The sequence below is a fragment of the Malaclemys terrapin genome, chromosome 25, assembly GCF_027887155.1.
Source record: "Malaclemys terrapin pileata isolate rMalTer1 chromosome 25, rMalTer1.hap1, whole genome shotgun sequence".
NCBI lineage: Eukaryota > Metazoa > Chordata > Testudines > Emydidae > Malaclemys > Malaclemys terrapin.
Genome location: NC_071529.1, coordinates 14,811,358 through 15,368,306, shown reverse-complemented (window position 1 = coordinate 15,368,306; position 556,949 = coordinate 14,811,358). Strand labels below are relative to the sequence as shown.

The window sequence follows — 556,949 nt, the reverse complement described above, 5'->3', positions numbered from 1 at the left end:
AAGGAAGGGGTAGGGACGGTTTTGTGGCCTGCAGCATGCAGGGGGTCAGACCAGATGATCATAATGGTCCCTTCTGACCTTAAAGTCTGAGTCTGAGAGAAACAGACTTCAGAAATAAGCTCCTACTCCACCAAGTGTAACTGAGGACTCCAGTCTAATTGTATGGGGGCACGAGTCCATCAGCTCTCAAGAATGCCTGCTTGACTGGCTGGGGACTTGAACTTCTGTGGTGTGGTGTGAACATACCCTTAAAGCTGAGCTGAGAATTGGCAGCCTGTCTGTCCTGCTGCCCCATGTCCCAGCACACCTACTTCGTTTAAAGTTCTCAGTCTTTCAGCTGAGAAGTATTGACCCAAAGCACCGTTGTCCATTCACTTGCAGATGTTCATGCAAAAGGGTTGTAAAATAAAAACGCTTTTGTGACTGGCAGGAGCTGATCTGCAGCAAGGCATAGTGTGGATGGGAGCGGCGGAGCTTCCATACACTTACAGAGGTTAGAAAACCATGCGTCTCAGCACATCTTGTGAGCAGAACTGCACCCATATTTGGCATATGCACAAACTGAACCCTGCTATTTGTAATGTGGCTAATCATATAAACTGTCTTCTGTCTGAAATCAGTTAGCTGTTTGTTCGGCTTTAGGCCTTTGCCAACTTTGAGTTGAATTCAGAATGTTTTTATACCTAGTTGTAGGCCGGAAGACATCAAATAGACTTAAAGCCAAGCAAGAAACAGCAAATACTTACTGTACCTTCCCTGCTGCATGACTTAGCTCTCAATGATTGCATGGATATAAGAGACAGTGCTTTCCCAATTGTAAGACCACACTGTAGCTGGCAGTGAAGGCTGGACAAAAGTCCAAGTTGCAGTTGCAAGAAATTGCTTCCAGCTGGCATCAGGAAGTCAGGGAATTTGTCTCTCCAAGTGAAGTGTTGGGCATGATCCCTTCTGTACTGGTTTGGTGTGTGCTAGCTATGGGACTGAAACCCAGCAGTGCACTGCTGAATTATGTCAAGGACCTAAAGAAAGCTTGTGTGGCGTGCCTAGCAAAGTCTGGCCCTGGTGCCTGATTTGAGCTACTGTGCTTCAAATATTCTTCTGAAGCAGAGACTAGAATGCGTACGTTCATCCTTTAACCAGCTCCAGCACTGGTAAAAGGTGCTGCATTTACAATCCTGAGCGCAAGTTCTCGTTCCCCGTGGAACACCTACAGAAGCAGGGCCAGGTTCCTCCTGGCCCTTACCTCCCCCAAACACGTGGAGGGGCCACCGTTATGGAGGCACGAGGTATTGCTGCTTTGGCCAGGAGTCTAGTCCCAGGAGTAAGATGCTTCAAACCCCTGGACCATGCAGTCTCCTTATAAACTTTTCTTTGGGAGTGGGTGACTTGGTGCCTGCTGAGAACAGTCGTACAAGCTGTACTTCCTCCGGTGATTCTGCTCTGGCTTATGTGATATGACCTGATTGCAGGATCCTGGGTCTTCGCTTTACTTGGGAGGTGGTGAACTAGGAATATGGGTCCCTTTGAGACTTGATGTTGCCAGCAAACTTGTTTCCTTCTGTTGCCTGCTCTGGGAATCTCCCAATCTCATTTCAGAGGTCATTGGTTGAGGAATAATTTGCATGGTATTCAATGTGCAGAATGTGACCGATCTGAAATAGCAGGTTAGTGTTTGCGTGTTGCTGATAGAAGCTGCCCTCTTTAAACCAAGTCAAGGTTAAACAAGCAAAAGCTATTCTGCCACAAGGAGGGCTACATGATTAGAGGAGAAATTCTGAGGGGTGGAGGAGGCCAAGTGCCTCCGCCTGGTACGGAGGCAGAGCCTTTCACATGCACATCTCTGATCTGGATGGGAACCAAGTTGGCTGTGGCTAGAAGTAATGAACATCGATCTCGTCAGAGTCTTGCAAGACTTTCTGGTGAAGTGACGTCTATGTCTCCAGAACCGTGCCAGCTGGCATCCTTGCTGGCATTCTCAGAGGACATGGGGGGCTAACGCATAACATCTTACAACTAGAAGTGCCTTTCCAGAAAGGGATTGGGGAATGCTAACAGCATTTTGGGCTGTATAAGTTGGGGCATTGCCAGCAGATTGAGGGACGTGATTATTTATCTCTATTCAACATTGGTGAGGCCTCACTTGGAGTACTGTGTCCAGTTTTGGGCCCCACACTAAAAGAAGGATGTGGAAAAACTGGAAAGAGTCCAGCAGAGGGCAACAAAAATGATTAGGAGGCTGGAGCACATGACTTACGAAGAGAGGCTGAGGGAACTGGGATTGTTTAGTCTGCAGAAGAGAAGAATGAGGTGGGATTTGATAGCTGCTTGGAACCCCCTTTCAGGTAGTTGAAAAGAGGATGGATCTAGACTGTTCTCAGTGGTAGTGGATGACCGAACAAGGAGTAATGGTCTCAAGTTGCAGTGGGGGAGGTTTAGGTTGGATATTAGGAAAAACACTTTCACTAGGAGGGTGGTGAAGCATTGGAATGGGTTATCTAGGTAACCCTTCCTTAAAGGTTTTTAAGGTCAGGCTTGACAAAGCCCTGACTGGGATGATTTAGTTGGAAATTGGCCCTGCTTTGAGCAGGGGGTTGGACTCTATGACCTCCTGAGGTCCCTTCCAGCCCTGATATTCTATGATTCTATTTTTCTAATGCTGGGAAGCTCTGTTCTCATCCCAATGGATGTTGAAAAGACAAACCAAGGGCTTACAGGTGCAGCTCACGCATGGTACCCAGACACAGCTTTTCTGGTAGGACTGTCTCTAGCTAGTGTGACCAAGGGTTAGTGCTTCGGGACCTTGAATTCACTGCATTATCTAGCTGTGAATGTTGGTGACATGAGTAGTTCTCAAATTCTAGGGGTGTTCTCTCCTTGTTCTGCATCAGGAACAGCACACGCTTCCTTTGTTCCTAATGAATGAATTCCCATATGCTTAATGTCATCGGGTATGATCCTTTTATAGCAGAGCATTATGGCATTTAACAGAAAACCAGGCTAATCAAAAGCAAATCAATCGCTCTTCTCCCAGCAGTGTCTTGTACAGATGAGCTTCTGGTGGAAGCTGGTCCTTCCAAGGGAAATCATGTGAAACGTTTGTCATGGCTTTCTGCCTTAGTCTGCAGGTAGAGAGAACCGTGGCAGGAATGCCTGGCTTTCTAGTCACTTATTACATGCACATTCAAATGAGCCTCATCCCTGGGCGGAGTGAAACCGGCATCCAATCCTGTTTGCCTGTAATAACTTGGTTGTCGGTAGTGTCCTGAGAAAGTTTAGCATTGTTGTAGGATTCATTCTAGACAAACTGTTGCTGGAAGCATGGTTTTGCTGGTAATCTGGAATTTGTTGATAAGATGGACTGTGGGGAGCTGATGCTGCTTCCTTTACCTATGACCATGCCACTCTAGAGCATGCTGAACTCCGAACCCCGGCCTTTGCTAAGGAATTGCACTAGTGCAAGTGTGACAAGGTGCTGAGCCGGAAGAGCGCGGAATCCGCCCCCTGCCATGCCAGCCCCATCTAAGTGAATAAAGTGGAGCTGGCTAGGACCTGCCCTAAGTGGGGGAATGAGAGCCAGCCGCCAGCCCGGGGCTATACAAGAGGCTGGGAAGAAGCAAGCGAAGGTGGGACAAGAGGAGAGTGAGGGGGTGCAGGCAGAGAGAAAGCTCTTCCCTCCTGGGTTCAGACATGAGGAACCCAGAGCTGTGCACGCTGTATGGTGAGAAGGTGGTGGGAGCACAAACGTGTAAATAAAAGCACCAGTGGTTTCAGAATCAGAGGGTCTCTGAGTGACTTTATCTCGGCCCGGCAGGAGCCAAGGGGGCCCTGCTGTGAACAGTTACTGTACGAAATGACAGGTATCTTCTTTCTTCATGTTCTATGATCAGGGTCTGAAATCTTCTTCAATGTCGCTGTTTCTATACGTGCACATTCCCAAATCCTGTCCGGAGTTGGTGTGAGAGTGGTTTTCCATAGCTGCCTTCACAAACCAGTAATTACTGACCGGGGTTCTTCACATGTCTTGGCAACGTGACATTTGATGGATGATTGCTCAAGTAGTGCTTGTATTGTGGTACTACTCAGCTATTCTCTCTCCCCCGCTGCTCCCCAAATCAGGGCTCTGTTCTGTTTGGGGGGACAGCCTCTCGGAAGCTGCTCCGGCTCCAAAGAGATTACAATCTAAAGTGGTTTGTCCTGCAGGAAATCTCCTAGGTAGCTCAACCTGAAAGCAAGATTAGTCCTACGTGAAGTTCTGAAGTCGCTTCCAAACCCCCTTGCTACCCACAGAGTTTCTTTAGGGTCAGAAAGCTCAAGGTTCTGTTCTAACTCCTCAGTGTCCCTACAGCGCAGTTAGGTACAATCCTGAACAGAGTTCTCCCAAAGCAAGCCATTTTCCTGTAGGCCATCTCTGGCAGCCCAAGCTGGACTGCTCCTCACAGCTTGTCAAGTGCCACCTGGACATGTGTGCACTGCCAGTCTGGAGCAGCTGGGAATCCTAATGACCAAGTCCAATCTGTGGCTGGGTGAAATGTTGGCTGAGAAACGATTCTATCTAAGTGGGTCTTTGCAAATGAAGATATTGACATCTGAGCTCTGACCTGGGGTCCTGGAAGTGTACTGCTTGAGAAGGCTTGGGCAAGAGTTTCTTTTCAGGAAACTACCAAAAGGGAGTCCTGCCGGTCATGCTTGGGATGCCAACCCAGGAAGACAACACTGGCTTTTCGAAGCTTCCCCTAGACTGCCCTTCGTCAAACCGGAAGCGCGTTCACTTATGAAGCTGAAGTGCTGATAAGGAAATAACTGTTTTCATATCTGATTGGGCTAAATTCTTCACTGTGGCTAAAATGATAAAATCTATATTAAACAGAGAGAGAGGAAAAGGGAGCCTTTAACAGCTGCAAGCCAAGGTAATTATCCTTCCCCTACAGTGAATAGCGCTATGTGGCTGGAGGAGGCACAGTTGTGGGGCTTTCATGTGTGTGGAGCTTTGTCTATTTTGTGTGATACAGCAATTTGCCTGTCGCTTTTACTCATGCCTTTGGGATAATCCGTATACATTTGCAATATTGGGTTAGTATTGCATCTCTACTGTAAGAGGAACAGAACTGTGACAAACCAGTATAAATAGACCAGTGCACTGGGGTCAAACACTCTGGATGATAACATACGGTGGTGTGTCTCATACTGAGACTAATGCCTTTAAATAAAAAAAAAATACATTGCATGTATTGGGATGGTGAAGAGCAGGAGTAGCAGCTTAGCATGGGCTGGACTGAAGTGACAGACTGGACAGGGATTGAAAGCATACAGTGTAACCTCAGTTACAACCCCAGAGTTACAAACGGACTTGTCAACCACACACCTCCTTTGGAACTGGAATTACGCAATCCGGTAGCAGCAGAGACCGTTACAATACTGTTAAACGTAAACTACTAAAACATAAAGATTTGACAAGGTAAGCAAGCTGTTTCTGGGCTTGTTTCATTTAAATTAAGATGGTTTAAAAGCATTTTCTTCTGCATAGTAAAGTTTCAAAGCTGTATTGTCAACGATCAGTTGAAAACTTTTGAAAGAATCATGTTTTGTTCAAAGTTATGAACCCCAGGAATGGAGAATTTTCCTAACACTTGGAGGTTCTACTAGCTAAAGTTAATATAACCCTTGCTGCCCACTGCATATGCCAAAATTGATGATTGGTTGATTTGGTCATTGCTCCCACTTCTCCATACTAGCAGTGTTAGTAGCAATCACTAGAGCGCCTGTTAATTTCTATGTATGAGACTGGTCACTTCATAGCCTCTGGAGCATTGTCTACTACAGTGAGGTGGCAAATCTGTAGATCGTTTAAATCCAAAGCAGGCCGCAAAGAGTTCAAAGGGATCTCTCAAAACTGGGTGACTGGGCAACAGAACGGCAGATGAAATTCACTATTGATAAATGCAAAGTAATGCACATTGGGAAATATAATCCTAATTCTACATACAAAATCATGGGGTCTACGTTAGTCAGTCAGATTTTGGAGTCATCGTGAATGGTTCTGTGACAACATCTGCTCAATGTGGAGCAGCAGTAATCAAAAAGCTAATTAGGAACCATGAGGAAAGGGGTAGATAATAAGACAGAATTATCCTAATGCCATATGTAAATCCATGGTATGCCCACACCTTGAATGCTGCTTGCAATTCTGGTTAATCCATCTCAAAGACGCATTAGAGTCGGAAAAGGTACCGAGAAGGGCAACAAAAATGATTGAGGGTATGGAACAGCTTCTGTATGCAGAGAAATTAAAAAGATGGGGGCTGTCCATCTTGGAAAAGAGATGACTTGGGGATGGGGGGGGGGGTCTATAAAAGTCTGACTGGTGTGGAGAAAGTAAAGAAGTATTTACCTCTTCACATAAAACACAAACCAGGGATCAGCCAATGAAGCAATAGGCAGCAGGTTTAAAACCAACTTCATCCAACGCCAAGTCCATCTGTGGAACTTGTTGAACAGGGGATGTTGTGAAAGCCAAGTGTATAACTGGGTTCACAAAAGAATGAGAAGTTGATGGAGGGTAGGTCCAGCAATGGCTGCTAGCAAAGTTGGTCGGGGCACAATCCCATGCTCTGAGTGTCCCTAAACCTCTGATTGCCAGTAGCTGGGGGTGGATATCAAGCGATCCAGCCCCTGACAAATTGCGTGGTTCTGTTAATTCCCTCTGAAGCATCTGGCATGGGCCAGTCAGAAGACCAGTTATTGGGCAAGATGGACCATTGGTCTGACAGTCTGGCCGTTCTTGTGTTCTTAGTTGGGAGTCACTCTCTTCCCATCCAAACAGAATAAATGTTTGACTTCCTTAGTGGTGTGATTCTCATACAATGATTCTTAATGTGTCATCCTACAGACTACTTTGTAAGATTCTCTGTCCTTAACACCCCAACTCCCCATGACTTCCTGTGTTCCAATCTCTGGACCACCCAGTGCTTCAGGAACCCCTGGTTTAACAGACTGCATTTGGCTAAGTTACCTAAGCTCTTACAGTTGTAAGCATTCCTGAGCTCCGACCACGGCTTCACTTTAGGGGGGTGGCTTGATACTCAGTTTGCTCATAAGGGAGGAAAGGGGCTCTGTCGTACCGTCCATGCCAAGGCACTGAAGATGGGTTAATCCCACTCCCTGTGTAGCTAGCATGACTTGCCAGAGCAAGTCCCCTAGTATGTGTATTGGTTCTAATGACTTCTGCCATCGAACAGTTTCACAAAGGGGCTGGAGGTGGGGGAGGCTCATGCAATTTGGCTGATCTGTGGCCTGTATGAAACTAGTCTGTTCGTGATCTGGTTTTCGGTAGGCAGGTGTCCAAACACTTGGCAGGAATTGCTCTAGGGTTCTCCGCTACCTGTCTTAGCAGCGAGGAGAGCGTGGTGCGTGGCTAGTGTCCCTGGGGACAGGCTCCAGAGTCTGGGACTCACTTCAAACCAAGTACTCGGTGAGATCACTGGCGAGGGCAAGCTGAGGGGGGTTGGTCTCGAGCATTAACAAGTACCTGATCCTTCCTCCAAGGATGGACCGATAATGCACCCTGTTTACTTGGAGATTCTGATTGGGAGGGGATTCCTTCCTGCTTCTGCAGGAGATGAGCTTGCTTCTGCAATACATGATCAGACCAAAATCCTTCTGCAGGGGATGCTACTAATGCGCAATCTCTAATGTCTTCCTCTTCCAGTTGGAAACCCACCTTCCCTGAGTGCATCGGAGTCCACAACCAGCACAAGCCCCTGAAGTCCGGGCTCTTGGCACTGCTGCACTGTAACGGACCATGGCGGGTCGAGGTGGAGCTGCTCGACCGAATGGACCGGCTGCTGGAAACAAAATTTGTCAATTTAAACTTGTCCTCTTGGGGGAGTCGGCAGTGGGGAAATCCAGCCTCGTCCTGCGGTTTGTCAAGGGCCAGTTTCATGAGTACCAGGAAAGCACAATCGGAGGTGAGTGCTCAGGGCCGTGATGGGGAAGCCACAAGAGCCCCGGTCCATGAGCTAGAGGGTTGGTTTCAAAGGAGCAGGGGTTAGGCTGGAACTCAAACTCCCTAGTTGTGCCACTGATGCTCACCTTGGGCGAGTCCCTTCCCATGCCCGAGTTCCTGATTTGTAAAACGAGGGTAATTCTTGCCGGGCTCAGCAGTTCGGGATCTGCTGTAAGTGTTCATTAAAGCACTCTGCAGTTCTTGGGTCAAAGGACCTCTCTGTTTAAAGGCTGGCTTGGATCCCAGTGTTAGGTGTGGGGTCGGTAAACTCGGCCTGTTGCCTTTCCGAAGCCGGTGAAGGGAGTTCTAGAATCCTTACGCTTTCATAGGCTGACGACCTTGCTCCAATGTCCCTTCTCACTGCGATGGGGGAAGTTGTCACAGGCACATTACGTTGTGGCCTGTGTGGAAAAGTTCACTGAGACCCAACATACTTTGTGCTGAGATTGATGTGTTCTCAACGGGTACCCAGGAGAGTCTGCTTAGCACTCTGTCAGCTGGGAACCCCTGGCCTGAGGGAAGGCGATCTTGAAATGACTTTCTTAGAAAGCTGCTGCGGTGCATGGCGAGCATGGGGTTTCCCCAGTGTCCTCGACTCACTTTCCCTTTCCGCACAGCTGGCTGCCACTCTCCACCCCCCAGTCAGCTGCGGCAAAGATGCCGTGCTCAGAGAAGCTGCTGGGCTTGAAAACCTCTGAAATGAACCTGGCAGCCTGAGGTAGTCTGCCGCGCTGCCTGCTGCTGGGAATTCCTAAGACTGGGCTGGTCCAGTATAGCCAATGGGCCATCTACCAATATTAGGGTGCTCCCTTCTAACAGTGGCTGGTGCCAGATGCTTCAGAGGGAGTGAACAAAACAGGGCACAAGCTTCTGGAAGTCAGAGGTTTAGGGACACCGAGCATGGGGTTGTGCCCTGACCATCTTCGCTACTAGCCATTGCTGGACCTACCCACCATGAACTTTTGAACCCAGTTATACACCACATCTCCTGGTAACGAGTCCCACGTTAGACTCTGCGTTGCGTGAAAAAGTTCTTCCTTCTGTTTGTGTTTAAACTTGCTGCCTATTGATTTCACTGGGTGACCCCTGGTTCTCGTGTTATACAAAGAGGTAAAAACTCCTCCCTTTTCACTTTCTCCACACCAGGCATGATATTCTAGACTTCTATCAACCCCCATCCCTCCCTTAGTTCTCTTCCAAACTGAATAGTCCTGGTATCTTTGCTCTCTCCTCATATGGAAGCTGTTCCAGACCGCTAATTATTTTTGTTGCCCTTCTCTGTACCTTTTCCCTGTCAGCAGGGAAGCTGTAGTGACTGATACCCATTTTACTTCACTGCTGTCAATTCTCCACTGCTCCCCAGAGTAACCCAATGTAGACAATAACTTCATAGTTGGCCTCAGTCTGGCATTAAGTCCAGAATATCTGGTCTAGGAATTCTCTAGATACAGAAATGCAATTTTTCACAAATATTCTCTGGTGTCTGTGGGACTGGTGAACCTTGATTGCTTTCAATGCGTTCATCTGAGCTGACGAAAGCATGTTCCATTAGACAAGCAGGACCTTTAGACCTGTCCTACGAATGGCCTCTTCCCTTTTCAGCAGGTGAACCGCTGGCCATGATCTTGCTTCTCCAGCCCAGTGTTCTGCCTTTGCTCGCTTTGAGCACTGCACAGTTTACCTCAGACATTCGATGGCATGTCTGCCCGACTGAGGGTGTCGGGCCTAGGAAACAGAGCTAACTTAACACCCATCCTACTTGATTTGTATTGATGTTAAATAGCCTTGTATTGATCTTAAATAACCAGAAAGCAAACCGGCCGTTGCCATTTGTAAAGGAAAACTGGAGGCTGAATATCGTGAAGGGCTGCCGAACAGCGTTCCCAGGGGAGTCTGGAGGAACGGTAACGAGACAGGAAAGCTTGTTCTGGAACTCTAGAAATGACTCTGCTGTCCGATGCAGTCTGTGGCAGGGTAAATGGGCCACTGGCAAAGAGCATTGTTTTTGCTGCAGTTACCTGGCTGGCCATTGGGAGAGTGCATATTAAAGTGCTCCTGCTGTTGAGACGCTTCCAGGGCCCCCTCGAAAGGGTTAAGACAAAAGGCACTTTTCTGTGCAGAGTAATCTTTATTAAAAAAAAAAGGGGGGAGGGGAGGCACGTGCATACAAACCCCTTTGCAGGCTTCATGTAAAAAGCAGCCTCCCCTTGGCTTTGAGCTTTACTTGTAAGTGTCGGCAAACTGGCTTGTCTTACCCATGCTGCTGGGAAGTAACTTTACATGCATGGTGGAGGTGAAATGGAAGGCTTCAGCCTTCCTCCTGGTAGAGTATAACTAGTGCCACAGCAGCGAAGAGGAAGCTGTCGAATGTCTGCGCCCCACTCAACGCTGCCGGATAGAGAACTCCTGGCGTGTCTGAACCTCAGGAAGGTCTAAACTCAGCCCTTCACCTGCATGCGCTAGTGTGCCTGTGATAGCAGCTCTCCCTTTCCACCTCTGCCCCTGGGAGCTGGTTAGGGCACTGAGCCTGACAGCCCCTGGGTGCAGGGGCCATGGGAACACACACCCCCAATGCAGGAGGTGTGCACGGCAGGTCTGGGCCCTCCATCAAGAACGGCAGAAAGGGAACACACAGAGCATGACCCTCTGGCTGGAAGGGCAGAGTTACCTTTCACTTTCATTTCATGGAGGGGACCTTTCCAAGAGCATAAAAACAGGAAGAGACAACAGCCTGGTGCCTTCATGTATGGCCAGTGACTTGGGTGAGACGTGCAGGACTAGACACTCGCCTGCGCTAGTCACGCCAGCCGAATGACGTGGACATGGTAGTGAATCTACTGCTTCATTGAAGCCACATGGGTGTGTTTGGATCAGCTGTTCTGCCTGGAAAGCCGCTTCCAGACACGCCCATCTCCGTCTCTGACCCACGCGTCTCTGGAGTGGAGCAGGGCCCCAGCGTGTCCTACTGGATCAGCAGTCTGGGCATTGATGTCCTCTTGGCCCAGAACACCCTGCGACTGCCTGCGTAGCACTTAATTCTTCTCCATCGCCCTGCCAGCATGCCTCCACCAGCTCTGGCCTGGCCCGACCCCCACCTGCTGAGGAGAGGGAGGCTCCATTGTCCACCCAGCCGTGATCTCTCCGAGCCTGGCAAGGGGCTAGCTGGGATGCGGAGAACTAGGAAGGAATTTGTCGGTGTGGCTAGACAGCTTTCAGGTGGCAATCACTGCTGTCCAATGACTCGGGCTGGATTTCACCCTGTGACAGACCCCTCTCAGCATATGCACAATGTGCCCGGCCCTTTAACAGCATGGTCAGCCAGGTGAAGAGCTGCTAGCCCGCCGTTGCAGTCAGTCAGCAGGCGCCCCTCGAGGATCTGCAGCTGGCCTCAGCTACGTTGTGCGGGGTTGGAGGGACCCCATTTGAAGAGTGGCCACGCAATTGCCCTGCCCTTGAAACCACTTCAGGGATGACGCCTGGTGGGCCGATGGCTGGGTCGGTGAAGTCATTAACAACGGTCGTCGCTGCCCACTCATTACACCAAGCAGATTCCCTGCCCTGTCCTGTGGGGGCATCCGTGACCATAACGACACACAGGAGAGGCTGAGTCCATTCCAGTCCCCTGAGCCGTCACTCCCTTGGCCTGTGGTAACTTGAACTGAGAAGCGCACTGCAGAGCAGGCAAACCATAATAAAGTGACCCTGCTCCAGGAGCTACCTGGCCTATAGTGACCTGCTTTCCCGACTGCTGTCGGGGCTGAATGACACCGTCCCCTAGAGGGACCCTGGGCAGCTTTACATGTGACTAGTGGCCTCGGCTCTATTTGTAGCCCTTTCCGGTTGTACCGGATATAGCGGCTCCCTCAGTGCAGCACCATGGTCAGAAATGAGATTCACAGGAAGGAGGCATAAGAACAAGTGGCTGGAACCTGTCCACTGACAACAGGGCAGGAGACAAGGAGCCAGGACGGCTGGGCTCCATTCCTGGCTCTGCTGCACGGATCTCCTAGCTCAGGAACCCGCTCCACGCCTCACTGGTAAACGCTCCGAGATCTCCAGAGGTGCTAGGGGCACATCGTCCTCGCGTCCCAGGGCTGTCGACGTGAGCACTGGAAGACACGCTGAGATCCCGCTCTGGGCCTTAGCAACCATGTGAAGAGAGCCTCTAAGCTAGCCTAGCTGTCAACTGTGTGAAGAGCAAGTCCTCTCCCGGTGTGCTGCAGGGGCTAGGCACGCAGTAGTGTGCTGTGCTCGGATGCACCGTGGGGCAGACCAGTTCGGCTGTGTCTCTGGCTGCAGTAACTGGTTTGGTTCCTGTCTCTAGCTCACGACTGTTGTAGTGTTAAGATATCCTAGCTGGAGCCACTGGCGGCATACCTGACTGCTGGGTAACGTAGCCCTCACTGGGCTTCCCCCGATTCCTAGCTGTGACATTCCCCAGGGTGCAACCTGGACTGTTGTGTCCCCGGAGTGCCTTTTACACTGCTGGGCTGTCTGACCAGCCACTCCTGGCCTGCCCTCGGCCTTCAGCCTGCAAAATCCCACCCAGCTGAGTACACACATGCTCTCCAGCCCTCCATGAGGGGATTACCTGCAGGGCAGCACCTGCGTAGCCCCAGCCTTGATGCCCAGAAATGTAGTGTTCTCTTCGGCACCCTCCTGGACAGGATGAGCTCGGAGATGGTCCATCGTTCCCACGCTGGGAGTGATCCTGCACCAGCCTTTATCCCCAGGGGAGGTTCTCAAACACACTGGTTTAGCTAAAACACGTTTATTAACGAGAGAGTTCAAGTGGTAAGGCATAAGTCAGAAGTGGTTACTAAAGAAATAAAAGGAGAAAACCGTAAGCTAATTCCAAAACTTTTTACCAAGACTAATAGGTTTAAAAGCAGAAAAGATTTCTCACCAATAGCTTCTGGCAGTCTGGAGTGGCTGGAAAACCTCCTGGCCAGGATCACGCCCCCAGTTCAATGTTTGTCTTTCAAGTACTGTAGGCAAGAGTGCTGGAAGCTCCCTAGAAGTGGGGAGGGGGAAGAGGCGGGGTACTAGCATCTGAGCCATGGCCCCATACCTGCTCCGCCCCTCTCCTCAGGCCTTGCCCCCTGCTCCTCTCTGCTCCTTCCCCCTGTTGGAGAATACTTCCACACCCCAGTCACGCGCCCTTAAGGCAGGTAAAAAGTGATGGGGCTGTAGCCCTCTGGTCCCCCTGTTCTGGCACCATTGGGAAGAGGTTGTTAGGGACACTTCCTCTCTCTCTTCTCTCCTCCCCACACTTCATCCTTTCTACTGGAAAAACCCTGGCTGGGTCACGAGGGCAGGCAGCTCCCTTGTGTATGGGAGCGCCAAACTGTCCTTCAGATGAACTGTCCATGTCCTGCTCACAGCTCCCCTCTGCTGGCGAATGCCCCGTTCAGCAGGTAAGGGCTCTTGGCTGGCGTGCTAGGGTGTCTGTCTCTGAGCATTGCCCAGAACTACATTTTGCAGTGACCACTGTAGAGCCACATCTCCTCAATTGACATGCAGTGATGTTACACCCATTTCAATGGGATCATATGCAGCAGATTAGGAGTTTTCAAAAGATACCTCCCAAGGCAGCCTTGGTACAAATCGAACCATATAAAGGCAGTGAAGATTGGGTGGGTGTCACACGAGCGCAAAGAGAACCAGGTTCTCGAAGGCCAGCTGGCTTAACCCAGGGCTGTCCAGCTCCTTTAGAACTGACCAGTCACTTCTCCCACAGCTGCCTTCCTAACGCAGACAGTCTGTCTGGATGACACAACGGTGAAGTTTGAGATCTGGGATACAGCGGGACAAGAAAGGTACCACAGCTTGGCCCCGATGTATTACAGGGGTGCCCAGGCAGCCATTGTCGTCTACGACATCACCAACACGGTGAGTATTGAGCTGCTGGCCACAGACTGGCTTGCTGGAGGGGAGAAGGGGCAGTGTCTGGGTACCCTGCTCCTTGGGACGCTGCAGGGATGGTGTCAGCTCAGGACTGGGGGCCAGCAGTTTGGGGGGGGGGTTAACCCCACCTCTGACATGCCCCATGTGTCACTTCCCCTTGGCTCTGTACTGGGCTCTGTAGTGACCTAGCCACTGAGCCTTGGCCCACAGTGCTTGGAGGTAAACCATTCTCCTTGCTGTCTAGAATCCTAGAATATCTGGGTTGGAAGGGACCTCAGGAGGTGTCTAGTCCAACCCCCTGCTCAAAGCAGGACCAATTCCCAACTAAATCATCCCAGCCAGGGCTTTGTCAAGCCTGACCGTAAAACCTCTAAGGATGGAGATTCCACCACCTCCCTAGGGAACCCATTCCAGTGCTTCTCCACCCTCCTAAGGAAAATCTTTTTCACAATATCCAACCTAAACCTCCTCCACTGCAACTTGAGACCATTGCTGCTTGTTCTGTCATCTGCCACCACTGAAAACAGACTAGATCCATCCTCTTTGGAACCCCCTTTCAGGTAGTTGAAAGCAGCTATCAAATCCCCCCTCATTCTTCTCTTCTGCAGACTAAACAATCCCAGTTCCCTCAGCTGCTCCTCATATGTCATGTGCTCCAGCCCCCTAATTGTTTTTGTTGCCCTCCGCTGGACTCTCCAATTTTTCCACATCCTTCTTGTAGTGGGGGGCCCAAAACTGGACACAATACTCCAGATGAGGCCTCACCAATGCCAAATACCGGGGAATGATCATGTCCCTCGATCTGCTGGCAATGCCCCTACTTATACAGCCCAAAATGCCATTAGCCTTCTTGGCAACAAGGGCACACTGTTGACTGATATCCAGCTTCTCCTCTCCTGCCTCTGTTCTGGGCAGGAAGGGGGAGGGGCTGCCCTCCCTCACCCTGCCTCCTGCCTCCTTCTAGGACACGTTTGTACGGGCCAAGAACTGGGTGAAGGAGCTGCAGAGGCAGGCCAGCCCCAACATCGTAATTGCATTAGCAGGCAACAAGGCTGACCTTGCCAGCAAGAGAGCCGTGGATTTCCAGGTAACAGGAATCGGCGCAGACGCTGCCCTCGTTCAGAATTTTTCCTTCCTTGATCTCCAGTGTCAGGCTGGAGCCTATCCAAGGGGCTGCATTGTTCCAGGTGGCTGCAACATGGTAACCCCCCAGCCCTGCTGGAAGGGAAGTGGAGCCCACTTGTGTCCATCCACTCCTTTCAGAGCCCGTGTCTCCTCCGTGGGGCAGCCCCGTCTCTGGGGTGGGGATTGGAACAGGCTGACCCCCTAAAGCGTCTCCGCGGTGTGCTCTGCCCACACTCGCTTTGCTGCCACCCTTCGGCCAGCTGCCTCCTTCCCCAAGGCAGATGAGCAACGTCCCGCCAGCAGCCAGACGTCTGAGGAGCCTTTCAACGGCTTCCCTGCCAGCTCCCACCTCACTGAGGGAGCTTGGTTAATGCTGAGCTCGTGTCCGGAGGCTTTTCCATGTCGCTTGGGCAGCAGCTTCCTATCACGCCGCAGTTCTGTGCGTGGCACTGAGATGCAGGTTGGGTTGCTACTGTAACAGCCTGGCCCGTGTGCCTCCCGGCTAGCGGGTGTCGCACAGAACCCTTGCGAGCAGCGTCCCAGACAGGCCTGCCTAGTGCTCCTGCAGCGGGACAGCTGGCGGGAGATCTCGGTGGTGCTGTCAGATGTGTGGGTGGGGAGGTGGGATGCCAGCCCGAGCCGCACCGTCAAGTGCAGCCGCACGAGTCCTCCAGGGCACGAGGGGACTTGTCGGAAGAAGGCAAAGCAGCAGAACCTAGTGTGATGGGGCTGCAGAGGCACCCAGGCTGCTGGTCTATCCTTTGCCTGCCTTCCAGCCCACCCACCCCCCAGGGAAGGGGGGAGCCCCTTGTGTGAGCGTAAGGCCAGCCTTACTCTCCTGTGATTGCCTCCAGGAAGCCCAGACGTATGCGGACGACAACAGCTTGCTGTTCATGGAGACCTCGGCGAAGACGGCGATGAATGTGAATGAAATCTTTATGGCAATAGGTAAGTGGGGTAGCTGCAGTGCCATTAGCGATGTCTGTATGCACCATCGCAAACCAGCGTTGTGCTGTGTGCCACCTGCCTGCCCAGCAATCCCCTGACTCTACGCCCCAGGGCAGCGAGGGGGAGCAGGACCAAGTCACTGCCCGGGGAGCAGTCCAGTTGCCCGGCTGGACACAGCCACCCCTGCTGGTTAAAGGCCCCCCCACACACACACAGTAGGAGCAGCCAGAGAGAATATCGGAGCCTGCCCACTCCAGTTTAGTGCTGCCAGAGTCCTGGGCAGCCCATGTGCTGGGCACACCTGGAATTGGCACTTCCCTTTCCAGTTCCAAGTCCTGGCTGACGCGGCACGAAGGCCACCTCCCTGGGGAAACACGAGAGCTCCGTGTCGGAGCAGAGCTCAGGGAGCTGTCGTCAGGAGTCACCAGCTCCTCTGCACATGAGCTGCATTGACCCATTCCTCTCCCTCCAGCCAAGAAGCTGCCGAAAAACGAACCCCAAAACGCGGCCGGCGCTCAGGGCAGGAATCGGGGCGTGGACCTGCAAGAGACCAGCCAGCCCAGCAGAAGCCAGTGCTGCAGCAACTGAGCGGCCGTTCCCACCTGACCGAAGCCCTTCCAATGACCTGGCTGGAATCCACTCGACCCAATCGCACTTACGGTAGAGCAGCTGGCAATTGCGGCTGCCATGATTTCTCCATCTCCTTCTGATCCTAGGCTGGAGGGAGCTAGTCCACCTGCACCTTTCTGTACAAATACTAATTCCATTTTAAGTCTTAAGTCACTTTTTTAATATATGAACTGCTCTTCCCTCTTCCTGGCGGTGGATCCGTGGGCTGGGCTCTTCCCGCCTTTGCTAGGCGAGGGCTAGAGCCGAACGCCTCCCACAAGCTTCTCGTTCACTATTGGAAACAAGGGTCCTTCGTCCCTTAGCTGGGCTCTTGTTTCGGAGCGATCCACATGAACAAGCCACGGCTCATTCAGTGCCACATGCCTAGAACAACCACTAAACACAACCACAGCATTAGAATGCCATTCAGCTCCGGCGTCCGAGCTCTGGCTTGACCAAATCACAATGATGAGTATTTTGGGGTGAGGGTGAGGGGGGGCAGAGGGGAGCAAAACTGGTTTCTTCTGTATTTTGTATTGTACGTTTCTTCAACATGTAACAAATCAGTATCTTGTCAATATAGTACATACCAATTAGCCTTCTGTCGTCCTTCTCTTGGTGTTGGACTTTAGCATGCCAACTCTTTTCTAGCTCTTCAGTTCTGGTGTAATGCACTAATAATCCTCTTGCAATTTTTTGCAAAAAAAAATCTTGTATAAAAAAAAAAAAAACAAAAGAAAATTGTCCTTTTTGACAGTGATGTGATGCCACTAATGTTAATAACCTTGCTCTAGTGCAAACCGCTCTGGTTTACTGATGTACAGAGATGGGGGTGGGGGAGACTGGGAGGAATTTGTCTGTGGAAACCATCTGTATTAAACCTGTAATTCCACAAAATAAAACCTGGAGGGAGGTATTAAAATTGCTTCTGTTGCTGGAGTCTAACTCACGTTGGCTGCTGCCTAGTGCCTGATGCAATGTTATACAGATTGGTATTTAAAGAGGAACTGTCAACTTAGTCTTCATCACAAACTTATGTTGTGTGATTAAAAAAAATTTTTATAAATCCAATGTGACCAGAAACGTTTGAGTTTTATTAAAGCCATGTAAATGAAATGTGGGTTTGGGTGTTCCTCACACATCACGCTAGTACCTGAAAGTGAAACTGGCCAGTGTAGTTTCATTATGAATTTGTTCTTGTGCACAACACGAAAGATCTCAAAGCACTCGACCAAAGAGGTCAGTATTGTTACTGCCACTCTCCACGTGGGGAAATGGAGGCACAAGTGCCTTACCCAGATCCTCCAGCAGGCCAGTGGCCGATCAGGACTAGAACCCAGGTCTCCTGAATCCATCACACTTCTTCTCACTCCTCCTTGTCAATTACAGTGGCGGTGTCTGGATTCCCCATTGCGCTAGGTACAGCTGCCTAACGTGCGTGGAAATGCTGATGGTAAAGGGCAGGCATGGTGGAGAAAACTGAATGGATTCCCTTGAGAACACAGGGACTCTACAAGGCACAGAACCAGTGCCAGCTTGAACCAGGCCTAGAGGGTGGCAAAATGCACAGGAAAAACCAGCCTCCCATAAAATGAAAGTGGCCGTATCTGGCTACAGATGGCAGCCTGGAGGAAAAGGTCTAGATCCCAAAGCCCACCATGCCCATCACCTGTCTGAGGGCTTGAAGGATTTAGTAACTGTTCCTGCAACTGCAGCAACGTTGAGCACTAGCAATGCACCGAGGAAGCTGGAGAGCAATCCTGAATTTCAGAAATCCACGGACGAGACAGGTTGTCGTTGTCCATGTGGAAACTGACAGCGCTGTTACCTGAACTTCCTTTTTCCAAATCTGAACAGGGCAAAGGTAGAAGCGACAACCAGCCCAGCTGTCTTAATCAGTGACCACATCTCTGCCCCCATGTTCATACAGACAGAGGAAGTGCTCTACCTAGTAGCAGGTTGCATTAGCTAATGGGTGTTGTGAGGTGTCCCTCAGCATGGGGAGCGCTTTGCTGAAAGGGACCATCACATCTGCCGTCTGTACCTTAACTTCATGCTACAGTAACTGCTAGTTGGCAGGGCAGTGCTGCCGTCAGAGGCACCTCATTCCTGCCACTAGCAGGGTCCCTTATCCCAGGAAAGCGAACATCCGCCTCTTCCCTCGCTGATCCTGCGTGCACAAGGGGAGCATTTCAGGAAGGATGTGGGCAAACAGGAGAGTCCAGAGAAGAGCAACAAAAATGATTAAAGGTCTAGAAAACATGACCTATGAGGGAAGATTGAAAAAAGTGGGTTTGGTTAGTCTGGAGAAGACATGAGAACAGTTTTCAAGTACATAAAAGGTTGTTACAAGGAGGAGGGAGAAAAATTGTTGCTCTTAATCTCTGAGGACAGGACAAGAAGCCCTGGGCTTAAATTGCAGCAATAGGAAAAACTTCCTCACTGTCAGGGTGGTTAAGCACTGGACTAAATTGCCCAGGGAGGGTGTGGGATCTCGGTCATTGGGGATTTTTAAGAGCGGGTTGGACAAACCCGTCAGATAATACTCAGTCCTCCCGTGTGTGCAGGGGACTGGACTAGACAACCTCTCGAGGTCCCGGCCAGTCCTGTGATTAAAAGCGAAGTAAGACCTGCTGCTCCTTGCGCTGCGTATGGTAGAACCAAGCTGTGAGGAGGGAGGATTCCAGCCCTAGATCGTAAAGGTGTTGAACAGGCAGGTACCGTGTGCAGCTCAGCCCACTTGATGATTCGCTGCACGCTCCTTTCCACTGCCATGGGGAAGCCGCTCTCACTAGCCTCAGACCGCTGCCGTTAGCGGAGGGCAGCCACAGCACAGGGGCAGTGTTAAGGGTGTAGGCTCTGTACTGTATTTTCCTCACCCCATGGCTCCTGCTGGCTTGTTCCTTTGTTGGGCACACCTGGCCTCTCCCGTTTTCCAACTGGAATCGTGGTGGTAGCTGCTCTCGAGATCAATGGGAGATGCAGGAAGCAGCCAGCAGTCTCCCCCCCGCCCACCTCCAGCGTCTCGCTAGAAACCGTTCAAAGCGGTGATGGGGAGCTGTTTCTACCGCCACTGCAAGGTGAAGAGCTGACTTGCTCTAGGGCTGGGGGCATCTAACCTTCCCGGTGCTTTGGCCGAGGCCAGCGGGAATGTCTCCCTTTCACTTAACTAAAGGGATAAAACGCTGCCCTTTACTGCCTGTTCTGCTTAGCCAGCACCTCCTGAGTCTGGCGAATTGCAGATGCTCCGGTCTCCTTTCACTTACAGCCTCCTGCCCCGAGTTCCCCAGCTGTGGTCCGAGCTCAGCACCTTCGTAGCAATGAACTAGGTCAGCGAGTTACATGCTGCAGGGCAGGGTGGCTAAGGCCGTGCTCCAGGCGTTCTGCTGCAGCTCGAAGCACCCCCTGTCCCTGGATTGCCTGGGTCAGTCTCATGAGAAGCTTCTACCTGATCACAAAGGGTTTAGGAGCCAGCCTCTCCCCACCCTTGTCCTGATGGAGAGCCCGGAGCCAGGGCGTGACTTGCCCACCACCTGTGTAGGACGGATGCCATGGTATCAAGCTGCTTGTCCCTACAAGGAGCTGTGACTAACAGTAAAGGGGATGGGCCTGGGGCTAGAACCCCTAGAACTCCATTAGATACCCCCCCCTTTCTGGGGCCTTGAGATGAATGTCCTGTAACCTCCCCATCTTTTCTGGCAGCTGGGCGTGGCGCTGGTACCTGCACAGGATGATACAAAGGCCCTGGCAGTGTTAGAAGGGGCCCTGCTCTGGGAGGGAGCCCTGCTTGCCCCTTCCCCCCCCTGCGGGAGGGACCCCCAGGCCTGTTCCCTTGGAGCGGGGTGGGCCGAGACCCCCTCTATCCTGCAGGTTCTGCTGAGTTCAGGGAGCTGCTCGAGGGTGGGCTTGGAAGCTCCACGGCTGCAGGGCCAGGGTTGCATGCGATGTAGACGGACCCGGCGCTGCTTCTCCTGCTGCTCTGTCCCCATGGGGCCTAATCCTTGTACATCAGCAGCCAAGACGGACCCACACCAACCAGCAGGGGCTGACTTCTAGGGAGAGAAATTTATTTGGTACAAAAACTATTTGGAATCACTTTTGCTCTGACCATAGTGACAAAAACTGATGCTAGTTTTGAAGCCGCTAGTTTTAGGCTCCAAAAATCTGTTCCTGGCTGCTCTGCTGGGGCCGCTGCCAGCAGCTCAGGCGGTTACCCCCGGGCTCTGCCGTCGGCCCCGGCCTCTGAGCCCGGCTCAGCCGGTGCTGCCGAGCCGCCCGCAGGGCCGAGCTGGATGGGCACGTCCCTCGCGGGGAGGGCTGGGGGGGCCAGGCACGGGGCTTCGATGCACAGCTGCCCCTCCCTGGAGATGGAGCAGGTCAGGCGGTCGGTGTCCACGGCCTCGGGCACGTCCCACTCCCTCCTGAACACCTCGTACTTGTAGGAGAAGGAGCCTTTGCCGTCCTCGCTCTGCGTCTCCTTCCTGCCCGTCAGCAGCACCTTCCTGCCCACCAGCGTCACCGCCAGCTGCTCGGGCGCAAAGCCCCGGACGTCCTGCCGCACGGCGAAGGGCTCGGCCGGCCCCTGGGCCAGGGCCACGCTGGAGCTCTGGCCTGGCTCCCCGCCGGGGCTGCCGCTCCCTCCGCCAGCCAGGAGCCGCCCCATGCTGCTGGCAAAGTCCCTGGCCTGCTCCAGCTCCTGCAGCAGCTCAGCAAAGAGGGCCCCCGGGGCCGGCCACAGAGTGCGCACGGGGCCCAGCCGGGCAGCCGGGGGGTCGTGGGGGGGCCGCAAGAGGTGCAGGTGCCACAACATCGCTGCTGCTTGGGCTGCTGCTGGCTTGGGGCTGAGTCCTCTCCGGCGGGGCTGGGGGCCGGTCTGGTCGGTGCCGGGGGCCGGCAGCTTTTATCCCCTCCCGTGGGGGCCTGGCCCCTTCCAGAGCCCTCTGGCTGAATGGGACAGCCCATTCCCATTACTCAGTGCCCAGAACAGGCAGCTCCCAGCCGCATGCCTGGCTCACGGCTCTGTCCTCCTGCCAGCTTATAATTAGCAACCTCGTCTCAGCCTCTAAATAAAAACTCCTGGCAGCTCTACGACCCCCCTGCCAACGGCCTGTGACCGTCCTTCCTTTGCCAGGCGGAGCGGAGCCCCGGCACGGGCCCAGCCCTGCCCCAGGCCTCCAGGGCTGGTCTCTCCCCTCGGGTGCCAGCTCCGCCCCGCCCCGCCAGGCTGCGCACACCGGGCAGCGGGAATGACTGCCCTTAGCTGAATGCCCAGGGTGCACCTGCCCGGCTCAGAAGACCCTGCCCCACAGAACTTAGGCACGTCCCCAATTCAATGCAGCCAGCAGAGAGGCAGTGGGGTGGAGTGGGTCGGCCCACGGGCTGGGACTTGGGGGACCCGGCATCTATTCCCAGCTCTGCCGGTGACCTTGGGCATGTCACCTCCCCTGTTCTGTGCCTCAGTTTCTCCTCCCTACACCTTGACTAGCTTGTAAATGCTTGCGGCCGGGAATTCCTCACTGTGTGAACCAGGCCCAGCTCACGGGTCCCAGGTGTCCCAGCTCAGGTTGCTACTGCCATACAAGTGATAACTCATCACGCGATGGACTAACGAGGGGACTCAAGCCCCACCCAAGGGCGGTTGTTGATTTCCCAGCCAGGGCACTGAAGGGCCCGTCCCACGGCCTGGCCTGGCAGAGCCGTAGTGCTGGGGGTCCGTTTACGGGGGGCTAGAGGTGACAGACCTGGTCCGTGTGCCCCTCAGCCTGCCTCGCTGGGGAGTGCGCTGAACAGCTGGCTGGCCTCTGGAATCGCCAGGCGCTAAAGAACTGCTCCCTTGCCCCCGAGCGAGACCCTCAGTGCCTGGGAGCAGGGGAAGCGCGCAGGGGCTGAAAGACGCCCCTGGCCTTGTGCTGCTCAGCCGTGAGCCCCTCTCAGCCCCAGGGGTTTCCTGCCCGCTGCTCCCCAGGCCGGATGGGACCCTTGTGATCACACCGGAGCCCCCGCTCCAGGCTAATCCCCACAGCAGGTAAAAGCCGGCGCCAAGGTGTCCCCTGCCCCCGGCTGTGGGGGGGGGAGAAGCACTTGCTGTAACCCGAGCAGTGGCTGCGTGTCCCGCTGCTCTATTTGGAGTGGGGGAAGCCAGGCCAGGGATGCAGTCACTGTTATTTTGCCCCATGAGTAATCCCAAGCCATCAGCCTCGTAAAAATAGGCCCTGGTGCCTGGCGGGGGCGTCAGGGACAGAGGGCTCTGGAAGGGGCCAGGCCCCCACGGGAGGGGATAAAAGCTGCCGGCCCCCGGCACCCACCAGACCGGCCCCCAGCCCTGCCGGAGAGGACTCAGCCCCGAGCCAGCAGCAGCCCAAGCAGCAGCGATGTTGTGGCACCTGCACCTCTTGCGGCCCCCCCACGACCCCCCGGCTGCCCGGCTGGGCCCCGTGCGCACTCTGTGGCCGGCCCCGGGGGCCCTCTTTGCTGAGCTGCTGCAGGAGCTGGAGCAGGCCAGGGACTTTGCCAGCAGCATGGGGCGGCTCCTGGCTGGCGGAGGGAGCGGCAGCCCCGGCGGGGAGCCAGGCCAGAGCTCCAGCGTGGCCCTGGCCCAGGGGCCGGCCGAGCCCTTCGCCGTGCGGCAGGACGTCCGGGGCTTTGCGCCCGAGCAGCTGGCGGTGACGCTGGTGGGCAGGAAGGTGCTGCTGACGGGCAGGAAGGAGACGCAGAGCGAGGACGGCAAAGGCTCCTTCTCCTACAAGTACGAGGTGTTCAGGAGGGAGTGGGACGTGCCCGAGGCCGTGGACACCGACCGCCTGACCTGCTCCATCTCCAGGGAGGGGCAGCTGTGCATCGAAGCCCCGTGCCTGGCCCCCCCAGCCCTCCCCGCGAGGGACGTGCCCATCCAGCTCGGCCCTGCGGGCGGCTCGGCAGCACCGGCTGAGCCGGGCTCAGAGGCCGGGGCCGACGGCAGAGCCCGGGGGTAACCGCCTGAGCTGCTGGCAGCGGCCCCGGGGGAGCTGGGCGGAGAAGGGGGAGCAGAATCCAGGGGCCAGGGCTGAGACTTGACTTTTTTTTCGCTTTGGCGGCGCTCCGGACCTGCCCCCCGGCCCCATGCGTCCCGCTATTTTGTTCATGTAATGTGGTCACCCTAGCTGGGCCCTGGGTACCTGGCTGGCTGCAAGCCAGATTCACGGCGTGTAATGTATTTTATATGAAATAAACGTTCCTGATTTTCCCCTGGGCTGCTGCTGCCTTTGCCAAGACCGGCCGGTGCCAGCACTCGCTGCGGGCGCCTCCTCGGGCCACGTCTACGTTATCATGGCGCAGGCTGGCCCCGCGCAGCTGGCCCCTTCTGGGGAAGTGGGTTCCCCCCTGGGACACGCCCACAGGGGGGGGGAACATCGGGGGCGAGGGGGGGCATGCCAGGCAGGTTCCTGGGCGCCACTGGAGGCTGGGGGTGAGGCACAGGCTGAGCCGGCAGAGCTCAGCTGGCACAAAGCCCAGAGGGGCAGGGCCATGCAAACCCAGAGCCTAGTGCTGGGTGAAAGGGGCTGGCGTGCAGGGCTTGCCTGGGGTACATAAATCAGACCCCCCCCCCGAGGGAAGTGGGAGGGGCATTATTTAAAAGATTATTTCCAGGAACCTGGGAGGGAAACTGAGGAAGGGTGCTTGCTGGGCCATCCCAAGCCACCAGGGGGACAGGGGAGGTGGGGACCCCGGTGCAGAGACCTGCCACATCCACAGAGCACCGGGGAGGATGAGCGCGGCTCCTCCATGCAGCCGCCTCTCACCTGCACGGAGCCCTGGGGCTTTACCGCTGGTGCCAGCCCCTTCGGTCCCTGCTTCCTACCGGCCCAGGGAGCCAGTCCAGCACCAAGCCCAGTCATTCCCGTAGTGCCTGCATGGCCAGAGAACGGGCTCCCCTCGGCTCTGCTCAGCGCACCAGCATGTGCCAAGCCGGGATCCATCCAGCTGCCCCACGGCTCTGGGTGAGTGGCAGTGACCGAGGACGGCGCTAGGCCCCCATCAGCTCCAGCCACATGCAGGCAGTAACTCCGGGGAGCGCCTGGCCCTGCCCATGGACCCAGAGTCTCACGCAGGGGCGGGAAGTTTGCAGTACGGCCAGTCTCGGCTCCAGGGCCCTGCTGTGCCAAGCAGCCTGTGTGCACGGGAGCCCGGGCAGGGGGCGGGCATGTGCCAGCCGGCGGCTGTTTGTCCCAGGGCCTGTGTGCTCCTCACCCGGAACCCCTCTCCATCAGTCCCTCATTAGGGCCCCATCCCCCAAACCCCCGTGCAGAGCAGCAGTCACTCAGCCAATGGGCTCGCTGCTGCCAGTTGGACCCGCAGGACTGGGCCTGACCGCTCTGCCAGGCTCACGCCAATGACATTAGCTATGACGGTGTATAAACCTCTAGCAGGAAGCGGGGCCCCGACGGCTCAGCCAGTGCATGGGGCGGCCACATGTGGGGGACGGGGCTCGGGCTCCAGCCTGCCCCGGTCAGTGGGAAATCGGAGCAAAAACCATTTCTACAAAGTCCACTGACAACGGGAACGTGGGGAAAACAGATTTATATCCAGCGGTGACACAAACTAGAGACACCCGGAGAGAATCGTCACCTGGCAACACAGCCAGGGGGAACAGGGAGATGGTGACACTTGCACATTCGTTACAGGTCCCAGAATCCTGCCGGGAGCCTCCGGCGGATTTAACCCGCCCCAGAGACAGGGCAGTTCCCCAGGCTCTGCTCCAGAAGAGGCGTGGGGGGCACAGTACCCCGCGAGTGCGCAGGGCTGGAGCAGGCAGGGCTGGCAGCCCAGCCATAGCTGTGGGCTCTGGGGCGAGGGGCGCTGGCACCTCTGGTGGGTCAGGACCCCCTCGTTCCCCCGCTCCCTCCCGCAGGTCCCCTGCCTAGCCCCTCCTGCAGGACCCCCTCATTTCCCTGCTCCCTCCCGCAGGTCCCCTGCCCAGCCCCTCCTGCAGGACCCCCTCATTTCCCCGCTCCCTCCCGCAGGACCCCCTCGTTCCCTCGCTCCCTCCCGCAGGTCCCCTGCCCAGCCCCTCGCTGCTGCGCGGCTCCTTCACCTCCCCGGCTTCCTCCACGTGCTGCATGCGGATGGGAAGGGCTCTCCTAGGGTGACCAGATGTCCCGATTTTATAGGGACAGTCCCGATTTTTGGGTCTTTTCCTTATATAGGCTCCTCTTACCCTCCACCCCCTGTCCCGATTTTTCACATTTGCTGTCTGGTCACCCTAGGCTCTCCCCTCCACGGGCGCCGGGGCCAGACGCGGAGCCTGGATGCAGAGCTGTCCATCCCGGGACAGGGAACAGGTTACGGCCTGGAGATCCACGTCCTCTGGCAGCACAGCCTGTGTGTGCAGCTCCCTGTATTCCCGTCTGCGGCCCCCCTCTTCTCACGTGCTTTGCTTTTCACGCTTCCCAGCCACCATCACGCTCCTCCCCTCCAGCCTCACCGTCAGCTCCTCCGGGGAGAAGCCGGCCACGTCCACAGAGAGCTGGAACCTCTCCTCCGTGGCCCCGGGGAGCCCAGCTCCGCCTTGGCATCGCCAGCCTCCCCCAGCTGCCTCTGGCCCGCAGGCTCCCAGCGGAGGGGCGGCTGGGCCTGGCAGACAGCGCGGCGTATCCTGGCCATCTCCTCCAGGTGCCTGCGCACGGTCGCCCGCCACCTGCTCGAAGCAGCTCTGGGGGACCGGCCCCAGGAGGGGGCTCCCCGGCTCGCTGCTGCAGACCCACGTGGGGCCGTAGCCCCGCGACGGCCACCGTCTGAGCGGGAGCAGCCGCACCAGGTACCGGGAGCAGCTCGGCATGGTACTGCTGCCCAGACTCCGGCTGCCTTCGCCTGCCTGGCGCGCTGGGGGCGCTCGCTCTGCCAGCAGCCGCAGGGCCGCCTTATATAGCCACCCGGCCTTCCAGGCCCTTCCTCCTCCGCCCGTGGAAGGGCTGAGCCGGCCTCCTCTGGCCCTGTGAGTTACCTAATGGGGCGGCAGAGCCCATCCAGGAGCAGGGCCTAGCATCTCTCCCTGCCCCAAAGTCTCTGGGAATTTCTAGAGCCCCCCTGAAGTGGGCCCCTGTTGTCTGTATCAGAGGCTGGCGGGAGGGGCCTGGCTACAGACAACAGGGGCCCACTTCAGGGGGGCTCTAGAAATTCCCAGAGACTTTGGGGCAGGGAGTGCGCGATAGCTCCTGGGGCATGTGGGGGTGGGAAAGGGTGAAGTCCCTTATTTGCGTCGGGCCCACGTGTGGGCCGTCTGTGTGTGTGTGTGTGTGTGACTGCATGCCTCGGTGCATGTGTCCGATCTGTGACCAACTCACCCAACAACAACAGCTGCCCCGGGGGAGCAGCGTCCGGCCCTGGGCCTGGCCCCTCCCTGCAGACACAAAGGCCTGGGATCACCCAGCAGTGCCAGGCCCCGCTCCTGGCGGCCAGAAGCTGCGCTCTTGTGGGGTACTGTGCCCCACACGCCTCTTCCAGAGCAGAGCCTGGGGAACCGCCCTGTCTCTGGGGCAGGTTAGATCCGCCGGAGGCTCCAGGCAGGATTCTGGGACCTGTAACGAATGCGCAAATGTCACCAGTTCCCTGTTCCCCCTGGTGTGTTGCCAGGTGACAATTCTCTCCGGGTGTCTCTAGTTTGTGTCACCGCTGGAATAAACCTGTTTTCCCCACGTTCCCGTTGTCAGTGGACTTTGTAGAAATGGTTTTTACTCCGATTTCCAAACAGACTCCAAAGGGAGAGAGGTGATATTGCTCTGTGCTAGGGACCCACAATTGCAGGGGCTAGTTCAGAGGAAACTGGACAAGTGCCGGGATTGTGAGGTCCTGGGTAATAGGGGATTGGGAATGAAATAGAATTCAGGGCCCGGTACAGGTTCAGGCTGGGAAATATTTGCGCATGAGGTAAAAGTGTAACAAATCCAATTTGTAAAGAGGGGACTCAAAAGAGGGGTTAGGAAGATTTTCCTGATATCTAATCTATGACCAGAGGAGGTTGTGGAATCCCTGTCATTGTCTAATCTGTTCTTAAAACCCCTCTCCTCTCAGAGATGTTTATTTGGTCCTGCCTCGGTGTTGGCGGCTTGGCCAGATGACCCTTTCTAGCCTACCAGTTCTGAGTCTGTCTGGGGGATGGGGATGGACACAAGGCTAGAAAACTTCTCTGCAGGTAAATGGATTTTTAACATAACTGGGGGGGCTGGGCAGAGAGAGGTTTCGTACGGGGTGAGCTCCAGCACCCACCCCAACAATGATCCCTTGACAGATAGACAGACAGACCCTTTCCCAGGGCCTCGGGGCTGGCCCAAGCTGTCAGCTCTCGCCGGGTGTTTTCTGAAAGGTCCAGCGCCCGCGTGACCGGAGCCCCTTGGAATCTCAGCGGTTATTCTGCGTTCTCTTTCTAGCCCTTATGGTTAGCAAGAAAAGCTGGACCCTGCACCCTAAAGCTGCCCAGGCCGGAGGCCCGTGAGAAGACCTGCACTCCCTCCCCAGCCCCTTTGGGGTCCTGCCTGCTGGTGTGAGCACCTTTGGGTGGGGGGTGCTGCACCCTGGGATGTGGGGCTGGGGTTCTGGCCACGCTGTGCTGCTCTGGGCCGAGTCCTGCTGTGGGGCAGGGCTGGGAGTTAGGGCTCCCTAGACCTGCTGGGAAGTCTGCACCCCACATGGTGAGAATCCCATTTTCCCACATGCATGGGGGAGGGGGGGCAAGCCCACTGTGGGGGGTTAGGTGAAAATGAGGGGGGTATTTACCCCCCACACACACACACGGGGGTGCTGTAGGGAGGTATTCCCCCCCTCCCGAGGGCTGACCCGCATTAAGGGGGCTCTGGCTGGCTCCGCCCCGGGCAGGCCAAGCCCCTCCCCCCGGCTCGGGGACTACATCTCCCAGCAGCCCCTGGGCCCGCGCAGGCGCAGTGCCGGCCTGGCGCGCACGCCGCGGTCCCGGCATGGCGGAGCCGGAGGCCTCGCAGCCCGGCCGGACTCCGCCGCCCCCGCCGGCCGCTCCCGGGTCTGGGCCGGGCCCCGCGGGGGGCGCCGCCGGCTCCAGCGACCCGGCCCGGCCCGGGCTGAGCCAGCAGCAGCGCGCGAGTCAGCGCAAGGCCCAGGTGCGGGGCTTCCCGCGGGCCAAGAAGCTGGAGAAGCTGGGGGTGTTCTCGGCCTGCAAGGTGCGGGGGGGGGTCTCGGCCTGCAAGGTGCGGGGGGGCCCGGGGGGGGGGTGTTCTCGGCCTGCAAGGTGCGGGGGGGGGGTCTCGGCCTGCAAGGTGCGGGGGGGCCCGGGGGGGGTCTCGGCCTGCAGGGTGCGGGGGGGGCCCGGGGGGGGTCTCGGCCTGCAGGGTGCGGGGGGGCCCGGGGGGGGGTCTCGGCCTGCAAGGTGCGGGGGGGCCCGGGGGGGGGTCTCGGCCTGCAAGGTGCGGGGGGGCCCGGGGGGGGGTCTCGGCCTGCAGGGTGCGGGGGGGCCCGGGGGGGGTCTCGGCCTGCAAGGTGCGGGGGGGGGGGGGGTCTCGGCCTGCAAGGTGCGGGGGGGTCCGGGGGGGGGGTCTCGGCCTGCAAGGTGCGGGGGGGCCCGGGGGGGGTCTCGGCCTGCAGGGTGCGGGGGGGCCCGGGGGGGGTCTCGGCCTGCAGGGTGCGGGGGGGCCCGGGGGGGGTCTCGGCCTGCAAGGTGCGGGGGGGCCCGGGGGGGGTCTCGGCCTGCAAGGTGCGGGGGGGGGGGGGGGTCTCGGCCTGCAAGGTGCGGGGGGGGGGTCTCGGCCTGCAAGGTGCGGGGGGGGGGTCTCGGCCTGCAAGGTGCGGGGGGGGGGTCTCGGCCTGCAAGGTGCGGGGGGGCCCGGGGGGGGGGTGGTCTCGGCCTGCAAGGTGCGGGGGGGCCCGGGGGGGGGGTGGTCTCGGCCTGCAAGGTGCGGGGGGGCCCGGGGGGGGTCTCGGCCTGCAAGGTGCGGGGGGGGGGTCTCGGCCTGCAAGGTGCGGGGGGGCCCGGGGGGGGTCTCGGCCTGCAAGGTGCGGGGGGTCTCGGCCTGCAAGGTGCGGGGGGGGGGTCTCGGCCTGCAAGGTGCGGGGGGGCCCGGGGGGGGGGTGTTCTCGGCCTGCAAGGTGCGGGGGGGCCCGGGGGGGGGGTGTTCTCGGCCTGCAAGGTGCGGGGGGGGGTCTCGGCCTGCAAGGTGCGGGGGGGGGTCTCGGCCTGCAAGGTGCGGGGGGGGATCCGGGGGGGGGTCTCGGCCTGCAAGGTGCGGGGGGGGGGGTCTCGGCCTGCAAGGTGCGGGGGGGGGGGGTCTCGGCCTGCAAGGTGCGGGGGGGCCCGGGGGGGGGTCTCGGCCTGCAAGGTGCGGGGGGGCCCGGGGGGGGGTCTCGGCCTGCAAGGTGCGGGGGGGGTGCATGGTGTGGGGAGGGTCGGCGGGGGGTTCTCAACCTGCAGGATGTGTGTGGGGGGTGTTCTCGGCTTGCAAGGTCCAGGGGCCCGGGTTTTTTTTCTCAGCCTGCAAGGTGCGGTGGGGGATCCGGGGGGTGTTCTTGGCCTGCGAGGGGCGGGGGGGTGTCTGGGGGGGTTTCTCGGCCTGCAAGGTGTGTGGGCGGGGGCGGTTCTTGGCCTGCAAGGGGCGGGGTTCCCTGGCTGTTCCACCCCTCCGGGGTCGCAGGGAATTGGGAAGGGAAGGGCCCTGCTGCCCCAGGACCCTGCACCAATTGCCTGGCCTGTCCCTGGCTTAGGCCAACGATGCCTGCAAGTGCAACGGCTGGAAGAACCCCAACCCGCCCACGGCCCCCCGCATGGACCTGCAGCAGCCCGTGACCAACCTGAGCGAGCTGTGCCGGAGCTGCGGACATGCTCTGGGTAAGGCCTGGCAGCGCCTCCCCCCGGTGCAGGGACCCAGGGTGGGCACGGGCTGGGAGAGCGTCGGGCTCTGCTCTGGTGGGGCTGGCAGAACGGGCCGGGGCTGCATTTAGTGCTGTGTATGCCTCCGTGGCTCCCGGGCAATGCACCCCGCTGGGTGATCCCAGGGTGTCACCACCTAAGCCTGTCCGTCTTCTTCGCTGCTCCCCCGTCCAGCTGACCACGTGTCCCACCTGGAGAACGTCTCGGAAGAGGAGATCAACCGGCTGCTGGGAATGGTGGTGGACGTGGAAAATCTCTTTATGTCGGTCCACAAAGAGGAGGACACGGACACCAAGCAAGTGTACTTCTACCTGTTCAAGGTATGGTGGGGGAGCAGCGGCTTTGCTCTGCCTTCGAGCCGCAAGGCTCCTCCGTGTAGCCGTTAGGGCGTTACGATACGCAGCGAAGGCGTCCAGTTCCCAGCCTAAAATCTGGCACATCTCTGCCTGCCTCTGGTCCAGTTGCTGGTCCGGGCAGTTACTTTCCAGGGCACATTTGGTTGAAGTCAGCTCTGGGGCAGGGAATCCTCTTTGTTCCATGGGCATCCCTCTTTGTTTCTGTCCCAGAAGTGTTCACAGTCCTTCTCCGTGATATGTCACCAGGCTGTCCGCAAGGCAGGCGTCCCCTTGGCCTCAGGGCTGCGCCTTTCTGGAGGGAGAGCTCGTTATTCCACCTTCGATAAATGGAGAGTTTGTTCCCTTCCTGGAAACAGTCTGCACATGTACAACAGCACGTGTTATCCACTGAGAATGCATCTGATTTGTGTAGGACCTAGAGTAACTATCCCGTTGCTTTGTATCCTGCCTGGCAAGGGATGGAACTCTGAATTCCTGACATCTTCATGGCAATGTGTTCTGGTGGGCTCAGAAGCCCCCAGTATCCCTCTTCTTGAGCGAGGAATGCTAGTTCCTCGTCATACGAGATTGCAAGAGCCACTCCTCTCCTAACCTGCGTCTTGCCTAAAATTCCTGGAGTCACAGCTGATCTCTGCTCCTTTATTGGTGCTGTGAACTATTCACCAGGCCCAAGGTGCGGCTGGCGGGACGTGGGAAGGACAGCGGATGGATTACATGAGACGCGGGGGAGAGTCTGTGTGTGGTCTCCGTTAGGCCTGGGAATAACGTGCTCACATAGGGCTCTAAGCCCAGTGAGCTGCTGACTTATTACAGTGGTTCTCAGCCAGGGGTACGTACCCCAGGGGTACGCAGAGATCTTCCTGGGGGGTCCATCAATTTACCTAGATATTTGCCATGTTTTACAAAAAAACACTAGCGAAAACACTACGCAAAAAAACACTAGTGAAATTGGTACAAAGTAACACGTCATACAGTGACTCTTTATACGGCTCTAGATATTATATACTAAAACGTAAGCACAATATTTATATTTCAATTGCTTTATTTTATAATTGTATGGTAAAATGAGAACATCAGCCATTGGGCTGTAGTAGTGTACTGTGACGCTTTTGTGTTTTTATGTCTGATTTTTGTAAGCGAGTAGTTTTTAAGTGAGGTCTCAAGTTGCAGTGGGGGAGGTTTAGGTTGGATATTAGGAAACACTATTTCACTAGGAGGGTGGTGAAGCACTGGACTGGGCTCCCTAGGGAGGTGGTGGAATCTCCATCCTTAGAGGTTTTTAAGGTCAGGCTTGACAAAGCCCTGGCTGGGATGATTTAGTTGGGAATTGGTCCTGCTTTGAGCAGGGGGTTGGATTAGATACCTCCTGAGGTCCCTTCCAACCCTGAGATTCTATGATTCAGTGAGCTGTAACTTGGGGCACACACCCCTCCTGAAAGGGGTTCCATTGTCTGGAAAGGCTGAGCGCTGGTGATTTATTGTATGTCTGGCAACCCACCTCAGGCAGCCCAACTGCAAGACTGGCTTAAAAGCAGAAGCTTTGCTGGAAACCAGATGTTGTCCCTGCCACCCCCGTCCCGAGCTGAATCCCCTGGGAGATACACTTCCAGGGAAGGAGTGAGCGGATTCCCAGGTGGTGCAAATCAACACAGCCCATTAAAGGCACCAGCGTGGCATCGTTTAAGCCAGCCGTGGATCTGGCCGGCTGCTCCTGGCCCAGCTTGTAATGGTCACAGCTTTCGGTGGTTGCTGTAAGCCTCGCCTCACCCCAGTCTCTGGTGTGACACATCCCCTTGTCTCCCCAGCTGCTGAGGAAATGCATCCTGCAGATGAACCGTCCTGTTGTAGAGGGGTCCCTTGGCAGCCCCCCCTTCGAGAAGCCGAACATCGAGCAGGTAACGCCAGCGCTCTGTAGCAGCCGTCCATTGTCACGGTGACCCAAAGACTGGTACGCCCTCTGCTGTAACACGCAGCTGGCCCCGAGCTAACGTGTCTGCCTGGACGCCCCCAGCGGGGGGGAGAGGTGCTGGTGTCTTCCAATGACCCTCTTTCAAGCCTGACCGTGTGGCTTTTAGCTTCCTGGTGTCTCTTCCCCCTGCCCGAATAATCCTTGTGTAACTCGGAGACGTTCCCTGCAACTGGCTGACTTGTTATCCACCCAGGGTCTGACACGGACGCGTCACTGTACATCTGGGTGCCTCGGTAGCAAACCAAGCCGCGTGTTAGCGCTGGTCCGAGGAAATCCATCCCCGGGGGCCAGTGCTGGGCGCGTTTGTTTCTCGTGGAGGTGACTGGTCTCCTGCCCTCACCCTGAAGTGGGAGATCTTCGTAAGTCGGAGGGCAGGGGCGGGGAGGGCTCTGGTAAAGTTTGAGGGACAGGTCAGGAATTGCCAGGCGGGGTCAGACCAGGCTCTGTCTTGTCCAGTGTCGCGTCTCCAGGCTTGGGCCAGTGCATCTCCGAGCTGCAGCCCTTGGAGAGCCTCCTGCGCTCCCAGTATTCCGGTCTGGGCTCTGCCACCGCCCCTTGGTCCCAGCCCTGGGTCTCGCCGGTTGACCAAACCGGTCAGTGATGATCTCGTAGTGTTGATAAATCACCTGGGAATACTCGTCCCGCTACACCCGATCCATAACTGAACGCGGGTCTCGGCTGCTCCATCCCATACCTCCTGCAACTCCTCAGCTGCGTTAACCTCGCCTCGTGCAGCTCCCCCCTCGCCCCGTGTTCATGCGCAGAGCCAGCCCTGCGTCGGCTGCTGTGTGACAAAGCCCCTGATGCTCCGCCGGCACCCTGCCCCCACAGGGAGTCTTCAACTTCGTCCAGTACAAGTTCAGCCACCTGCCCCCCAAGGAGCGGCAGACCATGTACGAGCTCTCCAAGATGTTCCTGCTCTGCCTCAACTACTGGAAGCTGGAGACGCCCTCCCAGTTCCGGCAGCGCTCGCAGAACGACGACGTGGCCACCTACAAAGTCAACTACACCCGGTGAGCGCTGGGGAGAGGGGCCGGGGCAGACCCTGTCGACCGTTCGTTGCATGCTTTGCTAACGGGGCTTTAGCTTGTGCCCCGCCCCCAAGTCTGGGGGAGCTCTGACCACGGCTCCCCTCACTTCACATCCCCAGTGGGGGGGATCTGGTCTCTCCCTCCTCTCCTGAGCTGCCACGTGCTGGTCCTGATCTCCCTCACCGCACTCCCTGCTGTATTCCCGGCGACCCTGAGCCGGCCGCTCGTAAGCACAGCACCTGCCGTGTCCCCGGAGTGCTGCCAGCAGCTGGCTCTGCCCCCCGCGGCTCAGTATGGCGCACAGCTTGCACCTGGGCCGGGCCGGCGGGTGGGCTTGTGGGTACTCGTGATGGTTCAGTGCCATGAAGCCAGCGTGCCTTGCCCCGGCCGGCTTGGAGAGACGGCGTCTCTGTGCTCCGCACTCCGCTGGGAAAGGTCCCCTATCTCGACTACCCCAGCCGCTGCCTCTCTGCCCCCATTGCCCCTCCATTCCCGACAAGATGCAGCTGCTGTGCTTTGCACCCCAGCCCGTGGCTGCAACCCCAGTCATAACGCCAGCCCCTTGGGGGCGCTGGTACCGGCGTCCAGGTCCCTGGGAGTGTGCCCGCTTTCTCCCCCAGCTGGCTGTGTTACTGCCACGTGCCCCAGAGCTGCGACAGCCTCCCCCGCTACGAGACCACCCACGTCTTCGGGCGCAGCCTGCTCAAGTCCATTTTCACCGTCACCCGCCGGCAGCTGCTGGAGAAGTTCCGGGTGGAGAAGGACAAGCTGGTGCCGGAGAAGCGGACGCTCATCCTCACCCATTTCCCCAAGTAGGTGGGGCTGGCTCCCGGGGCGTGGGGCTGGCTCCCGGGGCGTGGGGCTGGCTCCCGGGGCGTGGGGCTGGCTCCCGGGGCGTGGGGCTGGCTCCCGGGGCGTGGGGCTGGCTCCCGGGGCGTGGGGCTGGCTCCCGGGGCGTGGGGCTGGCTCCCGGGGCGTGGGGCTGGCTCCCGGGGCGTGGGGCTGGCTCCCGGGGCGTGGGGCTGGCTCCCGGGGCGTGGGGCTGGCTCCCGGGGCGTGGGGCTGGCAGGGGTTAGCTGCATTCTCGCTGGCCCTGGCGAACCCAGAGGTGGCTGTGATGGGTGGGTCATGTCTGGTCTCTGCGTGCCAGGTCCCCGGGCCCTGCTCACTGGGTGAGACTCCTCCCCATGGGGTACCTGCCCGTTAATCTGGGTTGCCACGTGTGGGCCCCCCCCCAATGCTGCTCATGGTTGGCAGCTCTAATGCGGCCGTGACACTAGCCTGCCTGCTGCTGGCTAACCTGCCCTGTCGCCCGTCCTGCCCAGGTTTCTGTCGATGCTGGAAGAGGAGATCTACGGGGAGAACTCGCCCATCTGGGAATCTGATTTCACCATGCCGGCCACGGAAGGCGCCCAGCTGGTCCCACGCCCAGGTACTTGGCTGGGAAAATGCTCGAGCGCCCCGGGAGCAATTGAGCTCCGTTGCAAGCGGGGGCTTGGCTTGGCACGGCCCGGTGGTCTGGGCTGCAGAGGGCCAGTGCAAACGCGTCCTGTCCAGGGCCACGTGGGCACCGACCCCGGGGCGGGAGGCTGTGGGCGAGCGGGTTCGGCTAGTGAAAGGTTCCGTTCTCGTTCCCAGCAGCCGTCAGCACCGTGGCTGTGCCCAGCACCCCGATGTTCAGCAAGAAACTCGGCAGCAGCTCTTTGTCCTCCATGAGCCTGGACGCCAGCACGGCCGAGCCCGTGCCAGGTAATGCCAGCCCCAGCTGTGGGTGCGCAGAGGGGCTGAGACGGCCCTGGGGCCCTGCTGGGCGGCACAAACCTTTATGGCCCCAACGCCTCTGGGACTGGCTGGGGGCTAGTGCCTGAGGGGTCAGCCTCTGGCCAGCACCACCTCCCCTGGAGCCAAAGGGGCAAAGCACTGCCAGCCCAGGGTGATCCGCGGTTAACCCTTGAGAGTCCATGGGGTTGCTCGGGTCTCAAGTGTGGGCTGGGGGAGGGAGCTCGGGGGACGGGTCTGTGGGGGGCGGGAGAGGGGCGCTGCCGTGAGCAGACAGGTTCTGCCCTCGCGATACATGTGGATGCCCGAGTGGATCGTCGTGAGCCAGCTTGGGATCAGCCTGCGCCCGCTGTTCCCTGTAACCCTGGCACCTGTCAGCCACAAGCCGTTCAGCTCAAAGGGGGGAAATGAAAGAACAACCTTTAGATCCTCGTCTGTCACCCGCCCCCCGAGCCTAGACTGCCTGGGACGGGACGGGGATGCCGTGCCCGCTTCCCTGGCCGGCAGTGCCACGCAGGAAGCCATGGAGCACCCGGTCGGCCTGGCCCCTGCGGGGTGACAGCAAGGCCTCCCAGCCGTGCTCATGCCCCAGCAGCACCGGTTCCCGTGGGCCCCAGCCCTGCCGCGCACTGGCTGCTGCTGCAGGGTTCGGGTGCGCCGGCTGCCAACTCCCTTGCCCTGTGGCTCGGCGGGAGGCGGCGTCCTGAGCTCCATGGGGCGGGAGATGCAGGGAAGCGAGTGGCCTGTGGTCCTGCCAGCGTGACCATCCTCTGCTGCCCGAGCAGGCGAGAAGCGGAAGCTGCCCGAGAGCCTGACGCTGGAGGATGCCAAGCGGATCCGGGTCATGGGCGACATCCCCATGGAACTGGTCAACGAGGTGATGCTGACCATCACGGACCCGGCCGCCATGCTGGGCCCGGAGGTAGGGGGCAGGGAGCGGCGGGGATGGGCTGGGCCAGGGTTGCTGGCGACCGTAGGAGCGGCTGTGCCAGACCTCGGCTGGCGCCTGCTCTGACCCCGTGCTGGGGCCTGGCATGACTGTTGTGAGGGAGGGGGCGGGACTGGCAGCCGCCAAGGAGCAATCCAGCGCCATGCTGGGTGGGAGGGTTCAGGCTTGCCCTGGGCAGCTTGGCCTCTAAATATTCCCCTAGGCTGGCTCCTGGCTGGGCGTCAGTGGGCCGGGGGGGGGCGGGGGTAAGTGGGCAGGGCTTTGTCCCTTACACCCCCTGCTCCGCCCCCAGACCAGCCTGCTGTCGGCCAACGCAGCGCGGGACGAGACGGCGCGGCTGGAGGAGAGACGCGGCATCATCGAGTTCCACGTCATCGGCAACGCGCTCTCGCAGAAATCCAACAAGCGGATCCTGATGTGGCTGGTGGGGCTGCAGAACGTCTTCTCCCACCAGCTGCCCCGCATGCCCAAGGAGTACATCACCCGCCTAGTCTTCGACCCGTACGTGGGGCGGGGGCTGCTCTGTGGAGCCAGGCTCAGGCTCTGGCGGGGGGGGCTGCTCTGGGGAGCCGGGCTCGGGCGGGGGGCGGGCTCAGGCTCCGTGGCGGTCCCAGTTCGGTCCCTGCGTCCTGGCTGCTCCAGAGCCCAGGCCCAGCGTGACCCCAGCAGCTGTGGGGGGGGTGGGAATGGTCTGGACCCCTGAGCCAGGCTGACACCGGCCCCCAGATCCCTCCCCAGCCCCATAACATTAACTCAGACGGGTCCGTTCCTGCCTGAGCTGCAAACTCCTCCCCCTCCCCCACCACTGCTGCAGTGACGCACTGGGGGTGGGGGGCAGGCTAGTGCATTGAGTGGGGGCCCCCCCAGCCCCCTGTGTGACTCTGGCTGTGCCTTTCCTGGCAGCAAACACAAGACCCTGGCTCTGATCAAGGACGGCCGGGTGATCGGGGGCATCTGCTTCCGGATGTTCCCCACCCAGGGCTTCACGGAGATCGTCTTCTGCGCCGTCACCTCCAACGAGCAAGTGAAGGTGAAGGCAAAACTGCAGCTCGCCGGGGGGGGGGGGGGGGGGCAGGCAATGAGAGAGAGCAGCGGGGAGCTGCAGGTCGGGATTGGGGAGCCTAGGGATGGGATAGCAGAGGCTGCGAGTCAGGAGTGAGGGGCCCTGGCAGAGCAGGGGGAGGGGGGCAGGGCTGGGACAGCAGGGGGCTGTGGGTCGGGAGTGAGGGGCACCGGCAGAGCAGGGGGAACACAGGGCTGGGATAGCAGAGGCTGCGGGTTGGGATTGTGGGGTGCTGGCAGAGAGGTTTGGGGGGGGAGCCCAGGCCTAGATAGCAGGGGGAGGTTACAGGCCAAGGCTTTGAGGCTGCGCTACCTGTGAGGGAGGCAGGAGTTGATGCTTTACCCCAGGGCCGGGCCGGGGACCGTGTTTAACGCTGGCGGTTCCTGCGGCCGAGCAATCGCTGTGCTGGGGTCTGTTCCCCAAACACGTCCTGGGGCATCTCCCCACAACCCCTCCCTGGGAGACTGAGCCCTGCCTGCCCCGGGGCGTCTGCCTGACGGGCGTCTGTCTGTCTGTCTGCCTCCCAGGGGTACGGGACGCACCTGATGAACCACCTGAAGGAGTATCACATCAAGCACAACATCCTCTACTTCCTGACCTACGCCGACGAGTACGCCATCGGCTACTTCAAGAAGCAGGTCCGTCTCCCGGCGCCGCCTGCCCCCGCCCACCTGGGGGAGAGTCCTAATGCCTGCTTCCTCCTCTCCCCCCCCCCCCCCCCCCCCACGTGGTGTCGCTCGCTCTCACAACCCTCCTTCCTTTCCAGGGCTTCTCCAAGGACATCAAAGTGCCCAAGGGCCGCTACCTGGGCTACATCAAGGACTACGAAGGGGCGACGCTGATGGAGTGTGAGCTCAACCCCCGCATCCCCTACACCGAGCTCTCGCACATCATCAAGAAGCAGAAGGAGGTATCTCCTGGGGGGGGGGGGAGCTCCGCTCAGCCTGGCTCCTTGCGCCAGCCCCGCCCGCGCTGCCGTATCACCTTGACGCTAGTGCAGGGAAAGGGGCAACGCTGCTGTCCCAGGAGGCTGCTGGCGTGGGAGCGCCCCTCTTGGGCCCTGTCTCCATGGCCCACACAGCTCCCAGCACGGCTTTGCCATGTGCGTGCTAGTCCTGGTCCAGTTCCTCCAGGCCAGCGTCCGGCCGCGACACAGCACCCGCCTCCGTTCGGACCCGAACCAGTCACCTGGAGCTGCTGCCTGGCTCCGGCTTGCCTTGGGCAAGCACTGCTTCCCTGCTCCTGGGCACAAGGCAGCCTTCAGGGCCCGCAGGCACGGCCCTGCGCCCGGCTCCCCCGCGAAGGCCTGAGAGTGAGGGGAGCGGGCCTGGGCCAGCCAGACTCTGCCCTCGCCGGGCCTTCCCCCGCTCGCTTCTAGCCTCTGCCGTTCCCACTGCAGATCATCAAGAAGCTGATCGAGAGGAAGCAGGCGCAGATCCGCAAGGTCTACCCGGGCCTGACCTGCTTCAAGGAGGGCGTGCGGCAGATCCCCGTCGAGAGCATCCCTGGGATCAGTAAGTTTGGGCCACAAACCTCTGCCGCCCCGGTAGCAGGGCAGGGCTCTGACAGCTACTCCTGCCCCCCAGAGCCTGTCCCTGCGGCGGTAGCTACGTCCCTAGCGCCTGTGCGCTGCACCACCGCCACACCTGTAGGCAGCCGGTGTCACCTTGCGAATAGTTTCCGCTGCGGGCAGTGCTGCTGCCACCTCGTGGCCAGGCTGTGCCACTGCGCTATCCTCTGCGGCGTGCAGCATCCGAAGGGTCCGGGTCCGGGCTGAGACGTCCAGGGAGCGGTGCCCTTGTACTGGGGGGTGAGGCTGGGCAGCGGCTGGCTCCGCCCTTAATGCAGTAACAAAAGCAGGCGCATCAGGAAAGAGCAGAGGGGTCGAATGGCTCTGCAGTGGTTCTGATCTGTGCATCCCAGCCTCAGCTCTGTGCTGGACTAGTACAGCTCCGGGCACGTCTCCGTGGAGCAGTGCGTTCCGGGGGCAGCGGAGGGGTGGTCGTGGCCCTCACAGCCAGGTTCTGGAGGGCTGGATTGAGCAGCTTGGGGGTCGCGGAAACAGAGTGCTGCCCAGGGACTGCGCTTGGGGAGGGGATTGGGACTCGGTGGATGGCATGTGAGCCAACGCCTCTTCCTGCCTTCCAGGAGACACGGGATGGCGGCCGCTGGGGAAGGAGAAAGGGTAAGTGCTGTTTCCAGCCCTGCGTCTGTCGCCGCTGGCCCGGGGAGCTCACCGGGGTACTGAGTGCGGGGGGAGCAGCGGCACAGGTGTGATATCCCACCCCTGTCAGCAGCCCAGGCCAAAAGGGGCGATTGCTGGCTCCCTGGCCTGGCAGACAGTGCAGGGATGGCACGTGGCTGTAATCCATTCTCAGCATCCCAGCAGGGTCCCCCAGGCTGCCAGATCTCGAGGCAGCAGCATCCTTGGGACGTCTGGGCCATAGCTGTGTGGGAGCAGCCATGACACACGTGGTCTGGGGCTGGTCACGCTGCCCCAGGGATCCCTCGTGTGGCTCTGTCCCTGGCAGGGTGCTGCCCCCAGCACGGAGGCAGCGTGTCCTGAGTGCCCTAGAGTAGGCTGCCCAGGAGGGAGGGCCAGGGGCTCGCCCAGCCACCAGAGCTTGGTGCCCGCTCACCTACAGGTGCTGGGAGGGGACAAACGCGGTGGGTGCTGACCTCATCTGACCCTTTCTCCTGCAGGAAGGAGCTCAAGGACCCAGACCAGCTGTACAACACCTTGAAAAACCTCCTGGCCCAAATCAAGGTGACGGGACATGGGGGCCGGCTCCCTCTGGGCACCGAGAGCCGCTGGAGGCCAAGACCTCGCTGGGTAGCGAGAGCTGCAATGGGTCCATTAGAGCCTCCACCTCTGGGCCCAAGCCGGTCGCCAACTGGGGGCTCTGGGAAGGTTCTCCCAGCTCCATGGGGTATCTGGGGCCAGCAGCTGGTTCTGATCCGTGGCCCCTGAGCCCAGGGCATCTCGCTCTGTCTGAGCTCCCCGTGCTCAGGGTGGGGGCCAGGAGCCATGCACCGCCCGGGCCTGGTTCTGGAAGGGGGACTGGCTGTGCAGCGGGAGGGGAGTCCAAGCTGTCCCCTATGTGTGAGTCTCTGACTGCCCCTTGCCCCCCACAGACGCACCCCAGCGCCTGGCCCTTCATGGAGCCCGTGAAGAAGTCGGAGGCCCCCGATTACTATGAGATCATTCGCTTCCCCATTGGTAGGTGGCCGATCTGCCCGAGGCCCACGCGGCACCAGGAGTGCCGCACGCCCTGGGGAGTGGGGTGAGCATGGGCTGTGTGGCGTATACATTGGCAGTGGGGGACCGGACTCCTGGGTCCTATTTCGCCTCTGGGAAGGAAGTGAAATCTAGTGGCTGGAGGGGGGCTGGGTTCTGCCCTCTCCTTTGTTCAGTTTCCCGGGCAAAGGTGTCACCTGGCTTCTAACCCCTTCCTGGGTTCTCATGTTACATGCTCAGGTATTCTCCTTCGGGCTGTCTCCCGTCCCCCAATGCAGACTATCCTAGCCACACTCCCCGGTCAGCATTCACAGACCACAGTAAGAACAGTCCCAGTTCGTCACACAGGGGTACAGGGGATTCTAGTGGCCAGCGCAGAGGTGGGGAGCCCGGACTCCTGGGTTCTGTTCCTGGCTCCGTCACTGACTTGCTGCACCCCCATTTCCCCGCTGAGGGCGCTGGGACCCGAGGTGTGGGGGGGACCTAGCCAGCCGCGGGCTGATCACTGCCCCCCCTCCCCCCTCCCGCAGACCTGAAGACCATGACCGAGCGTCTGAAGAATCGCTACTACGTCACCAAGAAGCTCTTCATCGCCGACCTGCAGCGCATCATCACCAACTGCCGGGAGTACAACCCACCCGACAGCGACTACTGCAAGTGCGCCAACACCCTCGAGAAGTTCTTCTACTTCAAGCTCAAGGAGGCCGGGCTCATAGACAAGTAGGGGCTCGGGGGGGCCCTGGCGCTCCAGCCTCGTCTCCTGGCCTCACTCTCCCCTTGTATCCGGAGCCCCCGGCCGAGGCATCGCGTCCTGCCTCGCTCTCCCAGGAGGGGCTCTTGGGCTTCTCTGAGCCCGGCTCAGCTGCTGACAGGTGGGGCAGGGCGAGGGGCACGGGTAGCTGCTGAACGGCCAGCGTGTGGGGCCAGCTCCCCTCCCGCTGCTAGGGGAGGCCCCTGGGACATGCTGGCTCGCCCCTGGCCTCTCCCCTTGGTGCCAGGGCTGCGTTAGCCACCGGGGCCCCCTGCCCCAGTCCAGGTGGCACTCAGCCTGGGGTGTCTCCGCCCAAACTCGGAGCCTCGCCCTGGAGGTGGGAGCCCGGGCAGCCATAGGTTGCCCTTGGCTCTGCAGTGCGTTCAGCTGGGGCATGGACCTGCTGGGCTTGAAATTCCAGCTGGGCAACACAGGCTCCACCCCAGGCGAGCTGCACTGTGTCTCTCTGGCCCGGGGCTGTATGCGGGCGTTGGCCAAGGCTGCCCCACGCCCCTGGGCTCCACATACGGCCGTCTCTGCTTTATGGGCCGCGGCCCAGCCCCTCTGCATCTCCCCTACGACCACTGCTCCTGCCGCAGCCCCCCGTGTTCCCTTCACTCCTGTTCCTGCCCACAGGGCGCATCCCTCCCTGCCACTCACCGCGTGAATGTAAAACGGGGGCCGGCGTTCTCCTCTGCCGGCCGGGCACTGCGGGGAAGGGAGCTGCCCCCCTCTGGCCGTGCCTGGGGTCAGGCTCTTGGCTGCAGGCTGTGCTAGGTGGAGATGATCGGAGGGGGCTGGATCAGCTCTCAGCCGTTCCTCTCCCCCCCCCCCCCCCCCTACAGCTCGGCCTGGGGCCCATCCTCTGTCCTCTCCTGCCCCCGGCACTGCATGGTCCCCTCTGGCTGTCAGTCCTGCCCCAGCCCTGCCTCTCTGGGCCAAGCTATTTGGCTAGCATGAGCCCCTCCACTGTCACTCCTGTTGGGGGCCGTCTGTGCTGCACCAGGGTCTGCCCCCTGCTCTGTGTCCCAGGGGTTTTCCTAGCTCCAGCTCATAGCGCTGCCATCCTGAGCTGGGGGGGGACGGGACTGCTGTGCCCCTCTTCCCGCCATGGGGCGGTGCCTACATCTCAGTGGGGCTTGGGCTGCAGGGCCTGGGGCAGGGCAGGGTTCTCCTGGGTGGGGCATTTCAAAAGGGAGTGCAGGGGGAGGGGGTGACAGCTCAGGGGAAATGGGTCCCAGGCTGGAGCCCTGTGTTGTGCCGGGGTGAACAGAGCGGTTAGTGTGGTGAGCGGCTAAACCAGGCCCCCTCCCTACTCCTTCCTCGGGGGCCTGACTGGAGTCACCTGGGCAAGGGGATTAGGGGGCTGCTTCTCCCTGCCGCACAGCTGGGTTACTGACCTGTCCTACAACCCCTCGGGGCACAGCCTTCTGCCTCCCCTCCCTGGCAGAGGGCCCCTGAGTCCTGGCAGAGCGACAGGCCCCCTCTGGCTCATCGGCACCTCCCTGTGGTACAAGCCTCTACAGCTCCTGGCCCGTGGCGTTCTCTGGCTCCTGGCTGATGGCGCTAGACGCAGGCAGCGAAGATTTCTCCCCGCAGTGGAACGGATGGAAGAACAGGCAGGCCGCGGAAGCATTTTGCTGTCCTGTTCCCCCACTCTGCCCCCAGACTGGTCACTGTTGCCTTATTCCCCCCCATGCACTGGCCTGTCCCTCGTGTGCTGCCATGGGCCCTTCCCATCTCCCCATTTCATTTTTATTTTCCTTTATTTTTATTTTTTTTAAATAAATGTACATGGCCCCAGTGAAGCACCTGTCTGTCTCCTGGTGTCCTGGGCCCCACAGCAGCAAGGCATTGTGGGTGGGTAGCCCCCCCTGGTTATGAGCATGGTGCTGCTGTGTGCCAGACTGTCACCCCTTCCTCTAACAGCAGTGCCACCACCTCTGGCCAGCTGCAGCAGGAAGAAGTGAGCGCCAGCCCTGGAGATGGGCAAGCAGCCTCCCAGGTGATCCCTTCTCACACCCGCAGCCAGGGAGCAACTCCCCCTTGGCACTGACTCAGCAGGGAGCCCAGGGCATGGAACAAACCCTCTCCCCACGTGCTCTATGGTGCCTGCTGCCCCTGGGCGGCTCAGAGTTCAGCGTGGCGCTGGTCGGGGTTAGGACGCAGGCCTGGGCGTGGGGGTAATGGTACCACCAGCTGAGGCCAGCCGTGGCTGCGCTCTGGGTGGGGTTAGTGCCTGCCGTGTGGAAGCCCGAGTCCCGGCTGGCTGTTCCCCAAGAGGGATGAGGGTACAGCAATGCCATGCCCTCTTCCCCCTGGCAGCTGGAGCTAGAGCCTAGGGCCCATCTATTGTACCATGCGGCCGGCCCCAGCTGAGCTCAGGGCCCTGGTGTGCCAGGTGCTGCCCCAGAGCTCCCAGTCTCAAGCCGAGTCGGGGGGATGGGACTTGCCAAGGTCACACGTGAGGGCCAAAGCAGAGCTAGGAATTGAACTCCGCCCACTGCATCCCGCAGCCGCTGCGCGTGGTGAGCGGCTAAGTGCAGCAGCCTAAGGACGAAGGTGACGGCCGGTGACTGTGCACAGAGATCTCTGCTGGCGGGTGCCGCTAAACAGCAGCCGGGCTAATATGGCTGGGCCAAGGCATCCTTCATTCAGGCTACATCAGAGGAGCAATTAAATACCCCAACATGTAGTGATAGCTGGAAACAATAGGAGGCCACCACCCATGTCACTGGGCCACAGGCTGGAGCTAAGTGGTGGGGTCTGAGAGGTTCCCCCAGGCCTGTTTGCAGAGGCAGGGGGCCAGGGCTGGTTGGTTGCAGCTGTGTGCGAGAGAGCAGAATGCCGGGAGAACGGTGGGAGAAGCAGTGGAGAGCGTGGCCCTGAGTGGGAGCTAAGACAGGGGCCTGGTGCACGGGGCTGGCTGGGAAATGGTGAGGCAGGAGCCAAACTGCCACTACTTGTTTCCTTGCGATTCAGGGCCAGACTGGGTCAGACAAAGGTCCATCTAGCCCAGCGTCCTGTCTGCCACTTGCCCCAGAGGGGATGAACAGAACAGGGAATCATCAAGTGATCCATCCCCTGTCGCCCATTCCCAGCTTCTAGCAAACAGAGGCTAGGGACACCATCCCTGCCCAGCCTGGCAAATAGCCATTGATGGACCTGTCCTCCAGGAACTTCTCTAGTTCCTTTTTGAACCCTGTTATAGTCTTGGCCTTCACAATATCCTCTGGCAAAGAGTTCTACAGTTGACTCTGTGTTACATGAGGAAATACTTCCTTTTGTTTGTTTTAAACCTGCTGCCTGTTAATTTCATTGGGTGACCCCTAGTTCTTGTCTTATGAGAAGGAGTAAATAACACTTTCTTATTTACCGTCTCCACACCAGTCATGCTTTTATAGACCTCTATCATCTCCCCCCTTAGCCGTCTCTTTTCCAAGCTGAACAGTCCCAGTCTTATTAATCTCCCCTCTGTCGGCAGCCGTTCCAGACCCTTCATTATTTTTGTTGCCCTTCTTCGAACCTTTTCCAATCCCAATAGCTCTGTTTTTGGAGCTGGGGCGACCACGTCTGCAGCACTATTGAAGGGGCGGGGGCGTACCCTGGATTTATACAGAGGCAGTATGATATTTTCTGGCTCATTATCGATCCCTTTCCTAACGAGTCCCACCATTCACTTTGCTTTTTTAATGCCAGCCCCCCAGGAAAGTGCTGGCCCGTCTGCTCCTGGGGCTAGCGGGGGCAGGCCCTGCCTGGGGGCTGAGCTCGGGGTGGGGCTGCCCTGGTGTCTGTGTCTAGCACTGGATTCAGTTTCGATTTCTGTCTATGACAGCTTGGCTGAGGGATCCCCGAGGGGGACTCCAGCCGGCGCAGCAACCGACCGCGGATTCACTGTGGTGTAGCCGAGCCCTGCGCTGGGCTCGTGTCTCGGTCCGCGGATCCAGGTCAGTGTAATCGGAGTTAAACGTGCCCGGCGCAGGGGGGCTGGAATAATGTGTGTGTGTGTGGGGGGGGGTGCTAAGAGCCATTGAACCAAACTAAACCCTGGATATAATGGAAACCACTTCAAGCCGGGGGGGGGGGGGTGTGCTGCAGCCCCTTCCAGCCCCCCCAGTTCCAGCACACCAGCCCGGAGCCGCAGCTGGCAGGAAGCGGGTGGCCAGGATCCGGAGAGCGGAGCTGCTGGGACCCCCCTGGCTGGGCCCCCCCCGAAGGGTTTTGCTCTCAGGCTCTGGGGGTCTCGGGTGGGGTGGGCAGATCCCCTGGCAGAGGCAGCAGCTGCCAGGCCACGGGGGAGCAGGCGACTCGCCCGGGTCCGTTTGCCAGCGGGGTGATTCTGGGCGGAGAGGGGCGCTGCTGGGCGAGAAGTGCCTGCCTGCTCCTTCACCCGCCCCTGCCCTTGCCCTCCGCCTGGGGGTGCCCCGGGGGCCACTGGCTGGCACAGGCATCCTGCCCAGGCTCACGGGCGCTGGGGGTCAGACGAGCTAACCCTGCGGGTCCAGTTCTACGGTGCGGGGCTGGGGGCAGCGCTGGGCGGTGGGTGACTCAGTGGTCCAGGCTCCTGTCTGACCTGACCGGTCTCTAGCTGCGGGGGGGAAGGGGGGAGATTGGATGAGGCCAGGAGAGGGGATGGAAGATGGTGGGGGGGATAATGGATTGGGGGCAGGGCAGGGGGTGGAGAGAGGTGTAGGCTGGAAGCCCAGGAAGGGGTTGGGAAATGGGGAAGGGGGTCAGATTGGGGGCTGGGCAGGGGGTGGAGAGGGGGAGGGGTTGGAGGGCAGGGCAGGGGCTGGAGAGGGGGAGGGGTTGGAGGGCAGGGCAGGGGGTGGAGAGAGGTAGGCTGGAAGCCCAGGAAGGGGTTGGGAAATGGGGAAGGGGGTCAGATTGGGGGCTGGGCAGGGGGTGGAGAGGGGGAGGGGTTGGAGGGCAGGGCACGGGGTGGAGAGAGGTAGGCTGGAAGCCCAGGAAGGGGTTGGGAAATGGGGAAGGGGGTCAGATTGGGGGCTGGGCAGGGGTGGAGAGGGGGAGGGGTTGGAGGGCAGGGCAGAGGGTGGAGAGAGGTAGGCTGGAAGCCCAGGAAGGGGTTGGGAAATGGGGAAGGGGGTCAGAGTGGGGGCTAGGTAAGGGGTGTAGAGGGGGAGGGGTTGGAGGGCAGGGCAGGGCAGGGGGCTAGCCCCTCTTGCTTGGTCCATGCTGATACCAGCTTTGCCCCCTTCACATAGCCCCTGTGCTTCCTGCAGGTGCCCAGTGCCCGCCCGCATGGAGCTGCGTGACTACCAGTGGGAGGTGATCGTGCCCGCCCTGGAGGGCGAGAACATCATCATCTGGCTGCCCACAGGGGCAGGGAAGACCCGGGCAGCAGCCTACGTGTGCAAGAGGCACCTGGAGACCCGGGAGCGGGCCAAGGTGGCCGTGCTAGTGAACAGGGTGAGACCGGAGTTGCACAGGTGGGGGGAAGGGCTCATGCTGGGGTGGGGCTGATTCTCCCAGCCTGACCTGCCTGGCGCTCCCCTTGGCCTGTCCGCGGCCAGACATGATGGGACGCCGGATGTGCTGGGGCTGCAGCCGGAGAGGGACCAGCCAGAGTGAGGAACCGCCCCCACCCCAGGCCTTCAGGTCTTTGCACACAGACGTGCTACGGAGGAACTGTGGCCGAGTCCCCACGTTCGTTGGGTGGTCGCCATGTGCCAGGCGTGGCTGTGGGGGCAGCGGGCAGTCGGGCTAGTCACCCGCATCAGGCTGGCCTCACGGTCTCAAGGGGGCGGACTTGACGCCAGGTGGGGGAGCTGTGTTCACGCAGGGGGTGGGAAAGCAAGTGGGCAAAACATGCCCACCTCGCCCTCTGCCCAGGCAGCCGAGAGCTGTCTCAGTCCCAGCATGGCCAGCGCCAGGCCTCATGGCCGCCCATCCTCCCCCATGGCACCCCAGCACTGTGTGCTGTGCTCTCTGCACAGCTGGTCCATGTGGGAGGATAACAGCCTACTACTGCTGCTAGCTAATGGCATTACCCGTTAGTTGTGCTGAAGGTGCTGGGTTCAAAACCTGCCGATGACCCGTGCTAAGGAGGGAGGGTCCCCAAACGCCTGCTCTACGCTGGAGCCCCCTAGACAGGCAGGGTGCTGCTGGGCAGGGCGCTGCGCAGCTTTGCCTCTGTTGTCCATGGGAGGTTGCTCAGCTCAGCAGCCGGGGCTCTCCCCAGGCCTCACAGGGCGTCTCTTGCGTGTTGGGTGGCCAGGTGCACCTGGTGGACCAGCACTACACGCAGGAATTCCAGGCCCTGCAGGATTGCTTCCGGGTCACGCCCATCAGCAGCGACAGCGACCAGAAATTCTTCTTCTCCAAGGAGGTGAAGCTGAGCGACGTGGTGATCTGCACGGCGAAAATCCTGCAGAACGCCCTGACCAGCCAGGACGAGGACATGCACGTGGAGCTGACCGGTAGGAGCCCAGCCCAGATGGGAGCCGTCCCACATGGGGATTGGATCTCAGGGCCGGATCCCCAGCTCGTCTCAATCGGCTGTGCCCGTGTCAATTCCGATTGACACCAGCTGAGGATCTGGCCTTTGGTTACTGCTGAGCGTGCACAAGCCAGCGAGAAAACCCAGCTTGACTCTCAGCTCCTGGGGGATGGAGATGGTGGGAGTGAGGGAAAAGGCTGGTCCCTGGACAGAGCCCTGGGTGGCCGATTCATTCCCTGTTGATACAGTGGGAACAGGGAGGCTGCCTTGCCTTGGAGATCGAGAGGCAGAAGGGCTAGTGCTGGCGTTTTGTAAACTGCGCACATTTGATCTGGAGTCCGTGGGAGGCAGAAAAGACAGTGTCATTCCCCCTGCCCCCGGCAGTTGCTGGTCACGTCGCAGAGCAGACCCCCGCTCTGTCCACCTGCCCACATGGTCCCCTCGAAATCCTCCCAAGGCACCCCAGGGAGTCTGTGGCAAAGCTGGGAACTGACCCCGGGTCCCCAGCTAGTGCCCTAGTCACTTCCCCCACTTCCGGAGCTTCTCCCCCCCCCCCCCACCCTGTCAGCCTCGCTCCGGGGCCCTCAGCTTGGCTCAGCCCCATCTCCCTGGGCAGATTTCTCCCTGCTGGTGATTGACGAATGCCACCACACCCACAAGGACTGCGTCTACAACCAGATCATGGAGGATTACCTGGAGCGCAAGCTGACAGGCCAGCGGAAGCTGCCGCAGATCCTGGGCCTCACCGCCTCGCCCGGCACCGGGGGGGCCACCAGCATCCAGGGGGCCAAGCAGCACATCCTGCAGGTGAGCGGAGCATTCCTCACGCCCCCCCATCCCAGCGAAGCGGGGGACGTGGCTGGCTGCCACCCCAGTGGCCCAGGAACTGCTGAACCTCCCTGAGATTGCACCAGGCTTGTCTTTTGGCTGCTGGAAAAGGCCCTTGGAGCAGGAATTGGGGCCACGCAAACTGTCTGCCAAGGGAGCCCATCTCCTCGGCTTCTGGTCGCCTGACACACCTGAGATTCTAGCCACGGCAGCCACATGGGTCACGGAGCTGCAGCGTTGTTCCCCCTGGCGTCTGTCGGGACGTCCTAGGGCGTGGGGGGGAGTGGCTGCTGGAGCCAGATGTGCCCATGCTGATGGTACCCCTGCCTGGGTACATCTGGGATACCCCCCCACCCCCTTCCCAGCTCAGTGCGTCCATGACATGTGGCTCTCGGGGTGTGTGTGTGTTTAACCCTTTTAGATCTGCGCCAACCTGGACACCGCCAAAATCATGTCGTCTCAGAAGCACCGTGTCCACCTGCGGGCTCAAGTCCCTCAGCCCAGGAAGCAGTACGACGTGTCCCACGAGAGGCCGCAGGTAAAGGGCTCTCAGAGCCACCACGGGCTGCACATGGGCACAGACCCCAGGGGAGAAGAGAGAGACCCCACTGCAGGGGAGACCAGCAACAGCCCTTGAGGGTTTAAACCCCTCAGTCAGCTCTGCTTAGCTCAGGGCCTGGGAGGTGGCCGAGCCCATCCCATAATCAGCTGGGTCCCCTGTGCTCCCAGCCTGCGACCTGACCCGGCTTGCACCGTGCCCTCGGGGCATGCCACGGGCAGCGGCCTTCCCCTCGAGACTCTGAGCCCTCCCTGCCTCGCTCTGCTCCCCAGGATCCTTTGGGCCGGAAGCTGAAGGAGACCATGGCCCACATCCACCAGTACCTGGATGTTGGCAGCCTGCCGCAGGACTTCGGCACCCAGAGCTACGAGCAGCGCATTGTCGAGCTGGGGAAGGAAGGTGAGGGGCTGTGTGCCAGCGCAGGGGAGGGGTTAACGGGGGTTGGGAGAAATCTAGAGCTAATCAGGGGGAGGAAGGTTGAGCTTGTGGCTCAGGCATTGGATTGGATTCAATTCCCAGCTCTGCCTGGCCTTGGGCAAGTCAGTTCATTGCTCTGTGCCTCAGTTTCCCCACCTGTAAAATGGCGATAACGATCCTCCCTTTGTGTTGCCTCTTTCAACTGAGCACTCTTGGGGGCAGGGCTGGTCTCTTATTACATGTCCACGGGGTGCCCAGCACAATGGGATCCCTCCAGGCGTTACTGTATCTACACACAAATGGCCTAGATAAACCACCTGGGCTCCAGAACGGGCACCCAATGACAGTGCCTGCGAGAGGGCAGAATGCTGCCTGCAGCGTGTCCCTTACCTGTGGGACTTCCTGCCGCAGGGTGGGAGGGAAGCGAATAGCCCTGTAGGGGTTTTGTGCGGAATGCTGCCTGCAGTGACTCAAGCCATGAATCTGATCCCAAGGATTGTGCAGCCTCATGCGCCGAGGCGCAAAGCGATCCGGGGAAGGAATTACCCCGCCCCTCCCGCAGGATAGCCTGGGGCCTCTGATCCCGCGCCTGGCTGCTGTGCGGGACTGAGCCAGGTTATACAGCGCAGTAACAACAGTCACCATTGTGGCATTTTCTGTTATTGCCTTTTCCTCCTCGCTGTGTAATGGGCCTTTGACACATGCTTTGTTCCTGGAGCCGGAAAAGAACCCAGGCGTCCTGGCTCCCAGCCTCCCCTGCTCTAACACTAGATACCCCGCTTCCGGAGCCGGAAATAGAACCCAGGCGTCCTGGCTCCCAGCCTCCCCTGCTCTAACACTAGATAACCCCCTCCCGGAGCTGGAATAGAACCCAGGAGTCCGGAGCCCGGTCCCCACACTGGCCCCGCTCTCAGTGACCGCCCAAGGCGCCGTGCTGGGGGATTGGCTCTCAGCGGTTGCTACAGTGGCTTTGTTCCAGGAGCCCAGTCGTTCTGCCGTAAGAAGCGCACGTGCGCCCTGCACCTGCGGAAGTACAACGACGCGCTGCTGATCAATGACACGGTGCGCATGATCGATGCCTTCAACGCCCTGGACGAGTTCTACCAGCTGGAAAAGGTCACCAAGGTTCTGCAGGACCCCACGGAGCGCTTCCTCGTCAGCACCTTCGAGGGTAAGGGCTGGAAGCAGGATACGGGGGGTGGGGGGGAGCCCATAACAAAGCAAGGGGAGGGGTCAGCAAGGCCCAATGTGCTCATCTAGGCTGGCCTCCTGCATAGGGCAGGCCAGAGAACCCTGCCCAGGCAGGCCAGTGGCAGACCCCATGTGTCCTGACTCCCAGGCCAGTGTCCTAATCACTAGGCCACGCTGCCCCTCGCAGTGCTGGGCTTATGGGACCTCTCTCCGGGAGGACTCGCTGCCAGATGTGCATTACGTGTGACGAGCCCCTTGAGAAACGTTAGGATGAATGTAACCCATGGGGAGGGGGCTGGTCCCCAGGAGCGGATAAGAGCTTACAGCTGCAGCTAATAGAGTCGCTCCTTTCACTTCAGCAGTAGAAGTCTGTGTTCTTAGTGCTGCAGGCCCTGGGTTTGAATCCTGGGCCAGGGTGCGAGTGCTGTAACGTAGCCCTGGGGCTCGCTGGCTCAGAGCTGCCGCTCTCACCTGCCTGCACGCTCCGTTGCAGAGATCAAGGCAGCCCTGCTGGCTCTGACCAGCGACCCGCGCTACGAGAACCCCAAGCTGAGCAAGCTGGAGGAGATCCTCCAGGAGCAGTTCCGGACCCTGGACCGCTCCCGCGGCATCATCTTCACCAAGACGCGCCAGAGCGCCCACGCCCTGCACAAGTGGATCCAGGAGAACGCGAAGCTGGCAAGGCTGGACATTAAGGCAGCTGTCCTGACCGGAGCCGGCTACAGCAACCAGACCAAGCACATGACCCAGGTGGGTGTGCAAGGGAGGAAGGAAGGGAGGGGGCAGACGGTGCTGAAGGCAGCTGTGCCCTGCACGGCTCTTCTCAGCCCAGGAGCTTTGCACACACACCCCCTCTTGAGAGAGGCCAGGGGAAAGAGCGAGAAACTGAGGCCCAAAGAAGGAAGTGCCGTGCTCCCCAGGCTGGTGACAGAGCTGGGAAGAGAACCCAGGCGTCCTGACCCCCAAGCTCTACTCACTAGAACCCAGTCTCCTCTCACAGCTGGGAGAAGAGAACCCTGGAGTCCCCTCCCCTCCAAGAGTGGGGAAAAGAACCCAGGAGTCCTGACTCCCGCCCCCTCCTCTGTTCTAACCACTAGGCCCTCCCCCTGGAGCCTCTCCTGCCCCACCCCACCCCACCGGGTGAGCAGAAGGAAGCGTGGGGGGACCTGTCCCCTCACACTTGGGAGGGAAGGGACCAGTCAGTAGCTTTAATCCATGTGATTCTCGCCCTGTCGTGGCTGGGGGGCCTGGAACTGTGTCCTGGGGAGTCCCCATGCAGAGCTGCAGCTTTGGGCTCTGTGTCCCAGGTTCCCTGTTGTCCTTTCGCCCTGCGGCTGGGTGATTGCAGAGGTGCCTGGGGGCCTGGAATCCCTGCGGCGCCGGGCCAGGCCCACGGTGAGCGGGAACGACAGCTCCGTCCCTTCTCTCTTCCCAGAACGAGCAGCAAGACGTGATCAAGTTGTTCCGCAAGGGAGACCTCAACCTGCTCTTCTCCACCAGCGTGGCCGAGGAGGGCCTGGACATCCCAGAATGCAACATCGTGGTTCGTTATGGGCTGATGACCAATGAGATCGCCATGGTGCAGGTAACCCGCTGCTCCCCGGGCCTGGCCAGGCTCTGCCCTTGTTCCCCGGATCCCTCCCTCCTGGCTCCGAGGGACCGAGCACTAGGCTGGGCTGGATGGGGTGGCGGGGAGCCGCTGCCTTCCTCAGTGCAGGGGGAAGCCGGCTGTCCCAGGCCCACCCAGCTGGGTCTGTCTGACACACACCCAGCCCCCGGCTCCCTGGAGTCCTGCCGAGCGCCCCTCACAGCCAGGTCCCTCTCGATGGAGCTGATACAGAGCTCCGGAGCGGGAGCTGTGCGGCGAGGCCAGGACCACATGGGGCACAGAGACCAGACTCCCCACTCCTCTGTGGGGGCTCCCTGCAGGCCAGGCCCAAGGCACGCTTGGGGTGGCTGCGCCCAGGAGGCCTTCCATCCCGAGTGCCATTTGCCAGCAGCACCAGGGGATGGCGAATCCGCCCGCACCTCGTGGGCTCAGCGTTCACCCAACCCCCTCGCTGGGGGGTGTTGCAGACCTGAGTGGGGTGGTGGGAGGGGCTCTGCCGGCGCTTTCCCTGGGGCTCCTTCCTAAGCCGAACCCAGGCATGACCCAACTGCGCGTCCCCGTTTGCACAGGCCAGGGGCCGTGCCCGCGCCGAGAACAGTCTGTACTCCGTCCTCGCCAAGGCCAACAGCAAGGAGGTGTCGCGGGAGCGGCTGAACGAGACCTTGGAGGAGCTCACGCAAAGAGTCATTGAAGAGGTGCAGACCATGCCGGAGAAGACGTACCGGGACACGGTGAGGGGCCGGCGCTCGGGCACAGCCCCGGGGGCCAGCAGCTCCTGGCCCGTGTCCATGCTCCATGGCACAGAGCGGGGTTCCCGGTGCACTGGGCCGGCTAGGGCCTCAGGCCCTGTTCTCCACCCCAGCCATGCTGCTCAGACAGCCTGTGTTTTGTGCTAAGGCCCCCAGGTGCCTGCCCCACGGGGTGGTGGATGGCAGCCGCTGGGGAGGGGTCTGAGTGGAGCTGAGGGGGCTGGTGGTGCCTCTTGCTGCGTGTCTGTGGGTGTCTCCTTGTGGTTGTGTTCCTGTCGCACCTGCGTTGAGCTGCCCCTCCCCTCCCCCAGATCACAGCCCTGCAGCGAAGCGCCATCATTAGCCGGAAGGTGAAGAAGGCTGAAGGCAACCAGAAGCGGCAGCTGCACGACCCGGACGCCGTCCGCCTCCACTGCATAAACTGCAACATGGCCGTGTGCCACGGCAGTGACCTGCGCACCGTGGAGAAGATGCACCATGTCAACGTCAACCCAGACTTCAAGTGAGGGCGGGACTGGGGGACGGGGACCCGAGTGAGCGGAGCCCTGCCCATGTCCCCCGGGGACCCCCGGCCGTTCGCTCTGTGTCACGTGGGCTGCCGGAGCTGGGAGGGGAGGTGGGCATCAGCACCAGCACCCACTGGGGACAGTCGCTAGCGCAGGCATGTTTAATGCCGTAGTAGATGTTCCCCGGCCCCCTGCCCTCAGACCTCGCTCTCCTGCGCTGGGGCCCCCGGCCTGGCAGCCCTGCTGGCCCCTCGCTCAGCGCTGGGACTCCCTGCGGGACCAGCTTTGCAGCCTCTCCTAGCAAGAGCCTGGAGAGACACGTCTGTCGGCCCCATCAGGCCAGGGTCCTTCCCGTCCGTTCCAGGGACCGATCCAGGGAGCAGCTTGGGGCTGGGATTGTCCCTCTTCCGGGGCGGTGGGCGGGGAGCTCCCCTCCCCAGGTGGCTGCGTGCTGGCTCTGCTTGTGAGCCCGGCATTCTTGGCTCACAAGCCCCCTCTGCTTCGCTCCTTATGGCAACGGCTCTTGGTGCATTTCCCGCAGGATTTACTACAATGCCACATCCAACAACGTGGGGATTCCCCGTAACTTCAAGGACTGGAAGCCAGGGGGCAGCATCAGCTGTGCGAACTGCGGCCAGGTGAGTACGTGGCTGAGACACCCACAGGTGACTCTCCCCTACTGGGTAAGCAGGCGCTGGGGTTGAACTGGAAATACACCCAGTCTGCATGTACAGAGCCCGAGAGACGGAGAATCCACACCTCCCTTGGAGATCCCAGGCTGCCAGCCCCAAACGTTCAAAACCCATGAGGTTTTAAAAAAGGGGGTTTCTGAGCCTTTAGGGGTCACAGCTCCCCTCCCCCAGCTTTTCTGCACAGCTATGAGGGCTGGAAACTTCCTTTTTATTTTAAGGGAAAGCTGAGATTTCCCCCCCCCCCCATATCACATGACTCCAAGAGTTGGGGCTTTAAGGAAAGCATCAAATATTAAATCCCGGGAATTGGCAATAGTGGGGTCTGCTCCGATGGCAAATTATCCACATTTCAGAATGGGCGACATATTTCCAGTGCGAGTTTTTCTGCATTAAACTTCCAGCCATTGGAGCTTGGGTGTATGTGGGAGTGAGTGTTTGTGAGCACGTGTCGGTCTGTGTGTGACTGGGCGTGTGTGGTTAAGGTCTATACACTCCCCTGTATATAAGTAGGAGATGTTTGTACAGTTCAGCTCTGGGATCAGATGCTAAGCCCCGTCACCCAGATGTGCGACTGTTTAGTCCCGGCGATTTGCGGTGGGTCCTGCCTGTCCGTCCGGGTGATGTGTCCCTCGTCCGTCCGTGCAGGCCTGGGGCATGGAGATGATCTACCGCAGCGTGACGCTGCCCATCCTCTCCATCAAAAACTTCGTGGTGGCGACGCCGGACGGGAACAAACATCTCAAGCAATGGAGCCGGGTGACTTTCACCATCGAGGAGTTTGACTACGTGGAGTACTGCAGCAGGAACTTGAGCATGTAACGCCTGGCCGAGCCCCAAGCACCCTCCCGTGGCGATAGGGCGCCTTAGCCCAGCCCTTGGCATGGTAGGCGGGAGCGCCCCTCCCAGAGATCAGCACTGGGCACAGTGGAAGCATTTTAACCCTGCTTTGCCCAGACGTGGCTCTGTCTTTCCTCCATACACTCTGCAGTGCCCGGGCACTGGGCAGAGATAGACCAATGGAGGAGTAAGGACCCCCTGGAGATGGGCCCCCCCTGCACTCCTGCCCCACTTCGCTCTGCTGGGCCCCGCTGGGCCCGCACAGCGTCAGGAGCAGGATTGGGACCTAGGGGGGCTGCCACCCCCAGAGACCAGGCTCTGGGCTGGGAGGTGGTCTGGTGATGGGACTGACGTGTCCCGGCCAAACAGGGCAAAGAACCATAGACCCACAGGGTTAGAAGGGATCGTGGGGGTCATGTTGTCTGACCCCCAGCCAACAGCTGTACTGTTCAGCCCAGGATTTACCATAAAACCCCTCCGGCCCTCCCCAGGTGTCTAACACACTCCCCCATCCTCCCTGCCCTGCCCCTCAACACTCACTGGTAAGGAGCCGAGTGTTGTGACCCAATCACAGACCGGGGTCCTGTTCCCAGCTCTGCCGCTGACTCACTGGCTGATCTCACACAAGTCTCGTCCCGCCTCTGTGCCTCAGTTTCCCTACCCGTCAGACAAGGATAATGCCGCGCCCCTTCTAGGGGGAGTTGCAGGTACATTTCTTTGTGATTCTGGGAAGGACAGGACACACTGGCTGAGCTCACACAAGTCTCATCCCGCCTCTGTGCCTCAGTTTCCCTACCCGTCAGACAAGGATAATGCCGCGCCCCTTCTCGGGGGAGTTGCAGGTACATTTCTTTGTGGTTCTGGGAAGGACAGGACACATCTCTCCCACCTGCCCCTGTCCGGGAGCCCCCCCCGATCTTGGTCACAGCTTGCAATGATTCTGCGCAGTGCGCAGAAGCCACGTGTTTTCCTGCTCGGCTGCACGAAGCCGAGTGCGTGTCGAGTGATCAGTTTGCAGAACTGCCACCAGCCCCTCTGCTGTCCGAACCGCCAGCCCGTGCATCCGCTTGGGCTTAGCCAGAGGGGAGGAGCCAATACAAAAACAGGCAAGTTCTTATGAACATAATAATAATAGAGCCACTAGGGGGCCTCCTTGAGCCTCTCGGGGCCCTGCGCCATGGCTCAGTCTGGTGATGCCTAGCGCTAGCTCTGGCTGGGTAGGAAATACAAGCCCCACGGAGTCCCTAGACCCCACACCATGCGGTCGGGAGTGGCCAGCGAGTTGCTTTGCACGCTGATCTCCAAGCAGCCTGCTGCCACTTGGGGGTTTGAGGCTGTGACGCTGGCAGGCCAGGCGCCAGCTCATGCCAAGGTCCCCAGACCTCCACTGAACACTGATAAATACACAGCGGGCACCAGGCTGGCTCCCCGAGGGTTAGTAGTGTTAAAATAGGTAGTAGAATTGTCCGCATGTGCTTAGTGCTTAGACGTGATGGGATTGCTGTGAGTTGCCACGTGCGTTAATCGCAGTCACACTCTGTGTCCCACACTGTAAGGTAATCACTGAGAATTTGCGCTGTCCGCCTCTGTGACTGTGTAAAGACCGGCCCGGAGAGCGCGATTAGTGCGAAGGGCCGGTCCCCGCCAGCAGGTGTTACCGCCAGCCCACAAGGAAGGCCCATCCACACCAGACAGACTAGAGCGGAACATTCAAGTGGACAAAAGACTTGGTTGTTTACGCTCCCCCACCCTATTAAGATGAGTCTCGCCCGTGAATTCCTCCCATCAGCTGAGTTTCAACTCCAAGCAGAAGAGGGGCAGGGAATAAAAACCCCTAACAAGGAGGAACTGGATTGTTATGCTGCTTTGCATGGGACAAGGATCGCTAGGCATAAGCCAAAGATCCCCAGCTGCTCAGCTTGGCTTAGCCCCGTGGGACATACGAGCTTGCATGGCATAGAAGCTCCTGTTACTTTTTGAAACTGAAGAGTGGAACTTATTTGTGTGCCTATGTCTACCTGCTTTAACTGTATGAATAACTCGGATTTCCTTTTCTATAGAATAAATCTTTCGCTAGGTTAGGATAGGGTTGGTTACGCATGTTATCTTTGGTGTGCGATCTGAGGTGTACTTAACCTGGGGTAAGGGACGGTCCTTCGGGATTGGGAGTAACCTGAATATTGCTGTGATTCTTGGTGTAAGGGACCATCTCTCGCAAAGGCAGGCCCACCCAGGTGGCCAGACAGATCAGAGTGCCGCGGGGACTGTCTGTGAGTCCGTGGCTAGGTTGTTATGGTGCCTGAGGAGTTCATACGCGAGAATTGACGGGTGAGATCTCAGCGTGGCACTCACAGCCAGGTAGGGGTTGGTGCGCTGCTTCCTAACAGGCAGTCACTCACGCCCTCCAGCCACTGCAGGACTGCTTGGCAGAGCCATGTGGTCTCAGACCGTGTCTGTATTTGCCGAGTTTCTCTTAGCGCAGAAGAGCGCAGGCTGGAGGCCCGAGGAAAGGCAGAGTCCATGAGCCATCTCACATATCCCCCCCGCCAGCCCGCTCAATGCGCTCATGTCCCACGAAACAGGGCTCCAGCCTTCACAGCCCCTCAGAACAGCTGATCTCCAGGCCATGTGCGTGGCACATCCAGCACACCACGGGCACGGAGCAGCCCCGGCCCATGAGTCTCTGCCCACGAACCCTGAGCAGAGCAAATAGCCTGATCAGGACCTGGTCTGAAGAACCCACCTGAGCTCAGCTCCTCCACCTGACAGGGAGGAAGCAGTCGGGCCAGGCTCTGAACCTGCCCCGGGGGGTATTTCAGAGCTGATGCTCAGGTCCCTCTGGCAGGAGATTAAAGGATCAACGTGGGAGCTGCAGCAAGGCAGGTCTGAGAACCAGCCGAAGTGGCAGCCTGCAAATATTCAGCAAGGTTATCTGGGGTCGCTAGGGCAAAGGCAGACTTGCTCCTGGCACGTCGGGACAGCCCCTGGCAGCAGTGCTAGGCCTTTTCTGCATTTCCTGTTTTGCTTTTTAGTTAATTCGCCACGTTGCATTTTTAACACTTGAGCAAAGCGGCCAGTGAATCCGATCTGGCTGGAACAGCTGATCCCTGCGCTGCTGGGAGCGTCACTGCACCAAGGGGCTGAGGGCTAGAGGAAGGCGCGTGCCCCCGCTCCGTGGCCCAGCCAGCAGAGACGCTGCAGCAGCCATCAGCACTGGGGAAGGGGTATCTTAGTTAATGGGATTGGTTTGTTTCTTCACTGGGAGCTCAGCTGAGACCCCACCAAACTCATTGCACATGCCCCAGCTATTTATTTTAAACATTACAAGACGACAGCTGTGCAAGCCCTCTCCTCAGTGCATCAGCCTCTCCCGGGCGGGCCAGCCCCACCCTCAGTGTAACCCTGAATGGATTGAACTTGCAAAATCAAACTGATCACAAACAACAGGTTCGGGACTCGAATGGCTACCTGAGACAAACGTATTCAGGCTGAGTTTGAGATGGGTTAGCGACACACGGAGACCCAAAACTTCTAATCAAAAGCCAAAGCAAACGATAAACACTGGCCAATAAATGGACACAAAGTTGACACCCTCACAACTTCATGGAGCAATGAAAACAGAGACAGGCAGTGGAGGGCACTATAAATCGCCTATGTCATTCTGATGCCCCACTGGTAAATATCCCTACATCAGTTTTCGTACCCCCTTGTTTACATATTAACCTCCCTGGCCATATGTAATTAAATCTCCACCTGTTGTCCATATGGAGCCTTCTAGGTAACCATCATTGGTGTTCTGATTAGCGATAGAGCTATTTGTGTCAACGCGTTCGTTAGCATTGTCAATGCACTTAGAGTAAGGTACATTACTTAACCCCCCACCTCCCCAAAATGCTATTCAGATTTCACAATTTGTGGTTACTTGTTCATGCCCCAGCTCTTAGCGCTCCACCTCGTCACCCCAGGTCACTTACTCCTTCTGACTTATGCTGGCAAACTTTTAACTCCCAGGCTTAAACTGATTGCCAAGCCGAGCTTAATGTACATTCTCCTACGTGTGTTTCAGCTAGTGGGGACTGGGCTAGATGACCCCCCAAGGTCCCTTCCGCTCCTGCGACGCTACGTTGGCACCACTCAGCCAACTGCACTGTCTCTCTATAAAGTAAGCATGTTTTGTAACCGCTGCAGGCTCAGGTTAGGGGACACAGACCCACACTCAGCAACAGCAGAGACACGGTGGCCGGCTGGTTCTTTAGAACTTCTCCAGGGCGAGGCAGGCTCAGGTGTGTCCTGGGTGGAGGGATGTCTGACTCCGCCCCTGCTACCTCCAGGTATGCCCTGCCCTAGACTGGCACCCATAGCAGGGGCTGTGTGTGTGGTAGCTTCCGAAATGAGCAGGGCTTGTACTAGATACCGTCGTTAGTGAGCGAGTCTGGCTAGAGAAACGTAGCAGGACTTGTCTACACATGAACCTTAATTCAGAATAAAGTAGAGTGAGGACGTAAAGTGGATTAACTGTTCCTGGTTAATGCCACATGTGGACATTTTTGTTCTGTAATAAGAGTGCTTTATTCCAAATTAACTTAATCCACTATTAATTTAAGCCATTCATTCAGAACAAGGCACTCTTATTCCAGAATAACATAGGGAGTTAATCAGGGTAATTAAGCCTCTTTACATTCACACCCTAGCATATTCCAAATTAATTTCCCTATGCAGACAAACCGTTATTTCAAATTAGCTTAATCCACTTCTGAAGTGGATTCATTTTTGGAATGACACTTTTATTGCAGCGTAAGAGCATTCACACAGGGAGTGACTTAGGAACAGTTAAACTGGAATCAAGTATCGGGGTAGCTGTGTTAGTCTGTATCTACAAAAACAACAAGGAATCTGGTGGCACCTTAAAGACTATGCCCAAATAAATCTGTTCGTCTTTAAGGTGCCACCAGACTCCTTGTTTTTTAAACTGGAATAACTCCCTTTGTAGCCAAGCCCTTAGTTTTCAGGCCAACCTAAAGCCTGTTTTACTCCCCTTAGCGCACCCACAGCAGGGGACTGCAGTGCAAAGATCCCGCCAGAGCCAGCCTGAGGGGCCAGCCCTCCAGCGATCACTGCATCAGGCCAGCACCTTCCCTCGCACAGCGCATGACAGACCTGACAGGAGAGGCAGAGCCTGCGCCGAGATCAGCCCGAAGCAGGCCAGGAGGCCCAGGCACGGCCACTTCCCGCTAAACAACTTGGATTCCGGCAGGTCCCACAAAAAGCCCAGCTGCCCCTGTTCAGCCACTGCCCCTCGCAGCCCGCAGCACATTCGCTGGAAACCCCCCACAGCTGCTGTGCCCTTACAGCCAGTAAATCGTGCCAGTCTGGCCTGTCTACACAGGAGGCTGGCCTGGTGCACAAACCCCTTGGATAGCCAGGCCCTGGCAGCCGGGACCTGCATTTCCTCCCAGCCTCACTAGAGGGAAGCCCAGGCCTGGCCACTGAGCGCAGCCCCTCGCTCGGGGCTCTGAGCCGGCCTGGGGGTGCTGGGCTGCCTGGGGCTGTAGGGGGGCTTTGTCCCTTGGGGGGGCCTGTGAAGGGAAAGGCCGGTTACCGCTGGGCCCTCAGACCGGCTGCGAGCCTGAGATGGGCTCTCAGAGGCAAGCGGCAAATTGAATGATCAGAGGCGGCCGTGTGGGGCTCTGGTCCCAGCTCGGCCAGGGGTGGAGCAGACAAGACCCCACTTAATCCAGTGTCTGCTGTGTAAATGTCCTCCTGGGGCCGCTCCAGCTTCCCTCAGCCCTGGGCCACGCCGCCCAGCCTCCTCGCAGCCCCTGGCGGTGGCGGCCCCGGCTGCCCTCCCGGGCTCCCTCAGATGGGCCCTGGGGCCTGCACCCCGCTCCGGCTGGCAGGAGGGTTTGGTGTTCGTCGTGGACATCCCAGTGCGTGGATCCCGATGGCAACGCAGTGGCCCTCTTGGCCGCTGTGCCGGGAGCCGGGACCAAGTGGGGACCTCCAGGTAAACACCTTGGCCCTGTGGGGCTGTGACTGCCCCGTATCGGCGGGGGGTCGGGAACGCCCGCCGGGTCACACAGCCGTGAGAGCTGCTTTTGGGGCGGGCTTTCGGCTCCCCCCAGGCCTAGCAAGCGCGCCTGGGCCCCTTGCAAACGCTGACTTGTGGGGAGTGTTGGGGGCTCAGCTCCCAGAGTCCCTTGTGATTTCCTCTGTTGCCCGCCAGCCCTGTTACAGCCCCTGGGGCCCGGGGGGTTAGTTGGGGGGTGTGTGCACATTTCTAGCGTCTGCCTTGCTCCCAGGGCTGGTGAGCAGCATGGGGCCCTTTGAGCCCAGCCCCGAGCGCTAGGGGAGCCACAGAGGCTACAGGGAGTCGCTTGGCCGGAGCCTGTTCCCACTGGTGAATCATTTATGCTCTAGTTCCCGCCCCACGCGCTCTAGGGTGGGGTTCCCTCCTCGCCTCGCCCTCTGCACCCCTGGGGTCTCCCCATTCGGAGGCTTCTGCCACCTCCCGAGCGCTGCCGGTGGCGTCTCGAGCTCTGTGGCCGTGGCCCCTGTGCAGCTCAGGAACGTGGCCTCCGTGGCCGTTCTCCTGGCCCTGGTATAGAGCAAGGCCCATTAATGGACGGCGGCAGCGTGGCCTAATGGCTCTTAGGAGCCCTGGGCTCTAATCCCTGGCTCTGCCCCGGCCTGCTGACCTCCAAGCGCTCTGAGTTCTGGGGCGGAGAAGTGCTGGCTGGGGGCTCTTTGTTCCTGGCACCATGGAGCAGAAATTTGTGCTAGTTGTTTTCTAGGCAGCCAAAGCACAACCCGGAGGGTGAGGAGAAGGAGATCTTCCCCCTCCCCAGCTACCATCCTGCTGCATGCCCTCCCCTGCCTTGTGCCATGACAGCCTTGCAGAGCCTGTCGGGCTCCCAGGACCCCAAATACTGGGGCGCGGGGGGCCTCTTGGCTAGCAGTGTCATGAGCTCGTGGCCGCCAACGGCTAGTGACTTGCCAGGAACACACAACGCCAGGGCACAGCTTGGACGCCCTGTTGTAAAACCCACTGGCCTCTGGGGAAAGCGCGGCTTGCTGCTGGTTTACAGCTAGGCTGCAGGGAGGCCTGGTGAATAGGGACTGGGCCTGGGAGTCAGGACCCCTGGGTTCCAGGCCCGGTTCTGCTGCCGACTCCCTGTGTGACTGTAGGGAACGTGGCCTGGGAAGGAATTTGCCCATCTGTAAAATGGGCAGCCCAGCCCTGCCCTGCCCATCTCTCTGTAACGCTTGCAGAGACTGAAAGCTAAGGCAGGAGCGAAGTGTTACGATGGTCACTAAAGCCACTGCCCTGGCTGGCAGTGCAGGGTCCGTATCCAGTGCGGTCCGGGGCCGAGCAGACAAGCGAGCCAGTTACGCCCCAGCTGGAGGGAGAAACCTCCTTATTGCAACAGCTCCTGGCAGATGGAGCGAGAGCGCCTTGGCCACCTCCCCGCTGATACCCTTGTCTTTGTTCCCCTGCAGCATCTGGCTGGTGGCAGGTGCTGTCCGTGCCTCCTGTGCACTCAGCAGGGGCCTGGGACGAGGATGGGACAGATCCTATGGGAGCAGAGCTGACAGTAGGGGCAGGTGAGAACCTCTGGTACAGCGCGCATATGATCGGGTCCGTGGATAGAGAATTGCTCTTGGCCTTGACCCCGAGCGCCCCCCGCCAGGCTGAGTGGCACGGTTGGTGACCGGGTGGTAGAGCGGTAGGAGGATGTGGGTTAAGGAGGAGCCTGGGAATCCAATGAATGCGGCCTCGGTTGGCTGGCCCGGCAGAGAGCCCTGCCCTGCAGTGGCGAGTTCAGTGCCTGAGCTGTGACTTAGCACTGCCGAGCAAACAGCCCAGGCGAGCCGCCGGCTTTGGGGATCTCTGAGACGCTGGTATTTGGGCGCAGAATATGAGATGACTTTTTGCCAGGATCAGGTTGGTTTCCAAGGGCCTTCCCGTGGCACAGGCCCCTCCCGGCGCGGAGCTCTGCAGTCAGGGGCCACGCGGGGCGGGGCGGAAGGATTTCATGATGCACACGCACCAGGTACCCACCCACAGGGTCTTGGTTGGGAGTTGGATGCTGTTGCAGAGTGTGGGGGAGTCAGGGCCCTGCACCCCTCTTCCCGAGATTCACTGCGACTCTCAACCAGCCAGTAAAGCAGAAGGTTTATTTAAGGACAGGAACACAGTCTCAAGCAGAGCGTGTAGGTACGACCAGACCCCCTCAATTAGGTCCCTCTGGGAGGTTCAGGGAGCTTAGACCCCAGCTTGGGGTTCCCTGTGTTGCACCACCCAGCCCAAACTGAAACTAAACTCCCCGCTCCTCCCGCTGCTCCTCTCCTTTGTTCAGTCTCCCGGGCAGAAGGTGTTAATTCTCCCCACCCCCGTTCCTGGCTCAGGTTACAGCTCAGGTAGCTTCCTTCAAGGGAAGTCCCCCCTCCTCACTGCAATCCCCCTGCAACATTCCCAGGTCAAATCTGCCCTGCTCCGTCACAGATGCCAACCTTCAATCTGTGACTGTGCAACCCTTCCCCCCACTGGCCACGGAGCGTGACATCTGGCTCGCTGCTGGGGCCGGCGTGGGTCATGGCACCTAATGCCTGTGTCAGACTCATCCTATGCCTTAGCGCCCTCACCCGGTTTGGTAATGTGCAGCCCAGGTGAGATGCTGGGGAAGGGGGGGTGGGAGGGTCTCCTGCGGCAGCAGGCAGGTGCTGAGCAGTGAGTACAAATATCCCTGGCTCTCGGGTACGTCGTGTCCTCTCCTTCGACCTCACCTCTCGCTGCCAACGCTCCCGAGAGCCTTCTGCTATTTGAAGTGGCTGCTAAGCCAAGTTCAAACCCTTCAACCCATTAGGAGGCAGGCAGGTGACATCTGTCATGTTCCTCAGTGCCGCCTTCCCCGGGCTCATCCTCGGAATCTGAGCCAAGCCCATCAAACGTCTTCCCGAGCTGGCTTGGCCCGGGCCTGGACACGAGGCTCATGCCCCCCCCGGGCCGGGGGGGACCTGGCTAATTAGCCCAGTAGGAAGGGAGCGGGGATTGGAGGGATACAGCTGTGATTGTTGCCGGTTGGGAATAGCTGGCTGGGGCAAGCAGCTTCTGTGCAGCGTCTAAGCACCAGGGCCGTAAAGCAGCCCTCCCGGGCGCTTGCTGCGAGAGACCGCTGGGCCCTATGCAGAGCTTCGTTCTTAGCACAGCACACGGAGCTTTCTCCTGCTCTCTGGGAGGAAGGCGGCTCAGGTGACGGGCAGATGCCCTGCTTGGGAGCGATGTTGTGCCTTTGGAAAGAGCTGGCTTGTGGGCTGGTCAGAGGGTGGCACCTGATCTAGCTCAGATGTCCTGACTGGGGAATCGTGGCAGGTTTTCTGCTTTGTCCATTTCGGGAGGGGAACAGTAAATGTTTGGGACGATGCACGAACTGGCCCGTGCAAATGGAACGAGCTGGGTTAGCCTTGCTGAGCGCTATTGGTTTGCGGAGCATCACGAGCGTACGTGGCGTTTCAAACGCCCAAGGTCCCTGCCCCAAGGAGTCTAACACAGTGGAGACAAGTAAGGTGGGGCGTCCGACACCAGTGGGTGAAGGAGGCGGTGAGGGGAGGGTGCTGGGTGCCGGTGAAGTGGGAATGACGGCCCAAAGGGGCGAGTGAGAGGAGATGGGGGGTGGGGGAGCTGACGCAGACAGAGGTAGGAGTGGGAGCAGGGACGGGGCGATGGACTCACAGCATCACACACAGGTGGGCTGTTCAATGAAAACCAGAGAGGCCAAGGACAGGTGACCGTGGTACAAAGCAGCGATTCCCGTCTCCCGCGGAGCAACCGCTCTCATCATCTATTCAGCTCATTCCTGTATCGATCCCCTCTGTGGCACCGTTGATAAGATGATCTTGAATGGCGGCTCGACCGCAGCCCTTCAAAGAGCTGCGCGACCGAGAAGCAGCGGGGACTGCTGCTCAAGTCTTTAACCCAGCGCTTGTGTGGGGCAGCGAGAGGCACTGACACAAAGGCATTGAACAACCAAGTAACACAGTGTCTGGCTAACGGGGAGCGTGTGTGAAATGCTGGCTAACAGCCTAAAACCTACCGCAGAGTGTTCGCCGTCCCAGCCCGGTGGAGGAATAGTCTGTGTGCCATGCTCAGTGCTGTGGGCACATAGCGCAATGACAATCCCTCCCCACGGACACCTGAGTTGGTTCTGGCCCTGGCCCCTTAGTTCAGAGGGTCCCCGGTCTGTGGCTTTTTCTACCATAAAGACAATGAAAATACACCAGTGCTCTGCTCCTGGTGCTTCCCCATGGAAACTGCCAGGCCAACTCCAGTGCTGCTGACACGTGGCCATGGGCGGGAGGAGACGGTCGGCGCAGTGGGGAATGGGCGGGAGGAGACGGTCGGCGCAGTGGGGAATGGGCGGGAGGAGACGGTCGGCGCACTGGGGAATGGGCGGGAGGAGACGGTCGGCGCACTGGGGAAGGGGCGGGAGGAGACGGTCGGCGCAGTGGGGAAGGGGCGGGAGGAGACGGTCGGCGCAGTGGGGAAGGGGCGGGAGGAGACGGTCGGCGCAGTGGGGAAGGGGCGGGAGGAGACGGTCGGCGCAGTGGGGAAGGGGCGGGAGGAGACGGTCGGCGCAGTGGGGAAGGGGCGGGAGGAGACGGTCGGCGCAGTGGGGAAGGGGCGGGAGGAGACGGTCGGCGCAGTGGGGAAGGGGCGGGAGGAGACGGTCGGCGCAGTGGGGAAGGGGCGGGAGGAGACGGTCGGCGCAGTGGGGAAGGGGCGGGAGGAGACGGTCGGCGCAGTGGGGAATGGGCGGGAGGAGACGGTCGGCGCACTGGGGAATGGGCGGGAGGAGACGGTCGGCGCAGTGGGGAAGGGGCGGGAGGAGACGGTCGGCGCACTGGGGAAGGGGCGGGAGGAGACGGTCTGCGCGGCGGGGAAGGGGCGGGAGGAGACGGTCTGCGCGGCGGGGAATGGCGGGAGGAGACGGTCTGCGCGGCGGGGAAGGGGCGGGAGGAGACGGTCGGCGCACTGGGGAAGGGGCGGGAGGAGACGGTCGGCGCACTGGGGAAGGGGCGGGAGGAGACGGTCTGCGCGGCGGGGAAGGGGCGGGAGGAGACGGTCTGCGCGGCGGGGAATGGCGGGAGGAGACGGTCTGTGCGGCGGGGAATGGCGGGAGGAGACGGTCTGCGCGGCGGGGAATGGCGGGAGGAGACGGTCTGTGCGGCGGGGAATGGCGGGAGGAGACGGTCTGCGCGGCGGGGAATGGCGGGAGGAGAGGGTCTGCGCGGCGGGGAAGGGGCGGGAGGAGATGCGCGGCGGGGAAGGGGCGGGAGGAGACGCTCGGCGCGGCGGGGAATGGCGGGAGGAGACGGTCTGCGCGGCGGGGAATGGCGGGAGGAGACGGTCTGCGCGGCGGGGAATGGCGGGAGGAGAGGGTCTGCGCGGCGGGGAATGGCGGGAGGAGAGGGTCTGCGCGGCGGGGAATGGCGGGAGGAGACGGTCTGCACGGTGGGGAAGGGGCGGGAGGAGACGGTCTGCGCGGTGGGGAAGGGGCGGGAGGAGACGGTCTGCGCGGCGGGGAAGGGGCGGGAGGAGATGCGCGGCGGGGAATGGCGGGAGGAGACGGTCTGCGCGGCGGGGAATGGCGGGAGGAGAGGGTCTGCGCGGCGGGGAATGGCGGGAGGAGAGGGTCTGCGCGGCGGGGAATGGCGGGAGGAGATGCGCGGCGGGGAATGGCGGGAGGAGACGGTCTGCGCGGCGGGGAATGGCGGGAGGAGAGGGTCTGCGCGGCGGGGAATGGCGGGAGGAGACGCTCGGCGCGGCGGGGAATGGGTGGGGGCTGAGAGATTCATAATGACTGCACAGTGCAGACCCTGCTCCCGTCCTTGTGGTTCAGACCGATTGTCTGCAGTTTCTCCAGCAGAAGGGTCTGATGCCAAGTCCCAGGAGGCAGGTGGGGCTCCCCGCTGAGCTCATTGCCCCAGGGCCCCCGCAGAGAAAGGCAGGACAGGCACTAAGGCTGGACGCTGAAGCCAGACAAATTCCCGTTAGAAATGAGGCCGTTTTTTCCCAGCTCCCCAGGGCGGTGGGGGATTCTCCATTCCTTGGTGTCTTCAGAGCCAGGCTGGCTGCCTTTCTGGATGACACGTTAGCCCAACGCGAGTTCCTGAGCTCAGGACAGGGGGAAGCGGGTGAAAATCTCTGGCTGGCTTGTGTCACGCGGGAGGCCAGGCTAGATGAGCTACTGGCACCTTGGGGGCACCTCGTTAGGGCGCTGGCCGCGCTCTGCACGCTCCCTTCCAGGTCGGAAGGGCTAGAATCAAGGGTCTTACTCTGATTGCGTAGAACACTGCGCCCGTGCCCCCAGGCTGAGAGCGGCTGTCCCAGGGGGTGGTGAGAGCTGCTGCTCCGACATGGGAGTACAAGCAGCTCTCGGAGCCAGGGTGCTGGTGAGGTTGGGCGGCGGGTGGGTGGGGGGAAGGGGTGCGGAGCAGAAGTTTGTCAGCTAGAAAAACTGAGCCACTGATGGGACCCGGGGGCCAAGGTGGGACAGCTGGGCCCAGGCGAGGGCAGCCTAGGGGAGGGCAGGAGGCATCAGGGCGCAGGCTGGGGGGGGGAGAGCTGGGGGCACAGAAGGGAGTTCATTCCCAGGCGCTGTGTCTGGGCTCAGAGCTAAAATTTCCCAATTTGAGGGGAGCTTCAGTTCTGGCGCTGACTCGCTACAGAGCAGAACCAGGACTTGATTAGGCCCCCCCCCCCGATCCCCCAAACCATATTCTAGACCCCCCGAGACGGACGAGCTGAGATGTCCCCCTAGCCTGCAGGCCACGCGATGCCTCACACCTTCTGGGCAGTAAGTGCGGACGTGGAGCCAGCCTCCCGGGTAGGGGGGACCCCACTCTCCATTCAAGCCCTTGGTGCTTCCCTGGGCTGAGGGGGAGCCCTGTTCTCCAGACTCTCCTGCCCACGTCTCACTCGGTTAATAGTTCAGCCGTGTGGGGAGAACCCCCTGCTCCATGGCTCTGGGGTGCTGCATCTTTCTCCGCTCATCTGCTGCTATCAGCAGTTTTGATAGTGTGGACGGAGAGAAAATCAATATGCAGCTTAAATCCATCTTCAGCAACTTCGTTTGGGAGCTAAATCCGGCCAGCGGGAGAATGATAACCCTGGCATCATCCGCTTGGGAGCCTCTGTTCCTTCCCCTCCCCTTTCCAAAGCCAAATCCGCCTCCCTCGGTGCTATCCTTTCTCTGCGCCGTCACAATCCACGGTGCAAATGGGTACGTTAACTTTCCCTGCGTTTGCAACCACTGCTAATAATCCCTGAAGGCTGCGGCCTGCCCCTCTCACCGGCCCTTCAGAAAGGTGCATGGTTCACAGCGTCAGTGGAGCTGTTTTCTCTCCAGAATATTAAGTGAATTTAGGTGGAGGTGCCAGCTGGATGGACTGATCTATTGTATCTTTATAATAGCGAACGCTGGGAAGCGAAGCCTTCCGTTACTGATGGGTGACTATTAACGTTTGGCCTTTTCTCTAGTGCCTTCCTGCGGCTGATCTGAAAGCACTTCCGAGCAGGAGTATGTTTGGCCTGTGCCCAATTTAGAGTTGGTCAGGAAAGAATCTTTCCTGTGAAAAATGTCAGCAAAAGTGATTTTTTTCTATTAAATTGTGTTTGTTTTTTTTTTCAATAGAAAAACGGAAGTTTTTTCAACAGGCAAAAACTTGAAAATTTTCAGCCAATTGGGGGAAATTTTTTGGTGGAACCAAGAACTTTTGCCCAACTGACCGAAACGTTTCCATTTCTGTTTCCCAAACGCTGTTAGATTTGGGGGGGGGGGGTTCATTCAGAGGTGTAGATTCATAGAGCAAGGCCAGAAGGAACCATTATGATCAGTCTGACCTCCTACATAATCCAGACCAGAGAACGTCACTCAATGGTTCCTCCAAGCCGTAGCTTCTGTCTGAGCCAGGGCATGCTCCTAGAAAGAGCTGTCCAGTCTTGATGTAAAGAATGCAAGTGCTGGAGAGCCCACCATGTCCCCAGGTTAATTATTCTCACATGTGCCTCTTCCCTTGCCTGAATGTGAGGTGGGGGGGGGCGTCCTGTGCCTTGCGTATAAAAGTGATAGGGCCTCCAAGCCAGCGTCCCATCAGCTCTGAGGACGGTCTTGCCCAGCAGCAGTAGGAGGCGAGGACTTTCCTGGAGCTGGGGGGGATTTTTCAAAGAAACGTTTTGGTTGGAAAATGGTGATTTGTCAGAACAGAATGTGTCAGTTTTGACTGCAGTGTGGGTGGGAAGGGTTCTCAGGCCCCGGATGGAATTTCTGGTCAAAACCAGAGAGTGTGAAATGGGAGACCCGGGTTCAGGGCTTGGCGCTGAATCAAACTGCGTGGATCTTGAACCTGGGTCCCTGGCACCCGGGTGAGTGACCTCTGCCCTGGGCCGCTGGTGTTCCTGGGACCAAGATCGCCTTGTAAGATCTCAGCTCTCGGCTTTGCTCCCATGCGGAATGAAAACAAAGGCCACAACCTTAAGATTTGTCACGAAATGGAATGAAGCCTCATTTTCCGGCCAGCTGCTCCCTGACACTGGGGCTGTTTGGGATCGACGTGAAGGTGTTTCCTGAGGCAGGGTATCGGGCACGTCTTAAACCCTGACTCTGGACGAAATCTGATGGCTACGTTCCCCCAGAGTCTGAGAAGATCCTGTGCAAGCCGGTAGAGAACAGGGCCGCTAGTCCCCTTCTCGCCAGCACGATCTCTCCGCACGGGCAGGACGTGCCTGACTCGCTCTCCTGATCTGCGAGGGCTCTTCTGCCCCAGGCCCGGGCCCCAGCGGGCTATTCTCGCAGGGAATCACAGCTGCGTGTGGAGAAGAATCAGACAACCGGGCGTAGCTGCCATTTCACAAGCTTCTCTCCGTTAGAAGGGCATCGCAGTCTCAGCTGTCACTCCAGCAGCGTAACTCACGTCATGGCGGGCTCAGTTTTCATGGCCTTCGGGCAGCGTGATTCACCGTTATGCTTGCGGGTCCTGGCGTTTATCTCACTCGTTGGAAATGGGTTATCTTGTTTGCGTTACGGCGGCACCTGGAGCCCCCAGCTGAGATCAGGGCCATGGGTCCTGGGAGCTGCACAGCGCAGGGCAAGAGATGGGCCCCACGCCACAGGCTCAGGTGGACAAAAGGGGAGACAGAGGCCCGGAGGGGCAGGGGCCTTGTCCAAGGTCACTCTGCAGGCCCGAGGCAGAGCTGGGAACACCCGGGTCTCCCAGCCCCATGCCGGTGTCCTTCCCACTAGGCCATGCTGCCCCTCCCCGGCGCTTGCTGGAAGGACCTGAAAGTACCTTTTGCCTTTCTCCAGAATGCAAACCTGGCTTTCACACCTGGCTCTGGTCTCTCCCAAGACAGACCCACCTCCAGCTCGGAGTCCTGCACCTCAGTCCTCCCTCCAGCAGGTGAACTAGCCTGGAGCTTTCTCCTGGCCCCATTGGAGTGTCTCTCATGTAGGTAGCAGAGCCAGGTGGGCAGCGAATTGGCTGATGCCAGCTCCTGCGTCTAAGCAGGCTCCGGATCCCTTCACTTCCCCCCTGGCTGGCGGTGACGTCCTACCTCAAGTTACTAGCATGATCTTCCTAAATCCCAAAGCTGCTTAGGTCCTTAATCTGTGCGGAAGCCATTAACCCTTCCCGAGATCTCACTAACCAGTTTTTCCCATGGATGTAGACATGGACACCGTGTGCACAGCCAGCAGTGCGCAGAGTCCTGCATGGGAGCCCAGCGCTGTCTGTGCGCCATAGGGGCACGTGCCTGGCCCCGTCTGCCCTGCAGGAGGCGCCGCGGTCACTCTTTAATGCACTCGCAAAGGACCCAGCCATCTCGTCGGGGAGGTTCGGGGCGTCGTCGCTGGCACGTTCCACGTGTTTAGCTGCCGGGGTGCAAGCCCGTTCCCTGGCGAGCTCCGCTGCAAAGGCAGGAAGTGCTGGAGTAGCTTTCAGGCCTGAAAGCACAACTGGGCAGGTCGTTGTAGGGAAAGAATCGCCCTTGTAACGCACCAGCCTTCCCAAACAAACTGTCTTCCAGCCTCTCTGAGTGATTGAACGCCTGCCACTTCTATTTCCCCTGGCCCAGCTGGGGCAGCCTCCCTTTGTCAAGCGCTCACGGAGCAGATGCGGTGGTGGCTGGGCCTTGTTAGGTGATGAAAGGGAAGCGCCTGTTAGTTTTCGCCAGCAGGGGCTTGGCTGTTTGCAGCAGAGGCAGCAGCGAGTGTAAACTATTTACAGGCGTGGAAAGGAATCTGTATTCCCAGGGGCGCCGAGGTTTCCAAGCCAGAAGGACCCAGGATTTGTGGATTTAGTCTGACCTCCCTCGGGCATCAGTGTCAACGCTCCTGCTTTTATCTCCTGTCTCATGGTAGCTGGTCAAGGCAGGATGAAATCTCGGCTTTCGTTCAAAAAGCGTTTCTAATACTGACGATTACAGAAGCCACGTGAAATGAACACAGCCGGATGGCTCAGAAAGCGAAGACGGGAACTCCAAACTCCTCTTATTGTTAAGCCGATCTCCTGATTTCCGGGGGGCCAGGCTCCTGGTTTCTGAATGCTTGGGGGGTGGGGCCAGGCCAGAGATTTCGGCACTGAGCCCAGGAGCCCCAGCTTGAACGAGAGTAGCTCTTCTAGAGAAGCGGCAGTGGCTGGAATTCGGAAATGCCAGCTCCGAGGGTGCTGGTGCTGAGGGCTCGCTCCCCGCTCCGTGCATTGGGGTAACAACTGTCTTGGCCCTTGGGAATCACACGCTTACATACTCCACTGGTCTTCAAAAGCCACGTCGCTGCTGGTGGCCTGCCCATGGCAATGAAAGAGGCCTAATGTTAGCGGCTGTCGGCTCTGGCCTCACCTACGCTGTCTTGCACCTTTGGGCGGAGAAGCACAGTAGACAGAGCCCGGCAAGAAGGGCCAAGTTCTTCCCTTCCTCCCTCTGGGGGAAGGAAGAAATCTTGGTGGGGTTCCCCGCTAGCCTTCCCCCAGCCTCCCTCGACTCTCAGCCACGAACAGAGTGACTGCCCCTGCTCCGGTGCCTTCCAGGCGGTGGTTTGGGGAGGGGTGACTCTTCACACAACACACTGTCAATCTGTGGAACTCCTTGCCAGAGGATGTTGTGAAGGCCAAGACTATAACAGGGTTCGATAAAGAACTAGAGAAGTTCATGGAGGATAGGTCCATCAATGGCTATTAGCCAGGATGGGCAGGGATGGTGTCCCTCGCCTCTGTTTGCCAGAAGCTGGGAATGGGCGGCAGGGGATGGATCACTTGATGATTCCCTGTTCTGTTCATTCCCTCTGGGGCACCTGGCATTGGCCACGGTCGGATGACAGGACACTGGGCTAGATGGACCTTTGGTCTGATCCAGCTATGTACATGTTCCTACGTGCGGGCCAAACAGCTGCTTTCGTTGCCGGCTGACCTGTCTGACTTCGGTGCCTGACTCTGTGAGAGAGGGGCTGAGGGGGGCTGATCCCGGGTGTGACCAGGGCTGCCTGCAGTTGGAACCAGCCTGCCCAGCATGCAGGTTGGTGTCCGAATGGAGCGGGGGTCTCCTTCCCCAGCAGCTGGAATCTCAATATTTGGGTCTCATTGCAGGCCCTGGCCTAAAACGTTGGGATCTGGCTGCTGAGAGTCACAGAAGTAGCCCAGAGTTGGCCGGGCCCCTGTTGGGCAGTTTTCTGGCAGAGGCTGGTCTGGTGTTGGCTCTCAGCCGGCATGGTGCGTGCTCTGTGCTGGCAGAGAGGTCGGACTAGCAGCGTTCAGAGCTTGCAGGGAGTTCGGGCCTGTCTGCTGAGCTCGACCCCCCCAGCAGCGCTCAACCCTTCGCCATGAGCCGGGCCCTGCCACGCTGGAAAGGCTGAGAGGTCGGGGGCTTGCGTAAGCCGGTACCCCCCCGCTGCAGGAGCCGGGGGTTGAGCCCTCTTCAGATTTTCCTGTGTTTTTTGGGGCAGTCTCTGACCGCTGCCTAAGGGAGCGAGCGGGGCCCGGATCCTGCAGAACCTCCGAGATTAACGAGTCTTAGCACGCCGCTTGGGCCTGTCTGGCCTAGGAACCTTCCCCCTTTCCTCCTTTAGCCAAGTCCTGCAACCTCCACTCCCTTGTGGCAGAATGACAGGGCTGGGTTTAACACAGTCAATGGATTCTAGAGAGACACACACACACACACACCCCTCTCTGATTGCACGGAGCGGGCGGCAGTGGGTTCCTGTCGCTAATCGCCCGCCCAGCTCAGAGGGGAGAAGAAACGCGCCGAGAAGGCTGCTGGTGCGATTGCTGCCCAAGTGTGAGTCTCTGCTCCGTGTCTCGCCGCTGTCAATATTTCGTGACCTACTTAGCTTACTTGAGCTGTGCGCCGTGATGTGCTCCGTGTGGGTTGCTATGGTGCCAAGTGGCTGGGGAGGGGGAGCTCAAGTACCAGCCCCAAAGGTCTGTCTGCACAGCAGAGCTAATTCCAGCTCTCACCCGGGTATTGCCTCCACCTCCCGCCCATCCCCGCACACAAACCCAGGTGTGGTGCTCTCAGCCCGTCCCGCACTGGTGCTCCTCTAACGCCATCACTTCCCCCGCGTGTCCGGGACAGACGTGCTCTCCCGCTATGCCCTGGGCAGCTCAGCTCAGTGCAGCACAAAGAAGCCTGGCCGGCGCTGCCCTGCGGCTCCAGGGGGAAGGGTGAGGGTGGCGCTGCTGGCCGGGCGTACAGACCGGTTAATTTCCATGGCCTTACGCCCAGGCTCTGCCTGGCTGCCCCAGTGCTGGGCTGAAACCAGACACGGGTTACTGTTGCTATTACAGTGCCAGCAGCAACTGGGGCCCCACTGTGCTGGGTGCTGCACAGACACCCCTGGAGACCTGACCATCTAAGTAGACAAGGGGGTGGAGGGGAAATTGAGGCACATACACAGGAACGGACATGCCCAAGGTCACACAGCAGGTCAGCGGCAGAGCCTTCAACAGAACGCCGGTCTCCCGAGTCCCCGCTCAGTGCACTGTCCGCATCTGCTGCACTCGGGCTGGTTTTGAATTCCCCACCCCTCACTCCCCCGGTTAATCCTGGTTCAGCTCCGTCCACACGAGCGATGGCGGGAGCCCTAGCCGAGGCGGACTGCCGCCGCTCTTTGCAGCACCACAGCCGACCGTCTTGTGCCCACTGGCCAGGGTGACGCAAGGCCAAACGCTGGATCCGCGGCTCATTTCCACGGGGCTGCCCGTGCTGTGAGCGTCAGTGGAGATGGAGCAGCATTGGCAAGGGTGGAGATTCGCCTGGTCGGGGCCGGTGCACAGAAATCCACCCTGGTGCTCAGAGCTGAGTGGGAATCACAGCAGCCTAGCTTCCCAGGAGCGAAGCATAAACCAGTATAACCTGCAGAGACATCTCCGCAAGGGAGGGCCCTGTCGCTACTGGGAGGCGCCCTGATGTTACAGAGGCAGTGGGGGTATAAAACCCCCAGACAGACCGACCGACTTCCCTGCAGAGCGGTACGAACTGCCCCTTCCCTTCGTGGGATGTGATGACCACTGGACGCTGTTCGTAGAAAACCTTTGCGAGGCCTCCCAGCGGGGACACTCCTAAGAGAAGCAGTAACACGGCATCTGTCACCTCACTTTTCACACCCCATTAAGTACAAAAAACAAAGAAGAGAAAAATCAACGTTTTTCAGTCTAAATGGAGTTGCCCCAGAATCTCTAGCTTGCCGCCGAATCCAGGGACCTCATGGGAGGCTTTAGGCCTCGCTCACCCCAATCCTTTGCTTTCGACTGGCTAACGTGAGGTATCTTTGTCTCGCCTGTCTCCTGCCCCGGCTGCCAGGGCCGGCTCTACGCTGTTTGCAGAACTGATGTTATTAGAACAGCCAGAAACCAGGGCCCAGGGTGAAGTTTGACTCCAAGAAGGAAAAACGTACATTTGTCTCCCCTGCTCAGATGACGAGTGTGTCTGTGTCTCTTCCTTGGGGAGTTCTGTACAACGGAAAGGCCGTGCTAGCCGTACACAGGAACAGAACAGGCCACATCCTCCGCTCCTGGAAGTGACTGTGAGGGACAATCGCAACAGAGGCTCCCGGGCCCCCACCAAGATCAGGACCCCACTGCACCTAGGAAGAGACCGTCCCTCCCCCCAACAAGCCGACAAGACAAAGAGCGGTAGGGCTATCGTTCACGTCTCCCAGCTGGGGGACTGAGACACAGAGAGGTGAAGTTATACAGGGAGGCTGCGTCTCAGAACTTCCTGGCAGCGTGAAGCTCAGATTTGGACAGCGCACAGGACTGGGACGCAGGAGCCCTGGGTTCTGTGTCGCTGACCTGCTGGATGACTTTGGGCAAATCACTTCCCCTCTTTGTGCCTCAGTTTCCCCATCTGCAAAATGGGGATAACAATACTGACCTCCTTCGTAAAGCATTCGGGGAGCGATAGCTGCTGATTTTCAGCTTTTCACCCCACTCCGTTCTGCGTGCATCCCAGTTTGTTATTGTAGGATTGATCAGCTGGGTTGCCCAGGCCAAATTGTAGGATTATTCTTGCGTGGCAGGGCTGGGGTTATTGTGGCAGTCCTTGAACAGAGCGGGTCACAAACAGCATGCAGAGAAGTGCCTCTCTTCTTTTGAAATCTGAGCCCAGCAGTGTCCAGGTCCAGGGAAGCTGCTCTGCCTTATGGCCTGACTCCAGTTCGAGAGAGCCAGCCCTCCTGCTGCTTGCTACAGCTCCCCGCAGAAGAGATGCATCCTACAAGGAACAAGGATGCACTGTGTTTTCAAAGTCTGTATGGTGCTCGCTGAGAAACCCCCTGGATGTAGGTAACAGGCCATCTGCTGCCTCCTGCCATAGCACCGTGTCCCTGCTGCTCAGGAGAGCAGGGCTGCCGCACACGCGATACCCATCCTCTCTTCAGTAAATATGTATCTCTTGTCCCCCCCCCCCCCCCCAGTCTGTAAGGCCAGCTGCATGGGGAGGGGCTGGGGTGCTTTGATTCCACACCCGACAGTCTCGCTGGGATTAAAAGTAGAACCCCCAGCCCCTCGAGTTCCTCCGCTGTGTGTAGGGAGGGGCAGGGCCGGGGGGCTGGGCAAATGCCAAGAGTCTGTGGGCGGAGGAGAGGGGCTGGGGGGAGTTGGGGGGCAGGGGACACGCTCCTGCTCAGCCATAAACTGTGGGCCTGATTCTCTGCCCTCAGGGTGTGTCTAGACGAGGGAAATGTGCCGTGATTGCACCGACATAGGCCCCAGCGCAGGCAGGCTGCGTCCGTGCAAAATGGGGCTTCCACCAGGGTCACTTAGCGCTCAGAAAAGCCCACAAATCCACTGCCGTATGGACAGGGCCTGGCTTCTGCAGCAACCCCATGGCAATGAATGGAGCTAGGGTGAAATTCACCCCGGCCAGCAGGAGCCCGAGGCACTACGTGATATCACCAAGTGATACTAACGCCTTGAGCTGCCGGCTCTGCAAGAAGGGGTGTCAATCCCTCCCGCCCCCCCGAGGGTAACAGAGAGCAGCCTGGGGCCCTCTGGCTGTTAAATAGATGGGGGGGGGTTACCTTTATTTCTGCCTCCCCCCAAGTAGTGCAACTTTAAAAAAAAAAATCAGAAACAAAATTTCATGCACTAAATATCAGGGCCTGGGATTCTGCAGAGACCTGGCTTTATAATTGGATCTGTCAAAAACCCGTCACACTTAATGTGCAGCTGTCAACAAGACGTGTTGTTACTTGCTGCACTTCAAGGATGCTGTGCTTCACCCCCCCCTCTTCCCGATGACGCACCAGAGCGGAGTCCACCACGGCTTGCCCCTATGCTGGGTGCCCCAGCCAGCCCCTCCCATCCTGGAGAGACACATCCATCAAATTAACTCGCTGCAAACTGGGCTTGAAAACAGTAAGTCCATCCTTCCCCACGGAAACGTCTCTTGGTTTCTCCTTAGGAGCCACCCGCAGTCGACGTGTTTGGATAATGGGCCAGATCCTCTGCTGGTGTCAATGGCGCTCTCGCGGTTTAGACAGCTCAGGATCTGGCCTGTGATTTTAGACTTGCATGCAAGGGGCGTGTTTGGGTAACAAGTCAGCTCCTCTGCTGGTGTAGATGGCCGGAGCTCCGCTGAAGTCCAAGCCCATTGACCCCAGGTGGGGATCTGGCCCAATATTTCCGCTCTCCGGTGTGCTACTAATTTTTTATTTTTCTCCTGCCGCCTAATAACTTAGCCAGGGTTTTGCAAGTACGCTGGGCTGCCCTGAAGGGATGAGTTACCATAATGCTGTCTTATTTATCATTTGTATAAGGGGGGAAATCTAATTTCTGAAACCAGCCACAAGCCTGGATCCTTCCCCACCCAGCCACTGGAGGAAAACCAAGTTCGAGAGCCCAGCTCCTCGGTTGTTGTAAATCGGTGTGACTCTGTTAACATTAGTGTGCGGTGAGCTCCGTTGCCTTTGACGGCGTGACGGTGATCTGCATTTGCTGCACATCTGGCCCCACCCAGCTGTGCAGATGTGACTCGCTGCTCTGCGCAGCTCTGAGCTTCTCCCTCAGGCCTCCATCCTACAAAAATGCATCTTAACTTTAAGCACCTGTGATTTCAGCAGGACGACTGGTGCTCGATGTTAAGCATGTGTAATCGACTGGGGAGTGTGTTACTCATCCCTGCCCAGGCCCAGCTACGGACCGTAGGAGTTGGTACGGCCTCAGCTACAGCGCTTGATTCTTTAGCTTACTCTCTAGTCGCTTGCGCGGAGGTCCCTGGGTCGCTCCCTAAGGTTGGCCAAGAGGGGGACTGGCCCATGTGCATGGCAGTGTTTGCAGGATCGGGCCTAGACCCAGGACCCTGCTGTCCCCTGCCCTGCAAGTTGTGGTGTCGTTTACAGCCGGGAGTGTGAAATGCAGCTGTGTGAGGCGGTGGAGGAGTCCTAGTGCGGGGTGATTCCCTGAGGCCTTCTAGTCTGACTCGTCCTTCCAAACCTCAGCGAAAAACCACGTCCCAATTGCTTTCCAGCTCCGGAACCTCGGCTCCAGTTGCCAAAAGAATTCCAACCCCTGAGCGCGTTGGGAGTGCGAATACCCTCGCCTGGCGTTGTCCCTCGAGCAAGAAGAGACTTCAGCATAGCTGTGTTACCCATTCACATCACCTGGCTACATTATCCCGCCCTCCCTGCTCCCAGGCCTTCTGTGTCTGACGCCGTCTCTCCCGGTTTGTTGTGTTTGACGAATATTTTAAGCACAACAAGGCAGGAACATCGCCTCTTAGTTGTGGGTAGCAGGCCGCGCACACCCATGGCGCTGCATCAGTGGAGCTGGGAGCTGATCAGTGCACACGGATGTGCCCGGGGACTGCACCGTGTGACATGTTTAGAACTCTGAGATGGGCATTATATTGCACAGTGCCAGTGAGCTGAAAACTGATGCTCTGCCTCTCACGGCACAGCTCCTTGCCAGCTGGGCTAAAGGCCGCGGGACCCCAGAGCCGTTAATCTGCTCCTCAGGACGCAGTCGTGTAGCTGGGACCGAATCAGCAACGCAAGCTCAGCAGAGTCGTAGAACATATTAAGTGCGCCCTGTCGCGGCGCTGTTCGGCCCAAGCCGTGATGCTGGGCACCGAGCACACAGCCGGTGAGGGACAGTCCCGGCCTGAACACCTTACAGTCGAACCAGACAAGACAAAGGGTGGGTGGGGAAACTGAGGCAGGGAGAGGGGAAGTGATTTGCCCAAGGTCTCCCAGCAGCTCAGTAGCAGAGCTGGGGACAGAACCCAGATCTCCCCCCTTTGAAGGAGAGGAAATGGGATCAGAGAGAGGCGTGGCCGGAGCCTTCCTGTCAGGGGAGTGTGTCTCCTAGGGTGACCAGACAGCAAGGGTGAAAAATCGGGACGGGGGGGGGGGGGGGGAATAGGCGCCTGTATAAGACAATGCCCCAAATATCGGGACTGTCCCTATAAAATCGGGACGTCTGGTCACCCTCGTTTCTCCGGGCCAGATCCCCTTGGGATATACCTAGGACCAGCCTATCTCCCCCATGCAGCAGCTCCGGCAGGATTCCTGCGTGGGGGATATGAGAGGCGCATACCGTGAAGCGTGCAGCTCATCTGGCCACCGCTTGCTCAGCCCGCTCATCTCGTCTGTTTCTAGCACGTAAAGGGCTGCGTCGCTTCCCTGGTCTCGACCTCGGAAAAAGTGACCGGTTCAAATGTGCATTGACAATGCTTGTGCCGTCCGAAGAGAATGAACCTGGCTTTGTCCAGGTGAGGCTGGGAGCCTTGAAAGCACTGTTGTGTTTTAAACAGGGTGGCTGTGATGTTTGAACCTGGAACTCTCAGCCCGTCGCCCTTCCGCTCACATGGTAGAGAGAGTTCTCTTTAGCTGCTGGTAGTAGCAAGTTGTTATCCTCTCAGTGCGCCCACGTTGGTTCACTGCATGTGTGTCCTTGGGCATGTCATTCAGCCCTCCCCTTGCCTCAGTTTCTCCAGCTGTGTAATGGGGTTAATGAGACCCGCTTACTCTGCAGGGGTGTTGGCTGAACGCTCACACAGCACTGAGGGGTGATTATAGGAAGAGGGAGAATTACATTACAACATGATGGGCCGGTGTCTCAGGCACTGGCCTCTGGCATTGCAGGCTGAAAGTACATGTAGGTCACTGACCTGCCTGATTGCCAGGTTTGTCATTTCAATCGGGCGCAGCCCTGGGCGTGACATAAATCTCGCCTGCCAAATTGCACCCACAATTCTGTTTTGCCTGCCCAAATGGCAGCCTGCTGGAAAGCATGTTCTCCTGCAGCTGCCCTGCTCTCCGGCTGGCTAGCCTGCCGCCCGTGCCTGCTACGGGGGTCTTCTCAGCCCACTTGGTGCTGCACCAGACAGATCCCTGCCCTGGACGGCTTGCAGCTGGGGAGACACCAAGAACGGGAGTCACAAAAATCCAGGAATCTATAACCTTAGTCCTGGTTTTTTGTGTGCTGGGCAGGGAGGGACCCTGCCTCCTGACTGGCCGTGTGCGTAGGGACGCTAGCAGGCTTTGGGGCCTGGGATTGGTGATAATATTCTGCTGCCTTCAGGGAAGCAGAACAGAACGAAGGGGTCGTCTAGACCAGCGTTCCTTTTCCTACTACACTAAGGTGCTCTGGGCCAATATTCCACCTCCTGCTCTCGGTCCCTCTAGGCTGGTACCCGGCTTCCTGTCACCCTGGAGAAGAGTGCTCGCCGTCCTGTCCTCCAAAGCATCGGCGGCAGCACCTTGAGAGGTGGGCAAAGTTCCTCTGCATAAGACCATCGGGCAAGTGCACTTCCATCTGCACCCCCTGCGGACTCACCCCCCAAAGCCTGTGGATTGGACGGATCTCCCCAGCATCACAGCTCACCCCACAGCAGTTACAGTGTGGCACACTAGTCCTGCAGGGAAAGTGTCAGCCGTCCTCAGCCCGGGTGCCCCATGTTATGTGCCACGACGCAGCTGCCCTCTGATGTGACAGGACTACAGCAGGGACACGCTTAAGGCTCTTCTTTGGTGTAGCTTCAAACACATAACAAAATCCAGCAATGCAACAGTTCTTAGCAGAAAAAAGGAACCTGAGAGATTATCTCAGAGCTGATGGACAGCTTGGCCGCCCCACGGAGATGGCAGGTGTAGTGTTTTACTTTGCAGGTGCTATTCTCCGCCTGTGGGTCCAAGCTGATCTAGACTTTTCTGTTCAAAGGACCTTGCTGTCCCTTCATAGCAGCCTGGGTTGACTTCCAGGGTGATTCATTGACAGGTGCTACTAATTAATCAAATACTTCCACCGTGGCGGGAGGCGTGAGGACAGTTCCCCAGCAGGGGGCCTTCTCAGATTCCTCTCTTGCTATTTTTTATTTTAAGGAAACCGTTCTTTCTGCAGATCAGTTTGGCTCCATGTCTTTCCCCTGTGTTTTGCGTGAAGGAAGAGGAAGGCCTGTACATCGCACTTGCACACACACACATGTGTGCCCTCCCAAGAGTGTTCACCAGCACCACTTCTGCCTCCGCCACTAGGGTCTCTGCAGCGTTCCCAGCTGGGGGGGCAAGACATCTGCCTGGGGACTGGAACCCTCCTAATGTTAAAACCAGGGTCATAGGCCCGAGTTCAATGTGAAATTCCACTTGCATATGTTGTAGCTCTTCACGGTTCTGTCTTAAACTCCCATGTCCAGGGAGGAAGGTGTCACGGACTCCCAGATCATGCCCACTCTTGGCCCCATGCGGTCCGTGCAGGGTGCCCCTTTCAGTGAGACAGCCCTTCTCGGGGGTCCACTCTCTCTTGGGAGGCAGGCCTGAGCTTCCAGAGCTCTGGGTTCCATTCCTGACTCTGCCACAGACCCCCGGGGTCACTTGGAGCAAGTCACTTCATTTCCCTGGGCCTCAGTTCTCCCTCTGTAACGAGGAGGGGAGAGTTCTCTCCCCCGTCTCTTTGGACTGGAAGCTGTTTGGTGCAGGGACTTTCCCTCACTATGCATCTGTGCAGCACCTTGCACGTTGGGGCCCATAGTCAGTACTGTAATATAATGACATCTGTTTTCTCACCACTGCGCTGTCCCTGTGGTGTCTTAGCTAAGTGCATGCAATTTCTCCACAGTGCTGCCCCGAGCCATGTCGGGGCTCCGACTGTCTGTACCAACTGGTGATTTTAGCAAATCTTATTAACATTTCTAAAAGCCATTTTCATGCTTTAGACAAGAGGACAAAATTCTGGGCACGTCAGTGGTTTTTGCTAGTAAAGATGGAGCGTGTAACACAGAGGCGTCTGAGTGCCGATTATGCATGTGGACAGATCCAATTTGTACTTTCTAGCTCTGGAGCCTTGAGTGCTTAGCAGACTTTTTTCGGTGTGTGTGTGTGGGGCGGAATGTTTTTAATGTGTTCCTGGAAATTCTTTGAAGTCCTTTACTTTCCACAGCCTCTCTGCAAAGCCTGGCTGTGCCGGGGGACTTGTAGCCATGGTGCTGCTGGGTGGGTTTTGTGGTTTTTTTCCCCATGAGATACGGAATGATGCTGGATATTTGGCTAATCTGAAATTCAGGGATGGGTCTGCCAGGATTCCATCTCCTCCCCTGTGTGCTCCACGTGGGAACTGGCCAGGGAGCAGGGCGTGAGGGCCAGTGAGTTAGAGCTAGGGAGCGGGAGCTATCTTTTCAAAAGTGGCTAGTGGGTTTGGGTGCCATATTGGGCCCTGATTTTCAGAAAGGTCTCAGCACCTGCCTTCTGAGAACTGACCCCTTAAGGTGTCTTTGAACAGAGCAACAACAGTTGAGATGCCCCAAATCGCTAGCCATTTTGAAAAACTTTAATTCCCTAGTTCCCAATTTCCCCTAACTTGTGCCAGGACTCCGGGCTTCTATTCCTAGCTCTGGGGTCTAGAGTAGTGGGCTGGGAATCAGGACTCAGGGTTCTGTGTAAAGAGAGTGGTGTCTATGGGTTAGAGCCGGGAGGGGCCTGGAAGTCTGGACTCCTGGGTTCTGTTCCAGCTCTGGCAAGGGAATGCAGTCCAGAGGAGCCGGAGAGTCACCTCTGCTTCCTTCTGCTCCTAGCTTTGTCACCGATTCACTGTGTGGCTTTGGGCAAGTCGTTGCCCCTCTTTGTGCCTCAGTTTCCCCATCTCCCAGTTGGGAAGTGGAGCCTTCACAAGGGGGATGTATCAGACTACGACTGTATCGCAGATCCATCGCTGAGGGGGGCGGCAGCCACGCTAGGTGCTGCTGCGAAGCATGGATGTGTGGTTCTGTTTGTCACCCCAGCAATCAAACCCTTGTCGCCTGTGTTTGATTAAAGGCCACGACACGTGTTACCTTTTGATTCCTTCTCCTTATTTATTTTTTTCCCTTCATTTGTCCCTGGGAGATGAGCGTTGGTCTGGAACTTATTAGTCACAAAGCCCTAACCTCTCGCGCATTCTCGCTATCTGAGAAATGAATTATTAATGGTGCATTAAACAGAGCCTGGAAAGGGGCCCCGGGACACTGATAATCAGGAGCTAATTGAGGAAGAAATGAGATACCGCTCCCATCGCGGAGTGAGGAGCGTGCCGCACTGTGATACCAAAGGTGACCCTGCTGCAGCGGCGGGGCTGCCAGCAGTGGGTGAGCTGCTCACAAACTATCACTGATGGGCCAAGGGCACAGCGTGGCGTGGGGGGAGACACGCTCTTCCTGGCTCTGGGACTGCATTCAGGCTTCCTCTTCCCTGCTTTAACCATTAGCCCACGCTCCCATCCCAGAGCTGGGCTAGAACTCAGGAAGACCGAGGTGAAACGTAAGCTGGCTCTGGAGGAAACGCTGCCTGCCAGTGAGATTTCATCCCACGGTGAACTCCTTCGCACAAGGAGGGGCGAGGAACCCCATCTCTGGAGACGTTTTCAATCAGCCTCGATGAACGATGGGAGAATGCGCTCTGGGGCACAGGCCTGCCCCGGATGCGGGGAGAGAGACGGGGACTTTCCTGCCTCTCTAACGCTGGTGTCCCAGATCCTCGGCTGGTGAAAACCAGCCGAGCTCCCATGGTGTCGGTGGAATGACACCAGTTCACACCAGCCGAGCCCGGGAGATGGATTCCCAGGCCCGGAACGTGTCGCTCAGCGAAGGCCAGAAAGAAATATACGCAAAGCTGGTGCCTGCCTTCCTACACGAGAAGACCTCGAAACAGTTTGGATGCAGATGAAGAATTGGTTTTAACCCCCCCCCGCCACGCGGGCACACATGCTCCACCCCACCCATGAAACGAAATCCACAAGCACAGCGGGTTTTCGGCCCCTGCCCTCCAGAATCGCCCTTGCCAATGTGCAGTACAGACTGCGGTGAGCAACAGGGAATGTCGGCTGCTAGGTTGAGGGGTGGGGGGGCGAGCAAGGGGGAAGGCATGGAGCCCCCCCCCCCCCCCCCCGCTGTGTTTAAAGCCTCAAGCAGCCACCTTCCTGCTGCAGAGGGCAGGCCAGAGCGGAGACCTTTCCCCAGGAACCGCAGGAAGGTGCTACCCAAAGCTCTCCCCTACCAGCCTGGTAGTGACGGCGCCTTCTGCCACCTCTGTGGTGATGACGATCGTCGTGTGCGAGTGTGGTGGCACAGCGGTGAGCAGCCCCCCCGCACCTGGCACACACGCACGCGCTTGCCAAGGAAGTTCATGAGCGGGATCCTGCAGCGATGGAAACCCGCCTGCCCCCGAGCGGTTCTGGTTTGAATTCCCCCCTCTGGGAGGGTAACCCCCATAGCCGGCCCTCCCGGCCCACCAGCCCCAGCCGACCTCTCCTGGCTGCCGAGGGAGGACGGAGGCAGCTCTTTGGATTCTCCATCCCTGAAGCCATTCTGCCTGTCTCTACTCTGGGCAAGGCCTGGGCGTTGTGTCCCCCAGCTTCCATCTCTGCCTGCCGGTCTCTGAGCCTCTATTTGCTGAGAATCGGCCTCCGTTTACTCCCGGGGGGGGCTGGGGCTGGCAAGGGAGAACGCCAGGGAGAGCGGGGCCTAGGGTGACCAGACAGCAAGTGTGAAAAATTGGGACGGGGGTGGGGGGTAATAGCCTATCTATAAAAAAAAAAAACCCAAAATCAGGACTGTCCCTATAAAACCGGGACATCTGGTCACCCTAGTGGGACCCCGGTGGCGTCCGGAGAACCCGGCCTGTAGGGAGTAGTCAGGAGTCTCGCCGAGCTCTATATGTAGATTAGCCTTTTGCATTATTCATCCGGGGACGCATTCTAATAGGCAGCGGAATGATGAAAGCAGGAGGGTAATTGGGGCCGGAGAACGCTCTGTCCGGCTCTCCAGGAAGGACACAGCTTTACGGTGAGAGTAAGAATGATGCTGCTGGGATCCAACGTGCATGTGAGACAGACAGACAGACCCACCCCTGCTGCAGCCAGCTAACGAGCAGGCAAATTATTTCCAAGGTCCAGTCGATGGCAAACCTTTCGCTGTCATCCCCTGATCACTGGAGACAGAGTGAGCCCCCCCACGCCGGGCCTGCTCGGCCCTGCTCTCAAAGCCCGTTCCTGTGCAGGACGGGGTCGGCGGGTGCAGGGTCCCATCTCGCCCAGACGCAGCTAACCCCTTGCAGGGCACAGGTGGAAATATCCGTGATTAAACCAAACTGCAGCATGAGGTGTCACCACACCGGGGCGCAGTAATCCCTGCCTGGCCGATCTGCCGTGGCAGGATGCCCTGTGGGCTGCATCGTAAGGGGAAGATGCTGAGCTTCCGACCAGATGCCGAGGGGACAGGCACAGAAGAGGGAACCCCAGTGCCTGCGCAGCATGTACCAGTGCTGGGAGCAGACGATGTGTCCGGCCCCATGAGGGAAGGGAGCTGCGGCTGCAAAGGAAGGACTAAAACTGATGCATGTCAAAGACTCTGTTCTTCTGGAGGGGATCACTGGAGCTCATGATCTATTGCAGCTGGCCTCAGGCTGCCCCAGCGGCTCAGGGCAGTGCCCTGCCACGCTGCAACACCTGCATTCTGAAATGCAGCCACCCGGGCAGTAGCGGGAGGATGGAGGTGGGTGCTCAGCACCCAAATCAGGGGCCTGATTGTCATCGGGCCCGAGTGCCCACAGCTCTCTTTGGAGCCGACGGGAGGGCCATGCGCTCGGCACTTCTGCCAATCAGGCTTTTTCCGTAGGTGCCCACTTGTGACTGTTGTATTCATAGGAGGCTATGACGTGGGAGCACCTGCAGGCTGGAGCATTGCATGCTGGGATCGGTAGTCACCTCTGTATCAAAGGGGGGGCTGTCATCTATAATTTAGAACTCCAGGTTCCCCCTTGTCTGTCTGTCTGATTCCTACTTATTCCCTCACTTCCTCCCTCCGTCTCACTTCAGTCACCTCAAAATACCCTGAGGTTCTGCGTCCGTGGAGTCCCGTGCCAATCAGTTCACGGGGCAGCATGCCCCCCGCCCCTTGCTGTGAGCCTAGCGTCTGGGCGATGCCTCCACCAGCATTTGGGGAGTTGTCTCCTCCGGGAAGCTTGGAGAACTAGCTTGAATTTTGCCCATGAAAATAGGTTCTAGCTCATTTATCTTTTGCCCCTCCCCAGCTAGTCTCTCGTGTGTTTGGACCTTTACAGACATATTCTCCTGTCTTTTCAATTCACCTGCATCCCCTTCACATAACCCAGGTGTGGAAGGGGACAGTTCTGGCCAAATCCTGCAGTCCTCACTCAAGCAAAACTCACCAAAGATGCCAAGCTCTGTCTTTGGGTGACCTGTGACTGATTGTTTAAAGAGCTGGGCCCTTCCCCCCGATCGGCCCTGTGGTTAGATGTTCAGCTGCGTGTGTGTGTTCTCCCTGTGTGCTGCCCCAGCTCTGCGCAGACAGCTGGCACAGCAGACCTCGAGCGAACCGCCTAATGACCACAAGATCTGTTAAGGGACGAAGGCACTGGGCCAGGTTTACTGTCAACAAAGCAAGGTAATAGCACCTGGCAGGCTCTACAAGGATACTAAGACCTGTATGCCTGTGACAGTGGACACAGCTCAGTGAATGGCGGGACTTTGCATTCCCCCCTTGGCTGAACAGAGATACTTCTTCTGAGATACATCTTTATACCCTGATACAAACAAGTTAATACTGCCTGTGACAGTTAGTTACTGCCCCCTGACGTGGCTAGTTATTACCCATCACCTTGTACATGTTGGTTCAATCAAAACATCTCTATTATGTGCGGTCGTCCTGACCTTATCTTTTCGGAGGGCTCAGCGTGTTCCTGTTACCCTTGGGGAATGTGTCTGTACCATCCTTGATATCAGGATGTTCTGGTATCACTTGATAGCGGGATGTGTTTGCGTGAGCACTCTGTGACTAGCACTTCTTAGGAATGTGTGTTTCTGCATTATCAGCCCTGTTCTTGCCAGATTCTGTGAGCAGGGCCTGCCTCACACCAGGGCTTATAACTCACACTCTCTTCCTACTACAGGCCCGCAGTAGCAGGTGCTGGTTTCTCTCCAGGTCAGGCCCTTCTAAGGGCCCCGCAGTGGCCGGGGCGGGAGGGGGCTGTGGTGAAGACTGCAGGGTTCACGGGAATACGGGAGCGAAAGGAAGACGTTGCTACCCTGGATCGGAACGTAGGGGTGGCCAGATCCACTCGACTCTGCTCTGCCATCTCCAGCAGGGGCCCATCCCAGCTGCTTCAGACGAGGGTAGAGACCCTGTGGGGACAGGAGAAATGGCCTAGAGGGGAAGCTTCTTCCCACCCCCTTCTGTTAGAGGTTGAAGCCGGAGGGTTCAGAGTCAAAGTTTTTATTATTCGTTTAAGGCAGACGTCACTGGGGACCAGCTCTGTTTGTCCCCCTTGCCTTGGTTTCCTGGCTGATACGAGAGACCGCCTGATCCCAGAGAAGCTGTGAAACCAGCAGGCAAGACTGTGCTTTACTAAAACACGCTGACCCCAAGGGGTGATTTCTGTCGCTCACCCCCGGCTGTGGTGCTCAGGGACGCCAAGGCACTTAGCAGGAAATGGCTGTATTAATCGCACAGATACGGCGAGGCAATTGGAAGCAATCTGTCCAGGCTGAACTCTCTAGCACTCTTAATGAGCTCCAGACGTCTGTGTGGGGAATTCCAGACCAACACGGAGGGGAATTCTCCTCCATCCTGTTTCTCTAATGGCAGCCTAATCTTTGCCTGCAATAGCACATGGGGATCAAAGCCGTGCGGGGTTTGTTTCGGATCGACTCCTGCTGGTTTTCTCCAGGTGGCGTCATGGGAAATAGCAACAGGAGGTTCTGTTTAGTGACAGGAGATCTGAGCTTCTGGGCCAAGCTGCCCACGGCTTTGATTAGGGGATGAAGCCCCTTCGGGAAGGACACTGTTCAGTCCTGTTCAGACGTGACAGTGTCAGCCCCATCGTGCTGCATCCCCTGGGCTGAAGCTGCCAGAGAGGGTTTCATCCCCCTGTCCACAGCCGGGGAAGGCATTTGCCCAAGCTCACATGAGCAGCCCTTGGCCGAGGCGGGAATTGAAACCCGTTTTCCTGCCTCCCCAGCCCAGGGCCTCAGCCACTGGACCACGCTGTCATCTGAGCTGGTGACTTGGGAAGCTACCAGCCGAACACCTGGCTGGGGTGGGTCCTGGCAGTGGTGGGTGTGGCACAGAGCGGGGATAGCCAGTCGAGAGCAGGGAAGATTGACCTGCCAGCCCCGAAGTCCTGAGCTAGCCCCATGGCAGCGAGATTCCTCCTACACCCCACGTTCCCCCGCAGGGCCCCCTCTCAGAGGGAAGAGAGGCAGCGCTCCAGGCACGTCCATCCAGGCCTCGTCCTCCCTGCTGATTACCTGGCACTGTGCTGGCATGTGGACACACCCGGGACTGCCACCCACCCACTGCCCCAAACAGCCTGCTGGCCCATGCTGGGCCCACACCAGCTGCGGAGGGTGTGCCAGCCCATTGCCACTCCCTTGCGGCAAATACAGCCGCAGCTCAGCTGGCCCCTGGCTACTGACGAGTTATTCTGAGTCCCCCATGTGCTGATTAATCAGGTCCGAAACGTCCCCCCACCCTCCCCATGGGCTGGATTCTGCAGCATGGGTCTCCGGTGTATTCCTGGCCAGGATTTAGGGAGACCCCCATGTGGTGGCACTGGACAGTGCAGGCTGGAAGCTGGCGAGCCAGAGGGGACGGCAGGTGCTGTCAGTATCCAGCAGCCTCGGGAAAGATCCCTTGTTGTGTGTCCCTCGCATCAGGATTCTCCCCCTTCCCTGCCATGAGACAGGCAAGAGCGAGCGAGCAGAATTTGTGCCTCTGTGCTACGCTGCCCTAGAGAACTCACCTTTGCAATAGCAGCTGCCTCCCATGCTGCACCACCTCCACGTCGGTTTCATTTAAACCCACCCGGGAGCCTGGAGACACGAGTTATACCAAAGCTTTTCGGTCGGGGTTTTCACAGTGCAAACCCAGGCGCCTTTCGCCTTTTTCAGCCTAAGCGACTGGGCGCAGAGTAACTTCTCTCACGTTTTAATTACTTCTGCTTTATCATCATTCTCCATGGCTAGGAGCCCTGCGGCTGTCAGATTTCTCCTCTGCCACTCAGCCTACATTAAAATATAGACGACTTCTCCTTTTGGACCCGAGTTAAATTGCACAGCTTAGGCGAGCCATGCGACTTTCTGCAGCAGCTCATGCAAAGTGGTGAACAATGCTCTGGCATAAATAATATCCATGTCTTGCTGTCGGAGGGAGTGACTAAGTCTGAAATTGCTTCTTGCTAAGAGGACATGATTTCTCAGAATACATGCTCTTTGCTGTGCTGGAATTGACAGTAACGAGGAAGTGCATGGAGAAAGAAGAGGCCGGATTTTGTCTTGGGGAGGATTGAAAAACCATTTATTTTCACCTTACTGTCTGTCTTGAAGAAGGATGGCTTGTGGCTAATGCGCACAAGACAGCTGGGTTCAATTCATGGCTCTGCCACAGAACTCCCCGGAGTCCTTTGGCATGTCACTTAACTGTGCAGTGCCTCAGTTTCCCTTCAGCAAAATGGAAATACTCTTCCATTCTCCTGCGCTTTGTGTGTCTTGTCTACATGGACTGTAAAGTCTTTGGGACAAGGCCTTCCTGTCACTAGGCGTTGGACACAACCGGCTACTGGGGGCCCCTCATTCCAGGGGCAGATGTGCTCCAGGGGCTGCTGTGATACAAAATCATTTATCTTCATTCAGGAGCATTTACACTTAATTTTATCCAACACATCTTGGCCTGTTCTATATTAGCTCCATGTCTTGCACTTTCTGAGTGCCCAGAATATTCACCGTCTGTCCTAATAGCGACGCTATCCGCTGTTTCTAACGTCAGGGAATTACTCCTTTCACTCAAGGAGAGTGTTCTAGGGAGGGATTTCTGCAGCCCGCTGAATTTTCAGCCATTTCCCTCTTTTCAGGGCAATGCAGTAGAGGTGCCTGATAACAGCAATGACATCTTTAAATGCTATTAAAAGCTCCATTGTGTAGCAGCCAATGTCACCTCTAGCCCCATTTCAGTTGCCCTCAATCGTCCTGTTGCAGAGTCTCCCAGTTGTCTGATCGCTTGACAGTCAATGAATAGGAACATGAAGCTATTAATGAAGTAAATTGTTGAGTAAGCGGTTTCCTCTTGGTCGTAGCATGCTGGGTTTGACAATTGGTGCTCTGACAGGGCTGGAGGAGTTGTTTTAGCAGAAAGACAACGCGGTTTGCACCCCTGCCTGCAGTTTGCAAGTAACAACCTAAAAACCAACATACAGATCAAATGAATGAGCAGTCCTGGGAGTCTCACTGAGTGGGAGTTTTCACTTCCTGTCCTAAACTCTCGCATAGCATAGCTGTGTGTTGTTGAAAAGCTGTTGTGTTGCCCCCACCCCAGAGGCAGCTGCATCTTAGTGACGGATAGCAACACGTGTTGCCCTGTGTTGGTTTGCGGCGCAAGGCAGTAACTCAGACTCAGGGACTTGAAGGCCAGAAGGGACCATCGTGATCTGGCCTCCTGCACAGGGCAGGCCCCAGAACCTCATCCACCCCTCAGATCTGCTGAGTTACTGACGGCCTCAGATCTTGATTTAAACACTTGGAGTTCCAGAGACTCCACCATTTACTCTAGTTCAGACCACCAAGTGACTCGTGCTCCGCGCTGCAGAGGAAGGGGAACCCCCCCCAGGGTCTTTGCCAATCTGACCTAGGGGGAGATTCCCTCCCAACCCCCAGTATGGCGATCGGTTAGACCCTGAGCATGTGGGCAAACCCCCAGCCAGACACCTGGGAAAGAATTCTCTGTAGCAACTGAGAGCCCCGCCCAGGCAATGTCCTGTCTCCAGCCACTGGAGGTATTTGCCAATAGCACTCGCGGATGGGCCACATGCCATGGTAGGAAACCTCATTACAGCCTCCCCTCCAGAAACGTCTCCAGCTCAGTCTTAAAGCAACGTAGTGCTTTTGCCCCCACTGCTCCCCTTGGGAGGCTGCTCCAGAACGTCGCTCCTCTGATGCTTGGAAACCTTCGTCTAATTTCAAGCCTGACCTTATTTGCCGCGAATTGCAGGTGGCAAATTAAATGAAGGGGGTTTGCTAAATGAAATTTTAATGCCCAGTTTGTAAATTGCAGCCATTAGACTCTAACCTCACGGCTTTCATGTAGCGTTTCTGTGTTTGGCTCAGGCCCTGGCCCTGACGGTGGTTTGCAGAAGCCTGGGCTGTAGGTACCTTGGTCCGTGGGCTCTGCTGAAAACTAATCGTCTCATTGGACAATGGGCTGCAGGAAGTTTAGTGCTTGCGAAAGGTGCTGGATTGACAGCTCTGCAGCTGGGGCCTGTGCCCTGACTCCTGACTGGGAGACCTCACCTCTCCGAATGAGAGCAGGTTTCCGCCTCCATTGGCCGCGTGAGTCGCTTAGAGCCACCGGTTCCCTTCAGGCAGCATTACGCCGCGGTGTTGTGTGCACTGCAGGGTGGATGCCGGCACGGGGCTGGGGAGAGTCGGGACGTGCTTGGGCCCGTTTCTAGGTGTCTTTTCCCCTCTGGGAGCCACGTAGCCACAGCCACGTTCTGCTGCCCCTCGGTGTGCTGGGCAGGCTGGTGGAGAACAGGCGTTAATTGCTTGGTAGGAGGCCATGTGGCCTGGGGCATGGAGTCCTGGACAGGGAGTCTGGAGACCTGGGTTTAAGTCCCAGCTCTGCCTTTGCCCCTGGGTGGTGCCGTGCCTCAGTTTCCCTGGCAATCTCTGCATGTGAGATCTGAGCATTATTAGCAACGTCTCGTATTTTAATTCCATTTTATCCCAGGGAGTCGGCTTGGCGGCTCAGCCTCCTCTGTCCCTTTAAAGCCAGCGGCCGAGTTGCCATGTTAGCAGCGCTGAGGGAGGGACCCAAACTCCTTGTGCCTGTAAATTATCATTAAAAAGGGAATCTAGGTTTACTCTGCGGGGAGCTGGCTATTTCTGTAACGGGAATGGAGCTGGCCTCCCTGACATTTTCTTAGCCCTGCAGGCAGGAGTAACCTTCAGGAAATAGCAAGCGCGTTCTGCTCCGCTCGCTGCACCAGCTGCAGGGACGAGGCTCGGGACGGGAGAGAGGCGTGGGGATGGAGAGGCGTTGTCGGCAGGACGTGCAGGCCACAAACCACGTACCGTGCATCTCTCGCTTTCCCCCTTAGAGTCACTCTGCCCCCTCCCCCACAGGACCCCCAGCGGGTTTTGACTGACCCTGGCGCAGCGCCAGCTCGGTGTGCTCTGTCTCCCTCGAGAGGTTTGAGTGCCAGGCCTCGTCGCTCGGGGAGTGTTCCTTGGTCTAGGGGTCGTGGGTTCGATTCATGCTCCTGGCAATGGATTTGCGGGTAGTGCGGTGCACTGGCATGTGGCTCCCGTTGCCGGCTGGCACAGAGGGGCCCACCCCCTAGGCGGGGGTCTAGTGCTGGGAGCCACCCTAGGCCTGGCAGGAGTGCAGGCAGTGCCATTGTAACCAGGCCTGTGCAGCTCTACAGTGCCATGGCCCGGGGCACCCATCCCTGGGCAGCACAGGGGCAAGAACACTGCCCTGGGCATCAGGAGCCCTGAGCTCTCTCCTTGCTCTGCCACTGACCCCTGGGCACCCTTGGGCATGTCACTTCCCCTCCTGCCCATTGTCTGCCTTGCCCAGCTCGGGTGTAAGTGCCAGAGGGCAAGGCCTGTCTCTTCCTCTCGAAAGGAGGGATGGCCCAGTGGATAGGGTGCCAGCCTTGGAGACTCAGCTCCAGATCCCTGCTCTGCCAGCCTCTCCCTGGGCCCATCGCACGGTGCCTGTGCAGCACCTCGCACGAGGCCCTGATCTCAGCTGGGGCATTCAGGTGCTACAATAATCATCCTTCCTGCAACTCAGTTTCCCTGTCTGTAAAATGGGCATCCGTCTTATTGCTCCAGCACTGTCAGGCTGGATTCCTGGGGGCGGGTTAGAGAAGGGTGAGTGACAATGGCTGAGACATTCTGTGCACCTAAAGCATCCATCGCTTCGACCCGTGGGAGTCTGGCTAAGAGGCACTTTGGGCTGGTCGCTGATTTTCCTGGGCAAAGGAGCAGTCAGCCGGAGGGGGGCCATGTACCTCTTCACCTCCAGGGCCTAGGGAGAGCTAATCCCAACCCTGCACACACGTGCCTCCGCCTGGGAGGTGGAGAGGGAGATGGGCTGATTTTAATTTGCAAGTGTAATTAATTATGACTAATATGCCCATATGCAAATAGGAAGTTACCTTGTGCATGCAAATGACAGTGGCTTGAACAACGACCAACGGGCTCTTTCTGGGGAAGCAGCGAGAAGCAAACAGAGTAAATGATGGCGTGACTGCCGGCCCCCGGGCCGAGAACGGACCCGGCCGTACCTTGCCGGGCGGGTTCCCAGCTCCAACGTGAACAATAGCAGCAGCTAACTCGGCTGCGGTCGGTGCTAGGTCGAGCGGCCACAGAGCACGGGAAAGAATGAGTCGCTTTCTTCCAACACTGCCCAAGGGGCTTTCTTGGCATAAGAAGAACGGGATGGTCCGCGAGCTGGCCTGGCCTGTTTCTCTGCCTAGGAGTGCTGTGGGTGCTTCCCAGCCCAGGAACCCGTCCCATCCAGCCAGGCTTCCCTCGTTAGCGATACAGCAAGGCAGGGTGCTCAGGACTTAGGGTGACCAGACAGCAAGTGTGAAAAATTGGGACAGGGGTGGGGGATAATAGGAGCCTATATAAGAAAAAGACCCAAAAACCGGGACTGTCCCTATAAAATCGGGACATCTGGTCACCCTATCAGGACCCGGTGTGAACCTAGAGTAGGCCGGTCCCTACTCCCCACTGCTGTCTTGCTGCAGGCCTCGGCCGTATTGGTCCTGTCATCAGAGCAGACTGCAGCTTTGATCTTGCCAGCTGGCGTACCCAGCGCAGTGAAGCCGCGGCAGCAGGGGCTGGCTGCCCCAGTGTGTGCCCAGGGTCCCAGGCGGGGCTGCTGCTGTGACTGGAGCCAGTTCGGTCTGTCTGTCCCTGCCACAGTCACCCCGGGCTTGCCCTTAAAGAGACAGCGCTCCCCTGAGCTCTGTCAGGACAGCTGGCCATGACAAAAATAATCCCAACGCAGCACTCCCGATCAGGCAGATGAGCCAGGATTAGCCGTGGGAACCGGGATCCGCCGGTTCTTGATGAGCGCGGAAGGGCAGGCTGGAGGTCAGCGCTAACGACGTCGCCGGCATTACTGACTGTAGGAGGGAGACGCGGCCCTGACCTCCCCGGGGCTCGATGCCAGGGGTGGCTCAGCTTGGAATGAAATAAGTAGATGAAGGAAGGTCTCTGGGCCCTTTATGAGCAGCCTGCGAGAGAACCCCGGCGTCCTGGTCACTGTTCCCACGCTCACGCTCTCCCTGGGGCAGTGCAAGGAGCAGCCGCAGGGCGGTGCACGGGCACGCGGTCTGGTGTTCCTTTGCGTGCAGGGCGCTGGGTGAGAAGTTGCTGAATGCCAGGCCTGCCTGGTGCAAAGGGGACAGAGGGCGACTGCACACTGCATGGGGGGCAGAGCCAGCCCCAGGTGCAGGAGCCAGAGGAGGGAGGGGGCAGAGCAGGGGGGAGAGGGGACAATGTCCAGATGATTTTGTACCCCACAGGGGCTCGCGTTAGGGCAGCCATCTGACCCTAAGTCAGCCAGCAGTGACACCTGCTTCCTCCCTTCTCTCCCCAGCATAGGGGTGAATGGGGGTCTCTGTGGCTGGAGGCTGCACTCTGTGTCCCTAACTCAAGGCCTCCAATAACCAAGGCCACTGGCATCACCTGGTGATGTGTGCCCGTGGCTACGCCTCCCAGACGCGAGCCCGTCTCTCCCCAGTGCAGATGGCATCCGTGCCAGTCGTTGACATGGTGCTTGCCTCAGCGCTCATCACCTGGTTCTCCCCCGATGCTCACAAACACCCCAGGCCGTGTGTCCTGCTCCCTGCGATCGGTGCACGGGGAGGAGGTTCCACCGGTGCTGGAGTGTGGGGCGGAGACATCCTGCCCCGATGCTGGGGCAGCTAACGCAGACGCCCCTCGTCGAAGGCGGTTATGGCAGCACCAGCTTGTGAGCTCAGCAAACAACCGAAGCAAGTTTGTTTGATGAGACCTATTTTCCCAGAGCCACGTTGATTGGCGTTAATCCGTGTCATCCTTTAGTTCTTTACTGATCGCCTCCAGCTTCCAGCGGGTCTCTGTGGCCACCAGCATCCCGGTCCCGTCGGGCAGGTCAAACTGTGACAACGCTGCTGTGCCAAAAGCCAGGTTTCTCCCGTCGGCATCGTTAATCCGCTTCCCCGAGAGGCCGTAGCCAGGCTGCTGGGAGAGTCTCCCATCGACAGCCCTATTTGCGCCAGGGATGCAATCGGTGTAACTGCATCGCTTAGGGGTGCGGATTTCACCTGTGTCTCGAGTACAGACCTGGCCTCAGAAAACTTCCGGCGGGTTGTGGCGGAGGTAGGAGGTGCCCTGGCCACCTGCGGGCAGCCGGAGGAGGTAATGAGGTGGTGAGCTCACCGGCTGGAGAACCCAGGAAGAGAAATTGCCTACCTGAAAGCTAACCCCGGGTGCAGGAAAGGGGCGCCTCCCCATCGCTGCTACGTGAGTGGACCTGTGTGCTGCTTAATTCACCCCCAGGGCTCGGTGCCTGCCCACAGCCTTCCCTACCCGCCTTGCTGTAGATTTGCCTGTGATTGTCGTCAGACTAATCAGCCTGTAGTTACCCAGATCATTCCACTTACCCTCGAAATAGTCGCTCCGCCCCAGCTTCCTGGAGCTCCCCCCGTGCTCCAAGATCACCCTCCCCCACGGGACTGACTCCCAGGCCCTTCCTCTGAGCACTCGGTAACCCCAGAGGAGCAAACTGGGGGTGTCTCTCCTGGTGCTGTGCTAGCGTCGTCACATGGAAGCAGTCCCAGTCCATCCAGCCTGCCGGCATCAATATTTATATCCCGATGCGGCGCTCTTCTAAATATAAAGCTTTCGCTGGGATTTCATTTCAACATTAAGTGTAGATAATTTATTTATAATTAATGTAGACATCAAGGTCCAGGTTGAGAGCGCCAGTGAGCTTTCATTTCTAATTGGAGGTAAGTCGGGAGGAGCGGCTAGGCCTCTTATCGGTTTCATTTTAATTTTTCCTCCTGCCGCAGATGATGATGGCGCAATTCAGCACTCGTTGCAGGAAGCACAAAACTCCCCTAAAATAACCATTTCACAGGGAGCGGCTTGTTTCTCTCTCTCTCTCCCTTTGATAGCGTTACCAGGGCTCACAGCTTTCTTCAAAGCGTTGCTCTTCCTTTAAAAATAAAAGTTGATTAAAAATTAAAACCACTTTTCAGTACAATAAAATTTACTCCCTGCAATTATGTGAGGGGGCTGGTTATCTTGCCTTTTGTAGATTTTAATTAAAAGGTACAACAGAAGGAAAGAACGACCTCCAGAAAATAATAGAAGTCTCTCCACTAACAATGATGTACGGGCACTTTTTTCAATCACAGGGTGTTTCATGTGTTGACTTCAGAACTAGGAGCTCTGTGTCTGGCGTTTGCACAGTGGCATGTGGGTGAGAATTGAGTGTGGGCCTGGGAAGAGATCGACTCGGCCTCGTGGCTGGGTGACGCAGGCGTGGCCGGCCTGGGCAATAAGGGGTCGGGGTAGTGCAAAGAAGCGTGGACAGAAATGATTCATTCATGAAAAGGGGACGTCTTCTGCTGTCCATTGACGGTGGAAGGAAGGGCTGGTGACTAAGGCACGTTGCACTGAGAGCGAGGTGAATTCACCTTGGGTGAATCGCAGGGGGTCAGATGGCCAAATGTCCTAAGGGTCCCCGCCACTGGGGCCAGATTGTCAGAGACGTTCAGTCCCCGTTGTCAATGGGGAGCTCGCCATTGTCCCCCAGGCTGGGCGGGGAGTTCGCCATGTCCCCCATGCCAGGCGGGGAGTTCGCCGTTGTCCCCCATGCCGGGCGGGGAGTTCACCATGTCCCCCAGGCTGGGCGGGGAGTTCGCCATGTCCCCCATGCCAGGCGGGGAGTTCGCCGTTGTCCCCCATGCCGGGCGGGGAGTTCGCCATGTCCCCCAGGCTGGGTGGGGAGTTCGCCACGTCCCCCAGGCCGGGCGGGGATGTCTGGGCTTCTGCTCGTCTGGCCCTTATTTAAGTCCCTGAATAGGAGCTGAACTCTGGCGAAACCAGGTGGCTGCTGAAATTGTGTTTCTGAGCACTCTCTCTCTGCGCCTCAGTTTCCCATTTGCACACTGAGGGTCTATTTTTACCCTCCATTAAATCCATAAATACCCAGCTATTGGAGGAAGGGGCTGTCATGAGGTTGGGGGGCGTCATTACGGACACTCAGCTGGACACGTGGCTTTCATGCTCTGGCCCGTGGATTTGATCCTGAACTGGCGAGGGCCTGCCTGCCTTCCCCTTACTGCTCAGACGTTCCGGTTGCAGGGAGTGGAGCTGCTTGCATGAGCCAGGGGATCCGAATCTGATCCTTAATTATCCTAGGCCATCAAACGCCTCGCACTTAGGAGCTGCTAATGAACTGGAGTCCTGGGACTAGAGCGTTATCCTGTTGCCACCCATCAAGATTTCTCATAAAGCCCACAGCAACCCTCAGCCAGAGGGCTGTGCCCGGGGGAATGGAGGGTGGGGTTAGCGTGCAGCCACCCTGCATGGTTTAAACCTGTCAGCACGCGGAACTGTGTGTGCAGACAATCAGAGCCAAGCGGCAGCAACTCCCAGTCCCACCTCGGCAGTGCTCTGCGCCCCTGCAACAATCCGACGTCCGGAAGCGCCTTTGCACAGCACGTTCTCGTGGAGCAATAGACCTGAGATGCTTTCATTTCACTCTCATTTTTTTTACAAAGCTAATCAACGGATCAAAGAATGCAGCACCCAGGCTAAAAATAGCCCGTGCATCTGATAGGGGTGGGCGGACCCGCCAGGGTGACCAGTGCAGGAGGAACTGTAATCATCGCGCACAAGACTCAAGTTAGGACTTGAACATCCCTGTCACTTACATTTTTTAAAAATCAGGTCTTTAAATGTCAGGTCCCTTAGGCTGTTGCATTTTCTGCGCATGCTGCCCCCTTGTGGGAGGAGACTGGCGTGCACCTTCTGAGTTGGGTTTGGTGGTGTTTGGTACCGTGGCAGGGTCTGATCTCCACGGGTGGACCCCTGCGACTGCAGAGAGCCGTGGGGCCAGCCCACATGGAGCTCTCTTGTGGGACAGGAGCAGGAGTGGGCTCCCCCTATGCAGCGGGCTGTCTAGTCCCGTATCCTGCCAGTCCCAGCTCCATCAGAGGAAGGTGAAAGAACCCAGCAGTGATGGGAGACCCTGCCCGCAGGGAAAAGCTTCATCGATTCCCATTGTGATCATCCGGGCTGCTCTCCTGCAGAGCACAGGCAGAGACCTTTCCCATAATCATTCCTGGAGCAGAGCTGTCAGAGGAACATCCCATCTTGATTTTAAAATGGCCAGTGATGGAGAATCCACCATGACGCTTGGTTAGTGGTTCCAAGGGTTAATTACGCTCACTGTGAAAAGTTTACTCCTTATTTCCCGTCTGAATTTGTCTAGCTTCAACTTCCAGCCGTTGGATTGTGTGGGACCTTCCTCTGCCAGACTGAAGGGCCCATTATTAAATATTCGTTCCGCACGTGAGTACTTACAGACTGATCAACTCAACCCTTCACTTTCTTTTTGTTAAGCTGAACAGATTGCGCTCCTGGAGTCTGTCACTGTAGGGCAGGTTTCTAATCCTGTCATCATTCTCGGGGTTCTTCTCTGACCCCCTCCGTGTTATCAACACCCCTTCACAGACTAGTCAGCAATCAGCTGAACCCCTGAACCAATGTTCTGTATTAGGTATATGACAGGAGCACTTAGGAGCCCAGTCAGGGACCAGGACTTTGTTGTGCTAGGCGCTGTACAGACCAGGACAAAACGATGGCCCCTGCCTAAGAGCTAGTGCAGAACTGTCTGGATCAAAGCGGCGCAGTGGCAGGGAAAGACGAACCATTGGACACAAGTGACGCTGCTTTATTTGCAATTCCCCCTTATCGGTTTGTACCTCCCCTCTGGGACAAATTTCTACAGGAGCTGGTACGACTAGTAATGGCCTCATCACTCAGGAATGTTCCAAAATCATTCCTCACCCCCCAAAAACCACATCAAACGGGCTTAAGATCATTCGATTTTTTAAAAAGTAAAAGCCGTTTAGTTCTTTCCCTTGGCGTTCTGGTTCCTGCACTTGCTTCATATTCACGAGCTTTTCTCACCAACCAGGAGGGCAGAACCTCACAAGCTGAGCTGGGCTCTAACGTCGTGAGCGTCGCAATCAAATCGCTGGAGTTGGCGCCGTCGCAGGCAGGTTTGCTGGCTGGTCTGTCCTGGCCTGTGAAGGGAGTGGCCCCACTATACCACTGCTAAACTCACAGCATGCGGGAGCTGGGCCGCTCGGCTCACGCTGGACTGTTGGCAAATAGTATTTGTATCATTACACTGCAGGACCAGCCGAGCTGCTTTCCTGCCCAGCCCAGAGAGGGCTTAGAGACCAGACGAGCCGGTCTTAGTGTCTGGTGGCTGGTAGGGGGGGTTGCACTGTGCAGCAGGATCGCAGCCTTGCTACAATTGAACGGCTTTGCAGAAAATGCCATTTGCAAAAGGGCCTGCTTTCAGTGCAACATGTTTCATTTCAGAATCTCTCTGAAGCCCTGAACCTGCAACTGTGTACTCATGTGAGTAACTCCGTCTCACATAACAAGCCTACTTCCAGGCCGAACAGGTAGCTTGTGCATAAATATTTGCAGGAAGGACTGCGGTCTAAGGGTTAGGGTCTGCCACTCTTGCCCTGAGTTGCTTCAAGTATTCGCATTGATGGGTCCTTCTGTGGCCCTAGCATGATGGTGACTGAGCACCATGGACTCTCCTAGCGCAGGGCTGGTGAAGTCAGAGAGCAAGAGAAAAAAATTACATACTGGAAGGTAAAATAGTTATCATGGAGCTCAGAACAGCCAATCAGGACACAGTGGTTTGCATACTCAATTTGATTGGTTAATGTTATTCCAGGGGTTTACATTGTCCTACAAGTTGAACAATGGCAAATTTGTTAGTCTCGGTGCCACAAGTACTCCTGTTCTTTTAATGACAATTTACTGATTGTTTCAAACCTGTGTCCCAGGATTCCTCATGTGAACAATGGGACCTCATGGAAGGGCTCTGAGATTTAATTAAGAATCGTCTGCAAAGCCCTGGCATGGAAGGGGCTGTCTAACTGGCACCGTTTATTAATACTGGTTTTTATAATACCTCTTACAAAACGCACGGCTTGGGTTTCTTCTGAATCCGGATGGCACCATACGCCCGGACATTTGTCCGTTATCCTCAGAGCGGGCATCTTCCCTTGGCAGAAAATGCATCTTCCCTTGACCTGCTGGGCACATTTCCGTGTCACATCGCTGTGTCTGTCAGGAGCCAGGTCAGTCTCTCGTTCATCGAACGGACACACATACATGCGAGCGCCAAGATTATGCAAATGTTTGGGGTCAGGGTGGAAATGCTCCCGCAGTGTTGTCTTGTCATGTTCCAGAAGCTTTTCTGAATGCTAATGAGGCTGCCCCGATGCCCTCTCCTGCCTGGCAGAAGACAGAGAGGATTTTCTGTCCTTGTCCACATTTCGCACCGGATCATCCATTTCCCAGCGCCAGCCCTACAGCCGCCTTTACCGTTCAGAAAGCCAGAGCTGTGTTTAAGTGCCAGGAGGCTGGGCTGTAATGGAGGCATCGCCTGCCGTGCTGGAGTTCTGTACGGGTCGGTCTGTCAACGGGGGTCGTGGCCATCTCTAGCATTTCAAGACTTGACCTGTGTTTTTCCTCAGCCCCTCCCACTCAGGAAATACAAGCAAAAGAGAAATATAGTCTGGCACAACTGGGCTCCGATCTCGGTCGGGGTCTGGGCAGCGCCCGGCGCGACGAGGCCCTGATCTCGGTCAGGGTCTGGGCAGCGCCCGCCACAATGGGGCCCTGATCTCGATTGGGGTCTGGGCAGCGCCCGGCGCGATGGGGCCCTGATCTCAGATAGCACATCTAGGCAACACTGAAATACTGATAAGTAGATGGCAAGAGGGTGCTGGTTTGTGCTGTTCTGGAAGGTTCAGGCTGATCAATCGAAGCTCTTCTTTTGCTCTGTGAAACCAGCGTGAGCTGCGTTGCCGTGAATCGTGTCTACACTTAGGTTTGCTCTAGCTCAGCTCTGTCAGTGCAGCTAAAATCCAGAGCAGACGAGGGCCTACCATTGATTTAAATCTCTCGGGATACCCACCGCTCCCAGGGCACAGTTCGATTCCCGGCTTTTCTTGGGGGCATCTGGGCTGCACATGGTGGATGCGAGAGAAGCTCCAGACATAGGCCCCGATTCAGCAAAGTACTTGGGCACATGCCGAACTAGAAGCGTGGGAGCAGGGATGTCCGCTCCAATGAGACTTGAGGAGCTTAAGCATCTGCTCCGGGGAAGCCAGGAGCAAGGCCTAAAGAGGGCTGCTTGGCCCGGGCATGGCAAGGCGTGACCAGCGCTCACGAGATGGGCAGCCGGGAAGATGACAGGGAGGATGGATTTCAGAGGCTGTGAAGCCCAAGGGAGCAGGGCGGACTGCGGTGAGGTGCCGGCGGCTGGGAAGGTGCCGGAGCTGTCAGCGGGGACGGGGAAGGATGATAGATCAGCTGCTGATGTTATCACTCCCCCCGCATGGCAGCAGGATTGATGTCGCTCGCCCGGCGCCGGCCCTGATGGATTCCGGCAGTTCTCACCTTGAAAGGGTCGAGTGTCTCCTCCCGTCTCACTGCAAGGGCCTGATCCTGCTGCACAGGATGGTGGCTCCCTTCAGGATCAGGCCCTTGCCCTTTGTGGGCCGGGGCCTTGTTCTCTGCTGCCTGGTGCCTCTGGCCAGCCCTTTGCACCAGTGCCAGGCGGGCGTGAAGGACTGTGCTCTGCCAACCCGGTTCGGTAGCGTCAGGGCATTTGACCTCTAACCTGGGGCTGCTAGCAGGGGGACTGTCTGCATCATGCCATCCGTCCTTCCAGTCTTCATGGCAACCCCTCTCTGTTTCCCCTTGCATCTGCCCCTCCCTCACCGGGCACCCCCTCCCCCAGAACTGTCCCCAGCACTCTGGCACGCTTTGTTCTCCGTCCTCTGAGCTGAGCCCCGTCCCTGACAGCGAGAGTTACGCTGCGGTAACTTAAGGCAGACAACATGGAGTCTAACGAAGACGGGCCTCTACATGGGGGCTATTGATTGGCCGACACTCCCACCCCCACAGTGGGTACAGGCATGTACGGAGCAGCGCTGCCCCGCATGAAGGGCAGGGCTGGCTTGCGATGGCAAAGGGATGGGCTGGCATGGTGGTTTATCTGAGCAATTAAATCCCCCAACGCCCTTCTCCCTCCTCGAAAGACGCGAACCCTCCTGGATCCGGATTGTGAAATCTGGCCGGGCTTTGCCGAGGGTTCACTTCCCTGCCAGCGCAGCTGTCGCACGCGCAATGACTGGCTTAGCCGCCGATGCCGGGGAGAGGCAGCTCTTCGGGACTGCTCGGCTGGGTCGAACGCGGGAGCCAGAGCAGCTGTTGGGTCTGCCTGGCCTGCTGCTGCCCCGGGGGAAGAGTGACTCTGGCCAGCAGGCAGGGTTGTGCAGTGGGTAGGGGACTGGCCCGACAGTCACATGCTCTTCCCAGCTCTGCTACTGACCCGCTGGGCCACCTTGGGCCCCTCGCTTGCCGTTATAGCGTATGGAGCTGGGAAGCTGTTCAGCACTGGGAGCAACTCGTCCTCTGCATCTGGGGCCCGTGACTTAATACCCCGAACAGCCAGGAGGCCGTTGCCTGGATACCACTTCCCTCGGAGAGAGGCCTGGAAAAAGAAGAGCAAAGTTTTTGGTCTATGTTGGCTAATTGAAATATTCGAAACAAGCTGATGGAGGGAGCCCGGCTTAGCTGACAGGACACCTGAGTTCCAGTCCTGTCTCTGCCACCACTCTGCTGGGGGACCTTGGGCAAGTCCCTTCCCTGCCCCGTGCCTCAGTTTCCCCTCCCACCCTGGGTCTGTCTAGTCTATTTCCATGGTAGGCTTGTCAGGGCAGGGACTGCCTCTCACTCTGCGCCTGGGCAGCGCCCGGCCCGAGGGAGCCCTGCTCTCCGTCTGACCAGTGGGTGTTACTGTAACACAAACGTTACTAATAGTTGTAGTCAAGCAGGGGCCTGCGAGGAGGGGTGAAACCCTGACCCTGGGCTACGTTCAGCGTCTGCTCTGCCGCAGGAACCCCCAGTAACCTGGGGCAAAAGTCACTTACTGCCTCGGGGCCTGTCCCATGGGGATAACGGCCCTCGTGGGGGGGCTGAGAGTCTGACCATGTTAATGACTGGGAGCTGCTCAGATAACTGTGGAAATGGGGCTGAGTAGCTAAAATAAACAGATTGTGCTAGGCGCTGGACAAACTCAGAGCATAAGCCAGCCCCTGCCCTGAAGAGCTGGAAATGTAAAAGCTTTTAGCATTCAATCATAATTCACCGGATTAAAATCCTGGGAGACAGCAGTTTCCAAACTGCGTGGTGAGTCATTTCTCTAGCCAGGTATCCTGCCTGGTGCGTGTGGGCCGAGCATCGGGTTCGGCTCTGGCGCAGGTCTTGGCATCAGGGAAATGCTCCCTTTGCGAAGTGAACTCTGGGACTCCCTGGCAGCGTCCCAGTGGGCAGCACCTGAGTTGCAGACCATGTGCGTCCGTTTGTACAGAGCACAGCCGGCTTTGCAGGGCGCTTCTTGGGAAAGGAATTTGTCTCTCATGAATCATTCACACCGTACTGCGCTGGCAGCCCCAGCTGTGACTCTACCAACGCTGTGATTCAGTGTTTGAACACATGTTCCGCTCAGGGTGGATGTGCGCTCGGTGCTCCCGCAGCCTTGTGCTGGAAAGGGAATCGCCCGGCTCTCTCCCCTCCTGGCGGCCCGAGGTTTGCGCTGCTCATCAATGGAACTCGTTGACTCTGCAGAGAAAAGTCGGTTTTAAAAGAATGACTTCAGTGAAAAGCTGTCTCTTTGCCATCTGTCCTAGCTCACTATGGAGGCTCCGTGATTGTGCTCCCTAATTGGGTTTGTCTAGAAGTCTGGACTAAATTTTTAAAGGCAGGTGCGTATGTTTTGCCTGCAAAATCTCACCCATTTCTAGTCTCGTGATGGTTAAAAGTCCAGATCTGGGATCAGGACTCCTGGGTTCTATTCCCAGTCAGGACACTGTCTGGGTGTGTGACCCTGCACTGAACCTTCCCGTTCCTTGGTTTCATGGTGTGTGAAATGCCAATAATGACTCTGACAGGCTCTCATAGCTGCTTCGTTCATTCTTAGTAAAGTACTTTGAGATCCATGGATGGCAGATGCTATGAAAAACAGGAATGATAAGAATTGCTGTATGGCAACAGACCCGTAGTCCATCTACGCCAGTGCCCTGTCTCTGACCACGGCCAGCACCTGCTGCATTAGAGGAAGGGCCAAAAACCCCACAGTTATGGGATAACCTGCCCCTAGGGGGAATTTCCTCCTGAATCTATCAGCTGGATGTCCGTGCATGCCCTGAAGCAGGGGGATTGAGCTGTCGAGCTGGTTGAAAAATGAATGTATTTCCCTGTGAAAAATTTCAGTGAGAACAAAAATGTTTTTTTTTTTCTCAAAAAACGGTCTTGACATTTTTCAGGGTTTTGTTGAAAACCAAAAATGTTCGTTGTCAGCAACCAAAAACTCAAAAACATTGCCAAAAACTGAAAAACGAGAGAGAAGATTTTTTAATGACAATTTTTGATGAAAAGAGAAATATTTCTGCCACAATTTCCGTCTAATCAAAAAGCCATTTTCCAGCCAAAAGAAGTTCCAGTGGAACATTTTCAAGGAGCCCTATTTATAACACTCCGAAAGGTCTTTCTCATCCTTAAAAAAATCCTTATTCTGATAATTCTGGGTGTTCTTGTTATCCATAGAAATGTCCTCTGCTTTCCTGAATCCTGCTAAACTCTTGTGCTCAGTGGTAACTTGTGGCAATGAGTTCCATGGGCAAATTGTGCATTGCGTGAAGTGGAAAAAAAAAAAGGGTTTTCCTTCAACTTTTTGGTGCTGGATTTCTGCTTCTAGTTTGAAAGTTGTTTTTATTTATTGGACCTGGTTTTCGATTATAACTCCCTGCAGGAGAGGGAGGATAAAGTTTCAGCTTTAACACAACTGCTTGTTCCCAAATTTAAAGGATGTTCTGTGCTGAGCCTGCAAAGACAAACCAAAATCAAAAGATTTTTTTTCAAAGAATAAAAATGTATGCCATTTTGGCTCTACACTGCTGCCCAGCAAAGATACCGCCCTCCGCGCGGTTTCAAAGTCGCCAGATACAAGCTTGCAAACGAGTTTCCCTTCCCCTGCCTTTATAGAATCATTTTATTTCCTTTTCATGCCAGAAAAAAGTATAACTAGTGTAAGAGGCTGGAGGGCTTTGTAAGAGCAATATAACAAAGGATTTTGAGCCAAGTGGTTCCTCCATTTGGTAAAACTTCTCCCAACATTTGTGTGCAGCGGCGATTCCAATAAGTAGGAGCAGGGGAACGAGTGTGTTTAGTTTTGGAACTCTCCCCAGGGAACCCAGAGGATTAATGGAGTCAGTTCTCCACCGGCTACGCTGCAGATGATTTTATAGGAACAAGCCGAACTAAAGGCAAAAAGAAGAGGCGACAGCAGCAAGAGTGGAGGACAATGAGGAGCTGGATCCTGTACGTATTGCCGTTGCTGTCGCTACATCCCAGGCCTTTGGTGCAGAGTTTACTGTCCAGCATTGTAAGGGACATTTGAGTTAGCTGAGGCCAAATATGTCAGTTTTCTGTGTTAAGCAGACAGGCAAAAGGATTGCAAAGTCAGCAATATTATCAAAATGTTTTCCTGACAAATCGGTTTGTGTTGAGGCCTCCCTCTGCTGGAGTACGAACACAAACCTACCCGGTGCCGCGCTACCATGTGGAAACCAGCAAAGGCCACTGGCTGGGCTAGTTTCACTAAGGCTTAGATGATAAACTCTGACTTGGACGCTAAGCTGCTGGGGCAGGGGCTGTCTCTGTTCTGCGTGTGTCCAGGACGCTGTAACTGGGGCTCCTGTGATAATACAAATCATCATCGTCCAAAACTCGGGTTCTTCTCCAACTAGCCCAGACATCATTAGAGGCCGGTCTGAAGATAAAGAAATAGGAGTTTGAAAAGGTGGCAGATTATAGGAAATCAGCGCAATGGCTTTTAGCTGTGGAAACTCAGACTTTGCAAGGAGCACAAGCCCAGCTTCTCAGAGACTCAGCACCCACTGAGACAGCGAAATACGCGGCCAGATTTTCCTAAGCTCCCACTGTGACACTTTCGGGGCCAGCCCCACGCGCTCTGCTCTGAGGTCATTTGCAAATCTGGCCTCTGATTCTGAGTCTGAAATGAGAGCTGAGCAGGTCTGAGAATCGGGCGTGGACAGCGGGTGCTTGGGCCTTTCTGAATATCCTGGTCAGAGAAGGGACTTTCTCAGAGCAGTGCCGCTCAGTGGGCAGGTTAGAGCGTCTTGTTCAGTCCAGGTGCGGGCTCCTACCTGGGAGTGCGGTGGCCAGTCAGTTTCTGCTAATCTCCTGGCCAGACAGGAATCCAGTTAATTGGAGCCACATGTCTATTGTGCGTCTCATGCCCTGCATCCCAGGGAGCTCTCCACAACAATAAAATTAACAGCTCAAATGATTATGTGCGAGCCAGGTGAAATTGGCCTGTGTTAAGCTTGGGTGTAAGCCCTGAGCGTGTTGGCCTTGGGAGCTGCCAGAGGCCGGGATTCCAGATCTGAAGACTGGAGCAGCTGTAAAAGTTCTGTACCCGGGATGGGGGCGGGGAGGGGCTGATCCTTGGGAGTCCCCCGGGAGCCGAGTGTCAGTGCAGGATCTCACAGCGTGGACTCGCACAGAGAGCTCAGGCTCACCCTGGTGATCCCACGTCACCCCTGGAAATACCCTCAGAGGGCCCAGGGTTTGCAGCGCAGCCTTTAGCTCGGGGTGGTGAGTGCGTGTGACAGGTGCCCCTCTGTCTGCTACCGAGCGGTAGCAGCAGACGCCCTGGGTCCAGTCCCTGGTATGTCACCTAAGAGGGGGCTCCACGGAGGCCTGGCTGGGGGCGTAAACCTGGTCCTGGGGAAGGTTCCTGCCTGGCTTTTGGAAGGAGAACATGGAGATGAGCTGCTCGGATTCCTAAATCATTCGGTTCTCCTGTCCCCAGGAAGGTCAGTGGTTATTTGCCCTTTGGAGCACAGGGCTCCTTCCTCGTTTCCCCTTAACGCCCTCCCCAGCCAGACACCAGGACGAGCCTTTCTGCTGCACAGGGCAGGCCTGGGAGTCCTGAGGGAGCCTCTCACCTCTCCATGGACCCCGAAACATCCCTTCCCCAACAACACCAGCCTCTGGTCCTGTCTTGGGAGCACCGCGGTTCCCCACCTGCGGAGGAGACTTCATGGCCCTGTCCAAACACACCGGAAGAGACAGTCCCTGCCCTACAGACCAGACACACCGGGGCTGGGAGGTGACTTGCCAAGGTCATGTGCGAGGTCAGCGGCAGTCCTGCCCACTGGAGCATACTGCTTCTCAGTCAGCGAGACACCAGTCTTGGCAATTGAACCGAAGGGTCTCCTGTGACACTGGTGCATCCTGTAAGTGGCTCACGTTGCTGGCTTCCTGGCATCGGCTTTTGGTTTGGGGTACAGAAAACAACCCCCTTTAAAAAAAAACCCAACAGCATGCTTCTCCTTTTCAACAGGCCTGTTTCCCCCCGGCTGGGATGCTCCAGCGTGATCTGCGGGTGTGTCTGGTTCTGCGGCGCATGCTTCCTTGGGCTGGCCTGCTTCCTTCGCAGTTCAGGGGTTGTGTCTGTTCCTCTGACATTCTGTTAGCAGCTATGTCATTTTGTGTATTCCTCGCTGATATCCTGGCTTGTCCTTGACCATGCGTGATGCTGAATTACAGCAGCCCAGTCCAATCGGATTTTGTGAAATGTTAACATGCGGCTGGCACGTTCCTCGCAATTCCATTTATTTACCTCCCTGGCAGACCCAGAAAAGTGAAGCTCTGTGGCAGAGTGAATGCTGATTCCCGTGACAGTGGCTGGTTCCGGTATTGCCTGTGCTGCTCCCGTGCGTTCACATCCAACTCACTGCACAACAACAATCTCACGACATGATACCATGCAAATGGTCCGCCAAACAAAGTGATCCCTGGTCTGGGTCTTAATGGGTTTCCTAAAGTGCTCAGGAGTGGGAGGGTTTGGGTTTGATTCAGAAATCCCTGCACACAGGCTTGGCAAATATATCACGAAACCATCCAGAGATGGGAAAAGTGGCAATGAAATTATTGCATTAGACTATTAATGCTTGGAGAGTGTGGCTTTCAAATGGGATGAGGGACAGTATTGCCCAGTGGTTACAGCAGGGGGCTGTTAGGTAGCTCTCCTGGGGGTTGTATTCCTGCTGCTGATTGGCTGTATGGGCTTGATTAAGTCACATTGCCGCTTCAGGCCTCAGTTTCCCTATCTGCAAGATGTGGGTAATACTTGCTTATCCCCCTCGTTGTGTGTGAGGGTTAATGAATGTTTGAAGAGCCCTTTAAAGGGGAGAAACACTGTGCCAGAACTGCAGGAACGCTCCCTCCTGGCCTCATCTCCTGCTTTTTGGAGAGCGGAGGAAGGCTAAGCCGTAATTGTCAAGTTCCTGACAGCTCAGGTAATGCAAGGTTTGAGATCCATTAGAGAGTCTGTAATTATTTATAGGGAGAGAAAATCCTGCATTGTAAAATCAGATAGCATAGCAAATAAATGCTCTGGTGATGGAGAGAGGGTTCTTAAAAAATAAAGTAATTTATAATCACAGCTACCCAGCAGCGCAGCGGTTCCGCACTTTAATCTTGGCTCTGGCCCTGATCCGGCCATCAGATCCTAGTGCAGGATCAGGGCCTCTCTTCGTTCCCCTTAGGCAGAACAAGGTCCATGTCACAGGGTCACCTGGGCAAATTCTAGTCCCCATTGACTTCAGTAGCGGTTACACCAATGTTCCCGAGAGCAAGATTTGCTCAGTAGATGCTGGAACTAGACTGGGCCATCACTTCCAGCTCCCGACTAACGCAGGACTGTCCCTGCACTGATTCCCCCTAAACTGCCCCTGAGCCGACAGCTCTCCCAGGGAGTGACCCACTTCGACAGCCAGTGGGAGCTGGTCTCTTTGAGCAGCCTGAGCCATCCCTTTTCAACGGGGGATCTGTAGCAACCGTCTAAAAGCTCGTGGGTGAGCTCTATGTACTACGAATCGCACTCCTAGCCGGCGTGCCCTGGGCTAACACCTCACTGCCCAGCTCCTTGGCTTCATTAGTGATTGTCAAGAGCTCTGAGCTCCTCTGAGTGCTGATATGCAGAGCCTAGACGGTATTCTCTTTGGGGCAGGAACCATGTCTCCGGTGCATTTATACCACGTCCAGCACAACCCGGCCCTGCTTAAGGGTGGGAGGAGCTGGTGCTGCACTATCAAACACAGGCTTTTCCACTTTAAAAAGATGTTGAGCTTAGCAAAAGCTCCCTCACGGCAGTGAAGAAATCTCTCCCTCGGGGGTGCCCTGCAGTCCCTTTGCTGCCAACGCCGTTCCCAGCAGCCAAGCTGTTGTTTAAATGCTAGCACCTTCTGGTGGTGGTGTTTTTTAAAAACACGTAACAAAACAACACAGCACAATTGCTTGTGCCCCTCTTCCCACCAGCCAGTGTCTGTCTGGTGCATTCTGCCCCCCCGCCCATGCTCCCAATGGCACCATTTACACAAGGCTAATAATAAACGCAATCTGCAGTCAGATCACAGCTCCGCCAGCCAATGAGGCTTTTTAGAGCCCAGCATGGCTTGCAGGTCTTGCCAATTGTGCCACTTAGGCCTGTCACCGTGGCTAAAGTTTCTGGTTGTGGGTTTTGGGTTTTTTGCTGCTGCCCAGAACTAGGGTACTTGAGAGCATTGTCCCTGTGCCCTGAGGGGAAGAGAAAAACGCTGAGGGTGGGACTTAAAAGGGACCCAAGCAGTGACAGTGGCACGGATGCAACGCACTGTATGTAATGCAAGCCTTCCTCCCCCTCCAAATATACCATCCCAGTCTCCCTCCTCCCCTCTGGGCTCAGTCGGACCCCGCTGCGTTCCCAGCCATCTCTGCTTCACGAGAGAAACACCTGCTTCACTTCCAGTTTTGGTAGAAATTAGAGGAAACTGCGACGTCCTTTGGGGAACTGAGGATCAGACCAGGGCCCATGTAGCCCTGTCTCCTCTCGCCAAGCAGGGCCATTCCCAGTGGCTTCAGAGAAAGTGAAAGAAGCCTGCAGTGATGGAATAACCTGCTCCCCAGGGAAAGTTCTTCCTAACCTCCATCAATCAGGGGTTGACCTGAAATAGGAGCGTTTATATCAACTCAAAACGTGTGTGTGTTTAAATCCTTATAAATTAAAGCTCTGGATGTTCTCATTATCCATATAAATCTCCAGTTCTTTCTGGACTCCTGCTAAGTTCTTGGTCTCCGTGATATCTTGTGGCGGTGAGTTCCAAAGGCTAATCAGGAGTTGTGTAACTCTAATAAAACAGGGAATATGGCAGCATCCTGAAGGTCACAGATTCTGATGTGTTCCCCTCCCGCCCCCCGATAACTCCCTGTTCAGGAGGGACCTCGAGCTGCCTGGCATGAAGCAGGGGTGGCCGCATGGAGGCCTGTAGGCCGTCCCCGGCCATGTAGTTCCACCATGCGGCCCTTGGCTACTTTCGTGTTTAATTCAGAAGGGCACATCCCTCGTGGGGCAGGTGCCCGCAGTGCTCCGCACTGGTCTGAAGGGAGATGGGCAGGATGGCCCCTTGCTGGCGTGTTGCTCACCGGGACCTGTGTTGGTTTCCTGTGGCCCCCACTTTCCCCAGGAGACACCCCCACAGGCAGGGCAGAGGTGCCTGCTGCTGGGGGCGGGTGCAGCAAGCCAGACTGGGGCCCGGGAACCCTCCTTTGTGAGCCCAGGATCAGCCCCTTCCAGGCAGCTCCCCGGGTCTGGACCCAGTGGGTGGGGAGCACCCCAGGGTGCAGGCCGGGGGCGCTGATGTGCAACCAGCGGAGCGAGCCACGTGCAGCGGGGGGGGGGCTCAGGCGGCCGGCGCAGCCCTGGAGAACCAGCTGCTCCCCCCCCCCCCCCCCCCACTCCCCGCCTCCTTCCCCCGGGCGCGCGCGCGCGCTCCCCCGGCTCTGTCCAGAGCGAGCGGCGGCGGCGGGCGCGCGCGGGGAGAATGTTGCCCGGAGCGGTGCAGGTTGCACAGCTGAGCGGCTGGCCAGGTGAGCGGGGGCCGGGGGGGGCCAGGTGAGCGGGGGCCGGGCATGGGGTGCACCCCCCCTCCCGACCGGCGCTGCAGCTGTGCAGAGGGCGATGCACTGGAAAGGGCAGCATTGATTCATTCATTAAACTAATGCGCATTAGGGAGAGTTCTCCGGGAGGGCAGGTGGGTGCATGGACGGGACTTTGGAGGAAGGGGGGGGGGGCAGAATAGTTGTTGCAGCAGCGAAAGTTGCGGGGGGAGGATCTGTACACATGCAGCGCGAGTCCGGATTTCGGCAGGACAGGAGAGAAGTGAACTAGAAGAGCCTGGTCCAAGCGGTACCTGCTCCTGTCCGAGCTTCCAGCATCCGCGGGGTTCCCGTGACGTGCACTTGGAGAGCCGGGGGTGGGGGGACATCCTGAGTGCCCCCTAAACACTTCCACCCGCAGGGCCCAGGCGGCCGGGACAGAGGTGGGTCGGATTCTGTGCTTCCCAACCATTTGCTCTGCCATGATCTCAGACAATAAGGGGCTGGAGCTGGAGAAACAGGCGGGATGCTCCATCTGGAGTCAAAGGTGTCGGAGTGAGGGAGGACGGGAGACCAGAATCAGGTCCGTTGTTTGTAAGTGGCTGTCCGCAAGGCAGCCCTTTGGGTGCACCGGGTTGTTTTCCTGCTTTATTGTTGCTTCCTGTTTTGTTTGCATCTTGCAGCTGGAAATGTCCAAGGTTCCCAGGAAACAGGAGTTTGTAGGTGTCTCGCTACATGGAGACACCTTCACCCTCCCCAGCTCCTTCCACTCCTAACCCTGCAAACTTTCACTCTTCTAAGGAAACACAAACTTTTGCAATCTCAGCATGTTTGATTGAATCCAGTCTCCTTAAAGATCACTGCTGGGTGGCTTGGTCTTTTATTTATAGGTGTGTGTGATGCCCATGAGGGGAGATCAAACTTTATTCCTATTATTTTTTCTTTTAAAAAGAGTGAATTTTGCAAAGAAACCTGCTTTGAAGAACTTAAAATAAAACATATTGGGTTCTTTAAACTCCCTTTCTTGTTGCACTGGATGAGTAATTCGTTTCAAGAACCATTGATCTTCAAAAAAGGGCGGTTAGTTGGTGACGTCTGTGCAGTCTGGATTTGATTGCTGTGATAATAACTCCCATGTCCTGGGTTATATTAGCGAAGTTGTCGGCCTGCTGCAGTAAGTGGGCAAAGTCATGTAATCTACATACCCTGCAGTTGGGTGGCTGGCTGCGAGGGTGCTCCCATCGGTAGATTTCATTCAGTAATGGAATGGTTTATGTAGAAAATCAAGCCTGGGCTTTCTGGCTCTCTCCACAAGGGGTACTCAGCTTTTAAAGAAAAAGCCTTTTGCTGAGTCCTCATGAAAGCGTTTCCTGTGAGTGATTTGGGTAAGGAGTGGGGCATTGCTCCAGCCTGCGTGTGAGTGGATTTCCCATTGTGAACCAAATGTGATTCTAGCATGTTAACTTCAGTGATCAGCAATTACTTAGTCCCCAGAGTGTCACTCCTGTTCAGAAGATTTCTGACCCTCTTGTCCTCCACTATGTTGTTCAGTTCATTTTATTACTCACTCGATAGCTGCGTAGTTACTGCTGTGAATTTTCCTGGGGGTTGTGCGAGTGGTAGGGCTGGAAATCTTTTCCTTTTCCTGAATAGTAAATCCTAAGTATCTTAAAAAGAAGCTCCATGTCTGTGATTTATCTTTGGCAGAACACCCGGGCAGAACTGTCAGCACTTAATGCCAAACGTATTAGAGTCACGCGGGAAAAACGACTCCTTTCACCGAATCTGAACACAGCGCTTGCTGGGGTCGTGCAGCTGAGTTTTCTCTTTTTTTTCCAGAGACAGAAATTCAACCTTTATCTTAAATACATCAGCTTTTAACCAGCAAAATGGGATGAAGTCTCTGGCTCTGGGTTAAAGTGAGGTCTATAGGGCTGTGTTAGGGGGCTTATGGGGAGACATTTACAGCAGGCAGAGGGTTAGCAAAATGCCTGTGCCCCACTCAATGCCTCGGATGACCTGAGCCTGTGCTTAACCTAACGCACCTCGTGTCACCCCTGGGAAGCTGATGGGGCTGGTTGCATTGTGCAAAGTTAGGCATGTGAGTAAGTCTTTACGTAAGTCGCCAGTGCTCCAGTCCTGCAATGTATCAGCCTGGTGCTTGGTGTCTGCACAGGGTTAATTTCACCCTAGGTACTGATCTGAGCATCTAAGTGTGTGGTTTGGATAGTCTGTATAAGCTTCCATGCTTGCAGATGGGGCGCGGTCTCTTAAAATAGCCGGGTGACGCTGGAAGGTGGTGCTAGATGGAAGAGGCATGAAACAGACGAGTCTGTCCTCTGTTTCCAGCTTGATCATGTGTTTCTTCACCAAACAACATCAGTCAATTGCACAATCATTAATTTTTTGATGAGTGGCTGCAGGTGCTTTCAGATGGAGTCGTCCAGGCAAGTGGTGGCTCTTGGAGCATCTAGCCCAGTTCTACGGGATACTGAGAACAGAACATTACGTTTACCGTGAAATGTAACTCTCTGGATGATAAAATTCTAAGGTCCTGCCTGGAATGCCATTGAATTTAGCAATGGGCTCAGGGAATTTTGTTTTCTGTACATATATTTAAAATCAATACTCTTATGCTTTCAAATAGGAGAAAAAATAGAGGTCTTCAGGGTGAAATTTTATAGGATAGTTAAATTACACTGGGCTATAATTAGTAAGTGAGGATGCACTGGCAAAAAATGACGTAGCTGTTCTAATTGCATCCTGACACATTGGCCTGAGCACTGCTCAGCTCCTTCACTAGCTCAAGTGATGGTTTTGCGTTGGCAAGGTTCTTAACTCCAGATGTTCAGAAATCATGGGATTGGCTTAGAAATCGTGAGATCAAAAAATGTTGGGTGGCCGGGTTCTTATTTCCTTCTAATTTCTGAGCCTTTAGCAGGTCGCACTTTTCTCTGTGACCACAAGGGCCAGAAACGTTCTTTTGCAATGAAAACTGAGATTCTCCCTACCACATGATTCCTGGAGCTGGGGCCTTGGCACCAAATAGTTTGAGACCCAATAAAATCATGACCGCTTCTGCTTCTTATGAACTTGTGAGCAAAATTCCCATTCATATTGGTGGGAGCAGCATTGTGCTTTAAAGGTTAAACACTTTGGCTGTGAGGTCCTATATTTATTGCCTTTAGGGGCAAATTCTTTGCTTGGCATACCTCCCTCCCCCCTTGCATTTGGCCCTTTCGTTTCGAAGCAGCGTGTCTTGGGAAGCAGCTGGTTTATGCCATGTCCAGCCTGTCTTGTTTACGTTCCTTTGTTTAAGTCGTCACACAACACACGAGCATTTTAGGGTTGTTTTGTTTTGAACATATGCGATCAGCGCACAATGCAATTAAACTTGGAGGGCTGGTCCTGCTTTTCCCTCTGCATCCAAATGGCCCAGTTCAGTCTGTTGGGAACAGAACAACAGGGGATTTTTCCTGCCCCCCTTGTTTTTGGATGGCTTCCGCCCTGTAAACTGACTCTCAAGGCTCTTGTGCAGAGCTAAATACTAGCCAGCAGCAAAGGAGGACAAAGATGGCCGAGTACGGTCCGAGGAGGCTGGTTCAGAAGACGTTGGAAAGGAGGCTGTGGCGATCAGGGCCGGGAATGTGCTCGTGTTGCGCTCCCAGGCCAAGGAGCGTTTCAAAACGGGAGATTTATTAAGCTTAGGATCAAACAGACAGACTAATAAGCTGGCACAAGGCCTATGCCTCCCCGTCCTTTGGGGGCACACGCAAGTCTGCTGCTACAACCAGAGCTAGCCCCACTGACCCCCTCAACAGACCGTCAGTGCTTAAAGGGGCAGGGCACAGGGCTCTTTAACCGGACATTCCCTGGTGCGTGCTGTCCTCGCACGGATTGCTGGGGACCTGGGTTAGGATTTGCACTCGAGTATCGTGTCCTGCGGTTGAATCTGGGTGAACCAAAAGGGAACCTTTTCACCAAAAGACGGTGATAGAACATCGGTTAAACGGTGGGAGAGCTGCGGCTGGGAGGCCGGATTTATTTCTATTGCTCTGCAGTGCTCTCCTGAGGCTGCCCAGTTCAGATGGCGATAATGGGCCAAGGTGTGGGGGTCCTGCTGGGATTCTTTCTGCCCCCTGTAAGCTTGGGATGTCTTCGTCTGCTTTCCTGACCTCCTTCCTTCCTGGGAGATCTTTCTATAACCTTCGCCAGCAAAGCTCTACCCACCAGGCCCAATTCTGCTCCCATAGAAACGTTTGCCATGTATTTCTGTGGGGTTAGGATCGGGCCCTCCGTCGGCAGAACCTTAGCGCATGTGCTGCATGTCAGTAATTCCCATCTGTATTCATCAGAGCACCTCAGAATGGGCTGAAAGTCCCACTCAGGCCAGAGCGTTTAAGCATGTGCCTAAAGTTAAGCATGGGCTTATGTGCTTTGCTCAATCGGAGCCTCCGTTACTAATCCCTTCCCTGCCCCCCCCTGCCCCCAACGCCCCCTCTTGGAGAGCCCCTCTCCTTTATTTTTGTAGAGGGAAGATACGCGACACCAGATTCAGACACTGAGTGTATTTGTGCTGGCAGGAAGTCGTGTAAATACTGCAGTTTAATTGAACAATAATAAGCCGCCTGAATAGCCACGTCCCATTCAAATCTCTGCTGGGCTTTTCTCCCCTGCCCTTTGATCCCTGGAGTGGGTCGTGGTTTGCGGTGTTCTCTTGCTGCCTTCCAGTCCTGCAGCAGCCCATAAAAATCTCCTCTAGGAATTTTTCAGACGTGACCTCAGGGCAAAAGGTGTTTCTGTTGCCACGTGCAAGGAGCGTGTTATCACGGCAGGTCGGTTTCCTGACGGCCAAGGGGGCTGGCTTGGCAATCTTTGGAGACCCAAGGCCTCTGTGTAGCTACAGCACGGGCAGATGCAGAGCAGACTTCTCCTTCCCCAGCATGAGCGCCTCTGGGCTGACGCGCAGTTCTGTCTCTGTTGTCCAATCCGGCCTTGGCCTGTCTGCTGAGGCCACCATCAAGGTCGCCACTTAGCATGCAGTGTCCCTCATCCATGTGTGCAGCGGGTAGTACAGAAATGGTGCATTATGGGATCGATCGGCTAGAATTCTGGGCGTGACCCACAAGTCCTGCAGTTCCCTGCGGTGCCAGCGGCTCTCCCACAATACACTGCAAATGTTTCCCACCCAACGATGAGCCTACAGGTGGTGCAGAGGCCCCTGGGATACCAAGCCGCAGTGCACCGTGTTTTTTGGGATACAGCTGCTGCTGTGTGGACACAGGCGATGTAACTGGAGCTGATCCAGGTGGCGCAGTGTGAATGCGCTCTACCGAAATGGTAGCTTTGATTTTGTGACACTGGTGTGTCTTTGTGCGTAGATCCGCACTGACGTGCAGCCAGATTCTGATCTCCAGCATGTAGATGCCATTCTGGAGTAACCGCACTGAAGGTGGTAGTTTCCTTCTCCCTGTTTATTCCCACACACCTGAGATTGGATTTGAACTGACAACTCAGGTGTCGTGAGGCTTAAGGGCGAAACCTTGGCACCCTTGAAGTCAGCGGCAAAACTCCCACTGACTTCAGTAGGGCCTGCATTGCTCCCTAAAGGGTTACATTAATGTTTTGCTAAGGGGCTCTCATAAAGGCACTAATGAAAGACAGCAAGTAGCAACCACACAAAATGAACACGCTTGCTGCTAATTTATTGCCTGCAAAGGGACACTAGATGCTGTGGCTATAATTTGAAATATAGCTACCCCATGAGAAAGATCTTAATTTCTTGGATTCTGTCCTTCTTTTGCTTTTAATTTATTCTTGCAGCCCTGGGGAGATATCTATATCTATATTTTTAAAAGCGTCCAATGTGCTGTAAGCCTGCCTCAGTAAACAAAGGCATATGTTCAACCCTTTTCTACACTGGACTGAAAACCTCGACGGTGTTGCTTTGCATTGCCGTTTGCTTTGATTTGCCTTTAGTTCTGAAAATTCCCCTGTGTCTCAACATAGGATTTGTTATTTTTTTGTAGCTAACGAAGAATCCCAGAGAGCTGGTTCTCTGGCTCTGCCACCCTTTGGCGTTTGCATACCTTGAGCCCACTGTTCCACAGGCTCTTAATCATTCCGTGGCAAAGTAAAAAATGCAAAACGTGCTGCCTGGAGCGGAGGAACAAAGCCCAGGAGGTTCTTTGTCAGTTTAGAAATAACACTGGGATATACAACGGCTGTTTCTTTGTCTGATGTTCTTAGATTGCGTCCAAAATCGTGTTATAATTTATATGTCAAGTAGCCCCTCTCAAGAATTACAGCCCTGCTCTCAAGGAAATTTGGTCCACGGCTGCATGGTAACAAGTGCTCATTTTTTTTACAGGCACCACAACAATTTACTTGTGAGTCGTTAAAAAACATCTGTATCTTGAAGGAGCCTCCTGGATTCTTGGGAGGCTGCAAAGGCCAGCTGTAGAGACAGGCCGAAATTATTGTCGTGCACTGGGAAATTCCTCCTTCCTGTGTACCTGCGAGAAAAGCTTGCCTCGAGTTCTCGCGGCCGGATGCCTCAGAGGCAGTACTTGCCTCTCTGAATTTGCTTGGTCCATATTCAGGTGTTGCAATTTTTTCTAAATCCCAATGATCTCCTTGTGTTTGTCCCTCGTACCTTTAGTGTCCAGACCTGAACTTTCTGACCTTAGCAGGCCCTGGTGTAATGGCACTGTCCAGATGGTCCAATATCCCACTTCATGCCACATGAGGACAGACAAGTGGTGCTTCCAGGCTGGTATTCTGCTTTCTGGCACATCAGCACAGGCCAGTAGTCGCTGCCAGACACAATGCTTGTGCTGCATGACGCAGAAGAGACCCAAACTCTTTCAACGCTCCTCCGTGTGCAATTAAGCAATTAAGGAGGAATTAATTTTCCAGAATCCCACGGGCCTCACAGGCTCAGTGTGTGGGAGGAAGGGTCTGTACTTGCTCTATGAGGCCTCTCACGCTAAAAGAGAGGAAGGAAGGCGTGGTCATTAGAGCCCTGTCCTGGGGTTTAGGGGGCTTGAGTTCAGTTCCCTGCTCCTTCAGACTCCCGGTGACCTTGGGCCAGTCTCTCTGTGCCTCGGTTCCCCGTCTGCGTAATGGCCCTGCCCTGCCTGACGGAGGAGCTACAGTACCGGGGGCAGATGTTGTGTAGCACAGTGGGGCTGGGGGTTGCCTGGTGCTACCACAATACAAACGGCACATAATAGAGAAATGATTGAAGGCGAAGTCCCACTCTTGCATACGTCTCTGCGAGCATCCTCCACTCTCCTCGCTTCATCGGCAAGTCCCGTCAAGGCAAAAGGCTGGAAGGTGGGTAAGGGGGAGGAAGGAGTGGAACTGTAGCAATAATCGTCACTTAGATCCTGTAGGGTAGGTTGCTGCTGTTAACTTCCTGGAAAGCACCCCAGCTCTTTGCACAACAGAGGGGGGGAGCGGGTCACAAAACCTCTTCTAAACACAAAGTTCAAACTCTGGGGCAGCTGCGAAGTCCAAGCGGAGGCAGGGCATCTCTGGGAAAGACAGAAAGGAAGGGGCAGTTTGCTAAACCGGAGATCAGCCTGCAACTTTCAACTGCACTGGAACAAATTTGCTCTTGTTTGAAAAGGGGAATGTTCCCAAGTCTCGATTTCCCTGCCCTAATTATGGGAACTCTCTTAAAATGAGTTGATAATGGGAAATTGCAAGGGAATTTTTTCTAGGTTAAGTTTTAATGTTAATCTAGTCCCCCCGCCCCTCCCAGTCTGTCTCAGTGCTGAGAGCTGCTGCTGCTTCGGTATGAATGTATAAAAAGGCTAATGTAATCCTGTTGATGCAGTGGTGGTATGTGAAAGCAAAGTGTATATGCTATTTCCTGTAGAAAAACAGCTGGGTTCCTTTTACCAACGGATCTTGGAGGAATTAAACCAAACTAGTTTTTGCTCAGTTTGGCTCCACGGTCAGTCTTTAATTTTGTACTTCCCAGGGTATGGAATTTGGAGCAGCAGAGGGGCCGAGGGCAGAGAGGAGGGAAAGCCAGTTAGGGAGGGCGAAAAGATATGGGTCCTTTTTTGTTTTGCAAGTCTTAATTTGCTGAGCAAGCTGCCTGCTGCGTTTTCCTGCCCTGGCTGGCAATTTACGAAGGACAGTCTGGCCACGCTGTTCCCAACAATTTGGGACACTTCATTTTTTAGGTCCCCAACTTGGGATGTCTTCAAGGGGCCTGGATTTCAAGGGGTGGGTGCTCAGCATCTACTGGAAAAGCCACGTGATCCCCAAAATCGCAACTCACTTTTGGAACCCTCAACCTCGGTTCCTCCTTTATCGGAGGTTGGGGGCGGAGAACGGGAGCTCCCTGGCAGGGCGCAGCGGACGGTGCTGCTCGTGAGCGCCCACCTCTCTTTCCGATAGTGGTGGAGCCCCCTGAGGCGGCAGGTCAGTGTCTCTGGCTGAATTCTGCTCCCCAGACAGCTTCTGCGGTGTCAGCTCTTAGAGCGGAGCAGGGGTGAAGCTGGCCGGTGTCGTGATGGGAGATGTATAAGGAAAATCTCTTGTTACTGCAGGGAGAGATGTTGGGGTTTGAATAGGGGACGTCTTTCCCGCTGTGTCGGTGCTGAATGGAAAATTTCAGGCCAGTTTTAGGGGATGCCCTATTGCTGTCTGACACCTGGGAACACAGGTTCCCTGTGTGCTTTTCCTAAGAGCAGCGTGTTAACTCTGAGTGCACCCCCCTCCCACCACACTAGCAGGGAGCTTTGGACATTCAGAGACCTGGCGGGGGCTTTGTCCGGACTGTGCTAATTGGCTGCTTGCTCTGACCATCACCCCGTCTTCAGTCCACTCCTGCCCCTCTTCCTTTCTTCTCCCCTGCCTGCCCCCCTCATCCCTTGTGTCTTCGTGTGTCTCTCTCTCTGTCAATCATCATTTAACAGAATTCCTGCAGACAGCGGGGTCTGTCCCGGCATCAGCAACCCCTCTGGGTGGCACTTCCCACGTGAGTGTCCCTCCTCGCTCCCCGCTTGGAAGGAGAGACGCTCCCTGGAATGAGTGTAGGGTGAAGAGGTCAGTTCACAGGCTAGATGTTGAGGGGACTCAGAGCATTTAACGAGGGTGAGAAAAATCAACCCTGCAGAGCGCTAGCAGGCTTGTCGTGGGACAGTAACCCATCACCCAGCACTAGAGGCAGGCGCAGCAAACACTTCGTTAACCCACAGGCCTTTCTGTGAAGCAGAAGTTCTGTTGAAAGGGTAAACGTGAGTTTTAGGTTGAAAAGCGCTGCAGGGTTTGAGGCTCCATAATCACAGTTGCTCTGCTAATTAGCATGTCACGTGATCACTAAAACCTGGGAACTTTCAGAGAGTTGATTTTCAGATGGGAATGATTGTGGATCAGAACGCACAGCATTTATAAATAAAATAAATAGGGAGGAGGTTGGCGCCAGGGGAGATGTGGTCTCTTCAGGAGCAGTCTCCCTTAGGGCTTTATAGAGCGAACCAGCACCTCAAATTCAGTCCAGGGACTAAGAGGTCACTAGTGCTGGTCACAGTGCTGCCACGAAGGGTGTGTCTGCATCGCCAACCCTGGGCCGCTTAGCCTTGTTAGAGGCATCGGGGAGGGGGAGCGTGGCCCTGCTAAGAGCTTTGTCGTTCGCTTTGGGATCGGCGTCTGCCCCGTCCCCGTTCTAAGGGGCTCAAGCCCTCGAGTTGCAGCTCATCGTCTCTCGGAATCAGCCACGTTTTAGAGGACGTCGCTGCTTCGTTCTCCTTGGTTCCTGTCCTGCGGGGAAATCAGCATGACTGCTACAAGGGTGACCCAACGGGACAGAGCTGCATGAAGAGGTGGGTGCGGAGGTCACGGAATGGCGGCCTCGGGGGTAATCTACGGCCGTCCTTGGCGGGGCCCCACGGCTTGTTTTCTGGGCCTTGCGCAGGAGGGGCCCTGCTCACCATTGCATTCGGAATGGGCGGGCTTGGCGGTGCTGCGCTCCGAAGCCTTTTCCGTCGCCTCTGAACGCCAGCACCGGCAGTTAGCCCTTCCTTCGCTGCGGGGCTTTGGCTCAGGTGGGATTTAGACATTAGCGTTTGTCCCGGGCCCCAGAGCAACCCCCAGGGCCGTCGACTCCAACGTAAGAGTGCCGACCGCCGAATCATCTAATGCACGTGCCTCCGTCCCCCCCCGCGCTTTTGCCTGTCTTGACTGAGCTCTGTGGGGCCGAGATGCTCTCACACTAACTGGGCAATGTCCAGCCAATGGGGCTCTGCGCTCAGTGGGGGCGTCTAGGCGCTACCGTGATATACATGGTTCACAGCTGTGACGGCCAGAAGGGGCCACTCCATGATCTTGGCTGACCTCCGGTCTCGCAGGAGCAGAGACTCTTGGCCGGTGATTTCAAACCCCAGTTATGGGCGTGATGCAGATTTACAGCGTCCAGGTGTGATTTAAAGACTCCGCCGTGGCCCTAGGGCAGCTAGCCCAGTGGTAACAACAAATTCCTTCTTTCTAGTCTCAGTGTATCTGGCTTCAGCTTCAAGCCACTGGATCTCGTTGTGCCCTTTTCTGCTAGAGCAAAGAGCCCACTGCCACCAGAAATCTCTTCCCTGGGTAGGTATGTACAGGCCACAATCAAATCTCCTCTTGTCCAAGAGAAGGTTAAACTAATAGACTGAGTTACTTAAGCCTCTAGTTCTGAAGCAGGTTTCCCAGACCTGGACTTGTTCTTGTAGCTCTTTTCTGAACCCTTTCCAGTTTGCCAACATCCTTTGTGAATTACGCACGGACCTGGATGCCGTACCCAGTAACGGTCTGGCTAGTGCTGTGCCCAGGGGTGACACCACTTCCCTGCTCCGCTCTGACAGTCACTTGCCTGTACATCCGCCAGCTGCGTTTGCCCTCTTAGCTGCAGCATGGCGGTGGGAGTGCATGTTCAGTTGGGTTATCTGCTGTGACCCTGACTCCTCTGCAGCGTCCCTGCATCCCAGCGCAGTCCCGTTTTGTAAGTGTGGTCTCAGTCTTTGTTCCTAGGTGGATGACCTTGCATTGGCTGTATAAACCACATTCTTCCAACGAGCCACCTTCTGAAGCAATGCAGGTCGTTCTGTATACGTGACCGGGCCCCTGTGCTGTTCACCACTCTGCTGATCTTTACGTCCTCTGCACATTTTGCCAGCTGTGATTTTCTATTTGCTTCCAAGATATTGAATAACTTCAGGCCAAGATCAGATCCTGGAGGGAAGATGATTTCCCATTTACAATGGCTCTGAGATCTACCAGTTAACCGTTTTAAATCCATTTATTATAATCACTTCCTCTTTTATATAGTGCATTTCATGGGTAGATGAGTGTTATCCTCATTTTATAGCGGGGTGGGGGAGGAACTGAGGTACAGAATGGTGAGGTGGCCCCGTTACCCAGCAGGCAGAGCTGGGAGTAGAACCCCGCTCTCCTGAGTCCCAGCTCCAGTGTGCTACCCACTAGCCCGCACTGCCAGCGCTGATGTTACACAGGGTTCTGCATGGCTGGTATCATGCAGGACTAACTCAAATGCCTTCCAGGAGTCGAAGTACCTTGTGTCGACACAGTGACCATCATCAACTGACCCTGTGATCTCATCAACCCCCCAAATAGCAATTACCAATGGAGGGGGATTTATTCCCCAGGGCCTGTTTAGTTCTTGTTCCCTCTGCTGAGCCTGCCGGGAAAGATGCTGATGGTTCTCGTGATGGGATCTTGTCTTGTGTGTGCTTGGAAATAGAGCAAAGACCTAGCACCTCATTATTCACATAGCCACCAAGCAGCCGTGAGTTGGGAACCAGGCGTGTAGCTGCGTACTCCGGTTCTCTGCTCCCTCGCCCACAGGAGCCAAGTGCCTTTTAACAGGTTATTTGTTGATTTGGAACGGGAACAACTGCATTGGTGTGGTGCTGGATTTGCTCGGGCTGTCTGACTCAAATCCTCCTTTTGAAGTAGTAACACTTCTTCCCATTAACGTTTGTCATCTGTTCCCCAGGCTGCTCGCGCCCACGTCTCATCTCTCCAAGAAACACAGCACTCCCAGAGAGAGCGACACACACATGCTGTTTGTTTTGGGCAGGAGAGCAGCTACTTTGCATTGGTTTGAACTGCTGGAAGCATTTGCAGCACAGAAGATTTACTGTTTGTTATATGGTTGAAGTTTCTTTTGATGGACTCTGAAATGCTTAAAAATAAATAAATAAAACCCCAGCAAAACCCTCCTTCCTCAGCCTGTTGCTTACATAGCACATGCCAGGAATGAGTGAAAATGCCAGCCCAGTCATGACCTCTTGGGTCCTTTTGAATATGTTGTCCTGTTTAGCGTGGGTTCAGGAATTCATGCTCTGGAACTGGCTTCCAAGACTTATTCGTAATTTCCCATATTAATAAATACCGTTGTCCCTTTGTGGAGTCGTAGCAAATTTCAGGTCCTTGCTGGTCAACTTCCCATTAGAGGAGAAATTAGTGAGGCAGGGTGTGGGTGTGCTTTAGTGTAATTCGCTACGCTAGTCCTGGAACAGAGATGGTCACAAACAGCATGCAAGCAATACCTTCTTTCAGGAACCTCAGTTCAAAACACTAACACCCAGTTTCCAGGGAGCAAGAATTGACTCTGGTTAGAGAGATTGTAGGAGAGTTGGCTCTCCCCCTTAGTTTTCAACAGCTCCTCCCAACAAGGTCATCATCACAGAACTGAGAATGATGCTGCATTTCTTCAAAGACTGCCCACGGCTCCCGCACTAAGAAAACAATATGTACGACTGTGTAACAACTCACGCCATGACAAGACCGTTGCCCCCTTTCAGCCCGAGAGGCTAGCTGGAGTTTGGGCCTGTGGATGTCCCCAGTGAGAGTACAAGTTGGTGATTGACAGGTCTTTCTTTGATGTGGTTTTGTGTATTTACAAAGAATGTCCGAAGTCCCCGCACTCAGAGGGAATCAAACAGCAGGAGATGGCTTCTTTTGCTCACAGCTTTTCAGCTGGCTCCTGTCCCAAAAACCACTCCCCAGCTTTCTTCCAGGGTCAGCCACATGCTGTTAGCTGCTCCGTCAGACAGGGTCTCTCACTCAGTCTGTTCTTGTCTGATCGCACGCGCTGCGAGGTTTCTCTTTCTGGGCACACATGTGCACCCAGCCCGGCCCAAACAACAGTCAGCCAGTGCGTTCACGCCCCCTTCTGTCTGCAGCGGGGGCTTATATTTATTGTGGGGTGAGGTCAAACCTACCAATCCCAGTGGGGCTTTAGCTCACCCAGAACAAGGTTTTGCTTGGCTCCTAACGATACTTTACATCAGGGGTTCTTAAACGTCATTGCACTCCGACCCCCTTCTGAAAACAAAAATTACTACACGACGCCGGTAGTCTCAGCCTGCCCTAGCCCTGCTGCCCCGGGTGGAGGGGCCAAAGCCCAAGCCCCACCGTCATGGATGTGGGGGTCAAAGCCTGAGGGCATTAGCCTGAGGCAGGGGGCCTGTAACCTGGGGCCTGCCGCTCAGGGCTGAAGCGCTCAGACATTGGCCCTGGGCCTCAGCCAGTCTAAGCCCATTCTGGCGACCCCATTAAAACGGGATCGCGACCCACTTTGGGGTCCTAACCCACAGCTTGAGAACTGCTGCTTTACGCTTTGCAAAGCCATTTCCGTCAGACAAACCCCAATGAACGTGCATTACGCCCACGGGGGTCGGAGCTTGGAGGAGTTAGGCTCTCAATTCCCATTGTCTTTCAGTGGGATTTAAGCACCTAACACTTTCAGGCTCCTTTGAAAATCCCAGCGGAGGTCAGTAAGAATGTTACAGGGGGGCTGTGGGTTGGGGGCACCAGCGAGAAGTGACTTGCCCATGGTGACACACTGAGACAAGTGGCAGAGCCAGGAATAGGACCCAGGAGGTCTGACATCCCAGTCCAGCGAAAAGACTCTTTAAACATGAATGTTCTTTGACGCGTGGAGTGCAAAGGGCCGTTGGCGTGCCCAGACAGAACAGCTGTACTGCAGTGGAGCGTCAGGAGCCACGGGGAACCGGGGGAGCTAGAGTTTCTCTCTGAATAGCTGCAATACTGAGAGAATCGGGGTACTCGGGAGACAGAGAAGAGCAGAATCTCCCGTGTTCCTGGGAAAGAGAACAGGGGCGTTTTCAGCAGAATGCCTTTCTAGGTTACATCTGTTTGCTGCGCGGTTCATACCTCCAGGCAGCTCAGCTAACTGGCCGATTTGCATCCTGAAAGCTTTAGGGTAGTTCACACTCCCTCCGTCTCCCTGGCCAGCAGGGTTTTTCTGCTAGCTGTCCATCTCTGGCTGATGCTGGTAAAGCAGAGGTGTGGGCTGGAATAGCACACTTCATCCCGCCACAGCAAGAGAACTAAGCGGTAGAAAATACAGCAGCACTTCCCCCAGAGCCGTCCAAACAAGCCATCCTGAGAGCTGCGAGACGGCTGCTGAGTGAATGAACGCTGCAAAGGGGGCTTGTTAGCAACGCCAGCAATCAAAGCAGCCGGTGCCTGGCTATTTCCACTTGTCGTGATGAGCTCTCAAGGAGCGTGAACAGCTGCAGTGTGAGGACGCATGAGTGACCACTGAGTCGGACCGAGCGGGATAGCACTGACTGGAAGCACCAATAAAGTCAGGGACACAGAACAATATGCACAGAGAAGGGAGGGAGCTTCCCGCCTGAACAGGGAAACAATCTAGGGCCAGTGGTTCTCAACCCACGGGCCACTTTCAGCCCAATCAGCACTCCGCACGGCCCATGGGACATCTTCCGGCCCAAACAGGTAGTATATGTATCGTGTGGATGTGGCCCACATAACACATAGAGAGCTGCATATGCATATAGGTTGAGAACCACTGGTCTAGGGGGACTGGAAATACGTGCCAGTGGGCGTCCCTCTCAAGCCCTGGACTCTGAATGAGGGACATCAGTTTTTTTTTTTATTGAACACACTGTTTCACTAAATATATATTGCTCTACATGTACAAGCGTGCCTGAGATTTCCAATTCTTAGTCAACTGTTCCGAGATTATGCTTGTCCTATGCAGAGAAACACAAGGAGACCACATGAGGAGAGTTGTCCCCATTCTGTTTCTGTCCCCCTTTTAGCCATTCTCAAGTTGGGTACTGAAAAACAGAGGCCCCTGAGATCATTAGTCACTCACTTGAAAATCTTGGCCTAGAGAAGCAGAGCTGTTCTACTGGCTCACCCGGACAACTAGACCAGGTGGGACTTGTAAGCTCCAATTTAGTTGTACATCTCTCTAAGGCAAAGGGGCGTAGGGGCAGGGACAGAGGAAGTCGTGTATGTAGTGACTTTAGAAACAGCCAAGCACAGAGAAGCTCAGGCTGAGGTTTGTGTGTGTATGTGGTGTTTAAGTTAACAATAGAGACAGACTCCAGGATGGGGAGAAGTTTAGGTCATATATCGTGTGTTTATGCTGTGACCTTGGTGTGACCAGCAGCTATTGCGTTGTTATTTATTGAGTTCTGACAGCCTGCTCACCGTTGCACAAACCTAGAGCAAGATACTATCCCTATACCAGGGACCTGAGGGATAGCTCAGTGGTTTGAGCATTGGCCTGCTAAACGCAGGGTTGTGAGTTCAATCCTTGAGGGGGCCATTTAGGGATCTGGGGCAAAAATCTGTCTGGGGATTGGTCCTGCTTTGAGTAGGGGGTTGGACTAGATGATCTTCTGAGGTCCCTTCCAAACCTGATGTTCTATGTCTATTCTATGACCTTGTCCCACTGGTGCAAATCCCAAGGTCCTAACTCAAGCAGAACTCCCACTAATGTCCATGGAAGGCTGGCCGGAGGGTAGCAGTGGATCGGGGCATCAGTATTTGAGTGTGTGGGAGCCAGTGGGATTGCACTTTGTCTTGTGTGGCGGCGTGTCACAGGCTCTGAAAACACGGCATGTCTCGGTGGGAAGCAGAGGGGGTTGTGCTTGCCGCTGGAACTCATTCCTGGATGTTTTATTACCTGCTCCGGGTTGGATTTTCTAAAGCACTTGGCACTGTGCGAACTCAGCGGCACTCCCATTGACTTCAGTGGGAGCAGAGCTAGGCCGCTGCAGAGCACGTCTGAAAAACCCACCCCGGTCTCACCGAACAGGCTCATCTGATCGGCGTGTGCTGGGGGGAGAGGAAGAGGGAGAGGAGTGCGTGGGCGCCTTCCTGCCTGCAGGAAATCAGCACTCACTGACAAAGTTTATTAAACACTTGTAAAGTTAATGCCGGCACTTCGTTTCTGGCAGTGTCGGCTCTCAGCCTGGTGCGAAGAGGGGCTGGCTCTTTGAGTGTGTGTGTGTGTGTGTGTGTGTGTGTGTACACGCATGTGCATTCAAATCATTAGCTCTGTTTTAGCCCATTCTTCCCAAGGTTCACAGCTGTTCCTAAACGCGGGCTGTGCGTGTGCAGAACATGCTGTGAGTAAGGTGCATTCTCTTCCAGCGTCCCTCCCTTCATGAACTCAGCGGCAGTCAGAACACCCCCCGTGGGAATCATCCATCCCAAAGGTTCGGTTACAGCTCTGGGGGTGAGACTCTTGTGCGGGGATAAACCAGTACTCTCGGGAGAGCTTCGAGGCAGATTGAAAGGTGTGGCTGAGAGCGAAAGCAGGCAGAGCAGGATGAATTCAGGCCTTCTCCGAGGGGAAAAGGCAGAGCTCCCAAGTGCTGCTGCGGCTGCTTGCTGGGTTTGCAGCAGGCTGAGGAGTGGGCACGGCGCCCTGGAAAGGAAAGGGGGTTTGCAGAGTTACTCACAAACGCCGTAGAAGCTGGAAAACCATCGCCTTGGGGTTGGGTGTCCTGGGCCCTAGCAGTGCCGAAGGGAGATGTTCTCCAGGACGTCACTAGACTCCTGCAGCGTGGTGATTGTAGGAGAGGTGGTTAAGGGGCCGGTCGTGCTGATGTTGGTAGCTCTCACTCCAGGAGGAGGGTAGGAATGTCGAACCTGCCAGGGTGGAAGTCTGAGCCGTGCTGAGAGCTCTGCAGTGATGGACGGAGAGGGTGGTGGTGGGGGGGTGTTCCTCCATATATGCAAGGAAAGGGCCACAGTCTCTCCCGTTGTTTCCCCTTGCGCCCAACAAGCTGCTGAATCTGTATATGGCCATTTGACCCGCTGGACCAAGGTTTGCTCAGCGCATGCTGTACCTGAGTTCCCGACTGAGCCTGGCCCTCGGGGCCTGGGGCTGTCGTGGAGTGGAGTATGCGCCTTCCTGCCATGCGGTTCCCGCTCTGTCGTCCGAGGGGCGGCCGTGTCACGGGGCTCGCTCGGTCAGCACAGCGGCCTTCCCGCTTTCACCGCCGCATCTGTGCAGCTGTACCTGCCGCGCTGGCTAGCTGGGTTTGCAGCAGTGCATTCTGGGAACATTGGGACCGCTGTCCCACGGTGCCTCGGCAGAGTGCCCGGAGGACGGGTCCCCAAGGCAGCTCCAGGGCACTGCACTCTGGGGTTCCCTCTGGAGCTGGGAGGAAGGACGACCGCCCAAGCTGGCTACATACATGTGACTAGGGCCTTGTGCTCAGCAAAGGTAACTGTCTGCGGTGCTTATTAGCCACACGCTGCGCAGACACCCGCGTGCCAAGGCAGCTGTGCCTGACCCTGGTTCCCTCAGTCCCCAGGTGCAGTGTGGACAGAACCTTGGCCTGGAACAATCCCCAGGTGCAGTGTGGACAGAACCTTGGCCTGGAACAATCCCCAGGTGCCTTGTCTTGCTCTGAGCCAGCTCCCAATGGCTGGGCCGTCTCCTGTCGCTTTTCTTGTGTGGCCTAACTTCCCAGCGGGGGCGGGGGGGGGGCCTGGCCTCCATGTGGACATTTCTGTGCCGCGGGCTTGCCAGGGGCTCTTCTTTCCTGGATGCTGCTGCTGCTTTGGCCACGTGTTTGCAGTGGCTTCTGGAGGCTTTGCTTCCTACTCTCTCTTTTCTACAGTCCGGGGGGGGATTCGGAACCTGTGAGTTTGCTGTCCCAGCCTGCGTGCTGGTGGCCTTGATGCCGCATCCCACCCGAGTGCCTAGTGCACTCTGTGCGCCGGATCGGAAATGCACAGCCCCTGGGAAAGGCGCACGAGCCGGATCCTGTCGGCGCACTGCAGCTGTGCGTGCTCTGTCGCACACAAGGGCAAAACCCTATAAATAGCCCACTCCACATTTTCGAGAAGTATTAGGAACTGCTTTGGGTTTATTTTTGAGCATCGTTATGAAAGGGCTTTAGGGGATTAAAGGACACTCCGATTAATCTTTGCTCTGAGAGGCAGAGTTTGCTGAACGGGCAGTTCTGAAGCCTTGGAGATGCGGCGCGGAAGGTTGAGGCTGTCACCGCAGCTGCATCTCATCTGGGAAGCTAGATTAGGGCCAGAGGGCTGAGATGGTGTTTGGGGCAAGGAAGAGCCTGTCAGGAACCGTTCCCGGGCTGATAACGTCCCTCTTTGGGGCTGATCCTTCGGGCCACAACCACCAGCTTGGTGTAGTGTGTGAGACACTTGAACGACGTATCCCTGCGCGTTCCTGGTCCGAAGCCGGTAAATAGCTTGTCCCACTCCCCTCTGGGAAGCCCGTCAGCAGAGTACGGTATCGAGTGTCTTCACCGGAGCCAGTTTTCTAGAATGAAGAGAGGGATGGTTTTAAAGAATATGTAACTACAGCGACTCCACAGGCCAGTTGGTTAATGTTTACTTCTGAATTTTAGCAAACAGCAAAGGAGGGAGTGGTACCTAGTGGTTGGAGCAGAGGCTTGGGAGCCCACACTCCTCCGTTGACTCGTTGTGTGACCTTGGGAAAGTTGCTTCACCTCTTCGTGCCATTCATTTCATCGCCCGTTTGTGAAATGGGGCTGAAGCTCCACTGGCTGGGGGGTGGGGTGGAGGAGGGCGTTTGGGAACCATCCAGGTGAATGGGCCAGAGGGGAGCTGAGTGTTATGGGTTGTCCCAATTCCTCCATGCACCCAGCAAGAGGCGCCAAAGAGCTCCCAGTCTAATGGATGAGCTGGACACAGGGTGGGAGGGAACCAGAGGCAGCGAGACGGGAAGGGACTTGCCCAAGGTCGCACTGCAGGGCAGTGGCAGAGCCAGGGATAGAACCCAGGTGTCTGGAGAAAACCGAAGTAGCTCAGCTACCAAGGACAGCCCACTGGGACTCCCAAATTCCCTGCTCCACCACGGATGCCATGGCTGACCTCGGGTAAGTCTCCCAGTTGCTCTGTGCCTCAGTTTCCCATCTGTACAGAGGGGCAGAGCACTGTCCTACCTCCTGGGGAGCAGGCTTGTGAGGCTCAGATATTACGGTGATGGGTGCCGGGCACGTACCGTAGGCAGCTGGCCTGCCCTGGGGCGCGTGGGGGCAGAGGCGCAGGGCTGAAGCTGTTTGAAGAGGGGGGATCTTCCCTCTGCGAACAGTCACTAGCGTGTGTTTAGACACACTTAGAAACCGGCGGGGCAGCAGCTGGCGTGGTGGCAGCGCGGTCCTGCCGCCACGTGGGTGCATTGTCCATCCCCCGGGAATGGGGGGACATGGGGGATGGGTCGGAGCTGAACTCGCTGGGCTGGAGGGTGACCCCTGGTTTCAGTAGAATGACGCTGATGACTGCAGCCGGGGCTGGATTCAGGCCACCCGGGGAGGTGAGCAGGGAGACCCAGGAGCTGCAGCAGGGGCCCTTGGGAGCAGCTAGCATCTTCTTGCTCCTCCAGAGAAGCAGGAATGGGAGCGGGGGGAATACTTCCCTTCCGAGCTGAGGTGTAGCCACACACAGTCCCCTGCTGGGTGGGACTGGTAGGGCCCCCCCAGGACAGGGGGTCTTGGAGTTAATGCCCCCTTGAGTTGCTCGGGACAGTTTCCCTCCGAGTGTTTGTCTCAGGCTCTCTGCAGACTCCGGCAGGCATTGCAGTGTCGGTTACTCACTGGTCACGTGTTGACGCTTTTCTTCCTGACCATGAGGTCTACAAATCGACTTTTTCTTCTAACTGGATGCTGAAATTGTGCTGTAATCACCTGACACCAGGAGCTGGAGCTGTAGGTGTGGACCTGCGTCTTAATCCATCGCTGGCCCCTCTCCCTTTGAATACAGGTGTGTGCCCCTGCTGGGACCCAGTGGTTCCTGGTCCCAGAAAGCAGTGCTCCGTCTGGATGTGACCCTGGGCAGGGAATCTTCTATTTGCTTCTCTCTCCCTTGGAATCGGAGAGCAAACCGCAGGAGAAGCAAATAATTCACACTCACTCGTCGCGCCGTCTGCTAGGGGTATCCCAGGGTCTCCAGGGGCTTTCAGAGATAAGCCTGTATCCTTGTGTCACATCTCTGGAGCCCGCCACGATCATCTCCGTATTGCTACCAAAACCAAATGTACCCTAGGAATAAAGAGTGTGAAACTAAAATACCCTGGGTCAGAACTTCTGCAAGGAGAGCAGGGCCATGGGGAGAGAAGGGGGGGTCTGGGAGTCAGGACTCCTGGGTCCTATTCCTACCCCTGTGAGGAGGTGGTGCCTAGTGGTTAGAGCTGGGGACTGTGCTGGACAGGACTCCTGGGTGACCTTGAGTGAGTCACCACTTCACCTTTCTGTGACTCAGTTTCCCTTTGTGCAAAATGAGGAGGTGAATACATGCCTATTTCTCAGGGGAGGGTTATTTGTGAGGATCCATTAATACCCGCAAAGCAGGACATGATCCTCAGATGAGAGGTGCTATAGAGAAGGGCAAGTTCGGACAACGGATGGGTCTAAGGGGTATGTAGAAACCCAGCAGCCGTCTTCCCCTGGGGATGCTCCCGGGGCAGGCTGTTTTATCATGGAGAGTGGTTGGGTTTGTAAGTACACACGCACGGCGGGGAAGAAATCTGTGCATTTCAGCCGGCAAGCTGGGCTTTCTTCTAGCAGTGAGAAACCCCCCCTCTGTGCCTGGGAGAGAAGACGCCTGAAATTGGCCCACTCCTATCAGCGGGAAAACACTTTTAAAAAAAGTTTCTGTGTCCCAATCACCCGAACCATTAGGACAAATTCCTTTACGCCTCGGCCGAGCTCAGAAACAGTAAGTGGGAGCAGCAGTTTTTATCACCGCCCGCTACCAAAGTTCTGAAGTCGCTTGTTTGCAAGGAGCCCTGTTTCCATGTGATCCCAGGCGAAGCTAGTGTTCGCCCGGTTGGCTCGCAAGTAACAGAGAGAAGAGCACACCAGGGAGTCAGAAGGCAGCCGATCCGCGTGTGGGGCGGGACGGAATAAAGCAACAGCCCGAAGTCGAGTTTCCATTCGGCAGATACTCTTTGGGGTGCTGGCTTGAGACAAGTTGCTGACTGAATCTCTAAGAAAGATCAAAACTGTTCTAGTACTAATTAGAAAATGGAGCATAAAACTCATTTTGGGTGGGGATGCTAGGAACTGATTGAGCCAAAGGGAGACGGGGCCTGACTGCAGGACTCCCGGGGTGCTCGGAATTAGAGACCGAGGTCCCTGGCCTAGTGTTCAGAGGGCAGGTCCGGCTTGCCCAGCGCTGATTGCGGCGGTAGGTGACAGGAAGGACGATGCTTTGCCTGGGAGCTGGAGGCTGCAGCGAGACGGCTGTGTGAGTGGAGGCTGCAGAAACGGCCGTGTTGTTCTTGGGGCTCTGGCGGCGCAGGGAAAGTACCAGAGCCACGCAGCTGGCAGCCTGTGGCGGGGCCTCTCCGCTTTCTGGGCGAGGAAACCATGCCAGGAATGCGCCAGGTTTGTCAGCACCCTGACGCCTGCGACTTTCAATTCACTGGAGGCTGGTGTGTGCCAGGCGACCCTCTGGCCTCTCCTCTCTGAGCCCCCTTTATGAGCCAGGTGAAGAGGGGGATTGTGCAGGCCGGGCTGCGAGGCCAGGTTGGGAAGGAGCTGGACAAGGAACAGACAAGGTGGAGACAGAGGCCCGGTTGTGGGGCTCTGTCCCAAGCTGCTGCCTGCTCCTAAGGACAGGAAAACTCTTGTGTCCAGGCGTGTTCTCGGGGGCCGCCGGCGGGTCAGCGAGGAAGGGTGACCAAGAGGCTTCTGTGGAGAATTTGGCCTCTCTCTAGTTTCTGGTCCCATAGCAGCCGCTATGATCCCATGTCAATAAATAGATAAACAGAGTGAAGCCCTCCTGCCCTGCCCCACAAATGGCACAGAGCCTCGGCTGTGTGGGAAACGGAGCCCCCGGGCGGGGGGATGGCGCTGGAGAATCTGAGGGCAGCGTTTGTCTCTGTGGCTACATGTTTCCACTTCAGTCAGCCTGGCGGGACACCTCGGAGAGGGGGAAACCGCTGGGGGAAAGCCTGCTGGGACCTGGCCCCGGGACCTCTGCCGCAGCTGGAAAAGTGGAGTGACCACACGCGCACCCCCTCTCAAGCCTGTTGCACCGGTGGGGGGATGGGGGTCCTGGCTGCAGGCTCTGTCCTTTGCATTCAGGTAACTTGGAACCAGGCGGGGGGGTTTTCAAGTCTCCTGCTAACGAGCCGGCTGGTGTGCTTTGAGCACTGCCCATCGCCCTCTGGCTCGTCCCTTGTGCCCTGTCCCATTATACACACAGGCTGTAAGCTCTCTGGGGCTGTTCCCAGTCTGGGCAGCACCTAGCGCGGCTGGGTGTCGTAACCCCGGGCTCTGGTAAAGCATTTCAGAGGCGTTGTCGCTGACGTGCCGAGGTCACCCAGCAGGGCAGTGGTAGAGCCAGGAGTTGAATCCGGGCTTCCTGAGTTGCAGTCCAGCGCCCCACCCACCTGGCCATATCGTCTCCTTTGCTAACCCCCCCGGGGCCTCCAGGTCTCTAGCTGCTACCGCAGAACAGGTTCTGGCTGTGCCAGGGCCTGGCCGGATTAGGCCTTTCTGCCGGCGTGTGAATTCCCAACTGGCAGCTCTGGGGACTGACTCTCCTGGGCCGCGCCGGGGCCTGGGTACCAGCAGGGCAAGCTTCTCCCAGACACGGGCACTGCCCCACTGATGTCTTGCCCCCTGTGTGCCTCTCTCTGAGCCCCATCTGCTCCTCGGCGTCTCAGCTGGGGCTGCCAGCCAGGACAAGTTACTTTTGAAAGATGGCTACTTGCCTGCTGGGCGCTGGACCTTTAAAACGGGGCCCCGAGCTGACGCCATCCCTGACGAATTGAAGGCTGGATGCCGGAGCCATCAGCTCCGGTTGAAGGCAGCTGGTGCAGGGAAGTTACCGTGCAGTTACACACACTTGGGAGGGGTGACATTCAGGTCCCCGTTTAGCAAAGCGCTCAAGCATGCGGACAAGTCCCTTTTAAGATTCTGCTTAAAGTGAAGCACGTGCTTAGGTGCTTTGGGGACTCGGGGCCTTAATCTCTCCAGCTCAGTTCCCCAGCTGCATGGTGGATTAACAGTCCTCCTCTTGTCTGTCCCCCCGCGGGGTCTCCAGGGCAATGGATAGCTCACGAGACACCCGTGCTGTGTGTGGCACAATGGGCTCTAGGTCTTGCCAGGGGGCTGCAATGAGGGTGTACAGCACCTGGCAGGATCGGGCTCTTGGGCCAGGCTTGAACGTGGCCTGCAGCCGCTCTGGACCTGTAGCATCTTTTCCCCCAGGGGGCTGTGATGCTCAGATTCCCCTGGATTCACTCCGCGACTCTGGCCCTGATGGCCAGGGATTGGCAAAACCTTTCCTGAAATCCTGAGCCTTGGGGCATCTGGGGTAAGTCTGCACTGCACGTAGCCACCTGCGGCTGGTCTGTGCCAGCTGATTTGCGGGCTGAGGGGCTGTTTATTTGCTGTGTTGCTGTTGGGGCTCCGGCTGCAGCCCCCCCAGCTCGCGGGATCCTGGAGCGACGGTAGGAACAGTCATTTTAGCTGCCTGCACCCACTGAGAACACATTAGGGAGGTGGATTTAAAAAAAATAAAAGAAAAGAAATTAAATTAAGATTTGTAGCAAGTGATTAAACTGGTGCCTTTAGCTGTGTTTATGGACACGCCAAAAGTAAATCGGCTCCCAGACTGAATAAATATTTTGCTCAGGCAGGCGAGATTTTCAGTTCATCTGTCTTAGAAAGACCTGAAGTGAGAGGGGAATTGATTTTCTCCAGCTTGAACAAGGCAAGTGGCTCTGAGAACTAGCTAGCTCGTGACGTCCCATTATCAGTTAAAAATGGGGAAGGTGCAGCTGGGAAATGATTAAAGAGAAAATGGAAAGGAAGGTGCCTTGTGCAGCTAAGCACAATTCCGGCCTCTTTCCAGGTGTCTCCTTCTTGGAGTTCGCTGGTGCTGCATCTCCTGGGAATTCTCTAGTGGGGCTTTCTCAGTCACGCCCAGTAACCTTGCAAGAGTATTTGGTAAGGTTGGCTGAGGCCGCCCACTAGCCACTGCGCTTCCACCTGGGAGCAGCTTCCTGCGAAAGGGAAAACAGCCCAGGTGGGGAGTGGTGCCAGTGATATTTTCCCTGGGGATTCCATGCTGAGCTAACACCCAGACCTGCTCTGGGGCTCTTCCCAGCCACCCTACGTGGTGTCCCATCAGTGTGCTTTGGTCATAAGAGCAGCCAGACTGGGTCAGACCAAAGGTCCATCCGGCCCAGTGTCCTGTCTGCCAACAGTGGCCAGAGCCAGGTGCCCCAGAGGGAATGAACAGAACAGGGAATCATCAAGTGATCCATCCCCTGCCGCCCATTCCCAGCTTCTGGCAAACAGGGGCTAGGGACACCATCCCTGCCCAGCCTGGCTAATAGCCATTGATGGACCTATCCTCCATGAATTTATCTAGTTCTTTTTTGAACCCTGTTATAGTCTTGGCTTTCACAACATCCTCTGGCAAGGAGTTCCACAGGTCGACTGTGCGTTGTGTGAAAAAAATACTTCCTTTTGTTTGTTCCTTTTGTCATGCCCTGGAGCGTCCCCTCTCAGAGGTGTGAAGGAGCTCAGAATCACAGCAGACAGTTCTGCAGATGGCTTCTGTCAACATATAACTTACTGCCAGGATACGTCCTCTGCTGGTGAAGAACTTGTAACCCCTCCCTAAGGGGAAGGCCGCTGAAAAGCTGAGCTCTGTTCCCAGACCTGCTGGGGGACTCCGGGCAAGTCTCTTTCCCCTCCCAGCCTGTGTGTGGCGTGTATCCAAAGGTCCTGGGTTTTCTCCATGCTACCCGGGACCCAGCCAGGTGTGCGGCGTTCCGGCCAGGTTGTTACATCTGGTTCCCAGCTGGAGAACTGGTTAAACACGTCTCTGCTCTGCCAGGGCCCCGAGGTAGCCGACCGCGCGTCTATACTGCAGCATCTCTGGTGCTTTGTATAGCGTATGCTGACCGAGCGGGTGCAGGGCTGGCTCACGGGGTGATGCTGACCTGGATTCACTTGTGTGCCGGTGAGGCAGCTATTTCCAGTCCTGGAGGGTGTGTGGGGAGGGGGAAGGTCGACGGATTCATTTCCAACCACTAACATCGTGGATCGTAAGCTGCTTCGAACTCGACTGCGTCGGTGGAGACCAGTTGGGCCCAGTGTGCACTTGTAAACGGCGCGTTCAAAGGTTCTCCGTGTAGTGTGTTTGCCCTGGCACTAGGTTGTTCCATCGTAGAATTCCAGTTCCAACAGATCGTTAATTTCAAGCCAGCGCTTGGTATTTTCAGACATCAGTTACCACTGAGAGAAGGGCTCAGTGCTGCCCCTTCACAGTGAATGCTGTTAGGTCAGCATTAAGTATGGGCAAAGGCTCGTTAACTGTGAGCACCCACAGGAATTCCAGGGCTGCCCGGTGTCTTTGGTTAACCTGTGAGCTGTTAATCAATCCCCAAAGAAATGCTATTTTTTTAAGTACACAGACAGTTTCTTTCTCCTCCTTTCCCCAGCTGTCCATCCCCAAGGCCCTTTAAGGACAGGGTAGGAGGAATAAACACACTGTTATCACCATTGTTGTCTGGCATCATTAAAGCATGACGGTTACCAGAGCCGTCTTCAACTTTCTTCTCATGCTGTCTCTGAGCTTTGATCCCGTTGTGTGGGAGTAGATGGGGAATGATCTCGTGCTCCCAGCCTCCTCCGCCGGTGTTCCACTTCCAGAGTACCCAGCCACTAATTGGCCTGATGGCTCTAGTCTAGATGATGTGCTTAGTAGAGATGATGCAGGGTGAAATTCTCCAGCCTGAGTTATGCAGGAGGTTAAACTGGATGATCATAGCAGTCTCTTATGAGCTTAAAAATGAGGACTCGGTGCTCACTGTTTTCTGTTCTTTTGAGTTGTGGATGGAGCTAGTTGCAAGATTGGCAGGGGGGGCAGCGCTGCCAAACTGTAAAAAATGCCAGCCGCTTTCCGTCTGCAGGGTGTGAAAACGGCCGACCTTTCGGTGCTTTGCGGTTTTTGTTTTTGCAGATTGTTGTATTGAAGATTTCCCTTTTCAAGCCCTCTCCTGCCTTCTCCCTTTTTTAATTTCCTTTTTGCCACTGAAAAAAAGGGCAAGTGAAAGGAAAAGTGATCAGCTGGAAATCTGAACAAAAAAACCCTCTAACATTTTGTTGAAAAAATGGAAAATTGAAAAGAAGAAAAAAAGCCAAACGTTTGTGCTAATGTCTGAGTTTGCAAGGAGAGCGCCGTTTTTCAGGGAACCCATTCACTGTTCACAACACGGTGACCAGCTTGTGGTTATCAACTTATTAGTAAAGGTAGACCCCGCTGTGGGCGTGCCAGCGTGGCTCTCACTGATTGCCCCAGAACCATCCAGCTGAGAAGGGAACAAGACTCTGGCAAGTGAGTTGTCAGCCCCGTTTTCGTGGCATGTGGGGTTTCACACCCGGAGTGCTCACCAGTCCCGCCCCTGCACAGTCAGCAAGAGCCGAGCCGATCCACCCTCTGAGGGGCTGTGGCACGGACAGGGCTTGTTTCTTGCATGCTTAAAATTGCCATCGGGTGACAGGTTTCAGTGGTAGCCGTGTTAGTCTGTATCAGCAAAAAGAACAAGGAGTACTTGTGGCACCTTAGAGACTAACACATTTATTTGGGCACAAGCTTTCGTGGGCTACAGCCCACTTCATCGGATGCCGGATTCATTGGGTGACAGCGAATGTTGAAATCTCCAGGGCACTTCAGAGCCAAAAGCAAGTCAGCTTTTTTGCCTTTTTTGCTCACTTCTTTGTCTTAAACTCCGTCTGTTCTAGAGCTGGGATCTATGGGACGTTTAGCTGGGTTGACGCTGAGTCCCGTGACCGTGAGGGGTGGAGTTTGCAAAGCTGCGTATTCGGTAACTCGCTCACTGCTGTCTGGGCTCCCCCCCGCAGTGCCTTAGATCTCTTCTGGGAAGGATGGGCAGGTGGGTTGGCAAGAGGCTGTTGCCAGAGACTTCTCCACCCTTTGGAGGCTGAAGTTTGTTGTATTTGAGCCTCTGAGCTCACCTCGTGCGTTACAAAATCACAAGATTGGCTTGAGAATCGCGAGACTTTGCAACCAGTTGATGTCGGGTGCTGTTTCTTTGCCTCCTGGCCTTTGAGGCTGCTGGGAATCAGGCTGTCAAGCTGCTCTCCGCCCCCGAGGGCTGGAAATGCACTGCTGGTTGTAAAGGAAAGCTGAGAGCCTCATGCACTCACCTCACTCCAGCAACAGGGGTTTTAAGAGAAACCTTGAATAGCAGGAGTCTTGGGATAAAATCCCGGGAGCTGGCAACACATGGCTCGGTTTGCTTTCAACCGCAGGGTCCAGACTGCCATAGTTCCACTCGAGACAAGTCCTTCTCTAATACCTGGGGAGGTTCATGTCCTTTATGACGTGTGGCCCCAACCAGGACCAATACCCCAGTGTCCTGGGTGCCGCACGGACACGTAGGGAGAGATGGTCGCACCCCCAAAGAAGATCCTTGTCTGTGAAATAATGCTTGTTATTTCCCAATAGAAACGCCTTGCGGCTGTGGTGTGCAGACCAGCAAAGCCACTGAGCAGCTAACCCCGGAGTCGCGTGTCTAACGCTGTGGTGCTGTCGTATGTGCTTATGGACAGGCTGCTAGTGGCACCTCGTTCGCCAGAGCCACGGGGCAGCGTCTGGTGAGTGAGATGTTACGGAAGCAAGTGTGCGTGGTCATTTCGTGCTCTGCGTGGCCCGGGACGTGCTGGCATCCCGGGAAACAACAGGTGCATCCATCGTGCCGCTGACAAGCAGCTTCGATGCCACAGTTCCTGGTCTGGAATATTACCTGCCCATGCAAGCGTGCCGGCCGCTCCTGTTCCGTTCACTCCCCTGCGTGCCGGGCCTGCGGACCTGGCGAGGAGGGCGAGGTCGACATTCGGGCTGACTCAGATCTCGGACGGGATTGCCTGGCAGCTGAAAGCGTAAGGAGCGACTGGGAGTAGTGAGTGACTGTGCCCTGCAGGGCTTTGCAGAGTGAGTTGTGTCCATGTGGTGCTAAAAAAAGCCACAAGATGAGCAAAATTATCGACTGAGTCACTAATAATTCACCCGCTGCTTTAGTCACCAGCCGATTCTAACCCGGCATTAAGTGTGCTGCTGAGGGTGCATAACCTGAATTCTAATCGTGTTAAACTGACGTGACTGAAGGAAATAAAGCGCTGCTCTTGCGTCCGCAGCTCCAGATGGATCATCGGGCTCCATGCACGACCCGCTGCCGCTGGAGATGCTCAATTACCGATGATCCTTAACGAAAAGCGCTGATGAATGGCACCGGAGGAGGCATTGTCAGGAGCCGAGGTGCGGTTCTTAAATGGGAGCGGGATGGTGAGACAGCTGGTGTGCTGCAAGCCCGGCCCTCGCGCTCCCCCCTCCGTCTGTGTCCGCTTGTCTCTTGTCGTTCGACGCAGGCTCTTCGGGGTGGGGACCGTCTTTCCGTGTGTGCGCGGCCCCAGCACGGGGAGGCCCCGATCCCCAACCAAGGAGCTGCTGTGACTTGAATAATGTAGTTCCGAACGCGTCTCCGCAAGGCTGCAGGGTGAAGGCAGGTTCTGGAGTTCTAGACAAATGCTTTTCCTGCTTGAAGGAGAGGAGCTCGGCCTCTGGTGGGATAAGTGGGGGCGGGAGTGTTTGGCAGTCGGGGCTCCTCGGTTCTCCTCCTGCCTCTGGGAGGGCTGCGTGGTCTAGTAGCTAGAGCGAGGGACGGGTAGTCGCGTTGTTCAGGATTTAGTCCCAGCTCGGGGAGGGGAGAGGAGGGAGCAGAGCGGGGCTGGGGGGTCAGGACTCCTGGGTTCTAGTCCTGGCTGGGGGGGGCGGAGTGAGCGGGGTGGGGGGGTCAGAACTCCTGGGTTCTAGTCCCAGCTGGGGGAGGGGAGTGAGCGGGGCCGGGGGGTCAGGACTCCTGGGTTCTAGTTCCCGGCTGGGGGAGGGCAGTGAGCGGGGCGGGGCAGTCGGGGGTCAAGGCTCCTGGGTTCTAGTCCCAGGTGGGAGAGGGCAGTGAGTGGGGCGGGGGGCTCAGGGCTCCTGGGTTCTAGTCCCAGCTCGGGGAGGGCAGTGAGCGAGGCGGGGGGGTCAGGGCTCCTGGGTTCTAGTCCCAGCTCGGGGAGGGCAGTGAGCGAGGCGGGGGGGTCAGGGCTCCTGGGTTCTAATGGCAGAGCAGCGGCTGGTACTCAGGACTCCTGGGCTGCTCCCTGACCCTGCCGGCGCCTCACTGCTGTGACCGCGGTAGAGTTCCCTCCCATCCCCTCCCCTCCCCTCCCCATTGTGGGGCTGCACAGGGGCGATACGAGTTGCCTCTCCTTTTGGGGAGCCCCTTGTGGGCTGCTAGAGTTGCTTCCCCGCTCCGAGGAGGAAGGAGAGATTATTGTTCAGGTGTCAATGACCAGCAGCAGCCGAGCCTGTTAATGGGCCCCCCAGACCTGCTTACCCAGCACTCCGCAGGCGGGAGAGCGACGTGGGCCTGGCAGGAGTGGGGGCTAGAATGAACCCTGCCCCAGGCTCAGAGAGGGCCCAGAGGCTGAGTGCAGGGGCGGCCCCACCCCGTGGGGGCGCCGGGCGCTCACCGGAGAACGAGACCGCGATGGCTGCAAGAGCACATGGGAGGGAATCCAACGGGGACCAGTCGGCGCCTGATAACGTAGAGGGATCCTCTCCTCACGCTGTTTGCTGCCATGTGTGCTGGCTGCGAGGGCTGCTGGGAAACCAGAATGCCGCTTGGCAGGAGATTTCGAGGTGTCGGTGTTGGATTTTCTCCCGCAGCAGAACGGCACTGAGAGCTTTTGATGGTTCTGGTTAAAAACTCTTTCTTTCCCTCCCAGGATAGCCCAGCCACGAGAGCGCTCCCCTGGGAGGCGGGGGAGCCGGGTTCAAGCCCCTGCCACAAATCAAGCAGAGCACGGGCTTGAACCTGGTTCTCCCGCGTCCCCGGTGAGAGCCCTGGGCAGTCCCGGGCTGGGTTTGTCTCTCTTCCACCTCCCACCCGGGGAAAGTTTAGTCGAAACCGAGGCTTTTTCACGAAGAATTTCAACTTTGAGGAATTAGCATTTTGGATTAAAAAAAAAAGTTTTTCTATTGAAAAATTCCTGACTAGCTCTTATGGTTAGTTTTCTGTTGGTTCTGTGGTTAAAGTAGAGAGCTGGGAGCCAGGACTCTGGGTGCTGTTCGTAATGTTTGGGCGAGGAGTGAGGCCTTGTGGTTACAGTAAGAGGCCAGGGAGTCCGAACTGCTGGGTTTCATTGCCAGCTCTGTAAAAGGACCGTGCTCACATGGCTGGAGCCAGGGGGCTAACAGTCAGGACGCCTGGGTTCTGTCCTGTCTTCTGGCCAAATATTCTCTGCGTGATGCTGGGTGAGTTGCTTTCCTTCTCTGTGTCTGTTTCCCCATAGGCGTGACAACACCCATTTCACAAAGGTATTGTGAGCTTTAGTAAATGAATGTTTGAAGTGCTCTGAGATTGCTGGTAATTTGGAAAGGTGACGTATTAATATTATTGTCTGCTGTCCATACAGACATTTCACTAACCTCCCAGGCGTTCCTTAGGTTTGCTTCATGGCCACTTGCCTCTGATGCTTAAGACCCAGGGAGTTCCTCACGGCTCTGCTCCATTCAGAACTTTGTAACCCACCTAAAATAGCGGAAGCTCCCAGGATAACTTTGCAGTGGAGCTGAGCGGTGGAGTCCCTGGAATTGGCAGTGTCTGAAGCATGAAGTTGTCCTTGTGCGCTTTTTACACGGTTCTGATCAAGACCAGTTACTCCTAAGAAGTCCCATTTTGATTGATAATTTGAAGCTTTATTGTTTGGACGTGGACGTGCTCGGGGTGAAATGTAGGACAGGTCAGAATGTTCCGTTAGAAACGTGTTTCGATGAAAAATGACTTTTTCATCCAAATTGAAATTTTGCAGACAATATCCATTTTCTATGAAATGTTCAGATTTTCTTGAAGGCTCCCCACTTCCCCCTCTCCCTGAAAAAAAAACAACCCCCCCCCCCCGCTTTTGCTGGCTGAAAACTGTTTTTTTGTGTGTTTTGATGGAAACATGAAAACTTTTGAAGAAAACTTTCGATGAAAACACACACAGTTTTGGTTTTCCATTGAATTTTGTTGCAGCTGTAGTAAAAAGTTTTCTGAACAATTCCTGGCAGAGATAAGCACGGAATAGGCCCCTGGGAAGCCCAGGGATGGGGCATTGTATAAAAACCTGAGCAGAGTAGGTTCAGTTCATCCCAGGAATGTGATTTATTTTATAAATACCTCTTCAGCACCGTCTGCAGCCCAGCCAAACTGAACAGCTCATGGATGGGGCTGGCGCATGCCAGACGCCTGTCGCTCCAAGCAGAAAACCCTATTGGTGAGCGACGCCAGAAGGCTCATAAAACATGCTCCGAGATGCCCGCTCCAGTAGCCCCGAGGGTGAGTTCTTCCAGCATCTCTGTTTTGCACATTCACTGTTGCTTGTGTAAAGGAAGAGGCGATAGCCGGGTCTGTTCGGATGCAGGTGCGGAATGGCTCTAAGATGCCAGTTTGAATGCAGCCCGGCTTGGGAGGCACCAGGAACCACGATGGTCTGACTTGATGGCTGTTCGGTGCCCTCCACGTGAAATGGAGCCGTGGGTTTGCTCGGTTGGTAGCAGGGAGGTGGGACTGGTGCAAAGCTCCTGGCTCCATGGGTGGAAATGGCCCCTCTAGGGCAGGACTGAGGCCTGTGGGCTGCTGCCCATATCTTCCCTGTCCTGGGGTTCACGAGAGCCTCTCCTTGATAACACACACAGTACGGCCTCCATGGTGCCTTGGTTTGGGTCTAATGGTGGCTGCTGTCTCTGCGACCCCGGTTCTGTGCCCTTTTGTGCCAGCCACCCTCTTGGCACGCATGAGCTGCTCCGGCTTGCGCTAGAGAACCCCGGCTCTGCGATACAGGCTCTCGTCCACTCCGGTGCATCGGGAGAGGGACCTGGCGTTATCCGCTGGCTCGCGGTATCCACAGACAGCCCCGTTCGGTCCGGCGGCCGGGGGAGTACAATGGGCCGACTGTCATTTCTGCTCTGTGGCCCCGTTGCTCCTGCATGGAACAGTGTCTCCTGGACTCTGATCCCAGCTTTAAGAGCGTCCGTATTCCACCTGTCCCCGCAGCGCGTAGGAGGGGCTGTCTAGGGCAGGGAAGTGTCCGAAAAGCCTTGTTTGTGTGGCTGAGTCATTGCAGCGTGTTCAGGCCTGGCCTTCGGGTGTTTTCCTAACGACAATGTCCTTCATGCCCCCCACGCCTGGCTCCGCAGACCGCCCTTCGTCTCCCCATTAGCTCCTCCTGCCCGTGGCCTGTGCCATTCAGCCACGCGGGCCTGGCTAATCAGGGCAGCGCCGCAGCCAGTCCAGCCACTCACTCACCCGCCCCGGCTGAGCTGCTGGTAGCCGCGGGCCAGCACAAGGGGCTTGGCCTTCTCCTGGGCACTCTGCAGAGAGGAACCCATGGGCGGCCTCTCCTTGTGGGGAGAGTAGGGGGCCGTAGAGTGTAGTGAGACTCTCTTCGGGGGCGTCTCTGGGTGACTGCCGGCCTGTCTCCCTCCCGTGTGTTCGCCCCCCGGCGCCCTTCCGGAGCTCACCCCCCTGCCGAGCCGAGGAGCCCCAGATCGGCACCTACATTAGCTCTCAGCTCCACCGGCGCTTCCCCTGTCAAAACAGAAACAGGGGGCTCCTCACATGACTCCTCCCCCCAGCTCAGACAGCAGGAAATGCCCCTTCAAGCCACTGCAGCGGCGCTGGGTTTGGTGAAAACGTTTGCAGCCGGGAGCTGATTGAGTGGCGACCTCTCACCACGGGGCCCCTGGGATTCCCAGCTGGGAGTTCTGCCTGTAGCGCACACATCAGATGCAGTTTGCATGAGTGTTTCTTGGCTGCCTGCACCCGTTCTTGTCTGTGTGGGTGGCCTGGTGCCCACTACTGAGCTAGTGCAGACCCTTGGCTCAGGCCGGCCGTGCCGCCTGCTGATAGTGCATCCCAGGACAGGGAGCAGGGCTTGTGGGCAACCTGCCAGGGGCTCTGCTCTGGCCGCTTCACCTCCATCCCCTTGTACGTATTTCCAGGTGCCTGGCGCATGTAATGCATGGACAGTAATCTGTTTGCCATCCCAGCCTTCAGGCCGCTGCAGCCTGCGCTTAGCTGGGGCTAACAGCTGATGGGCAGCGTACAGCCAGAATATCGGAAAGGCTGTTTCCTCAGTTGTGCCCAGATGGCATGGAGTGTCCCCGAATATCCTTTCTCCATCATTACCCCTAATTGGGAGCATCCGGGTGTGTCTGCGTGAGCCGCTCTCTCCACTCGTCCTCCGGTCTGAATCGTGCACAATCCAGCATCTGTCACATCCCAGACATCACACGTGCTGGGCTGGGGAGGGCTGGGCAGTGCTTCGTTTGTGCCAGGGCCCGGCGGGTCAGGGCCCCGGCGCCTCCGGGCCCGGCGGTTCAGAGGCCTGGCAGGTCAGAGCCCCGGCGCCTCTGGGCTTGCTGCATCAGTTATGAATGTGAAAAAATTGCTTGAGCCCCGGCACCTCTTTCATTACTGGGGCTGGGGGAGGAAAGGAGGAGGTAAGGCCTGCTGGCCTGTCAGCGTGTTAGTGTCCCGCAGTGACCTAGCTCAGCTGGGCTCTGCAGGGCTCCAGGCAAAGCAGAAACTCCCAACAAAGCCCAGATGAACCAGGCAAGCTGCCTCGGGTTTGCACAGACCCAGAAACGTTGCAGCGTTTCCGGACAAAAGCATGAACTCCGGGCTGAGGTTCACGGGACATTTGCTTCTGTTGGCACAGCCACTGGCAGGGCAGAGTGCTGGTTTATGCACTGAGCTCAGCCCTTCCTTCACCCAGGAGCTCCGGGGGTCTGAACCTGGCCAGCCCCCCTCGGGGGAGCTGCGTGGATCCCCACACGAGGCTAAGTCTCGGGGCAGGAGCCGTCCGCTCAGGAGCGTGCATGTAGCTAAGCCGCCCAGCAGCGCAGAGCTGTGATGGCCCCACCCTACTCAGCAGGTTTTCCTGGCCCCTCTGGAGACGCTTTGCAAGTGTTCAGAGGGACTGGATCAGCTGGTCCCTCCGTGTTGATTTAGCCCTGCAAACAGCTTGGCGACATGCCTCAAACCCACCCCTTGCTCGCCGCAGCATGGGGAATCTGCCTCGGTTGGCCGTTGCCGTTGCCAAGCCATTGGGTCGCTGGCCAAAAGCAAACAGGCGTGGGCTGCGGCGTTGCACTCGCCGGGAAGGCTGGGCATTCGCTGTTCAATGAACCGGTTCAAATGAGTTGGCAAGACGTGTGTAGACGCTTTCACTGGGACAGACTCTTAACGGCTCTTCAGCCAGGAGGCGAGGAAATGAGGGGCGTTTGGTGTTGGAAATCCGCCCGGTCGACAGGCTGTACGTGGAGACTTGGCGTGCAGTGCACAAACAGGACTCTTCGGAGGAGTATTATGGTAGGTCCTACAAGTTCCAGACCCCATTGTGGTAGATGCTAGAGACAGGCCCTGCTCCATGGAGCTCACCATTTAACAGACAAGACAGGCAGAGGGTGGGGAGGAAGGGACTTCTCAGGGTCACCCAGCTGGGAACTGAGTCCAGTTCTCCTGCTCACTAGATCACACCGGAACCAAGTGCCCCGACCTGCTGAGCAGGGCACGGCATGGAGGGGGTTGTGGATCCCAACCAAGGCCGGCTTTTCAGAGAAGGAGAGGAAAGGATTGTGTCCAGGGCCCACGGAGCTATCATGGGAAGTAGGAAATACTAATAAGCAAGACGAAGTTGAGCAGAGCAAAAAATGTAGATTGAATCTTGGTAAATCTCCTCCTGTGATAACTTCCAGGTCCTGTGTTCTCCCGGAACCTGCCGAAATCTGAGACTGCGTTTGCAGAGTTTGGGTTAAGTTACAAATCGGCGCTGCAGGGTCCCGGTCTGGCACGGCAGGAAGCGGCTGGGGGGGGCACTCAATGCTGCCTTTTTGCAGCGAATGCCCGCACGTTTTCTGGGGCAGGGAGACCAGCAGCTTTTCATGAATATGGTCCTTTCAGACAGGAACGCTGACCTGCTACGGCGTGTTAAACAGCGTGACTAGTGCTGCCCAAACCCAACTATCAGAGCCACGACCTGGGTTGCTTCCTTTTGGCCTTGCTTCAGCTCAGGTTTTCCAGTGTGGTTTGGACACACGGGCTTTTCTGCCTGTGTAGCTATTCCTTCTTCTCGCAAGTTGGATGTTACTGCCATAAAAAAGGGGCTGGGTAACGCCAGTCCCAAAGGGAGTTAGAACGACGATATTTGGAAGTAATGGGGAAAGCTGAGACAATACGGTAAGCGCAGAAGATTAATTCAGGCTAGGATGATTTTACTGATTAAATTAGGGGTTTTAATCCCTCCCCTTCCTTTTATCCTCTAGCCCAAGAGCAATGTATACATTTATTAGCCCACATCCAGGAGACATTGAAAGATGTGGACGATTAATTATCATCTGCCCCGTTTAATTTCCCTGCCAGTGGTGATGGTTTCTTAGCAGCACAGAGACCAGTTGGCTTTTAAAGTGAGTTGGAAATGAATTGAGGCGAAAGGGCAGCTTTCCTGCTGTGTGATTTCACCAGACGTTTGGGGCTGAGGGATTGTACAGATTTGACATTAGATTCTCGGAGCATCAAAAGGTCCCAGAAGCACTGAAGAGGTGCTCGGTGTTCCCCAGTGGGGTGAGAGAGGAGAATCGAGGCCACAGAGGTTTTAATAGCACTTTGAAGACTTAAGCCAGGGGTGGCCAACCTGAGCTGAGACGGAGCCAGAATTTACCAATGGACATTGCCAAAGAGCCACAGGAATACGTCAGCAGCCCCCCATCCGCTCCCCCCCCCGGCTCCCAGCGCCTCCCACCCACTGGCAGCCCCGCCGAGCGCCTCCCCCTCCCTCCCCACACCTCCCGATCAGCTGTTTCGTGGCATGCAGGAGGCTCTGGGGGGAGGAGCGAGGGCATGGCAGGCTCAGGGGAGGGGGCGGGAAGGGGTGGAGTGGGGGCAGGGCCTGTGGCAGAGCCAGGGGTTGAGCAGTGAGCACCTCCCGGCACATTGGAAAGTTGGTGCCTGTAGCTCCGGCCCCGGAGTCAGTGCCTGTACAAGGAGCCGCATATTAACTTCTGAAGAGCCGCCCGTGGCTCCAGAACCCCCAGTTGGCCACCCCTGGGTTAAGCGGTGCAGCATTTCGCCGTTCCCGGGCGAAGGGTTTGCTGTCTGACGGAGGGTGACACACATCCCAGGGCAGGGGCCCAGCGCTAGCCTACGCACCACGTTTTCTAGACATTAAATAAATATTCCCATTCTCATTCTCCCTGCCAACCCCGAAATCCACATCCTCTCTCCCTGACAGCCACTCTGGGTGTCTGTACTTTGTCATCTCCTGTGGCCTGGCGCGAACAGGGGCAGTTGATCATTGATTTCCAACGCTTTTTAGAATTTCCAAATCTCCAGTCACATCCCCTCAAAATCCTTGTTACATCCCTCTGGAAACTCACAAGTTCCCAGGTTCTGGGATGCACTATGTCGGCGAGCAGGTGGGGGTTGTGAGGGGGCTGTGCCCGGGGACCAGGCGGGGGCTATGGGGGGGGCTGTGCAGGGTAGCGGGGGGGTTATGGGGGACTGTCCCTGGGAACAGGTGTGGGTTGGGGGGACTGTGTCCAGGAGCAGGCGGGGCTTGTGGGGGGGGCAGTGCTGGGGAGCAGGTGGGAGTCATGGGGGGGGGCTGTGTCCGGGAGCAGGTAGGGGCGGGGGGCAGCATGCCGGGGAGCACATGCCTGTTTGGTTTGCTCTCTGCAGCGAGCGTGGCTGCGTGGCCCCTCAGACCCCTGAAGGATTCTGTCATGGCCTACAAGGTTTAATAATTCGCTAGATCTGCACAAAAACCATCATTGGCTTAGGCAAATCCCCCCCGGGGGCCTGGCCGCCAGCCAATGAACATTAGCAGCCTGCATGGGGTACATGAGACAGCCAGTGCCGGAGTATCAGAAGCAGCAGAGTTCTCGTGCTCCAGGGTGAGCGAGAGTTGGTCAGGTGACTCTGAGGTTCCCAGGTTGTGGATGATAAAAGCAGCGGGTGGGATGGAATTAGCCCATTGCTGAAATATTTACTGCACCAGAAAGCAAGTAAGAAGCAAGCAGTAACCTCCCCGGGGGGCACGTTTATAAATCAGACATTGTCTCTAGGCTGTAGAACATTTCCTGTGATTGATTTGCGTGAAGCAGACCTGCAGGGGAAAGCAGAGTCTGTTGTTCCAAAGATGTCAGCATCAGAGTTTCTAGGGCCATGTTTCAGGAGTGGTCTCTTGAATGATGCGTTGTTGTTGTTGTTGTTGTTGTTGTAGTATGACAAGTAGCACGGCTAGAGGCCCTGTGCAGATCAGTGCCAGATTGTGGTAAATGCTGCATGTTACACTCACAGCATACGTGCAGTGAAGTTGTGAAAACCCAAAACCACACTAGCTGGAAGGAGGCAATGTAACGACTTTATTTGTCAGACTTCAGAACAGTAACAGAAAACCCCAAAACAGAGAGAGACGAAGCAGGCTGCTCCCTAAAGCAGAGAGGCACAACTCTCCCCACCTTCTAGGCTGGCTGGCTGTGACTGAGTCTGATTACATGCCTCCCTACAGAGCCCCCTAGTCTGCAATCACAACCCTACAAATTATGGTGCTAGCTTGTAATTTCAACACAGTTTTCCATACACCAGGCTCATAGACTTCAAGGCCAGAAGGGACCATCGTGATCATCTAGTCCGAGCTCCTGCACATGGCAGGTCACAGAACCTCACCCACCCACTCCTGTAGTAGGCCCATAGACTTAGAGCAAGAGACAGGAAAAGCACGCAAACGTGTGCTTAAAGCGATTCCCCGATTCCCGACCTCAGGGACCTGCACCGGGTCACACGGGGAGTCTGGCAGAGTGCGAAATCCTCTGACCTCTGTTAGGCCCCAGCCTCTACGCTCATGTTGGTCCCTTCTGGTCTTGAACTCCATGAGCCAGCGACCCGTCCGGCTGGGAGGGATGACGATTTGTTGCCGCTTTTTGGCTGTCTAAAGCTGGTGAATATCCTGCTGCCCAGTTCAGCCGGTTGGATCTCGATGTCGATCCGACTGGTTTAGAAATAGCTTGGCACCTTGCCGGCGGCACGTCACCGATCAACAACAACAACAACAGGCTGGAGGGAGCAGCCATGGAAGGGGTTTGATACCTCGTCCCAGGGCAGTCGCCTGCGGGGCGGGACTGACCTCTCGGTGATGAATCAAAGAGGAAATGCTGTGAGAATGTGCCGCTCTCCCTCACGGATAACGAATGCGGAAGCTCACCTGATCTCCTATAAAACGGACCGCACAAGAATAAGAGGGCAGCGTGGTCCTTTGTGCACACCCCCTGGGCTGGGACTCAAGAGAGCTGAGGTCTGTTCTCTGATGGCTGACATTGGGCATGTCCCTCCGCCCCGCTTTGTCTATTTGATCTGTTTAACCTGTGAGCTCTCCGTCTCTTTCTCTGTGTTTGTACAGGCCTAGCAGGACGGGGGCCCCCAATCTCAGTCGCAGTATGTGTAGCACCTTGCACCCGGGCTCCCCGATCTCAGCCGGGTCCTACAGACACTACCACAATGTAAATAATACAGCTTTTCAACACAACCCCAGGAAGGTGCGAAAACGGGTCTGGTGAACCAGTAAATAACAGTTAAAGTGAATAAAACCCATTCAAAGGCAAATGATGTAACTTCTGCCCCTTCTGAGGCTATGCAAAGAAAAAGGGAGTCCCTCTGTTAGTGAAAGTAACGTGTGTGTGTGTGTGTGTGTAGGAGAGTACCACCTCGGCTTGAGCAAATGAGTTCTCCTTTAATGGGAGGCATTTAATAAACCTCCCCCATTTCATTAAAGGAAGAGCAACAGGCGTCGTTGCATCCCTCATTGCTCGTGGCTCCCCAGGGAATGGCTTGGTATAAGGGAGGATGGGCAGTCAGGCAATAAGGAGCAAGGATTTAGCTCAGGGGATCTCTGTGGAGTGTGTTTGAATTTAAACTGCCTGTGTAAATCCCCACTGGAGTTTCATCACCATAATGCAATATTCCTTTTCACTTGCTCGGCTCAGCTACCGTGTTGTTGCGCTGCTGTGAACCGGCCGATGCGCTCCACCCCAGAGGAAGCTGCACTTCAGTCGTGGGTGACGTGAGCCAGTGTATATCAGTTTTCATTTGCAAAGTGCTGTGGGGTCCTTTGGGAGGCAAGGTGCTGGGGGAATGAAGATTCATCTGGCTGACTCCCACAGTCTTTAAAAGCATCAGGAGTTTTAAGGTCAGGCCTGTTCTTGTTACTAATCAGCATTGAATGCGGTTTCCATATGGACCTCTTCCAAGGTGGGGAGAAGGGACGCTAAGGGTACGTCTGCACTGCAAAAAACCTCTGCACCAGTGAGTCCCAGAGCCCAGGTCAACTGACTCAGGCAGTGTGAACGTTCCTGCTCGGGGTGGGGCTCGGGCTCGGAGACCTGCCGAGGGGGCGAGATACACAGCTCAAGCAGGAGCATCTCAGCCCCTTGCCAGGTGCCCGAGCCCCAGCCTGAGCGGGAGTGTCTACACTGCGCTTTTTAGCTCCGCAGCACGAGCCCGGTCAGTTGAGCCGGGCTCCGAGACTCACTGCCAGGTTTGGTTTTGCTTGGGGGGCTTTTTGCTGTGTAGACATACCCTAAGGGAGAAGCAGACTGCAGGCCTGCTTTCTATCCTGAGCTCAGCCTCCACACACCCCCACCCTGCTGTCTGGTCTAGCCAGCATTTCTGCGTTCTGATCCTTGAACAGAGTTTTCAAAAGCCCCTAAGTGATGTAGGAGCCTAAGATCCCTTGGGCTTTTGAAAATCTGTGTTTGTCTATGGCTCCCCTTTCCCTTCCCCCTCTCCTTTTGCCTTGTGTCGCTCGTAAGCTCTTGAGGGCAAGGACTGACTCTTAGCCATGTACAGTACCTCGCACAATGGGGCCCTGATCCGGAGCAGAGCCTCCCAGCGTTGTCACAATACAAACCATAACTTCTACCGCCCGCTGCTCCTGGTGGCTGGGAACAGATCTGCAGACAGCCCAACCCGGGCGTTTTCATCCCGCGCTCCAGTGCCAGCTCTCGCTCGTGTTTTCTGCCCGTGGGATCCCAGCTGGGCCATTGTGACACCCGGTGCCTTGTCGCCTTTTGTGTCTGTTTAGCAGGGGTGGAAAGGGAGAGGAGGGAGGGTCTCTGACTATGGAGCTGTCTGCTGGAGGCGGTGGAAGAGCAAGTATGGAAGATCCTAAATTCTCTGTCATCTCCTCTCCCAGTAAACTCATTGTCTTCTCACGCTGACAAAAACCCTGGCCCCTTGCTAGGCTGGTAGCTAAACAACGCACCGGACATCCGCTTCCTGCATCGTCCAGATGATTCATTCCCTAGACGCCCTACCCTTCTCCGAACACCCCGAGATACTGCCGTCTCCTTTGTGCGAGGGGGTGGCCCCTCTGGCGAAGGAGAGCCCCCAGTTTATTCTGCCACAGATCCAAACTCTGGCTGATGGGGACTTGGAGGAAATTTGCCCTGGGAGGTAGGTTAGCCCATAACTGCAGAGCTCCTTGCACCTTGCTCTGAGCCGGACAAGACTGGCCCTCGGATTCAGGAGACAGAAGCAGCGCTCCGGTCCACGCAGTGTTTTTCTTTGGTCCCTCAGCCCCTCAAAGGACGCACCAGCCTCCTAAATGGATTCAAACAACCTGCCCGCACAACAAAAAAGCTTGATCCAAAGTAATTAAATTCCTTGGTTGAGCGATGACGGAGCTGGCTCTCTTTTGAGGGCACTCGAAGCTCTGGTGCCACCTGCTTGCATTTATAACACTGGGATAAAGATAGTAACAAACCCAGCAGAGAGATTGGTGCCCGTACAGTAAGTAGTTCAGATGCTGGTTACTAATTGCCTTGCAGGAAGCATTTTTCACAAGTTTCTTTCATAAGGAAAGATAAGCAAAGACTTTGATTTAGCTCATTTTTTTACCGCTGAATGGAGCGGCTCTTTGATCACGTTGGGCTGAGGCTCCTAACAAGCGTCTCTGTTTGTATTATGGGGCTGTCAGAGTGGTGACATGACAACGTGCCCGCTGCACAGCTCAAACGAAATGAATTATTTCTTCCACTCGCTCTTTGTGCCGTCTTGGGGAAAAACGTCTGCTCCCAGGATTAGCAGGTGGGCTTGCCAGCCAGCAAATCATCCGCAAACGCGAAGATTATACGCTGCCCAGCACGGAGCGCTGGCTGCGGTAGCTCACCAAGGCTGAAGTAAAGGGCTAGTGGGGAGCATTGTCAGAAGGGCCTGGAAGCAAATTGCTTCACCAGTTTATTTTCTTGCATTCATATGAACATATTTTTCTGAAAAGGACGTTGTCAGGGAAAGCCTGGGACATCCTTACAAAGGAGACACTTACCACCCTGGGCCCTGATCCAAGAAAGCAGTGCCACCAACCCGTGTTCAGAAATCACGAGTCAGCCTTCCCCCCGCACCCCGAGTCATGAGATCGTCTTCAGAGCGATGGGATTTCAAGAAGCCTGGCAAACGGGGGATTCTTTTTATTTGTCATCTGGCTTTCGAGCTAGAGTCAGATTTCTCTGCATTTCTGTGCAACCGTTATTATTGTAGTGCCCCGGAGCCAGTCATGGACCAGGACCTCCCCGCGCTAGGTGCTGTACAAGCAGAACAAAAAGGCAGCCCCTGTCCCAATGATCTTACAATCTCAGTATAAGCCGAGGAAACCGAAAGCTCCAGACAGGGAGCGGCGAGGTAATATTGTCTGAACAGACCAGACAGATACAGGATGCGGGTAGGGGTTTGACACACAAGCAGAGTGAACAGCGTGATGGCAGCAGAAGCCACGTGGGCTGAAAACATAGGGCCAGATCCTCTGCAGGTGTAAATTGTCTTAGTTCCACAAGAAGTTACACTCGCTGAGGAGCTGGCCTTGACGCTTTTTTTTAAATGGAAGCTGAGATTCTCACGTCATCGCTTGTCTCCAGGAGCTGGGGCCTTAAGGCAAAACCACCGAGTATGGCTTGGCATGTTTTTAACATTGCGAGAGTTGGCAGCACCGGGAAGCATTTAGGGGGGTGTTTCATTCCTGCTGAAATTGGTGAGGTTAGGTACCTGGGTTAAGTGAAGGATCTGCTTAAGTGCTTTCCTGAATTAGGCCCTTAATATGTATTGTGTGTTGTGATTCTCTTGCTCACTGGCCACTGTTTATTGTGTTTCCCACAGCTAATCTAGGAAATCCTGCCCCATCCTTAAGGGTGCAGCTAAATCTCTATAATTTCACAACAAAGGAAAGAAAACGCAGGAAAGTAGTTTGTATCAGATTTGGTCAGATTTGGTGTTTTTAGAAGTTAAACAACCCATTTTAGTCTGGTTCTAGAGGCAGCTAATACAACGTAATTGTGAAAATGAGTATAAAAAAAGATTAGCCATTGAATGTAGAAATAATCAAAAATCTGTTTTTAAAATATGTGTTTGATATTCATTTTCTCTCCCCACAGACTGTTAACCTCTTTGAGCCCATATTGGATGCATTTTGCTCATGGCAGTTGTGACTACAGCAGGGAAAGGGTTACTATTTTTCGGTTTGATTCTGCTTTCCAGCTTGTTGGGGGAGATTAGTTGTATTTAATCCGCCTTTGCCTCGCTGAGGAAAGCATTAGTGTAGCCGGCGATTTGCTGAAGGGAGACTATGTGCTGGAATTTGTGCTGAGAGGCACTGAAGTGTCTCAAGCTGCTACATCAGTTACAGGCTCCGATCCGCCAAGGAATCCACACGGGCACAAGCGTTGTCACCCACTCTCACCGTTTCAGGGCGTTTGGTGTTTTCCTTGAAGCCGGAGCTCCTGGAGTCATGAGATGACAGGACACTCTCAGCTTTAGTGTTTGTAAGTTTCTAGACCGCGTGGTTATAGGGAAAAGCTTGGAAACACGCACCCTAAAGGTTCAGAAATCAGAAGGCAGGTCTAAATCACGCAAAATCGCTTTTACTGGTATTTTTAATTTCATTATTTTTGGGGCCTGATTCACAATTTTTGAACCCTTGCGGCTGGTGATACGGCACAAATCTCTGCCTTAACGGGTTCCTTGGGTGTCTAAAAGTTTAATCTTTACAACATGCATCCAGTTACCCAGAGCTTCGTTTGGAAGATCAGTTTTGTTTTGGTTTTGTGAATAATCTTTTTTAATAAAGCGTGGATTGATTGTTAAGAGAAGGATTCTAAATGCAATGTGGACTTAAATACATTCCAGCAGAACTGTCTGTCCCGGATACAGTTTAGAAGGGGATGTTAGACGACATGCTTTGCAGCATTACATATTTAATGTAGGTTTTATCTGTTTGTATTATAGTAGCACCTAGGTGCCCCCATCTGCTTGTGCCAGGCAGCGCCAGACCCAGGCCCTGCCCTAGAGACCTGCATTCTGAGTAGACGCGCATGGGAGGCCAAAGAGGCACAGAGAGGGAAGGGACTTGCCCAGAGTCACTCACTAGGTCTGTGGTGGAGCTGGGGTTAGTCCAGGGGTGGGCAAACTTTTTGGGCCGAAGGCCACATCTGGGTGGGGAAATTGTATGCAGGGCCGGGGTGTGGGGTGTGGGAGGGGGTGCGGTGTGCAGGAAGGGGCTCAGGGCAAGGGATTGGGGCAGAGGAGGGGTGCGGAGTGTATGAGGGGGCTCAGGGAAAGGGATTGGGGTGCAGGAGGGGTGTGGAGTGCAGGAGGGGCTCAGGGCAAGGAATTGGGGTGCAGGAGGGGTGCGGAGTGTATGAGGGGGCTCAGGGAAAGGGATTGGGGTGCAGGAGGGGTGCGGCAGGGGGCTCAGGGCAGGGGTTGGGGTGCAGGATGCAGCAGGGAGCTCAGGGCAGGGGGTTGGGGTGCAGGAGGAGTGCGGGGTGTACACGGGGGCTCAGGGCAGGGAGTCGGGGTGCAGGAGGGGGGCTTAGGGCAGGGAGTTGGTGGGCGGGGTGCAGGAGGGGTTCGAGCTCCAGCCCAGCGCAACTTACCTAAAGCGGCTCCAGGGTGGCAGTGGCATGTACTGGGGCCAGGGCAGGCTCCCTGCATGCCGGCCTCGGCCCCGGCCCCGGCCCTGCACTGCTCCAGGAAGCGCTGCGTTGCCTGGAGGTGGGGGGAGCGGAGGGCTCCGCATGCGCTGTCCTTGCCGTGCCTCGAGGTACCTCCCCTGAATCTCCCATTGGCTGCGGTCTCCTGTTCCCGGCCAATGGGAGCTGCAGGGGGTGGTGCCTGGAGGCAAGGGCACCGCATGGAGCCCTCTGCCCCTTCCCCCCACCTGGGAGCTGCAGGGACGTGGAGCCGGCCGCTTCTGAAAGCGGTGCAGGGCCCACGGCGCCACGGGGGGCAATCCCGCGGGCTGGATCCAAAGCTCTGATGGGCCAGATCCGGCCTGCGGGCCGTAGTTTTCCCACCCTTGGGTTAGTCTGTGGAACTCCTCGTGCTTAACAGTTATAAAGTCACATTTGGGGAAGGAGCAACAGCAACAAGCTAATTCCTAAAAATGTCCCCCTGCGAGCATACACCTGGCCCTTTAGGCCCCCAACTGGATTCCTTCCGGTGACCCTGCTCCCCGCTCCTGTCACGAGCAAGGCTGTAGTGGCCCCAGCCTGAGGGAGCAGTTTGCACAGCGAGGAGAGCTGCTGCTGCTCCGTTGATTGGATCACCGTCGTATTAGTGGCGATTCCATGGGCGGCGAATGGCGGATAGCATTGCTTTTCGGAGCCGGCAGTCCTTAGTTGGTAATGGCTGCCTGTTTCCAAGTGATGCTGACCCTTGTCTACAGTTACAAGCGACACATGCGGTGGAAATCGTAGAACTGTTTCAAATGTGGCACTCGAGTTTGTGTGGGCTGGAAAGTCAGTACAGTACACGCTGCCCTGGCCCCGCTTTCCTGGACTCACAGGTGGCAGAGAGCCGTGTCTCATGGCTAACAGGTGTGTCAGGGCGCTTCGGAGACAACGTCATTTCTAGTGAACACTGGGGTTGTTTTTCTGGCTAGCTAGAAAATAGAAGCCGTATGTCCTGTTCATATGGGAATGCTCCGGGCTTGGCTTTGCCTCTCTTTAAATGGGGACAGCACAAAACCTAGCTTAATCTGGGCTTCATTTAGCGAGGAGGAGTCGTTGGCACTCCTTTTGAAGTAAGACTTTTAAAGTTGAATGTGATAATCTCACTCTGATTGCGGCAAACACAGAATCCAGGAATATACTGACGTCCTCTTCAAAGAGCCCAGAGAGCGCGCGGCGCGGCCAATGCTTCATCAGTCTAAATTTGTTTCCTTGAGGCATATGTTTGCCTGTATTTTCTTGAGAGGAAAATAGTTCTGTCAGGTTCACTGAGGAGACGGGTTATTGACATGGATTCCAGGGGCTGCGCTGCTGTATTTTAATGGGAACTGTTCTGTAACTTCATTGGAAACAAGAGCAGCTCTGTGGGAGCACGTGCCGCTGCTGCTGTGTCTCCTGCGAGTAATTTATAATAAATGTCACCACCGCCTTGGGCTTGCTCAGGGGAGGAGGCTGTTCATGCCAGGGGCCAAACCATTCCCAAAGTGCCCAGAGGTGTCGGGTGCCTGGGGCCAGCTGAAGCTAATGGGAGCTGTGGGAACCCAGCACTTCTGGGAGGGGGGCGGGGGACAGGCTCCATATGTCTCATGGTGAGCACCCAGAAATCATTGACCGCCTCCAGAGTTGTTGACCTTGGGCCGGATTCTGATCTCCTTTACACGAGTGTGAATCTGGAGTAAGCCCATCAAAGTCAAGGTCGGTACGCTAGCGGAAGGGGGCGAAGGCTATCCAAATCACTGACGTCAAGGGACTGAGCTCAGGCCCTGAGCGCGATGGGACCTGTGCCCCTGGGTTGTAGAAGACTGAAAGGACAATGACTAATGGATTCTCGTGTTCACTGAGTGTCTTTATCTATGTTGGGGTTTTATAGTGCCGCCCATCGCCGTAGTGTCTGGTCTTCAAGTGTAAAATCAGTAACCATAGCAAAGTCCCTAGTGGACTTCATGGAGTCTCTGGCATGTCTCCTTTTTCAGGGTAGGTTTTTTTGGGAGGCAGAAGGGGCATCAGGGTAGGGGTTCAGGATGAAAGGGGGCATCAGGTTTGGGGTTCGGAGGTAGAAGCGGTTTCGGGGCTGGAGTCCGGGGGATCGGGGTTGAGATGTGGGTTGGAAGGGGTGTTTTTGTGGGGAATATTTTATGGCGGAAAGGCTTTTTCAAAGAGGGAGGTTCTGTAATGTGTTCGGCAGACACTTTTGCTTGGTCTCCTCTGCAGATTTGTTCTTACCAAGTTCCCTTCCTTTTGGGGGTGATTCTGTAGGCTTTAAACCTGACCTAGAGGTACTGTTCAAGTTGTCCGTGTTAGGCAATGGAGGTTCTCAGCAGCTGGAGTTGCGCAGGAGAGCTCAGCCCCTTGTAGGATGTGGCCTCACAGCCACACCCAATGTCTCCCCTTGCGTGCTTATGGAGAGTCTCCAGATGTGCTGAGCCCTGGTGAAAATGTGGCGCTAAGTGGCCAGGCTAACGAGGAGAGCCGCTAAAGAGATTGTGTGGGGATTACTGTGAATGGGACACCGAGAAGAGCAGATTCCTAGAACTTAAAAAAAAAAATAAAAAAAAAAAATAAAAAATCCCGTGTCATGTGTTTTAGTGCCAGGCTAATTATTTATGGATTTATGCGTGGGTTGCCGTGAAGGTCATGCTTTATTATACTGACCAGAGCCAACTCGGCGTCCAGAGGAGGGGGCCCTGCCATCTCCCAAGCGGTGTCAGGATTTAATTTCAGGGGGATTTTCAAACCTGTTTGTAGCGACTGGGAAGAGCCTTGAAGGAGCAGCGCGGCCAAAGCATGCATAGGGGCTGCATCAGGTTGCACGCCTCTAATCTATTTTGAGAGGCTGATGGCACAGACAGTGAGAGCTGCCCGATGCCATCAACTGTAAAAACATTACAGCAATCAAAGGATTCTTCCAGCAGAACCCCCGGGGTCGATTGCCCCCGGCCGCATGGACGGTGGCCCGACAGTTCTTCCCAGAAGCGTGTCTGTGCTCCTATCTGAGGGGAATACTGCCGATTCCTATCTGCATGCAATGATCTAGCTTGCTTGGGTGATCAATGGAGCAATGGCTTTCTGGCAGGCCCATGGGTTATTCTGTGCCTCGGTTTCTGCCTGGGATGATGTGGATGATAGCCTGCCCTGCAAGGGGTTGTGAGGTGCCCGGATGCTGTGGTGACAGGGGCCTGTTGAGCACCTGGAATAGAGAATTTGAGGCCCCAGGTCAGGAAAGCATTTAAGCATGTGCTGAGCCCAACTGATTCAGGCTTGTGTTTAGGTGCTTTGGTGAACTGGGGCTTGGGTACATCTATGCTGCAAAAAAACCCAACCCCTATTCTGTGGTAGCGAGTCTCCGAGCCAGAGTCAGCACCCATGCAACTTCGTGAAAAATCGCCAGGTATTCATTCCCGCCCGGGGGTTTCAGAGCCCGAGCGGGAACGTCCACACTGCTGGTTCGAATGCCGCCTGGGCGCTGAGTCTCATTCCGCGGGGTGTTTTCATGCAGTGTGGACGTAGGGACTTGCCCCAGGTCATTATAGCAGAGCCGGGACTGACTCCGGAACTCCCCAGGATCTTAACCTCAACTGTGGCCTCCCCTCCTGCCTAGCCCTGGGTATGGAGAGAGACCACAGCAGTATGTCCCGCTCTAGGCCAGCGGCACTGAGTTATGAGCCTCCACTGTGGTGTTACTGTGACCAGTTCAGGGCGCAGTCCTTATGCTCCTCATCTGCTGGAGTCCTCAGCAATTGATTCGGAGCGTAGGGAAAAGAGCCAAGGAAGAAGTAACATCGGCTGGTTCTATTTCATTTCCCCCCAGCTGACAAGTCCGGTGTAGTCAGGGAACATCTTTCCTGCTACAGAGACAGCGAGAGAGCCCCCTTCTCTTCCATCTGCTCTAACGTGTGGCAGGCTCGCTCTTGCCTGCTAGCCAGCCTGATTTGGGGGACAGGTTTTCCGCGAGGAGTTTGCTGGCCACGGCCGAGATGAACAAAGCAGATGCACTGGATTGCTGGGGGAAAGATGCTGCCCTGAAGCCAGGCGACAGCGGCTTTCGGGGGTAAAGATGCTTGGGAGGGGTCTGCGAAGGCTCCGTGACTGAGGCATAGTTGGCATCAGGGATTTTTGCATCCGTGTAGCTGCCAGTGCAATCCCCGAGTGTAAACACACTGCACTGGTGCAGAGTGGGGCTGGCATCTGCGCAGTGTACTCTGCTTTGAACCCCTCAACGCTGGGGCACTGCCAACGTCCTGAAGGTAACCAAGGCTGTTCAGGGTGCAGTGGGTTGCTCTGCTCTGGCCTTTGTGCTGATATACACAAACTGGCAAGGATCTTGTGACGCCTGCCCTAAAAGTACTGTCCCGTGCATTTCCCTGTCTGCAATCTGCATGGCAGAGTTCAAAGGAAACAACAGCCAGATGGTGAATCTTTCTCTTCTCCAGCTTTCCGATTCTGCCTTTTTATGCTGTGCTAACGTTTGCAGCTGAATCTGTTTGGACTAAGTGTCAAACTCTCTGCACATACATTGGCTCTTGTTCCCCCCCATGCTGGTGCAAGAGAGATTCGTGGGTTGTTTCCAGGATCGGTCAGTATCCAGGCAAGATCTGTGTTCTCCTGCCTCGTAACAAGTTGCCAGGGGAAATAATGGAGCTAATTAGTGGTACCAGAACAGGACATTCCATGCATAGGACAGCGCACCTTTACCAAACCCACTTTTCCCACATTTATGATTATAAAACAGAAGTAAAGTCCCACACGTTTTGCCTGGCCTTTGACCACATCCTTGACTCTCTTGCTCCCCTTGGTCCCTGCTGGTCCTTGGTGAAGCTAGTTAATCAGCGAGGACTTCGTTCTCTGCTGCCCCGTTGTCTACACCAGTGCAAAGTGCTCCCAGAGAGGAATGGGTCGGGGTTGGCGTCGCTCTAGGGTACCAGGGAAGGGTGAGTGGCCTGCATTGGGGCCCATTGACAGCCTCCACCCCATGTAATAACCCCGATCTGGGCAGAGGCTCCCAGCATTACCAGTATGGATGCTGCTGTGGTCGTTGTGTGCAGAACAGTGCGTGTGGAGCTGGCCTAACAGAATAAGTGAGACCCCAAAGCACTCAGGAAGTTATCCCAAGAGGTGAAAAAAATTAACTCCGTAACCCCCAGTGAGTACCCTTCTGGCCTGCTGTGGTTTCTCCGGAGCTAACGCAGAAGACAACCCACATCATGCTGGTATTCTGTTGGTGCAGAAAATAGACAGCCCTGGCGCAACCGAGAGCTGGCGACGGTCTCCAGCTTCTCGCCACACGGGCGTGTCTCAGGACTGCGTTCTGCTCTGTTCCTCGGTGGGGAGAGGCGGGGGAACGTCTGCTTGGAATCCGAGGTCGTTTAAGGATAGGATTGGACCTGTGATATTCCTAGATCTGCGAAGCAGCCACCGCAAACCCACAGTGCCTTTCTCAGATCTGCCTTGTGGTTTTTAATTTTGAAAAGCTCAATTCATGGAACTGGACCCTGATCTCGTTTGTCAAGTAACGGCTCTTGTATTATTGACAATTTAGCAGAGGAGCTCAGCAGGCGGGGAAAGATGATATGGTCAGACTTAGAACTCGGGGCCAAATATGTCCCAGCACACACTGTATTTGTAAATAAAGTCTGTGGCAGTGATTTTCAGCCGCCCACAGAAGGGGAAAGCCTAATTAGGTGGAAACTGTCTGTTCGTTTGTCACTTGTGGAATCATTAGACGCAATCAAGTTTCCTGCTACAGCAAGTCTGATTGTAGTCGAGATTGCTCAGTTTGAAAAAACCCAACCCCTCCGCATGGAACTCAGACGTCTCATTTCTCAATACACCAGGTTGGTGACTTAGGCCAGTGCCACAGGGTCCCGGTCCATCTCCCTGGGGGAATTCTCCTGACCCCAGTTCTCGTGGTTAGACACCCTCTGCGTGTGAGCGAGTCGTACCCTGTTTGAGCAGTTAACCGAGTGTCTGTCCTGAGAGGAGCATTATTTATTTGTACCGTGGTAGGGGCATGGACAGGACCCCTTTGTGCTAGGCCCTGGACACACCCACAACACAACATGGCTCTCTGTCCTGAGGAGCTCAAAGAGCTATAAGGATGGCCCAGGCACTGTCGGGATCGTTGAATCCCAGGGCCAGAGAATCCCAAATCTTGTTCGCTGTCGTGGGATGGGGAAGAAGACCCCAGCAGAGGTGAGAGGTGACAGCCAGGGTGGTGCATCTTAGGTCATTGCAGACAAAGTCCCATGTGAATGGCCAAAGGACGAGGAGCAGAGTGTGTTGACGGCTCCTCCCGCCTGCCGGCCTTGGCAGAACCCCGCTATGCCTGGGGTGCTCTAGCCCTGGGAACTGCGCCGGATGGGGGACGGGCCCCGGGGGAGCGCTCAGGCCAAGCTGCCAAGTCAGGGCTGAGAGCAATCCAGCCAGAAGCTCAGCAGAGGTTATGCGCCCAGAACACCCTCTGTCTCTGGAGAGGGGGAAGTGGTGCCTAGATCTTCCATGTGCTGGGTTGTCCTAGGGAAAGCATGTGCAGTCCTGGCTGCCCCGTCACCTCCCCGCCCTCGCGCCTGCAGAAGGGGAGCAAACGGAGCATGGTTCAAAGCAGACCCGGCGCCTCGCTCCTCCGGCGGTGCCTGCCCCTTCCGTCTCGGGAGTGCTGGGAGCTGTGCGTTTGGGGCCCTATCGCAGCAATCAGCGACCCTGCATGAGGCAGCATCAGAGTTTTCGGGGCATGACCTTAGAGCCGGTGCCGGGAGCCTTCCCATCTCTTCACTCCCTGATCAAGCTGATGTCAGGTGCATTCTCCCCATTCTTGGCTCAAGGTAATTGCTACAGTTACAGCCGCGTGCCAGTTGGCACCTGTTCTCCCATGTGATGTTCAGGGCTTTAGGGAAACTTGCTGCGAAGCAGGCACCGAACTTCCACTGTTTGCCTGGGGCTTTGTTCGCAGCTTGCTGATAACAGCTGATTTAGTGGTGATCGAACTGCGGCCAAGTGCTCCTTGCAATACGAGACAAATGTCAGAAATTCTCCCGGGGAGTCTGTTGTAGGGTAAGGGCGTCTCCTCAACTCTCTCATCTCATACGGGAGGAGAGGGGTGCCGGGAAGCAGCCAGGCAGGGAAAACTGTCTGTTTGGTGCCATTCAGGTAAGAGCCTTGTAGTGCATTAGATTAATGATACGAAGTGTCACCTTTTTAAAGCCATTTGTCCTGAACGAAGCTGGGATGAATTGGCTGGAAATCTATCGGTCGTAAGTGCACTAAAAGCTACTTCTCAAGTAAAGTGATTGTAAAAAGAAATGAGCAGATCCTTTGCAGTGGCAGTAGGAAAAGCTCCCAAAGTAGCATTTAATATGGATTTTCTGTGCTGATGGACTTCAGCATTCAGGGGTTTACGGTGGCTTCTGCTGGACTGTAAGTATGTGTCTGTTCCATCAATAAGAATGTATGTTTCTACTGTGTATATAGATGTTAAGATATTCTAGTACTTCCACAGTGCTTTAGTAGCACTTATACCGTGGTTTACATCTTCAAAGTGCTATAAAAATATCGGCTAATTACTTGCTATATGCAAACCGCTTTTAACGGGACTACTTGATGAGCTATAACGGTGATTTACTTGGCAAAGCACAAACTGTGAGCCAGTTTGGGTTGCATTCATTAAGGCTGTGTTTGTCCCACGCTTCTTACTTGTCAGAGCCGAATGCTGGAGTAGAATTGGTTTCAAAGTTACTAGTCGTTTGTGGGCCAGATCCTCAGCTGGTGTAAATCAGCATCACTCCATTGACTCTGGCTGAGTGACACCGATTTACCCCAACGACGTGGCCCACTGTTTGTAATTAGCCCGGACTGAATACCTCCAAATGCCCTCATGAGGCATGAATAGATGCATCGGATTCTGCGCAGATTCAGGAAAGACGAATGCGTCTCCACACTAGATGGGGCAGTCAGCTTGCAGTGCACAGGGCGGTGGGCCTTACACGTCTCGGCAGGCACCCCGAGAATGTGGCTGGAATAAAGCCTTTGCTTGAGAAGGAAGATGCTCCAGTTGCACCAACATATTGGGGTTTAGTCCGGTAACAGGCCTTCCCTTCCAGGGGCACTGAGTGAGATGCAGTCCAGGGAGATCGAGTCTTTTAACAAATTTGTCCTTTGATCATCATCGTGTTACTTCCTTGGTGCCTCGGCTCATGTTCATGGCTGGGTGGTAGCCATGATCTTCTGCCTGGCACCAGAAATGGGATTGTTTTGCTTAGATTTGAAGCAGGTTAGTGTGAAAGCGTCTCTTTGCTGCCTTAGTGCATGGTGCACTGACTAGAAATACGGGGCACTTGTCATCCTTAATGCAGTTTGCAAGCTGGAACCCGCCCGGTGCCGCGCTGGTATTCGCCCCGCTGTTGAGATGGGAAAGCCGGCAGAGAGGTTAAGTGACTTGCCTAAGGTGATCCAACGTCCGTGTCAGAGTTGGGTGTGGAACTCAGTTCCTAGGCATGCACTTGGGCAGTAAAGCCAGAGAACTTTCTCTAGGGTCATTTCCAGAAGCTGACTCCGTATCAAAAATAAATTGAGGAACGTTCCCTGTTTCTGGGATGACTCTGCCTTTGCTCACGCTGATCCAGAGGGACGTTCTGCCACCCGTTGTACTGAAGGGGTGCGACTTCCTATTTGAATGATTTATTATTGGTTTGACCTAGGTGCTTTATTGTGCTTGGAACCAGATTTTCAGCTTCTTGGCGGCCACCAGCAGGACTAGCTAGTCCAAGGAGTTCCACTCCTGCCTAAGCACTGAAATAAAGGCCAGGTTTTCCAACGGGCACCTGATGAGCAGAGCTCTCTTGAAAACTGGTCCATGGAGCAGGCCCGTCTCCACCCCAGAGCTCACCACCTATGCCAGGACACATGAGAAGACGAGGGCAGGAGCCGTGCTTTTGTGGTGCATCTGCGCTAGCAAAAACCAGCTGTCTAATTCAGCACTGGTGCGGCTCCAGCGAGGGGAGCAAGGGAGGGATTGGTCGCCTGGGCAGGGCGTGGAGCCAGGCGTCGATGGCTAGCAGAGCTGCGCTGGCGCCGTCCGGGGCCTGATCTCCACCTCACTCCGGCTTTCGCCTGCTTTAATCTGCTACCACCATTGTCTTTGCTCTTAAGGTTAGGAGCTGTCAGCTGTTTCCCTCCCGAGGCCGATTGCAGCCAGAAGGGAAAAGAGACTCTGTGTTTATCCACAGAGCAGGGACAGCAAGGCATGGGGGCGGTGCCAGCCCCTCCACTGCCCATATGCCTGCAAGGACAAGCTCGGGGTGGGCACAGAGACTTTCCTTGGCCTTCCTGCTGGGAGTCACAGCGAGGGGCGGGTTAGTGGAACCTTTGCTGATAGATTGCCCTGGATGCCACCATTCCACATCCAGCCCTCAGGGGGTGGAAGTGTCCGTCCACCACCAAGCTCGGGGGGATTCACACTGGTGACCTAGATGGGAACGAGAGCTCGTTTCTGCTGACTTTGTTTAGGAAGGATGGGCTTGTGCTTAAAGCACTGGACTGGGATGTGGGAGATTGGGTTCTGGTCCTGGTTCTGCCACAGTCCCCTGTGTGACCTTGGTCACGTCACTTCATCTCTCTGGACCTCCACTCCCCCTGTGTGAAATGGGGCTGTCACTTGGTTGGGGCCGCTAACAGCACCGCTGAATATGCTGTGGCTTCCATTCTCGGGGCTGAAGCTGCCCTGACTCCAAACCCCTGAGAGGATAAAGATGTCTCTCTGGGAAATTGACAGCAAATTGGAGTTGGCCTGTACGCCCGCTGCAGCCCGCGTGCTGAAATGCAGATGATGAATGCTCTAACCTGCTGCTCCATATTCATCAAGTTCCCTACATTTCACCCACCATTAAATCCCAAATCAATATGACCGGGATTTTCAGCTTCAGGTTGATTTGGCAGCTTTCTGGTGGCGTCGTAATGGCCCGTCGGGGTAATTTAACCCCTGTTTCTGTCTCATATGGTTGGACAAAGATGTCATGAATCTAGTGAGTCAATTAGGCTTGATAACAGGAGAATGTCCAGAACCAAGAGAGGGAGTTGGGTGAAATCCACTGTGTGTGTTGTCCCTGCTGCTGTTCTTCGTAGGACAGGGCTGGGCAGATTGCAGCGCAGTGCCCCAGCACAGCTCATTCAGTTTCATGATGCTTCTGAGGAAGCCATGGGAGTGTGCTGTGGTGCCTCACCCAGTTACGTGAACTGAATTTCCCAAAATAATCCTCCACTGGGCCTGACTCAGTAACTCGGCGCTAATGCGGCCGAGCGGGACGCTCGGGGGCTTGCTCTGTGCCTGCTCGGACCCGCTTAAACCACCGAAATAAGGCTCCGAGTTTCAGTCCCATCTAGACCCTGTGTGCAGGGGAGAATTTCACTCTCCGGGGATAAGCAACAGAGGCGGGAATACAGCCCAGTAATCCTGCCGCCTTGGTCCCGCCTACAAAACACGCAGGGAGGATAAGATAAGTCATGATGTCGGGAGGGAGAGAATGTAAACCTCTCTGGGGCTAAACACAGCCTCGGGCAGTTCAAATCCAGGCTCGTGTTCAGTTCAGATCCCAGACCGAGGAGAGATTTAACTCCATAACTTTCCCCTTAATGTCCATCTGGCTGCTCCGGGGGGGAAAGATGAGCTCTGCAGTTGAGCGCTGGCTATAAAATAGTCCATTTCTTATTTATTTTAGATGTTTAATGCCTCCGGTTCTAAATTCTCTCTCGCATTTGTCTCTGTGTTACACCCTGTTGCGACGTGTGATTATGGTGTTGTTTAAAAAAGAGAGAGGGAGAGACCCGAGGTTATGGACTGTGATACAAGTCTATAAAAACGGCCTTAAAATTATAAACTAGCTGCTGCTCCTGCATTAAGACTTCCCTGCCCCACCGTTTCTTCCTGTATTCAGGGTCTGGAGAGGAAAATTTACCCTGTAAATCAGCAAAGATGCTGATGGGGGCTGTAATTCCGCATTCTCGACTCGGCCTAGCTAATCCAGCTTAAAACAGCAGTGAGGACCCAGCAGCATGAGTGCCAGCCCAGGCTGTGACCGGGCGTTAAAGCTGAGGTGCTGTGCCCCCATTGCTGTTTTATCCGGCGTTAGCGAACCGCAGTTAAAACACAGCTTTGGTTGCAGTGTAGATGTAGCCTGAGTCGCAGTGAGATTTAGGCTCCTAAGTCACTTAGACACTTTTTGAAAACTTTACCCTTTGTCTGCTTCCATTTCCCAGCCCAGGCTCCCTGAGCAAAGCGTGTCAGTTCTCATCCCTTCGGCTTATTTCTTGCTGCCCCCTAGAGCTCTAACGCTGTCTCTGTCCTCCACGCTCCTGCTGTACCCGTTCCTAGATTTTAAGGCGAGGAGGGATTGTTCCGATCACCTAGTCTGACCCAGGCTGGAGAATATTTATCCCCTTATTACAGATGGGGAAACTGAGACTCCGAGAGATGAAGAGACTTTGCTAAGGTCACACGAGAAGTCTGTGGCAGAACCGGGTCTCCTGAGTCCCCAACCAGTGCCTTAGCAACAAGACTCACTGTCCTCACTTTGCCCCTCTGTCCCCGAAGAGTTCTGGCTTTCCCTGCCCGTCCCAAGGCTGCCACACTCTCTTGGGGCCCATTCACTCTCGGCTCCTGCCCTGTCCACATTGGCAGCTCAGACCTGGCTGTTCACCAGGCTTCTGCCCCTCATCACCCTGCTGGCATTGGCTTGTGTGTGCTGGGCAGCCCAGCACATGCCCCATTGCTTTCTCATGGCCTCACCCGTAAATGCCCAGCGGGCGTTACGCTGAGAAGAGAGACTCACGGGAGCACTTAGTGCCTTGCTGCCAGGCGCTCTGGTGGCATGACGGTCATGACTCTGACCTTCTTTTATTTCAGAGAGATTTAGACATCTGTCAGGGAGCTTTTCAGAGCCGTCAGGAGACCGGCTCCCTGCTTTGCCATCTGTGGCTCCAGGGGGGCAATTTCTGGTCTCCCGGGGACCCAAACCCATCTGCTCCAGTGGGGAAAACGCTTTCGCCTGCCCGCCTGTGACCAGATCTGTCGGCCAACCTGGAACGGTGGCTAAAGTCTCGTGTGTAAAAGCCGTTCCCTAGGAATTGCCATCTAGCCCAATCCTGTCTCCCGCGGCAGCCACTCCCAGCTGCTTCAGGGGCAGGTGTAAGACACCCTGCGGGAGGCAGCCATGAGGGAATCTGCCCCCAAGGAGAGCTGCTTCCTGCCCCCATTAGCAGAGGTCTGTGCCCTGTCTCAGCCTCTGTGCCTCTTGGAGCTACAGGCATCGGCGAACGCAGAAGCTGGCACTGCCAAGCGACTGTTTAAGGGTTGGTGGGGGGAGGGCAGGGGATTAGTGGAAACCACACCTGTTGCACTCAAGCAACCGCTGATCTTATTAAGAGTCAACTGAAATTGCAGATCCCCTTGAAAAGTCGCTGTAAGCTGAGGCCCCACGCGCCCCTCCAGAGGGGAAGGGTGGTCTAGTGGGTTAGGACACTGGACGGGGCTCCAGCGACCTACATTCAAACCCTGGCTCAGCCACAGATGTCCTGTGTGACCTTGGCAAATCACTCAATCTACTCTGTACCTCAGTTTCCCTTCTGTATACTGGGGATGCTATCCGCCTACCTCACCTGGAGTCGGCGAGGATACACTCCAGTAGCTGGCAGGGGCTCAGATAGGGGGATGGTAAGCGCATGGGCAGACAAGCTCTGGACAGAGCAACACCGTTCTCTTTTGGGGTGCAGAGAATGCATGTAGACGACTGAAGGGGTGCCCTCTGGCTGGGGTGAATTTCACCTATTTCAGCCAAGCAGCCGGCAGCTGTGAAAACACGAGTCTCCGAGGCTAATCCGTGGGCCTGGATGGGCGACAAATCGCCGAATTACAGCTCTGACACCTGAGAAGCGGAACGAACACGGGAGGCACCGGAGAAGTTAAGTGAATGAGACAGGCGAGCACGCGGCTGGAGCAGACATTTTCAGTATTGTAACGAGAGCCGTGACGAGGAGCTGCGTTCTAATCAAGGCAACAGCGGGTCCTTTTTTTAAGACCAGCGAGATTGTTGAGATATTTAGTCCGGATAACATTCCAATTTTAGCTTGGCTGCCGTGGCTGCAGTCATGGTGAAAATACCCGGAACGGTAACGGGAGGGCATTGGAAATACACACACACAACCGGTCTTGCCGCAGCAACGGAGGTCGCGAGCGACTGCTGTGTCGGGACACGTGAGGCTGGGTTGCTGTCTCCCCTCAAGGTTCTCTGGTGTGTTGTGGTGCATTCGTCAGGCCCAGATTCCAGACCCGCGTCTCCTTAGAGTCTGTCTTGCTTTGATGCTGGGTTAAGTTTCGGTTGCCTGCTGAGGCTGGAGGGAGGGGGGCTGGGATGCTGGTCCCGAGCCGTGGTGGGCTACAGGGAGCAGCAGGAAAAGGCGGTGTCGTTAACAAAGCGCTGGACTGCGACTCGAGAGACCTGGATTCAGTTTCCAACTCTGCCACAGACTTTCACCTTGGGTGACCTTGGACAAGTGACTTCATCTGCCTCTCAGTTTGCCATCTGTGTCCCGGAGATAAACACGGCCCGAGCTCGCCGGGGGTTGCGAAGACCGAATCCAGCAGTGATTCGTAGGGACTCTGCCCCCATGGTGCTGAGGGCTGTATCAGCACTAGCACCGTGCCGGGTGCCAGGACCAAGCTGGGGAGATTGACCAAACCCACATCTCAGTCCTGTGTGTATTGTCAGTCAGTGAAGTGCCGGGGAGGGGGGGAAGGAGCCGTTTCTACAAGCTGCCCAGGAAGGCGCAGAGGGTGTGCCCAGAGAACACCAGCATTCATGGGTGTGCAAACCGGGCGGTGCTAGCAGCTGGGGGTGCCGAGCTGACTCCCCATCTGCAGGGGCCGTTACCCAGTGTGTGAAATTCAACCTGGGCATAAGACCCACCAAAGGCCTAGATACCACCCAGGTGCCACCCAGGCTCTCAAAATAGGACCTAGGTGGTGCTGGTGCCTAGCCCCCGTGCCTGCCATCTGCCCGGGAGGGATTTCAGGATTTGCAGCACAGGAACCTCGCCTGCACCTTTTTTACGCACCTGGCCTAGTTACTAACGGCCGTGCTGTGAAAATTCACCCCCAGAGACTTCCTAGCAGTGTCACTCCAAGACCTTGTGTAGCTAATTCTCACCTCCCCTACCTGTTATGCCGCGATTCAGTTCTCTTGCTTTGCCTTTGAAAACCAGAAGAAACAGGGGAGGGAAAAGCTGGAAGAACTGGAGAAAGGGTCAGATGAAAAATAAAAAGGAGAAAAGAAAAGGTTAAAAAAACAACCCCACCCAAACCCTAAGAGTCCCTTTGAAAGGAATCAAAGGCAGAAAGCCAGAGGAATGCACGCCGCGTGGATCCTTTCAGTCACTCGTCACAGTCCCTCTCTGCCTTGTCCTTAGCTCCACCGGCTGCTCCTGGCTGTAGGAGCAGAGGCAAGCGACAAATCCCACACTGGCTGCTGTGTCCGTCGATAATGTCAGTGCCCATGAGCGTCTGAGCACCCCAGTGCAGCTGGCCCCCCTGGCCATCGTGCATTGTGGTTAGGGACCGTAAATTGCAGGATTCCATCGTTGACCAGGCAATGTTTTTGTTGTTTAACTCCCTGCTCTTACAGCAGGAAAACTCCGCTCCACAGCACTTGTGACAATCACAAGTGTTCAAAACCCAGGAGTCAAAAATCACGAGACTGGCTTAAAAATCATGAGGTTTTTTAAATGACATTGTGGGTTCTTTTATTTTGAGCCTTCGGTGGAGGTCCCGGTTTTGAGTTTTTCTCCACCGGGGATAGGTACTTAAAGAAAGACTCGCGGTGCCACGAGACTCGTGATAGAATCACCAGAGTTGGCAAACGCTCTTTCCAACTTCACGAGCGAGAGTCTGAAAAAATTAGCCAAGCAGGTCTAAAATTAACCTGAGTCCCTCCACCAAAATCAGTGGCCTGATTTTTAGCAGGGCCAAGTACCCACCAGGTCCCATTCGCTCCAGGGCACAGCATTTTTCAGAACTCAGCCGCCCGTTTAGTTGGCTAAATAAGGATTTAGGGATTCTGAGCTTACCCGATTGTTGAAAATGTGGGCCAGAAATTCAAACCAATATAAGAAAGGGGTGGGGGGGAGAAAGCTTCTAGACCCCAAGGCCAGGTTTACACGCAGCTTTTAAACTGGTGTCACTATCTGGGCTAGAGGCATGATTTTTTTCACCAATATAGTTTATGGTGATGTCATGACAACCCCTACCGGGGAGGCAGTTACGCCATGTCAAGGTGCCGTATGCTGGTGTGGTTGATTCCCCCTCCTGTGTGGGAATAGCTGTAACAGTCTAAGTACCCTGCTGGAACTGCATCCGCACAACTCTGGTTGTATCACTTTAACGGTACAGCTGTAGTGAAGACGGTACAACGCTTCTGCAGACAAGACCTCCCTGGGTCTGAACTGGGTACCAAAAGCCAGTGTGTCTGCTGTGTCCAGCAGAACAGCAAAGCTCCAGGTCTCTCCAGGCACCGCAGCTCATTCTAGGGTTCAAGAGAGCCCCAGGGGTCCCTTGGAGTTTGTCATGATTGACGTATATCAGGGCCTGGGCCTGGGGATATTGGGAAAGCTTTGAACTGGGCTAACAATGGGCAACCCCTCCCCCCACTTAATGCCCACCCCGTTGTATTGTGACATGGAGTTACAGTACGGTTCTAATGATTGTTCCGTGTAATTATCGCTAACTCGTCAAACCATGCTGTTCTGTCCTGTGAAGGTTTTTATACCACCCGTATCGCCGTCGTTTCTGAGACCGTTCCCGTCGTGCATTAAGCGACGTGACTGACACCTGTCACCTGTGGTCCGTCCTTTCTCTCCGCTCTCCCCAGGGGAGACCTGGGGGAGCAGCATGGGGCTTGTTTGGGGGTTCATTCTGGGGCAGTGACGGGCACACCGTGCTGAGTGTGTGAGTGAAGGCTGATCAGAGCAGCGCCCCGTCACTTGGAGAGGATGGTGCTGCAGGGTTGGATGGTTCTTGGTCTTTACAGGCGTTCGTCTTGCACTGGCCCCTGGGAAAGCGCTGTGTCCCACACGTGTCCGTGCTGTGGACAGCTCTGCTGTGCCTGGGGGGTGGGGTTGTCCACCATGTTCCTTGTCCTGGAGCTTTAGATAATCTTAGATGCAACCTAGGCCCTTGAGTGCTTTGGAGATAAAGGTCAAGACCATAGGTGTGACTTGCTGGTCCCTGGAGGGCTGGCATGGGGCGGAGAGCAGGTGCGACATGCTGCGGTGTTGCTGAGGGGGCAGGCTGCCGTTGGGCTCCCTGGGGGTTGATGGCTTCATGCCCAGGTGTAGCGCGTTGCTGGATGCTGACTGGAGCTCTCTGAGAGTCACCATTGGCTCAGTGTGAACTCAGGCTGCAGATTGCCCATCCCTGCCTCCTTGCAGCCCGGTTTACGCTTGCTGCCTTGCGTCGTGTGCCATCGCGTGCACCAGCAGGCGGCGGGTGTGACATGCTGCTGTGTCAGGGTGGCGGTGTTTCACACTTGCTTTGCCCTAGCATGAACAACCGTGCGTGGGGCACAGCGACGCTGAACGAGGCCAGCGTGCTCCTGTCCCCACTATTGCCAAGGGACACATGCTTTGTTTCCTCCTGTTTGTCCAAACGACTCCCTCCCTGGCGTTGGGAGGCCGCTTTGAAGAGGGTGGTTCAGGACGGTCACCCAGCTGTGTACAGACCAGGACTGACTGGTCGTCTTCTACCTTTATTAATGGGCCTCATGGGTCCTCTCTCCCAGTATCTTCATGCGAGCCCTTCCTATCTCCTTGGGGCCACGTTATCTGCTTCGGCTCTAATGCTGCCCTGCAGCCATGACCAGCTCAGTATGCTGCCCCCCGCTCCCCATTGGAGGTGTGAGTCCAGTCACCTCCCCATGGAGACGTGTTGGTTGCTGCTTCTTCCTTGGATTGCCCCTTCGGAGCCTGCTGTGACTTAATGACGGTGCGTGAGTCAGAAACTTAGTCACTGTATTTGTACAGCACCTAGCACGTGCCTGGGCTCCCAGGTGCTAACCCAGCACAGGCAATAAATAATAATAATAATTTAGGCATTGACTTTCAATGAGACTAAGTCTCATCGCACATGCACTACAGGCCCTGGCTCCTGGAGTCATGGGAGTACACCGGACTCTCAGCCTTCATTCCTCTAGCTTTTATAGTTGCAAAGGAAAGCTGGGAAATGTGATTCTAGAGTCACCAATGTGGCAATGTCTGCCTGAGTTTGCAGAGAGCCTGAGACAATTGCTCTGGACTGTGCAGTGCATCTCAAGAGGGTGTTAACTCCAAGACCGCTGCTCTGGGGGGTGTTGGCAACCCATCCCAGTAGAGGACTCTGTGAGTGGCAGGAGTGGGAGAGACAAGGACAAGCAGCTGGTGGGGTACATGCTGCCTCCCCCCCCCCCCGTTGCCATTCCTGCTGCTTTCTCTGGGGTTCTCGTGTTGCTACCTTGGGGTGGGACAATGGGGTGGGGCCTTGGGGGAGTGGCCCTGGCCCATGGGGTTCCTAGGGCCCCTGATTGCCTTTCTCCAGACTTGGTCCCAGCCATGCCCACGCTGCTCCCTTTCCAGCAAGCTATGCGCACTTCTAACTTTTGCCAGCTCAGGGAACAAAAGTGTGTTTGCTCCATCTTGAGGCTGCTGCGAGGTGCTGCGCCCTTGTCCGGTCACGGCATGCCAGGGAAGAGCTGCTGAGCCGTTCTGTTACCGGTTAGCCGGACGGGCCCTCCGCCTCGGGGCTGTGTTTTCAGTCAGTGCCTTTCTCTTGCTGTTCATCTCGGATTTGTACAGATCAACGGAAAGCTATTTCCCGAGTGCAACGATTGCTGTGAGTCTTTCCGCGCCAGCCAGAGCCGCAGGAGGAGCTCAGCATCTCTGAAAACCTGGCTCGGTGGGCGTCCCAGGGTGGGCTCTGAAAAAGGGAACCCCAGACGAATGACCTGGTTTGCCCACCAAGTGTGTGGGGTTGGCGCGGGAGTGGGGGAGGTCGTGGGTCTCTTTTCGTCAGTCACCTCCTCTCCCCGTTCCCCTGCTCCCCGGGCCCCTAGCGGGAGGCCTAGAGAAACGTTTCGGAGCAGAGGGTGTAGCTGTGGGGCAGGCTCAGGTCTGGGTCGTACAGGAAGTCGGATGAAATGGCCTTGAACTCCGTGACCCTGACAGGAGACACCCCGGCTCTGCAGATAGGGTGGGGGAGGCCTCGAGACCAGGGGGCCGGGCAGGGCAGCACCGGGAGTGCCCGCTAACGGGACGCGCCGCCTCTGGGCCCGGCTGGGCCAGCCACTGCCTCGGGGCTCTTGGGGTTAGCAGCACTGCCCCGTGTCTGACTGCGGAGGGCTCCTGAATGGGCCCGGGAGGGGGTGTCAGCCTGGCCCTGTATTAACAACACCACCACTCGGTGCTTACCAAAGCACCGTCCCCGGGGAGCTGGCCCTGCCAGGGGACTGGGGCGCAGCCTCACCTGTGCCAGGTGTATCCCCCCAGGTGATGGGACTGTTGCCAGGGCTCACGGGATGGGAGCAGGTGACTCAAAACCGGGCCTGCTGGGAGCGGAAGACCAGGGGATGCCAGTTCTCTGGGGATCCCAAGCAGTCAGGTCTCTGCAAGGGGCTGGGGAAGGCTCAGCACAGGGGTCTGGAGCCCAGCTGGACGGGCTGAAAAGGACGGTGGGGCTGGGGCAGGGCGGGTGGCCGGACTGGCTGGCTGTAAGCCAGGAGAGGCCCTGATAAAGCGCTGGGAAGCCTTTCTGAGCCTATTGGCAGATGCTGCTGTGGCTCGCTAGGCCTGGGGATGAAGGCTGGACGGTTCTGTGGAGTGTTTGATGGGGGTAAACAACACCCGCAGGGGGAGCAGTGTGGTGGTTAACCAGCTGCCCTGGTTTGCAGCCGAAGCAGACAAGATAGTGAAAGGAGATAGAACATGCGAGGAGAAATACAAACTTACTTCAACTTGAAGTGCTAGGAATCTCCGATTCTCTGTTGCAGCCGGGAGGTCAGACTAGATGATCAGAATGGGCCCTTCTGGCCTTTAGTTGTACGAATCTAAGTGCCCGGTTCTGTGCTCTAACCACTAGACCAGGGGTTCTCAAACTGTGGGTGGGGACCCCTCAGGGGTCGCAAGGTTATTACATGGGGGGTCGCAAGCTGTCAGCCTTCCCCCCAAACCCTGCTTTGCCTCCAGCATTTATAATGGTGTTAAATATATTAAAGAGTGTGTTTAATGTATAAGGGGGGGCACTCAGTGGCTTGCTGTGTGAAAGGGGGCACCAGTACAAACGTCTGAGAACCCCTGCACTAGACCCCGCTGGGCTGCGTAGCTGCTGCTGAGCAAGTCGATCCCGTATAACACTTCCTGGTCTTAGACACGAGCTTGTCTAGTAGGACGCCGGGACCTGCCTTGTGTCCCGCAGACATGAGCAGAACCCCTCTGGCCAGCTGGTCTTTGCGCTGCCCCCGAGGTGTCTCAGGCTGTCTGTACAGTATGTGAGTGTGTGGCAAACACCAGCTGCGGCTCCATCTTTCTCACCTCTCTGGGGCCCGCCTTTCATGGGCTGCAAATGTTCCACAGGCCCCCAAATTGGGGTGCAGCCGGGCCTCTCCCTCAGCGCCGGCACGTCTCGGAGGGCACCATTTTTCGTTGTCGCGGCACGGTGGTGCCACTGGGTGAACGAGCACCTCCCTGGGAGCGGTTTCCCAGCTGCCCCCCAATATCCTGTGCCGGGCTGGCTCCTGCCGCCCTCCCAGACCCGGCGTGCCTGTGGACCGAAGATGATTCCAAGCTCCACCAAACATGGCCAAACTCCCAACCCCCAGCCCAGTGTTTGAGTTGAAAGGGGGCAAGACAACCTATGGCACAGAAGCGTGTGGGTGGGGGCGGCGGTCATTATATTTAAAGGGGCCTCCCTGTCGGAGCTGCAAACCCCATCTTTTGGCATCTCCAGAGGCGGCACTGGGGACGTAAGGTCCAAAGGGAAGGATTTGGGCTGGCAGATGCGATTCGCTGCGAGTGCAAAGCGGTGCCCCCGAAAGCGGAGTCTGTGATGGGCCTGCGGGTGGGTGGAGAAGAACCCGCTTAGCACAGGCACGAAAACGCAGCAGTGGACGCTGAGCTGGCTTCAGGCCAGAGCCTCTTGTACCTGCCTGCTCCCTGGGAGAGATTAGCTACTCGCCTCCAGAAAGCCGGAGGTGACTCTCCCAGGGTGAGATCTTTTGCCTGGGCTAAGTGGATTTGAAATCCAGTTCTCCATGCACAGAGGAGACAGGCCAGCCCTGGGGAGTGTAGAGATCTGTCATTCACACCAGGATTGTTGCTGGTGTCAGGGAACTTTAGGGAAGTTCCTTCTTTCCCCATCCCGAGCCCATTGTATCCTCCCAGAAATGCACAGCTCCCCACGGCTTGTGCATTAGGCAATGCCTCATGCCTAATGCAAGCTCCCTGAACTAGGAATTCTGTTCCTGGTGCTTCGGGAGCCTCTGCCATACCCCATCTCCTTAGATCCAAATCAGAGCAAGAACCGAGGCAGGCTGGGAAGCCAGGCAGGTGTGTGACCTAAACCCACCTTGTGTCAGTGCAAGGGAATTCCCACCTGGCCTGAACCCCTGTTCCTGGACTCAGTCCCTTTAAAATCCAAGCACCCGCTCACTGGGGGGTTTGTGCTTCCTCCCGTAGATATGAAGCGACCCCTGAGCCTGTCCCACCCTGCTGAGAACAGGCTCCACCCGGTGGAGCCGGCGGGGAGCCAGTCGGAGCAGCGCGTGAAGCGGGAGAAGAAGCACCAGTCGTTCACGCTCTGCGAGGTCTGTAACATCCAGCTCAATTCGGCCGCCCAGGCGCAGATCCACTACAACGGCAAATCCCACCAGAAACGCCTCAAACAGCTCCGCAAAGGGAAGGTGCCGGCGGGCCAAGGTGAGTGCTCGGCCGGGAGGACTCCCAGCAGGGCAGCTGGAGCCCGGGGGCGCTGGGAAGGGCCGGCCGCTGGGCCCGGCCCCTGTCGTCATGGCCGTACGTTGGGGCGACTAATGGCCCTGTTGCGTGGCTGGGGTTGCTGCCCTGGATTCCGACTGCTGTTGCATATAAAAACCCACCGTCTCAGCCAACCGCCAGCCTCCCCCAGTGAATCCCGCCAGTCGGGGTGGGAGTTAGGGGGGATACCCCAAGCCGCCAGCGTCCACTCTGGGTTTGTTTGGATGCCTTTTGCAGAGGTGCTGGGGGCTGCCGCGCCCCCCGGCTTGACGTGGTTTCCATCAGATCCAGGGTTTATAGTTTGGGTCAATGGCTCTCGGCCCCCCCCACTGTACACATTGTGCCAGCCCCTCTGGCCTTTTGTGCACAGGAATGGCCGTGCCGGCCGCCCTTGGGGATGGGGTAGCTGTTACCTGGCCAGGTTGCTCCGTTTGGATTCGGACATTCTCCTCCCCTGGCAATGGGGCTACCTGTTTTGTGGTGTCATTTTATTCCTTCTGGTCTAGTTGCCCGGCACGTCGATCTTTTGTAACTACCTCATGATGGTTCCCTTTGGCTCACGAAGCTCATTAGATGTTGGTGCTAAGAGTGAAGGATCAGTTTTCAGAAGCGCTGTCCCGGGCAGGTTGGCCCTCGAAGGGGAGATGGGCCCCACTCCCCCTGTGACACGACCTATTTGCTGCACCAGGTGGGGAGAAATGAATTGTCAAGTGATAACTGGTCCTGTGACTAAACCAGGGTGCTGCATAGCCACCCCTGGCCAGGAGGGGACATGCGAGAGGTGCCTGACCCTGCTTAAATGGCCCTTGTCAAATGCAAAAAGTCAGTGGAAATCAATAGGACTTAGGCGCTTCTGAAAAGTTTCACTCGCAATCCTGCTGCCTGTGGGTTTCGGAAGTGGGGACCCTAATAAAGCACCATGAGGTACTGTGCAGTATTCGCACGTAGATCCCTTAAATCCACCACAGCTGTCTTCTCTATACAATTCTTTGCCATTTGTACTGACTTTTCTGCTGCTCCGTTTGGCTGTGCGTGGTCAGGGCTCGGCATGGTGTTTGCACGGACGTGTCACTGGTGAAATGTGGGCCGTTGTCTGTTGTTAGCTCATTTGGAGTCTCATGGTGAGCAAACAGTGATTTGTGACCTGCTGTGACATTGTTACTTGATATGTTGTACCACGAACTACTCAGTTAAAAGCCAAGAGGTAATCTTTCCATTTAATTCAAACAGCCCTGCACCCGTGTTAGACCCATGTTACAGCTCATGTTTTCCATTTTTGCTTCCTGTATTTATTGCCAAATTCACAGCTGGCAGCCGTCATGCTTGTCCTGAATAGAACTTCGTGGGCTCGGGTCTTTCACTTCTCCGTGGCCAGATGGCCACTGGGCTGTGCTCAGTACGTGAGACTTTGTGCCATATGGTATTGTGATGTAAAGTCCTTTGCAGAGAATTCCCATCATGTGCAGCAGCTCCTTTTACAGTCCCAGTCAGACAGTGCATGGCGGTGCCCTGGTTTTCCACCTAGGATTCTTCTATCAAACCCTTGTACGGTTGGGTCACTTCATGTTTCTCATTTTGTTTTGCGAATGGGGAGCACCTCAGTTTTCTTTACTTCAAAGGCCTTTTCCTGCTGCTCCTCGCTTTCGCAAGACATGGGTTCCCCATAAAATGCATCCATTAATATGGAGCTCTTCACCAGAGCCCAGGTTTCACATTTACCCAGTGTGTTTGCAACTTCCTGACCATTTTTCCGTAGTCTGGGCAGTGCTTGTGCGGCAGTTTCTCTGTTGTGGCTTCCAACTTTGTAAGTCCTGTTTCTGCCTCAGCTGATTTCAGTGAAACTGCTTGCAACCAACACCAACCAGTAGTATTTCTTCTCAGTTCTGTGCCTCGTATTGTTTATTTGTACAGGACCCCGTTGTGCTCGGAGCTGTACGGACACACAGTCCTCATTTAGCTCTTCTATTCTAGAGCTTTTCATCTTTATGTCTCAAAGTGCTTTCCAACGGAGGGTCAGGATCATTACCCTCATTTTACAGGTGGGGAAACTGAGGCACGGATACTTGATTTGCCCTAGGTCACTGAGCAGGCCAGTAGCAGAGCCAAGAATCGAACCCAGGTCTCATGAGTTGCAGTCCTGTGCGTTATCCATGCGGCCCTGTTACCTCTCAAACATGCCAAGTGTTTCCCAGCTGCCCATGAAATGGAACCTCTTTAGAAAGTTTGTTGTTTTTAAGCTGATTCTGTTTTTGGAGGTCCAAGTTCCTGGAATTGTTTATTGTCTAATTAGCATAAACGGCTTTGATCGTTGTCTGCTTTGCAAGAAAACCATGGAGTATCCTCCTGGCATGCAGGGTCACCCGTCCACTGGATAATTCAGCTACCAGCAGCTCGCAGTGGTGCAGAATTGCATCTTAACCTGTTGTCCGTTTGCAACATAACTCAGTGAATTCATTTCCCTGCACCTGGACAGGGCCCCTGCTTAAAAAAAAGTCAGCTTGATCATTCAGAGTCTTCCTCTTTGATTTCCTGGCTGGAGGAGGGGACTTGCCCAGCATCACCCAGGGGGTAATTGACAGAGCTGGGAACAGAACCACTGGGCAGTGTGCTGGCTCTCCACACACCTCTCCTGTCTCAGCAGCTGTTCTCAGGAGCTCTCAAGGGTGGCTTTGGTATGTCGGTGTGGGGGAGGGCGCCTCTCACGGGCCAAGTGGAGTTCCCTGGTGATAATAAATACAGATCAGTGGCTTTTCCCGGGGGGAGGAGCCGTTAGTTCTGTATGAAGCTTCAAGACTCTTCATCAGGATCCGATGACTTTCCCCCGCGTGCCTCCGTTTCCCTGACGTGGGCTTAAAAATGTCACCGCCAGCCTTGTTGCTGGCAACCTTTACCAGCCTCCTGAAGCGTGAGCCGGGGGGACGGGTGGCTGGAAATGACAAATTGAGGCTGTAAACCAGCTGACGGGTGTGGGGGGCTTGGTTCCCTTCGGTACTGCGCCTTGAGCTGGTCGCTCTGGGCTTCAGCCGGGGGGGGGAGGGTTTGAACTAGGTAACGTACATTCTGTCCTGCAGGGGGTGCTGTGCCAGGAGCCCCCAATCGCCTCCCTTTCTCCCCAGCCTGGGCGGGCTGGGCTAGAGATGGGGTCCTACCAGATGGTCTCGGAGGCTCGTTGGGAGGGGCTGGCCGGGAGAGGGAGTAGCCAGTGGGAACCCCCCGCTCAGCATGTTGGTCCCCAAAGGCTAAGACCCTGCTCCGGCTGGCAGCCTGTTCCAGTCCTGTAGCAGGGATGGGTCCTGCTTTGAGCAGGGGGTGGGACTAGGTGACCTCCGGAGGTCCCTTCCAACCCTGATAGTCTATGATTCTATGAGCTCATGTGGTAGCGCAGGGGTCGGCAACCTATGGCACGTGAGCTGATTTACTGTGGCATGCTGCTGCCAGCCTGGGGTCCCCGCCGCCGGCCCCGCTCAGCCCGCTGTCGGCCTGGATGGATGGAACTCCAGGCCGGCAGTGGGCTGACCGGGACTGGCGTCTGGACCCCCCGCTGGCAGGGGCCGGTGGACGGAACCCCGGGCCGGCAGTGGGCTGAGCGGGGCCGGCGGCTGGGCCCCCCTGCTGGCAGGGGCCGGTGGATGGAACCCCGGGCCGGCAGTGGGCTGAGCAGGACCGGCGGCCGGGCCCCCCACTGGCAGGGGCCGGTGGATGGAACCCCAGACCGGCAGCGGGGTGAGCGTCTCAGCCCGCTGCCGGCTGAGGTCCCAGCCACTGGTCCGCTCAGCCTGCTGCCAGTCTGGGGTTCCATCCGCCAGTCCCTGTAAATGTATAATGTGTTACTGGCACGCGAAACCTTAAATTACCGCAAATAAATGAAGACTTGGCACACCACTTCTGAAAGGTTGCCAACCCCTATGGTAGCGGCTCCCGGTCCCGGGTTCCGTCCTGTCCCATCCCTCCGCGCAAGCAGGGCCGGTGTGTGCTCCCTTTGCCTGGTCTGGGGATGCGGTGAAGATTCAGGGCTGTCCGCTCCGTGCCAGATTCATTTGCTAGGTTTAGATAGAACCGCAGTGGGAATGGCAGGGTTGCGCTGTGCTCTCCCCGCCCACCGGGCCCCCACACCAGACCTCGCTCCAGAGGCTCTACGAACCCTCCGGTGTTGCTGCCGTACCTCCGCCGTGTGTGGAAAACCTGGAAACCCGTGCAATGCAAAATGCTCCTTCTTCTCCGCCAGACGTTGGGCCAGATCCCCAGGTGGTGTGAACGGACGTCGGTGGAATGACACTGATTCACATCAGCCGAGGAGCTGGCTGCACTTAAACCGAAGAGTCCAGTGTGCAAAGGGTCTGATCCTGTGCTGTGCTGGGTACCCCCAGAAGGCTAGCTGGACTCAGTGGGATGCAAGCCCGTTGCAGGGTGAGGCTGGACGGCACTAAACTTCCTAGCTACCAGCGTTTCCTACGACAGAGCAAACCCTTCCTGGTGCATTCACAGTGCCCAGCGATGGTGTCTGACTGGGAAGGGTGCAGGACTCCTTTTGGAGAGGTGAGATCGGGCTGAGGGGGAGCTGTAAGGAGACGAGACGATGTCCCTTTGGGAGAGGGCCCAGCACAGGGTGTGTGAGCCCCTTAAGTCTTCAGACGAAGGCTAAAGAGGGATTTGAACGGTTCTTACACCTGGTGAATTTCACCCAGTGCGATGTCATAAGAAATGAGCGAACTCGAATGCAGCTTGTTTGTTAAAGTATCGAAATCAGAGGGTTTTAAAAAAGAGAGAATAAATGATATAAAATCATATGAAGTTGGACGGAGACTGAATGTCCTCTGGGCCAGAATTGTACCCTGGCAGACAGCTTGTCTGCAGCTAAATCAAAGGTAGCTTTTATGGTTACTGATAGATTTTTCTCATGATCTCCCTCTGGCTTCTGGGATTAATTCCGCAAAGACTCTAATCACTTATGTTGTGCAGCAGAGAGCTGTGGAAAGAATATCTTGGCAAACAGAGACGATAATCAGCACTGTTACTATTTATTAACTGCGCCCAAAAGTATCCCAGTGAAATTTAATGATCATTCACTGGGGATTTCTTTGTCAGGTAAACCGTGGATTTTTTGCTGTCAGACGCTGGATTTCAATGCAGGAAGACGCTGGGAAGTTGGGATGAGAGATGCTTTCGTTCCTAGGTTGCGGGTTCAAATCCAGCCTGGGTTAGGAGTGACTTAAAGTGACTTGTGCTCGTAGGTGCTTTTGCAAATCCCATCCATTTTTATTTGTGTGGCTAGAAGCCCCAGCCAAGATCGGGGCCCTGCTGTGCAAGGTGCTGTACAAACACAGCACAAGACACAGTCCTGCCCCCGAAGGAGCTTCCAGTCGAACTCGATAAGACAGACAAAGGCCGGGAGGGGAAAGTGAGACGGGGAAGTGACTCGTCCAAGGGCACAGAGCAGGTCTCTGGTAGCGTTGGGAATAGAACCCAGCTCGGTGCCCCTAACCACACGTTGCTACTGGATGGTGGCTCTTGCGTGACCGATGAAAACAAACTTGGTGGGTCTCAGAGCAGTTCCTGTATCTATGTTGCCCAAAGTGGCACATGCCAGGTGAGGTTCTCGGGTCTACTCTCTGCAGGTCAGACTGGCGACCCCAACGGTCCCGTCTGGCCTTAGACTGTATGAATAACGGCAGTTTGACAGCAGGGTTAGCAGAGAGGCTGGGGACTGAATGGGCCACAGAAACGGTGCTCCTTTCTGATTCCTAGACGTGGATTAGAGTGGTATCCAGTTGCTGCTGTAATTAATTGTCGTGCCCTATGTCCGTGGGGAGGACTGATTTCCAGGGGGTTGTAATGTACTTGGACGCATGGAGCTTGGCGTGTTCCAGGGGAATGGTTTTTCCCTCCCATTTGGGTAGGTTTGGGGAAGTTGGTAGCGTTTATCTGTACTGCACTTTGGCTTGGGTCTCTCATCAGGCGTTCACGACTCCCAAGGACGTGCCCTGTTAACTATCTGTCTGACAAAGGCACTTATACGGCCCCCCCCCTTCACCACAGCACAACTCACCTCGTCAGGCAGGGCAGGGCTATTGCTCCCATTTCACAGAGGCACGGAGAGACTTTGTGACTTTTCCAGGGTCACACAGGGTCTGTGGCAGAGCAGGGGATTGAAGCCTGATAGCCCAGGACATTGCTCCATCGTCCTGTCTCAGGTGTTCGGGCATGTCTGGGAGAGCGAGCCAGGCACAAACCATGGGCATGGCTATTCTAAACGTGCATTGAACAGTCGTTCTCATCTGCTCGCCCGCACGGTGATCTGAGCTTTTCCAGCATTGGGCTCCCCATATCACAGCGTCTGTCTGCCCAAGCGGTGTAGCCACCTTCCATTGCAGGGTGCTGATATGAGTCCAGCTCCAGCATCTTCCGACCCTCGTTAGCTGCCGTTCAGTCAAATACCAGGTCTGGTTCTGCATCAGCCGCCCGCTTTTCGGCGCTGGCCTGGGGGTGGCAGCAGCGCTCTGCACACCGTGACCTGAAGGTGCTCTCAGATCCCAGCCCGGATGCAATTGTACAAATGATGCTGACGCTAATGTGATTTGTTGCAAACAGTTCAAAGTACGAAAATTGCATTCTCCACCTGGGATTTCAGAGCCTGCATCCCGCCCTGAACTGAGCTAGTCGGGGAGACGGGGCACAGCTATGTTTTCCCAGCAAAGCGGTACGCAAAGAATAAAAGAGGCTGGGTCTGAGTTTTTTCCATTGCCCTGCGCTTTGTGCCATCTTTTCTACCCCTGCACGGTGGATGCATGTAAAACAGGGCTCTGACCCCCACTCCGCAGTGGTGTGAATGACGCTACAAGACACAGGAATGGAGAGTCAGGCCCCCTGCGTGTTTCCTCCTCCTCTGCGCAATGAGCCATCGACGGGTCGGAGGTGCAGTGCCGAGCAGACAAAGCCCCACCCACGCTGCCCTCGCGTTTCTGACCTAGCGTTCCAGCTGCCTTGAGTTTCCAGCAGGCCCAGAATTTACTCCCTTGCTGTTTTTGGCTCCCGAAAGACAGTCCCTTTTGCCAGTGTCCCAAAAAAGTCATGGGATATAAGCAGCCGTTGCAGCTGAGTTCCCAAAGCAGCCGTCCCTTGGGCCCTGTCAGCTCCCATCTTGCTGGAATGCAGCGAGACGGAGCGTTCTCCTCAACCGGCCCTTCCACTCAGATGCAAAATGACAGGGAACTTATCCTGCCTCCCTCAGCTTTGGATATTGGAGGTAACAAATAACAACCTTTACTCTGAGCCGTTGGAATAAGGCCCCGACCAGTGTCTTTCCTCCGATTCCAGCAGCGTCCTCTCTCTGCCTTGGACTGCCTCCTACCTGACACTCTGCTGGCGTTGCCCACTTCCAGCCCCCTGAGAACCCGTCCGAGCAGTTAGCACCTGCACTGGGACATCCTTCTTGCTCCTCTCAAAGCTGATGCTAGGTTGGGACAGGTAGACGCAGGCACCAAGGGCCAGATCCCCAACTGGTGCAAATCAGGATAGCAGCTCGTCCATGCTACTCGACACAGCTGCTCCCTCTTGCCCCAGTCGGGGTCTGGCTCCCGGGTGCTCTGGAATCACTCTTCCCCAGCCAGGTTTGTCCCAGGCCATGTCTCCGCGTGGAGCCGGAGACAGGCCCCGCCGCGCTAGCTCGGATTGAACTGGTGCGCTAAAAATAGAAGCGTAGCCCCGGCGGCGTGAGCCGCCCGAGGACGTCCCCCGGGTCTCGGACGGGATCGTGCCCTCCTGCAGCTCCTGCTGCCATGGCTACGCTTCTGATTCTAGCGCAGGCGTGTCTCCAAGCTGGAAGTTTGGCCTTCAACTCTGCACAGACCGGGAGGGGTGGGGTTGTACGGCTCTCTCTTGGGTCTGAAATCCCCAAATGTCCCGGCAGGGTCGACTCACCAGGTAAGTGAACTGAGTCCCGTGCACAGATCTTCCAGGTGAGCCCCTTCAATTCCCATCCCTTCTGCTCCCCCAAGAGCTGGGGCTGCTGCGGTGTCCTGGGGGAGAGTTCCTCCTCACCCAGGCCCTGCCTCGCTTCCCAGAGCTCGTGGCATCTCCGCTCCCCTTTGATGCAGTTTCCTAACGTGCTCCATGGAAATACAGCATGGAACTTACTTGCCCTTGACAAAGGGAGAGCGGTCGGGTTTCTCCAATTAGCTGTCACGGTGTCTGTCAGGGCTCGTTTGCAGGGCAGCGGCGTTTGAGATGAGTGAAGAAATCCATGTGACGGCTCGTGTCACTGGTGCTCTGCACGAACGGACGTGGGGCCATTGGATCCTGTGTGTATGAAATGAGCCCCCGTGACGCTCCAGCTACCCCACTCGTTCCTGGAGTGGGATGGGGGCTCGCGCCTGTATGTGGAGAAACAATCTTCTCTTCTGTTGTATTGTTCTCTCAGCGGTGGGAGCGGCTGTTTCCACAGCTCAGGGTGTTGCTGGCAGGCTGGGGGCTGAGCTCTTCTGGAAATTCAGCCCCTTGTTTAGGTGCCAAGGGGAAGATAATCTCTTTGGAAAATCTACCGGCCTATGAACCTGGGGGCAGACACAGCCCCACATCCCACGCTGCTCTTGCCTGCTGGGCTTCTGACGGTGCCTGCTGAGTTGGTGACGCGCCCAAGTTTTGGAGGTGAGAATCCAAGATGCCTCAGCAAAGCACAGAGGTGGATTGCTGGGGGAAGGGGGGCTGGTCACGCCTTAGGCAGCCTTGTCACTCTGGATCAGGATGCGGCTTGGAGAGGAAAGAGCTTTATGTGTCTAAGGCACTGGATGGGGACTCAGGAGATCTGGGCTCAACAACTTGTTCTGCTCCTGGCCTCGGGCAAGTCACTTCATCTCTCAGGGTGAACCCTGGTCTAGGGGTCCCGGGCTTGTGAACTCAATGTTTCCAATCTGGCGCTTGAGTGTCCACACGGCGTTGGAAACCTGGGGTTATAATCGCTGGATCTGTGTCTGAGGCCCTGTGACTGTGGCCCCAGGCGCCCAAAGGCAGCCGTGACCATGTCCTTCTTTGGGATTAGGTCACTTTAGCTGTTACCTACCAACAAGAGTAATGCCAGTGTACTGGTTTTATTCCCTCTATGTACAGCCAGTTAATTGCCTTTAATAGACAGCAGGGGCTTTGGGTGCTCTAACCGGCTATGATCAAACCCAATGCATTGATTTAAACAATATACAAAGGTACAAGATTACACCCTGACTGGTAAATGAGGCCTTCAAGGCACCCACAATTTGCCGTTCAAACAGCGTCCTTAAAAGCTGTAATACATCCTGAGTGTGCCCTGGCTGCCGGGCTGGGGAAATATCGGCGATGCTGGGGGAGCAGAAGGTCCTACTGATCTAAAGTTACAGTGACGGACCAGAGTCGAGACCATTTACCAGACCCCCCTGCAAGTCCAGGGTTCACATTCAGTTGGACCCAGAACCAAACCAGCCCTGGTTTGTGTTTCTCAGAATCCCAACCAGCCCTGAGAAAAGCCTGGCTGGATAGCTGGGGTGTGAACGTGAACTTTACCGAGTTCAGGGGGCGCTGGGCTCTGGGTTTGGCTTGTCTGTACTAACACGCCTGCTCCAACTCGCATTAGAATCAAAGGAGAGACGCCCATTGGCTTGAGTGGGGGTTGGATCTGTTCCTTCTACAGCCCATTGCAGCCAGGAATCTCAACAGCGCTTTGCAGACATTCATGAAGCCACAAATAAACCCCTTCCCTTGGCCTGAAATTCCCATTCTGGGCTCTGCCCTGCGACCTTGGCTTTCTGGCTCAGCCTGGTTCTCCAGGGAGTCAGGTGGGAATGTACCAATACAGCAAAACCGGCAGCGCAGACAGAGTCCCCTGCACTGAGCTTCCTGGGAACTGAGCGGGGAAGAGAGCCCGGTCGTGTGTTCTGGGACTTGCTGGGCTCTGCCCTGTGACAGCCTGGAGCCGCACCACAGAAAGATCCAAATGGGTTTGTCTTGCTCCTGGGCAGGGAGAGAGGCGCAGGAGCCTGCCGTGACCGATCCTTGCTGACATTTGGAAACCCATCTTCTGAGACGCCCACAGCCCAAGCCCAACTGAGCAAAGACAGAGGCGCAAACGCGTCCGGTGAGGCTTCAGTCGGGACAATTCGCTTCTCTGGCTTCCCTCAATTCCCACAATGAGTTCTTGCTTTCCTGCTTTTGGGACTTGAGAAATTTGGCAGGAAGCGCAAAGGGTACAGCTGGCCTCTGAGACATGCTCGCAGCGCTCATTTGCCTGGCCTGGCTGAGTGGGTTTGTGATTATGATGTCGGCTGACAGGTTTAGTTATAGATACCGAGGCAAAAAGAACAGTTGGGAACCTAAAGGAATGGCTGATGAATGGGGATGGGGCAGCGGGGTCTCCGAAGGGACTGGGATCCCTAGACCAAGTGAAGCTGCCGCATTATCCTTTTGTAAATGCCTCCTTAAAACGTACCTCTTCCCCGATGGCTACGGATCCTCCCTCGCCCCCCATCCAGCGCTCCTTGACTTCTGCTCAGCTCTGTTCACTTGGTCACCTCGGCCCCCCACCCTGCCCCTTCCTCCTGCCTGTCTGGTAGCTGGTGAGTGCGCTGGGCCAGGAGCGGTCATTGCAGCCTGGGAACGGGGAGACCGGCTCTGGCACAGCGGCTGTGTGTCCGTGGGCCAGTCACGTAGAGTGTCTGGGCCCCCGATGGGCAGGCATCAAGCTCCTGGTGGGTTCAGTGGGCATTAGGTGCCTCAACACCTTCAAAAATCCATTCCTCTGGGCCTCGGGTCATGGGTGAACTACAGAGATAAGAGCATTTCCCTACCGCCCGGGGGGGTGTCGTGAGGCCAAATACACTAACGATTGTGAGGCTCCAATTCTACAGTTATTGGGGCCCATTAAGTACCTACAGTAGGTAGGAGCCCTGCACAGTCCTTGGCTGGTATTCCTAGTGCTACTGCGACCCAGCTAAGAGGAGTAAGTTATTCCTCGCACATTGAACGGGGACATCTTCCCTCAAGCCTCGTCTCTTGGAGGGGGTGAAGAAAGCAATGGTCATTATCCCCAGCTGAGGCCCAGAGAAGCTGTGGCGGAGCTGAGAACGAACCCCAGGCATTGAACCAGAGCCCTCGCGTCTTTCAGGGAACATTTTGCCGCAAGCTCTCCTGTTGTTCTGGGTGTAAGGTACTGGTGGGGCTGGTTTCTGGCAGCACCTCTGACGTGTGAACGCACTGCCAGGCCCAGCTCTCTTTCAGAAGACAGACAGACATGGGGTGGGGAGAAGAGGCCCAGGAAAGTAGTCAAGGAGCCATGTTTTCAAAGGTATTTAGGCATCTGATTCTCCAGATAGGTGCTTCCGGGGGCTAATAGTGAGAGTGCCCCCTGTATTTTAAGGGGTCGTTAATATACTCCAGGCTTGTGGTATGCGTCACCGATACTGTTATGGAAACCAGTTTGGCGCGTGAGTCACCATGGCTCATATTTTAAGCTGCTGTAAACGTAGTGAAGGACAAATGTACAGAATTCTGCTGCTCCAATAGATTTGCCTGCTCCATTCAACTGCAAGCAAAGACTTCTGAAAATAACCTTCCAGATCAGTTGGAACAGCCCAGAATCTCTGTAGGGGAAATGGATGTTCTCTCACAGTACATTTTCCTTTCTTTTTCTTGTGTGGGATTTCTTCCTCTCCTGGTTATTATGTGCAGAATGGTAACACCTGGTGGCTCTCGTGGAGATGAGACCCCATTGTGTGGGGTGCTGTACACACACGGCATAGCTACACTGCAATCAGAGGTGCGATTGTGCTCGTGTAGGCTAGCTTTAACCCATTAACTTCTATTGCTTCCTGAAAGCAAATTGTTGTTGAAGAGAGGGAGCCTCTCTGCAAACTGTTACAGGCAAACCAAACTGGAATCAAACTCTCTTTGGGGGAGACCCCTCTGCAGAAGGCCAGGGTAAGCCCAATGGACCACTCAAGACCCAGTTAGCTCATGGGCGTTATGCTGGACCTCTGCTCAGGGTGAGTTTTGCTTTCTACCTCCCCTGCAGATGCTCCATGAATTTTGCAAACCCTAATAAGAGTCCTGTCCTTTATTTCTGATGAATTAATAAATGCAGCGTAATTTGTCTTCCGTTTTATTATTGCAGATTGATTAGCTATTGATGTGTGCTGGGAGGTTCTTCCTGTACAGCGGGTTGCACAGGAGATCGGCCCCTCTTTCTCTCTGCATGTGGATTTCATATTTATCATATTTTAATCATTTCAGAGGCTTTTACGGTACAGATTTAGTTCATAAACTGTCTTTGGCTTTTCAATGTGTTGGCCAGGAAGATGCAGTGAAGTTACCAGCTGCCGCTTACCGCCAGCATAGTTTGGACTGGCTGGGCAGGACACGATGGGCTAGATGCTAGCAGGTGCTGTGCACAGGTGAACGCCTGAAAACTCCCATGCGTGTGATCGAATCCTGCCTTTCGCAAAGCTCTATCCGTTTGAGGTGTTCCAGAGTGGGATCTAAGGAGAAAGGAGCCAGTCCAGCATGCCACAGCTCCCTAGAGACCTGAGCTAACCCTGTGCGGACGATTTAGGCTCCTGGCAGGATGATCTCACAGTGGCTGTATCTGGCCATGCCTGGTTTCTGTGATACCAGCTGTCAGTGCTGTGGCTATTGGTGATGACCAAAAACATCACGAACAGTGAAAGAAGCGAGATGAAGGAGGTCTTGGGACTGGGCTCCGTTCCTGGAGCAGTCACGACTTCCCCCCTGGGAGTCCTTTCACCTGTCTGTGTCTCCCTTCCCCGTCTGTAAAATGGGGCTAAAAAGAGTGCTGTGACATGTGGTGTTCATCTTACGGCTTCAGCTGCAGGAGGCGAGTGGTGAGCCAGGGGTCTTGGCTTTCAGCTGGAAAAGAAGAAGTTTCTAGCCCTTGTGGTTGTGGAGCAAACCTTAAAAAACCGGAGTGTGACCTAAAAGCTCAGCCTAGAAGGTCCTCTCCCCGCCTCCCCCTCCCCCCCCAAAAAAGCTGTTTGGGTTTTTAATCTGTTTTCAAGCCTTTCTCATGATTATTTGGGAGACTGACTCATGATTTAAATGCGTTTGTCTGATTTGTCTATTTAGACAGTCCGTGCCACAAAGCGCTTACAGTCTCTTATGATACCGATGTGCAGCGCCTAGCGCAGGGAGGCCCTGGTTTCGGGTGCGGTCTCGAGATGCTGTTGTTCTAGACAATAATTGATAAGGAAAAGGGAGTGAAACGGTAAGGAGGGGTGCGATTTCCTGATGCAGAATTACGTCCCTTTGGAACAAATCTGCACTGTACCCTCTTGTAAAACAAAATTCACTCTGCTCTTTACAAAGCTGCTGGCTGGGAATAAAAAAAAGCAAATCGCTCCAGGGACGCTGAGAAATATAGGAAAAGCTCTTCCTAACTTGGTCACAGAACTGAAGGTGACACGAAAGGTGACAAGCAACTGTAAATACCAAGATGGGAAAAAATACAGCTCTACGAATGCAGGAGGGACGCAGACATTTTAAGGGCTGATGGTTGTCAGAGACAGTTCAGTGCATGTAAATATGGAATCGCGGTGTTTCTGCCAAGTCTTTTGCTACTTCCGTCTTTATGCAGAATTCCCTAAAATATGGGGAAGAAAGGGGAAAGTCACTGGCAGTCATTCGTGGCTGAGGAGGGAGCAAAGGCTAATCCGCTAGCACTGGGGTGCATTTGAAAGGAAGAGAATAAAAACAACAGGTCTGCAGGTGTGCCGCCCATCAGTGACAGCAGATGGAAAGAGACAACTGGTGTCATTCAGATCTTCCCAGACTGAGGAAAGACGCAGAAGCCCAGCAAGCTGTGACAGGTCTGAGAGCTCCCGGAAGCGTCTGATCTCGCTCCAGCAACACTCAATGTTTGTATCGCTGCCTCTGATTTCAGAGCGGAGGAGATGGCTCACAAAACCCCCATGAAGTCTCTTGAATGTCATCTGAGAGTTAGGGATGTTCCACCTGGAGACTCTGAGGAGGCGGGGTTGGGCTCGGGGTTTGTGGGTCCCCCTGGCACGTGGTGGAGAACACCACGGGAGTTGTTAGGCGGAGGCCAGCGTGGCATTGCAACGAGCGCATGTTCCTGGGCATGTGGCTTCCATTCTCAGCCCTGCGGCTGATTCACCCTGTGACCCGGAACCGGCCGAATTCACGGGGCCTCTGTCTTGCCTGTCAAGTGGCTCTGATCATTTCCTACCTTGCAGAGGTGTGGGGAGTCCCACCTACAGATGGCAAAGGGCTTGGAGATTCCTGGGGGAAGTGGGCTCGGCCTGATCCTCGCAGGAAGGTCTTCTCACTGGTTTGGAAGAACAGATGGTTTTAGATGAAGAAGACAGCACCTGCTCCAAGGCAAATTGCTTAAACCTTGACGTGTCAGATACTGCGGTGAATGGGGCCATATAGGTACCTGTATATTCATAGGTGCATCTTCAGAAAATCGAGAGAGGTTTTCTATTAGACTGTGCCTAAATCCTGGGCTGCAGACCCTGCTGTGATGGGGAGCCTTCAGCAATGTGCATAGCAAGTAACCTACTAATACAATAGGTTCACTCCATCAGTACTGACATTTGCTCAGGGCACTATCAAGATTTATAGACTCGAGAGAGCACTATTGATCCCGGGGAAGCAGAGGCTGCTCTGGGCTTTGTTAATGTACATGACATAACAAAAAGGCATGAATTTTCCCCAATACCTGGGAATCCATTCTAGACTGTTGCTAAGGTTGCAGGGAAGAGTTCAACTAGCGAATGCACCCACCTGCTCCCTAAGTGTCCCACGCCCTCAGGACAGAAGGGGTCTGTCTACAGGAACATAAATGGTCAAGACTTAATCAAGGTGAGCTAACCTTGACCTAAACCCACACTTTTCATAGTCTAGATGCAAGGAAACGCCTCATGTCTTGGTTGAGGGGGAGAGCGTTACCTGTGTCTACACTAGGAGAAAGGTCAGGGTTAGCTAACCTCAGCCATTCTTCCTAGTCTAAATATCCCCAATGGGGGCAGGTCATTGTGGTGGAAATCTCCATTTGTACCCACCTGAGCCTGCTGGTCCCCAGCGTTGTACCTTGTCCTTCCCCCCCCGTGCACCATGCTGCGAAAGCCAAGCAGTTGCGTTTTAGTCCCTGTCCCAAAGAGCGTATAGTCTAAACCGACCAGACAAAGGGCAGGTGGAGATGCAGAGGTGGAGGGGGTGGGGTCACGCAGTAGGTCAACTAGACCCTGGGTCTCCTGAATCCCCAGGGCAGCGCCTTCATCCGCTGGACCATACTGGCTCGGCCCTTTGTCCTCGTTCCGACGTGTTTCCGGCTGTGCCCTTCAGAGGGGAGGAAGGCAAGCGTTAGTAGAAACCAAAACACAAACTGGGGCGGGGGTCGGTAAAAAGGCCGAGTGACTCGGAGGAGCACGAGCGGAGATTTGTGGGTAGTGTAAAGCTGTCACTGTGATTTAGGCCTGGCTAGTTAAACTGTTTCATGCGCACAGACAGCAAGTCGTAAGCAATATTCAATTTCCTATGAAGGGATGATCTGTCCTAGTCACGCTTTCTGTCGCTTTTCCCAGGGTGATCTCTCCTCTCAGGACATGATGCTCTCACAGCCTCTTCTTGCAGAGGGGAGAAAAGTGGGCTCCGTCGGCTGGGGAGCTCACGCCAGTGCCGTGCGCGGGAGCCTGGTGTCCTGTCGCCCCGTAGCCGGGGCTTGCAAAGAGGAAATGTTTCGCTGGAGGTGACCTGTCTCAGGTGGCCCATGACTGTAGTATCTGAGCCTCACAATCGTTACTGCCTTTGTCCCCGCAGCCCCCACGAGGGCAGGCCGTGCAGCCTCACAGCGCTAGGCAAGTGACTGGCCCAAAGTCTGTCTGGGGCAGAGGAGGAACTTGACCTTGTGTCTCCAGAGTCTCAAGCTAGTGCCCTCCCCACTGGGCTTTCCTTCTCCTCCTGACACACTGCTGGTGCAATGACTATTGTTAATGGGGCAGGGAATAACCTCCTGTGTCTGTGCCCATGCCTGGCAGGGTGGGCCCCGGTCCTGCCACGTCAGCAGCCGTAATCAGCCGTTATAAAGAGCCTTGCAGCCTCAAATGCTGGCGGTACCCGTGCGAAGTAATCTGCCCATTTTACAGATAAGGGGAGTCAACGTGCACAGGGGATGTGACACGCAGCAAGTGGGCGTCAGCTAAACTGAAATGAGCCTGGTTTAAACTGTATTAGGTGTGTCACCATGACCTTTTGAACAGGTCCAGTGAAACCAGTTTAAAATCATATTCTTGAGGCCTTGTCTACACAGAGATTTGCACTGGGGTAATGAAAGAGGGCAGTTGAAACTGATTTGGTTAAATCAGGGCAAGCCCCTTGTGACGTTATTGACATAAACTGGGACCGTATAGATCATTGTTGCAACCAAGATCTTGTAGTGGCATGCAAATCTTGTATAAAGGGGGTCAAATGGGGTGTCTAGGACAAGGTTATGGTTAACTGGTTATGATTATGCTGTCTATATGTGTGTATCAGTTTTGTTGTCGAAGTTATGAATATTGGCTCTATACTGTCTGTATGGCAAACTTATGCTATGCTTCTGGGTGACATCCCAGACAAGCTGAGGTTAGCTCTGCCTAGCCTGCTTGATGGCCCATTAAGGACCATCAGCTATACAATGGACCCATTGAGAGAAGGCAGATACGCCTTGTAACTCAGCAAAGTATGCAGGGACTGGCCCATGTGACTCCAAACTCCATTTTGCTGTAATTTTCCACAGTAAGAACAAAGAGGTGTTCTTACACCTGGAAAGGACTATATAAGGCTGATGCCTCATCTCCATCTTGTCTTCAATCCTGCTTCTTACCTCTGGAGGAACTTTGCTACAAACTGAAGCTCTGAACAAAGGACTGAGGACCCATCCCAGCGGGGGATGTATTCCAGAGACTTGATTTGAACCTGCAGTTTATTCCATCGCTGCTGCAAGCCTGAACCAAGAACTTTGCCATCACTGTATGTAATTGATTCCATTTAACCAATTCTAACTCTCATCTCTATCTTTTTCCTTTTATAAATAAACCTTTAGATTTTAGATTCTAAAGGATTGGCAGCAGCGTGATTTGTGGGTAAGATCTGGTATATTGACCTGGGTCTGGGGCTTGGTCCTTTGGGATCAGGAGAACCTTTTTCTTTTACTGGGGTATTGGTTTTCATAACCATTTGTCCCCATAACGTGTGGCCCTGGTGGTGATACTGGGAAACTGGAGTGTCTAAGGAGATTGCTTGTGAGACTTGCGGTTAGCCAGTGGGATGAGACCGAAATCCTCCTAGACTGGCTGGTTTGGTTTGCCTTAGAGGTGGAAAAACCCCAGCCTTGGGCTGTAACTGCCCTGTTTTAGCAATTTGTCCTGAGTTGGCGCTCTCAGTTGGGCTCCGCCAGAACCGCATTGTCACACCCCTGTTTAGATGGGCACTCTTATTTTGGTTTGAGTGTGGCTGCTTGCGGTTTAAGATAAACTGAAATAAAAATGTCCACATGTGAGGTTTGCACCAGTTTAACTAAATGGATTTCATTAAACTGGTGCAAGTTTTCTGCGTGTAGACAAGTCCTGATGCTTCCAGACACTCGACTGCCACCGAGAGCGATGCTTCTGCCTGCCATGGGGGAGGGAGGCTCATGGAGCTACGGGATCCCAGGGGAAGTTGCAGTGGGGAAGGGAGCTAATTGCCTGCAGAGCTTGTGGGAGATTCACCAGCAGGGGAAGATGAAAACAAAGCTCCCAATGTATAAGTTAGTTCAAGTCCTTTTCCTTGGGGCTGGCGTCACTAACCCTCAGAGGTCCCAAAGTAGAGCAAAGCAGCCCAAAACACTTGGTAACCACCCCAGCTTCCAGCTCTGGTGATGCCTGGCTGGGTTGTTAGCAATGAGGATTGAATCTGAGACCTCTGAGCTAAAAGCACAAACAGCTTCTGGAACGAAAAGACCCTGCTCCATCAGAGAGGTGTATGTGCCCAGGGAGAAAATACTGGGCACTAACGAGCTCTTTCATCGAACGGGGAAAGGCAGAACAGGAACCAGCGGCTGGAAGCTGAAGCCAGACAAATTCCAGTTAGAAATACGGCCGCGGTTTGTAACAGGGCGGGTGACAGCACTGGAACAAGGTCCCCAGGGCAGTGGTGGGTTCCCCATCTCCTGGGGGCTGCAGGTCCTGCCTGGCGCCTTTCTGGACAATGCTTTAGCCAGACACAAGTGACTGGGCTCAGTGCCGGGGGAACTGGCTGAAGTTTGATGGCCTGTGAGATACAGGTCAGACTAGATGATCTAATGGTCCCTTCTGGCCTTAAACGCAGTGAAACTGAGCAATCCAGGCTCATCAACCTCTCTCTGTGGTCCAGCCAGGACTAGAGGCGCACAGAGCACCACACGCAGGGGGGACGGCCATAGGCGCCGACTCCGTGGGTGCTCCGGGGCTGGAGCACCCACGGAAAAAAATTGGTGGGTGCTCAGCACCCACCGGCAGCTCCCCGTGGCCCTGCCCCGCCCCCCTGCTCCAGCTCACCTCCGCCTCCTCCGTGAGTGCGCCGCCGCGTCCTGCTTCCTCCCCGCTCCCTCCCAGCGCTTGTGCCGCAAAACAGCTGATTCGCGGGGCAGGGAGGGAGGGGGGAGGAGGGAGAACGCGGCGCGCTGGGGGAAGAGGCGGGGCTGGGGCGGGGATTTGGGGAAGGGATCCAATAGGGGCTGGGGCCGGGCGGGCGCGGGCACCCACCAGCGCCGGAGAAAGTTGGCGCCTATGGGTACAGGTCACACCGGGGGGAGGGAATGGGACTGGAGTGGCTCTTCCCTTCGGTAGTCTCCCTTGCAGCCGCTTTCCCTTTCCATGTATAGCCACGTTCCAGATCAGCCACGTGCTAGGAAGGACGGCCATGTGGGAGCTCCTCTCTGCCTTGTCACGCCCACCCCCCAGTGTGGGTCCTGCCGCGCTCAACGTCTGCACTGGCGCCTTGTGCCTGGGCTGGGTGCCCTGTACTGTGCCGCTCTCTGCCTAGGATTTGTCCCCGTTGGGTTATCACGGTGCTTTAGAATAGCCCCGGCTCCCGCTCTGAGTGTACGGCTGCACCTTTGTGTCTTGGTCTTTAGAGGCGGGTGACAGCTGCTGTCTGTGTTTCCAGGGAGAGACGCAGCTGGGATGTGATGGGTAGCGCTGCTTTGCTCTCTTGACCAAACATCTTATTCATCCTCCCCGGAGTCCAGACGGGAGGGGGGGTTTCTCCCCAGTGGCCCCGTTGGCTCGTTGTTCTGTGTGTGGAGGAAGTGGCAGGGCAGCGCGTGCCCTGTTGACTCACCCTCTGAAATGCAAGGAGGAGGCTCTCCTTGGACAACCCAGAGATGAGCAAGGGAGAGCGTTTCGTTGTGTTGATTTGCTTTCTCTGCAGCTAGAGAATGGCCCCAGCGCCATGGTCCCCTCAGCACCATGCTACGTGCATCGACCTAAGCCAGCGCCACTCCCAGATGCAAGGTTAACTACGGTGCCTCCTGGTCTGCCCGCCTGGTGTTCTCCTCCCCTGACCTGGCAGGTGCTCGCCGCACCATTTGTGTGGCAACAGCATCCAGGCGGCCTCGGAGCTCTGCACAGTCAGAACTAATGAGATCTGCTTTGGAGGAAAATACTGACGTTCAGGGGCTCTTAGATTGGAGTGATTCATAACAAAGCCCCTGGGTTCTCCCCCTGGGGGACCACTCCTCCATCATGGGAGCGGAGTTCAGAAATGTATTTCCTGTTGTAACATGGGGTATAGGAAATGTTGAGAACCACTGGCAGAGACAGTCACCTTCAAGAGCCTTTTAATGGGCTCCATGTTTTACTTTACCAAATACTGTCTGTAGCTGATATCCTGCAAAGACTGGCTCATCAGACCCCTCAGGCTTCGACTTGTCTCCTGCTTCTCATGGACGCACTGAAGCGGAGACCTGAGGCTTCCTTATCCTTCACTGAGCCGCACTGGATTCCTTGGCCCTTGGAAAGAACGCTCCCTGGTTCCCCTTCTCCCCATCCGCTGGTCTGTCATTGTGACCTTCAGCCCCGTATCTTTATTTAAAATGTGTCTGCTGACTTCTCCGCCCCAGCTGCTCCCCGGCATTATCGCCTCTTGGGTGTAAAAATGCTCTCGGAGCAAATCCGGTGTGAGTAATCTGGGCCAGAAATGCTGCTGGGTTTGATTTTTGTGATACAGTAATCCACGTAAGAGGATTGCAGTTCTTCCATATTCTCTCCTTCTGACAGCCCTAGGAAAACTGTCTTTTGGATTCTGATTTGGGTCCCTAGCACCCATCAGCATTTGGGCAGGAGGAGGGGGCGAGCAGGTGTCCCTTCCATTCACCTCCCCCCTTTCAGTCCCATGCCAGCAAAGTGCATGGATTGGTTGTTCAAGGCTTCATGCTGGGTCGCTTTTAGTGGCGGACCGGGTGCATGGTCCGGCCATGACCTTTGGAGGCTTGCACCCTGACCCTGCATTCCTGACTCTGGCATTTTTGCTGGCATGGGAGGTTTCAAGACTTGCTCTTATCCATGTTTAAGCTGCAGTTTATACGCAGTGACCGTAGTTACACTGCAGTTGTGCTGTTGTAACAAATTGCTGCTCATTCGTGTAACTGGAAACATAATGTATTGACTTGTATCTCTTCAGTGTCATACCTTATCCAGGTTCATTGGGTCTACTCTCAAACATGCCGTTCGCTTTCTCCTGTAAGGAATCGGTAGCAGTTAGAGGTTATCAAAGCAGAATTGCTGTGTAATTACACTCTAATTAATCACTGTATTATCAAATGTAGCCTCACTTTGTTTTCCTTCCTTTTTCTCCCGATGATTTCTATGACTGCACGCCCACACTGGTTCTACTGCGGGGTTTGTGCAGCACCGGACACACCCAGACAGGACCTTTACTGTGTTTCTCCTCAACACCCCCTGTGAGGTCAGGCGGATGACCCGTGCCTGGCGATAGTGGCGGGCAGAGTGAGGGCAGCCGACTTCAGCAGTGTTACTGAGCACGCTCAGTCTGTGTGAGCGTGCTCAGTAGAAGCCAAGCAGCAAATGGGGGGGGGGGAATGTGACCTTGCATGCTCCCCCCCACGCGTCGCCTCTTTATTATCCCCATTGTACAGTCTGGGAAACTGAGGCACAGAGGGGTAAATGACTTACCCAGCGTCACACATGCTGTCTGTGGAGGAGCTGGGAATTGAACTCAGGTGTTCCGGGTTCCAGGCTGGTGCCTGAACAACTGGACTATCCTTTCTGTCATCTCTAGGCCCCTCTGGACAGCTCCAATATTCTCCTCTCCTAAGCCGGCGGGGGGCCAGGTTCTGATCTCACTTGCACTGGTGTCTGTTGGATTTACAGCTCGGTGACCTAGTTCAGAGCGCGGACACTGAAGTCACGCAGTATGTTCCCCCTGCACGCCCAGGGGTAAGCCTTTTTCAGTGCAATGGCTCAGCAGGGGTGCCAGGGTGGGGAAATGGGATTAAACGGGCTCCGGGGGTCACTCAGGACTGTGGCGTGATGGCGACACCACAGAACCAGACCCCCGAGGAGAGGAGAGCTGCTGAACGCTGCTGCGCTTCCCCCTCCCACTCTTCGCTCCCACGACAGCGGGCAGCCAGGCACAGCTGGGTTAGCAGCTGTGCACACAGCTGTATGCTGATGCCATCTAGGTGCATCCGCTTGCATTTGCTGAAATCAGCCGGCAGCCCCGTTTCTTTGGGGGGGATGCGGAGGGGGCAGAGCGAATGACACACAGAGAGCAGCCTTCCCTCTGCCCCGCCGCCACGGAATGTGGCGATCAGCTGTGCCTGGCTAGCCAGCCTCCCCGTCCGAGGGACAGACATGCAAGCCGGGAAGTGCTCCAGGTTCATCGCACAAGGGGCCCAGCAAGGGCTGTGCTGAAATCAGGGTCCTACTGTCTGCAACACTGACCCCAGGAGCCATCCAGAGGCCTCCTGGGAGGTGACTGAGCAGGGCAGGGAAACGCCGTCGGTTTAAATGGCATCCGAGCGAGAGTGCAGCTGCCTGAGCTCTCTGGTGCGTCACATGCTGCCTAGCCACAGGGAGGCTTGGCCTAATGCTCGTCCATTTGTATTTCCTGCCCCCCATGGGAGGGCCCCTAAGAGACATCCAGGTGCATCGGCGCCTGCTGCCCTCGGGGACGTGAGTATGAGGGCCGAGCCTCCAGCGCTGGATCTGCCCGTAGGAGAGGAAGGTGATACCAGCGTGACCTCACGTTTCTTACCGAGACCCCTGCCAGGTCCCAATGTCCTGTCTGGACTCGAAGGGCCATCTGCTTCAGGCCATGAATTCACAGGTTGGCAACAAGGTTCTTGCAGGTAAAGGTGGCAGCCACATACACCCTTCCCCCTGGACCTGCTAGGGGCCTGTGACCTCATGGCCTTTAGGGGCGACCTAGTTACAGATTTCTATCGAGCCCAGCAGCCACGGGTCCGGGCTGGTGATGCTCAGGCTCACTGAGTGGAGTGGAGGCTGCTTGGACTAGGGGGAAGTTTTAAGTCTCCACTGGCCACGTTGCCGTATGAATGACGAGACCAGCCACCATCTGCTCCATTTAAACCACATTAAGCATGGCCCCTCGTGCTCTGCAGAATCTGCCAAGGCAGCCCTGGGCTGGGCAGAACGTAGGGCACCGTGATTTAGACGTTAGCTTTCTGCAGCTGCTCCTCTTCCAAGTGAGAATCGAAGCCAGGACGCGAGTGCCGCTGAGCTCCTGAGTGGCCTCTTCATGTGGTCGGGGAATGTTAATTAAATTGGCGATAAGTCTGCCGCTCGTGGAGCGGGAGGGGGCGTCTGGCTTGTCCCATCCTGGGCCCACAAGGGCTTTGTTCTGTCCAGAGCAGCGTAGGTAGCCATTTTGGGTGGCCTGCCTGCTGCAATCTCCTCCTTGAGGAGACTTCTCTAGCAGCCTAGATGTCCTAGCCGAGATCAGGCCATTGTGCCAGGCGCTGTCTGTACGTCGCGATGGTTTGTCCCTGCCTCAGAAAGCCGACTGTCTAAATGGGCAGGGGGGGCGAGGGGATGGGACTCGCCCCAGGTCCCTCCCAAGGCCAATGGAAGAGCTGGGATTAGACACTGATCCTGAGTCCCAAGCCTGTCTCCGCCCACTAGACCTGCTGCCTTCCTCCTTTCCTGGGTCTTGTGAACGAGTGAAAGTCCCCCAACCTTTCCAGGAGTCAGAACTGCAGCCACCTCCTCTCGGTCTCCTTCGCTTCTCCCAGTTCCAGCCTCTTCTCCTTTCCTCTCGCTAGGTTTTTCTGCCACGCCCCTGGCCATAGTATCCAAGTCCCATACAAACCGATCTTCCCGGTAGTCGCCCAAAGCGCCAGCGTCTTCCCTGCCCCCACGCCCAGACAAGCAAGACACTGATGTTTTTCACCCTGCCTCATTCCTTCCCTCTTGGCCCCTCCATACGATGACGTTGATACAGGTGCCTTCTCCTCGGAAGCCTCTCTGCCTCCATCAACACTTAGATTGTCAGCTCTTTGGGGTGGGGGCTTTTGGTTCTGTGTTTGTACAGCACCGAGCGCGGTGGGGTCCTGGTCCGTGACTGGAGCTGCCAGCTTTCACCTTAATCCAGATCGTAATCGCCTTCCTCCCTTACCTGGGCCTCTTCCTTTCTTCCTCCCTTTGTGAGCAAGTTCACACCGGCTAAATGCAGGCTGCCCCCCGTTCCCAGGAGCGTTGGAATTGCCAGTCCTAATCAGCCACCATCCATGTAGTCCAGGCTCCCGTCCCCGATGGCGGCTAATCTGAACAGCTTCACAGGAAGATGCAAGAAACCCCTGCAGAAGTGCTGTTCCTCTGGTCGGTGCTTTACTCAGGGGATTCGACTGCATCCGGCCCCGCAGCCGTAACCCCTGAGCCGGTGGGACCCTTCCCCAAAACATTTTTGCAAGGGACGCTAGCAGCCCGGGTTTCGATTCAGTAGGACGCTATGTGTGACTAACTTCCCTTCTAGGATCCTTTCCAGCCCTAGTGTACAGGGCTTTTGGTGGAATGTTTCCCACTCCCCCCCCATTCAGCCTTCGCTCTAGGCTTCGTGGCTGGCAGACACGGTCCTGATGCTGGTTCCTGATGCTGCTGGTTTAGGGGGAGCTGGCAGAAGAGCTGCTACCTCACAAACCGTGACCGATGGGTGCCTGCAATGCATCGGCCGGCCTGTGGCCTGCACATCTGCGAGCACCACGCCTCTCGACTTCGCTTCAGTCCGTGCATGGGCAATTCTGCTGACCCGCGGCGGGATGTGTCAAGGAGGGAATCCGAGCGGCGTGGCAGGAACACGTCAGCTGCAGCTATGAATTCTAGGGACGACCTGCACTGGGCATGGCAGCCACTCTCCCCACGGGGCAGGGCAAAGGGGAGACTGACTGTGTACTTGCTTTCAGTGGCTCCGGTTTAAAGGCTGTGTCGGTCATTTTGTCACAGACCCGCCACTCATGCTGCACAAAAGACCCTGTCTTCTCTCTGTGCAATTCCACCATTTCTCTTCACGCTCCTCGGGGGAGCTGAGAGTCCCAGGATGACACAACCTAGCCACAGGTTTGCATTGGCTCCGGGCCTTCCCCTGCAGTATATCTGTCCTCCTGGCCACCGAGTCTCTCTGCTTCCAGCCCCCATGGTGTGGAGGAATGAAAGTTTAGCAAGACGGTCATCCTGCAGAGAAGGAGAAACCTACCCCTGCGGTTGCCTTGGCCCTACTAACCAGTAGGCCTAGGAAGGCTCTGGAGAACTCTGGTGGGCAAGGCGGATCCTGCTGGGAGAACCAGCCCCCCAGCCCTGGTGTTACCCCTGGTTAATTAAACTGAAAGTCGTTATCAGCCAGGCGGTTACCATGCCAACCCCTTCACTCAGGAAGATACTGGCCAATGTGTGGGATTTGAATAACTGACCCTTGAAACCTGTTAAGGGCCCATGTGATAATAATGACTGCTAATTACACGCACTTAGATAGCAGTAATTTATCTTCACCGTGGTTATGCATGCGGCATTCCACTGCAAAAGTGACTGTTAAAGGAGGAGAGGTTTTAGTTTGAAGGAGGATGTGTGTGTCTGGGTGTGAGAGAGAGGGAGAGACGCCTCTGTGGGTTTTATTATTGACGATAATGGCCAGCTGTTATAAGGAACTGGAGTGAGACATACGGTATATCTGGGGTAACTGCACAAAGCGATAGTGACCTATTCCAGAGGCCGAGAGATTTGAAACCTCTAATACGTGTTTCATTCCATATTGCATGGGCACCTCATTTGTTTTGATCAGCAAGGCACTCGGCACCAGAAGCCGCGGGCCCTGCCCGGAGGTTGTGTATTAACACAACTTGGTCACAATGCAAATGACAACACGAGGGCCGAGGCAACTGGAGAGTCGGACCCCTTGAACTTCAAAAAAAATAATCCAAAGTTTGAGATTACCTGGTGTGGCCCCTGGCGCAGCAGCGACTGGGTGGGGTCGAGAGGTGAAGCTATGAAGCAAACGAGCGAGCGCCTCTCGTCAAATGCTTTGCAAGACGGGAGCTTCCTGAGCGGAGGCTTCACAGGGGGATTTTGCCACAAACCAGAGCCGTGCCCTGGTAGCCTAGACAGAAATACCTGGGGGTGTGATCCAGGCTAACGCGCCGGGGAAGAACTGCTGAACGTCTTTCATGTGTCACGGCTGCCTAGCTCTTAACTAGAAGGTTTAAGTAAGATGATACGTTTGCCTTAGGCCGTGGCGGTGCGCCCCACCTCTCTGTAGGGATAAACATGCATTAAATGTGCACCGTGTACGCTCAGACCCCGCAGAGATGACCATGGTAACAGGGTGCATGGAGGGCTGAGCGGCCAAGTGCTTGGTGCACCTGACTGCCAGCCCCTTGCCTCGGTCCATAAGGAGGTGTGGCGGGGGTATCTGGGTGGATGGATGGGGAGACAGCACTCTTTAAGGGCCTCGCATAGGCCACCTCAACACCAGTTTAACTCCATTCACTCCCCTGGAGTTGGCCACTGGATAATCTGAGCAGTCAGGCCTAGAGGATTAGGCACAGGCGGGCTGGAAGGGGAGCCGGGGGCGAAGTCCTGACAGGGACCCAGTGAAAAGAATACAGAGAGAGAAGAAATGCTCTAGGCAGCCCCACTTGCTGCTGCCAGGGGTGGGGGCTCCTGTTGGACTCCTAGAACACCGGGTGCCTCTGGCTAGATCAGCATGGTTCAGAGGGATAGATACAGTGCAGCCACAGACCTTCATCTTCTTCAGTACCGAGGAGCTCCAGACCCCGCATGTACCTTTTCCACCTGCTCCCAGGAGATGGAGCGTGGCATGCTGGGAGCTGTGGTCTCCGCAGGCTGCCCTTTGCATGAAAGAGAATGGAGCCGCAGCCTGCGGCATTTTATGGCCTCGCTGTAGAAGGATTCGATGCTCCTAGGAAGCGGAAGGGAGGAGAGAAAGTAAATCGGTTTTGCAAGTGTCACATCAGGGCAGCAGCTCTCAAATGGGCTGACGTGTATTGTGGAACCGGAGGGAGCTCAGAGGAGAGCAACGAGACAGGGCAAAGGCCTGGAAAAACTATCCTATGAAGAGAGATTGAAAAACTTGGGATTGAAAGGAGATGTATAAAAGAGGCCACGATAAAAGTATATGAAGTAATAATTGGTCTAGAGAACAGGGAGATGGGGAATTTCTGTTCTCCCTGTCTCATAACACAAGAACATTCCATTAAATTGAAAGGGGGGAAATTCAAAACTGTAAAAGGATCGACTTTCTCACACAATGTGCGATTAGACGGTGGAACTTACTGCCACAAGAAGCACCTGAGGCCGAGAATTTAACAAGATTCCAAAAGGGAATTATTGTTTATGGGTAGAGTGACCAGCTGTCCCGATTTTATAGGGACAGCCCTGATTTGGGGGCTTCTTCTTATATAGGCACCTATTACCCCCCACCCCCATCCCGATTTTTCACCCTTGCTATCCGGTCACCCTATTTATAGGCATAGCAAGATCGTCCAGAGTTGTCATAGTAAATGACAATAAAATATCTGGAAGGTATATTAGACCTCATGCCTCAAGGCTTAAGCCAATCTCTAATATTAGAGACCAGGGTGAGATCTCTGTGGAGGGCAGATTATCCCACATCAGTGACTGCAGGGTGCGTACACCTTCCTCTGAAGCATCAGACTGGAAATGAGGCAGACATTTTTAATTGTGGGAGTAATTAACCATGGGGACAATTTACCAAAGGTTGTGGTGGATTCTCTATCACTGACCATTTTTAACTCAAGATGGGGTGTTTTTTCTAAAAGCTCTGCTCTAGGAATTATTTTGGGGAAATTCTGTGGCCTTGTGTTACACAGGGGGTCAGACTAGATGATCACAATGGTCCCGTTTGGCCTTGGAGGCTGGCTGTCAGAGTCGGGCTACTGGAGTAGAGAGACGTTGGGTCTGATCCTCTCTGGCAGTTCCTGTTTTTGTGAATTCTTGAGGCAGTAAGTCACCACAGCATCTCAGAGGCTCAGGATTTAAACGAAATCATCAGGTTCTCTGCCCAGCAGGCAGATACCTTGTGCTCGGTGTTGTGTGAAGGTTTTTATCGTGCACTTAAGCACATCTCTATTTTCAAATTGGGCTTAGTTGGTTCTTGGACTCAGTACAGGAGGAACCAGATGAGACGCTCTGGCTTGTGTTACGCAGGAGTCCAGGTTGGATGATCTGATGTGCCCTTCTGGCCTTAAAATGGATGAAACTACACGAAGAGATGTTCTCTGTGTATAAAAGGGGTCTTTGCCAACTTGCACTGAATTCCTCCTCTCTGGTCCCCTGGCTTCTTGCATCTATAGGACAGTAATCAGCTGCCCAAGGGGGCGATTTACCTCATTTGTCCCAGTCCTGCCACCAGATGAGGGACCTGCCACCGGTTCCAATTCTACTAAGCCACGAGCTTTCCGTGGGTGGCAGCTGGTGCACATAGAACATGATTCTGAGCTCACTGAATCATAGAATATCAGGGTTGGAAGGGACCTCGGGAGGTATCTAGTCCAACCCCCTGCTCAAAGCAGGACCTAATCCCAACTAAATCATCCCAGCCAGGGCTTTGTCAAGCCAGGCCTTAAAAACCTCTAAGGAAGGAGATTCCACCATCTCCCTAGGTAACCCATTCCAGTGCTTCACCACCCTCCTAGTGAAAAAGTTTTTCCTAATATCCAACCTAACCTCCCCCACTGCAACTTGAGACCATTACTCCTTGTTCTGTCATCTGGTACCAATGAGAACAGTCTAGATCCATCCTCTTTGGAACCCCCCTTCAGGTAGTTGAAAGCAGCTATCAAATCCCCCCTCATTCTTCTCTTCTGGAGACTAAACAATCCCAGTTCCCTCAGCCTCTCCTCATAAGTCATGTGCTCCAGCCCCCTAATCATTTTTTTGCCCTCTGCTGGATTCTTTCCAATTTTTCCACATCCTTCTTGTAGTGTGGGGCCCAAAACTGGACACAGTACTCCAGATGAGGCCTCACCAATGCCGAATAGAGGGGAATGATCACATCCCTCGATCTGCTGGCAATGTTCCTACTTATACAGCCCAAAATGCTGTTAGCCTTCTTGGCAACAAGGGCCTCTTTAAAATACAGTAGAACCTCAGAGTTACAAACACCAGAGTTATGAACTCACCAGACATCCACACACCTCATTTGGAACCGGAAGTATGGAATCGTGCAGCAGCAGAGACCAAAAAAAAAAAAAGCAAATACAGTACAGTACTGTGTTAAACGTAAAGTACTACAAAAATAAAGGGAAAACAGAGTTCTTCTTCTGTATAATAAAGTTTGAAAGCTGCATTAAGTCAATGTTCAGCTGTAAATGTGAAAGAACGACCAGAACGTTTTGTTCAGAGTTACAAACAACCTCCATTCCCGAGGGGTTCAGAACTCTGAGGTTCGACGGTATGTGATTTGCTTTTTTGAGGTTTTCTAATTTGATGTGAAATTCCCATCCCTTCTTCTCATCATTGTTAAACATTTTATGATGTCAGTTTCTTCATTCCATTTGCAAGCCTCCTCTGATGCCCTGGCCACCTTCTTTACATTTCTCCTTTGAAGGATTTTCTGTCTGCAAGGATCTGATTAAACAATAGCAGATGAAGCAGGCCAGATTTAATGGGGCCAATTCTGTGGTGCTGCAAAGACGTACACTGGCTGAGGATCTGGCCCCCCCATAGCTTGTCTTAAAGTGGCCCCTGGAATGTACTAGTTGCCTGATTTTCACTCAGTTCTCTCCGACTGATCTCAATGAGAGCCGAAGGTGCTCAGCGCTTCTGAAGGCCGGGTGCTATATGCCATTGAGAGAGAAGACTCACTTGAAATGGAAATTGTTTGTCCAGGACCCTAGTCCTGGCAGACTTCTTGCAAGCGTCTTGCCTCTTGTACTCACACAGAGGAGCTCATTCATAGCAGAGGAATGTTTGAGCAGCCTCTGTCTTTCAGCAACCTGCCACACATCCTGTAACCTCTCAGGTGCATTACTAGAGGGGGTTGAGGGGCATCTATCTGATACCCAGGAGATGAATGCCTCTATTTAAAATCCCAAGACTCAAGGACATTACGCTCCTGCTTGACGTTACTATTCTAGATTTTAAACCCAAGCAGAAATTATGGTAATTTTGTTATTAAATCTCTGAGAAGATGAGTTTTTTAAAATGAGAGATAAAAAAGTTTTCTTTTTTCCCCCCTTCAAAATCACAGAAAAAAGGCTGTTTTAACTGCTTTCCTCGCCAAAAGAAGAACAGAAAAAGTTCTTAAGTTTTGAGTTAATTCTCTCATTCCTTAAGGCTGAGACTTCTCATAAGAATCCCAATTAATGGGGGGGGGGGCCATTGTTCTCCACACCTAAAATAGGTAAGTTTCCAAGAATAATAATTCCCAAAAGGGAACCCTGAGTGTTCTAGGAAAACCAGAGTAAATAACCAACAATGGCATGACCAGACTACCCCTTCCTGGAGAAAATTGAGGCTAAACGTCACCTTCCCAGCAGAACATTCTCCCATCTGGTAACTGGCATCATGTCAAAACTCAGCATTAAACAAAAGACCTTTCTTTGCCCTAAGACTGGTGCCAGCGATAGTCCGACTCTTCACTTCACAACTCAACCCACCATTAACTTTCCTCGTGCAATTTGCCTCTTGCCGCTGAGAATCCCCTTTTCAACCAACGTAAATCCAGTAAGGAATTCTGCTTTTACTGTGAAAAAGGAATGTCCCCGATTTCCCTCTCAGTTCATAACTTTAATTCTTAATTCATAAATGTAATGAACTATCATTACTATAGTGCCTTTCACCCTACATAATGACAGGTTTCAGAGTAGCAGCCGTGTTAGTCTGTATCCGCAAAAAGAACAGGAGTACTTGTGGCACCTTAGAGACTAACAAATTTATTAGAGCATAAGCTTTCGTGGACTACAGCCCACTTCTTCGGATGCATATAGAATGGAACATATATTGAGGAGATATATATATACACATACAGAGAGCATGAACAGGTGGGAGTTGTCTTACCAACTCTGAGAGGCCAATTAAGTAAGAGAAAAAAAAAACTTTTGAAGTGATACATCTGTATGTGTGTATATATATCTCCTCAATATTTATTCCACTCTGTATGCATCTGAAGAAGTGGGCTGTAGTCCACGAAAGCTTATGCTCTAATACATTTGTTAGTCTCTAAGGTGCCACAAGTACTCCTGTTCCTTTCACCCTAATTTCACTTTTCACTGGGGTTACCGCGGCCACCTCTGGGGTGAAACATGACAAGTGTTTAACCACTCACAGCAGGGCCTGATCCAATGCCCATTGAAGTCCATGCAAGTCTCCATTGATTTCAGTGGGATTTGGATCAAGCTTCCATTTACCAGAGGAAGAGACGCTGCTCTTAAAACTGCAGGGAGAATGTAGGGAGGCAGAATGTAATGACCCAATCTACAAGTTTGGCCGGGACAGCAGCCCTAGAGCCTAGTGAAACTTTCAGACTGCAAACCCTAGGGGGGAAGGATTCTCTGTCTTCTATGTATGGAGCCCAGTGGGATGGGGTGCGACCCCTATTTGAGGCACTGCTGTAATATAAATAATTCTGTTACTAATTATAATATAACCAGAACATTAATAGCCATAAGTGGTCTGGTGGGGCGGAGCACTGATCTACTCTAGGGGCTAGGAATTTATTAAAGCATTCAAAAACTCAAAGCCCCATCAATCTACAAACCCCGGGAGGTGCCTGAGGGAGAAAGGGGAGTTGGTAGGGCCTCTGGGAATCCAGGGAGCTTGGTCCTTCATCTTCTGTGTGGGAAACCCCCAGGGGGGGGAAACCCAACCCTTAATACATGTTATCTTAAAAACACTTGGTCTACACTCCAGCGGGAAAGGTCACCGTCTGGCTTCCTGGCCTTTCAGTGATCAAAGACTGTAGCATTTTGTTCCACGCCTGAGTCGTTTTGCTTATGACTGAGCTTCCAATTACAGATGCAAAGAGGAAAATCTATACACGTCTTTCATGTTTATTAATTTCGATGCTATCTAACATCTTTCGCTCCCCAATTATACCCTAATTCTTCAAATAACAAAATTTGCCTGGAGGGGGACTAGTGAACCTGAGCAAGTTGTGGGCTGGGTATTCCCCCCCCCCTTTTTTTGCTCCTGCATTTGCAAGTTCTTTGCCGAATCGAAGGGTCTGCAGTTAACATTTGCCAGATTTCCTACCTGAAGGTGCATTTGAAAATTAAGAATTCAGGGTAGATCCTGGCCCCATTGAAGTCAATTTCAAAACTCTCCTTGACTTCAGTAGGGCAGAATTTCACCCCAGATTCTTGAGCCTCTCCTGCTTGTCGATATACCGCGGATGTCAGTGGGACTGCCCATGAAACGAGGAGCACTCCCTGTGAGCAGGTACCAGCATTTGTCCCCGCAGGTCTTTAACTGGCCCTGTTTATGCTCGTGTTGCAGTGCTGCTCAAGAGAGCCGACCAGGGCACAGCAAAGGGCATGTGCTCCACGTGTTTATCTGCATGAGGATGAGTGCGCAGCACTCTTCTGAGAGGGGCCATGCTGCCCGCACAGGCTGCTCACCGCCACTGTGCAGTCAAGGAGAGCCCCATTCTGCAGCATGCTCCGTATAGCGGGTGCTGTTACAATGTGCTGGTATTGTATTCCCCTACTTAGACTGGGGATGTGTTATCTGCTGTGGTGGTACGTCTCCAGATGTCTTCCCCACGCATATGACCATCTGGGGGACAACTCTGGGCCCAGATAGAGTAGTGCAAAATGTGACTTTCATTCCAAGGGCAGTCGGCAGCTGTGCACCCCCATGCAATTCCCCAGCAGTCCGTGGGACTACATGGGGGTCTCTGAGGGCCTGTGGAATTGAACGTCATTAAGAATTCATATGCATCCCAGCCTGTCTTCCCACTGTAGTGACAGTAGGTGGTCAGACTCGTGCAAGGGGTGCGTTGTTCTCATGCACTGCTTTGCTGAACTGGCTCCCCCCTCGCCCCCAGTGTGCTCGCACCGGACCCAGCCGTTCTCTGGCTATGTCTGCGTTTCGAGCTGGGCTGTAATTCCCAACCCAAGGAGCCATACCTGTGTTTGCTGTGATTGAGCTGGTGCACTGAAAACAGGCTAGCCGCGACAGGGAAGGGTCTAGCCACCCCAAGTACGGACGCGTCTGAGACACTAGGCATGTACTCCGGGCCGCTAGCCTCGCCCGCTGCTCACGCCGTGGGAGCTATTCTGTGGCTTGGTCAGAATTAGTTACGTCTCCTTGAGCTGCAGTTCACACCTCCAGCTCAGAGTGCAGACGCACCCTTGGTGACAGCTGTGCTGTCCGCTGAGACGCAGAGACACGTGGCTAGAGATGAGCAAAGAGGCACCGTTTCATTTCATCCAAAAATTCCCTGACATTTTAAAGAGTCGTTTCATTGCTGCCTTCCCCCCTGCCCCATTTTATCTGAATTTTGCTTGCCTGGATTTCAGGCTCCTCTGTAACAGACGCACTTAGGCAACCTAGAAAAGCAGTGAGGTTTGGGGGTGTTTTTGTGAATGCTTACCCCAATCCAAAAATTCCCCTCTTCCAGAATGCAGACAGTAAGCTGCAACATGAGGTTTGCTGGGCAGGGGGAGAGCTGCAAGTCTCACTGTTACTGATCAGCTAAAACCTGTACTCCTCCTCCTCCATTACTTGTTACCCTGTCTCCCCCACACTGCCCCAGCTCGCTTGTTTGCTGCCTCCATAATGTTATGGGGCATCTCCAGGGGGCGCTGTTAGACATCGCCTTCCAAGTTCCTTTCCTTAGTGTGTGAGCTAGTTTGGACTCTTGGGAAGACATTGGCCCAGATCCCAGGGGAGTTAGGCACCTAAATACTTTTGAGGATCTGAGCCGTTGGGTTAGTTTTTGGGTTACATAACCTGTTTTGTGAGGCGGCGGCTTTGGGGGAGGGGAAGCTGTGTGGGTAGTGAAGGGTTTGTTCTCCGCCTTGGGATGTGGTTAGGGTCAGTTCTGGAAGTGCCGTTGCTGCCTGGGGCGTTGGGGATGGACTGAGATTTTGGGGAGAGGGGATCACCCTGCTTGCTGTTGGACTGTCTCGTTCCAAGACTGGTGCAGGTGAGTAAATAGAGCAAGTTTATACTAAGGATGTGTCCAAACTCAGCATGAATGAGTTCTCCTTCACTGGGATGCCAACCTGCAAGGCCATGGCTGGGTCATGCTGGCGCCAGAAGAAGGGGCAATAAAAATAACTATCTGAAACTGTGACCTGTGATAGGCTTATTTCTGCAGCTGGTCCTTAGAGTCCAGCCTCTTCAGTGCAGCCTTGTCCTATTATGATCTCCCCTCCCCACCTCCCCAAATGCACACGTGATGCCCTTGAATCCATTTTAAGCACATTCAGTCAATTCCAATCAGTCAGGCCCTGGCAAGAGAGGAAATCTCTATCTAGGTATGAAATATCTCAGGAGACAAGCGCAGTTCAGTGAATGGCCCCAGACAAAAAGCAAGTCCATACTCCATTCCAAAGCTATATCCTAAAAATATAAAACTCACTAGAAGTCCCATCTCGGCTGGAGATGAAAGTGGCCGAGGGCCAGTTTGCAGCCTTTGTCCCAGTGGATACCCGACTCCAAAGCTGCGCGTTCGCTTAGGGAGGAGGAGAGAGAAATACCATCTGCCAGAGGGGTTGTGGGGTGAAATGCTATGGCCTGTGAGAGGCAGGAGTCATGGATTGTCACCCTGAGCGTGTCAACCCCCTGGCGGGTATGAACAGGTCCTGGGCAGGATGCCACCCCCACTCCCTTTCTTTGTGGCGGGATGGGAGGAAGTTCCATTATCCTCTCATGGAAGGTGGAATCACAGCATGGAAAAGCTGGAGACACCACAGGGCTGTAAAGCCATAATTGTCCCTTCTGGCCTTAAACTCTGTGACTCTCTGCGTCCTCTTTCAGCTTCAGTGTTTGCCTACATTAGTCATTGCCAAACTGCTGATGACATGAAGCAAGTTAATATTAAACTTAAATAGCCCAACAAGGGCCTGGTAACAGGCCGTCAGGGACCAGCTGTCAATGGCAGATTAGCAAGTATCCAGTCTAAATTTACTGTCACTAACTCTTGTGCGTGCGGACCATGTGCGTGCGGGTGTACAGACGCGCACACAGGAGCCTGTAAACGTTTTTCTGATTCAGTCCTGGGGCAGTTCCAGCTCTTAACGCTTTTTACATCGGAACCCAGTGCCCTGCAAAACAGGCAGGGGAAGTGCGAATGATCCCGAAGTTCAGACCAGTTGCTGCCTGTGTTTTCATATGTCAAGATCGGTCCCCAGCGCTTGATAATCGAGGCTGCCTTAGTCAGCATGTGTCAATGCGATGCACTAATGCTGTGTGCTGCTGCATTCATTCCCCAGCAATTAGTTGCCATGAACTCTTGTTACAGAGCAGGGCTTGGATTTGCCATCTGAACTTGCTGACGGTTCCCGAATATCAGCTGGATGTCTGGTTGAGTTAGAGAAAAGAGACTCCCAAACTGAACTGCACTGTGCTAAATGTTTCTAGTGGCTTCAGGCCTTTTACAAAATGTAATAATTTTAGCGTTTGCATTAAAACGTGACCTGTTCTAAATGAAGCTGCATGTATCCATGGATGCCCTCAGAAAAGGGTTTGGCTTCTTGTTGGTTGGTTGTTTCTTTGCATTTGTTTTTAAACTGAAAGAGGCACATTTTTACCAAACTCTCCCAATTATCTGATCTTCCACACAAAAAACTAATTCTTAGCTCTTCTCTCGTGCTCTTCATTCCTAGATCACAAAGCACTTTGTTGCAAAAGCAGATGAGTGTCATCATCCCATTTTACAGATGGAGAAACTGGTGAAAGGAAATACTTTTTCGATGCAGTGCATAATTAGACAGTGGAATTCATTGCCACTGGGAGTTGTTGAGGCCAAGAACGAAGCAAGATTCAAAAAGGGTCAAGACGTTCATATGGAGAGCGAGACTATCTGGAGTTATCAGAATCAAGCTAAGAAAAATGTTGAAGGAATATTAAACCTTGTTCTTCAGGGCTGAAGCCAATCTCTGTTAAAGACTCATAGACTCATAGACTCATAGACATTAAGGTCAGAAGGGACCATTATGATCATCTGGTCTGACCCCCTGCATGCTGCAGGCCGCAAGACCCTTCCCTGGACTCTACCGTTGAAGTCCCCAATCCTGTGTTTTAGTGACTTCAATCGGGTGAGACCCTCCTGCTAGTGATCCCTGCCCCATGCTGCGGAGGAAGGCGAAAAACCTCCAGAGGCTCAGCCAATCTACCCTGGAGGAAAATTCCTTCCCGACCCCAAATATGGCGATCAGTAATACCCCGAGCATATAGGCAAGAGTCTCCAGCCTGACCCTTGTTGGCCATTATGCTGTTCATGTACCATTGCTTGGTTTTCCTTGGCTACTATGTTTTATCATTAAACCATTCCCTCCATAAACTCATCCAACTTAATCTTAAAACCAGACAGGTCCGTCGCCCCCACCGTTTCCCTCGGAAGGCCGTTCCAATATTTCACCCCTCTGATGGTCAGAAACCTTCGTCTAATTTCAAGCCTAAACTTCCCCCCGGCCAGTTTGTATCCATTCGTTCTCGTGTCCACATTAGTACTAAACTGGAATAATTCCTCTCCCTCCCTTGTATTAACCCCTCTGATATATTTAAAGATAGCAATCATATCCCCCCTCAGCCTTCGCTTTGTCAGACTAAACAACCCAAGCTCCTCTAATCTCTTTTCATACGACAGGTTTTCCATTCCTCTGATCATCTTAGTCGCCCTTCTCTGCACCCGTTCCAGTTTGAGTTCATCTTTTTTAAACATCGGAGACCAGAACTGCACACAGTACTCCAAATGAGGTCTCACCAGCGCCTTATACAACGGAAGCAGGACCTCCCTATCTCTACTAGATATACCTCGCCTAATACATCCCAAGACCGCATTGGCTTTTTTCACCGCCACGTCACATTGCCGACTCATAGTCATCCTGCGGTCCACAAGGACCCCTAGGTCCTTCTCCTCTTCCGTTACTTCTAACCAATGCGTCCCCATCTTGTAACTAAAATTGTTATTATTCGTCCCCAAGTGCATCACCTTACACTTTTTACTATTAAATTTCATCCTATTTCTGATACTCCAATTCACAAGCTCATTCAGGTCTCCCTGCAGAGTATCCCTATCCTCCTCTGAGTTTGCAACTCCTCCCACCTTCGTATCATCCGCAAACTTTATCAGTCCACTCCTGCAATCGGTCCCGAGGTCAGTTATAAATAGATTAAATAAGATGGGTCCCAAAACCGAACCTTGAGGCACTCCACTAGTAACCTCCCTCCAACCCGACAATTCACCCTTTAATACGACCCGCTGCATTCTCCCCATTAACCAATTCCCTATCCACCTCTGGATTTTCATATCGATCCCCATGTTTTTCATTTTAACCAATAGTTCCTCATGGGGTACAGTATCAAACGCTTTACTGAAATCCAGGTATATTAGGTCCACCGCATTTCCCTTATCTAATAAGTCCGTTACTTTCTCAAAGAAGGAGATCAGATTCGTTTGGCACGATCTGCCCTTCGTAAAACCATGCTGTAATTTATTGCATTTGCCATTAACTTCAAGGTCCTCAACTAGTTTCTCTTTCAGAATCTTCTCCAGCACCTTGCACACTACTGATGTTAAACTAACAGGCCTATAGTTACCCGGGTCACTTTTTTTCCCTTTCTTGAAAATAGGAACCACATTGGCTATTCTCCAGTCTAACGGGACTACCCCCGAGTTTACAGATTCATTAAATATAGTCGTTAATGGGCCTGCTATTTCCCGCGCCAATTCCTTCAATATTCTCGGATGAAGATCGTCCGGTCCACCCGACTTAGTCCCATTGAGGCGTTCTAGTTTTGTTTCTACCTCGGATGCGGTAATCCCCCATCCCGTATGCCCCTCTGTAACGGTGCTAGTATCCCTAATACCTTCATTGGCCTCATTAAACACCGATGCAAAATATTCATTGAGATATTGCGCCATGCCTAGATTATCTTTAATCTCCTCTCCGGCTATAGTCTTCAGCGGTCCCACTTCTTCTTTCTTTGCTTTCTTCCTATTTATATGGCTGTAAAACCTCTTACTATTACTTTTAATTCCCCTCACTAAGTCCAACTCTTCCCGGCCTTTGGCCTTTCTCACTCTATCTCTACATTCTCTGACTTCGCTAAGGTAAGTTTCCTTACTGATCCCTCCCCTCTTCCACTCTTTGTACGCTTTCTGTTTTTTCCTAATCGCCCCTTTCAGCCGGTCGCTCATCCAGCTCGGTCTAAGTCTCTTGCTTAGTAATCTTTTTCCCTTTTTGGGGATACAGGCCTCTGACAGCTCTTGCATCTTTAACTTAAAGTAATCCCAGGCTTCTTCTGCCTTTAGGTCCCTTAATACGTTTGCCCAATCCACTTCCCTTACCAGTCCCCTTAATTTGTTAAAATTGGCCTTTTTAAAATTATAAACCCTAGTCTTTGACTTAATTCTGGTACTCTTTCCATTTAGTTTAAAGCGAATTAGCTCATGATCACTGGAGCCCAAGTTGTCCCCCACTACCACTTCCTCAACAAGGTCCTCACTACTTACCAGAATCAAATCTAAAATGGCCTCCCCCCTCGTCGGCTCAGCTACCACTTGATAAAGGAATTGATCCGCAAGCACATCTAGGAACATCTGAGCCCTATTATTGCTACTAGCGTTTGTTCCCCAATCGATATCCGGGAAGTTAAAGTCCCCCATAATTACACAGTTTCTATTAGTATTTACCTCCCTTAATACATTAAACAATTCCTTATCCATATCCTGGGTCGATCCCGGCGGTCTATAGCACACCCCAAGCACTATCCCCGGAGAGGCTCTAGTAGTACTTTTACCCAGCTTGAGTATCGCCCAGACGGACTCTGTGTTATCTATTCCATCCACTATTATTTCTTTACAGCTTATTTCACTATTGACATACAATGCCACCCCCCCACCTTTACCTTTATCCCGGTCTTTCCTAAACAGCGCATACCCCTCCATACCTGCGTTCCAGTCGTGACCGCCATTCCACCACGTTTCAGTTATTCCTACGATATCCGGTTTCAATTCTCGGACCAAGAGCTCCAATTCCTCCATTTTATTACCTAGGCTTCTCGCATTGGTGTACAAACAGCCTAATGTATGTCGTTTAGCCTGTCTCCCATTACTAGCACTGTATGTTGCGGGCCTCTTTGTGTTCGTCCCCCCTGTCCCTCCTATGTCCAATCTCATCTCCCCGGCTATGTCTCCTCTTATTACACTCAGCTTTTCAGTACTGGAAACTGGCGTGGAGATTAACTGTGCATCTCCCAACCATCTCCCCAAACTTCCTAGTTTAAAGCTCTTTTGATAAGATGAGCCAGCCTCCCTCCCAGAAGTCTATTTCCTTCCCTACTCAGGTGAAGCCCATCCCGCGAGAACAGGTGTCTGTCCCCGAAAGCCTCCCAGTGGCCATACATCCCAAAGCCCTCCTTATAGCACCACTCCCTTAGCCAACTATTTATCCTCACAATCCTATCAGCCCTTTGCTGCCCTTCCCTTGGAACAGGCAGAATCCCACTAAAGATAACCTGAGCCTCTATCTCCTTGAGAGTCTTCCCCAGCCTGGCATAATCTCCCTTGACTCTCTCTAACGAGAACCTAGCCGTGTCATTCGTTCCTACATGAAGGATTATCAAGGGGTTCTTACCTGCTCCTTTTAGGATCCTTTTCAACCGCAGGTCCACATCGCGTATCTTTGCACCCGGTAGACAGCACACCCTTCTGTTCTCCGGGTCCGCCCTGGTCACAGGCCTGTCCAGTCTCCTCAGTAAAGAGTCTCCAATTACATACACCTGCCTTCGCCTGGCAACAGTGCGATCTAGTAATCTAGTCTCTGATCCCTCTAGTCCTGACCTGTGTCTGCTCCTATCTTCCCTTATGCTCCCCCTTATGCCTTCCTGTATCCTCTGGTGGCCCATAATTGGTGCTGTCTCCATCAACTCCTCCCCGCTCTCTATCAGACTAGCAGCTCTTCTCTTCTTCCTCACCCTCCCAGCTTCAGTCACCACCTGCTGCCCCTCTACCTCGTTCTCCAAACACTCAAACCTATTCCTGAGTTCTATTCCCCCCTCACTGGCCCTCCTTTTCCTTGGCTTACTTCTCACTGTCACATGCTTCCACTTCCCTGGATCTCCTCCTTCCATTCCCCTCTCGCTGTCATCTACTACTGCCTCCTCCTGCACCCTAGAGCCTTCCCCTTCAGCCCCGCCTTGCCCATCCTCCATCAGCTGCTCAAACCCCCGTCTAAACTCCACCAGGGTCACTACCTGCATCTCCAGCCCCTTAATCTTTTCCTCCAGTAACACTATAAGGCGACACTTCATACACACATACCTTTGTTCCGGGTCTCCTGCTAGGACTATATACATACCACAGCTCCCACATGCAGCCATCTGCATTCTGTCTGCTGCTGCTGCTTGGCTCATAGCTGTTGCGGTCTCTGCCCACAGCACCTGGGGACACAGAGCACACAGCGCACCCCGCCCTCCTGCCTCCCCCTTTACCTCCCCCTGCAAACTCCCTCTCAAACTCCCCTGTTAGCCGCCCTGTTGGCTGCCGCTAAGACCAAGATGAGATGTAATATGGGGGGAAGATTGCTACTGCAGGGCTCACCTTCCTCTGAAACATCCGGTGCTGGCCACTGCTGGAGACAGGCTACTGGATCACAAGGAACTCAGATCTGTTTCATTCTGGCTAGGCCTGTGTTTTAAACTGTGACACAATGCGGGGAGAAAGGACTTGCTCAAGGGCACTTGGCAGCTCAGTGGCAGAGCTTCCATCACAGTTCTCCTGTCTCCTTGTCTTGCCCACCAGTCCACTCTCCAGTGCCACTGATTCACGCTCTTTTCCAGTTTGCCCTTAGATGCGCCCTGAAGTGTCTGGGTCTGCAGCAGGGAACAGAACCAGGCCCCGTGTGGCCGTGATGAGCTGGACACACCGTGCCCTGGGAACAGATCCCTGCTGCTCTGAAGGACAATCGTTTCTAATGATCGCTGAGCAGGTTAATTGATACCCACTCGTGTCTGGCTTTAATTCCCTTGCTGGTTAGCGGGGAATCATGCGCCCAAAAGACACTGATCATCAGGCAAACCTTAGCACGCCGGAGAGGGACTCAGGGTGGAATTGAATGAAGGTTCCGCGGTCGGGTTTTCTTTGGGGACTTTGGGCGTTGCCTTGGTGGGCACAAATGCACCTCGAGGAGTTCTAAGGGGATGAAGCCGTGAATCTGAGTCACGTTGCACAATCACCCTACAGACAGCAGTCGGAAGCAGCGTGCATGGGAGCGTGTGTGTGTCTGGCAGAGCTGCTGGGTACCCTGCCAGGGCACCGGTGTCTGGGAAAATGGTCCCAGTCCGAGCTGTGGCCAGTCCCTTCAGTACCAGGTTTACGTTCAGGCTTGGTGGGTGGATTGCGCTGCCTGCAGATCCTCACAGCTGTTTGCCTCTGTCGCTGGTAGCACACCGGTGTCCTGGGGGGCACTAGCCAGCCAGCTGCTCTGGGGGTCACTGGGTAACATTGCCAGCAGTTATCTCATGGAGGTGTCCGTAGGCACTAATAATAATCATCGTCCGGCTCAGCCTTTGAGCCCAAATCCCTCCTCTTGGCTTCTGTCCCTGCCTTTCGTCTCGTAGATCCTGAGCACATCTGGCTGGCAGATGTGGCGCGGCGAAGGGGACACCTGCTGTTGCTCCTCGTCTTATCTTTGCAGTGACTCTTGGACGCAGCCTTTCAAACAGAGGGGAGGGAGGAAGCGACGGGGCCGTAGATGATGGCGGGCAGCCAGCGTTCTCTGTGTGCGTGGTCGACGCAGGGTGCAAATGTCGGCAAAGGCTCCCAGCGGGCAGGTTGGAACCACTGGCCTGGCGCAATGGTGGGGCTTAGAAATTAGTCCTGAGCAGGTCTCAATCCCAATGTGCCAGGCGCTGCACAAATACAGTGCCCCAGTGAGTGTACAGGCTAAGCCCTACATCCTGCAAATACATCCTGCTTCATGTTGCCCACCGCGCTTGCCACAGTATGGAAGTGGCGGTGGGGTCAGGAGACTGGTTTGGCCTCATTTGCATTCTGCTGTGGAAGAACCTGAACCCAAATCATTCCTGGGCTCATGAGCAGAGACAGCAGCGCCAACCCCAGCGGTTCAGAAATCACGAGATGGGTTTTAAAATCATCAGTAGGGCTCCGTGTTTGTCATGGAGGTGGCGGAAGTCTCGGATTCCGTGACTTCCTGCGGCGCCTCCGTGACTTCTGCAGCGGCCAGTGTGGCTGAGCCCAGGGCCGCCCCACCAGTTAGCCCCGGGGACAGCCACACCGGCCACTGCTGGAACGGCTCTGCAGCCAGCCGCTCGGGTGACCCCGCAGCCAGCCGCACCAGCTGGCCCTGGGGACTGCCTGAGCAGAAGTCCCAGGGTGACCGGAGCAGCGGCTGGCCCCGGGGCTCCCACCCAGAGCGGGCCTCCCTCCGAGACTCCCCCCTGCCACTGGTGCCGTGAGCTCCCCCCGGCAGCGCCCCCCACCCAAGACTCAATCAGGGGTATTTATGGTATTAGTCACAGGCTGTGATTTTTTTGTTTCTTGCCTGTGACCTGTCCAGGACTTTTACTAAAAATACCCGACTAAATCGTAGCCTTAATCATGAGGTTCTGTAAAAACAATAGATGGGGTGCTCTTTTATTTGCCTTCTGCTCTTTGAGCCTTTATGGGGCCCTGGGGTCACATTTTGAAGCTTTCTCCACAGCCACGTGGGCTGGAAATGTACTTTTTCTTTAAGAATGAAAGCTGGAATCATCACAGATCCACTTGACTCCAGGAGCTGGGGCTTTAAAGAAAACAATCAGTATCGTGAGACTCATGACAAACTCGTGAGACTTGGCAACACTGCAGAGAGCAGGGAGCAAAGCTTCCCAGGTGACTCTGGAATCTGACCACCTGCCCTTGGCCTCTCCATCGTGCCTTCCCGGAGCAACACAAGCCCTAAAAGAGGAGGATGTTATGGGCGCTAGCAGGGGGCGAGGAACTGAGCGGTTCTTGGGGGTGTGTCTCTCTCCCGCTCAAAGTTTCTTTGCTTTGGCAGCCTCGGGGTTTACTCCGAGCCAGTGTTGGAGAGAGAAGAGCGCTTGTGTGTTCTCTCCTCTTGGAAAGGAAAGAAGAGAGCGTGAGAGAGAGAGAGAGAGAGAGAGAGAGAGAGGGCATTCTCACTCCAGTTCCTCTGATACCCCCTCCCATCCAATTTTCATGTTAATACCTCATCTCTGTGTGCCCGGACCTCAGCTGGGAGAGGCTACAGTTGTTAATTTCCCATCTGTGCTTCTGATTGGGCTAAGGAAGGGCCAGTGAATGTGGGAGGGTGGCTTTTCCCTCCTTAGGGCACGGATCGGTAGAGCATTAAGCTTTTAATTGAGGTCTAAGTGGCTCAGTCCAAGGAAGGGGGGCACTTGTGCGGCACACAGCTCTGGAGCAGGCGGCTGGTGGCGATCCATGCCGCTGCATTCGTAAATACACACAGGGGGATACCAGCGGCGAGGAGGGAACGCAGCCAGAGCAAAATGCTTTTAGGTAAGTGAAATGCAACTTTCCTTTCCTCGTGCTTCCAGCAACGGGCAGCCTGCTAGGTGGTCTTTTATAGACCGTCGACTGGAAAGCTGGACAGTCCCCTCCCCAGGTTCCTGTCGCAGTCGGCTTTTTAATCAGCGGGAAGTGGGCAAGCTGTTAGCTCAGCCTGTGCTACGGCTTGAAAACCGAGGGGAGGTTTAGAGGGAAGCTTCTCGTGGGCGCGTGTTACGCAGAGATCACAAAAGCTTGCACAGAGCACTGGGGGGGTTGGACGGTTTTGCAGCAATGATGGCAAAGAAATCACACTAGGACGAGCGCCACGAATGTATACCTGTGAATGCTTCAGGGAAGTCCATGCATGTTTGTGCGGCTAACGTCCCAGGTGCACTCCTCGGGGCAGCCTTTAATCACAGCCACCTGCAGTGGGCTTTTATAGAGTCCCTTGAGCCCAGAAATCTGAAATCAAATCAAGGTGCAAGTTGTAAAAACTGTCCTGTTTCCTCTCGGTCTGAGGCCAGTTCAACTAAGATTACGGACCCTGAAGTGTGTTCCCCTCGTGAGCCTGGCCAAAGGCTTGAGGGTCAATAGTGCCAAAGAGATTGATATGAACTATTGTGCTGTCAGGAAAGAGCCTGGAGACTCATGGAACTTATGAAGTCCTGGCTTGGAAATGGTGCCTGGTTATAGGAGCATGATACCTGAATAGCCTCTGCCTAATTAAACCTGTAGGATCCTCTCTGAACCCCTCTATCAGCACTATGCCATCCTAAACTGCAATTTACAAGCAAAGTGGATTCAGATCCCTCCCCATTTCCATCCCCTGAGAACCCATTTGAACGGAGGTTGTATCTTTTTTATTAGAACCAGTTAAGTCTTGCATCAGTACGCCCTCAGAATGGTCAGCCTCCCCCCAAACACACGCGCGCAACCTGTTTCTTCAGCTCCCAGCTTTTTCATCTTAATTACCGGTGGGATTCAAGCTGGGGCTTGATTCACTGCAGCCTATTGATTTTTCCCAGGGCTATGAGAAACAGGTTGCATGCTGACGTGAGCTTTATTTTGTCCTCTCTCTTCATTTGGGGGTCAGCTTTTACTTTGGCACATCGTCCTGTTTCTGTTTTGCTTGCCTGGAATATGATGCCAGGGCGTTGTGCTCTTCATATGAAATGAGGTTTGGTGGGGGAGAAGACACGGTTCAAAAGCTTGCAAGAAGCTCTGCTGCTCCTGGTTAGTTGGTGTTTTCTGGCTGCAGAAGGCTCATTGAGTCAAGCTGCAGCGACAAATAAAGTGTCCCTGGAACGCTTGCGTAGGAGCCCTGGTTCTGTGCTTTTATTATTAGCATTGTTAACTTTCCACCATGCCATTAAACGAGCCAGCTTTGCGTTTTCATTTCACTCCCATGTCTTACGTTGTTGTTTTTATGTCAGTGTTATGGACGTCTGTACAGCTGGTACGTATAGGATGGTTCCTGCTCTCTGCCTCTCTCTCCCTCTCTCTCTATATATGTATAGATTGTTACTATATCACGTACATGTGCACGTTTATGTCTGTGTGTGTTTTATAAGACGGTTGCATCCACGGAAACACGGATGTTATTAAACTGGCACATCTGGCTGGGTTTTTTGAACTACGGCATTGCTTGTCAGCTGCCTTGCATAGATCACTTTAATTTTTGTAATCGTTTGAAACATAATCCATCTTTCATGAGCTGTCTTTGCCCGTGTTTCTGGAACAAGTAACAGTTCTCGGGATATTTATCTAGGATATTTGTTAGCCAAAGCAGGTTTAAAAAATATAGCTTGCCTTTACCCTTGATGCTTAAAATATGTAACTAATGTTCTGAAATCTCTATATTTGTATTTTTTAAACTTCAAAATACCAACTCTTCTGTATCCTGGCACACGATAACACACTTCCTCTGGATATTTTCCCTTATTCACCACCACCTGCCTGTTCTACTTTCTATTTCCTTTGCCTCTCTAATTTTTCAGTATTCCATCTCAAATGACAAAACAGTGAGAATAATTTTACTCCAGAAAATTTCTCACCAAAGGGCCCTGTGCAGTAACGGCTGTATCCTGTCAATGCCTGGTTGTTTAATGGAACCCTTTGTATAGTATCGTATTCCACTGGGGTACCCTGACATTTTGGAAAAGTCCAGGACTGCGAAGGTTTTGTTAGAATATATTCTGTTGGGCGTATTTATTCGAGTTCTGTTTACTTCCTGACGTGTGTAAAGTGTCCTCCTCTTCTGAAGCGGTGTTTTAAAGCACACAGAGGGAGAGAGAAACCTCTAAGCCAGAATGTTCTGACTATCTAAAGGATTAGAATAAAAAAATTCCATTTCCCTAGGGCATTTTAGGGCCAAAGTGCTAGCATGTGGAGTTAAAAGCTGGCCATGAAAGTTCTGAATGAGGCTAAGCGAGGAGTAACTTTGCCTGTATTAATGCCTGGGTTCGGCAAGCTTCTCCACCAGGGTGGGATTTATTAGCTGCATTTCAAGTAAGGCTTTTGAATCCTTTACGAGGCTTTGTCGTTGTTGCCACTTGGTCAAATTGTCGTCGTTCCCGTGAAGTCGGAGGCGCGGCGACAGTTGACACTAGGTGTGGATCTGCCCCGCTGACTCTTTTTGATTTTTGTCTTGACTGCTGCAGGCAGGAACCTCACCGGGTTTTGAAATCTGTGTTGGTTTTTTTTACTAGAAAGAATCTGAAGTAAAATGCACCCAAAGTCAGCAAAACTTGAAATTCTCTTCAGGCTCGAAATGACGCCAAGCCCCATTGTCTCCGGGCAGGCAGCCGTTTGGGCCGATGGCCCCACGCTGGCGGCTGAATGAGTTGTGCCGCCGTGCGGGTGCTCGAGCTGATGGCTTGTGATGAAGATCTCTGCAGCAGCACTGTGCCCCCTTGAGGCTCCAATCCAACCAGGGACTTGAGTGCATCTCATTGACTCCCGTGGGACCACCCATGTGCCCACAGGCAGGCGTCTCCTCACGCACCTGGCTGAAATGGCCCTTGAAGTCAACAGAAGGAAGCCCGTTGACCTCAGCGCACATAGAATCAGGCACTTTGGCTTTGGGCAGGTCTACGCTTAAAACGCGGCAGCCGTGCAACTGCACCACTTTAGTGACGTGTGCTTGGGATTAGCCCGGATTCAGCAGTCACTGGCCAGCAACTGGCATTAGTGGAACCAGTGTAGACAAGGGAAGCCACAACTTGCAGCAATTCAGCTAACTACCTCGGTCTCAAGCGGGGGGGGGCTCCACTGATGCAAAGTGAAACGTTGCCCATTTGCACTGCGGGTTTGCAGTGGCGCAGCTGGCCCAGTTGCTGGACCCGCACTAGAGAATGGCATCAGTCTTCTGGACTGGAAAAGGCAGCCGTCGAACGGGAGCGTCTAGGAGTATGGTGGAGGGCAGCGCTGCCCCTTTGCGGCGGGGTCAATCGGAGAGGGCTGGCTTTGGCAGCAGGAAGCCATGTTGTAAATCGCCGGGTGGCGTCATGCTTGGGTTCTGAAAACATTCGGGGTTTATTGATCTATATTTTATTTGGCTGCTTTTAATTGACTGCATACTAATGCGTTCTGTTCTCTCCAGAAGAGTAATGTCTCATTAAACCAATAATCTTCCTCTCCATCTGCAAAAGGGCCTGCAGTTATAACGCTTTCTCAGGAACATCTTTATGTGTGGATGCCGCAAAAAACAACCACCACTATTATCTCCCCACAAATGGCTTCTGTTTTTACTTCTCCATTATTAGCTACCTTAAAAACCTGGGTATGTTGCTCTTCTGTCATTGCCAGGATTTAATGGAGGAAAGAATTAATCTGGATGCGTTCTCAGCATAATGTCGAATGCATCTTTTTCCATCCCATTTCAGCTGTGGGATTTGGTTTGCAGGGTCTCTTCATCAAATGCTGGAAGCTTGCTTTTTCTGATATTCTTTGGGGTGAGTTTCCCCAGCAGTTACTTCCATCAGAGGGGGACAACTCTTGGAAAAGTCTCGGGGAGAACATCCATTTGCTAATTTCAGTGCTCAACTGTGCTAGTGAGTCTGTTGAACCACATTTCCTCTGCTGGCAGCCCCTTTCATAGGTAGGGGGGATCACTATCGACGCTTGTATAAGCCAGGCCAGAGGATTTCGCCCAGGGATTCCTGCATCAAGCCCATATCTTCTGGGTGAGCTAGAGCAAACTTGATTTAAAGACGCCAAGTGATGGATAATCATAGATTTCTAATCATACGTCTTTCAAGCAAACCTGAACGTTTTTGAAATTTTTAATCACTTGTGCTCCTGATAGCAAATTGAAGAGCCCTCTCCCACTGTTCCCAGCACTGAAGGAACTAGCTGAAGCAATCTCAGTTATCTTTCAGAATTCATGGAGAGTGGGTGAGGCCCGAGAGGACTGGAGAAGGGCAAACGTAGTTCCTGTCTTTAAGAAGGGGAACAAGGAGGACCTGGGGAATTATAGACCCTACTTTGATACCTGGAAAGATACCGAACAAATGATTCAACAATCAGTTTGTGCGCACCTAGAGGATTGTAGGGTTATAAGGAGTAGCCAACATGGATTTGTCAAGAACAGATCATGCCAAACCAACCTAATTTCCTCCTTTGGCAGAGTTACTGGCCTGGTGGGTAGCGGGGAAGCAATAGACGTAATATGTCTTGATTTTAGTAAGGCCTTTGATGCAGTCCCACATGACTCAGGAAATGTGGTCTAGATGCAGTTGTGCACAGCTGGTTGAAAGACCATACTCCAAGTGTAGTTATCAATGGTTTGCAGTTAAACTGGTCTCTAGTGGGGTCCAGCAGGAGTCAGTCTTGGGTCTGGTACCAATCAATATTTTCATTAAGGATTTGGATAATGGAGTGGAGAATATGCAGATGACACCAGGTTGGGAGGGGTGGCAAACCCTTTGGAGGACAGGATTAGAATTCAAAACGACTTTGACAAATTGGAGAATTGGCCTGAATTCAACAAGATGAAAGTCAAAAAAGACAAGTGCCACATACTTCACTTAGGAGGAAAAAATCAACTGCACAGCTACAAACTGGGGACTAACTGGCGAATTGGTCATACTGCCGAGAAGGATCTAGGGGGTTACCGTGCATCACAAATTGAATCTGAGTCACCAGTGTGATGCAGTTGTGAAAAAGGCTGATCTCAATCTGGGGTGTATGAACAGGAGGGTTGTAGGTTAGACACGGGAGGTAATTGTCTCACTTTACTCTGCTCTGGTGAGGTCTCAGCTGGAGTCCTGGGTCCAGTTCTGGGCGGCGGGCGCCACACTTTAGGAAAGATGTGGACAAATTGGAAAGAGTCCAGAGCAGAGCAACAAAAATGATCCAAGGTTTAGAAAACTGATCTGGGAGGAAAGGTTAAAAACTGGGCATGTTTAGTCTTGAGAAAAGCAGACTGGGGGGGGGGGGGGGAGACCTGATCCCAGTCTGCAGACATGCAAAGGGCTGGTGGAAAGAGCACCGGGATGGCCTAGGTTTACTTGGTCCTGTCTCAGCGCAGGGGGCTGGACTTGATGTCCCTTCCAGCCCCACATTTCTGTGATTGTCTCGTAACACTCTTAGGCACGGCCGGATTAACGCAGGGGCTTTAGGGGCTGCAGTCCAGGGCCTCAGGCTAAGGGGGGCCCCGCAAAAATAAATCCATAATTATAGACAATTCAGCGGTTACCAATCCGTCTATCCTGGAGTCTCTGCCAGTCAATCACGATCTCCAGGCCGTAAAAGTCCAGCGGCACAGCAGGGCTCAGGCAGGCTCAGCCCATGCCGCTCCCGGAAGCAGCCAACTGCTGGCACGTTTCTACAGCCCCTGGGGGGTACGGGGGGAGGCGGCTCCACACACTGACCCCACCCCCAGAACCATCCCCACAGTGTGTGGGCATGGGAAGCGCACGGAGACACGCTGTCCCCCTCCCCCCAGGGCCGCGTAGAGACGTGCCAGCAGCCGGCCGCTTCTGGGAGTAGCGTGGGGCCATGGCATGCAGGCAGGCAGCCTGCCTGAGCCCTACTGCGCCGCCGGCCGGGAGCCACCTGTGGTAAGCACCTCCTGGCCGGAGCCTGCACCCTTGCACCCGCTCCTGCACCCCAACCCCCTGCCCCAAGTCAGAATCCCCTCCTGCACCCAAACTCCCCCCCAGAGCCCTCACCCTCTCCTGCACCCCAACACTCTGACCCAGCCTGGAGTCCCCTCCTGCACCCAAACTCCCTCCCAGAGCCCGCACCCCCTCCTGCACCCCAACCCCCTGCCCAAAGTCAGAATCCCCTCCTGCACCCAAACTCCCTCCCAGAAAGAAACTAATATAACAGCTGTCTAAGGTAAGAAGTAGGCTATTGTGAATTAATTTAATTATAATATATATGTTTTAAGACTAAAATGTAACCACCGAACGGCTTTATGTTAATTAAAAGGCAAGTTTAGTATAGCGTTAATAGCCTCAATGCCATAATTGTGATCATTTTGTTTTAAATTAGGAAAAAGACTTGTATACAGGGGCCCCACAAAATCTAATAGCCCCGGGCCCACAGGAGAGTTAATCCGGCCCTGCTCTTAGGTGGGTCCATTTCATCATCGAGCCAGGATTGTTAAACCTATAGCTAATAACTGGAATTATGCATTGACTAGATCTCTTGGATTCTTTTGCCTCTTCAGAGCTAGATGGTAGGAAAGGAAGTCTTCCTACGTGTTTGTCTGTCTTAGGTGAATATGGCAGTACAGGCGGCAGGGGGCAGATTTACCATGAAATATTAGAACTAGAAAAAAAATCCAATGAAATAATAATGACAAATGTGTATTTGATTCCAAGCATTGGCCATGGCCCGTCTAGCTCTGGGGCAAGCTTAGAGGAGTGCTATATAAGTGTGCAGCCATTACAAACCCCATTTTCAAGCCTCTGTGAAAAGTGGCTCTAGGCAGAAACTAGATGAAAAATTCCAAAAGCGAAGAGCTGTTGAGTGTTTTACAAGTCAGAGGGAGAACCGAGCTGGGTTCCCTGGGCCTGAAGGTCTTTTCCGCCCTCTGGAAGTCTCAACCCTGAAACAGACTCTCAAAGTCACCTCGTGGTCCTCTCTCAAATTCCTGCTTCAGTCTCTTCTCCGCTGTGCTGCCTGGACAGCCCTAGACAATGGCTAGGCAGCTGGTTAGCTGTGACCCTTGCTTTTCCCGCTGACCAGTATCATCTCATGGTTTTCTTGAGCTCCCCCTGCTGTGGGAAAGGACTGCCTCTTTAATTGTATGTTTGTACAGATTCAGACTAACCCGGCTCCCCCTCGGATACTTTCCACCCTTGTAGTGCATTCCACATTGAGTAAGTGCAGCTATATGGTCCTGGCTTGTTCTGCATGTCCTGTTGCCTGGTCATCTTTCCCCATCGGCTAGGGGTGTATTGGGGGGGAGGGCGGTTTCTTTATTTGCTTTAAATATCTGGGCTATTTTGGAAGTCTCACACCTGAAGCAGCTCCTTCGTGCTGGGCCATGGCCAGGAGAATGTCACCTGCCCTGCAGATAACTAAACGGTAGCTTGTAAATGGGGCTGATGCTCCTCTTGTTCACACCAGTGTAAATTGGAAGTGCACTGAAGTCAATGGAGCTACACTGCTAGGACACTGGTGTACATGTCCCTAGAGCACAGGTCATGTACAGGATACCGTGTCATTCAGGAATGTTACTTGCCAAAGGTGCTAGACAAGTAAAAACCAAACCTCTCGCCGGTGCTTTGTCCGTACAGCCCGACCCCGCGGGTAAATCATGAGACAGACATTGATTAGGGGCAGATTTTCATCATCTGTCTCTAAACGTGCACAGACAGGTTTTCACACTCCAGGTTTAGCCCATGCGAATGTGCTTGGGCTTGCATGCAGTGTAGGCATCCTGCCCGAGCCCCGTTGCCCAGTGCAGTCTGCAGGCGTGTCCCCCGCCCCCTGCAATCAGTGAGGAGGGAATTGCAGGGCTGCATTGGCCCCTCTCTGGACAGTCAGAAACCCTGAGCTAAACCGCGTTCTAAATCCACGGGTCTCTTTCAGTGTGTGCCCCTAACCTCTTCAGAGAGACTCACTGCAGTCTAGTGGGTGGGGCACTGGCCTGGGAGTCAGGAGATTTGGGTTCTGTTCTTGGCTCTGACACTGACCTGCTGTGTGACTGTGGGCAAGTCACTTCCCCTGGCTGTGCCTCAGTTTCCCCTCCCACTCAGTCTTGTCTAACGTCCTTTGGGGAAACGACTGTCTCTCGCTGAGTGTGCACAGCTTAGCCCCTGCACTGCCTCTGAGTGCTACAGAAATAATGACTAACGATGGAAGGTCATCGAGAAAGCGCTGCAGCAAGAGATCTGCATGCTCCTACAGGTGCAGGCCAAAGTGGTGGGAGGGAAAGGAACCTGCTTCATTTGCTCTGAATCAGTTATTTCACCGGAACAGTGAAAGAGCCACAATTTAAATTTCTTTCCTCCCTTTTAATTTCCGTCAATTATTCTTTGGCTGTAACAAATTGGACTCGGTTAGAATTTATAAATTAAACAGAGCCTGGAATAGAGGCTGAACTGATCAGGGGATTGTTTTCCATTCTTTCATGAAACATTCCTTCCCCTCCACAAAGGACCAGAAAAGGGGGGAGGGGGTATGAGGAGGGGAGCGAGCCTGCCTCAGGGTGTGAAGGAGACAGAATTTGAGTTTCCTCCTCCTCCTTCCTGACTCTGCCCCCGGTCAGGATTCACCATGCTCCTTTCCGCTGTTGAGAAGCTACTTACCCGCCATAAAGTTGCATTCCTCTGTGGAGACAAGTCAGATCTTTGCACCAGTGGTTTGTGTGAATGCAGGGAATGAAACCACATGCTGAGGCTATCTGGGATGAAATCCCAGAGAATTCCTGCTTTACCAGGCCTGGGGCCACCTTGAAAACACAGGCACTCCAAACCCTTTCCGGGTGCAGGGAACGAGGGTGGGGTGTTGATTTTAGGGATGCGTTTCTAAAAGCCAATTTCCAACTAATTAGCTGGTGGTGGAAATGGCCGTGGTTGCAAATTAAGATGTGCAATCAAAAAGGGGCATTCTGCACTTTGAGAGAGGAGACTCCTAGATCTAGAGAGATTTGAGCTGATTTTGGCTTTTGATAATCATTTTTTGGCTATATTCTTCCTAACTCCGATTTGCTCTAGAATGCCGGAGACTCCTTCCTAGCTGCAGGGGCAGCAAAGGCAGCGTAAGGAGTTGTGAGGCTTGGAGTAAGACAGAAGTGGGAGGAAGTGCAGGGGAGGATATGATCTTATCAGCCCTTGAGTCTCCCTCTGATCCAACCAAAAATTCCCTCGTTGCCGGGCTGCGCCGCAAGGACTGTACATCCTGGCTCCAGCTCCGTGAGCGATGAAGTGCTAGGACGGGCGAATATGATGCATTACTCTAGCAATGTCCGGGTTTGGGTGGGAGGAGGAGGGGTACAGACGGCCCCTCTGGCATTCTGTGAAGTGTCATGAGATCGCGGCCATGTCGGGACAGGAGTCGCTGGCAAAGTCCGGGCATTTCAGCAGATAGAAGAAATAAACACCCCAGCCCCTCTTCCTCCTTCCTTTATGTATAGCCCTGTTTGCGGCCATGGCCTGGGAGTGAGCTGGGATGTCATCTGAGCTTAGTTCACTGCTTCCCCCTGGTCACCTTACGTCAGTAGCAAAAGGTGGTGCCGAGCCTGGCAAGGGAATGAAATAAGAGACAATAGCTTGGTCTCGTTAGTGGCTGTGCAGGTCGCACGGGGTGGGAGGGGGGCAGGCCCCTCAGGCCCCAGCTAGTCAGCAAAATCGCAGCTACCACTTCCTTGGCAAGGGAGGTGCAGCCTCTCTGTCTAGGGGCTTACCTGGCCTTCTGCTGAGCGCCTCACCGCAGCTGGCTTGAATCCTCCCCACGCCCTTGTGAGGAGGGAAGTACCAGCCCCGTTTTACAGCTGGGGCACTGAGGCACACGCACTCCCCGTGTGACCGTCCATGGGAGAGCTAGGAACGGAACCCACGTCTCTCTGACCCCCAGTCCAGTGCCCTGGACACGAGACCAGCCTTCCTCCCTGCGCAAGGAGGTCCGGCTGCAGCATCCCAGCATGCAGTGCGGGAGTCAGGCCGGGGTGGTAAGCTCCCGCAGGGCAGGAACAGTCTCGTACTCTGCGTACTTGCAGTGCCTAGCGCAGTGGGTCCCGGGCCTTGACTGGGGCCTCTGCCTGCTGCCAGGATAACAACGAAGAGGGAGTGTAGCTTGCTGGGGTCTGGGCCTTCTGTGGTCTGTATCAAAGATGAACCCAGCCGGTCGTGTCCTCCGAGAATCCCGCTGGGCCGTGCTTTGGCCACCCTTGGAGGAGATGGCTGAGTGGGTCAGAGCTTGGGAGATCTGACTCTCAGCGGGACATTTCTCGCCCCGCTGCCTGCTCAGGCCCTAGGCTTTGGGCAGAGCAGTACTGTCAGGAGGCAGGTTAATCACATACGCTGCGATGCTCCGAAAGAGCTTGGGAGGTTGGTTCCAAGAAGCTGCAGTAGCGAGATGGTGGACGCTGTAGCGAACCGGGCCGCTTGCCCAATAACCTCTCGCCGAGGAGCTTATCCGGTTCCCGTCATCGCAGGATCTGAGCCTCTCTACTCTGTTTGTCCTGCCAACAGGGAGTGGCAGACAGCCCCATTTTACAGATGAGGAACTGAGACATAGCACAAATGACTGGCCCAGGGTCACACACACAGTCTGGTGGAGCAGGGAACTCACCCTGGGTCTCCCCAGCCCACAGCCCTAACCACTGCACCACGCTTCCTCAGCCAGGTGCCAGCAGCACCTCCCTTGTAACAGCTGGCGCAGGCTTGCGTCAGCGCGATAAAAAAAGGTTTGAGCCCAGCAAAGGGCTCTGGCCGCGCTGCACGTCTGGGCAACGTGTGCATGTCCTGGGGTGCTTTCATTGGACACAGCCTCCCTGTCGCCGGCTGCGGGGTGGCATTGCAGAAATCCTCCAAGCCCCTGGCACGCATGCTCACGCCTTCCCCTCTTCCCAGAGAGCCGCTGGCGCAAAATGTAAATTGGCTCCAGCAGAAGAGAGCGTTGATCTCTGCGCCGCTCGTTATCCCTTATCAGTGCCTAGGCGACAGAGGCATCGATGCCTGATCCCAACAGACAGACACGTCGGCCACAGTTGGTGATGTTATGCAGTGAGGCGGTGTTGTGTGTTACATCACGTGCTGCATGCGTGAGTCACAAGGGTTTGGGTGCGTAGGACCATAAACGTTGCCAGTCTGGATCAGACCCCAGCTCCATCTGCTCCATTATCCTGCCTCTGACAGTGGCCAGTACCAGGTAGTTCAGTCGAAGGAGGCAGTTGTGGAGGTCTTATCCTGGTCTCTAATACATATTGGCTTAAGCCCTGTAGCACGAGGTCTCACATCCCTTTCAAAAATGTTGTTGTAATTAATTATAAGAACTCTGGATAGTCTTATTAGTCATATAAATGCCCAGTACCTTTTAGAATGGTTTTGAGTTCTTGGTCTCAACAAATTCCTGTGGCATTGAGTTCCGCAGTCCATGCTGGGTGAAGTTCTATTTCCTGTTATCGATTTTTTCATCTCCCACCTTTTAATTTTGTTGAGTGTCCCATTCTCATGTTACAGGACAGGGGGAACCGAAAGTCCCAATCTCCCTTAGTATCCCCACCCCTCTAAATACACCCCATGGTCCCACTCGTTATTTACCCAATAAACTTGGCTCATCAGCACGTGGGATTTTCTGACACTTTGCCTCCCCGCAGTGGAATAGAGGTGGAAGCCCAGCTGGTAACAAGGCATTTATCATTATTATTATTCCCGTAACACCTAGGACCCCAGTCATGAACCAGGACCCCTTCATGCCAGCTGTACCCCTAGTCTGTAGGAACCCTGCGGGCTTAGAGGGGGGTGGGAGGGCAGTACGGCTTTCCCAGCACTTCAGAGCCGCCTTTCTCATGCCCCCGTGTTTGTTTAGTCTGTTAACGGAGGTGGCTAAGTACAGACCATCAGAGACCCTGACCCAAAACAACCAGCTGGCAGATAAAATATACAGGACGAGCGCATCATTAAATCCAGCGCGGCTGTAGCCTGCAGGGCCAGCCCTTGAGAGCCCACCAGGGGCCTGCCAGCTCTTCTCTCCTGCTCCCCAGTGAAGCTTGAGCCAGGCCTCTTGGCCAGGGGCAGAGGAAGCAGAGAATCCATGTCAGAGCAGCCTGCGTTTGAGGGTGAGCGCTGTTTGCATCAGCTTGACAGAACATAGCCAGGAGGCCCCATGGCTACACTGGGCTGCTCCCGCAACTCTGGGTCACTGGCTCTGCCCTTTGGAAAAACCCCTGCAAGGGAAATGAGTGGGGATAGCACATGGGTTGGGGGCGAGACGAACACCGCTCTGCACGGCAGACCTTCCCCCGGGTTGTGATCCCCGCGTGGGGCTAGGGGACAGACATCTTCTTGCTGTGGTTCGGGAGCGGGGGGGCTCTGTCATGCTGGGGTGTCGGGGAACCAAGAATTCTGATTGGGCTGCGAGGGGGTGCAGAGGATGCGAGCAAATGTCCCTGCTGACGATCCAGCTGGGGACTGGAGTGTGTAATGCCCGCTGAGAAGGGCATGCTGGAGCGCTTGCCGCCCGGGTCACGTCGGGTTACGTTGATCGCAGGGCGCCTCTGACCCAGAAAGGGAAGAAGGGTGACAGCAAAGAAAAAGAGAGAGGGTTTAACTCATTCAGGAAATAAAGGGAGACCTGACTGCCATTAATGGCTTCAGAAAGGGGCACCTTTCCAGCATCGCCGCCGCTGAGTCTTCAAAAGCCAGGAGATCTTTTAAAGAAAAATAGCCGTGATCTGTTTGGGGTTCTTCCTTTTGCCGTCTGCATTTTGAACCTTTAGGTCACACTCAGATCACATTTGCGGGGGGGGGGGGAGTGGGGGCGTGTTTCTCTGCAACCACAAGGGCTAGAAACTAGAACTGGTTGGGAGTTTTCCGACAATTGGTTTTCATCAGGGGAGTTTGAAAATGTCAAAATGTCCCATTTTGACACTTTGTGGAATGAAACGTTTTGATCTTTACAAAATGACTTTTTGTATAGAGATTTGCCATGTTCTGTTTTAATTTTTTTTAAATAAAAAGGTTGAAATCCAAACAAAACAGTTCAGATTTATTGAAACAAAATGATGTGATTGACGTAAGACAAAAAAAATTCAGGTTTTTGGTTTGTGAAAAATTTTGAGATTTGGACTTTTTTGTCCCAATTCAGGTGAGGAAAATTTTTTTTGCAAGGCAGGAAATTTGTCACAAAATAACATGATTCCAGGAGCTGGGGCTTTTAGAGAGACACCAGATATTGTGAGACTTCTGAGAGCTAGCAACCCTGGGTGACAATCAATGGCCAAACTCCCATTGACTTCAGCAGGGCCAGAATTTGTTTCACAGTACATCTATGTGCTGGAGATGGCATCTTCCTATCTCCACCACAAGATACTTCTAGGGTGATTGATTCCATCACACGCAAGGTGCCGACTGCTTGCTGATATTCTGTATGTTCTGAAATGTAACCACTAGGTTAAGCATCGCCTGGCACCGTCCACACAGGGAATCTAAGCCAGCACCGTCCCAATTCTGGTTGAGAGCAGAATCCAGTAAAATGCTGGAAACGTGCGTGAATTTGTTACCATTTCCAATGAAGTGCATGAGCTGTAATACCACACATTGAGCTGACTTGAGCCCGACGGCTGGGGCAGTCAATGGCAGGAATAGAACCCAGGAATCCGGGCTCCCTGGTTTAACCTGAGACAGACCCCAGGCAGCTCTTGGAGATTCCCACCACCTGCAGGCCTCTCTCGCCTGCCAGCTGCCTGTGCTGTGGGGTGCAGTTTTATTTAAGTTCATACATGGAGCCTGTTACCCGGTTTCATTCCTGCCTTCAGGACGGGGAGAATCAGAACCTCGGGATTCAGATTTTCATTTTCCTGCTCTAGCCACGCTCCCTTCGTAGAGCTGGGAGTGGAACCCAGGAGTTCTGACGCCTGCCACGCTTCCCACTAGCCCTGCCATCTCCCACGCAGGTTCCACCCACTCCTCCACATCAAAGCGCTCATGTAGTATTTTCTGGGGGGGAGGGGTTAAAGGCATGGTGCACAAGTGGAAGATGCGGCTCATAACTCCAGCGGACACTGACTTCGGCAGCTCCGTCATCTCCTGAGGATGATACATTCACTCCGATACAGAAAAGGCGCCTGCCTGTTGGAGCTTTCAAGGCATGTCCTGGGGGGAGAATAAAGCAGTGACTATCGCAGCAAGGTGACATCGCTCTGTGTGTGTGTGTTCGTTCCTTCAGCTCCCTTTAGAAAGAAGTTGGGGTGCTTCTGCAGCTGCGTGCCATGAGAGTGTTTGGTTTGTCAACATTTTCCAGCCGCCCAGCTCCCGAGCACGCAGATAATCTGACCCGAAGAGGAGCTGAGCCTGTAAACCTGGCCATGAACTCTATTAAAACTTGGCCCTAAATACAATTTTCCAAAACGCTGTGACTGTCTGACATCGATCCCCAGCCCCCTCCGCTCTGCTCCCATCCTGCCGGGGTTTCCTTTCCATCTCTCCTTCGGTTCATTTCTTTGTTTGTCACCGTCGGCTCCCCAGGTGTAACCGTGTCCCAGGACGGGTCGTGTAGCCGCCGGTCCTTGTCTCTGTGCCGTTTCTGAGAACATTTGGGAAGAATCCCTCAGTGCAATCTGTAACCTTGAGCCTGTGTGGATAGCTGAGAGGGCTTCTCGGCTCGGGTGCTGCCTGGAGCCCCAGAGCATGTTGGGCAGCAGGTATTTCTCGGTGATGGGAGCGATTTACCGAAGAGCCAGCTCCTCTAAACCGTATCGCCCGGAGGGAGCAGGAGGAGGCGGACGGGAGGAAGAGGGGGCCATGCAGCTGAGAGGATGGCAGTGCCATGTGCGCGTGTGTGTCTGTGTCCCTCCCCTGGATTGTGAAAGGCTGGGAATTCCTGAGGAACGGGAACTTTTCCCATATGGAGAAACACAGGGTTTGTTATTAAAACTGCCCATCATCAGAGCTTGGGGAGGAGAAGTTTATTCTGCAAACGATCCAGCATCCAAACCCCGTCCAATTAGGGTAAAAGGATACTTTGGCCAAGAGCTGTTTAGAAACCCTGTCAGCTTGAAGCGATTCGTACGTGGCAAGTACGTCCTATGAAAAGATGGCTCCGACTTGTCCCCGCACGCCTCTTTACTTCCCCTTTCTCCTTTCCAACCAGCAGCAGGGAGGGATGTCCTGTGGATAAGGCACTGGACGGGGCATGCCACAGACTCCCTGTGTGACCTTGGGGCAGTCACTTAGTTTCTCTCTGCCTCAGTTCCCCAGCTGTAAAATGGGTATGGTACTTCCCTACCTTACCGGGGTGCTGGGTGGATACATACATCCCAGGTTATGCCGTTCTCAGATACCATGGGAACAGGGGCCAGGTCATTTCTTTAGCTCGTCCAAAGCACCCAGTGCCCCTTTAACTACCAAGGTAAGTGGACAGATTTTCAAAAGAGCCCAGCACCCAATATGCCCAATGAACGTCTGGCCCCAGAGGTGGGTGCTGAGCCCTTGGAAATCGGGTTGCTCAGCACCTTTCGGAAGTGTTCAGGACCTTCCAGCATTGGGCCTTAAATCAGGATCTTCCGGGGTCAGGCCCCAAAGCAGCAGCGCCCTTGGTTCCTGATCAGACATGGAAGGGAATGCTGCAGGAAACCATGTTTATTATGCTGAATCTTAACTCGACTCTTGTGCCCCAAGTGCCCTTGCTGTCCTGGTGAGGGCTAGTTGGGAACCTCTCCGAGCAACTCATGTTCCTGCTCTGTAGAGCAGCTGACGGTGCTGAAACCCAATCGGTGATAACCAGAGGGAGCAGCTGGAGGCCCAGCTAGAAACACAAATCTCCCATGGCCAATTCACTAGCTAATCTCAGGGCTTCCCTTTTAGCAGTTGTGGTCTTTGAATGCTTGGAAACAAGTTTAAATTGCAGGTGCACTTCTGAGAAGGCTGCTAAGACTCCTGCAGTTGTCCCAAGGAGAGATGCAGCCCATCTGTTGTTAGAATGGTTCATTACATGTAGCGTGCCCAGAAATGTGCCAGGCACGTTCCAGAACGGACAGACCAAGGTCCCTGCCCCAAACAGCTCGCAGTGAGATAGGAGATGTAACGTGACAAGAAGGGGCACGGGAAGGAAGGCGGAGAGGTTGCAGCAATGAGATTGCATCGAAATTCAGCTTAAGCACATACAGCCCTGGGTGGGTCAGTCGGATGTCAATGGTTTGGGGTGTTGCTGCTGGGGTCATTCTGGAGTGTGTGAGTCTTGCTGAGGGGTTGGATGGGGGGTAGGGGTTGCTGGATAACCAAAAAGCTGCAGAGTTGTCCCAGGGTTTTGGAGGGGATAGAAGTTCTCCTGTTTCAGGGCACAAGCCCGTATCTCTCTACTGATGGCCAGGAACAAATTTCCCCTGGGAGCAAGTTACCCAGTAACAGCCGGGTTTCTTGCACCTTCCTCTGAAGTAGCGCTGGGCCTAGATGGACCTTATGACAATTGCTAGGTGCTGTTTGTTCACCCATTCTGCATGTCTTCAGTAGGGTTTCCCCTAAGCTCTGGTATCCTGTTAACTACCACTTCCCTCCCACCTGCCAATGGACGCGTAGTAGCCTACAGGACTGAATGTAGCTGAATACCGTTTTCCAGATCCCAGGTTCCCACTTCCCTGGCAGTGGGTCCGAGTGGAAGGAGGTTCAGTGCAAGGACAGGGAGAGGGGAGATGGATCTTTCCTGCTGTTTGATGGAAACTGGGTCAGCCTTTTGCGCTTCCGGACTCCTCTGTTTCCCAGCCAGCAAGGTCCTCTGGACATTTCTGTTCACTAGCCCTGGAGCCAAATGACCTTTCAAGTTCTAATCTGGGCTCGTGTGAGACTGGAGAAGGAGAGTGCTTCGTGCAGCAAAATTGATTCAAAAGACCAAGTCCTTTGTCTCACGTGCCTTAGCACAAAATTAAATCGAGTACATTTTCATCTTCCGAGCCCCCGTCTCCGGTTTCATCTCAGTGCCCGTTAACGCTAGGTGGGAGCTAAGGTAACCGGGTGAGAACGGGCTGGGACCAGGCATCTCCTGCCAGCCTGCCTCAGATCTCTAAAAAACCCTGAGAGAGAGGAATTCGCTCTCCGGGCTGGCAGCCTTCCCCTCCCCATTCCAAGAGCCAGCTTCAGCCAGATACAATACAGCTCCTAATCCAGGCACATTCCACCCAAGTCACTTCCCCACCTCCCTTCATCTAATTCTGGCTCCAGAACAGGAACAGGTGACGCAGGAGGCAAGAGCCGCTTCTCAGCACTCCACCGGGGCTGGACACAGATGGAGCGGGGCAGCGGGGAGGTAAAAACAGGTACATGCAGGCTCCTCTCCTGAAGGATAACCCCGGGGGAGGGCGGGGGGTAAATCCCTGCAGCTGTTAACGGACCAGAGCGGTCAGGAGTCCTAGAATGCGAGCTGGTCCCCCTTCAACCATCCAGGCATTAGTAAGGAGAGGAGAATGCTCTGGGTCCTTTGCCCTCGGGGGCAGGCCCATGCCACACCGCAACACACACAAACGTCCCCTATGGCTCAGCCCCCCCCCCCCCCCCGAGACCCACTCCTCCATGCCCTGCATTCGGCCGCACTCTCATCAGTCTGCCGGGCTAAGCAGGCAGCGTGAACGGGGCTGGCCCCTCTGGAGCAGTGCGATCAGCCAGGCCAGAGCAGGAGTGGGGCCTGCCTGGGTCAGGCTCCCTCAGAACCACTTTTCTGGTGGGTCCTGTCTGAGCCCCCAGCACTGCCCCCTCCACTGGCCAAGACCAGCCTGGCGTCTGCACCTATCTCAGGCGGCTCAGCCTCGGGAAAGCGAGCGGGGTCCCACAGGTGGTGGGCAGCAGAGACCACTGGGAGCTGGACCCGCACTGGGGAGCAGGGCAGACCTCTGGGATGCGACCCCCGAGAGCCTGCCTGGCCCAGCTGTACCCACTGGCCCCGTGGCCAGCAGCCTTGCCCAGCCCGCATGGTGGAGTCCGGCTGCTGGGTGGCAAGCCCCCTACAGGTGAGTTAGACCTGCTGGCTGGCAGCCGCTCACATAGCAAGGCCTGGGCGCTGGACCGCCCCGGGCGAGGGGCCAGACCCAGCTGTGTGGATGGGTTAGACGGGTCTGTAATGGGCCCCTTCCCATTGGCGCCATTGTAAACCCGGGACTCTGTTGTAGCCGACTGTGATGCTTTAGTTTCAGCATCAGGCTCTGATCTTGCAAACAGATGGGCATGTGCCTGTCTTTACACTGGTGGGTCATCCGGGGGGACTTCAGTGGGTCTGGCAGAGTCAAGTATATGCCTGTTGGCAGCATCTAAGTCACACAGAAGTCGTCATGTTTTACCTGTCCTGGTGTAGGCACGCTGGTCTAGCTCTCCTTAGTGCAGACGCAGTCGTATCCGTATGTTATGATGATTATTTACTTACCAGGTGTATCACAGCAGCACCTAACAGCCCCAGTAATGGACCAGGGCCCCTTGTGCAAAGTAATACACCCCCTGCCTGCCCAAAAAACCCTATTCCTTGCCCCAAAGAGCTAGGGTGACCAGATGTCCCGATTTTATAGGGACAGTCCCGATTTTGGGGTCTTTTTCTTATATAGGCTCGTATTACCCCTCCACCCATGACCTGATTTTTCCCACTTGCTGTCTGGTCACCCTACAAAGAGCTTACAGCCTAGACAGGTGCTTTAGACCAGTAGAACTAAACCTAAATGGGAAGGAGAATAAACTCACCGGAGTCCTTGTTGTTCTCCCGGTAAAAGGTTCTTTTAGGCTGGTATAACTGCATCCGCACCAGGGTCGTACCAGTTGCAACTATTTTGGTAACAAACCACCTCCCCAACCCCACATAGCTGTAGCGGGACAAAAACTGTGGACCAAGCCTAAAACTCCCTCCTTCCGAGCTGGGAAGCTGGGAGAAACATGAATGAGTGAGGTTTACATATTCTAGGCAGTGCTGGCAGCAGCAATGCCTGTAGTTAAGGTTGCCTAACGGTTTCCATGGTAAGCCCCTGTTTTGTGTTGCCTCTAATGTGATTGGAGATTTTTGATGTCTCCTGAAATTACATTGCAGAATTCTTCATCCCAAGAGGGGAGACACTTGAACTATTGCTCTACCGAGAGAGTCTCCAGCAAGAGAGATGTGACAGATCTGCCCATGATACAGCGTGATCTGTTATGGTATTAGAGAGCCGCAAGAGTGACTTAATTGTTTAAAGGGGCAGTCAAGGTGGGAGAGATAATATCTTCTTTGCACCAACTTCTGTTGGTGAGAGAGACAACTTTCGAGCTTGCACAGGTCTTCAGGTCTCAAGGGGCAGCGTCGTTTTCAAAATTGTGCATGCTAGTTTTTTGCTCACTGACAGACAGATCCTTACAACATTAAAACTTCCTTTTGACCCATCATTGTTTGTACAACAAAAGCAGACTAGTCTGTTTCACTTTGACTTGTGAGTCAGTTTCTATAATAGTTGGGGGGGAAACAGGCTTGTTTCAAACATAGGCTGATCCATTTCGGCTATCTGGCATCAGCTGGTGCTGGCGGCTGTTAGAGCCAGGATACTGGACCTAAGGGATTTGGGGTCTGCTCCTGGCTGGCCATTCCTTGTTCCACTTTCCATGTTTCCCTTGTGGGTTCAGGTCGCCAACAGCGATGCCATGTTTGGATTGCAAACACTGCAGGAGGATGTATGGTCTGGTCTTGTTTTGTTTTGTTGGGTGTTTGTTTTTTTTTAAATAAACCTCCATCCTTTGGAATGTACAAAGAAACAGTTACCGGGACCCTTTGGATTGCTTCCTTCTGCTGAGGTTTTTCGGCTGCATCCAGCACCGTAGCACCAGCCTCATGCACAAATCGGGGGTGGGGGTGGGGGGGGACCTGCCTGCGTTAAGGTTAAAAGCCGTTTCCTTTGGGTGTGATTTGTTTTAGGCTGGGGAAGGGGCAGGCGGCTGGTCTGGAAGCTGTATAGATGGGTAGCTCTGTAAAGCAGAGGAGCCCAGGGTTCAAATCCTACCTGTAGGGCCGTGGCCGGGAACTCGGCGCTGGGTTTCTCCAAAGAGCTCGTTGCACAGATAGGCACCACGGGGGAGCCGCTTCGTTCAGGACTGCTTGCCACAGGAGCGGCCCGCCTGTCCAACTGGCCCTTGGCGTGTCTGGGGACCCTCCCTTTGCCTGTCCTGGAAACGCCTCGGGCCCGGCGCGTACAGCAGCTGGCACCGTCTCAGCGGGGCTGTCTGGGTGCTCTCACATTGCACATCATTCATCCAAATAGCAGCTCACAGGGCGGGCGATTTCTCAGCACCAAGGGGTGGGGTGTTTTTTTGGAAGGAGGTCAGACCTGTGGCTTGGGGGGGGGGAAATAAATCACCTGGGGAGAGACAGGCCCCTCCAGTAAATCCCCCCTCCCACCAGCCCCCCTTCTCCCCATCCATCCCTGGCCACCACTAGTGGCCACTACAGCTGCTGGCAGCTGAGAGCATCTGAGCAGCAGAGAGTCCACAGAGCAAGATGGCTGCTCCCATGTCCCAGTGAGTGTGTGCAGGGGCTTTGTCTCCACACTTCCCTGGCCCCGCTCCCTTGGGGCAGGAGGAGAGAGGTGGGGGGGGGGTTGGCAGCAGCCTGCAGGGGTCTGCCCCTGATGCCTTGGGATGTGGCTGGCTTGGGGCGGGGGGGGGATTTTGGTTTACAAGGGGGGGGCTGGTTTGATTGTTATTTTCTCTATTTAAAAAAAAAATCTGGGAGGTTTGCAAGCGCCCCCCCCATCCCAAATCCTATTGCAGCTTTTCAATGGTACGTATCTGGGGGGGCTGGCTCTGCAGGGGGGGGATGTTGCTCTTCTCTAAGCAGTTCTCCAAACCTGGTCAGAGCTCAGAAGCGGGGGGGGGGGGGGGTCTGGGAGGATGTGTTTGCAATCTGGGCTTTGGCTGGTGCCCTTGAGGCTTGGCTGTCAGGGCTTGTCTGAAAAACACACCTGCTCAAACTTCTCTCCAGCCAGGTGAAATGGGGGGTGCGGGCGCCCCGGAGGGGATGGGAAGGACTTTGGTGCCTTTCCCCCCAGACACCCCCCAGCCTCCTCTGAGAAGGAACCGTGGCTTTTCATTCTCTGCTTCGTTCCCAGCACTCAGGGGAATGAGCCCACCGCACACCTGGACTTCACCCTCGACAGCTGCTCCGGAGCCAGGAAATGCTGCAGTTTTTCACTGCCCCTCGCTTTCCCCGAGCCCTTTCACTTTAGCAAGGAAATGGTTGGATGCTTTTTTACCCATGTTTTAGCCCAGGTGTCCCCCCACCCCCCCAGCTCTGTGCATTGGAGAGGCAAATTCTTTGGCTGAGCCTTGCCTTTGGGAGGGGCCGTTCGGAACAGAGTTTTATGACACTCTATTTTAGGATAGCCTTTTTATTTTTTTTTTAAGCAACCTGCTTGATGCTCTTTGTAGCGGGCGAGAGGCTGCGAAGTCAGTTTGTTTGTTTTGGAGTTTGGGGGAGAGCAGAGAAAATGGAAGGTTTTCTTGTGACAGAGGATTATTCTGTATCGTGTGTATTACGGTAGCACAGAATAATAGAGATCCTCAGGGCAGCTCAGGTCCCGCTGTGTAGGGAGATACCTGGGGGTGTAGTCTTGGGGGCTCAGCTTCCCCCATTCTTCTTACATCACCTGTTCCTCCTCCTCCGAAGCTCTGCTGACACCCCTGAGTGCTCCCAGGGAGGCTATGGAAGTGGGTCGATGCATTCACACACCCCTGTGAGTTCAGAGAGCCAGCCACGGCCCACGCTACCATCCCAGGGAAGGCACAGGCGGGGGAGGAGGCCAGGGCAGACTAGTGGGGGAGTGGATGGGACCAGTGCTCTGGGAGCTCAGGGTCTTTGGGGCAGAGACTTACCATGACGGCCCACGTGTTAGCACGGTGCGCAGTGATGCTCCCTGTTGGGAAAGCGGCAGTTAGGGGGAGCATGGGCTGTTGTGGGGGCTATGAGCGTGGCTGTGATCTAGGACCCCAGACCTTCTCTTCCTGGGCTACCGCCCCCCACTCTGCTGGGTCTTTCCTCCCCTGCATCCCATGCAAAAGCTGTGTCCCGCTCAGGGAAGAGGAGTTACCTGGGGCAGGTTGGGAGCAGCTGCTTCTCAGGGAGAACCTTGGTGGGGCCTCCAGGAAGCTGGAGACAGGAGACCTGGTGGAGCTTCCCCAGGCGCTGTCTGACTGGCAGTGGCCGAGGAGACATTTAGCAAGAAGCTTTTGGCTTTGACTCTTAGCCAGGCAGGGCCGTCACAGCCTCCCGGAGGAGACATGTCTCTCTCCTTCCCAGGGGAGCTGAGGGTGAGGTTCTTGGGCTTAAGCTGGGCAGGAAGGCTGCAAACTTTGCAGAAGAGCCTCCCGCTTTTGGAACATTTTTTCCTGTGTGCTCGCGGCTGCACCAGGCAGAGGAGGGGACAGGAGCTGCCCCAAGGAACCCTCGGTCTTGGGAAAAAACAGGATGGCGATATTAGATTTAAAAGGCTATCAGCCTTCATGCTTCAAGGCACGAATACCCTGCGGTAGGGAGGAAACTCCCTTCTGGGCAGGTGGGCCAAGTATTAGGTTTCTTTTTCCTTCCGTGGAAGTGTCTGATGCCGACCGCTGTCAGAGACAGGCTGTGGGACTAGATGGACTCGTCTGCTCCAGTCTGGCAGATCCTTTGCTCCTGCTTTAGCGCCTGATCCAAAGCTCAGTGAAGTCCGAGGAAAGATACCCCTGGCTTTCGTGGGCTTCGGATCAGGCCCTTAGAGGGGACAGTCCATGTGCCGTACGCGTCTAGGCGCAAGGCAGGTAAATATTGTTCCTGGTACAGTTGGTGGGTGGGCAATTGCAGGAGGCATGTGCTTGGGTGGGAGGGTTTTGAACAGGGAGGAGGAGCACCAAGGGTTAGGAACTTTCTCCCCAGCACGAGGGGCTGTTAAGTAGCGGGGTCCAAATTCTGCTCTGACTCCTGCCCAGAACATCCGCACAGGCTCCCAGGTGGCCTTAGATTAATAGATTCATAGATTCTAGGACTGGAAGAGACCTCGAGAGGTCATCGAGTCCAGTCCCCTGCCCTCATGGCAGGACCAAATACTGTCTAGACCATCCTGGATAGACATTTATCTAACCTACTCTTAAATATCTCCAGAGATGGAGATTCCACAACCTCCCTAGGCAATTTATTCCAGTGTTTAACCACCCTGACAGTTAGGAACTTTTTCCTAATGTCCAACCTAAACCTCCCTTGCTGCAGTTTAAGCCCATTGCTTCGTGTTCTAGCCTTAGAGGCTAAGGTGAACAAGTTTTCTCCCTCCTCCTTATGACACCCTTTTAGATACCTGAAAACTGCTATCATGTCCCCTCTCAGTCTTCTCTTTTCCAAACTAAACAAACTCAATTCTTTCAGCCTTCCTTCATAGGTCATGTTCTCAAGACCTTTAATCATTCTTGTTGCTCTTCTCTGGACCCTCTCCAATTTCTCCACATCTTTCTTGAAATGCGCTGCCCAGAACTGGACACAATACTCCAGCTGAGGCCTAACCAGCGCAGAGTAGAGCGGAAGAATGACTTCTCGTGTCTTGCTCACAACACACCTGTTAATACATCCCAGAATCATGTTTGCTTTTTTTGCAATGGCATCATACTGTTGACTCATATTTAGCTTGTGGTCCACTATAACCCCTAGAGGCCAGTGTGGGTAAAGATGGGGCAGAACATGACAGATCAGGTCTCTCTGCCTGCCGGAGTAGAACAGTGTGAAAGTTTTCTTTGGTTTGAATGTTTTTGGCTGGCTGGAATGGCCACGTGTCAAGACCTGGGTCTCACCCGTAGCACAGGTGGACTAATAGTGCTTAGCAGGTGCATGGCTCTTCACAGACATCCTCCCAAACCCCAAAGGGAGGTAGGGAAGAACTGTTCTCACCATGCTGCACATAGGGGAAACTGAGGCAGGTTTGCTAAGTGAGGTGAGGTCACAACAGGGATGAAGTGACATGGCCAAGGTTGGAACCCAGGAACTCCTGGCTCCAGTCTGGTGCTCATCCCACTTGCCCACACCTCTGTTTGCCCCTTCCCCATCAGCGCAGGTTCTGCTGTAGCTAACTCCGTTGCGAGTGTCTGTGCGGCTGGGTGACGCAACTCGCCTGAGCGGCAGGATGCCTCGCACTTCTCTGGCACGCTCAGCTGTGGGCAGCCTTCCAGCCCCACAAACCTGGCTCTCTTCGTTGGCAGTGCAAAAGCCCGCCACTGCGCCATGTGGGCCAGCTGAGGTCACGCTGCTGATCGCTCCGAGCGGCACTGACAAGCAATCTCCCTGCAGGCAGCTGAGTTCGTACTGCCCCTCTACCTCCCTCCTGCCAGGGACTCCTTTCTTTAGACATGGGATGCTTTCCGGTTCCAGGCGTGTACTTCCCCCTCCTTGTGGCTGGGCGGAGCGGGTTACACCTGCTTGGAGAGCAGAGACCAGTGGAATGTTACAAAGACCAGATTTGATGAGCAGGATGATTACGGGGGGAAATTTAGAGTAGCCGGAGCCTTGGCACAATTGGCTGCCGTCAGGAAATGCTTCCGTGCCAGGAGCCCCGCGGAGCCGTGGCAATTCGAGGGTGTGTCTGAAAAAGTTGGGGCCCTCTGTGTCTCAGACAGGAAATGGTGGAGGAAATATACAGCAATGGGGAAAGACTGGCTAGTTCTGTGTCGGCGTAGGATTTCCGAGAGTGCGAAGAACCGAGGGGAAATTACAGTGCCCGGCCTAGTGTCTCCTGGAGTAGCATCCTCACTGGAGCCAAGGAGAAACTGAAACCCGCCGGGCAGCGAGTGGGGCCCGGAAGGGGATGGGGGGCTGCTCAGCCCATAGGAGTGGCCAGCATGCACCATTGTGGCACAGATGCTACGTTCCATCCAGTAGGAAGTGGCACTTTGGGACACGCCCTCTCTGCTGCTGGAGACTCCACTGCTCTCCTCTCCCGTGGGCTCGGGGTTGGAGGCAGGGCTTGCCGGTTTGATGAAAACGTCAGTTCCCTTTCCCTGCTTTCCTTCGTTCCCCCGGGCCCTTTTCCCCTGTAGTTCCCTATGCTTCTTCCTTTCTCTTTGTAATGAAGTTAAGTCCGCACCCGGTGAGGGGTATGAATGGGTGGGATAACCTGCTCTTGCTGCCTTTTGAGAAATCACCCGCTAGCTACAAGGCGTCCTTTGCAAGGGTGTCAGTAGGAAATGAGAACTAGACTTTCCGTCTTGCGCTTGGACTTCCTTAGACCTTTCTGGAGCTGTTTGTAAAACCCCAGCACTACAGAACCGAGCCGCGGCTGGGCCCTCCACAGAGGTGGGAACTAAAAGCGGTTGCTAGGGCTTTGGAGTTGCCTTTGACTTGCTCGCACATAACCTAGGCCGGTCACCCAGAACTGTGAACAGCTCTAACGAGCCGATCGTCACTGCCGTGCGTGGGGTGGGAAGCCTCCAAAGGCGCTGAAGCGGTGTGTGCCCATTAGGGGCAGTAGAATGCCGGGGGGCTGATGCAAAGGGGATGAAGGGAGGAGCAGCTGGATTGTTTGGGCTTCCAGACGTGCTTTGTTCAAGGGCCCATTTTCATGGCAATGAGAACCAGCCATTGGGCTGCATTATCTCATGACCTGGTGGGAGGGGGACGTTGCATGAACTTCCTACTGCTGGGTGAGGCTTCACAGCTAGTAGCAACACTGGGGGCGCTCATCTAGGCCGGCCCATGAGTTTTAACCCCCGGGTTCCCTAACCTGGCTCAGAGGGGTCTAGACAATTTGGTGGAACCTTTCCATGTGCTCACGCTCTTGCCATTATTACCCTGAGCTGCAGGTGACAGCAACCAAGGGAACGGATGGGACGGGGGAGGCTAGTACAGCTGAAGCCCTGGTAGCCTGCAGCTCGCCCTTGGGGATGCACTACAAAGCATGCTCTGGGCTTGGGGATCACTCCTCACTTTGCCACCTTTGGATGGTGAAGGGGAGGGTCTATCAGCCAAGGAGGCCAGAAGTGAACAGGAATCTCTGAGTTGTCGGCCTGACGCTCGGTTGGGCGCTCTCTGCGGTCGTTTAGTGCCGCCGTAACCCTGCGTTAAAAGACGAAACTAAGTAATTAGCAAAGACAAAGGTTTGCCAGCGCCCTAATCCCTCTCCCCTTGTCTCTTTCATCTCCAGTCGAACCAGGAAAGTGGTACTAGACCTTCCTTACTAAATTAAATGTAGAGGCTGCTCCTCCAAGGAAAAGTTCAGTTCATCCGTAGTGTTTGATTTCCCAGCCACAGCAATATGGTGCCTCCAGGGAAAAAGCCAGCTGGGGAAACTTCCAATTCCAATAAAAAGTGTAAGCGCTATTTCAATGAGCACTGGAAGGAAGAATTTACCTGGCTGGAGTTTGACTATGAAAGGAAACTCATGTTTTGCATAGAATGTCGCCAGGCACTGGTGAAGAATAAACACGGCAAAGCGGAGAATGCCTTTACCGTGGGCACGGATAACTTCCAGCGTCATGCCTTGCTGCGGCACGTCACCTCTGGAGCTCACCGCCAGGCGCTGGCGGTTAACAGAGAGCAGCTGGCTTTTGAAACTCGCGTCCATAACCACCAAGAGCTGCGCTCCGTGATCAAGGTGGAAGTGAACCCCGCCAAGATAGCTATCCTCACCACCGTGTACTGGATGGCTAAGGAGGAGATCCCGGACGAGAAGTGCTCCTCGCTGCTTGAGTTCCAGAAGTTCAATCTCTGCCAGGCGTTGCTGACCTCGGAGCTCAATGACTGTTACCACCCCAGCAGCGTCAAAGAGATGCAGGTGTGTGTGAGAGCCGGGCACTGTTCGGTTGTGTTTTCTGTCCTTGTGTTGGATCACAATGGCTTTGGGCTGCCCCCCCTGCTGGCGACATGCCCACCAGTAAAGACACCTTAATGCCCCCAGTTCAGCAAAGGGCCGACACCCGTCTCCAGCAAAGCACCTGGGACCCCATTTGGGAAAAGCATCCCTGCCCACGAAAGCTCTTTGCATGTGCTGTATCTAATCGGTGGGCCAGGAGCGTGTACTCACCGTTCTGAAAGCATTCCTGAATCGGAGCCGTTAGCACATGCTCCAGTCCCACTGAGCATGTCCCCAAGTGCTTTGCTGAACCAGGGTCGAAGAGCCACCTTTTAACAGGGAGCAAAACTACTTGAAGGTGTCCACCATCTAGATTCCAGTATAATGTTATGAATCGTTAATCTTGATGCCTGGCACTTTTACTGTGCTCTGTTCTCCTAGTGCTGTGCAGATGTTACCTAATCAGTCCTCACCAAACTCACTGGGAAGTGGGTAAGTAGTAGGATAGCCCCATTTTACAAGTTGGGAAACTGAGGCAAGGGCAAGTTAATGCAACTGCACAAGGCCACTTAGCTTTCAGGGCCTGCAAAAGGCCTGGGCTTATTTGGTGCATCGGTCTTGTTTGCTGGCCTCTTGCAAACGGGTGAATTCCCCCTTGGGGAATAGTGGTAGAGCTGGGACAAGAACCTATGAGTTGCTTGGGGTCACCCATTGGCTCAGTCCATTAAGCCATGTGGCCTCTTGGTCTGCACTAAACCTTCACATCAAACCGTGTGTCGCTGGCGATCCTCCTTTGGTGCGCCCTTGGTGTGGAGGCTTAAGACAAGTTTCTCTGTATTAAAAATTGATGCAACGTCTGGTTCGTGAGGACAGCTGATTAGGCAAGGTGGGCATTCCTAGAAGCCAGTAGAAAGTGATCGAGTCCATCAAAGACTGGCCTTTGTTAATAAAGAGGGAGTGTTGCATTCCTTCTGTCATTCACGTGCTTTTAATGTATATGGGGAGCCAATGGGCTTTAGAAGGACGTGCAAAGAATCCATTTTTAAAATCGGAAACATTTTTTTCCTCCCTCCTGTTTGAATGTGCCAAATTTCACAGTAAATTAATGATGAATATTTTAGTGATAAAAGCTCAAGAGATCAATTAGCACCAGAGTACTGGGGCGGGGAGGGGGGTGTCCTTTTTTTACCCTAAACTGGGTGATCAGGAAGATCAAGTTGAAGGCAAAGAGTTCAGAGAGGATTTTCTTAATTTTACAAATGTTTCAGGCCTGTTAAAATCAAATTAATTTGTAGTGAATCTTGGCTGTTTGCCAGTCATTTAGCTAAATAAAGAACCCTATTTTACTGCAGCTAGACTCACGCACTAATTAGATTCCTCAGCCTCTAATGGTACGTGCAGCATTTGGGGAAAAAATAAGGATTTTTTTTCTTCAAATCAGTGGTATTTTAATGAAAAGGGCCAAATGGAATTAAGGAGAAAAAGATACCATGAAGTTTTATGACTTCTTCAGTGTGTGATTTGTTTTTAAAGCATGAGAGTAATTGATGAAATTATAACAACATGAAAAAGCAGGTCTTCGGTATGCTAATTCTACTCTAAGGAGGATGGGATTCAGGAGTCACTATGAAGGGGGAGAGGGGAGATTCAGGAATGCATTCCTATTTGGGATCCCACCTAAGCACGTGCTTATGGCTGATTGAAATCAATGGGTCGTAAGCAGATACTTTACTTTAGGCTTCTGCTGAAGTGCTTTCCAGAGTAGGAGTGCTAGTTTGAGTTTTCAAATACCATTTGATCAAAACAAGCAGCAAATTCCCTTATTTAAAAAAAGGCAAAGCAATTGGGACAGAGCCGTCAGCTCCCCGTAGGTTTGTTCAGCACCGAGCAGTGTGGTCCCACCAAGCTGAATCCTCTGGGCAGTCTCACAACATAGAGATGCATGAATAACACTGCCGTGTTGGATAGTAACAGCGCTGTATCACTGCAGCGGATCATGGGTCTGATTTACCTCTCGTGAAAGGAGAACAAGGCCTAGAGAGACGGTAGAGTAGGATACTGTAGCTTTTATTTTTTTTAAAGAAAGGGTGCCTGGACGATTGTCACTGTAGTTTCCATGTAAAAGGTTCTGCTCAATTCTGCTCTGTCACCCTAGTGTAAATCCGGAGGGAGTCCTGTGCAGTTACTTCAAATGTAGGCCCCAGTTCAGGAAAGCTCATCGGTTCAGGGAGGGCGTTTAAGCATGTGCTTCTCTTTGAGCATGTGTTTCAGAGTAAAATTTTCAAATGCGCCTAAGTCCCACTGTCTTCCATTGACTCCTAAGTGACCTAGGAACCAAACGGTAACATTCTGAAAGCACCAGAGTCCCATTTCCAAAAATGATTTAGGCGCCCAAGTCTCATTGAAAGTCGTCACTTAAGCCACAATTTTAAAGCAATTTAGACACCTAACTCCCTTTAAACATCTGGATCTTGGAGCAACAATTTTTAAAAGTGCCCAAGTACCATTGATGTTCATTGACTCCTAAGTCACGTGTGTGCTTTTGAAAATGGGATTTAGGCTAAGTCATTTGGGTGCATTTGAAAATTTGACCCTAAGACTCATGGAAGGTCAATGGGACTTAAAGTGAAGCCCGTGTTGAAATGCTTTCCTGAGTCAGGGCTGTACCCTGGGTTAAGTGAGATCAGAATCAGGACGCCTTGCAGCTTGTAGGGATATTTTTAAGCATGCTTCGAAATTCATTTTAATTTCTTTTTCCCCCCTGCCCACCCCGATGCTGCTTCGTTAACTGGCTCAGGCAGCGATCGTCAAAGTCCTTCACAACGAGGACAGGCACAAGATGAAAGCCTCGCCATTCGTTGGGCTGGTGGTGGACGAGACGGTCGACATTCTGGAGCACAGGAACCTGGTCATGTTTACAACCACCGTCTCCCCGTGCGACGGGCAGACCTCCATCACATTCCTGGGCAGCTTTGAGCTGCCAGCCGGGGAGGCCTACACCGTGGCGGACAAAGCGGTCGAGGTGATGCACTCTTTTGGCGTTCCCACCATGAAGATCACGTGGCTCAGCTCTGACAGCTCTTCCCTGATGGCCGATAGGCTGAATGGGGTGGGGACCAAGCTGAAGTCCATCTGTCCTCTTCTCACTGAGTTGCACTGCGTGTCCCACAGGAGCTCCCTGCTGCCCGCTGAGAGTGTCGTTAATATTGAGTATGTCCGGAAATACGAGACCACGGTGGATGCCGTCTACCGACTCTACTCCAGCTTCAAAGGGGAGAGCAACAGCCTCCAGGAGCTGCAGAGTGTCCTGGATCTATGCGAGATAGACCTGGAGGGCCCCAGGACCATCCACTGGACTTCCATCTTCCCAGCTGTGAAGGCAATTGATTCCTCCTGGCCTACGTTGGTGCTTCTGCTGGAGAGCGAATCGGAGAGGTCCCCTGTGGCGTTTGGCCTCTGCGAAGAGCTCAAGAAGTTCCAGTTCGTGGCTTTCACAAAGATCCTCCTGGATGTCCTCCCCATCTTCCAGAAGCTGAGTCGGTTCTTCCAGATTGAGGACTTCGATCTCTCCATCCTGAAACCCATCGTCGCTGCCACCGCCACCACCCTGCAGGCCCAGAAGACCACGAGCGGCCAGAACTTCCAGGAGTTCCTCAACGAGATGAATGAGCATCCCCGAGAGGACCGGGAAGACGAGAGCCGTTTCTACTACAAAGGGGTGGAGCTCGCCAGCTGCTCCAAGGTGCACCTGAAGAACTTTGAGCACTTGAAAGAGACCTACCTCGAGAGTGTGCGGGGCAACTTGCTGGATAGGTTCCCTAGCCACATGCTTGAGGCTGTCAACTCCTTCTCCGCCATCTTTAATCCCAAGTGCTACCCCCAGTCTTTGGATGATCTTGGCAGCTACGGCATCACCGAACTGAACTTCCTCTTGCAGGCTTATTCCCGGGTGGTGGTGAGCGAAAGGGCGCTGAACGATTTCCCCCTTTTCAAACGGATCGTGTTCAGCCTCGGCCAGTTATCCTTCAAGGACCTGTGCGTCAAGCTGGTTTACAGCCATTCCGAAATGCACGAGCTCTTCCCGGACTTCGCTGTCTTGGCTGCCGTTGCTCTGGCCTTGCCTCTGGGCTCGGTGCTCTATGAGAAGATCAACCGGGGCCGGGAACTCATGAAACGCAGCCAGTGGCGCTACGCGAAGGACTCCGGCCTGTCCAACTTCATGAAGATTGCCATAGACGGGCCCACCGTTAACGAGTTTGACTTTGCGTTAGCCATTGAGTATTACGAAAGTCTGAGAGAATCCGATTTCATCATGGCACAGGTTCAATAAGATGAAAACCAAGCCACCTTTTGGGGTGATCGACTGTGAAAATACGAGAGATTTTTGACTCCAAGATAACGTTACCCTGCTGATAGGGTGTGAGGCCTTACATTTAAGCAAGAATATCTAAGGGTGGAGTTTTGTTTTGTTCTCATTATTATGATTTTCCCTTTGCTTTACCACTCTCATCTCTTCCATCAGTTCTGATCAGGCAGCTACACGAACACGCTCCAGAATCTAGGGCTAAATGTGAAATGTTGCGAGAGTGTTCTGTTCAGCACTGGGAGCTTTTGAGCAAGTCCTTTTGTGAAGCAGGACAAGGGAGCTTTTTCTTAAATTCATTTCGGACCTGCTATCTCAAAAGAAATTTGATTGAATTGGCTGAAATGTTTAATATCCATTTTTCCTGCTGGTTTTAACCACACTATTAAATTTCAAATTGTGTTTAGATTCACTTTCTCTTTCCTTCAAAAAAAAAATCTCATATCTTGAGCTCAAACATAACGTTGCTTACGCACACCGTTCCTGGCAGCTTTCTCTTGATGTTCTGTTCTGCAGAAAATATCCAATTTTTTCTCTTTGGAGCCTAGAGAATGAACACTGAAGAGACGGCATATCTTTCTAGCTCTGTCACACATCTCATCATGCCTAGCAGTGTCCTGTTAAAATTCCTTGCACATAGCACAAAATATTTTTAGTGTTGGAATCAACTCATGATCCTTACAAATTCAAGTAATTTGGAGAGTGATATTGTAATCACCAAGGAAATAGTAACTTTTAAATGCATCCTTGTGTATATATGTTTGTGTATATATATAAATTTATATAAATATAGATATATATTAAATAAATATATCTTAACTTTCCTAGTGTTAAAATACAAAGATATCTAAAAGGACTTTTTTTTTTGCAATGACAGAATAAATTATATACAGGGGTCCAAAAAAGTAATAAACAGTGAATTCCTGGTCTTTTCAGAACAATGCATTGTCCCTAACCTTTCCGTTGCAGTCTAAGCCTTCTGCAATCTTACAACCAAAGAAAATGTCCTGTGACATCTACCTTACGGACAAACTTGAGTTTTGTTTCTATTGATTTTTTTTTTTTTAAACATTCCCTCACCTTGGAGTGAGTGATATCGGGACAGATGAGGGTAAGACGGCTCCTCTATCCGTATGGGGTTGGTACACAAGCGTTTAATCTTTGTAACCATGGCCGGATAGAGTCTGTGTTGCATGGCACGTGTCCTCTTTGTTAATTACATGGGCTTATGTTTGTTTGTTTTTACCTTACCTTACTTGCGGTGTTTTTCTTAGTTTGGGGGAGGGAAGAGGGAGAAGACCCTTATTACTGGTTTTAATTTGCAATAAAGTCAAAACATTCGACTAAAGTATCATGTCATTTTAATGCTTGTGCACAGCTGTGTTTGTCTAGCGAAGAGTTTGGGTAAGATTAGCTGTCCTAGGAGGTCAGAAATCCCACAAGTCTCCAGGTTCCCATGCTGAGCAGCACCGTCCCTGTTTACCACCAGGCAGAACCAAGCCTCTTGTGCTTTCCCGGCAGCCATCACATTGTCCTCGTTTCATGCACCAGCGCACGTTTTCCCACTAAGGACTCAGAGCCCAGTGGGAGTCTATCCATTGACTTCAGTAGACTTTGGATCAGGCCTGAATTCCCAGTGTTAGTGGTGATGCCTGATGCTTCCCCAGTGTCGATCCTGGGGGGCCAGATCTGACCTTGTCCCTGTGAGCGTCTCTCCATCACCATCCTGTCCTTGTTTTCAGTGGGGTGTTTCTCCTCCAGCAGTTCGGGGGCTGTAGATGTAGCTACACTTCTGGCGCTACAGAGGGACAGCCACACAGCTGCAGCTACGTCGCTCCAGTGTGGACACTTGCTAACGTGACGGAAGGGGGGTTTCCATTGCTGTCGTCAGTCCATCCCCTCGAGAGGGAGCTGGGTCCGTCGACCTTGCTGCGTCTACAGTGGGGCTTAGGTCAACCTAACTATGCCACACAGGATGCAAACTTTTCCCCCGCCCTGAGTGCTGTAACTACGTTGTAGGTGTAGACCAGGCCTAAGAATCCAGCTCTTGCTACTGCGTTAGGCCAGATTCAGTCCGAGAGCGAGCGAGCGTAACTCCGCTGAGTGCAATAGAATTGCACCACTTTGTACGTAGCCCGATTTGCTCCTCAGGGTCCGCTGTGCAGTAATAAATCGGAGACCCGGTCTTGTGGGATGCTGATTGTCTGTGTCGGGGATCGGCGCTGCAATGGGTTATGCACCATTCTCCCTTACGGTGAAAACAAGCCGTGAAATCTGCTTGCGTGGCTGTGCTGTCCATCTCACGTACCGCACAAACAAGGGGACTTCATAACGGACACTCTTAAAGTCACCTGACCTTCCAGAAAAAGAGCTGTGTGTGAGCTCGAAATCTCGTGTCTCTCACCACCAGAAGTTGGTGCAATAAAATATATTTCCTCCCCCCCCCGCCCCGCCCCGCCCCATCTCTAGTATCCTGGGACCAAAAGCGGCTGCATACTTGTAAAGTAAATCCAGCAAGTAAAACCCTTCAGACTGCACTACCCTTTTCATGTTTAGCTACGTTATTATGTGTATTCCAGCAGCACCAAGAGGCCTCTGTTGAAACCAGGGATGCATTGTGCTAGTCGGTGTACGGACACTTAGGAAAAGAAAGTCCCTACCCCGAAGAGTTCGTAACTCAAACGAAGACACAGGCTGGGTGACAAGAAATGTAGTGATATTGAGAGACACAATTCATCTCGCAGTGTGCTTAGACTTCTGACTTTTGGCTACAGAAATAAGTTGTTTCCACCATGATAAATATTCTTGGGTTCTAATCAGACTTGAATTTACAGTCACAATCCTTGGGTTACTCCAGATGGTGACAATGGTTCGGTGTAACGCTTTCACTCCTGCGTCCTTCACTGCATTACATATGGCTTGGCTCATCAGGGCTGCACCATCTGCAGATGGAGCAGGGCAGTTCATTGCCATCCCTGTCTGTCTTTTTCTGCTCCTACATTTATACCCCACTTGTCACCACACGACAGTATCTGAATGCCTTAAAGATTATCCTCACCTGACAGATGGGGAAACTGAGGCCTAGCAAGATGAAGTGACTGGTTCAAGGTCACAGAGTCTGTGGCAAAGCCAGTGGCTGAACCCAGATTTCTTGAGTCCCAGTCCAGTGTCTTACCCACAAAATCACCCTTCCCTTCCCTTCATCTCTCTCTCAGAGTAAATGACGCAAACACTTCAAGGTGCCATCAGTGATTATTATAACAAATACAGCAGTGGGGCCTGTGAATTTCCAATTATTTATCCCTAAAGCTGCCACAGTTCTGCCCCTTGACTTCTGCCTCTCTCCCTAGGTATTTCTGCAGCAAGCTGGTAAAGGCATTTCCTAGGGAAGCATTTGCTCTTCTAAGAGTGTGTGGCCTGGTATTCCATCTGTCACCATCCGTCTCCTCTCAGAGCTTCAGGATAGCTCGTGAACACGCTAGCTAAAGGAGAGTAGGGGCCTTGGTGAACTTTATTGCATAGGTGGAAGTGAGGTTTGTGTTTAACAGATTAAAAATCAGGGGCTTGCTCTACCAGTGGGGCCAAACTCGACAAAAAACCAACGCCGTCTGAGTGCTGGAAAGTGGGCGAGGTTCATTGTGTACCCCACTTCCTGGATTCCCGCGAGCCACCTGCTGTGGTGGAATGTGCAGCACCAATTTGTCTCTGTATCTTCTGAAAAGGTTATTCTGAAAAGTGACTCTGCAGAAGTGATCTCTCCAGATCAGAATTGTTCAGCTTACAAGGGAAAAAGACCACCATTGTGTCCCTAACCTACCACTAGGATCCGACAGTCCGTTTGTGTCCTGTGGGAGTCACACATCATGGCCAGCGAGAAAGACGCAGCTGGTTCAAATTCTTCCTCAGTTATACCCACACAACCCACTGAGTCCAAATTCTGGTTGCAGAGTCATCACTAGCGGGTAGAAATCGACCTCTCGGGGATCGATTTATTGCGTCCCATCGGGACGCGACAATCAATCCCCGAATCGACGCTCTTACTCCACCAGCGGAGGTGGGAGTAAGCGCCGTCGACGGGAAGCCACAGAGGTCGATTTTGCCGCCGTCCCTACAGCGGGGTAAGTCGGCTGCGATACGTCGAATTCAGCTACGCTATTCGCGTAGCTGAATTTGCGTATCTTAAATTGACCCCCCCCCCCCCCCCCCGTAGTGTAGATGTAGCCTAAGCGTGATATTTGACCTGCCTGCTCTTGATTATTGATGACGATGCATGAAAAAGGAATTTCCTAAGTTCACTTCAGCACCCAAGGTGGAGTTTTTAGATGTGGCAGCTGGGCAGGTGGGGAGGGAAGTCTCTTACCTTCTACACTCACTGGATTTTATATGGGTGGCAAGATGCAATAAAACACCGGGGTAATTGTCAGAGTCCCTCTTCAGAGCGGAAGAGCACACTCTTAGCTGGAGGATGCATGTTCTTGGGTTGCGCAGAAGCATGGAAAGCCACTTGTCTGGAATAACGAAACCAAGGATTTCAATCTTAGGTCCATGTTGAAAGAGGCGATTGAGTTAGCCGTGTCCCCAGCCCTGTTCTTTGTTAGAGCTGTTAATATCAGCTAGATTGCAACTATATTTTGGTGATACAGCTGCAAGATCATAAGCGATTTTGCACTGAATGTTCAGCCCTTGGCATGAGCGCATCTCACTGACCAGACTTTGCTACCGTTTGTTTTCTCTCTAAAATGTGTAGGCGAGGGAAGAGAGCAGCCGTTACTCACTATTTAAGGAGTGGAGAAGGGGGAGTCACATGGAGCCTATTGTGAAAGGGAAGGAGGTCCCAGCTAGATAGAAGGGGGCGAGGGAAGTGTCTCAGGATGGAAAAGATCAAGAACAACTGTCCTAAGACAGAGTAGCTTGTGCCTCAGTTTCCCTTTCTGGGGGTAGATAACGCTTCCCTGCCTCACTTCCCTGTTGTGAGGTTCTGCCGGCCGATGTCTGGCAGCTGATGAAGCGTGGGTGATTATTCCCATGTTTACAGCTGTGCTCACTCCCGTTATTCCAACCCTGGCAGTTTTTCTGCTCCGATGAGCGTCCCCTCGCCTCCCTATCTTGGGGGGGGGGGGAGCATTGTTACAGGTTTTATTGTCGTCTTTCGTAACCTTTCGGAGGCCAAGCCGGGGCGGCACGGAGGGCAAGCTGTCTAGCTGGATCATCAGCCCGGATCTTTCTGTGAGGCTCCAGGTTACAGACATGCGGTGATACAGGAGACAGACCATTCGTCTTGCAATCTGCTGGGACTTCTAAGCGCTGGGTACAGAAACAAGCGGCTTCCACCCTGAGAAATAGGCTTGATTGACAGTCACAATCCGTGGGACACCAAACGGTAAGAGCGGTTCTGAGTAACTCTCTCACTCCCGAATGCTTCGCTCTCTAGCCATGCACACGGCACCCGGTATGACATAGGGCATTTCAAGGGTACGTTATCTGCAGATGGATCAGGATGGTCTCTTGCCGTCCCTGTCTGTCTTTTTCTCCCTGTGCATTTATACCCCACTTTTCACCACAGTACAGTATCTGAATGCCTGTAATAATATTATCCCCATTGGGCAATTGGGGAAACTGAGGCTCGGAGAGGTGACGTGACTTACCCAAGGACACAGAGTAAGTCAGTGGCAAAGCAGATAGAAGTAACCAAGAGTCCTGGCTCACACCATTGGGCTCTAACCACTAGATAACACTGCTCTATGCAGCATGAGTCATATGGCCTGTTGATCAGCCTGCCAGACTCAAGAGGAGAGACACAGAATCTTGTGTGGAAGACGCTGCACTAGGACTGGGGAGGAAGGCTGGAGTCTGTTCTTAGCTCTGCCACAGACTTGCTGTGTGACCTTGGACAAGTCACTTAACTCTGTGGCTCAGTTCCCACCTCTGTAAAATGGGGATAAGGATATTGATATTCAGCCTTTCTCCCACTGTTTGTCTGCCTAGGATAGATAGAGGGTGAGCCCTTCAAAGAAGGGACAATCTCCCATGTGTTTGTACCACACCCAGCACAATGAGGCCTTGATCTTGGGTAGGTCTATTGTACTAAGAATCACCTAAGTACCAGTCTCTCTGAGGGAAGCGAGAACCAAGTCCTTGATTCAGCCAAGCACTGAAGCACAAGCTTAAAGTTAAGCACAAACGTAAGTGTTGGCCGTCGTTCTTGCTAGCAGACCAAACGTGCTTGTTACTGGGGGTTTTCCCGGGGAGTTCTTCTCTGAGAATAGTCCCCACCAAACCATGCGGCTGTCTGTAGCTTAGTTACAAGCGCTCTTCTTGTGGTAATAACGACGCTCCCGGCCCCACACGTCAGGGGCACCGTGCTAGCAATCGCCACGTTCCACCAGCGCAGCAACGCCATTGCATTTGGTGAGCTGCAGTCGCCGATTAGCCCGTTAACCATCCACAGGGGCAGAGACAATTCACCGGCATCATTCCTCACCATGTGAACGTCAGCGTTCTTTAAAAACAGCAAAAGAGGAAAAAAAACATTTTGAAGTTTACGGACAAAGATGAGCAGATGCCCTCGCAGTCCAGTCCCAAATCCAGTCACTCTGATGCTGCTTTCCGGTCTAGTATTACCATTGCATGTAAAAGGGTGGGACGCGGGGCCCTCCCTAGGGGGCGCCGATCCCGCCGGATGCTGTGCCACGCCAGCTCAGATGATGCGATGCAGAAATACCGTTTCACGCCCCAGAAAGTTCATTATGTGCCGTTCACCCATTTTTTGCTGGGTTTTGCCTTTTTTTGTTTTCCGCTTCTTTCCATTTATTTATTTTTTTGTTTGTTTATTTTTAAACTGTTTCCCAGATTTCCCTCCTGGGTGATTTTGGAATTAATTCGATCAATGCACGCCTGATGAAGCAAACAGTAATTTTTACCCTGGAGTTAGAACTGGCTCAGGGATAGCTCCTATAAAGAGAAAGAAATGAATATGTGCATTCTCCCAGAAAGAGGTCACTTTTGCCTGGAGGGCCAGTGTGTCATGCTTTTTATTCTGAAATTCAACAATCTTGCAAACTTGGAATTTCAGTTTTTCCTCTTGACTCCCCGATCCGCCAGGCTGATGCCAGTGAAGAATCTGAAATACATAGAAAGAACGGCCAGTGTCTGATGAAGGCCCTGATTCGGCAGAACAATTAGGCACACGCTTAAGTGCGTCTCTAAACAGCATGGAAAGCTGGAGTGGAGGCTTCAGGTCTGAAGTGACTCTGGAGGGGGCGTATGAAAGACACAAGTGAAATCCTGGCCCAGCTGAAGTCAGTGTGAGTCATTGAGGCCAGGATCTCACCAATGAGATTTAGATGCCGCACTGTCACTTGTCCCTTTGAGGAACGGCCCCCTCTCTTGCTGCCTTCACGGTAATAATGAAGAGGCAGTGGGTAGAGATGGGAGTTCTGTTCCCAGCTCGCGTGCTAGCCTGCTGGGGGACCCTGGGTGAAACATTTCGTGTCTTTGTGCCTCTGTTTTTCCCAGCTGTAAAATGGGGGTAGAGTTACTGCCCTCCCCTGTAAAGCGCTTGGAGATCAGTGAAAGAGCAATGCTATAGAAGAACACGGCTGGGGGTTAGTATTCTAGTCACTGCGAGTTCTTCTCTGTCACATTTCTTTCGGGTGAGGGAAAAGGCTTGTGTTTCTATAGCAGGCACAGAACTTCTCCGCGGCCTTACAGAATGTGTCTTTTTTGAAATGGGGCGACCAGAGCTGAACGCAGTGTTCAAAACCCACCTCCTTTCTCTGGAAGCACCTGACTTTTTGCTAGCAGCGCTGCAACGGTAAGACCTCATCCAGACCCCACCATTAAGCGTCTGATGAGCTTCCATGCTGTCAGTCATCGTTCTGCTCTCATGCAAATACAGCAGCTGTCCCAAGTTAATTGTGTGGCTCCGTTAACGGCATGTTTGTGATTTTGGAGATTTATTTAAGGCCACTGGGATCTCTTTAGAACAGAAATGTGTCTTGTTATATCGGAATATGTCTCTGACCTCTCTTAGCATCTGTGTGTGATTTAAAGCCGGCTGTCAGCTCCTGCCTCTCCTGTAGTTATCCGGGCGCGGCACAGGGAATATGAAGCCAGCTTGATGTGCTGTATCTCAGCGAGCACGCAGGGCAGGATGCGCTCGGCGTGTTTTCACGTCTGCAGTGACCGGTGAGGTTTACGGCAATAATACATTTCACGCTCCACGGTAACAAGCCGGCACACCTTTATCAGCTGAAGAGTTTTAAAAGTTCTAGTCCAAGAAGCATTGGAGACAGGAGGCCTCAAGGCACAGATCAGGGGGCACTTATTACTTGATAAGCAAGATGGGCACATAGGAACGTCCATAGCAGAACGGGTCCATGGTCCATTCAGTTCAATCCCTTGTCTCTGACAGTGGCCAGCACCAGCTGGGGAGAGGAAGGTGCAAGGTCCTTCGCTGGGTGGTTATGGAGTGACCTGCCCCAAAGGGGAAATTTCTTCCTAATCCCCACCCAGGGGTTGAACGGGGGAGAGCGACAGTGTTCTTCCAAGCTCCTCCCACAAAATAAGCTCCGCCCAAAGAGCCAGCACTCCCAGGAGCCCGTGCAGATGTTGGGCATCCCGGGCGCTGCTCAGCTTGAAGGCTGGCATCCTCTCCCGCCGTGTCAAGGCTGGCTGTGCAGTCTCGGGGGGCTCCCGTGCAGCCCCTCTGCAGCGGCTCTTCCAGCCGATAGCCTGGAACGGAGACCTCAGCCCCTCCGCCAAGGGCCCCTGGACCCACATGAATGTGGCTCTGCCGGCCTCCTTCCCTCCCACACTGGACCGTGTGGGACCAGAGAAGGGACCCTCTCCACAGTGCAAAGGGCTCCCCACGCAGCCTTGTAGGTGGGGCGGGGTGCCTTGGCCTGGCTCCACGCCCTGTGGATAACGCTTTGCCCAAGAGACTCACTCCCCAGCGCTGAGCCTGAAGGGGCCCCCCTGTGTGTTTAGGAGAGTGAAGTTCCTGGGTTGCTTTGAGCGAGCCCTGCCCGCCTCAGCCCTTGGCATCAGAGAGCCTGATCCTGGCTGGTGCTGCGGCCCCTCCATGCTGCCAGAGCAGCTAAGGTGTTTGAAGGGACCTTGCAATGGGCGCGGAGGGAATCATCTCTGCACAGGGGCATCAGGGCTGTACACCTGCCCTGCTCCCCGCTACTGGCCTAGGGCGCAGCTCAGGGGCGGGACGGGGCGGGAGGGAACTGTGCGATGGCTGGTGTCGGGCCTCCGGGAGAGCAGAGCGATGTTAGAGCAGCCCGGACGCTGCTCTGACTTACAGCAGGCAGGCCGAGGGGGGGAAGACGCCATCTCAGCCCTCCGCCCCACATCGTCCGTTCCCCCAGCACAGCACAGCGTTCCCCCACGCTGAGGATCAGGCCCAGCGGATCTGTTCCATCGGTTGTCCATGTGACAGTCCATAACTCCTGGGGGCGGTTCCCTTAGCTCATCTGCTCAGAGCTTGGAAATCCGGGCTCCTTAAAGTCTTCACACCCCTCCCCCTTTCGTGCTCAAACCCAGGTGCTCTCTGGGCCGAGGAATCAGTGGAATTACCAGCCCTGCTCCGGGTGTGTTTATAGCAAAGCCTCCCGCCAGGTAGGCATGGGGAGGTCCCAGGCACTGGGCCGTAAGCCGCACGCAGAACCTCAGCCTTAGAGCTGCTGAAAAGGAATGGAAGTAGGGGGCGAAGCAAAGGGAGGAAAAGCAGGTTCGACGGGTGAGGGGCAGTGACTTTGACTTTGATTTTGATGCTGTCTGACACTCGTCTTTCAGCTCAGATCTGGTTATTCAAATCCAGTTTCTGCTCAGGTCCCAGAAGAGCCTCTGGCTGTTTGGAACCAATTCGGTTTTCCCCAGTTCCTACAATATTTTTTTTTTTTATTTACTTCGGGCTATTTTTAGATCACGCACCGGCGCTCACCGCCAATCTGCGGGGGAAGGCGTGCGGCAGCCTGGGAAGCTGGTTCGTGGCGCTCGGGATGTGGGTGTTTCTATTCTAGACGCTAATAACCCATCGGGGGGAACGTTGCGGGAGGTGGGGAGAGGCAGCAGGAGCACCGGCAGCTGTATTTCTAATCCTAGCCAGTGGCGGAGGAGAACTGAGGCTGTTCCCCAGTGCCTAAAGCTCAGATGAGGCATTCAGATCCCACTGGAAGTCAAACTCCTTTGACAAGCTTAGCATAACCGCCGAGCCAGGGGATGTGTACCTCCCTCCTCCCCTGTGACTAGCTAGTCCAGCTACTCCCTCTGCATCTCCATTGCTTTTATTGCCATGTTGTCTCTATAGTTTTAAGTGTCCGTGTGCTCGGAGCTGTACAAGACTCAAAACAAGTCCAGGTCCCCACCCCAAGCAGCCTACAGTCAGAGGCCCCAGTCCTGCATCAGGATCTGCGAGAGCACTCCCCTGTACCTACCCAGAATCCCGTTGGAGGGAGAGAGGCCCCCGTATTTCTCGGTGGGCATTGTCAGGGTTATTAGAGATAGTTGGGAAAACGGGGGGTTTAACATGAGAAATTTAAAACAAAAAGCTGGTGGTTTGAAATGTTTCCGTTTCCCTGTGGGACATTTTGAACCAATTCAAGGCAAAACAATTCCCTTTTCCTGTCAGTCTCATGTAATTTCAGTTATTTAAAACCAAAAAGCCAAAACACCATTTTAATTCAAAATTCCAGAGTTGACATTTGCCCTTTTCCGGGTGATTTAATTAAGAAAAATCTCAATGTTGTGTCTCCTTCCCTCTCTGTGTAGGTCCATCTGGGCACAGCAGCCCCCTCCTAGCATCGCTGTCTGTTCCTGGGCGACCCCTACACCCGCCACTGGACATCAAGCACTTCCTGACCTTTAGACTCAATGGGACGTCCCCACTCAACCTGTTCCCCAACTTCAACGCGGTGAGTTATTACAAGGCTCAAAGAACTTTCAGGCTGGAAGGGGTGAGATCCGTGCGTCCGCGTCGGAAACGCAGCAGCGCCAGGGTACGAGGGGGGCAGGGGGAAATGCCAGCAAGGACAGACAACCCGTCACTGCTCACAACGTAACCCCGACAAGGGCTTTCCATGTTCAGGGAGTGGGGAAGGAATAGTCCAGAAATGAGGGTGCGATGAAAAGCAGCACGTTAGCCAGGGAGCAGCTGGTGGGCGGGCCCGTGATGCTAGTCGCTCTAGGCGAGCACAGATGGACTCAGGGCATGGATCCTGGGAATCTGGCGTTGGCAGGAGCCGGGCTCCCTTCCCAGCAGGGTTTGGCCTCTGTTTTCAGAAGCACTAAACGCCCATGGTTTGGCCCAGATTGACAGTTCAGCAGCACCTGCCAACAGCAATGGGAGCTTGTGAAAAGCCTGACCCCCTATGAATACACACCTGGGTGGCCAGATTGAAGGGGCCCTTTTGCCTTTAACCACGGCTGGCAATGTTCAGTGCCAGGTGGCATCGAATGGGTCACAGGAAGGGCAACAGGCAGCATGACTCGTTCAAGGTCACAGAGCAGATTAGTGGCAGAGCAGGGGACAGAACCCAGATCTCCTGCGCCCCAAGGCACTGCCCTACCCACTGACCCAGGCTGCCTTGTTCTCATTAGTCCCATCGTCCTGTAAATTCCTTCTCACATGGAGCCCTTCTTGTTCTATTAGCTGCCAATTACGGGTTCACCCCTCTCCGCACCCGCCCAGCTCATTTCCTGGTTTGCTAAAGGGGTCTGCTGAGCGATAAACTGCCCATGCCAAGGGAAGCGTGTTTGCAAAACCCTGGGTGAGCGCGCTCCCTGGGTCTGTTGCTGCAGAGGGAGGAGGGCTCTGAAACTGACCAAGGAGACACACATTCGCTTTTGAAACGGGGGTGCTGCCCAGATCACTCCCACAAGGCTCCATTCATCACTATTATAAACAGACATTTTAAAAATGCTTCATTTCGACCAAGATCAATTGGGTTTTGCTCCCAGAATCAATAGCAATAAAATAGCTTTGGAGGGGAGTTTTCTGAGATTAAACACATCTAAGGGTCCAAGGAATCCGTCAGCTGCCATCTCTCCAGGTTTTGTTGTCAGCTTCTTGCATAATGTCTCTTGTTAGTATACTAACGTCAAGGTCAATCTGCAGGCGAGCCCGGGCCTTGGTTATGTGATACTTATATAATATCGTCTCAGGCGTTTAATCTCCTCCTCCTTTGCCCCCTTAACCAGCAGGGAATTTCAGGGGCCTCTTCCTGTAGCTGGTTGCAAAAAATTTCCATTAAACCCTTTTTTCCATTGGAAAATGGCTTTTTCAACTAAATGGAGGTTTTAACATCCCCACCACCACCCTCCCAAAACAAGGTTGGTTTTACATTTTTGGATTTCATATGAAAATTTTTCAATTACAATGTTTTTGTCAAAAAACGTTTTGTTTTTTTCATTCAAAAATCATTTGCCAACCAGCTGTAAGGAAGGATCTGCGCTGGTATTTGCAGTGGTGGCCCTGGGGTTCAATGGGGATGGACGCCCATAGGGAAACTGAGAACGTGAGTCGATTGTGCTTGGAGGACAGCGCATGAAAGACAGCCAATCCCAATTTTGCATCCTCCATTGAAGACTCTGTCCTGACTTGCTGGGAGACGGACTTGACCTGGTAGGTCTTTTACGTCTCGGACTTGCTGGACTAGTAGATGTTAGACATACAAAGACCTGGTGAATCACCTCTTTGAAGAGGAAACATTGTGGTCTAACGGGCTGAGTATAGACACAGAAAACCTGAGATCTGTTCTGGACTCTGCCCCTGGTTTGCAGGGGGAACATGGGCAAGTCGGTTAGACCAAACTTTGCAAACGTGTTGGCCGAAACGGGACTGACTGCAGGGCTGTGCTGTGATCATCGCAGTGGTTCCTTCGGGCTGTGTAACCTATTAAATCTTCCCTTCCCCGGGAGCCCTGAGCGCTCGGCCCAGATGAAAATGAAGCTGCGCTTGTGTGGCTACTTAGGCACCTAAATACATCACTTCAGGCCTCTGAGTTTGACAACAGGGGTGGATCCTGTGCCTCGTTCCCCCTCTCCTAGACAGAGAGGGTGACACTGACCTTCCTTTTGTCAATTACGTTGCGGTCCAGGGATGACACACGCTATGGAAGTGCACGTGATTATTGCTGATTATTTAGGGGAAGATTTTCAAAGACATTAGGGGAGGTAGGCTCCTAACTCCCACTGACTTCGGGATTCAAGCTCCAAACTCCCCTGGGCTCCTTTAAAATCCCACCATTAGCCCCTCTCTCTCCTGGGCTAGAATGCAGGGTTACTGTAGAAGATGATTTTGCGGATGCTATTAACAGCCATTTTGCCCAGGTTCCTTTTTATAGCAATTGGAGCCAGCAGCTAAACTGACCCAGTCTGTTCCTTATGCTCCTTGGCTGCCCTCCCACCTCCCCGGGCGCATGTGTCCCGTTGTCATGTTGTTTGTTTGTTTTTTAAATGAAGCTTTTGAAAATTCCTTTCCCCTGTGTTTGCTGGAAACGCCATCCCCGCCTGCAGCGTGAGCCAGTGACATTCCACAGCAGGTCTTTGGTGGTGGGCTCACCTCTGCGAGGTCCCTTAGCTCAGCAGAGAGGTGCTCCACACCTGGCTGAGATAGGCTCACCCGAAGCTCTTGTAGCAGTTTGCCATGCGTGTGCGTGTTTGTGCAAGGCGTAAGTAGCTATATGTGCAGTGGGAACCTGTGATGAAGCTGTCTGCGCTCAATGGAAATCTTACACCTCTAGGGGACCCGTTCAAATCCAGCCCTGGCTGGGAGTTGTGAAAGTCGTTCCCAGCTGATGTGTGGCTGATGGGGCCAGAGCGACTCAGTTGCCCAGGCCCTTTGGAGAGCGTCTCTCCGAGGCAGGGATAAGCACTGGGAGGGCAGCCTGAAGGAGGCACACCCTCTCTCTGCCTGCTTCGTCCCTCCTCTAGGCAAAGAGGAGTCCCGGCTGCATCCCCAGACCCAGCTCCGCACTCACTGCAGAACAGAACGGTGGAAAAGCTTCGGCACCGTCTAGCAGGAAAAAATACGGATTCTTGTAATTAACCAGGAGAAAATTGTTCCAGGGAGGAGAGAGCCTCTGGAGCAGGCCTACTGCCGAGTGCAGCAGAAATGGCATCCGGGTTCCCAGCTGTCCAACTCCGCAAGGCTGAGCCCTCAGCCTGTCGGAGTTCAGGTGATGTTCAGCCCCTTGCTGGCTGGCGCAGAGGCTCAGCGCAGGGCCTACGGGATCCTCAGGGCTGGATCCTGCAAGAGGCGGCGCATTCTGGCCTCGATCCTGCAAAGCTCTTCAGCATATCCTGAACGTGGAGCAGTTTGCTGGGTCAGGGCCATGGCGGGTGCCCAGCACCTCGCAGGCTCGAGCCCTTACGTGGGTTTTAAGTGGCGTGTCAGCCTAGTGCCGGCACAGCGCGTGGGCTGACGTTCACGCCTCCTGCGGTTACTGCTTGGCCAGACCAGAGGTGCCCACTGCAGGGCGCATAGACCCCTATTGAGTAATGTGAGGGGGCTGCTCTGGGCCTGACAGAAGGTGTCCACAGTCTTCAGGTGCTTCTGAGTGGGGTGTCTAGTGGGATAGTCCTTGGGCCTGGCAGGGGGGATCCTTGTTACATCCCTCTTGGGCTGCCCTTAAACAGCCCCGCTCCCTCCGTGCAGAGCGGGAGGGTGAGGAAGCTAGTGGAGCGACAGGACCTATGTTTGGAAACGGTCTGGCTTCCTGGAGCAGCTGAGCCGTCCCAGCTGCCGAGCAGAGGCTGAAGAAGCCCTCGAGCTGGAAATGCAGGAGTTGAGGCAAGACCTAGTTGCAGCAGGAATAAGGAAGAATTTGGCCACCCAGAAGAAGTGAGGGGTGGGGGGGCAGAAAGTTCAGAGGCCCCATCTAGGCAGGTGGCTTTACAGAGGATGACCGCAAAGGCCTTTTCTTGGAGGGCTGCTGGACTCCAGCCTCCATTTAATGCTTCGTTGCACCAGAGGAAGTCAGGCTGGTGTTTCCTTATCTCCCTTTCCGTCTAATCTGCCATGCCGACAGCTCAGCGAGTCCATCTGGCAGCTGAGTCCCACGTAAACGCTGAGGGAAGAAGGAAAAGCTGGTCGTGCTTTAGAGTTCCGATTTCCAGCTACCCTGGGTCATATTCAGAGCTGGTGCAAGGAGAGATCAGCTCCACCCAAGTCAGTGAACTTGCACCTTCTGACCCAAGCCCATGTGCTGGCCCCGCTCCTGCTCCGTCCCGTGAAATGCTCTGCAACAGTCACCCCCACTGCTGAATCCTTTGCATGCTGGGCAGGTCACAAGACTCTCATGAACCCAGCAGATGTTCTACTCTGGAGCAAAGCGAATCCTCCCGAGCTGTGCGCTCTTGCCCCAGAGATGGGGGCTCGTGTTCAGGAGGCACACTCTGGCTGTGGCTGCATTGAGTTCCTCAAGATCTAACAGCGTCTTGCAAAACCGCAATACCAGAAGGCACAGTCCAAACTGACGCTGTCCCTCTGAATTCCCGTTTCTGACCTCGGTGGCTGGCAGGAAGTTCAACGAGGAGATCTCTATTTATATCAAGAGGAACATCCCGGGGATAAATTGAGTAATTTGAGTCAATAGGACTTGATTATAAAGCAGAGACATTTGCTCTCTGAAAGCACTGTACCCAGAATCTGCTTTCGTGTGAGTTCTCTCCGGAGATGGGGACAGAAGGCTCCGGATGCATTCCAATTAATTCTGCTGGAATCTGTAAATGAAAATCGCATCAGACCAGACACTCCTGAGCCCTGGGAATTGGTACGTACGCTCTCAATGCAGAGATCCTTCAGCGGAGCTGTATTTAGCATAGGCCAAGACAAGTACATCATGTCACATTTTACTTTTCTTGGTGCCAGGGAGAATAGACTGTAGGGGGTACAGTCCAGCACTCATCTGTGGGAGGAGACTAGCCAGGGTTATGTCTGGGGCTTTTCCAGTCCAATGTCTGTGACGGCAGAAGTTGGAAGAAAGTTATTGGGGTACTTTTATTTTTTTTTTAATAGAAGCACAAGAATTCTCAGGTGGCATCAAAGTGTCGGAACCATTCAGCGTCACCCACCAAAAGGAGTCGGTTTGTGCTTCTAGCAAAGTTCTCTGTGTGCTAAAAACACACTGTTCTCTGCAGATCTGCTTGATGGAACAAAGAGATGCAGAGACAGCGTGTCATTCGCTATCTGCACTCCAAGCGGGTGACTAGACCGTACAGGCTCCGCAGAACAGCTATGCACTGCATGGCCCACTTCCGAACCCCTTTTCAAAACTCAACGTTAGCTTGGACTTTTGAATACAAGAAATGGTGAGGGTGAAACAGCGGTGAAATCTGCAGCTGCAATAACTCTTGGCTTTAGACTGGGGAGTTGTCTTGAGGTTTCTTCCAGGGGTCTAGGAGCCAGGACTCCTGCCAGGGTTCACTTCCCAGCTCTGCATATGAGGGGGGAAGTCACTTTTCTTCTCTGTCTCTCAATTTCTCCCTCTGTAACGTGGGGATAATTCTGGCCAGCCTACTTCCCAAGATGAACGAATGAGTGTTTGCACAGCGAAGTGAGAGCGCTAGGTGTAAGTGACGTTTTTATTGTTGCGAAGGAGTCTAAAGGGGGAGGGTGGCCCAGTGGTTAGGGTGCGAGGCAGAGACTTGGGAGGTCCATGACTAGCACTGCCCTGCCTCTCGGGAGGCTTGGGGAGGAGATTGAGAAATGCTCAGGGCCTCGGTAATAGAGGCCCTGTGGCTAGTGTAAGTCGACAGAGGGAAGGGACAGGCGGCATCACTTACTGCTGCACGTAACCAGAGCACAGGCCCTGTGTCCCGGCATTCTGGGAAATCTTTGCCTCTCTGGGTCCAAAGCAGTGAATCGAGTCAGTCGGGTCTGCTCTCCCTCAGCGTTGGATGGGATGTGGCAGCGGCTGCGGGGATGGCCGAGGCAGCGGTTTCATGCTGCACTTTCCAAAGCGCAGGTCTAGAAACAAGCTCTCTTGAAACGGGATGGAAGCTCCCTTGCCCCACGCAGGTTTTGGCTTGAACGGTCCCTTTGGAGTTAGCCAGTCCAGCGCTGCTCCCCGGGCCTGGAGCAGGGGCAGAATGGCTTGTTGCAATGAGCCGCACGTTAGAGAGGACGGCTCATATGGGTTGCCAGCCACAGACTGTGTAACACCTTCCCTGACTCTACAGGTGAGTGGTGATGGGAGCAGCACCCAGTGAACGTACAGCGCTCAGAGGTACTTGCCATCAGGGAGAGGAGAAGAAGCCACCTCTAGGAGCCTCAAACCTAAGAGCTCCGTGTGATGGTGTGCGGCAAAACAGCTAATGCGATCCTGGGATGCATAACCAGGTGAATCTTGGCTGGGCGTAGAGAGGTTATTTAACCTCTGTGTTCGGCACTGGTGCGACCACTGCTGGAACCCTGTGGTCAGTTCGGGTGCCCATGATTCAAGAAGGATGGTGATAAATTGGAGAGGGGTCACAGAAGCGCCACGAGAATCAGAAAACCTGCCTTACGGCGATCGAGTCAAAGAGCTCAGTCTGTTTATGTGAACAGAGGAGGGGTGAGTTGATTACCGTCTATAAGCACCGATCTGGGGAACAAATAAGTAAAAATGGGCTCGTCAATCTAGCAGAGGAAGGTCTAACGTGATCCAATGGCTGTGAGTTGAAACTAGACAAATAAAGCTGAAAATGTGAGCAGTGAGCGTAACTAACCAGGGGTCGTGGAGGCTCCTCCGTCACTGACCGAGTTCAAATCAAGAGTAGCTGTTTTTCTGAAAGCTCTGCTCTAGGGATTAGTCTAGGGATGTTCCGGGGCCAGACTAGATGATCCCAGTGATCCCTTCCGGCCTCGCAATCTAGCGATTTATTAATCAAACCACTTAAACTCTTAAGGACCCACAGGAGCCTGGAGGTTGTTGCCACTGTTTTATAGCTGGGGCAGTCCAAAGCCGAGGGGTTAACAGGCCTGATCTGGAGCGATCCTGACGGCTGATGTCAGTAGTGGCAGTGGCAGTTGTGGGTGCTCGTCCCCTCTGAGATCTGGCTCCCTGCACAGTACGAGGCGTTTTCAGGCTCGTTTACCCCGGCTGTAAGTAGTCCACGCTGGGCTCTTCTGCACAAGGGCCGATTTGGCAAGTGACTTGCCCCGGGTCACAGAGGGAATCGTTGTCAGAGCTGGGAGTGGAACCCAGGAGTCCTGCCCCAGGAGTGCCTCTGTATAACAGAACTTTGCTGGCAGGGTTGTTTATTAGTCGTTTCTCATCTGACAGAGACCCAGTGAGGCAGGGCATTACCTGGCGGGACGTGTAGGAGACTGTGGGTGTTAAGGAACGGAACGGAAAGCTCAGGCGAATGTCTGTTGTGCAGCCGGTACTCAGCGCTGCCAAGAGCCCTGGGCCTTCCCCAGAGATGTCTGGGAACGTGAAGCAATGACTTTGGGATGTGCCGCTCTCCTGTTCCTCTCAGAGAACCCAGCCAGTGAGGGCAGGAGATCACGTGAGGGGTGATGGGAAGACACCAGAAAAGAGCGTGATGATGTCCCAACCTGTTGGGAAACGGATCGTCCGTTTCATCTCCTTAAACAAGTAGTTTAAAAATCCGTCTGGGGAGGGGGGTAATTTGTCTTTAATTGCCCCTTCACGGCTGCAGACTGGGGCTTCGAAGGGTTAGAGGAGCAGCTAGGGCCCATCCCCAGGGGCTGAATGAATTCACGACGGACTAGTGCTATTAAAGTGAAGATGAACTGAATAAAAATTGATTGGACAGTTAAAATGTCCTCTGGTTTTGATATTAATAGAGGATACTTTATATGAAGAGTCCAAAATGGAAAGTGAAGCTTTCTGAGAGGCTGTAATTTAGCGTTAATTAATAGGCGTGTAAATCTCTAGCACGTAGCATCAAGGACCCTTGATCATTCAAATACCAAATTGTCTAGTACCCTTTTGTCTCCATGGCGTGGAGCCTGCGTCTCATCACAGCCCCCTCAGAAGGGCCAATCAGATCTGCTCTCCCCATGTGTTGGAGGTTTTTTTCCCCTTTGCTATTAATCCATCTGATTAAATAGTTGAACAATCTTTAACAAGTGCCCCTTGAGCCTTTCTCTCAGCTGCTGTGCTGGGCTCAAGGAGCGAAGCTCCATTGGAGTCGATGGGAAAATGCCCATTTAAACCCACTGGGAGTCAGGCCCAAAGCTTCACCAGGCATCAAAATCTGGTACTTTTATCATAAAAATAATAATCGTTTGCCCATCTTCCAGCCCCAAGTCTCCATGTGTCTATCAACCATCGATGAATTTCCACGGCTCAGCTCTTCTCTGAGGCAGGGCAGTGTCACCATCCCCCTTTTACAGCGGGGGAAACTGAGGCACAGACCGAGGGAAGTGACTTGCAGTAAATCAGTGGGAGAGCTGGGAATAGAACCCAGGAGTCCTGGTGCCCAGTTTGGAGCATTAACCACAAAACCATCCCTCCTTGCATCCCCGTAGGGCAGGACATAGGTGTGACGCCTGCAGCTGGCTGACGTTTTGTCATCAAAAGGTTGAGGTGTTTCCCCCCCCAAACAATGGCATTTTGAACCATTCAAACATTTTCTGTGCAGATGCTTCAAAATGTGCCTGGTTTGCATCAGAATGAAACAAAACTATTTTATTTCAATTTTTACAATTCAGCGTAAAGTTTTCAGTTTTTCCGTATTCCTGGAAAGGGGGGAAGAGCGCAGACATCAAATTTTGGCGTGCGTTTCGATGGAAAAATGGACTATTTCAGCAAAAAACGTTTCCCAGAATAACAATATTTTGTTTCTTTCTAAATTTTGCACACAAAAAACTAGGTATATTTCAGTCACCTTAGTAACAACCTCCAAACTATACTCTGAACTGTGTCTTGGTCTATTCCGTGTCTAACACAGGCTTGGACACTACAAGGCAGGGGTCGGCAACCTTTCAGCAGTGCTGGGCCGAGTCTTCATTTAGTCACTCTCATTTAAGGGTTCGCGTGCCTGTCATACATGTTAACGTTTTTAGAAGGTCTCTTTGTCTAAGTCTATGATATATAACTAAACTATTGTTGTATGTAAAGTAAATAAGGTTTTTAAAATGTTTAAGAAGCTTCATTTAAAATTAAATTAAAATGCAGAGCCCCCCGGACCGGTGGCCAGGACCCGGGCAGTGTGAGTGCCACTGAAAATCAGCTCGCGTGCCGCCTTTGGTACGTGTGGCATAGGTTGCCTACTCCTGCTATCGTTTCACATGGGCATTTTAAATTGATGGGAGGGAAGAATCTGTTTCCTTCACAGACTCTTAAATATTCCCCATTTTTCCCCAACCAGTGCAGGGCCAGTAGGCATGCTTGTGCGCTCGCACATGCACGCTTTTGGATTCAACTCGTTTTACTGGTGGAAGATCTTGAGGCCGTGTCTAGACTTCGGCACTGTCGCTGGGCTGCTGTAGCGCAGACGCTCCCTACAGAAGGGTTTTCCCATCCATGGAGTCAATCCGCCTCTCCCAGGTAGCTAGAAAATTCTTCCGCTGACCCAGCCACGTTTACAGAAGGGGACTGGTCGACCTAACTACGGCCCTGAGGGCGTGACCAGGTCTTAGTGTCACATTCCTGGGACTCTCCTAAATGTCTGTGAAATCCTCGGCTGCGATTTGTGGTTGTCCTATTGTGTATTATGGTAGCACTAGTCTCGAACCAAGATCAGGGCCCCGTGGGGCTGGGTGCCACTCAGCCCCATCGTGAGAGACGGGCCCTGCCCTCAGGAGCACGCAGTCCTACTGGGCCAGGCAGCGGAAGGTTTATTATCTTTTTCCAGTTGAAGAACTGGGGCCCGGAGAGGTTCTGTGACTTGCCCAGCCAGGATAACACAGGAAGCCAGTGGCAGAGGTGGGAACTCAGATCTCAGGAGTCTCAGTCCAATGCCTCAACCCAAGCCCATCCTTCCTCCCTGAGTTAATTATGGGCACTGCTGCCTAGAACCACCAAACCCAAGAAATATCTGCTACCTTCCTGAACTTCCCACCCATGGCATCTTCTTAGATCTATAAATTCCACTCCATCTTCCTCTTGGCTTCTCCGGTTCTTGGCTCCCTCCTGAGGTGCCAGCCATGGGGGATGAGCTCCTTAAAGGCAGAAGAGCAGCAGTTATCGGTTAAAATGCTAGCATGGACACAGCGCCTTGATGCAGCACTGCACGGAGGAGAGAGATTCCTCTTGGTTTTTGCACTGTGTGGGTGCTGCTGTGAGTGCACTGCAGCGTTCGTTGTCAGAGGTGGAGCAGCGTCTTTGTCATCGCTAGAGGCCTCTGGTTCCCCCATCAGAACCCAAATGCCTCTTCATTTATATTCCAGATAAGTGAGTAAAATTTCATAGCAAACAGGCACTTCATTAATCACTCGATATTACCATTCTGCTCACTCCTGGAATGGAATTTGGGGTCTTGATAATGGCTCTGTTGTCCAGGCATGTGCCCTGAAGACTGATGCACCTGTCTCTGCAACTAAATAGCTTTGCAGAGAAATACGATCGCCTGAAAACCCAAGGCTCCACTGACAGCAGGACGCAGATAAGATAATCTTCCTATGCCTCCGGGTAGCGAAACAATCCTTGCATTATAGATTATAGCTGCACTCCAACAAAGAGATTATTCTTATTTTCCCCCCTTAATAAATGCATTTTGTTTAAAACAATTATGGCTTTTCGAATAAGTTTACTGCTCCGGCTGAGGAATAAAATGACACTGAGCGTCAGGGGGAGACAGACCCACTGGGGGCTGTCGTTGGGCTGCGTGCGTCTGCCTCGTCTCAGAACCGCTGCCCTTTGATGAATCGTCTCACAGAAAGACAGGGCCCGTTGCAAATAGCTGAAGTTGTTCGAGTTCTGGGCAGAGCAAGTGCATGCGCCCTGTGGAGTACCAGGGGATTCCTGGGCCAATAAAAAAATGTTACCGAATAATTGTGATAATAGTTTGATACAGCATGAAAAATAAATGACTTCTTATATTTCAGGCCCCAATCGAGAGTGGCTGGTGCTAGGCGCTTTCCTTACCCGTAGAGGGCGCCAGTGTCTGCCCCAAAGTACCTAAGTACTTGAGCTGAATAGACAAGTCAGACAAAGGGGGGAGGAGGAAAGGGTCACTACCCCCACTTTACAGATGGGAACCTGAAGCACAGAGCAACTGTGAGCTGGCCCCCAAGGATTCCCCTCCCTGTACATTGGTCCCTGCATGTGAGCGCTTCAGCCTAGATCCCAATGGCAGCAGTAATGTCGAAGTGCTCCCAGAATTGGCGGCCCGGCGAATACGTTAGCTGTGGGCTGGGCAGCTGTCTAGGCGTCAGAGCAGGGAGTTTGCAGGGTTCCTTGTTCCGAGCTCCACCCCCGTCGGTGGGTCTGCCTCGCATAGGATGTGAGGAGAGCGAAGTGTTGTCACTAGGGTGGGATTCGCTGCAGTGCAGAGGGCAAAGCACAAGGTACAGGCACTATGGAAACCCCGCAGTGCTTAGGTCTTCTGCTGGCCTTGCGTGGAGATGAATTTTACTCACTGTTTAACAGCAAACAAAGGGTTAATGGCTGGTGACTTGTTTTCATCGCCTCCGGGTCCAAACTCTGAGACCCTATTTCAGTGGCTGAGGTTCCAGCTATGGCACCTGGCAACGCACCTGTTTCATTGGGCTGCTGAGGAGAGCAGCTGGGGACCTCAAATGAAAACCGATAATTTGCCATCCATGACATTGACATCTGTTGTGAACGGAGAAGGGATCAGAGAGGAGGGAGAATCTCTGAGAGCTTCCTGGATCTATCCCTGAACAGTTACCCTGGGGGACTAGGTGCCGGACTCCTGGGTTCTATTCCGGGCACTGCCACTAACTTGCTATGTGTCCGTGAGGAAACCTCACTCTTGGTGTGTGTTTGCCCCCTCTGTAAACGGGGGGTAATGATCCCAGCTCTCAGGGGCCATTGACTTAATGGGCATTGAGAACTGTGGGTGAAATGATGACAAAGAGGAATTATTTCTCCCTGGTACTCAACAGCCAGGAGAAAGCAGGCAAGCCCGAGAGGCTGGGGAGAGGAAATATTGTCACCCCTCTGCTGAGCAAGTGCAAATCATGGGGCCCTGCAGGTTGGTTTCCAAAGGAGAGACACCAGCGAGGCAAAGTTTGCACATTTTCTTAGTGTAACGTGCTTTAGTTACACCGTGTGCCTTAGTCCTTCAGCAGAGGTGGTCACAAACAGCATGCAGGCACAGCCGCTCTCTCTGAAATCTCGGGCCAACACCAGGGCCTGGTTCCCCAAGAGCAAGAATTGGCTCTAGTTGGAGAGACTGAGGCAGGGACCAAAGTCTCCTGCTGCTTGCTACAGCTCCTCGGAAAGAATGAATGGGCATCGTAAAACAAACAATGAGGCAGCATTTCTTCAAAGACCGTATGCACTGGCAGGCAAAGAAAAAGATCTTGCAAGACTGTGTAACAGCGCCCTCTTGGGGCTCCTGCTGTAACAATATGATAAGAGGTAGGAACATTCGGACTGCCTGGCAAAACCTCCCGGTGTGTTGGACATGGGGGGATGGGGATAAGTCTGGATTCTGCCCGGACAATACCTGGAGGACGGCACGTGCCAGACCTCCCCCCTGAAGGGGAGCTGAAATGCTCTTTTACCTGCCAAGGCCTGAGTCGAAAGGTCCTTGTTTTCCCTGCTAGAGCGCAGGGGACCTCCAGCTAAACCAGAGAAAGGAGCTGCATGTTCTGGGTGTTGGCAGGTCCCGTCAGCAGTAGCTGAGGAAGGGAAGGATCCCCAGGACTTTGGCTGGGCAGGGATTCTGCATGTCCCTATTGCAGCATTGCAGCGTGTGCTGTTCCCGAGCCGAGACTGGGGTGCTTTGCTGGTCTGTGTTCGAAGCACCGAGTAACCACGTGCCCTCCCTCCCTCCCCTTCCAGATGGATCCCGTGCAGAAGGCCGTGATCAATCACACCTTCGGCGTCCCCTCCCCACTCAAGAAGAAGCAGTTCATCTCCTGCAACATCTGCCACCTCCGATTCAACTCCGCGGTAAGCTGTGTCTGCAAGGGGTGGGGCGGGCAGTGCCAAGGGAGAGGGGGCTTAGCAGCCGGATGGTCCATCTGGTGCTTGAGACAAGGAAGGAAACAGGCTCCTTCCCATAAGCGGACGGTGGGCCAGGTCCTCCATTGCCAGCGGCTTACGTGGGGTACAGCCGAGGAGGGGGCTGTCCGGAGCCATCGCTGTCCCAGCCCGGGAGCTCTGGCTGCTAGAGAACGCAGCAGCTGGCTGAACACCAGCTGGGCCCCTTTGCGCTCACCCTGCCTGCCCCGAGGCGCCCACTGCGCTGGGCGGGTCACTGGACCAGGACTCTGGGGACCTTGCTGACGTTCTTGGCTCTGCCACAGAATCCCCATGTGACCTTGGGCAAGTCTCCTCCTCTACCTTGTGCCTCCGTTCCCCATCCGGGAAATGGGGATAATACACCCTGATCTCCCAGGGGATGCTGGGGGGACAAAACCCCCGCGCCTGAGTACGACGACGAGGGTCAGCTAAGTATCTAGAGAGGTAGGAGCCAGCTCTGCAGGGGGTGTTTCCAGTCTGGCCTTGCAGAAGGTTTCTGCTTCCGTTGCACCCTTGAGAGTAGGTCATCCAGAAAGAAAGCAGAAGTGGGGGGGTGGAAGAGGGTTCTCAGGACATAGGGAAGCCCCAGGGGATTTCTCTTGTCTTTCAAAGGGAGTTGGAATAAAGAAATGTCCTGATGCCTAGGCCAGTCCCAGTAAGGCTAAGGCCTTGTCTATACTAGAAAAGTCTTAGGTCAGCAGCTGGCCTTTGCGGGTGGGTTTCACACACTGAGGAACAGCAAACGGAGGCGTTCTTGGCATGCACCGGATTCATGAAACCAATTTAAAAACTGAGCTAGTGACATTGGCGCAAAGCCCGGCCTAATGGACATACATATAAACCGCTTCCCCTGTGCTCTGACACAAGCCAAATCACCAGTGAGTTAAACAAACTGAAGTGCATCTGCGGTAGATGTTTGCACTGATTTGACTAGTCGAGTTTTAAATCGATTTCATCAAACCGGTTCAAGTTTGCTAGTAGAGACAAGGCCCAGCCGAGTTCTCTAAACAGGCCGGGAACATTGGTAGAACTCCGGTGCTTAACTCCACGCTGGGCCAGCGCCTTGCTCCCCGGTGCACCAAGCAAGGGCATTTCTGGAGTATGTAACCCCGTGCACATAGTTTTAGATACAGTTACAAACTGTGGCCAGATCCTGGCCATGTGAAAGCGCTTGCAGATGAGTCACACCCATTTATAGCTTGGGTAAATTTGCCCAGTAGCATGGAAACTGGCCTGGGTTAAGTCCCCTGCCCCACAAGGGGGAGAGGCCCATTAGACGGGTTCACCCGTCCCCTCCAGGGTTCCTCCCAAAATAAGGTTGGTCATCATCACTTTGTCTCTTTGCGTCATGCCCCCCTTTCCACTTCGGGTGTGTCTCATCACAGCCAGCCCTCTGCAACGGGAAAGCCCTACAGCATTCGATGGCTTCCCTAGCTTTAATGGGAGGAAGTGTTGCCTAGTGGTTTGAGCAGAGGACTGAGCCATGGGAGACCCGAGCTCTAGTCCCAGCTCTGACACAGGCCTGCTGGGTGACCTTGGGCAAGTCACTGCATCCCGTTGTGCCTCCGTTTCCCCATCTGTAAAATGGAGGCAATGATGCTGCCCTCCTTTACAGAGCTTGGAGATCTACTGATGAAAGAAGCTAATTATTATTATGGAAGGGCAGCAAATTGTAAAGCCAGCCTCTTTCCCTTTCCGCCGCACCCTCTCTGTTACACGGTGCCGCCAGAGGGCTCATTTCTACAGCCACGTTCCAAGGCATGGTCGCGGCTTGGGCACACCCTGTGCACGTGGTGCTGCAGGTGGATTTACCCCGACACCTCCAAGTTGCTCTGCACCCCTGCTCTGCCCCCTTCTGGTTCTTTCACCCCTCTCTTCCTCTCCACGGGACCGGTGCGGCTCCAGGAGGCAGGCTGGCAGCTGCGCCCTCCCTCTCTGCCACGTCTGTTCCTTTGTCTTTCCGCTGCTCTTCATTTCGCTCAGGTCCGCTCCGGCTGCCTCACTTCTTGGCTGGAACGCTTAAGCTGCTTTATCAGCCCGTGCAGTTCGTATGTGTTCCTTGGAAGCTGAATGTAATCTTTGCTGCCTCGGCTCTGCAGAGCTCTGATGTGCTGGGTGGGTTGCTTGGGGTTTTTTTTAGCCTTTTCTTCCAAATCAATCAAACATCTTGTCGAGGGGAGGAAGGTCACGTTCATTCGTCCCCGGCAGTAATGAATTGTACCCGGCCAATCTCTTGTGGGGGGGAGCTGATTAGAAGTTTAAAAGGAAATTCTCAGTCAAATCAGAGGCTGCCGAAGTTGGGTGGATCCCCAGCAGAGAGAGGTGAGGTTCTCCAGTCTGGGACATGTGGGAGGCCAGACTAGGTCTAGCCTTACTGTCAATGACCAGCTCAGATCTGCTCTGCAGCCTTCTGTGAAGAGGTGACTGACCATGGCGCTGGCCCAGCTCTCGACTCCCAGTGGAATCTCTTTGCTCTAGCTCAGGGTTGTAACGCTCGTTGTGCGCAGAGGCCCGAATCCCAGTGTGTCATTCTGGGCCCCGGACGGGCTCCATGCTCCTCATCGCAGTCTCCGGGGTGTTGATAGGAGCCTTGCACAGAGGTCAAGGGACAGAATATGGCCCTGAGGGAGTCATTAACCGGGCAGGAATCATGGCATTGTCCCATTCAGACCGTGTTGCCAACCCTGGCGGATTTATCGGGAGTCTTGCAATATGTGGTGTTTTAGCTCCTGGAACCAGAGGATTATGGGAAAATCTCGGCTTGGAACTAGGACCCTAGGCTGTGCAAAACCCAGAAGGCAAAGAATCAGAACCTGGTGTTTATCGTCTTTTCGAATCTCATGATCTTTAACCCAATCTCATGATTTTTGGGCTCTTGACACTGGGCGTCGTTCACCAAGGGCACCTTGGTGGCTGTAGGCCACTGCTGTGCTGCCATTCGTTTCTCCTCCTTCCCCATCCTCCTTTATCCGGTTTCTCCCTCTTCCCTGTCTCTACATGTCTGCTCTGTTCTTCCTTCTGCATTTCCCTTCCTCCAGCTGCTCCCCATCCGCCCCCCTTCCTGTGGACTTTTCCCCTGCTCCATGTTGGCTGAAATGATCAGCTGCAGGCTTTCAGTGAAAACTGCTCAGCAGTTTACCTCTCTCCAGCACTCAGACACCCAGCTCCCAATGGGATCCAAACCACAAATAAATCCGTTTTACTCTGTATAAAGCTTATACAGGGTAAACTCATAAATTGTTCGCCCTCTATAACACTGATAGAGAGATATGCACAGCTGTTTGCTCCCCCGGGTATTAATCACTTACTCCGGGTTTACTAATAAACAAAAGTGATTTATTAAGTATAAAAAGTAGGATTTAAGTGGTTCCAAGTAATAACAGACAGAACAAAATAAGTCACCAAGCAAAATAAAGCAAAAACACGCAAGTCTAAGCCTAATACATTAAGAAACTGAGTACAGGTAATATCTCACCCTCAGAGATGTTCCAATAAGCTTCTTTCACAGACTAGACTCCTTCCTAGTCTGGGCCCAATCCTTTCCCCTGGTACAGTCCTTGTTAGTTCCAGCAGACACCTCAGGTGGTAAGCAGGGGTTTTCTCATGACTGGAAGCCCCTTTGTCCCGCTCCACCCCCTTTTATAGCTTTGGCACAAGGCAGGAATCCTTTGTCCCTCTGGGTCCCCACCCCTCCTCCTAAATGGAAAAGCACCAGGTTTAAGATGGATTCCAGTATCAAGTGACATGGTCACATGTCCTGTGAGACCCCAGCCTCCGTTCTTCCTGGGCTGGCCCACAGGTACACAGGAAGGTTTGCAAGTAAACAGAGCCATTTACAGGTCATTGATTCTGAAGCACCCTTAATGGCTTCCACTTAATATGTTGCATCAGTAATTCAAGTTTATATGTTATTCTCCTAACTCCAGGCATAGAAATAATACATGCAAACAAATAGGATGAACACACTCAATATATTATAAGCTTTGTAATGATACCTTACAAGAGACCTTTTGCATGAAGCATATTCCAGTTACATCATATTCACGCTCATAAGCATATTTCCATAAAACACATGGAGTGCAACGTCACAATGGGAACTGGAGTCATACTGGTTTAACTCCCCATGTGGACACTCTTAGTCCAGTGTAAGGGCCTTTGTCTGGCTTAGTTTACATGGCTTGGGAAGGGGTTTGAGCTAAACTGAGATAAAGACACAGTTTTTCTAGGCTAAGAGTATCCCCCATGGGGAGTGAAACCGGGGTAGCTACAGCAGTGTAACTGTCCCCTTCCCCTGTAGACAAGCCCTTCAAAGCCAGGTTAATCTCGTCTCCTCCCCCCAGGCAGATATTTAGATCTCGCGCATGACAAGCACCCGCCCAAACAAATATCGATTTGCTGGTTGCAAAGGCCGGGTGACGTCATAGTAATCTCCCTGCCGGTGTGGCTGGAGAATTGAGCCTCGAGCCAGCACCCGAGGTGGGTTAATGAGCGGCCGCATGGCTCCTGCTCCTTCAGAGCCTCGTTCTACTCGGCTTCTGCTAGCAGAGGCTCGGTAACCATGCTAGGCGCTCGCTGCTTCCCTTCTCCAAACGGAGGAATAGGGCAGGAGGCTACAGGGGAAACCCTGTTTCCTGGCTTTATTGAAAGCCACGATGGTTTCCCAGTGCTGCTGCGTTGCCCGTGCTGAGCCCAGCGTTTGGGCAGGGCCTTGTGGTGCCGGGGGACAAGGTGATTGGTGGAGGGCAGGGGAAGCAAGTTAATTGCAGAAAGAGGTGATTTGTCACCAAGAAATCACCGGCTCCTCCATCTAGTGTCTTATGTGCAGGGAAGCCCAGCGGCTCCCAAAACGAATGGCAGACTTTCTGTCTCAGCACTTAGGTAGCCCCTCATCCCCATATGCTGGGCGAGCCTGACGGATCACCCTCCTGGTGCCCTGTTCACTAGAGCACCCTCCCTGCTGTAATGGCCACGAGTCTGACCCCCTGGCTCTCACTGCGTGGTGCCTCGCTCCCCAGTTAGTGAGGGAGGGCAGCAGCATAGACCCCGAAAGGCTTTAGGCAGCATGAAACGCAGCCCACCAGAGCGCCTGCGACAAAGGGAGATTGCTAAGAGCATGCCAGTCCTTCGACGCCGCCATGCGCTTTGCTGCAGATGGTCCCAGAGAACGCGGCCAGTTGGGAGCTTTCCTGGTGCATTTTCTGAGGAGGAGTTTGATGCACTCAGCTCAGCGATCCGCCGTGGGAACAGGCCACACAGACACAGCGATGTGGATAGTCCCTGTTAGCTTGGGAGCCTGCATAGCTCTACCTCTTCCAGAGGAGCAATGCAGCCCCCAGCCACAAACCCTGCAGGAGGCTGGCTCAGGACAGAGTCCCAGTTCGACTTGTCTGCGTCCTCAGACGGCCTCATCCCCGAGTAACTGGGAACATGCTGCCGTGTAACTCGCAGGGCAGGTTCTGGTGCCTAATGCAGGGTCAGCCTGTTAGCCCCAAATGCACTCGCACAACAAACGCTCGTGCTCCATCTCACTCGTACACACGCCCAGTGTCTTTCTGTCTCACTATCCCAAATGCTCACGCGCATCTCATGTGTGCGCACGCCTCTTGTTGTCTCGTTTCTTTCACACATGAGCTGTCTGTCGCTCACACGTGTACTCTCCTGCCCTGCTCGCCAAGGCCACGTCTGGACTAAAATCACCTCGCAGTTTACACTGTAACGCTGGTTCGATTTCTGCACAGGATGGCAAAGTGCTGGGAGCCCTCGTTAAACTCCAACTCAGCCCTGACCAAATTCCGTTACCTGATGGAGCTTCAGCGTATTGGCTACCAACGCGCTGTTTCCTGGCGTGAGCCTGGTGGGTTTTCAGCCACGTCTCCTGCCACTGATTCGGAATTCTGACACCCTCGTTTCTCTCGCCCTAAAGAGGGGGGTTGGAGGGTCTGGTTCTTCCTAGCAAGCTCTAGCAGCCTAAATTAGCCTCCAGAATTGCCATGCAAATTAATCTGCCCGGCTCCGTTACAGTGTCTTAATTCAGTTTGGATTTAGTTTCCAGAAATTGCTAAATTGTGGTTGCTTTTGGTGACAATGCTGCCTTGTCCCCAACTGCTAAGGACACAAATGTTTGGGGCTATTATCTTTTGTGTACGTTTTTATCAGTGCCGTGCAGGCAAGCGCCCACCGCTGCGCACTTCATTATTCAATGTTCACCGGGAGAAAGGAGACGGTGAATGGAAATTGCATGTTAGAGGCCTGTTGGGTTACAATGGGAGATGTGTCCTACCCGCGAATGTTTTTTTCCAAACAGCAGGCAATTTATTGTGTGTTTCTGAAGTCAGACATTTTGCCTGAAAGCTTCTTTTGAAAGTGACTTGGCGCATTTAATCAGCAAAGGGTCCTTATCTCAGCCTTGCAATGCGGCAATGTTGAAGCAAAATGATACCTCGGCTTGGATCGATTTGTATGCAAAGCAATTCAATGACAGGCTGAAACCAGAGCGTTGCAACACGCTCCCCCCCAAAATCTCACCTTGCTGGAGGTCTCTGGCCCTGGGGAGGCCAAATGATATCAGGGCACCGGGTTCTTCAGGCAGCAGATGCTGGTCGGCACCCGAAGATGTAACAGATCCTCCTTGTCCACGTGTAGTCAGTCACCCCCGTGTCCATCCCAGGCAGCCGGCTCTGCCCTTGGGCTCCGTTTGGGTCGGACTGGGCAGGGCTGAGGTGGCTGGTGTTATTTAGTCACTCATGTCTATCATGGTAGCACCCGAAGACTCCTGCCCCAAAGCGCTCAGGGTGGAAATCGACCAGCCAGACAAAAGGGTGGTTGGGAGGGGAAACAGCAACGCAGCTGAGGGAAGAGTCACAGACAGAGCTGTGAATAGAGCCCAGTGCCCTGCCCCAGACCACGCTGTCTGTGTCCCCGTCCTCTCTGCCGTTCCATGTCACAGAGCTCCCTAGGAAATCCCGCCCCCCTTCTGACTTGCTTTGGGTTTCAGGTTTATGCCATGAGCTCATCCAGAAGCCCAGAGCTCCATGCGGGTCCCTTGAAATCCACTTGCCTCTGGGCTGAGCCTCAAAGCGCCAGCCCCCAGACAGGGAACCTGGCCTGCGTGGGAGGAGCGGAGCGGAAGCTGAGGCCGGGCCGGATGGAGATCATTAAGGCCAGCACTGGATCCAGCTGTGGGTCAGTGGACTCTCCCTGAGCACAGACACCACCGCCCGGTGGCAGAGGGAGCCCGCCTGGGTGGGGACTGGGCTGGGCTCCTCTGGAGCGGGTTAGGTATCCCGAGGGACTGTCTGGAGCCTGAGGTTTGGAGAGATGCTCGGTCTAAGCTGCACTGCACCAGCAGACAGCTCCCCTTCCCCCTGAGCCCCCGTGCGGAGCAGCTCAATGCATAACAGCAAGGCGCTCAGTCTGTTCAGCATATGCAGAGTGAGAGGTGACTTGAGCAGTGTGTAAGGAGCTTCCCGGGGAGCAAACGCCAGGTACTACGGAGCTCTGGAGTCTAGCCGAGCAAGGCAGACAGGACCACAGGCTGGAAGCTGGAGCCAGACAAATTCGTTAGGAATTAGGCACCATCTTTTAACTGGTCGGGTGATTAAGCACTGGAACAAGGTCCTCAGGGCAGTGGTGGGTTCCCCACCTCCGGGGGTCTGCAGACCCAGACTTCGCCTTTCTGGACAATGCTTTAGCCAGACACAAATGACTGGGCCCAGTGCCGGGGGAAACGGGGGAAATGTAACGGCCTGTGATGTGCAGGAGGCCGAAGCAGCTGATCGCAGTGGTCCCATCTGGCCTTCAGCTCTGTGTATCTATGCAAATGAGGCATGGGACTGGAGAAAGAGGGTCACCTTGTCACAGGGTGACTGGCCCCTTGAAGAGGGAGAGGGGTCCGGTTCCGGGGTGTAGGAACGGGAGTGTTCTGTGTTAGACACGGGAGGTAACTGTCTCACTCCCCTCTGCGCTGCTGAGGGCTCGGCTGGAGTCCAGGTCCAGGTCCGGGCGCTGCGCTTTAGGAAACATGCGGATAAGTTGGAGAGAGTCCAGAGCAGAGCAACAAAAATGGTCCAAGGTTTAGAAAACCTGACCTGGGAGGAAAGGCTAAAAACTGGGCGTGTTTAGTCTTGAGCAAAGCAGACTGAGGGGGCCCTGATCCCCGTCTGCAGACATGCGAAGGGCTGGTGGAAAGAGCACGGGGCTCACTTGTTCTCCAGGGCCACTGAAGGTCGGACTGGAAGCAGTGGGCTTAATGAGCAGCAAGGGAGATTTCGGTTCGATGTTAGGAAAAACTTTGTAACTCTCAGGGGGGCTAAGCCTGGAACAGGCTTCTAAGGGCGGCTGTGGACACACCCACCCACCCCATCACAGGAGGTGTTTCAGAACAGGCTGGACCAACCCCTGTCAGGTTCACTTGGTCCTGCCCCAGCCTTCTCCAGGTGCCTTCCAGCCCCGCGTTCCTGTGATGCTCTGATCATGCCTGGGAAACAAGAACCGTGTGGGACCGGAAATCGGTGAACTAAAATGGGTGTGTCAGAAATTAGGCCTGATTGGTGGACAAAATACTGAGGGGAGGGGCTGTTCCACTCATCCCTCTGGGGGGTCATCACAAGGAGATGGGGGACAGACTGAAAGGAGCGATAATTACCATCCTGGGACTCCAGGCCACCTTCCTGCAAATCCTGAGAGGGACCCTGATGTGTTTGCCACCTCCACCTCTGCTGGCTCCAGTTAAATCCAATACACCTGGGAGGTGAGACTTTGTCTCAGCCACCCCTCCCTCCCCCCCCCCCCCCCCCCCCCCCAGTGTGGCCTTTTCCTTCCCTACTTTAATACTACTCTTTCGTCTTCCTCGCCCTTTCCCTTCTGTCTCGTGAGCGTCTGGCTTAGCCGGCCAACGCTGCTGTAAACCTGTGACCAGAGAGAAGCAGCTAAATGCAAGGCCTTGAACAGCCTGGTGCTGGTCCGAGTTTACCAGGGCTTGGAGTGGCTGATCGGGCCGGGCGCTGGGCCTGGGTTTCTGCAGAAGCGAGACTGCACCAGAGACAGAAGCTGCATTTTTTCTCTTTGCTGTTCTTTTCTCTCCCCTTTCCTGTGTGTTTCGTCTTATTTTGCCATCAGGGAAACAGGATCCGTCTTCAACAGCAGCAGCAAAGCCAGCTCCAGACCAGCTCCGCTAACCTCCTCACTTCCCCCCGCAGGACAGTTTGGGCCTCTGTACCGCCTGAGAGACTCTCTCCAGCCTTTTTCTTCTTCTTGTCTGTGTCTTTAAGGCTACGAGGGTTTTTAATGGTGGGTTCACCCTGGTGCGACGCGTCTGTGGGCTCTAAATACAAAACTCTGAATCTTGTTGAAAACTGTTCCGTGTTGGACAGTTTTGGGTTCATGTTACACCTTTGACTCTTTCGGCCCCTTTATTCCATCTAAGTTAATACAACAGGTCTAGTGGGTCAAAGCAGGAGAGGACTGGGAGGCAGGACTCCTGGGTTCTCCTCCTGACCCGCCGTCTGTAGACAGGGGCTCACCTACCTCACAGAGATAAAAGGGCTCTCATTAGAAGTTTGCAAAGCGCGTTAGGCCCCTGAGCTGCAGAAGAACAAGGGCTCCTTGCTGTAGGTCTCAGAACAGCCTTTGCTTTCCTTCATCCCCCTCCTCCCCAGCCCTGTCTGTCTGTGCCTTCTCACACTGTTGCAGCATTGCATGTGCTCTGACTCGACCTCTCCCTGTTCCTGCCCCTAGAACCAGGCTGAGGCGCATTACAAAGGCCACAAACACGCCCGGAGACTCAAAGCCATAGAAGCTGTGAAGAACAAACAGAAAAAGGCAGCGGTCCCCAGCCGGGACATCCCGGCAGACTTCCCTGCCACCCTGGACGTGAGCGGGGATCTCCACAGTACAGGTATGTCCGTAGCCACCGCCCTGGCCCTGCACACCGGAAACGGGGAACGGGGCTGTTGGGATTTCCTGCTCTCCGCCGTCAGCTTGTACCGAACAGTTGCTCTTCGGGACTCCGTGCCGTCCCCTGCAGTAATAATTCCCCGGGGATGAACAGCGGCGTGATGCTCTTCACATAGCTCGACAAGGAGCTGCGCTGCTCTCCAGATACCGATTAACGTCCTGCTGGCACGGGTCAGAAACGACATCTGCTTGGCAACTGCCAGCACCACGAGCGAGCGGGAGGCCAGCGGGGTTGGGAACAGGCTGCAGGGCTCCTCATTGCTCTGTGACTGGTTTGCCCGGGTCATTAGCTGTTTGGTGACCTGGGTGTGGGGAGTTGTGACAGCAGTCGGCCCCGGTCCACTGGTGTCTGTGTCCCGGCCTGCCCCTTGGGACTGGTCTGTGGGGCCATCTACGCTGCCACTGGGGGCGTGACTGCGAGCCTGGTAGCCCTATGCCCACTAGCCGTGACTCTAGTGTGCTAAATGTAGCAGGGTAGCCACCCATGTACCAGCCTGTCCAAGGCTCTGGGTCCATGTTCGGGCAGCCAGCCCACGCTGCAGTGCTGCGCTGCCGTTTTCCATGCACTAGCTGGATCTAGCGTGTGTACATCTGTCCATGCCGGAAGTGACACCTCGAGCTGCAGCGTGGAATCACCCTAGGCCCAAACCCTCCCCACTCGCAGCGCTAATGATCAGCCGGCTGGTGGCCTGGTGATATATACCACAATCTCTATTGCAGCAGGTAGAGGTGGGTACTTTATCCTTGCACCCCTCCTGCTGCCGGGGCCAGCTCCAGTCAGTGTCCCCCACTCGCGGACATATCCCACATTTCCCTCAAGGATGTGGAAAAATTGGAGAGAGTCCAGCGGAGGGCAACAAAAATGATTAGGGGCTGGGGCACATGATGTTTGAGGAGAGGCTGAGGGAACTGGGATTGTTTAGTCTGCAGAAGAGAAGAATGAGGGGGGATTTGATAGCTGCTTGGAACCCCCTTTCAGGTAGTTGAAAAGAGGATGGATCTAGACTGTTCTCAGTGGTAGTGGATGACCAAACAAGGAGTAATGGTCTCAAGTTGCAGTGGGGGAGGTTTAGGTTGGATATCAGGAAAAACTATTTCACTCGGAGGGTGGTGAAGCACTGGAATGGGTTCCCTAGGGAGGTGGTGAAACTCCTTCCTTAGCAGTTTTTAAGGCCCAGCTTGACAAAATCCTGGCTGGGATGATTTAGTTGGGATTGGTCCTGCTTTGAGCAGGGGTTGGACTAGATGACCTCCTGAGGTCCCTTCCAGCCCTGATATTCTAGCCAGAAGGTTGAGAATAATTGATGCAAATGAGCCGAAGGGGAAAAGGCCCAGATCAGCCTTTACCAGGAGGGGTCTGTCATGATAACTGACAATTCTATTGTTAATGACCTGGCCTTTCTCAGACATCATAAACAGCCTGATTAAGCCCTGAACAGGTGCCAGTTATTTACTGTGGCCTCCTGTCTGGGCAGCCATTGATCGTTAGCAGCTAATCAGGCTAAAGAGGGTCGTGATTAGTAATGCAATAAACTCCAGGTCGTAAATGCCCCCCCTGCAGGGATGGCCAGAGCAAGAGGCGCTTTCCATCGCTCTCCTGTCCTTCAATTGGAGCCATAGAAACGTGTGCTGCCTGCACCAGTGTTGTTGTTCACGGTAGCAGCCAGTTCAGGATCAGGCCCCGTTGTGCCGGGTGCAGGACAGATGTGAAGGAAGAGACAGTGCGTGCCCCAGAGTCTGAACGGGGAGAAGATGCAGCAGGAGGGGTGGAGGCTGAGAACAGGGAAGGGGACGGGAGCACAAGGCCACGGTTAACGAAAGCTAATCGTCAGGCACTGGTTTGGACCGCGGAGATGTGGGTTCACTTCCTGGCCCCGGGTGAGTCTCTCTGGGCTGCAGGCCCCGTCTGTAAACGCTGCTGCCTTTGTCGCTACGTTGGTTTAGGCCCCGATTCAACAAAGAATCCCCACTCAGTGAAGCACTTAAATCCCGTTGGCTTCGATGCTGTCCAGAGGCTGGGGCCGGGACTGTAAACTCTTCATGGCAGGGCCTGCCCCACACAGGGGGTCTGAGCGGCACTTAACACAGTGCGGCCCGGTCTCAGCTGGGGCCTCCCGGTGCTACTGGCAAACAAATAACAAGAGGGAAGGTTCTAGGAGCACCTGTTTGCCTCTGCAATGAGCTGTTTCCCAGCTAATCACCAGGAGAGAAACCATGGCCCTGCTGGACCCGCTCAGGGCAGGGACCATCGTTTTGTTCTGTGTCTGTGCAGAACCCAGCACAGTGGGTCCTGCTCCGTGAGCAGAGCTTCCGTGCAGATACGAAGTAATGATTGAGCTTTGTGATGTGCAAATGTTCATTCCCAGGGCCCCTGGGCAGCCCTGGACAGAGACCCAGCCAGCCAGGACAGCCGCTTGCTGTGTGCAGTGTTGGAGCTTTGTCCGTCCCAGGATAGCGGCGAGACAAGCTGGGGGGGGGGGGTAAGAGTTTTTATTGGATCTGTTCGGGGGAGAGACCCAGGGAGTTGCAGAAGAGCTCTGTGTAAATGCAAAAGCTTCTCTCTCATCAACAGAAGTTGGTCGAATGAAAGCTCTGACCTCCCTCACCTTGTCTCTTTCATAGTCACTTGGCAGGCAGGCGGCCTTTCTTCATGGCAGCTTTCACCTGCACCCTGGAGAAATTAATGATGATCTCTGGAAGGCACCGATTTCACTCACTTGCAAAGAAGCTGGCGAGGCCCCATTGTACTTTTCTGTTGCAGCACAAAGCAAAGGGAAGGGTCCCCTCCCTCCCTTCGCCCCCTTTGATCCGATTCCAAGGGTGGCTTTTTGAATCAGACACAGCTGCAGCTCCAGCTTGAACTCAGCATGCCAGATAACAGCTAAGTTGTCCCACTAGGGCTCTTCCTTTTGTGTTGGAGGGAAGAGGCCGATAGAACAAGTGTCTCTCCCTGGAGCCAAGGAGGGATTGGAGCTAATCGCGGCTTTTATGCTGCGGCCGGTTCTGATGAGCCGCAGATAAAAAGCGCTAATGGGAAAGGCCCCTGGGTAAATCAGGATCCGCGAGGCAGGACTGGCTACGACAGCCTGGTGGGGCGGGGGCATTTCAAGGCCTCGTCGCTCTTTGGAAGCCAGGAATTCTTTTCAAGAAAGGAGAACTTTCCCTTCTGTCTCTTTTGCTAGTTCAAGCCAACGGCCTCCTGGGGCTGAAGGAGCCGGACGCTGAGTGTCGCAGCCTCGTGCTGACGCCCACCTCGGAGGAGTCCTCGGCCGAGCTGTCCAGCAGCGTCCCAGCCCTGGTCTCCCCGCCTGTTTCAGAGCTGTCAGAGGGCCCTTCGGATGCTGCCAGCGTGGCCTCTTTGCCAGCGCTGGGAGCTGAGACGCCAGCCACTGAATCGGGCAGCAGCATCGGCTCAGCCCCTGACAGAGAAAAGGAAGGAAAGAAAAGCAAACAGCACCTCTACTGCCCCACCTGCAAAGTGACGGTGAACTCCGCATCCCAGCTGGAGGCTCATAACACGGGTAAGGGACTCAGCCGCTGGCCATGCCCTGGCCTGGCCTCCCATGTACCCCGTGCTCGTGAGCAGCACTGGGGAGGGAGAGCCCTGTGGCGTTACTTTCCCATAGCTGGTGGGCAGCAGGGTCAAGAGAATTAAGCGCAGGACTCCTGGGTTCTATTCCGAGCTGTGTGAGGAAGTCCAGTCCAGGGGAGACTGGGAATCAGAACTCCTGGGTTTAATGATTAGAACAAGGGGGTCTGAGAGCTAGGACTCCTGGGTTCTGTGCCTGGCTCTGGGAGGGGAATGTGGTCTAGTGATTGGACTGGGGGGTTCTGAGAACCAGCACTCCTAGGTTCTTTACGTGATTCTGCCCCTGACAGGCAGTGTGACGTCAAGCAAGTCATTTACCTCTGTGACTCAACTGTAAACTGTACAAACAGAGCCATAGAAACCTTGCAGGGGAATTGTGAGGGGTAATGAATGTTGCTTTAATTAGAAGGGGTAAATTAAGGTGCTTTTCAACTAGTGGTGTTGGTATATCTAGCTCATGCCTGCAGGGGTGGATTTTAGCAAGGTCGAACTCTCTCCTGTTGTTCACGTCGCTTAATTAAAGACATTTTCAGATACGTTTAATCAAGTGATTGGAGGGTACTTGATACCCCAGAGTCGTTTTCCTTTACGCTAATTTTCCGAAGTGACTTGGGCTCCGAAGTGTCTAAGCCGCTTTCGAAAATAGAACTTTGGCTCCTAAGTCTAGGAGGGGCTTTTGAAAATCCCTCCCAATTTCCTCCCCTCCCCCCCCAAACCAGACACTTGCTCACATTTTTGTTGTTGCAAATTATGCCCATCAGAATAAACGACTGCTCTGTGAAGCTGGGGAGGATTGTACATTCTGGGGGGCAGGGACAAGGTTTTTGTTCTGTGTTTGTCCCACCCCTAGTGCAAGGGAGCGCTGGCCCATGCCTGGGCTCCGAGGGCAGCAGTAATGCAAATCATAATAAAACATTGCCTGTGGAAGAAGCATGACTCCAACGTTAGCAAAAGCTTCTTGTGCTTCAATTTAGGACCAATTATCACCCACCTGGGGCACAGGTCGGGGGCTGTGAGCAGTAATTAGTTAACGCCTGTAAAGCAATTTGAATGTGAAAAATAAGCCCTGTTATAATTTTCCTTTCTCCTCCCGGCTGTGGGAGGCTGGGGGCTGTAGATAGACACACACAGCATTATGCATGCAGCTTTCTAGTTGGCATATGGCAAATTAGCCTCTTGCTGAATGCGGAAGAGTGGCAACAGACCTACCTGTGCTGTTAGTTCGGGCTCTGCCATCGGTGACCCTGTCTACGCTCTAGAATTACTTGGGGTTGGAAAAGCAAGCGGAATAAGATCAGATTTATGTGGGTAGCTAGCGAGTTTGGGTTTGGTCCTTCAAAGCCGCACTCATCCGCCGCACTGGGGACACCTAGTGGCTTTTGAATCCTCTGCAGCCCCATGCAGGTGATGCTTAGAAACAACCACCCTGCAAAGGAAATAGAAAAAAACCAAAGAACTACACCCGGGTTTAAAAGAGAGGGGCCCCCAAATTCAGTGACAGCTGGAAATTCAATCGCCCGGCCCAACGAACCCCCTGAAACTCGGCCGGGCTGTTCCCGAGGCAGACGATGCCTTTGCAGCGCTCGGGAGCCGGAAGGTCAGCTGAGGACAGCGGCTCAGGCTTAGCGGCAGACATGTCCTTTTGCTTGTGTCAGCTTGGGTTACAAATGTCGGAGCTGATTTGAGGAGAAAGAACCAACAAACAAGCAAAATGTTCCGTGTTTTTTTTTTTTTACTGCTACAGCCCAGAAGCTGGGCACAGAGTAGTGGGCTGTAGTCCACGAAAGATTATGCTCTAATAAATTTGTTAGTCTCTAAGGTGCCACAAGTACTCCTGTTCTTTTTAGTGGAGTCTCAGGTTCCTAGCTGAAAGCTTAACAATAAAGCAGGTGGGGAGTTGCTTTGCTGTCTATTTCATTTCCATTGTTTAGGGGGGGTCTGTTGTACACCCACCAGAATGGTTTTCTGAAAGGGTTCACATTCCCTAAGGTTTACCCCACTCCAGATGGCTGAACATGGTCTGTACAGGGGGTTGAGAAGGGGAAACTAGAAGCTAGGATTCCTGGGTTCTCTTCCCAGCTCTGAGTGGGGTGTGCAGAGTGCTTAGCGAAAGCAGGGGAATGGGAGTCAGGACTCCTGGGCTCTATCCCCGATTCTGCCACTGACCTACTCTGTGACCTTGGGCATTGCTCATCTGCCAGGTACCGACAGCCACTTTCGTGTACCTCCCTAGACCACGGTTCATGCTACATGCTCAGGGATGTGCCCTAGTAAATGCTTGAACGAGCCAAAGCTCTTTGCGGAGGGACGTTCTCTGGCAACGAGCTGGACGGAGCGGAACGTTTAAAGCCTCCAAGACTTCGGAAACCACGTAGGGAAGGTCTTGAGAGCGAGCCCTTTTGCTGCTTTAGCAATAAATAAAATGCCCCGGTCGAGGGTTTCCTCTCTGGAACTACAGAAACGTGGGGGAAGGGGAAAAAGCTGCCGGGTGAGACGCGGAATGTGCAGGATCTGCTGAGAAGTCATTCTGGAAGCGAAATCACTGCCTGCAAAGAGGCAGGTGGCCCAGTGGTGAGGGTATTGGATAGGGTTGTTCCCGACTCTGACCTTGGACAAGGCCTGCTCTGTGCCTCAGTTTCCCCACCCATAAAATGGGGTAATGTTACTGCCCTTTTCGGTAAAGTGCTTTGAGCTCTGTGGGGGAACGGCTCGACAGAAGAGCTAGGTGGCGGTGTCGATGCTACTGAGCATGTCCAGCCAGCACAGCCCGTTCTGGGGCCAGACCTGTGCTTTCTGCCCGCGCAGGCCTCGTCTCCTTCAAGCCAGGTCCCATCGCTCAGTAGGTGGCAGCAGTCCCAGGTCAGCCAAAAGAACCGTTTTCTCGCCAGGCTGACAAGAGACGGGGGTTGCCTGCCCTGGGGCCGTGCTGCCGCTGGGAGTCACAGACGCAGCTGGGCTGAGCCAGTAGGAGCCGATGGAACTAGCCCGAGTTGGGAATCACTCTGGGTAGATCTTACCTTCCTCTGGGAGCAGTGCTGGGCTTGCCTCACTGCCCCCACTGGCTCTGGTGTTTTAGTTCCGCCAGCTCTTGGCAGATCTCCTGCTGTTTTATGTAAAACCTGCAGCATGCAGGGTTTGAAGGCCAGTGCAGCCCTGCTCCACGGCAAGTCCCTTCCTCCCAGCCCACGTCCAGCGCGAAGGAGAGCTCGCTCCGCAGGCTGGCGGACGTCACGCAAAGGACACGCAGCAGAGACGCAGTCTCTTCGGGGCCCGGAATCATCCCCTTCGAGGCCAGCCCTGTTTTCTCGCATTACACGTGCCCAAGGTCAAAGCCGGCTCAGCGCTTCGGTCCGGAACCTGAGCTCCAGAAGGATGCGAGAGCTTCGCCTAGTGGCTCAGAGATTGGGCCCAGGAAGGAATGCTGAGCTAGCCAGCGCTGTGACCGCCCGACAGCCTGCGGGGGCGAGAGATCCCAGAAATGACCTTTGCTCAGAGGGACTCTGACACCACATGCTGGGCACCAGCGGGCAGAGAGATGCCCCTGTACAGGGAGGAGAGCCCAAGAGACAATTTCCTCTGGCTCCTAGACCTTCGTTAGAGCCAGATCTTCCAGCAATTCCAGTTCAGACTATTCTGCTGTCAGGGGTCATAAACTGGCCCTTGAGGTTTTACTCCGAGCCTAGCCATGGAACGTCACATGGGAGGTTCGGAGTCTGGTGCGATTCTGGGCTTTGGCTGCTGTTTTACTAGCTTGCTCTGAAGCTCTCCTCATGGGTGATGTCTAATGGGTGGATTTCTCGTTAAGGGGGAAACGTCCGAGCTCTGGGAACAGGGATTGTTTGTGCTTTCCCTGGCGGCCGCCAGCTAAGTGCTGGGAGACCCTGGGCGCAGAGTGAAGAAACCCGACTCCTATCCTGGCTCAGACACCGGCCCATTGTGTGACCTTGCACAAGCCCCTTCCCTGCGCTGTGCCTCGGTTTCCCCTCCCACCCCATGTCTGTCGTGATTATTTAGACTGTAAACTCTTCAAGCCAAGGGCCGTGTCTCACTATGTGTATTGGGGCCCCAGTGTCGTCTTGGGCCGGTACCTGCTGTTAGAACGCAAGTCGTATTGACACACCCTGCCAGAAAGTGACTAGATGCAGGAAACTGAATCTGAACAATGAGCAGACCAGAAATAACAGCTTCCAAACGGGTGGAAAACCCCTGCGATTGGTGAAATTAACCATAGGAGATGGCGCTAATGTAACGCCAGAGCTCACATCCTACCGCAACGCTCCGGGAGGCCGTTCTGGCACTTCTGGGGGAGCCAGAACAGTGGAGTACGGCACATCTGGTAGTTGAGTTCCAGCGCTCCCCCGCTGTATAACACCCTGGCAAAGAGTCTGGCGTCCCCCTCTAGAATCGGGTCCATAGCCTGCCACTCCTACCAGCGAGGGGAGTTCGTCCTTTAGCTCAGGCAGCGGGTCTGTGCTCCCCAGTCCGTACAGGGAGGGGGTGTGGGGCGGGGAGAGTCGTTACATGAGTAACACCGCAAACGGCAATATTTTCAAATGCGTCTTGTGCCTCCTCCGGAGCAACGGACTCTCACCCCAGAGCTTGCGTTTTTCAACGGTGTCTTAACCCGAACGCAGGCCATGTGGTCCCTTTGCTGAGGGTCTGTCGTTTTCCCTCTGCTGTCCAGGGGCCAAGCACAAGTCTATGCTGGAGGGTCAGACCACCCAGATGCGGCGGGGCCGGGGCAAGGTCATCCCCAGGGCAGGGCACAAGTCCAAAAGAATTGGCAACAAGGGCAGCGTCAACATCCAGAACAAGGCGTTCCATTGCCACGTGTGCGAAATCTACGTCAACTCGGAGACCCAGCTCAAACAGGTGATGCCTTCAGCTCTCCCACTGTGCCTTTCTCCTCGGCCTCTCCCCTCGGCGGGCAGGGGCACGGGGCAGTCTCAGCACCCAAGCACGTGAGGTTTTCATGTGTGCCAGGGGGTGGGGAGGATCCTGCCCCACAGCCCCCCCAAAACATCCTTAGGGAGTCGCTTGGCAGGATGATCCATGCAATCCCAGATCCTCCAGAAAACCCTGCTGCAGATGGCACCTTGCAAAGTGCAGCTCTGTAGTGCAGTGGGGGGGTTACAAATCCCTTTGCCTGGGGCCAATTGCTTCTCCCCTCCAGGGGAAGAGAACAATACTTGCTGTTTTCATGAGGTTTGCAGAGCCAGCTGACCCGGCGTGGGGGGCGGGGTGGCTGGAGATTAGGAGCTGGATAATTGCCTGGATCAGACGATGGACTGAAATGGATGCCTGGCACAGCTCCAGATAAGTCAATTTATGTCTGTTCAGTAGCACCTTGTTCAGGAAAAAACTGCAGGGTGAGTAAACCAGGGCCCAAGGTATTGAGAAAGGTCATCCTGGGAGCAGGGTTCTAACACGAACGCCCCATGCTAACAGTCTCTGCCTCTAGTGACCAGGGCAGCTCCAGGCACCAGCGCACCAAGCGCGTGTCTGGGACGGCAAGCTGTGGGGGCCGCCTGCCGGTCGCCGTGAGGGCGGCAGTCAGGCTGCCTTTGGCAGCATGCCTGCGGGAGGTCCGCCAGTCCCGCGGTTTCGGCGGCAATTCGGCGTCAGGTACACCGAAGGTGCGGGACCGGCGGACCTCCCGCAGGCATGCCGCCGAATCTGCATTATCAGCGGACCTCCTGCAGGTGCGCCACCGAAGGCTGCCTCACTGCCATGCTTGGGGTGGCAAAATACATAGAGCCGCCCCTACTAGTGACTAGAAGACCATGCACAGAACTTTACAGTATTTGCATGTATATTTGCTACTGGCTGCAAGCTAAGGGACTTGATTGTGTAGCTCAACCAGTAGCGACTGATGCTCTTCGCTCCAGAGGTCTTGAGTTCATTTCCTGCTGATGATCAAACAAGGACCATCATTATATATACATGCAAATCCCTGAACCCTAGAGGCTGAAGCAAAGGCTGCACTTGGTAATTACCAAGAGCGAGCTGAATTCCCAGGCAGAGAGCATGGCTTTGCGGGGTCACTTCGCACGCAGTGGGTTTGTTTGCTGTCAACGTGTTATACCTGTGTGTGACTCTGCGTTTTCCATCTGCAGCACGTGAGCAGCAGGAGACACAGAGACAGGCTTGCTGGGAAGCCACCCAAGCCAAAATACAGCCCATACAACAAGCTCCAGAAGAACGCTGTCCTCGCAGTGAGTATTCTAAAGGTATCTGTCTCCCAGAAGCCTTCCGGCTGCGGTGCCTGTCTGAAATGTTGCTCACACTGTTTGTCAGCTCATGGGATTTTATCGCGAGGCCCACAAGATGTGGTGGTTTCCGTTTTCAAAGCCCCAGCTCCAGGAGTCCTGTGATTATGTCAGGATCTCAGCTTTCATTGAACAAAACAGGGAGTTTCTAACCTTCATGAATGTGGAGGGAAGCTTGGAAGCGAGACCCTTACAGTCTCTGACACCACAAAGGAAAGAAGAACTCTGTGTTTTTTATTTTTAAAAGACGACGATTTTTACCTGAATCCCAGGGTTTCTAGGGGGGCTGACTCGTGATTTTTAAATGCTTGGGGTTGGCAATGTTTTTGTTCAGCTCATGCCAGGTTCCAGGGTTTGTTTGCAGAGACGCGAGTCTGCTCTGCAGCGCAGCAGCGGCTAGTCCTGGCCCAGCGACATAGCGGTAACGATCGGCAATGCTGGGCCTCGTTTTCTGCTTCCTGTCCCAGGAGGGGAAATGGAGCTGACCTGATCCTGAGGCAGGTCAGGGGAGGGTTTCAGTTCAGGGCTCCCCTGAATCATTTCCCGCTGTGGGACTTGAACAGAGGCCGCCTTGGGATTTTCTGCGTGGGGCTTCTGGTGGCTGGGAATGTGCTGGCGTTTGCTCCGTGGAAAGGCTGGTGGGGATGCTTTGATGGTCATTTCTCAGGTAGGTTCAGACCCAGGCTCCCTGGTTCTTTGGTGCTGTGCTCTGAGGCCGTATACAGAAAAGGGTGCCGCTAACACGGCCGAGACTTACAGAGCCGTTCTCGAGCCCTCTCCTCCCCCCGCCCCCCAGCTGATTAGCTGCTTTACGATCAGTCCTGGCCTGTCTGCCCTGGGAGCCGCCACCCGATCAGGGCTTGACAAATGGCTTTAGAAGGGTTGCTTTGGTGGGCAGACGGGGCCTGAGTGGGGAGAGGAGCCGTTCCAAGTGCTCGCCGACCCCTGGCTGGAAACAGAGACGGGGACACTTGAACTCCGGCGCACCAGGAGTGTCACTGAGGTCCTGGAAGAATTCTCAGCATCTTCCGAGGGTGCCAAGCGCTCTACGGAGTTTCTTTGTCTCCCGGATCAGCTGTATCCTGCCTGTGCAGGGAGACGGGATGAAAATGCTTTCGGAGGTCTCCTGCGGCCAGATGTCGAGTCCTTTCAAGGACAAACCTGATACTGGCGGCTCCTTGACCCGATGGATTCCCAGCTCAGTGTTAAAGGAAAGAGTACCTAGACTGATAGGGCTTTAAGGCCAGAGGGAACAATTAGTCTTGTGTAATAGTCTGACCTCCTGTATAGCCCAGGCCGACAGCCCCACCCAAGGGTCCTTGCCGTGAACTGCAAAGGGAAGCTAGAGTAGATCTGTGAGAAAGGCCTCTGGCTAGCAACTGTCAACCTCCCTGCAGGTGAGGGATAGCTCAGCACGGGGGAGGGATCGCTCAGTGGTTTGAGCATTGGCCTGCTAAACCCAGGGTTGTGAGTTCAGTCCTTGAGGGGGCCACTTAGGGATCTGGGGCAAAATCAATACTTGGTCCTGCTAGTGGGGGGCTGGACTCGATGACCTTTCGGGGTCCCTTCCAGCTCTATGAGATAGGTATATCTTCATTGAAAGCCAGAAGATTCAAAACTGAGACCTGGTAATATGCCCCCCTCCGACATACAACAAATGACTGGCCTGTGGAACTCATGTCCACATGATATCATTGAGGTCAGGAGCCTATCTGGATTCCTCTGAAGCTGCAAGTTCTGGACTAGAAGGGTCCTTGGTCTGATTCCCTGGGTCAGTTCCTATGAAATAGAAACTGGGTGACTCTATTGATCCCAGGCTCTGCGCCCACATGCCTGTTACCAGACTAACCCTGAGCCCAGGGCTGGCTGCTCCACTCCCCGCAGAGCCGGCAGTGCCAGGATCTCTCCTGCAGCCTGGTGGTTCATGTGCTTTGTGTGTGTGTGTGTCTCTCTCTCTCCCTCTACAGTCCAAGCTGGCTTTGCAGAAGCACCTCACCAAAACCTTGGCTACCCGCTTCCTCCCGAGCCCCCTCACCACGGCAGCCATGTGCGCCATGCCTGGCCCACTCACCCTCAGACCAGCCACCGCCACAGCCCTCTTCCAGGCCCCGCTCCTTGGACCAGCGCTCTTCCGAACCCCGCCCGGCCACGTCCGCGCCACGCCTGGCCCCATCGTCTTCGCGCCCTACTAGAGCCCGCGCCCGCCAAGGCTCCGTCTCTCCCGGACGCGGCGAAGAGCCGGCCAGCTGTGCAGCAGGACAAGGCTCTGTTCCCATGGGGCAAACGATCCTTTGTAACCGTTGACCGAGGTTTTTTCTTTCCCTCCCACTGGGCTAGGAGATTCCCCAGCTGACCGCTCTGCCAGGCCTGGCTGTACCCCCCGTTACCCACACCCAATGCCCGTCGGTTCTGCCGCCCACTCACTCAGTCGCTCTCCGAAAACACAGCTCCATGTCCACTTTGAGTGGATTCAGTCAAAGGGACAGTGTCGGGATCCCCCAGGCCCATTGATACCTGTGGCCAGCGGGTGCCCCTCTTTGGCTAGTGAGTTTTTCATTCATCCCCTTCCCAGTGATTAATTTAAACCAAACCAGGGAAGGGGCCTGGCTGACTCGCTGGAAAGGAAAGGCCTTTTTCTCAGGCTGGCTGGTTCAGAGCCAGCCCAGGTTCGTGGCGACCCCCAGATCATAGGTCCTGCTGGAAGGAGTCCGTGGTGGATCTCAGGCCAGTTTCCAGTGGGAAAAACCTCCCTAGCACAAAATCCACCCCCCCGGTTTCCCACCCGTAGCCTAAGCCCTGCATGGGACATGAGGCACGTGGGCAGAGAGCAGCGTGGTGGAAGATTGCCCTGCCGACTGCCTGACCCATCCTGGAGCTGAGGATGCAGGGAGAGCGTTACTCTCCAGCTCCTCTAGTCTGGGCCCTTTCAGCAGCAGGAAATCCAGAGGAGACACCGGCAAACGGGGGCAGCGTCTTCCCATAGAACAGACAGCGAACCCTGAGGCTCCTTGCCAGCAGAGACCTCTTTCCTGCTCACTTCAGAAAGCACATTATCGTCCAACACTGGAAGTGCAGCGGAGGACCAGGCAACTGGGATCAGAGTGTTGTCTAGAGCAGTGGTTTTCAACCTTTCTTCATTTGCGGGCCCCTTTGGAAATCAGATATAGTCTGAGGATCCCCAGGGGGCCGTGGACCACAGGTTGAAAACCATGGGTCTAGTGGTTAGACAACAGGATTCTCCTCCCAGACCTGGGACAGGGTGTGAGCCTATGGCAGGAGAATAGGACGTAGGGAGTCAGGACACCTGGGTTCCATTCCCAGTTCAGCTAAGGCCTGGAGTCGACTGGTTAGAAAACGGCCCTTCTCCTTGGCGTCTATTCCCAACTCTGCCATTCACTCCCTTGCACCACGGTGCTTCACCTCTTAGTGCCTCAGTTTCCCCCCATTAAGCAGGGGATAGCTCTGACCCTACCTCGCAGGGAGGCTGAGTGAAGATTCATAAAGCACTTTGTCCTTGCGTAGCGCCTTTCCTTGGAGAGCTGCAAATCATTCCTCCTGTTAACAGGCCAGCAGACAAAACCCAGTCACCCAGCCCCGTTGAAACTTGGAGCTTCCAAGGAAACTGGGGGGATTCCCTGTTAGTTCAGCTTGACAGCCCAGAATAAAAGAGCAGGTTCGTTTAACAAGCACGTGGCGTTGTCCCTCCCATGCTCTGAGTGCAGCTTGCAGACCGTGGGGCTCCAGGGCCCGCGCTAGGCATTAGGGGGCAATGGTTTTGTTTTTCACTGTGTTAAAAGCCGGCGCGATGACCTGGTCCGAACAGTTACCGAGGCGCTACGGGCTCCCCAGCGCGCACTGTACACAGAAATATGCAGGAAGGTTGCGACCCACATGGACCTTGTGCCGGAGTGACAACCCATCCCAATCTATGCAAATCCGAACGGAGGAGCCCCGTCGTCGTGGTAACCTGGCTGCGTCCTGCGGCGGTGCCCGCTCTGTCTGTCCAGCAAGGAACGTTGTTCGGAGCAGAAACTGAACCATGCACCTCGGTGCATCGTGCACACGCTTCCGAGAGCCCCCTGGTCCCGTGAGCTCTCCGCTGCTCCCCACGGCACAGGCTCTGAGCCCCCAGCGGAGGCTGCCCTCCCAGCTGGGCAGCTAGCAATCCCCACGCACAAGCACACCTGTCAGGTGTCTTCACTTGAACATATCAGCTGTGTTTCAGGAGGCGTTTGGGCAGCACAGGGAGGATCCTGCCGCCCCCACAACCACTGGAGGCTGAACACGGTTTCCAAACACCGGGGGGCTGCGAGATTGTCACTTCCCCAGCGCTCAGGGGCAGTCCCTGGGGGCTGTGTGTTACATGTCCCCGATCCACAGAGACGGGCTGCTTATAGCTCTCCGCTCAGCTGGAGCCCAGCGCAAGGCCTGATAGTGCTGTCCCACAACCCCCTCCCCCTTTGTGTGGTCACCAATGGGTGACTGAGGCCAGCACTCCCTACCACTCGAGCTGGCAGTAGTAGTGGGTTGTTATCCCCTATAGCACAGCCCCCTCTGCTCGGACAGTGTATTACAGGAGCGCGCTGCGGGGGGACATGGAAGCTCTCAGCACGTGGGATATGCCAGGGAGACTGTTCTCCCCCTCCCCCCTTGGGAGTGCATGGAGCTGGTGCAGGCCGGCCTGGGGGTAAACCAAAGAGTCAGGCCTGGGCCTGAGCACTGGGGGAGGGGGGACATTTTGATGTCAGTTTTTCTGGGCACCGGAAGGTGAAACCTTGGGGGTTCTTTTTTGCCCAAGATTTGGGTTTACGGAGCTTTGCAATAACCCCAGCGCCAGCCAGCTGGAGGGGACCAGCTCCGTCCCTTACGGCCTCAGGGTGGGCGAATCCTCCGCTAGGCGTCCACAAGGGAATGGAGTGTGGGGAATAGACCCCCCCCCCACACGCCCCAGATCACAGGAGCTCCTTTCGTAAGTCCCATCGGGGGGGGGGGGGGCAGGGGCTGGTAGTTGGAGCTGCCACTGGGCAAACCGTCCCCTCACAAAGCTTTAGATGGGGCAAGGGGGGGATTCGGACACCTCTGTGCGATGCCAGTCAGTCCCTAATGCCATCAGCCCCCGGGTAGCCTGGGGCTTAGCCGTCCAGCCCCGCAGCAACCTCTCCTCCATCTGCCTCTGGTTGGGTTCGCTCCCTGTCCCCCCCATCCTGCTCCAGCTCCGTCCTCCCAGGGGCTTGTGCCGTGGTAGTTTTAGGAATTCAGGAAGCACAAAGCTTTAGCCATGGTTCCCCCCCTCCGCCCGAAGAGACTCCGGTCGCACTGCAGGTTGAGCTGGGTCACGAAGCCCCCCAGAGCCAGAGTCAAACCTACCCTCAGCCCAGCGGTGGGGTCCCGATAGACTAGGACACTTGAAAGCCATTCCTTCCCGTCACGCCATCCTGCACCGGGCGGCGTCCGAACACCCTGCTGTCTCCTTCGCCTCCGGTCCCCCCGCGCTAGCCAAAGCAGTTACCGCCTCTGACTTCGCATAGGCTGTGATAGGTCGTAGGCCCCGGCGCTGACATGTGCCCCTCTATAAATACCCTCGGCGTGATGTGAACAATGGTTGATTTTGACAACTAAAAAGCAAACGAAATAACCAGCCTCTAGGGACTTGGCCAGTACCCCCCCCCCACCGCCCCCTGTACTGTTCAGTGTATATTTTTTGATGTACTATAACTGTTGGAGGGGGGGAAAGGAAAATATTTTGATAATCGAATCTCATTGCTTTCTTGTGTTACTCAGTAAATAAAAGGAACCTGTATAAACGCGCCTGGACTTTCGCGCCATCTTTCTTTGGGCCCGCGAGGCGGGAGCCCCGGGAAGCAGAGGTAGAAATAGGAATGCATCCCCCACGACGGATCGCTAAAGGACCGTTCAGCCTGTAGCCAGCGGCTGGGGAAAACCAGCCCCGTCCCCAGCCAAAGGGTGGGCTGGCTCAGGACGGCCCAGGCTTTTCCTGTGGTTTTCCATGGAAGGCTGGACCAGTAACGAAACGTTCTTGGTAACAGGGTGCAGGAGCTACTCAACCGCAGGCGGCCGGAGCTAGGCCCAGTCTAGTGCCACGCCACCAGCCCGCCGTGTTCCCGGGAAGCACACCCGCTCCGAAAGCAGCTGAGTTTATTGACGGCGATTGCTGACCAGGAGGAAGCGGCTCTACATGCCTCTGACATGAGATTACATACATGCAATCATTAAAAAAAACCCACCAGCCTCACTTCCCAGCACCAGAACGTGCCTTGTTGCTGGGTGGGCTAATCCAGGGGACCCTAGTCATCCCACCCCACCCCCAGCAGCCAAAGCACATTCCCGCCTGTCCCAAATTCCTGGCCAAGGAGAAACTCAGGGACCATCTAAAACTAACCCTTGGTTCTTGGCCAACTGACAATTTTAACAGCCTGCTGAGGCCACGTCTGCAGCCCGACCCCTTCCCCCAGAGCTGCAGGTCAGAAACGCGTCCCCCCGGGGCCAGCTGCTCGTCAGCAATGAGGCTGAGCTGAGCGGCACCTGCCTAACGAGCGATGCAACCGGCTGGCCCCCACCCAGGCTTCTGCAGTGAGCTCCACATGCTGGGGTCTTTGGCTCTCCTGTAGCGGGATCGGGGCACGGGCGCCACCCCGACACCATGGCTTGGCCTGGCCTTCGGCCTGGGATCATAGCATGGGAAGAGGTGGCATCTCTGCTGGCATCTCTGACATGCTGGACACTGATGAGGCTCTAATGAGCTTAATGAACCTAAACCCGAGCTCTGCGCAGCCTGGCCTCACCCGAGCGCCCCGATTCCGCAGCTGCAGAGGGGCCAGGTGCATTTCCCTGGTGCTCAGGCAGTTAAAGAGCTGGGGGGCGGCAGGGGACAGTGAAGGGGCGGCAGGGACCCAGGGCAGTCCTTGCTCCTCACGATCTTCAGGGAGGCAGCTACGCAGCCATCCGCCTCCCCAGCTGCAGAGAGAGGGCGATTTGCAGGTGCCTGTCGGTGGGCAGAGAGGCCTGGAGGACAAATGCCTTCACCCCTCACTGGGAGCTCAGAGCCCACCTTCCAGCTGGGCACCTGCTCCAGCGCCGGCCTACAGGGAGGAACTGCGGGGAGACAGGCCGGGGCATTCTGCGGCCCAGGTGGAGGGGGGAGGAAGGTGCTAGGTAGTGCCATAATCTTGGGGTGGAGGGAACGCTCCCGTCCAGGTTCAGGGCAAGGGTTACAATGGGCCAAATAGAGGTTGGGCCGGTGAGGCCTTCGCAGGCCCCTGCCAAGGCAAGGAGTGTGTTTGCCGAGAGTTTTGTCTAGCCTGTGGTTTGGGAGCAGAGACCAGGCCAGGGCTCCCGGGGCACGGTCTGGGCGAATCCTGAGTTCGGACCAGCCGTCCAAGGCCGCCTTCCCCCTCCAGGCAGCAGGGATGGGCCAGGCGTCTTCACTGCCCCCAGTGACTATCCCTGGCACCGGGTCCTCGCCATGCTGCCTAGTGTGGCCAGGGGCCGAGCCCCCCACCCACTCCAGGAGCTCCCTCCCATCAGCAGGCTTCGTGCCAACGCCCCAGAGCTCAGGAGAGGGTGGATGCGCCATGGGAGCGAGGTGGCAGGGGAGGGGAGGCCAGGCCTTCAGCCGTCCATGGAGCCGCTGCCCTTGTTCTTGCGGCTCAGCGGGAAGCCGGACTTGCTCTGCGGCTGCGTCATCTTGCTGGCCAGGTAGGTGAAAGGCTCGATCAGCGTCCGGCGGTCGGCCACGGACACCTCCCACAGCTTCACCTTCTCGCCCTTGGCCCAGTGCTGGGCCGCGTCGTGGTCCACGCGCCGCTGCTCCTGCAGGTCGCTCTTGTTGCCCAGAACCACAATGGTGACCTGCACGAATACACGCAAACGGAGCATGCTCAGGGCCGGCTGCCTGGCCTTGCAGCCTGGGCCAGGCCCCGGGACAAGGCTCCTGCGGATTTCACCCCCAGCACGGCGGGCTCTCCGGTGATGTCTCTTCCCCTTTGGCGCCTTCCGTCCAGATTCCCTGCTGTGCTCGGGCTCCCGGCCCAGCCTTCGCCCCCGCCCAGGCGGCCAGCTGAGCAGCAGAGCTGATGGGCCCCAGAGGGTCCTGCCCAGTTCCCTGTGGCCGGAGCTCGGGCAGAGGCTACCTGGGTCTTTCCGAGAAGGAGATAAGGGGATTTGGGATTTCCCAAACGGGATCAGGTCACTGATCCCTCCCATGTGTCCCCCCTCCGCTGTCACCCCCAGCCGACACTAGAGCCCCACCGGACGGCCAGCGTCTCCTCCCTTCTGTTCAAGCAGGCCTGGCTGGTCGTGCAAGGCTGCAGGTGGCAAGGAGCAGTCCCTCCCTGAGCCCACCGGCTTTCTAACCCCGGTTTGCAGAGCGACAAACATCGGGGTCTGAGCGCAAGCACCGGCCAAGCACTTGCAAACTCAGCCCCTTGCTGGCTGATTTACAAATCCTGGGGGAGGGGAAGGGAAGGGCAAGGAGAGGAGAAAAAGCAGAGCGACCTTGAACATGGTGCTGGACTGACAGCGCTGGAGACCAACGGCCTCTGCTGAGAAGGGGAAATCCAAGGAGCAGAATGCAACACCTCCCCTGAGGCCGCCACCCCACACGCACACTGGCTCCATCCCTCCCTGGAATACCCCCCCCCCACCCAGCTCAGTCTCTATGGCCTGTTTGCTCACGGCCCCTGTGCTGAGTATCCGAGAAAGAGGGCAGCCGGTGGGGGGGAGGGGGTCCCCCGACTCACTTCCTACGGGACATGGACAAGCCACCAGAAGGAAGCGCACTCCCGGCTGGGCAGGACTAGGGAGCTGTAGGGGAGGAGGCTCCGTCCCCCGTTCCCAGCCCGCCCCGCGCTCCGGTACCTGTGGAAAACCTCCTCTGCGCCTGTGGCGATGCCTCACCTCCTTCTTATCCTTGCACTTGTCGATTTCCTTCTTGAGCAGCTCCACCCTCTTCAAAGAGTCTTTGCTGGCGGTGCTGTACACCAGCACGTAGCCGTCCGTGCCGGAGAAGCAGTGCTTGGGGAGCTCCACGCCCTCCCGCAGGCCCCGGGTGTCGTAGAATCGCACCTGCTCCCGCACCCCGCGGTCCGTCTCGATCGAGCCCACGTAGATGTCCTCCTGGGTCTCTATCATTTCGGAACCTGCGGGGAAGCAGGCGGGCGTGGGGTAACGTGGCGAGCTGGGCTGCGCTCTGCCGTGACGCAGGAGCCTCCTCGCAGTGTCCACTGGGCTGGGAGTCGGAAGGCCTGCGTTCTATTGCGGGCGCTGCCACTGACCTGCGGCGTGACCGTGGCCAAGTCCCGCCCCTGCCCTGTGCCTCAGTTTCCCCTCCCAGCCTTTGTCTGGTCTGTTCAGACTGGGAGCTCTTTGGGGCAGAGCCTGGCACAAGGGTGTCCCGAGCTTGCCTGGGGCCCCTAGGTACTACCACATAATAGCAGCTCCTTGCCCAGGCCTGTCTCGTAGTCTGCTCCTTGTTCGTTCAGGTCTCCCGCATCTGTGTTTGGAGCGGCACTGCTGGGGCAAACTGCCTGTAGAAGGGAGCTGCTGGAGGCAGCATCCCCAGATTTTTTTCTCTGTACTCTCCCCACCTGGGACACTGGCATCCAAACCTGCCTGTCACTGCACGACCCTGTCTGCCTCCATCACGTCTATTACACAAGTCTATTTTATTTGCAAGGGGCTGGGCAGTTCCACTAGAGTTTGTTCTGGAATGCTGGGAGGTTGGTGCTAATTTATTATTGTAGGGTCTCTCGTCAACAGCTGGGCTAGGCACTGGTTTGTTATGGTCAGGGGGCTGGTCTTTACGAAAAGCCACAACAGAGCCGTTTGGCATTAAGCCCATGAAGAATGATGGGGGCTGCAGGACGCGCCCTTGCTGGTCACCCGCCCAACTCCCACACTTACCAACCACATGGTTCCCATAGAGGAGCTGCTCCAAGATTGATGTTTTTCCGACTGAGGCTTGGCCGCAAACCACCACCTTGCAGCTCTTCCCCATCTGGGGTCTCTTTCCTGGGGACGGAAGAGCGAGACGTTGGAGCTGGAGGAATACGTCTTCTCAAAGTCGAGGCAACTGGGCAATGCCACGTGGGCTGGAGCTTAGCAAGGTTTCCTGGGCCCTGCCCGGTCTCCCCGGTGCTCAGCGCTCTGCACTGCCCCGGGGAAGAGAGAACCCTGGAAACCTAGGGCTGGAAGGGAACGCCAGAAGTCATCTCAGCCACCCCACTGCACTGAGCCTGGTCCCTTACTCCTTGGGCCAGCGGGGGCCCTGAAGTGACACTAATGGGCCCCCTTCACAGACGGTGGCTGGGACACCAGCCCCTTGGCTAGGTGCGTGGGTCACTGCCCAGCGCTGATGCTAGGGGGGAACCTCAGGGCAAGTTACATTAGGCTGGAAGGAATAACGAGGGGTCCGAACTGCAGCTTTGCATCCCAGCACGGTCAGTCCTTGAAGGTCCCCTCATCCCTCCCAGGCGACATTTGGTCAGGACCTCAAAAGCTGAGCTCCCATCTGCAGGAGAAATTAACAATTCCTTGGGGCACTTCTGGTAAGAGGCAGGACTTTCCTGGGGCCCCTGGCCCAAACTCCCTCCTCCTCCCACAGTTGTGCTACAGGGTTGCCACCCTCCTCCCCAGAGGAAGCTGCATTTCAGGGTGAGTTGCGTGGTATGTGTGGCCGGGGGGGGCGGTAAAATGGTTTTCACCACCAGACGAGGGCGTTGGGAGAAATTCGAGCCCAAAGGGGGCAGAAGGAAACGCACGCGCCTTCGAGAGATTTCGGCCCGGGGACGAACCAACCACCTAAAATCCTAGCGAAGCTGAAGAGCAGATGTGAAAGTGGGCACAGACTCGGGGCTGGAATCACCGCAAGGCTGGGGCGCGAAGTATCACAGGATTTAGGCTGCCCGGGCCCTGATCCTCACTGCAGCCTTGGCATGATAACAAGCCCAGCTGGCCTCTGGCTGCACTGGACTCACAGAGGCAGCTGGCTCTGGGCTGGAGGCTTTAAGCGTCTGTGAATTGTGTATCTCCCCCCACCCAGATGGCACAGCAAATCTCTGGTGAGAGGGGTCTCTACCTACCTGCTCAGGACAGCTGTCTGTCTGCTTTCTCCTCTTCCTAAATCTTCAGGCTTAACTGACTCACATCACAACCAAGGAAGAGGAAATCCGAGAAAGCAAGACAGGGCACCTGAGAGCCGAGCCAGCAGGATAGCACCATCTAGAGTTGCAGAGGACAGGTTGTGGAGTGCTTTCCCGTCTCAGTACAATGGACAAACGAGCCAGAGCGGCGTTACCTAATAATCTAACTCCAGACGCACACCCAAAGGTTCATCCCTGACCATGTTCTTCGTAACTTCATGGGGGGGAAAGCCTGCAAACTCTTTCACGAGCATTGAAGAGAACTGGCAGGCAGAGTTGTAGGAAAGAGGTCTGTATTGAGCTTGCGTAGTGGCCGGCGTTAGCAAGATGAGAGGTCTGTGCTTGTCTGGCAGCCTCCTGACCCCCAGCTTGCAGGCCTGCGGCCCTGGTGCCCCACTGAAGCGGGTCTTTCCTGAACCCCTCCCCCTTCCTCCCCATCATACTTCACCAGCCATGGTGCAAACAGGGCCGGCTCCAGGCACCAGCTTAACAAGCAGGTGCTTGGGGCGGCCAAGGGAGAGGGGCGGCAGGTCTCTCACTCCCTCTGGGAGCGAAGGAGCTGCCACTGAACTGCCGCCGCCAATCGCGGCTTTTTCTTTTTTTTTCCCAATTGCCGCCGATCGCGATCACACCTTTTTTTTTTTTTTGCTTGGGGCGGCAGAAATGCTGGAGCCGGCCCTGGGTGCAAATATGACAAGAAAAATGGAAACCAGGGCCACTTCAGGCAACTAATGGCCACATCGTCCATTTAAGAAAAAGCTTTTTTTTAAAAACAGCAACTTTCATGTCTGAAAATATGGAGGGAAAGTTCCCCCCGCTCAGCCCCCCCTCCCACCAGCCTGATCTTCTTTTCTTCGAGATTCCAGATGGTTTTGAAGAAAGCGAAGCTTTTTGCTGCAAATATCCTGAAATCTAGAGTGACAGTCTAGCCCCCACCCAGCTTTAAGAATATTTGAGATGACATCTCAGTTGCTGAAGGCTCACATCAGGGCATTGTTGCGAGAGAAAACAAGCGATGGCTTTTAAAAGGCATCATTACAATGACTAATTTTTTTTTTTTAATTATATGTCAAGCACCTGGAGAAGCGCGAGGCAGCTCCCAAAGCGAGCAAAGACGTGCCTCCTGTTCTGGAGAGTGCACAACCTAAATGCAATCCAGCACCATCCTGCAAGGAGAACTGCATGGGCTGATCCCTGCGCCTGCATGGAGCCCCACTGGAGCCAATGGGGTTCTGTGGGCATGCAGGGGTCCACCTGCACAGTTCTCTTTTGCAGCAGGACCTAAGTCGGCAACACCATGGACAAGGGCAGGCCAGGAAGGACAAGGGCAGGCCAGGAAGGACAAGGGTCACAACAGAAAGATCACATCGATATGCAAGAAAGACCTGATCCTGCAATGAGCTCTGTATAGGCAGGCCCTGCTGAGCATCCGTATTCATTGCAAGCTCAGGGCCTAAGGCAGCGGTTCTCAGCCTATTTACCACTGTGGGCTGCACACGCAGCTCTCTCTGTGTTATGGGGGCTGCATCCACGCAATAGCTATACTACCTGTCTGGCCTGGAGGACGTCACCTGGGCTGCAGTTGTGTGCTGATTGGGCCGCAAGCGGGCCGCGGGTTGAGAACCACTGGCCTAAGGCATGGGCAGAGCTTGATGTTTAGGAACCTAATTATTTGTAATGGATTGTTATCCGTGGATGTGGTTACAGCGACAGTTTGGTGCCAGGGGGCGGTGGTTTAGCGGGAGGATGCCTTAGCACGGCAGTTTACTATTTACACCACGATCGTTGCCATTTGCTATCAGCTGTGTTACAGCAGGACCTAGCAGCGCCCTCCGGGGATCAGGGACGCGTCGTGCCAGGCGCCGAACAGACACCGCCCAAGAGCTCGTCATGCTGCATCGCCGCGTGCCCCCACGTCCAGTGTCACTCTCCACCCAGCGTCCGCTCCATGGTGGGCCAATCTCAGGTAAGTCACTGTCATCCCCCCTCCCCGCCCCGGCTGGCCAGGTCACCCCCCCCTGGCTGGCCAGGCCACCCCCATCCCCCCCCAGGCTGGCTAGGCCACCCCCATTCCCAGACAGGGCTCCCCCATCCCCCCCCCAGGCTGGCCAGGCCACCCCCATCCCCCCCCAGGCTGGCTAGGCCACCCCCATCCCCCCCCAGGCTGGCTAGGCCACCCCCATTCCCAGACAGGGCTCCCCCATCCCCCCCCCAGGCTGGCCAGGCCACCCCCATCCCCCCCCAGGCTGGCTAGGCCACCCCCATTCCCAGGCAGGGCTCCCCCATCCCCCCCCCAGGCTGGCCAGGCCACCCCCATCCCCATCCCCCCCCCAGGCTGGCTAGGCCACCCCCATTCCCAGGCAGGGCTCCCCCATCCCCCCCCCAGGCTGGCCAGGCCACCCCCATCCCCATCCCCCCCCCAGGCTGGCTAGGCCACCCCCATTCCCAGGCAGGGCTCCCCCATCCCCCCCCCAGGCTGGCCAGGCCACCCCCATCCGTGGGAGATTGGCCCTTCTGGCCCCTCATGCGCCCTCTCTGTGCCCCCTCCCCTGGCGGCCGGCGGGCCCCTCTTGACGGACCGCGGCGGCCTCTCTTTGCTCCCGGAAGTCCATGTCTCTTCCGGTTCCCCGCTCCCCCCCTCGCTTCCCCCCTCCCCAGGTGCCCGGCCCGGCTGTAAGATGGCGGCGGCGGCGGCCGAGTGCGATGTGATCATGGCGGCGCCCGAGGGGCCCGGGCTGCTGGGCGGCGAGGAGGCGACTCGCAGGTAGCGGGGGCCGAGGGGCGGGGCCGGGGGGGGTTTGTCCAGCGGGGGGGGGGGGGTCCCAGTCACCGACCCCCCCCCGCGTGCGGGGCCCCGGGACCCCCCCCCGGCTGCCCCATTCCCGGGGCTTGTCTCTCGGGGCGGCCCCGGTCTGTGGCGGCGGGGGGGGGGGGGGGTCTCAGGCAGGCAGGACCCCCCCCCGCACACACACCCCGGTTGGGCCTGCAGCGGGGGCGGCTGCCCCGAGTGGGGGGGGACAGTGAGGTGCTAACCCCCCCCCCAGACTGGTGAAATCTGCCCCACGGCGGGGGGGCCCGGGGACCCTGGTGGGGGGGGGTGCCTGGCTCCACATACCCGGGGGAGATGCATTTTTCTGCCACCCCCCCCCCCCTTGAATGTTTTTGTAGGGTCTTCGCTGTGGCCATTTGCACAGGGTCCTGCGGGCACTTGGTGCTTTGCGCCCGAGCCCTCGCGCTGACCCCAGAGCGGGATTTCTCCAGCCGTCGCCCTCCTGCCTGGGCAGAAAGCCCCTGCCTCCAAGCTTGGACCGCCTAACGCATGAGGGGTGCCGGGGCGGGGGGATCGGTTCCCGGGGGGGAGCAGGTTCTGCTGGGTTCGACCGGACCAGTCCGAAGAGAGACGGCAGCCGCGACCTTTTTAACGCGTCCTGTACGGGGGTTTGCAGGACTGAATTCAGCCCCGGAACAGGGGGGCTGGGAGTGAAATCAGTGAACTTCTTAAATTCAGTCCAGGGCTGCCCTTTACTAAGGGAGGTGAGGGATGCCAGATGGGGGGAGGAGGGCCTGCAGCTCCCTGCACGTGATGCTTTGTTGCAGAATGGCTTTGGCTGCATGTCGGATGCTAAGCTCTGTGGCCTTTGCTGGACATGCCCCTATATGAAAGGCAGGGGTGGGTCCAGTCACTGTCTGTTTTATAGAAAAGGTTCAATCTTCTTTTGGTCAAACTTTGTGCAGTACAGCAAACCTCAGCCTGCTGGATGGTGCCAGTTGGCCTACAGTGACGGGTGCTATAGAAAACACTGAGAGGCAGCAAATCTGGGCTTCCTTGGACTTGGCTTTGGGCTTTCAGCGTGTTCCATCGTTTCTGCCTTGGGGCAGTATTGACTAGCGCCCGCAGAAGCCTTTCTTTGCCAGATTGAGGTCTGCTCCGGAGAGGGAGCTAAAGGGTTAAAGTTGTGGTGGAGGGGGGAATCGTCATGGCTCAAAACCCTTGAAGAAGGTTCAGATCCTTTTCCCTTCTCTAACTCTTGGGCCTGAGGACGTCACGGATCCTTATTAATTGTACCTGCCTGTAACAGAACAGTTACTGTTTGAGATTTTTGATAGCATGGAGTCCTGCTCTCCAATACCTGTCCCATGTTACTATGCTCCTTGGGGAAATGATCATTGTGCATGTTGGCTCTCCAAAGTACACTCTGTATCTGAACAGAGAGTCCTGGGGCACCTTATAGACTAACAGATGTATTGGAGCATGAGCTTTCGTGGGTGAATCCCCACTTCGTCAGACGCGTGACCTGTGTATTTGAAGGCAGGATTGGGTGTTGAAAGTACTAGGGCAGCTGCGTTCCTCCCCACCTAGTAATTGTTGAAAGACCAAGCCTCCTTCATCCCCAAAGCTAGCTGGCAAATTCTGCCCAGCGGTGCAGATCCTATCTGAGGCCGGGTGTGGTGAGGATCCCAGCCCTTTCCTCTGGTAATGAATTTCCTTTACAAGAGCAAGTGCTTTTATTACCACCTGCTGCTGAGCTGTGGCAATCACAGCAGGGGGTGAAATGACTAGATCAGCCTTTAGGAAACACTGCGCTAGTTCCAGTGTGCCAAACTGAGAGCTGAATCTAAGCAGTCTGGTGTCTCAGGAGGAATACAGTGTCTGTAAATGGTGTGGCTGAGCCCGTCACTCCAGCACCTGACTGAAGCAGTAGGACAAAATGAAACTGAAAGGGGCCTCTGGGTAGTGCCAGTTGCAAAATGATGGTGAAGGGCTGAGGTATATGTGCTGCTCATTAGCTATCAAAGGGTGCGGGCCGAGGGAGTGGCATTGGAAGTATTGTAGCACCCTGTCAATTAAATAGATAAATAACAGTGTTAAAAAAGCACCTGCATGCTGCATAAAATATCCATGTATCATAGCGGTAAAGAATTGATTAGTGCTGGGAGAGCCCTGCTAAGTTTCATGTAATCCACCGCCTCCCCAGGCTAATGTAAGATTGTTCCTTATAGTATTTTCTCCAGGGCTTTGTTCACTTTTAAATGCCTAGTGTAAATATTAAAACTATCAACAATTAAAAATCATGAACTGGGCTCACTCTTCCTGCTACAGAGATCTCTAGCACTCTAGCACCAACCTCTCTCTTCCCCCATACCTGAGTTCAGAAGGCAGCTGCAGGAAATGAACTGGTCATGAATAAAATGACCCATAGAAAGGACTGAAGAGTCCCAGAAACAGAAGAACTCTGACATCCTCAGTGGGAGGGTTGGTTCCTGGCCCACTCCAGATAGAGCCCTGGGAATGGAGAGCAAAAGCAACCTAGCTCACTCGGCTACCTTGATGGGATAGGGCCACTACCTCAGTCCTGGGTCATTAAGGTTCAATCTTTCATCCAGTGGTTGTCCTTTTGAGTGTGGGATTCCCAGGCTTTCTTCTTTCCTGTTGGGGTGATCCTGTCTTTTAATCTGATTGCGGGGTGGCAGGGCAACACTATTCCAGGGTCACCTAGAGGGGAGGTGTTAAAGGACGGAATTAATATGCTCCTTCCAAGATGTTCCCATCCCCTCTTGGTAGCTCAGAGCTTGGGACCTCTTGCTTTGAGCAGATGCCTGCAGTCAAGAACTTCCTGAGTGTTAATCTTCTCTTTGCCATGAAGCTCCTCTCTGGGTTTGAGCAAGTTCTTTAGCTTCTCTGGCCCAGTTTACCCATTTGTAAAATTGGGATACTGCTCAGCTGTGTCAAAGAGGGTGTTTGGAGATGTAGCTAATGTCTGTAAAGCCTCTTGAACCATGCAAAGTGCTATAAGAACGGCCAGACTGGGTCAGACCAAAGGTCCATCTAGCCCAGTGTCCTGTCATCCGACCGTGGCCAATGCCAGGTGCCCCAGAGGGAATGAACAGAACAGGGAATCATCAAGTGATCCATCCCCTGTCGCCCATTCCCAGCTTCTGGCAAACAGAGGATAGAGCCACCATCCCTGCCCAGCCTGGCAAATAGCCATTGATGGACCTGTCCTCCATGAACTTATCTAGTTCTTTATTGAACTCAGGTATGGTCTTGGCCTTCACAACATCCTCTGGCAAAGAGTTCCACAGGTTGACTGCTATGTAAGTGCTTAGCATTGTTGGACTTGGGCAGACTAGGCACGGGAACCTGATGTTTCACTACAGCTTTTGTAGGGTGAGTGGGTAAATTTCCAATTTAAAAAAAAAAAACCACCCCATAACCTGGGTAAATTATTTTGATACAATTGTGTTTTTGGACTAACTTTTGCCCAAATGTACTAAAATGGTCCCTGATGGCTGCTTCTGCTCCCCGAGCTGGAGGAGAAGATAGACGTAGCAAAGCAGTGATTTGTATTTCAGTGTAATTGTCCTGGCATTGCACTGAAACAGCTGCAAATAAACGGAATGTGTCAGTTGCAGGTTGTTTCAGAGGCTTATCAGTGGAAGGAATGGAATATGGTCACAAGATAATGGTTGCCTGCTGTTGCATAAATTCCAGGGATACTTATGGAAAATGATTGATGTAACTGCACTAATTTTATCTGATGATGGTGCAGTTAGTGACAGTTATTGTTGAATAGCTGCATTCTGATTGGCTTAAATTCTGTGTTCTGATCCAATCACAGATCAGCATATCCATAAGAGGGGGAGTTTTTTAAAAAGATTTCTAGACCATGGAAACGGTTTTCTTGTGGCTCAGTTGATTTCTGAAGCTTTATTTCACTTCATTTTTTATCGGATAAATAGTTTCTCGGCCATCTGCTTGGCAGCTCCAGAGTCTATCTGTTGTGCATATATGTGGGGGGATGTTTCCCCTCATTCTTCAGTGCTGAATGATGTGGAAGAAGTATCTTAAAAAGAGGTATCTTTAAAAGTCTCATTGCTAAATTAATATTAGGATTAACAGTTCCTTCATCAGACTTTTTCCTTTACTATTTGGTACCAGCTTCAGAGTGGCTGTGCTATCATAGTTACCTTTGTAAAATGGAGAGTATGAGATTTACACAATGAAGAAAAAATGTCCCAAACCAAAGAATTTGAGTTTTCCCTCATCTTTGGGTCAGAAGACTTCACCTTTAGATTGCCAGTTCAAATCTAGTGTAACTCAGTCGTGAGGGGATCACTACCATCTCATGTGAAATGAGTTGATGGGTGAACAAATCTCATTAATTGACTCTTGTGTTGACAGTCTCAGCAGCAAACCAAAGGTTTAATTGGCCATGAAGCCTGAAGACATTCTGTTCATGGATGAGGTACATTAGCACTGTACCTATGCGGTGGATAAATAGGACTTCCAGTGTCCAAGGCCAGTGGAATTCTTTTTTTTAGAATAACCAGTGGTGCTGAAAAGAAGTCTTCACACAAATACTGCACTACTGTGAATACAGAGTGCACTGCAGGGTTTGAATAATTCTGTTTAGAGAATCAGTGTAGAGTAGGTGTACAAAAATTAAATATTTAATACTTAAAATGTATGTAGAGCCGTATGTCTTCAAAGCATCGTACAAGCTCCTTTTTTTGGTTGAGTAATTCTATATTGTAGGTAGGCGATCATAGGCTTATCAGAAATGTGTGCTGGTTACTTATTAAGACCAATCAGTTTCCTTGATTTCAGTTTCTTATCAAAGGGCTTCTCTAACTGCACTATTTAAAGCTCTAGCACCACAATAGCCCTTGAGTCCAAGTTTGTTTCCATGAAAACAAACCGGAAGCAGGATATTTCTGGCACTAGGCCCTTCCGTGAACGTTATAAAAGAGGCATAGTGGGTGTTGTCTTCACCAGAAATGATTTAGGGCCGTGGTTCTCAACCTTATTGAGCCCAGGGACTGGCTTGCTGCCTTCCTAAACGATGTCAGGGAGAGCTCAGGGACCGGCGCTGGTCCATGGACTGGTCGTTGGGAAACACTGGTTTGGGGTATTCCTGTGGAGTAGGCTATGCTGCCACACAGACAGACACACACGCACACACACACACACCGCTACGGCGTTATATTTGTGGCATTCAAAAACTCCAGTACCCTTTGAGGTGAATCGGTATAAACACAAGCACCTGCCTGCACAGCCACTGAATTTCCCCACCTTCCTTCCTGCGTATTGTGAGCTCTAGGTCAGTGGTTCTCAAACGTTTGTACTGGTGCCCCCTTTCACACAGCAAGCCTCAGGTGCGACCCCCCCCTTATACATTAAACACACTTTTTTATATATTTAACACCATTATAAATGCTGGAGGCAAGCGGGGTCTGGGGTGGAGGCTGACAGCTCACGACCCACCCCTCCCGTAATAACCTCGCGACCCCCTGCGGGGTCCCGACCCCCAGTTTGAGAACCCCTGCTTTAATCATTTCAAGATCCTGCACTAAGCAACTGGTAGCAGCATCGCTCCTTGATCAGTAGGGGGTGCTGATGCACAGAGGAATGTGCTATTTGACATGCTACAGTGCTGCTTTGTATTGTAATGAGGATGGCTCCCAGGTGACCTTGTCTAGCTGCAGGATAAGATCATGATTTAAGTTTGAAGAAGTCTAGTTTGAGTTTAGCGTGATGTGAGAGGCTGCTTTGACCAGCCTGACGACAGCAGTATGGAAGTATGCTATAAGCTTCACATGTTGCCTCCACCCTCTCATTCCCCAGCCGCTGTTTCTCATGGCTGACCTGAAAGAAGCATCTCTAGGGGGTGAGAGAGGAGACCCCTCTGTGCTGTGACCCGTTCATTCCTTGGCTTCTCTGCTGAGACTGTCAGCATGCAGGGGGGAGAGGGGTGTGTAGTGCTAGGCTGGTTTTAAGCTCATTTCACACAGGTAAGATGAAGATTTTGTCACCATGACGTTTACTAAAAATAACCAACAGCTCCATGACCTGTCTGTGACTTTTACTAAAAATAACTGGGGGGGAGGAATGACAGCTGAAGCGGCGGGGGTGGGGGGATTGACAGCCCGAACCCCATCACCACGGACAGGGGAAGGCACAGTCCCGGCTGCAGCCCCTGACAGCTGAAGCCAAAGAAGTCACAGAGGTCCGATAAAGTCACAGAATCCGTGACCTCTGCGACTAAATCGTATCCGTACACACAGGTGTCTGCATAGCATCTGATGGCAGAGGTCTGGGCTGGATTTCAGTTGAAAGACTCCATATCCTGTAGCAAAATGCCTTGAATGTATCAATGAAGCAAGTTGACTGTGGCCTTTTGCCCCTGCAAGTGACTAGCGGGGTTGCTTGGACCTCCTGGGGATTCACTATTGTTAGCCCAGAGAGTTTGGAGATGCAAACAGACCTCTGCGTGGAGGGGCACTAGGCGAGCTGCCTAGAAAGCAAGTCAAAATGTGAACAGCCTGGAGTTTCTGACCTTGGAGCGCCTCCTAAACACAAAGCTAAGCACTTGACTTGCTGGAACTTTTGGTCAGCTCTTTAGTTCCCAGATAAGCTTAAAGTACTTTGCAGTTTAGGCAGGAAGTGAGAGAGGAGTGATGGTGGTGGGAGGCATTCAGTCTGCCACCTCCGTAGATTGTACAGACCTGAGTTACACATTCAGAGATCGGGTGGCTGCAGAGTGCCAGCCAGGTAGGAAGGCTGGTGCAATAGCTCCATTTGGGAGGTGGGGTTCAGACGGAGCTTGGAAGGCTCTGCTCATTCTGGAAATGACTTGTTCTTGGCTGTGTCTCTGTTTCTGTGCTATGAAAATCAGGGATGCGATTTGGGTTGATGCTAGGATGTTAGAGGACGGTTGCAAGCTAGAGCAGGGGGAAATCTGTGTTAGGATTTATATGGTGGTAGGAGGCAGATGAAAGATGCTGTTCAAAAGCTCTTGGGCTAATCTGGGACCATCTCACTGCTGTGCAGGGTGGCTTGTCTGTCTTGGCAGTTTGTTCCAAGAGCTAGCAAGGGTTGGGATTGCTGCAGAGGGTGAGCAGAGGGCCTACCAGCCCCTCCAGCCACTGGGGTTGAATAGTTCAGAGGGGAGTTATTGAGGCCACTGCCGTTCTGGAGGAGGAAACTCATCTCCAGTGAGGATGTGGCAGATCCTAGGGGAGAAGGTATCAGTAATGTTCTTCCCATGAAAGGAGTCTGAGGAGCCTTTCAGGTTGAGCTGGGCCATGGAGTAGGACTGGCTGCAACACCTGGAGAACTGAGAGCACATGACAGGCTTGTTAACCAAGCAGTTTGCAGGTCACCAAATTTCAGGAGGAGGGAGTTGTTTCAGACAGCTGGCTCCTAGCAGCGCTCTCAGTGCTTGCAGGCAATGAAAGAGACTCTTCTTAGTGAGTCCCTTGAAGTGGCTCTGTTCCTCCCCACCCCCTGGGTTCACCACGGAGAGGCCCTGAAGAAACACTGACCTCTCCGAACAAAGGAATCCATTCAGGCCTGGATTGTATTTTTAGCAAAGCAGCAAGTGGGGAATGCAGCCTACATCAGTGTGAGATGCAGAATGATCTCATTCAGGCTGCAGCATCTGTTTGGATTGAAACAATTACTAATGATATCAGGAGATCTGCATTTGTTTTGTTAGTATAGCCAGAGACAGTGGTAAACAAGAACCGTTTTCTGTGTGTTGGAACACAACTGGGGAGAGACGCTGCCGTTCTGTTCCCGGGCTCTCACGCCTTGCATCTTGCAAACCCAGCGACTCTGCCTACATGTTTTGAAGCCACTTTGATTTTCTTGCAAGACTTCATCATTCAGCTTTAAAGGCGTGTAAACAATAAAGGCAGCCATGTTTACTTCCTCTCTGGTAAGGTTATCCAGCCACTGAGGTTTGACATGTCAGCGAAGTGCTGTGTCTAGGAAAGCCAACCAACATTAGATAGAAACAACCATCCTCATACTCTTCACCAGATTATTTCAAAGGGCTTTGTAAGCCTTACAGCTCTCCTGTGAGGTAGGTCTGTATTTAACCACCCGTTTCACACATGGGGTGATGAGGCGCAGAGGTCAGCGACTGACTCACTGGCGGTCAGGGAACAACCCCAGGAGTCCTGGCTTACAGCCCTACAGCTGGAACCACTAGAAACACTGCATTGCATAAGGACTGGTAAAGTTGCTTAAAGATTTACACATGAGACAAGTGGCTCAGCAGGCCAAGAGAGATCAGGTTTGGCAATGATCCTTGCTGCCCTGTTCTTCAGAATATGTAACCACAGCAATGGGACCATAGACGCTAGAAAGGAAACTTCTAGGCACCACTTCCTTCAACCCTCCTCATGTTCAGAAGTGGCCATGGTGCATGGGTGTCTTATTTTACGGAGTGAAAATCCCATCATGATGAGTGGTACAAATCCATCCCCTTGGCACGAGTTACTGAAACAATCCCTACTCAGAGAGTTGAGAGAGAGATCTACAGCATGGCACCGATGAGATGTACATTGCATGTATCTTTTACACGGCTTGTTCACCAGCTCGGATCCACTCAGGAGGAGCACATGCGGTCAGTCTGTCGGGACAGTTACATTTTAAAAAGTGATTTTTCATTCCCAGAACAGATTTTGTTTCCTTTTGCTGTAAGTCAAGTAGGGGGCATATTTGTCTAGCTCTGCTTCTGTCTCATGACGTGTGGGTGGAGAGTTCTACTCTGACACTTGCCGTGTGTTCCGACACACTCCACTGTGCATATCTCCAGGCTGACTTGGTGGGTGTGGGTGGAGATTACAGGTTTCGACCACAGCAGCAGAGGGTTCAGTTCTGATGGGAACCTTGGCATGATGCCGTCCCTGGGGATGTTAGCGGGAAGAACATGGGTGAGGAGGGCATGTTGGCAGCTTCCCACCAGATAGAGGTGAAAGCTCATTCAGACCAGACTCAGGCTGGGGGGCGGATGGGAACTTATTAGATACCTTTCAAGGCCCTGAAGTGAACCCACTGAAACCGAGGGAGAGGGACCTGGATCTGTTGCGTTCCCAGCACTCCCAGTTTGGGACGTGTACTCTCAGAGCACCACATGGCAGCTCGCTTCTCTGCCACCCAGTCACCCCTGGACTCTGATTGTTTTAAGTAAACATAAACGTACTGGGCCAGGGAGGTCCCTGGTGTGTCTGGCCAGTGCAGTGAGTGACACTAGACCTGGGGCTTGCCTGTTGTCAGCATCCTGAGCTGAACCTAATTGGTAACGAGATTAAAAATGAAAGTGAGCAGCACATATTTTAGCCCTGACCCTGAAGGCCCTTGGAGTGGTAGCACTCCCTGTCGATTGTTTTGCCAGCTGACAAACAGCCCTTTGCTTGCGGCTGTTGCGTGGGAGTGGCCAATGGCAAGCCCGAATGAGGTTAAAAACATGTTAACTTGCCCCCACACAGTTCCCTTTGTTCCTTTGTTAGTGGGCTTGCCAAACATAGCTTGCATTGTTCGCTTCAGCTTGCCTTCAGCTCGCGCCCGCTGAAATGCCTTCCTTCGGGCAGAAAGGGGCTGTGGCAGTGTTCGCTCCTTACAGAGAGGGCCGGGTTTTGAATACCCAGACCAGATTTAATCAGGGGGTGGGGTTGAAAGGTGTCTTCAGCTTGGACTCTTTGGCTCACGGACTGTCATTTACTATGTCTGTCCAACAACGTCAATGTTAAAGAATAGGCTCTGGACCAGCAGGTCTCTGACTTTATGCCTCATCTAACACTCAGGAGTGTTGGCGTGTTTCCTTTGTAAAGTTACTTAGGGTACATCTACACTACAGGGGGGAGTCGATTTAAGATACGCAAATTCAGCTACGTGAATAGCATAGCTGAATTCGACGTATCGCAGCCGACTTACCCCGTTGTGAGGACGGCGGCAAAATCGACCTCCGCGGCTTCCCGTCGACGGCGCTTACTCCCACCTCCGCTGGTGGAGTAAGAGCGCCGATTCGGGGATCGATCCCCGAGAGGTCGATTTCTACCCGCCGATTCAGGCCTAGCCGATTCAGGCCTATAGACCTAGCCTCAGTGTGGTCGGAATGGACTCGTATTCGGCTACTGTAATTTAAGCCGGCCCATGGACCGTCAGTGGTGCACATTCCACACTTTGAGAACTGATGTCCTGGCCCATATGCATTGTAGCAGCGGCTCTACGGAGTGGCACCCAACCCTTACCTGGCCAGGATGTCATGAAGGGTGAAATCCCTGCTTTCCAGAGCTCACACAATGCCTTGGCACCGCTTCAGTCTCACTCGGGGTCTCAAGAGGATGTAAGAGGTGCCCGCTATGTGCTGGCAGAGGGGTGCCACTTGTTCAGAACCTGAGCCGCACATCATTTTTGTAAATTGTATGTTTTAAAAATAAAATGGAACCAAATGGATACCTGCTTGTACCTTCCTTGATCGACTAGACTGTACGCTCTTCAAGGTAGGCTGATACCGGCCTGGGAGTTTGGTAGAGCTTGTAGTGCAAAGGGGCCTGATTCTGATTTGGGCCTCTGGACACTACCACAAAGCTAACAGTGATAGTAGAAATTGCTTTCGTTCACCAGCTGTAAAATTGGTTGATCGGCTTTGTGCCTTCCCTGGCGTTACAGGGAAGGAGGGGGGCCGGGGATAGCTCTAATGACTCCGTGGGCTGCCTGTTCTGTACGCCCGTGCTGCTTGAGTTGGCGTATTAAAGCTATTTTCAGTGCCAGGTGTCTACCTTGGACTTCACAAGTCATTTCTGAGCAGAATCGTGGTAAAGCCTCAAAAGAGATTTTCCTGGTTTCTGTAACTCTCTGGGCCCTGGCTTTTCGCAAGGTGGAGAAGTTCGGCTCGGAGCCTGTCCAGTGTGACCTGAGCGTTTGAGACTAAATGTGGAACTTTGCCCTGGCAGGCTGGAATGTCCCTTTAGCTATTTTGGTGCCATCAGCCTTTGCCCCATCGCTGCTGTGAATTCTATCTACGGAGCAGTTGGCTGACATTTCCTTTGAGGAGGAAGGTGTCCTGTGCGCGTTGACTCCTCGTGTGGTAAGGAAGGGGTTGCTTATATCTATGGCTGGACTAGCCCAGTGTGCTAGGCTGGAATCCAAGGGATACCGTCTCCCTAATGCGATTTGGATCATTAAGTGTGTCCTCTGTAGACTTGCCCCCATTGCTCGATTTCTGAAATTTGCCTTCCTCCAAGGAAGAGGTTTTAGCCGGGTGTACGTTGTGGGAGTTCTCCTTCGGCAGGACTCAGCACGTGCTTTAATTTCTGTAGCTCTGGGTGCAATGGTGACGACCCAAATGATTTTATCCCAGTGCGGATTGAAATACGTCCCAGAACAGGGCGAGTTAGTACTTTAAAGTCTCCATCTCATTGCCATTTTACCTGTTCAGTGGCACAGAAAGGGAAACAAAACCATTTGGGCTCATTGGTCCTGAGCTTGGGAAGCCCTGGTAGCTAAACTCCCGAAAGAGCAGTCTGTCGGCACTATTGCCGGGGCCCTGTTGAGAGGTGCCGCTGCTTTGGAGAAGCCATGCAGGGGAGGAGAGTGGGTAGCTCTCCCGACAGCAGCTGGGATGTGTAAATGTTATTCGATGCTGTTTCAGATGCAGATGCAGTGGCAGGGCCCAGTTTTGCCTGACTTACGCCGCTGCCTCAGACAGAGTTTGTCCCTCAGTGAAGCGTTTCCAAACGTGTGGGGTGCAAAGGACTGGCTGTGGGGCATGGAACGGTGGCAGTGCATGTTCCCTGCCAGGCTGCCCTGCCGATGTGGGGAGATGGACCGTGGGTGCAATTACTTCTGTTTTTCTGAAGGCTCAACCTCCAAGGGCTTCAGGGGAGATGCCTCAGGCTGAACGTTGCATGTTCTAGGAGACTTCCTAGGGCCTGCTCTCAGGTGGTTCTGAGCCCCTCCTCAGCCTGCTGACTTCAGGAGACCTCTCCAGCAGTCTGGGCCATTCCTGCATGGTCTGGAGCTGCTCCTGACAGGTGGTCAGCACCTTCGGTTTCTGCTGATTTCAGTGGCAGTTGTGGGTGTTCAGCACCGTGCAGGATCGGACCTGTAAATTCTGTAAAACTTCTGCAATTGTCTTGGTTTCTGAGCGTTAAAGAACAAATACCCTTGGGCCAGATTCTGAGCGGTGGCTGGCCAGCACTTAGTGCAGCTCAAGGGAGGAGTGTGCAAAGTTGGTCTGAATCCATCATGAGCTCCTGTGATTCTTGGCTGGCCCCCTAGCCAGCTGCCTATGGCCCCAAGGGCTGTTGCAGCATCTGGGAGTCCCCTGAACATGAGGTGCCCTCTTTCCCCGGGAGTACCGTCGAAGGGGGCAATTCTGTAGTGGCCAGGCAGGCCAGCTTTAGAGCCATGGGTAGCCAGTAGAGCAGTGCAGAGCTGTCCGGAGGCAGCTGGGGATGTGGTCCTTGGGGCCAGTCAGTGTCTCTCGATACTGCTGTTCATCTCACTGTGGGATATTGTACTCTCTTTCAGAGAAGCAGAGACTTTCAAGGAACAAGGAAATGCTTATTATGCCAAGAAAGATTACAATGAAGCATACAACTACTACACAAAAGCCATAGGTGAGAGCGACTGTTTGTGACCGTGTTCTGGGGCTCGCCGAATCCGACTGGGTTATGGGGGGAATAAACCAGCATATTGGTCAACTCACGGTGCTAACGGCACACGTTGAAGAAACCTCTTCCAAGTGTCCCGGTGACACAGATGTGATAGTTACCGTGTACGATCTCACCAGATTTACCGGGAGTGCTTGGGATGGCTGTAGCGCTGCCCAATGTAGCACCCTGTCTGTGTCTGGTCCAGCCAGGCTGATGGAGTTGGATCTCCTTCGTGTTAATGATTGCGTGTGGGCTCAGCAGTGTTACCATGCTGGTGGGCACTGAACAGGATGCTATGCGATTTCCAATGCGCTTGTACAAGGGAACTCCGACCCCTCTGGGTGCTCCTAAATAGAAACGGCTGACTCCAGGTAATTTTTATGCTGCTCATGTAGGGTATGAACTTGCAAACGGGGAATGTGATTTTGAACCCAGCAGTGACCTTGTAATGTGCTCTGTCGACAATCTGTGTAGCCCTTTGCATTGCACTAACTGGGATTGCTGTAATGTTTTCTCCAGACGCATGTCCTAACAATGCCAGTTATTATGGTAACAGAGCAGCCACCCTAATGATGTTGGGGAAGTTCCGGGAAGCACTGGGAGATGCCCAACAGTCAGTCCGATTGGATGATACCTTTGTACGGGTAGGTGACCAGCCATTCGGTGTATCATTGTTACTAGCCGTTGGAAACCCCCCACGCGAACTTTTGCCACGTTTCTAACTGTCTTCTCAGGGACATCTACGGGAAGGGAAATGTCACCTCTCTCTCGGGAATGCCATGGCTGCCAGCCGCTGCTTCCAGCGAGTTCTAGAACTGGATCACACGAACCCTCAGGCACAACAAGAGGTAAAAAACGCTTTGAGATCCAAATAGCCCCCTCGGGGGGGCTGCCCAGGGGAGCAAGATTCTGCTATGGAGCCTTTCGCCTCTGGGCTGCAGAATCAAGTGTAGCTCAGGTTGGACGTGACTAAATGGTGTCTCTGTGGGGCAGCCACCTGATGGGGGGAGAGGTGACATGAGTTGAGGGTTCAGGCCAGTTTTTAGCAGACTGATACCCACACTGCAAAACTGCTTCTGTGTGCGCTCTCCTCCTTGGTGGAGGTGTGGGAGCTCGACTGGGCAATCCGGGGGCGTGGTGGAGGGGGGCAGTGTGTGGACGCATGCCCTCCTGTTGTCTGTGCTCTGCTTGGCCTGTGGTTGAGCAGAGGCCTTCATTCTCCAGGACAATCAAGCCATCCGATCCCAGGGGCCCACATTAAACTGGTTTTAGAAAAGCAAAGGTAGCTCTGGAGTATTGTTGTTCCCGGAGCTGCTCTGATATCCTGGGCGCTGGCTGGTTTAAATGCCATCCGACGGTGGTGCAGACCAGGCGAGTGGAAACTGACCATGCCCTCCTTTCTTTCAGTTGAAGAATGCGAGCGCTGTGCTGGAATACGAGAGAATAGCTGAAATTGATTTTGACAAACGAGATTTCAGGAAGGTAAAATCAACATGGATCTTTTTTGTCCCATTATGACCAGAAAACACTGATCTGGCTGGCTCAGCGGGAGTCAGGGACAGTGTTCCCTCTAATTTGTTATGTCCATGTGCGGAGTGAATTGTATTATGTGCACCAATATGGAGGTAACGTGTAACACATCACCTTCATATTGGTGCACATAACAAAATTCATGTGGTGGGCCTGGGGCCAAGGGGTTCAGAGTGTGGGAGTGTGCTCAGGGCTGGGGCAGAAGATTGGGTGCAGGGGGTGAGGACTCTGGCTAGGGGTCAAGGCTCTGGGGTGGGGCCAGGAATGAGGGGTTCAGAGTTCAGGAGGGGGCAGAGGGTTGGGGTGTGGGCTCTGGGGTGGGGACAGGGATGAGGGGTTTGGGGTTGCAGGCTGTCCCAGGGCTCCCCCCCGCCCTCTCTCACCGCAGCAGCTTGGGGCCAGGGGAGAGGCGCTGCTCCCCGGTGGCAGCTCCGGTGGGCCTGGGCCAGGCTGGGGGAGGGGCTCCTCTCCCCCAGCGGCAAAAGTCCAGGGCAGTTCCACATTGGGGCCAGCGGGGAGGGGTGCCTCTCCCCGCCGCGGCAGGTCTGTGCTGGGGGACAGGCGCCTCTCCCCGCCGCGGCCCTGAGTCCCTGTGAGGATGGCAGAGCTATGCTGATCTAGCACTACACCAGCTAACTGGCCTGGCGTGAATCTCTTCACGGCTGTTAGCCGCGCAGGCTGGGCTGAGCATGGGTGGGACTGGGGTGTTGACTGGGGGTGTTACTCATCAGATGATGTTCTCAGCAGCTGTAAAGCAAACGTTGGTCCTATAAGACATCCCCAGGATCCCTGTTCTGCCGGTGTTAAAGGGATAAAGGGGGAATGCATATCTATTCACGGCATCCTCCACTGCTGTTTCTACGCCTCGCTCATGCCCTGCCTTAATGAGAGTAGCCATGAAACCTGGAAGACAGATCTGCCCTCAGACACCCAAGTGTGACTCACACCCAACTGCAGTTGCCGTCAGTGGATGTATGCGAGGTCAGGGTTTGGCCCAGGGCAGGAGATGGTCTCTTCATCACATCAGGGTTAAGGGCACTATTCATAAGAGTCTGCAGGAGGAGATGCCTGAAGCCCAGGCTCTGGATTCTGTAATGGTAAATCCCAGTCCTGCTGGGCCAGCTGCTCTTCACAATCTGGATTTTGTATCTGGGAATAACTCTGCCTGTGTCTCCGTCCCTCACTTCTCCAGGGATGTTGGCATGAAACAAAACCTTTGTTTCTGGAGAGCTGCTCCTGGTCCTTCCCCACCCAGAAGGCGTCAGGCTCCTCGATCTGTAGCATCTCGGTGCTCCCCACAGCAGCTAATTGTGATGTCACAAACGGGGGATTGAGAGCCCGGCCCCAGAAGCAGATGAACCTTTGCGGAACAATGCTCCTGTTCTCATGCAGCTGTCCCCACCAGAGAAACCAGAGCTGGAAAAGACCTATTAGGTCACCCAGCCCATCACAGGCCAGTGCGGCTTCGGTCCCTGCCTGGCATCTTGTGCTTTGTTCAGTCCAGTTCCAACTGTCTCTGTCGATTGAGTTGCTACCGCTTCCCGCACTCCCTACTAATGGGGAGGGAGAAGTGCAGGAAACGTAGGAGCATAATGGTCTGTCTCAGAGGGTTTTCTTAGTGCTTATCGCCATAGAATCAGAGGGCTTAAAAGGGCTGGGTTTCTCCTATTGCTGTCCCTGGGGCACTCTGTGACCCTTCGTTGTGTGTGTGGTGCTTGGATACCCCGGAGATGGGATTGCTAGAAATACAAGACGAGCCGCAGGTCCTCACAAATGAGGGGCCATTAGGACCCGACGCAGGGGGGAGGCTTCTACCGAAGTGTTTTTTTTTTCAGCTACTGAGAACGCCTTTGTCTGGGTCTGCTTGGGTCAGTCTGAAGACAAATCTGCCATCCCAGCTGGTGCAGAGATAGCACCATCTCTCAGATCTGGCTCTTGGCTGTTTGCTTTGTGCCCACTTGCTTTTCTTCTTTCGCTAGGTCGTGTTCTGCATGGACCGTGCTTTGGAGTTCGCTCCTGCCTGTCATAGGTTCAAAATCCTCAAGGCCGAATGTTTGGCACTGCTGGGTCGCTATCCAGAAGCACAGTCTGTAGCGAGGTAGGACCCTTGACGTACTAACGACCCCCTGATGTCCCAGGAGCACTCGCTCAGCGAGGGTTTGTTCAGCCTAGTCGGAAAGCCCTGAGAGGGGGGGTTGTGATGGAAACTCGCATGTAATCACTGAAGTTCCTCTTGCAGTGCAAGGTGTGGTTAGGAGAGATGCTCCAATTTCACCCCCCGCCATTTAGTCTTACTAAGGCCACCAGCTTAAAAACCATGCTGGGTTTCCCACCATGTCACTCGCAGGCCTGCCTGTGCTTCCCAGTGCAGCACGCTGACCTCAGGCTTGGTAAAACAGCTAACGCCTTGGTGGAGCAAGACCCTTCTTGGTGGTTAGAAGGAAACGCCATCTCGGTGGTTAGAAGGAAACGCCATCTCAAAAGTGCTTAGACTTGATTCTGAATGTGCATGTCTGGCTATTCCAGCGACATCTTACGGATGGACTCCACAAACGCAGATGCCCTTTATGTCCGAGGTCTTTGCCTTTACTATGAAGACTGTATCGAGAAGGCCGTGCAGTTCTTCATCCAGGCACTCAGGATGGCCCCTGATCACGAGAAAGCATGTCTCGCCTGCCGAGTAAGTACTGGGACCGGGGAGCCAATGGCTTCTAATGAATCATTCTGCCCAGATGCACCCTTCCCCATTTCCTGCTGTCTCCCTTCCCCAAAACTGCAGTAGCCAGTGCATCAAGTCCTTCCTGAACTCCACCTGCTGCTTCCCCATGAGGTAGCCACTGACAGACCTCTCCGGGGTTAGGCCGCTCTGCGGGCTGCCCCCCCTGCCTGTTGTTCTCTGGAGCAATCCGAGATCTCTTGCTGCAGTTCTGGATACTACGTTTCTAGCCTCTGACTTCGGGTGTCCAGATGTGAAACTCTGCAGCTTGACTTGCATTTGAAGTGTTTTTCCTCTCAAGTTCCTGCCCGTCCTCTCTCCTCCAATCTAGTTCTGCTTCACCCGCCTTTTCAGGCAACACGAAGCTGGGTAAGCTGTCAAATGTTGGGTTCCTTCCTTTGGCTGTGTTCTGACCTTGAGCCTTAACAGTCTCCTCTTCCCATGCGGAATGGCTGAGGTTGACACTGGCTGTTTCTTAGCAGAAAGGAGCTGGGGTGGTGACAAAGCTGCAGGTTCTGTGGGCTGGGGCTGTGTTTGAAAGCGAGTTAGAAAGTGTGTCTTGGGATCAGTGAGCCTTGGGCTTTGAGGTCATCTATAGAGTGTCTGCCCTCATCCCAGGGCACTTTCTCTTTCAGAATGCCAAAGCACTTAAAGCAAAGAAAGAAGATGGAAATAAAGCTTTTAAAGAAGGCAATTACAAACTAGCATATGAACTGTACACAGAAGCACTGGGGATAGACCCAAATAACATAAAAACAAATGCCAAACTCTACTGTAACCGGGGGACGGTTAATTCAAAGGTAAGACCCAGGCAGCATTACAGGTGGGCGTTCATCCTGGGAGCTCAAGGCACTCCCCAGATAGAAACTGCCTCGCCGTGGAGGAGAAACCCAGGCGATACAGACGAGGGACCGTTCGTTCCAGAACGAGGCATGGTGCCAAATTTCTCTTTTGTTGAAGCTGGTTTGGCGGGGCTGGCTCGTCCCCGCTGTACTGCAGGCCAGGAGCTAGGCTTCCCGCTCGCATGGGCAGGTGCGTTCCCAACAGCGTGGGACACGACTGTCCTAAAGACGTGAAACCCGAGCCAGGGGAGGTGTTAGGCCTTAGATCCCCTTCTCCAGCTGAGTTATTTAGTCCCCTCCTGAGAACGAGGAGACTTCAGCACCCACAGATCACTTCTTGTACTTCGTTCCATCTAAAAAGAAAAGACGTCTGTCCAAAGCTCTGGCGCCCTTGCCAGACGTCCAAGAAAACTATAGCAGAGGAGTTAACTAAACCTAGCCCCACCCCGAGCAATACCTCGCTAATCATGTGACCCACACAGTATGAAATCCCACCCCACTGCCTCAGCATTCACCCAGGCCTGCTCAAACCAATGAAGCCTGCCCAGAACATCGGGCCGTGGGAGTGGGGAGCCAGATCTGGCTCCAGTGGTGTATTGCTTTTTGGGGGTGTTCACCCTTGAAAACCGGTAACGTGGGTTTCCACCCCCACCCCCTTAAATTGTCTTAATTTTTGCCAATTTGTAACCCCACCTGGGAATTGGTTTGGGGCCAAGTCTTACCCCCCCACCCACCCCCTTTCCAAACGCACTTCTAAGCAGCAGCAGTCGGTGGTTTATAAAAATAAGTCTGCTGCTTCTCCAAGTGCAGTCCGAGTTCCAGTATTTCCGGGGGAGTCCGAGTTCTGGGCTGGGTGGGGAGCAGAGTCCTGGCAGGGAGCTCCGTGAGGCAGAGACGGAGGGTCTGAAAGGGGATGTGCCAGACCGGTGGGAAAAGGCGTCTCCGGATGAGCCATGTATTTGTGGCTTTCGTTTTGCATGGGGATCGTAGCTCCGTCTTTGCAGCGTCACGTTAACCATATCGAAATCCGTCCCCTCCCAAGGGGGTGCATGAATAACTGTGTGTCTGGCTTTGTAGCTTAGGAAACTAGAAGACGCAATAGATGACTGCACAAATGCAATAAAACTGGATGACACGTATATCAAAGCATACCTGAGGAGAGCACAATGGTAAGCCGGCCGTGGCTGGGAGGTTCAGGTTCAGGATGAAAGGCAGCGTGTGTGAACGCAGGCTCCGGTTGGAGCCAGGTCTGGGCCTGGTGGCTACGGGAAGCCTGAGGGCACCGTCGTGGACTGATGCTGCAGGCTGCCAGTCACGTTTAGCCTTGGTTTGTTCTCCCTGCGAGATGGTTATTTAATCAAGTAGCTTCAAGCAACGTCCTGTCCCCCGAGTGGTTGAAATCTCACTCCGTGAACCTGGCTTACAGAGCCTGCTGTGAAATGGGGTTGGCGCCGACCCGTCGCAGGACCTGCCTTTCATGCCTCCGTGCAAAGGGCCAATCTCTCTCTTCCAGGGACAGTGCCTGTGCTGCCCTGCTCTGGGTGAGGGTCTCGGAACCCGCAGTGCCTGGCTCCCTGGGCAGTGAACGCCAGCACTTGGGCCCCTTGCTTTAGGGATGTTGCTGTGCTTGGAGAGTTGGCTGTCCCAGTCCAATGCATTCTCAGATGCAGGGGCTGAGGACTTGCTGCACAGAGACAAGTTTTAACGTCTTTTCAACAGTCTCCATCAGAAATTCTGCGTTTCCCTTTTCCTGGGCCCCTGGCGTTTCTCCTATGCAGTGTCCGAGCTTCCTGGGCACTTGCTAGGCTGAAAGGACCACTGGGGGCCCCCTGTCAGATCACTCTTTAAATTGAAGTGCAGGATATTTTTCTTCAAGTTGGCTCCCCCACCCCACCCCGCCCCAGGACTCAGTAATATCTGGTAATGGGACAGTGTTGCATGTCCGTCAGCCAGTGGACAGGCACCATTGATCCCTCTGATAATTTGGGGTAGTAACTGCAATGTCTCATCACTCGTAACTGTCCAGAGACGATAACGAGTGTCTGACTCTGCCTCCGTTTCCTGGAATTGCCAGTGGCTGCTGGTAGTTCCTGCACCTGGTAGATGGATGAAGCAATTCTATCAGAGATGGCTTCTTGACTTGCTAGGATTCCTCCTGCACAAGGAGACGGCAGATGCATGGCAGGGCCAGAACGTAGGCTTAGCCTGCCAGGGTTTCCTTGGTGGGTTACCCCTGAGAAATGCAGGTGGCTGGGCTGTGAGCTTTAGTCCTCCCCCTTTGCATCCCACCTTGGGCTCTCCCTACTGAACCCCTTTGGTTTTGCTTCTGCGGGTCCTATGCACATCTTTCCCTCCGTAGTTTTATCCCTCCAGAAGCATCATCATTTACCCCCGGCTGCTGTGGTTTTTGTTAGTCTCTGTAAACTGTTCCATTGTAACAGTTGTTTCCTTGCATAGTTACATGGACACAGAACAATACGAAGATGCTGTGAGGGATTATGAAAAAGTTTACCAGACAGAGAAAACAAAAGGTAAAAGCATCGGCCCTCACTTTCTATGCGCACGACCTGCCCCTTGACAGCCGCGTTTCTTGTAAGGTGGGAGCGCTGGGAAATGCTCTGAATTGCCATTGGACGCACGGATCTGCCCCCTCCCGCTGTAATGCTGCCCCTCGCTTTGTTGGGATGTTGGGAAAAGCCCCAGAAGCTGCGGAACAGCTGTTTAATGGAATGGTGTGAGAGTTTGTTCTCTCGCAGTGTTGGGGGGCGGGGGGTAAAGCTTGGTCTAGTGATTGGTGCTGGACTCAGATCCAGAACGGTGTGGGGGTCAATTCCTGGCTCTACCCTTGGGCAAGTCACTTGATTTCTTTGTGCCCTGGTTTCCCCGTCAGTGAAAATGAGGAGCAGGACACGTCTCCATCTCCCAAGGGAACGGAGGATAAATTAACGTGTTTGGGAGATGCTTGGATACCGCAGGGATCTAGAACTGCCTGTATTTTGCTAATTATGGGCCTGTTACTAGCAGCAGTGGCATGAAAGCCTCCCCAGTTCTGTTGCTAAGTTGATCTCTGTGGCACCAGGGCTACAGTACTGCCCAGGGCGGGATGTTCGGTACTAAGGTTTTATGGACACCCTGAGGGTGCTGCCATTTCCCCTTGCGGAGCAGCCAGAGGGGTTTTAAGATAGTGCCGGGTGATCCAGGCACCCGCCAGGGGCTCAGGGCAGTGAGTGCCGCTGCTGCAAGAACATTAACATTGAATCAGCCGGGGCTGGAATTTTCCAAGGAACCAGAGTTAGGTGCCCACACCCCATTGACTGAGCAATTCACACTTCTCGGGAATTTCAGCCTTCGCTGGCCCGGCTGAAGTGCCAGGCCTGAACACAAGAGTCTCCTCTGTTCTCAAAGATGAAGCGATGTAAGGCAGAAGCAGCACTCGCTGGATGGTTTGGCTTGGGTATTGCACCTAGCTAATGCAAAGGGATTGTCATGTGAGTGGGGATTGGCCAATATCTAAAATGCGGAGTCTCGAGAGGCTATGGCTACCTGTAGTACCTAGGCCCCTGGTTCCCAACCCCGTGGGGTTAAGTATAAGGACGTGAGTGCACAGACGTAAACTGCGGACAGCGAGAGAAAACAAATTCTTTAATTCTCGAAGGATGCTTTCCTTCTGCTGCTACTACGAGGCGCTTTCCTTTGCCTTGCTCTTCTTTCTAGAACACAAGCAATTCCTAAAGAATGCACAGGTGGAACTGAAAAAGAGCAAAAGGAAAGACTACTATAAAATCCTCGGGGTGGACAAAAACGCCTCCGAAGACGAGATCAAGAAGGCCTATAGGAAACGGGCACTCATGCATCACCCAGGTAGAGAAATGTTTTCTGCTGTTAGCATGCAGCTCACTGCTTTTGGTTTTTCAGAGAGCAGAAGTTAACGAAAGAGAGAGTTTCAGAGGAAGCACTTTCCCAGCCTTCAGAACCCCGCTCTGGGCTGTGCTGTTTGAGTTTCAGCAGGATGACCATGGTGGGACATGAAAGCCGATGGTTTGCTGGAATGTGTAGTGTTTTCCAGCTACGCTTGGCAGCAGTTGAAAGCCGCTTTCCTACCTGTCTTTGCCCCTTAGACCGGCACAGTGGGGCGAGTGCAGAAATACAGAAAGAAGAGGAGAAGAAGTTCAAAGAAGTCGGAGAAGCCTTCACCATCCTGTCGGATCCCAAGAAGAAGGCTCGCTACGACAGTGGGCAGGATCTGGAGGAGGACGTGAACATGGCAGGTAAGTGCTCCCACAAGCATGCGATGCCAGGTCTGCCTTCACTTCTGGAGGGGCTGTTCCTTCCCTGGCTTGTGTTAAACGCCTGCTATGTCCGACGGCACCGTGAACGGCTCGTGGTCATGCTGTGCCGATACTTGGGTGGGAGATGGCCAAGGAACACTTGAGGGCTGCCCTTGGCTGTTGGTGATTCAGCAGATGGCATCCTTCCCTCTGTCAGTACTGACCAGTACCCCAGCCTGTAGCTAGGGGACACTGTTCTGCTGAAGAGATTGTCTTCCATGGGTGCTCCCAGCTCCTGGTCCCTGTTGGTTGCATGATGTGTATCCCAGCCATAAGCCTGTTGGCCAGTCGTGTCCAGACCAAGCACTAGTGCTAGCAGTTACTCTTTTTGTCTGTCTCTCTGGTGACTCCGGTAGTCTGCACTCTCTGCCCTAAACCCCTGCAGCGCTGCTCCCTGCTGCTGCGTTTCCGTGGGGGATAAAGCGAGCCGTCTCCACACAGCTTGTGTAGCCATTCTTGAAGGACTTTAGGATCCTTTGTTTAAAAAGCCTCTACAAAGATGTGAAATAACACCAGCAATGTCTCTAACTGACAACTCTCTTCTCCCTCCGTAGATTTTGATGCTAACAATATCTTCAAGGCTTTCTTTGGTGGGCCAGGTGGCTTCAGTTTTGAAGGTAGGTGACACGTCTTTCCACCAGCGTGAGAAATGTGTGTGCTGTTCATATACGTGATGGTCACATTAACGTCCCAGATGTAGGTCAGTGGTTGAAAGGGTTCATGTTTGATTTCACTGCTTGCGTGCGTGGTCTGTGCAGTGCACCAGCAGATGGGACCTATGTAGAGAAAAGCTTCCCCCTCGAGGTGTGTGAACACTTGGCACTAATGGTGTTCTGTTGCTGAGAAATAGGCTTGGCTGGGTCACTGAATCTGGTAAGGAGGGTGTCTGATCAGACATGTTGCATAGCTAGCCTAGCCCGTCCTGTCTCCTGTTAGACGCACACAACTCCCAGGGGCCTTCTGGAGGGCCCGGCCTATTGTCGCTGCATTTGAGTTGGCCAGGGGATGTTGCAAATGCTGTTATGCTCCACACTGACCATCCGTCTCCTGGTGCATGGTCAGCTCCCCATAGATTGCACGCCTCTTGGCACAGGGGTGGCTTGTACAGCGCCGAGCATCTGGTCGGGACTTAACCAGCATTAATACAACCCATGGGAGAAACTCACGAACCCCTGACCTGGGAAGAGTCTTGTTTGCAAATAACTCTCGCCCTTGCAATCCTTTCTCCAGACCCCTTTAACATATCAGCACTGACCCTGTGCCAGCGTTACTCCGTTCCCCTGTTTGTGTGGCGGAGTTAGACTGCCCGGAGCCCATCCCTTGTGTTTCTGTCCAAGGGCTGCGTGTTTGCCCAGCGCTCCACGGATGTTCACGAGCATTGTTCTGGAGAGAGACTTGTGAGCTCTAATATTTCTCACTTTCTCTTTCAGCTTCTGGGCCAGGAAATTTCTTTTTCCAGTTTGGCTAAAATAAAAACATACAAACCACATACACCCACCTGAAATCCTCGTTTTAACCTTGAATACGGACATAATTAGACTCCTGCCTTCATCATGTCTCATTGTACTTAGAGCAGTTTCATTTTCTCAGTTGGAAACCTCTCTGTTGTGTGCTTTGTGTGAGAAGAGGAAACCAGCGCTGAAGAGAGGGGCGGGGAAGGCTTGTGAATTTTGTTTTACTGTTAACTTTATTAAAAAAAATAAAATGTTTTGAATCTTTTGGTCCCTCCATGCTGGCCCATGTTTTCAGACTGTTCGGACTTCTTCCAGGGTCCTGTTGCTGCCAACCCAGCTTGTTCATGGCTCCTTTTGGTTGGTTCCAGAGTGCAGGATGGCACCACATCAGGGTTTGTGGAACCCCATTTTTACTTGTAAGTAATTGAATCGTAACCGAGTTTTTCTAACCTCCAAGCAGCTACGTCCTGTTTGCCATGGCTCTACGAGAATGTACACCCGGGCATTCATGTAAATGACAAATAGGGATCTTTAATGTTTTTTCGTACTGGAGAGAAATCCTCCTTCAGATTTATGGGAGCCGCGGATATGAGAGAACTCCCTATGGGGCAGCTAGAAATAAGCACTCTAAATGCTTCCACTCCAAGACGCCCCATCTTTGTTTAAGGGGATATTCAATTTGGTCTGGGGTGAATTTCTTTGCAGTTCCTCTTTCATAATTAATTCACTCAATCATTTAATTGCAGTGTATGTGATTAAAACATGGCTTTGCTAGGTTGGGATTGGTTTGTTTCTACGGTCTAAAAACACCCTTTATGTTTATGATGTTTTTCCATATTGCAAATCCATAATGCGGGCTGCCTGTTTCCAACTTGTAAAAAATGCACAGCATGTTTGAAGACTGGTTACTATGGGCAACTGTTGGTAACGTTTACAGAAATTGTCTGTTTTTAATGTAACACAACTGTGTGAGTTTTAAATGGCATTCCAAGTATTTTACAGGAACAAAGAAATTCCAAGTTATGGCAGAAACTCTGGGCTGATGGTGCATAACTTGCCTCACTGCCTCTTTGTGCCAGCGTATGTGATCTGTTGATGAGCTAAAGCCAGAGTTGCATGCTGACGCGCTATCCCGAACTCAGAATTGACGTGCTTTTAGAGCATTGCCGGACTTCTCACACTAATATTGCCCTTTGTTGTTTCCTGTGGATTTGGGGTCAGACCCTGATATTGGCTGTGAGGGGAGTACGTCTTTGTAGAACAATTTCTTCTTCCATATAGTAAAGAGCTCATGTGAATAGTCATCTCCGCTGAATGGAGGCTCCATCCAAGTCAAGTACCACCTGGGAAGTAGTTTTGGAGTTTTTCACAGTAGCCTTATATCTGATGGGATTTTCAATGGCCTTTACCATAGATGTGGAGTTGGCGTTTGTAGAAAGTCACTGGATAATTGCTAGATAAATGCTGACCAGCACTGGCCCAAAGGGGCAGAACCGTTTTTGAGGGAGATTTTCTTGTGATTGTGTTAAACTTCAATTGCTGTTTTGTAGAGACAGTTGTTGGAAAGCTGCATTCTGATTGGCAAGAGAACAGATGGGTTGTGCATAAAAGTAAATGTAAGGATGTATGGACCACTTTCTATCCAGCAGATCTGACTGGCTGACACTTTGTGTGTGTGTAATATTACAGAAAACAAGGTTTACAATGAAATTCTAGCATAAAATAATTGACTTTCAATTCACATTTCCTTGATATCTTCCCTCCAGTCAAGGGCTAGACCCCTCCTTCAATTCAGTTGGCTGCAGGATTGCCAGATTGCAATGCCAGTCATGTGTCTCTCACAGATGGCATAGAAATGCAGGGTACTGCCACCAACACAGTAAGTCATGCTGCTACTTCGCTCCGAAAGATGACAATCTGCTCTCATGGAGGGCAGATTTAAGGGCTGAATTCCAGTTATTGCAGCCCAATATCAGCAAAGGAAGTTCAAAAACCAGCATTTAAACTGAGCCAGCATTGAGAAATGGTTTAGAAGACTGAGACCCCCACCGCGTTTATTCTTCTCCCCTACACCAGTGTAACTTGATGGACTCAACCTTGGGACTCTGGCGTAAGTGAGAGCAGAATAAGGTGCTAGAATCTTATCAGCTCCCGTAGGTTAAATGTCTTGGGGCATAGAAGTTGGTCTGCATTTTGAAACTTTCTCTGGTTCGTCTGCAAATCAAAGTTTACATGACATGACTTCGGTGGGATGTTCGAGATTCACAATTGTAGCATCTTGCATTTTATTCACCCCTGCACCGTTTGGAATTGTCTCCGATTCTATTAGCAGAGTACAGAGACATTTCTTGCATTTTGTCGATGTTCTTTTTTTAGTTAAGTGTTTCCCGACTTCCCTGCTCCCCACTTTTAAAAAAGACAGTTCTTTTGGGGGCAAAGAGGGGACATATACACAGCAGATATTTATAGAAACTGTACATGATTGCATGATTGATTGTAGTTAAATATTAATCTGGTGAGTGCCAAGACTTTTTTTTTTTAAAAAGCACTATTGTGTGACTAAAAGTGAATGCAAACATCCATTCACTTTGCAGAGTGCATTACAACACTAGTGGAAATTCAGGAATTGTACTGTTATCTCAGGACAGTAGCAAATGAGTATTGTGGCATACGTATGTTAAAACTGCAGCCTCCCTCTTGTGTTAGCACAGTCGTTTAGGCAGGTGGAACTGTTTCTTTCGGACCGTATCTGCCTAGCTGAGTGTGTGGTTTAAAACATTGCATTCACACTTTACAGCTACTGAGCAGGATTGATTTTATAGATTGTATTTCGTAAGTCGCCAACAGGGAGCCTTGATGCCATTTGTCTGACTGCTACATCTATTCTCTTGTGTCTTCCCTCTGGCTTGTTAGGAGCTACAGGATGTAGGAATTTGCCATTGTAAGTAGCAGGTCTCTTAACCTGACAATGTGTTCAAGCTTTCTCCAGGTGGTAGAAGACACAGCTGATGTAGGCGGTAATTCCCATAACAGGCAGAGTGGGAAAATGGATTAATTAGACCTTTATTTAGAGCTGTGCTCTTCCTTTTCTGACTCCCCTGTGGAATATAGGCTTTATTTTCCATGTGAAGGAGACTGGCACTCAAAGATCCTACTCTTCATGAAACACACGTCTTATTTTTTGAAGTCAGTCTTTACAATGGTAAATTACTAACTGTATTTGTGGCACAACAGGAAGACCCTGAATCTGTTTTTATTCTGAAAAGTGACTAAAAATGCCACCATGCAGTTCCCTGCGTAGGGAACCTCCATTATTCCGGAGCAGCCTGGCTTAGTTTTACAAGTAAACAGCGTTTTTTTCCTTAGCCTGGAATCTGGAAGTTGGGTGGCTCTTAAATCACCACTCCACATTCTGCTATTGGAACCTAATTAAGAATCCTCTGGAGCGGGCATGAGCCAAACCAGAACCTTGCTTTCCCACAGCTGCAGGCAGTGACTCCGGTAGGAAAAGGAATAGAGAGTTGTTGTTCCTCTGAAGTCAGCAGATATGACAAAATACACCGAGAACTGAGTTAAGTGGGTGGCATGGTCACTTGTTAGGACCTTAAGAGACAAACTACAGAGACGTATCTGCTTTTTAAAAGCCCACACAAATGTACCTACTGGTATAAAGTCAAACTAATCTCGGTTATTCTAAAAAACATTTCTTGAAATAAGAGAACTGTTAAGGATTTTGCTTTCCCCTGTAGTGCTCTTGTGATGTCCCTCCTTGTGACCAAAATATGAAGTTTCTGAGCTGCAGTTGGGTTAGTCTCAGGTAATCCAGCCCAAGTCCAGTCAAAATGAAAGCAGGAGACGCTACATTTTGTTAAAAATCTGTCCATGTGGTGTTTGGAGATGCTTGTGTGTGGAATGTCTAAGGTCTAAAGGCAGGCTACATTTAGACTGGCAAACCTGGGTATATTCCTCCTTCCCCTTTCTCAGCACTGGCTTTACTTCCAGGAATAACAGGTCTATTGGCAGTAACTCCTGCAAGAGGTGATATTAGTGTTGGGTTCAAATCCTGGTCAGGCACAGACACAACCCGAACGCCAAAAAATGAGTTTTAAAGAACATTAAGGTGCTTCTAGCCCCCTTTCTGTGGGGTCTTTCTTGGCGGTTTTGGCTGCTATGCTGTGTAAGGGGGAGTGCTCTTTATCCGTACACTTGGTGTTTCCATCCGAGGATGGATTTTTATTGGAGCTACAGGCTTTGACTGTTTAATGCAAATTGCATTTGTAAATAATTGCATTAAAGATTTTTGGGGCAACATACATTGGTTCATGAAGTACTTAAGTCCCTAGAGCACTTTGGTGTCCAGCTAGAATGAGGATTGAGAGCCACTTGGCTGTAGTTTCTTTCCAGGGATCAGTGTTTAACCAAACTGGTCTTCAGATAAATGACTGACTGAAGTATTCAGACCACACAGTGGCTTGCTGTCTTGTCAGATTACCTCCTCGCTTCTTTAACACTAACAGTTGGCAATAGATCTGCTTTGAGTAGACTTGTGTTCTTCCAGCTTAAGTTTGTGCCTTGTACCCCACCCCCTGCTCAGAAAAACAAACAAGCTTGTGTGTCACACCACCTTTAGATTCCCCTGGTCTAGTGCTAAAGTCCAGCTCCCTCAGTACTAAAACTGGTTCTGAAAAGCAACAAACCCAACGCTAGTAAGAACTGTGACCCTGCTCGAAATCGCATGTCATTTACATGCAACAGCTGCTCTGTTGGGAGATTTTCACATTACTGCCTATTCCCCAGAATAGAGGAACATACATGTGGGTTGAGATAATAGGTAGGTAACCTTTTGGCTCTAGTTTGCCCCAGCTGTGCACACAGTGGGATACGATCTTCCCTTCTCCTTTGAATAACTTCCCGGTAAAGCCGGGCCCTGGCGCACACAGCTGCCCTGGGTCTGAATGCAGACTATTAGCTGGAGTGCTAAGGTGGCTTGTCGTCTATTCCACAAGTGGCAGAATGTTGTTGGGCTAGAGCTTTGGTTGAATCAGAGATGGCACAAAAATACTGTAGTTTGTCAAGAGCTTGTTGGCTTTCCATCTTTCACCTTCTGTGGCTGGGCAGGCACTGCGCCAGCCACTCTTAAATTGATATCCCTGCTTTCACGTAATGGCTCGTGCTACACAAGAAAAGTGAAAATGGTAAGAGTGTGAAGCAATGTTTTTGCAGTGCAAAATGGCAACCTGAACACCTTTTGTTGCATGCATAATATCGGCTTTATTGTAAAGAGATGTTAAGGAGTACCAGAGACAAAAGCGGATATGCTGATGTGAAGCCACTCAGAGGACGTTAGCCCCCATGCTGTAGTATTTAATTGAATTTAAGGAATAGATTCTGTATGTTTACCTCAGTGTAAAGATTTAACCTTTCCCTTGAGAGGAAAGGTTATTGCATGAAGCAATCTGTATTCGAGATAGCTTTCCTAACTGCCCAACCCTCTTCAAGGCAGGCTTCACATTGGTATAAACACTGTCCCTCTTTGGGCCCTTTACCTTTCTAGGATGTGAAGGGTAAAAAATGTGAATATTTGTTGTTTACTTCATTAGGCATAATTCATATGATGTGTTTATATGCAGACTCTCAACCAGACTGAAGCAAAACCATATGCAATTGGTTTATTATAAACTGTATATGATGTACAAACTAATAAACACTTAAATGATGAGCGTGTGACTGTTCTTGACCAGGCAAACAAGCCAGGCTCGCCAGCTAACCCACATTTTAAAGTTGGGCACCCTGTTTTGAGAACTTCCTGTCGGGTTTTCAGCGTACCGACTGGGAGGAAGACTTGTGGGGTACATGCCATTAAGGGAAAGACATGTTCCCCCCAATGACTATAACTATGGGCCTGCTCTCCCAGGGATTTAGCTGAACACTTAATGGTCTCCTTTTAGTCTGGGCTTCCCCCGTGGAGCACACTGGAGCTTGTGACTGTCTAGGGTTGAGTTTTGGCAGAGGCAGACACCTCACAGTTTCTCTGCTGAAGGGAAGGGAAACAGAGTGTGCCTTGCTCAGAAGCAGAGTAAAGTGAACTGTTGTCAGTGTTCTCACTTAGAGCAGTTGGGAGGTGTTTATTGTTTTCACCAATAAACTCACCAAATTGCAGAATCTGATATTCCACCAGGTGAGCCCTAAAGCTTCCCTCAGTTTTGTTTTAGCTGTTCAGAGAGGGGAACCAAAAGAATCTTCCCCCCATGGATTTGGGTTTTGCAAGCTTACTTGGTAAGTGACCTCCTTGCCCACACTGAGCACAGTTAGGGGTGTGGTGTCATGGCGAGAGATCCTTTACTGTTGTGAACCTTGCATGTGCATGTCAGACACAGTAAACGCTTACATATTAATACTGGATTTATTTCAGTACACTTTACAGTTCATGGGACACTAAGCCATAACATGAGTTTAAACTGCTCGTTCTGACCTGAATTGATTAGTTCAGCCAAATGTTACAGGAGCGTAATGACAGCAAATAGCGGATCAATAGGCAAGCAGCATTTGGCTACGTTCACGTGAGCAGAAACAAGTTTCAACTATAATTAAAAAGTAATAACTAAAATGTTTGAACATTAGACAACCAGCTGGAAAATTGAGATTTAAGCAGGTTAAGTTATGCATAAACTACACTGCCACCATTATTTGTTTCCTAAGTAACATGTTAGCTTCATGTACTTCCATGCTAATCTTAACATTCAAAAGAATTAGACTTTGAATCCAAAGTAGGAAACCCTATTTTGCATGAAGTACAATTTACTACTTCAGATGTGATTTTAGTTTATATAGGATCAGGAATTAGAGATGGAAAAGACCTATTAGTTAATCTATTCCATCTCCCTGCCAAGGCAGGATTGTTCCCTACAATATACATACAGTAGTGCTTTGTCCAGTCTACACTTAGATGTCTCATATGATGGTGGCTCCTGTAGAAGACAGAGCAGATCTTGCTGCTAGGAAGTTTTTCCTGATATTTAAATTCTCCTTTTCATGATCTTACCCATAGTAGTTCCATTTAATAGAGCTTCAATTTTAAACTGGAAGTAGATCCTTCCCCCACCCACCAATGCACTTTTCACTTCTCTCACTCCCAAGGAAGTCTTCAAGCCATTCTGGTAGCACATGAAGTTAGGGTAGCCCTGGGGATGCAATAGTTGGACCCTTCCGAATGAAGATTCTTAGACTCCCCTAAGTACATACCTAATCCTTGTGCTTGTAGACCAAAGCTACTTGGCGGACTTGTTCCCCTCCCACCAAGGCTTAGTGGCTTTAATCATCAGCCTGTGGGGGACTGTACCAACTTAAAACTGGGCTGAACTTTCAGCTTCAACTCAGTTGGCTTCACAGAATGAAAAGTAGCTAAATCAGTTATTATGGTCACATCTTCTAGGGATTGTGGTTCATAGGGAAATTACAAAACACGTAGACTATCTGGAATGATCCTCTGAGGAACAAAAAAAGAAATGAGACCTCTCTACAAAAATCTATCATTTTAAAAAGTCATTCAGCACTTCAGTTATTTCAAATCTCCTTTTTGGTCTACTTAACTATCAGAAATGGTTGTTTAGCCACTTAGTTTTCCTTTAGTCAGGTCACCAATTTCCTTCCTGAGGGCCAATTCATTGTCCCAGGAGAGACACTTCATACTAGAGTTTGCAGAAGGGCTACTTTAGTACACACAGAACTTTCTTTTTACAACTTTATAAAGGTTACCCAAGTTATTGTCTTAAAAACAAAAAAACAGACTGCAGGGCTGGAGCACTTAGATGATAGTGCAGGGATTGAAGGCAGAGCCTCGCTTGTTACTTCCCTGAGTCGGCACTAGCTTTCCCTTGCCATAGTAACCTGAGAAAATAGCTTTCACTTCAATCTTTTTAGAAAGTAGGAGCATCCACATGCCATTGCCAAAGTACTGCAGTTTCCCTCCACCAATTTCCTCAATTTCATTATCTTTGGTCCCTGCCTTTTCCAGCTTGACAAACTCCAGCAAGTCAATTCCAGTCTGGACCGGTTCTATGCCACTGGCGCATCCAAGGGTAACGTGAGCCCGGCTGCCTTTGGGCAGGTTGTCTGTAGGCAGGATCTTGTCGACGTCTCCCGGCCACAGCAGCAGTTCTTGCTCACTCAGTTCCACACGAGCACCAGCTGTTTTTGTTGTGAGGAACAGCGCAGAGATAGTCAGGGTAAAGGCTTTTCCGTAGGAAGCCTTCACAACCTAAGGGGAGAGAAGACCAAACAATCTGAATCCAGAATAGGACTTTAACTGACTCAGTGTAACATTAACCTTGCCCTGCCAAGCCCCTTCGAAGGTTTACGCATCCAGATCTACTACTTTGCCTTTTCAGTTAGATTCTTCACTGATCTCCTTTGAGGAATTTTCACACATTCCACATATATGCTACAAAGTGTATCATGAATAACTGCTCTCCTCAACCTTAGGGTCTTTCACTGGCCTTCTCCAGCACTCAATATGGTAATGAAAACATCATCATGGTTACAGGTCACTGTTTTCTCTCTTCCTCCCTCCTCTCCCTTTTGGTCATCTTAATTTATGTATTTTAATTGGAACCTCAGGCTGATCAGATATGGTACAAAAGATGGAAGTGACCATACCTTAACTCATGAGCACTCAAAACCAAGCCATTAGAGAAGAACTCTAGTACTTACAGGAAAAAAACCCACAAGAACTTGCAGTTAGTTTGGAGGCAAGATGAAAACTTCCTCAATGCATCTCCCTGTCAATGTTCTTTCTCGGTCCTGAGGAGTAACAGCCTTACTAGTTCTCTACTAAACAGGCTGTCAAGTGAGCCAACTTCACAAGTGCTGTTGTGAAAGGGACAGATGCAGTCGCGCTAAGGTTTTAGAAAGCTGCGTGGCCACAGCAAATCTACCAAGGTAAAAGGTTGGCGTAACATACAACTCGAACACACGTTTTTGAAAAAAAAACCAAACCAAGACACTAACTTCTTGTTGTGCATATTCATCAGCTCCCATAGCCTTTCCAAAGTCAGTAAATTTTGTAGTACAGTGCAAGACGCTGGGTGGCCTTGTCGCAAAGTAGCTGGTCAGGTCCAATTTTACTTTGGGATCTTCAGCAGGAAGAACTGCAAGTGTAGACAAGCAAAATTACTACTGACAAATTAATGTTCATCTTCCCCTGCAAATACTCATTTAAGAGGTATACTTAAGGTTTAATTTTACTTAGAGCTGAGAGTGCTAGCCAGCAGTAGAAAATGAAGTATTCTTTATCCACACAACTCATGTAGTCCAGCAATGCAAGCTTCCTTGCACTGCTAGCCAGTTTGCCTAGGCCTTGATATTGCAGGGATCACTTTAGGGGCAACATGATGTTTCAGTCCATTTTTATTCAATCCTTGGCCTCTGACCTCTAACTTACTTCACATAGGCCATCAGAGACAGCAGGTGGGAATGGCTTGGTTATTTCCAGTCTACACTGGATTCAGACCTGTGGGCTGCAGGCTCAAGGTTCTATATCCCCCTGCAACTTCCCTAAACATCAGGTTCCAAAAACTTAAATTTAAGAGGCAGTGGGTTGTGCTTCCCTACATAAAAATGATTTAAAGCTGCTGCTGCTTTTTGGACAACATGCCTTGTTATTCTAATCAGTGTCTTTAAATATAACTTGTGGAGAATTTCGACTGAACTGGACGTGTTACTTTGGAAGCTGAGTGGGCAAGTTTGTTCCCTGTGTTGTCTATTAGGTGGTAACCTTCCCTCTGGTTAGTAGAATAAAAAGCTTGGTAAAATATTTATATACGTACAGTACTTAGACTCCTTTTTGAATACTTTAAGACTTCCGAGCTCATCTAAAAAGGCTTTCCCGGTCTTCCTCAAGTTCTCAGAGCTCTTTTTGCTCAAAAACCATCCATAATACAAAGGTAGGAAATCTTTCTCCAAGCTTGGTTTCATCTTCTTCAAATCTTCCACAGACAGTTTCCACTGATTCTTATCCTTAAGCTGCAAGCAGTCCATCTTCCAAGGTGTTTTGGGTTCAACAAAGAGGACTTTATACTGGTATTTGTCAGCAATATCAAAGAGTTGGTCTAGCCGTTCCCGTTCATGGTGAGTATCATCCACAACAACAACACTGATGTCTCGCTTGCAATAGTCAACTAAATCCTCATCCAACTTTGAATAATCTTCAGGAATGGAGCTTCTTATTGCAGGTGTAATTTTATAGGTATCAGCAGAAATGACCTTGCAGGCATCCTTATACTGGTCTTGAATAGCCTGGGCAAGAGTGGATTTCCCACTGCCAGGCAGGCCTCTTATGATAAAAAGGGTTTTAGATTCTTTGACTGTAGACATGGTAGTGTCGTCATCAAGGAATGGAAACTGCAGATTTTCGGGCCTCTCTTTCGATGACTGAGTAGACATTTTTCTAAATATTTTAGGCAGGAATGTATGGCTCTTCCGGGTAACGCCTCTGTTCTGAAAGTTTAAAAAAAAAAAAAAAAAAAGTTAATTTGTATGATTTTTTTGCTATAACAATCCAAACAGATACCATCTTTCTGACACTAAACAATAGATCACTGTTTGAATTCTTACGAGACCGAAGCAATGGTTTTGCTATTCACATATGCATTAAATGGTCCATTGATAGTTTTAAATGACACTATTATGTCATAAGTCTGTGCCACCATTATCAGCTGCTTCTCAGCTTACAGTGCTCTGAACAACTAAACACAACTTGGCGCTTAAATGTTTCTGCTGACTCCCCTCCTAATGGGTCAAAGTGAGCCTTTTAAGCTGAATTTAGAAGAAAATTAAAATGTAAAGGTGTAGGCCAGCCTGCCTGCTCGTTTATCTGTGGATTATGCCTTTTACGAGCTAGATGCTCACACCTGTTTCCAAGGTTATACTATTGCAAACTCCATGCTTATACAGATTGTTTACCCTCCTTGAATTCTAACATACCAGACACCAGTCCCTGGGTCAAACTCAATTCAGTCTATCTGAAAATAAAAAAGCTGTAAGGTTACCATATTTAAAACTTTTGTTCAAAGACACTGCTCACAGAAACTTAAATATAGCCTGAACAGGAGAAGTGAAAGCTCATGCTACTGCGACAGCTGTTGATGTTGGGAAGATTCAGTTCGAGAACAAAAACTAAAATGCAGAGACTACAGAAAGTTTGATTTGATTTTAAGTCCGATATTTTACGCAGTGGTTCTGAAACTTTTATACTGGTGACCCCTTTCACAGAACAAGCCTCTGAGTGTAACTCCTCCCCCCCCCTTATAAATTAAAAACACTTGTTTTATATTTAAGACTATTATAAATGCTGGAGGTGAAAGAGGGTTTGGGGTGGAGGTTGATAGGTCACGACCACCCATGTAATAACCTCACGGCCCCCAGTTTGAGAACCTCTGCTTTACAGATGTTTTTCCAGTTGCATGTAAGAGACCGCTTAGAGAGGTGTCTGCCTGCAGGAGGGTGTACTTACTGCTGTACGTCATGCCAGAAAGACCCTTTCCTCTTGGATGCTGTGCAGAAGGGCCCCCCTGGAAATGCCTCTGAGGTAAGATCTTTGTTGGCAGCTACCTGCTGCAGGGTAGAATAATTTTTTGTGGTGGTGTACGTGTAGCAAAGACATTTAACGTCCCACAATTGGCATTACATGAGGCTGAAGGGAAACCCAAACAAGTGAAATCACTTGGATTCTACAGAAGCAGGTGCTTCTGGAAAAACCTAAGGGGCAAGTGTTTGCATGATTCTGCCGGTCAGCATTTTGCACTGCAAGCAGGATTCACAATGAGATGTGGTTACTCTGGAAAGAAATTAGATTAGGATCTTTCCACCCAGGAGTAATTCAAAATACATCAGAATTAAACACTGGCCTTCATGGAATCGTAAGACGTTTTGGGGTGGGGCTTGGTCCTGCAGTGATGTACTCTCACAAACTCGGCATTAGGACATCACACAAGTTTCTTTGACAATATCCTGTGGAATCCCTATAGGGCCACGTAGAAGCGGGAATTTGAAGAAAAAGGTATTTTAAAGGCACAAATATTGTCAAAAGGCAGGGACAAAGATTTTTGTAAATGTTAAATAGCCTCTTACTTTCCTTCTTGGGCATATTCTGGCCACTGAGTTTGGTTAACCTGCTATGGAGCAACAGCTTGGCTTACCAAAGGTGGTTTCACTACAACAAATTAGTAGAAGCAAGTGTGGAGACAAAATGCTAGAGAAGCGAACAGTTTCATAGCTGACACAAAGCTTGGATCATCTTTTACTATTCAAATATGGCAGAGGAGAAGTGCTTGATTCTGCTCACCAGTACTCATGGGGTAAAGACAGAGTAGGCATGTATGTGGAAACTAACATTTTGCTTGTATCATTCTCTCCATCCTTCTTATGTGGTTCTCTTCGCTTTAAGCAATTTGGGTCAAGGGCTGTATCTTCCTCTATGTCTGAGGAGTGCCTAGCACGTTTGTGGGTGCTACTAAAATATAAATCCCTTTAAAACTGAATTGAAGCTTTAAAAAGTAGGATGATGAACTCAAAATGAAGCCCTGTAACTAACTGACCATTGTGTACTATTGGCACATTTGAGGCAGAATGCTTACCAGAGAAAGTAGCTTTTTTATATAAAAAGTGGCCTTGGGCCTTGTTTGGAAGAATGGTACAATCCACCTGGAATTCTCTTGGGAGCTTGGCAGAGCCAATATTCCCTCTTGGTAAGCACATGCTACTTTTTACACGTTACAGAGGTACTTGGGGTCTCATTTCATCTGCCAGGCTCTTTGTCCACATCCAAGTGGTCTGAATGGGAGCTGTAAAACTTGTTTTTACATCTAAATGTTGGGTCAGATTTGAACTTGACAGGGTCCATTTAACCTCAGCAAGTATGCAGGTAATAAGTGAGAGAGATTGAGTGAGAGCAGGGCCTGCATCGAGTATTTGGACTGTGCCTGGTTTGCAGTCCAACTATTTTGATGAAAACAGCTGTTGGTGAACAGCAGTAACTAAGACATTTTTTTAAGATGCAAACAAAAGAACAATAATAGAAAACACCCTCAGCACCCATTGTTTATCAGCCAGCTTTCAATAATAAGCTCTTTAATGAAACCAGGCCACATACAAAATGGATAGACAATGGTACCACACAAATAAGTCTTAAAGGAGCAGTTGGCCGGTTTCTGATTAAACAATCTATTCAATTCAACACAAGCTATGTCACTTCTCCCCTTCCCCACAATTGTCCCTACAAAGCTCCTATTTATATGGAAACAAGTACTTGGTCTCCCTTCCAGGAAAGAGGATGAATTTTAAGTGGCACTGGTAAGATTTGCAACAGTGTTTTCTCCCTGCTGGGGGGGGGGTGTGTGTGTGTGTGTAATAAAGCAGTTAGCAAACAGTTTTCTATTAGACACAACCAGTGAGGGGTTTTTTTCTAGAGTGCACTGGCACTGAGGTTATGTGGAGAACCTCTAAGCACCAATGGCACAACAAAGGATTTAGAAAAATGGGTGGCATTAAGATGTTGGTTAAACCTTGCCACTCACATCACCTCACTTGGCATTCTGCCCTCGGTCGGTTTTTTTAAGTAGCTTATGATAGAGACCTTGATTTTTTTACCATCTGTAATGCATACAGTACATCTTGGGAAACTATACAAAGACTAAATTCCAATGCGATCTGTGACAGTGTGTTTGGAGCTAGGTTAGAGAGTTTAGTTTCTGTTCTCATTCTTAATCACAATACCCATTTCTGCAGGTGGCAAAAAGTTGCCTGTCTCTTGGTTCAAAGAGTGGTGGTTCCAGGAAATGAGATTTGAACTTTTGTTTATAGTCTCATTGGACAGGTGTCACGTGCAGGACACTTGCTCAGGTTTATTTTCCCCAGCACTCCTAACTCTAACGTACGTTTCAAACACTCCACACTGCAACAGACATTGTCTATGGCACAAACATAGGGGGTAGGATGACCAGATGTCCCGATTTTGGGGTCTTTTTCTTATATAGGCTCCTATTACCCCCCCACACTTTTTACCCAATTTTCTACACTTGCTGTCTGGTCACCCAAATAGGGGGAGACAACAGGTCAGGTTAGCACAGGCCAGCAATGTGCTCGATGGAGTTCTTAGGGTGCATTTGTTTAATTGCCACCACCTGCAAGGGGGATTGTAGTGGTTTACATGGCGCCAAGGGAGACTTCCCCTCTCTTGGTCGTCTATTGAACCAGGCCTGCCCCAGTCTCATTAAAATACTTCTGAAGAACAAAGTTTTCCCCTTTTCGCTATAGTACGCTATACCAAGTATTAGCTATTTAAAGTGTCAGTCAGCACCCTCTAAACGTTCCTTGTGCCCCTTTCAAAACTACATGATTCTGACACTGTATAGTAATGTCTCTACCCTGCTTGTTTCCTGAACAGGAAACATGAACATTTCCAGAAAGCTCATTTAATGTGTGACAGGCAGCAGCCTTTCCTTGCCTACACCCACAGAGTTTGTATTTAAGGGAGAATACAAGTCCTATCATCCCTATCAACAACAGCAGGAAATTGTGTAGGGGGAGAAGGTTCTAAGCTAGACTGGCACTCTCAAACGTCGCTCTCCTTCTACAAGTGGCTCTGTCGGAGCAGACCTTTACCTGCTAGCTGAGCCCTGGGCGAGTTCAGCTGCAGGATCGGGGCCAGTAGCTGTTGCAGATTGTCCTGTCCTGTCCCACCCAGTCCCCCCCTCCCTCTAACACCACTCCCCAGTCCCCAGTCCCCCACTAAGCATCTGAAGAGCAACATGAGCATTTGGAAATTCTGCCACCCGTTACACACAGCTACTGCACTGTATTGATTGCAAATTATGGAACAGATCCTCCTTCACAGGCTCTTTAAAACTTTCCTCCCCATCACTACCCACCACTGTGCAATGCATTTCTGCAACATTTACCCCCTCGCTCACACAACACCCAAAAGGTTCACGGGGCCCCAAATAAAAGAGGAGACCTTACATTGTCAGGGGAGCGCCAGCAGGCTCTCTCTGCCTCCAAGATGAAGGCTGTGACGATCTTAGCGTGACTGTTTAGCATGCAGTTTGGCACTTTACAAAGATAGCGAGCTGCTCGGAGCAGGGGCTGCATTAATCTGGCTTAGACAGTCACTACACAGCTCAGAATTTGTAGACGCTGCTGACAAAGACAAAGGGAAACGAAACCTACCAGGGACTCTGTATCTTTCACACAGGCAGATGGTTGTATGAGAAATTCAGATGCCTGGGTGGGTTTAATGTTTTTCCTGTGTTTACAGCCATAAGTTGTGGTGCCGCCCTCACGGTGGGGGCTGGCCCTAACTCCTGTGTTGTAAAATCTTTCCTGTAGGGGTGAGGGCGCATGGCAAACATTCAGGCTGGACCGTGCAGGGATCTCCCTGAATTTCCACAGCCTGCGAGCCCTGCCTGGGGTCAGCAAAGCTAGGGTGACCAGATGTCCTGACTTTTATAGGAACAATTCCAAGATCGGGTCTTTGTCTTATATAGGTGCCTATTGCCCCCCTACCCTGGCCTGATTTTTCACACTTTCTACCTGGTCAAAACCTACCTACCAAAAAGCCCCCGCCCCCCCAACACACACAACGCCCACTGTATGCAATGGATTTGATTGTCCAGAAACTAGCGCTCCCTGGGGGACTGGCTGAAATCCCCCTGGCTGCTGCTAGGAAGGGGCTGCCCCCCAGCTGGGAGGGTCATGATGGGGGGGGGGAAGAAGAGAGAAGTTCACCCCATTGCTACCCCAAGGCGCTACACCAGCCTTGTAGAAGGGCCATAACAACATACCAGCCCAGGCAAGAAGCCCCCAGCGGGGGAGGGGGGCTCTGCTCAGCCCTCCCAGCGGGGGGGGTCCCATTCACCAACAAAATACCTCACTCACCCCCCCCCACCGTGACCCCTGTATCCCCACAGCATATGGCCCCCTGCACCTGATCCTACAGCCCCACATGTAACCCCCCCTTACCTCCCCCACAGCCCCCTCAGACACTTACCTCCTATAGCCCCGCACAGCCCCCTCAGACACCTACCCCTACAGTCCCCATACCTCCCCTATAGCCCCCCAGACACCTACCCCTACAGTCCCCATACCTCCCCTATAGCCCCCCAGACACCTACCCCTACAGTCCCCATACCTCCCCTATAGCCCCCCACACAGACACCTACTCCCTATAGCCCCCCTTACCTCCCCTATAGCCCCCCACACAGACACCTACTCCCTATAGCCCCCCTTACCTCCCCTATAGCCCCCCACACAGACACCTACCCCTACAGTCCCCATACCTCCCCTATAGCCCCCCACACAGACACCTACTCCCTATAGCCCCCCCTTACCTCCCCTATAGCCCCCCAGGCACCTACCCCTACAGTCCCCATACCTCCCCTATAGCCCCCCACACAGACACCTACCCCCTACAGTCCCCATACCTCCCCTATAGCCCCCCAGACACCTACCCCTACAGTCCCCATACCTCCCCTATAGCCCCCCACACAGACACCTACTCCCTATAGCCCCCCTTACCTCCCCTATAGCCCCCCACACAGACACCTACTCCCTATAGCCCCCCTTACCTCCCCTATAGCCCCCCACACAGACACCTACCCCTACAGTCCCCATACCTCCCCTATAGCCCCCCACACAGACACCTACCCCCTACAGTCCCCATACCTCCCCTATAGCCCCCCAGACACCTACCCCTACAGTCCCCATACCTCCCCTATAGCCCCCCACACAGACACCTACTCCCTATAGCCCCCCTTACCTCCCCTATAGCCCCCCAGACACCTACCCCCTACAGTCCCCATACCTCCCCTATAGCCCCCCACACAGACACCTACCCCCTACAGTCCCCATACCTCCCCTATAGCCCCCCACACAGACACCTACTCCCTATAGCCCCCCTTACCTCCCCTATAGCCCCCCACACAGACACCTACCCCCTACAGTCCCCTTACCTCCCCTATAGCCCCCCACACAGACACCTACTCCCTATAGCCCCCCTTACCTCCCCTATAGCCCCCCACACAGACACCTACTCCCTATAGCCCCCCTTACCTCCCCTATAGCCCCCCACACAGACACCTACTCCCTATAGCCCCCCTTACCTCCCCTATAGCCCCCCACACAGACACCTACCCCCTACAGTCCCCTTACCTCCCCTATAGCCCCCTACACAGACACCTACTCCCTATAGCCCCCCATACCTCCCCTATAGCCCCCCACACAGACACCTACTCCCTATAGCCCCCCACAGCCCCCCCCATCCCGGCCCCGCTCACCATGGCGAGGGCGCCCAGGGGCTGCGGGTGCCGAGCGGAGGGGACGCGGCTCTGTGCCGGGCCCGCCCGCCGCGATTTTCATACCCGCGCCGGGGTGGGCGGGCGCGCGGCGGCGGCAGGGCGGGAGGCGCCCAATGCGCATGCGCTGGCCAAAGGCCGGCCGACCCGCCGCCCCTAGCGGCCAAGCCGAGCATTGCAGCCAGGCACAGAGCAGCAGGGCCCCGGGTGGCACCAGTGACCCCAAGCTCCTGCCCCCCCCCCCCAACCCCGCCTGGTGGGGTGAGAGCTCGCGGGGTCTTCACTCACACAGCTGCCCCGCACACAGACACGCGCGTTCATCCCTGCACGCCCGACAGGCCTTTGCACCCCCGCCCCACGCTGGCACTGCTAAAGCACCACCCTTCGAGCGGCTTTGCGCAATGCGCTCGTTAACGGTGGGGGCCGTTAAAGTCGCATCAGCCAAGCTGGCGGCAAGAGCGCTCTATGGGCAAAGCGTCTAAGCACAGATGAAAGGGGCAGCGTCGGGAGCTGGTTCAGGCTCCCAGCAAAGTCAGGCAGCCATCAGTTACAGTGGGGGGATGTTTGTTTGCAAGCTGAATAGCTAACACGTTAACTAGCTTCCTAAACGTGGCCTATGGCGAACAACTGAGCGGTCTGACTGCAGCGCCTGGCTAGGCCTATCGCACGCAGCCACACTGCCCTGAAAGGAGCAGACCCCTGGCTGGCTCTGCAATCGCTATGCCCCCAGCTCCCAGAGAAGGCACAGCTCCCTCCCGCACTGCAGAGACGGCACTAGCTGTTAGGCACTGTAGTTCATGGCCTCAAGGAGGCAAGCTGTGGCCGTCACTGTTGGCATAATTTATTTATAAGTCGCATACCCTAAAAATAACATTTCCTTGGCGGTATGGAGGTTTCACGGTGACGCAAAGACACAGTTTACTTAGGCCACTCTCACCCCAGCACTTGCTCTCAGCCTACGGGAATCAGTCAGCGCGGGATGTGGCCTGGAGGACCTGCGCCAATAAGTCAGCTACACGTGATCCTGCTGTCATGTTACCCAACTTTGCCATGAGTGCAACTGTCCTGGTGGGTCAAATATATTTGCAAGAGCCCAATACGGCCGTGGTAGCGCATGCGGCGTGTCCACTGGAGTGGATGGGACTTTTGCCCTTGCATAGCAGGTCCAGTATTGGGCCCGCTCTAATGTCTGACTCTGTGTCCGAGTCCTGGGCCAGGCATAGCTCCATCAGCCAGGGGTGTAATGCAATGGGATCCCCGATCGACATGGCTGTACCAGCAAGACCCAGGTCTATCAGCAAGCAGGTGCTTTTGCTGGTATAACTTAGTTTGTCAGTGGGGCTGGAATACGCTACATTGGCAAAGGTGTTGCGTTTTTTACCGGTGAAAGCTGTAGGCACAGTAGGTGCACTTTGCCTCTGTAGTGTACGGGTATAGCTCTATGAGCAAGCACTGAACTCTAGGCTGAAAGGCTGGGAGGGGGCGGGAAGTAACAGAACTCCTCCCACTGTAACAACCCAAACAGCCTTGAATGGAGGGCTTGGGAACATGAAAAAAAAAAGTATTTAAAAGGGACAGCCAAGAGCAAGGGCAGCCCCTCTTCTGAAGGGGCTGACTCCATGTCCAGGGGAAATAGGGGCCATTTCACACTAACTAAAATGCACTAGTTTGCAAAGCCAGCAACCCCTCCTGAACTTTAACCCTAACGAGTGGCTTCCTGGGGAGATGCTGCCTCTTTATTCAGGCAAATCCTGATGAAGCTCTGCATAATCTTCCCCTTTCTCTCCCTCTGTCTCCTCTTTTTCTTCTTCTTTTTCTCCTCTTCCGTTTCTCTCATTCTCTTCCTTTTCTATCTCCTTTTGTTTGTTTTCTTCTCTTTCGTTTTGGGCCTTTGCCTCCTCTTCTTCCTTGTATTCATCGTCGTAATCATAATCTGGAAAAAAAACAATGCCGGTTTCTTAAACAGAACAGCAGAGTTCCTGCCCACCAAGCAGGTAGCAGAGAATGGAGCTGCACCTTCCAGGTGTGGAGAGCACTTAAAGAGAAGAGGAGTACCGGGGCTGCCAAGCTCTTCCACCCCATTGATACAGTCTTTCCTCTCCCCCACCTTTTTTGTTTTGTTTCAACAGGTTAAATTCATCCCTGGAATAAGGGCTTAAGCAAGTCAGAGCTGGCAAGTTGCATGTTTGGAATTCATGTTTGCACAAAAAGAGGTGAAGTCTGGTTAGTCACCCAGGGGCAGTGGGGAGATGGGGGAGAATGTTGCTGGGAAAAGGGGTGTGGTTGGGCATTGATTTTTCCTTTGCCAGTTCAGGGGCGGTACATTAAACCCAGAAGTGCGTAACAGAAGGATGTATATCAAACTAGTCATCTGTTACACACATACCGAGATTTACCCCAGCCCAAGACCTGCGTGCCTAAGTCTGAACAGTGCATACCCTGCAGGCTGTCAGACCAAACAGCACGCTAAGAATGAAGCTAAGATTTAAATATTAAATTGGCACTCTGCTCATAATACTTAAATAAGTGGCATATACTGAAACAGTTATTCTTATGGAATCAGATCTATATCGCTCTATAATAGTCACATATATACTGGATAGTGTAACATTGTACCCCATTTATATTTTTGTTTATTTTATTAAATAACAATCTCAGACCCTGGGGCTGCCCTCCCAGATCCAATTGAGGCTCTATTACACCTGTATTAACCGCCCAGTTTGTGTATTACGGATATATTTCAGTGTATAAATATGGGATCCAAACTTTCAGGGTATTATGTGTAACAGACACAGTATAAAATGGTTTCAGTTTTATAACATTTCAAATATGTTCACTCTTGAGGATCCATTTGAGTATACTCTCTCCCACGGTGTTACATAGCTGCTTCGCCCACAAGGGGTCTGTGGTGATCCTGTACTCTGAGAGACCCTGGATGGCTCTTCTCACTGCCTCCCTGCCAGCCTTAGATCAGTTTGACATCAGCACATGGTGTTACTCCTGATTGCACCAATGAGTGGAGAATCATGCCCTCTGCTTTCTTCCATGCTCCCCCGACCCTGCCATAGCTGGAGCACCCACCAAGGACCTCACTGCAGACCTGGCTTACAAAATGACCCATTTATTATCTTTTAAGGAGGGATGGATAGCTCAGTGGTTTGAGCATTGGCCTGCTAAACCCAGGGTTGTGAGTTCAATCCTTGAGGGGGCCATTTAAGGATTTGGGGATTTAGTTGGGGATTGGTCCTGCTTTGAGCAGGGGGTTGGAGTAGATGACCTCCTGAGGTCCTTCCAACCCTGATATTCTATGCTTGACACAGTTGCCAACTTTCACGCAATAAATAAGCACCCAGACTTTCACAATAAGCCAAACATCAAGCTAATCCCATTTCAAAACAAGGCCAAAATAAGCCAGTCCCTACAAACCCCGATACTCTATGTGACTAGATCCCCCTGGTGTGCAGTCTGGGACTGGGGTGGGCCCACTGTGCACCCCTGACTCTCTCCCCCCTTGCCCTTGCTTGCCAGGAGCCAATCAAAAAAAAGAAGTCACAAGCCAATTAAGCCAAAAACAAGCCCCATTTCAGCGTTTTTTCACAGGTTTGGCATGTCTGGTGCTTGAGCGGCTGTTTGCCTTCTGCAAGCAGTCACAGGGAAACGTGGCAAACGCTGCCACCTACAGCTCAACGTTGATACAGCACTTAAATAGATCTCGATGGAAATCTCTGCATCCTCTACTGAATTCTTCCCCCCTTACCTCAAATTTTACAGCCTCAGCCAGTGGCTGCAGCCCAGGTAACCACATCACACAGCTCAGGGCTATTTTTAAACTCCGTTCTGCCCCCACTGTGCTGGGGTAATCCCCCCAGGGTCGACAGCTACATGTGTTCGGAGGAAAGACGCAAGGGCTGTTGTAGGCAAGTTGGGATTGATAATTGTGGGGCACTGCACTGCAGGCTGGCACTGACTCTGGTCCTGCTGCAGCTGCTCCCAAGGGACTGGAGTTATTCAGGGTGATGGGACATTGGATACAGTTTATTCGAGGTGGAGTCCAAAAACCAGCTGAGCTTTTACAGCTTCCTCTTTCGTACATGTCTCATCCTCGCGCAGCATTAGGTACAATCACGTTCCTAGCCATGCTATGGTTTCATATGTCTATAGACAAATGCCAGGAGTATGGGGAAGAAACAGAAAACTGGAAGCATGAGCCATAAGCTAAAATATGACTCAACTGGCATCGCAGAGACTCTGTGGGATGAATCTCGAGACTGGAGTATTTGGATAGAGGGGTACAGCTTGTTCAGGAAGGGCAGGCAGGCGAAAAAGGAAGGAGGTGTTGCGCTGTACATCAAGAATGTATACTTCTGTTCTGAGGTTCTGTTCTGAGGAGGTGAGAGGCGGACCAGCTGAAAGTCTGGGTGAAGATAAAAGTGGGGGAAACCAGGGGTGACATCACCAGAGGAGGCTGCTATGTAGACCACTGAATCTGGAAGAGGTGGGGGATGAAGCATTTCCAGAACACACAACAGAACTCAAGACCTTCTAGTAATGGGGGACTTTAACTACTCAAGTGTTTATTGGAAAAGTAATTTGACAAAACACAAAATGTCCAGTAAGCCCTTGGAATGTCTTGGGGACAACTTCCTGTTTCAGAAGGAGGGGGCAGTAACCTGAGAGATGGCCATTTTAGATGTGATTCTGACTAACAGGGAGGAATTGGCTGCAAATCAGAAGGTGGAAGGCAGTTTGGGTGAAGCAATCATGAAATGATAGATCTACTGCTTCTAAGGAAAGGAAGGAGAAAGAGCAGCAGAACAAGGACAATGGACTTCAAGAAAGCAGACTTGAACAAAATCAGAGAACTGGAAGGTAAGATCCATGGGAAGAAAATCTAAGAGGAAAAGGAGTTCAGGAGAGCAGAGAGTTTCTCAAGGAGACAATGTTAAAGGCACAGCAGCAAACTATCCTGATAGGAAGAATAGTAAGAAGCCAATATGGCTCCATCAGGAGCTCATTAATGACCTGAAAATCACAAAGGAATCCTACAGAAAGTGGAACCACGGACAAATAGGCAAGAGTGAGAACAACAGAATAGCACAAGCAGGTAGAGACAAAATCAGACAGTTTAAGGCACAAAATGAGTGACACCTAGCAAGGGCCATAAAAGGCAGTAAGAAGAGGTTCTATAAATACGTTAGGAGCAAAAGAAAGACACAGAAAAGTGTAGGTCTGCTATTTAGTGTGGAAGGAGATCTAACAATGGATGACACCAAGAAGGCTAAGGTGTTTAATGCCTATCTTGATTCAATCTTCACTAACAAGGTAAATTGTGAGCAGATACCTAACACAATAAATGTTATCAACAAAGGGGATGGCACACAAGCCAAAATAGGGAAAGAACAAGTTAAAGAATATAGAGATGGATTCAAGTTGCCAGAATCTGATGAAATTTCCCCTAAGGTACTTAAGGAACTAGCTGAAGCAATTTTGGAACCGTTAGCAATTATCTTTCAGAGGCTCCTGGAGGATGTGAGGACCTGGAAGACTGGAGCAGGGCAAACATAGAACCTATCTTTAAAAGGAGAAAAAAGCGGACCTGGGGAATTATAGACTAGCCAGCCTAACTCTGATACCTGGAAATATATTGGAACAAATTATTCAACAATCAGTTTGTGAGCACTTAAGAGAATTATAGAGTTCTAAGGAATAGCCAACATGGATTTGTCAAGAACAAATCCTGCCAAACTAGCCTAATTCCCTCCTTTGACAGGGTTATTGGCCTAGAAGTTGGGGTGGAAGCAATAGATGTGATATACCCTGATTTTAGTAATGCTTTTGACAGACCCACATGACACCCTCATAAGCAAACTAGGGATAGATGGCCTTGATTAAATTACTATGAGCCGGGTGCACAACTGGTTGAAAGATGGTACTCAAAGAGTACCGATCCATGGTTCACTGTCAGACTGGGAGGGGAGTATCTACTGAGGTCCTGCACGGCTCCGTCCTGAGTTCTGTACTGTTTAATATTTTCTTTCCACTTTTTCATTCCACTTGGATAGTGAAGTAGAGAGTGTGCTTTCAAAATCTGCGGATGACACCAAGCTGGGAGGGGTTGCAAGCACTTCTGCAAAAACGGCTAATATCATGCTGGGGTGTAATAACAGGAGTGTTCTATGTAAGACGTGGGAGGCAATTGCTCCAGTCTACTTGGCACTGGTGAGGCCTTGGCTGCAGTCCTGTGTCCAGTTCTGGGCACCACATTTTAAGAAAGCTGTGGACAAATTGGAGAGAGTCCAGAAGAGAAAGACAAAAATGATCAAAAATTTAGAAAATCTGACCTAAGAGGAAAGGTTTAAAAAACTGGGCATGTTTGGTCTTGAGGAAAGATAGAGAGGGAACCTGATAACAGTCTTCAAACGTGTTAAGGACAAGAAGTAATCAGCTTAATCAGCAGGAGGGGGAGATTTAGGTTAGATATTAGGAGAAACTTTCTAATGATAAGGAATGTTAAGCACTGGAATAGGCTTCCAGGGGAGTTTGCGGAGTCCCATCCTAGTGGGTTTTTAGGAATAGGTTGGACAAACGTGTCAAGGATGGTCTAGTTTTCCTTGGTCCTGCCTCAGCGCAAGGAGCTGAACTGGGGATCACTCCAGGTGCTTCCAGCCCTACATTTCTGTGACTCTGTGTGAAATTATTTCTGCCACAATACACTGTTTATAGAGGGTGGTTGTACACAGGAAATACTGGTGCTTACTGCTTAGCAATGGGGCAACTGCTTCATTCTACCAACAGTGTAAGCCTGTCTGAGTACCACTGCTGAAAAAAGGTCCTAATTCCCTACTGCAGCTGCACGCAGAGGGTCAGAGATTGGGTCCTGAGCTATGGCCCTCCAGTGTCAGTGGTATCCAGCCCGTTTCACTGGGGGGTAGCTACTCCCCCAAGAGTCCTGTGATGAAGTAGAAGAGAAGGGGATATGCAAAACTTTCTACATTGTTTTACACACCGATTCCCAGGTGAATTAGTACCTCTGAAAGATTCGAGTCTCTCTGTCCTTTGTTCTGCTCTCAACTCTTCGATGAAGTCTTTGTTCGCATCATCTAGGGCCTGAAGTTGACAAGAATAATTAGTGACAAATCTAGACGTGCAGTCACATGACAGGCCTATTCAAAAGTTTGTCCTATTCCCCTCTGCTGTCCCCTCTCCCACTCCTTACTCCTTTGGTGCCTTTAAAGCTACCTGCAGTGAAAAGCCTCTTTGCTCCGCTCCTACCCCCTGCCCCATTGTGATTGCACTACTCTAGTTAATATACTCCTTGGCACACTTCAGCTGGGATCATGCCTTGCTCCTTATACCCCCACCCCACACAGCTAGCACTGGTTTCCCATTTTTAACGAAACATTAGAGGTGGTTCCCCTGTGCTCGGAAACCCACTTAAGGGATCCCCGAACAGGCACACATTCATGCTGCAGAAGCACTGTTCTGTGTTTTGAAACACTGGGTGAGATCAGCCCAGTGGGATCTACTCCAATGAGATCATGAATAACCTGGAGGAGTACCTATGCATGCACACCATTGCTAGGGCAGCCAATAACATGCAAATCATGTACCCCAATTCATAGCCAATACCCATGATGTTCCTGTCATGGAGGTCATGCAGAGTAGTCTCTCCATAATATTTCAGTGAGGCCAGAACAGGGGGGCCATATTCAACCTCCCATTCCAGTTGCTGGCCACGAGCAAAGACAGAATTTGACTCCTGGCTACACTGAAGTCAATAGAAGTTCTGCCACTGACTCCAACAGGTCCAAGATTTGACCCCATATATTTCCAGCATTAGCTCGCATTGGGACCGAGTTTTCTAACTCAAGAGGTTTCATATGTTTTTTATTGTGGGACAGAGACTGCCTTGTTCCTCTTGTGATACATTTCATTTCCTCCTCCCCCAGCTGCCAGCTGGCATTCCCTCCTTGCTCTGGGTCCCTGGCCCCCCAGACCACAGGCTGAGAACAACAGTGGTCGCTAACTTATGCACGTTACTCCGAAACTCCTCTCGATTACAGTAAATCACTTACGATGATGATGGCCTGCTGAGCTGCATCATTATGAATGAGTTTGGCCTTCTCAAGAGCTTTTTCAAAGTTCATAATTGCAGATTGGAAGTCCTGGAGTTTCACTGTAACAGACAAACAAGAATCCATTTGAATGCAGGACTAAGAACAAGAGAAAACTCTTAGGTTAGCCCGGTGAGCCTGTCTTGAGAAGACTTTTGCTCAGATGAGACTGTGGGGTTGTTTGTAAGGCACAGGCAGGTTTAATGAAGCTGGGGAGTAGACTCAAGATCTGCCATCTTTAAAGCAAATTTTGCAGCAATGTCTTTACCTTGTGCTTGTGCCACCAGCACACTAGCATTGAGTTGCCACTCAACATCGCCCTCCTCCTCCGCTGACTGGAGGGATTTTTCTCCATAATCCTGGGCCTCTGTGGCTTCATCGAGCTCTAGGTAACATCGGCCAATTTCATGGAATAACCACGTCTTCTCCAGGCTGGTTTTTGCCAGTGGGATCTTCTCCTCCCATCTTTACACAGGAAAAGAAAGTTACTTCTACTGCCCTAGGTCCAGCATAGTGTTGGCTCTTGGCTTTTTAAACCCTTACAAGGGTTCCAGATGCTGCCATTACCCAAAGTCTATTATGCTGAGGCCTCTTAGATGTTTGGAAAGAGAGCAAGTCAGAAAGTCTGGAAGACTCTGGGGCTTGGGTTACAAGGTCATTTACTCTCAGGGCTGCCGGTCTGAATCAAGGCAAGATCAATCCTTGCAATTGGAAATCGTTATCGTCTGATGGCTGTTCAGTGGCCTGTCCAGTTCAGCTCCTCGTGGTGGGTGTCCACATCACAGCTGGCACCAGCAGTGCCCCTTGCTGACAGCGTAATTAAATACGTGGACCAAGCAACGCCCGTTTAATTTGAAATCTGCTCTCTTACCTGTTATGTTATGAATGTTACGTACGTGTCAATAGCTTGCTGGAATTTGCCAATTCTGGCATAAACCCTGCCAATGTTGTCAAGGGCTCTGGAGACGGCATCTGGCAGATCACTGCATTGAAGTGACAGAAAGAGGTCTTCAGAGAGTCTTGCCCCTGAATAATCCTGCATTTTGTTAGGCTCTCTCTCTATATTCTCTTTGAGATTCACTGGTTCAGTGAGCTCACATAACAATGTCAGACAGCACTAAAGGAACACTGTCAGTTTGAAATACTTTTGACCAACTACTGTTCTAAGTAACACCTAAGATTACTCTAGCTGGAAGAGATAAGTGGGGTGGAATGGTTCTGCTTTATCCATTTTTGTTTGTTTGAATTTTTTTGGTGTGCATTTGATAACACACTTTTTGTGTGCAGTCACTTCCACTATTCCCCCTGTGTAGTCAGTCAGTTGTGTGGATTTTCACATAGCAACATGGACGAGAAAAGCATTTTGTATTTGGAAAGTGTACCGTTTGTAGGGGCGAGTAAGGGGCAGACGTAGTACTTCAAAGTACCTTTAACTAATTTTTCTGTTCTGTTAAGTAGATTTCAAGTTGATAGGGCCCATTTCAAACTGCAGTGGGGTACTGCACTGAGACAGATGCCACGTCTCTGGTGGCAGTTCAAGAAACAAAGCAGCTTTTTTAAATAGTTGAAAAGGAGAAGCCCAGTGTCCTGGTCTGTATTCGCTCGCTCTCGCTAACCTGCTCTGCTGTCCGGTGCTCTGGGTGAGCGATTGGTCAATGCTAATGGCGACTCACTTTATAATAATGCACCCTGGCGAGCTCCAAGTGTTCGTTACCCTCACTCCCCTCCTCTGACATGAGCCAGTTTTACTATCCCCAGCTTACAAAGGAAGAAACTGAGGCAGAGGGGGACTAAGGGTATGGCTGCACAGCAAAGAAAAATCCATGGCTGGCCTGTGCCAGCTGACTCAGGGTCAGGCTGTGGGACTGTCTCCTTGCTGCTCCAGTTGCTGTGTAGACATACCCAGGCATCTAGTTGCTGTGTAGACATACCCCAAATGCATTGCCCCGGGTGTCACAGTGAGTGAACAGCAGAACCCACATCTTCTCACTCCTGTCCTGCACTTTAACCACTAGAGGACGCTTCCTCCCTGCCTGATCACTGCTCTGGCGGCAAAAACCCAAACACGCCCAGCAGGCACCTCCTTGCTTTGTAAGGGCTCTGCAAAACTCCATTAGGAGAGGACTATATAAAGCCCAATCTGCTCCGTTCTCTTCCGCCTGAGAGATCCTGCAGAATGTTTTCTGCAGGAGCGGGTGGCTGTACCTACTGGGTCCTGACATCATGACTCAAATGAAAATGATTTCCCCAGCCAGGAAACCTATAAAGAAATCGGATTATAACATTTTCTTAGGCAGAAGCGTTGCCTGGGGCAGGGCGGGGGGCTGGGAATCAGGAGCCCTGGGTGCCAGCCCTGGCTCTGACATGGATTTGGTTTGTGTCCTGCGGCAGGACACATACATCGTTCTGCCTCAGCCTCCCTCTTTGTACCATGGTGATGATGATATGTCAGTGGATCCTGTGAGGGCAGGTAATGACTGTGTCTAGAGCCATCAGGTCCCCAGAAGAGCAGTGCTATAGAAAGTCAAAGCATTCTTCGAGAATTGCCCTTCAGTCAGGCGGTGTGCCCTTCCCACCTGAGCTCCTACCGCCACCGTTACCTCCTACATCGAGCTTTGGAGTACTCACTTTTCCCTGGCGATCTCCAGATCCATCTTGTGACTCTGCAGTGCTCTCCCCATTTGCCCCATCTCTATCTGAGCATTCCCGATGCAGCTATAGAGGTTTCCAATCAGTTCGTTCTTGTTGGGAATTTCATCCTCAGACCAACCTTGAATTGTTTTTAGCACATTCTCAGCTTTCTTACAGCTTCCTTCAGGGCAGCTACTGGTCAGCACTAGAAGCACAGAGAGAGGCGCACTCAGCACCAAGTCCGGGACAGCGGGGGAGACACAGGGCCCGATTCTCCACTGGCTCTTCGGGGAGCCATTTAGAGCTGTCCAAAGTGGGTGTGAAATACTGCCACCAATGTAAGTCTGCATTGGTACTCACTTTGCACAGGTGCAAATGAAAACCCCTCGTGCAGGACAATGGAGAATGAGACCCTCAGTCGGAGGATGGACTGGGAGAATCTAGTCGTGCAGCGGGGGAGCTGAATGTGTCATCTGAGCGTAAGTGCTAAACGCAACACCGGCTATAGCATCTCTTACCGGTCAGTCCATCACGCTGGGCTACGCGGTTCTAGTACCTGTCCCAGCTTTGTGCAGTGCTGTGGCAATTAAACCACCAGACTACTCTGTCATCTGCCACACTTGGGGGCAATTCTGTGGCAAGTGAAAGGAACTGAGCCTCAGTGATGATGACGGAGGTCTTATGAGTTAAAACACTGAACAGACATGGCTTGGATCCCTCTCTCCTCCCTTCCAGACCCTTCCCTGCAGATTCTTCATCCTTCTAGCCCTCTCTGTCCTTGTTACTTTTCACATAAGGTAGAGAAGAACCAAAGCCCTGGCCTCTCCAATGTCCCAGGCTGGGTGGGGCATTTGCCAAGCACACTGCATTTGCCTACAGAGTTCTAGTGTCCAAAGCACTGCTCTGTACAGCGCTCTGGGATACCTTGAGTATAGGAGGAGCTGGGAAATACCCCAGTGTGTTAAATTCGATACTAAAATATTGCTTGGGAAAGGCAGGGAAAAGCAGAACACAATTTTAAACCTGCTCGCGTTAGGAAATAACCCTCTGAACGCAGTGCTCCTGCTGATCTGGTCTGTAGCGGCCCACCAGTCACAACGCTCTTGTTGCTTCCATGTGGGACACCTACACATATCGATTTCTTCCATGCTCTTCAGGATGTATCTGGCAACTTCCGATGGCTTTCGCTTTCTCTCTGGGAGCCATCTCTGCTGCATGAGCTTGCGGTCTCTCACGCGGGCGTAGATGGGCTTCTGCTGCTGCCAGAATTCGGTGCGGGTGTCCAGGTAGTTAATGCCGCCCAGGATCAGGTCCTCCACTGTCATCCCGTGCTTTGTGCTGCTTTTCATCAAGTCTGGAAATCAGCGAAAGGCAGAACCAGGAGACAGTATTAAACGATCTGAAGAGTGAAGCCATGTGAAGAGGATGGGAACATTTTTAGTGCAAGCCCCAGACTGAGCGCCCCGGAGACTAAGTCCTTTAACAATCCCTGGAACAGACACAGCATGGGTGGTGGCACGGCTAGCTTTCCCCACCACCTCACCACCCCCTGCTGTCGTGCCTAAACCTGCCATGTAGTCGTGACCAGTAAGAGTCAGTGTCCAAGGCCCCTTTAATACTTCTCTTCAATGGTGAAACAACCCAGGAGAGGCCCAATGAGCACTAGTGGTGGTGAACTTTGGTGATCTGGACACCAGTCCCACTGGGCCATAGCGGAAGATGAGAAACTATCTGATCCACTTATAGGGTAGATGGCCCCTTAACGGAATGTAGGCACTCTGGATTCCAGGGATTGTCCCCACGGAATACTGGGAGAACTTGTAAAGTCTCAGAAGACAGGATGGACCCATGCAAGTTGTGAAGACCAGTAACATAACACGAGGTAACGGGGGACTAAAGCCTCAAACTCTCCTGTGTTCCTGGGGAAATATGTCTCAAGAAAACTAATTAAATAGGGATGCATTTTCTGCCCAACTCAGAAATCTGATCCTTTTCTGAATCCCATATCTTGATCCTTAGCAGCAAAACCATGACATTGATCAATCCAAAGCAAAACTCAGTTACTGGTGCCTTCCACTTAATTCAAACACTAATTTATCTAATCAACTAGGACATTTGTACTTAAAATAATCTAATTTCTGCTTTTTATTTTGATTGGTATTGAGTGCTTTGGGCTGGTGTTAGTGGATAACTGAACTGCTCACTACAGAATGCTGCTATTTAACTAATAAGGAAGTATAAAGGATAAAACTTATTTAGACATTGTTACAAACACTGGTCCTGGAAACTTGAGTAACTTGTACAAATCTGGATCAAGTAATTTGTAGGTTTGGGACAACTGCAAACATTAGTATGTGCTACGCAAGGGGTGATGTGTCCCCTGGTAGTCATGAATAACAAAATAAAGGGAAAAAATGGATTTGTTTGAATCAAGAGGAATAACATGTTATATTTAGTTAAATACAATAAAGAAAGACCTTCATCCTTGAGGAGTTTCTCCAGGTAGGCCTTGTCAGCGTAAAGCTCTCCAAGAAGTTGCCGTTCGGTCTTTTCATTCCTGATGGGCCCCACTTTACTCTGCTGCTTTTGATCCTTTTTGGGGGCTTTGACCTGAAGTTTCTGCTTCACTTTTTTGCTCTGCCGCAGAACAAAACAGAAGGACGCAGAGGAGAGGGAGACTGACAAGCAGAAAGGGCTCTCTTTTGGATCCACTTCCCAAATTCCTTATTCACGAAGGAGATAATGACACAGGCACAAGACCAGCGTGTTGATCTAGTGGGGATCAAAGTAACTCGCTCCCTAGGACAGCAGCTTTATAAAACCAGGAGTTCTGCCCCTTCGGAGAGAGAGTGTCTTGCACTGTTCCGGAGTGACTCCATCTGACCAGTGCTAGACTCAGTGCATGCAGGCTTGGGGGTGGGGGTGGGGGGGGTGCACACCCAGCCCTCCACTGTCCGAGAAAGGGTGTTGGGGGCAAGATCCCCCCAGGCCTTCCCATCCCAAATCCTAATCCAGGTTCAAAACACACCCATAATAAATACATCCGGGGATGGCTCGACAGTTTAAAGTTACTGTACTTCTCCTAAGCACATTCAGCGACATATTCCCAAGCGGCCACTGACGATGGCGGCCTCTATTTCTGGATGCCCAACTTTAGACATGTTGGTCCTGATTTCCACAGCTGCTGAGCAGCCCCGGCTCCAGCTGGAGTCCAGCGACTCTGCAGGACCTTCGGAAAGTCAGGCCCTTGAAGGCTGAGTTGAGCACTCGCTGCTCCCGCTGATGTCAAACTGGAGCTGTGGGTGTTCAGCGCTCCCGAGGAGCCACGTGCCTCAAGCTGGGCACCCAAAAATTGAGCCACCCAAAATCAGTGGCCACTTTTGAAACGTTTAACCTTAAACAGCAAGTCAGACCAAAGTCGATGCTACAGATTGATCCTGGCCCCACTGAAATTGATGGAAAGTACTCCTGTGAGTAAGGCGAGCAGAATTTGGGCCCATGGCTAGACACAAACACAGATGCTCTTAATGTCCTCTCTTTCATAGAATCATAGAATATCGGGGTTGGAAGGGACCTCAGGAGGTCATCTAGTCCAACCCCCTGCTCAAAGTAGGACCAATCCCCAACTAAATCATCCCAGCCAGGGCTTTGTCAAGCCTGACCTTAAAAACCTCTAAGGAAGGAGATTCCACCACCTCCCTCCTGTGTGATAGTCTGTTTGAAAGCAGTGGGGGTTTTGCTGGTGGAAAGGTGCCAGATTAGGCATTCAGGTTCTCCTGGGCTGGTGCTCTCTCCTGACAGAGCTACACAAAATGTCAAGGAGAAGGCAGAACGGTCTGCCCCGTATGGCACACTGGGCTGACCCCAGAAGTAGTTCTGATGTGGCTGCAGAAAGGCTCCCCCAGGTTAGCCCTGTGGTATCTCTAGTGAGCGTCCCAAGAGAAAGCGGTTCACACCATACCTCTGCCTGCCTGCTTAAAAAGCAGAGGTCCCCTTTATTCTCCAGTTTAACTGAGGAAGGACCTGCAGACGGAGAAAAACGTACTTGTAAACATTCAAGAACTGCAACGCACAGGCCCTGGAGTTTATTTGAAATATGTGGCAAGTTCTGTATCCCTCTCCTCAGTCTAAAAGCAGGAATTGCAGCTCAGAGAAACAGCTCAGCTGTATCTATTATTAATAATTATTATTATTGTGGCCCCTACGGTAGCACCAAGGGCTAAAGACCACAGATCAGGGCCCCATTGCGCTAGGCACTGTACAAATAAAACAAAAAGACAGTCCCTGCCCTAAAGAACTAACAATCTACCTATAAGACAAGAGACAACTGGCCAATTAAACAGCCAGATGGGGCAGTACCAGAGTGGGACACCAGGACCTCCACCAGCCCAGAGAGTTAATTCTAAATCATATCTGTCAATATTTAGAGCAAAATACCCCTCTCTGACTCAGACAGTGGCTCTCAACTCTGCGAGTCTAACTGCCTGCTGGCCACGCACACAGAAGTGGGAGATAGCGCTCTGCTTTGGCCAAGCCAGAAGGGGGAAAGGAGATTCAGACACTGTTCTAACGAGTCTCCTCGGGTGGGAGAGTCAGGACAAGACTATTTAGACCAGCCTGGGGGTGGGGGGGAGTTTCCTAGACTATCTAGCTAGGTGTTCATGGGCTCCATTGCTGTAGTGTCCAGAAGCCTCCCAGTTACATGAAAATACAGATAAATTAACGGAAGTCTCTTGCTTCTTTCCCAGTCTCCAGAAGAAATAGTTTGATTTCTGATGAGCATGTCTGTCTGTTTTTGTGGGTGGGTGGGTGCACTGTCAGTCCAAGTCTCTGTGTTCTGTGTGTGTCGGGGAAGTGGGTCCGTCACTCCATGTCTATGTGTGTCCCGTGTGGGTAGGTGTTGTCTCAAAGTTGCTGTGGTGTGTGTATGTCCATTAGTGGGGGGTGTGATGTGTGTCTGTGAATAGGCATGCTGTCTGTCCATGAGTGGGTGTACTGTGCATCCTTGTGAAGACAAGGGAAAGCTAAGTGGAAGAAATGAGTTTTATATCTAGCTCTGAACACAGCAAGGCCTTAGATCACTTTTGCCTCTGGCTGGATTGAGTTCTAGTCTAAGTCTAGCTCCTAGGAAAGTGTTGCCTCTCCTACTGGTTGAGAGTTTCACGGGTCCCATGCAGATCAGCTGTCATGGGAGGTCAGGGTCACAGCGGGAGATGTGGCTTCAGGAAGCTGAGATGAATTTCACTGAAAGGCTCTGAACATCGAGACAGAGACCTTGAAATGGAGTCTGGAGTCGGTGGGGAGCCAGTGCAAAGAGAAGAGCAGCAGGGTGCTAAGCAGATGGGCTACTGCGTTTTGTACTAGCTGGAACATTTTCAGGGGTTGGGGCTTTGTTCGTAGATGTAAGTTGCAATAGTCAAGCATAGGGTAATGACTGCACGGATCGGGGGGCCAGGTCCACACCTGAATCGGTATTACTGGGGAGTAATTAGATACTGTAACAAAATATACATTTGGCCAATAATACAGGTTGGACCCTATTGGGAATTCCCTGACCTCAGCTGAGAATGACAATTCTGCATGTGATTCAGGAGGCAGACAGATCTTGCTGTGCAATGTCCTCTCATTCTCTGAGCACACGAGGAACTAATATAATGTCAACAGCTACTGAATTGCCTGCTTTGGGATATGCTTGCATTATCAATAAACGGTTACATCTTACTTCCGACAGAGTTGTCAATCGCTTCCTGAGCTTTCTGAATTCCTAGCCTGAATTTCTGCAGCTCTGGACGTAGTTTGTGGCCTCGGTGATAATACACTAGTGCAAATTCAAAGTCGCCCATGGTGTACAGGGTCTCAGCCTTTTGGTAAAGTCCCTGGAACCAAGGAAACAAACCGTCTGAATGCAACAAAGAACAACGCGCAAAGCAGTGAGGAGAGCACTATGGGCCATCTCATCTGTGCCAAGGATAAAGCCCTGTCCTGCAACCACGACTCAGGTGAGTTTCCTTCACTTCCTTGGGGTCACTCTAAGGGGTAGGGGTGCCAGATCAGGCCCCTGTTGCTGTTAGACGGTAAATATTTACAGCTGTTCACGTGGTGCTGGAATATAGCGCGAGGGTGTCCAGTAAACCTCAACTGAGACTAGAGTCTCCCTGTGGAATGTGGGATTTTCAACTGGACAGGCGAATAGCTCTCCAGACAACCCCCTCTCCTGACAGAACAGGGCTTGCACTGAACACAGGCAACACAGGGGCAGATTCAGCAACTCACCCACAGCTCTGATCTCCTGCTCTGGAGCAGGAACAAAGAGTGAGGAAGAGGAGACTAACAACCTGCTGCTCCCCTCTGGCTTCTTGGGGTATGTCTACACGGCAAAAAACAAAACCCAAAAGCCACAGCAGCAAGTCTCAGAGCCTGGGGCTATGACTTGGACTCCTGTCTGGTGCTAAGAGCAGTATAGACAATGTTCCCACCCGAGCTCTGAAACCCAGTCCAGGGGGGTGGTCACAGGGCCCCACTCCAACCTGAGCAGGAATGTCCACACTGCTATTTTTAGCACACTAGTTCAAGACCTTTGACCACACGTCCGTAGACACAAGCCCTGAGAGACCCAGCTGCGGCTTTGTTTTTTGCAGTGTAGATGTACCCTTGATGCCCCACTCACTGAAGGCCGCCCTAGGTACACACCCGTCCCTTGTCCCCTTAATGCCATTTACCTTGGAGAATGTTTTGTCATTTTGAAGAGAGGCTTCTGCATCTCTCAGGGAATTTTCTGTGTCCCCGAGTTTCAGGTAACACATCGACCGGGCGACCAGGCAGTGCTTGTCCCCTGCTTGCAGCTGCAGAGCCTGGGATGCAAACACAGAGAAGCATTCAGTCACAGAGGTGCTGGGCTTGTCAGCACAGGAAGCACACACCGGCATCTGTGTTTGAGAGAACCTGCTGCACATCTGGGACACCCTCCAAGCCAGATCTCAAAGTGATTCCCAAGCATTCAGGAACAAAGTCTCACAACCCCCTGCGAGGGGTAAACTCTATCACCCCGATGGTGGTAACTGAGGCATGTGACTTGACAGAATCAGTAGAAGAGGCAGAAATAAAACCCAGGAATCCTAGCACCCAGAGCCCTGCTCCAACCTCTGGTCCCCACTCCTTAGAGAACTGGAGAAATAACTTTGCCCTCATTAAATCGCTCTGCCTTGGCCATCAAATCGTGGAGGGAAGTAAGTTGTGGGGTTGGTGGTTTGAGGTTCTGGTCCCGGCTCAGGGCCGATGAGGAACACTGACACGTGTGACTGACCGATGCAGACATTGGGATAACACCATGGCCCTCCCCTCATGGTGTCATTTCTCATTCTCTTATGCTCTGTCCCCACATCCCCCCACGATAACCCTTTGCTCTCTTGCTACGTCTCCCACTACACGTGCTCTCTCATCTCACTGCATCCCCTCATCTCCCCGGGCCGTGTCCTCTCATCCCCTCGCTCCTGTGCACCACACCCCCTGCCACGCGCGTGCCACATCCCCTCACTCTTGTGCGCCACACCCCCTGCCACGTGCGTGCCACATCCCCTTGCTCCTGTGCACGTCCCCTCGCTCCTGTGCACCACACCCCCTGCCGCGCGCGTGCCACATCCCCTCACTCCTGTGCACCACACCCCCTGCCACGCGCGTGCCACATCCCCTCACTCCTGTGCACCACACCCCCTGCCACGCGCGTGCCACATCCCCTCACTCCTGTGCACCACACCCCCTGCCACGCGCGTGCCACATCCCCTCACTCCTGTGCACCACACCCCCTGCCACGTGCGTGCCACATCCCCTCACTCCTGTGCACCACACCCCCTGCCACGCGCGTGCCACATCCCCTTGCTCCTGTGCACGTCCCCTCGCTCCTGTGCACCACACCCCCTGCCACGCGCGTGCACATCCCCTCACTCTTGTGCGCCACACCCCCTGCCACATGCGTGCCACATCCCCTCACTCCTGTGCACCACACCCCCTGCCACGCGCGTGCCACATCCCCTTGCTCCTGTGCACGTCCCCTCGCTCCTGTGCACCACACCCCCTGCCACGCGCGTGCCACATCCCCTCACTCCTGTGCACCACACCCCCTGCCACGCGCGTGCCACATCCCCTTGCTCCTGTGCACGTCCCCTCGCTCCTGTGCACCACACCCCCTGCCACGCGCGTGCACATCCCCTCACTCTTGTGCGCCACACCCCCTGCCACGCGCGTGCCACATCCCCTCACTCCTGTGCACCACACCCCCTGCCACGCGCGTGCCACATCCCCTTGCTCCTGTGCACGTCCCCTCGCTCCTGTGCACCACACCCCCTGCCACGCGCGTGCCACATCCCCTCACTCCTGTGCACCACACCCCCTGCCACGCGCGTGCCACATCCCCTTGCTCCTGTGCACGTCCCCTCACTCCTGTGCACCACACCCCCTGCCACGCGCGTGCCACATCCCCTCGCTCCCGTGCTACCCACACCTCCTGCCACATCCCCTCCCCACGTCACCCCAGCCCTGCCCCACATCCCCTCGCTCCGGAGCACCAAACCCCCCCACACACGTGCCACAGCCCCACGCCCCATCACCCGTCCCCCTGCCCCACGTCCCGCGCCTGGCCCGGTTTCAGCGCCCCCCACCAACCCTCGCGCCCCCCAGCGGCCCGGGGGGCGGGGTCAATGCTCATGAATATTCATGAGCGATGTGCATAATCCAGCCCCTCACGTTGGTGAAGCTGGCCAGCGCCTTGCCGTGCTCCCCGCGCCGGCTGAGCAGCGCCCCCTCGGCCATGAGGCTGGGGAAAGTCCCGCTCAGCCCCTCGCCCTCCGCGTCCTCCATCGCCCGGGCCCGCCACCGCCGCCGCCCGGCAACCGCTGCCTGGCAACCGCCGCCGGACTTCCGGGGGGCGGGCACCTGCCACACACCCCCCCGCGGGACCCCGCCCCCGGCCGAGAGGGGGGGCTCCTCGCCCCCCGCCCTGCAGCTTCCGCCCCCCCCCGCGCGTCTCACTGCCCCCAGCCCCCTTCCCTGGTGCCTTGTCCCTGCCCCCCCCCAGCTCCCCACTTCCCTGACCCCCCAGCCCCCTTCCCTGGTGCCTTGTCCCTGACCCCCCAGCCCCCCTTCCCTTCCCCCACTTCCCTGGTGCCTTGTCCCTGCCCCCCCCAGCTCCCCCTTCCCTGACCCTCCTTCCCTGGTGCCTTGTCCCTGCCCCCCCCAGCTCCCCCTTCCCTGACCCCCCAGCCCCCCTTCCCTGGTGCCTTGTCCCTGCCTTCCCTGGTGCCTTGTCCCTGACCCCCCCCAGCTCCCCTTCCCTTCCCCCACTTCCCTGGTGCCTTGTCCCTGCCCCCCCCAGCTCCCCCTTCCCTGACCCCCCAGCCCCCCTTCCCTGGTGCCTTGTCCCTGCCTTCCCTGGTGCCTTGTCCCTGACCCCCCCCAGCTCCCCCTTCCCTTTCCCCCCTTCCCTGGTGCCTTGTCCCTGACCCCCCCCAGCTCCCCCTTCCCTTTCCCCCCTTCCCTGGTGCCTTGTCCCTGCCCCCCCCAGCTCCCCCTTCCCTTCCCCCCCTTCCCTGGTGCCTTGTCCCTGCCCCCCCAGCCCCCCCTTCCCTGACCCCCCAGCCCCCCTTCCCTGGTGCCTTGTCCCTGCCCCCCCAGCTCCCCTTCCCTTCCCCCACTTCCCTGGTGCCTTGTCCCTGCCCCCCCCAGCTCCCCCTTCCCTGACCCCCCAGCCCCCCTTCCCTGGTGCCTTGTCACTGTCCCCCCCAGCTCCCCCTTCCCTTCCCCCCCTTCCCTGGTGCCTTGTCCCTGCCCCCCCCCAGCTCCCCCTTCCCTTTCCCCCCTTCCCTGGTGCCTTGTCCCTGCCCCCCCCAGCTCCCCCTTCCCTTCCCCCCCTTCCCTGGTGCCTTGTCCCTGCCCCCCCAGCCCCCCCTTCCCTGACCCCCCAGCCCCCCTTCCCTGGTGCCTTGTCCCTGCCCCCCCAGCTCCCCTTCCCTTCCCCCACTTCCCTGGTGCCTTGTCCCTGCCCCCCCCAGCTCCCCCTTCCCTGACCCCCCAGCCCCCCTTCCCTGGTGCCTTGTCACTGTCCCCCCCAGCTCCCCCTTCCCTTCCCCCCCTTCCCTGGTGCCTTGTCCCTGCCCCCCCAGCCCCCCCTTCCCTGACCCCCCAGCCCCCCTTCCCTGGTGCCTTGTCCCTGCCCCCCCAGCTCCCCTTCCCTTCCCCCACTTCCCTGGTGCCTTGTCCCTGCCCCCCCCAGCTCCCCCTTCCCTGACCCCCCAGCCCCCCTTCCCTGGTGCCTTGTCACTGTCCCCCCTAGCTCCCCACTTCCCTGACCCCCCTAGCTCCCCACTTCCCTGACCCCCCTAGCTCCCCACTTCCCTGACCCCCCAGCCCCCCTTCCCTTCCCCCCCTTCCCTGGTGCCTTGTCCCTGCCCCCCCCAGCTCCCCCTTCCCTTCCCCCCCTTCCCTGGTGCCTTGTCCCTGCCCCCCCCAGCCCCCCCTTCCCTGACCCCCCAGCCCCCCTTCCCTGGTGCCTTGTCCCTGCCCCCCCCAGCCCCCCCTTCCCTGCCCCCCCAGCTCCCCTTCCCTGGTGCCTTGTCCCTGCCCCCCCAGCTCCCCTTCCCTGGTGCCTTGTCCCTGCCCCCCCAGCTCCCCTTCCCTGACCCCCCAGCCCCCCTTCCCTGGTGCCTTGTCCCTGCCCCCCCAGCTCCCCCTTCCCTGACCCCCCAGCCCCCCTTCCCTGGTGCCTTGTCCCTGCCCCCCCAGCTCCCCCTTCCCTGACCCCCCAGCCCCCCTTCCCTGGTGCCTTGTCCCTGACCCCCCAGCTCCCCCTTCCCTTCCCCCCCTTCCCTGGTGCCTTGTCCCTGCCCCCCCAGCTCCCCACTTCCCTGGTGCCTTGTCCCTGCCCCCCCTAGCTCCCCACTTCCCTGCCCCCCCTAGCTCCCCACTTCCCTGCCCCCCCAGCTCCCCACTTCCCTGCCCCCCCAGCCCCCCTTCCCTGGTGCCTTGTCACTGTCCCCCCCAGCTCCCCACTTCCCTGACCCCCCAGCTCCCCACTTCCCTGGTGCCTTGTCACTGTCCCCCCCAGCTCCCCCTTCCCTGACCCCCCAGCTCCCCCTTCCCTGGTGCCTTGTCACTGTCCCCCCAGCCCCCCTTCCCTGCCCCCCCAGCTCCCCCCTTCCCTGGTGCCTTGTCACTGTCCCCCCAGCTCCCCCTTCCCTGGTGCCTTGTCCCTGCCCCCCCAGTCCCCCCTTCCCTGCCCCCCCAGCCCCCCTTCCCTGGTGCCTTGTCCCTGCCCCCCCAGCTCCCCACTTCCCTGGTGCCTTGTCCCTGACCCCCCAGCTCCCCACTTCCCTGACCCCCCAGCCCCCCTTCCCTGGTGCCTTGTCACTGTCCCCCCCAGCTCCCCACTTCCCTGACCCCCCAGCTCCCCACTTCCCTGGTGCCTTGTCACTGTCCCCCCCAGCTCCCCCTTCCCTGACCCCCCAGCTCCCCCTTCCCTGGTGCCTTCTCACTGTCCCCCCAGCCCCCCTTCCCTGCCCCCCCAGCTCCCCCCTTCCCTGGTGCCTTGTCACTGTCCCCCCAGCTCCCCCTTCCCTGGTGCCTTGTCCCTGCCCCCCCAGCCCCCCCTTCCCTGGTGCCTTGTCCCTGCCCCCCCAGCTCCCCTTCCCTTCCCCCACTTCCCTGGTGCCTTGTCCCTGCCCCCCCCAGCTCCCCCTTCCCTGACCCTCCTTCCCTGGTGCCTTGTCCCTGCCCCCCCCAGCTCCCCCTTCCCTGACCCCCCAGCCCCCCTTCCCTGGTGCCTTGTCCCTGCCTTCCCTGGTGCCTTGTCCCTGACCCCCCAGCCCCCCTTCCCTGGTGCCTTGTCCCTGCCCCCCCAGCTCCCCCTTCCCTGACCCCCCAGCCCCCCTTCCCTGGTGCCTTGTCCCTGCCCCCCCAGCTCCCCCTTCCCTGACCCCCCAGCCCCCCTTCCCTGGTGCCTTGTCCCTGACCCCCCAGCTCCCCCTTCCCTTCCCCCCCTTCCCTGGTGCCTTGTCCCTGCCCCCCCAGCTCCCCACTTCCCTGGTGCCTTGTCCCTGACCCCCCTAGCTCCCCACTTCCCTGACCCCCCTAGCTCCCCTTCCCTGGTGCCTTGTCACTGTCCCCCCCAGCTCCCCACTTCCCTGACCCCCCAGCTCCCCACTTCCCTGGTGCCTTGTCACTGTCCCCCCCCAGCTCCCCCTTCCCTGACCCCCCAGCTCCCCCTTCCCTGGTGCCTTGTCACTGTCCCCCCAGCTCCCCCTTCCCTGGTGCCTTGTCCCTGCCCCCCCAGCCCCCCCTTCCCTGACCCCCCAGCCCCCCTTCCCTGGTGCCTTGTCCCTGCCCCCCCAGCTCCCCACTTCCCTGGTGCCTTGTCCCTGCCCCCCCAGCTCCCCACTTCCCTGACCCCCCAGCCCCCCTTCCCTGGTGCCTTGTCACTGTCCCCCCCAGCTCCCCACTTCCCTGACCCCCCAGCTCCCCACTTCCCTGGTGCCTTGTCACTGTCCCCCCCAGCTCCCCCTTCCCTGACCCCCCAGCTCCCCCTTCCCTGGTGCCTTGTCACTGTCCCCCCAGCTCCCCCTTCCCTGGTGCCTTGTCCCTGCCCCCCCAGCCCCCCCTTCCCTGACCCCCCAGCCCCCCTTCCCTGGTGCCTTGTCCCTGCCCCCCCAGCTCCCCTTCCCTTCCCCCACTTCCCTGGTGCCTTGTCCCTGCCCCCCCCCAGCTCCCCCTTCCCTGACCCCCCTTCCCTGGTGCCTTGTCCCTGCCCCCCCCCAGCTCCCCCTTCCCTGACCCCCCAGCCCCCCTTCCCTGGTGCCTTGTCCCTGCCTTCCCTGGTGCCTTGTCCCTGACCCCCCAGCCCCCCTTCCCTGGTGCCTTGTCCCTGCCCCCCCAGCTCCCCCTTCCCTGACCCCCCAGCCCCCCTTCCCTCGTGCCTTGTCCCTGCCCCCCAGCCCCCCTTCCCTTCCCCCCCTTCCCTGGTGCCTTGTCCCTGCCAGCCCCAGCTCCCCACTTCCCTTCCCCCCCAGCTCCCCCTTCCCTGCCCCCCCCAGCCTCCCCTTCCCTTGTGCCCTGTCCCTGCCCCCCCAGCCCCCACTTCCCTGACCCCCCAGCTCCCCTTCCCTTGTGCCTTGTCCCTGCCAGCCCCAGCTCCCCACTTCCCTGGTGCCTTGTCCCTGCCCCCCCAGCTCCCCCTTCCCTGACCCCCCAGCCCCCCTTCCCTGGTGCCTTGTCCCTGCCCCCCCAGCTCCCCCTTCCCTGACCCCCCAGCCCCCCTTCCCTTCCCCCCCTTCCCTGGTGCCTTGTCCCTGCCAGCCCCAGCTCCCCACTTCCCTGGTGCCTTGTCCCTGCCCCCCCAGCTCCCCCTTCCCTGACCCCCCAGCCCCCCTTCCCTGGTGCCTTGTCCCTGCCCCCCCAGCTCCCCTTCCCTTCCCCCACTTCCCTGGTGCCTTGTCCCTGCCCCCCCCAGCTCCCCCTTCCCTGACCCCCCTTCCCTGGTGCCTTGTCCCTGCCCCCCCCAGCTCCCCCTTCCCTGACCCCCCAGCCCCCCTTCCCTGGTGCCTTGTCCCTGCCTTCCCTGGTGCCTTGTCCCTGACCCCCCAGCCCCCCTTCCCTGGTGCCTTGTCCCTGACCCCCCAGCTCCCCCTTCCCTGACCCCCCAGCCCCCCTTCCCTCGTGCCTTGTCCCTGCCCCCCAGCCCCCCTTCCCTTCCCCCCCTTCCCTGGTGCCTTGTCCCTGCCAGCCCCAGCTCCCCACTTCCCTTCCCCCCCAGCTCCCCCTTCCCTGCCCCCCCAGCCTCCCCTTCCCTTGTGCCCTGTCCCTGCCCCCCCAGCCCCCACTTCCCTGACCCCCCAGCTCCCCTTCCCTTGTGCCTTGTCCCTGCCAGCCCCAGCTCCCCACTTCCCTGGTGCCTTGTCCCTGCCCCCCCAGCTCCCCCTTCCCTGACCCCCCAGCCCCCCTTCCCTGGTGCCTTGTCCCTGCCCCCCCAGCTCCCCCTTCCCTGACCCCCCAGCTCCCCCTTCCCTGGTGCCTTGTCACTGTCCCCCCAGCCCCACTTCCCTGCCCCCCCAGCTCCCCCCTTCCCTGGTGCCTTGTCACTGTCCCCCCAGCTCCCCCTTCCCTGGTGCCTTGTCCCTGCCCCCCCAGCCCCCCCTTCCCTGACCCCCCAGCCCCCCTTCCCTGGTGCCTTGTCCCTGCCCCCCCAGCTCCCCACTTCCCTGACCCCCCTTCCCTGGTGCCTTGTCCCTGCCCCCCCCAGCTCCCCCTTCCCTGACCCCCCTTCCCTGGTGCCTTGTCCCTGCCCCCCCCAGCTCCCCCTTCCCTGACCCCCCAGCCCCCCTTCCCTGGTGCCTTGTCCCTGCCTTCCCTGGTGCCTTGTCCCTGACCCCCCCGCCCCCCTTCCCTCGTGCCTTGTCCCTGCCCCCCAGCCCCCCTTCCCTTCCCCCCCTTCCCTGGTGCCTTGTCCCTGCCAGCCCCAGCTCCCCACTTCCCTTCCCCCCCAGCTCCCCCTTCCCTGCCCCCCCCAGCCTCCCCTTCCCTTGTGCCCTGTCCCTGCCCCCCAGCCCCCACTTCCCTGACCCCCCAGCTCCCCTTCCCTTGTGCCTTGTCCCTGCCAGCCCCAGCTCCCCACTTCCCTGGTGCCTTGTCCCTGCCCCCCCAGCTCCCCCTTCCCTGACCCCCCAGCCCCCCTTCCCTGGTGCCTTGTCCCTGCCCCCCCAGCTCCCCCTTCCCTGACCCCCCAGCCCCCCTTCCCTTCCCCCCCCTTCCCTGGTGCCTTGTCCCTGCCAGCCCCAGCTCCCCACTTCCCTGGTGCCTTGTCCCTGCCCCCCCAGCTCCCCCTTCCCTGACCCCCCAGCCCCCCTTCCCTGGTGCCTTGTCCCTGCCCCCCCAGCTCCCCCTTCCCTGACCCCCCAGCCCCCCTTCCCTTCCCCCCCCTTCCCTGGTGCCTTGTCCCTGCCAGCCCCAGCTCCCCACTTCCCTGGTGCCTTGTCCCTGCCCCCCCAGCCCCCCCTTCCCTGACCCCCCAGCCCCCCTTCCCTGGTGCCTTGTCCCTGCCCCCCCCAGCTCCCCCTTCCCTGACCCCCCTTCCCTGGTGCCTTGTCCCTGCCCCCCCAGCTCCCCCTTCCCTGACCCCCCAGCCCCCCTTCCCTGGTGCCTTGTCCCTGCCTTCCCTGGTGCCTTGTCCCTGACCCCCCAGCCCCCCTTCCCTGGTGCCTTGTCCCTGCCCCCCCAGCTCCCCCTTCCCTGACCCCCCAGCCCCCCTTCCCTCGTGCCTTGTCCCTGCCAGCCCCAGCTCCCCACTTCCCTTCCCCCCCAGCTCCCCCTTCCCTGCCCCCCCCAGCCTCCCCTTCCCTTGTGCCCTGTCCCTGCCCCCCCAGCCCCCACTTCCCTGGTGCCTTGTCCCTGCCCCCCCAGCTCCCCCTTCCCTGACCCCCCAGCCCCCCTTCCCTGGTGCCTTGTCCCTGCCCCCCCAGCTCCCCCTTCCCTGACCCCCCAGCCCCCCTTCCCTTCCCCCCCCTTCCCTGGTGCCTTGTCCCTGCCAGCCCCAGCTCCCCACTTCCCTGGTGCCTTGTCCCTGCCAGCCCCAGCTCCCCCTTCCCTGACCCCCCAGCCCCCCTTCCCTGGTGCCTTGTTCCTGCCCCCCCAGCTCCCCCATCCCTGACCCCCCAGCCCCCCTTCCCTGGTGCCTTGTCCCTGCCCCCCCAGCTCCCCCTTCTCTGACCCCCCAGCCCCCCTTCCCTTCCCCCCCTTCCCTGGTGCCTTGTCCCTGCCAGCCCCAGCTCCCCACTTCCCTGGTGCCTTGTCCCTGCCCCCCCAGCTCCCCCTTCCCTGACCCCCCAGCCCCCCTTCCCTGGTGCCTTGTCCCTGCCCCCCCAGCTCCCCCTTCCCTGACCCCCCAGCCCCCCTTCCCTGGTGCCTTGTCCCTGCCCCCCCAGCTCCCCCTTCCCTGACCCCCCAGCCCCCCTTCCCTTCCCCCCCCTTCCCTGGTGCCTTGTCCCTGCCAGCCCCAGCTCCCCACTTCCCTGGTGCCTTGTCCCTGCCAGCCCCAGCTCCCCCTTCCCTGACCCCCCAGCCCCCCTTCCCTGGTGCCTTGTTCCTGCCCCCCCAGCTCCCCCATCCCTGACCCCCCAGCCCCCCTTCCCTGGTGCCTTGTCCCTGCCCCCCCAGCTCCCCCTTCTCTGACCCCCCAGCCCCCCTTCCCTTCCCCCCCTTCCCTGGTGCCTTGTCCCTGCCAGCCCCAGCTCCCCACTTCCCTGGTGCCTTGTCCCTGCCCCCCCAGCTCCCCCTTCCCTGACCCCCCAGCCCCCCTTCCCTGGTGCCTTGTCCCTGCCCCCCCAGCTCCCCCTTCCCTGACCCCCCAGCCCCCCTTCCCTGGTGCCTTGTCCCTGACCCCCCAGCCCCCCTTCCTTTCCCCCCCTTCCCTGGTGCCTTGTCCCTGCCAGCCCCAGCTCCCCACTTCCCTGACCCCCCAGCTCCCCTTCCCTTGTGCCTTGTCCCTGCCAGCCCCAGCTCCCCACTTCCCTGGTGCCTTGTCCCTGCCCCCCCAGCTCCCCCTTCCCTGACCCCCCAGCCCCACTTCCCTGCCCCCCCAGCCTCCCCTTCCCTTGTGCCCTGTCCCTGCCCCCCCAGCCCCCACTTCCCTGACCCCCCAGCTCCCCTTCCCTTGTGCCTTGTCCCTGCCAGCCCCAGCTCCCCCTTCTCTGCCCCCCCAACCCCTCTTCCCTTGTGCCTTGTCACTGTCCCCCCCAGCTCCCCCTTCCCTGCCCCCCCAACCCTCCTTCCCTTGTGCCTTGTCACTGTCCCCCCCAGCTCCCCCCTTCCCTGCCCCCGCAGCTCCCCACTTCCCTGGTGCCTTGTCCCTGACCCCCCAGCTCCCCACTTCCCTGACCCCCCAGCTCCCCCTTCCCTGGTGCCTTGTCCCTGACCCCCCCAGCTCCCCACTTCCCTGCCCCCCCCAGCTCCCCCTTCCCTGGTGCCTTGTCCCTGCCCCCCCAACTCTCCCTTCCCTGACCCTCCAGCTTCCCTTTCCCTGGTGCCTTGTCCCTGCCTGTCCCCTGGTCCCCGACTTCCCTGCCCCTACCCATTCCCTGGTGCCTTGGGCCTGCCAGCTCCCCAGCTCTCCACCCAGCCCCCAATCTGCCCTCATGTGTCCTCACACACACACTTTCTCTGTACCCTATTGCCTCATAGGTATCCCGTTCCTCCTAGTGCCTTATCTTCTGCCAACCCTCTGCCCTCACTGTCAGCCCCCCATCACCCCTGTCCTCTGCCCCCCCCCCACACACATTTCCCTGTACCTCGTTCCCCCCAAAAAAAACTCCATTCCCTCTTGTGCCTTATCCTCCCACACTCCTCAGAGTCAGGTCTCCACCCTGTGTACCTTGCCCCCAGTACTCCCAGCCCCTCCGCTGCCTTGTTATTGCCCCCCCCACCCCGAGTTGTACTCCACCCACCTGAGCACATCACCCCCAGAGCTGTCTGTCCTCTGTGGCCAGGATGCTGTAACTCAAACAACGCTAACTTGGAAGTCCTGGCTCCCAGACCCCTGGCTAACCAGTCTGCCTCCCACCCAGAGCCACAGGCTCATCTCCTAATGCCTGCAACGGAAACTGCAGCCTGTTACCTGGGACCCCATATCCATAAACGTGTGCACTCGGCCTAGTGCCGCCCCTGTGTTGTGATCCTGGCCGTTTGGATGTGGGACTGGCCCCCTTGTACACCTCTTTCTAAGAGGGGTCATAATGTCGGTCTGACCTTCTATGGGATTTCTTCAGTGCCCTTCGCTCTTGCTCTGCCAAAGAGGGCTGTGTAGCACGACTTTCCCAGCCAGACCCTGTGACTGTCAGAGGTCTGTGGGGTTGGCCCTTAGTGAGGCCATGTGCAAACAGAATCCCAAAGGAAGGCTGTGGAGGAGCTGGAAACAATGACCCCGTCTTACCTTGGAAGTGCCTGCCCGGTTTTACAGTTCAGGTAAGACTCCGAATATTGCCTCATCGCTCTGCACAGCCCTTGTTGTTATTTACTGTTTGTTTTGCAGCAGTGTGTATGAGCCGCAGCTAGGGTCAGGGCCCCACCGTGCTAGACACTGTCCAAATGCATTGAGAGAGTCGTTCCCTGCCCCAGAAAACTTACGATCCAAGAATAAGAGACCAAAGGTGGCTAAAACAGCAGAGCAGCAGAACCCTTGCCCCAGTGCATTTGTGACTAGACTCCCAATCCATGCCAGCACAGAGAATGGACAGCGTGCAGCACTTGGGTTATTTTATCACTTGGAGGCCTTGCAGACCAGCTGGGTTTTCAGATGTGAGCTGAAGGAAAGAGGTGCTCGTTGCATTTCTCTTGGGAGGCTGTTTCAGGCTCAAGGGCCATGTGAAAAGTGGCTCAAAGTCAGCAGTGGGTGAAGGAAGTCAGGGGAGTGGGCAGGAAAGACGCTTTAGAGGAGCATAGGTAGGCAGTGATGAGAGCAGAGGTGGAGCTTCTCACTGCTTTGAAGGGGAGGAGAGGAAAAGCCCAGGCCACATTAATATGGGGTCCAGGAAGTTCTAGGAAATCAGGCTTGACATACTCCTGTTGTGTAAGTAAATCTCTTGGGAACCGCTCTAGCCATTGGGTACAGTATGCTGCTTATCTTTGGTCACTGTCACCAGTTTATCCTGAGTCAACTCTGACCTGTTGAGAATGGGGAATCAGTCGTCTTCTGTATGACTTTGGTCAGGTGGCTGGATGTTTCCAAACTCCTTGCTGGAAGCATCGCCCTGGAAGAACAGCAGGGAAGCCTGGAGCATGCTCATCTTGCAGCCAAGTCACAGAAAGAAAGTGATTATGTAAATACTCCACCGTCACTGCTGACACACAGAACTGGTTCTTCTGCCTGGTCCTCCCATGAGGTTCTGAATAAGGCAAAGGTACTGAGGAGGCAGGCCCTGAATTTGATATCTAGGCGGGATTAGTCAATCTGGGTTGACAATCTTCTGGTGCAGAGATGGCATCTTGACTCTCATACCTCCAGGCAAAGGGAAATGATGGCTGAGAGAATCTGCGTCTCCCTTGTACTATCAGAACATGTTAGTTTTGAGTTTATTTTGGCCCTGGATAAAGCCCTGCTAAGTTTAATGTCTAGCACATTTCTTCCAGCCAGCTGATTCACAGTGGGTGTGGTAGTTGTCTGGCATATTCAGAAAATGGTACTTGGAACCAGTGAGTCCAGCCCGGGTGGGGTTCTGATCCCAACAAATTCATCAAGGGTCTGTAACATTTAACCTCTTCATTTAGGAAAAGTCAAAACCTGAGGCTGGGTTTTGAAAAGGGCTAGAGAATTTCCTGGTCAATATTTGCAGTTGTATGTGCTAATCCTATCTCATGCTCCAGTGGGTAAACTGATCTCATGTACAGTGTTGCACAAGCTTCGTGGCATGAGAGACCCCCTTGTCCATTGGTGGAGGGACAGTGGAGTGTGAATACCAGACTAGATAGACCAGGGGTCGGCAACCTTTCAGAAGTGGTGTGCCAAGTCTTCATTTAGTCACTCTAATTTAAGGTTTCACGTGCCAGTAATACATTTTAACATTTTTAGAAGGTCTCTTTCTATAAGTCTATAATACATAACCAAACTATTGTTGTATGTAAAGTAAATAAGGTTTTTAAAATGTTTAAGAAGCTTCATTTAAAATTAAATTAAAATGCAGAGCCCCCCCAGACCGGTGGCCAGGACCTGGGCAGTGTGAGTGCTACAGAAAATCAGCTCGCGTGCCATAGGTTACCTACCCCTGAGATAGACCAAGGTTCGGATTCAGGGTCACAAATCCTGGGCTCCTGAGAGGAAAGAGAGAGAACTCAGGACAGTCAGTGGGAACTAATTTCTATTGGCAGCATGTTGACTGGGGTTATAGTAGTAATCTCAAGGAGGGAACATCCTCTTATGTTCAGAGAAGTGGACTGGTATGTTCATGGCTTTATCACTGACTCGCTGTCCGAACTTGGGCAAGTCACTTCACCCCTCTGAGCCTCGGTTCCTCCAACTATAAGTGAGGATTTAAGTCTCTTTGACCTCGAGAGTTAGGAGGATGAGTGTTTGTAACACACTGACATCCCAATCCTGCAAGATCATGAAGGCAGACCCCTGTTTGTGTTGATCTCACTGCAGGATCCGGGCCCTAGGTAGCCTCTGATAAGTGGTGCTATAGAAGAGCAAAGTACTAGAAAGTTGAAAATAATGTAAGAACATAAGGACATAAATATTTGCTGTAGTCACAGATTGGAAATATCAGCAAAAAAATAATGGACCGTGATTATCTCTGGGAAGCAGAAACGGCCTGGTGGCAGCTATTGGGAGCTTGTGATCTCAAAATGAGACATCTGTTAACTGAGCACAGGGTGGGGGGTCAGGACTGCTGGGTACTGTTCCTGACTGATGCATCGTGGGGCTCGCTTCTTAGCCTCTCTGCTCCTCAGGTAGGTTTTCCATGTGTAAATGATACACTGACCCACACTGTATCAAGAGCACCTGTAAGTACAAAATATTAACAACCATTATTATTTTATTATTCTGAAAAGGCAGCTGACCACAGTTAAACCACGAGGCCCAGATGATGGGGTTCAGTCCCAAGGTGTTGCTGCAATTAGTGTTTTCCTTCTACTCCTACAAATGATCACACTTTACTTGGTGGCAGATTAGCACTGATAGGCTGCATGGGAGAAGCATGTTGAGGGTGGGGGGCCTGGTTGGCCAAGAAGTCGTCCTAGTGCCGTGCCACGCTGGAGAGGACCCCAGAGGTGTGGGGGATGCATCGGAAGGCAATGCTAGGGTAGGGAGGTGTGGCGGGCTGACCGGCTTGAGGTGAGGGGTGCAGGAAGTGATCGAAACCTATCTAGGGCACCCATCGCCACAGTGAGACCACCCTCGATTACTGTCTCTCCCCCAGGGCCGGGTCAGAGGGTTAATTCATGTGTATGAAGTACTTGAAGCGCCTCAGACGAAAGGCAGCAAGAAGGCCAAAGGAAAGGCCATGTCCTCTGTTAGCAGGAGATGCTTGCAACCTGCCCCGAAGGATGCCCAGGCAAGGATTTATGCAATGGGAGGGTAGCTGCAGACACAGGCAGGCAGGAGATTGCAACACCCCCGGCCGCGCTCCTTGCCAAGGCGGTGACGCTTCGGAGCACTGCCTAGCCCGCCTCTCGCCCCCAGGGGCCGGGAGACCCCCGGCTCGGCTCCGGGCTGAGCTGCCAGGCCGGTGCACGATGCAACCCTTGGCTGCGCCCAGTCCCAGGGCGGCCTCCGAGCCACCCGTGCCCTGACACGTGGGCCAGGCCATTCAGCACCCGGCTCCCGGCCGAGGCGTGTCCCGTCCAACCACGGCCAGCTGCCCAATGGCTGGCTGCGGAGTCAGCGCTTGGCCCGCCCCACCCCACGCGCGCTCCTGTGCCCAGCCCGTGGGGCGGGGGAGGGGGGAAAGAACTACAACTCCCACAAGCCCCTGCGAGCCACTCCCGGGGAGGGCGGCGGGGCCCCGGCTCGCGCCAGGAGCACGTGGGGCGCGCGCGGCCCAATCCCCGCGCGGGGAGCGCCTCGAGCCAGATGGGCCGTGGGGCGGGCGCGGAACAAAAGGCGCCTGCGAGCGGCCGGCGAGCCCAGGCCGGTAACGGAGCCGCGCGTGCACCGGGTAAGTCCGCGGCTCGCAGCCTGTCCGGGGGCAGATGCACCCCCCCCCCCCCCGTGCAAGGGCCCTTTGCACGACGCAGGGACGCGGGGTGCAATGGGGGGGCCGGCCGGGCGCCCCCTCTTCTCTGCTTCTGGCTTGCACGGGTCACCAGACAGCAAGTGTGATAAATCGGGGGGGGTAATAGGAGCCGATATAAGAAAAAGACTCAAAAATCGGGACTGTGCCTATAAAACCGGGACATCTGGTCACCCTAGCCGGGCGCAGCAGGTCGGGGCTCGTGCCTGGAAGAGGCTGGTTGGTCGCTGCTGGAGCCTGACTGGCCAGCGAGTGAGCCGGAGGTGGGAGGAAGCAGGGCTGGCTAGCGCTGGGCCGGGCTCTGGAGGTGACTGTGCAAGGCGGTGTGTCTGGGGCAATGACACGCACTTCATTGTACACCCTGCCGCTGCTGCTGCGTGTCTGGTTCGGCTCTAGTAGGTGCGGCTGACCTGGCCTGACACACCGCTCGTGCTCCACTGCCCTGGAACTTGTGTGGTTATTTACACCAGTGCAAAGTCCGTGGGAAACGCCAGCCTGCTGGTTTGGTAGCCGTTCACACTCGCGCTGCACTGGTGTATTTGGCAGCACAAGGTGCAGGGCAGCTGAGAACGAGGGGTTCCCTTGCTAGGGCCGACACAATTTAAAAACCTTGCTACTGTAAGTTTTTGTCTTGAAGCTGGACTTCCTTATGGAGGCAAAGTCAGGAATGAGGAATTAACTAAGCAAATAATTCTCCTTTGATATGATTTTTTTTTAAGGTTACAGGTGTGACAAGAATTATGAAAGTCCAGGAGCCACAGACCCAGACTGACAAATTGTCAGCAAACTACTAGATAACCTAGATTAATGTTTCCTTCCTTCACTGGCATGTTCGCACCTCTGTGTCTGCTTTATCATTATGTGCTGCCACTGCCTCACCTGTTGTCTCATATAACAGACCTTTTAAATACCTCTCAACATTTTCCCATTTAACAAGTTTTATTTCTTACTGACTCTGACAGCAATTGACAATATAAATATTCGGCCATTAGTCACGTGAAGCAGTAATCCATTCTAAAGGGAAAACACCCAGATTAGTTTTCAGTAACAGCCCCTGCAAGACATTGTTGTAGCTGCACTGAAGTCTTCAGAAAGCTAAGAGCTGTGCCCAAGACTGGTATTTCTGCAAAATGAGTCTTTGAGCTTAGATCGGCCTTCTCCTCCTAGAAATGCAGAAGAATTTAAAGAGAGTTTAGTTCTTGCCTGATTATCCAGGCCTTGAGATGCTATGTAGAACTTAAATATTCAGGTCTTCTGGTTTTCTGTCTTATCTGTCAATTGTTTCTTAGCACTCATGCTTTCATGTTTGTTCTTGCAGATTTGGCATGACTTAAGGCAGTTGGCTAGATAAGAATCAAACTCCTGGGTCATGTGCAGTTTGGGTAAAAGAGCAGCACTAATTAATTTAAAATCATGTTATTTGTGGAGTCTCTGGTATTGTGATTCAGATCTTGATGAGAATAAATCAACAAACTTGTAATAGTAGTTTAAATATCTTGGTGTCAGATGTATTGACCTCTAGGCATTGTAGTCATTGCTGTGTGAGATATTTGAGCCCAACAAGTTGCAGGTCTCATCTTCCTTTCCTAAAAAACAAGGAGGAGTCTGGTGGCACCTTAAAGACTAACAGATTTATTTGGGCATTCGCTTTCGTGGGTAAAAACCTCACTTCTTCGGATGCATGAGGAAGAAGTGGGTTTTTTACCCATGAAAGCTTATGCCCAAATAAATCTGTTAGTCTTTAAGGTGCCACCAGACTCCTCCTTGTTTTTATGGATACAGACTAACACAGCTACCCCTCTGACACTTGGTACTGTCCTCCTTTCCTGTGATCTCTCATTTTTGAGGGGGAGGAAGCAGGAGGTGGTGATGTTATACTGGAGGTATTTACTCTTTACACTGGTCCCAATAGCTCTTCTAGTCTGCTACATATTACAGATGAACTATAAAAGGCCCTGGAAGGAAGATTTCTGTGTGTTGCTAGTATACCCAGGGTTTCTATAACACCTTTGATAACAGGTGAAGATGGGGAATAGTGTGGTCTGAACACAGGGCTGGGAATCAGGAACTCCTGAGTTCTGATTTCAGCTCTGTGACCGTGGGCAAGACACTTCACCTCTCTGGAGGGTTCTGAGATCTTGGCTAAAAAGACATAATAAACGTACCACCTTATTATGGATGCTTGTGTTGACTGTGTATTGTCTCCCTTGATCCTTTCTTAAACAATGTCAGCCTCTTAGCTCTTTCCAGAGACCCCAATGACATCTCGAGAATTGGAGAGGGAAAAACAAACACCAGGAGTGTTAAACTCTCCATCTTCACTTTTTGAACTGTCCTTCTTCCACTCCCTTTGATAAGGCCCTGCCTATGCTCTGATCAGAGCTAGGTATGTTGCAACCAGAAGGGAGCTGATGTGGCTTGCCTTGTCACTGTGGGCCGGGATTATTATGTGTTGGTCTTGATGTTAATGAATGACCTGGAAAGGGGGTTGGTCTATAGCACGGTGGTGTAATTCTAAAAACAAACAAAGTCTTGATGAAAATCTCTTGTCTACTAGCATCAGCAGTGTTCAAGTGTGACTGCAGTTAGCTGGCATGGTTCTGAACCAAGTGTGGATAAGACATAAGTAGCCCCTGGTTTGCATCCATGTAACTGAGAGCAGAATGCCATGCACTCGAGTGGGAACTGGACCTGTGATTGGAACAGGGTCCAATATGAGCGGAACTCGGCACAGTGTCTTTCATCTCTCTCATTCCCATAGCTGCTCTTCCCCTCCCCCTAGTGAGAATACAGGTGTTCATGCTACTAGGACCAGGCACTCAAAATTGAGGAAGGAAGATAAATACCAAAGAGCCTGTAAAGACTGAAGCAACTGAGATAAAGCCTGAAATTATCATGCGTCTATGTCCATATCCTCAGCTACTGTGTGCCGATAGCTCCCATGGAAAGCTTTGACCTCAGTGTCTTGTATTTCTAGTGTGTTTTGAAGCAGCACTGGCATGTCACCTTGAAGGAAGCTCCGGTGAGCTACTAAGATGAATAAACACTTCGCTCTGTCAAGTGTGACTGGATATTTGATACCCAAGCAGTGAGCTCCATGTCGTCTTGGGAAACCAGGGTAGTAGTTCAGACATTTTCTGTCATGAAAAAGAGGAGCAGATTTGGCCACAATAGCTAAGATTTTGGGCTGCACCCATCCAGAGTCCAGATTTTGTGAGTTGATGGTAAATATCTATAACTGATTTTACAAACAAGATTCATAAACATGGTCCCCAGCAGATCTGGCAAAGCAACTCTCTGGCAGTTGGAGGTTTGACTTCTCACTTCTGAAAAGCAAGGGGCCAGCTGAATGAATGACGAGGACAGCCTGGCATTGCTGACGTGAGCTCAGCTGGGAAGGGGAAGATCATTGCTCTTTGCTGATTCAATTATAAAACAAACAATCTGCCATCTGTTGCATTAGAGAGGGAGTTTAAAAGTTCCTCTCTGCTGGTAGCCCTAGGTAAACAGGAACTCTGTCCAGGATCTAACAAATACTGTGCTTGGGTGCCCCTTGCTCCTAGGAAAGGCTTTGCCCTGGAGGTGAGAAGGGAAATTGTTCTCCTAAGAAGAACACTTGCTTTTTTTTTTTTTCCCCCCTAAGCTTCAAAAATTGCTGCTCCATAGATCTGAACTGAGCCTTAGATGGGACACTCCACTCAAATATCATCTTGGTAACTGCTCCTGAAGAGGGTTATCATAAGCTCCTGTTGTTACCAACACCAATTTCACAATTTTCCCAGAAATGGCCGCTGATGCCACATAGTGACAAATTTTAGTTTAAATATTCCCAACAAATTCTCCTTCCTAAACAAATTGGACAATTTGTACTAGAGGGAATGGCTTAGTGGCCCTGCTCTGAAATCCCTAAACTACTGGGTCCTCTTTTCTTTCCCAGTTAGACAAACTTGAGTTCCATGCTGTTTAAGGTGTGTAGTTTCTTTTGGAGCACTCCTTAAAATCCAATGTCTCACTTTCTCTTAGTGGACACTGCAGATCCCAGGGAACTTTATTCAGAAGTCAAGGAGGGGTTTTTGCCCTGATTCCTTTGCCTAAAATGCCCGTTCTGACTTCCCCTATCCTGTGCCATTGCACTAGGTGGTATTTTGCCTTCAGCTGGTCCTCACCAGATCAGGTTATTTGCATCTGTCAAGTTACAGCAGAGTCAGCATTCAGCCACTCAGACCTATCTAGCTTGTCATCATCGTCAGTATGAATATTTTATTTTCTTCTCCCTTGTTAATGTGTTTGAATGACTTTCCTGAGAACAGATCCTTCCAGCAGCTTTGACAGGTGACATCTTTTTTGATAGAGGGAGGTAAATATTTCTGAGCCCCAGCGAACGTGACTTAGTCTGTTAGTTTCCTTTACCCTCTCTGGAGTTCCTAATGAGCACCGGAAAGTCTGTAAAGATGGTACCTATTTATGAACTGGTAACATGTTTTCAAAACTCAGGTTTTCTTAACACAGTAACTGGCATCTTTTGTGCAGGGAACCAACCCCAGAGTAGATAGACCCTCACAGTTTAATTGAAAGCCTTTTGGAAGAACCATGTTGAATTGTGTTTAGCAACTAGCCCAGCAAAGTAGCGGGTAGCTTACCCCCTTGCCAAGTAATGTGTGTCCACTCCCATATGTATAATTTCTCCTTACAGCGAGAAGGGATAGGAATTCGGAATGGCCAGGGATTTGTCTAGCCCAACACCACATCTGTGGAAGTACCAAGTACAAGCAGTTTCAGAGGCAGGTGCAAAACCCTGTAATAAACAATTATGGAATAACCTGTCCAAAAGGGACGTTTCTTCCTAAATCCGTTAGCTAATGGTTGGTTCAAACCATGAAGTAGGAGAGTTGATCTCCTCTTATAGATCGGTTGGAACATAACGGTAGGTTCTCATTTTCCATTTAAATATCCAGTTCTTTTTTAGAGCTACTAGGCTTTTTGGTAGAAAGTAAATGTTATATTATCTATGGGCTGTGTTTGTGGGGCCTTGCACTCAACTCAGTGGCATTTGTTTGTCTGTCTGGATGTAACACGACTGTTGAATATGGCATCTGATCAATTCCACCAGTTCAGGGAATGTTCTAGGCACCGATGGGCAGAAGAAGCCTGTTGATTTTGGTGAAAATCAGAAGACTGAAAAGGGAGAGACATGCGGGACACATGGAGCCCCTGGCATCTGGTCAACGGAGCCAGCAGCTTGAATCTCTTTAATTGAAGGGGGAGGAATAGGTGGGCACGCAGAACCCCTCATGGGGGGGGGGGGCACACACAACCCCTCATGTGGGGGAGATGGTTGGCACGGGGGGCACACAGTGTCCCTGGCATGGGTGGAGGAGGATGGGGGAAATGTTATATAGGGGGAGGGAAACTCGTAGAGCCCCAGCATGTGGCAGAAAGGGGAATGGGGAGCACGGAGATACTGCCCTGATGGGGCGAGGGAAGGGAAACACCCTGAGCCCCTGGTATGAGGGGCGTGGGATTACAGCGAATGCCTGACATAGGGGGGGATGGCAAGATGGCTCACAGGGAGCTTTTGGGGAATGGAGGAGTGCAAGAGGCTCCTGGTATATGCAGTGAGCTTGGCCTGCAGAAGCAACAAAGTGTGCAACCCTCTAGTTAGTCATCTTCTTGACACTCACCCTCCTAAAAATGTAGGCCTGTGTAGTCAACTGGATGTTCCTTGTTCTCTGTCTAGTGGTTTCTAGCTAGATTGGGCTGGGAGGATTTCCTCTTTGTTCAGGACCCTCTGTCTAAGGAGGAGACTCCCTATCCAGATATCTCCGTAGCTGCATCCAGGGCTGGTTTAAGGACTTTCTGTTTGGGTCAGCTGATTTGTAATAATTTTGTTCTTTTCTTGGCAGGGGGTTGGTGCTTTTTAGGCCACTTAGTCTAGTTCTACGGTTACAATTTTAACCATAGTATTGTGCCCTTATGACCTAAAATACAGTGAATTAAAAATCTTCTGTTTTGTAGTGGAAAATTCCATGCTGAAAGATTGTTCAACACCTGGTGTGGAATCATTCAGATGGTCTCCCACAAAAATGCATCTACTACAGGGTGTGAAAACAGAGCTAGAATCTTGGGCCAGAATCTGCTCCGAACAGTCTACAAAACCCCTTTTTCCGCCCCTCAGTGAGTTGAGGAATGAGGATGTGTTCTGGAATATGAAGGCTATTCTGAGGCACAGTGTGGAGGTTGGGAGTAGGGGCTGTTTTTATTTTTCTTTGGCTGATTTGTGATGTTACTTGTGACCTCTTCATCCATCAGGGAGTAGCTTGAATCTCCCCCGAGATGCGCTCTGGCCCTTCCTGTCACTTTCTTCAGCCCAACTTGATACTATGTGACCAGCATATATAAAGGAACAGAGCATCAAATCACCCAGAGTTCACTAGGAAGAATGCGCCCTTCAGAAAGCATGAAAACTCCGCAGACCTCTCTAGTTTAATAATAATTTAATCTTTTTTTGCCCTTCTGATATTGGTATATAACTTTATGGTGCTCCTTGAAAAGCTGTTGGGTTTTACACCCTTGTAGATAACGCTACTGCTTTCAAAGAATGCCCTCAAAATAATGTTTGTTGCAGATAGACTGTTCTTTTGCAAAGCCTCTGTAAACACAGCAAGATCTATTCAAGGCATGTGTGAAGGCTGGTTCCATGAGACATCAATGTCTCATAAAAAGTAAATTATGTTTAATGTAATTCTTACTACACTGATTCATCCATCAGAAAAGGCAGGGTGCATGGCTTTCATTCAGCAGAGCTCTCTGTTTGCGCATACAGAGGAGCTAAGTCTCGTGCAGCTGTATCAAATAAATGTCCGTAACATATTCTGAAGTAAAATCTGGACCAAACACTCTGAAATGCCAACTAATTGTCCTTCGCTTTGTTGTCTTGTCTCCCATTCAACTGTGCTTCCACCATCCTCCTTTCAGTGAGGATGGGATGATTTCTGATAATGAAATAACTGGATCCTAGCAGTAACCCTGTGTGCCATGCCTGCATAGGGTCCCTAGAATGGTACATGAACAACATAATGGCCAACAAGGGTCAGGCTAGAGACTCTTGCCTATATGCTCGGGGTATTACTGATCGCCATATTTGGGGTCGGGAAGGAATTTTCCTCCAGGGTAGATTGGCTGAGCCTCTGGAGGTTTTTCGCCTTCCTCCGCAGCATGGGGCAGGGATCACTAGCAGGAGGGTCTCAGCCGATTGAAGTCACTAAAACACAGGACTGGGGACTTCAACGGTAGAGTACAGGGAAGGGTCTTGCGGCCTGCAGCATGCAGGGGGTCAGACCAGATGATCATAATGGTCCCTTCTGACCTTAATGTCTATGAGTCTATGAGTCTACGAGAATGGCTCCTTAGCCAGCCATGTGGATTAGCAATCTAACAGGTTCACCAACTTTATCCCACGCCTCCCTTGAGTTGAGGAATGTTGCTAAGGTCCTGACCATATAGCAGCAGGTGTAGGGGTCTGCCTATGTGCATGTAGCTTGCAGGATTGTGCAAGAAGACTGTGTAATCTGATTTGACCAGGAAAGCAAAAACAATGGGGTGTCAACAAGTAATGGACCAATGGACAGGAGGTGGGGGTGACCCTGTGGCTTGTGTGTGTACCGGAGACGCATATATATTTTTTTCCAGAGGAGCTGAGTGCCCACCGCTCCCACTGGCAGCAGGTATAGTTGTGAGGCCCTCAGTGCTTAAAATGAGCCTGTGGGGTTTGGGACCTGACCTACTTAATTACTGGAAAACAGCAAGGTCTTTTTGCAGTGAATGTTACACGTACTTCACTTAGCGTTTGTGCTATTGCTCTAATGTTTGCTAAAGAACAGATACAAACAATTAGCCAGGCCTGCTCTGATTGTCTTCGTGACAGATGGCAGACCTGCACTCAGTGCATAGAGCAGGCATCTGCTGATGCCTTGTGGAAATTTTTCTGCTGACTGTTGTGCAGAACAGTTCTGCAGATAGTAGCATATTTTCAGTTTTCTCTCTATTCCCATGGTCATGGGAACAGCAGGGTCAGTGCAGCTGAAGAGCTTAACTATGATCGAGTCCTACTGCTTCTCCCCCCACCAATTGTATTACCAAGCAACACTTGAATGAAAGCAGGAGCTGGTGCTTTTAACATTTGAACTGCTTCCAGTGTCCTAATCCTTTGGCATCACCACTCTTACCTCCGCAGCTGTGATGTCACAAACTCCGGACGATGGGTCAGGTGAGGAACAACCATCGTGAACAGCTGAGTGAATAGGGAATACAGATTTTGTAAAGCCTTCGATGAGCTCTTAGTGGGCTTTCAGTGTCATAACCCACAATAACAGCACTCTTCTCTTTCTATCAGAGGCTCTCAAAGCACTTTGCATACCCCAGGTTTAACAACTGCCCAGCGGATTAGGTTAGTATTCCCCCATTTTACACATGGGGGGGGGGGGTGATGGAGGACAAAACAGACACAGGAAGCCTCTGGTCATGAAGAGTCCCAAGGTCACACAGAGCCAGAATGGGAGCCAGGAATCCTGATTCCCAGTCTCCTGTTCTAACCACTAGATAATACTGCCCTCCCAGAGGTAGGGATGGAACCTTGGAGTACTGATTCTTAGTCACTTGTATGATATTTTGTGTGTGTGGCCTTTCATTATTTAATTTGTGTACTGCAGTGCTTTGCAGAGCTGTACTGTTGTATGAGAACTTTAGTATTTCATGCTGAAAGAACCCAAAATGTAAGATCTGTAATTAGCGCTTTAAAATACGTAAGAAATGGATTTGCCATACTTAGTATCTTAATGCAGTGAAATGCGACCCTGGTTTTCTCTGAGGCTGCCCTTTGGCGTACTTTAAAACCGGCAACTGATGGATTTTCATGGGGTGTGGGAGCCAAGTGTATTGTAGCTTCCTATCCAAATAAAAGATAGCGCATGGCTCAAGAGCTCCCGGAAAGAGCATCACTTAAAAGCAAAAAGATAATGGAAAGCTTTGTGAGTGATGCTGTACAAATTGCCAAGAATAGCATGCTGGCTGCTGTGAAGGTGATTGGCAGAGCTGTGTCCGGGAGGGCAGGGAAGGCTTGCATTTACCTGTGCCAGCTACTAACCCAACACACAATTATGCCTGGTCTTTGCTGTCTAAAATGAAAGGTTGACAGTGGGTTGACCAGGCAGTAAATCATGCTGGGAAGGAATTCACTTGCTTTTCTGGATAGTCCTGTCCAAAACAATCTGTCACAGTGACTTTATAGTCAGGAAAGTGACACTGTAAAGGTTCCAGCTCCTTTTTGCTAATTACAGATCAAATTAGCTCAGTTTGCAAATCATCAGACAATCCTTCTAACTGTTGGTGCTGAAAACACCAGCTGGTTCCCAATGGTGCAACTGTTCTTTCTGCCTCTTTTAGCTTCCCTGCTAATCAAGATTCAGCAATCAGAACAACTCTTCAGCTCCCGTTGGTGCACAGAAGAATCCAGCCTGCTCTCCCAAAGCTCTGTGGCATCTGCAGGGCTAAGAAGGGCAGAAAACTTCTTCTTGATAGTAGACTCAGCAGATTGGATTCTATAGTGAGCAAAGAGGATGGTCATCTTCCAGCCATAATCGCCACACTTGAAAAGCTCTGGGTACAAGCATTTTGCTGACTTCTTTTCAATGTACCCAGACATACCTGCCGATATTCTATATATTCCTTCTCCTCAATACTGTCTTCTATCATGCCTTTGCTAGTTCACGACTGTTCAATCCAGCTTCTTGTTCCTCTAAAGCAGTGGTTTTCAACTTGTGATCTGCAGACCAAGATTTCCAAATGGGTCCACACCTCCAGTTGAGATATTTTAGGGGTTCACAAATGAAAAAAAGGTTGAAAACCACTGTACTAAAGGAGCCTGGTACTATAGCCCTCACAGCAGTATGGCTGAGTAGCTCCAACAACACCAAGTGGGTATCTGCACAACTCTGTTTGTAGCCAGATCCGGAGACGAGCTATGGAGCAGGCCTTCCAGGTCATAAAATGCTAGTTTGAAGCTAATCCATTGGCATGGAGCATATCCACTTACCTGTTAGCTGCCCCCATCTGCTCTTAGTAGCATTGAGATAATGTTCTCATGGGTTTGTTTTTGTTTTTTTATATCCTGCTGTCACCCGATTGCAGCTGCACTTCCTCTCCCTCTACAGGCTGTTGCTAAGTCAGTCATAATGACGGACATCTGATTGAAACTAGCTTGCTGCTACAGCTATTTCAGGATGACTGCACGTAGACACCTAGGCTGAACATGCAATCTAGTACCTGCCAGACATACGTATCCCCGAGAGATGGCTATAATTCCATCCTGAGAAACGATAACCTTGTTTAGGAAAGTCTCAGAATAAGCAAGTAGAGCTAAACGTAATCTAGCTGATCAGTCAGTCAGCAAATTCATTTTGCATTGTGCTATAGCCTTGTCAGAAAGCAGTCTGGTCTTGGGCATTGGGCTGCACTCTTGTATTCCGCCAACGCAACAGTTCAGCTATCCACCTCCATGAGCACTTTGAATGCCTACCTGGGTCTCCTGGATTAGCATGTTAGATCCCAGATTTGTATGGAGAATGCTGCATGACTCCCATCCTTTTCTCCATCGAGAGTATTCCTTCCTTTAAATTAAAACTCTGCCCACAAGGGGGCGGGAAGACCATTTCATTGGCCAAACTGGACAGTCTCTACGCAAAAGAATAAATGGACACAGATCTGACATCAGGAACCATAACATTCAAAAACCAGTGGGAGAACACTTCAATCTCTCTACTCACTCAGTGACAGACTTGAAAGTGTCAGTTTTGCAACAAAAAAACTTCAAAAACAGACTCCAAAGAGAGACTGCTGAACTCGAATTAATATGCAAATTAGACACAATTAACTTAGGTCTAAACAGAGACTGGGAATGGTTGGTTCATTACACTAATTGAATTTTTTTTCCCCCATGTTAAATTCTCCTCACACCTTCTACGGGTCATCTCGATTATCACTTCAAAGTTTTTTCTTCTGCTGCTACTGATGGCTCATCTCAATTGATTGGCCTCTTACAATTGGTATGCATACTTCCACCTTTTCATGTTCTCTGTATGTATAAATATCTTCTGTCTGTTTCACTCTATGCATCTGAAGAAGTGAGCTGTAGCCCACAAAAGTTTATGCTGAAATAAATTTGTTAGTCTCTAAGGTGCCACAAGTACTCCTGTTCATTATAAACAATAAAAAGATCACTAATTTATTCCCAGGCATGGGCCTAGCTAAATCAAAGATGAAACTGCCCACCTTAGCACAGGTTCTTGTTAACCATGAGATATTACAAGAAATAGAGGCACTGAATAGATTCTGTTGTATCTGTTTAAACTGCTTCCTTTCACGGATTTGTACATGCTATCTGGCCCCTGTCCTGTGATGGGATTGCCAGTTGTGTCTTTGCCAAGTCATGTTTGTACACTTCCATGGCCAGACTGTTGCAAGGTGGCTGAAGGTTTGTTTTGGGGTTTTTGTTTTTCTTATGCTCTTCCACTCCTCACTGTGGATTTTTTTCAGAGTAGTTCTTGGCTTGCGATAATTGGGAGAGAATAACTTGCGTCTTCTTTCTTCCCACAAAAGAAACTGGAATGAAAGAGCTTTGCTTGTGTGAACTCCTCCACGTACTGCCATCCCTAGCTTTGCAAAGGGAAGTCCTGCTAAGGCAAGTAGCCTGAGGAGCACTGCTGTCATGCCCAGAAGTCCATGAATTGTTGTCTATGCCAGTTTGTCAGTGATCTAACCACTTAGAAAAAAATGGAGCCGTTTGTTAACCTCTGCGGGTCACAAGCTTTTGATCTGGTGCCTGTCACGTGGAAATGGGTTCAGTAAAATGAGAATTTTTATAATAAGCATTTACTTGTAGCAGCAATAAACATTTCTGTGCCATTTATAACTAACACTTTTTGGTACTTTGATGTTGCAACCAAAACAAAGTTGCGACTCCAAGAATATAGAGCCCTGTGTGCTGGTGTCTTTAAAGGAGCGAATTCCTAGCTGGTCATAGAGCCCATCCCTTGGAAGGGGAAAGGAATTTAAGAACTTCCAGCACCTCACTTAATCCCCTTCCAGAATTCTTCACATAGAATTTCCTCCCCCATAGAAACTAGATGCTGTTAAGCACTTAGTCTACATGTCCTGAGGCTGCTCTCAGGCCACTTGTTCTAGAAAAATAAAGTGAGGTGATATTGTAAACAAGGGTTCTCCGGGAAGGGGGGGGGGGGGGGGGAGAGGAAACCATAATGGAGGTTTTTTTTCTGTTCAGATATAAGCATTTGATTGGTGATTCCTAAAACGTTAAGAATTGTAACTTTAATAGGGGTCCTGTCAGGAGGACATGCTGGAAACGCAACATACAGTGGGCTGGAGGAGGGGTTTCTGTCATACTGCCCTACTGCCACTCGAAAACAACCTAGGGGGAAAAATGGCAAGTATGTTACAGGGAGGCCCTGTGATGAGAGAGAGCCAGTGCCCGGAGTGTATGTAGTTGTGGGCAGGTTGCACTGCCTGTAGGGGTGGGAATGGCGGGGAGGCACGGACCTGACAGGTCATCTGCTGTGAAGGCTCCTCCAATGCAGAGTTGGGTGGCTTTCCCCCAGGGGGTGGAAAATGGATATCGTTGGATGGGGTGAGGTTTTTGATCAATGGGGACTATTTACTTGATCAATGGGATTTTGAAGGTTTTTCATAATGACAAGATGGAGCTCTGGACAGGCACTTGGATTAATAAATGTCTCTACTTAACCTCGCCTTGTGTTCTCGTTGAACCTGAAGGATGAAATGTCTGTGCAAATCTGAGTCCGTGTCTCTGTCTATATAAAATATATATATATAATTTTTGTAGCTGTGTTGGTCGTAGGATATGAGACACAAGGTGGGTGTGGAGATATCTTTTATCGGACTAACTGCGGTTGGTGGAAGGGACAAGCTTTCGTGTTTCACAAAGCTCTTCCTCAGGTCTAGAGGAAGTGAAAAGATATTACATCACTCACCTTGTCTCTTTTAATTTTATTCAGTTCCTAGATAGCCATGTCGGCCAAAGCCATATCTGAACAGACTGGGAAGGAGTTCCTGTACAAATATATCTGCACATCCTCAGCCATTCAGAACCGCTTCAAGTATGCCAGAGTGACATCAGACACCGACTGGGATCGTCTGACCCAGGATCATCCCTGGCTCCTGACTGAGGTAAGCACAATGACTTGCCCTTCTGCAGTGCCATTCATTGGAGAGTCTCTGAGCTTTTACAATCACTAGACTATACAACATACTTCCTGTGTGGTGAGTAATTAGAGTGGGAGGTTAGATGACCTGCCTTCAGAATCACACAGTAAGTCTGATAGCTGGGACTAAAACCCATGCATCTGGTCTTCTGGTCCCCTGCTCTCACCCTCTAGTATGGCTACTGCCAAGATGGCTGTACGTTGGAGCATTGCATGCAGGTTCTCTAAAGCTGATGGCAGTGGCAGCCTGCATTGCAGAACGCCGTTCTATCGTGAAGTGTCAGTAGCTGTTAGGGTCTATGCCAGGAAATGTGGAGGAAAGTCTCCCAACGTGGCAGTGGAGCACTGAGAATTGATAAATGTGGCTTCAGTGATGCTGTATTGGTATCAAAGGAACCTGACTGTGTTGCTGATTTAAGGGCTTGAGTGACTGCTATTAAACGAAGAAATGTCAGCAGACAAATCAAGAGATTGGCCCATGCCAACAAAAAACTTGTGTGAGGTTGTCATGTAGCTACTACGCTCTAGATATTTCAGTCTTCGTTCCCAATAACGTGCACTCTTCCGACACCCTTTCCTTACCCAAGCATTATGGAGTGGGTTGAGGATGATCATAGCATTTGAGTGACTGGCCTTCACTCTGACTAGTTTTGTGTTTCGCTAAGTAGATCTGTTGGATTTCTTGTACCTGAGCAAAAATGTAAGGTAAGTTTGTTGTTTTTCTTTTGTTTCCTAAGTCTTTTTGTCCTGCTTCCTAGCCATGCATCCTCTCCACAGAGCAGTGAGCATCTCTTCCGAGTTCCTTTCTCTGTTTGGCTAACCTGGCTCCTTTCCAGCTATTAATTACTTTAAGCCACCGGTTAGCAGAACATACATGTTCCACACTGTCCTCTTACTTGCTGATTGATAGTACCTGCACAGTAACTAATGAAATGCCCACCACTTAGCTGCATGAGTCTGCTGCTGGGAAATATCAGCAGTATCTCAGAGAGATTTTTCAGGAATCCTAAAAGAACCGTGGACAGCACACACCCTTTTGTTGGGGTTGTTTACTGAACAGTTGAAATGTCTGTGGGCTTTCAGTGCCCATCCAGCAAAGGGACACTGCTATCACCATATTATATACTGCAGTGCTTTGTTGTTGCTATATACCAGTGAGACTCAATCTTTCCAGACTACTGTACCGCTTTCAGGAGTCTGATTTGTCTTGAATACCCCCAAGTTACAACTCACTTAAAAACTACCTGCTTACAAAATCAGACCTAAAATACAGAAATGTCACCGCACACTATTACTGAAAAATTGCCTACTCTCATTTTTACCATATAATTTATAAAAAAAAATCAATTGGAAGTATTGGACTTACATTTCAGTGTATGCTATATAGAGCCGTATAAATAAGTCATTGTATGAAATTTTAGCTTGTACTGACTTTTTGCTAGTGCTTTTATTGTAGCCTGTTGAAAAACTAGGCAAATATCTAGATGAGTTGATGTACCCCCCTGGAAGACCTCCGCATACCCCTGGGGTACATGTACCCCTGTTTGAGAATCACTGCTCTCTAACATAGATCACTAAAGTTATAGTCTGTACTGGATGGATGGGGATGGGCAGTACAGGAGGGGAACAGTGCTGTAGAGAATTCTCTCTGCTCAGCAGAAAGTGACCTATGTAAGCTTGAGATGTGTACTTCCCTTAGGCGGAACTTTCTGCAGCGGTCCAGTAGAGAGCTACTGCGGGTCAACTGAAATGTGATACCCTCCTAATTCCAGCCTTATCCCTGGCATTGGCAAATCTCCATGTGCAGAACTTGTGGGGGCGGTAAAGAAAAGAGTCATGTTTGTGAGAAGTCAGATTGCATTTGCTTGCTTCTCTGGCATTCCGTATTTCTGCTTCAGTAACAATTTTGCCTTTACAAGCCTCGGCTCACCAGGGAAGCTTTAGTTAATGATGCATTTTGCCAAAGCAGTTTGCAAAACCAAGGGAATAATGAATGCTGTTCAGCGTGGATTCTCAGGGAAGGAGAACAGCTAAACAAATCACCTTTTGATAATCTCATTCTAATCACAGCTGCTCTCACAACTTTCACTCAAGGATCCCAAAGCACTCAACAAATTGTATCCCTACACCCACTGCTGACATATAGCAACCTCTGAAGTGAATAAAGGGCAGCTTTTTTTAACAGCACAAAGCAACAACCTGCATCCGTTCAGGACAGGGAGTTAGGACAAGTCCTGTATCCAAATGAAACAACAAGGGAAATCGGATTTAGAATGTTACCGCCCAGTTGGAATTTAGTCAGGTTAAGTATCAGAACAAAAGGGAAATTGACTACAAAGTTTTTGGAGAATTCTTGGGATTATGTTCAGTTGGCTCATAACACAGCTCTGCAAATATGAGCAAAAATCCAAGTGAGTTTTCACTGCAATCAGGATTCTTCCAGGAAGGCTTCATCTGACTCTGTCCCTCTCCTAATGCCCATCTCTGCCAAAACCCACACTTACCTTTTATTGCAGCTGGATTTCTGCCCCAGCGTTTGTTCTGTGGCTATGATCTCTTGATTTTTTTTTTTTTTTTTTTCCTTTTTGAACTTGGTGGAATCTCTCACCTAGTACCGAAGGCGGTACTAGTGGTGCATTTTGCCCAACAACCATAGTACATTGGGTGCCAGCCAGTAGGTTAAACGAACTCTCCCCCAGACATTTGCTGCAGAGAATTTACTTAATTTAAAACTCAGTTTAATTATCTGCAGAGACTGTCTCTGCTTAACTCGAAGCTTCTGATTTTTCTCTCTCCTCTGACCCCTCGTGTCTGATATTCTAGCGTCTGGTGGTGAAGCCGGATCAGCTAATAAAACGGCGTGGGAAGCTCGGATTAGTTGGCGTTAATCTTGACCTGGGTCAGGTGAAGGCTTGGCTCAAACTACGTCTGGGGCAAGAAACTACGGTAGGTATGGAGCGTATTGGCCAAGATTCTAATGGCAGATGTAGCACTGAAGAGATGAAAAGTCACTTGTATTGCTCTGACCCTTTCATGCTATAAACCTGATCTTTAGTGGGCTTTGTATGTTAGTTTCTGTGTGCCAGGTTCTCCCTCTTGCATATGCCAGTGTAAGGCAGGAAGAATCATTGAAGCGATGCTGATGTAAAACCAAGAGAGAGGAGAATCTGACCTGTGTGTATCTACTGTTGGGAATTAAGCACCATTTGGTAGCCCACTGATGGCACAATTCAGTCGACTTACTACCCATTATTTATATCCAATGACTAAGCCTATTGTGAAGCACTGTCAGTAAAAAAATGTGGTGAATTCCCACTGAATTCTCGTGTAATTCTAAATATCTGTCGGAAACAGTACCTTAAAGAGCCAGCACTGCCTCTAGTTGGGGTGGCTGTTTCATTTTAGTGGTACCCAAAGTAGCTGTAAACGCAAAGTCCTCACATCACCCCTTCGTTGTTGCCAGCCAGTGTATTAGTCACTGTGTGTTGGCTGACAATGGAGTTTTATGTCAGTCCTCTTTTTAATTGGATGCTGTCTTGTAACTTTTATTCTCCTGGGAACACTCTGACAATGATAAACACACCTGTTATCTCCGCCTCTGCATCTCCGGAGTTGATGGAGTCATGCTTCCTGGAGGTAACCAAGGCCTTGTCGTTCCTGTGACTGATATGCAGCTGGCTCCATCACTGAGATGCACAGCAGGGACTGCAAAGCCACTGCTGAAGGACGTTGTGAAATGGGGCAGGCAGCTGCATCCGGGTGGGGCTGCCCCTTGAGAAACAAGGGGTGTTGACATAACTGCTGGGGATAATGCAATGGCCATGTCAGAATGAGTGGGCTCAGTATGGGGGCGTGGGCTCATGACCCAGTATTTATGTCTCTCCCCCATTTTCCTAAATGTGTTGAGCCTTTAAAGGCATAAAAAATAATTCAGGGTAAAAACCCATTTCAAAAAGGATTAAATCAGACCAGGCATTTTGTTATCCATAAAACAGACCTTCTGGAGACCTGATTATTCTATCTTCATCTACATTTCTCCCCCCACGCCCTCCAATTTAATGTTCAGGGCTTGTGAAAGTGGGGGATGATAGCACTAGTTAGACTGAGGCAGATTAGACTACTTTTAACCGTGGGTTTTGCAAGCTGCCTTACATAGCTCTGCTGATGACCCTTACTCCTGTCCTGCAGCCCACTGGTATCCCAGTCTTGGGGGTCTTGTGAGCAGGGGCTGATCACTTCAAATTGCACACTGGTTTGGGGAGCTGGACAACTGTCTAATATTAAAGAACCACCAAACTCATTTTACATGATGACTTAAGATGGCATTTGAAACCACGTTTCCATTTGTATGAAGTTAAAATAGTAACCAGATGTTCCTGCTAGATCTCCCATCCCCTTCCATGATCACTAATATTTATAACCCATAGTGTGAGCCTAGAGGACAGGTCACTGTCCCTCCACAGCCTGTGTTTGGGGAATGGTTCCTCCCAAGCCTGCTTTTCTGGGCTGATGTGGGTGTTGATCTCCTGGGTGACTGCATTCTGCCTTGTCTGAACCCAGCCTGTGAGCTGCGGCCTGTGGCTGGGCAAATGGATTGTGGCCTGTGCTGATGGCCTGTCATTTTTGCCGTTCATCTGAGGATAAAACCATTCTGGTGCCTTCGTGTGCCCTAGCTGATGTAAGCTGTCAGCCCAAGGCAGAGGACAAAAACTGACTATTCATCTGACGATAACCCTTCTGAAAATCAGCCATTAACAATGTCCAATGAGAAAATTTGGGTCCTCCTGCCCCATGCTGGTAATAACACTGTGGAATGTGTTTTAGTTACTGAAGGGTTAAGGGGGGGGACAGTACATGCATCTCGTGTAGCACTTAGTACTGAACTGAGTGGTGCCCTTTGGAAATATTGTGCTTCTGGGATGTGAAGTGGCAAACTACTATTACATTGCAGTTTGAGTAAGACCAGCAGCCACCATTGGAAAAGGGGAAGGCAGACTTCGTAGGTGATGTCAGTACAATGTCCTAGATTGCCAGCTTTCTGGAGAACACAGACCATGGAGATGTGGGAACCACTGAGCTCTGAGAAGGCTCCCTGAAGCTTCCTTTGAGTGTTGAAATGCCACAGATTAGCTCAGTGGTCTTCATAGCCTCAATAGTACACGCTGCCATGCTGGAAAGTGGAGATCTTGGTTTCAGGGATACACATTCCAACCAATAGGTTGTTGGGAATCGATTTGAGTCAGAGCAGCGTTAAAGACATCTTGGAGTGTGTTTCTGCCATGTCTTAGCTGTGGATACTGTGTGAAGCTTTAATGGTGTGTCTCTCTCCTATCAACAGATCGCTAAAGCTACAGGTATCCTTAAGAACTTCCTGATCGAGCCCTTTGTCCCTCACAAGCAGGTTGGTATTCCAATTAAAACACAAAGAAGTGCTCCAAAATAATCTTGTTTGGCCCAGACTGACTGCTCTTAGGGGTGGTGAAAGCAGGCACTTGAGTGGATGTCATAAAGGTGATGACGCTGACGCATGTTGTCACTGAGAAATAGAGAGCTTTAGAATCTTTGCACGGAGACAGAGATTTACAGCTGCACTGGTTGGTTGCTGTTCCTCCCCACCAGGAGGAAATCCTGCCGCAGTAAACATCACATGGAAACAGGCAATAAATTGTTCCTCCAATCTGGTGGCTGTCAAGCAGGAAGAAGAAAGAGTGCTGAAGTGAGACAATTTACGTGATATTGAGGGAGATGTAGCTACCACATAATCTTCCCCTACCTTAGTCTGTGGTGTTGGTTGTATGCTACTTTCAACATCTGAAACTGAGGTTCCCTCGTTTTGCCCAACTGAGGATTGTGCTGGCACCTTAACAGGCATCTGAAGCCTGTACTTCAGCTGTTTAAAATGGGAGCAGATTGCAGCTGACCAAGGAGACTACAGATCCTGGGATATGATGTGCCCAGTAATAGCTGTTGAGATCAAACTGGAGCATTACGTGCTGGGACCTGAAGTCTCCACAGGCTGCCCCTCCAAGCACAGCCATGTAATAGTCTATAGAATTCCGTGGGATGTATTAAGGACATCTCTGATGGACACCAACTACTCCTGGGTTGGGTTATTCAATGAGTTAACTTGGGGACCCCTGGAAATTTAGCTAAGCAGTGCTATTGCTGGGTGTGACTTACTGGCTAATGTTCATCCCCCTGATCTGTGCCACAGGAAGAAGAGTTCTACGTGTGCATCTATGCTGCCCGCGAGGGGGACTATGTGCTCTTCCACCATCAAGGGGGTGTGGACGTGGGAGATGTTGATGCCAAAGCACAGAAGCTCTTGGTGAGGGTGGATGAAAAGCTCAGTGCCTCTGATGTGAAAAAACATCTCTTGGTGCACGCACTGGAGGAGAAGAAAGAGTAAGCAGGGATATAATTCTACATCCTATATGCCCCCAGTCCCGATGTTCTATATGCCAACTCTCCTTCCCAAAAGCTTTCACGTTTCAGTGGAGTTGATCCTCATTTTTCTCCCTGAAGGTCCCTCTCTCTCTAGCTTATGAGTTTGGGCAGGAATGTGCACTGCATCCCAAACAATCTAAGTTCCTTGGGGTTGTCTGTGTTTCCTGTTGAGCTGCAAAAGGCATATTTTACCATCCGCCTTCAGCCCAAGGACAGCCCTTTTTCCCCCCTTCCCCCATCATTCTTTATATAAGGGCGGCAGGACAGTTCCTAGAGTCTGATTGCTGTGTCTTGCAGGGCTTGTAAAACTACTTGAATCCAGTGGCTGATTATGGAAAGGTATGATTCCTTGTCCTGGTTAAGCTACTCGAGATTTTATAGCCTCTCTTGATATTCAAAAGCTTATTTCAGATCTTCAGATTTCAAAACTAACTATTAAGCATCTCGTTAAAGAAGATGCCGGTAACTAATCTCGTTATTCATTATTTGGAAACACAATAAGTGCTGAAGGCCGCCTTTTGACATGCACCTCATCAGGCTCTTAGAGCCACTCTTGTTCACTCCAGTCTTTCCTTTCTCTGGCTAATGGTCCTTGAAGTTGAGTTCTGACAAAAGATGCACATCTGACAGAGAGAGAGATTTCTGCCTCCTAATGGGATTAAATCAGATGACAGTCTTGAGATGATAACATTTTCTCTGCAGTTTTTTTTAGTGGGGGTTTAGTGACCTCTGAGTCATCACCCAGACATCTTCCCATGAGAATGAAAGAAATGGATAGGAGGTAGCTTCTCCACAGACCAAGATGATAAAGGAACTGGGACAGGCTCTTCTATGTCAGTTATGTGTCTACCTGCTCTAATGAATTTATGTATTTTAATTTTTGTGCAGTGTCCTGGCTAGCTTCATATCTGGCCTTTTCAACCTTTACGAAGACTTGTATTTCACATACCTGGAGATAAATCCACTAGGTAACTCTGACGTTTTGGGGAGAGGGTAGAAGAATCACTGCAGGGTTGCTTTGTTTGTTTAACAGTGAGATTTTGTTCATCCTTCCACATTATATATATGTCAAAGTAATACCTAAGCAAAAGTGATACAAAAAAATTCATAGGCTTTCTATGACTAGTTAATTATATACCTCTGAAATAGACTGTATTACCACATGTGTTAGTTTCTAGCAGTATAATCGTCTGAGGCAAATAGAAAGTTTTGTTAGGCAAATCTTAGGTAAAGTTGAGGCCCTACACAGGAGGGAATCAGATCATTTCCAGAAGATGTCTCTAGTGATGTAATTGGCCTGGTTTGGCTATAGAATACTCTGAATGGCTTAAAGAAAGCAATGGCAAGATCCCTTCATGGTAAATTTTGTGCAAGCAGACTGTGGTTTTCATACAGGTTTTTAAAATTCTCTGTTGTAGATTTTGGTGTACTAATGTGTGTTCCTAATGGGTAACTTGCACCCATCGGGGACAAAGTGGTCTATGTGTATCAAGCAGATACTCAGAATTTTGTGGCATCCATTTGCCATGGATAGTGGAGTTAGACCCTCCCCCCCCCCCCCCCCCCCAAAAAAAAAAAAAAAAAGGGGGGGACTTAATGGGTATAGACCCTGGGATGGCTCTCTGTATAGAGGTGACCTTCACCAAAAGTCAAAATATAAAGCAAAAAACAAACAGGCCACCACTCCTAATATAGAAAGCATCACAAAATATCCAGTTAGTGAGGAATCCATATTGTTAATTCATGCATAAAGATGTACAAGCAAAAGACTAACTCTGGTGAATCTCTTAATACAGTCGTGACTAAAGATGGCGTCTATGTTCTGGATTTGGCTGCAAAGATTGACGCTACTGCTGATTACATCTGCAAAGTGAAATGGGGGGATGTGGAGTTCCCCCCGCCCTTTGGCAGAGAGGCTTATCCAGAGGCAAGTAAAGAATCCACTGTTGCACAGTTAACGAGAAATCATTCTCCATATACATAGGTCAAAATGTCCATGACACAGATGGGGCTTTCCTTTCTTATACAGCCCTGTAACCATAGTTCATGTTGCTGACAAAGCTGACCTGGTAAGTAATAGATGTGGACCATAGCTCATGGTAGTTCTTACATTGGTATTCACATAATGCCAGTAACAGTACTCTTCGCTGTAGCCATTTTTCATCATTACATGGATCTTCCTTGGGCTCTTCTTCTCTTCTCTCTCATTTAGAATTTTTACCTTCCTTATTAACTGGAGGATCAAATTTAACTGCATTGAATTAAATGGCAGGTATGCTACTGTGTGTGGTGGGGTTTTCGTGTATTTTAGTATTGTGCAAGTGTTGTCTGTGTTGGAAAGGCAGCCCCTGCCATGTTGGCTAACCATAGCTGTTTCTGTGCCATATCATGTTGATGGTGCTTCTAGAGTCAATGGTCACTCAACATTTCTGTTTATAATCCACACACACACTCTCACGCACACACAGACTCTCTCACACTCTCAGGAGTTATAACTCGTGTAAAATCTCTGTCTGGGCTGAAATCTGATGTGTTGATCCAAGAAGAGAATTTTCCTCTATCAAACTTTGAAATAAAATATTACATCTGAAACCAGTTGCTGGCCTGCAAGGCAAGAACAAGAAAAAATTGGGTAGGATTTTTAAAATACCTTAAGAATACAATTTTCATTGGAAGTCAACAGAACTTGTGCTCCAAAGTTACTTAGGCACTTCTGAAAATCCCACCCCATATATAGAGGCTTCCAGCAGCATCCGAGATTGTTGGGTGTGGTGCACACTCACTAATTATGCAAAAACTTCTTTCAGATGCTTGGTCTGGCACTTCTGGAAGACTTGTCTGTTGTTCAGACCATTCATTTTAATAATCCTAACGATGTTTAAATTGGGAAAGGTTTTTTGTAATATGGCCAAGAAATCCATTTAGATATTTCCCCTGCCTTGTAGCTTGCTGGGTGCCAACACTTAATTCAATTTGCTCTTTAATGGATTCGTTTAATTTCAGCCTGTCTGAATCATCCCCCTGCAAGTCACTCTGAAGGTTATTCCGTCTCTATGCTCATTGAGAATGTTAATGAACTGCCATTACAGTGCTTAGCGTGCCTGCCTGTTGTGATGGTAAAAGAACACAATGGTGAGCCAAATGATGGCTCTTCTCAGTGATTAGATCTCTGGCTGCAGCTTAGTTAGAAAGTTTATAACCAAGGGTGTTTTGGTAACACCCTTCCCCTACTTTACAGCATCAAAGGTCAGCAGAGAGATTTTTGAATACAGTGGAGTTCCACCTAAAGGACTGTTTGGGCAAACTTTCTTGCAATTGAGGCATGTGGGGACATGAAACCTGGGAGCTTTCAAAATGGAGCATGGGCAGCAACGTAAAATTCCCATCGTGAAGTGACAGAACAAATACAGACAGAAATTTTAAATCGCAGTGCAGCCCAGTCACATTATAACTGGCTCTGCATGACTCCCAAAGGCTCTTTACTTACACATGGCCGATCTTACCTCCTACTTGGTAAGGAGGAACATGCTGTCCAGTAACAAGATGACAGTGGAGATGGTTGGGGTTGACAGTTTTCACAGGCAGGAATTTTAATTTGTTTCACATTGGTCAGTGGTGAGATCTATTCCCCTCTGATGTTGTCCCTCCAAGGAAAGTGGGGTAAGCCCCATCTGCAGGGACATTTTAAAACTGGACTGGACAAAGCCCAGGAGAACAGCCCTACTCTGCCTCTGCGGGGATGGGGTTAGATGAGACTGAGAAGCTCTCTTCCACTTCTGATTTCTAGGCTTCTGGATAGAAATACAAATGGATGGGTGTTGTCAAAGCAGGTTACTAACTGTAGCCTGGTGTCCAACAACAAGAATTAAAAGGCACTAGGACATAGGTGGTGGGCCTGACTTTCCCAAGTTCTGAGCACCCACAATTTCAGTTGAAGTCAAGGTGAGCTGCAGGGCCTCAACACCTCTGGAAATCAGGCCCAGTCTCCCTAGCCCACAAGGAGAGTGCAGTCACCTTCCAAAACGTTTGTGCTTGTTTGTCTGCAGGAAGCCTATATCGCTGATCTGGACGCAAAGAGCGGAGCCAGCTTGAAACTGACTCTTCTCAACCCCAAGGGGAGGATCTGGACCATGGTGGCTGGAGGAGGGGCATCTGTGGTCTACAGGTACCAAGCACATGTTTCTATAGGGGACAGAGGCCTCTAACCCCAGAGAGCTGCCAGTGGAAAATAATTGATGCAGCTTTTGGAAAAGGGAGTTTTCCTAGTGCAGCAGCTCCCAAGCCGTGTGTGCTTGGGAGCAGGGGTGGTTAAAAAACCAAGAATTCTGTTTCATGAAAAAGGTTGGTTTTTACAGCCAAAGCCTGTCTCATTTTTTCACAAAAAAGTTTGAGAGAGACCGCAGAGTAGCCAATAGCCCTGTAGTTAGGGCACTCGTTTGGGATGTGGGAGACCCAGACTTAAGTGTCCAGTCTGCCTGAGTGAGATGAGGGAATTAAAGCTGGGTCTCCCACATCACAAGTGAGTGCCTAACCCCGTGCTATTGGCTATTCTGGGGCAGGTCTCTCTTCCTTCCATTTCAGCCTGGACCTGAGAAACCGTCCTGACAAAAACTTAGTTGAAACCGATACATTTCATCGACACCAAAACTTTTTGTGGAATTAACATTTTCCAGTGGAAACAAGTTTTCTGAAAAACCCCTGACTAGCTGTATTTGGGTCCTGTTTAGAGCCAGGACTAGCTGCCATGAGGCACCCCCTTTCAGGGTGCAATATGTTTGTGTCCTTGTTACAGTACTGAATACAGTTTAATTCTGGGAGGTGGGTAAACCTATGAAGCGGGCTTTAAGCAGTGCTCTCAGGAGAGGAATCCAAACCCAACTTAAAGGACTCCTCCCGGGCACCTCCCTGCGGCCTTCTTCAAAACCTCTCTTCCCATCTCCAGCTTGAAGAATGCAGTCTTGGCTGAGGCAGTCTCTAACACGCTCCCAGACTCTGCTAGGGCTTTTCTGACCTCCGCCTGGTTGTGAAGTAGATTTTCTTTATGTTTTGGAAGGGAAGAAGCTAGTTGAATGTTATGTTTAAAGCAGTGACTCCCTCGTGGTGGTCATGGGTTTATTTTGTTTTGTCTTCTGTCCCCCAGCCTCATATCTCAAAGGCCTTCCCCTCACCTCTGGGAAATGTATTTGGGATTAATCATAGTAAGCTTCATGTGGAAAGCAACTTTGTTTTCAGGAAATACTCTGGCCACTCGAACTCCTTCTGACCACCACCTCTACCCCGCTTCCTCCACCTGAGTGCTTGTGAAGTTTTATTAGGGCTTGTGAAGTGCCTGTGAAGAATATTTAGCATTTCCAATTGAATTTTTGTGCCTTCCTTACAGTGACACCATTTGTGACCTGGGGGGTGTAAATGAACTGGCAAACTATGGGGAATACTCTGGAGCCCCTAGTGAGCAGCAGACCTACGACTATGCGAAGACCATTCTCTCCCTCATGACTCGGGAGAAGCACCCAGAGGGTAAGAGAGGGCATCTGGGATTTGGACTCTAGAGATTGCAGTCAGATCTGTTACAGGAACTCTTCCAGAGCAGTCTAAGGAGATCCGCTATCCAGTTGTAGCAGCAAAAACACTGAACAGATTTGAGCTGCTATCATGTTTGGATGTCTGAACAGCTTACTGAGCTGTGGCATAGCCTCCCAAAGCAAGCAGTAGAAGCTCCATTACGTGGACTGTTCAAAACATGAGACAATGTCTTATTGTGGCCTGTTAGGATGGATGATTGGCACCTAATGGGTCTCCTCCCATGAAAGTTAGAGATGACAAAAACCAGTGTCTTTGGAATGGTAAATGAGACAAGTGTGGACCATCCGGCTTTTATCAGACGACTTTTTGCTTTGCTATTGCAGGCACAAATCCCACTTCTTATCAAACATCTCTGAGTCTGACTAGCCATTTTGTCCAGGGCTGTGGCTAGCATCCAGAACTGTGAGACCCTTCGTCTGTCTCTGCCACGTCCTAAGCAGCTTAACACTTACGAGTGTGTCGTGCCAGTGTTCTAACAGCTGTTCGTTATTCTCCTCTTTTTCCCTAAGGCAAAATCCTGATAATTGGAGGCAGCATTGCTAACTTCACCAACGTGGCAGCCACCTTTAAGGTAGCCTATGATTCTGAAACACAAGGAAATGTATCCTGTTGGGTATCCTCAACACACAATCCATACTCCCAGCTGGTCTCCTTTTTGGCCGTCTCAGCAGAGAGGCTAAGGGCTGAGTGAATTTCCCTCTGCTCCACACACGCTATCTGGGCCGGGGTTGGAATATGTGTTGGGGAGGGAGGCTGCATGATGTGATTCTTGCATTGCTTATGCAGTGCTATTTCCAAGAGTGTTTCAGTCACTCGGCAGAGTGAAGGAAAGGCGGCACTGCCTCACAGAGGACTCAGGTGTGATGCCTGGTCTCTCGCTCCCTGGGCCGGCGGGGGTTCAGGATTAATGCTCTGCACCATAGCGCATTAGACCCTAGTTCAATCCCCAGTCTCATGCCCAGGCATAGACAGGATTGACAGGGCACTGCAGAAACAAGCCACTTGGGAAGGTGTTCAACAGTGCCCCCTTCTGGCCAGTTATGGAGAGTGTTTGATGGACAACCATGAACGTGATTTTCAAAGAGTATAAAGCAGGAGGAGGTGTTCTGAATTCCAAGAGGGATGTGGAAGGAGGGAGTGAGAGGACCTTCTCCACTAACAGACACCCATATGTTCTGTTTTAGGGTATTGTGAGAGCCATTAAGGATTATCAGGGCCGTTTGCAAGAGCATGGCGTGAGGATCTTTGTACGGAGAGGAGGCCCTAACTACCAGGAAGGGTTGCGTGTCATGGGTGAAGTGGGTAAGGAAACTCAACCAACCACTTAAGTTTCATTTACTTTGGGTACGTCTTCACTACCCGCTGTATCGGTGGGTAGCAATCGATTTATCCGGGATCGATATATCGCATCTCATTAAGACGCAATATATCGATCCCCGAAAGCGCTCACCGTTGATTCCAGAACTCCACCAGAGCGAGTGGCGGTAGCGCAGTCGACGGGGGAGCCGCGGCCATCGATCCCGCGCCGTCTGGACCCCAGGTAATTCGATCCAAGATACTTCGACTTCAGCTACGCTATTTGCGTAGCTGAAGTTGCGTATCTTGGATCGATTTCCCCCCCCCCCCCCCCCCAAGTGTAGACCAGCTTTGTTGTCATTTTTCTTATTTCTGTTGCTCTTTCTTCAAACCTTGACACTTGACCTCATTGGAGAATCACTTGGGTCTTGTCCTCAAGCCTGATTGGGTTTTGTGTTTGCTTGTGTGCAGGAAAAACCACCGGGATCCCGATCCACGTCTTTGGGACAGAGACCCACATGACAGCCATTGTAGGCATGGCACTCGGCCAGCGACCTATCCCTAATCAGCCTCCTGCGGCAGCCCACACTGCCAACTTCCTCCTCAATGCCAGCGGTAGCTCTTCTGTGAGTTTTCCAGCCACGGGGATCTGCTTTGTTTTGCTCTGTGTGAAGAAATAGCTGTAAACCTTTTTTAGAAAATAGTGAGAAGAAGAATGACAGCAGGGTTCTAATCCCCCAGAGTCCAATGGAGGCTTCTGGCAGGGGACTTTCCTCTGTGGACTGGTCAGGCTTAATGCAATAAGACTTTCAGGGCTGGCTGTCCCCTTGCTGTTGCTCTCCTAGGCCATATCCATGCTGTGCTTGAAACACTTTTGGCTACAACTTATTGTAATCTGTACAGCATGATCTGTCCAACACCAAAAGTAAATCTCTTCCCAGGGAAATCCTGGCAGCAGCAATCATGATTAAATTCATGTTCAGCTAACGCATATCTCATTCCTTTAAGCACAGGGGGTTGGTTCTCTTTTAATAGAAGAAATGTGTTGGTTACAACTTCTTCTCTCAGACTGAGGTGCTTTTTTTGTCTTTCAGCCCCGAGAACATTGCCAGGGAAGCTTAATACATAGGAAAAATACTCTGCAATGCTCAGTAAACTGGTGTAGGCTGTCTCGCTGTAGATCCAGGCTCTGACTTTCATTGATTTTATGGTTTAAATCCAATATTAAAAGAATTACAGTTATCTATGTGAAAAGTGACATTATGTGCAATATGAACCTTTTTGCCTGCTGTAATGTAGGGTATGATCCGAAGCCCACTTGAAGTCAATGGAAAGACTCCCAGTGACTTCACTAGGCTTTAGATGAGGCTCCTACCAATACAAACTGGCCCCATTTCACATCTAGTGTCACTTCCATGACCCCCTTTTTTTGCAAGCCTCTAATACAATCCAATAAAAACAACTACTTAAAAATGTGGCATTACCTCTTGGGAAACAGTCTAACCCAGACTCCCAGATGTGTGGGGGTTTTACAGCCCATGAAGTCCTGGCATTACACTGCATTAGGTGTAAGAAAAGGCACAATTTGAACAAGGTTTGTGCCTGTTTCCGCCCATCTGGCCAACCTTGCAGTGAATCCTCCTAATACCAAACTCGCTTCTGCAGCAAATCAGCAATGTCTCAAACCCAGGAATGTGATTTTCAGCACCAAATACAGTCTCCAGTGGGTCTTCTTGCATCTGGGGTGAATCCATCACTTAGAAACACAGCCCCTTACTACCCTCTGGGGGGGGGAGGGGGAGAGCGGGCATCTGAAACATTTGTCTCCAAAATTAATTTTCTTCCATTTTCTTTGGAGGATACACACTGCCAAAGTCAGTTGCTAGCCCTCAAGAAGAAGTTCATCAGGAAGCCCCATTCTGCTGTGTCATCTTTTGCTGACCCTGCTCCTGGGTTCTCTTTCAGACACCAGCACCAAGCAGAACTGCCTCTTTTTCTGAGTGCAAACCTGATGGGATTGCTCCAGCCAAGAAAGCGAAGCCCACGACACCTCCTGGTAAGCCCGGGGTTCTGATGGATCGTTAACAGCACTGCTTTCTCACACACATCCCTTCTCTGGCTGCCAGTTGTTGCAGGAGTGAGTCCCAGTGCCTACCCTTCCCCTCCACCACTTTCCAGCCTGGCATAGGGGGGACAGTCTTCACTACCCATATTTGTGGATAATGAGCAAGAATCTTGCTGTAACTTGGATGTAGCTGTTTTTTAATAGTTGTCACTTGGAGTCCCATTAGATTATGAAAGATGAGTCAGGGTTGTCTTTGACTCAGGATGTGTCCTCCAAGGGAAAAAGCTAAACTTGACAAATCCAGCTTTCTCAGCTCGTTACACGGGTGTAGCCAAGGTTGGTTGGGATTGGGTTTTGTTTTTGTTCTTTTTTTTCTGTTTTTGGATGTGCTCCGATAGTAGGCTGTTGGAGGCCACATAAGTACCTAGAAAAACATTTCCCTGCATGTGAATCTTCCTGGACTAATGCCATTTCGGTGTTTGCTGAAAACCTTGCTAGTGCAATAGAGGTCATGGCCTACTTCTTGAAAAACATAATGAAAACCCATGATATCAGATTCATGATTTCTGAATTCAGATAGCTGGGAACTCTCTGGCTTGACACTATCGTTTTGGATGTACTCGTTAGAAACTTCTGCAGAGAAGGAAGCTGATGGCAGAATTGGAGGTAGGAAGAGGTGTTTGTGGAAGATAGTCAGATTCTTGGTTTTCTTCCTCGAATTTGAAGGCGTTGCTGACCTTGTTATGTATGTGCAGAAAAATGAATGATTTTGGTGAGACTAAGTCCGGTTCCTAGTAGGCCAGATCACAAGAGCCAGGATTGCTATCATAGTCAGTACTAGCTGGAAATTCTGTGGACAGTCTTAGCAAAGAGGTTGACAATTAAATGGATTGCGGAGACTATAACGTGTCTTATAATGCCAAGGACTGCTCTGCTTGAGCCTGAAAATATATCCACTTTGGGCTGAGCAAAGATTCTTGGGTGGTGAAATTACAAGTTTGATATCCAGTTATCTGGAAGGCAGATGTTGTGACTTCAGTTCTTTGGAGCTGCTCGGTTGTGTTGGTATAATGTCTTATAGTATTGGGGCAACCTAGCCATTTTTTGTTAATATGCTTATTTTCCTCTGTATTTTTAAAACACTCAGTCTATTGTGGCCTCTTGCTTTTCAGAGTTTGCTGTTCATGAAAAAACTCTGTAGGGCAGGGAGGGCACAATCTAACCAACTCACCAGGCACCCTGATGGGCTGTCAGGGCTGACAACAGCCAGAGTTCTTTGTTCCATCAGTTGTGTCATATTGTTGCATTGGTGATTCTCTCTTTAACAGATTCAGCCCCAGCTTCAAGACCTGTGCAAGGTAGGACACGTGTGACTAGCTGAATGTGTCTCGCCTTGCTGACAGCTGACTTTTTTTTTTTTTTTCTTTCTCCCCCTCCCTTGCCCCACGCTCCCATTTTCTCTCTCCAAAAGTTTGCAGTGTTGTCTAGTCCTGCACCTCTTCCCCTCCCCTCCCTCATGCAGCATATGTAGCACAGCACCATTCTGACTTTTCAGCTGTTTTTGAAATGCAGATCTGACACTAATTTGTTCCAGGGACAGTTGTCTTATGGGGTAGGGGGTGGAGTGGGGACAAATTTCAGGCCAAAAGAAGAGAGCTCATTTGGGGGAAGATTTGAATGAATGATCAGTTGCCTGGTTTAACTCAGGCACACTGCAAAAGGTTTGATTTTCTTAAAAACACAGATATTATTAGGAAGATGTTGATGTTTATTTTACTGAGAACCAGGTACTAGTGTTTTTTAAAAACACATTTTATTTGTATGCTTAAATGGGTGCATAGTAATGCAAATACCATCTGTCTGTGTTTGTGATTCATGCAAAGCACAGAGGAAAGTCTTTGGATCAACCCCAAGTTGAGGTGGCTTCACATTTAAGCATGGGCTTAGTTCCTACTGAAGTCATGGGACTTTAGCATGCTCCTAAGACCTTTGCTGAATGAGAATGGACTGCCGGGTCAGGGCCTAACTGAAGTTTGAAATGAGTGCCCTAATATGGCATAGACGCAAGGCACCGAGGCCTAGCTCCACTGTCTCATGGCAGTGACATCAAAGACTGCAGAGTTCTAATCTGGCTCTGTTGCTGACTCACTGGGTGGCCTCAACTAAGTCACATTAGTTCTCTGGGCCTCTGTCCCTGTTTTATAAATGGGGGTAATGACACCTCCTGGAGTATCCTGGAGAAGTATAAAGACACAAATGCTAAGGATTTTTTTTGATGTTTTCGGACTAGAATTGTTTCGAGATGTGAGCTAAGAGCAACCAGTCTGAATTAGCAGTTCATATACTCACGGGGATGGGAAGAATTGTGAATTTAACAAAAGAAGCAGGGTGGTATCTTATAATGCAGGTAAATAGCATTAAGGATTCTGCAAAGCCAGAAAGAACCTATCTGATTTTCAGCTCCAGGCTGTCGGGCGCTGCAGCTGAGGAAGAATCTTTAGACTTTTAGTTTGGAGTTAGTTGAGGAACCCAAAATGTCACTTTTAGCAATCCGTGTAAATGCACTTTAAGCAAAGAGTCCATCCTCACTAGCTACAGAGCTGCCTTTTCAATGAGTTTGGTCTCAGAAGCCAGGTTCTGTGTTACCTTTACATTCCTGGGGCAGTCAGTCACCTGTTGCATTCTGATCTCCAAACAGAACTGAAAACCTAGGCTGAGTTTTGTGAAGCTCCTCTGCTTTCTTTGTTCCTTGTTTCCTGCTTTTTCTCCCCATTTCCTGCTCTCCCACTTTGAAAACTCCATCGATGGGAAGTCAAGTCCCTGTGGTCCTCCTAGGTCACAGTCCACATGCAAAATATGGGCGTCAGAATGATGCATTTGAGCTCTCTTCAGCTCCATAGAATAAATCTATAAATCCAGTTTGGGGGGAATGGTTGGTATATTTGGGGGGATGGGAGAAGGAAGCAGTTTTCCCTCCCCTCCTCCCCCCATTTGTGAAACTGAAGTGTGGCTATTATATTGAAAACTCTTGGAAAGGCTGCTTCAGCTGCAATTTCATCTTTCTCTTGGATGAGGTGTCTGCTACTTCCTGCAATGCAGCCAGTGGGTTTGGAGTGGGGGAAGTCACTGAATGTGAAAACTTCTCAGCAGCCGTGTGCATGAAGTGCTGCATTACAGCTTTTTGGCACAGATTTATATGTGGGGGGTGGTGTTTTTTCTTCGTATAGGTAAAGCCATGACCCTGTTCAGCTGTCACACCAAAGCTATCGTGTGGGGGATGCAGACACGAGCTGTGCAGGGCATGCTGGACTTTGATTATATCTGCTCCAGGGATGAGCCATCGGTCACTGCCATGGTTTATCCATTCACGTAAGTGTCCTGTATCCACCATGTAGTTTTCCTGACTTCCCTTATCTCCCTTCTCAGATCTGTCCACTGGCTTTCTCCCCTTCAAGCTCCCTTTTATTCCTCAAGTCTCTGCCCACCTCCATCCCATCCTATATCTATGATAATACATTCTCTTACACTCCGACTTGCCACCTGAGCTGTTCTCCCGACTGCTCCCTTTGTCTTCCTTGCCACTCCTGACTATACGCCGTCTCTGTGAAATGGCTTGGAACAACCCCAGGGTTCATGTTTGCCAGGTCCCATCTCGGTCTTTCAAAGAATTCCCAAAAGTAGAATGGCCACACAACACTGGAATGTAGGAACTACCACACTATATAAGACTATTGGTCCATCTAGCCTAGGATCCTGTCTTTGAATGTGGCTATTTGTCTCCTTTAAGCTTTCTTTGGGGCAGGGAGAGTGCAGTTCCTTTAACCTGACATCATGAACACTTAGTGCCTTATTTATCATTTTTCTTTTTTAATCCCTTGACTTTAGTGTTGAATCCAGCATCCACAATTTGTTTAAAATTTCCTGGGATCCTTCAGCCTGCTTCACCAGCCAAACTGAAAGTGCCAGACATTGCCTTGTTCATTCTGCATCTTGTATAGCTTAAACTCTCTGGACCAGAGACTCTCCCAGCTATATTTGTACTCTACCTAGCACAATGGAGTCCCAATCCTCATTGGGACTTTTGGCTGTAATCATGATATTTAATCCTGTTTAATCTCTTTGTCAATTGCGCTACATCTGCCTGGCTCCCTGTAGGATGTGGCTTTTCTGGTGCATGGTGCCAACATGCTGCCTAAGCTGCTGAGTCGTCCTACTGAATTGCATCTAGGAGGGGCTTTCTCCCTGAGGGAGGGAGTGAGATGTGAAGGCAACGCTTCACTGAACAGGCTGGGTGGCAAGGAGGAGAATGAGAGAGTGGCTGTTGATCTTTTTGTCTGAGAAATCTAGACAGTAGCTCCCTTAAGGGTTGTTACGTGTTTGCTGCTGGAGGATTTTTGTTTGTTTGTTTTTTTCTTCTATGAATCTGAGATATGAGGATTAAGTATCACTGTCCTTCAGTGAATTCCTCCTCTGCCCCTTGTCAATCAACGACTCCACAGTGTTAGTTTTAGACTTAGAACATGAGGATTATATCTCTGGAATACCTTCTGGGTGAGAAGCACTTTGCACACTCTCTAAATGCAGGCAGAGCTTCGCTTTCTGCTGAAAGGCAGCCACTTGGAACTTGGCAGCTGTTACGAGGAAGCAGCAACATGGCAGCGAAGTTTAAGACCAGAAATGAAGACGTATCCTGTACCTAACTGAATCTGCAGGGGGAATTTAGGTTGGCAAGGTGGAATTTGGCTAGGATGCTCAGGCTCTTTAACACCCAAGCATGATCAGAACCACTCAGTTCAGCAATCTGATTCTAGCTGCACAATCTCTCTTGGCTGCAGAGAATGACCTCTATGAATGACGCTTTTACTGGGGTGCATCTCCTTGATGTGTCTGGGTAAAATCCCCCTTCCATGAAATGGAAATTCAGCCGACCCTCACTCTGCCCCGGTGTTTCTCAGGCATGAGGATGTCGTGCCATGTGCTCTCTTATCATTTCTAAATGTGTCTTATTGATTGTTTCTTCACCTTGCTTTGTCTAGCCAGCTTCTGGCAGAATTGAGAGCCTGTTTGCTAACTTCACTGTGGAGCTGATCATCCTTGCTAGGTGATCCTGCTTTCCTTTATCCTCCCCATCCCATCAATCCAGCTTTCTCCTTATGCTTCTCTGTTTTATACACTGCACACCTGCCTGCTAGTGGCTCTTACTACCTTTACCTCTCTCCTGAGAGCTGAAAAGCCAACCTGACGGTGTCTGGGAATTGTGTTTTGCTGATGCATTCCTGTGCCTGCAGCGCTGTGTAGCCATGTCTCTTTGCAGCAGTGTGAATGATCAGGTCTGTCTCATCTTGGTGTTCATAGTGGTGATCACAAGCAGAAATTCTACTGGGGCCACAAGGAAATCCTGATCCCTGTCTTCAAGAACATGTCTGATGCCATGAGGAAGCACCCAGAGGTAGATGTGCTGATCAACTTTGCATCTCTACGGTCTGCTTATGACAGTACTATCGAGACCATGAGCTTTCCACAGGTAAGTGAGGAATCAGCAGCGGTCCAAGCAGTAGAGGATGCTCAGGCTAATACCAGGGAGACAATATTCTAGAACCACAGTGTTGGCAGAGTGTCTTGGGGTCCATGAAGAACACAGCTGAGTCTAAAAGTGGCCTGTGAGCTGTAGAAGGGGTACCAAGGGTGTAGAACAACTTGTTGTCTAGTGCTGTATTACAAAGCTATGTCTTAATGGATTTTTGAGGCTTGTGGAATAGGGAGTCAGCTTCCATCTGCCTGGTGAGGACGACTAGATTGGACTGGACTCCCCCTTCAGGACACAATAGCACTTCTTCTTCTTCTCTCTTTTTTTAATTGAAGAGTGGCGGGGATAGCTCTTGAACAATGCTACTGGTGTTGTCTTCACAGCACTATCATCCCAGGCTGTTCGTGGGACTGGGACTCAAAACTGGGCCCTTTCATAAGATAGCACCCAGCGCTAACAACTAGACAGCTAAGCTGTGCCCTCTGAGAGACACTTGATTTTGCCCTGGCCAGTGTTGTGTTTATAGAATGTTCTTACCTTAAATAATTCTGTCTGCTGCCTCCCTAGAATTTGTCAAGCTGTTGACTGCTGGAAGTTACTGAGTGAGTTAGTGTTTTCTCTATCTTGTGCTGCAGATCCGCACCATTGCCATTATTGCCGAAGGCATTCCAGAGGCACTGACACGCAAACTAATCAAGACTGCTGACAAGCAAGGGGTTACTATAATCGGGCCTGCGACTGTAAGAAATCCGCTATCGTGCTTCCTGCCCCTACACTCCTTCATGCTCGTTTTCAGATCAGTTTTCCTTACGGGGGGGAAATATACATTAGAATCTCTTTCAAATTCTTGTTTGTAATATACTGTAAAGCACAGAGTCTTTCCCAGTTTGAAGGTCATTATGGAGCAAGCAATTCTATTGCTGCCTTCTGTTTGTATAAATCCTGGCAGAAGCAGCCTGCTCTACAGACACATCTCCGTGCTGCTCAGCTTCCATGTGTTCGTGAAGGGCCTGTCTCTTTCTTCCCTCTTCCTGTAGGTTGGTGGGATCAAACCTGGATGCTTTAAAATAGGCAACACGGGGGGGATGTTGGATAATATCCTGGCATCAAAACTCTACCGGCCTGGCAGTGTAGCCTATGTTTCCCGCTCTGGAGGAATGTCCAATGAGCTCAACAACATAATCTCCAGAACCACAGATGGGGTCTATGAAGGTGTGGCTATTGGCGGAGACAGGTAGGAAACTGTTTCTTCACGGGACATGTCTTCGTTTCTTCCAGTGCCTGACTCAAAAACATCATGGGTCTTTTAGAAGTTGTTGTGGAAATGTTTTAAATTAACCTTCCTCTTCTCAGAAACATTCAGTATGAAATTTAAAATAAATAAAAGCTCAACTTCCTTTCACTTCCCCTCTACTCCACCCAGATATCCTGGATCAACTTTCATGGACCATGTATTACGCTATCAGGACACACCGGGAGTGAAAATGATTGTGGTGCTGGGGGAGGTGAGTTAAACCCATCTGCTCCTCTGGCCAAATGTTCTCTGGAAACTTTTTGTTTCTTTATAATAGAAGTTCTTACAGTATTGGTTGAGAGACAGTTGAATCAGCTGCGGGAACGTCCAATAACGATTGCAGATGGGTTCATCTTAGTAACAGTTGTCTCTTCCTGCTAAAAGAGTGAATCTTTGCCTGTTCCGGTTTCACAGAAGTAGGAACATCCAGCCCTGAATAGGCCCACAGAGTCCTTTCCATTTAAAAAAAAAAAACTATTTCTGGAGATTAAGGGAGGCTTGATTTTTTTGTTTTACAAGCATGTGGCTCTCTCTGTACGAGATGTGGCAAAAAAGGGGATTCTTTTAGAAATGCTGCCCTGATTTTAAAAGCTGACTTCTACAGAAATACGTAAGCTTGAACCCAGTCCAACTACTTTGTTTCTCTTTGCAGATTGGAGGCACAGAAGAGTACAAGATCAGCAGGGGTATTAAAGAGGGCCGCATCACTAAGCCTGTTGTCTGCTGGTGCATTGGTACCTGTGCCACCATGTTCTCTTCAGAGGTAGGTGTGTGTGTGTGTGTGTGTGTGTGTGAAAAATATGCACACTTGGGAAGGGGGGTCACTTCCTTGCATTGCACCCAAGGAACCCAAACCTTTCCAGACATCTGTCATCATTAGCAGTCTGCATGTATGGATGTAGAAGTTAACAAATCCTAAATGATAGTAGCGTTCTATATTTCTGCAGTACATTTCATCCAGAAAGATCCCAAAGGATTCTGCACACACAGGGATTGCCATGAATGTCCTGAGTTGGAATGTGGCAGCTGTTTAATGGCATATAATGCTGTACATCAGTTTAGGAAAGGGAAATGAGGAAGATGCAGCTTCCCTGTAAAAATTCTGGGGGCAGGGATGTAGAGGAAAATAATGTAATTAGCCACAGTGTAATAATATAGCTTCCAGATTAGATAATGCTTTGTGCCTTGCAGCATTAACAAGTGAGGGTCAGGGTCTTTGTGCCAGTGCTTGAAGTAATGAAGCTGAATAGAAAGTTGATATGACCATGTGCATTACCAGTTCTTCATCTCCAGTCAACTTGGTTTCCTTCCTAAAGCTTGTGGAGTTACTTTAGTCCACTGGTTTCTAATCCAATAGCTGACTCTATTTTCTCTCTCTTTATCAGCAATTAGATGACTGGATTTCTTGGTACTTTCTCTCATCATTAATAGGTGCAGTTCGGCCATGCAGGAGCTTGTGCCAACCAGGCTTCTGAAACTGCTGTTGCAAAGAACCAGGCCCTGAAAGAAGCTGGAGTATTTGTTCCCCAGAGTTTTGATGAGCTTGGAGATGTAATTCAGTAAGTGGTATGAACAGGGCACCATGAACATAGGGGTGTTTGCAGGGGATAGGAAACCACTGGGGTACTACCTCTAAACTGGCAGGGGAGATGTGATAACCTTGTTTTGTGAAAACACTTTTATTCATACTAGGTCTTTCAATATATATAATATGAATTTTGGACCAGAACTGCTTGACTTGAGTCCCCTTAGAGAACTGAAAATGAGCTGATGTCTGTCTCTTGTTCCCCCTCTGCCTAGGTCTGTGTATGAAGATCTCGTTTCCAAAGGAGTGATCGAACCAGCCCAGGAAGTGCCTCCCCCCACTGTACCAATGGACTATTCTTGGGCAAGGGTAGGTTGTGTATCTTGCCATCCAGTTACTTCAGAGCTGGCTGGGATGTTTGCTGGGATTTCAAATTGTTTGGGAGATTTTAGATGATAAAACTATTATGGGAGGGAAGGTAGTGGAAGGTATGTTTCTCATGCCATCTGATGCTGATCATTGACTTATCAGTGATTCCCAGGTGAAGGAGAGGTACCAAAAGCTTCTGACGTACATTGCTGGAATTATCCATTAGACCTCCCAGACTCTTCTACAATAGGTACTGCATGGTGCCAAGATAGTCATCCCACATTTTGCCACCAATGGCTTTGTCACCTGACAATCTGGTTACAGATGTTTCACTCACAACAGCATGTATGCTGGGACCAGGAGTCTCAAGACTTTAGCGGGGCAACATCATACCAATAAAATGCAGTGTGATGGAGCAATGTCTTGATGCTGGGATAATGCAGAGATCTTAAAGCATGGGCTCCATAATATTACCTGTAGAGCTGGGTATTGGGGGGGGGGGGGGATGTAGCTTCTATACCAGGTAGCAGATGACACCAAAAAATGTAGGCAAGTAACTGTTAGGCTACCCTGCATTGGACTAGAGAAAAGCGATTCCTCTTGGCTTAATTCAGGTACTGGAGTTGGGTAAAGAGCAATCAATGTCATCATTTGCAGAACAGTTTGGTTTGTGGGGGGAGGGAGAACCGGGGTGAAGGGTGTCCCTTATTTCTAAACTGGATTGGATTAGTCTCCTCTTTCTGTTCCATCCTTCAGGAGCTGGGTCTGATCCGGAAACCAGCTTCTTTCATGACCAGCATCTGTGATGAGCGGGGCCAGGAGCTGATCTATGCTGGGATGCCTATCACCGAGGTCTTCAAAGAGGAGATGGGAATTGGTGGGGTCCTGGGCCTGCTCTGGTTTCAGAGGAGGTGAGGCTGCTTTTTGGATGCTCTTGATTCCTTTTGGCTTCAAATTTAGCTTGATTTTAATAGGGATTAGGCACAGATGTAACTCTGGTATTTCCTTATGAACAAGGAGAGACTATTGTACAGGAAATACCCTCCCAATATCTGCTCTCTCTGAGAATATATCAGAGTTTGAAGATCACCTACACTTCTTTGACTTTGAGGAGGGGGGGAATTCCAGAAACATGGTGGAGCACTGAGGAAATCCCTCTGCGTTAGTTCTGTTACCCCTCTCTTGGCCCTGTTTTACGGCCTCCATCCTTCAGCACAAAAAGACCTGACAGGGCTGTCTGCAGAGCCTATAAATTTTGTTACCAATGTGCAGGGAACCTTCTGAGTGGCAAAGATACTCCCCCTCCTTGCCTGACCTCCAGCTGACAGGGGCGGCGGGGAGGAGGGACGGAGTGACTATGACACACACACACAGACACACACACACACCTCCTGCACAATACTCTCACCTCTAGCCAGTCCAGGTGGCCAAGGAACTAAGAATGGAACTCAATTTCCTACATAACAATGTTGAGTGAAACCACTAGGTCACCAGGTGAGCCAACTAAATGTGCCTGCTGAATGATCCCAGATTTAAGGGGATTTGGTGTTGCCAGGAATCTGGATGTGAACTGGAAATAATCTGCAGTTAAGATGTGGAAAATACAAGTTTGGGACCAGATTTTCAAAGGTGGGGACAACAGGTGGGCCCACAAAAATGGACAGGTGCCCCGAGACACCTGAATTTGTTCAACAACTTATGTATGCTGGGCACAGGGAGACCGATTTGGTTGTGCGCTGGATGCCGCAGCTTTCTGGGCACATTTATTGCTACCTCCTCTGAAAATCATGTCCTTGCTGTGCAGTGCAGGAGCTGTCACTTGCAGTAATTCCCTCAAACACCATCCACTAACAGACAGTCTTGATAAAATATTCTTACACAGAATTCCTCTTTCGTTCCAACGCACCCAAGACAACCCCAGCTAACACTGAGTGAATGCTAGTATGAGTGGATGTCCAAGGTGGCCTCCATCAGCGTGTAAGGTTGGGTTCTGTGACAGAGGTGTTAAATGCACTTGGCTTTCAGCTGTGGAGACCTGGGTTCAAATCTTGGCTTTAGCTCAGAGAGCCAATTCTATAATGAAATAGCTATCCATAGGGGGAAAAGAAATTCCATAGTCCGTTTCATTCACTCCCTTTGGGTTTAAATCACTGATCAAATGGCCAGAACGCTGTAGCCATTAGACTATCTGAGAAATATACCACTGTACAAAGCATTGAGTGCACTAAGCAGAGGTATAAAACCAGCTTTTTTTTTTTTTTTTTTTTTCTAGCAGTCTCAGATAATTCAGGGAGACTTTCTGGGCTCTGAGACCCAGCATTAGGTCTGATCCTGCATCTCCTTTCTAGCTCTCCCCTTGTTTTAGTGTGTGGATGGGAGAGAGCCTTATTATCTGGTATAAAATAGAGATGCATGGTCTGTCCATGTTGATTTCTTCCTATTAGGTAATGTCACCCATCTCTCTCTGCTCCTCCCCCACCCCCCAGGTTACCAAAGTACGCCTGTCACTTCATTGAGATGTGTTTGATGGTAACAGCAGATCACGGACCTGCCGTATCGGGAGCCCACAACACTATTGTCTGTGCAAGAGCTGGGAAAGACCTGGTCTCTAGTCTCACCTCAGGCCTTCTCACTATTGTAAGCATTTAACATCTGAGACATTGTCTTTCTCCTTACTATACAATCTGATTTTTACTTACGCTCCGTAGCAATAGTGACCCGGCAGCAAGTTAGAACTTGGCATGACTCCTGTGCCATAGACAAGCCTGAGCCCCGCTTACTCTCTCGTCAATTGTCCTCCCCTAATTACTCTGTCATTGATTAAAACATTGGCTTTATGTTGAATCCAATACTAATGAGGAGTAGCTGGGGAAATACATTAATGAAACTGGATCAAGTTAAGAGCTACAGGAAAATATCTGTGTGAACTGGACCCTTTCATCTCTAGATCACTGGTTTAAATCCAACCCCAGAAGGGTAGTGACCAAAAGGTGACTGCTGTTTGACGTTTCTTTATGTGAAATGGGTTTGGGTCTAGGTTTGTTTTGTATTTTTTGTCTACATCACAAAAAATACCATCACTATTAGCACTAACTGGCCCCTTTTTATTGGGAGTCTCAGGCTATGTCTACACTACTGTGGTAAGTTGACGTAAGTTAGGCAACTCCAGCTATGTGAATAACGTAGTTGGAGTCGACATAGCTTAGGTTGACTTACTGCGGTGACTACACCGCGCTGGGTCACCAGGAGACACTCTCCCGTCGACTTACCTTACTCCTCTCGTTCCTGGCAGAGTACCGGGGTCAACCGGAGAACGCTGTGCCATCGATTTAGCGGGTCTTCACTAGACTCACTAAATTGACCCTGGGTGCATCTATCGCTGGAGTGTTGATCCCACGGTAGTGTAGACATAACCTCAGAAGTGACCAAGAATTAAATGGGCCTTTTAATCTTATTTGTCTTTTTGTCCCTAGAGGTAGGTCACATCTCTAGTTGTTGTTTACAGTTGTTCAATGAATCCCAGCTGGCTCTTTATCTTGGATGCCTGCATAGTCTAATCTTGCTTTCACAATGTCCCTGTTGTGGGTATGGGGGGTGCTGTGGGAGAAGGGTTCATTAGGGTTACCATACGTCCGTTTTTTCCCGGACATGTCCGGCTTTTTGGCAATCAAACCCCCGTCCGGGGGAATTGCCAAAAAGCCGAACATGTCCGGGAAAATGCCGGCCGGGCATTTCCCCTCCCGCGGCTGCTCTGCTCCTCCCCTGACTCTTCGGCTCTGTTTAAGAGCCGAGTTGCCCGAGTACTACGGGCTTTGGGCAGCCCCCATGCCTCTGGACCCTGCGCCGCCGGAGCCCGGGAGGGGAAGTGCCCGGCTGGGGGCGCAGTGTCCGGAGGCATAGGAGCTGCCCGAAGCCCGAGCGCTACCAGCTTCACGGTTTGCCGGGCAGCCTCCAGACCCTGCGCCCCCGGCTGGGCGCTTCCCCTCCCAGGCTCCAGCTGCGCTGGGGAAGCGCCGGCCGGGGGCGCAGGGTCTGGGGGCTGCCCAGCAAACCATGAAGCCGGTAGCGCTCGGGCAGCCCTTTTCGCGTGGCTGGGAGTGGGAGGGAGCGGAGTTGGGGCGGGGCTGGGGTGGGAAATGGGCAGGGCCAGGGCCCCGTGGAGGGTCCTCTTTTTTTTTTTTTTTTTTTTTTTATTCAATATGGTAACCCTAGGTTCATGCACCTGGTTCATGCACCTATTGTAACATGCTACTGTAGAAATCTTTGCTGGAGTTCAACTTATGTATGTTGGGCACAGGGAGACCGATTTGGTGGTGCGCTGGATGCCGCAGCTAAGATGTTCAGTAAGGCCTTTGACAGTGGTATTATCCCTATGGAGTTCGTCAACAAGATGAAGAAAGAAGGGAAACTGATCATGGGCATTGGACACAGGGTCAAATCAGTAAGTAACTTACCTTGTTTTAGTAGGGCTTTCTTCAATGGGAGAGGAAAATGAATAGAAGAAAAAGCAAGTGGAGGAAGGATGGCAACTTTTAGAAGTGGTTTCTGGACTAATCCTTAAAATAAATCACTGACACACGTATGTTAAGTGGTCTTTGGATACTCGGGTGATATGTCAGCAGTAGAGAGAGCAGTTCAGCATTGTTTAAGCAGTTACTTCATGACAGCCCTTAACATTTTTCATCTCTTACAGTTCAGTATTTGGTCTTCTCTATTCACAGGCCTTACAAACTTAAAACTAAATTTCTAAATTGAGTACATTTAATTAAAAAAAAAAAAAAAAAAAAAAAAAAAAAAGCTAGAAGGACAAAATTTAATTACCTTGGCTTCAAACAAAGGGTTTATTTGAATTGATAGGTACAGTAAGATGTGCACTCTTACATGCATGTCTGGCTGTTACTGCAAATAATGTGTTCTTAAACGTGCAGATAAATAACCCAGATATGAGAGTTCAGATTCTCAAGGACTACGTGAAGCAGCATTTTCCTGCTACCCCACTACTGGACTATGCACTTGAAGTAGAAAAAATTACAACTTCCAAGGTAAAACACCCCCACTGCATTTTTGTTCTCTATTACCTTGAAGAAAAAATCTTTTGGGGTCATTGCTGGAGTTTTGTTCCAGTGTTTTAACTGGCGAGGGAGTAATGCATTGGTGCTAATGAAAACCAGAGACACACAGCACCAGCTCGGAGACAGGCACAGCTACAGGATATGCTGTGGCTGAAGTGAGCCTTATACACCAGGAGAGGCCAAACTGCCAGCCAGTGATAGCCCCCAGCGTTCTACAGAGTAGCCTGTGACTGCGCTCCTCATTTAATAAGGAGGTGTAGTCTGCAGAGATGCTGGGTCCCGGCAGAAGTCCACCTTGAACTGGGTAGAGCCACACGCAGATGCTGAGGGGGGAGTCCCCGTCATTCAGATTGCCTGGCTCTCCGGCAGATTGCCAGACTAGACCTCTGCGTTACAAAGTTTGGGTGTCCCTTATTGCATGCAGCCTCTAAAGCAGGGGTTCTCAAACTGGGGGGTCAGGACCCCTCAGGGGGCCACAAGGTTATTGCATGGTGGGGGGGGTCACAAGCTGTCAGCCTCCACCCCAAATCCCGCTTTGCCTCCAGCATTTATAATGGTGTTAAATATATAAAGTATTTTTAATTGATAAGGGGGGGTCACACTCAGAGGCTTGCGATGTGAAAGGGGTCACCAGTACAGAACTTTGAGAACCACTGCTCTAAAGCATCCTAAGGCCCTTTGTGATGAAAGTTGCCGGATGAGTGCGAGTTACTAGCAGTTAACATTTTTCACTTTCTTCAGAAACCAAATCTTATCCTGAATGTGGATGGCTTTATTGGAGTCGCCTTTGTTGATGTGCTCAGGAACTGCGGCTCCTTCACCCGGTAAACACTGACATATCTTCTCTAGCTGCTGTATGAAGTTGGGGGGAGAGGGTACAATCCTGATCCCATTAATGTGATGCGAGTTTCCCCACTGCCATCCAATGGGGCCAGGAGTTCATGTGACGTTTGCAAGGCACGGCACCCTGCAGAAGCCTGGTCTCTCTGCGAGGGGAAGATTTCCAGGAGAACTGGGCCTTGAATTTGCATTGGGGGTGGTTTAGAGCTGCTCTGGGAGCCATTGTACCAAGCACCCTGTTCCCAAGGATTGTTTGGCTTTTATTGCAGGGAAGAAGCAGATGAATATATTGACATCGGAGCCCTCAATGGCATCTTCGTGCTTGGCAGAAGTATGGGGTTCATTGGTAAGTTTCACATGCACCCAAAAGCCCTATTATTGTGATGTTCCCCATCATCACCACCAAAAGACAGCTCATACAAACCCCTTCATTCTTCACACCAGTCCTGACTGCATGTGGTGCATCAGGCACACTCCCAGCCCAGGAGAATCTGCTGGGATACTCTCAGTGCTGGGTTATTAAAGCTACTGGATGGGTAACTTTTGAACAATAGTTAGGATTCTCACCCACCCCCCTGGAGCTTGTAGTCATGCCTTAAAATAGGAGTAACCGGATGTCATGCTTCAGGATATAATGATCATTTGTGGGGCCAGGAAGGGACCTAGCAAGTTTCAAGGCAAGGTCAGTCTGGGAGGAATGGAAACTGGATTGCTACATGTAAAAATCACTTTCATTTTAGGACATTACCTGGATCAGAAGAGGCTGAAACAAGGTCTGTACCGTCACCCGTGGGATGACATCTCCTATGTTCTACCAGAGCACATGACCATGTGATAGCCAGTAGCATTGCTTCAAAACAGAGAAGCAAGTCGCCTGCATGGAAGACGGTTACACATGGGACTTAAATGTAAAGGCCATAGGTTTATAGAAATCAAGAACTACTGTGCAAAGCAGCTGTTCTAGAAGCATTAGAAACTGATGCAAATAAAACCAAAAGTGTGAGATTCCATATGCTACCTGCTGTATTTCATGCTTGGAAGCAGTTGAACTTTGTCTCTTCTCCCCAGCCTCTTTTAATTTTTCTACTCGTTTTATTTTGTGTGTGTTCTGACAAGATTTTAAGATGGGAGGGGGGGTTGTTTTTTGCTCATGGACACAGCTGCTTTTGACTTGAAGAACTAGACATGTTAGCTTGAAAATAAGTTGTAACCTTCCTGACAAAAGGAGGTACCAAAACCTGAAGAATATTGTTACCCATCAGCTATGGGTTGGGGTTCTCTCGTAGGTTGTTTTTCAGCTTTGTTTGCTCTGTGTTTACCTCTACCGCCCAATAATATCCTATGTAGTGGGACCACTGCTGATATAGCCAATGCCATTCAAACTCTGGTGTAGTAATTTAAAATGTAAAGTTGTAACATATACTCTTGGTAAAACTGTGAAACTACCTGTATTGCATTTTCTATATTTACACGGCCACCACATTACTTACAGGAATCGCTGGCCCCCTACATTATCTGCATATGCAAGATACATATTCAGTGGGCCATTAATTATAGTTGCTATAATAATCCTACTTGTCTCTATATTATTGTAACCTAACTTAAATAAACAATACATTAATCATTTTTAGCTGGATTTTGTATTTTTTCAGTGCTGGCACCTTGAGATTTGTTTGTACTGAATCTTACTTTACACAGGGAAATAGAATACTTTAAAACACTGGGTAACCTGCATTCTGCAGATCTATAACGTCTACTCTCTTTCTTTGGGTTTTCCTTCTGAAGATCAGGCCCTCAGTATCTCCAATTGGGCACCCCAAATCAGTAGCCACTTCTGAAAGTTTAGGCCTTAATGTGTAGCAAATGGTCAAAATCATAGCAGTTTTTTGTCATGTGTATGAGATAAGCTACTGTGGTGATGGGGACAATATACAAGTACCTGGATAAACTTGGCAGAAATGGGCAAGGTCTTACAGCATGAGTTAAGATGCAAGGGGGAAAAGGTCAACATACCTTTCTGCAGCTTGCTTAATTAAGGGACTTAATATGTATAAATGCTCCAGTAACACTGCATGAAAGTTGGGGTGCTATATCATATTGCATTAATAATCCCAATGTCTAAAGTCATTTAGAGTAAGACGAGCTGTAGTTGATTGAATCATGGTGACAAAAGTAAATTCTCAACTCACCTGCACTATAAATAAAGTACAGCCTGAAGATAGGAAAATTAGTAATGCCTCGTGCCATCCTAGTAAAGACCCTATGCTGCAAAATTCCCCAACGAAGAGAGAGAGAGAGAGATTGAAATGAGAATATGGTTCAAAACTTCTCTCGGGCTTGATAGGCTGCATGAGATTATGGGTAAAGGTATACTTGAGCGTTGACCGGTGGGTACCATAGGTAGGTAGCATTTGGCACAGATACAGCAAGTGCTGTCTACACAACTGGATTCCCCAGCAATGGGATACACACTGTAAGATAGCGGTTCCCAAAGAGGGAGACCTATCAAATCACACTTCGGCTGGATGTATCTTTTGTGATATTACTTCAGAGGTGACCCAATGGATTCTAATAAACCAAGCCCTGGGCCACTTGCCTGCAGCCTGCGTGTTGCAGGTGGGAGAGGCTCCAGGTGCAAGAGAAGTGATGTCTCTGGACTGATGAGGCTCTCCTATCCCAGCCAGCCCTAGGATCTCTGCTGCCCTTAGCCTCAGCCCCCACCCGCCTGCCCCTTGCCCTCGCTGTCCAGCCCCACATGCAGCCAGAGCCCAGTGCGCTGAAGGCCCAGTCCTACCTGCCTCTGTCGCTTGTGTCTCCAGCAGGGAGGATGCCGGGGAGCAGCGCAGGGCCCCAGCGTGACTTTCCTCAGGCACGGCAGCACCCCGGGCCTGGTCCGGCGGAGGCCCACGGGCCTGCTGCCAAGGGGGAGGGCGGGAGCCCACCCCCCATCGTGGGGTATGAGGGTTGGGCGGGATGCTCAGTGGGAGGGACCTGCTGGCTCAGAAATGGGGGAGAGGGGCCCCTGCCGTGACAGGAGCCCCTGAGGGTGTGCGGCGCCTGGCCGCCCTCCACCAAGGCGACCTGGGGGGATGCTGTCCGCTCCTTCTTGGCCTCCCGCCCAGCTACCTGAATCTGCCCCTTCCTCGTGCCAGTGAGGCAAAGCCCCACACCTCCCACCTCATTAGCGCCCGTTTACACAGAGGGAAACTGAGGCAAGAGGACATGCGCGCGCATCTCCCCGTCCCCAGCGGGATTCGAACCGGCGGACACGCCCCGCCCCCCCCGCCTGGTTCTAGAACTCCCTGAGGAGAAAGCGGCGAGGGGGCGGAGCCGAGCCCGCCCCTTTCCCACGTAGAGCTGCTCCCCCGTCAGCGTGAGGCGGCGCGCGCTTCTCGGGGTGCGCGCGCGTTGAGTGACGTCCCACTCCCCCCCCCCCCTTCCTACGTCCTTCCGGCGGCGCCCCTGGGTCTCGCGGGGAGCCGTTGGCCAGCGGGCAAGATGGCGGCGGCCGCCGCGGCCTCGCCTCAGACGCAGGCCGGGCCCGCGGGGGAAGGCGCGGAGGGGCCCGGCGGCGCGGAGCCGGAGCCGGAGGCGGAGCTGGGGCCGGAGGCGGAGGAGTTCGCGTGCCCGGCGCACTGCAGCGAGCTGGCCTGGCGGCAGAACGAGCAGCGCCGCCTCGACCTCTTCTGCGACATCACCCTGGCCTTCGGGGGCGGCGCCGCCGGGCCGCTCCGCGAGGTCCGCGCCCACCGCTCCGTGCTGGCCGCCGCCACCGACTACTTCACCCCGCTGCTGTCGGGCGGCTTCGCCGAGTCGCGCTCCGGCCGGGTGGAGCTGCGGAAGTGGAGCTCGGAGGGGGGGCCCGAGCCGGACACGGTGGAGGCGGTGGTCGGCTTCATGTACACGGGCAGCATCCGCGTCAGCCCGGGCAACGTGCACGAGGTGCTGGAGATGGCCGATAGGTGAGGGGGCGGGCCGGGGGGGGAAGGGCAGGAGGTGGGGGCGGGCCGGGGTAGCCGACAGGTGAGGGGGCGGGCCTGGGGGGGAAGGGCAGGAGGTGGGGGCGGGCCAGGGTAGCCGACAGGTGAGGGGGCGGGCCTGGGGGGGAAGGGCAGGAGGTGGGGGCGGGCCAGGGTAGCCGACAGGTGAGGGGGCGGGCCTGGGGGGGAAGGGCAGGAGGTGGGGGCGGGCCAGGGTAGCCGACAGGTGAGGGGGCGGGGGAGGAAGGGCAGGAGGTGGGGGCGGGCCGGGGTAGCCGACAGGTGAGGGGGCGGGCCGGGGGGGGAAGGGCAGGAGGTGGGGGCGGGCCGGGGTAGCCGACAGGTGAGGGGGCGGGCCGGGGGGGGGGGGAAGGGTAGCCGACAGGTGAGGGGGCGGGGGGGGAAGGGCAGGCGGGGGGGGTGGGCCAGGGTGGCCGACAGGTGAGGGGAGAGACCGGGCAGAAGGTGGGGCGGGCAGGGGGGAAGTGCAGGCGCCGGGGGCTGAGGTGAGGGGGAGTGTGGGGGGCTGGGGTAGGCCGAGGTGGCCCATAGATGAGGGGCGTGGGGAAGGAGGTGGCTGATAAGTGAATGGAGGGAAGAGATTGGCCAGAGGCTGCCCAAGGCAATCTTCCCTCTTCCCCCGCTCCCCCTGTAAAACTTCAATATGTTGCTGCCCCCCCTCCCCATAGGCCTATGGTAGACTTGGCCTGGCCATTTTGCTGTCAGATGAAGGGTTGGCTGCGCCAAATTTCAGTGAGTGGCGTTTTGATCTAGTGCAGCATGGGGCGGCACTCAGATTTGGGGTAGCCAGGCTAAATCTGTCACCCTAGTCAGTGGTCTGGTTTGTTTGTAGCTAGAGTGGTGTGTGGGGGGGGGAGAGGTGAGGGGGCAGGGAGGCGCAGTGGAGAAAGGTAAAAGCTGGTGTAGTACAGGCGCGCAGGTGAAGGGGCAAGGGAGAGAAGGTGATGGAGGTGGCTAGTAAGTGAAGTGCAGAAATGGTGGGTTGGAGGTGGTGGGCAAGAGAGGGGGGTTGGAGGACAGCAGCTACTCATAAAGTGGTTACATTGGAATGGGGGGGGAGGATGCTGGAGCTGGCAGGGGAGATGTGGAGGGATGACCAGTCGTGGGGGTGGAGCAGTGGCATGCTCTCCTGAGTCCTATGTCCTTCCTATAGGAGCAGGATCATGTTATGCCATCTTCTCATCTCTGTACCCTTGTAATTAGGCCCATCTCTTTTAGCTAAATTTTACAGCTCCTGAATTCTCTGAAGGTGAAGGAATCAAAGCTTCCCTTCAGGGAGGGGGCACACATCATGCACAGCATTCCTAACCTCCAAAGAGCTTCGCTGAGCTGCACACTGGAGATTGGACATACCAAATTCATCTCCCTTAGGTGATAATTCACTAGAGGTTACAGTGGACTGGTTGGAGGCATCTGAACTTAAATGCACTGATCTAATAGGTGCCCCCATTTCACCAGCAGTTAATATACCTAGTAAACAGAGCCAGTATTGCAGTTTGGCTTGCGGCCCTTGAATGTATCTGTAGGCTACAAGATGGCTAAAGGGAGCTGTTAAAAGAACAGTTATGTAACATTGACTTCCTAAAGTACATCAGGAACTTGGCTGTTGTGCAGTATGAACACATTTTTGTTAAAGACATATGATTGGATTTAACCTCACTCCCCTCAGTTCATGGCTTAACTCATCTTTGTTTGCTCTTCAGGTTTTTATTGATGCGGTTAAAGGAATTCTGTGGAGAGTTTCTGAAGAAAAAACTGAATCTCTCCAACTGTGTGGCTATTCATAGCTTAGCTCATATGTATTCCTTGAACCAGCTTGCCCTGAAAGCCGCAGACATGATAAGAAGGAACTTCTGCAAAGTTATCCAAGATGAAGAGTTCTACACATTACCCTTTCACCTCATCCGAGACTGGCTTTCAGACTTGGAAATCACAGTGGACTCTGAAGAAGTTCTTTTTGAGACTGTGTTAAAGTGGGTTCAGAGAAACGCTGACGAAAGAGAGAGGTACTTTGAAGAACTCTTTAAACTGCTCAGACTGTCTCAGATGAAACCCACTTACCTTACCCGGCATGTCAAATCTGAAAGGCTAGTATCCAGTAATGAAGCCTGTCTTAAATTAGTGTCTGAAGCTGTAGAAAATCATGCCCTGAGGGCTGAGAACTTGCAGTCTGCTAATTTACAACATTCTGCTTATCCTGTAGCATTGCTGCCTCGCTATGGGCAGAACATGGATGTCATCATGGTGATCGGTGGTGTGTCAGAGGGAGGGGATTATTTAAGTGAGTGTGTGGGGTATTTCATTGATGAAGATAGGTGGGTAAACTTACCTCACATACATAATCACCTTGATGGACATGCTGTTGCTGTTACAGAATCATATGTTTATGTGGCTGGCTCCATGGAACCTGGCTTTGCCAAGACTGTAGAAAAGTACAACCCCAACAGAAATGTCTGGGAGCAAGTCTCTCATCTAATAACCAGAAAGCATTCTTTTGGCCTCACTGAAGTCAAGGGGAACTTGTACAGTATTGGTGGACATGGTAACTTCAGTCCTGGCTTTAAAGATGTAACCATTTACAATCCCGAGCAAGACAAATGGCACAACCTGGAGTCAGCCCCAAAGATCCTTCGTGATGTCAAAGCAGTCACCATAGAAGATAGATTTGTTTACATTGCTGCTCGAACCCCAGTTGATGATAGTGAAGATGGTTTAAGGGCAGTCATTACCAGATATGACACAGAGACAAGGCACTGGCAAGACATCGAATCTCTGCCACTCATTGATAACTACTGCTCTTTTCAGATGTCTGTTGCCAACACAAACTTTTACCAGACAGCATCATGCTGCCCCAAGAGTTACCCCATAGATAATGAAGAGGCTAAGAGAAAGATCTCTGGCAGAATACCAGAAGAGATTCTTGAAAGTTTACCTCGAGAAGTTCTTAGCATTGAAGGGGCAGCCATTTGCTATTTTAAAGATGATGTTTTCATCATTGGTGGGTGGAAGAACAGCGATGATATAGATACGCAATACAGAAAAGAGGCCTACCGCTATTGTGCTGAGAGAAAGCGATGGATGCTTCTCCCTCCCATGCCGCAGCCTCGCTGCAGAGCAGCAGCCTGCCATGTAAGAATCCCATTCAGATGCTTACATGGTACACAAAGATACCCTATGCCGCAAAATCTGATGTGGCAAAAGGATAGAATACGGCAGCTGCAGGAAATACATCGGCATTCTTTAAGCTTGCGAAGAATGCCCCGCTCACAGATTGAGTGCTAATTCCTGGAAGACCATTCCTCTAATAAACCTGGTTTAAGAAATACGGTGCTATCTATTTTGTAAGGCTCAATACGTTGTCATTGTATATTAGGATTTGGATAACTGAACTGGTTGCTGGTTTGATGCATAAAAGTAACATCTTTACTTAAATACTGAGGATGGGAAATAATTAACAAACACCTAAAATCCCTCTCTCTTGTATATCATTGAGAAGAGCATACAGTAGCCCAGGAAAACTAAATTCCTATTAAGGGGATGTGATGAAATGCCTGCCACTTTAAGAAAATTTGATGCAGAATCTGTTAATTCTCTTGTCCAACCCTCATTTTCAAGGATTTATATGGAGTTAGTCTGTCAACAATTCCTTCAATTTAAAAAACAAACTCCAGCTGTATTCTTAAAGCACCAATTTTATTTGCACTTACATATTGATATTCCTTTAGCTTCTCTTCTCCTGAGTAGCTGAAATTCACATACCATTGGCATCCATGCACTTAGTTCTCCAAAACTGAAGGCACATGCAATAGTTAGGAATACCTGTTATATAAAAATAAAAGCACAATCTTTTTTCATAAAATTACTTCAGGATGTTTCTCTGTGTGTTAAATACTTTGTTTCTGTATATTGTAGAAATGCCAGAGTTTACTTGTAACAAATGATTGGTAAAACATCAGAGACTTACTAAAATAGCATTTGAGACAGCACTTGGGATGATTTCACTATCTGGACATCCTTCATGTTTCTGGGTCTCTTCTTTGCCAGCTTGATTAGAAACTTAGACAAACAATCAACCTGATTAAATGAGTGAAAACAGTAAAAATGTTAACAGTAAAAAAAAGTAACTGTCCACTTCTAAAATATCTGAGGACATTAGGGATTACCAAAAGCAAAATTATTTCCTAGCGGGATATTAAAAATGGAGCTACTTGAAGTTTTTTTCCGAACATGGCACACATTTAATTCCAGTGAGAGTTTGAAAAATGAACCTGTATCCAGCCTGCCTTTGACAATCAATACTTTTTTGCCATCGATATATTTTCCTCTATAAACTTAAGAGTAGCAGTGCCACACTATTCCCTGACAAATTAGCACTTGTGTTTCTGTTGAAGTGGAACAATCAGTTCTTGAAATCTAATTGCCAATAAGAAGCTTTTAGTGATCTTAAACCTTCAGTCTTCAAATGTTTGAATTCTCCATTTATTCTGTTTTCACCCCAACCATCTATAAATGCTGCAATTAAGCTATTTAATTTTTTGACATCTGAGATTGTTTTATGAATAGGGCAATGTTGGTTCTAGATTACTTAATACAGTATTCTCTAAGGGAAATATCCAACACATTGTCCCATGGAAGTAGCATTGCCCAGAAGTAACCATCCAGCTAAGCCCTCTCCCCTTATTCTCATCGCAAAAGTTTCTCAATTATTTCTTGTGAATTCCATTGTCCTTTCTACCTCCTCTTTATTTAACTGTTTGGATTATTTCCACTGTGTAGGCCTAACTCAGGGTCTTAGGGAAGGGAAAGGAGTAGTAACCAGGGTATCCCAAATGTCTACACAACCAAACGTTGCTGAGACAGCCGCTTACTTTCTCTTGTTCATTTTATGGTCATCTTAAATGGGGGCAGCTAATTTTGGAAAGCTCTTCTAAACATTTTACTCTTTTTAAAAGTTTAACTTTCTGAACTGACACTTCTCATTTTCCAATTCAGCAGGCAGTCTAGATCATGTCTGAAATACTAGGTAAGTCTTTCAACTGCATGATGTGTACAGGTTTTTCTGACTTGCATCTGACCCTTAATATTTCCTCTTGAAATTCACTTGACATTTTCTGTATCATTAACTTGCCTTGCTGTAATATTCAGACTAATCCAGGCTTGTAAAAATTACTATGAAAATGTAACAGCTCAGATACAGTCTAATCATGTGCTAATACCATCCTGTTGGATTTTACTTGGCTTTCGAATTACGCTGCAAGAGCAAGTGGGCAGGTCAAAATTTGCAAGGTGCAGGCCTCACCTGTTCAAGAGGGGAAATCAAGTTCAAGGCTGACATCCAGAAGTTGTTGGCTCTGAAAGACTTGCATGAACTCATTTGGCAAGGTGCTGATGAATGTAGTTTATCAACAGCACTGATAGAGCATTTGGTTGTAAAATATCATGATTATCATATTTTAATTGCAATCTAAACAATCTTGGGGTTGCATATCACCACAGATCAGCCTAGGCCAGCGGATGCACAAGCATGATCTTGTTTGGTTATAACAAAAATTAATAATAGCCCTGACTATGAAATAACTCTTGGCTTTTGTACATCTTAGAGATCTTAAGATTTTTAAATGAAGATGTAAAAATAACTTCATGCCCGGGTGGTCTAACTTGTGAATGCCAGCCCTGGTTTACCGTGTGATGCACTTTATCTCCCTTCCGGTGTGTTCAGTTTGCATGAGTGAGTGAGTGATGGGCACTATGGAGCGTAGTCAATTTCACAGCAGTCTTTTTTTTTTTATGCCAGTTCCAGGGGACCTCTTCATTTTTAAATAGGCTTTTTTACATTGAATTGATGTGGCTCAATGGCATCTGCGCACATGTTTTTAAACAAAAAGTCTGACTGCCCTTTGTACACAAAGTAGTAGTTATAAGATGTAGAAAACTTAAATGTGTGTTGACTGTGGATCTAGCTCAGTCCACTAACCTGTCAGCCATTTCACAAGTTCCTTGGGGCCCTTGATTGGCGTAGTGTAGTGGTACATGTACACGCTTCAGCTATAGTTACAGCAGGGTAGTTAAACTAACAAGAATCTTACACCTATATCCAATAAGGATAACTAAACTGACTCCTATCTGTGTCTTTCATTAAGAAAAAAATCAGGTAGAATATTCAGACTCTTCTGCCGTTTCAGACAATCGTACCTTTTTTGCTGTACTAAACACATGCCATGAAATGCATGTTCTGTGTCCCATCTTTCTGTTTAAAATATTAGTGAAGTAGCGTAAACCTCTGACCAGCTAGACTGGCAATGTAATCCTTTTTAGGTGCCATATGTGTACATAGTATTTTATAACAACCTGAATGGTCTATTAGTAAGTAAATGTTTTGTATGTATTTTTAATACTTCTCTGCACAAAGTTAGAAAGACACCACCCCAAACATATAGAATATATGCCATCTTTTTAAATGCACTAAGTATTCTCTGCTACTGCTTATTGATGTTATCCCCAAATTATTTTTCCATTACAGTAAACAATAAAATAACAGGACTATTGCGTCAATGAATATTTATGTTTACTAGAGGCAGACTGCATTGTGCAGATTAACAAAGTTTAAGGGCCTTTTGACCTGAAATTACAATAGTATACTGTAGTGTTAGACTTGTTTGTAAAGGACCCAGTTAATATAAGTGTATTTGTATGGCTTAGCGTTATTTTCAGCCACTTCTCAGATAGAATATAATCATCTTTAATATAACCAGTTTAGGGGAAGCTTCATCCTATAAAGTACATGAATGTTAAATGTAGAAATAACTAGAAGTCCTAGATATTCCTCATGGATCCACATCGCTCTGGATCCCATGACCTATAAGGCAGCTGTTCACTTCTGCAATTGCTTGGATAAGCAGTACCCTCCATACCGGGAAGAATTACATTGCTTCCTGTAAGGTAAAGTCGAGTTTCTGTTTGAAACAAAGAATATTGTAATGTTTAAGTTCCTGAAACTAAACATTGTACTAATGTTTTGTTGTAATAAAAGTTTTTTATTTCTCTATTATTGTGGTCTTCCATATGCTTTTTTGCCAGGTATGCACTATTTAGCACTATAACCCATGTTTGTAAATGATAGATGTCTGGCTCCATTGAATGAAACAATTTCCAGGACTGACTATTCCTGTGAGTTTGTATCCAATTGCTTTTATTTTAAAAAGTGAATACATACAGTTCTTGCTTAGAAGACTTTATTAGCTAAGTGGAGCTATTCATACAGGTAGGGTACTCGTCGAAGAGGAGTATTTGACTTCATCTCGCTGGGATAATCCTATAAAGTTGTCTCGTCTGGCAGCGTACTCCCCAACATTGGCTAGTCCTGGCACCACACAGCAGCTCAAAGCGCTACGGTATATGCTCATGTCATGGGCATCATACCACTCATCAGTCTTTTCATCGTAACATTCAACATTGAATGTGGTAGTGAAACCATTAAAGCCACCCACCACAAACAGAAGGTCATCCACCACTTCAATGCCAAAATTACTACGGGGATTAAACATGGTTGGGATTGTACGCCAGGTGTTGGCAACTGGATTGTAGGCTTCTGCACTCCGAAGACGGTTGGCGCCGTCAAAGCCTCCTACCTGTAGACATCAAAGAAATATGGCGTTTACTAGCTGAGGAAGGGCTTATATTAGGTGGCTGAATTGTTACATGGGTTTAGGACTCATGCATATTCAGTAGGCCAAATTCTGTGCATATTCAACTTCATTGACTAGAAGTGTGAATATTCAGCACTTCTGAAGATCAGACCTTAATTCTGCATATTCACTTACTGCAGGCTACTACTTTGTTCTTTCTAGTTATGGTAAAATCTAACTGCCAAAAATGTTTATTGGAATAGTTAAATTTTACATTCTTACATCTAAAGGAGGCAAAGGTACAGGATGTATATGAGTTAAGTAGAAATAATCCAAAATTCACTTAAAAACAACATGAAGAGAATTGTAAGGTTGTGAGGTCAAGCGTTCAAAGTGGGGAAATAACAAATAAGGTTCCAAGTGCAACTTTAACTTTGCCCCTTTTGCATATAACAGTATTCCAAATTACGTCGTACTATTTCTCAAACACAATACAACTCAGTTTTCTACAATCTTGGATATGTGTAGCCTCTTGTCACAATTGATGCCTCCCTGTTTAAAATATTCCGTTATCTTTCTGATGTCATATAAATTCTCTTGGGTATTTCGAGAACTGTCAGTACCAACCTTTCTCAGCTGGCATTAAGTCCTTAGATGTTACTGGAGATTAAACAGTTGAGCTATAAACATGGCTTACATGCAGCCTATTTTAGGTGAAATTGTGGTGAATGAGACAGCTGAATAGAGTAGTTACCTATGAACTTAGGAGACGTTTATATTCTAAACTTTCATTTTCTCTAGGTTGTTCATCTGAGGTATGTTGTAAAAATGTTCTCTTCATTGTATACAACATTCTACACCTGCATCTAAGGTTTTAGGAAAACTTTTATATTGTATTTGAGGATATTGATCTTACTGCATGTACACAAAGGGATGAGTATAACTTAGCACAAAAGTCCTAATCTGGAACTAAATGCCTAAGGAGAATCAGAAGACCCTATTCCATGAAAATGTGAAGAGCTGATGAGTGCACGCTTCATTCACTGAAGCAAGAGGAATCTCAGAGTTATGACACCTCAGGAATGGAGGTAGTTCTTAACTCTTAACAAAACATGGTGGTTCTTTCAAAAGTTTACAACTGAACATTGACTTAACACTGCTTTGAAACTTTACCATATAGAAGAAAAATGCTGCTTTCCCTTTCTTTTCTTTTAGTAGTTAGTTTAACACAGTACTCTACTGCTTTGTTTTTTTGGTTTTTTTTGTCTCTGCTGCTGCCTGATTGTGTACTTCCGGTTCCAAATGAGGTGTGTGGTTGACTGGTCTGTTTGTAACTCTGAGGTTCTTCTGTATGTTCACTGCATCTGCCTCACTCAGTTCCCACCTTAACAGCTGCACCATTGGTGAGATAGCTTTCCTCTATATGCTGTATATGTACAGTCAGAGCCATCCCGTCCATAGGATGAACCTGGGGGGCCCCATGCTTTGGGACGCAGGGTCCAGGGCAGCCTGGGGGGTTAGCGGGGGGCCTGGTGCTGGCAGCAGCGAGCGACCCGGCCCCAGCCCGCCTGCCCCGCCAGCTCCCAGCATTGCTCAGGGAAGGTGGCGGAAGCTGGAAAGAGGTGGGGCAGTGGCTTGGTGGAATGGGGGCAGAGCGGGGGCTTGGGGGAAGGGGTGGAGTGGGTGTGGGGCCTGGGGCACGGGGGGGTTGTCCCGGGCCCCGCACCCTCCTAGGGACGGTCCTGTGTACAGTGGTAGCCTATTGCTCATGACACTGGTTAGAAATAAAGACTGAGTAGGGAACATCCAAGAACAGCATTTCTCAAGGTATTGGACTTGTTAAATGTCTTCAGTAGGACCATGAAAGACATCAGGCCTAATTCTCTACCAAACTTTATTTCAAAGCTATAGCTGTTAAAATTATTTCACAACTTTTTTTAGAGGTATGAAGCGGCTGCCATATGAGGAGAGATTAATAAGACTGGGACTGTTCAGCTTGGAAAAGAGATGACTAAGGGGGGAGATAGAGGTCTATAAAATCATGACTGGTGTGGAGAAAGTAAATAAGGAAGTGTTATTTACTCCTTGTCATAACACAAGAACTAGGGGTCACCAAATGAAAATAGGCAGCAGGTTTAAAACAAACAAAAGGAAGTATTTTTTCAAACAACGCACAGTCAGTCTATGGAACTCCTTGCCAGAGGATGTTAAGGCCAAGACTATTGGTTCAAAAAAGAACTAGATAAGTTCATGGAGGATCATCAATGGCTGTTAGTCCGGATGGGCAGGGATGGTGGCCCTATCCTCTGTTTGCCAGAAGCTGGGAATGGGCGACAGGGGATGGATCACTTGATGATTCCCTGCTCTGTTCATCCCCTCTGGGGCACCTGGCATTGGCCACTGGGCTAGATGGACCTTTGGTCTGACCCAGTCTGGCTGTTCTTATGTTTTATATTTTAAATGAAGGAAAAATGCATTTTATTCTGCCCCTTCTCAATAAGTGGTTGATTCTTTTTCGCTCAACCTTGTCTCTTGAAATGTGACCTGTAGACAGAGAGTGAATGAAATGTATGAGCACTGCTCCAGCACTTTAACTAGAGTGAAAGCCACACGTACATCCGCCATAATGAAAGCTGACAGCTGTCGCCTTACCGCATAGACGTGTTCTCCGTAAGCTATTACTCCTATTCCACTTCTTCTGCTTCTCATTGGTGCGATTAGCGTCCACTGGTTTGTCTTAGCATCATATGCTTCAGCTGTGAATAGGCATTCATTTCCATTGAACCCACCACATATATAGACCTGTTTTAAAAAGATTACAATATTTCTATTTGTGGGGGGGAAATGAAATGATCCTATCCTGTTTTGGAATAGCCTCTTTTCCTGGGCCAGGGTTAATGCAAGTGCAGTGATGGACCACGAGGGAACTGAGTTTGGACTTCTGTTTCCTGAGATGGGAGTTCTATAGAAGTACTAGGAATCCCCTAGCTCAAGGGGTCAGGACCCCTCAGGGGGTTGTGAAATTATTACCTGGGAGTCGCGAGCTGTCAACCTAAACCCCGCTTTGCCTCCAGCATTTATAACGGTGTTAAATATATAAAAATGTGGTTTTAATGGATAAGGGGCGTTGCACTCAGAGGCTTGCTCTGTGAAAGGGGGCACCAGTTCGAAAGGTTGAGAACCACTGTTCTAGCTTCCATCTACTAGCTTTTGCATCTAGTCCCCTATTCTAATCTTTTCCACATGCTTATGTTCGTGCCCTTCTGTTCTTGGACAGCCCAAGGTCTGTCGTACCAGAGTCTAAAGGGTAAGTCGGGAAGTGAAGAGCGACCGATTGACTGGTAAATTGATCACTAGTCCAGTGGGCGTGTCTGTTACGCTTGCCACTGCTACCGCTCCTTTCAGCAGGATTTGCAAAGCACGTCACGAATATACTTCACAAGCCTCTTCTCCCCCTCCAAGGGCCTGCCATAACTGGGAAAAACAGACTGGTGACGTGCCGCTGAATCAATGGAAGAGTTGAATTACAGCCCCAGCATTCCCGATTCCTAATGTCCCCTGCTCTGTTACACGCGGTCTCAGCACTACTCCGGCCTCTAGGGTCCTGAGCGGCTGCATTTCCACTCCTTTTTAAACCCTGAAAACATTTAACTTCTACAGGTTAATTTTTAAAAAATCATCTTGCTACATGCCTGCTTCTAGCAAATATACCAAATAAACAATATTTTTGCATCTAAAATTGTACTACAATTGTGTGACCAGTTCTTGCTCAGACAGATTTTTGCATGCCTAGCTCTAGAACAGGAAAAAATATGAATCAGATATCAAATATTAATCAATATTAATTAGCACATGTGGAGTAAGTCTCTCTCCCATCTACTAGCTTTGGGCATCCTAACCACACCTCGGCGTCCGTGGGAGTGCTCACATCAGTCCTGGGACACTGATTTCATCAGCTACGTGCAGAGAAGGGGAGCGGCTACAAAAGGTACCTTTGCTCCAGTTTCCTTTTAATGCTTTCGTTTGTATTTTTCCAAAGTTTGTAATTTGAGACGCTTATGAAAAAAGATTAACAAGCGCTGGCCAATTTGTATCTCCAGACCACGTCTCTACAACTCCTGAAATCAAAAGCTGAATTTTGCTCTGGACTAGGAGCCACTTCCCCTTTCCATGCCTCTTGCTTCCCCTTCCCCCCTTTGCCTTATCCATTGAGCCTGTCAACTGTAGGTGCTTAGCACAATGGGGCCCTCAGCTGAGCTTAGCCCCTTCCCTAATGCAAAGAGTAATGCATGGCCAGGCTATTGTACTTATCGGCGCAGACAGCACCTCCATCAATATATGGTGCTGTATCTTAGGGCTCGTCTACACTGCAGACACCACAGCAGCACACGTACAGCACTGCAGGTGTGCTGCTGCAGCCGTGTAATATAGACATTTGCTACAGCAACAGAAGGGTTTTTTTCCATCCCAGCAGTTACTAGGCGGCAGCTACATTGATGGAAGAATTCTTCCATGGATCTAGCGGTCTCTATGCCGCAACTTAGATCGGCTTAACCACGTCTCTCGGAAGTGTGCATTTTCCACACCCCTGACATTTCTGGGTCGACCTAAGTTTTAGGTGTAGACCAGGCCTTAGTGTTAAGATACATTCGATCTGGTTTTTTGGGGGTTTTTTTTTGCAGGACGTGTGTGCCGGCGTTGGTTCTTTCTGCGTTCCAATCAATCCCGGTGATTCTAGAGGCGACTATTACAACATGCACCGTTTAACGCTACCAAGCTACAGACGGCAGTTTGGTACCAGTCCTGCTCTCTTGCTCACCAGAGGCAGCAGCTGCATTCCGTAAGCTCAAGTCCTTTTTACCTTTCCATACAGCGTGGTGGCACTCGCGTCGCTTCTCTGTTCGTGCATGGGTGCAATCAGCGTCCACTGGTTTGTCTCTGGCTCGTATCGTTCTGCTGTGTTGAGCCGCACGTAGCCGTCGAACCCTCCCATGGCGTAGATGAAGTTGTTAAGAACGGTGACGCTCACGTAGCAGCGTCTCGAGTGCATGGGAGCAACCTGGTGCCATGTTTTCTTAAGTGGGTCAAACCGTTTGACGCTATTAAAATAGTCCACGCTGTCGAATCCTCCAATGATATAGACGTAACCTTTTAAATAGGCAGCACCGTGGTAAGCACGGGGGCTTTCCTGCTGACATGTGACATTCACCCATCTGTCTGCCCGGGCGTCGTACGTTTCAATGGCATTGGTCGGGCTACCCCCGCTCCATCCACCAATAGCAAACAAAATTGCATAGGGCAGGCGAGGCCTCGTGAGCGGGTTGGTGAAATCGGAACTTGAGGGGCCGTTCATGTTGAGATCATACATGGCTTTCAGTGCATTTATGATGACAGGCTTGCATTCCTCACTGTCCTTTACATAGTCGTGCATTTTAACGTTGTTCATAAAATACTCAGCATGCATCAGCGCTAGTCGAACCTGGAAAGGCAAAGGGGAGGCGGGAATCAAGATGGAGGGTGGGTAGTTAGGAGAGCCGTCTCTGGATGGTTTTTACCTACTACAGGACTGGCCAGCTAGAAATAGTTTGATTTCAACCATGGTGGAGCAGGGACTCTGAAAGGAAGACTGGCTAGCTGAGAGGCTTGTCAATGGGAATACCGTACTTTCCAGGCCCTCACAGGTCACTGCTTCAGATCAGGCCTGGTTTTGGCACTGACCGAAGGCTGTTCGTAGAATCAGAGCAAGAGAACCTAGGAGGACACCTAGTCCATTCCATGGCATCTCATGCAGGACTACCTCCCTAGGCTGTATTTTCCATGGGTTTGTCCAAGTCTAGTTTTAAATCTCTCAGGCAACAGGGCTTTCCCTCCTTTCCTTTGGGAGACTATTCCTTAGCCAAAGACATCTTTATGCTCCCTAGTACCCCACCAAATAATTCCTCCCTTGGCACATTCACCCCAGGTTTGTAGGTGTTTATACCGTCTCTACCCCCTCCGCTCAGCCATTGCTCAGCGAACGTATACACACTTCATTCTTTTAATCTTTCCTCATCAGTCAGTCCCTCTGGGTCCCTAATCCTTCTTCTTATAAAGTGATACACTTCCAGTTTCTCATCTATGCCCTTCTATAAAGAGGCAGAACTGAATGTATTGTTGCAGGTATGGATACTTCAGATTCACATGGTGAGAGGGGAGCTACTTCTTATCTATGACATGATGTTTCTGTATAGGAAACCTAAAACTGCATTGGCCTCACTTGCTACTGTATTGCATGGCACAGCTAATTACATGCCTCCAAACTTCCTTAAGGCAGAGTCAAGTTTGCCCAGTAGTGCCTTGTGCCTTTCCAGAATGTGGAGAGCAGCTAACTTCAATTTCTGAAAACCAAAAAATACTAAGTTATGGCAGACGCCACCCCCACGATGGAGTCTTAACTCTCTGCCCCCCTGGAGGTTCATAGCCACTTGGAATGGGTGAGAAAGGGCAGTGCAAAGGATAACAAACTACCAGTGGAAGTGGTGGATTCTTTATCCCTTGAAGTCTTTGGTAAGACCAGATACCCTTCAGTAATATGCCTTATTCAAAACACAGGTATTCGGCTCAATACAGTAGTAACTAGATTAAATTCTCTGTCCTGTGTGATACTGGGGATCAGACTAGATGATCTAATAGTCCCTTCTGGGCTTAACATCTAGTAATCTAGAATTAGATCTGTGGAAGGACTAAGCATGCCATTGTTTGTGTTGTGTTCCACTGATCTGAATTCCAGCACGGATCTGCATGCTCTCCTGCTGTGTTAAGTGGTGGGGGGTTCATTGGAACAGCTTGATCCATCTGCGACTATGATATGACAAGAGGGACGTGGGTACAATGAGGGATTGCGTGTGCCTCATTTCAGCACTAAATTTTCAGCAGACACACACAAGGATGCCTTCTTGCCATGGGGGTTGTCACTGTGGTCTCAGAGATTTCGGGAGTGGTAAAGGGAAGTAATCCTTGGGACCAGGGCGAAGGGGTGATTCAAGTTTCGCAGGTCTGGGGTGGTTTGTGTGTCTGAGTGCAGACCAAGTGTAAGTAGCTCCTGCTTGCAACGCTTGGCCTAAACCCTAGTTTGGCCTTAGCAAGGAACACGTGTTGGCCTTTATCCCACGCTCATGTGATCTATCCATGAGGATAGAGTGCTAGTGTGTGTGATTGATGTGTCTGGGCTCTGGTAAGAAGGCCGAATTAAGATTGCAAGGGGGGCGTTCATCCATCTTTTCTTGGTTTTCCTGGGTCTCAGAGGTTTAAGTTAGCCACTCAGCATTTTGGAAAGGCACAAGGCACCACTGGGCAATCTTAACACTGCGTTAACTAAGTTTGGGGGGGATTTTATTTCCTTGGTTTAAAGAAAAAGTCTTGGTACCACAGTCCAGCTTTCCCCCTCCACAGCCTCTGGCTCCTTGGCAATGAGTTGCTGCTATCCTGGTCAGCCCCCATGCTTCTGCAACGCTCTGTGGACTCTCCAGGCTCCCTCACAGGGATCTGATTACAGGATTGGGGCCTACAGGCTAGCTTCAGTGTGGGAAAATCTTTGCACAGCCACTATCTGTTATACATTTCCTGTGCATTAAAAGGAACTAACTTCAGTTTAAGGAGCTGCTACTCTAGCCCCTTTCAGCCACCCACCACTGTTTAGCAGGCATGAGAGAAAACCAGCAACAAACTGACCTTGGGCAGCAAGACTGAAATGTACTGTTTCCTGTTTGGGGGATCATGGGAAATCCATTTGAGAATGGCCTCGAACACTGCATCTTCTTGTTTCACGTTGAGTTCGTCCTTTTCAATGATGTCTTTAAACTCATTGACCGAGAGCTCTAGAAACTCCGTAGACACCTTCACCATTTCCTCGAAGTTATGCAGGATGAACATGTAGGCCGTCTGCCGCAGGTCCGGGCAGTGGTAGTACTCTGTGAACTTGCAGATGCCGATGCAGTTTTCCAAGCACAGCTGAGACTTTAAGAACTCGCAGCACCCCCTGACAATGCCCATGATGTTGAACTGGTCTGCTGCAGCCAGTAGCCGCTCCACGTTGTCAGCAGTGACTGGGACTGTCCTAGTGTAGGCATACTCAATAATTAGCTTCATCATGTCGGGGGAAATGCCAGGGATATTATACACTCTCTTCTCCGTGTTGTTCCAGCCACTGGTAAACAAAGCCCTGGAAAATGAAGCAACACTTTAACCAAACCGCCTATATAAAATCTACTGTTTTATGTATACATCCCTTCTTCACCAGCTCACACTCCAGGTGGATAGACGACTTGGGATGAGCAATGGCAGGCTGGACCTTTTCACCTCGGGTTTTAAACCAGACTACAGGATAGTGACCAAACGCTCATTGGCTTGTTGGCCTGTGTTAAATGAGTTGGGGCCTTGGGGATGGTTCCCAGTGGATAAGTAGCCACAGAATGACTGGCTGCCTTGTTGCAGCAGAGACAACGGAGGGGAACTGAAATCTCCTCTGGCTTACGTGGCAGGAAGCCGGGCATCTTGGCAGGGCAGTGTAGGGAATCCCAGAATGGCCCTTCCCATGCTGTTCCTGCTCTGTGGATAAATTCTGGACACCAGTTTCCAGGGCTATGGTTAAATATTAGACTGTGGCCTGATACTGGTTTCTAGGCCGTTATCAGGACTCTGGCTAAACAATGGATACCAGTTCCAGGGCTTCCGTCCACCCCAAATCCATTTTAAAACCATGACGATAGACAAGCAAGCCGTCATTGAGCCTGTTCCCTTGCTTGGCTTGCTTCAAGCACTGACCTAAAGTAGGAACTGCAGCTACATAAGATGTTCTTGTGGGCATTGAACTCTAAACCATTGACTTTGATGACCACATCACAGAGTTTGCCTTCCAGTCGAAGCTCGTTGAAGACTGTGCAAGCCATAGCGCTCATCTTTCTCTCCATGTGGGGGTGGGAGTACCCCGCTGAAGCCGAGGTGTCATCCATGTCCGTAAGCCTGGAGACAGCAGAAGAAGCTCCTCTCCGAGGCGCTACTGGGCTTTCTCCTTCCCCCTCCTACATGTTCTTTGAAATGCGTATTTAGCCCAGAAGTTCCAGAACACGCCTGATAATGAGATCACTGACAGGGCCGGGTTCTAGAACCTTTCCTGCACTTAGCAGCAGCTGGGACAGTTGCCCTAGATCAATGGGGCTGGCTGCAATGGTAAATTGTTTGGCGACTTATATTTGCATCTCCCGCCTCCTCTGCTTGCCTGGCACCACAGCTACATTGGAGCTTGGATTCCAAATCCGTCTGACGTTTCACAGGTACCGCGCAATGGCTCTCGGCCTTGTGAGACTGCATAATGACGTCTATGGAGACAGTTTTACTCCATCTGGAGCGTCTTAACCATTATTATGCCCATTTTACAGATGGGGAAGCTACAGCACAGAGAGCTTAAGTGGCTTGCTTAATGCTACACAAGTCAGTGGCAGAGCCAGAAGTCAAGCTCAACTTATTCAGCCTGGTGCCTTACCTGCTGGATTGCGTATGCTGCCTGCTATCTGGAGGGGCAATAGAGTCCTGCAGGAGGCCAGAACAGGAATTAGGAGTCAGTTCCTGACTTTGCTACTGACTCACTGTCTGACCTTTGGCAAGTCACTTCTCCTCTCTGAGCCTCAACATACCCATCAGTAAGTAATATGGGAAATGAAAAAAGCACGTTACTGAGGATTTGTAAGGATTCGTTATTGTTTGTAAAGTGCGTTGAGGTCTGTGAATGGAAGCAACTAAAAATGCAGTTGGCTTTATTTTGTCTTCAACTGAATGAAGTGATGTTATTTAGGGTTGTGTTGCAGGAAGTTCAGAGGCAGTTTCCAGCATGACCTGGTTTTACTTTTGGTGTTGTGAGATAAGAGCTAGTTGCCTAATGTTCAGTTTCCTGTCTTTTGACTCTGTTTAATAACTTACCTACAACCGCTTCTACTGAGTGACCTTCTAGCACTGGTTGCAATAGGCTGGGCTCGTGCCAGCTAAAACCAACACGGGTCTGCGATGAGCCAAGTTGCAGCAGTTACCTGCTGTGTTTGTTCTGGGAACGATTTACAATCTCGATACTGTTTGTGGGCAATGGGGAAGTGGGAGAGCCTGCTGGCAGTGAACCTTGGGACAGGTGAGGGCCTGAGCAGGTGTGGTAGTGAGCACCTGCAACGTGCGGCCTCTAACCGCAGCGATGGTGGGGGTGCTCTGCAGCTCCTGGCAGGCTGGGCCCTAGATCGCACAATATCAGCTTTCTGCAGCCCGCCCCGGCCCGCCCTGCACTGGCAGATACACTGGGTGATGCCAGCCCAGCAACGCCAGGGGCTGAACGGGGCTGCCCCGCTGTCCCCAGGGGACAAGGTCACCGAGAGCCACAGCTGGGACATCCTGCAGTGACGGAGGATATCCAGCTCGGCCCTCTACCCCTACCCCCGCCCCCCATGAGCCCGTGCCCTCAACGCGGCAGCACTTGCATCCTGACTCCCAGCCCCCCAATCCTAGCACAGTCCTGCCCCCTAACCTAACAGACCCCCAGACCCAGCCCCCCAATCTCAGACCAGCCCCCCAATCCTAACACAGTCCTGCCCCCTAACCTAACAGCCCCCCAGACCCCCAATCTCAGACCAGCCCCCCAGTCCTAACACAGTCCTGCCCCCTAGCCCCACACTCAGCCCCTAATCCCAGACCAGCCCCCCCCGTGTAAACAGACCGCACAGCCAGCCTCCCAAGACTAACCTAATTGACTCCCCCCAACCCCCAGGGCTGGCTCCAGCTTTGGGGGTTAACACGACCCGGACGTGCCCCCCCATTGGCCGCCCCAAGCACCTGCTTCCTTTGCTGGAGCCCGCCCTGCTAACCCCAGCCCCGCAGTTTAAACGACCAGCCCCCAATCCGGATCCAGCCCCGCCCCCCGGTCCGCCCCCCCCGGCTCCTCCCCCCGCCCCCCGCGTCCGGGCCGCGGCTCCGCCGCTTCAGTTTCTGTTTCCTGGGGAGCCGGAGCCGCGATGGTGAGAGGGGGGCGGGGGAGCACTGGGGGAGGGGCAGTGGGGGGCGCACAGGGGGAGGGGAACAGGGCACAGGGGAGCACTGGGGGAGGGGCAGTGGGGGGCGCACAGGGGGAGGGGAACAGGGCACAGGGGAGCACTGGGGGAGGGGCAGTGGGGGGCGCACAGGGCACAGGGGAGCACTGGGGGAGGGGCAGTGGGGGGCGCACAGGGCACAGGGGAGCACTGGGGGAGGGGCAGTGGGGGGCGCACAGGGGGAGGGGAACAGGGCACAGGGGAGCACTGGGGGAGGGGCAGTGGGGGGCGCACAGGGGGAGGGGAACAGGGCACAGGGGAGCACTGGGGGAGGGGCAGTGGGGGGCGCACAGGGCACAGGGGAGCACTGGGGGAGGGGCAGTGGGGGGCGCACAGGGCACAGGGGAGCACTGGGGGAGGGGCAGTGGGGGGCGCACAGGGCACAGGGGAGCACTGGGGGAGGGGCAGTGGGGGGCGCACAGGGCACAGGGGAGCACTGGGGGAGGGGCAGTGGGGGGCGCACAGGGGGAGGGGAACAGGGCACAGGGGAGCACTGGGGGAGGGGCAGTGGGGGGCGCACAGGGGGAGGGGAACAGGGCACAGGGGAGCACTGGGGGAGGGGCAGTGGGGGGCGCACTGGGGGAGGGGAACAGGGCACAGGGGAGCACTGGGGGAGGGGCAGTGGGGGGCGCACAGGGGGAGGAGAACAGGGCATAGGGGAGCAGTGGGGGAGCACTGGGGGTTGGGGGCGCACAGGGGGAAGGGAACAGGGCACAGGGGAGCACTGGGGGAGGGGCAGTGGGGGAGCACTGGGGGTTGGGGGCGCACAGGGGGAGGGTGGGAACAGGGCATAGGGGAGCACTGGGGGAGGGGCAGTGGGGGAGCAATGGGGGAGGCAGGTGGGGTGAGTAGGGAAAGCCTTGGGGGAGCAGAGCCAGGGGTTGGGGGGAGAAGGCAGAGTGGGGCGGGGCATGTTGTTATAATGAATGGAAGCTGCCAGTGTCGCTGATTTCAGGGTTTCCCTGCACAAAAGGGGCCCCCATCTCTGGCACCGGGTGCCCCACACACCCCCCCATGCTGCGGGATGGAAGCTGCGTCCTGCCTAGCGCCCAACTGCTGTGGTGTTAGCGTGGGTGGTTGTCGTGGTGCAGACACCGTGAGGGCCGTGGTTACCCCCAGCACCTAACAGTCCGGTTTGGTTCTCCAGCCACAGGCGCCGTGCTGATCCCCGGCAGCCGGCTAGAGCCGGAGCTCCGATGGGAAGCCTCTGGGTGTCTACATGGGCTGCCCGGGCCACTGCTGAGCGAGGGCCAACAATCAAAGCAGTAAGAACGTCAGTGCAGTTGTGGTTAGAGAAGTGGCAGGCAGAGAGATGCCCCGTTCCCCAGCATCTCAGCTTCCCAGAGTCTTTGATTCCCATATGCTGCCTCCCTTAGCCCCACCGAGCCCACCTCACTATGGGAGAGTCAGCTGGGGCTCTGTCTGTCCTGGTACAGCAGCAGAACAGCTAGAGAAGGCCCTGAGCCTGCAACGTCAGGAGTTGCAGGACCAGGGCCTAAATTGTTCGTGGCTGGTAAATCCATCAGGATTCTCCAAGACCAGAGGTAGAGAAATTGCTCTTTGGCTTACCAGTGGAGCCAGTTTGAAGTGGAAGAACTGATCGGGACCCTGTAGTGTCATCTCGCCAGAGTTGATTTTCTGCCTCCTGCCTCGGTCCCTGGAGGAGAGAGATGCTCCTTAAGGCACTGCAGGGTGAGAGGGTGTTTGGTGAGCTGCGTCGAAACCAGGCCGGCGAATACCGACCAGGCTGGCGCCTGTTGCTGAGGCGTGTCTCTTAGCACTGACCCCTTCCTCGGAATCCATCTGTGCCTGCAGGTTCCTGAACTGGAGAAGGTGACGGTCCACATGAAGAATCCCGAGCACGTGCAGCGCGTAATCTCGGCGCTCAGGAAAGAGGGAACAGACAAACTACAGGTTCCTCTTTGTGTTCTGAGCTGCGCGGTCAGGAGTTTGCAGCCCGTTCCTGGGGGATATTTCAGCATTGCCATGGCAGTGGGGGGGGGGATAATAACGCCCCAAGTTTGTGTGGAACCCATCAGCTATTTACGGCACTTGTGTAGCCTCCATTTCCGTAGTACGTGAGTGCTTGCACCAAGGCCGTTCTCCTGACAGTGCCCGTGTGAGGTCGGGAGATGCTGTTCCCACCATTGGACGTATGTGGAACACAGAGACCGAGTGACTTGTTGGGGAGAAGCAGGGAATGGAACCTGGTTCTCCTGAGTCCAGGCCGGCACCCTGACCACTGCCCCTCCTTTTGTGTTCAGCTGCTAGGGGCTCTCTCTAGATGAGCCAGTCTGCACAGCGCCTGCCCCTTGCCAGGAGGCAAATCTCCAGGGCCCTTTTGTGCAGATGGGGGAACAGGCATGGGCGGGGGGGGGGGGGTCCCAAGTCTTAAGAAGGCACCTGTGTCGAACCTGGGAGTAGAACTGCGACCCAGAATCTGCCTTCCTGCTCTTCTCTGGTGAATAGCCGCTCCTGCTGCAGGAGAAATGCAGGCCCTTGCTGCCCACCCCCTTCCCCGCGCACCTCTCACAGCACCACGTGCTGGGTCAGTTTCAGAGATTGGCCTTTTCTCCCCCTCCTTGTGTCCTTCAGGTCATTTCAGACTTCGACATGACTCTCAGCAGGTTTGGATTTAACGGGCGACGATGCCCCACGTCGCACAGTGAGTCGAACGAGCGCTATGTTCATGGGTTTGGAGCTTCTGTTCCTCGCTCCTGTCTCCGTCGTCGCTGTCTTACCTGCACCTTCCCCACCCTCACCCACAGCCTGTTGCTAAGCCCTGGCGTTTTCCTCCCCAACCATCTCTCGATACAGTCCCTTCTGCTGCCGAAACTCTGCTCTGCACCTTGGCCCTCGCTCATACTGATTGCACTTCCTCCGCCACCCCATCCAAATGCCGCTGTGGAGATCACCGTCCTATCTCATTGCTCCATCCCCAGCCTGCATGTCTGCTCGCTTCTCCTACGGCACCTCCCTGGCTCCTTACTCACCGCTGCATCCTTTCCACCACTTTCCTTCCTACCACCCAGTGTGCTCAGAGCCCCCACCCAAGCCCCTTCTTCCCTCAACTCCCTCTCTCAAGGCTGGTCTACACAAACACTTAAACCTGGGGGGTAAAGTAAATCTACCCTGCACTAGTCTGCTGTGCTCTAAGTGTCCGTGTTGACCCTGTTGCTACGCACGAAAAATTCCCTGATCTATTCCTCCTTCGGAGAGATGCCCTAACGGGTCCTGGTTTTCAGGAAATGCTGAGCACCCACTCGCTGAAAGGGAGGCGCCTTTGTCTCAAGTTGGCATCCAAAAATTGTGGCACCCAAAATCACTTGTCATTTTTGCAAGTGTTGACTCTGGTCTTTCTGGGGGATTTGGAAAGGGCCCTCGTGTGTTTTCCCGGGGTTGGGTAAGTGGCTGTTTATGTCTTTCCAGATATCCTAGATAACAGCCGAGTCATTAGCGAAGAAGGCAGGAAAAAGGTACGTTTAGTGCTATCAGACTCCATCTCTTTTGGCTCTATGTACAGTCCAGTCTGCTGCTCACACGCTGCTTCTCCTGCTAGGGCTAGTAGAGACGGTTAGAACGCAGCCCTGGGACAGATGTGACCCCCTGCCAGCAAAGAGAACAGAACAAGTTTCCAAACAGCATTTCAGATATGGGAGCACTTGTCAGAGTTCAAGGGAATTTTTACAAACCTGTCACCACACCCAAGCATGGGCATTTCATGTCAAAGAGAACAGTGATAAATAGTGAGCAAAGGACATTAATCTCTGTCTAGAACAATTTGGCCTTGCTGACACTCAGCTTGATTTCTAGAGCAGTATTAAATATTTCCCTTGGGACCCCGTGAAGTTGCCACGACACTCAGTTGTTTCATGAACAATTTAGGGTTTTATTTTAAGCTGTGATGCATTTGTGAATTCTGCAAATACTCTACTTGCTGGCTGTTAAATCTCTTTTTCGACGCCCTTAACTGTTCATTGCATTTTCTGTTTAAACCCATCAAACGTTCTAGTTAAAAGATCTACTGCACTATTACTATCCAATTGAAATTGACCCCAACCGGACCATGGAAGAAAAACGTCCCCTCATGGTGGAATGGTGAGTGACTGTGTCTGAGGGCTAATTTCGTGAGCTAGAAAATAAGTGGGTAAACAAGAAGAGAGAGCGGAATTCAGTCCCCTGATCCCCTTGCGTAGCAGAACTCACTGTGCAGCGGAAGTACAGTTTATTGATAGTCCATCTTCCCGTTTCTCCAAGTGCATGAAGCGTCCTTTCTGGTAATATGGCCAGGATCGAGCCTGGTAGATCCCGTTACAGAATGGCAGTGCTGTGGACAAAAAGCAAAGGCAAGGAGCACATGGAGAGGGAGGGAGCAGGTTTGTCTCTGTTGTATTGTTAACTCTGATGCAAACTGCCTTAGCATGTGGCAGTCGCAGTGCCATCGTGATCCGACTTCATGAGATCTCAGTGGATTTGTTGGATCCAGAAGATTTATGTGTAGACTTGCAGCTCTGGAAGTAACGTTCCTGATAAGAAAAGGATGCAAAGTCACTTAGGCTAGGTCTACACTACGGGGGGGTCGACCTAAGATACGCAACTTCAGCTACGTGAATAGCGTAGCTGGAGTTGCGTATTTTAGGTCGACTTACCTGGCTGTGTGGACGGTGGCGAGTTGACCGCTGCCGCGCCGCCATCAACTCCGCTTCCGCCTCTTGCCACGGTGGATTTCTGGAGTCGATGGCAGAGCCATCGGGGATTGATTTTATCGCGTCTTCACTAGACGCGATAAGTCGATCCCCAATAGATCGATTGCTACCTGCCGATCCGGCGGGTAGTGAAGATGTGCCCTTAGAAAAGAGGGAGAGTAGGTCCCGTTTGAGAGCAGGACATGGAAGCGACAGACGGCTCTTTGAAAATGCAGCCGTCAGAAGTGAGCCCGTGGCTTTTGTGTCTGAGAAGGAAACACCAGTTACTTCCTTTTTCCTTTCTTACTTGTGGGTTTCATTATTCCCCACCCGAGCGATGGTGCATCTAGCACAGCTGTACTTTCGCTGCCCCGCTCTCACACCCTCCACGAAAGGGATCCCAAAGGGCCTGGTATTTTGGGCTGGGTTATTTTCCAGCTCTGATAATCAGTCCCTGGTAATAGATCAACAGTAACTGCATTGAGGAGTGCTGAAGAAAAAACAGGGCAAGTCGGACATTTGTGTTGGGTGCCCAGATACCCTGGTGGTGGACATAATAAAATGCATCGATTAAGTAAGTGCTACCAGCCTGCCTCAGGCAGCCTCTTACCCATAATGAGCCTTATATGTGAAGCAGAGAGAAAGTTGAAACTCTTTTTAAACAACAATTAGTCTGACGGGCGGTGTCTCGGTCATGGCTCCGGTAATTTCCCCTAGGTCAGATCCTAGAAGCTCACAGTCTGTCAGAAATGAAGCTCACTTTGGTATGTGTTTCCAGGTGGACCAGAGCCCACGACGTCTTGTTGCAACAGAAGATTTTGAAAAGTGACATAGCCAAGATCGTCAGAGAATCCGAGGTGATGCTCAGGTAGGGGTTTGGGGTGGTCTCTGCAGCTTGTGTCCCCTCTCTTCCTTCCCGGTGAGAGCACAGACCGCGAGGGCTCTGTCGCGTGCTCTCTCGACTTCTGGCACCTGCTCATTCCATTCCGAGCCTGGGTTTGTCAGAGAGAGAAAAAGGGAGGCACTGAACTGACTTCTGAGAACTCTAATCCGCCTCCGAGTTGCTTTCTCACCCTTTCCAGACATGGCACATAAGGGGCAGCAGGCCAGAACGTACCCCCGTCACAAACGAGTCTCAAAATGCAACAACACAAACGCCAACCTAAGCCTTTTCCGCATACTTGGCTACTCCTAGGGTTCCTCCCCAAGAACTGCTCCGCCCACCTGTGAGGTCCACTCCCACCTCCCGTAAATCCAGGTGAGGTAGCAAGCCCCTTGCATGAGTGAGTCGGCAGAGCCAACTTAACATAACCTGTCAGGATCATCAGTGACTAAGTGGCTAGGTTTTAGGGCAAACGCTGCCAATCTGTTACAGATAAGAGTTTTCTCTCTCTGTGAACTGCCTGGAAAAGTCAAAAGTGACAAAACCCAGCAGCTTTTCGTGTGGCACAGACACCAGGTGTGTTCAACCCACAGGAGCAGCTGAGAGTCTGCCCAGCAGGTGGCATTTGTGTTCGATTAGTGATATTTATTCTGGTGCAAAGAAAGCCGGAGCTTCTGTCTCTGATCTCAGTAGGGAACTGCATTCCATGGGGAAAAACCTCTTGCTCGTTTGTACTGCGCCCAATCTGTTGTGATTACCCGTATTGTGGTAGCGCGTGGAGGTCCAAGGGGGGATCAGGACCCCGTTGTGCTAGGGGCTGCACATGCGCAAAGAGTAATAAGATGTTCCCTGTGCCAAGAACCTACAACCTAAGGGCCCACAGGTGGCTGCAACAGAGACAACACGCGGTCTGATCAGTGTGACCACCAGCTGCCTGGCCAGTGTTGCATCCAGAGCTTTGTGGCCTGGAAGTCACTCTCTTACAGCCTCTGGGGAAGCCAAGGACCATATTTCCTGTAGGTAATTTGCGTTTGGGAGAAATAGCATGGGATGAGTGTTACCCTCCTGTCCACTCAGAACACTAGCTGGGTGTACATCTGTGCAATAGATTTAACAAGCATCATCTTTCCTGGGAGCTTTGCTGCCTAAGGATTAAATTCCTTTTTCTAGACCAGCTGAGCTGTGTGGTCACGGATTCCATGGGGGAAGGGCAGTGATTATTCCAGTATCTACACTTCTGGCAGTAGAAGGCTGCATAGTCCAGGGACCTGAGGTCAGGAACTCTTGGGCTCTGACGCCAGCTCTAACGCTGCCTTCCCCTGTGACCTCGGACGAGCCATGTCCCCTCTGGGCCTCGGTTTCCACAGCTGCTGAAGTATTAGTCAGCGTTTCTAGACCAGAGAGCCAACAGTGTGACAATGGGCTCTGCAGTCTAGCAGAGGCGGGTCTAACACGATTCAGGGGCTGGAAGTTGAAGCGAGACAAATTCGGACTGGAAATAAAGTGTCCGTTTTTAAGAGTGAGTCATTCCACTGGGACAATGTACCCAGGGTCGTGGGGGCGTCTCCAGCACTGACCATTTGGAAATTGAGATGGGGGGCAAGTTCTCTGGCCTGTGTTACACACGTCAGACTAGAGCATCACATGACCTGGCCTTGGAATCGATGAAAAACCGGTGACTGAAATCCAGCCTATAATGCCCGGGGAGCAACCCCTGCCTAGGCTGTTGGTGCGACCGAGGAAGATCATGTGCAGAGGATGCATCCCAGGTTTTACATGGAGCCCAATGCACTTTGGGACAGGGTTCAGGGAGTTACGTGCATACCATAGAGAGGGTGAAATTCACCCCACACCAGGCCCATCCACTGTTAAGTCCCTGTAGATAAGGCGGGGCCCTTTGGGGCAGGCTTGAATTTCACCCACAGTGCAGAAACCATCGATAAAGTTTGTCGTTTATGCACCTTACCACCAGAGCCAGGATTTAAGGAACGCCCTGGTGCCTTGGGGCATGTAGCAGTCCCTGCCCAACAAGTTTCCAGTCTCCAGTGGGGATGAAAGCACTTGCAGCACCGTGGTAGTGCGACGCACTTGTGCTCTGGGGTGAAGGATGCTGTTGTGACTCTAACAGGCATTCCTCCCTCAGGGACGGAGTCAACACCTTCTTTGACCAACTCCACCAGCACAACATCCCCCTGTTCATCTTCTCGGCCGGCGTGGGCGACGTCCTGGAGGAGGTCCTCCGGCAGGCCGAGGTGTTCCACCCAAACATCAACGTGGTGTCCAACTACATGGACTTTGATGACAAGGTGCGCTGCGCGACATGCCCCATGGTTGGGTCACGTTAGCCCTGAGTGCGGGGCAGGGGACATCCAGAGAGGGCGCCGTTTGATTAAAACCCATCTGTCCATTGGAAATGTCATCCCTTGTTACCATAGCAACCTTTCCAGTTTAGTGCTGAAATGGCTTTGAATGCAAATACATCTATATTAGCTGTATTACGGTAGCACACCAGACTAGGGCCCCATGTGTAAAGACAGTCCGAGAGAGCCCGGCCGGCAGAAAGCTCACACCCTACATTCACAAGGCTGGGGAAAAGTTATGCAATATACAAGGATCTACTTGGCTCCTCTCCTTTCTGTGTTGCACTCGCCAGGAGAACGTGGGCTGCTGCTCTTGGCTTTGTTTCAAGTCGCTTTCACTCTCTGGTTTGCCTAGGCCCGTGATACCGTGTTTGGGGAGGTGGGGGCAGCGCTGCGGGAGGATGGGCGTTGACTTACCATAATTATCCTTAAAACCTATGAAACCCCCGGAAACCGCCCACGAAGTTGGGCCTGATTCCCAATGGCTCCCTTGGGGTGGACATGGGGGCACGTAGGGGTTTAGGAGATTTTAGTCACCCTGGGGCCGCTCTGACTTGCGCTTTGCTTCCTGTCGCCCCCTATGGAGCCAGGGAAGCAGAGAATAGCCACGTTCGCTGCTCCCCAGCCTGGCCCCCGTTACGTCCCTGATCCGCCCCTGACACCAGGGCCACTGCAGAGCTTTTGCCTCAACTCTGCACTGCCCAGGGAAGGCCTTCTGCACAAGGCAGATTCCACCCAGTTAAAGGCCCCTTTATGCTGCCAGAACAGGGCCTGAGTGGCTGAGAGTTAGGCCCTTGGGCCCTTGCTCCCCTGGTGGCCTGGGAGCCCTTGGAGGGGCGGGAGATGCCACCTCTGGGTGGTGCTGAAGGGCTCTGGTCCTGTGTGCAGCCCTCCAGCGAAGGGGCGGGTTGCTCTGGAGCAGGACCCTTGGGCAGTGTGGGACAGTAGGTTTCCCAGCTGGCTCCGCTAAGAGCATCTCTAAGAAAGGTGCAAGTCAGGCTGAAGTTTTGTTCCTTCAGCCCCGAGACACCCCAGAAATCATCCTGTCCGTCCGTCCTTTGCCGCACAGGGCGTCCTGAGACAATTTAAAGGGCCGCTGATCCACACCTACAACAAGAACAACGCGGTCCTGGAGAAGACGGAACATTTCCAGCTGCTGAGCAGCAGGACCAACGTCATCCTGCTGGGGGACTCCATGGGAGACCTGAGCATGGCAGATGGGGTCGCCAACGTGGAGAACATCCTCACAATCGGATTCCTGAACGACAAGGTGAGTGCTAGGGCAGAGGCCGCGGGAGGCTGTCTGCCCTCTGAGCGTTCGCAGGGGAGTGGCAGGGGCGCGGGTGGGAGGTGCCTGCGTGCTGCAAGAGAAGTCTGCTATCTGGCATGCTGTATGAAATGAGTTTGGTGGGTCTCAGCCCAGTCCAGGTGGGGAAGGTGTCCACATCACACCTGACTCTCTTGTTCGCCCCTCAACTGAGCTGGATAGGTCATCCCCCCGTGGCCGGGTTGCAGAGGGGAGAGCTTGCCGTGCTGCGCCTCATGCCCTGGAGATGCTGTCTCTAGGGCTGTGGATGGGGTACCTTTCACCAGCCCTGAATCCCCCGCGCTGCTTTCATGGGGCTCCTGGAGTTCTGAGCTTGGCAACCGGCCGCGCTCGTTCTCAGCTGCTAATGTTGCCGTCCTGTCCTGTCCCCTCGCCCCACGGCGGCTCTGCAGGTGGACGAGCGACGAGGAAAGTACCGGGATGCCTATGACATCGTGCTGGAGAAGGACGAGACTCTGGATGTGGTCAACGGGATCCTTTGTTACATCCTTGGAGACCTGAACTGAGAGCCCAGGACCCTGACTCCGGCCTCTCAGGATGGTGTCTTGGGACTGTGCTTCCCATGGCAGAGTCAGGGCGATTTGAATCCATCTTGATGCCCTCGGGAGTTCCCCTCCCCACCCCCCGGCTCCCTCCTGGGCTTTTATAAATACCCTTTTGTTCGTCACTCCTGGGATTGAGGGGTGAGCTGGAGAAACTCTCTGCTTGCCCCAATTACCTCCACCATGTCTCTGTTCAAACCCCAGCCGGTGCTACTCCCAGCTCATGTCCCATCCCACGAAAGCTCAAAGCCACTAAGGCAGGGTCGTCGTTTGGCTAGCCAGGCCGTCAGCCAAACGACGCAGAATTAAAGATGCCTTGCAGAGCTGGGGACCAACGTGTTTAAATGGGCTCGTTCTGCCGCCCTAATCGCCTCTGTCGGGGAGCAGGCACCTGTTTGTTGTAGGTCCATCACAAAGCGTTCAGGCCGGACTCCGGCTGCATGGTTCACCTGCACAGCAGAATTACAGCTTGCCCTGTGCTGCGGGGTGCAGATGTCTGCAATTTGCTGTGGAAACCCTACAAATCCCCTGGTCAGTTCTCTGCTCCCTCTGCCTGCAACCTACTGGGACGTTTGTGGGCGTCACTGCTCCCTGGTGGCCGGAGAGGGGACCAGAGATGATTTTAGAGGGTGTAAGCCCCACCCCTGTCTGTGCACCGACCTGTTGTGGGTGGAGCCTGGAGCTGCTCAGAGAGCATGGTGGGCGCAGGTGGGAAATCCGGGTTGGGGGACGTTCTGGCTGGCTGGGCTTGTCGCTTGGAACGTTAACACTTTGGGTTTGTGAGATGATTGTGCAGATGCAGCGATGCTTAAAGGGGTGGGACTCTTGTGAGGATTGCTGTCCGAGAGCTGCTTGTGTGGTGAACGCAAGGGCTGAGTTTGGTCATCCCGCGGTGGAGCAGGGTTTGCTTGGCTGCTGTGTTTTGCTGGCAGGAGGATGGGGTTGTGGTGTGCAGTGAATCCCACTGGCAAGCGGCTCTCGCTGGAGCAATGAGGCTCCGCTGGCCAGTCACGCGGTGCTGTGGAGTAGAGTTGTTACAGCTGAAAAGTCAGGCAGCAGGTTTGTCATGTGTGGACAGGGGTGTTGGGGGGCAGTGGCAGCTGTGGGTCCTCGGGGTGGGTAGTTTAAAAGCATCCGGGAGGGAGGGAGAGCAGGCTAGTTGTGTGTGGACTGGGGTGTTGGGGGGCAGTGGCAGCTGTGGGTCCTCAGGGTGGGTAGTTTAAAGACGGCTGGGAGGGAGGGAGAGCAGGCTAGTTGTGTGTGGACTGGGGTGTTGGGGGGCAGTGGCAGCCGTGCGTCCTCAGGGTGGGCAGTTTAAAGACGGCTGGGAGGGAGGGAGAGCAGGCTAGTTGTGTGTGGACTGGGGTGTTGGGGGGCAGTGGCAGCCGTGCGTCCTCAGGGTGGGCAGTTTAAAGACGGCTGGGAGGGAGGGAGAGCAGGCTAGTTGTGTGTGGACAGGGGTGCTGGGGGACGCAGTGGCAGCCATGCGTCCTCAGGGTGGGCAGTTTAAAGACGGCTGGGAGGGAGGGAGGGCAGGCTAGTTGTGTGTGGCTTTTTGAAGCGTGACTATTGTATAACTAACCCTTTGTGCCGGTTCTGGGGTCTCCGGGCAGCACGTCTGTCAGCAATGTAAAATCTCTCTCCCTCAAATACAAAAAAATGGAAAGGAAAAGCAGTGCAGTCCCTCTGGGCCCCATCTGCTGGGATCCCTTCCGGGCGTGACAGTCACGCCAGCCTGAAAGAGGGGCTGACGCTGAGCAGGCGTTCTGGGTCCCCCTGTGCCCATGGAAGGGCTGGCTTTACTTGCTTTACCGTGCAGAAAGCTTTCTTTAAAGATCGGCATTTCCAAAGGAGCAGGAACCCCATGTCCCTCTGGCCTGGGTACGTGAGAACTGCCTACCGTGGCAATCTGGGCTCTGCCTCGGTGGCATTTAACTCATCCTAGGGGGACCCAGACTCCTGTACTCAGCAGCTGGATGGGGGACAGACAGCTGCTTATCGACTGGGCTTGGCCTGCGTGCGGCGAACCATCGGAGAGTGCAGATGGCTCTTTCAGAGCTCCCTGTCCCGCCCTGTAAAACTCCATCTCCTTTCACGCTGCTCCTGTCGGGGAGAGCCAGAGGCTCGCGTTACGTTACAGGCAGCTCCCACCCCGCGCTCTCCTCTGCGGGTGGAAGGGACCTGGGTTCCTGCCGTGCAAATTGTTACTAGTCCTGTTCCTAGCGAGGTGCCATCCATCTGGCTGTCTCGCTGTGACCCAGCCTGGCATTAGCAATCCAGGCCCCTGCATTGTTTGGTAAGCGAAGACATTTGTCATTTGGCTTGGAGGAGCTGGGCTGGTCCAGGTTCACAGGCAGCCATCTGGCTCACTCGCTGGGTCACGGTCAGATGTAAATGTCCCTTGTGGGGGGGGTAGGTTTTATTCCGTTTGTTGAAATAAATACGTTCGCTAAAGCCGGCGTGTGAGTGGTTTGTGAGCTCGCAGTACAGCACTGCCTGGGGTACCCGCCGAGGCGTACAGAACTTGCAAAGGTGGGTGAGCTAGTTAGCCTTATGTTCCAAATGGGGAAACTGAGGCACGGGACGTCGAAGAGTCACAACTAGCGAAGGAAATCGCATCTCCTGACTCGCTGCTCTAACCCCTACACTTGCGCTGCTTCTGTATCTGAGAGATTCCAAGGGGAGACGCAAAGACCTGCGTCACTGCAGAGATGGCTAACCCAGCGTCCTGTTCCGGGCTGCTTCAGAGCAGGGTGCAAGAGAACCTGCAGGGGGCAGCTTTCTGATCCCCCAGTGACCAGCACCTCTCCCCACTGGGCAGCCTGGGGCCAGCCAGTCTTCCCGAGGGCTTTGAGGTTGGAACAGCCTCAGCTAAAAATCTTTACAATGTTTTTAGCCCTTCCTCTGAAACTGGGGGTGTTTGCAGCCAGGCGGGAGCCTCTGAAGGAGACGAAGCTTTTTCCAACCCAGTGCTGCAGATGCAAGAAGCTTGGATGGGGGCTTATCCAGCCAGACCCTCCACAGCTCCCCCCCACCGGGACAGCGAACACAGACCTGCGTGTGGGGACCTCTCTTCATGCAGACAAGCGCAAGCAACGGTTCATCCCAAAATAACGTGCCGGGAAGCAGAGTTGTTGGAAACCACTTTAAATCAGTTTATTGGGTGCAAGGCAGAAATTGCTATTGGGGGGTTGTTTGAACCTTTACATCATCTTGTCCTTGCACTTCTGATCTTTTATCCTTGCCCAGCAGTTGGCTCTCGCAGATGCTCGTCGGCTGAGCCGTGATCTTGGGACACAAACCTTTAAAACCGGAGACACCGGCCAAAATTTGCAAACGTGGGAGACTAAAGTGAGGCTCCTGAATGATATTTAAGCATCTCAGTAACAGTGGGCTGAGTTCCAGTGGTACCGAGCACGCCCAGCTCTCACCAGCGTCTGGAATCCGGGTGCTCAGAAACTGAAAATCAACCCACTTGTGTTAGCCCAGCTGGGAGGGTTTGGGCCCTGGATCTTCCAAACTGACTGGTGGTTTGGGGGGGCTGAACTGTGTAAAATCAGGCCCCTTCAAGGTGTCTCAAGTTCAAGCCCCAAAATACCATTGGGCCTAAAACCACTCATCACTTTGAAGAACTGGGTCTGGTACAATTCTAGCTGTTGCAAGAGCCTGGACCGGGGCTAGGCAATGGCATTACCTAGAGAGATTTTTCAATCCCTTGGGAACAGTGACTGGGTTCCTTACAGGAAAAGCTCCAGCAGATGCCAGTTCATGCCCCTTGCTCCAGCGGCTGCAGGCTGCCCTCGCTGGCTCACGTTCTGCACTCTGGGTACGCGCTGGGAGGTGTCCTGGCAGCGACAGCCCCGGTCTGCACAAGAGCAACACTGCTGAAATGTTCAAAGAGCCGAGCGAAGGCAAAGGGCTGGGTCTGACGTGGGGTTACAGGCAGGGCTCTCAGCTAGACGGGGGGATGCCACCAACTTCCAGGAATCCCAGTCCCAACCCCAAACCCCACGTCACTGGAGAGAGCAGATGGGGGGATGGGTGCAGCTGGGATTCATCCAGTTCTGCTCCTGGACTGGGGCAGGGGAGTTAATCTGTGTCCACAACCAGGTCCACAGCCACAGCCCCCACCCCGTCAGAGGCAGACAACGTCTTGGAGACGCATCCGGCACTGGCAGCAGGCAGGCTGGGTGGGCCTGTCTCTGCAGGGGACAAAGGCAGAGCGCAAAGCCAGGGATTAAATCACTCAAAGCCCAGAGAAGAAAAGTCTCTGGGTTCTGGTCTCAAAGCAGCTGGATACAATTCCAGGGTAGTTTGGGAAGGGGTGTCAGTTACCCCCGTGTAGCCCCTGGAGCCTTCAGGCCCGGGGTTTGGGTGGAAGTTCTAGGAAATAGCTCACGGTTGGGTCTAGTTTCTAGGCCAGGGGTGGGGAAACTTTTTGGTCTGACAGTCACATCTGGGTATAGAAAATTGTATGGCAGGCTATGAATGCTCACAAAATTGGGGGTTGGGGTGTGGGAGGGGGTGAGGGCTCCGGCTGGGGCTGGGGAAGAGGGGTTGGGGTGCAGGAGGTTGCTCTGGGCTGGGACTGAGGGGTTCGGAGGGCGGGAAGGGGATCAGGGCTGGGACAGGGGATTGGGGTGCAGGAGGGGGTCAGAGTGCAGCCTCCGAGCAGCGCTTGCCTCAAGAAGCTCCTGGAAGCAGCAGCATGTCCCCCCTCTGGCTCCTATGCGGAGGTGCGGCCAGGCAGCTCTGTGTGCTGCCCCGTCCGCAGGCACCGCCCCTGCAGCTCCCATTGGCTGCGGTTCCCGGCCAATCGGTGCTGCGGGGGCCGTGATTGGGGCGGGGGCAGCATGTGGCGCGGGGCCCCCTGGCTGCCCCTACATGTAGGAGCCAGAGGGGGGACATGCTGCCGCTTCCGGGAGCCGTGCGGAGCGGGGCACACCCCTGACCCCGCTCCCTGGCTGGAGCGGGAGTTCGAAGGGTGGATTAAAACATCTGAAGGGCCGGATGCGGCCCCTGGGCCGTAGTTTGCCCACCCCTGTTCTAGGCTCTGCCTTTAAAGGCAAGAATTTGGGACCCTCAGGCCTGGGTTTGTTATGTGGAGTTTTTCCCCTGCTGGCTTGTTAGAAACGCTTCCAATAAAACACCATTAAATAGTAAAAAAAAACAACCAAACAACCTCGCTCTGCAAAGGGGTTGGCACTAAAGTTTCCTGAGCTGGCTTCTCTAGGGCTCAGTCCCTGTGGTGGTGGGGGAGCAGCCCACTCCAAGGTAGGAAAGGACAAGAAGAAAAGTTGTCTCTTGAAGGCAAGAGCTCCTCAGAGCTCCTCGTGGATTCTCTCTTGATCTTCGTCCGATTTCAGCTTCAGCTCCTCCGCGGTGATTTTCCCATCCTGGTTCCGGTCCTGGTTCTGAAACATGTCGGCGATGACGGTCTCCGGGTCGGAGCTGGGCATGAGCCGTCCCTTCCCCTCGGTGAGCTGGGCCTTGATGAAAGTGGAGAACTGCAACAGGGAGAGTGAGAACAGCTTACGTGGCTGAGCCCACAGCCTGGGCTCGTGAGGGATCCCAGGACAGCATGCAGCCAGCTCTGGGGTGGAGGGCAATGGCCGGACAGGGCTAGATACCGCAGGATAACAAGGGCAGAGAGCACGCCAGCACCAGGCTGCAGGAGGCTCCCCTCCAGGTTCCTGGGCAGGGGGGTCGCTCAGAGTCCGTCCCTGGCCCCTGGCCGGGCAGGAGGGCTGGGCTAGGGCAGAATCCCTGGTACTGCCACCTTAACAACCAAAGTGTCGCGTTAGTCACAGCTTTGCAGCCGCTCCGGGTACTCGGCACACGTGCCGGATGCCAGCTGGGCACCGTGGCAGCCTAGCCGGCCCCTCCCTTCGCCATTGAAAAGCCCAAACTCGGCGGATCACGGGATCCGAGGCTGCTTCTGGGGCCGTGTTCCCTGATTCCGATTCCTCCCCCCATGTGCCCGGAGCTTCGGCCGCACCTCTTCGGGGGGGATCTCGCCATCCTTGTTCAGGTCCATGTCCTCGTACAGGTTTGCGGGTGGGTCCCCGTGCCAGATAAACAGGTAACCTTCTGGGACTCCTTCCTCCCTGGAGAGCAGCTCCACCTCGAACCGGAGCACAGCACTGCCTGGCACGCCCCGGGCTGAAAGGCAAGGGGTGCATGTCACCGATCCCTCGTGTGCTCTGACGCACTACGGTGCCTTTGCACCATGGTGCGACGTGCGAGAATGAGCTCTGAACATCCCCGCTGGGGCGACTTGCCCAGGCTGGGTCAGCTGGGGGGGTTAAAGGCCAAAGGAGACCAGGTAACACCCTGGGCCGCTGCCAGACCACTGGGGCCACAAACCAACCCACCAGGCAGTTCCCCTCCCCTCCTCACCTCCGTTCTCTCCGTGCCCCAGGTGCGGGGGGATGACGATCACCCGTTTCTCCCCCACGCACATGTTCAGCAGGCCGGTGTTCAGGCCATCAATCACCTTGCTGGTCCCCAGCGTCGCCTCCTGCGGGTGGTTGTAGTCGTGGCTGCAGGAGGCAATGCAAGACATTGGACGGGCGAGAGGACTTCCCAAGCCGGGGCTGCCCACACAGCCTCCTACCCTCAGGAACCTGCCTCGGGCCTCCCCCGACCTTGTACCAATCAGCGGTGGCAGGGGAATTCTGCCTGAGGGTCAGAGGAATTGCTAGTGCCCATGATCTTACCCCAGTCTCCCCGAGTTCAGCCACCTCCATCCTGCTGAGCTTCGCAGGGCCCCACCCCACAGCTGTTGGCACTAACCCACGAGCAGCACCCGGACTGCTGGGATGGAGCTGGGGGGGGATCCAGGCTGCCCCGGGGGGTGGGCGGGGGCACACTCACGAGGAGAAGAGCTTGGTGCCATCCAGCAGCGAGCAGTTGTAGTGGTAGCGGACGTAGTCGCGATCCTGGGTGGTGACGTTGCAGCCCTCGGGCCGGGAGAGGGTCTCGATTTCCACCGAGTCCAGGGGGTTGTGGAAGTCAATGACGTGGATGTCGAAGATAAGCACGGCTGAGCCGGGGATCTTGTTGCCTGGAGGAGAAGGACGAAGGGCCCTGTGGGGATGAGGGGCTGGGGAGAGGGCGGAGCCGGGGGGAAAGCCCTGCCGAGCCGGGGGCTGGCGCAGGATTGTTCCTACAGTCCAGTCCCCTGGGCGCTAATTGAATGTATCCCTGCCCGCCCCAGCCCGAGAAACACCCCCCTGAGCCAACGGCCCTGCCTGACAACCCCGCCACTGGTGCAGGGGCTCCGAGCCCTTCTCCTGCGGGAGGCAGCCCCCTCCCCCCCTCCTCCCCATTGGCTCAGGGCAGGGCTGGCTCCCATCCTGCGGGCAATCCCCCCGTCCTGGGCACGGGGACGACTGATGTGACGCAGGAAACAAAGGATTGTGTAACGGAGTCAGCGGGGAGCGAAATGGCATTGCTGACTCCAGCTCCCTGCCCTGCAATCCCACCCCACTACCCTGCGGGGACCCCTCCCTACCGGCTCCGTTCTCCCCGTAGCCCAAGTGCGGCGGGACGACGATCCTTCTCTTTTCTCCGAAGCAGACGCCCTGCAGGCCCTGGTCCATGCCGGGGATGACGTAGCCCTTCCCGATGTAGGTGTCGTAGGTGTGATTGCGGGAGTAACTGCAGCAAACACAGCACCAGGCGGCGTCAGGTCGCAGGTAAGCACCGAATGAGGGGACCATGGCGGCGTAAGCTGAGTCCGCATCCCCCAGCCCCTCCACCCCACAGCCCTGTCCGCATCCCCCACCCCACAGCCCTGCCCAGGCCCCTACAGCCCTGCTTCATCTCCCACCCCACAGCCCTGCCCGTATCCCCCATCCTACACCCTGCTTCATCTCCCACCCCACAGCCCTGCCCGTATCCCCCATCCTACACCCTGCTTCATCTCCCACCCCACAGCCCTGCCCGTATCCCCCATCCTACAGCCCTGCTTCATCTCCCACCCCACAGCCCTGCCCGTATCCCCCATCCTACACCCTGCTTCATCTCCCACCCCACAGCCCTGCCCGTATCCCCCATCCTACAGCCCTGCTTCATCTCCCACCCCACAGCCCTGCCCGTATCCCCCATCCTACAGCCCTGCTTCATCTCCCACCCCACAGCCCTGCCCGTATCCCCCATCCTACAGCCCTGCTTCATCTCCCACCCCACAGCCCTGCCCGTATCCCCCATCCTACAGCCCTGCTTCATCTCCCACCCCACAGCCCTGCCCGTATCCCCCATCCTACAGCCCTGCTTCATCTCCCACCCCACAGCCCTGCCTGTATCCCCCATCCTACAGCCCTGCTTCATCTCCCACCCCACAGCCCTGCCCGTATCCCCCATCCTACAGCCCTGCTTCATCTCCCACCCCACAGCCCTGCCCGTATCCCCCATCCTACAGCCCTGCTTCATCTCCCACCCCACAGCCCTGCCCGTATCCCCCATCCTACAGCCCTGCTTCATCTCCCACCCCACAGCCCTGCCCGTATCCCCCATCCTACACCCTGCTTCATCTCCCACCCCACAGCCCTGCCCGTATCCCCCATCCTACAGCCCTGCTTCATCTCCCACCCCACAGCCCTGCCCGTATCCCCCATCCTTCAGCCCTGCTTCATCTCCCACCCCACAGCCCTGCCCGTATCCCCCATCCTACAGCCCTGCTTCATCTCCCACCCCACAGCCCTGCCTGTATCCCCCATCCTACAGCCCTGCTTCATCTCCCACCCCACAGCCCTGCCCGTATCCCCCATCCTACAGCCCTGCTTCATCTCCCACCCCACAGCCCTGCCCGTATCCCCCATCCTACAGCCCTGCCCACACCCCACAGCTCTGCCCAGGCCTCTCCACTCCACTGGGGGCCATGTGGGGAGGAGCTCTGCTGCGTGGCACCCCAGGCACAAATGGGGAGGCCCGTGCTCGTCCGTAGGCCCCGTCGGTGGCCGGTACCTGGAGTCAAAGAGCGTCCCGTCCATCAGGGTCCCGTTGTAGTGATAGCGGACGAAGTCGCCAGTCACAGCCTTGCGCTTGCAGGACGCCGGCACCTCCAGGTGCTCCAGGGAGATGCCATCTTTGGGGTTGTGCAGGTCCACCAGCAGCACATCGAACACCAGGGAGGCCTGGGGCGGGATCACCGTGCCTGGGTGGAGAGGAGGGAAGGAGGGTTGCGCCCAAGCAGAGCCAGCCCCTGCGCCGTGCCCAGAGCAGCCGGAGTGAGGGACCTCCGTGGGGTGGAACTGCAGCCTGCTCGTGGCTGGGGTGGCCATGTGGCCAGTCACCCCCTCCTCTTTTGCAGAGGTGGGGACCCCGGAGCGGCCAACCCCAGCACGCCCCGCTCTAGCTATGCACGGAGTGCACCAGGCTGCGACTTGGCATTATCAGCATGCAGCAGCTCCGTGTTTGACGGCACGAGGTGGAGCTTCCACCATGCACCTGATCGTGGCCGTGACATACGTACACGAAACCTAGAGCTGCCTCGGAGCGACCCAGTGCCGAGCAGGGTCCCTTCGCCCCCCCAACTCACCCCCCTCTGCCCCGGCTGGCTCACACACTCCTCTCTGGTCCTGCCTGAATTCCGCTGGAAAATGGTGCCAATATTGCATGGTGAGATCTGTCCGGCAGCCCGGGTGGGTCAGGCCTGCTGCCCTGGGACCAGCCCCGGCTTTATCAGCCACCTGCCCGCCAGCTTGTTTGGCTGACGGCAGAACACTGGACTGCGCAGGAACAGATGTTCATGGCCCTTTAATGCCCCCCACCCCACCCCTCGAGCCATCTGCTTCCCCATCCACTCCTGTCCTTCCCATCCCTTTCTCCCCTTTCTTCCCGGGGTTTCCTCGGTCCCAGGGCTTCCTGGCCAGTGCCAAAGTAACCCCGTCTCCTCTGCCCACGCAGGGCTGAGCGCTGGCTGGACACTGCTTGGCCGTTTCCTTGCCTGGGGTGTTTGGCCCCTGCCATGACTGGCGTTCATGGGGCTCAGACCCAGTGCTGCCTTTTGCCCATGCAAACTGCCTCCTGGCTGCCTGCCTCCGGGCCGCCCCATCAGTCACTGCCCCAGCGTGCCAGGCGTGTGCAATCCCCGCTCACCATAGCCCTTCTCCCCGTAGGCCAGGAAGGGAGGGATGATGATCCTCCTCTTCTCCCCAGCGCACATCCCCAGCAGGCCCTCGTCCATGCCTTTGATCAGCCAGCCTGTGCCCACATAGGTGTCGTACGTGCTGTCCTTGCTGTAGCTGGCACCGGGGAGAGAACGGAAAAGAGACGAGGGGAAGAATGACTCCGGGGCACGGGCAGCGCCCCCAACCCAACTTGCTCAGCCCAGGGGTCCTGGCACGAGCGGGCTCCCCCTCCCCCACAGGGAGTCACGCCTCCCCCAGCCAGGCCCCTCTGAGTCAGGTGAGATGGATCTGGGGGCGGGCCCTGGGCACGTGTGAAGCTGGCCCCACTGCTACCTGCTCCGTGCAGGTCCCCAAGACGGGCAAGCTGGCGTTTGTCACTAGCCCCGTGATGCTACCCCTCTTGCTCAGCTCCCTGTACCTGGAGTCGAAGTGGGTACCGTCCAGCAGCGTGCCGTTGTAGTGGTACCGGACGAAGTCCGAGTTCTCCACAGTGCGGTTGCAGCGCTCTGGCTTGTGCAAGGTGGTGATCTGCAGCTTGTCCTCTTTGTTCCAGATGTCCAGCATGATGACGTCAAAATACAAGGTGGTGTCGGGGGGGATCATGCCAGCTGCGAGGGACAACGAGTGACAATGGCTCAGCCCCGAGGAGCGTCAGAGCGAGGGGAGCAGCCTCACAGCACGAGGCCGAGACTGTTCACTTCAGCGCCTCGAAATCCACCCACAGGCCCCCCCGGCCTCTGCCGCTCAGCCCCGTTCACAACAGCTGTTCACGTGCTCTTACAGATTTGTCCCCCGCCCCATGGCTGGTCCACATACGAGATACCAGGAGTCTGCTGCTGCTTGGAGCTGATGGACTTCGACACAGGGGCTCAAGCGTTGAAGGTCCCAGCTTCACCCTGGCCCAAGTGGGGTCACTTATACTTTGAGCAGAGAAGGGGCCACCACACCTCACAGCATGAGGGTGCCCAAAATGCCAGTTACCGGATTTTCTCTTCAGATGAACCAGCCACTCCACCCCACTGTCCTACGGAGAATGGAGAGCGCTGGCACTGGGAACCCGGGCGGTCCTGGTGAGTAGGGCACAGCCTTTATTCAATACCTACCTGCCCTTTTCTGCTGGTTTTCCCTTTAAGGAGGGGGATGACAGCATCACACCCAAACAGTGCTCAGGAGTTTATTGTATCAATAATAATTCTCGGATTAGCCCTTTCGTGTGAGGCTCTCAAAGGGTTTATCAAACCTAGTGATACTCCACGTGCTCAGAGATGGCTTCGTTCTACACCAAAATGCAGCCACCTCTGGGCTGAATGTGGCAGCTGGGTAGCCCCACAGCAAGGAGAAATGATACTGCATCCAGCGGAGAGTACTGGGGGAACGTGAGGAGGTGTGATCCTATTCTCCTGCCTGAATTCAGCCGGGCCGCGCTGCTCCCGTAATGCTACAGCGGGATTGTTACTGGCACGCTGAGATCTGCACTGATCTCCCAGTGCAGGAGGCCCTGGGTCTCGCCTGCCCTGTGCATGTGATGACAAAGGTTCACAGCCCATGGGTTAAATAATTCCTGCTGATTGCTCCTACTGGCCTGTCCCTCTTATTTTTACCCATTACTCATTGGCTAGGACTTTGGAATCGCTCTGCCCACCCATTGCATTCCATAAACACTTCAGGAGGGGGCCAGGGGATCTCAGCGCGGGACTCGGAGCCTTTCCTCATCCTTGTGGTTGCAGCCGCCGATGATCTGCACGTGGTTCATGCCAGGCCAGCCCCCAGACCAGCGGGCGGCTCAGCCGCTCGGAGAAAGAGGAGGCCAGGAGGGGAGAGCTCTCTCCATGTTAGTGCACCACCAAGGGCCAGATCCTGCCCTGGGGGTCCCTGGACTCCCCTGCACTCATCCAGGGGAGATCAGCCCATGGAGGTGCTGCGCCCTGCGAAGCTATTGGACTTCACCGGGACCTGTGGGTGCCCAAGTCCTTAGGAGTGCAGACGGGAGTGGATCCACCCTCGGGGGCCTTTCTGCCTCCCACGTTATCCCCAGTGAGAAGGGCTCAGCCAGCGTGCAGGAGGCAGGACCCAGCCGCAACCTGGGCTCCTGCAGGGCTGACGGGAGAGACGTTGGGCCTGACCTCATCGCACCGCAAACCCCCTGGGCCGTGCTAGGCCGGCTGGGCGGGGCCCTCGCATTCGCCGCCCCCCTTACCGACGCCGATGCTGCCGTAGCCCAGGTGGGGAGGGACAATCAGGTGACGCCGCTCGTTGACGCACATGCCCTGCAGGCCTCGGTCCATGCCGGTGATCAGCCGGCCGACTCCCACCACGCCCGCCACCGTGGCGCCTCTGTCGTAGCTGGGGAGGAACGGAGACATGTTAAGTCCCCCTCTTCTGATGGCCTTGGCTGTTTGGGATACTGCAAAGCAACTAGGATCCTTGGCCACACCAGCCTGCCCCACCAGTCCAGCGAATCCCATAGCTGGCCCCAAACAATAGGGTTGCAATGTTCCCACCCAGCCCTGCCCGTGGGGCCTGCCACAAGACCAGTCCGGTGACTAACAGCCTGAGTTTCCAACTCCACCCCCTGAAGATCTGGATGTTCCATGCGTCCCACTCTCCTGGGGCAACGACTGTACCAAGACACGTCACCACTCGACCAACCCACCTGCAGAGGTAGGAGAGTCTCCATCACTGGAGTAGTTCAATCCAGACCGATGTCTTTCTAAGCCGCACGCTCTCACGCGGACAGAAGCGATGGGCTTGATACTCAAGTTACTGGGTGAGGGTCTCTGGCCTGTACAGTGCAGGTCAGCCTAGAAGATCATAACGGTCCCTTCGGGCCTCGAGCACTAATCAATGACTGATTATTACACACCATCGGCCCCACGTCACAAGGCACAAAGCGGCTATGGCCCAATATTTTCCGAAGTCTCTAATTTGGGGGGCTTCTGTGGCTGGGGGCCCAACTCGCTGCCCACCTTCCAGCCACAGAGCTGCGGGTGCCAAAGCCCGAGGCGGTTCAGCTTGGGCACCCCAAATTAGAGGCCACTTCTGAAAGCACTGGTCCCTGTGACTCACCCAATGAGTTGGCAGCAAAGTCAGGAATAGAATCCAGCTCTCCTGAGTCCCATTGCTTAATCCACTAGACTACAGCTATCCCCGTGTCTCTGTGGTTAAAGCAACCGGCCCATGAAATGACAGGCTAGGGGGGTGCCCATAATGTTCTGCAGATGATGGATTCTGTCTCTTTGCTCTTGGAATACGGGGGGGGAGGGGGAGGGGGGGCAGAGGGCACACATGTGTTGCGTTTCATGGTGGAGCATATAAAGGAGTATGACGTTCCACGTATGCTCCTGGCCAGATTTCTTTTGCAACTCAATCTCTGCAGCAGACGCGGACCCAGTGGTGGGGAACGATCTTGTCAAAGCGGGATTGGAGCTGACGTCCCTGATCCTGGGTCTGATCCTGCATTCCTCGCACACTCAGAGACTTGGGAATGCAGGATCAGGCCCTTTGTTTGCAAAAGTCATTCGTGATGTTTAAGCTGGGACCGAATGCAAACTAGCATCTCGCCCAGATAAGCACTGGCTGGCTGACTCTCCGGTGCTTCCGGGGAACAGATATGCCACGTTCCGAACACCGTGCCGAGTAACTAACGACCAAACACCCAAGCCTCATTTGTAACCTGCAAATTACTCTGATTTTTAAATCGGAAAACCCACTCTCTCAGGGGCAATTCGGGCTTGTTGGAAGTGCTCCGAGATCCTTTGCTTGGTTTAATGGCCAGCGAAACATCTCAGGGAACCACGCTGCAGCCATCAAGACAAAGAATTATTTTAGTACGAAAGGTTTCCCGGGGCCCCATTTATCTGTCAGACTCACGCCTAGCGGTGGCTGCTGGATGGCTGATTTATCCCACTTTTTACGCTTCCTGTTCGGGCCTTCAGGGACGAGTAGCAACGTTTTAAATATTTAAAACCAGAGCAGATTCCCTGAAGCGTTTCCTTGGCACTTCTGAAAACCTCCCGGGAAAGCAACTGTTGCTGCCCCCTGCTGGGCCTGATCCTGAACCTAGAGATGTCTGTCTTGCCTCTCCGCAGGCCCGTGCAATGGGCCTGCTTTGCCTCTTGCTCTCACTGGTTTCAATCAGGAGAAATTCCCCTGGAGTGCCACCAGCACCGTAACTCCAGACTGACATCAGCGTGAGGAAAGGGCTGGCTGCACGCGCAGGCCCAGGGAGAACCGGGACCAGCTCACATAGGTGGAAAAGGGGCCCTTTGGGAATGGAGCACACTCCGAAACGGCAATGGGTCAAAAAGCGCTTGAATCTGTCCCTGCATCATGGCTGCTGTGAGGAGCTTTATCCGTCTGCTGTGCCCGATCTCAGTTAGGACCCAATCCTGCATCCTTTACTCACCCGAGTAGTCCTTACCCCTGCAAGCAGTTGCACTGGACTCAACAGGCCTGCCCTTGGGAGTAAGGGCTGCTGGCATGAATGGGAGATTGCAGGACCCAGCTCTCCGCCAAAGAAAACAAAACGGACACAAAATACAAAGCAACGGCTCCTGGAAAACGAACCCCAAAGATGGACATCAACGTTCTCGGTTCTCCTCCCCCCTGAGCAGGGCAGTTGCTCGGGGATGGTTCGCACGTGGCGAATATGGAGCCACCAGAATGACACGTCTACACTGAGCAGGCCCCCACTACTTGTCCAGCAGCACCCCAGGGTAACGGTTTTCCTCGCCCTTGGGAACTGCCCTGCGCTCTGGTTGCAAAGCAAGCTCTTGGGCCGCGCGTGCAGAAGTGCGCTGGGATCCTGGCACGGCCATAGGCCTCGATTCATGGCGTGCCAAAGCCGGCACGAGAAGTGAACCGTGCCAGTGAGCAGGGCAGAATTTGAGCCCATCCTCTGAACCACGAGAGCGCATCCCAGTGCAGCTGGGGGGAGGCAGGGACGTGCACACTCTATTTGCAAAATGCAGAGGGGGGGCTGTAGCAGACCCCCCCACACACACACACTGCTAGTACACTAACGTCGCCGGGGGGGCAGGACCCGGCTTGTGCAATGTTATCCAGAACAATCCTGTACCTGGAGTCAAACTTTTTGCCATCTTTGAAGGTCCCGTTGTAGTGGTAGCGGATGAAATCGCCCATCTGGACTTCCCGTGAGCAGATTTTCGGGATGTAGTATCTGTCGATCACCACGTCTTCCAGGGGGCCGGGGTCCCCCCGGCCGGGGGCCGCCAGCAGGCGGAGGAGGAGGAGGATAGCCAGGGCCATGGTGCTCGGAGTGCGGGCGGAGAGGGAAGGGGCCGGGCTGCTCGGAGCCTGGCGCTTCGCTTCCTCGCTTCCCAGCCCGGCCTCTCGCCAGGAATTTTGTCAACGTGTAAAGTGGGCTTGCGAGGCGCTGAGGTCACTTAGCTGTCCGCGCTGATTCGCGGGGGCGGCCCCACGGCCACCCGGGAATTTCCCCCGTCGCGCGGGGAGGCGCCGGGGACGCGGAGGGGGAAGTTCCACGCGGGGGGATTTTTTTTTTTTTTGCAATTATTTCTGAGAAGGAAAAATCTGAAGCAAACTATTTCTTGCAAGTTTGTGCAGGGAGAGGTCCTACCCCAGCAGCCAGCCTCCCCCTGGGTCCTAGTGTCGCTCCCACCGCCTTTCTCGGGGGTCCCTTCACTGTGGGGGCAGCTCCATGGGCACCTTGGGATACATTGGTGCAAAACAAGCGACCATCCTTCTGGGCTGTCGGAGCGGGAGTGTTGTGAGCGAGACACGAGAAGTGATTCTTCCGCTCTGCTCCGCGCGGATTCGGCCTCAACTGGAGGCTTGTGTCCAGTTCTGGGCCCCACATTTCAGGATGGATGTGGATAAATTGGAGAAAATCCAGAGGAGGGCCACGAAAATGATGAAAGGTCTAGAAAACATGACCTGTGAGGGAAGATGGGTTTGTTTAGTCTGGAGAAGAGAAGACTGAGAGGGGACATGAGAGCAGTTTTCAAGTACATAAAAGGTTGTTACAAGGAGGAGGGAGAAAAATTGTCCTTAACCTCTGAGGACAGGACAAGAAGCAATGGGCTTAAATTGCAGCAAGGGAGGTCTAGGTTGGACATTAGGAAAAACTTCCTAACTGTCAGGGTGGTGAAGCACTGGAATAAATTGCCCAGGGAGGTTGTGGAATCTCCATCATTGGAGATTTTTAAGAGCAGGTTGGACAAACACCTGTCAGGGATGGTCTGATAACACTTAGTCCTGCCATGAGTGCAGGGGACTGGACTACCCGACCTCTCGAGGTCCCTTCCAGTGCTACGATTCTATGATCGGTAGTTATCAGTCAGGAGTAATAAATACAGTGAATGAATAATTATTAATAGCCATTTCTAACACTTTTACACCTGCTGAGGAAAGGTGTTAAGTGCAAATGATAATGAATTCGGAATGATTGGTGTCCTATTTATCAAATGCACATCAGACCATTGCAAGCATCTCTGCCTTCCACAAGCTCATCTGCGAACAGCGATCACCAGCGTGAAGTGCACTCTGCACATCCTGGATACAGACTAGACATCTAGGAACTGAGATGGGACCCACTGGTCCTCCACAGATGGGAACAAGGATCCAGACAGACGCTTGTTGTTCGCTTCTGGAGTCAGCAAGTCCCTTAGTTGTCTGCAAGGCGGATGGATTCTTGGCTTTACAGGTTTAGGCATGAGGGCTGCTGCCAACCATCCCACCGAGCGAAGAAAGAGGGTGCTGGCCCCTCTAGATGCGGGGAACTTCCTCTCTAGTCTCTGCAGTGCGGTGGAAAGATAAGCACTGGTTATTTTCCCAGCAGTGTGTGTCTCCTACTGCAGCGGATCACGTGTTAATTGGCCCATCACTTCACCTCTCTGTGTTCAACCCTTGGCACTGCCCAGCATACAGACTGGAAGGTCTTTGGGACAGAGACCTGGCCTTCAGACCTGTCTGCAAGGCCCCTGGCGCACTGCTGGCATTGTATAAATAATGTTTGCACCTGTACCCATCTGACAGCCCTGCAGGTCTCTGCTTCTGGGGACACGCACCCCCCTGGGCAGAGACATCAGACGGCACAGGGCCTGGCCTCCAAACAGGAGCTGAGTGGTCTGGCTGGCCCCTGGGCTGGCTCTGTGTGACTGTCACCCTTCAGATTGATCCCCAGCTGAAGATGCTGCTTCCACCCCCTTTGTCACAGCTGCAGCACTGTCCAGTGCGACACAACCATTCCCGCTCTAGCGCAACGGGCCGGGAGCCCGGCCCTGGGCTCCTTTGCGCAGTCACGCCTGGACCGGGCAGTTGTGGCCAGTCCCGTGAGCCCCTGACACGAATGTTTCTTAAACCCAGCGCAGCACTTTTCCAGCTAAAACTCACCCGCACGGAAAGCTCTGCCCCTGCCTGCCTGTGGGCTGCACGGGGAGGTTGAGGATGGACCCGATAATACTGTAAGTGCCGTGCGTCCCTGGGCGTGGTTGGGTCCCCGGGCGAGCGCAGCGTCGTCTCTCACACGGCAGCGTAATAAGGGGAGTAACAGAACCGGATCCCAGTTACTGTCTGGCCCCACCAGTCAGTGGGTCCTTCCCAGTGCTGCTCACCTGTTCCTTGGGCATGAGTGGCTGGGAGGGATGCACTGTGGATTTGGGCAGCGGTGGCTTGACCATGCGAACGTCCCCTCTAAGGCAACATACGTTCCATCAGAGCCGGCGCTAGCCATAAGGAGACTAAGCAATTTTAGGGCCCCAGTGGCTCAAGGGGCCCCTATTAATGATTAGTGTGTGTTGGGGGGGGGGGATATTCCTGCTTAGGGCCCCAGTGGGCCAGCACCAGCTCTGCACTCAATGTCCAGGGCACAGTGTGCCAGGGAGAAACGGGTGCAGGCGAGATCCTGGTGCCACAGACATCAGTGGCCACAATCCCATTGCCTGCCGTGGGGCCAGGGTCTCACCCAGCCGGGGCAGGACCATAAAGTGTGTAGTTTGTTTGTCTTTGTGACTGGTCAAAGCAAATCTTTATTTTAAGATGGGAGTTCCTTCTCTCTAAGGAGAAGTCGCACTGTTACAGGTGCTGACTTAAAATGTAAAATTATAAATGTTAAATTTCCTGATGGCACAATAAAATGGTCATCGTAATGTATTGGTCTCTTGGATGCACCATCTCCACGTTAACTCTTGTAATAGTGGAGCAGTCATTTAAAAAAATATATAATGTGTAGTGCAAGGCGCACACACTGGTGCAAGGAGCAAACTCATGCAAGGCACACACTGGTGCAAGGAGCAAACTTGTGCAAGGCGCACACACGGTGCAAGGAGCAAACTCATGCAAGGCCCGCACTGGTGCAAGGAGCAAACTCCTCCAAGGCCCACACACGGTGCAAGGAGCAAACTCGTGCAAGGCGCACACTGGTGCAAGGAGCAAACTCGTGCAAGGCACACACACGGTGCAAGGAGCAAACTCGTGCAAGGCGCACACACTGGTGCAAGGCGCAGCCGCCAGCTGCTGGCGGAGGCAGCACTAAGACCCCGCGGATCCGCCTGGCCCGGCCTCCTGCACTCCCCGCCTTTCCCCAGGCGAGACGCCGGCTGGTCCCCCAGGCTGGGCAGCTCCTTGCAGTGCGTGTGCGGCGCTGCGCGGCGCCGAGGAACCGGGCGGGTATGGAGCGGGGAGGCCGGCGGCTGCTGTTGCTGCTGCTGGCGGCGGCGGCGGCGCAGGGCCCCGCTCCGGCGGGCGCGCAGTACGAGGAGTACAGCTTCCGCGGCTTCCCGCAGTCCGAGCTGATGCCGCTGCAGAGCGCCTACGCCTACGCGCTGGAGCAGTACGAGGGGGAGCGCTGGAAGGAGAGCGCCCGCTCCCTGGAGGCCAGCCTGCGCCTCCACCGCCTGCTGCGCGACAGCGAGGCGCACTGCCACCGGGAGTGCGCGGGGGGCGCAGCGGGCGGCGCGCAGCCCGCGGCCGCGCAGGCGGAGGAGTGGGTCTGGGAGCTGGAGGTCTTCGGGCACGTCCTGCAGCGAGCCGCCTGCCTGCGGAGCTGCAAGCGCGGCCTGCCGGTCTTCCAGCTCCGCTACCCTCCGGCCGAGACCCTGCGCGACTTCCAGCGCCGCGCGCCCTACCAGTACCTGCACTACGCGCTCTTCAAGGTGAGCCGGGGGCGCAGGCTGCGCGCAAAGTATCCAGCCCCGTGGGCGTGGCAGCCAGTGGCCAGAGCGCCACTGACTCGCGTGGGTGAGGGGTTGAGCCTTCCCCGCCGGGCCCTGCACCTCAGCACGGCTGGAGCCAGAGGCGTTAGTGTTTTGGGGATGGGGGTGGGGACAGGACTGGGAGCCATTTTCAAACCAGGGTGCAAGGGATGTGCCTAGGGTGACCAGACAGCAAGGGTGAAAAATCGGGACAGGGTGGGGGGTAATAGGCACCAATATAAGACAAAGCCCTAAATATTGGGACTGTCCCTATAAAATCAGGACATCCGGTCACTCTAGATGTGCCTGGGAGCCTGCCTGCCCCATGTGTCCTGCTCTGGTCTCTGCCCGTCTCTCACCAAGTTGTTTCACTGTTTTGTCACCCCTTCCTAGGGCCTCCTGCCCGTTCAGTGTCTCCCCGACTCAGGCCCAATCCCTCACATTGGCCCACACGTGTGGCCTCCTGAAGTCTCGGGCACGGCTCGAATGAGGGTTTGCAGGACTGGGCCCTTTGGCTCCTCCAGGCAGGGGGCAGCATCTCGGTCTGCCCAGATTACGTTGTGGGTGTTTCACAGATAAGAAATCCTTGCAGGGCACTGGGGTCAGCCGACGATGGCCACAGCCCCTTCTGCCCTTGGCATCTGTGGGTCCCACAGGAGCCAGGTGCTGGGCAGAGAACAAGGTGCCCTCCCCCCCGTAGCCTCTGTGGGCTTGTGTGAATGTGAGCCGGTCCCCAGCCTGGAGGTCTGGCGCACTGGGGCCCTCTCGGTGTGGTCCCTTCCCAGCCGGAGCAGGAATGTGGCATGCGGGGTGTTTCCGGGTGCTTGGCCCAGTGGGTTTAAGGGGCACCCATCCCACTGCTGCGAGGGGACTGGCCAGCAGCCGTGTGCGTTGTGTGCTGTGTCGTTATTTCCTTTTCACAATCTGTGCTGCTTTTGAGCCCCATGGCATGGAGCAGCAGGCTCCGTGTCAGCAACTGGGACCAGCGTGTAGCTCTGCGCGCCAGGATGGAGTGTTAAAACCTTTGCCAGTTGCTTCTGGTCTTTTCTTTTCTCCTCTCCCCACCCCCTTCTCTCCTCCCCTTTCTCCCCACCCCCTTGGCCAGCCCTCCCCACAGCGGGAGCCAGGAAGCCCCCTGACTCGGATTTGCAGGAGGAATGCAAATGCCACGTCCCCTGTATCCAGAGCCGCAGAAGTCTGGGTGACTGCCGAGCACAGACCTGGGCAATAGACCCTGCAGGGATCCTTGGCCGGGGGGAGGGATAGAGCCGTCTTTTGGACCCATCGCTGGCTGCTGGTCCCTACAGTTTCACTGTCCCATTGGCCCTGTTAGCTCGGCCCTGCCCCCTCCGCTCCAGCTCTGCCATTCCTAGAAGGTAAAAGTTCCAAAACTTCTGTTTTCGGGGCAGCGTCTGTTTTCCCCTCGTAGCTCAAGGGAAAGGTCGTGTTCACTTCACTGGTTAGATGCAGTCGGTGCTGCCGTCTGCATGGCTGGAGTGGGGAGTCTGCTTCCTTTGGGGGTGGGGGGGGTCCTTTTGGGAAATCCCTCGACACCCCAGTGCTGGTGCATGCCCAGGCTGGGCAGGACTCAGTGTGCCGTAGTGTCCACCTGGCAGAAATGTTAATGCCTTTTGAAGAGCACAAGGAAAAAGGGAGAATCAAAGGGTTTGGCCCAGGGCTCCCAGTTGTGTGCATGCTCAAGAAGAGTTATTTGAACAGGCTGATGAAAGGGTTTTCCCTCGGGGTGGGGGGGCAAACAGGGGAGAAGACAAAAGGAAACGTAGTTTCGTTCTTTGCAGTCTTACCCACTGAGTTTGCTATAGAAGACTTCTGTGCGTCCTGATCTATCACCCACCTTTCTCCGCCCTGCAATTCTAGCTTCTCTTTCTGTTGGATTTGCCAGCAAAGCCGGGGGTGGCTGAGAGTCCAGTGGCCTGAGCAAAGGCCTTGGGAGTCAGCATCCCTCGGTTCTAATACGGGCTTTGACACCTACTTCTAGTGCAAGCTTGGGCAAGTCATGTTGACTCGCTCTGTGCCTCAGTTTCCCCATCTGTAAAGCAGGGATAATAAGTGGGGGGTGTAGCAGGGAGGGGTTGTGAGAATTAATTAGGTCTGATGCTGCGGAATACCATCGCGTGAGCCATGCTGTGGGTGACTTAGCCATTGCCAGAGTGGCACGGCTTCACTGGCTCCTGGAGTGCAAATGGATCCTTTAAGAGGATAGTTTGAAGTGCCGCAGTTTGAATCCAAGCTGCTATTTGCATGGGCCGTGCCGGGGGAGCCCCTGGGAGGAGTTGGTCTTTCGCAGTAGTTTGCTCGCGCTCTTGTGCACACTTGGATTTACTGGCTAATTTCCTCCAGGCCAAAGATGCGAGGCTCCCACAGTGGGATAGTCTGTCCTTCCTGCTAACGTAACCCCTCAGCCTCGCCAGCCACACCTCCGGCTGCGGGGTTTCAGCCTGGAATCGCAGAGTCTGAGGCTTGGTGACGCTGGGGCAGTCAGGACGGCTGGCAGGAGTCCCAGCCAGGGGGCCTATAGGCCGATAGGCAGGAACAATCTGAGGTGCAATTAGACGTGATTGACCTGAGAAACACCCCTAATCTGTGGCCGCCTGGGCCCCAGAATCCCTTGGGAACCTGGCTGAAAATTACAGACGCGAGAGGGTAACGTTAGGCTCCAAACTCCATGTTTAGGGACCCAACCAGACGTGGCCTGATTGGCCAAAGGGCTGAGCAGCTCCAGGTCCTATTGAACTGCAGAGGGGTGGAGGGGGCAGATTTCCCTGCATCGGTGCCACAGGATGGGGGCCCACAATATGTCACCAGGATTCATTGGCTTTTTTATCGTCTGGTTCTGCCCGTCGGCTGCTGCCGGCGGGGGATTCGCCCCAGGGCTGCTGCTGATCCAAGCTCCACGTTGTCTGATTCCCGCCGGGAAAGGTCCCTGGACCCGCACTGGGCTCTTTTTGCATCGCTCGCTCTGCCAGCCGCCTCGGCCTGGCGATCCCATGAGATCACTTGCAGCTCGGCTGGGTTAGCAGCCAGAATATTAGCAGCATGCCGCGCTGCCTCCTGCACGAGAAGATTGAGCGTGTCCCGGCTACTTGGGGGCGAATAAAGGAGCCAGTGTATTCCAGACCAGAGCGCCGGAGAGCTGCTTTCCCGCATTCGGTCTGGTATGGTCTCGGGGTGTGAAAGAAACACCAGGAGGGGAGGGATGGTCTAGGGGCTAATACAGTGGCCTGGGATTGAGGAGAGGTGGGTTGAGATCGTGGCTCTGCGTCAGTCTCTTTGCGTCTGTCACAAGGAGACACGTTTTCAGAACCTCAGTAGGAGCAGATGTTTCTGTGGGGCCTAGAAAGCAGGGACCGGCGGACGGGTGCCGAACCCTGCTTAGAAATCTCTCCAGCCATGGCAATTCCACTAGCCCCCTGGCTGAGCGGCTCTTGGGGCGTGTCCGCCCTCCCAAATCGTATCTCCGTCGCTGCAGCGGTGTAGGTGAAGCAGACAAGCCCGTGGGGTGGACGCTGTTGGACTGGTATAGTGGTGTTATCCTGGGATAGCTTAGCCCCCTGTGGGAAGGGGAAGAAGCCATGTGAGTATAAAGCCCTATGACCCGGAATACCTGTGTCCGGGCTGTGGGATTGTGCTGCGCTAGCTAGGCCGGGATGACTGAATCCGGACAGCTTGGGTGTAGGCAGTTAGGAGCCGTGTGGATTTTCTGGGCCGGTGGCTGGCCGGAGCGGAGACGCTGAGCCCTGCGTGGAGCTGCCGTGAACCCCGGGACTGAGCTCACTGGGATGGCCGGGAGAGACCCCGGTTGCAGTGTCGTGCGACTCTCTCCCTCTCTCAGGCCAATAAGGTGGAAAAAGCCGTGTCTGCTGCTCACACCTTCCTGCAGAAGAATCCCAAGCACGAGATGACGCTGAAGTACATGAACTATTACAGAACCATGCTGGACGTGGACGAGTACCTCGTGGACTTGGAGGCCCAGCCCTACGAAGTGAGTGCGTCCCCAGGGGGCCAGGCTGGGATAAGGGGGATGCGGGTCGGGATTGGGAGGCATCAGCAGAGCTGTGGGCCGGGAGTGAGGACAATGACAGAGCTGGGTGGGGGGGTGACCATGCCTGGAATGGGGGGCTGCAGGTCAGGTTTGGGGTGCCTCAAGGATGATCTGGGGAGGAAGCTTTGACGGATTATCTCTGCATCGTGCCTGGCCCTGGCCACCCTGGTCTGTCTGAGCCTCGCCCCCCCGAGGGGTAGTGGTAACTGTGAAGCTGTTGCTTTCAGAGCCGCAGGGGGGGCCGTGCTGGGTCCTGTCCCGTCGCTGGCTGTTCCTGCGGCTGACGGAGGCAGGCTGGGCCCTAGGCTGCAGCTCATTCTGCTCCAGCTCTTGCCGTGAGCTCCCATCTGTGGCAGGACCACGGGGAGGGAGGCGTTCACTGCCCGCAGTTACACCCGTATTTCCCGGGCTCTGCTCGGAGGCCCTGTCTGCTCCTCGTCTCCGGAGCGGGGTGGGGAGCTAGGCTGGAACACCCCCTGGAATCAGGTTGTGACGGCCGGGTCCCAGGCTAATGCCGGGAGCCAGATCCAGCCCTTGTGTAGGGATGCGCAGCTCCCAGCAGAGGGCGTTCACACTGGGACCTGCCAGCCCACCTACACCAGGAGAACTTAGTGGAGCGCCAGCGCTGCTGGCGTTGGGCTTCGGACCAGCTGTCTGCTCAGCGCGCGACACTTCTGGGTGCTCTCCAGTCCGCGCTGGGGGCAGGATCTGGGTTCCTTAGGAGACTTCTGTGCTCATGCCTGTCCCCGTCCCCGTGGGCTGCTGTCATGCAGACAGCTGGGGCAGTTTGTGCACAAGCTGGGCCCTGCTGGGAATTCGGCCCATGCAGAACGCAAGGCGCCGGGGGTGACTCGAGTGATACAGAAATCAAGAGGGACTCGGTCAGTGTAGCAGAAATCCACGTATCCGGAGTGGGTGGGGAGCTAGGCTGGGACACCCCCTGGAAACTGGTTGTGACGTCTCAGTCCCAGGCTAATGCCGGGAGCCAGATTCAGCTCTCATGTAGGTGTGTAACGTCTCAGGTGCAGAAATCCTTTCTGTCGGGGGGGCCCAAAACTGGATGAAATACTCCAGATGGTGAGGCCACATCTGGAGGACTGCGTCCAGATTTGGGCCCCCCACTACAGAAGGGATGTGGACAAATTGGAGAGAGCCCAGCAGTGGGCAACAAACATGATTAGGGGGCTGGGGCACATGACTTATGAGGACAGGCTGAGGGAACTGGGATTGTTTAGTCTGCAGAAGAGAAGAGTGAGGGGGGATTTGATAGCTGCTTTCAACTACCTGAACGGGGGTTCCAAAGAGGATGGAGCTCGGCTGTTCTCAGTGGTGGCAGATGACAGAACAAGGAGTAATGGTCTCAAGTTGCAGTGGGGGAGGTCTAGGTTGGATATTAGGAAAAACTTTTTCACTCGGAGGGTGGTGAAGCACTGGAATGGGTTCCCTAGGGAGGTGGTGGAATCTCCTTCCTTAGAGGTTTTTAAGGCCCAGCTTGACAAAGCCCTGGCTGGGATGATTTAGTTGGGATTGGTCCTGCTTTGAGCGGGGGGTTGGACTAGATACCTCCTGAGGTCCCTTCCAGCCCTGATATTCTGTGATACCTGGGCCTGGGGCAGGGCCTTCTGCTCATGGCTGAATTCCAGGCAGCCCCCGTCAAAGCCCCGGCCCTCGTGCTGACCAGGAGGAGATGGCCGAGGGGCTGGATCTGCCCCCTTTCCCGCTGCGGTGAGGGCCTGGCGGGGGCCCACCCGTGACGCGGGGCTGTTCCGATCCCTGCAGACGGCGTTCGTGCGCTCGGTGAAGCTGTATAACAGTGGGGATTTCCGGAGCAGCATCGCAGACATGGAGCACGCGCTGGTGGAGTATTACAAAGCCTATGAGAACTGCCTGGCCGGCTGCGAGGGCGCCTACGAGCTGCGGGAGTTCAAAGACTTCTACCCGGCTATTGCAGGTGGGGGTACCTCACGGAGCCACGGGGCGGGCTCTGCTGCCGGGCGCTGGGGAGAAGTGGCCAAGAAGTGACCGACGGAAGCCGCTGTGTCCCCCGAGCTGCCTGTTTCCCGTTCACACACGTGTGTGGGTCCCCGGGGGCAGGTGGCTCCCCACAGAGGCTCCCCGGGGCCTGGCGTGACGTGGGGGGTAGCCAGATGCCCCCTAAGGTGGGGCTGAGGACGGGGCCCTTATGGGGGTGCAGGGAGCTCAGCCCACTGCTGCCTAGGTCACCTGTGCTCCCAGGATGCGCAGAGGAGTCTGTCTCCGGGGCTGTGGATCCGGCGTTTTTGCTGGGTTCAGGGAGGGGGGAGCTCCCATCCCCTCCACCCCCAAAGGATCGGTCCATACAATGGCTATGAGCCAGGCAGGGATGGTGTCCCTAGCCTCTGTTTGCCAGAAGCTGGAAATGGGCGACAGGGGATGGGTCACTGGATGATTCCCTGTTCTGTTCATTCCCTCTGGGGCACCTGGCATTGGCCACGGTCGGAGGACAGGACACTGGGCTAGATGGACCCTTGGTCTGACCCAGCCTGGCCGCTCTTATGTAAAGGGGAGGGACACAGACCATTTGCCTGGCTGCGGGCGACAGCGAGAGCATCGGGGTGGGGGTGGTTCAAACCAGCCGGTCCTAGAAACCCCAGAGGCGTGGCAGAGAGATGAGCCTCTTGCACTGTGGCACAAGCCGCCCCATAAGTGATGGGTCAGGGAGAAACTTCCCCGTGCGGCAGGTTATCCCACCATCAGCTGCTGGGGGGCTCGTCTCCCTGGGTAGCAGGGGCCGGCGGCTGTGGGCGAGGGCGGCCGGGGCCTGGGGATGCCGGGCCGGCGTGACGGGCGTTTCCTCCCAGATCACTTCGTGGACGTGCTGCAGTGCAAGGTGGACTGCGAGGCCGACCTGACGCCCAACGTGGGCGGGTACTTCGTGGAGAAGTTCGTGGCCACCATGTACCACTACCTGCAGTTCGCCTATTACAAGCGTGAGTCCCCGGGGCCACGTCCTGGTTTGCTGGTCCTCGCCGGGAGGTGTGGGGGGAGGCAGACTGGGTGGGCAGTGGGGGGCAGGGGCTTAGACCCCAGAGCAGCAGGGAATGATCCCCTCCCCCATGCACCCTTGCCTGTTTTTGCCCCCTCCATCTGCAGCTAGCACCTGAGCACCTCAGAGCCTCTCTCCTATTGGGGGTCGCCCTGCCCCACACCCCTCAATGCTGTGTGAGGGGTGCCCCTCGTCTGTCTGGAGTGGGGGGCCTTGCCCCATGGCCCCTTGTGCCGTGAGGGGTTAGAATCAGAGAGGCCTCGTGTTGGGCGGTCCTTGTGCAGTGGGGGGCTCTCTGTACCCCATGGCCCCCACTCACGCCTGACTCTGGTGCAGTGGGGGGGTCTCTGTGCCCCATGCCCCCCACTCACGCCTGGTTCTGATGCAGTGGGGGGGTCTCTGTGCCCCACGCCCCCCACTCACGCCTGACTCTGGTGCAGTGGGGGGGTCTCTGTGCCCCATGCTCCCACTCACGCCTGGCTCTGGTGCAGTGGGGGGGTCTCTATGCCCCCCCCCCCCCACTCACACCTGGCTCTGGTGCAGTGAACGACGTGAAGAACGCGGTGCAGAGCGTCTCCAGCTACATGCTCTTTGACCCGGCGGACGAGGTGATGCAGCAGAACCTGGTTTATTATCGCTTCTACCGCGAGCGCTGGCACCTGGAGGATGACGACTTCAGTCCCCGCCCGGTGAGGGGTCCGGGGGGCTGTGGGAAGGGCAGATTCATGGAGCCCATCAGTGGCTCAGTCCTCGGCTCCAGGAGAGGCTGTACCACCATCTCGGGGTCTGGGGGAGCCAGGGAGGGTGGGGTGAGCCCAGCTCCTGGAGATGGGGAGCCTGGAACTGCTCTCGTGGCTGATTCGGGGCCCTGCAGGGGGTTTCCCCTCCCACCTGTCCCTGGGAACAGCTCCTGGCCGTGGGGGTGGCAGTGAGGCTGATGTGCCCCCTCCTGTTCCCTCCAAGGAGGCGCTGCAGTATCACAACCAGACGGCCGTGCAGACGAAGTTGCTGGACTTTGCCAAGCTGTATCTGCAGGCTGACGACGAGGTGAGCTGGGGCTGGGGCAGCTGCTGAAGATGGGGGTGGGGGCTGGGGTGAGAGGAGCCCCCCCATTCAGCTTTCTGCTGCTGGAATCCTCTGGGCTGGGACCTGAGCAGGACTGGGCCACGTCGCTGTTTGGATGGGAGCCCTGGGCTGTGCTGATTCAGTAACGGCCGCTTGATAGCGGCACCCAGCGCTGCTGGGCCCCACCCCAGAGCTGGCTGCATTTTGGCGCTGGGGGAAATGAGCCCTGTGCACCTTGCTGATACGAACAGGTCTAAGGCATTGGCTGAGCGGGTGGCTTCGGAAAGGTCTCCCCAGGGGAGAAGCAAGGCGTGCCCATTGAAACGAGGCTGCCCGAAGCCCTGGAGAGCGGGGGGGCGGCGATTCGGCACTGGCTCCTGCCAGGGGGGCTCTGGAGAGTGGAGTCCAGGGGCGATCCCACACCGGTTCCTATGGAGGGAGGGGTAGACTGTCCCCTTCCCACTGGGCCTTCTCCAGCTCTGCTGAGCAAAGCCCAGGGGCTGGGCTCTAGGGGACAGGCCTGCCAAGGGCGGTGACGGCTTCTCCCTCCCTGTGCTGCAGATGGAGCTGGCTGAGGGCACGGAGCCGGACGGGCAGGACCTGCCCTCGGACAGCGAGTTTGACGGCCTAGGCGACTACGAGGAGGGATTTTTCGCTGAGTGGTGGCAGGAGCCCAAGTCCAAAGGGGACAAAGCCGACCAAGGTTACTGACGGCAGGCTCCCGCCGCCTCCCAGGGCCTGTGACGCTGTGGGGGGGGAGAGGGCAGCCACAGGCTCCCCTTGCCCCATGGACGCAGGCCAGGTGGCTCCTGGGGTGACAGCACAGCCTGGCCACCTCCTCAGTAGAGCCCCCCACTGGCTGCCCCCTTCGGGAGAGGCCCCAGGGCTGACGGCTGTGGAGATGCCCTTCTCCTCCTGCCCTGGAGGGCCCCGGCCCAGGGCAGGGCTGAGGCGGTGGGGGATGGCATGGGGGGAGCTTGCGTTACCTGTGCCCACGCTCCAGCCTCTCTCACCAGCACTACGGGCCTGATCCTGAGCGGTGCTGAGTGCCCCCATCTCCCCATGGGGGGTCGCCATCATAGACCAGCAACCCCCCGCGCCTCCCGCCGGAGCACAAAGGACCCTGCTCGAGGCAAGGAGAGCAAAGTCTGCAGGCTGGCCAACCCCCCTCTGCAGGGCTGCTGCTTCCCCCAAGGGCCTTCGTTATGCTAACGAGGCTTGCTCGGGTGCCTGTGCAGGGCTGGGCTCTCTCCTCCCTCCCCTTTTCCTGCCTGGCTGCCTCTGTCCTGTCCGGGTGTGATTCCAGCGGGGTCTGTCTGCCTGGCTCTGGCAGTGACGTGCGCTTGTGGGCGGCCTCTGCCGTCTACGGCTGTCGCTGAGGCCTCCCTCCCGCCCCAAGCCTGGAGCTGCAAGACCCTGGGGCAGGGGCAGGCACCATACTGCACAGCTGGGAATTTCTTCCGTTGGCATTGCCCATGGTGACTGAGGGGGGTGGGGTGTTATCATCCCCCAGCTCCATGAGCCTGGGTGAACCAGCAGCTTTGCCCCTAAGCTCCGGACCAAGCAGGAGATGATGGATCAGCCGGCGTTTGCCAGCTGCAGAAGTACGCCTGGTCTGCAGGACGCTAGATCCAGGCCAGGTGAGCCGTGAGCTGCCTCTGCGGCTCTGCCGTGTATAAACACAGGCTCACGGGCCGGGACCTTTCTGCCTTTGCCTTTTGTACCTAAACCCCGTCTGCATGGCCCGCGCTCCGGGCCTCCTGCTCACGCTCTGCTCCCTCCAGAAGGGACTGCCCAGCACTTCTGTCTCCACTCTCCTCTCCGCCAAGGCCCCAGGTTCATGCTCGGCACCGGCTGGGGGGGCCCAAGACAGTCCCATTGGAGGAGCTGCTTGGCACTCCTGGCCAACGCAGGGCAGTTCCTGAGACGTGGCGGGCACAGACCCTCCTAGCCCGGTGCCCCGACATGCAGCCGGGCCCGCCCCTAACGGTAGCTCTTCTTTGTTTGCAGAGAGGATCCGATGAGCAGCATTCACGGGGGCCAAGTGGCATCTACCCCAACAGCCCTTCAGCCCCATCATCTCACCTGGGTCTAGGCCAAAGGGGCCGGGGGGCTGATGGCCCCAAATAACCTCTCCCTGTGGGAGCTGGGGGGCCAGGACCGCCCCAGGAGCAGGACGTGGGACTCCCCAGGCTCTGCCATGTATAAACACAAGCTCGCCCGGGGATCCCAACAGCCGGGACCTTTCTGCCTTTGCCTTTTGTGCCTAAACCTTCTTAAATAATTCATGGACCCCTCGATCCCATTGGCTGAGCTCCGGCACCTGTGAACCAATCCCAAGCGTCGCCTGCTCTTCCCACGAGGCCTCACTTCACAGTACTTGAATAACAGCCCCCCCTTCTGCTAACACGTGAGAACCCCAGGACCAGCCCCTGCTGTGCTGGGCCCCCTGGCTGGATAACGAGGCTCCTTGGGGCGGGGCGGGCTGGGGGTGAATGGGAAATGGCCTCTCTGGGCCACTAACACACATGCTGGGTGAAGACCTTGCGGCTCCCTGAACTATCACTCCCGTTGTGTCGTCCCCCCGCTGTGTGTGGAGGAGAAAATTCCTCCTGTGGTTCGGGAGAAGTTGGGAACCTGCGCTGGAGCCATTTGGGATTTGCCTGTAAACCTCCCCACGGCTGGCAGTCTTGCAGGGGAGGGGCAGGAAGTGGCAGACAGGGACGGATATGGCTTGGTTTGAATTGTCTTGATCCCTTTCTGGTGGTGGAGTGGGCCAGTGAGAGTCAGACACAGCGTGGGCAGGGGCTGGGCAAATCCCCTTCCCTCCCCGTGTATCCCAGTCCTGCCCCCTGCTATCCCAGGCCCGGGCTCCCCTGCATCTGTGCTGGTGCTCTCAATTCCAACCCACAGCCCCCTGCTAGCCCAGTCCTTCCCCAGCCCCAGTGCCCCTCCACCCTGAACTGCAGCCCCCTGCCGTTCCAGCCCTGGGGTTTTGTCCGGCACACGCCGAACGGTGCCTTGTGCAGTGGTGGTTACGGTGTGTGTAAATCTCTCAGCGTTCAGGGCCTATGGAGGAGCCCCGCTAAACTCGTTCCACTGGTGACCCGAGCTGCATTGGAGCGGTGACTGCTTGCATGGCGAGGGAGGCAGTTGCCCCCTGCTCCAGGGGCTGCACATCAGCTGCAGCTGGCAGCCTATGGCGCTGGGGCTGCCTGGTGGCGCTCGGCCACCCCGAGTGCTTTGGCGTCTCTCACAAGACCAGCCCTTGGTGTGAGGTTATTCTCCGTTAATTTAATGGTTCCTGCCTTGGACAGTTCCTTTTTATATTTGTGCTAAACTTTAATAAAATCCGGATGGGTCCTTTCCCTGCTGCCTGGCGGATTCTCCATCACGCAGGGGCTTTAAATCCACGCTGGTGTGGTGGGGGTGTTTGAAGGGCGGTGTGACAGCTCCACCCCCGGTCAGCAGAGAGGTCAAGCACTGCATGGGCCATGGCGACTGACCTGCCCTTGTCCTACCCCGGTCCCTGAACTCGGCAGGAATCACTGGGTGGGATTCGCCGGTATGTGTGGTGCAGGTCAGGCCTGATGGGTGCTGTTGTCATGTCGGGGTCACCAATGTCAGACGCCACCGGCGTGGTGCTCTGCTCTATCCAATGTTGATAACAGTCGGCTGCGTGCGTGTTCCCTCTGTGTGCTGCCCCGGCACTGCGCAGATCGCTGACGCAGCAGACCCCGAGAACCCCCAATGACCACAGACTCCGATAAGGTACGAAGGCACCCGGCCAGGTTTATTGTCAAATGAAGCACCGTCTCTAGCTCCCCGGATCAGATGTCTACAGTTCTGCTAGTACAGATGTGCTCCCTGACAATGGACCGGCTCAGTCTGTGGCAGGACTCACCACTGCCCCCTAGACCGGACAAAGACACCGCCCTGGGGCTGCGTTCTTATACACAGGTACAAACAAGTTACGTGTCTCTCCTGATGTATTGAGGTACAACCACCCTACGGAGTAAGGTACAACTCTACGCAGTACGGTGCTGCCTCACCTTATGCATGTTGGTTCCCCACTCCATCCATCATATTCCCCTTTTGCCCCTGTCCTTGTTATCTGTGTGGATTGTGCAAGTATCGGAGTAGTCTGGTACCAGCAGGGGCTATGTTTATATCGCTAGTGTCCAGTACGTTTTAGGTATGTGTATTTGTGCACCATCAGCCCTTTCCTTGCCAGCTTCTGTGAGCAGGGCCTGCCTCTGGTTCACAGCTTAACTTTGCTTTATGTTAGCAAAGCCTTGACCATTACTTTAGGCCTCATACCGGGCCTCTGATACCGAGGGTATGTGTTTCAGGGCCTCATCTTTTGACAGGTGTAATGCTCCCTTTGGCCGCAGCATGACCCCACAGTGCCCCTATTTCCCACCCCATCACCCAGCCGGGGCACAGCAGAGCCGGAAGGGGCAGGAGAGTGAACCCGAGCAGAAGGTTGTGAGCCCGAACCTCACCCCCCTGGAGAATGCCAGAGCTCTGGCAGCTACCCAGGGGCAGGGACTGCTGGGGGCAGAGCAGGCACCTGGCGGGGGGGACTCCACTCCCCACAGATAAATTATCCATCCCCCGGCTGACAATTGAGGCCTGGCCCCTAGGTTTCCACTGCTCCCCACTAGGTGGCGCTGTGAGCCTTGAGACCAGGTGGGGAAGGTTGCTGTGGCTGGGGTGTGTCGCCCTGAACCCCACTGCGCTGCTCGCTGGGGCAGGGAGCCTCAGGCGTGGCAGAAGCTCCTGTAGGGACCGAGGCGGTAGCTAGGGGCCTCTTGTGTCTCTAATACCTAGTGTGGGCTCCTGCTTCTGGTGGGATCTGGGGGATGCAGCCTGAGGGCCTGGGCCCAAGGCAGCAGGAGAGGGGCAAAGGGAGCCAGTAGGTCTGGTGCTTTGATGCCCTGGGGCTGCCCCATGCTGAGGAACAGGGCCTGGAGAGATGCTGGGGTCCCGCCCGGGAGGAGCTGGCAGAGAGCATTGGGAGACACTCGGGGCAGGGACTGTGTACAGCCCGATGCCTCAGACCCTGGAGGGATCCTGCCGGGCAGGGCTGGGGTGCTTGGGGCCGAGGGGAGCTTGCCCCCTTCGCACCTGCTCCCTCTGGCTGGCGCAGAAGCCAGCCCCTTTGTCTGAGCCGCATTCCCTGAGGATCCTTCCCTTCCCCCTGATGGCTACGACCCTCCCGGGGGGCTACTAGGCTCCCGGCCCAGCGCAGGTGCCAGGCATTTGCTGGCTGTCAAATGTGTCCAGACCCGGGGGGGCTGGAACAATGTGTACAGTGGGGGGGCTGAGAGCCACTGAACCAAACTAAACCCTGGATATAATGGAATCCACTTCAAGCCAGGGGGTGTGGCAGCCCCCCCCCCAGTTCCAGCACCTCTGGTCCAGACAGGGAAGCCCGAGCTTCCAACAGTGGCCTCTCCGCTGGGGCTCCAGTTCCCGGGTGCTCCATGAGGGCCGGTCCCAAGGCAGCTGTGGGCGCTTGGCCTCTCTGATCTCCAGGCCGCAGGTTGGGCACCTGCCCGATTTGCCACTTGTGGAACTGTGGGGGCTCCAGCCTCTTCCTTTGTCTGCAGGAGGCCCATGGCCCGTGGACTCCCCCGGCACAGGCAGGCCCGGCTGCTCTTTGCCACCCTCTTGTGGGATGAGCCACGGCGTGGGGGAGGGGAGGTGGCCCCTCCCAGACTCACAAACATCTGACTCACCTGTGCCTGGGCGGGCCACTGTAACCTGTGTGTCCTGTTCCCTGCCCCACCCGCTGTGCATAGCCCAGCCCCGCCCCGAGGGCTCGGCAGTGGCCTGTGACCCTGGGATGGGTCCTGGGAGCATGGCCCATGCTGGGAGCCAAGGGCCAGCCGGGGAAGCAGGGGTAGCATTGGCCTTGGTTTGGGTGCTTGGTTTTCAACGGGCCAGGGGGAAATGTGGTAACTTCGCAGTCGCTGGGTAAGCGCTGGGCCCCACCCCGCCCAGCTGGGCTCGCTGCAGCCCTGAGGACCCATCCCGTTCCTTACATCCCGGTCCCTATGCTCCAGGGGCGCTTTGCTGCAGCCTGATACTGGGCATTCAAACTTGCAGGGACACGTTCCCCTTCCTGGACGCGATCTCTGCCGGCCGCACTCCCCGTGAGTCCCAGTGTCTAGCTGCCCTGTGTCCTGGGGGGGGTGGATAGCAGTTACCGCCCCCCCACCCGCCCATCTGGGAGGTGGAACACACTGTGCTCCAGATATTTTCTGCTCTCCTGGGCCCATGGGGCAGACTCGGGTACAGGGGCTGGAACTCACTGTTCTCTGCTCCCCAGCAGCCTTGGGGCTGCTCTAGTTTTGCTAGGGGAGGGGGCACGGCCCTGCCTAGCCCCGGAACATGGGGAGCGTAAGGGTGGCCCCCACATCACTTCCCTGGCTGGGGGAGCTGGGTTGAGGCAGGACCCCGCGTTAGGGGCCGGGAGTTGCTGCAATGGTGGCACCGGCCGTGCCCCATACGGGGTTGGGGGCGAGTGCTAGCAGCAGGACGGGGGTGGGAGCTCCCTCTGCCGCGGTGTCAGCGGCTTGGGGCCAGGGTGGGGCACGTTGCTTTGTTGTAAACGTCCCATGGAGGCAAGCTGGTGCCTGTGCCGGGTGCAGCACTCCCAGGGCGGGCAGCGGGACGCCGTTCCCCAGCACTGGCTCCGGGAACCAGCCACGCACTTGCTCCTCCCTGCTGAGCTGGCATTTTTGCTCCCCTTGGACGCTGGCTCCGAGGAGCGAAACCGAGAGGCTGAATCATAGCGTGTACCCTGGGGGGGTGCCAGGGCCCACCCCGCCCTGCCCTGCTGGGACGAGCGCCGCATTCCCCTTGGCTGCTCCCAGCTCCTCAGCCCAACCCCGGGACAATCCTGGAGCTGCAGAGGGATGTAAAACACAAAGCCCCAGCAGAAACGGGGGTGAGGAACGGATCTGCCATGGAAGCGGGGGGGGGGAGCTCACCTGCCCAGGTCGCTGTGCTGGGGACTCTTTGTTTTGTAAGTGACTGAACTAGGATGAAATGGGGGGGGGTTCCTGCTAGCCCAGAACTTCCCTGGGTTTTTATTACAAACCCCAAACATTCACCTGGCGGCCGAGCACCAGCACTTGACGGGGAGATGGGGTTGAGTAAGACAGAGCCTGTGGGGAGGCCCTGGGGTTTAGGTGGGGGATCCTGGGGGTGGAGGCTGGTCAGAGTTAAGGTTTTTTTTTTTTTGGCCACATTTTGTTTTGACCTTTGCTGGGGGCTCTTCAAATGCAAAACTTGGTGTGTGTGGGGGCAGCTCCCAGGCATTGTGACCCCCATGAGAGAGGTTCCCCCAAGCCCCTGTGAAGAGAAACCTCTGAGGTTCTCCCAGCTCCATGGAGACCCAGCTCCCTGCTTGTCCCAGGGGGCCCCATTGGGCCAGGTGCTGTACAGACCCAAACAGAGAAATGGTCCCTGCCCCGAAGCGCTTGCAGGCTCTGAGCGAGGGCGACCCATGGGGAGGGAAGGGCTCGCGGAGATTGCTCATTGGAACCGCTGGGAGGGGCGCTCGGCTCTGTGCTGCAATGTCCTCTAGGAAAACCCAGAGGTTTCCTGGGAATGGCTGGCTTTGGAGAGGGGGCTGGGCTATTGGCGGCTTCCTAAATGTAATCTGGAGGTTCATGTTGTGTGGACAGCGCATGGCTGCTGGCAGAGTGGCCCTGGCATGCCAAGGCCTCAGTGTACCTTCCAAACAGCTAGCGCAAGGACAGCAGCAGGGCAGATTTCCCTCCCCGGGGTGCCTCAGCCCTGTGCTGTCTCGACCGCGTCTGGGAGCACAGGGGCAGGTCGGTCGCCATGGCCCATGCAGTGCTTGGCCTCTCCGTTGACCGGGATGTAAGTGTCCACTGGGGACCAGACTGATCCACAAAGCCCCCAAGGGGACGCGTGTCCCTCCTCTGGTCTGTTGGCATCCCTACTCACTCAGGTGTGGGTGGGGAGTCAAGCTCCCAAAAGGGCTCGCACCTTCATCTTTGATCATCAACCCACTTTCCAGATAGGGAAGCTGAGGCATGGATCAGGGTAGGGTGGGGACCCGCCCAGTGCCCTGTTGTGTGTCAGTTGCCGAACTGAGCCTAGACCGGAGCATGGTTCATGTTCACCTGTTGGGCACTGCGGTTTGTGTGGCATCTAATGGGTTAATTTGGCCCAGACGAAGCCGAAGGCGGCTGCTGTCTCTCCTGACCTTGACCAGCCAAGGACTATGAATGAGGTGGGTAGCCTGTCCTCTGCGCTGGCCCTTGTCACAGCCGCGTGCCCCGGAGACCCACCCCGCGGGCTGCAGTCCCTTCCGGACGTGGCTTGTTTGCACGTTTTCAGCCGCTCGGCACGGACTGCACCTCCACCGTGCAGGGACCCGTGCGGGCTGCCGGGGCAGCGGGGTCAGAAGACACAAAGGAGCCGAGCTCTGGGCTGGTTAATTACGGCACGAGGCAGCTTTGGATTCTGAAGGCCGAGCTGGCGTCTGGGAGATGAAAGCGGAGAGCGCTCGTCTCTGGCTGCTTTCTTCCTCGCACGGAAAGGGTTCACACTGCGCCTTGGCTCCCAGGGGGCCGTGAAATCCTGTTCTGGCAGGGGCATTTGAAGATCTGTCACTCGCTTCCAGCCCGGAAATGCATTCTAATCGAGTCAGTAAATCTTGCTGCTCCGCTCGGCCGAAGCTGGAGGCTTGGGGGCACGGTGGGCTTTTATCTGGGTTATTCCTCAGGCTGATGAACACATCAAGGGCCCTGGCACTCCAGTGAGCTCCTTGTTCCATCCGTAGGCCGGGCCCTGTGCTGGGACCAGGGACGTGGAGAGAAAGCAAATAAAGCAGACGAGAGGCAGAACATCCAGATGTGCGGGCAGTGCACGGGGAGAGCATGCAGATGTGGTGTAGGAGCATGCAGCCGGGCAAGTCACAAGCTTTTCATCGCAGGCTGGTTTCCCTCCTGTCACCTGGATTTCTGCAGGGCACAAAAGCCCTGGGATGAGGCAGCGGATCCGTGGTTATTCTCCTGCGCTGTCCTTGGAGGTGCCCAGCGGCTCTCTCTGTTCCTCATCCCTGGACAGAAGCAGGTGCAGGGCCCATGAGCACCATGCCCAACCCGAACTCCGCGGGCGGGCCGAGCCTGGCGGCTGGGGCCCCACTCTGCCCTGTGGCAGGCGAGCCCCTCGCTAGCCCTAAAGTGAACCTTGTAGCATGCGGGGCTGCTGCTGCCTGGCAGGAACTAACTTTGGGCTACTGAGTTTAAACTGGTCTGTCTCCAGCCCCTTGTGCCCGAGGGCCCCGGCGCGCTGGGCAGCCATGCACGGCTGCGTTAGGGAGTGTTAGTGGCTGGGGAAGGACAGGCCTGGAGAAGTGAAGTGACACCAGGCAGAGGGTGGTGGATGAGTGGCCCAGTGGTTTGGGGACTCAGCTGGGAATCAGGAGACCTGGCTCCAGTCCCTGCTCTGTACAGACTCCGTGTGTGACCCTGGGTATGTCACGTACCTCCCAGGGGTGCAGGGGGTCCAGCAGCGCGCCTGCCTCGCAGGGGGTGGGAGGGCGAGTTGGGAGGGACTCAGCTGGGTTTGCTTGGCTGGTTGCTCTGGTTTAACCTCACCCGCGGCTTGCTCGGCGGAGCTCAGGCCTTGTGGTGGCTGCACGCAGCACAGCCGAGAGAAATCTCTGACTCTCCCCCGGCCGCGCCGGAGCCGCGTCTGGAACAAGCCAGTTTCCAGCCGCGGGTATTTCCTAGCTGCGCCCCAGCCCCTTGGAGATCTCTGGGGCGGGCGGGGAGCCGGGGGACTCTAGGGGGACGTCCACACTGCAAAAAGCCCCCTGGGTCGACCGACTCAGACTTGTACTACGGTGCTAAAAACAGCCGTGCAGACGTCCCTGCTGGGGTCTGACGGGGGGGGGCCGGGAGCCCTGAGGGCGCGGGAAGGTTAAGAGCAGAGCGAACACACGACAGCGTCCATGTTACAGGCCCCCCCTCCGAGGGCTGGTTCAGCCCCCAGCTGAGAGCCTGGTTCTGCAGCCCCAGCTCCAGAGACTCTCTCGTTTCGCTGTGGAGAGGCCTTGGTGCCCGCCCAGCTGGAGCCGTCCCGTCAGCGCTGGCGTCTGGCCCACGCTCTCGTGGCCTCAGCCAGGCGTGGCCCTGCCTAGAAACCTTGGTCCCTTTCCAGGCCAGGCCCAGCAGCTCTTCAGTGGGGCAGAGGGCAGGGCAGTGTCGTCCCCCGCCAGTCACACCAGCGTCTCTCTGAGCCACCGGCGCAGCACCTGGACCCTGCTCCCATCACTCTGGAAATGCAAGTGGCTCAGCCGGGGGCAAGGGGGGGCTCCCACACCCAGCCCTGGGCCAGCAGCTGCCAGCAACCTCCCCTTCGTGTGTCTGTGGGGGGGGGGGCTATGGGAGTGCTCTGCCAGCATCCCTCAGCCCCAATGTGCAGCCCCCTGCTGCCCCACCCTGGGCTCCCCGCCCACAGCTCTGCTGTGGTCCCTCAGTTCCAACCTGCAGCCCCCCATCGTGCTGTGGGCCCCAGCGCCACCACTCCCTGGAGAGGCTTGTGGGGCAGCAGGTGGGAATCGCTGCTGGATACCAGCTCCCGCCACCTGTTGCATTTTCCTCTCAAGTAACAGTCCCTGGAGCCCCGTGTGGCTGGTGCAGGCTGTTCCCAGAGCAGGAGCTGCGCCCTCTCCCCGGGAAGGGCCGAGCTGGGGCCTGGCAGTGCGAGGGGCTGGTCCTGAAGCGCCCGTGTCCCTTCGTCCTTGTGCTCTGGGCCGAGGTGTTTGGCTCTCAGGCTGCCACAGGGTCTGGGCTAAAAGTGACCCCCCAGCCTGGCTCCCATCAACTTGACCAGGGCGAGGTGAGGCTGAGACCTGCTCAGAGCAGCTCCTACCACCTGTGCAGTGATCTACATCTGTGTTTGCAAAGGGCCCTGCCCCCCCCCCCTCCTTCCACAGGTGCTGCAGTCCTGCTTGTCTGGTGGGTGCCTCTGCAGCCTGACCCCCAGGGCACAGCTGTGGGGCTGGAGCCCCTCCCTCTGGGATCTGGTGTGAACCTGACCAGTGGAAGGAGCAGCTCAGTGCTCCGGCCTCTGCCCCGAATTGCAGGCGGCCAGAGCCAGACGCCTGCACCCAGAGCTGAGCAGGGACTTTGCAGCGGCTTCACCAGGTGGGTCTGGGGGAGTTGGGCTCATCTGATCCCCCTGGGACCTGCCCCATGGCTGGGCTGGGTCAGCCTCCCCTGGCCCCCATCTGTCTGGCTTCCTGAGTCTGCTACACACAGGCAGTGAATTCTATCCAGGGGGAGTGAGTGGTCCTGGCTCAGGTGTGGGCCTGTCTCTGGCCCGCCGGGGACTGGGTAGAGGGCTCCAGCCCTAAGCAGCTGCTGGCCGTGCAGGGCACTGCCCTGATGCCTCACCCATCCAGGCACAGAAGCTGCTGCAGGAAGGGTAAAGCTGTTCTCCGAGCCGGCCGGGGTAGTCATCTGTCTGCCCAGGGCCCTGCTGCTCTGCCAGCCGTTGCAGGATGTTGGTCCCTGCTCTCGTGCCATCCACTGGCTTTGATTTACCCAGGAGACCCACCCCTCCACTCCAGCCCTTCTCCCTGCAGGGCCTCAGAGAAACAGGACTCGCCTCCTCCCTCCTCACGCACCCGCTCCCAGGGCCCTTGGCCGTGCTGCAGCCCAAGCTCTGGCCTCTTTGCAACGAGGGGTGTTAATAACCCCCTCCCCTCAGCCCCTTTCACACTGGGAGCCCAGGGTGCTGCAGGGACACTAACGCAGTAATCCCTCGAGCCCCCTGCAGAGGGGGAAACTGAGGCACAAGGCAGGATGGGATTTGGTCATGCGAGGCACAGATGGGAATGGGACCCAGGAGTCCCAGTCCAACTGCCTGTGCTGGTGTGTTTCAGGGGCATGAGGTAAAAGGTGAGGTGCCCTCCCTCAGACGAAGGGTCGGGCTAAGAGAAGCGAGGTCTGGAACTCCTGCCCCGGCTCTGGGACAGCCACCACCAGAGCTCAGGTTCCTACAAGCCCCATGAGTCATGAGGCCAAACCTCCCCTGATGCTTCCCATGCACGGCCTGACGCTGCAGGCCCCACGCCGGGTCTGTGACGCTCCTGCACCCCGTGCCCGGACAGACCGAGCCCCTGCAGGTTCCTCTGCTGCCAACAGGCCTGGGGCAGGGTGTCTGGCTTGTGGTTCTTCTCGAATTCCAGAGGGGTCAGTGGTGCCGCCCTGCGTGTCTCCTGCTAGTCGGTCCCAGTGCGGCGTGGAGCACTCCCCAGCCCTGCGCACAGAGCTCCTTGTGTCTTGAAGCCATCTGGAGCCTTGGGGAGCCTGGCTCCGTGCCACGGCCTACGCCGGGAAAGGGACGGCGAGTCTCTTCCCGGGCTGGAGTCTGGAATGTCTGAAAGAGAGGGGATTGCGGGCTGGCTGAGTTGGGCAAGCACTGGCAGGATACGGGTGGGTGGAGTGGCGGTTGCGGAGGGATCAAGGAGCGGTGAGGGGCAGGACGGCTGAAGCGTGTGAGAAGCAGCATTGCGCCACGCAGAGCCCAGCAGGTGCCGCGTGTGTGGTGGGAATGTGGCTCTGGGGCTCAGAGCGGCTCCAGCTCCCCCCCTCTGCCCTTTGATCCGGGCTAGAGAGACGTCCCCGTGTGACCCTGCCTCGGTGCCACGGGCTGATGCTCGGACTCCTGGGATGGTGCCAAGCCGTCGCGGGGCAGGAGGGGTTGTCTTGCCCTCTCCCGCCCACACAGCCCAGGAGTGGGGACCCTGTGTCCCAGCCCCGGCTTTTCTGCCATGGCTGCGTGGGAGCTGCCAGCCCTCCGTGCCAGCCTGGAAGCCAATCAATGCAAACCGTGTAAATAATGCAGGAGGCAGATGTTAGGTTCAATCAACTTGGGCTACAACAGGACTGCGATTGGAGCTTGAAGTGGTGCTTAGTCGATTTATGGGCAGTTTGAGGGAGAAAACTTGGAACCTGGAAGGCTTTAGCTCCTGCAGCTTCTGGTGTGACAGGCCCTCCCTCCTCCATCCCTGTGTCCCCCCCCAGCCCCTCCACACGCAGCACAAGTGATTCTGCAAGCTCTGCTCATCCCCTAGCCCCACACACAAGGTGCCCTCAGGCTCAGGGCCAGGAGGCTCTGTGCCAACTCCAAGCTGCATGCAAAGTACCTTCCTGCCTTCAACAGCTGGGGGCCATTGGCAGAGCTGGGGGGGAGCCCAGGGCTGGGCTAGCAGGGGCTGCGGGGCGGGATTGAGGGGCCCTGGCAGAGCTGTAAGTAATACTTTCCCTTGCTAGATCATTTTAGTCAGAAACGCCTCCCCTCCCCCATGCTGGCGCACGGTCAGTACCACCCCCGAAGTCCCGAGCTCCGGCAGTGCGCTGGACCGTCGCAGGGAGGCTCAGAACCCAGGAGTTCTGCTCTAACCCCTGCAGAAACCAGTTCCCTTGTGCCTGTTTGCCCTGGCTAGGATGCCACCCGCCCGGGGCTCTCCTGACCATTAAGGTCACTCACCCCTGATGTGTGGGGGGGAGGGGATGTGTCAGGGGGTCTCCCCGGAGGCTGGGTGGCCGGAGGAAGCAGCCAGCTGACCTTCAAAGCAATATTTGTGTCTGGAAATCCAGGCCAGGCCAGGCCCGCCCTTCAGGCTCCGAAGCACAGGGGAGAAGCCCATTGCAGGGGATGAGACCTACCAGGTTAGTGCAGCCTCTTCTTCCCAATACACTTTATTAATAAACAATAATGCTACAAGGAACCAAGCCCCGGCTCTGACTGCAGGCCTGAGACGGTGAATTATAGATGAATTGGCCGCACACTTCACTGAAATTGACTGCACCTAATGCACTGATGAAATATTTACACGGATTTACTCTGTGCTCCAGCAAAGGCAGGCGTTGGGGACGACGTGCGACGTTCATGGAGCTTCCCTGCGCCTCACTCTCCGTCTCATTGTGGAGCCTGTGGTGGGGGTTCTGGGGGGTTTGTCTCGCACAGGGGCGGGGCCGGAGAGTGAGGCCACATGTCCCCGTGGAGCCCACCCTTCTGCAAGGACGTGGCCAGCCTTGGGCTCCATGAGCAGCTTGACCCACGCCCAGCCAGCAGCCACTGCGTGTGCCTGGGTGTGGCAAGAGGCCTTAAAACCACACGCCACCTGGTTCTCCTCCCATCCCGATGTAAATCAGGAGCGACGCGCTGAAGCCAACCATTATGCTGCCCCTTGGGCCAGCCTCGGATTGCCCTTACCCCGGGGCCACGGCATTGCCAGCAGTGGGGCTACTCCGGATTTACGGAGAGGTGTTTCGGCCCGGATCCAGCACCTGGCGAAGGCTGCACAGTTGACAGGCAGAGAAAGCTTGCAGGGGGGCGCTGGACGCCAGCTGTTGAGTGTCGGGGGGTGGGCGTATGCTCCCCCCTCGGCATGCCTGCGGTCGGTGCCAGGCTGTTGTTGTTCCTGGGAAGCCAGGAGTGTAACCAGCAAGAAACAGGAAATGAAATCCTCCGGCCTTGTTTGTGGAGAGAAAAGTAAAGAGCAAAGGGCCTGGAGGGACTGACAGTTCTCAACTCCCTCCTGGTGCAGCGACTCAGGGTGTCTTATTCCTGGGGCCGGCTGGGGTTCACGTGAAATCCAGGGATGCGGCTGCGCACTGGGCAGGGGCAAGCGGCATTCCTGGAGGTTCCTCTGCTCCTGTGCTGGGGAGTGGTGAGGTAGCCCTGGGCAGAGCTCCTGCTGCCGGAGAGGTGGTTGGCCCTGCCCCCCGCTCTGTCTAGGCACTTACCTGGCTTTCAGCACGCTCCCAACACCCCGGGAGGCAGGGACGTGTCACCCCCATTTTACAGACGGGGAACTGAGGCCTGTTGTAAATGAAATGACTCACCCAGTGAGTCTGGCTGAGCCAGGAATTGAGCCCAGCCCTCCTGACTCCTAGTCCAGCCAGTGCCCACACCCCTCCCCCATCATTTGTTATTGTAGGGTTGCCTCTGGACCACGATCCCAGTGTCTGCAGATCCCCTGGGCGGTGATATTTACACCTCCCCCCCCACTCCTCCAGCCTGGCTGGGTGCTTTTCCAGCCCTGGGCACCAGCTCAGGTGAATCTCAGCTGGTGCTACCTGGGTGTGGAGGTGACCACACCTCACGGCCAGGGACATTTACACAGCAGCAAGTTTTCAGCCTAGCCTGGCTGGGGTGAATGCTTCTCTGCCCTGCACCTTGCATGGACCTGCCACTAATAATACCAGAGCCCCTGGGCAACCCTAGAATAACAAACTAGAGCTCCTGGGCAACCCTACAGTAACAACCTGGAGAGCACCAGCCAGCTCCCCTGAGCAGGTGCCCCGGCGTTTAGCACAGGAACAGATCTTGGTTTCAAATGACTCGTCGTGGAATCTCTGCAATCAGCAACGGAGCCAGAACTGAGCCTGATCTCCAGGGGCCTGGTGCTCGCTTCCGTTCAGATACTTGGCATTATTGTGGGTTTCTGGCCTCCCACGGCCCTTTTCAGCCGGGCGTTTGCAGAGCCATGTCTGTAATTAAGTGAAATAAGGTGCTCCCCCTCCCTCCCCAACTCGGGCTGCCAGGGTGGAAAGTTCCTGCTGGAGACTCACGCGGGCGGTGTCCCAGCTCCCTGCCACGCGGGGAGAGCCCCAGCCCCAGAGGAGGCATTTGGGCCAGCGCAGAGGAAGCTGGTAGAGACGGAGGCTGCAATGGAAGGGCCCCAGAGCTGGCTGTGTCAATGCAGCCCGGCTCCTTCCCAGGAAACAGGGCTCCTACTCCCCTTTGTCACCCCCCTGCCCCAGCTCACTTTACACAGAGAGGCTGCTGACATGCAGGGCCTGGGGCTGGTGGTTAGAGGCAGATGGACGGATCCTGGCCGGGTGGGGGTGGGGTGTCTCTCTCGCTGGGAATTGCCCTGAAGGAAGAATTCTCCGCCACTGCGGAGTCGAAGGGTCTCTGTCTTGCTTGCTGAGTCTGACAGCTGGGTTGGGGAAGCGTGTGCTCAGCCCCTGGGATGGGGGCAGAAGGGGGGTTGCTGTAACTTAATGACCAGCCAGCAGTGCTGGACCCCAGACAGTGTCCCACCAGGGCTGATGGCTGCAGCAGGGAGAGAGGTGGAGGCGAGGAACCAAATATTCAAACCTCATGATTCGGCTTCTCACCAAATCACGAGATCGGCTTTAAAATGACGAGATTTCAAAACAAACAAACAATTAAGTCCTGGGTCTGGGCCTTCGGCACCTGGGTCCTGAGCTGTGAGGCGTCGCCTCTTCCAGCTTTTCTCCCCAGATACTAGGGGGAGAGACTTCCTCAATAAGAGAGGAGAGAGCTCAGATTCTCCCATGACTCCAGGAGCAGCTATTGTGGGACTTGGGATCAAATCATGCGAGTTGTCTGTGATGGGAACTGCAGGGAGGGGAAGACGAACCTGGGGTCCTTGCTGGGAGCCATTGGGGCAGGGATTGTCTGGCCCCTTCCTGCTTGGAAAGCGCCCTGGCTGAGAGCAAAGGACAGTGGAAATGGCTCCAGCTGCCCCCGGTCATTGGAGGCCTCTTCTCTATGAGCTGAGCTGGCCATGGCACCTCCCCTGCCCCTGTCCCTGTGGCCAACAACCGTACCTGCGTCTCTCTCCCTGCCACAGGCTGCACTCCGCAGGTGAGGGCCCCGCGCTGGTGGCCTGGTTCTCATGCTGCGTGGCAGGAGCGGGGGTTGTGCTGGGAGAAGAGGGACGGCAGAGCAAACGCAGGCACTGCCCGCCGCACAGGGCTGGAGTGCGGGGATGGGCATGTGGGGTGCCCAGGGAGAATCCGCTGTAATTCCACTTGTTGGATTTGCTCAAAAAAATCCCCCAGATCAGAATGGTGCCAGGAGCCTCCCACAAGCCAGAAATGACCCAGCCCATGTCCTGGGGGTGCTCCTGGTGTGAATCTGCAGCGCCCGAGGGTCATTAGCAGACAGAGGGGAAGGACAAGGGTGACTTTCCTCTCAGGGAGAGACACGTCTTGGTGGCCTTGATACTTTGCAGCCCCCCTTTTTACAGCAGGGCTGGGTTTGGCCCCTTGTCTGTATTAATCCAGTGAGGGGACATGGAGGTGCTGTGGGCAAGACACCCTGTTGCTGTTTTGTATTGCTCTAGCACCCAGCAGCCCCGCGATGGACCCGACCCTGCTGCGCCAGGCACTGTACAAACATGGAGCCACGCCGAGCTCCCAGCCGCCGTGTGCAAAGCATGCGTCAGCTGCATCCATTCTGCTCTGCGCCCACTTAGTGTTGCCCTACGGGACAACACGAATAAAGCCGATTCCTGCTTTCCCCTGGGCCTGGATCCCCACAGACTGCTCTCTATGCTGCTGAGGGGATTGTCCTTGGGATGGGGGATAGTCCAGGGTGATCAGGGATGGCCTCGGCCAGGCGTCCTGTCTCCTTGCCTTGCCATGTGGGGAGAGGGGCTCTCTGAGCTGATCATTATTTCGACAGGCTTTAGATGTAGGACAGCTGCGAACCGAAGCCGCTGTGCATTAGTGGTTTCAATTGAACTGTGCCAAGGGAGCCGAAGGGAAGTGCAGCTGGGCTTGTGTCACACGAATGGCTTTCGGAAAGCGCGGTGCATTGATATTTTTTAATGGGGGTACGAACCAAGCCTGGAAGCACTGTCAGGAAATGGAGTTTTAATAATAACCCTTCTCCTGATGGCTGGAAAGGGACTGGCTACAAAGTGCACTGGCAGATAATTGTGTTATTCGAGTCGCGCTGAACACAGGAGGCCAGTCTGTGCTCTAATCCCTGGGCAGGAGCTACAAACCGGGAAACAGCACCTGTTACATTTGCCAGTTCGTTAATCTGGTGTCAGGGAAGCAAGGAGGGGTGGGTAGGTGAGAATCGACAGCGCTGACAGGCCGGAATGAGAGGGTGACGGTGTAAATAACACGGAGAGGAAGAGCAGTCCCCAAATAACTGACTCGTCCCAGGAGGGAGGGAGAGGGGAGGCAGCTGTGCTGGAGGGCAGGGCGTGGCGAAGGATCGGTGTGGATGTGCTGTTCATGGGTTAGTTTCCAGCTCCCACGCCCTCTTTCCGAAGCAGGGGCAGGTAAACCCCAAAGCCGGCCTTTCAAGGCCTTTCAGGTCCATTCCTTCTGGCTGCAGCTGGGAGATTCCTGCAATCGGGGCCCAGGCTGGTGAATTCTTTATGGGTGACGAAAGGACGTGGGCCCCCTTTATTTATTCCCCCCTCCCGGACACCTTTCTGATACGCAGAAAAGGCCTCTTGGGTTTTGGTTTCAGTGCTCTGCTTAATTTGATGGATGCAGGTCTTTTCTGTCTGTTTTTCCCCAGAAGAACCTGGTCTTGGCCCAGTGGAAACCCTGAGTGCAGATGGCAAAGCCCCGTTTGTCCCAGTTAAACTTGGCTTCTAGTTTCTCTGGAGCAGTAATCACACCAGGCTGCCTGTGCATAGATGGTAGCCTGTCTCCAGGAGGTGGATTTGATCAGCAGCAGGGTGAGTGGGGTGAACAGCAGCTCCCACAGACAGAGGACAAGGTTAATACAGAACCCCCCAAGGTGATAGTGGATGGATGAGGAGAGAGGAGGGGGGCCCAGGGTGCGGTGATGAGAGAAGGAAGATTGCATCAGGCAGATCAGTGAGCTGCATCCAGGCAAGGTGTAATGAGAGATCAGAAATGGGCACAGGGTGATACAGAGAAGGGTGATTTCAGTGACTGCGATGCGAAGCTGGAGGAACCCCACTGACACTGAAATCTGGCCCTGATCCTGTGTGAGTGTGTGAGAGAGAGAAACATGTGACTCAACCAAAGAGGGCGTAACAAATCAAAGGAAAATGCCTAATTGAATGGAGATGGGAAGAGACGGGAGCAGAGGTGTTTCCTTTGCCTTCTGGGTCGGTGAGCTGTTGAGCTCCCTATGGGTGGCAGCCTCCCATCAGACCACCTGCAACTTGGCTGTGATACTCCTGGCTTCCAGGAACAAGCTCTTGGTTATATCAGGACGTGAATGCATTGTCTTGCAACCATCCGTGTGCAGCACCCTGTGGAATGCAGTCCTTTAGCCAGGGCAGCCCTGTCCATGCTTTCTTCCGAGTGGTGTGATGGTCCCTTTAGCCATATATAGGGCTAGTTATATATCATGTGTGTATATTCGTTTCCAGTATTTGCAAGCAATGAGTAACTCCGTAATCACATTTTGCTCTATTCTGGGATCTTTCATCTGAAGCCCTCAAAGCTCTTTACAAACATGCATGAATTGTGACAATGGCCTAAATGCCAATAATAATAATAATTAATAATAATACTTAAGAAATGATAATAAACATAATACTTTGTGTTTCTAATAATGCCTTCCAGCCGAGGATCTCAAAGCACATTCCAGCAGTAAATGAATAAAGCCTGCTCTTTCCCCTGGGGCTCAGGTGAGCGCTCTCACCTGAAGAAGAAACTGTGACCTGGAGAGCATTTCAGAAGTGGCTAGTGATATCGGGTGTCCGACGTGCGACAACTCTGCCTCATTTTCAGAGGTGCTGAGTGATCACAATTCTAATGAGGTTAATGGGAGCGGCGCTCCTCTGAAAGTCAGCCCCAAGCAGAGCACCCCAAAATCAGAGGCCACTTTTGACTCAAGCGACTCCTGAAGGTGTCTGTGGCATAGCAAGAAGCAGAATTCAGGTCCCACTCTTAACCCCCAGCCAGAGGTATCTGCTATTTTTGTGTAGTAATAAGAAATGTATCATCATCCCACCTTCTTCCCTCTCTGGCAGTTCTTAATGTGATACGTGTCACCACTGGTTAGCTATAGAGTCTTTCAGACACACAGTATCTCTGCAAACACTTCAAAGAGGTAAAGAATCCAAGTCCCGAGATATTTCAAATTCAAGATACTTTATCAGTGTTTCAAGCCAGACAAAGGGTTATCGAAGAGTGATTGAGGTAGAAGCCTCAGGTCTGGGTCCCGGGTTGCTGTAGCAAGCATCTGGAAGCTGCTGGGGTTTATCTTCTGTCCATTTGTCAGCATCGCTGATGGTGGCAGGGTGTTAAACTGTGAGGTGCTATTCCTATCAACTCGCTTCTTTCCCTGCAGGCCAGGCACAAGTTCTCCTCATTGCTTTTTAATGGGAAGTCTTTTATCATTTCTGATCATTGGAGGAAATATCATTTTTGCCGACCCCGGGACTCTGGAGTAGAAAAGTGACTCCGTTTCAATTTCTCCTCTGTCAAATTGGTTGCACAGTTGTTCCTGTCTGGGTTTGCGCTGTGCTGCAGGGAATGCAAGGGAGAAACAAATGTTTTCACAGGAATTCAGGAGAGAAATGGCGTGACACAAGGAGCCTGGTGCAGGCAGGAGACGAGGCAGAGGAGAAGGCTCTTGCATACGGATTGGGGGATTGTGTTGGGAACTTGGGGCCAGAAGGGAAACCAATGTTACATGAAAAGAAGGGAGCCAAGAAAGTTGTACGCTTGGCTGGAGCTAGTGCACCGAGGGGTTGCAGAATAAAGAAGGCAGTTTTGAACTGGATCCCGCCGTGAGTGGAGTCGCCAAGGCAGGTGTTTGAGCAGGAGGTTACTGAACATGGTGTGGCCTGTTGCACTCAAACAGCCACACCATGTGCAGCCACGCACGAGGGAGCCGTGGCTGCACTCCATCTCCACGTCCGAACGTAGGCACAGCCTGCGTCTCCCCGTCACACGCAGCCCCCCGCGCTCAGAGGTATGTGACCCGCATGGCGTTTAACAGGACCGTGCCTCCCCCTGGAAGGAGCCGTGGGGTGTTAGGGGGGCTGAGAGGGGGGGTGCCGATGGGAGAGGGGAAAGGGGGCTACAGTATGTGTCTGGGGAGCAGTGGGGGGACACAGTAGGGTTGCTGTCGGGGAGGGGGGGCTGCAGAGAGCTCTTAGGGGCCTGGACAGCCCCCAGCTCCTAGCCCAGACCCCCCCTGCTCCCCCCTGCCAGACTCCCCCCGCCCCTCCCCCCTTTCGCAGGCTCCTCCCTCACCTGCATGACCTCATCCAGGTGGGCACCTCCCCACTTGCCTCGGGGACACACCCTCGCCAGCCTTCCGCCACGCGGACCGCCCTCCCGGACGTCCAATCGCCTCCCGGCTGCCCAGCAGCTAGCCAATCCGCGTCCGGCCCGCGTGCCCCGGCCGCCCTCTGCCCGGGAGGCGGCCAATGGGGAGGCGGTCCAGCGCGCCAGGTGGCGGCGGAGGCCCCGCCCCTGCCGGGGTGAGGGAAGGGCGAGCGGGCCAATGACGGGGCGGCGCTGAGCGGGCGGGGCCGGTGTCCATGGGGACCGTCGGGGGCGGGGCTGCGGGCTCTGCTCCGCCCGCCTTTTGTTCGCTGGGTGCGGGCGGGGCGGGCGCCAGTGCCGGGCAGGAGCGGGCGGAGCAGGAGCGCGAGCGCGGCGCAGGTGAGGGGAGGGGAGGGGAGGGCTCGCGCGGGGGGGGGAGGGGCGCTGAGGTGGGGGGCGCGCGGGGCGCTGAGGCGGATCCGCCCCCCCCCCAGTGGCGGCCCGGTCCGGTCCGGTCCTGGGGCGGTTCCGTCCCCCGGGGGGCGCAGCGGCCCCGAGCCCCGCCCCGGCTCGCTTCCCTCCGAGCTGCCCCTGTCCGGGCGGGCAGCGCCCGGGGGTCCCGGGCAGGTGACCCCCTCCCTGGCCCAAACACCCGTCTCCAGCCCCCCCCCTTCGCACGCACTTGCTCGGCCCGGGGCTCGCGGGGCATCCGAGCTCCGAACCTCCCGGCGGGCCCTGGCCCGGGGCTCGCTCCCTGCTGGGACGGGCGGTTGGCAGGGTCCCTGCGCCGCGCTCCGTGCGAAGTTGTTTTGCAGGGAGACCCCCTTTGATCTGGGTTGCACCCGGACCGAGAAGGCCGCCTGCTGCGTATTCCAGACCCGCGGTGTAAACTGGACTGGTCTTGGGTGCTCCGACGTAATGAGCTGTTTGCTAATTCAGGAAATCTGGGGAGCAGGCAATGCAGCGTGATGGACTCGTGAATGACACACATCCCTGAGCGAGATGTTCTGCAAATCCACTTCAACCGGTCCTTGAAATTAGACTTCTTCTTTTTTTTTCAAGCTCATAATGGGGGTTGCCTGGTCTCGTGCTTGACTTCCCTGGGAGCAAGTTCGCAAATTGTCTCCTGGCCTTTCGGTGAGCGTTCAATCACTGCTCCCCTGGTTGTTATGGGAGGGAGGGCGTGAGAGCCATATGCTAACATAAGATGGCAATGTCTTTCTGAGGCATGAGCAACACGCACTCAAAATCGGCCCTCTGTATAATTGACAGTGCGGTGGATCAACCGACAGCCAGCTTCCAGGATGAAGTTGCAGTGTGGCTGCTTAGAAGTGTTTGACATCTTCACTTTCTGAGGTTGCTGTAATCCTGTTCATGTATTTATTATAAAACGATCACAACTTGCTTTATTGGTTAGCATGCAGCGAGTCTGACCGATGTGGTGTTTCTTGCAAAACACAGTAACTGGTGCAGGTGCAGGGTCTGGACATTTGGCTCCCAACGCTTTGAGATCTTTGGAAGGAAGATCCTATACAAGTGAACAGTGTTGACTCTTTTTAATTAAATTGCCTGACTGGAGTTCCCTGCAGTCACATGGCTTGTAGTGGTAGAGACTTGACTTGCAAGCAAGTGGACACCTAGATTGCAAGTTAAAATTGTTTGCCATGCAATTTGCAATGTAGGCTTGGCCTATGCTTGAAAAATCTATTGGCATATCTACGTGGGTTGGGGCCTGAAAAAACCACACCCCAGTGTAGATACTATACAGCTGTGTTGATGGAAATAGTTCTGGGAGCACCCGCAAAACTCCTTCAAGGAGGCTGTGTCTACACTGCGTGGCTATGCTGGTCTAGTCTCCTTGGTGTGCACACCCCCTCAGTGTCCCTTGTCGCTTTTCAGAGCGCATGCCTGCTTGTTCTCTGCAGCACGGTGATGGCACAGCCTATGTCACCCCTTCAGAGCTGAGTTTGGGCCCTTATTAATAGGTCCCTACCAAATTCACTGTCCATTTTGGTAAATTTCACGGTCAGTTTTAAAATCCATGGTTTCAGAGATTTAAATCTTACATTTGATGATGTCACAAAGCATGGCTGTTTTAAAAAAAAAAAAATGTCAACATGTAAAGCTCTTTAGGCAGTGTTTCTCGAACTGGGGGTCCCAACCCAAAAGGAGGTCACAAGGCTATTATGGGAGGGGGGTTGAAATATTGTCACCCTTACTTCTGCGCTGCCTTCAGAGCTGGGTGGCCAGACAGTGACCGTTTCTGGCTGGGAGCTCAGTTCTAAAGGCAGTGCTGTGCTGCTGCTGGCAGCGGAAGTAAGGATAGAAATACAGGTTTCAGAGTAGCAGCCATGTTAGTCTGTATCCGCAAAAAGAACAGGAGTACTTGTGGCACCTTAGAGACTAACTAACAAATTTATTAGAGCATAAGCTTTCGTGGACTACAGTAGAAATACAGTGACCCCTCCCGCCCTCCACAATAGCCAGGTTTCACAGTGGAGACCAGAATTCATGGTCTGTGACACATTTTTCACAGCTGTGAATTTGGTAGGGCCCTATTTATAAGAGCTTGAGTCTGTTCCTTACACTCTGCAGCATGTTGAAGTAAAGTAACTTTAGAGCCCAGAATCTTGTGTGTTCTCATCTTGTTGCCAGGAACTGTCCTTAAGTGAGAGGGAATTAGTAGTTGAGTGTGGAAATTTGCAGGACTTCGAGTGTGAGTAAGGAGTGAAGGAATACACCCAAACCTCATATCTGAGTTGAAGGTAAAAACGGAGGATGCGAGTGAAAAAGGAAGGAATCCAGGGGGTAAAATTAGACGCATGTTCAGTCTGCCATGCTGCCCGGCTTTGGGGGAACCTGGCACTGCTAGAGGAGAGGGTGTTCTAATTGTATTAGCTAAATGATTAGCTTAATTAATTTGGTTTGCAGCAAAGATGAAAGGACAATGCCAAATTTTGGTGTTGCTGGGAGTTGCTTGGGGGAAAAAAAGCTCTTGTATAAGGAACCTGAAAAGAGAATCTCAGTAGAAAATTGCTGCCATAAAATCAGTGTGAACATGTATGTGTAAACGCCCTGATGTACTTGGCTCTCAGCGGGGAGGGTGCATATTTAATTATATGGTAAAGACCGTGAGAGTTGCATGAAGGGGAGTCCCGGTAGAGTGCTTGGTGCTGTCCATAACAACAGAATATGGACCTGATTGTGCGTTGTAAAAGTCTGAGGGCTTGTCTGCTCTTGAAATGCTACAGTTGTGCTGCGATAGTTCCTCAGTGTGAGGACTCACAGGAGGGGTTCTCCCATCCATGTAGTTAATCCACCTCTCGAGCGGCGGGCTAGGTTGTTGTCTACATGAGAGTTTAGGCTGGTTTACCTGCATTTCTCAGGGGTGTGGATTTTTCACACCAGACTTGGCCTCAGACTGTTCTATTGGTGTGAAGTAACTGAACACAAAGCATTGTGTCTTTGCACTTTCTATCCTGGGCTGATATCCACCCCAGTGTGGAAAACTGACCGAGCATCAGGCATGGAAAAAGTGGTGGCTAGTGGGAATCTTGAAGTAGGTGTGATGCTGTACCATTGATTTAAACCCTCTATTCTCAGTGAATGTTGTAGCAAAGCCTGCTTAGAACCGAACTGCAGAAAATACAAGATGCATGTGAAAGATGAGACTTCTTGTGCTTGTGGTTTTCTTGGGTAGAAATTAAAAGTTTGGGAAGAGCGAAAGAAATAAAAACATCTTTTCACAATAATACCAAGCGCTCTGAAAGCGGCCAGTGTCCCAGTGTTCTGCAAAGTATGTAAAGATGCCCTTTTCTTCCAGGCCAATAAATATTCTCAGTATGGTGCCTGGCAATGCTGAAAATGTGCTATTTATTTCCAGGATCTCAGTGTCCATGTTCTGAATTCTCAGGGAGGGCGGTGTTCACCTGGGGTGTATCCCCAGCAGGCAGAACAGCATATTCCTTCACCAGGGTGGATGGCAGGATTGTGAGAGTTTTGAAAGAGGAGAGGAGGCACTCAATTGCTGGGGCTGTGTCTTGGGAACTTTCTGAAATGAGTCATGCTGATCTCTGCCTGAAGGGAAACAAAGTGCCCGCTTGTGTGTTAGCTCCATGGGTCTCTAAAAATACGTTGGGGGTGACGTCAGTGAGTACTCTGAGCTCGCGGGTCAGGTGTTAGTGCATTCAGGGCGACTTTCAAGTCAAGCATTAACAACTCTGGCTGTGGCAGTCCCAGTTAAAAAGCAAAGAATGTCCGTTTGAAACGTGAAGTAGCAGATTATCTGTGTCTTGCCCACGCTGCACCTGTTTGTGCGCCTGATTAAAGTAGACATGTTCTTGCAGGGAATTAGTGAGCTCCAGCGGGTAGGGTAGTGACTCCTGGGTTCTGTTCTCAGTTCTAATATAGACTCTCTGTGACCTTGGGTGAGTCGCTCCATGCATCTGATGAAGTGGGCTCTAGCCCAGAAAAGCTTATGCCCAAATAAATTTGTTAGTCTCTAGGTGCCACAAGGAATCCTCATTGTTTTTTCTTCCCCTGGGTCTGTTACCCCATCTGCAAAATGGGGATACTGATGCTCAAACGCGTTCTCTGGAGCACCGTAAGAGCTTCGTCAAGCCAGTGTGTCTTCTCCCCAGGCGCACTAGTACTGCGGCTGGAAGAGCAAGACCGGGCCAGGGAGGTTAAAGAAGAGCAGAGGGACTAAGGAGAAGCTGGAAGGAGATGTTAAGGGCATGAACCTACTCACATGTGTTCTTCTGTCCTGGAATCTCCTTGAAACTCCCACAAGCAAGCACTTGTTTGCAAACCGGAGTTCCCCCGACACCCTGTAGTAGCTACAGATGCCCGCGAGCCCTTGAGTTCCTATGGTATGTACCCCAGGAAGTAGCAGGCTCTCCGGGCAATGCGTGACCCTTTCCTATTCAAATACTTGGACCTGTCGCAAGTCAAATTTGTCCCTTATTCTCTCCTGCCAGCTGCTGTAACGGGTGGCTCTCTGCACCTAGACGGGCGTTGTGCCGAGTATTGACTTTTCCATCCCCCGCCAACACGGGCTCCCTTCCACATGCAGTTGAATGAAGCTATTCGGTGTTTCTCTGCACCATCTTTCTCTGAAATCCTTCCCTTGCGAGGGGCACTGCCCTCTAGAGGCATTGATGCTAGAGCTGAAGTAGTCTTGTCCACGTGCACGTGACATAAGCTCTTGAAACAAAACCTTTGCTTAAGCTATGAAGACTCCATAGTGCTGCTACTTGTAGCTAATTCCTGCATTGCAGTGTTAAGAGCAGGTTGTAGATCCAGCAAACCCACCACTGCGCCTTGGCGCAACTGGCACCCTGCTTCTCTGGTATTTGTGCTACTTGTTCACCTAGAGTAGTGAAGCCATAGCATGCACGGTCCTTCTACCTGTTAATGAAAGCCCCATATCCCAGCTTGGAGGTGAAGTTCAGAACCCAGTAATGATGCTGTTTGGTTCTTTTACTATTGGAGATGGTAACTCTGAGGGCATAAATGGCCTTGTTGTAGTCTGACTCTGCTGTAATGAACCAAAAAAAGAAGTCTGTCTCCAGCAGTCTTGCTGTCCAGACTTTATTTCTCCACCTCTGCCCTCCGAGTGTTGATGAAATACTGGAGTGAAGAAGTGCTAACACCAAGTAGTCATCTGGGCACTATCATTCACCCGTTAGCTTGGGATTGGAGAATCTCTAGCTCTCTTCCCATGGGTGTTAAGAGACGTGAGAATTTCCAGGGGGATTTAAAAGCAACAATCTTCTTCAGGGATTGGATGGAAGCCCCTGCTTTCCAGCTGTATTCCTAAATGGGGTTGGTGCGCCATGGGGGTCCCTGTCACTTAACCAAGGTCCCTGCTGTTTGTAATAGAGGCAAAAGACTCCAGTAGATACGTTCGTTCTCCGATAACGGATTTGGAGAGGTTTAAAGGTCCATTTTCATGTCCTTTGTTAATGTTTATTGAAGTAGGCTATAAAAGTACAGAATACCCAATTAAACTGTCTTTGTGCATCCTAAATCTGTAACTGTTCATCGGCTTGGAAGGGTTCCATAAAATGTCATGGAAATACCCCTTTTACTGCAAATTTGGTTTAAGTGGGTTTGGCCATTAAGCTATAGGAATGCAAAAAGCTTAAAATGGCTTTTTTTGTGCTTTGCAACTTCACAATTGTCTTATGTTTTTTTAGGTGGCTGGGTTAATGCGAACAAATTGCTTGGGCCATTTTGGGGGAAACTAGTTTAAAAATGCAACTTGAATTACGGCATGTAGGAAAGTGGGTCCCAGTAACCCTCCCCCTCTCAGGCTTGTCAGAGAGTCTGTGCAAAACAGCCACTGCACAGCGGCCACTTTAGAACAATAGATTTGTATCTTCTATTGTCTCAGCAACCCATGAGTGGTGGGCGTATCCTCCCCAAGTCAGTTTCTTTCAAACAGGGCTATTGAAATAAACGGCGTGTGTGTCTACACAGCCCTTGCAGCAAGCCTCCCAGCCCGGGTGGGGGGGACAGGGACGGGACGGCCTTGGGCTAGCGGGTCTCAGGCTAGTGCTCCAAGAATAGCTGTGTAGACAGTGCTTTGAAATTGCAGCTCAGGCTCTGAAACCCACCCCCTTCCCTAGGCTTCTGAGCCACAACTTCAAAATGCTGTTTCCATAGGTGTTTTCAGAGTGCTGGCGAGAGCCCTGCGAGCCCAAGTCTGCTGACCCACGCTGGATGGCTTCCAGGGGCTCCCTGGAGAGACCCTAATGAACAGTCAGGATGGACGAGACCAGTGCTTAACCTCCCTGTGCTTTCAACCAGCAGTCCTCCAGAAGGAGGGCTGCGTGGCTATTGAAAACTTAACTGGGCAACTTGCTGGAGAGGTGGAGGGTGTTGGTGCCATGGGTAACGGTGTCAGGAAGAACAGACTTCCTCTGCCTGCTCATGAGAACAGGGGATGGAAAGCCCCCAGTGTCACTGCAGACCTGGGCCAAGTGTTGCAGTCGGAGTTCTGAAGAGCTCTCTAACCTCCTCCTCCTCTCCCCTCCCCCCAGCTGGGTAGTGGTAAAAAGGATTTAAAAACAGATCTGTTAAACGTGACAACATCTCTCCAAAGTAACCTCTGCCATAAGCCCACCAAAGCAACCCCCTGCCTGTCTTGGAGGAGTCTCCCCAGCAATGAGCAATCCTGCACAGCTGAGGAAAAAGGCCACTTCCTTCAGAACTGAGAGGAGCGGAAACTCCATTTATAGCATCGCTGTGTTGCTTAAATCGTGATGTGGACATGACCAACCCTGCCGGTGCAGAGCTGCATTTCCAGGGGCAAAAAAGCATCTTTTAGGGGAATCCTCGGAGTAAGTTGAACACCTCCCAAATCCATGGCCACTGCACACAGTTGAGAGGTTACAGCCGTGTCTCATGTTACAGCTTCCCCAGTGCTTAGTTTCCAGTTGCTTCTACCACCTCTGAAGTTGAGTCCCCTTCCTTATAGTTGCAGACCTTGAACAACTTCCCCTTTAGTCCCTTGATAATGCTCAGTACAGTCCATTGCCTTAGCTGGCTTCCCCCCACAAATCCATGATCGGGTTCAGGAGCTGGGATCAGCAAGATTTTAATGATTGTGAGGCTTTTCCAACTTTGAGTTTGGTCCTGTTGCTTCTGTAGTTTCTCTCTAAGCCTGTGGTTTTCTTGTGCAGTGTAGGATTTGGCTTTTTACTACACTTCAGCTCTGGATCAGTGTCAGAAAACACTTGGATCTTCCATAGCACGGTGATCAGAGCTCTTAAAGCACTCCACAAAGGAAGGCATCCCCCTGCGGTAGATGGGGAAACTGATGTCTTTTCTACATTAAACAAAAGAAAAAAAAAAAGGTGCACAGATTTAAGTGTCCACACAGTTGCTTGCATCAGTTTTTCTGTTGTGCTTCAATCTATTCCTAATTGATGTCAGCCAAACCAAAAGAAGTCACTCTTAAACCAAACGTGTCCACACAGGGGTTGTTGGTGGTGTAACAAAATCAACTTAAACCTCCCCCCCCTCCAATTAATCTAGTGCAACTTTCTTCCCCAAGACAAGCCCAAAAGCAGAGTGATGTGTGATGCCCAAGAGGTGGCAGGACTGGAAATAGAACTTGTCTTTTGACTCCCAGTCTAGTGCCTGATCCACAAGACCGTTCTGCTTGTCACCGTTAGTCCAGGTATACTCATTGTGGATCTGATTAGAGACCTTTGACTCCCACCTTCATGTCTGAGAAGAATTGTGGCTATTTCAGAACACTGGCAGCCCTTCTGTAGTTTCATGGGACTAGTAGCTCTTCGCCAAGTTCCTAGCTGTCCCTTCCCCCATCCAGCGTGACACACGCAGCAGGTGGTTCGGAGGAGCAGTTGGAGTTGATGATTATGTGGGGTAGCAGGAGTATTGTATCTGCACGTAGAAAAACTGGCAAAGGAATCCTCAAAACCTGACTGAAGCAGCTTTAAAAGTGTGTGCCATTTGCACAGTGGCAATCCCCAAAACCAAGTGCAAAATATTTCAGGAACTTGGAATCCTGGGGATGTGGCCTAAAACCAGTGTGGCAGGGCTGCAGTGAAGAGGGAATGAGTTGCTTGTTGCTCCTTTAAGCAATGTCCACACTAGGAAAAAGGTGAATGTTTTGACATGTTAGGTAACATGTCGTCAAACACGTGTGAAATCCCAGTGTGGACAAGGCAAGGTCATAGTTTAACATGTGTTAGCTGGTCGTGGTAAGTCATGGCAAATAGTGAAGATCTGGCTTAGCTAGATTGGGTTTCCTTACCGGTTCTTGACAGTAATGGCTGAGAGCTATTCGATGGAAACTAATGTTTGTGCTCTCGCAAAGGGAGGTGCTTTCTTCACTGACAAATTAAAAAAGAAGTCTGCCCCGCTTCGCTGGAGTGATTGCTCCTTCCTGACCCTGGTGTAGCTTATAACCAAAAAGCACATCGCAGGTAGCTGCAGGTCCTGGCTCTGACTGTTTAACTGATCTCATCTAAAGATGTAAATGTTTTCAGGCATGAGCTTGCCTGGTCTAATTAGCTTGTCAAACGTCAGTTGAATGTCACATTAATTTTGGAATCTGAAAGTGCTGAGGAAATGTTTCAGGTTAGGCACGTAAGCTGGTAGCTGGAATAGGATTAGGTTTTGTATGATCCTTCTCTGCATACCTGAAAGTGCTTTGCAGTAAGAAATAAGCTGTGGTAGTGAAGGGTGCAGGTAGTCAGCAGTCATACATGATGAAACAGGAAGTCGTTGGACTTCTCTTCTCCACTATCTCACGCGCTTGTTGTTGTGTGGCTTTGGGGAGATGCTGACCCGCCTTCCCAAAGTGCTTTGGGATCTGTGGATGGAAAGCATAGGTAGCAAGTGCTTAGTAGACAAGGGCATTAGGACTCATTTAGTGAGGGAACAACATTAGCTGGGTGATGGGGGTTATCAGCCTCTCTCCTTGGAAAGTGCTCCTAATGTATCTTCTATCCTGCAGAGCTGTTTCAGAAAGAGCAGAGATCTGATTTTCTGTTGTAAGTTCTTTCTCCACTGTCTAGGTTTTTGCCTCATGCCCGTCACCTTAGTATCTGCGGATCTCTGGGGCAGGGATCAGTCACGTATGACCAATCTGTAAAGCATCAATGGTGCTGCATAAATAGCCTTGGTTGAAACTGAATCCCTGATTTTGTCCTGGGATGATCTAGTGCTCCCCACTGAACCATACTGGTACTACAGGTGTTTACCGAATAAAACACTCCTGTGTCTGCAGAGCAGGAATCTTCTTTTCAGCACTCAGACCTCTTTTGAAACAAACACATAAGTGACAACTGCAGTTCTAGCTTTGAAGTTTAATACGCAGCCTAGGAATATTGCTGTGCTCTTGTCTGAAATCTTTGACAAACAGACCTCCCACTTCTCTTCTGTAGGAATAATGTATATTTCATAAACAGCTATGCTGGGGAAACAGTCGTCAGACACAAAGATGTTTCTAATTAGATGGAGGTTTGAAATATCTTTCTAAATCTGCCATCCCTGATTAGTTTTTCTGCAGATTCTGTCAGGCCTTTAGGCATTTCATAATGCTTCAGTCACTTTGTTCTGAAATCATTTCTACAGAAAGGGCAGGGGGCGTGGCATTCAATCTGAAACTCTTAATACAGACGCTATTGTCTACAGATGTGTTTGCATCATTAGCCCCAGTGCACTGAGAGTTTTGGCTTCTCAGTACTTAAACCAAATGTGTTTCAAGGTTCTTTTCAGGATGTTGAGCGAGAGACTTTGGTTTCTGCCCACTCCTGAAGCAGAACGGACGGCCAGGTGAAAGTGATCTGGGTTGCTAAATGTTTTTTTGAATATTCCGCACCTGGCTGACCAAAGCCACTACCCATGAACAGCTGTAAAAATAAATACAAACGACAACCATACTTCACACTGGGCCTGGGATGTTGTGGCAGCATGACCCGGTGTGTGTGTGTGTGTGTGGGGGGGATACAGGTCTAGGAGCTGAAACTAGGACCCAGGTTCTTCTGTGTCTGCTGTGACCATGGGCGAGTTGCTTCAACTCTGCCTCAGTTTCCCAACTTTGCCTTCCCCTTGTGAAGAGCCTTGAGATCTTGGGATGAAAAATATTGCTGCTGTTCTGCAGCAGACAGTGGCGGGGGTGGGAGACTGTTTCCAGCTCCAGAAAGATAATTCTCTCTCCAGCTACACGATGAAATTGGAAAGGGTGAACTCTGCTCAAGTTTTTTTTCCAGTGCACTGAAGACAGATGAGACTTGTTAACAGATGAGTGTGGCTGTTCTGAATTCTTTGAAGGCTCATTTGGTTTTGGAAAAAGCTAAAATTCCTAATTAGGATCCACATATGTCAATTGCATCATTTTACTAGCAAACTTGTGTAAGAAGCATTCCCCTGCCCCTCTTTTGTGAAGAGTGCCTGGCTGGCAGAGGGGAGATGGGGGATCGAAGGGGGCAGCTGTATAGCTTTCTGCGGGTGTCTCATCTGTCTGCGGCTGCTATATCGGGAATGTGGAGCCATGCTGCCTTTGGACCCTGTTGCTTTGTGGCATTGACTTACTAAGGCAGATCACTGCATGAAGTGCATTTGCTTAGCTGGTGGTAAAAAGACCTTTGGCCACTTTAAACAACCTCCTAGTAATCACTCTGACATGCAGGCGGGGCACTAGTGGCAAACCATTAACTTGCTTGGACAGGCTGGGCGCTGACTGGTGTTGGTTATAATTTCTTATGAAACATCTGAACTCTGCAGATGTAATGCGTTTGAATGTAGAAATGAATCAGCCCCCAAATCCTTTTGTTTTACCCTCTTGAATTCTTTTCTTGGCTGTGAAATGGGGACTGTGCTGCAGAAATACTGTATTTTTCTCGCCATTATCCAAGCTGGAAATAGCACGTGAGCGCCTCAAAACCTAAATTTAAAGCCTGCAATTATTGTGTTCTTAGGGAGCTATTTGTTCGTAGCTTTTTAAAAGTAATAAAATCTATCTTCTCCAGATGGAGTTATTGTGATTAATTGTATTGTTTTGGAGTCACGGGCAGCTCAAGCAAGCATGCCAGAATCTCCTATTCATGGGCAAATGGCAAGTTGTCTCATCTGTCCCACTGATATTTCCAACAAGAACAAACTGGCATTAATGAGAGAATCGGCGCATATAGGGTTTTCTTAAATGAAAGTGTGACATTTGTGGCAATTCTCTGCAATATCCTTGAAAAGCCTTATTGAATTAAGTTTAAGTATCTTTGTATTAAATGCAAAGGTTTTGTATTATTGGGGGGCCTGGCTGGTGAAAGGACTGTCGCGAACAATGTGGCAGACTAGAATGGTCTTTGGGGACAATATATGTGAAGTGGATTTACTGGGAAATGTCCAGGGGGAGGTGAATGAAATCCTGCCCCCCCCCCCCTTATGCATAAACCCAGCCTTTTGAAGCTCCCCTCTGAGGAAGGGGCCAGTGTCTGGTTACCTGTTTTTTGGCATCTGAAGCTCAAAGGCTCAGGCTGTGTAGAGGAAAGCCTAACGCATGCATGGGGGTGGTTGTTCTGAGCTAAAGCCATTATGGGCTTGTAAGCACAGAAGAACCCTTTGATGGAGTTTGAAGGACTGACCTCTACCAGAGCCCCTGCAGAGTTGTGGGGTGATCTCTGGTCAGTTTATTAGCATGTCTGTAGATTCTTTTATTGGGTTTGATGTGCTTTCTCTAACGTTTTCACCTTAAGAATAAATGTGCTTGCTTAGAGCTGTGTGGTAACTCACAGCTGTGGGCAATTACCTTGTTCGGAGCCTGCGACTAGTAAACAAAGTGCAGATGCTGTCCTGGTTAGCCAGTCTGGCTTGCTGGGGATATCCGTGTTGGTGGGAAACTGTACAGCCGCCAGGAAAAGTCTCTGGTCAGCAGTGAGAGAGACAAAGGTTTCTCCCTGAGAGAGGTGATGGCTGGGTGGCCTTGCTGGAGAACGTTTTGTCACAGGGCAGGGCAACTGCACCTCTATTAATGCCAACTGAGACATACTAAGCTGCATCCTTGTGACCGTAATGACCTAGAGAAATAGACTCTCCCAGGCGCCCATCTCAGGTTTGCAGAGAGTGTCTGTCTGTCAGCATGGTATCCAGCTCGGAGCCAAGAGCTAGCGCTTGTTTCCTTCTGATAAAACTCACCGGTGACAGCTGAGTGCAGCCCCGGCTGATTTTTTCCAGGAAATGTGAATGGTGAGAAGGAAGCCGAACCCCATGCTGTAACGCCAATAGTGATTTCCTGCCCCAGAAGCTGCGTCCCCAGGAGAAGCCCCAGCGTCTCCTGCCAACAAGAGAACATTCTCATACGCAGAAAGGGTTGCTATTAAATTTTAAAATCAAATGCTTTTCCTATCGCGGAGCACAGATGGCTCGTTCCGATCCTACACAAGCAGCAGCGCTGAGCGTGGCTTCGAGGAGGCCGTGGGAAATGCCGGGTCTATTGTGCATCTAGGGGTAATCCCTGGGGGATACAGCCTTATGGTGCTCTGTGCAAATGGAGGAAGAGACGACCCCTGCCCCAAAGAGCTGTCTGCCAAATCTTGGGGGGGATGGGGAGCACTTGCACGCTAGGGGATTGAGGGCTTGACAGGAACATGCTTCGTTAGTGGCATCTTTATTTTTAATCGCCTTTGTTTTAAGCCTCTGCCTAAAACTTGCCCCTTCGGTATGTGTGTTGAATGACTCCTGGCCATGTTATATTTCTTATACCACTAACCCCTTCTGTTTAGTTTCAACCCTTGCCCTTTGCTATTAAATATCTAACCCTAGCCTTTCTATGCTGCTCAATGGAGAAGGAAGATGGGCTTGTGGTTAAGGGTCTGGACTGGGACTCCAGAACTGATTTCATTTCCTGTCTCTGCCAAACCCTGCCTATATGTGCTTGGGCAAATTGCTTAATCTGACTTTTTTCCCCTAACTGTGCAATGGGGTAGATCTTTCCTCTCTCTATTTCTGTTCCTTGGGGCTGGGACTCTGTTCTGTGTCTGTGCAGCACCTAGCACATTGGGGTTCTGATCTTAGCATCTTTTGGTGTTTCCATAGGACAGTTCTGCAGGTCTCCAGACTTTGATGTACCTAGAACATGTTTGTATGGGGGTTCTAGTGGAGGCAGCATTTCTGATACTTAGATCCTGTCCCCACTACAGCTTTCAGCTAGGTTTTTAATTGAGCATGGCTGGCTCTAAATCCGGCTGTGTCCCTGCCCACCTCGAGGCTAGAAGTTGGTAGCCTAATCTGGCGCATGGTTGTCTTTCTGCAGCTGGTCTGGCACGCTTCTTTCCACCGCAGTGTAGATGGACGGCTCCTCCTCCCTTGTGCTTGGGTAACTGCTTTGGTTGATATTCTCGCCAGCTCTTTGTGGCAGGACAGGGCATGATGCCAGCAACACATGGGGCAGCTCTGCGTCCTGCTGGGCATTCGACACGTACTGAGGCACTATTGGCCGGTCACACTTTCCCAGAACGCACTGGTACAGCACTTTTAGCAGCGTAGTAGGTGTGGATGCACAAACGCGGTTCATCTGTTCTTTTGCAACAGAAGCTGTTGTGTGCATCACCAGAACTCCTTGTAGCTGGGGCAGATAAGTGTTGCAAGTGTTTTATTGTAGACAGCTCAAGTGGGGACCGCCTCGAACATCACACCATGGTGTAACGAAGACTTGGTGCATTTCCTCCTGGGGTGTCATGTCTGCTTCCAGGGTTCAGGTGCTGCTGCTCCTCTATGCCTATCTAGTCTCTCCGCTTAAATGCTGAAGGTTGGGCCCCATATTTGTTTTCAGGTATGTTGGGAAGTCCCCGAGCACAGCTGACTGGCTTGGAAGAGCTGGTTTGCGTCCAGGGATTCTCTCCAGCTTTGTTAATATAAACCGATTTCTTTCCCAAACATCTTGTTAATGGGAAAGCAGGTCAAGGGGCGGGGAAAGGGCTTAACACAGAAGCATACACATTTAATGTAATTTTGCCTCTAGTTATTCTGATGTAGTAATTACCAGGGCCTTTGGATTTTGCTCTTAATAATGGGGCATACATGCACAATTAAAACAAATGAGACTAGTCCCTGTTGACTCTTAACCCTGGGGAGGGTGATGCTGCTGCCGAAGTGAAGATGCAATAATGGGGTGGCTTCAGGGTTCTTAACCTGGGGGGGAGGGGAGGGAGGAAGTAGAGGGAAGGGGAGTGGCTTCCCTTTCTTTACACATCTAACAGCAAAAATATATTACCAAAGCTTACGAGAGCCCACATGGTGCGACAGGTTTGGCCTGCAAGGGTGATGGAATAGTTATGATTCCAAAGTGGAAACTTCTGCAGTGACCTCTTTCAGCCAAATGGTTCGTAAGTAGCTAACAGAAGGGTGTGGGAGGGTTGTGTGTGTGGTGTTCTCCAAGAACATGTGCGTGCTTCTGGTGTGTCAGTCACCTTGGTGCTCTGTAAAATTGCTAAAGATTCCTTGGACCTTCCCACTGAGAAAAGAACTCTCATTTCTTTCTGCTCACGTGGTAGAGTGGAATCGGGTTAGCTGACTGGGTTCTAACCAGCTCCCTGTGGGGAAAGGCCTGCTGATTGGTCTAAAGATTGCCCTGATACAGTATTGAGGATGAATGCAGCTGACTTGCATGAGTGCAACATAGGAGTTGGCATTAATCATGATTGTCCATTGTCCCCCGGTACAGCGGTACTTAGCACAAGTCGCATGCAGGCCAAGAGGCCAGGTTTGACTGGTGCCCCAGTCAGCTGTGACTGCAGGAGCGCTTTCCCTGGTGCACGGGAGATGCTGCTGAGTGTGTGTAAACCAACCATGTTGGCAACGGTGCCCCACCCCACCCAGGGGTGCCAGGAGTCCCTGCCTTCTGAGCAGTGGGGGCAGGAGAGAACATGCATAACACTCCACCCTCCCCCAGCTGGGGTGGAGCAGGGAGAGGGGGTGTAAAGTGGAGTTTCTCAGCCACTCAAGGATGGACCATGTGAGGGTGTTCCATCGTTACAGCGCTGCACATGTCTGGGCATCGCACCTTATTACTGTGTGGCCCTCTGAATCTCCATTTTAGGATAAACCGGGGGAGAAGCACGTAGGGGCAGGGAGGTGACTTTTACCTCTGCCTATGGCCTGGTGAGACTGCTACTGGAATATTGCGTCCAGGTCTGTGGTCCATGTTTTATAGGATGCTGATGGAGACGCTGCTGAAAAGAACCACAAAAATGACTTGAGGTCTAGAGAAAATACCTTCCAGTGAGACTTAGAGCTCAACCTGCTTAGCTGATGGAAAAAGGTGATTTAGATTAATAGAAGTACCTTCACAGGGAGAAAACACCAGGTAGTAATGGGGTCTCTAATCTAGTGAAGAAAGGTAGAACAAGAACTGATGGCTGAAAGTTGAAGTCAGTTAGAAATTGGGCACAAATTTTTCAGTGCAGGTGATTAACCATTGGAACAAACCGCCAAGGGCAGTGCTGGGTTCTTAATCTCCTGATGTCTTCAAATCCAGCCTGGATGCCTTTCTAGAAAAGGCTTTAGCCAAACACAAATGAACACATTATTGTGCTCAATAACTGGGGGAAATATAATGTCCTCTGGAAAACGAGCCCTCAGTCTTGGATCATTTAATGGTCCTTCTGGCTTTGGCATCTCAGAAATGTCTCTTCATGGCTGAGTTACTCACTGCTTCCGAGGCTTAATCCAATGGAAAATATCAGCATGAGACACAATAGAACAGGCCGATTGGCTGCTTGTGTTGAGCGTACCCACGTGTACATATGGCGGTGAGATAATGCCCTGAGCTGCATGCCGTCTGGCAGACGCTAGCTCTCTGCCCTTCCCTTGTGTGGGGCTTCTGCTTTCTGCCACACTGAAGCAAAACAACTTGCTGCAGGTAAGGAAAACATGCAAACAGCTACCGAAGCGGTGGCCCAACGAATGGCCATTTCAGCTCGCCATTTGCTGTGTACCTACAATAACCAAACTTCAGCAAAAGACCTAAAGGAGGTGGGTGTGTCTCCAACAGCTTTCAGGATGTCTTTCAGGAGGGTTGTATATGCCGCTTGCTGGGGGAAGATAATTGTAATGACCAGCACTGTGCATATTCTTATAAGGGGAGAGTAGTGGAAGCTATTAATACATAACACCTTGTCGTATGACAGGAGGTGCTGAAATATTACAGCCTGGACTTGACTTGGGGGGCTGGGGGGGTTGTCGTCAATAGCTATTAACCTGGGGGAAGCCAAGGCACTTCCAGGGTTTGGAGCATGCACTCATCTCCTGCATCTGTTCTTGTGAGCTCCATTGATGGAGAGCTGCAATCAAGCAAAACAGGTAACTGCAGAGAAACATGCAGTTTGGAGAGTGGCTCTTGGTTTCAGCTGAGATTTGTGTGAAGGAATGCATGAGAAATGCACACCACTGTGTGCATGAGGGAGGATGCTTTGTAGTAGCCTTGTATCAACAGTCCTGGAAATGACCTTTGCCTCCCAGTGATGGCATTTAAAAAATACCATTTTGTAATAACCTCCTCCAGTCAGCTGGCCCGTCTCCAAAGACCCCTTCCCCTCTTTCTGAGCAACTCGGACTGACGTTATCCAAGAGCCTGTTGATCGTTGTTCATCTGCCTGACATGGGAAGCTGGGGGAACGGTTCCAGTACAGTATGAACGTGCCAGGAGAACAGAGGAATTCATTTCCTTTGTTTGCGTGGATGATCAGGACAGAGCTAGCAGAGTGGGGGTTGTGGGGAGAGGGAGTGAATCACGTTGTGCTATTTCAGCTTTCTTTAAAAAAGATCACTGCTCCTGTAACACACAAGTCGTCTCCTCATTAAAGATCCCTCCGTTCCCTTTGAATTCCTCAACTTTCCTTCCCTGTAAAGCCTCCATTGAAATGATTTAAACTACCAAAGGTCTGACTCTTTATATATTTAATGCTTTTAGTTTTCATTGATGCTGATGGAATCTTGAAAAGCGTCTCTCTCTCTCTCTCTGTCTCCCGTCCTTGTTTCTCCTTCTGGGAAGGGACCCCTTTCATAACCCCAGCAACTAGTCTTTTATAGAGCACTGCCTTTGCTGTGCTTTCTATCGGAGCTTCATTAGCTGTAAATATTGCAGCTTTTTAAAAAAAAAAAAAAAAAAAAAAGGAAAAGCAGTTTTGACCTGCTCCTGAAGTTACCCAATCTCTGCCTTAGAGGGTGGCATAGGAAGGTGTGGACAGGGCATGGACGTGCTTCTTGACCCCCTACACAAAGCAATATAGGCTCCATTCAGACCTTGTAGATCACCCTAGAACTTACGCAGTGCTTTAGGGCCAGCGTTTGAAAAGTATTTAGGCCCCTGGGCACTTCTGAAAATTCCACCAGAGCTCACGGGAGTTGGGCGTGTGGTGGGATACCACCCATGGGAGTTGGGCACCTAGGCACTTTTAAAAACCCCACTAGGCACCTGCCTGCATCTTTAGGCACCTATGTACAGCCTGCAGACACTTAACACAATCTCTCCACACCCTTCAGAGGGAGGTAAGTGCCGTTCCAGGGCCACAGATGTGGTCATGAGATCCCAAAGACTTGCTGGCTTCTATACCTCACAGAAAGGATTTGCTTTACGGGCTTTTGGGACACCTTCAAGGCCAAATTGTATCCCTGATTATTTGCCGCAAAGTTAGCGGGAAGTCCTGTTTTTAATCCCCTGTTGTGGTTGGTATCTTGACTGCTCCCCATGTGGGTGAATGCATAGGCCTTTTTGCTACTTTCCACGCTAAAGAAGCCCTGCTGGAGACCTCTCCCATTGCTATGGGCTGAGGAAGGGGATGCCAGGCCACATGAAGTCAGAAATGCTTAAGGGGCTCATGGATTCAGGACTGCCCCGAGTCAATCCATGGTACTGTGATGGGCAGAGTGGGTGGTGCCCCCAAATGTGAGTGGATTCAGTGTGGGGGGTGTGTGTGTGTGTGTGTGTGTGTGTAGGGTCACAGGCAGGCTGGGATCAGGGCTCAACACTAAGAAGAAATTGTTTTTTGTCGAATACTTTCACTGTTGTGTGAAGGGAGGAGATGATCAGGCGTGATAGACTCTTCTGACCTCTGGGGTCTACAGATCACCTCCAGGAAGTGTAGTGTGAATTGGACATGTGAAGCCCTCTTCAGGTTGGAACTTGGGCTGTGACGTGAACATGGAGTGAAAAGGGAAAAACCCTTCTTCTCCTAGGTGTGGCATTGTTCCTGGGTGCTCTAGAGACCAGCACTTGTCTCTAGCTTCTTTCTCTCTTCCCAGCTTTCTGTAGCTTGTGTTTCAAAGTGGTAGCCGTGTTAGTCTGTATCAGCAAAAACGAGGAGTCCTTGTGGCACCTTAGACTAACAAATTTATTTGGGCGTAAGCATATCTCACATTGGTAGATGTGCAGGCGATAGCCACACCATCCGGGGCTCGTTCACCTGCACATCTACTAATGTGATCTATGCCATCATGTGCCAGCCATGCCCCTCTGCCATGTACATTGGCCAAACCGGACCGTCCCTCCGCAAAAGAATAAATGGACACACATCTGACATCAGGAATCCTAACATTCAAAAACCAGTAGGAGAACACTTCAATCTCTCTGGTCGCTCAATAACAGATCTCAGTGGCAATTATTCAACAACAAAAACAGACTCCAAAGTGAAGCTGCAGAACTGGAATTAATTTGCAAACTGGATACCATCAGATTAAGCCTGAATAAAGACTGGGAGTGGTTGGGTCATTACAAAACCTATATTTAATTTCCCCAATACTAATTTCTCCCTACTGTTACTCACACCTTCTTGTCAACTGTCTGTAATGGGCCACTCTCTTCCACTTCAAAAGTTATTTTTCCTCCCTTGGTATCCTGCTGTTAATTGATTTCTCGTTAGACTGACCTCACACTTGGTAAAGCAACCCTGCATCCTTTCATGTAATTATACCTGCTTCTGTATTTTTCACTTCATACATCTGATGAAGTGGGTTCTAGCCCATGAAAGCTTATGCCCAAATAAATTTGTTAGTCTCTAAGGTGCCACAAGGACTCCTCATTGTACCTTAAGTGTTATCTAATTTGCTGGTGGGAGGATTTGCGATCACCTGCCTTAGAATCTGTGCCTCTTGCTACATGTGTTTGTCAAACTGCCTTAAATGCCTCTTTTTAAAGGCCTAAGTAACTAATTACATTCGCTCAGGCTTATCCCACTTGCACAGAGCTGTGAACAATGTGATTCCTGAAAGGGGAGAGCAACAGCCCTTCTGACCTTTTGTTCTCTCCCGGAAAATGGAGGGGCTGCTTTGTGTGCAGAATAGGTGGTTGAGACTGCTCCCTCCCTCACTCCATCTGTAGGGGAGAGCAGCTCGCTTTGGGTTTGTTCTCGATGTAGAATGGCCAATGAAACCCTGAGAACTCCCAAGTGTGGGGAAACTGGGGGACTCCCCCCTCTTGACACAGTCTTACCCAAAGGTGTGTTTAAAGTTACTGGCCTGCCTCCGCGGGGTAATGCTTTAGGATGCTCAGTGTCAACACTTGTAGTTTGAAATCTTCTAAAAATTCTAAGCAGAAGGTAAGATTTCTAAAGTGTAACTAGACTGTTTGGCTATGGCAGTGTAACCCTTAAACGCCGCGGCTCTTCAGCCTCCAAGCTGAGAGGATGCTTCGCAGGTTTCGCTGTGTTGTCCAAGGGGTTAATGTAATATCCCAGAGCTTCATTTAACCTATTTTAGTGGTTAGATAGTGCTCTGGTAAGCCCTGTGTTCTTAGTCTCAAATCCTTTTAACTGGAGCTGGCAGTTCTGGCTTTCAACATTGGCCTGTGATTTGAAAGGAGGTGGGGTAGGATGCAGTCACGCACTCCAGTATGGGGGCACACTGTCCTCTTCTTGTGCCTTAAAAAGAACAGGAGTACTTGTGGCATCTTGGAGACTAACAAATTTATTAGAGCATAAGCTTTCGTGGACTACAGCCCACTTCTTCGTGGGCTGTAGTCCACGAAAGCTTATGCTCTAATAAATTTGTTAGTCTCTAAGGTGCCACAAGTACTCCTGTTCTTTTTGCGGATACAGACTAACATGGCTGCTACTCTGAAACCTGTTCTTGTGCCTGGATAGGCATAGCTCCTACCCATCAGTCCTGCTTCCTCCCCCCCCATGTGAAGCTGGCTCTGAGTGATTCGAGCCTGACAACTGGAAGTGTCAGGACCAGGAGCTGAGCATCACTGGGGATAGGTTGTTGTTGTTTTTTATGCAACAATATTTATGGCTTCCCTCCTGCTTTTTTGGGGGTCGCTCAGCAGTAAATCAGTTTAAAGTTGGAACTCTAATAAAGATTCTGCTGCCTGCTCGACACAAAGAAGGGCAAGTTTATCTCAGGGAGCAAAAGGAAAGGGCTAGACGCAGGCATTCGAGCTGCAAGTAGATGCATATTTATTGGAGACTTCCTTGTCAGACGTTATCTGTGCAAAGATGAAGCTGTCTGGATGCAGATCAAATAACTTTGAAGATAGGAGGCTTCTAGTCTCTCTCTTACCAGCTGTAGCTTCCTCTGCTCCTTGTCAGAATTCTTAACTCCTTGACTCCAGGATTGTAGTAGGAAAGAATTAAACCTTTAAAAAAAAAAAAGTAGTCATCGCTCTGGGGGAGTGGATGGCTAAACCATCTAGCCTGACCTGATACTTGGTTCTGTTTTGACACTTTTTTGTGCCCTTTAAATAAACTTTTCACATCTAGTTTCATGTCCTCCCAACATGCGCATGCAGTTGGCCAGTCTGGAATCTCCATGGCTTTCCCCTCTTGCTAGTGATCATTCATGGTTAATGGTCCGCGTTTGTCCTATAAGCATAAGCAGTAGCCCTTGTAACTGCAAGCCAAACACTTGCAGTTGAAAAGGCGCAGGTTAGCCCCAGCTTCTCGGCAGTAATTACACTGAACCAGTTCAGTAGGGCGGTATCTTGTATGGTGGTTGAATCTTTCTGGTGATCAAGCTAGGTGACACTCAGTCCACTTTCATTCCACGCTCCGCGTTGGCATCTGGACTTTTCTTAACTCTGACCTCTCTAGAAAGAAGCATGCTCGGGGCAGTGCAGTGCTGCTGTCCCCTTTGAGGATGTGGAACAGTCCAACAGATGATCTCAGCTTCCTGGATAGTCTCCCCACATCTTCCTTGGTTCCAGGGTCACAAGTACAGAGCTCGCTGCAGCTCTGTCCCCTCTGACTACGCACCACAAGCTCCAAGCCTCAGGCCGTGACTTCTGGTATGGAATTGTGCAGTTCTTCCACTCCGAGACCTGGCGTTCAGCTGCACCATCCTGTGTATCAACCGAGCTTAACCATCAGCTCTGACTGGGTTCGGACCCATGGTCCTGCCCTTCCAGAGTCTGTGACCAGTGGTAGATAGTGACTAGCAGCCTTCTTTAAAGCCAAGTGGTGAATCTGTAACAGCAGCAGTAAGGAGGGAGGGAAGGGAAAAACGGTCTGTATGCAGGACTCTTCCCAGAAGCATTGCCATCCTCTGGTGGAGACCCGCAGGAAGCTTCTCTGTCCCCGGCCACACAGATGTCGGTCCCTTTCCCTGTAACTTTCTTCCCTGGTTGAGGGTGTGTCCTTTTAAATCTAGCCGGGTTTTCTTTCTCCTGTGTTCCCAGGCTTGGGCCCCTCCCTGGACAAACTAGTTGGGGGAGCTCAGCAGGTGGTCAGAGGTAGAACATCAAAGGGATTTCTCTTGTGATGTCCCATAAGTGTTGGCAGATGGGCGGCTATCGCAAGCCATTGTTCTGCTTCCTGGTTTTTACCAACTGCTTGTTGTTAAACTAAACCAAGGTATTCATGCCATAAGCCCCAGTGACCTGGTCAATGTACAGAGCTGCCACAGTGTGATCTGGTCCGCGTCTCCCAGTTACCCGTCTGTACTGGGTTCAGTGGGTACTTCGCACCCTTCAGACAGCTGCCCAGGGTCATTGTCTAGGAGGTGGTTGCTTAGCAGGTGCTATCTGGCTATCTCCAGCTCCTGTGCTGGCACAACAAAGGGTGTGGAGCTGCATTAGTGTTGAGTGGCAAGCCCATGTCTAGAGCTCCTGCCAGCAGAGCACTTCCAGAGTGATGGATGGGAGCGTGCTGCCTATTACTGTCCAGCGCTCCATTAAAGGAGCAGGGCTTGACCTTCGTGTGATCTCCTGGGAGAGCTCTGGTGTCGCTGCTGTAGAGGCTAATAGAATGGGAAAACTCCCCCCGCCCCTCATAATAAGCATTTCCTGTTGGCTTCTCATTGCTACACCACCCCACAAGCATGGGGAGCAGCCTAGCAGGTACCTGGATCATGGTTTTTTAACAGAGGAGTCCTGATATCATGACCCCCATCTCTGAATGCAGAAGTTTTTGGTGGCAGAATTGGTTCCGGTTTGTTACAGGGAAAGGGGACCCTGTCCCTTGTGTGGCGTTCTGTCCCTGCTCCACTTTCCCTGAAGGCCCCTGCAATGTTGCCAACTCAGAGTTCAGAACTTGTGAGCCGGACCCCCAAAATCACGAGACTTAAATTCCATTTTTTTTTTTTAAATTTACCTTCTGGTTTTTACGCCTTCGGGGCCACATTTTCGAACTGTCCTCCACAGCAAGAAGGCGAAGCACTTCAAGAGTGGAGGAGATTGTAGCCTGTTCCCATGGCTTTAAGGTAAATACCAGACTGAGTGGGACCAGTGGTCACTGCCTGGATCCTCTTGTCACTTCTCACTTCAGCTCCTCTTGGTGCGGTCTTCCCGCAAGTTCTCTCGCTCTTTCCAAATCCAGGCGGGGTGTTTGTGGTATTGGAAACCTTTGTATGTACAGCCCAGTTAACCTAATCTCTGTTCACATGCCTGCACTCTGTAGGTCAACTTTCGTCATGCTAGTGACTACCAAGGGCATTGCCTTCGTGACAGCGAATGCTCTCCTATGAGACTTCTTCAGGGCTAATATCCTGGGGAAAGGATTCTCTTTCTCTCGGAAGGCATGGAGAGAAACTCCGTATCTGCCGCTTTGGAGCTGGAGGCCACGTAGCTGGTATGGGGGGAATGAGGCAGAGAAGCCTGGCACGGAAAGAGATTCTCAAGGCTGAGCGAATGTTTTGCATGTCATTTGCTCTACAGAAGACTATGCATGGTTGCATTGCTACCTTGTTCTCTGTTACGATTGCAGCTGCGCAGAGCATACTTCCCTGTGCGTATCTCTCTGCACTGAACAGGGTGACGACAAAGGCGGCCTTTCTTCCAGTCCCTCCAAATTACTGGCCCAAACCTCCCGATTGACCACCTCTGCTGCAGCAACGGTTAGGCATCTCTGCAGCGGTGGGCACTGTTGACCACCCGCTTGGCATGTTGCCCCAACGGGGAGGCCAGAATAACCATGTATCTTGCTGCCTTCAGAATGAATTTCACTTGTTTTCCTGTGCTAAAGCCCCTGATCTGACAAGGGGACAGAGCTGGATTCTCCTCCGGGACTCCTAGGTCTCACACTGCACTTGTACCGTGGGGAGCACAGCAGAACCAGACAGCAGAGAGAGTTCCTGGAGCTGGTGCCATTTCCCGAACCCTTAGTCAAACAGCGACCTTCTCTTTCTGCTGGCTCAGTTGCCTAGAAGCGCACTTGCTGCAGGCTCACTCCTTGCTTGAGCCGCGCTGCTTCCTCAACCTACAAAGACACTTCTCAAGGTGCGAACGATCAGGCTTATTACTAGCTTGCTCCGTGCCTCTGACCAAAGGCTGCCGGATGGGTTGAAATGTGGCTTTTTCTTCTGTAGCATGGATGAAACTCTGGAGAAAACTAGGTCAAAGTACAAACACAGCCTCCGCTTGCAAGGCTCTTTGTTGCATTAATATACCTCATTCGCTTTCACTCCTACAATCAAAAGGCTAAAATCCCCTTTCATATTTCCAGGGCAGCTCTGAACTGAATAGAACCTGCTTCCTTCCTCATCCCCGTCCCCAGAGAGGTGGTGGGGTGGGGGGAGTCCATTCTCCTGCTCCCCAAGGGAGATGCGTGCTCATGAATACACTTGCAAGGAAGGCCGTTCTAGAAACAAGTGGAATCTTGTACTGTACAGTTTTTCCCAGCTGTGTCTCTTGCCATTCATCTGTTATTGCCTAGCAGGATCCTTGCCAATGGAGACCAGGAGAACCTGCTTTTGACCCTGTCCTGATCTCTGGCCCCTCTGTTCCAGTGGCCTGCAAACCAATCCTGATCCTGCAGCTGTTCCCACCTTTCACGAAGCTGCTCTGTTTGCGCAGGGCTGCTCGCCATTAACTCTATCCTCTCACGGAGTTGGGCAGGTGCAAGACTGGGTCTGGCGCATGCTGAAGCCTCGTGGTGAGTGCTGTGAAGGAATGGAACAAAGCTGGTGCCAGACATCTGGCCTGAAGTCTTAATCCGAGAAACAGACTCATTGGGCTACTCTCAAAGAGATTGGTACCTTAGCCAACATCATTTGCCTGCACTTCTGAGTGGCTAGCTGTGATGTGGGACTAGAGATGCCGTGCCCGTGGGGCATTGGCTTGCCCACTATTTGTACAAAGCCTCTTAGAGCAGATAGTCACATGCAGTGCCTTGAAAATTGTTATCCTGTTTACAGCCAAAACTTAGCAGGCCCAGCTCATTTCAGCTTGTAAAATACCCCTGGACTAGCTTTTGATTTGTAAGCTTAAATGATTGCCATCTACACTGGAAAAACTACGGCAGCTCATGCATTATGCAGAGCCGTGAGAGCAGTCAGTGTTCCAGCCGAACCCAGGCATGCTTGGAAAATAAGTGGCTGTCAAACTCCTTCAGCTCTGAGCAGCAGTTACTGTCCACATATATGCTCAGTCTCTCTGTAACCAGCCCCTCCTCATAGTTCATGCACTCCTTAGGTGCTAGACTGAATTAACAAAACCTGCTCCTTCTGCTGGCCTCTGACTGGACATCCTCCAGCAGCCCTGCTCGTGCTGTGCTGTGCTGGAGGGAGGCAGATGGTCTGATTCCCCTCAGGGTTACACCTGGCCTTGGGGGACACCTCGTTTTTCCTTAAATAGAAAATTGCCCCTCTTTTTAGCAAAACCTGAATTTCAATGCAGAGTTAACATGCAGTGGCTGTGATTGGACCCATTCCTAGTCCTTCCGTAGGCTCCAGTCAACCCTTCTTGGACCTCTTCAGCTTCCAATTCCATGCCTCAGTTACCATCCACTTGCATTTTGCTTCCTCGTCTTATCTGTAAGGTTTTTGGTTGAGATTTTCAAAGTAGGTGAAGGGATTGAGACACCTATTCGATTAATCCCACCAAAAGGTGTTTAAATCTCCTAGACTGTTGTGAAAATACCTCCCCTTGACTCCACTGTTCTCTCTGACCCACCGTCCTCCTGTGTGTGTGTGTGTATATTCTCAGCCAGTTTAGGAACACTTACTTACTGGGGTTTTGGCCCCATATGCTCATGGCTATCTCCTCCCTCTGTAGGTGACCTCTGCTTTGGGATAACATGCAGGTTACGTATGAGCCACACCTTCCTAAATTCTGTTCCTCCTTATGGCCCAGACACTCTGTGGCGCTATGAGATTCACCTCACCTCCCTGCCATTTTCCCCACTTACCTCACTGGGGTGTGGGAGAAGATTTGAGAAGTGCTAAGTGTTTCCCATCTCCTTGTCCACCCAGGTGCTTGTATTTAGATACCCCCAGTTTGCTGTCCAAATTGCAAAACCTCTGTCGCTCAGCTGTAAAGAGAGCTGCTCCTGCTGTCTGGTGCCCTGGGAACTAGCTGTGGTTTTTCTGTGGCACGCAGAACTGACCAAGCTGTGGGTCAATACTCACTCCAGGACTTACTAATTCCCTTGCTTTTATTGTGGCTTAACGGCCAGCCTCCCCATGGCAGGGGAAGTACTCGGGGGAGTGACCTGGGCTGTGTATTTAGAGGGGCATGTGGAATTGGTAGCACACCTCGCCCTGGGATGAGCTCTGCAGGTGCCCTTCTAGAACAAGTGGTGACTTTCGGACAATGTCCTTTGTCTCAGGATACTGCTCAGTGCCTCGTTCTGAGGGTCTCCTGGCCGCCACTGCTTTGTTTGTTGTCCCCTTGGCTGATTGCTGTCAGCCTGCAACTTACATCCCACCCACCTGACACTGCAAAGAGAATTGTTTTAAAAATCTTGGTGCAGTTTTCAGGCTGACCCTTTGTATGTACGTACCCAGCGGTTTAAGTTCACTTCATTTACAGATGCAAGAAGAGGGACAGAAGTATCTCAAACCTATCAGGATAACAAGAGACATGGGCTGAAATGGTGAATGTAAGACCAGTCTGTTTTCAGCACTGAGTCCGCTATCGACTCTCGCCGTTTTCTGGAAACTTGGATCTGTGCTTTCCTTTGTTAACCGCTCACTGACCACTGAATGCTCCTGTGCTGTGTGGAGACCACGTTCTGTGTTCTGCTTGACCCCAGTGCTTTGCATTAGTTCAACCCCGATCTCCACCCCTCCCCCCAGCATATCCTGTTGACACATGATGGGGAGTAAATCGCGTGAGCAGCTTCCATTAGTGGTTCTCTTTGCCTTTTTTACTACTGCATAAGCATACATTATGCACAAGCCATTAAAGTTGTAACCTAACCAGTAAATACAATTACAACTTTATAGCTTAAAATTACAGACAGACAAGAGTAGAAAACTGCCCTTAAAATGTACCTGGGATGGTCCCGGGAGACTAGGTAGAAGATGGTGAGCGGGCGTGTCCGTGTACTAGTGTTGTGTGGATTTCAGCGATCTAGTAGACTTTCATAGCACTAAACTGGTGAGGTTTAATTTTCAGTTGTGGTTCACCTATTTTATAGGTGGGGAAACTGAGGTGCATAAGTGGAGTGACTTGTCCAAATTCAATCTGTGGCAGAGCTGGGAATAGCAGAACCAGATTTCCTGACCCCTGTTCTAACTCGATTAGGCAACACTTTTAGCTTCATTTGGACTCCTCTTTGAATTCTGTCCTTGCGTTGGTTTGTCTGAATGCATTGCCAGATTCGCTCTCCCTTGAACATGGCTCTGTGCTGTTCATTATAGCACAGGGCTCTGCCTGGGAACTGCTGGTGGTGCTCAGACGTGTTTTCACCAAGACATGTTTCACCAAGAAAAACAACCTTCTCCGTAACGAATCCTGAGCGGACCTCGTCCCGACGCAGCAAGGTGCAACCCCCATCTGCCCTATAAAATCTGGTGCCGCCACCCAACGCCCTGACTCAGACATAAGATGTGCCACCAAGTCAGCCGCCCGAGGGCAATGGGGGTCAGGGTTGGACCAACTGCCTGCCAGCTCAGGCACTGAAATGGCTGCATCGTAGCTTTTGCGGGCTGGCTGTCCCGTGAAATCGCTTGGCTTGGGTCTGTTCCTGGGTGGAGGGGAGCAGTCAGCATAGAGCTCTCCTGGTCCAGCTCCTTCCATGCATGACTCAGAGTATTAGTGGAAGGTGGTAATTAAACCTCTCCTTTGGACATGCACTCGACCAGCCAAACTAGCCAAACTTCCTGCTCCCGTGGTCCGCTCACTTCTCTTATCAAGTCTGAAACTGTGACTCATCCCTCCCTTCCCTGACTTGTTGTGACTCTGTGTCTGGGTCACAGGCAATGCGGAGGGCGGACTATGGATCTCCTGCTCTCAAAGGGCCCTGCAAACCTTGGGAGTGGGAGTGAAGTCCGAGTGGTGACTGGCATGGCCATAAAAGGCAGCTCTCCGGGCTCTGTGCGTCAGCCTGGGTCACTCCTGACCTGAGCGTTGTCCTGAGCAACCTCCCCTCTCCCCAGAGGAGCCCAGGAAGGGGGTAGACAGCAGGGTAGAGAGGGGACTCCCTTCCATCTTGAGTGTTAGAACCCCACCCTGGATGCCTGGACACAGATGGGGCTAGGGAAATGCATAGCAGCAGGGGAACGGCTTTCGTTGTCTCCTAGTGCAGACCACGCCCAGGCTCTCTTTCCTGGAAAGCTTCCCCTGTGTTTACCCAAACCGCCCCCAGGGCAGGGCCCTGTTTGGAGCCATCTGCGGCATGGGCTGTTTTTCTCGAATAATCCCGAGTGCATAAACACACGCTGATGCTGGGGATAAGCAGCCCCCTGTAGAAGCGTTGAATGCTTTAGTGGAACTGTGCAGATGTGGGGAAGGCGAGGCACAGAGCTTGTCTGACGCGAGCCGGAAGCAGGCAGGGTTAGAGCCAGCCATGCTCCAGCCCCTTGAGCTTCGTCCCCCATACCCCCTCTGGGGTGGGTCTGAGGAATAGCTCTGCAAAACGGAGCCCTGCTCTCAGTACAAAAGCTGGGGCTATAATCAGACCTTTCGAGAAAAATGTGTGCCCCAGGTAGGTCTGGTTCAGTGGGGCCCTCCTCCCATTTCACCCCAGTTGCAGAGGTTTTGGGGCCCCAGTACAATTGATCCCTCCCACCCCAATCAGCCCTGGCTATAATGTACTCAACTTGCTTTAGAGAAGTCACACTGGTGCAAACCGACATGCAGTCCAGACAGTAAGCAGCAAGCTCCTTGCTGTCTGCTAAGCTCTCTTGCCCGAATTCTTTAGCCTGGCACTCCTGCTTGCGATCCTACGCTGCCTGTTACTGCAGCGCGCTGGCAAGGTGGGTCTTAGAGAGCTACTGAGTGGGGTGAGGCTGGCAGGGCTGGGCAGGGAGGAGGCCAAGCATTACTCAGTTATTTGTGGTATTGCCCCAGAAGCGCTAGGTGCTTTCCAGGTGAGCAGGACAGTGCCCTACCTGCATATGCAGACGGGGCTGGGGTCTGGCTTACTGTTCATCCCTTGTTTGAAGCTCTGGGCTGAAACCCAGCCCCCTGCAGAAACTTCCCCCCACCCCGTCCTAAGGTCCATAGGGACGGCTCCATTAGGGTGTCTGGCTTGTGCCAATGGGAAGGCCTATTCCAGAGTCACTTGCCCTGTTAGCATCCGGACATCGCTGCGCTGGGGTGGGGGGTTGAGAAACCTGCTTCACCACCTGCAGTACCTCCCTCCCCCCGCCTCCCTCCACATGCTGCCAACCCCTCGCCAATAACACAGCTGGATTGCAGAGATTCCAGAACCCCTTCCTCAGGGTCTGGGTGTTGCTTGGAATCGGGGCCCCCTCCTGTTTTCTGTGGACCTGAGGTGCCTATTGGGGGAGAAAGTGACCCTCTAATCCCAACCTGAGAGGGTCACAGGGCAGCCGCTCAGCTGGCGTGAATACGAGTCTGGGCCGTCGGTGCTGAGATAAGTAGCTGTTGGTATCTCTTGGCATTCGGCTCAGTGCACAGCTGGGTGGAGCAGAAACAAATGCCGGCTGGAGCTTTAAATAAAGAGAAACGCTGGGTTAAAGTAGGGTAAACATGGCTTGCAAGGAAGTGCACTTCCTTACAGAGCTGGCTGGGTATGCTTCGGCTGTGGGCTTGGTTGGCCCACAGCACTGGTCTTGGCTTTATTAACCTCATGGGACCGTCTCTGAGAGGAAGCAGGTTCCATCTTAGGTCAAGCGCTGAATGGCTGCGCTCTGCTAAGAGCGCAAACAAGCGTCCCCCTCCGCGCTGGCCGGAGACCCACCAGCTCACTGGGTGTAGGCCAAGCAGCTGTTAGACTAATTTAGCTGCTAGCTGCATGTGCCAGATTCAAGCCAGTGACCTAGAGGTGAAAGCTCCCTATCCTTTTCCCAAGTCTCAGCTGAAAGCACCGGTTCAGGTGACTAACGAGATCAGTCTCGCTCCGGCTCCCGGGGTTTCCATTGTTTCGCCAGGTTCTCTCAGGAACGCGTCCTTCCTGTCCGCCAGCATCTGGAGGAGCCTCCTACCCAGGGAGCCCCCATGATTAACTGGCATTCCTGTCCTGGGCGTGTCCGCACCCAGCTGCAGCCCTTCTCCATTAACCCTTTAGTGCAATGGGGTCTCCGTTGGTAGCACAGGCTGCAATTGCATCATACAGAATGTGCATCCAAGTAGGGTGACCAGATGTCGTAATTTTATAGGGACAGTCCCACTATTTGGGGCTTTTTCTTATATAGGTCCCTATTACCCCCCACTCCCGTACCAAGTTTTCACACTTGCTGTCTGGTCACCCTACATCCAGATCCCATCCTGCCAGTGTCCATGGCTATTTCCTTGCTTGCTCTGTGTGTCTCTAAATACCTCTGCAGAAGCTGTCTGCTCTCCTGGGAATGGGACTGCTCTAGGCAGATCTGGGGGGCCCTGGGGCTGAGCCCGAGGCTGTGCAGGGGGTGTGTGGACGGGCAGGGGATACACCCGAAGAAAGTGCATTTCCACTGTGGGAAAGGCTGGATTCCCAGTTCACACGTGGCAGCAATGCTGGAATCAGTCCAGAGTGCTTGACAGCCATGGGGAAGGACCAGGGATTCCTACCCTGATCCAGGTTCCTTGTGGCTGTCCCCACCTTCATGGCTGAGCAGGGTATCGAGCTGGAATCTGGCACTCCCTTGCAAGCCACTCCTAGCAGCATGGGGCGGTGGCTGCTTGGGCGGGAGAGCTTGGCGTCTCCTCCCCCAGGGGCTGAGCCGGCTGCTGCCAGCCCCAGGAAGGAGGGTGGTGATCCAGCCTGGCTCTCCTGCATGGCAGTCTAGAGGAGACTCTGCAGAGCTGTTTCCATTCGAATTCCATCACTCGGGGTGTGAGAGATCTTGCCTGGAGGTGCCGATCGGCTTATTGCATCCTGGTAAGTACCTGCCCTGGGACGGCGGTACCTGTTCTCCTGGGCATCTCCTGTGGCATGGATACAGCAGCTTGTCTTAGCCCTGGGTCCGGCACCCAGTCGGAGGGCATTTCACTGGGACAGGCTCGCGTGGCTTGCCTTATTTTTAGGTGCACTCAGGCTGTCTCAGAAACATCTCTGAAAAGCCCGTTTTTATTCTGAACTCCAAACCCTTGTGGCTGGCTTCAGCTTTCTGCCAGTTCGTCTGTCCGGAAACGGTTCTTTAAAAAGCTCCTCTGTGCTGCCCGGAATAGCAGGGGAGCTGTCCCTCGGCACGGGATGTTCTGCGCACGCCTTCAGGAACCGAGAATAACCCACCCCCTTCTGCTGCGAGTAATGGCCGTGGGGAGCTGCCCGTACCCGCCACAGCCTCCTTTCATGTTGCAACACGAGAGGCAAAGTGCTGAGCTGCGGGATTTGTCATCTTGGTTCATCCTTTCATCTCGTTAATAAGAAAACGGCAGATCGTGATCTCTGCATGTGTGGGAGGGTCACGGGCGAGCAGCACTTAGCTCCTGATGGTGTGTTAGCCTGGGTCTGTGAGGGAAGGGGGGGGATTCTGGCCAGGAAAGCGGTCTGCTGGCTCAGTTTGCCCATGTGCTGGAGGGAGTCTGTAACTTCCTTCCCCTTCTCCCTGCAGAGCAGCAATGGAGGTGATGAATATGATGGAGCAGCCGATCAAGGTGACGGAGTGGCAGCAGACCTACACATATGACTCTGGCATACACTCCGGGGTGAACACCCAGGTGCCGTCGGTCAGCAGCAAATGCATGGCGGATGACGAGGACCTCTACGCCAAGCAGTACACCATCAAGACAACCACCTACAGAGAGGCAGGGGGCCAGGGCCTGGGCCCAGCGGCAGGTACGGGACACAGGTGGCCAGGATATAAAGTTGGTGTTGAGCAAACCAGATGCTCGGATGGGGGTTGTGCAGAAATTCTAGTGCTCCATCCCAGCCTTTCTCCATCTCCCTCCCAAAATCTCCCATGTCTTGTATTTGATCTACCCACTCTGGACGCATCTCCATAAATCCTTTGTCTTCTCCATGCCTGGGCGGTCGCTGCAGCTTAAAATACCTTCCCCTGTCTCCCTGCCCTGGTGAACTGTTGGCAGCACGTCTGAGTGCAGGAAGGATCTCATACAGAGAGGGTGTTTTGTGGCGTAACCACATCTCTAATTCTGAGCTCGGTCTCCACGTTTGCCTCAATGGCGCTTTAAGCTGTGTCCTCAAGATAGGAGCCGTCTGATCCCAGCCTAGTGATCAGCCATCTGTGCCTCTCAATTACCTGGCTGCTCAGGGACTGTTTGCAAAACGGTTCCCAGGCATTCAGCTTGTCGCTTGCACAAAGGAGCTGGTGATGGTGCGACTCTGGCATGTCTGAAACAGAGGGGAAGAAAACCAGAAAAATGTTCTCTTCCTCCCCTTTTTCCCTGTACCCCAAACACCTGCACATTGTTAGCAGAGCCTCCATAGCCAGAATGACAGCTGTCTTGGCAGCTACAAAAACCCAGGCTGGGCTGAGGTGGGGAGGGACAGCTTCTGAGACGCTAAGTAGAAGACCCTGGCTCTGTTTCTCTCTAACTAGAGAGTGAATCACTGAACTCTTACCTGCTAACGCTGGACTCGGTTCTAGTGTCTCTCTCCTGTATTTATCTCGGAGTAAAGGGATCAGATTACTGGTCCCAGATGGTAAATCCCCTTTCCCGCAGAAGAGGCACAGTGCTGCTTTACCCTAGATACTTCCCGCAGCATCAGAAGGGGGTTTCCTTCCAGGCAGGTAATCCACCTCTCCGAGGCTGTTGCTAGGTGGACGGAAGAATCCTTTGTCCCAGCGCTGAGCGAAGTAGATAGGTTGACCTAAGTTCTAGGTGTAGACCAGGCCTTACAGTGGAGTAGCTCAGGCCCTAGGCAATGGTGTGATTTGGGGATGGTTTGTCTGCTAGGAACTGGACCAAAGCCACCAGCCGTTCCCAGAGGTTACAGGTGGCAATTGGTGGTAAGAGCTGGATCTGTCCCAACAAACCCCACGGTGAAAGGCCTCCAAATGCCATTCCAATCCCCTGAGCCAGCTGGTTCCAACTTGCAAATGCCCTTAATTTTTTTTTAATTAACAGGCCTTGTGTGACAATTCCCTAATTATGCTGCCTAATTAAGTGTTCGCTTATCTCTGTGCTGCTGTATCTGTTTACAATGTGAAGCACCAGCTCCTTGCGGGACGTGCTGGGATGCTGACGTTACCGGTGTCCTTTTGTTAAGCTCCTGTTCAGCTAATTGAAATCTGGAGGCCTGGCAGTGAACTCTGCGGAGCTTGGGAGTTTAACATTCCCTCCCCCTCTGCTCCCTGCAGCAGCAGACATGGAGTCTCAGCTGGCCATGACACGGGCCCAGCGTGTCCGGGCTGCCATGTACCCAGAGACCGTGGAGGACCGATCCCTGCTCATGACCACTCACATCGAGGGCCAGCAGACCAATGTGCAGAGGCTGGCCGAGCCCTCGCAGATGCTGAAATCTGCCATTGTGCATCTGATCAACTACCAGGACGATGCGGAGCTGGCCACCCGGGCCATCCCGGAGCTCACCAAGCTGCTGAATGACGAGGACCCGGTAAGGGAGCAAACTCTGCTCAATGCATGCTCTTGTCCGGGGCGTGCGCTGGGACTCGGGCTACAAGCCTCCTAGCTGCGTGCTTGCCTGGAAGCATAGCTCTGGCGGGGGAGGCTGCTGCAACGTGCCTGGGACCTCGGAGGAGATCCAGGCAACGCTGACCAATGCCCTTCTCCTTTGTAAAGCACTGTGGTCACATGGCCCATCCCCCCTGCTGCAGCTAGGGGGGACCCGATCCAGGACAGCTGTGTCCCTTTACATCTGTACTCAGTGCTTCTCCTCCCCCTCCTGTCCTTTTACTACCTCGTGTGACCTTAGCGCTCCTGGCTTTGGCCAGATGGCCGGGCAGGGCAGCCTGCACCCTAGTGCTGCATAGCTTCCAAGGCCTGAAGGGACCGTTGTGACCTACATGCGCAGGCCAGGGAGCTGCCCCAAAAGACCACCTAGAGCAGAGCTCTTAGAAAAACCTGACGCATTGCCCCCCTGGCTGCTTCTCCCTTCCCACCCCGTGCTGTGCCAGAGCGCCTGAGCCCTGGCCACCGCCCGCCCGGCGGCTGTGCGTTGTGGAACCGTTTTGTTAAATACTCGTGCGAGGGCAGCTATCCCTCGTTCCTCTAGCTGTGCGGGCTCGCAGAGTCTTTCCCACCCCTCTGGCCCCTCAGATCAGTAAGGTACAGCAGATCCGGCTGCCCCACATGCAGCGCTAGCCACCTGAAAGGCAGGAAACCTCTTCTGGCTTCTTTAGTGGGAGACTCGGCTCCCTCGCTGCTCTGTAAGCTCCTGGTTCATAGCGTTGGCTGGGACCCCTCTCCCATCTGCAGCCGTCTCTCTCCCCAGGTTGTGGTCAGCAAAGCGGCCATGATAGTGAACCAGCTGTCCAAGAAGGAGGCGTCGCGCCGTGCCCTGATGCAGTCCCCACAGATTGTGGCAGCCGTGGTGCGTGCCATGCAGCACACCAGCGACTTGGACACGGCCCGCTGCACCACCAGCATCCTGCACAACCTCTCTCACCACCGCGAGGGGCTGCTGGCCATCTTCAAATCTGGAGGCATCCCAGCTCTCGTGCGGATGCTCAGGTACCAGGCAGCAACGCGCAGGTGTACAGCGCTGAGCTGACAGGCTCTGGAGTGACTGCTAATGCTGCGCTCACCCAGGGTCTGTTCAGTGGGACAGCTGCTGGCTGTATAGGGTGGCTGGAAGTGGGAGGGAGCAGAGCCGGGGCAGGTGAGAGGCGTTGACGGTGCTCTGGTGTGGCCAGTCTACTGGCATTGCAAAGCTCGTTGGCTGACAACTGCTGCAGGCCGGGTCAGTAGGCTGCAGGCTTAGCCGAGCCCATTCCCTAGTCAAAGAGGCATGTTTGCTTTCTCGCTCGGAATCTCCTCTGCCGAGTCTCCTGAGCTTATAGCGCTTTGCGAAATCTGGCCAGAGTGGGAATGCCACAGGTGTCTGGTTTTGGGCCCCCCTGGTGTTGCGCTCCCCAGTGAGGTTTAAGCTGTGCTCGAGCAGTGACTGCTGGGCTAGCGAGGAGCGGAGCTAGGGACAGCACAGTGCTCGCTTCTGTTCCATGCTGATCCCAGGGGGGCTGAACTTTTCCAGCACCGCGCTTCGATGGCCACTTGCCAGGGGGCCACACCCAACTGGCATAAAATGGTGCTGCCTGCAGCAGCCCTTCCATTCCTAATATGGAGGTGCAGTCTGCCAGAACTACACCTCCCAGCATGCAGTGCCCGGTACCGCTCTGCGGCCTGCCTTCCCATGGGCTGTCCTCCCTGTAGCAAGCATGAAGGCGCCCACACATTGGCTTTCAGCCACCTGCTGCTTGGCCTGATTCCCCGTCATGCTCTCGTCCCTAGCTCTCCGGTCGAGTCGGTCTTGTTCTACGCAATCACCACCCTGCACAACCTGCTGCTGTACCAGGAAGGCGCCAAAATGGCCGTGCGCCTGGCTGACGGCCTCCAGAAGATGGTTCCCCTGCTGAACAAGAACAACCCGAAATTCCTCGCCATCACCACTGACTGCCTTCAGCTCCTAGCCTACGGGAACCAGGAGAGCAAGGTGAGCCTGCCGCCAGCCCTGGCTCCTTTGTCGCCTTGTAGCATTTGTCCTGTGGCTGCTAGGATCCGGGAATAGGTGGGAAGTGATGGCTGCTGTCAGTGGACAGCCTCTTTTCCCTACTCCTGTGTGACAGTCGTTGTGTGTAAACCCTCCTGAGAGAGGCTTGGCTGCCCGGAATAGCACAAACACAGCAGGTACTGCATGCTGCGTGTGCAGCAGAAACCGGATCCCCAGTTACAGACGCCAGAGAAGTTACACGTCCACTGAATAGTAGCAAACCCTCTGGGCTGCTACGTAGGCCGAGCCTATGCTACAGGCACTACAGCGGCGTAGCCATGTCTACACCGGGGGGGGGAGAACCATTGATAGCTACTCTGGGTCTGCTCTTTCAGCCAGTTGGGCGCCCACCTTTCAAGTAATTTCGTCTAGAGCACATCTCCCTAGTTCGGTTATGAGAGCCTCATGGGGGACTGTCAGAAGCTTTCCTAAAATCAAGATATTGCATCTACTGCTCCCACCCCAGGCCAGTAACCGTTATATTTGGGGGGGGGGGTAGTTTTGATGTGTTTAGCACTTCCAGGGTGAAACCAAGCTGGGAGGCTCCCGTTCATGCGGAGTTGGATCCAGTTGAGTCACGAGAGCAGAGCTGATATTCCTGCTCATGCCGTAGCGCCCCGCTCAGTGGCTTGTGTAAATGTTCGGGATTCATCGGAGTTCTCTGGCCGCACCTGACGCCTGCGGATACCCCTTGTGGCCACCCTCTGGAGGGCTAACGCCGCTTTCTCTTGCAGCTGATTATTTTGGCCAACGGGGGACCCCAAGCCCTGGTGCAGATCATGCGCAGCTACACCTACGAGAAGCTGCTCTGGACCACCAGCCGGGTGCTCAAGGTCCTGTCTGTGTGTCCCAGCAACAAGCCTGCCATTGTGGAGGCCGGTGAGTGAGCCCGGCGGGGGCGGGCCTGAGATGGAGGGGGCTGGTTCAGACTCGGCAGCTGGAGCAAACTGGGCTGTGGCCCTTTCCAGGCACCGCTGGACATTGCTCGCTTCCAAGGCACCTGAACTAACGCGAGGTGCGGAGCTGTGCCCTGTCTCAGCCTCTGGGCCAGCGGGAACCGGCAGCATCGGGCTCCTACTTTGTCAGTTATGGCTTGAGAAGTCCCTGAGCTGCTCTGTAATGGAAATAAGACGGTGCCTGGTACCGCGCTCCTATTCAGCAAGATGTGATGTGGATTTAATTTCCATTTGTCACATCACTTTGCTTCCAGCTGTGTTGCCTGTTACTCTTAATGAGGCCTTCATCAGAGACCCTCTAAGATGACAGTGTTAATTGTAACATCCGAACACTTCCCCTTATTAAGGTTCCCAGCTCTCCTCTAGCAGCTCTCCCCAGACAGCACCTGTCCCCCACTGCTCACCCGTCCACCCCTGCAGCGTCCCCAAGCACTTGCTGTGTGGTTGGTCCCTCTAGGCTTCCGTACGACTGTCTAGAACTTAGTGTTCTAACGCCACCGGCTACAGTCTCCTCTACTCCCAGCAGGACACTGCCCACACTTGTCACTTGCTCGAATGCCACGGAGTAACAGTCTGTCTTGGCACGTCCCTTGCCATGTTGGCTGGGTCTCTGCTCCCATGGCCTGTCCCCTGTTTCCAGAGAGCTTGTATGGAGGAGAGGCATTTCCAGGAGGTCGTAGTGACTGGTTCCTCTGGGTGCACAGACGCCTCTGACGGGAGGTGGGCCTGTTAGCGCCTTTACTCGAGGTGAGGGCCCTTTATGGAAGCAGCCAGTGCAGTAGCGAAGCTACAGGGTTGCCTTCCCAGCCTTGCCACGAGTTGGGCACTCGTCCTCTTTGGCTTCTTATACAGGCCAGTGGAAACTTCTGGAGGACAGATGCTGTTGTGTTTTTTTGCTTAGGCTTGTGCAGACACATGCTTCTGGGGGAAGGCGAGGGGGCAGATTTGCTCCCGGCCCTGCTGGCCAGCTGTGATGCTGCCTTTGTGACTCTGCAGTACAAGGAGAGATGGTGGTCTCAGACTTGGTGTTGCAAAGGGCTGTCTGAAGAGCCCAAACCTATGTGTAGCCTCTCTCTGAGAGCTGACGGTGCTGGGCGGCTTGGCTGTTGGGGCTAATTACAGCTGGGCTGGGCTCTGTTTCCTCCCTCAGGTGGCATGCAGGCTCTGGGGAAACATCTGACCAGCTCTAGCCCACGGCTTGTACAGAACTGCCTGTGGACCTTGAGGAACCTCTCTGATGTGGCCACCAAGCAGGTGAGTGCACAGGAATCCAGCCATTGTAGAAGCCTCAAATAAGCATTTCCAAGGCCTGGTCCTGAATAGACTGTAGAGCATTAATCACCTGTCTGGTGCTCTGTGTGGATACCGGATCTTAGCCTGTTCTGCACTGAGCCCAACATCCATAGTCCAGAGGGGATGTGCTTACCCAGCTTTGACTCCCAGGAGCAGCTCCCTTCACAATCCGGTTGCAATGGTATGCTTGCCATGGGGCCAGCGGGGAGTAATGGAAATCCTAGAAATGTGGGCCTGGAAGGGACCTTGAGAGATCCAAGTCCAGCCCCTGAGCTGGGGCAGGACCAAGTAACCCTAAATCCTCACTGACAGGTGTTTGTCCAGCCTGCTCTTGAACTGCTCCGGTGACAGGGATTCCACAGCCGCCCACGAACCGTGTCCCAGAGCTTAACGGCCCTGAGTTCTTCCCAATATCTAACCTAAATCTCCGGTGGTGCCAAGTGAGCCCGTTACGTGTCCTACTTCCAGCGGCCATGGAGAACAATTGATCCATGTCCTCTTTATACCAGCCCTTAACGTGTTCAAAGATAGTCAGGTCCCCCCCTCAGTCTCCTTTGCTCAAGACTAAACATGCCCAGATTTTTAACCTTTCCTCACAGGTCAGGTTTTCTGAACCTTTGATCACTTTTATTGTTCTCTCCTGGGCCGTCTCCAATTTGTCTGCAGCTTTCGTAAAGCGCAGTGCCCAGAACTGCACCCAGGACTCCAGCCGAGCCCTCTGCAGTGCAGAGTAGAGTGAGACAGTTACCTCCCGTGTCTAACACAGAACACTCCCGTTCCTACACCCCGGAACGAGATCGGCCTTTTTCGCAGCTGCAGCACGTTGACTCAGATTCAATAGGTGACCTGCTAGATCCTTTCCAGCATTAATGCCGCCTAGGTGGTTATTCCCCAGTTCGTAGCTGTGCATTTGATTTGTTTCCTTGCCAGCTGAAGTACTTTGCACTTGTCTTTATTGAATTTCATCTTGTGGATTTCAGACAAATTAGAGAATTTGTCCATTTGTTTTGAATTCTAATCCTGTCCTCCAAAGTGCTTGTGACTCACCCAGCTGGGTGTCCTCTGCAAATCCTAGAATCAGACTCTCCACTCCGTTCTCCAAGTCATTAATGAACATATTGAATGGTACTGGACCTAGGCCTGAGCCCCGCAGCACCCCACTAGAGACGCCCTGCCAGTTTGGCAGTGAGCCATTGATCGCTACTCGCTGAGAACAGTCTTTCAACCAGCTGGGCACCCACCTTTCTAGTAATTTTATCTAGACCCCAGTTCTTTAGTTGGCTTATGGGACTCTTATGCGGGACTGTCAAAAGCCTTGCTAAAATCAAGGTACTGCTTCCCCCATCCACTGGGCCAGTTACCCTGCCAAATGCTGGCTTCCTAGTGCTCCGGGTCTCCCAACGGCTCTTGGGGGCAGTCACACGGGGATGGCAGTCTGTGCTCTCCCTGCCCGTGTCTGACTTGCACTCCATCTCCAGGACCCGGTGGGGAGAAGGCGAACTCTTTCCCCTGCCACAAGCCTGTGAGAACATGCTTCTGCGCACTGCCAGCCCACGCACCGCACCCACTGGGGTGGGGCTAGGAGCCAGGCCAAGGCATAAGCCGTTGTGTCAGCACCCTTGGAAAGGTGTCTCCGGTGTTCCTCTGCTGCAGAACTGGTGCTGGGGCTTGCTTTGACTTCCCAGGGCTGGTGCCAGACTGTTCTGACACCCATTGTTCATCAGGCTGATAGTATCCGTGGAAGGAGAGTGGGAGCAAGGCTGGGGAGGGCAGGGTGGAGTCCGGATGAGGAAGACGCCCCTGAAGTTTCCCTAAGCTGCTTGCTTTGACACCCGGGGTTCCATTGACAGACCTTCCTCCCTCCCCCGCACCCCCCGCCTTTCCACTGCTTCCTGATGTGTTCCCCACATGGTGCTTGGCTTGCCCCTCTTCATGGATTAGGGTCTGATGCAGCGTGGAAAGTATTTGGGATCGTTTTTGGAAGGCATGTAACTCAGTCTCCAGTGAGATTAACAAATGAGACATTTGGTGGTCAGGCTCCGCCGAATAGCAAACGGGAATGTAGCTTTGCCTGCTGACTTAACTCCTTCACGTCCTCTGTCTAACCAGGACCCCCCCATCCCCACCCTCATCTCCCACTGTCCTTCTGGCTATTCTTAAATCCTTCAGTCCTGCCTCTAGTGACCCTCACGATCACCCAAAGTGCACGTGCTGGCTTGCCATGCTGCTCTGAACAGCTGGGGATTGTATCACTTGCATGTTTCCGGCAGGGGAAACCTGGCGAAGATACTAAACTCCTAAGTAAAGCTGCACATGTCTGGCACATCTGTCGCTCACGCTGTCCAAACAGTGCAGAGAGCTAGCTATGGTTACAGGAGTCGAGAGGCCTTGGACTTTTGTTCTAAGAAAACGTTGCCGCGAGCAAGACTCTTACTGCATGGAGATGCCCTGCTTGAGTTGGAACAATAGTTGGCCTTTGGCATGGGAAAGGGTTGTGAATTGTGCCTGTTCTCAGGCCTGCTGGAGTCTGCCAAGCCGTAGACCCAAATAGCGCAGCCTTGGGGCCCCAGAGGGAGCCTGGTTCCCAGGGGAAGGACAGCATCTGGGTGGTACCTTGTAATCTTCACTCGGAGGAGTTAAATGGGCAGATCTCCAGTGTGAGCAGATAAAAACACCCCAGCCTCCTATTGCATGCTCCAAGCAGGGTTTGAGGGAGAGCAGAGAGGTGGGGGGATAGATTGCAGCTCTATAATTCTCCCTTGTGAGGGCCCTCCAGGAAAGGTTCCCACCTGCCGAGGTGTCGCTGGCTGCCTGATGTTCCAGCCGATCTCTGCCTCGGTCCCAGGCGTGCTCTGCCCTCTACAAATCTAATCTCCCTGGCACGGGGGTGGGGTGAACGGGCTTGGTTGGTGTTCAGAGGAATGCGAGTCTTTCACAAGCTGCCCTTCATCTGTACAGTGCTCTGCATTGTCTTTACCAGGCGGCTACGCGTCCTTCGAGGCTGTGTCCTGATGGGGTGCAATTGGATCCCTGTCCCCGAAATCACCATGTTCCTCTAGCTCGTTTAGGGGTGGGGACCGGAGCTCGCCGGGCCCTCTGCAATGACACCCGTGTGGTCGTCTCCGATGAATCTGTCCAATGCTTCCTGTGCTTAGGCTCCTCCCCTGTCAGCATGCTCTGACAGCAACACTTGCTAACTTCACCTTACTTCTCCCCTCTCCCGCTGCAGCCTGGCACAGTCTGGCTAGGTGCCCTAATGCCAGAGCTGGCATCTCCCTGAAACCAGGTCGCCAGGCTTCGGGCTAGCTAAGCATTCTCCTGGCACGTAGAGACGGATGTTTCCAAAGCATTGGGCTGGTGACTCCTTCATGGGCCAGGGCCGTTGCCAGCAAGGACTGCTGGGAGCTGGCATGCGGGCTTCTGTGCAGCTAGAGTGTAGTGTCTGGTGAATCCAGTGACACCCGGCCAGTCGGAGCAGAGATGGCTTTCCCAGCTCCCCGTGGCCTGAAGCGGCCCCTTAGGCAGAGAGTTGTTTTTGGAGGTGTTGGCAGAGGATTCACTGCACGGAGGAGCCTGCTTTGATGTGAGATGGCTCAGCTGTGTCAAGAAACAAGCAGCTCTGCTTGTTTCTTGTAAAGCCGTGGGGCAGGAGGGAGCAGAGATCTGGGAAAGGGCCTGCCGCAGAGCTGAGCCCAACGAGGAGGGGACAGGCCGGGTCTAGTCCATTGGCTTGTCCGTGCTGCGGTTGGTGGTCTCCGGGTGAAGAGGACAGTGTGACGTCTTGCCTCTGCTCTCACCTCCTCACTGTTCTGTAGGAGGGTCTAGATGGTGTCCTCAAGATCCTGGTTAACCAGCTGAGCTCGGACGACGTGAACGTGCTGACCTGCGCCACCGGCACCCTCTCCAACCTGACCTGCAACAACAGCAAAAACAAGACCCTGGTCACGCAGTCCAACGGGGTGGAAGCCCTGATCCACACCATCCTGAGGGCGGGCGACAAGGAGGACATCACCGAGCCGGCTGTCTGCGCCCTGCGGCACCTCACCAGCCGGCACCCGGAGGCAGAGATGGCTCAGAACTCGGTGCGGCTCAATTACGGCATCCCGGCGATCGTCAAGCTCCTCAACCAGCCCAACCAGTGGCCGCTGGTCAAGGTAAAACTGCAGGAGGGGCTGTGGGGCGTCCTGGGGGGTGGGGGGGACACTGGGGCTCAGCGGAGCTCTGCCTGATGCCCAGTGAGCTGCGCTAACGTCCCCCACTGAGCTCCCTGCGGAGGAGAGGGCACTGGTTTGAGCCGCAGTTACCCATTGTTCACCCCGCGGGGGCTCAGCAGTCGAGCTCTGCCTCCCTGTCTGCCCCCAATCGTGTTCTGCAGGAGGTAAGAGGACGGGGCTGGTGCTGGTCTCTTCTTGAATCAGTATTTGTCCTTCTGCTCCCAGCAGCAGGGAAGTAGGTGGATCCCTTTATGGAAATGCTGCAGGCTGACTAGAGGCTTAAAAGCCACCACCTGCTGTGTGAGCTGTGGGGGCGAAGGAAGTGGCTTCTCGCTGTAGGTGCTGGCAGGTAGCGGCTGGTGAGCTGGGGCGGCTGGTTCTGAACCCCCTGCCGAGTGCGTACGGAGCTGGCGCGGTATAGGCTCTGCAGCCGGACTCCTGCTAGGGGCACGGGAGGTGAAAACAGTCCCGCTCCTGGCACGTCAAGTTCCTCTCTCGAATGGAGAAGTCCTGAGCGCCTACAGCTGCTGCCTCAGCCATTGCCCTGCCTGATGGCCTCTTCCTCCTCTCTTCCAGGCCACTATCGGTCTGATCCGCAACCTGGCCCTGTGCCCGGCTAACCATGCCCCGCTGCAGGAGGCTGCCGTGATCCCTCGCCTGGTCCAGCTGCTGGTGAAGGCTCACCAAGACGCCCAGCGCCATGTGGCAGCTGGCACACAGCAGCCGTACACCGTGAGTACAGATGCGGGAGGGGCCAATGGCCGAGCTGGGGAACGCCTGCCCGGTGGGGCCTTTCCCTGTGTCCCAGGGCTCCCAGTGCACTGGGCGTTGCTCAGTTGGCTTATTCTGGAGCGTGAAGCCTCCACTCGGCCCCTGGAAGCCCCCCGGGTGCTGCTGGGCACGTGGGTAAGGCTGCTGTAACCGGGCCGTAGTCCTGGACGTGCAGCGCTGCAGCGGCTGCTCCTGCCCCCGGTGACTGTGCCTGGCGGCAGCAGTGGCCTTGTATGCACCAGAACGGCCGGGGTGCAGTTGGCTCGCAGGAAGACATGGCTGGATGCTCCGCACAGTGCAGCGGGCATGCCAGGGCCTGGCCCTCCCCTCCATCCCATACAAGGACTGGTCTCTAAGCAGAGGCCACTTGGTGTTCAGAGCGCCCCCTGCTGCGTGATCCCTGGAGACTGTAACTATTCTGTCAGCTGTGATGAACCATTGCAGGCAGGTTGGGGGCGGGGGAACTGTGCTCTGTCCCCCCCCTCTGGCCATGTACCACGCCCGTCCTGTGGGGCTGTACGTTCCACACCTGTCGCCCCTTGGTGCTGATCACTGCTCCCTTTGCAGGATGGAGTGAAGATGGAGGAGATAGTGGAGGGGTGCACAGGAGCCCTGCATATTCTGGCCCGGGACCCAATGAACCGCATGGAGATCTTCCGACTCAACACGATTCCTCTCTTTGTGCAGGTTGGGCTTCGGGGTGCAGCACAAGGCAAAGGTGGGGGTGGGGTGCTTTCGGGAGGCCCGGGTGGCTTGTGGTGGTCCAGGTGGCTCTGAGCCCCTGTGCGTCCGATTGGCACGTGCAGGAATTGCCAGCTGCCTCCGGGGCTGGGTGAAGGGAGCCGGAGACGCGGCTCTGGAACAGCCCTGCCGTGGCAGAGCTCGCGGTGCCAGGAGTGGCGAGGCGGCTGCAGCTCCCGCCACCTCACGCTGCTTTTCCTCCCCCGACAGCTGCTCTACTCCCCGGTGGAGAACATACAGCGGGTGGCAGCCGGGGTGCTGTGCGAGCTGGCCCAGGACAAGGAAGCTGCAGACACGATCGATGCCGAGGGGGCCTCTGCTCCGCTGATGGAGCTGCTGCATTCCAGGAACGAAGGCACAGGTGAGCCAAGCCCGCCGGAGCCGCGTGCTCGGAGCTGGGACTCCTAGCAGGGCTCGCACCGGGCGCGTTCAGCAGTCCCTGGTTCTGTCCCATTCGCATTCGGCTGCCTCGGGGCCGCCACCATCTGGAGAGTGGGTGCTGTAGCATGCCATCTCCCGGAGCCAGGGTCCCACTGTCTCCTACACTCGGCACCCCCTCTGTGGCCCTCTCTGCCAAGGACAGGGCTGCTAGGCCAGAAAACTCTCTTAAAGGAAGTGCCGTCGTCTCTCCCCTTCCCCCTCCACGGATATTCCTTCTCATGCTAGGCTCCAGCCCCAGGGTTTGGGGGAGAGCGCACGGGCCCTACTCCATGAAACGGTGCTCCGGCACCGGGGACGCTGGGGCGTGGAGGCTTTTGGGAATGTGATGGCAGAGCTGCTGTGACAGTCCAGTGGCAACGGGAAACGTAATTATGTGCAGAGCCGCCCACTGAAGTGGAAATCCTTCAACCATCTGCCTGGAGAGAAGCGCGGCTCCCTCTGCCATTTGCTGGCATTTACAGGTTTCCTCTTCCAACGTTTCCCCCCCTCTCTGCTCCAGCCACCTACGCTGCAGCCGTGCTGTTCCGCATCTCCGAGGACAAAAACCCCGACTACAGGAAACGCGTCTCCGTCGAGCTCACCAACTCCCTCTTCAAACACGACCCTGCCGCCTGGGAAGCAGTGAGTGCCTGCCTGGTTTGGGGGGCGGGAGGGGGCTGCTTTTCCTTCTCGACCCGTTCGGGGCCAGCTCATGGTCCTGTTAGCGATGCAGGAGCTCTCCCCTCCCCCGGAGAGGAGCGCTACTGTCTCCCGTGAGATTGTTCTCGCACCGCCCTGCCCACGAATGGGGTTTGTACCCAGGGCATCTGGGAGGCCGCTTGGCTCCGCGGGTCCCTCCGTGGCTCAGGGAACGGCCCCTCCCCAGGGGATTCTAGAGGCTCCTTGGTTAAATGCGTCTGTAGTGGAACTTGGGCTGGGAAGAACGTGAGCCACATCTTCCATGTAGCCCTGAGTGTGTGACCATCCGCAACGGGAAGGGCGGGGGCAGGGGCAGGGCAGCAGCCCATAGGGTGCCTGTTTCTAGGTGGGAGGGGTTAGTAAACAGAGGGTGTAATGCTTGTACTGCGGGGGACTCGGGGCTGGAACATTTAAGCTCCGTTTAGAAACTAGTCCAACATGCTACAGCCACAACCCTTGAGTCTCCCTGCACTGGGGCTGGTGGGCTCCCTGTTGCTGCAGGCGTCTTGGCACAGAATCCTGGCCACACGTGGCCTCCTGGGGCTATCAGCCCGTGAGCTGGGCAGATAGCGATGCTCATGCAGCATCCCCAGGTAGCACGAGGCCCCACCCCCACACCCCAGGAGCTGTGATTCCTCCAATAAAACAGCTCGGCACTGGCACCACCCCAGAGACTCCAGAGACCCAGCACCATAGGGTCGTGTTACTCTCCTCCCAAAAGCCATTGCTGCCGGGAAGAGCTAATTCTCAGCACGTGAGTGTCCCAAGCACCATGCGAAGGCTGACCCCGATCTGCGCCCTCGTGTTACCTGTGTGTCTCTCCTCCCTAGGCGCAGAGCATGATCCCAATCAACGAGCCATACCCAGAGGGTAAGTGCTGGGCATGTGTTTAGTGCAGCATGCCAAGCTCGGCAGGGCCAGCGTGTCCTGCCGGGGAACCAAACGGTGCCTCTGAGCTGGGGGCCCTGCTGGGCCACTCGGCCGGAAGCACCCGGCAGGCGGCTGCAGCCTTCTGCCTCCGCTCCTCAGCGTGGCATCGCTCGGGCTGGCGGCAGAGCCGCGAGGGCTCCGTGCACGTCTGGCTGGCCAGGTTCTAGTGTCTGGGAGAACTGAACACTGGGCTACGAATAAACGCAGGCCCCAGGTGACTGCCATGCTCTGTACGTTGAGCTGAATTTCTCTGCCCCCTCCTGGGAGCCGCAGCCTCACTCCCACTGGAAATGGGATGGCTCAGCAAACTCGAGTCCTGTCAGTGTCCGCTCCCCTCTGGAACGTCGCGCTGCTGCCTGTAGGCGAAGCGTGTGGCCGGGAGCTTTGCTGTCCCCGTGCCAAGGCCAGTTGGGGCTTTTATTCCTTTTGCGTCAGGGCACGGGCCAGCCTCCAACAGGGTCAGGAAGAAACTCCCTGGGGCCGGTTATTCCATATCTGGCCATGTTGGGTCTCCTGCAGTATTTGGTGCTGGCGCCTGTCAGGCCTGGGGCTCGATGGATCCCGGCTCTGACGCAGCCCAGGTGGCTGGGAGGGAGGTCAGCTGTAATGCTTGGGTGGGAGCGGGGGTGTCCCCACCTGAGCACAGAGCTGGTGCTAATTCTCTGCTCAGTGGCTGGCGTGCAGGCTAACGGCTGCCCTCTCCCCTCTGCTGGCTAGATATGGATGCTGGTTATCGTATATATTCGGGTGACGACCCCTTGGACATGAACATGGATATGGACGGAGACTATCCCATGGACACCTACAGCGATGGCGTCCGAGGACACTACCCCGAACACATGCTTGCCTAACCCACTCCTCAGGCACTGCACAAGGGTAGGGCCACCTTGCCAGGCGGGGAGCCCAGCTGGGAGGGGAGGAGGGACTGCCTGAACCTGGGCAGTGGTGCGGGAATTGTCCTGCTCCTGTCTGATGGCCGTGCCGAGCTGTGGCTGGATAGCCTGGTGTCTGGTGCACAGCTTTGGGACTGCCAGGGCTTCCATGAGCACATCTACTCTGCCAGCTTGTCCTTCCCCATCTCTGGGCTCCTGGGCATCAGTTTGAGGGACCCAGGCACTTTCCCACTTCTAGGCAAGAGCCCAAGAACTAGGGCCAGGCAGGGGGCTTGGTGGGTCAGCGGTCCCCAAGCAATGAAGAGAACGCCTAGCGGAGTCTGGGGTGAGACTCCCGGGGATGGGACACTCCCCAGCCCATGAGAGCTATGAGCTTGGCCGAGCTGCAGTCCACACACCAGTGGCTGGCCGGGATGAAGGCAGGAGGAGGGTTAAGAGCTGAGGTGCATGACTGCTGCCATCCTGCAGACCAGCATTTCCACTGTTCCTGGCTGCTTGAGGGCTCTGGGGAAATCACCCCCTAGTGCTAGCTCCAGGCAGTCCCATGGTACCGAGAGCTGTGCACCCCCCCCCCACCGAGGAGGTCTCCATGCCCTCCCAATCCCTTCCCCGCAAGTCAGGCCGGGGGTAGCTGGGTTAGTTTCCTCTCGTCCATTGTTACAAGGGAACGATGGCATGGGAACCATTGTCCAGCTGCCTACAAATACGGCCAACCCCTGGCCTAGCTCCCTGCTCCACCGTGAGACAGGGCAGAGTAACTGGGGTGGAGCAGATCAGTGGGCTAAGCCACACTTCCCCTTCCGCCTGGGCCAGGCTAGCCCCAGAGAACCCAAGTGCCTGGGGTTCCCCTAGTCCTCGAAACGATCCCACCCTCTGATAGACCTGCTGTTCCCCTGTCACACCCCTATCAGCTGTCTGACACGGTCCTTCCTCCTGGTCTGCTGCAGGTGTATTCTCCGGCCAGAAGAGGGTGGCTCCAGAGCTGAACGCTTGCAAGAGGGACTTGGGAGACAGAAGTGCCTGAGACAAACTTTTCCATTCCCACCAGAGGCTTTATTTTTAGATTTGTTTTATTATTTCTTTTTTGCTGTGGGTCTGTGAAAAAGGCCCTTTCCTCCTGAGATTGCTTCAAACTCCCTCCAGCCAAGCCAGGATACTGTTTCTGAAGCTTTAAAACACGCGACTCCCGCGTCATTATCAAACTCCATTGGCATAACAGTAATAGTCTTTTCTATAAATATATATTTCTTTTATTTTTTAATATGGTGCAAATGGCTTTTGCCGTCTGATTTTAAGTTCGTGCTTTTTAACTTTCCACTTCCTGTTCTGTGTTTAGTGTTTAACAAAAATAATCTAACATTTTAAAATGAGCCTTTTGCTTTCTACAAACTTTAAATTAAAAATAGCAAATCCAGTGAGTTTGCAGAAAACAAGGGGTGCTGTGTTTTCCCGGGATCTTTGTTCTACCCAAGGGATGTGTCGACAGCTTTATTCCTTCCGATCAGACGTGGGTGAGCAGAATTTCAGTGTAACTGTCCTTACGATAGAGGAGTGACTCTAACCACTAGGAACTGTGTCCTTGTATCGGTCTACTATTGCACAATTTAACCTGTCTCCTTTCTGGTGAGTGGTGTTTCCTTCCCCTCTTCCCTTCTCTTCATGCATTTTTAAAGCGACTCTAGATCTGATGGCTTTCTGCTTCCGTTGGAAAGGGATGGATGTTCTTGGAATGTGGTTCAGGAACAGGATTTTATTATTTCTGTAAGTTTTTTTTTTTTTTGTATAGACCAAAGCAAAGAATAAAACTCCGTAACTCCATGCTGCAGTGAGCTGGTTCTTCTACTTGCGTCCGCTCCTGGGCCATTGGCATTTGTTTGGTAACAGGTGCCACCTGGAACTGGGGTACCACTGAGTCCCCCTGACCCACCAGCCTGGGCTCCCTTCTACACTGTCCTGCTATTGACAAGCCCTCCAGGCTTCAGCCTGCACTTTCACCAGTGTACATACAGGTAGGGACATGCCCACTGCAGTACTTGCAGGCAGGCTCTTTAACCAGCCCCTGCTTGGGACGGCTTTAGCTAGGGCACCTCCCAGTTCCTGAGGCACGCGCACCCCCTGAGTATAAACCCAAAATTATGCCATTTTGCACTGCACAAGGACCTGTACAGCGTAAGCTCATAAAATTCACCCCCTCCCTCAGTGTGGAGAGGACTATGCAACAGCTTTCTCCCCCTGAGTTATGAGTCCCACACACTGGTTTTAGATCAAGCAAAAACAAGTTTAACTACAAAAGATAGATTTTAAGTGATAGCAAAGAGATCCAAGCAGGTTAGATTGGATATGAAGAGCAGATCCTCGCGGTAAGTGATGACGCAAGCAGGCTGCTGGTCGATTCTTAAGGGCCAAGCTGCACTTGCTCACAGCTTGGAATCCCCCGGTGTTCTATTCACAGGCTAGAAATCCCTTTAGCCTGGGTCCAGCACTTCCCCCGGTTCGGTCTTTGTTCCTCGGGTGTTTCCAGGAGTCGTCTTGTGTGGGGAGTCAGTGAAGAACCATGATGATGTCACTCCCCTGCCTTATATCGCTTTTGCATATGGCCGGAACCCTTTGTTTCAAAGCTTGGGTCCCAGGCCAGTCAGTGGGGAAAAATACTGACCTCCCAAGATGGAGTCCGGCACCAGGTGACCTGGTCACATGTCCCTGTAGTGTGTCACCTCTGGAAGGCTCCCCAGGTGG

General features: G+C 53.7%; 17 protein-coding genes and 1 pseudogene across 32 annotated transcripts in view; 11 read left to right on the top strand and 7 right to left on the bottom strand.

Moving 5' to 3' along the window:
- RAB5C (RAB5C, member RAS oncogene family) overlaps positions 1-17,662 on the top strand; it is a 32,438-nt gene extending 14,776 nt beyond the window's left edge. For both annotated transcript variants that reach the window (XM_054014591.1, XM_054014592.1), the window contains exons 2-6: positions 7,706-7,964; positions 13,743-13,894; positions 14,874-14,996; positions 15,889-15,982; positions 16,455-17,662. In XM_054014591.1, the coding sequence (XP_053870566.1) occupies positions 7,799-7,964; positions 13,743-13,894; positions 14,874-14,996; positions 15,889-15,982; positions 16,455-16,570 (651 nt within the window). In that variant the 5' untranslated portion in view covers positions 7,706-7,798 and the 3' untranslated portion in view covers positions 16,571-17,662. The remainder of the gene's footprint in view (positions 1-7,705; positions 7,965-13,742; positions 13,895-14,873; positions 14,997-15,888; positions 15,983-16,454) is intronic.
- LOC128829260 (heat shock protein 30C-like) lies at positions 17,311-21,472 on the bottom strand. Its single transcript, XM_054014594.1, has one exon. It carries the CDS (start codon positions 21,399-21,401, stop codon positions 20,802-20,804), a length of 600 nt encoding a protein of 199 aa, XP_053870569.1. The 5' UTR covers positions 21,402-21,472; the 3' UTR covers positions 17,311-20,801.
- A 1,417-nt stretch (positions 21,473-22,889) lies between these two features.
- On the top strand, positions 22,890-23,678 carry LOC128829261 (heat shock protein 30C-like). Its single transcript, XM_054014595.1, has one exon. It carries the CDS (start codon positions 22,963-22,965, stop codon positions 23,560-23,562), a length of 600 nt encoding a protein of 199 aa, XP_053870570.1. The 5' UTR covers positions 22,890-22,962; the 3' UTR covers positions 23,563-23,678.
- Positions 23,679-25,653: 1,975 nt separating this feature from the next.
- Positions 25,654-27,225, bottom strand: LOC128829262 (heat shock protein 30C-like; annotated as a pseudogene).
- A 1,311-nt stretch (positions 27,226-28,536) lies between these two features.
- Positions 28,537-42,149, top strand: KAT2A (lysine acetyltransferase 2A). 3 transcript variants are annotated; one of them, XM_054014588.1, is made up of 18 exons: positions 28,537-28,755; positions 30,290-30,413; positions 30,630-30,775; positions 32,617-32,706; positions 33,612-33,793; positions 34,432-34,623; positions 35,137-35,243; positions 35,450-35,560; positions 36,376-36,512; positions 36,832-37,040; positions 37,443-37,569; positions 38,130-38,240; positions 38,369-38,512; positions 39,002-39,116; positions 39,751-39,787; positions 40,306-40,369; positions 40,738-40,822; positions 41,371-42,149. In XM_054014588.1, the coding sequence occupies exons 1-18, from the start codon at positions 28,537-28,539 to the stop codon at positions 41,562-41,564; spliced, it is 2,394 nt and encodes a 797-aa protein (XP_053870563.1). In that variant the 3' UTR covers positions 41,565-42,149. The 3 variants fall into 3 exon arrangements, with proteins under 3 accessions (XP_053870563.1, XP_053870564.1, XP_053870565.1); XM_054014589.1 differs by lacking the exon at positions 28,537-28,755 and adding an exon at positions 29,703-29,718; XM_054014590.1 differs by lacking the exon at positions 28,537-28,755 and adding an exon at positions 30,137-30,145.
- A 2,966-nt stretch (positions 42,150-45,115) lies between these two features.
- Positions 45,116-57,523, top strand: DHX58 (DExH-box helicase 58). Of its 3 annotated transcripts, XM_054014702.1 has the most exons (14): positions 45,116-45,215; positions 45,427-45,538; positions 46,835-47,021; positions 47,830-48,031; positions 48,668-48,858; positions 49,301-49,417; positions 49,711-49,837; positions 50,835-51,026; positions 51,540-51,796; positions 52,482-52,631; positions 53,225-53,386; positions 53,716-53,906; positions 54,452-54,548; positions 55,248-57,523. In XM_054014702.1, the coding sequence occupies exons 3-14, from the start codon at positions 46,854-46,856 to the stop codon at positions 55,419-55,421; spliced, it is 2,028 nt and encodes a 675-aa protein (XP_053870677.1). In that variant the 5' UTR covers positions 45,116-45,215; positions 45,427-45,538; positions 46,835-46,853; the 3' UTR covers positions 55,422-57,523. The 3 variants fall into 3 exon arrangements, with proteins under 3 accessions (XP_053870677.1, XP_053870674.1, XP_053870675.1); XM_054014699.1 differs by lacking the exon at positions 45,116-45,215 and having other exon boundaries at positions 45,437-45,538; positions 47,938-48,031; XM_054014700.1 differs by lacking the exons at positions 45,116-45,215; positions 45,427-45,538 and adding an exon at positions 45,760-46,103.
- Positions 57,524-98,748: 41,225 nt separating this feature from the next.
- On the top strand, positions 98,749-301,509 carry LOC128829094 (zinc finger protein 385C-like). 4 transcript variants are annotated; one of them, XM_054014257.1, is made up of 9 exons: positions 98,749-98,903; positions 176,991-177,230; positions 262,550-262,692; positions 275,707-275,817; positions 285,625-285,784; positions 289,026-289,364; positions 294,117-294,304; positions 295,549-295,647; positions 297,669-301,509. In XM_054014257.1, the coding sequence occupies exons 1-9, from the start codon at positions 98,870-98,872 to the stop codon at positions 297,891-297,893; spliced, it is 1,539 nt and encodes a 512-aa protein (XP_053870232.1). In that variant the 5' UTR covers positions 98,749-98,869; the 3' UTR covers positions 297,894-301,509. The 4 variants fall into 4 exon arrangements, with proteins under 4 accessions (XP_053870232.1, XP_053870233.1, XP_053870231.1 ...); XM_054014258.1 differs by lacking the exons at positions 98,749-98,903; positions 176,991-177,230 and adding an exon at positions 220,222-220,508 and having other exon boundaries at positions 295,549-295,662; XM_054014260.1 differs by lacking the exons at positions 98,749-98,903; positions 176,991-177,230 and adding an exon at positions 241,102-241,126 and having other exon boundaries at positions 295,549-295,662.
- A 331-nt stretch (positions 301,510-301,840) lies between these two features.
- Positions 301,841-307,251, bottom strand: NKIRAS2 (NFKB inhibitor interacting Ras like 2). Its single transcript, XM_054014261.1, has 4 exons — positions 306,801-307,251; positions 305,623-305,730; positions 304,618-304,859; positions 301,841-303,570 (listed from the first exon to the last, which is right to left on the bottom strand). Exons 2-4 carry the CDS (start codon positions 305,714-305,716, stop codon positions 303,331-303,333), a joined length of 576 nt encoding a protein of 191 aa, XP_053870236.1. The 5' UTR covers positions 305,717-305,730; positions 306,801-307,251; the 3' UTR covers positions 301,841-303,330.
- Positions 307,252-309,499: 2,248 nt separating this feature from the next.
- DNAJC7 (DnaJ heat shock protein family (Hsp40) member C7) lies at positions 309,500-338,899 on the top strand. Its single transcript, XM_054014517.1, has 14 exons — positions 309,500-309,624; positions 322,186-322,274; positions 322,830-322,954; positions 323,045-323,158; positions 323,718-323,792; positions 325,820-325,938; positions 326,367-326,520; positions 327,192-327,356; positions 328,476-328,567; positions 329,856-329,929; positions 331,113-331,259; positions 331,517-331,666; positions 332,281-332,343; positions 333,157-338,899. Exons 1-14 carry the CDS (start codon positions 309,539-309,541, stop codon positions 333,192-333,194), a joined length of 1,491 nt encoding a protein of 496 aa, XP_053870492.1. The 5' UTR covers positions 309,500-309,538; the 3' UTR covers positions 333,195-338,899.
- A 670-nt stretch (positions 338,900-339,569) lies between these two features.
- On the bottom strand, positions 339,570-350,616 carry CNP (2',3'-cyclic nucleotide 3' phosphodiesterase). Of its 2 annotated transcripts, none has more exons than XM_054014519.1 (4): positions 350,508-350,616; positions 343,005-343,674; positions 342,187-342,326; positions 339,570-341,437 (listed from the first exon to the last, which is right to left on the bottom strand). In XM_054014519.1, exons 1-4 carry the CDS (start codon positions 350,508-350,510, stop codon positions 340,985-340,987), a joined length of 1,266 nt encoding a protein of 421 aa, XP_053870494.1. In that variant the 5' UTR covers positions 350,511-350,616; the 3' UTR covers positions 339,570-340,984. The 2 variants fall into 2 exon arrangements, with proteins under 2 accessions (XP_053870494.1, XP_053870493.1); XM_054014518.1 differs by lacking the exon at positions 350,508-350,616 and adding an exon at positions 348,196-348,445.
- A 730-nt stretch (positions 350,617-351,346) lies between these two features.
- ODAD4 (outer dynein arm docking complex subunit 4) lies at positions 351,347-370,135 on the bottom strand. The gene is made up of 12 exons (XM_054014359.1): positions 370,010-370,135; positions 367,990-368,121; positions 366,993-367,146; positions 365,232-365,293; positions 363,748-363,907; positions 362,400-362,624; positions 361,268-361,475; positions 359,536-359,622; positions 358,908-359,104; positions 358,601-358,701; positions 357,554-357,632; positions 351,347-352,458 (listed from the first exon to the last, which is right to left on the bottom strand). The coding sequence occupies exons 1-12, from the start codon at positions 370,121-370,123 to the stop codon at positions 352,262-352,264; spliced, it is 1,716 nt and encodes a 571-aa protein (XP_053870334.1). The 5' UTR covers positions 370,124-370,135; the 3' UTR covers positions 351,347-352,261.
- Positions 370,136-382,846: 12,711 nt separating this feature from the next.
- On the top strand, positions 382,847-427,964 carry ACLY (ATP citrate lyase). 3 transcript variants are annotated; one of them, XM_054014207.1, is made up of 29 exons: positions 382,847-382,953; positions 396,114-396,285; positions 399,144-399,266; positions 401,659-401,721; positions 402,535-402,725; positions 403,656-403,735; positions 404,564-404,694; positions 406,814-406,932; positions 408,148-408,284; positions 408,860-408,921; positions 409,535-409,652; positions 410,118-410,272; positions 411,612-411,702; positions 413,040-413,069; positions 414,939-415,080; positions 417,067-417,235; positions 417,874-417,978; positions 418,276-418,472; positions 418,662-418,743; positions 419,185-419,295; positions 419,964-420,091; positions 420,333-420,426; positions 421,183-421,337; positions 422,913-423,063; positions 424,724-424,867; positions 425,355-425,468; positions 426,240-426,322; positions 426,608-426,684; positions 427,079-427,964. In XM_054014207.1, the coding sequence occupies exons 2-29, from the start codon at positions 396,127-396,129 to the stop codon at positions 427,171-427,173; spliced, it is 3,306 nt and encodes a 1,101-aa protein (XP_053870182.1). In that variant the 5' UTR covers positions 382,847-382,953; positions 396,114-396,126; the 3' UTR covers positions 427,174-427,964. The 3 variants fall into 3 exon arrangements, with proteins under 3 accessions (XP_053870182.1, XP_053870184.1, XP_053870183.1); XM_054014208.1 differs by lacking the exon at positions 382,847-382,953 and adding an exon at positions 392,668-392,686; XM_054014209.1 differs by lacking the exon at positions 413,040-413,069.
- Positions 427,965-429,806: 1,842 nt separating this feature from the next.
- KLHL11 (kelch like family member 11) lies at positions 429,807-437,384 on the top strand. Its single transcript, XM_054014276.1, has 2 exons — positions 429,807-430,300; positions 432,043-437,384. Exons 1-2 carry the CDS (start codon positions 429,837-429,839, stop codon positions 433,619-433,621), a joined length of 2,043 nt encoding a protein of 680 aa, XP_053870251.1. The 5' UTR covers positions 429,807-429,836; the 3' UTR covers positions 433,622-437,384.
- Positions 437,385-437,507: 123 nt separating this feature from the next.
- Positions 437,508-448,247, bottom strand: KLHL10 (kelch like family member 10). The gene is made up of 5 exons (XM_054014572.1): positions 447,919-448,247; positions 445,675-446,164; positions 442,826-443,443; positions 440,617-440,766; positions 437,508-437,967 (listed from the first exon to the last, which is right to left on the bottom strand). The coding sequence occupies exons 2-5, from the start codon at positions 446,092-446,094 to the stop codon at positions 437,593-437,595; spliced, it is 1,563 nt and encodes a 520-aa protein (XP_053870547.1). The 5' UTR covers positions 446,095-446,164; positions 447,919-448,247; the 3' UTR covers positions 437,508-437,592.
- Positions 448,248-448,930: 683 nt separating this feature from the next.
- On the top strand, positions 448,931-461,317 carry NT5C3B (5'-nucleotidase, cytosolic IIIB). Of its 2 annotated transcripts, none has more exons than XM_054014584.1 (9): positions 448,931-448,994; positions 450,882-450,980; positions 451,662-451,731; positions 452,496-452,542; positions 453,079-453,164; positions 454,530-454,619; positions 456,778-456,940; positions 458,064-458,264; positions 458,714-461,317. In XM_054014584.1, the coding sequence occupies exons 1-9, from the start codon at positions 448,992-448,994 to the stop codon at positions 458,825-458,827; spliced, it is 873 nt and encodes a 290-aa protein (XP_053870559.1). In that variant the 5' UTR covers positions 448,931-448,991; the 3' UTR covers positions 458,828-461,317. The 2 variants fall into 2 exon arrangements, with proteins under 2 accessions (XP_053870559.1, XP_053870558.1); XM_054014583.1 differs by lacking the exon at positions 448,931-448,994 and adding an exon at positions 450,242-450,331.
- Positions 461,318-461,994: 677 nt separating this feature from the next.
- Positions 461,995-474,482, bottom strand: FKBP10 (FKBP prolyl isomerase 10). Of its 2 annotated transcripts, none has more exons than XM_054014324.1 (10): positions 474,077-474,482; positions 471,197-471,342; positions 469,418-469,607; positions 468,968-469,107; positions 467,834-468,023; positions 466,380-466,525; positions 465,740-465,929; positions 465,263-465,405; positions 464,862-465,025; positions 461,995-464,370 (listed from the first exon to the last, which is right to left on the bottom strand). In XM_054014324.1, exons 1-10 carry the CDS (start codon positions 474,265-474,267, stop codon positions 464,185-464,187), a joined length of 1,686 nt encoding a protein of 561 aa, XP_053870299.1. In that variant the 5' UTR covers positions 474,268-474,482; the 3' UTR covers positions 461,995-464,184. The 2 variants fall into 2 exon arrangements, with proteins under 2 accessions (XP_053870299.1, XP_053870298.1); XM_054014323.1 differs by having other exon boundaries at positions 468,968-469,113; positions 474,077-474,475.
- A 3,089-nt stretch (positions 474,483-477,571) lies between these two features.
- Positions 477,572-489,693, top strand: P3H4 (prolyl 3-hydroxylase family member 4 (inactive)). The gene is made up of 8 exons (XM_054014680.1): positions 477,572-478,133; positions 482,026-482,175; positions 484,015-484,186; positions 485,076-485,204; positions 485,804-485,949; positions 486,224-486,307; positions 486,887-487,028; positions 488,336-489,693. The coding sequence occupies exons 1-8, from the start codon at positions 477,651-477,653 to the stop codon at positions 488,347-488,349; spliced, it is 1,320 nt and encodes a 439-aa protein (XP_053870655.1). The 5' UTR covers positions 477,572-477,650; the 3' UTR covers positions 488,350-489,693.
- A 17,997-nt stretch (positions 489,694-507,690) lies between these two features.
- Positions 507,691-556,031, top strand: JUP (junction plakoglobin). Of its 3 annotated transcripts, none has more exons than XM_054014487.1 (15): positions 507,691-507,768; positions 539,218-539,441; positions 540,928-541,184; positions 542,022-542,260; positions 543,038-543,239; positions 544,031-544,175; positions 545,403-545,506; positions 549,361-549,699; positions 550,336-550,491; positions 551,098-551,217; positions 551,482-551,632; positions 552,212-552,333; positions 553,221-553,260; positions 554,038-554,196; positions 555,161-556,031. In XM_054014487.1, exons 2-14 carry the CDS (start codon positions 539,225-539,227, stop codon positions 554,169-554,171), a joined length of 2,226 nt encoding a protein of 741 aa, XP_053870462.1. In that variant the 5' UTR covers positions 507,691-507,768; positions 539,218-539,224; the 3' UTR covers positions 554,172-554,196; positions 555,161-556,031. The 3 variants fall into 3 exon arrangements, with proteins under 3 accessions (XP_053870462.1, XP_053870464.1, XP_053870463.1); XM_054014489.1 differs by lacking the exon at positions 507,691-507,768 and adding an exon at positions 508,435-508,506; XM_054014488.1 differs by lacking the exon at positions 507,691-507,768 and adding an exon at positions 538,439-538,541.
- The last annotated feature ends 918 nt before the right edge of the window (positions 556,032-556,949 follow it).

Bases quoted from the DNA above. Each gene is read 5' to 3' on its own strand.
- ODAD4 (XM_054014359.1), bottom strand. From the start codon at position 370,123: ATGGAGGACGCGGAGGGCGAGGGGCTGAGCGGGACTTTCCCCAGCCTC. The intron at 362,625-363,747 runs GTCTTTCTTTAT...GCTGATTTCCAG, and splicing joins GAAACTCCTCAAGGATGAAG to ACTTGATGAAAAGCAGCACA. The intron at 359,623-361,267 runs GTGAGTACTCCA...ACTTCAATGCAG, and splicing joins CTGGAGATCGCCAGGGAAAA to TGATCTGCCAGATGCCGTCT.
- ACLY (XM_054014207.1), top strand. From the start codon at position 396,127: ATGTCGGCCAAAGCCATATCTGAACAGACTGGGAAGGAGTTCCTGTAC. The intron at 409,653-410,117 runs GTAAGGAAACTC...GCTTGTGTGCAG, and splicing joins GCGTGTCATGGGTGAAGTGG to GAAAAACCACCGGGATCCCG. The intron at 417,979-418,275 runs GTAAGAAATCCG...CTCTTCCTGTAG, and splicing joins CTATAATCGGGCCTGCGACT to GTTGGTGGGATCAAACCTGG.
- LOC128829260 (XM_054014594.1), bottom strand. From the start codon at position 21,401: ATGTTGTGGCACCTGCACCTCTTGCGGCCCCCCCACGACCCCCCGGCT.
- FKBP10 (XM_054014323.1), bottom strand. From the start codon at position 474,267: ATGGCCCTGGCTATCCTCCTCCTCCTCCGCCTGCTGGCGGCCCCCGGC. The intron at 469,114-469,417 runs GTACAGGGAGCT...CCCCGGTGCCAG, and splicing joins GGTACCCACTTCGACTCCAG to CTACAGCAAGGACAGCACGT. The intron at 465,406-465,739 runs GTGAGTGTGCCC...TGCCTCCTGCAG, and splicing joins GGCACCAAGCTCTTCTCCTC to CCACGACTACAACCACCCGC.
- JUP (XM_054014487.1), top strand. From the start codon at position 539,225: ATGGAGGTGATGAATATGATGGAGCAGCCGATCAAGGTGACGGAGTGG. The intron at 543,240-544,030 runs GTGAGCCTGCCG...TTTCTCTTGCAG, and splicing joins ACGGGAACCAGGAGAGCAAG to CTGATTATTTTGGCCAACGG. The intron at 550,492-551,097 runs GTGAGTACAGAT...CTCCCTTTGCAG, and splicing joins GCACACAGCAGCCGTACACC to GATGGAGTGAAGATGGAGGA.
- P3H4 (XM_054014680.1), top strand. From the start codon at position 477,651: ATGGAGCGGGGAGGCCGGCGGCTGCTGTTGCTGCTGCTGGCGGCGGCG. The intron at 484,187-485,075 runs GTGGGGGTACCT...GTTTCCTCCCAG, and splicing joins CTTCTACCCGGCTATTGCAG to ATCACTTCGTGGACGTGCTG. The intron at 485,205-485,803 runs GTGAGTCCCCGG...GCTCTGGTGCAG, and splicing joins GCAGTTCGCCTATTACAAGC to TGAACGACGTGAAGAACGCG.
- DHX58 (XM_054014702.1), top strand. From the start codon at position 46,854: ATGGAGCTGCGTGACTACCAGTGGGAGGTGATCGTGCCCGCCCTGGAG. The intron at 51,027-51,539 runs GTAAGGGCTGGA...GCTCCGTTGCAG, and splicing joins CCTCGTCAGCACCTTCGAGG to AGATCAAGGCAGCCCTGCTG. The intron at 51,797-52,481 runs GTGGGTGTGCAA...CTCTCTTCCCAG, and splicing joins AGACCAAGCACATGACCCAG to AACGAGCAGCAAGACGTGAT.
- LOC128829261 (XM_054014595.1), top strand. From the start codon at position 22,963: ATGTTGTGGCACCTGCACCTCTTGCGGCCCCCCCACGACCCCCCGGCT.
- LOC128829094 (XM_054014256.1), top strand. From the start codon at position 246,874: ATGGTGCCTCCAGGGAAAAAGCCAGCTGGGGAAACTTCCAATTCCAAT. The intron at 247,393-250,207 runs GTGTGTGTGAGA...TAACTGGCTCAG, and splicing joins GCAGCGTCAAAGAGATGCAG to GCAGCGATCGTCAAAGTCCT.
- KLHL11 (XM_054014276.1), top strand. From the start codon at position 429,837: ATGGCGGCGGCCGCCGCGGCCTCGCCTCAGACGCAGGCCGGGCCCGCG. The intron at 430,301-432,042 runs GTGAGGGGGCGG...TTTGCTCTTCAG, and splicing joins GTGCTGGAGATGGCCGATAG to GTTTTTATTGATGCGGTTAA.
- NKIRAS2 (XM_054014261.1), bottom strand. From the start codon at position 305,716: ATGGGGAAGAGCTGCAAGGTGGTGGTTTGCGGCCAAGCCTCAGTCGGA. The intron at 304,860-305,622 runs GTAAGTGTGGGA...GCTTCCCCGCAG, and splicing joins CTATGGGAACCATGTGGTTG to GTTCCGAAATGATAGAGACC. The intron at 303,571-304,617 runs GTGAGGCATCGC...GTATTCGTGCAG, and splicing joins AGTGCAAGGATAAGAAGGAG to GTCACCATTGTGGTTCTGGG.
- NT5C3B (XM_054014583.1), top strand. From the start codon at position 450,263: ATGGGAAGCCTCTGGGTGTCTACATGGGCTGCCCGGGCCACTGCTGAG. The intron at 453,165-454,529 runs GTGAGTGACTGT...ATGTGTTTCCAG, and splicing joins CGTCCCCTCATGGTGGAATG to GTGGACCAGAGCCCACGACG. The intron at 454,620-456,777 runs GTAGGGGTTTGG...TTCCTCCCTCAG, and splicing joins GAATCCGAGGTGATGCTCAG to GGACGGAGTCAACACCTTCT.
- CNP (XM_054014518.1), bottom strand. From the start codon at position 348,324: ATGCAGCCCCTGCTCCGAGCAGCTCGCTATCTTTGTAAAGTGCCAAAC. The intron at 343,675-348,195 runs GTAAGGTCTCCT...TTAAACTTTCAG, and splicing joins GCTGGCGCTCCCCTGACAAT to AACAGAGGCGTTACCCGGAA. The intron at 341,438-342,186 runs GTTAGTGTCTTG...CTCTCCCCTTAG, and splicing joins ATGAATATGCACAACAAGAA to GTTGTGAAGGCTTCCTACGG.
- DNAJC7 (XM_054014517.1), top strand. From the start codon at position 309,539: ATGGCGGCGGCGGCGGCCGAGTGCGATGTGATCATGGCGGCGCCCGAG. The intron at 325,939-326,366 runs GTAGGACCCTTG...TGGCTATTCCAG, and splicing joins GAAGCACAGTCTGTAGCGAG to CGACATCTTACGGATGGACT. The intron at 331,667-332,280 runs GTAAGTGCTCCC...CTCCCTCCGTAG, and splicing joins GGAGGACGTGAACATGGCAG to ATTTTGATGCTAACAATATC.
- KAT2A (XM_054014588.1), top strand. From the start codon at position 28,537: ATGGCGGAGCCGGAGGCCTCGCAGCCCGGCCGGACTCCGCCGCCCCCG. The intron at 28,756-30,289 runs GTGCGGGGGGGG...TCCCTGGCTTAG, and splicing joins GGGTGTTCTCGGCCTGCAAG to GCCAACGATGCCTGCAAGTG. The intron at 39,788-40,305 runs GTAAGTGCTGTT...TTTCTCCTGCAG, and splicing joins CCGCTGGGGAAGGAGAAAGG to GAAGGAGCTCAAGGACCCAG.
- KLHL10 (XM_054014572.1), bottom strand. From the start codon at position 446,094: ATGATGAAGCTAATTATTGAGTATGCCTACACTAGGACAGTCCCAGTC. The intron at 440,767-442,825 runs GTAAAAAGGACT...TTTTTAAAACAG, and splicing joins CCACCACGCTGTATGGAAAG to GTCTATATATGTGGTGGGTT. The intron at 437,968-440,616 runs GTAAGGCGACAG...TGATGTCTACAG, and splicing joins ACGGAGAACACGTCTATGCG to GTAGGAGGCTTTGACGGCGC.